This window comes from Lynx canadensis, chromosome B3 (assembly GCF_007474595.2).
Source record: "Lynx canadensis isolate LIC74 chromosome B3, mLynCan4.pri.v2, whole genome shotgun sequence".
NCBI lineage: Eukaryota > Metazoa > Chordata > Mammalia > Carnivora > Felidae > Lynx > Lynx canadensis.
The window spans coordinates 8,611,723-9,188,438 of NC_044308.2; the positions used below are offsets into that span (position 1 = coordinate 8,611,723).

Genomic DNA, 576,716 nt, shown 5'->3' on the forward strand with positions numbered 1-576,716 from the left:
ATGAGTCTGGAAGTTTTCCTTCCCTTTCTATTTCTTGGAATAGCTTGAGAAGGATAGGTATTATCTCTGCTTTAAACGTCTGGTAGAACTCCCCTGGGAAGCCATCTGGTCCTGGACTCTTATTTCTTGGGAGATTTTTGATAACCGATTCAATTTCTTCACTGGTTATGGGTCTGTTCAAGCTTTCTATTTCCTCCTGATTGAGTTTTGGAAGAGTGTGGGTGTTCAGGAATGTGTCCATTTCTTCCAGGTTGTCCAATTTGTTGGCATATAATTTTTCATAGTATTCCCTGATAATTGTTTGTATCTCTGAGGGATTGGTTGTAATAATTCCATTTTCATTCATGATTTTATCTATTTGGGTCATCTCCCTTTTCTTTTTGAGAAGCCTGGCTAGAGGTTTGTCAATTTTGTTTATTTTTTCAAAAAACCAACTCTTGGTTTCGTTGATCTGCTCTACAGTTTTTTTAGATTCTATATTGTTTATTTCTGCTCTGATCTTTATTATTTCTCTTCTTCTGCTGGGTTTAGGCTGCCTTTGCTGTTCTGCTTCTATTTCCTTTAGGTGTGCTGTTAGATTTTGTATTTGGGATTTTTCTTGTTTCTTGAGATAGGCCTGGATTGCAATGTATTTTCCTCTCAGGACTGCCTTCGCTGCGTCCCAAAGCGTTTGGATTGTTGTATTTTCATTTTCGTTTGTTTCCATATATTTTTTGATTTCTTCTCTAATTGCCTGGTTGACCCACTCATTCGTTAGTAGGGTGTTCTTTAACCTCCATGCTTTTGGAGGCTTTCCAGACTTTTTCCTGTGGTTGATTTCAAGCTTCACAGCATTGTGGTCTGAAAGTATGCATGGTATAATTTCAATTCTTGTAAACTTATGAAGGGCTGTTTTGTGACCCAGTATATGATCTATCTTGGAGAATGTTCCATGTGCACTCGAGAAGAAAGTATATTCTGTTGCTTTGGGATGCAGAGTTCTAAATATATCTGTCAAGTCCATCTGATCCAATGTCTCATTCAGGGCCCTTGTTTCTTTATTGACCGTGTGTCTAGATGATCTATCCATTTCTGTAAGTGGGGTGTTAAAGTCCCCTGCAATTACCACATTCTTATCAATAAGGTTGCTTCTGTTTATGAGTAATTGTTTTATATACTTGGGGGCTCCGGTATTCGGCGCATAGACATTTATAATTGTTAGCTCTTCCTGATGGATAGACCCTGTAACTATTATATAATGTCCTTCTTCATCTCTTGTTACAGCCTTTAATTTAAAGTCTAGTTTGTCTGATATAAGTATGGCTACTCCAGCTTTCTTTTGGCTTCCAGTAGCATGATAAATAGTTCTCCATCCCCTCACTCTGAATCTAAAGGTGTCCTCAGGTCTAAAATGAGTCTCTTGTAGACAGCAAATAGATGGGTCTTGTTTTTTTATCCATTCTGATACCCTATGTCTTTTGGTTGGCGCATTTAATCCATTTACATTCAGTGTTATTATAGAAAGATACGGGTTTAGAGTCATTGTGATGTCTGTATGTTTTATGCTTGTAGTGATGTCTCTGGTACTTTGTCTCACAGGGTCCCCCTTAGGATCTCTTGTAGGGCTGGTTTAGTGGTGACAAATTCCTTCAGTTTTTGTTTGTTTGGGAAGACCTTTATCTCTCCTTCTATTCTAAATGACAGACTTGCTGGATAAAGGATTCTCGGCTGCATATTTTTTCTGTCTAGCACACTGAAAATCTCGTGCCAATTCTTTCTGGCCTGCCAAGTTTCAAAAGAGAGATCAGTCACGAGTCTTATAGGTCTCCCTTTATATGTGAGGGCACGTTTACCCCTTGCTGCTTTCAGAATTTTCTCTTTATCCTTGTATTTTGCCAGTTTCACTATGATATGTCGTGCAGAAGATCGATTCAAGTTACGTCTGAAGGGAGTTCTCTGTGCCTCTTGGATTTCAATGCCTTTTTCCTTCCCCAGTTCAGGGAAGTTCTCAGCTATTATTTCTTCAAGTACCCCTTCAGCACCTTTCCCTCTCTCTTCCTCCTCTGGGATACCAATTATGCGTATATTATTTCTTTTTAGTGTATCACTTAGTTCTCTAATTTTCCCCTCATACTCCTGGATTTTTTTATCTCTCTTTTTCTCAGCTTCCTCTTTTTCCATAACTTTATCTTCTAGTTCACCTATTCTCTCCTCTGCCTCTTCCATCCGAGCCATGGTGGTTTGCATTTTGTTTTGCATTTCCTTTAAAGCGTTTTTCAGCTCCTCGTGACTGTTCCTTAGTCCCTTGATCTCTGTAGCAAGAGATTCTCTGCTGTCCTGTATACTGTTTTCCAGCCCAGCGATTAATTTTATGACTATTATTCTAAATTCACTTTCTGTTATATTATTTAAATCCTTTTTGATCAGCTCATTAGCTGTTGTTATTTCCTGGAGATTCTTCTGAGGGGAATTCTTCCGCTTGGTCATTTTGGATAGTCCCTGGTGTGGTGAGGACCTGCAGGGCACTTCCCCTGTGCTGTGGTGTATAACTGGAGTTGGTGGGCGGGGCCGCAGTCAGTCCTGATGTCTGCCCCCAGCCCACCGCTGGGGCCACAGTCAGACTGGTGTGTGCCTTCTCTTCCCCTCTCCTAGGGGCGGGATTCACTGTGGGGTGGCGTGGCCCGTCTGGGCTACTTGCACACTGCCAGGCTTGTGGTGCTGGGGATCTGGCGTATTAGCTGGGGTGGGTAGGCAAGGTGCACGGCGGCAGGGGGGGCAGGCTTAGCTCGCTTCTCCTTAGGTGATCCACTTCAGGAGGGGCCCTGTGGCAGCCGGAGGGAGTCAGATCCGCTGCCGGAGGTTTGGCTCCTCTTCCGTGGGCCTCTCGTCTGCACTTGGGTCCAGTGACTCCGTTCTGCTAATCCTCTGGCGGTTTTCTGGGTTATTTAGGCAGGTGTAGGTGGAATCTAAGTGATCAGCAGGACGCGCGGTGAGCCCAGTGTCCTCCTACGCCGCCATCTTCCTCCTCATTCTGGGCTCACTGGGTTTCTGCTAGGCTCCTTACTTTGGATCAGCTCAGACAGACAGACTTACTTACCGGACTCAACGAGATTGGCCTGTCCTTAGTGGTGGCTGTAATTCATATTTTGAAGCCCTCAATTCTAATTCAAGAAATGCAAATTTCAAGAAATACAAATTGCTTGTATTATTAGCAATGCATAATTAGAAAGGTAAATATACTAAAATCAAACAGTGCATTGCCCAGCTATTTTCATAATACCGGGCTTAAAGATTTGATAGCCTTCGGCTGAGTGCTGGCTGTCTCTAGAAGAATTGGTTCATTTTTAACCAAATCTATATAACTTTCTCCTTTAATCAAGTGACTATCAGTGAGTAGATCTGGTTCCCCTATTATCCCCACCATCTCCTTTGACAATGGGCCTTTCTGCCAGGGTGTTTGCTCCATGGGGTCTGCCTGAAGGTTAATGCAAATAAGCAGATGGGAAGACATGGTTTCAGTTACCACCGATTGAGCCATTTTAATATCCAGTAGAGTTTCACAAAAGGAGAAGTCTGCAGAAATTACAAATGAAGTCCAGCAGGCTCTGGACCCTCGGAGAATGTCAGAACTCAGGGAATACCGCTAGAGACTGCCTCCTTTGTACTGATTAAATTAGCATCAGCTTTCCCTGGTCTACTATAAGGGTGTCCAGAATATTTAAGGTGTAAAATTCCTTGGGAGCTTGCCATTGAAAGAACAAGTCAGCTCAATTTGTCTCTCTTTCACATGCTCTCATTATAATACTGCTTAGCAATAAAAGATTCCAGAGTCGCTTTGGGGGTAAAAGTAAAGATAGGAGAAGCAGTGCTCCTGGCTCAGGCTCTTTTCAATTCAACCTCCTGTCCTAAGACCCAGTTCCCAGGCTACAAGCATCCCTCCCAATCTGCCCATCTAAAATGCTTTCAGGGCACCTGGGTGGCTCAGTCGGTTGAGCATTCAACACTTGATTTTGGCTCAGGTCATGATCCCAGTGTTGTGGGATTGAGCCCTGCATCAAGCTCCATGCTGAGCATGGAGCCTGCTTAAGATATTCTCTCTCTCTCTCTCTCTCTCTCTCTCTCTCTCTCTCTCTCTCAAATAAATAATAATAAAATAAAACAAAATGCCTTCAGGAGGAAAACAAAAAGCAGACTGAGTGACGGGTGGAATTCATGCCAGCACAGCCAGGAGGTGACTTTCCCCAGAACACAGTCTAGGAGACATGTACAGAGGGTCTTGACAGATAGACTGTCACATGGCAATAAGCAGGAAACCACATTATACAGACCTTTATAGGATCTTTTAGAATCCTTGGGGTACTTCATGAAGTACATTTTGGTATAATGAACATATGCCACATGTATAGGTGTATTTGTATTTCTGGAAGACTTTCTTCATGTACAAAGTTTAGTGGACAGTGAACAAATTCAAGTCTGATATTTGAAAGAAATAAACATAGCAACTCGGAGTATCTGCTTTTCCAGCTTAAGTATTCAGGGTTCCAGTAAGGATGGGACATGGTTTTAAAACTCCCTGCCAATTTGTTAACTTCTGAATTCATTTCAGTTTTATGGTGTTCTTCCCCAAAGACATGGCCCAGAATGGAACACAGCATTCTGGACATTCTCAGATCAGTAATAATTGGAGAGAAGCAATCACTTTTTAATGTTATGTAAGTAATTTGATGTTAAATCTAACAAAGATGATAGGATCAAGTACACCACCTTTTTGGGACCCAAAGTATAGTCACTATAAATAGCTCATATATATAATTCAGCAGGCATTTTCATAACTTTTACTCTCAACCTGGGACCTCTGTTGTGAGAAGCACCTTTTCATACACATGTAGCATCTGCTGAACCCTAATGATGATATGCAAAACAAAGCATAGGACATGGTTAACCAAGTTGTTATTAACAATTTAAATCCCATTGTTTATCACCTTTATTCAGAATCAACATGCAATTCAGGCTGATGGTTATCACAGTGGGAATCTATCTGGGGAAAAAAATACTTGGACATTGGTTAAAGGACAAAATTGATTGATAACTTACTAGATCATCATGGAGTATGATGACATCACTACTTACTGGCACTTACCAAGAAGAACACCAATTTGCCAAGTCATTACACATGCATCCACTTATTCATTCATTTATCCATTTTCCATCTCATTTCACAAAGGATTTGAGGTACTTAGAATAATGCATAATATAAGTAAATTCCAAACATAAAAATAAAGAGCCAAGACAATGTCATTTAGAATAGGAGATCGAGACCAGAAAGAAAAAGCATAAATATAGAGGCATTATGAACCTACACAGTTAAAATGTTTAACTGAAAGTTTGCCCCTGTGTTTCATAGGAGCTAAAATAAAAATGGAAACATCTTTGGCTACATGATCCACATAGTCTTTAAAGAAAAATTATACCAAATTATTAGGGGAAGAACATATGACTATAGAATACTCTGTATGGCAGATGAAACAACATAAGGCTAGTAAATCTCCCTTTATAACTCTAGCTCAGAAACTAAGCAAAAGTCAGTTCAGTGTGAAACCAACTGTATCTATTTCCTTTATATGATTACCCTAAAATAAGTCATTCCCTTTTTCTTACAGCAGTTAGTTATTAATCAGCATCTCCCAAGAATCATTCTGAGTCATAGACTCTTAGCACTGAAGGAGACATTAAAGTTAATCTATTTCAACCTCCAATTCAAAGCTAGAATATTATACACTATCCCAAAGATGCTCCTACAATGGCTAACCACTGCTTGCAGGCACTGAATAGCAAGATGTCCACTACTTTCTCAAGATAGTCTGCTTCCTTGCCATAGTTCTTGCTACTACCAAATTCATCCTTATATGACATTCAACAATGGGCCATAGTTCTCCTGCCTAAAGAACAACAAAATCTAAGTTGGATTTTTATATTTAAATTCCATTAACATGTCTATAAGTCATCTCCACATAATATCTTAGTATAAATAGTGCCATGTTTAAAATGACCCCATTGTTTATGAGAATAGTCAGAGCAGTATTCCAAACAGTGGGAGGCATACACATGAAAATGAAAACTGTAAAAAACTTACCATTAACTCTGGCAAAAGTCATTAAGGATACTACCTCTGCCCCAGATGGAATATAGATCAGTCTCACTTGTTGACATGAATAGTAATGTACAGTCACACTGCTGTACGTTTTTTGTGGGCCAGGCATGGTGGCATTTGTATCATTGCTAATACTTTTTTTCTACTTGGATCAAATAGGCAAGATAGAACAGCCAAACCTCACATTAAAGGCTACTTAGATTTACAGTGTTGATCCCCATAGCTTCTGGGATTTGTACTCTTAGTAGTTGGGGCTCTTGGGTCCAAAGCATCTTACAGGAACTATTTATTGTTGTTTGTGTCAGAGTGGTAATAACACTGATCCATCGCATTTCATTCAGAGTTTTTAATACTTCTGCCCAGATGTTCCCTCAACAGCTCATCACCATGATGGTATAATAATAAAAAGGTCAAGAAGATCTCACAATACAGTTGATGTTGGTGACAATCCTGGAGAAGTGAAGAGATGGAGTTTGAGCCTTCTCTGAATTGGTCAATCTCCCGCAAGCAAGAGAATGACCAAAACCGGCCAAGAGATTAAATATACAGACAATGGCAAGACCATATATGACAATATATGGTCTGATCCACATAAGACACCTAAAACGCAAAACCATAACTTCTGCAGCAATCATCCAAAATGGTCAAAACTGGGTCAACAATGGCCAACGTCCACTGTCTCTCTCATCCAGCTAGAGAAAGACAAATATTCTCCCCAAACCAATCATATATGTTTCCCTGCTTCTGTTTACCCATTTCCCCTGTGACAACAACCTCCAATCGGCAGGCTTCCTCTTTTCTCACTGTGAAGCTTTCCAACTAGATGACTGCCTCTGAGTCTATGTAAAACATAAGTGACGGTGGCTTATTCCCTTGCCAGAGTAAGCTCCGAATAATTAACCTCTCTGTTCTCATTTGGGTGTTCTGCATTCATTTCCACCAAACATAAATATTTCAAGAGTACAGTTAAAGTATCATGTTGAGCTCTATTATATAGGAACTGTATGCTTAGGAGTTTAATGGCTTGATGACATGAGATGAGTCTTATCCTTCCAATAATACTGGTAACCTGGCTCTGTGGTTGGCATATGATGAGAAAAAACTTTGATTTGCAGAATTTTCCCATTTCTGTGATGCAATTGTTCTTACCATGACCGATTTCAAGTTATCACTGGTTTAACAGCCAGCCTGTAAAATTTCTGAATATTTAACAATCAGTTTTAACAAGCTGACATGAATAGCTTCAGCACGTCACTGACATTTCTTTTTCCCCGGTTTTAACACTGTGCCTAACAAAAAGTAAATTCTCAAAATCATATAAATAGAAAATGTTAGATATATGGATATAGGTATAGATATAAATATAGATATGTGATAGATGGATGGTTGAATGGATGGAGAGATAGACACGTGGTAGATAGATTCATCTTATTTTAGAAAATGAGAACAACCTGTCTAAATCATTCACTCAGTGTGAATTAATAGACTGTCTACCATGTGTCAGTTAGGCGCACGATATAATATATTAGTGAACCAAACGAAGATCTTGGCTTTTGAGAAGATTAAATTTTAACAGGAGTACCAACAATAAATAATACATGTAACAAATAAGTAAATTGTGTAATACCAGAAGGTGATGAGTGATATGGGAAAATGAAAAGGAAAGCTGGGCAAATGCAACTGGGAACTCTGAGGGTAAGAAGCATTTACAGATTTCAACAGGATGGTCAAGCAAGGCTGCAGCAGAAGGGGAGAGATGAGTGAGGGCTTAAAGGTATGAGTCACCCACCTATAGATCTCCGCAAAAAGAGGGAGTGCTAATGCAAAAGAGGGGTGCAATCCCACTCTAAGGTGGGAGTGCACCAGGAATTTCTAAGGAATTTTAAAGAAACCAGTGTGTGGAACAGTGAATGAGGAGACGACACACCAGGAGGCAGATCATGGAGGGAATTATAAATTGTTCTAAGGGTTTGGGATTTTATATTCTGAGTAAACTGGAGAAACCGTGCAGTGTGGTGTTTTTAAAATTTTTTTATGCTTGTTTATCTATTTTGAGAAAGAGAGAGTTTGCACGTGTGTGTGAGTGGGGGAGGGGCAGAGAGAGAGAGGGAGAGAGAGAATCCCAAGCAGCCTCCTCACTGTCAGCACAGAGCCCAACATGGGGCTCGATCCCATGCACCATGAGATCAGGACCTGAGCAGAAACCAAGAGTTGGTCGCTTAAACAACTGATCCCCCCAGGCGCCCCAACTTTGCAGTGTTTTGAGAAGAGGAATGCCATAAGTGGACCTATGCTTTAAAAGGATCTTTCTGGGGCCCCTGGGTGGCTCAGTCAGTTGTGCTTCTGACTCTTGATTTTGGCTCAGGTCATGATCCTAGAATCGTGGGATTGAGCCATGCTGAGTGTGGAGCCTTAAGATTGTTTCTCTCTCTCTCTCTCTCTTTTGTACCCCTCTCCCCCAGCTCATTCTCTCTCTCTCTCTCTCTCAAATAAATTTTAAAAATATATAAATAAATAAATGAAATGATCCTTCTAGGAATATTTTGAGACAAGTTTTGTGTAGGAAATTATCAAGCTTGACATTAGCAAGGTTGTTGCTGTCATTGGGGTAAAGAAGGCCTCAGCAGAGTGGGGGGTTAAAAAACTAAGTGTGAGTACACAAGTAGAGAAATCAGATAAATAAGTTGCCGTATACGCACAAAATGAAATGCCCTAAAGTACTCTTGTGTATTTATTAATATAGAAATATGTTGCAATGTATTGTTGAGTTTGAAAAATTAGATTTTACTTCGTTATGCTTCTGATAATGAAGGAGCAGTGTGTATCATACTAACCTGCCCCAAGATTATAAATTTCAATATTAGAATACACACACACACACGTGTGTGTGTGTATGTGTGTGTGTATATGTATATATATATACACACGTGTATATGTATATATATATATATACACGTGTATATATATATATATATATATATATACACATATACACACACACACATTTGAAGGTACATGAAAGTGACCAAAGCCTCATATCATTATAAAAAAGCATTTCCACAAATAAAATCCAGGTTTAGATGATTACATTGGTGAATTTTATCAAATATTTGAAGAATTAATAACATTTATATTCTCTAACCTATTTAATGAAATAGGAGAAAGAACATTTTCTACCACATTTTATGTGACTACCATTATACTGTGTACAAAACTTAAAGACAATAAAAAAAATAATATTAAAAACAAATATACCTCAAAAACATAAATGCAAAAATCTGTAACAAAGTATCTTCACAATGACTCTGGAAGCATATACAAAGAAAATTAAGCACAAACAAGTAGCGGTTTATTATACCAGGAATGCAAGGTTGGTTTATCACTGAAAAAAGCAATGTCGCATAAGATGAATAATTGCGAAAGCATCACACTAAGCAAAACAAGCAGCAATAAAAGCCCATATTTTATGAAAATAGAAATGAGAAATACAATTGACCTGCAGTGGCAGGTTGCAGGTGCCATAGTGCCTGACCCCAGGCAAATGAATTCTATGTGTTTGCATGCTCAGGCTTTCTAAAAATATTGAAAAGACAAAAACAACACACCCCAACAATCTCTGCCATAACTTCCCCCAAGCAGGACACAAAAGGCAGGCTTGTCCTCTGTAGCTACTGCTGCCAGTTTTCTTCTCCTGGGACATGTCTCTTTGTTTGGGACAGCAGGACTCTTATTGGATGCATCCTCTTCAGACAGCAGTAACTGGAAAAGCCCCACTGCATCAGTCTTTGGTAACACCTTTAAGAGACCAAGGCCCCTAAAGCTCAGATTCTTTCATCACCTTCACTGAAGGCATGGACTATGTTCCAAATCAAGTGAGTAGTCATCTCTAGCTCCCTCTGACTTCAAATATCACAATATTCTTTTAATGCAGACTTTTAAAATTCTCTTCATAAACTTAATTTTCTCCCTAAATGTAAACTTACTAATTGTGGCAATTAAACATAAGAATTACTGAGGTCTTTAAATGAGTTACTATTTAGAATCACTGACTATAGTGCCAAGAACATACATGTTATTTATTAGTAACACTTTTCATATAAATACATGTATATACCAGTTACTTGTTTCAGAAAAAGGATTGTGGCTAAAGACAGTTCTGGCTTTCTAGTGACTCCTGAGGGCCTGTGAAATAGTTAGAAGCTTCCTATGGGCTGTAACTCTCATACTGGGATTTTTTTACCCCAATGGCCCCCACTTTGGGGTTAACCCAGGGCAGGCACAGGTCCCCATATAGCAGCATCTTCTCTGCTCCTGGTGACTTTCTGAGGCTGTCATTGGTAATGGCTTTGATAAGCATGCCCTTTTCTCTTTTGAACCCAAACTTTTTTTCTGAGACCTGAGATTTCCTGAATTGTTGTGCTTTCAAGAAAATCTTTAGGAAAGGCATAGCATGTCTGTTTTCAGAAAGGGTACACACCTCTCACTGCCCTAAACCTCTCCATGACCAACTGAATAACATTTCCAGGAGGGCAGCTTCTACGCCTTTTCATATGCTGTTTTTTCCCCACAACATGCTCTCTCCTCAATCTCTGCCTATAAAATAAGGCCATTTCCCCCAAACCCTAGCTAATACCACCCCCTCCGTGAAGGCTTTTTGCATTTCTCTTCCTAGCAGCCAAGTGTAACATCTTCCTCTGAACAAGGAGAGCATGCTACCATACGAGCTATTTGCGACTCCGATGGCATCGGCCACACTGTGCAGTTGCCTTGGAAAAGCCCTTCTAGCTCTTCCAGAGGAGGCAAAAAGCACAGAGGTCAGAGCAAAGGTTGAGGGTGGCCCAACCAAGTTTGAATCCCTGATTCCTTACTTTGTTCCTACGTGACCTTTGACAGATGATTCAACCTCTTTGCACCGAGGTTTCCCCTTCTGTGGGAAAAAGATACAAATAATACCTACTCATAAGGTGGTGGTTAAGATGATATAAGACCATGCTGGAACATGCTCAGTGAAGTGGTAGGAGAGAGCAGTCGGAAGCAGACTCCAGGAGGGAGTCTGATTGGGCTCAGATCCCAGTTCTTTCAACTTACTCTCTGTGTGACTGTGGGACATGTTACCTAATTATTCTCTGCTCTAATTCCCGTATCCTAAGAGGTAGCAACTACCTTATAGGTTTATATAGACAGTTAATCTAACACATGCGAAGGTAAGAGCTCTAACAAGTATGATGAGTTATTATGAGGTCAAGTACTTAAATAACATTACTTGTTATTATTCACAGTCATGAATACTTAGGGGGTGACTCTTAAGTTTCCCTGCCTAGATAACTTAGAAGTAAAGGGTTAGGAGGAAGAGACAGAGAGAGAGAGAGAGACAGACAGAGAGAGACAGACAGACAGAGAGAGACAGACAGACAGACAGAGAGGGAGAGAGAGAGCACAAAAGACAGAGATTTAATATCCTTTCCCCTTCTTTCTGATTAGATTTTGTCAGGAGCTATCTCTCAGATACAAATGTTCTTTCCCATGAAGTTGAACCCAAATCCATTGGTGTTATTCAGTGCACAGGGTGTGCTGACAAGACTGTGTCCAAATAGACACTGAGCATTACAAAAGCCCTTTCCAGGGTGACGGTAGAGTTATGTGGAACACAGCTAGGTATTCTCAGTCACTTTATTCAGTGCCACCCGCTGTCACAGCTATCGTAGAACTTCAGAGTTTCTACTTCTCACCAGGGTCTTGAATTCATTAACCACTCCTTCCCACCTGCCCTGAAACCAACTGATGGATTTCACACCTAGTCTCCAGTCTTTGTGAAAGTTAAGTAACAAAATGTTGAAAGAATTAGCCTCCCAAAGCAAACAATGTGCTTTTAGGAAATCAGTTCCTGGACTCCTTGATTTTTTTTTTTTTTCTCTTCCCATTTGTTTATGTTATGTTTAAAAAAAAAAAAGTGATGTGCATATTTTCAGACTTGAAACCTATTGGCTTTTCATTCTTTTCTATTCATTCTTGGTTTGAGCCACTTTTCTCCTATCTTCTGATTCCATCATACCCCAGCTTGCTTCCAATCTTGAAACTTTAGGGCATTAGCACAAACAAAATCTCCAGTCTTGGTCTGTAAAGATTATTTTCTTTTCTCCTTAGAGACAACAGTAGCCCATTTTGTTTACATTCCCCAACTAATAGCACCACAGTGTTTCTTTGAAAACATTTTCAAAACATTGTTGTGATTTTTTAACTTGAGGAATCACAAAAGACTAGGGTTTGGAAAATCATGTAGACATGAAGCCTATTTGTCTAGCTCAGGCATGGTCCAGTAATTTTATGATTGGAGAATGACTTGGATATAATCCAAGTCAGTCTTCTGATTTTTTTTAATGTTTACTTATTTATTTTGAGAGAGAGACAGAGAGAGAGCGGGGGCGGGGGGAGGGGTAGAGAGAGAGGGAGAAGGAGAATCCCAAGCAGGCTCCTTGCTGCCAGCACAGAGGCCAATGTATTACTCCATCTCATGAACCATGAGACCATGACCTGAGCCGAAATCAATAGTCAGATGTTTAACTGACTGAGCCACCTGGGTGCCTCACAGTTGAGGAAACCAAGATGCAAAGAGGGGCCTTGGGAAAGAAAACATCTGTAGTAAGGCATGATTCTCAAGAACGGTGGTTCTGATCTATATGGGGACAACTGACCATGTCTGGATATATTTTTGTTATCATGACTAGCGAGGTGTTACTGGCATCTGATGGTGGCCAGGGCCTGAAAACACTCTACAACACAAGGGACAGCCCCCATAATCAAGAATTACTCAGCCCCAAAATGATAGTAGTACCAAGTTTGAGAAAGTCTGAGCTAGAGAAATCATCCTTGCTTTAGTAATCATTTTAATGCCTCATGCCAGTGTATATTTATCATCATTGCATATGAACCTGGTAATCCAAATTAAACTCGTATCCTGAATCCTTAAAGAAGTCTTTGGAGTTCCATTTTCCAGAAGAAAACTTGCCTTGGTAATCTCTTTAATGTTTTGCAACTGAAATTACCAAGGTCTTATCTCTGCACCAATGCTGATCCAGTGAGGAAGTATCTCTATCACGGAGATTTGGGAGAGAGGAAGGTTTTAGTTCTAGGTTATATTACAGGGTTGATTGTGAACAGCTGTACTCAACCCATTCATGGGTAACTGAGGAGTACCTTAAGGAATGTGAGGACACAAAAATTGATTTGTTATGATAATTGGCAGTGATTTTCAGTGGTAAATGAGATTTCAAATGAATGACACAATGATGATCCAATTTGGAAGTCAACCTGATGGTTGTTTCAATGGATACCATTTCACAAAAGCTAAAAACTAAATTGACAAAAAAACCCATGAATTCCTTTCTATGACAATATGTGAAATAAGAAAACTTATATGAAACATTGGCACTAGATCTTCCCATTAACTGATCTGGGGGAAAAATTAGTAAGAAGGAATAATCAAAATCAAGAGATGCCAGAGTTTGAGAAATACATTTAAAATAAAAGTAGCCATTCTATTTGTATCTTGTCTTCCTTCGTATGCTGAGTGGTTCTCTCATTTAGTAAGTGTGCTATGTATATGGTTAAACTAATAAGCCCAAGTGGAAATGCAACTTCTCAACATTATGAGAAAGGGGTCAAGACCAAGTCCAAACTCAGTTGGGGTGAATGATATCTTGCAAGATCAAGTTCCATGTTTTCAGAAGCACTTTAACCTAAAATTCCCCTTTGGAACTCTAACCTATTAGTTGAAAATATTGGTGGTGAGTGGGGAAAAATTATACATAAACAACTTACACCCATAGTTTGCATAAAACAGACAAAAGTTTGGAAGCAACCTAAACGTCTAACAATTTTAAGTCAATTGCAGTGTGATAAATGCAATATTGGGGGAAAACTGTTCAAAGTGTAGAGTCTTCAGAGAAAGATGGAAAACCCTTAAGCTGTAAAGTTAACTAAAAATGAATAATATAAAAAAAGGAATAATCTACAAATATAGGTACTGATTGATGACAATTCTAGAAAAGATGTACATATGGCCAAAGTCTAGAAAGCAACATCAAAATGACAAAAACAATGGTAGACATAGGTATACTTCTGGGCCTTACTGTTTTTATTTTTTTCTCTTGATTTTACTGTATTATGGTTAGAAAAATATATATGTTTATAACATATTATGTATATTATATGTGTATACAAATGGCCAAGTTTGTATAGTAAAGTTTGACCCAGAACCCCTTTCTTCAGTCAAGACAGCATTAGGAAGTTGACAGCAATAAGGACATCTATAATAAGCATTTTGGAGTGCACAAATGAAATAAGCTTGAGAATTTAAATTAGTCTGCAAGGTAGATAAGGTCAGTTGTGTTGAAGTAATGAGTGTGTGTTAGAAAGTCCCTCATAAGGGTAACGTAGCAACTTCACATTCTCCTCCATTAATGTTCTGATTACAGAATCAAGAATTTCACAGAAAGAACTGGCCATAGAGTGTATCTACTAAGCCAAACTGAGTGTTTTGTGTCTTCAGTAACACCCAAAGAAGTAGTCAGTTTCCCTGCCTGTGTTTCACTTCCTGATGCATATAATCACCCTTTCTCTCTCACACATGCCCACAAGACGATTTCCCTTACATTTCTTATCTTGAATCCAGGCCTAAAATCTGGAAGTCACCTGAGTTTTTCCGCACTTCTCCATCCCCCACCACACCATCCAGCCCTTTACCAGACCCAGTGAGTTCCAACCTTCTGAATCCCTCTTGAAGGTGTTTGTCTCTCTCATTTGCTTCCAAATGCCTCTGCCCTCCTTCCAAACATGGCCTCCCTGTCTCTAGTCCCTTTCAGCACACAACTGTTAAAAAACAGATAAGACCCCATCACATCTCTCCTTTAATCATATGGATGGACACCTAGTATCTTTGAAAATAAACTCCATCCTCCTTAGGATGGCTCAAAAGGCACTTTTTACCCGACCATTGCATACTTTTAGCACAGTTCTCGAAAATCGAGTCCTGTTGCTGATGGAACACATTTTTTTTTTCAGTGCAATTACACAGAGTTGGAGAAGACAGAATATCAGCTTTCTCATTCTAAGCAATTATGATAATTTTAATGTAGTCCAATATCACATTCACATTTGTAACGTACTTCACATTTTAATCATATTACATTACCAGTAAGTAAAACCTCTAAATATTTTTTTATAAACCATCTTCTACTTGAGCGATGTTTTGTTTTAACCAAAAGTAGGAATCCCCAATTACCCATATGAAGTCTTTCTTTTGATACTTTCCAGGATTCCATTTTGCTAAGATCGTTTTAGACACAAATTTTGCCATGTAACACAATAGCTGCTTGCCCGAGCTCTGTGACGCCCGAAATTTTCATCAACGTGAGGCAACCTGCCGTAACATAGGATTTTGTGTGTTCCGATTCTAATTAGAATGGTTTAAATTCAAATCCCACTACTGACAAGTTGTCAAGCATTAAGGAATAGCATTTAAGGGGTGGCACCTGGCTGGTTCAGTCAGTGAAACACTGGACTCTTGATCTCAGGGTTGGGAGTTTGAGCCCCGTGTTGGGTGTACAGATTATTTAAAAATAAAAAAAAACTCAAAAAAAAAAAGAAAGGAAGGTCCCTTAAATTTTCTCCATCTCAGCTTTCACATCAGTAGACTGAGTGTAACAATATATAAGCGATGATGACAATGAAGATGAGGATTAGCTGGTATTTGGTGTGAGATGCTCTCCCAAGTGCTTTGCATACAAGCATATGCTGAGGGGGGTAAACTCATTATCCCCATTTTTCTGATGACTACACTGTTAAAAAGACTAAATAATTTTCCCTAAATATTGGCCATAAACGATGGAGCTAGTGGACAGAAGTGCTAAAGACCAGGTGAGTGCAATTATCTTGTGCCTTCTGTCTGAGGCATCCATTGTTCAAACAGACAACTGTGTATTTCACTGACCCTTGGGTGATGGGAGTTAAGGTCATGTCTCCTTGTTCACCATGAACAGGCAATGGCATCTTTGTACATGTATCTTCATGCACTTCTGGACTTACATTTCTAGAAGTGGGAATTTTAGGATGAAGGGTTATGAATATTTTAGTTGCATACTGTCACTTTGTTGCTCTAACTTTATATTTTAAAAAAATAAAAAAGACTTTTCTTGGTAATTGTATAGGACAGATCTTAAGCACCTCCTCAGATTCCCTTGGTGATGCCAACTCCTGGACCCCCAGGGGTGAGCCTTGCCTTGGGTGCCACCAATTCTGCTGGGCTCCTCACATTTCCACATACTGGGGCTGACCAGTTGGCATCCTTGGGAGGACTTCCTTCATTGCTGCTATTCTAGAACCAGGTCCACCAGCCTTCCATCCTGAGTTTCTGGCCCCATCTACCATTTCTGGACTTAGATGAATGGCTACAAAAAGGTCCCAATGGTGCCACCTGGACATATGGATTCACTTTTCTGGAGACACATTTTGACTAATGGGAACCAGGAAGGGGGGCATGCATAGCTGGCAGATAAGTCTTTCTTCCATCTCAACACCTCATCCCAGAAATGGCTCTGCACATAGCCTTATCCAGACACATGTCACATAGCTGAGCAAGCCCACCCAACTGCTTTGACCAGCCCAATAATCAGCCACACTTCTCACTGTTTTCTGTGCCATCCCAGGCTCACTTTTTTTTTTTAATCTTTCACTTCCATTTCCCCTCACACTTGATCTGTGGTGGTTTTCTGGCTCACCTGAGATAATAGTTTATGAAAGTGTTTTATGAGTTATAAACCACTAGGCAAAGGGTATTTTCCTACTATGATTTTTGTTGTCTTCAGGAATACTTGGGGGGTAGAGCCAGACATTCAATTCATAAAATAATCAAGATTACCATTATTTAACTTTCATTACTCAGTACCAGTTGAAGGAGGATTTGGAAACATTTCTGATCTTTCAATTCTGTGTCTGCCTTCAGGGAGGTGTGGTTCACTATAAGCTCCATAGAAACACCTGCGGTAGGTTCCTGTGTGTTCCTAGGGAGGGAATGCAGGAAGAGGGGACAGGAGAACACACTTGCATGCTCCAGTGTACTCAAATTCAGCATAATATGCATCCCCAATGTGGAATTACAGGGTGCAATTTAAAAATATGAAATGAAGGGCACCTGGGTGGCACAGTCAGCTAAGCATTTGACTCTTGATTTCAGCTCAGGTCATGATCTCATAGTTCATGAGTCCAAGGCTCATCATCAGGCTCTGTGCTGACAGTGTGGAGCCTGCTTGGGATTCTCTGTCTCCCTCCCTCTTTACCCATGCCCTGCCCCCAACCTGCGTTTCTATCTGTCTCTCAAAATAAATAAATTAACTTTAAAAAAAAAAACTTTAAGGAAAAAAATAAGAACTATGAAATGAGCCAGAAGTAGCATGAAAGCAAATGAGGATGAAAGAAAAATCAAGAACTCCCTGACCTTAGCCGACTTTCAAACAAGTGTCTTTTCCTTTGTCAGGTGAATTACCTTTTCCAATTTCACACAAAAAAAGTAATTTGTGGATAATTCATATTCAACTCAACCAACAGTTAGCAAAGCCCTAAATTATCTCCTTCTGTGTTCTATTATAACACCCAGTTGTTTTCATACTACTCTCTGCTGTTATTGCTGACTTAATTAACTGCCTTTCTGGCTGGACTATAAACCCTGAGAGAGTAGGAAGCTGTCAATTCCACTCTGTCATATTCTTGGCACCTAACATATTGTCTGGATTTTTTTTTAATGTTTACTGAATGATGAATGAAAGAATGAATGAATGAAGATGAATTGACCATGTGCCTGGTCTTTGCTAAGTGTTTTTAGATTTCTGTAAACATCCCCAGTCACAAACTTCAGCGTGAAACAGAGTAGATGCCTAACAAATACATGTTAACTAATCAATGAAGAAAGGATGTATAAATGTATATAAAAATATCTAATGCCTACCTCCTAATACCATGGTTCAAAATATTCTAAAATGTTCTTTTCTCATTTACATTCAGGGAATACAGGCTTATAAAGATAATTACTGCTTAGTTTTTAAAAAGAGAAATCTTGGAGGCCACTCCTTTGGAGGGAACACCTGGTAGAGAATTTAAAAATTGGCTGGAGGAAAGGATCACCTTTCATAGTCATGGTCTGGGGTGCACTCTAGTTCACAGAGAATATATCCTGCGGATTACTCTCAAGAGTGGGACACTGCTTTCTCAGCTCCTGTGTTAGAAGAAGCTACTCCAAGGAACTCGGTCACGTAGAAAAAACCAAAGAAATGTATCTCAGGTTTGGCCTGTCCTTTTCCCCTATGATACAAGCTACATAAAACCCCGGATTAAATTAATCCTTCCTTTGGTTTTATATCCTTTCCTTTAGGGTATTTGGTTGATTGCACTTACATTGATCACATGGGGAGAGTGAGATTTACAGAGATAAACCATCTTTTCTTCTTCTTGGTCCTTTGAAGCCACATTATTTTTAAAGGATCAGAGGTCATTTGAGGCTCACTGGATGATCCCAAGGGCCAGATTCTATCCTTACTTTTGAAACAATGAACCATTTTCTACAATGGGCATTTAAAATTCACAGCTCCCAAGGCATTAGTAATCCCAGGAAAGACCCCTGCTGGCAACCTTATTAGCATCTCTGCCTCTTGATTTTTATTTAATTCCTTTTAATATTCTATCATAATGCTGACATACATTATGGAATTGAGGGCTAGAGGATGAGGACAATATTTCACTACATCATTAAGCCTACAGTGAGTTAATAAATGGCTCAGACTGTGTTTTGAGATCATACACAATGAGGCTTAAAAAAAAAAAAAAGAACACCAAGGCAACACTTGTTGAATCACAGTTAATAAGAACAAAAAGGGCATAGACGTGAATGGTTCAAATAGTGGCTAATACTAAAATGATAGATTAGAGCTGTGTTTCACATTTGTATTTACAAAGGAATGAAGTGGCATTCTGATGGCCAAATGGACTTTTGGAAAGTTGTCCTTCTCTTTTCAAAGCCCTAGAGTGGAGAAGGTGAGAGCATATGGGGGGGGGGTGGCTAAGGGGACAAGAAGAGACTCATCTAGCATTAAAATGTTGGCACAGATCACAGTATGTCTCATATTGAGGGCCACCTTCAATATTTAAATCCCATTCATAAACAGCAGCTCATTCCAGTTCACAAAAATTTGGGGAACAATGTCCTTGCCCCAGTAGAAAAGGAAGAACTCCCCAATTTCCCTTTGGTGAGCCCTAATCCTTTGTCACCTCCCCGCTGACCAAGGCTGCTCTGAATCAGTGCTTCTCAGACTTTCCTAGGGACACGGGTCACCTGAGGATCTTGTTAAAACGTAGATCCTGCTGCAGTCAGTGGGGCCTGAGACTCTCTTTGTTTCTAACAAACCCTCAGTCGGAAAGACCACCTGTGAGAAGCATCATCCTGAAAAGATTAGTGTCCTAATCTTTTAGTCATCACACAAGATTTGGATGGAAGTAACTCCAATCTACACTTAATGAGATACATCATGGTTCTTGTGCTAAGTGATAAGCAGGCAGAAGGAGTCAGCGAGTGACAGACTCCTGGATGATTTTCACAAAGTCAAGTCAAACGCTTCTAGAGCTGACCTAAGAGCAGAGACCAAGGGGCGCCTGGGTGGCTGAGACAGTTAAGTGTCTGACTTCAGCTCAGGGCATGATATCACGGTTCATGAGTTCAAGCTCTGCATGCCCTGCTTTGGGCTCTCTGCTGTCAGCACAGAGCCTGCTTTGGATCCTCTACCCCACCCTCTTTCCCTGCTTGCCCTCTCTCTATCAAAAATAAATAAACATTAAAATTTTTTTTTTTTTAAGAGAGCAGAAACCAAGAAGCTGTAAAGGGCTTCTAGACATCTTTGATTCAGTAAACTAAGTCATGAGCTCTTAATTATTTGGGGGTCATCCACTCTTCTAACAATGTCTTAAAAACTATAGATTTTCTCCCCAGAAAAATGTATACATAGACCAAAAAACACTTTTGTATGTAATTACATTTGTTCCTATACTCTTTTGTTCTATAGCCAATTTAAGAAATCTTGACCTGGGGATGCCCCAGGAGCTAGAAAAACAAACAGAAACATTTTAAACTCTCATTGGGATATCGATAGTTTTTCCATACAACTCTTGTGAGAGAACTAGGCCAATCATCTAAAAGCACAAATGAAACACACACACACATACACACACACTACACAAGGGTAGGGAAGGCAGAGAATTTGAGACTTTATGACAAAAGCCATGGAAGATCACCTATAGCCCAAAGGAGACCAGAAGCGAGCAAACAAAAACAGAAACTGCAAAAACTAGTAACCTGCCCCATTTCTCAGTCACTGGCCTCTGGGTCACCAGAATTTGAATCTTCAGGGGCACTTAATAAAATGCAGATTTCTGGGCCATACCCCAGGTCACATGGATACGTTGTGCAAACATCTGCATCATATAAGATCCCTAGGTAATTCCTATGCTCATTAAAGTTTGAGAAATCCTATTCCTCAGGTTACATTAGTGAAATTAACAGGATCCCCCCCACCCTCCCAATTCAGAGCTTAAAAAGAGTCATATTCTAATTTGAGGCTGCCCATACGATAAGGAAATGGGTTCCAAGAGAATAGTGATCCAAAATATATTCTTGAGTTGTGCTCATAATTGGAATAGACTTTTAAATTCAAGTATGTTTCCTGTCCCGACCTCTACTCCTTGCTCTTTCTTTCCCTTCCCCTAGACTCAGGCTCACAAATTCCCCTTCTCTTTTCTAGGACCTCACATGCAAATTGGCTATAATATGGGCTAGATTGTGTAGGAAGTTTGATAGAATAAAAGGCAGAGGAAATGTCAAGGTAATATACACAGAAGTTTCTTTGATGTAACTAAATCTATAAATATTGCTATATGGATATCGGTCTTTATAAAAGCCAAAATCTATGGCTATTTTGAGGTTTCTTTCTAGGCTTTGACCATGTGTACATCTTTTCTAGAATTGTAATCAATCAGTACCTATATTTGTGGCAACCCTGGCTGCCTATTAAAGTTAATAAAAATCACAGAGACCTGATGTCTAACCTCAATGGTTGTACTTAAGAAAGTATGAATAAGACAATTATGGCTGAGGGTTGGAGTCTAAGTATCAGTACTTAAGATGAAAAAGAAAACCATCATTAAAATTTTTTACATACAATCAATAAGAATACAAACAATAAAAGGTATTGAGTGTTTAGTATGAAAATATTGATACACATTTTATAGGCAGTAGCTCATTCAGTCTTTACAACATTTCTATAACTAGGAACTGTGAGGAACATCACCGTTACAACCAAAAGTCATAGAAAACAGGTCACTGTCTTGAGGTCATGGCTGCTAAATGCAGAGCTCTCCTTGGAACTCTGGTACAAGTGCCCACACTACACGATAAACTACACCTCCCACATGAAGCTGTCATTCAAAACTGCTGGTATGGACATCCGTACAACTGTGTACATATGTGTGATACACACACATGCGTGGCAGAGAGAGAATATATGTGTAGACCCTGGTAGAGAGGTGATTCTGTGGCTTAGGACACTTGGGGGGAAAAGAGATGTCCTCAAATAAAGACTCAATGAGTTGTTGAGAGCAATCATTCCTTAATGGGAAAAATGTGAAAAGGAGAGGAGCCTTCAGGAAGTGAAGTGAGTATGGAAAGCAACATAGGAGGTTGACTAATACAAACTTAAGCTGATGTTTTACTAAAGACGAGCTGTGCTCTTCCCATTTTCCCTGCCTGATAGACAGCTACCAATACCTAGGTATTGTATTCCTCCAATTCCTCTTTGTTTACTCTGGAAAGATAAAAAAACAAAACAGCTCAGGATAAGATGGGGGGATGTGAAGGGTAGAACAGATCTCCTGACATTAGCTAATTGGTGCTAAAAGCAAAATACTTTCTCCCTAGAAAATTGGATCTACTCAGAAGGTGCCATAGAAGGTTTTTGGGGGTTTCAGAATCAAGCGAGAGAGCCCTGATCTAGATGATCCAGAAGCTCCTTAGATACCCAGCGAAGGCAACCCTTTTCAAGCATGATTTTGGCAGAGACCATGTCCAATTTTCAGTTCTAATTACATTTTCCTATTATACATGAGAAACTTGTTGCTGCAGATCTATTTGGTGACAGCCAAAAGCAGAAGCTAGTTCTCCTGTTTCCAAAGCCCAGGGATACTTTGACCGATGACATCCTATGAAGCAAAAGGCATGAGGGTAAAAGCGAAGATTCCAGTGCCAGACCTGTCTGCGTTCAAACCTTGATTCTAAAACATACTAGCTATGTGTGTGATATTGACCAAGTTACTTAGCCTCTCTAAATGTCTCCATTTGGAAAATAAGGACGATGATGGTAATGATAATAAAACCAACTTTGCAGTATTTTGTCACATGGTAGCAATGATGGAATAATTTAATATATGAAAAAGGCTTGACAAAGAGTAAGTACCATAAATGTGTTTATTACCATTATCACTGCTTTACGGTACTATATATTATAATCCTCAAGCAGCGCTAATCAGCATTCATCATACACGGAATGCCCTTCAAATTTGGATTCCAAGATGTTCCAAGAAAATCTGAAACTTCTTATTCTCTTGTTCAGGAGGTATAGTGAAAACAAGACTGACTAGAATTTGTTTGAAGCTTCACAGCATAGAAATAAGAAGAAAGAAATAAAAACTTCTTTCTGGTTCTTGGATCTGTATATTCTGTACCTCCTTGCCTGACCCCGTGTACCAGGTTGAATGGCATCCCCCCCCAAATTCATTTCCTTCTCAGAACCTCAGAATGTGACCAGATTTGGAACTAGGGTTGTTGCAGGTGTAATTAGTTAAGATGAGGTCATACTAGAGTATGCTGGACCCTACATCCAATATGACTGGTGTCCTTAAAAGAAGAAACCAATAATGTATAAGTTGTTGAATCACTATATTGTACACCTGATACTAATATAACATTGTGTGTCAACTAAACTTCAATAAGAAATAAAAATAATAATAAGTAATTTAAGTGAGGGAAAGATAACACAGAGACAGAGGCATACAAGCAGAGAAGGCCATACAAAGATAAAGGTAGAGATTGGAGTGATATGTCTACGAGCCAGCAAAAAACGGAAGCTACGAGAAAGGCATGGGACAGAGTCTCCTCTGGAGCTTTAGAGAGAACATAGTATTGTCGGCACCTTGATTTCAGGCTTCTAGTCTCCAACGCTGTGCAAGAATAAATTTATGGAGATATGGAGATAAATTTATGGATAAATTTATGGAGATTTGGGATGGCAGCCACAGGAAACTAATACACCCAGCATCCCTTCTGGACCACAATGGAGGTAGAGCAGCAGTGCAAGAGTCCCTGCACTGAGCTGTGGTCTCCCAATCTGTGTGGGGTTATGTCCTAAAACAGCTAATGATGCAGAGTGTGAACTGGAGGACACAGGGAGCCCTGCAAGCCAAGTGAGATGACTTAATTTTTCATATGAAGTTCATCCCTCTCAAGCCATCTTCAATAGCCAAGCACTTAGTTGCAATGTTTTTGTTTCCTGATCTCAGGGTTTTTGTTTGTTTGGGGTTTTTTTTTGAAATACAGTAGTAAGTTGTTTTGCAGAAGGACTTTTGGGGAGCACTCACCAGCACAACACCTGTGAGTGGTGAAAAAAGCAGAAGTGGTCAGAGTGGGAAGCTGAATCACAGTGCAATTGTGACAGAGGCCCCAGCCAATCCTACAGAGAGTTCTGGAGCTGAAATGGCCCTTTGGAGTGTTCCCAACTGGGGCTGCGAGGCCAGGCCTTTGTACCCACACTCAGAACAGCTATTGGATGCAAGCTGCTCACACTAAGAAGCCAAAGCTTTGATCAAGGCTACTTCTATCAGCTGCAGACAATTTCTGGTGATGAACACAGCTGTGAGCAGCCAGGAAAATGAGTACCTTGGTCCAAAAGGGGATCTGGCAGGTGCATTGCAGCATCCCCCCTGTATACTGGTGGAAGTCCTTCCATTGAATCATCATTTTTTATTAGAATGTGGCCATGTGAGAGTGCACCTGGATTAGAATCTCCTTACTCTGAGAAAGAATCCATTAGGTGCTCTCAAATCATGTGTATAGTGACACATTCAAGAGGACTCAACATTGCATTCTTACACATTTCCCTCTCTCACCCACACATTTTCCATTACTATCCATTTCAATTACTCTAAAAATCTCCATTTCTGGGGCGCCTGGGTGGCTCCATTGGTTAAGCATCCAACTCTTGATTTTGGCTCAGGTCATGGTCTCACAGTTCTTGGGATCAAGGCCTGCATTGGGCTTTGTGTTGACAGCATGGGGCCTGCCTGGAATTCTCTCTGTTCATCTCACTCTGTCTCTCTCTCTCAATTAATGAATAAACTTTAAAAAATTAAAAAATTTAAATCTTCATTTGAAAGTGGCTTCTAGTCACACGTGACCATGGCAATTCCTTCCCTTTTTCTAGTGATCTATGGACAGAGAGGATAATCATCTGACTCTACATGGAAATCGCCATCCATTTGTTCACTTATTTTTCCATTCATTTGCCAATCATCACACATATTCAACATGTACTCTATGATAAACAAGGGATTGAGCATTACACAAATGAATTAGGTTGTACAAGTCCTTACCTGGCATGATAAGGAGCTGGACTTGCTCTGGACACAATGAAGGATTATGGGCAACACTGTGACTTGAATAGGTTTGGGTTACTGGAAAATCTTTCTGTTGGTGGCATAGCAAATGGATTGCTGGAGGGTCCATAGGACGCAGTGCGAAGTGAGGGGATTTAAATATCAGTTGAGTTACTCTTCAGACCTCAGGTGCTCACTCTGTCCTTCCTCTGATGAAGACCCGTTTTGCCCACAAGTCAGCAGCATTGCCGAAGGGCATGTGGACAGCCTGCTTGGGTGGCAGTGCTCACACTGTCCTAAGTTACAAGCAGCCGATGGGGCCCAGGCACATGTCTTTGAATGTGCAAACACACCATGTATGTGACCCCAGGCTGCAAATGCTAGGTGTGAAATACACAGCTATCCACACAGACTGGACACCTCTAAAACATGAGCCCTGAGAGTATGCCTGATTCCATTTTGACTTTTCCCCTCCATAGCCTCGATAGTTTTGGACCAGTCCCTAATAGTTAAAGTAAATCACTCAGTGGGTGAGACTCAGAGATTATAGATCTAAATGTATAACCTAGCAGTAGAGACTATATTCCAAAGACACAAATGCAAGAGAATTCTTTTTTTTTTAAATTAACCAACTATAGATTGGAAAATAGAAGAGAAAATACCATATTAGTAATAATTATTTGAAGGTAATAGCTTATGTTCTTTAATGCCGTTCCAACATAAATGTCATTGTAAGAAATGATATTTCATTTCCATACTAACAAATCAGGTACTTAGTGTGCTGGGGGAGAAATGATTGGAACTACTTTAAAGCTGCATTAACCAGAGAAACTGCAAAAATATTGATATTCTTATGAAGGAAGGAAGGAATGCCCCTCATGGGTGTATTTAAGTACCCTCCATCTTTTGGATAAATGGTAATGCTAAACAAAAAATGGAAAGATGACCTTAAAATAATAACCTCAGGACTCAACTGGGACTGAGCTTCTCAATGTACAAAAATCATTTGCAATATGTTCAGGATGGAAATTTCTATACTGCTTTATAGCTCATAGACTGCATTATATACCTCAAACAAAAATCACCAAAACTCCCAATTCTGGGCTGGCTTCCTTCCCTTGGGGTGTTCCCCCTACCCCTTTGTAAAATTATTCATCATCCTCTTACTCACTGTCTGCAATTTTGCTCAGTTATTCAACAGCATTTGTAAGGACAGAAAAACAAAGGGAAGGAGAAAACCAATCCATTCGGAGAGGTGTTTCATATAGAGGATAGGATTGTTAAAGCAAAACCAGGTCTGGCACCATTAGGGCTTCCTCTAGCCAATTCCTTCTCCATCCTTTCTTACAAAGACCTCATGCAAAGGCCACGTGGACAATTTCACAGAGGAAATGCTGAGCTGGTATGTGAAAGCCACCCCATTGGGCAACTCTGTCATTCCGTGTCATTTGTAACAGCCCATGTGTTTGTTACACGGAAGATGGAGTGTTGGTAGGGGCCTGAATGTCTGAGTCATCTAGTTCTCAAACAGCAACTCCAGAGGTTTGAGTTTCTAGTTGATTTATCATGAATGGCACTGATACTTATCTGACTGGAAGCTGTTAGCCTGAATTGCTACTTGGAGAAACAAAGTCAATGAAAGTCACCACTCCAATAGATCTGTGAAGGATGCATGGAGTCCTCCTTTAAATAAGTGTCTGGCCCCTATCCATCAAAGGGCACACAACTAGAGGGATACAAGTCTATATCCTTAAGTCCTTAGAGTCAATAATACTCCAGGCTTATTTTTCCCAATCATACAGGTTTTGAATGCCAAGGGACTGAACATATTCCTGATGATACAACCTTCAAATGCACTCATGTCTACATTCTCTTTTGGCCTTTACAAAAACTCTTGTGCAGTAGGGAGGAAAGGAATCCTTATGAATATTAACATTTGATATATGAAACATACACAGGTTCGTAGAGGTATGTAGCTTGCAACACTGCTGATAAGTGGGAAAGTGAGGTCTTGTGATGCCTAATCCCATGCCCCTCCAATGATCTCACTCTTCTTATTCTACATCGACATTAATTTGGGTAAACTGGATTAATTCAATCTAATAATTTATTAACTCAATAACTGAACAATTTATTTTGAGCAACTGTTTGGACTGATTGGCTATTTAACAGAATTAATAGGTTAGAACAGGTGGTTCAGTAGCCCTGTGTCAAAAAAAAAAAAAAGAAAAAAGTCTTTGGCCAGGTGGGAAGTTAGGTAATATTCATCACCTGTCACTCCCTGTCTTCTCTGAGAGCTACCAGATTTCCACAAGCATAGGACCATGTAGGCGCCAAGTGCTTCCTGGCTGTTCCAGGATAATATCAAAGCCAATGTAATGAGCTTTAATGTTGGTAAGGTCCAGGTATCCTTGGGATTGAATAGAAGACTGTCAGCTTGCCTAACAATTTTAAAAGAATCTACTACCATGGCATTGTCGCAATGTCCCTTATTTATGCTCCTCTAGTGGGGACAGGGAAGAGTAGCTAAAGCAGGCTGCCTTAGTAGCTATCCAGCTGCTCATGCAGTTAACAGAGCTGTAGGAAAAAAAATGTGATTTATACAAGCCTTTCCCTTGACACTGGAGCATGAGTCCCAGATCCACTCATGTTGGGGAGATACATGTCATGAACACACTTCTGTGTGCTCTGGTGATAGCAGGGCAACAGAGAGCTGCTGATTTAGATAATCACATAAGATAGAGGCACACAATACACGGATGTAAAGGGCAATATCTATGCACCAACCTACACCCTTTATGATGCAAGGGGAACCAGTCGAGTTGTGCAAAAGGTAACAAGAGATCCCCATGCATATAACAGCGCTAGGCCGAGGTTCCATAAAAGCTGGGGGTGCATGTCTGAGGAAGGCTCCCTGCCACTTGCTGGCCAGGGCACATGATTGAGAAACCAAACCAACGGGCACGTACAAATTGCTTCCAGGATAAACACAGATTGTGCTGCCAGTGAATGCAATCATTGATTAGTTCTGCAAGATCAGGTAGCGAGGCCAGACTACCTGGAGACTTCTTCCACGTTCAGGAGAGAAAGAAGAACTGAGAGGTCTTTAATAGTGCCCCCATTACAGTACATAGCTGCTGGACAGAAAGTATGCATATGCCGGAGCCTCACATACCTGATAGGGCCCCTGGTTGCAGCCACAGTAGCTGCTCTCCATTGTGTAGCTTCTGGACACCCCCATCTCTCTCCACACCACCACCCGGGCTGTGGAGGCTCGGGATTTCTCCACGAGGAAACTGCAGCTGTTCATCGTGAATGCTGGAGCTAGCTTATCAAGGATTTTGGGAAGAGTCTACAACAACAAAAAAAAAATAAAATCATGATGAATTAGGGATATGCATCATAAAAAATAATGTCCCAACATTTATTAAGCATATCAATATATCAAACACTTAATATATGCTCCTGCAATCTTCTATCAACCCTAAGGAATGGATACCAAGGGTTTGTTGTTTTGTGCTCTCAAATGAGGAATCTGAGACTTAGAAAAGTAAGAAAGAAATAGCATAAGTCCAACTACAAAGTGGTTGGAATGGGATCCAAATGTCAATCCGGCCTACTCGAAAGACCATGATCTCCCAGTTCCATGTCTCTCCATCACTGTGCACCGATGTTGTACATGTATACATTCAGCCTCACACATCACTGTGTTGAGCTCCATGGAAAGACACAGATTTCATACGGACTGAAATTTAGAGAGTGACTCCACCCAGTCTCATGGTTTTCTAGCTCCAAGAGTCAAACTAAGGACTTCTGACTTATCCCAAATATTCAAATCATTGATGATCGCTGAGGGTCACATATAAAGTTTCCTAAAATAGTACGACTGCCAAAATGAACTTGCTAGTCCCATCTTGTAAATCTCATAAATCTGAGGCTGGACCAGTTATAAAACTAAATCCATCCTCTCTGAGTTCTTATATACCACTGTTTCCTAGGGTGGAAAAGCTTTAGGTGAGACAACTTAATCTATGGTTAGAAAGCATCTGTATGTAGATCCTTGCCACTCTCTGATTGACAGAAAGGGAACTTCTAGTCACCAGACCTCCCCACTTCGAGGACGATGACTCAAGAATTCATAGCACACCAGGTCCTTGGGTTAGCAGAAATCCTGAGCCTAGATAGTCTCAAACTTTTGTGCCATTAACAAGAAGGGTTCTTTACTTCACTGCTGACAGAATACTAGCACTTAGTACAAAATTATGCATATTAGATAACAAACAGTGAAACTTCAGGCTTGGACAAATTGCAAGGAGAAGGAAGTGTTCTTTCCTCAGAATGAGAATACAAATTAAGAGTACTTTTAAAGAAATGCAATTTTGTTAATTTCTAGAACACTGAGCAAATCTCTTAATAACCTGGGTTCTTACTGTCCCCATGCTTAACATAACTTAATCACATTAATATAAAGATTAATACAAGTATTAATTATATTATAAATTACCTATGATATATGTATATGTTAACATAATTATTCATATAATTTAGTATGATCGTTAAGTTCCCAACATAGCCTGCAGACCTACAGCATCATTTGGACAAGGGAAATGAGCTGTTATGTCCTCACTTGAGTTTCTATAATTGTCCCCTAATTGATTTCATCTACCCACTTTTGTCCCTCTCTCCCAGTGATTCCTTCACCCCATTTTTCTCCTTCAAAGTGTCATCGCAATCACAGTAAAATTAATTTTCATGTAATTAGCTGTTTATTTTCTATCTCCTCTGCAGCTCAGAAGTTCCATAAGGGCAGGTCTGCTTCTTGTTCACAGGAAAATCTCTGCACACCAAGCTGGGTGGCTCATAGGGGGCACTCCATAATTATTTGCTGAAATAAATAGAATCTGCTAGTCCAGACCCTTAGGGGACTGCTTAAATATATCTCACACACACATGCGCGTGCGCGCGCGCGCACACACACACACACACACACACACACACTATATATATATATATACACACACACACACTATATTTATACATACACTATATATATTATTTATATGCTATGTAAAAATTTATTTTGTTTTATGTATTACATAAAATATTTATGACATATACATAGCAACTAAAATGATTGAAAATACTTGAAAATGGTCTCAATTTATCAATATTTTACCTTGCTATAAAAAGGTTAATTGGACATTATTTAAATGATCTCTTTTTTCTTACTTAAGTGAGCCTGGTTTTCTTAGCTCATATAGCCCATACCCAAATGACCACATGTTCCATTTAATGGCGTGTATCTCAGAAAGCTTTACAAGCTATGATCCCCTTGTTGGAGCCTGGAGAATAAGGGGTTTACAAGGTGCAGTTGGAGCATGTCTGTTACATATCCACAGCAAGAGTTTAGCCATTAAATAATGGACTCCAAAACTACTACAGCATTGGTAATAAAGTCCTGAACCCATTTCCCTTTTGATCTCACACAAATAGATCTATGTCAGAGAAACGAAGATAATTATAGCGTTAGTATTTGGAGATTGTCTTGTTTTGTTTTGTAAATGAATTAAGATATAGATAAACACTGCATGTGAATGGAGCCAGTGGACCCTTATTGTGATGCTCTCAGGGATCTCCCAGCTCCAATGGAAAAAGACTTGGGACCTTCAACTCTTTCTCTCCCACTTGCTCTGTGCCCTTAAACTTAATCTCGGTTTCCAATAGTTGAAAATTATAATAGTTTGTTTTGGTTTGGCTCCCTCCCTCTCTAACTTTTTTTCTTTATTTTTTTCCTTTTTTTCCCCTTTTTTTTCCCTTTTTTTCCCCTTCCCCTTCCCCATGGTCTTCTGTTAAGTTTCTCAGGATCCACCTAAGAGTGAAAACATATGGTATCTGTCTTTCTCTGTATGACTTATTTCACTTAGCATACATAACACTAGAGACTCTTAAAAACTGAGAACAATCTGAGGGTTGATGGGGGGTGGGAGGGAGAGGAGGGGGGTGATGGGTATTGAGGAAGGCACCTGTTGGGATGAGCACTGGGTGTTGTATGGAAACCAATTTGACAAAAAATTTCATATTTAAAAAAGAAAATTATAATAGCTGCCTTTTCACTCAACACTTGCTATGTATTTTACATGCATTAGTTCAATTAATCATGAGTCTTTGACACAAATTCTGTTATTATCTCATAACATAGAGGCTGGATGAGTAACTTTTCAATGGTCACACAGCTAGTAAGGACAAATCCAGAATGTCAACTCAGATATCCTAATTCAGATCACATGAGCTTAGTGTAACCACTGTAGGACAGAACTTCTTCAGTAAGTGTTATAATTCCATAGGCACGTAAAGAAATACAAGGAACGAATGACATAATATACATACACAGCATGGTCCAGGAGCTGGCATTTAGCATGGTCTCAACACAAACCTAGCAGGGACTTAAAGACTAGACAAGAAACAGCCCCGAGAATGAGTATTCTGCATCCCCGTAGACACTGAATCCCATTTGTCTTGGAGCAGCTGGGTCTGGAGCACCTCAGCTGATGGGGGAAGAGGTGGTCCTGAATCATTAATTCTGGTTTTGGGGAACATTGTAAAAGCTTGAGCTGCATTTCAATTCATCTGCTTTCTGCTGACTCTTCCAAGTCCTGCCTGGTTTCCCAAATTCACAGAAGATAGAACTTTCAAAGATATGCTGACTATGAACCCACTAGACAGCTCCTAGCTCCCAGCTCATTTCCAGGGAGAAGCCCTCTGTGGGGTGCCGGTTCCCCATGATCACCTCTACAGAACTCAGACGTCTTCTCTTTTCTCTGACTTAAGCATGTGGCAAGGGCATAGCTGGGACAAGGAGTCAAAAGTATGAATTCTGGATTCACACTACACGATTTGACATGGAGAAAGTCATTTAAGTCCGCTAACCCTCATTTTTGTCATCACAGAAGGGGGAGGGGTAAGAATAGCTTCTACCTTGAGTGAAGCCTCAGTAACCATGCAGTGTTGTTACTATGCTCTTCAGAGGTTTAGAGGAAAAGAAGGGTCACTCTGCTCCAATATTCAAACTTCCATGATTGGAAAAAAAAAACAAAACCAGCTTTTAAAACCTCTCTTTACCTTGTATATTTCCCTTCTCTTAACTTAGATAATCCCCGCCTACCAAGTGTCCAACAAGGACTTATTCCCTCTTCATTCTGCAGAGTAGTTTGACTCAGGTTTTTGTTTCTGTCTCATAGAACACATGCTTTAGAAGATCACTAAGGTCAGAATCTGAGGTGTGGTCTGGTGCTGAGTCACCTGGGTCCTAATCCCAGCTCTTGCTAACTATATGACCTTTAGACATTTTACTGCATTTCTGCAACCTCCCTTCCTCATATATGAAATGGGATGCTATTAAAAGTACCTATTAATTTCACAAACATTGGTTAAGCATATCCTATTGCCGTGCACCATTCTAGAAGATGCAGTAGTTGGGAAGATTAAATGAATGAACGTATACAGGGTGCTTTGAACAGTGCCTGGCACATGCTCATTACTGTAGAAGTAGTATCCACAGTTGTTATCTTTGCCACTCCTCAAAACTGGAAATTTATGAGGAAGACCAAGGCCAGGAAATGTCACTAACAAGAGACACTTCCCAGGCAGGACTGCCAAAGAACTGATTCCATCCACCTCTCTTCAGTTCACTGTGATCCACAATAGGCAGTTAAAATTCTTTAAGGCTCAAGTTTTAATTGTCACAGAATTCATGTCATTCTATTTCTTCATACTTCTTTTTTATTTTAAGTTTATTTATTTTGAGAGAGGGAAAGAGAAAGAGAGAGAGAACATAAGGAGGGGAGGGGCAGAGACAGAAGGACAGAGAGAATCCCAAGCAGGCTCCACACTGACAGCACAGAGCCCGATGCTGGGCTCAAACTCATGGACCATGAAATCGTGACCTGAGCTGAAGTCAGACACTCAAGCAACTGAGCCACCCAGGCGCCCCAATAAATTTTTACTTATAAAAACACACATTATTGATATCAGCTTTATTGAAGTAAGTGAACAGTTTGATGATTTTTAGGAAATGTATATAGTTTTAATTGCTTATTTATTTTTGAGAGAGAGAGAGAGAGAGACAGAGCATGAACTGGGGAAGGGCAGAGAGAGAGACACACACACAGAATTGGAGGCAGGCTCCAGGCTCCAAGGTGTCAGCACAGAACCCCATGCGGGGCTCAAACTCACCAACTGCGAGATCATGACCTGAGCCAAAGTCAGATGCTTAATCAACTGAGCCACCCAGGCACCCCTAGGAAATGCATATATTTTGCAGTCCTCACCACAGTCCAGCTTGGGAACACATTCATCACTGTACAAACATGTCTTCCATGCTCACTTCCAGTCAGTCCTGCCCTAGGCAACCCCTGATCTGCTTTTTAACACTATAATTTTTGCCTTTTTCAGACATTTCATACAAATTAAACCATACATCTTGTGTTAGTTTCTGACTTCTTTTTTAAGTGTATGTTGTTGTATGCATCAGTAGTTTGTCCCTTTTCGTTGGTGGATAAGTTTCCATTGTATGAACATACTGTGTCTGAAGATTCCATGTTCTGTGTATCCATTCACAAGTTGGCGGACATGTTTGCATTGTTACCAGTTTGGGGATATTGTGTAATCGTACTTCTATGAGAAGTCCATAGTCCACATACTATGAGAAGTATGTCCATTTTTGTGGACAAGTGTTTTCACTTCTCTTGGGTGGATACAGAGGAATGGCGTTGCTAGGCTGTGCATTAAAGTGTGCTTCACTTTGAAGAAAGTGTCAAAGTGTTTTCCAAATTGGCCACACCATTTTACACTTCCACCAATAATAAATGAGGGTTCCAGTTTCTGAACACCTTTTCCCAACACTTGATATTTTGTCTTTTTTATTATAACCATTCTAGTGATTGTGTGACGTTATCCCATTATCGTTTTAATTTACAATTACCTGATGAACGATAATATTGTTAATATTAACCATGCATACATTGTTTTTGTTGACATATTCAAGAACAATTTTTGGGTTTTTTTATGTGTGTGTTTATTTTCTTATTATTGACTTGTAAAAAATTGCACATTCTGGATATATGTCTGTTATCAGTTACATGATTGGCAAATATTTTTCCCAGTGTATGGTTGGTCTTCCACTTACTTATAAGGGGACTTTTAAAGAGTAAAATTCTTTAAGTTTGACAAAGCTCAATTTATCAACTTTTTGTTTTATAGTTTGTTTTGTGTGGGGTTCTATGGAAGATAGCTTTGACTAATCAAAGCAGACAAAATACAAAGGTTTTCTAGTAGGTTGCGTTCTGTAAGTTTTATTGTTTTGTCCTTACATTTAGGTGTATGATCTATTTTAAGTTACATTTTGTGTATGGTGTTAAGTAAATATCTAAATTCATATTTTGCCTTGTGGCTACCCAATTGCTTCAGCACTGTTTGATAGACAGTCTGTCCTTCCTCCCTGCTGTACTGAAGTGCTTTGGCATCTTTGCAGGAAATCAATTACTACAAATGTGTGAGTATTTCTGTGTGTATTTATTTTCCCTCTATTCTGTTCTACTGATCTATAGGTCTATCCTGATGCCAACACCAGACGTTCATGATGACCGTAGCTTTTTAGTTTTGAAATTTAAAGTCTTCAAATCATGTAGAGTAAATCCTGTAACTTTTTTCTTCTCTTTTAAAGTTTCTTTGGCTATTCAGACTCTTCTGTATTTCCACATAAGTCATAAGATTATCTTCTCAATATCAACAAAAAAGCCTCCTAAGATTTTGATAGGAAATGTACTGACTCTATAGAAAAATTTGGGGAGAGTGGCCATCTGATGATCATTGAGTTTTCCAATCCATGAGCGTGGTACACTTCTCCATTTGTTCAGGTAACCTCTAATCCCTCTAAACAATGTTTTGTGGTTTTTAGTGTACACATAATGCACTTTTTATTTAATTTCTTTCTGTTTTTAAACTTTTAAAGTTTATTTATTTATTTTTGAGAGACGGCGGAGAAAGTAGGGTAGGGGTAGTGAGAGAGGGAGAGAGAGAATTCCAAGCAGGCTCCACACTGTCAGCACAGAGTCCGACACAGGGCTCGAACTCATGAACAGTGAGATCATGATGTGAACCAAAATCAAGAGTCAGACGCCTAACTGACTGAGCTACCCAGGCGCCCCTGTTCAATTTACTTCTAATTGACTTAACCTTTTAGAAACTATTGCAAATGGATTTTTTCCTTAATTTCATCTCTGGATTACTCATTGCTAGTATATAGAAATAGCATGAATTTTATCATTGATCATGCATTTTGCTACCTTGCTAAACTTGCATATTAACTCCAGTACTTTATTTTGTAAAATTCTTAGAATATTCTACCTATGATACTATACTTTTGAGTAAAAGCAGTTCCTCTTTTTTCCCAATATACTTCTCTTTACGGCAGAACTAAAAGGCAACCAACAGAATGGGAGAAGATATTTGTAAATGACATATCAGATAAAGGGTTAGTATTCCAAATCTATAAAGAACTTATCAAACTCAACACCCAAAAATCAAATAATCCAGTGAAGAAATGGGCAAAGGACATGAATAGATACTTCTCCAAAGAAGACATCCAGATGGTCAACTGACACGTGAAAAAATGCTCAACATCACTCCTCATCAGGGAAATACAAATCAAAACCACAATGAGATACCCCCTGACACCTGTCAGAATGGCTAACATTAACAACTCAGGCAACAACAGTTGTTGATAAAGATGTGGAGAAAGAGGATCTCTTTTGCATTGTTGGTAGGAACGCAAGCTGGTGCAGCCACTCTAGAAAATAGTATAGAGGTTCCTCAAAAAACTAAAAATAGAACTACCCTATGACCCACCAATTGCACTACTAGGTATTTATCCAAGGGATACAGGAGTGCTGTTTGGAAGGGATACATGCACCCCAATGTTTATAGTAGCACTATCAACAATAGCCAAAGTGTGGAAAGAGCCCAAATGTCCATTGATGGATGAATGGATAAAGAAGATGTGGTATATATACACAATGGAGTATGACTCAGCAATCAAAAAGAATGAAATCTTGCCATTTGCAACTACGTGGATGGAACTGGAGGGTATTATGCTAAGTGACATTAGTCAGAGAAAGACAAAAATCATATGACTTCACTCATATGAGGACTTAAAGAGACAAAACAGATGAATGTAAGGGAAAGGAAGCAAAAATAATATAAAAACAGGGAGTGGGACAAAGCATAAGAGACTCATAAATATGGAGAACAAACTGAGGGCTATGGGAGGGGTTATGGGAGGGGGGATGGGCTAAATGGGCAAGGGGTATTAAGGAATATACTCCTGAAATCATTGTTGCACTATACACTAATTTGGCTGTAAATTTAAAAACTAAAATTAAAATATATATATTAAAAAATATATATGTGTGTGTGTATATATACATATATATACACACACACACTTCTCTTTACTATTCTTGTCTTATTGTACTAGTTAGAATACATAGTAAAATGTTGAACAGAAATGGTGAAAGCAAATATTCTTGCCTTATTCCTGATCTTCCAGAAAAAGCATTTAATCTTTCACCATTAGGCATGATGGTAACTACAGGACTTTTTTTTTTTTTATGCTCAATTTCAGGTTGAAGAATTCCCTTTCTATTCCTTGTCCATTGTGAGATTCTGTTTTGAATGGATGTTTAATTTTTTCAAATGTTTTTTTTTTGTTTTTTTTTTCAACGTTTATTTATTTTTGGGACAGAGAGAGACAGAGCATAAACGGGGGAGGGGCAGAGAGAGAGGGAAACACAGAATCGGAAACAGGCTCCAGGCTCTGAGCCATCAGCCCAGAGCCCGACGCGGGGCTCGAACCCACGGACCGCGAGATCGTGACCTGGCTGAAGTCGGACGCCCAACCGACTGCGCCACCCAGGCGCCCCTCAAATGTTTTTCTCCACATCACTGAGATAATGATGTAGTTTTGCATTGTTTATTTACAGGGAATAGAACAGTATTTGATTTTTTAAGGTGAACTAACCTTGCATTCATGAGCTAAGCCCCACATTATCACAGTGAATGATGATTTTTATATGCTTCTGGATTTGTTAGTATTTTGTGAAGGATTTTGGATAGGTGTTTGCTGACAGATGTTGACTTTCCTTGTGACATCTTTTCTGGCTTTGGAGTCAAAATAGTAGAGCTCTCATAAAACGAGTTGAGAAGTCTTTTTCCACTATTTTTGAAAACTAATTTGTTGATAATTATTACTATTTATATCTTAGGAGTTTAACAGAAGTCACCAACAAACCTATTGAGGCCATATTTTATTTGTGCGGAGATTTTTAATCAGTAATATAATTTATTTACTTAAAATAGGCCCTATCAGATTTTACATGTCTTCTTTAGTTAGTTTTGGTAATTTTTGTCCTAAAAATTTATCCATTTATTGGCATGTGATTGTTAATAATACTCTTTTACATTTTGGAACGTATGTTGCGATGCCCCCTTTCATTCCTGATTTTGGTAACTTGTGTCTTCTTTCATGAGTCTAACTAAAGGATTATCATTTTGTTGACTATTCAAGAAACCAAACATGTATTCATGGATCCTCTACCCATTGTATGTTTTCTATTTCATTCATTTCCATTTCGGTTTTTTCTTTCTTTTTTTTTTCTTATTCTTGCCTTGAGTTTGATTTGCTCTTATTTTTCTTCGTTCCAGAGGTGAAAGATTAAATTACCAATTTTAGATCGCTCCACATTTCTAATATAAGCATTTAAAGCTACAACTTTTTGGGGCACCTGAGTGGCTCAGTCAAGTATCCTACTTTGGCTCAGGTCATGATTTCATGGTTTGTGAGTTCAAGCCCCTCTCTGTGCTGATAGCTCAGAGCCTGAAGCCTGCTTCAGATTCTGTCTCCCTCTCTCTCTCTGCCCCTCCCCTGCTCACACTCTGTCTCTCTCAAAAATAAATAAACATAAAAAAAAAAAACCTGCAACTTTTAATTTTTTTTTATTTTTTTAAATGTTTTTATTATTTATTTCTGAGACAGAGAGAGACAGAGCGTGAGCAGGGGAGAGGCAGAGACAGGGAGACACAGAATCTGAAGCAGGCTCCAGGCTCTGAGCTGTCAGCACAGAGCCGGACGCGGGGCTCAAACTCACAGACCGTGAGATCATGACCTGAGCCGAAGTCAGATGCTTATCCGACTGAGCCACCCAGGTGCCTCCAACTTTTTCTCTAAGCACTAGTTTAGTTGCATACCAGAAATTTTGATATGCTGTGTTTCTGTTTTTATTCAGTTTAGGACATATCCTAATTTCCCTTCTGATTTCTTCTTTGGCCCATGAGTTATTTTGGAGTATATTGTTTAATTTCCTCATATCCCGAGAGACCCTAGAATCTTACAAAAGTTGATTTATAATTTAATTCTGCCATGGTAAGTGAACATACCTGGATGGTTTCAGTGCTTTAAAAATATATTGAGACTTGTTTCATAGGCTAGCATATGGTCTACCTAGGATAATTTTGATGTGTACTCAAAAACAATGTATATTTTTCTGTTTTGAGAATTGTTACATATGTATCAATCAGATCAGAAAATTACTAATTTTCTGTTTGATTGTTCTATTTCTTACTGAGAAAAGAGTACTAAAATATCCAACTATTATCTTTGGATTTTTAAATTTCTTCTCTCAATTCTGTTAATTTTTGCTTATATATTGGGGTATATACATTCACTTTCATTCATTATATTTTCCTGGTTAATTATTCTATTCAGTATTATGCTGTTTATACTATCCTGCAGATCTCTAAGGCTACTGAATTTTCTTCAATTTTTTTTTCTCCATAATTTAAATTTAGTAATTTTGGATTGACCTTCAAGTTTAGTGATTGATTCTCCTGCCATCACATATCTGCTGAATGATCCCATCCAGTGAAATTTTCACTTTGGTTGTGGAACTTCTCAGTACCAGAATTAATTTCTTTCCTTCCTTCCTCCCTCCCTTTCTCCCTGTCTCCCGCCCTTTCTCCTTTCTCCTTTCTCCTTTCCTTCCCTTTCCTTCCTTCCTTCCTTCCTTCCTTCCTTCCTTCCTTCCTTCCTTCCTTCCTTCCTTCCCTCCTTCCAGATTCTAATTCTGTATCAAAATCCCCATTATTGTGGTTGGGACTTAGAGTAAAAGGAAACTAAAGATAACTCATTGGTTCTGCTCTAATCATTTTGGGGAACTATCTACTGATCAGTAGTACTCATGTTTCTAGAGGACATGGAGGGAGAGAGTGAAGAGAAACTAAGGGAGAAGGGGAGTTATTTTGAGGTGAAATAGTAGTTTGGTGGATTTTGATCTCTTTTAGTACTCATTAACCCAGGGAATAAAGCTATTTTTTATAGTAAATTCATATATCCAGAATAATAAAGAATTTGGAAGAGGTAGGTACCATGATAATTGTGATGTTGTGATTTATTGTAGGAAATTTGTTTTTGTTCTTCATCCCCAGTCCTTGACATGGACCTCCTAAAACCCCTGTAAATTCTTAAGTGATAAGAGCATTAGAAGCAATTTTTGTTCTAATGAGGTGATTCTGGGTGAGGTCCTGGATCAGGCTATCCCCACTCCTTTAGAGTGGGGAGAGGGGCTGGAAATGAGTTAATAATTGATCACAACTACATTAAGAAGTATCCATAAAATCCCAACAGTATGGGGTTCAGAAAGCTTCCAGTTGGTGAACACATCCACATACCAAGAGGATGATACCCTCCCCCTAACTCCACAGGAACAGAAGACCTTGTACGTGGGACCCTCCCAGTCCTCACCCTATGTATCTCTTATCTATCTGGCTAACATCCATGTCCTTTATCAGACCCTTTACCAAACTGGTAAATATAAGTTTAAGTGCTTCTCTGAGTTCTGTGAGCCACTCTAGAAAATAACTGAATCCAATGCAGAGGGGAAGATCATGGATCCCTCCAACTCATAGCTAAGTCAGACAGAAGTTGTGGGTAACCCGGGAATGACTCCTTGTGATCGACATGTGAAGTAGGAAGCAGTCTTGTGGGATGAGTCCTTAACCTGAGGGATGTGACGCTGTCTCTGGGCAGGGTTAAATTGTAAAACACCCAGTTGGTGTCTCAGAAGTGTCTGGTGGGGTGAAATCGCCACATATCTGGTGACCAGAAGTGTCAGAAATGAAGTGTCCCATGTGAAAGTAAAGGAGAAAGACACAGGAGAACTGTAGGTTCTTCCAATTCAATAATTTTTCTTCTTTTTCCATTTACATTTGAAACAAAGGCCAGTTTTTATTTTGTGTTTGGACAATGTTGCCTCATCTCCTTCTATCCTGATTCCCTTTATGCTGACAGGAAGAAGTCTTTTGTTCTTCACCCCTCCTTAACTTCCTCTTTAGTTCAGTGGAGGAAGAGTTGAGCTCTATCCACTGGAACCCAGAAAGAAGAAGAATTAGCTACTTATAGATAAAATATATCCACTATACAGGAGTAGTGGATCACTGCTCTGCTTTTCAGAGCGTGTTCACACAGGGCATGTGGATGGTCTAATGTCTTGCATTTTTGCATTCCTTCATACTAATTTAAGATCCTTTTGTATTCAGCATCATTTTGCTGCTCTCATAAACATGAAACAGAGGCAGTATTTTCACTGTCCCCACTTCCCAGGTGACAAATGGTGGTTCAGAGAGGTGATGTTAATGACTCCTCGGCACACAGTTAATAATTGTAAAGCCAGGCATTAAAATGAGGTTTCCTGTCTCCGATTCTCATGCCCTTTGCACTGTATCATATCATATAGAAAACAAAGCAGAGCCACCAGGTAGTATAACCATTATGCATCAAAAGTGTAGAGGGGTTACACATGCCTCCAACCTGCTTGTATTACAACCCTAGAGTTAAAATAATCAAAATGCTTATTTAGGGGGGAAAATGGGTGGAGCTGTGTCTCAAAGGCAAGAATGTGGACACAAAATGTCTTGTGTCATTCTCCCCAGTGACTTACCCTGTAGCCGACATCTTCCAAGACAGTAGATGTGCCCGTAGCGGACTCTGCTTGCCACAAGGTCTCCTTGATGCTACAACCATAAAGGAATACATTCTTCTTTTGAGAGTGGCCATGAAAATCACAGAAGACCTACAATGGCCAAAGCAGGGGAAAATCTAGGTCAGTTATACTGGCCTTTTAAATCTTTTAAGTGTTAACTTTCTCAGGTAGAATACTGTTTACATGGCAGAACCAGTCACATGAGGATCATTGGGTGATTTTGGCAAGAGCCGTATTGGTAAAGCCCACCACTAGATCTGTAAATAAATCCATTTGAGAACTTCCAGCCCTGGCCATGCTGTCTCAGACCCAAAGAACCACCCAGTTTACCTGGATGATTGTCACGCAGTATCATTAGAAATAATACATAGTTTTTGTTTAAGACACTAAGTTTTGGAGCACTTGTTATCCCACAAAAGCTGACTGCTACAATAAGTTGTATTCTTAATTTGAATATTTATTCCCACATATAAAATATACTCATCTTCTCCCCAAGGAAGACTTCTTTAACACCCATCCTATCACAGTATCAGACCTCAGTACGAACTCCCATGATGGTTTCCAGACCCCCTATGTGCCTCCTCCTGATCCAGGAACTAAAAAGGTCAATCATCGGCCGTCCACCCACCTACACACAATGGTGGAATGAGGAAACATTACTCCCAACAAACACTCATGTTTGAAAGAGGATGAGTAGGATGGGCACAGCAGTCACTTGTTTGTAACAATTCTGAAATAATAATGAACAGACACTATGAGGTTCCTGTATGCTGTAGTATAATTTAATGAAATTAATGAAATGTTTCCTCCCTGAAATCAGAAATGGACCTGGCGTTGACCATCAGTTGTACTTGATACAATGGAGAAGAGAGAAAAATAAATCTAAGAGAAAAAAATAAAAGGTGTAATATTTAAAAGGAGTAAATAGCGGTGTCTTTATTTTCCTACATAAAGATTGTAAAATGTAGACCATCAAAAATCCATATGTGCATACAAAATCACAGGTTAGAATGTCAATATCTAAGAGTCAAGTCCACTTACATACACTATCAGTATAAAAATCTAAATTTAAAAATAGTATTGGGGTGCCTGAATGGCTTATTCATTTAAGCCTCTGACTCTTGATCTCAGCTCAGGTCTTGATCTCAGGGTCACGAGTTCAAGCCCCACATTGGGTTCTGCACTGGGCATGAAGCCTGCTTGAAAAACTATCACTAAGGGGCACCTGGCTGGCTCAGTCGGTGGAACATGCGACTCTTGATCCCGGGGTTGTAACTTAGAGCTCCACATTGGGTGTAGAGATTATTTAAAAAGAAAGTCTTTAAAAATAGTACTTAAAATAGCATCAAAGCACCAAATTCATAAAAATAGCTTTAAAGATGTGTAAGACACATTGTTGAGAAAAATGAAAATTTTCCATCTCAGCGAATGTATGTATACAGGTCCAATTCAATCTCAGTCAAAACCCACAGAAGGTGTTTTGTTTTGTTTTGGTTTGGTTTACTTTGTTTTGGTTTGTGTTGGTTTTTTTTATTTTGTGGAAACCTACAAGCTAATCCCAAACCAAAATAGAAGTGCAAAGAGCCAAGAATGATTGAGGCAGTCTCAACAAATGAAAAAACTGGACAAATTATGTAAAGATATCAAAACTTATTTTGAAGTTATAGTATTTCGTACACAGTATTATTGATAAAAGAATACACAAGTCAATCAGTGGAGAAAAACAGATATTCCAGAAAGGGACTCCCATATATGGTCGCTTGACTTATGATGAAGTTGATACTCTAGCACAGTGGGGGAATGATGGCCTTGGAAGACTTATGGTCCAGTGTAAACAATGTAGAAAATAAAAATAAACGTGTATCCCTACCTCATAATATGTTAAAAAATAAATTCTACACATGTGGCAAATCTTAATATGAGAGATGAAATAATACAGCTACCTGGGGTAACCACATAGGCTACCATGTATAACCTTGGAGTTGAAATACAGTTTTTTTGAGGACTCGAACAAGGAATACACCTAAATTGAAATATTTAAAATTAGATATAGTCCATTAAGAACTTCTGTTCATATGAAAGGGGTGCCTGGGTGGCTCAGTCAGCTGAGCATCTGGGCTCAGGTCATGATCTCGCAGTTTGGGAGTTCAAGCTCTGCACTGGGCTCTGTGCTGAGAGCTCAGAGCCTGCAGCCTGCTTGGATTCTGTGTCTCCCCATCTCTGCCCCTCCCCCCACCCCTCTCTCTCAAAAAAATGAATAAACATTAAAAAAAATTTTAAATAAAATAAATATGCTATGAAAAATGTGAAAAGGCAAACCAAAAAGTGAAATAACCTATTTGCAAAAAATATATCTGGCACACACATGCATTTCTGTACATCAACAAGAAAAAGAGGCAACTCAATTTTTTTAAATGGGAAAAACTCAGGCGCTTGGATGGTTCAGTTGGTTAAAAGCGTTGGACTGAGGCTCTGGTCATTATCTCACAGGTCGCAGGTTTGAGCCCTGATTGGGCTCTGCCGACAAAGCCTAGAGCCTGCTTTAGATTCTGTGTCTCCCTCTCACTCTGCCCTTCCCCTGCTCATGCTCTGTCTCTCTCTCAAAAATGAATAAATGTAAAAAAATTAAAAACTGGGCGAAAATCTTCAATTGACATTTCACAAGACAAAATGTCCAAATGGCTATTAAGCAAATGAAAGTGCCCTCAGCTGCATTAATATCAAGAAAATATAATTTACATATCACAATGAGATGCCACTGCTTCTAAGGGGTTTTCAGGACTGCTAATATCATGAAGACAGACAACGTTAAGTGGTGACCACGATATGGAAGAAGTAGAACGCTCAAACTCAGTTTGCGGACTCTAAAAAGATACCATTCCTTCAGAAAACAACTTGGGAGAGTCTTCTGAAGTTGAACATGCGCATATTCTAACCTCTCCCTCAACAGAAATGGATACACTGAGCATCAGAAGATAATCAAGAATGTAAATAGCAGTACTATTTTTACTAGCTTAAAACTGTAAACTGTACAATGGATTAATTAATTATGGTACAACCATTCAGTAGAATACTATCCAACACTGAGAATAAAAAAGCAGGCTAGACACAAAACAGTGCATGTAAGGATTTCCTTTCTATGACGTTCAGAAACAGGCAAAACTAATATTGCGGTGTAAATGAGGGTAGTGTTTGTTTTGGGGGGCTAGATATTATTATCTGACGTCTCTGGGTTGCTGGACATGTTCTTTTTCTTGATTTAGCTGGTGGTTACATGGTGGGTGCATTTTGTGATGATTTATCAAGCTGCACAACTGTGATCTGTGTGCTTAAAAATTAACAGGTGATATCTACACATTTTCTGTTTCAAGTCCTTATATTTTAAGGAGGCATTTCCTCACATTCGTTCCTTAGTTTCTAGAAATGTAGCCTTTGCATACTAAGGAAACTGAGTAGGTAATTTAAGGTGTTTTTCAAATTTAATATTGATGCAGAATCGAGGAGAATTGATAGGAGAATAAACAAGAGTGGAAATTGTAAGTGACAAAAGAGCAGAATTAGCAAAAATAGAAATACTTAAATTGGAATGAATGTAATGTCCTACAATTGGATTCAAACAGTGGCCAAAGTGAAAGGTAGACACATTTAGCTAAGAAGTAGATTTTGAATGAGAGAACCAGAAGTTTGGGCTGGCAGTTTGCTCAAAATAAATCAGAGGCTGCAGATGCCAAAAATTAATCTAATCATAAATTGCTTCTGGAGAAGTAAAGTGCTCATAAATTAAGACAACAATCCATCCAATGTACCTCAAACTGGTCAATTTTTATCTAATATCGTGTTTTTTATTTCTGAGTGTGGCATTTTAGAACAAGCCAGGACACCTTAATAAAGAGGAACCAGAAAGCCCGGAAAAAGGGGAATGTTTGTAAGCAAATAACAGCTGAAGACATTCGAGATGCTTATCCCAGAAAAAAAGAAGGCTTAACGGTATCTGGATAGGAGTCCCACAAATTTCCAAATTCTCCCAGTTGGGACATGAATAAATGTACTTGCTATCATTTCAAAGAGCACACAAAGGCAAAAGGAAGGATAATGTGGACATAGACTCCAGCTCTATGTTAAACTCAACACTGTTGAGTATCTATTACTGGCAAGAAATAACTATGGTTATCGCTGTCTTAATATGCTGTGTCACAGCTTTAAAAATTTCCATTCTCTGAAAATGTTTCAGCAGAAGCCAAATGAATGAATACCAGCGATGTTGTTGGTTGAGAAGTTAGACTAGATGATGCTTTTCTGGTATGCGATAAAGCCTTCAAGTTCACTGAACAGGAAGCTGTTGACAGCAGGAATGCAGCCCAGGACACTCGCGGTACAGGGATGGGGCCATAAACAAACACACATGTCAAAGAAAATAAAGGGACAAGTGAGTTAATGGTCTGCTTACTCATGATAGGAGAAGATGAAGACTAACATTCCAATGGCAGGTTAGAGCTCATAAGCCATGCTGCTTTGTTGGTGGGTCACAGAAGCGGGGAAGAATCAGCAGCATCAGGATTGATTTTCTGGAAACAAGGTTATTGCCGGACAAGGAGTACGGACTTGATCGGGAGCCAGAAGGCAGGTTTGGGGACAGACCAAGGATCTATGAGCTGAGGGTTTTAAGGACTAAAGGACTTAAAACCGTTCTGTATGTTCACCTTCCTGTCCTCCCCCTCTTTCTCTTAATTGTCAATAATACATTCACACTGTAAATTCCCTGTTAGCAGAAAAAGTATTTCTTGGGGTGCCTTGGTGGCTCAGTCGGTTAACCATCCAACTTTGGCTCAGGTCATGATCTCACAGTTGGTGAGTTTGAGCCCCACGTCGGGTTCTGTGTTGACAGCTCCAAGCCTGGAGCCTGCTTTGGATTCTGTGTCTTTCTCTCTCTCTGCCCCTCCCCCACTCGTGCTCTATCTCTCTCCATCTCAAAAATAAATAAACTTTAAAAAACATTAAAAAAAAAAGAAAAGTATTTCCTAAGTATTTTTTCTCTCCAATAAAACAAGAAAAGAATTTTATTTTTCTTTATGTGGAATCCTTTATTCTTGTTTCGGGTTGATGTCTTCTGAGAAAATAAATCTCCCCAGCTTCCACATATCACTGAGCTGTGGGTGCCAAAGCCAGAGAGGGTGATAAGCAGATCTGGGAAGAGGGAGTCGGTCCAATGACAAGTCAAACCACACACAAGACACAGAATGAAAGCATGGAAACAGTGATGGAGCAGAATAAGTTGTTCCCTACAGAGGGGTGGAGTTAGGCAAATGCACAGAGAAAAGAAGAAAACAGAAAATGTGGCAGTAGAAAGAGAAACATGAGAGATGGGAAGAAGAACTGTCCAGACTTTTGGTGCTTTCCAGTTCCTGTAAGATTAAGGGACTTCTTTCCTCCAAAACTATCTTACTACTTGGGTTACTTTGAGCAAGATTCTGTCATTTCCAACAAATACATCTCCATCAATGGGTCAGTGTTTCTCCATCCTGTCCCTGCATTAAAATCTCCTGAGATTATAAAAATATCAATGCCTGGAGCCCACCTCCAGAAATTTTTATTTAATTGGTCTGCAGTGACAACCAGGGCTATGGGATATTTTTCAGTTTTCCAGGTGATTCTAATGTGCAGGCAGGGTTGAAAACCACTGTTCCTGTCAAGGGCTTAGAGCAGTGATCTCACATGTTGTTGAGTGTCAGAATGACCTAGAAGGCTTGCCAAAGTTCAGACTGTAAACCACTCAGCAGCAATTGTGAGATTCCAGTTAAGATTGGAGCAGGCCTGGGAATTTGCATTTTTAGCAGTTCCTGTGGTGCTGATACCTGGGTCCCAAGCCCATGCTTTGAAAGCCTCTAGCCTATGGGGCGCCTGGGTGGCGCAGTCGGTTAAGTGTCCGACTTCAGCCAGGTCACGATCTCGCGGTCCGTGAGTTCGAGCCCCGCGTCAGGCTCTGGGCTGATGGCTCAGAGCCTGGAGCCTGTTTCCGATTCTGTGTCTCCCTCTCTCTCGGCCCCTCCCCCGTTCATTCTCTGTCTCTCTCTGTCCCAAAAATAAATAAACGTTGAAAAAAAAAATAAAAAAAAAATAAAAAAAAAAAAGAAAGCCTCTAGCCTAAAGGAACCAATAGACTTGTTGGAGGTTTAATCCTCTGCCAGAATGAACTTGCCACCAACCTTTATCTCTTACACCTCAATGTCTCTCTGTGAATTAAATGCCCACCATTCTTATGAAAAGTGTGCAAACAAATGAAGACTGTGTTTTAGCAACAGATTTCTCCATAAAGCCAGAAGCTTTGCCTATGTGGTGACAGGCGCTCCTTAAATGCTGAATTCAACCAGAGTAAGGAGTTTTTTTGTTTTTGTTTTTGTTTTCTGATCCTTACGGATTCTGGAAGCTGATGTCAGTGAGAAAGTATAGACTTAGTCACCTGTGGGAATAAGCACTGCTTAGCCCTGGGACTTCTAGTGGCCACTGGAGACTCAGAATAGAGGAGAGGCAGACATTGCCCAGCTTTTTGCTCAAATGATATCCCTAAAAATAAATGCTTATTAATTATAAGAAACGTGTGTTCTTCTAAATTATAGGGGGCAATTACAAGTTAAATTATCAAGTTATTTCTGGTGAGGGAGTTTTTCTCTCCTATGGGAAGAAGTAACACTTACGCTTCCTCTCTGTAAAATTCTGTGCCAGGTAAGTAGGAAGTCTGCCCAGGTTAACCTATGGTCCTATCTTGCTTATTCTTCAATGGATTCAACAAATATTTACTGAATGCCTGCTTTGGGGGCAGGAGAAATTAAAATTTTAATATAATACAGCAACGTCCTTAATAACAATGCCAACAATGGCAACAATGGTTATTTTATCGGAGGCTTATGACGTTTCAGATCCTGAGCTAATAACTTAATATAGATTATCTCATGATGAAACAGGTGCTACCATTATCCCATTGCAGCCGAGAAAACTGAATTTCAGATAAAATGAATAACCTGTCCAGGTGCGCCCAAGTTTGCACTGCTTTTAAGTATGTGAGTAAATATTTGAACCCCAGCATGTTCTAATCCAGAATCCATGTTTCAAAAATGCTTTTTAGATTTCAATATTGCCTCTTCCAGGAGCTGTTTTGTTGGGATGATCCCGTGGGTATACGGGAAACCCTCTCGCGGTGAGAGGAGGGTGCAAGCAGAGGTAAGTACGGGGTCTCTGGGAACCCAAATAAGGGCACGTTGCGGAGTCCAAATGAACAGCAGTCTTGAAGATGCACGATGTAGGGGTCCTAGGATTTCCTGGTGGGCAGGGTATCCTACCTTGAGTCCTACTGAGTGAGAGCTATCCAAGCAAACGGAACGAGAGAGAAACCGCCCTGGATCTGAGGAAGTGCAAGCATTCAGAGTAAGTCTGCAGAGGACAGTACCTTGGGGTCTGCAAGCGGGCAGCAGGCAGTGAGTGATGCCCCTGCGCACCGCTCTGGGATGTTTGGACATTCCCCTGAAGGCAGGGAAGGAGCCGTTAAAGTGCTTGCGCAAGGAGGAGCAGCATGGTCAGACCACCACAACAGGAGCTCCAAGAGTTCACCAGAGAGACTGACACCAGGCACCAGAGGTGACAGGGGCCTCACTAATGCAGAAGTATGGAGCTTATGGTAGCTCAAGTATGGAGAGAAAGGACATTGGGTGACAGAGGGAGGAAGGAAACTCTACAGGAGTTGGAGACTGAATGTATCTAGGGGCCAAGTGAGGAAGAGGTTACGGACACTCCCTAGATTTCTGGATTAAGTGAATATAGGCAAGAGGATCGTGCTTTCCCCCAAGGCAAGGAACATAGGAACACAGGCAGAGATGAAGATGTGGAGGTTTCTTTTCATTAAGTTGTGTTTTGTTTGAGCTGGAGTGGTGAGTTTTGAGCTTCTCACCCCGGGCTAAACCCACTCCCCGGTGTCTCGCTTTCTCCATCAGCAAAGTGGATGGTGTTGATTGGATTACGATTCTGAAATCAGGCTCTTATGCATCTCCCCAGTACCTTTTCCAATGAATTCTTGTCTGAGCCAAATTGCAAGGTTAATTTAATTCATGCACAACATGAGTTCTATCATTTCTCGGGCAACAAAGAGGCTGTTCGGGGCCACATTACTATGCTCCTCACATGCCTCCCCCACCTTTCCCCTCCCTCCCTAGTCCCATTCCTGGTCCTCAGCAAGCTAATTGGGCCCTTATGCAAGAGGTTAACCCCCATCTCAAACACAGCTCCCCTGGCTGACTCTTACCCCCACAGCTCACCTATCCCTGACTGTGTTTACTGCTCTGCTCCACCAGCTTTTAGGCTGCCGTGTTTTCCATTCCTGACATCTGGGTCTCGTTCCTGCTTCCCAGCAGTGAGACCTCTGCATTATTTATGCCACCGCCACAGGAAAATGAAGGTGAGGCTGGAGCCGTGAGAAGGCAAATTCTGGGGTATGTGATGAAAACCCAAAACAGCAATGCTTCCAATTAAACCGAGCAAGGCTCACTGAAGCCCTGGAGATTCCAACTTGTGCACATTATGTTGCGGACAGCATTCAGCCCAAGCTCCTGAGTGCAGCAAACATCTCTATGAGGGAAATCATCTTGGTGGCATATTCAATTGTCCTCCAAGACCCCTGTTTGCAAGACCAAATTTTCCAGTCCTTTTACTGACAGTCATGCTCTCTCCTTTGTGTTTCACCTGAGAGAGAGCAATGTCCAGTCATGGCTGAGTTTAACCACAGGGGGCCTGGGCAGAATTTATTCCTACAACTATCTGAAAAGGGGATTTTATGCTCTATTCCCTTTCTTAAAGGGAGAGACTTCTACTTAAATTGGGCCATTATGGGCTAAAGTTCCAACATGGCCTTAGCAAAAGCAACCTTTACTTACAAGTCAGTTTGACCCCCTCCCATGGCTAGTGTGGGGTGAATAATTTCACATTAAACTCAGGAGATGCTTCAATAACTAACCAGTTAGGAGACCACCCAGAGTGGGACCCTTTACTACATATTATGAAATGCCAGAGGAGGTTTCCTGACATCCCAGTGTTATGCATTATATTGTCCTTTGTTCCAAGATAGTTTAATTACATTGAAAGTGCCCACATAAATTAAGTCAAAACATATAGTCTAATATGTGGCTCTGTTTTGTATGTAGCACCCTTCTGGTAAGTAATAATAAGCTTAATGTCTGCCATTAATTAGACTGCTTGATATGTGCCAGTCACACCGTAAGACTTTATGCACATCTACAGTCAGTATAAAAGTCCCGCAAGGAAGATATCACCCAAACTTACAGATGAGGTTCAACTTCTGCTAAGTAGAAGGAGGTTAAATGCTTGCCCATGGCCACCCATTAAAAAGAGATGCTCTGGGGGGCGCCTGGGTGGCGCAGTCGGTTAAGCGTCCGACTTCAGCCAGGTCACGATCTCGCGGTCCGTGAGTTCGAGCCCCGCGTCGGGCTCTGGGCTGATGGCTCAGAGCCTGGAGCCTGTTTCCCATTCCGTGTCTCCCTCTCTCTCTGCCCCTCCCCCGTTCATGCTCTGTCTCTCTCTGTCCCAAAAATAAATAAACGTTGAAAAAAGAAAAATTTTTTTTAAAAAAAGAGATGCTCTATCTCATACTCTGATATGTCTGGGCTCCAAAGATTTTACACAAATCATTGGATGTACCAGTGATGAAGAGCAGTATGGGGAGCCTGGGTGGCTCAGTCGTTTAAGCCTCTCACTTTTGACTCCAATTCAGGTCACAATCTCATGGTTCGTGAGTTCGAGCCTCGTGTTGGGCTCTGTGCTGATAGTGCAGAGCCTGCATGGGATTCTGTCTCCCTCTCTCTCTGCTTCTCCCCCACCTGCTATGTGTCTCTCAAAATAAATAAAAAGAAACTTTTTTTTTTTTTTAAAGAGCAGTATAACAAGATTGTCAATTAATGAAATTAAGATTGAGCTACCGGGCTTACCCTGGGGCCTCACCTTAGCTGAGTTTTACTCCCTGTCTCTGATTGGCTGGCCCTCTGTGAGTAGCAATAAGCTTAACACCGTGGCAGGGCACTTGAACAGTGAGGCCTTGGGAGGCTCCTCAGGAGTTAAAATTGCTTCCTTCCCCAGTTTTAGAGGTTGAAGGGAGAGAAGCAGCAGCCTGACTGTCACCTTTGGACACAGTCCCAGTGACCTGTCAGCATGGGTGAGGCCCCTACCGTTTGCCTCACTCAATTGCAGGTACTGAGGCTCTCAAGGCAGGAGAGTTAATATACCCATTTTGTGTGCCAATCCCAATCAGTGCAGAAGTGTTACTGGGACTCATGTCTTCCCCAAAGGTGGGGCCAAGACTAATGTTTTTGACCCATGGCAGATGTCCAAGTTGTCTGGATAAACCCAGGGGCAGAGTATAAATGCTGACCCACCACCATGCTTACCCACTCCATGTAAGGAGGTTGCCTCAGTTTCCTGATGTACATTCCTGTCTTCAAGAACTGTTGGCTGTCTTGGCCTCCTAGACTGAACTGTGCTTTATGGCTGGCAACCCCTACTTTCTGGGACTAGTGCTTTGAGCTCTGTGTCCAATGCCATTGGCCATGATCATTGCTGCCCTGCTCAAGTTCTCCTTGAGCATATGTATTGAACGGATGAAGCACAGGTCTCCAACGCCTTCATTTGAAGCCTGTTTTTACCTGTGGCCCGCCCTCACGGAGAACAATCTTGCAGTGTGGCTCATCCATCTGGTCCTGTCTTCACGCATTTCTTGCCTTCTCCCCATCCCACCAGCTCTGGGCAGAGGCACCTTCACATTGGTTTATGCAACTACCCTCCTGTGTTCCCCTCTACTCCACCTCCCAGCTTTGCTCACAAAAAAATGAAAAATAGGGAATTGGCTCAAACTTCTTTGAAAAATCTGACTGGCCTTCCCTGTGGCATATGGAGAATCCAGATTTCCAGCTTGGTAATACTCAAAAGGTATATCAGAGATACTAGCAAGGGAGAAAGAGGAAAAAATTCTCTGCTTTTCAACATGAATTTATGCAAGAAATGTTAGCAATTCACTTAAATGTGGAGTACTTGTGCCTATAAAAATACCTCTAAGACATGACTTCTGGTATGTTAGAGAAGCACTGTTTAATCTTTATTCTGATAGAATGAGAACAATTTTAAATAAAAGAATATGGAATCAAATTTAAATTTCTTTCACCCAGAACCTCCCCATTTCCCAACTATGGCAGCAAGATTTTTTTTTTTCCCTACCACATCCTTACACAGGAAAAGAGGGGAATTCTAGATGTGTACCTTAGCATGAATCAATGAAAATAAGCAAAAATAACACTTGTCCTTCTGCCACTTCTGAGGAATAAAGTGGAGATAAAATCAATAGTGTGTATAGAGTATCTTGAGGCTCTGGGGACAAGGTTTTAGGAAGGCACATGCCATCCCTTTTTGCTCTCTCCTTTTGTCTCTGAAAAGAAGCTGATTAACTCAAAACATATGCCAGAGGGACAGTATAAGACCAAGAAAATCATTTAAGTAGCTAAAAATTCTGTTCCACTGGGCCCCAGAGAAAGATAAAACCAAAATATGCCCACCCTGTCCCTTGGCAGAAGGCGGCCTAGTTTGTCTAAGTTGTAAGTGGGAATCAATGAGCTCTTCAAAGAGCACTGAAATCCCTTTACCAGCACGCACGCCTACAGAGAGAGCCAAGAGGATGAGAATCGATAGCACTCCTAATTCCGAAGCCCAGATTCTCTGCAGTGGCACAGGGGCCAGGCCAGCTGCAACACAGCAGCCTGGAAGAGGCTGTGGCCTGGGTTTCTGGAAACCTCATGGAGCCTGAGAGCTTTCCTCCACTCCCCTTAGCTATGCCTGTCTCCCCCTAGGCCTCAGGCCTCCTACCTCTGGTAGGGAGTTCTACAAAGTGGAATGGGCTCAATGCCTCCTACCAGCTGACAGTGGAGGCTGTCTGTTCTTCGGGCTTCTCTGCTTGCATGCCTTTTCTCTGGCTGGACCTTTCTGACTAATAAATAGATCTTCTTCTACAGCTTTCTACTCTGCTGTGTGCTCTTCCTTGGCTTGAATTGCATGCCTGTGTGCTGGTCGGTCTCATTATAAGCAGGACCCTTTGCTTCCTGGTCGTATTTCAAAGTCCCTGTGACTATGCTTTGATTTATTTATCTTTAACTTTTTGTATTTAGGTAAATATGTACCTAGAGTGACATGCATAGACCTCGAATGAGTCTTTAATCAATGGGTTTTGGTGTAAGTGACTCTAATTGAGATACAGAACATTTCTACTAACCTCAATAGTTCCCTCCTGGCCCCTATTATTGAATCCCTTTACAGAGGCAATCAATGTTCTGATTCTTCGATCTTGAACTTTACCTAAGTAGAGACATAGAGCATGTACTTTTTAGTGTCTAGCCTATGTCACTCAACATACTTCTGAAATTCATCCATGTTGTTGCAAATTTCAGTTTATTACTGTATTTTTTTCTCTGAATAGTATTACAATGTGTGAGTATATCTATATTTACTGTGTCTGGGCTTTGAATCCAACATCTGGAAGAGAATTCGTGACACTCTCATAAATTAGAGACAAAAAATAAAGGCTCAAGAAAATAGGAAAGAGACTATAATATCTGTGGGCTATCAGATGAATCTATGCCACCAGTTAATGAGAAGCTTCCTTTCCTTTTCCCCATGCAGTGATCCCAAGTATTGAAAACTTGACAGAACACCAATTTCACAAGGCACAAGATCTAAGAGATCACAGGCAGGCCTTAGACCCTCTGAGGAAAGAATACTTTTCTACCTTACTGTAATAAAAACCAAGCAAAACCCTTACTAATATTTTAAGCCCAGTTTAAGTGGCATCTCTAGTCTCCAGTTTTTCCATAACCTTGAGGGAAAATGATGCAATCCCTCATTTGTGTTTCTACAACTCATATGAACTTTTGCTGCAGGTTTTACCATTTTGTACTACCTTGGTGTCTTTGCAGACCTGACTGCACTTTCTAATAAAGTAAACTACAGACTCTTCAAAAAAACGGGGGGTGGGGTCATCCCTTTCCTTTCCAGTGATTACACACATGATGTAAAGGAATGGGCACATGGATGAATGCCCAGATGGATGAGTGGGTGGATGGATGGATGGATGGATGGATTGATGGATGATGGATGGATGAGTGGATAGATGGGTGGATGGGTAGGTGGATGGATGGATAGATAGATAGATGGATAGGTGGATGGATGGGTGGGTGAATGGATGGATGGATGCATGGGTGGTTGGATGGATGGATAGGTGGATGGATGGGTGGGTGGATGGATGGATGGATGGATGGAAGGATGAAACTGTATGTAAATACTGTCATATTGCCTATAAACTGGATGACCTGTCTGGTTTTTAGCAACCCTCAGCAGTATCAGGATACTGCTTTCTCTCACGATCTCACATTCTCATTGGTTCTGGGAGTTCATATTATTCTATTCACCAATAGGCAAATGCCTAAGTACCATCTAGAACTGGTTAAATCTCCTAGCCACCAGAAAGTGGCTTCCTGATGCTTCAGTAAATATTTTTATAGGAGCTAGAGGTTGGACAGGGTCACAGTTAATCTATAACCATGTAGCCCAAGAGTCAATCTGGACACCATGAAAATCTTCTCCGTATAGGACAGACCCGAGTACAGACGAGTGGCGGTGCTTGTGCTATCAGCAGGAAGCTGGTTAAATACAGCCTCACGGGTAACTAAAAGGTGATGCTGAGCCCATTAGAGAGTTTTGTAATACTGTGAATAGCATTTAGTACTCAGCTGTTTCTCACCCACCTCTCAGATGGTCCCAGCAGGAAACAAGTCTGTGGCTGTCGTGTTTACAGTTAATTAATGTTTATTTATATTTTAAAACAAGGCATTCACCTGTCATGCTGTAAAATAAATGTTCTGCTCTTCAATTAGAGGTTGTCAGAGTAGAGAGGAATCCTGTTTGCTATGGGTTGAATGCGTGTATATTTAACTGTGTATCAGGTAAGGACCTCTTTCCCTGTAAGTCTCTGTCTCTTCTCACAGAGGCTAAGGCTTCTTTCTCAAAGAATACACTGTTTCCAGGCCTTGTTCATAAGACTGGTGTTCTGCTGTACAGGCCATGAACTTGCTTCTAGAGGGAGGACAACAGAGGTACAAGTGTTTCCTTAGATGGGGAGCGTGGGGGGTTAGCATGAAAATATCACACATTTTGACCAGTGTAGAACAAGGATTCTTAAGGGAAAAGGACATGCTTTATTCTCTTTGCAGTAAAGTAGTGACTTGCTAAATATGAAGTGTTTAAACGCTACACATTCCAAAGAAAGGTCTGGCTCTTGGTTGGCTCCTGGTAGATCACCTTGGCATTCTTGGAATAGTCTGCTAGTTAAGACTGTCTTTCTTTACCTGGGCCTTGGGTCATGCCAGATGATTGATGCTGACAATGTGACCTCTGGTGGTAGTCTTGGACCATTAAGTGTCAGTTTGACTTCTAAAGGGACTGGAGAATGAGTAAGATCAGACATCTGGGGCACCATGGCTATAATTGAGCTTCAATAAAACCCTGGTCATCAAAGTTCAGATGAGCTTCCCTGGTTGGCATACTATCCCTGTTATCACACACCACTGCTGGACAATGTAGCACTGTCCATACAACTCTACTGGGAGCAGACACACCTGAAAATCCACACCTGTCTCCTGGATTCTGCCCTATGTACCTTTTACCTTTGCTGATTTTAATCTGTATCCTCTCACTGTAATAAACTACAGTTATGAGCACAACAGCAATTCTGAGTTCTGTTTGTCCTTCTAGGGAATCAGTGAACCTGAGGATAGTCTTGGGGACATCCTCTCTCTCAAAGAGTAAGTGATAAAGAGAGATTGAGTTGCAGGGTGGAAAACAGGTCAGAACTGAATGCCAACTCTGCTATATACCTCCTGGTGACCTCAGGGAAATCACTTGACCCCTTAATTTTTTTGAGATATCAGTAAGATTCTATACTAGATATTCATCTATTATTTCAATAGATATTTACTGAATGAACCACTGTTTTCATTTTTGTATTTTGGGGAGAGGGGCAGAGGGAAAGAGAGAGAGAATATGGAGACTGATACAAGCCTCGATCCCATGACCCTGGTATCATGACCTGAGCCAAAATCAAGAGTCAGATGCTCAACCAACTGAGCCACCCAGGTGCCCCAATGTGCCACTGTTTTTATCACATAGTATATGTTCAAAAAGTGGTTAATGGTAGAGGTGATTGCTTGACCCATCTGTAAGCTTATCCACACTATTTTAAAAGTTCCTTACGTTAGGCAAGCAGTCTAAATTTGGACATATGCCCCTCCATGCTTTTGCAGAGAGTATGTTCACAGTTTGTAGTCAATAAATGATTATTTTCCTACAGTTACTTGTGTACCATTGCCTCCTTCATTAATCTTGGGCCTAGGCCTCTTGTCTCTAATAAAGATCTTCATCAATTTATGATGAGATTGCAACCTGTTAAACCTATCATAAACTGAAAATATCACACACTGAAAATGCATTTAATACATCTAACCTAGGAACATTGTAGCTTCGCCTCACCTATCTTGCACGTATGTGCTCAGAACCCTTACCTTAGCCTACCGTTGGGTGAAATCATCTAACACGAGGCCTTTTTTATAATAAAGCGTTGACTACCTGATGTAATTATATTGAACACCGTGCTGAAAGTGAAAACCAGAATGGTTGTATGGGTCCAGAATTCTGGTATGTGTATGGGTTGTTTATCCTCCAAATCATTTGAAAGGCTGGAAGCTGCACCTTGCTGCCACAGCCCAGCAACACAAAGAGGTGCCTGGGAGAGGATCAAAATTCAAACTTTGAAGTATGCTTCCTACTGAATGTGAATCACTTTCACAGCATCGTAAAGTAAAAAAAATGGTAAGTGGAACCATCAGTAAGTCGGGGGCCAGACTGTCTATCATCTGTTTTCCTTCAATTTTGCAGTTGCTATAAGCTTGGGAGTAAAGCCTGTGTATAAAAGTACCTGGAATAGCACCAGAATCATCTTTGGAATTGAATATATACTAGGTGAACATGAATATTAACAACTAGAGGATTTCTTTCAATCACTACTTAATAGATAAATAATATTCTCTCTTGACCAATAACTGAAAAAACAGAAAAATGGGTTAAAGTGCGATTTTTGCACAGCTTTCACCAACGAGTATGGTTTGAGCCAATGGTTTGCCCCTATGATGGGTTAAATTGTGTCTTCTCCCTCGAATTCTCGGTACCTATGAATGTGACCCTATTTGGAGACAGTTCTTTGCAGATGTAGTCAGGTCATACTTATTATGGTGGTCTCTAATTAGGTCACCTTAACCCTGTGACTGCTGTCCTTAGGAGAAGAGGGAACTCTGTACACAGACACACACAGAAAGAACATGGCCATATGAAGACAGAGACAGAAATTCGAGATAGATCAGCCGCCACCAGCCACATTCGGGGCTCCTGGCAATCAGTGCAAGCTAGGAATGGGCAATGGAGGGTTTTTTCTAGAGGCTTCAGGATATCATGATCTGCTGACACCTTGATCTTAGATGTCTAGCTTCCAGAAAACTGAGAGAATGTGTTTCTGTTGTTCTAAGCCGCCCAGTCTGTGGTACTTTGTTATGGCAGCCCTAGGAAATGAACACATCCCTCTTTAAAGCTTATCACACCCAGGTCTTTGGCTGGTATCTGGGTTTCCTTCCTTGACAGAAAGGAAGTTGCCTCCTGAAAAATGGAAGGAACCAGCCAAGAGTGTAGAGGCACAAGGAAGTGACTCACCCTGGGACTTCGGCCAATACTGCTCAGGTAGTACAGGAGTCCTTTGGCATGGTAGATTGTTGGCTGGAGATGGGCACTGGGAGAGAGCCATTGTCTGTTCAAATCCTCCCCTTTCAGTGAGCATCTGTGACTGCAGGAATAAACAAGCAAATAAATACTCATTGAGAAGAAAATAACTTGAGAAAATAAAGCTCGACAAGACAAACAAACTAATGAATCCAATGTCCTTCTGACTTCTGTCCAATTGGCATCAATTGCAGATGTCCAGAAATCTGCAGATCTGTCATTTAAGCTCCCAAAGTGTTGTGATTATTCACAGTCCCGGAAAGAACTGGAAGCCATATTTGACTTTTTGACTTAATATTGGGTTATCACAGTTTTAGGGTGAAATTTGGGAAATGTAGTTCCCCACAGAGAATGAATTCGATAAATTTCTCGAGGCTCTGGGACCTTCAATTCTACAAATAATTAAGTTGAGCTCAATCTGTCATGCAGGGTGTGTTATATACGATATTTCCAGCTGGCCCAATAACTCTGCCAGGTGGATATTATTCCATCCCAATGAAGAGACTGAAGCTTAGAAATGATTACATAAATGACCCGAGATCACAAAACTAACAGCTAGGCTTTACATCCAGGTCTATTTGCCTCTAAAAAAAGCATAAGGCTCTTTCTCCTATCACTGTGCTTCCTCCCTATCCATACAAATGACACAGAATGCTTGACATTTACCCAGAGAGCCAGAGTATCTTTTTCAAAGACATCATCATGGGATGCTGGCGCTAGAAATGAGCTCAGAATCATCCATCGTCTCATTTAGAAAATGGAGACGTCCACATTTGAAAGTATCACGTTACTTTACAAAGTTGACACAGCTGGTTAAGATAGTGCTGCCTGCAATTCAGAGGAAAGAAAACTAAGAATCTGAGCTGTCAGGTAAGATCATCCTAAAAGAGACTCCCAGAGATGAACAAGAGACCCCCAGGCTCTGGGGAAGCCCCCGGCAGTCCTGCTAAGATGCTCCTTACTCAAGAGAGCTAACAAGAGAGATGCCAGGAATTGAGGGGAAGCAATACAGCATCCTCATCAGCCTTTCCCCACCCCCAGCCCAGATCCCCTGCTGCCCTGGTCTTTCCATACTCCACACCCATCAAACTGGTCACAGATCCCGCTGAGCAACTGTGCCTACTGTCACTTTGCCGGGACTCCCCACAGCTCCATCCCTTTCCACTCCTGCAATTTTCAGGGGATCAGCACTGCAGGGAAATTTCTGATCCCCAGGACATCCCATTCTGCTCCTATTTGGTGCAATAGCATCCAGGGATCCCCTTCACCCGAGTCCTCATAAAACCATTTTGGGTGAGGTTTTACTGTTCTTTAGTTATCTTTACATCTCTTTGCTTGGACTGTGAGCTTCCTGGGGGCAGGAACAGTCAGTTTTTTCCCATCAAAACCTTAATATAGTAACTGTGTCAGAGTTGGTATCCAGTAAATAATTTGGAATGAATAAATGCACTAGCATTTCAAATGTAGAACCGGATACATTTTCTGTGTGTGTGCTTTTTTTTTTTTAATCACTATTTTCAATAAATCTTGGAGGTGGAAGGAAAAAGGTTCAGCCTCCTTCTTTTACCACTTTCTCATCTTCGTGTTTCTGAAATTATCTTAAATATTAGTTTCCTGCTGCTTGTCAGCCTCCTCTTACAGCTCACTAGAAACCAAAAACCTTTAGATTAATCATTTATCCCGATCGCGCCATTAAAATATTTTGACTTGAGAAATGGTAGGTTTTTTCATCTTCCTTTCTGACTTTTTTGTTCCTTTCTTGCTATTTTTTCTCCCCTCCTCTTTTTAACAGCCATGACATACAGAAATAGGGCTTATCTGTTCCGCCTGGCGACCAGGGATAGAGGTAAAATGTGAAGGAGATCTTTCATGCTGATAGTGACAGAAAGAAGCAGGTGTCCCCAGACTTGCTCCTGAGCATATTTGCTGTGTTTAAATGAATTTCTTTTCTCAAATCAAGGTACTTGCAGTAAAATATCCCAGATCCTCAAGACCCTAACTGCTCTGTGACTCTCCTTGACTTGACCTGGATTCGCATCAACACTAGGGATTTGTTTTTGCTTTTGTTTTTGTTTTTCCTGTTGGTAACATCTAAAGTGATGAAATCAGTCAAGACCCCTTAAAAGCATTTCTGTTTGTATAAATGAAAATGCAGACGTTATTTGTGTCCAGTAGCCATCAATTCCATGTCAACTCTCTTTTTCCATATGCTCCATGGAGACCAAGTACAGAGGCAATGTCTATGTGGGAAAAGCTCATAGGGCACCACATAGCAAAAAAAGTCATTCCAGATTACAAGTTCCAAAAACAGAAAAAAGTAAAGTTTGTGCTGCAATCAGAATAAGCCCTGGGTTTGGGTTAAGAAGTCCCAGTCTCGAATTTCAGCTCTGTCAGCAGATAGGGGATTTGGTGTCTCTTTGAGAGTCAATATTCTCATAGGAAAAAAAAATATATATATATATATATATATATATACATAGAGAGAGAAATAAAGATAGATAGATAGATATGCCTAAACTGCTTCCGAAAATTATTTTGAGGATCAAATGAAATGATATCTCCATGGAGATCTATATAACCCAATCTCTACCCGTGTCTACATCTGTCATGTCCATATCTATATCCATTTGCACCTCTCCATATTTATCTGTACATCTATCTTCATCCATATCTGTAATGTTCAGGGATATACAGCAGTGTTGCACTATATTTATTGGTTCCTCATCTCATCCTACTTTTCTTTCCTTATGAACAATAATGAAGCTGTATTCAGGTTGATTAGAAGAGATAATCTTGGCTAGGAACCCCAAATAGGAGGCTGTGGTCAGTTTCAATTACCAGTTGATTCGAGCAAATGTAAACGGGGAAGCAATGAGACTAAGAAGAAAGGAATTCATCTAAGAAAAAATGCAAGGCAATAACACTATGAATTGCTAATTGGACTTTGGGCTGTGAAACAGCGCACAGGGGGCTGGTGGAGAGCACCTGAGATTATTTAATTGTATTAGATAATCTTGTAAACTTGCAGAAGAACTTGGGCCAATGTAAGACTGTCAGAAGCTGTTAGTTTGGGGTAAATTTTGTTTTCCAGGGCTGGAGACAACGATGCATTCCCTTTGTACCCATAGGCTGTGTGGATTTGGAAGCCCACATGGTTGTATTTGTACTCAGAGCTCTATGTATGGCTAGGATTTTGAGAGTATCTCTGTGTATGCCTAGTGTTTCAGACGCTCCTCTATCTATGTGATTGCAGATTATCACAATATGTACTACACATAATTTGAATGTTTTTCCTTTTAAAGCAAATCCATTTGCTCCCAATCTCCAAATCCGTTTGGCATTTTGTGTTAATAATATCAAAGATTCATGCAGTCAGAGAAACTGTTGCTATTCTTCCCAGAGATTTGTTTTAAGCGTTTGAAGATGAAACGCACCCCATCTTATTATCTACTGTAGCATTTCTGAAGTGACAGCTGCTCCCTCTATGTGGAGAGAATTAGCAGATGGACAGCTATGACTGGCTGGCAATAAATTCAGTGCCTCTAATTTCTGAAAAGGGGTCAGCCCCCAAATAGAGTTTAAAGTCCTGCTTTGTTATTAAGAATAAAATGGTGAGCATTGCTACATTTTCCCCCATTGAAAACTGCAAACTTGAAAAAAGTATATTAAATTTTAAATGAAAAAAAAGGAAACTGCAAACTTAAAAAACTATATTTTAAATTGTAAATGAAAAAAAAAAAAAAAGAAAACAGCAAACCTACAGAGGGAAAACAACAACAACAACAAAAACCAAACAAACTTCTTCTTGGTTTTAATAGGTTGAAGCTATGTGACCCAACTAGTCTTCGCTTTTTTTTTTTTTTTTTAAGTTTTAGTTTAACTACAGTCTAGTTTAAGGCCATGCTTTTATGCACTAAGAATGCTAGAAATGGGGTGACCAACCATCTGGTTTGTTCAGGAATGTTACAGTTTTATTTTATTCCTTTTTAAATACTTTTTTTATTGTTCATTTATTTTTCAGAGGGAGAGAAAGAAAGAGAGAGAGCAGAGGAGGGGCAGAGAGAGAGAGAGGGAGACACAGAATCCAAAGCAGGCTCCAGGCTCTGAGCTGTCAACACAGAGCCCGATGCAGGGCTTGAACTCACAAACCGCGAGATCGTGACCTGAGCTGAAGTCAAACACTAAACCGATTGAGCCACCCAGGAGCCCCTAGACCTCATTTTTAAAACAGTTTTAGGTTCACAGCAAAATTGGGTGGAAAGTTCACAGAGTTCCCATATATCCTCCACCTGTGCAATAGCGCCCCCTATCTCCAACATCCTCACCCCTCAGAATGGTGTGCTTGTTAAGGTCAATGAATCTACACTGACTCATTATTATCACCCAGAGTCCACAGATGACATCAGGATTCACTCTTGGTGTTGGACATTCTACGGGTTGGATGAGTGTATAATGGCATGCATTAACTATATACTATTACACAAATTAGTCTCACTAAAAATCCTCTGTGTTTTTCCTATTCTTCCTTTTATTTTTTTAAAAAAATTTTTTAACGTTTATTATTTTTTGAGAGAGAGATTGACAGAGTGTGAGCAGGGGAGGGGCAGAGAGAGAGGGAGACACAGAATCTGAAGCAGGCTCCGAGCTGTCAGCAGAGAGCCTGACGAGGGCTCAAACTCACAAGCCGTGAGTGAGATCATGAGCCGAGCCGAACTCCCAAGGCGTGTTGCAGTTTTAGACTTGAAAATCCAACATCCCAGGAAACCCCTGAGTCCCTGGTAAACCAGAGCAATTGGTGCCCCTCCAGCTAGATCTCAAATTCTAAAAGGTGTTTCAAAGGTTCCAGGCCAGAATTTGGCTTGTTTCGCATTGACTTTGAACTTTTTAGGTGAGGCCAGTACCCTCTCGCCAGCCTGCCTGTTTTTACCTCTGACTGCTTTACATATACATATTATGTGTCTGCTCTTTCTAGGCATTAGCAGTCTGTGTCCAGGCAGTCTTAAACCTGTGGGTTTTGGTAGGACATATTTCTTCCCTTGGAAAAAATAAAATACAAAAAAGGCCTCTGATCTCCTGAAAATATGGCCAAGCAAAAGCATCTTGGCTGAAATTATTAAACAGTGAATCAGTAGCGCCAGTCCTGAGAGGTCACTGAACAAGAGCAATGGCACAGAACCCTAAGTAAAGTGTAGCCTCAAAATCTAGACAACCTAAAGGGAAATGATGTCACCAGATTGCATTCTTTTAACATTAATTGCGTATTTATGTATCTGCTAATAACAGGGATTATGACCCTGGCCAGAGACTGGGACACGAGTGACATAACCGAAGCCTTGACAAGCAGACTCTGAACTACCAGGACCCCTACAACAAAGAAACCATCACAAGTCAGAGAAAGAAAGAAGAAAAGTGAGTCACTTCCTTAAAGAGGATCTATCAAGCTTCAGTCAGACAATAAAATGATACAAAAATTCCCCCATCCATCCATGGCTGATAAATGGAGAGATGGGGCCCATCAGACTGAATGAATGATGCCGGGCTTGATAATATTCGTCCCCTCTGGCACAGCAAGCTTTGAAATCTAAAGAGAAGCAGTGTATTTGAAATGTAGCAAGCAACTTCACTATTCAGTGCACATCCTAGGAACAGGAGGCAGCATGGGTGCAGGAGGAGAATATTTATAAAGGTAAAGAGATACATGGAAGCTTCAGGAATAAGACAGAACAGCATGGGGTACTATCAGCTGGACACTGCACCCAGAGCTTTCTAAATAAACACCGCTTGGATAGAGAAAAGGAGGGAAGAAGGGGAAACAGATGGCAGTGTCGTCTGAAGACCACAGTTGCTGTACAGCTACAGACAATCAGGGTGGCCAAGGCCATGCTAACATGGTCAACACAGTTTTTTGGTCACACAAAATGCTCAGAGAGTCAATGACCTAGAGAGCAGGGGAACAGAAAAGACCAAACCAAGTATGCCTCAACACCTCCAACATCCAATGTTATGTCACTAAAGGACTGACCATCCCAGAGCCCAGGTATAGGAGCACTTGAAAACTGGTCATCCAGTAAGTTACCCAGAATTGACGCTTGGACCTAGGTCAGTCCAAACCTAAACCAACTTGTCTTTATACTCTTGTTCCTCAAAGTGTGGCCACCAACCTGGGAGTTTGTTAGATATGCAGAACCTTGGGTCCCACCCAAGATCTGCATCTTAACAAGATCCCCAGGGAATCCGTATGCACATTTAGGGTGAGAAACAGTGTTTTCTACTACACCTTGAGGAAAGAAAGAAGATTAACACTTACAAAGAAACTATGTACTTTACAAAGGACTGTGTTGCCACCACACTTTCAGAAGCCTAGAACACATGCTATTTAGAACCTCTAGCATCTTGGGATGCCTGGGTGGCTCAGTTGGTGGAGGGTCCAACTTCAGCTCAGGCCATGATCTCATGGTTCACGAGTTCAAGCCCCACACCAGGCTCACTGCCGTCAGCACAGAGCTTGCTTCAGATCCTCCTCTGTCCCAGTCTCTCTGTCCCTCTCCTGCTCACACTCTCTCAAAACTAAATAAACATAAAAAAATATATATATATATATTGGGGCGCCTGGGTGGCTCAGTTGAGCGTCTGACTTCAGCTCAGGTCATGATCTCATGGCTCGTGGGTTCAAGCCCTGCGTCGAGCTCTGTGCTGACAGCTCAGAGCCTGGAGTCTGTTTCCGATTCTGTGTCTCCCTCTCTCTCTGCCCCTCCCCTGCTCTTGCTCTGTCTCTCTCTCTCCCCCACTCTAAAAAGTAAATAAACATTTTCAAAAAATTTTCAAAGAACGAATGAATGAAAGAAAGGAAGGAAGGAAGGAAGGAAGGAAGGAAGGAAGGAAGGAAGGAAGGAAGGAAGGAAAGAAGGATCTTTAGAACCTCTAGCATCTTACCTGGAGCAGCACTGGCTCCAAAAGTCTGGATACACCCCCATCCTCCCTGCCCATCCCATTTGCCCAATTGATGTATTAGTCTCTTACATGTTTTCATTTGAAAACCAATATAGAGTTAAGATTAAAATGCATTTTCTCTAGGTTTTTTTTTTTGCCAAGTCTGATTTCATAGTACCTGATTCAAACATCCAATGGAACAATTCAAAAGACAACAAGGTAAGGACATGTTCAGCTGAAATCAGACCAGATTAAGGGGTGGGCCAGCTTGGCAAACAGAACGAGCCCCACAATATCACTTGTCAAAATCAGGAACATATAACCAGTTAATTCACATTTCTACACAGCATTCAATCCCATATACAACTGATTCAATAAAAATAGGTATCACTCTCACTGTTAATACTAAGTTAATACTAGGTTAATACTAAGGTTGAGGTTTTAAAGCTATGTCTTGAGACCAACAACTCTCTGTGACGAACCAGCCAAACACAGAAAAGTCAACAGTAAAACCTTGGGCTGTGCCAGCAGCTCTCAGACCACCCAGCCGACAATCACTTGAAGTCACCCATTCAGACTGGCTACCATTTTGGACCCCATCACCTTTTGGACCACATTACTTAACAGATACGAGTAAGAATAATTTAATTTCTGAGATTATAAATCCATTAATAATCTTGGCAAAAAGTTGTCAGAATGGGAAATTGTAAAAGAAAAAATTTTAAAGCCAAGAACTAATGATTATCTCCTTTAACGTTAAAAAAAGAACAAAGAAATCCTTTGAAAGACACTTCAACACTCATTCCTGACAAAGACAATCAAGAAAATAAGGATTGATGGATGCTGCCTACTTTACAAGTCACTGTAAGGTGTAAAGGTATATTCCAAAGACAAAAGTATTGCAGAAAAACATGTTCATTAATTCATAAAATATTTATGGTCACAACATTACTCTTCTCCTGAGGAACTCAGCAGTTAACAGGTCCTACGAGGACCACACAGTCCAGGGATCATCATCAAGTGGCAGCAGAAGGCAGACGCTATGTATACCTTGTTCTGTTCATTTCTGAGCGCCAACCCAGCACAGTGACCAGCATGTGGTAGGCAGCTATCCATCATTAGCTAAGAAATAAATGAAACCCAACCCCTATTTTACTGCTGTCAGAATATTTCTTCTCTGGGCAGCCAATATCTAAATTAAAACTGTGTCTTTTTTTTTGTCTTTTTTTTTTTTTTTTTTTTTACTGTCAATTCAACAGATTTAATTATGGGATATTGATTTTTCCTATCATCTCTGTCTTGGCAAGGGCTTCTGTACTGCTGCTGTCTGCTTTGGATTAAAAGTCACTATACTTTCCTTGTTAGGGAGAAACCTTTAATGAAAAAATTCCATGTAAAGCTCAAAGCCATTAACACTGAGAAGAATAAAATATTGTGTTTTTTTTAAATTTTAATGTTTATTTGTTTTTGAGAGAGAGGGAGAGCGATAGAGTGCGAACAGGAGGTGGGGGGAGCAGAGAGAGAGGAAGACACAGAATCCAAAGCAGGCTTCAGGCACCCACTGGTCAGCACAGAGCCTGACCCAGGGCTCAAACGCACTAGCCATGAGATCATGACCTGAGCCAAAGTCAGCCACTTCACTGACTGAGCCACCCAGGCACCCCCCAAAAATTTTTTAAATAAAACTGCAGTGGGAGTTGCATTCTTATCTCAAATGTAGGAGCTGATGAAGAAATTTATAGCTGAGGCCTCCCAAAGAAACTCAAAAATTAGGTTCTTTAGTGGACCATAGGATTAAATAACACCCCAAGCTTCTCTTCCTGAATGGAAAGAATTCATAGCTCTTTCCTTGTTCTCTTTTTCTGTCCCTCAGACACTTATTTTATATTAAGGTCATTTATCCTTATGGACCAGAAAGCAGACCGTGCATTTACATCTCCCCAGTGAGTTCATTGAGCCAAAAGGTATCTCTAGCGAGTAACAACTCCTCCCTTCCCTGCTAAGTAGGAAAGGTAACAAGAAAGGTGATTCTCTGCTTTCTCTAGAGAATGTCAGTGTGTTTAACTCTGGTACATAATAAAATCTAGATGAGTCTCTTGGGGCAAAGAACACAGATGTAAAAAAATAATTTCTGCTCATTGGTCTTTATAGGTTCCTGGACCCAATTCTAACACGGGTGAGTTCTCCCAGACAAAACACAAAACCAGCAAGGTATCTGAGAATTCACCTCAATTCTGACACTACCCAGACATAGCCTCACATCCACAAGGTGAGGCTTGAGTCCTACAAGACTGCCCCCACCCCACTTCAGATGCCAGCCACAAGCCCTGGGCTAATCTGTGCTACCGACCCACTGGCTCCAGCCTGGAGATTCTAATGATCTCCTCCTCAAGGTTCATTAATTTGCTAGTGGTGCTCACAGAATTCAGGAAGCACTTGTGTTTACCAGTTTATTCAAGGATATGATAAGGGATGCGCATTAACACCCAGATGAAGAGATGCATAGGGTAAGGTATGGAGAAAGAGTGTAGAGCTTCATGTCCTAACCAGTCTCCACCTGTTCACCAACCTGGGTGCTCTGCTAACCCTTCTGGGTCTCTATGGAGGCTTCACCATGCAGTCATGATTGACTAAGTCACTGGCTGTTGGCTGATTCAACTTCCAGCCCCTCTCCCCTCTGCTGAGGTCTGGAGAGAAGACTGAAAGTTTCAGCCCTCATGGTGTATTCTGCTGGCAAGCAGCCCCAGCCCCAGCCCCTGAGTGGGGTGCAAAACGAAATACACTCGTATAGCCCTTATCACAAGAAATTCTCACAGTTGTAGGAGCCAGGAACCCTGGGCAAAAACCAAGCACATCTGACAGACACATTTTGGTCAAATGAATGACCATACATATATTTCTTCTAAATCAAGATACTGCAGGGTGTTTCAGTAGCTAGGAACATTAACCTTATCCCCTAAAAGCAATAGGGTCACCAATACCATCCTGGGTAAAAGAACTGGAGAAAATTATCTGGGAGCTCTGGAGTTCCTTTTCCTTGAAGTCCTGGCAGGAGAAAGTGGAGACAGGAATGATAACACTTACAGTGCTGAAGAGAAAGTCAGAAAACAAATTTAATTTTAGTCTTGGCTTTGACACTTGTTACCATGCGATCTCAGGCAAGTTTCTTAATTTTGCTTGGCTCAGAGTCATGTTAAAGGGAAAGAAAAAAAGATTAGGACACATGATCTCTATCCAAGGTGATTTTCTTCTTTAAAAATGCATAATTCTAGAAAAGAATTTCAAAAGAAAAGAGAAAGAAATGCAGAGATACACAGGGGAGAGGAGGACCAGGAGGTGGGCTAAACAGCTTTATTTTTCAAAACACAGATTCATAGGAAGAAAAATTGTCCATGATTTATCACCTCCTACCTGAATTGCAGCCATGGCCTCCCCACTGTTTTTCTCATCTCCTACCTCTCATAACGTTTCTCTCCCAATTTGATATAATTCCAAAATGATATCCAAATTCTTTCAATGGTCTTCCATTACCTAAAAAGAGGATGTGTGAACCACTTTGGCTAGCACTCAGCTCACTAATCCAACTTAACCTCCTTTTACCACCCAACAAAAACCCCAGTGCAACAGGCAAGCCAGATTTCCTCCTTGTTCCCAGAACAGTTTGGGCTCGCCAACCCATTAAATCCTCTCAACTGCTCATGGAACCATGTCTGAAATCTGATTATTTTCTTCTCTTTCTTTTTCTTAATCGACCATCTTTCAGAGAAGTTCCCAAGCCTGCCCCTTCTAGGAGACTTTCTTTGACTACTTCAATCCATAGCAATTTCTCCAGCCTCTGAAATCTCTTAGGAAAACAAAATGGTGAAAATGTGTGCATCTAGTCACCAAAGTCAGACTGTGCGTTCAAATCCAGTTCTACCACTAACTCTACTAAATGTAAGACTCCTCAATATCAGATGAGAAATAATCCTGCCTCTCAGTGTCTACGTAAGGGTAATATCAGTATCTAATTTACAGGATTGTGTTCCTTTTGCTTCTTAGAATTAAGTAACATAACACATGGAAGGCACTTAGCAAAACGGTTAGTACATAATTCGTGATCAATAAATGTTTGGGTTTTTTTAAAGCAATTCTTCACCGAAATCATGTTTGCATCATCATCAAATACTGTCCTGAGCTTTCAGTTACGTAAACTACACATTTAGATTATAAATCATTGGAGGAAAAATGAATTTTGTATGTTTATTGAATCCGCTGCAATTCTTGCCATCATGCCCTACACTTAATGACTCTCAATAACCACTTGTTATATAAAAGTTTAGAGATAAATTAGACCATCAATATAGGATAATTTTCCTTTTTTGATACTTAAAGCAAAGCATAAGAGAAAAATTAAAATAAGAAAGGAAAAACAAAACTGCATTTCTCACTTCATCCTCAAAACAGCATCCATTTCCTTCCCCAAAGAGACTGTAGCACAGCAGGTGTCTGTAACTATCCTTACTCACATATTTCCAGCAAGAATTTGAACCCAAGTCTTTCATCAAATTGAAAATAGGTGGCCTGGAGGAAGTATAGAAATTTTGTTACCCAAAACACAATCTTCTAGTATCTTCTTTTTCCTCCTTGGTTACCCTCATTCTCCCTTGACATACTCCATACCGTTTTCTTGCGGAAAAGGTTTTGTTTTGGCTTAAATCTTATCCACTTCCTCTGCAGCCCATTTACATTCTTCATCTGGATCTCTCTCTCCCTCTCTCTCTCTCTCAGTTCCAGGATGTTAAAAAAAAAAGGCAAAGGAACTATTTATCGGTCTTCATAGACCAAGAAGGAGTACGGACAACCTTCTCTCTATTCTAGTAACTGGCTCCCCGATTTCTTTGGTTTTTCTAACCAAAACCAAATACCTTGTAGTCACCTTCAATCTTCAATGCCTCCTTATTTCACACCCCTAATCCCATTCACTATCCCATGCTGTGCCTTCAAAATATATACAGAAACCAACTACAACTCACCACTCTCACTACCATCCTGCCCAAACCACAATCATCTCTTACCTACACCGCTGCAAAACCTTCTGATTTTTTACCACACCAACCCCTTTCCTCATCATTTATTCTGCATAAAACAGCCTGAGACCCTTGTGATTTCTCTGCTTGAAACCTTCCAGTGACTTCCTAGAAGGCCTACTCCATACAACACCCTCCAGTGACTTCCAATCTCATTCTGAATGATATCCACCCTAGAAGGCCTACTCTTACCTTTCACTGTGTTCTCCCTTCCCAGGGCTCACTTCACTCAATCCACACTAATTTCTTTGTTCTCCAGGCACACTTCACCCTCAGGGCATATGTGTTTACTGTTCCATCTATCTGACAGTCTCTTTTCCCAGATATCCACGGCTTTTTCTCTCAGATTTGTGCATAAATGTCATCTTATTAGAGATAATCTTCCCCTTACCCCACCCCACCCTCTTACTCTCTATTCTCTTATTTATATTATTTTTCTTCATTGCACTTAGCATTATCTGCCATTCTAGTATGTAGCCACCTGTAGTTTAGTTTGTGTTCTATCTTTCCACTAGAGTACAGGTTCAGTGACGACACGGACCCTCTCTGTTCTTGCTCAACCACTGTATCCTCAGCACCAAGAACAATTGCTGCTACGTGGTAGGCACTTTATCAATAGATATTCAATGAACAAAAGAATGAATAAATGAATGAATGAATGGCCAAATGAATGAATTCTCCTTTATCTAGTTCTTGAGAAACATATTTGTTTGGTCTGAGTATATTTAACTTTCAGAATGGGTATGACTGAGTATGGATGTCATATTAATGTTTCCTCTCTGAAATGCTCAGATCCCTATCTTTTTACTGATGAAGAAGTAAGTTCAATCCTTTTCAATGGCTTAGTTCCCTCAACACTACTGGATACTTTAGCTTATTTCCACTAAGACCCATAATAAAATCAAACATATTTACCATTAGTCACCTGGTTCCATTATTTTATTCAGAAAGTCATCTCAGCAATATATAAAATCAAACCATCCTTCTAGCTAGCTCTTATGGACTGGGGGAAAAAAGTGATCTTTGATCTATTGTGTATTTTAAACTAAAATACACACTTCAATCTAAACATATTTAATATAACTTTCACATCTCTTTATCAGAGAGAATAATTGTCAACGTTATATTTCACAGGAAAATTTTCTATAAGAAAATACCTGCTCTTCTCCTCCCTCATTCCTCCTCCAAAGTGAGAAAAACCTCAAAAAAAAGGGGGGGGGAATAAAATGTACACATTTATTCATTCAATGCCAGTCCTTTTAGCCTAAGACAAGAAGATATCCTCTGATACTACTGTCCCACCTCCCTCCCCCGGGATACAGATTGGGTAACCACAATTATCAGGAAGGTGTTGTTTTCTCCTTTCACTTTGTCATCTGCTCTAAATTTACATTTCACTGGTCTCTGACAAGGATAGTGCAGCAGATGGCTAGTGAAATCTAATTAGTGATGTCTTACAAGTTGTGTCAAGACTCCTCAATAAGGTTGTTTTGTTGAAAAGCCACTGCCTGCGTGTTAGCTCTGTTCCCTGATTATTGGCAAAAAGAATCAGAAGTACCGGTCTTTATTTTACCTAGTTCAGAGCTTGCCAAGGGGAAACAACCTTTTTCCCCAAGGGCATTTGTCAAAAAAAACAAAAAAAACAAAAAAAACAAAAAAAAACAAGCAGAGGCAATTGTTGAAGGTCATAGCTATCTGAGGTAGTGGAGAGCAGTTAGGCAAATGATGGACTAACCACAAAATTTAAAACTAAAAGCTGGGGAAAGAAATGTTTATAGGGGGATTTTAAAAGCTCTCACCCTTTGCTTGGAATGTAAATGGTTAGGATTGTGTGCATGCCTAGATCTTTGTGCATGCTTATGTGCATGCTCCAGAAAAGACCTGAGAAGGCCCTGGGTCTCACCTATCACCAAGTATGAAGCTCTGCACAAGCAGGAAGTGAAGACTAAGGCAGAGCTGCAAATACCCAGACCGAGTGGTGTTGAAGGCATGCCCCCTCAGGACCACATGCTCTGAGGAGAGGCTATGGGACTTATTAGTTCAAGGCACCTAACAAAATCACTACCTAATAATTAAATTTATCATGAAGCTAGCCAAGTAGAAGCTTCAGTGGTCACACATGACAAACATTATAGACTTTATAGAATTAGTTTAACAAAGTTACTAAACAAACAACAAACCCCAGTAGAGAGGAAGGACCTAGTTTACAGAATTGCAACATTATGCTATTGAAAACTTCTAGCTTTCAGCCAAAAAATTATGAGACATGCCATTTATATACACATATATATATATATATATATATATATATACACATATATGTGTGTGTGTGTGTGTGTGTGTGTATATATGCAGTAAATAGAAACTATCCATGTAGAAGCCCAGATATTGGACTTACTGACAAAGATTTAAATCAGGATTGTAAATATATTCAAAGAACTAAAGAAGACCAGGTCTGAAAAACTAAATAAAAATTATGAAAATCACGCCTCCATAAAGATATTATCAATAAAGAGATAGAAATTATACAAAAGAACCAAGTAGAAGTTTTAGACTCAAAAAGCATTATAAATGACAAATTCACTAAAGGTGCTCAACAGAAGATCTGAGCAGACAAAAGAAATATCCAATGAACTTGAAAATTCATGCAATTGAGATTATTCAGTCTCAGGAACAGAAAGGAAAAAAAAAAATTAATGAACAGTCTCAGACACCATTAGGGCACTCCCGAGTACACCAACATGCACTTAATGGGAGTCCCCGAAAGAGAAGAAAGAGAAAGACAAAGAAACAGAAAGAATAGTTGAATAAATAATGACCCAAAACTTCCTAAATTTAGTGGAAAGCATTAGTCTACACATCCAAGAAAGTCATCAAACCCCAGGATAGATAACTCAAAGTGTGCAACTAGATACCTCATAACCAAAACGCTACAAGATGAAAGAAAGAAAGAAAGAAAGAAAGAAAGAAAGAAAGAAAGAAAGAAAGAAAGAAACAATAGAGAAGTAACCAATCCTATATGAGAGATCCACAATGAGATTAAAAACTGATTTCTCATCAGAAACACTGGAGACAAGAAGGCCATAACATAACACACTCAAAATACTGAAAGAATAAGACTGCCACCCAAGAATCATGTCTAGCAAAACAATCCTTTAGAAAATGAAGGAGAGGGGGTGACAGGTGGCTCAGTCAGTTAAGTGTGCAGACTCTTGATTTGGGCTCAGGTCATGATCTCAAGGTTCCTGAGTTTGGGCCTGTGTCGTGCTGACAGTGCTGAGCCTGCTTGGAATTCTCTCTCTCTCCCTCTTTCTCTGCCCTTCCCCTGCTTGCTCTCTGTCCCTCTTTGTCAAAATAAATAAATAAACTGAAAAACTGAAGGAGAAATTAAGAAAATCCCAGATAAACAAAAACAGAGAATTAATTGCTAACTGATCTGTCCTACAAAAACTTGTAAAGGAAGACTTTCAGGCTAAAATGAAAGCAGAGTAGATAGTAATGAGAATATGTGTGAAAAAAATAAAAGCACTGATAAAGGTTACGATGAAGGTAAATATAAAAGACAGTATGAATGTATTTTTATTGTAACTTTTTTTCTCCTATCTTATTTAAAAATCAACTGCATAAGTAATAGTTGTGAACTGTGTTGATGAGCATATAATGTATAAAGATGTGATCTGTATGATAGCACAAAGGAAGAGGAAATGAAGCTATATAAGAACACATTTTTGTATGATATTGTAATTAAGTTTGTATTAATCTGAACTAAATTGTTATAAATGAGCATATTAATTGTAATATCCAGGGAAAATTCTTAGAAAAGAATTTTTAAAAATTATAAAAACAATGACAGATTAATTTAAGTATCATACTAGATAATATTTGTGGAACACAAAATGTGGCAGGAATGAGAGGATAACAAAAAAGACACAGAAATATAGGAAACAAATATCAAAATGGCAGAAATATATCCTCCCTGATCATTAATTACATTAAACATGGATTGATTAAATCATTCAATCTAAAGATAGAGATGAACAGAATGGATGTTTTAAAACATAAGTGTTAGAGCTAAATAAGCTGTCAGTAAGATATATACTTTATATTCAAAGGCACAATGGATTAAAAGTAAAAGGATGTTAAAAAATATACCATACAAACAGCAATTATAAGAGATCCTGAGTGGTTATACTACTGTCAGACAAAATAGATTTTAAGTCAAAACCAGTTCAAAGAGGAAAAAAAAAAAAGGTTATTATGAAATTGTAAAGACTCTGGGGCGCCTGGGTGACCCAGTCGGTTAAGCGTCCGACTTCAGCTCAGGTCATGATCTCACAGTCCGTGAGTTCGAGCCCCGTGTCGGGCTCTGGGCTGATGGCTCAGAGCCTGGAGCCTGCTTCCGATTCTGTGTCTCCCTCTCTCTCTGCCCCTCCCCCGTTCATGCTCTGTCTCTCTCTGTCTCAAAAATAAATAAACGTTAAAAAAAAATTGAAATTGTAAAGACTCGATTCATCAAGAAGATATAACAACTGCTAACATATATGTACCACTAGCAGAGTATCACAATATATGAAGTAGAAACTGCCAGAAACAACGTGAGAAATAGGACACCTCAGCCATAACAGTTGGAGATTTCAATTCCTCCCTTTCAGTAATTAATAGCACAACTCTACAGAAGATAAACAAGAAAAGATAAGACTTGCCTAATACTATAAACCAATTAGACTAACACAACTATTGAACACTTGGTCCCACAACAGCAAAATGTACATTCTTCCCCAGTGCACATGGAGTGCACTTCAAGATGGATCACATGATAGGCCATAAAGCAACCTTATCTTAACAACAACAGCTAGCTCCTCATGATCCTTGAAACTTTGCTTTCAAATTCCTTAGAGACTTATGTTACCCCTAACTCCCACTAACTAAAAGTATTATAAATGTAAAAGATTTAAATAACACAAGGTATGTTCTGTGACCCAAAGCAAATGAAATTAGAAATCAATAAGGAAGAGAAGCTAGAGAAATTCACAAATGTGTGGAAATTAAACAACGCACTACTAAATAATCAATGGGTCAAAGCAGAAATCACAAGGGAAATTAGAAAAAATCTGAGAACAATGCATAGAAAGCACAATGTATCAAAAGCATGAGACAAAGCAAAAGCGTGCTTAGAGGTAAATATACAGTTACAAGTGCCTATATTAAAAAAGGAGAAAGACCTCAAATCAATAATCTAACTTCCATTTGAAGAAACTAGAAAAAAAGTGGAATTAAACCCAAACCAAGCAGAAGGAAGGAAAAAATAAAAATTAAAACAGTAGTCAATGAGACAAAGACTAGGAAACAATAGAGAACTCAATGAAGTAAAAATTGGTTCTTGGAAAATGTATAAACTTTAAGCTAAACTGACAAAAAGGAGAAAAGATGTAGATTATTAAAATAAGGAATGAGAGAACATTATTATTAACCTTATAGATGTTAAAAGGTTTAAAAGAAAATACCATTAACAACTCTACACCAACAAATTAGAAAATCTAAAGGAAATGGATATATGAGAAAGACACAACCTACCTAATCAGATTCAAAGAGAAATAGAGAATCTGAACATAACAGTAATAAATGAAGAAATTTAATTAATAGTAAAAAAATGTTTCCGGAAAATAAAGCCCAGGATCATATGGCTTCACTGCTAAATGCTACTCAACTTTTTAAAGATTAAAATCAATTTTTCACAAACTCTTTCAAAACATAAGAGAAGAAAAAACACTTCCCAACTCCTTCTAGAAATCTGGTATTACCCTGATACCAAAACCAAAGATATCACAGAAAAGAGAACTGAAGATCAATATCCTCTATAAATGTAGATCGAAATATCCTCCACAAAATAACTGTCAAACCAAATTCAACAATATATAAAATGATTATACATGTTGTTCACAAGCAAGTGGGATTTATTCTAGATTTGGAAAGTTTGTTCAACATGAAAATCAATGCATGTTGAAAATCAATCAATGTTAATACATCATATTAATAGAATAAAGGACAAAAACACACATTATCATCTCAGAACATGCAGGAAGCCATTTTACAAAATCCAATACCTTTTCATGATAGAAAAGACTAAGAAATAAACTAAGAATAGAAAGGAAATTCTTCAACCTAACAAGGGTTATCTGTGACAAACCCACAGCTGTCATTATACTTCATGGGGAAAGGTTGAAAGCTTTTCCCTAAGAAATGGAATAAATCAAGAATGTTTGCTCTCACCACATGCCCTCAACATCATACTGGCAATTCTAGTCAGAAAGAATTAAGCAAGAAAATGAAATAAAAAGCATCATAGTGGAAAGCAAGAATTAAAACTATCCTGATTGGCAGGTGTCATAATGTCGTATAAGAAAATTCTCAAGAATCTACAAAAAAAATTAGAGCTAATAAATATATTTAGCAAGAATGCAGAATGCAAAATCAAAATGCAAACATCAACTATGTTTCTGTATATTAGCAATGAACAGCCTGAAAATAAAATTAAAAAATAATTCCATTTATAATAGCATCAAAAAGCAGAAATACTTAGGAATCAGTGTAACCTAGGAAATGCAAGACTTGTACACTTAAAAAAGTATTGAAATTAAAGGACACTAAATAAATGGAAAGATATCCCTGTTCATAAATTTGAAGACTTAATTTGTTAAAATGGTGGTACTTCCCAGATTGATCCAAAAATTCAACACCATCTCTATCAAAATTTCAGTGTTTTTTTTTTTTTCAAAATTTGACAACCTGATCTTAATATTTATATGGCAATACATGGGACAAAGAATAGAACAAACAATCTTGAAAAAGAAGACCAAAGTTGAAGAACTCATATTTCCCAATTTTAAAATCTTCTACAAAGATGCAGTTATTAAGATAGTATGGAACTGGCATAAAGACAGGCATATAGCAGAATGGAAACAGAACTGCGGGTCCAGAGATAAACCTGCATTTTTGGTCAGTTGATTTATAACAAGGGTGTCAAGACAATTGAATGAGGAAAGAATAGTGCAAGGAAAACTGAACACCCACATGTAAAAGAATAAATTTGGACCTTTACCTCAAATCATACACAAAAATTAACTGAATAAATCATAGCCGTAAATATTAGGACTGAAATTATAAAATCCCTACAAAGAAACACAGGATTACATCTTTGTGACCTTAGACTAAACAATGGTTTCATAGATATGGCACCAAAAGCAAAAGTGACAAAAGAAAATAGTAGATAATTAGATTTCATCAAAGTTAAAAACTCTTGCAAATCAAAGGACACCATCAAGGAAGTAAAAGACAACCCACAGAATGGGAGAAAACAATTATAAATCACATATATCATAAGACAAATAACCCAATTAAAATCTGGACAAATTATTTGAATAGGCGTTTCTCCAAAAAGACATATAAATGACCAATAAGCACAGGGAAAAATAGACAAAATCATTAGTCATTATGTAAATACACAACAAAACCACCATATCATTTCACACCAACTAGAATGGCTAAAAATAAAACAGAAAATGTTACAGAATGTGGATACATTGAAACTCTTATACATTCTAGTGGAATACAAAATGGTGCAGCTATTTTGGAGTACTTTCGCAATGTCTTAAAATAACAAAGACAGAGTACCCATGTGACCCAGTCATTCCACTCCTAGGTATATATCCAAGGGAACTGAAAAAGTGTGTCCACATAAAATCTAATGCGTGGATGTTCATAGCAGCATTATTCACAGCAACCAAAAAAGTGAAAATAAGCCAAATGCCTATCAACTGACAAATGGATAAACAATGTGGTATATCCATTCAACGGAATATTAAGCCATAAAGAAGTAAAGTTCTAAAACACACAACATGGATGAACTTTGAAAACACTATGCTAAGTGAAAGAAGCCAGATATGAAGAACCACATATTATTATGATACTGTTTTTATAAAATGTCCAGAAGAGGCAAATTCATAGAGACAAAATACATTAGTGATTTTCAGGGACTGTGGGGAGAAGAGAATGGGAGTGACTACTAATAGGTACAGTGTTTCTACTGGGGCGATGAAAATGTACTGGAATAAGATAGTGGTAATGGTTTTGCTTCTTAGTGAACATATTAAAAACCCAAAAGCCCACTTTGGGGCACCTGGGTGGTTCAGTCGTTTCAGTGTCCAGCTCTTGATTTTGGCTCAGGTCACAATCTCACAGTTCGTGAGTTCGAGGCCCTTGTCAGGTTCTGCACATCACAGAGCCTGTTTGGGATTCTCCCTCTCTCCCCCTCTCCCACTCTCACTCTCTCTGTCTCTCTCAAAATAAATAAGTAAACTTAAAAAAAAAACCCACTTGGGGCGCCTGGGTGGCTCAGTCGGTTGAACGTCCGACTTCGGCTCAGGTCATGATCTCACAGTTCGTGGGTTCGAGCCCCGCGTCCGGCTCTGTGCTGACAGCTCAGAGCCTGGAGCCTGCTTCACATTCTGTGTCTCCCTCTCTCTCTGCCCCTTCCCTGCTCATGCTGTGTCTCTCTGTCTCAAAAATAAATAAACATTAAAAAAAATTTAAAAAAAACCCCACTTAATTACATACTTGAAATGACTGAATTGCATAGTATGTGAATTATAGCCAAATTCTTTGAAGGCAATTACCAAAATTAAAAAAAAAATACATTACATACTACAGATACTCCATCAATTAGCCCCTAATTACTGAGGATTTGCTTGATCAATATATATACACCTATTTACATACTGAAACTTGGAATAACCTGTCCTCAAATTTCTTTTTTTTTTTTATAGCTCAAGCTCTTATTTATTAATAATCTATTTGGAAATGAAATGTAGAAGAGCCTTAGGAATAATGTTAGCAATTCTGAAGCTATTCAGCTGGCTTTCCAAAATTTCTCACATATATGAAATCATAGCAATGATACATTAAAATACATCTAACATACTGAATATACTTATGTTAGTAACTATATTCATTTTGTATATCTTGATTCCACTCATTTATTAAGGGTCTTGTTTAAATTATATCAGCTTTTTTGACTCATCCTCAACTTTCTTGCCCAACGTGTGAATCTCCAGCTTTCATTTTGAGGTCAGTCACAAGATGCTGGTAAATTCTCTGAAAAGTAATGATCATCAGTAAGCCATGAGACAAAGACAAAGCTTCCCTCCACAAACCTATGCAGCATGAAAGGAATTTCCATCAGCTGGCACCATAAAGCTCTTAAGTCCCACCTATATGATGGATGTTTATCTGTCTGTTCTTTAGAAGAAGAAAATAGTGCACCAACGGTCCATTTTGTCTGACAAGTCAGCATGGCACAGACCGTACAATTATTCTGCTTTTTCACAGCTAACATAAAAATAGCTCAGAGTGGAGACTGATAACCAAGGGAGCCGCACCTGAAAAGCTGCTACGTATTAATAGATGACACCCTTGATGGTATGTTATGATGTTAATTAATTTGAGCTTTCTCAAATTGAGTATTCCTTTATTCCCCTCCATTTACATAACAATGGAATGTTGCTGCTGCAGGTTTGAAACTTGGGTTTCCCAGCTGCTAACCAGGTCACTACTTTTACTGAACACCTTGTGGACAGTTTAAGATGGCAGAATGATTTATTTACCACTTTCGCTTCCTTTAATGCATTTTAAAATGCACACTTCCTGCTAGCTAAATAGAAACTCAAAAACTCATTCTATGGGGCACTTGGCTGACTCAGTAGAACATGTAACTCTTGATCTTGGTTGGGGACATGAGTTTGAGCCCCACATAAGGAACAGAGTTTACTTTAAAACAAAAAACAAAAACAAACAAACAAAAAAAACCAATTCATTCTACGAAACTAGTTGAGAACTGTAAATACCAGTTAGTGGAGGTAGCAGTCTATATTTATTCCACAATGAATAAATGTATTCAATGCACATTCCCTCTTTTCGCTCTGAATCAGCACTCTTTAATGTTCTTACAGTCACTCTTGCTCTGGGACCTTTTCTTCAATTTTGAAAACATTCCCTTGTGTAATCTGAGCTTCCCTGCTCCCATTTCACTTTGTTCAAAGTGCCTAGTCACAGACGCTAACCTTTCTCAAACCTATACCATTCCTCCCTCCTGGAAACACAGCCCAGCCAAAATCCCCAGCCCACCATTTTCTTCTGAGGTAGAATAGATAATATTCAAAATTAACAATGGCAACTCTTTCTATTCTAGACAGAAATGATCATTAATCCTTTTGCTGACTTTTGTTGGTTGTCAGCTCTTGAGTGGGCAAGATATCTAGGATACTTATAATTGTGTCTAGCCATTTTTACTAAACAGTCACTTTGTTTTGTATGTATGAAGAGAATAAACAGAAGTTCCTTGACCCTTTGCTTCTCTTAGTTTTACAGAAAATAACATTAAAGAAGGGGATATTCTTTTCTTTTCCCAAATTGGTGATAATTATCCCCACCAGTATCTTCTATTTTTTGAAAGAATACACAAAAACAAAAAAAATATACTTTGCAATTCTCTAATTTTGCAGGGATGTATGAGGATTAAAAATATATATATATATTTGGGGGGATCATATGGGTGGCTCAGTCAGTTGAGCGTCTCTCAATTTTGGCTCAGGTCACGATCTTGTAGTTCATGGGATCGAGCCCCACATCATCTCCACAGTGTGGAACCTGCTTGGGATTCTCTTTCTCCCTCTCTCTTCGCCTCTTTCTCAATAAATAAATATTTAATAAAATATATGAGAACACAAACACCTTACACAATAAGAGAATGATACAAAATAATATTGTTATTTTATCATTACTTGAAGTTTTAATCTCCTCACAATGCCAGTTACCAAACTCAATGATCGATCAGATCACGTGGCAAATCTGGGAGAAAAATTTGGGAACCCAGTGAACATCTGGCTGAAATTTCTCGCCAAAGGGTGAAAAATACTCTGGTTATAGCTAAAGGTTTCTGTGCTAATTATGACTCTAAATTATTCAGTTTTGTTGAAGAGGCATTTATGAAGCACCCTTTGCACCAAGCACTGTGATTGCAACTAAAGATACATGAGCGCAAAAGTGCCTTGAACATAATCCCAACTAGTTCACAGTCTGGTTACTGAGACCTGCCAACCACAAACTGTAAATATGTGAAGGAGATATAACAGGGAGAGAGAAGCAATTAATTCTGAATCAGGGGTCAATTATAAAGAGGGAAGCATACCAGCCATTTATAATTATAAGTTAATGTGCTATGTCTCCCTGGGATATTTCTAATTATGAAATGAAGGACTCTATCTTCCGTTAATAGAATTTCCAATGTCTGTAAAATCTTAATGGAAAGGATTTTTATTTTAAACACTGAAGATTGAATACATGCACTCAACCATTATATCTCTAGGAACCCCCCCTCCAAAATTACTGTAAAATATTTTAATAATATTCATAAATCTTCAAACACACAGAAAATAGAGGAGATCACAACAGACAAGAAATATCTAAATATTGAGAGACTGAAAGCAGATGGTCTAGTGCTATGTGATTTAGCGGATCAGAGATCCCTCAAATTTATACACCAAAAGGATGCAAGCCAATTTCCAAGAGTAAGAGATCAGAAAATGGGTGCAACTGGTGTCTCTGGCTATGAGACATACAGAAAATTTCCAAACACAGTTTGGATTGAAATTGAAATTGAATTGAAATTGACAGAAAGTCTGTATGAAAAGCAATCAGACCCTCAGGTCCCATCCTCCAAATTATAAGACTAAGCAACCTTTCCTACCCCTTCATGTCTGAGAGCTGAAGATTTATTCTCAAGTGATGGAACCATACAGATGCAGGGATATCAGGGACAGATGGGAAAAGGGTGAGATGCCATATTGAAAACAGGAGGACACCCTACAGCAAAAATAGAAAGAAATGTTCTTGAAAACTATCAGAGAGAAAAGACAAATTCCTTTCAAATAAATGTCAGTTACATTGTGTGTCAATTTAACATTATTAGTAATAAATAACTGAAAACAACAGAGAAAAAAATTCAAAGTGCTGACTGTCCAGCTTGACAATTCTTAACTGTCAACTGGGAATTTTATGTCAGGATGAAATATCACTCAAGTGAAGATGGACTAAGGATATTTTCAGATAGATAATAAAGTTCAGAGTTTACTTCTTATAAATCAGCACTGAAAAAACTACTAAAGGATGTACTTTAGAAAGAAGCAAAAACAACACACAGAGAGTGAGATGCAATTGGGTAAACTTGTGTAACTGCAGAATAGAAGATAATTGACTTTGCTTCCAGTAAGTGAAATTAAAGTTAAAAACATCAAAGAAGGTGAGAAACAGTGTTTAATGACTGGTTGAGTTTGTTAAAGTCCTCATCTCATTTGGGAAAGTATAGCGATATTGTATAACTTTAGCTAATTTATGGAACTTAATTAACTTTATTTTTTTTTTCCAATTCTCATTTATTTTTGGCTCTTGGGGCAATGTCATCCTTTCAATAACAAAAAAAAAAAAAAAAAAAAAAAGGCAAGTTCAACACAAAGTAGAAATTTGAAGTGTAAGACAGAACAAAACCAAGGGTGGGCAGGGCGAAGGAACTAGCAAAAGGAAGATATGAGATGTTGCCAAAAGATGAAGGGTCTCCTTGTACCCTCTCTGGAGGAATGACTCAAATATTTAGGTGACAATACACACCTTTCCATAAATACACAAGAGGGCTGGGTTTTTGTTAAGAAAAGGTGAGCATGGGAGAGCCTTTCTGGGAGCCTTAGGGCAAGGCTAGTCTCTCCTCCCTCTCTTGGCCTCCTTTTCCAACCAGGGGAAAAGGACAGAATCCAGCACGTGCAGGAGGTGAAGTAGGAGAGAGAGGAATCCCCTAGACAGAGTGGGGCAGACCCCTGAAAAGGAAACAGCCCGAGACAGAGCTTGGAAGGAGACTAAAAATGGAGATTATACTGTTATCACCTCCCCTGAAGCTGAGAAAGGAAAAGAGAAATACCTGAAAATTAGGACTTCAATAGCCTGGATCCCCCTCTCCAAAACTGCTCTAGAATGGAAAAGCCTATATCCTTTTCTTACAGGTACCTCCACTTGCTATGAAGTAGCTTGCTTTCCTTTCCCCTGGACGACCACATGGATTAGGATGGTGCCCATGTACCCAGTTTTCAGTACATGGTTCCAAATGGGATCTGATGAGACCCAGCTTCTTGGAGAATTATCTTAAAAACAAAGGGAAATATGACCCAGACAGATGGAAGAAATGGGCACCAAAAAGAAATACAGGGTTACCCAGAAGGGTAGAAATCTAGGCTTCCCAGAGTGGAAGAGAGGAGACATTTAATAAACAATAAATACTTAACGAGTGCTTACTATGTGCCAGGCACTGTTCTAGGAACCTCCCGTCCACCTTCCAAAACAGAAAAAGAAAATAAGACAGAGGCAGAAAGGGGCGCCTGGGTGGCGCAGTCGGTTAAGCGTCCGACTTCAGCCAGGTCACGATCTCGCGGTCCGTGAGTTCGAGCCCCGCGTCGGGCTCTGGGCTGATGGCTCAGAGCCTGGAGCATGTTTCCGATTCTGTGTCTCCCTCTCTCTCTCTGCCCCTCCCCCGTTCATGCTCTGTCTCTCTCTGTCCCAAAAAATAAATAAACGTTGAAAAAAAAAATGAAAAAAAAAAAAAAGACAGAGGCAGAAAATGCAAACTCTGAGGGACAGGAAAAGGGCAGTTGAGGAAGAAGGCTGAGGGACCTGAGAAGCCTGAGGTGATGGTGCTCTGCTTTAGGCCTCCTCTTCTTCTGTGATGGCATCCTGGTACTGGTGGCACTAGGAGACAAAGTCATTCCTGCTGGTCCCAGCTGCAGTGAACTCCATCTGGTCCACACCCTCACCTGAGTACCAGTAGAGGAAGGTCTTGTGCCAAAACATGGCCATGAGCTGGCAGCCATCATGTTCTTGGCATCAAAGACCTGCTGGGTGAGTTTGGACACAGTGAAGGCCCCACACCACTGGCTTCCATGGCTGGTCAAAGGAGCAAAGCCAAGCCTGAAGAGGTAGAGACACAGGAAGGGCACCAACTTGACAGCTGGTTTGTGGAGGCCAACATTGAGTTGACCAGGAAAGTGGAGGCTATTGGTGACACTGTTCACAGTGGCTGAGACCAGGTGGTTCTGGTCCCACAGTGGGTGTGGTCAGCTTGATGGTGTGAAAGCAGATTTCCTAAAGGGCTCAGCTGTCAATTCAGTGGGTCTCACCCACATTCTCTACCATCTGACAGTCAGAGAGGGTGGTGTTTTAGGGCTCAGCCAAAGCACCCAACACTTTGGTGAGGGTACCACCCTGAAGGTGTTGGTGATGCAGTCTTGCTGATGAGCAAGGTGCCCACCCCGTAGCTTGTGCCCCCACCTAGTGAGTGGGTCCACTTGGACCTTCTGTAGAATGGCCCTTTGTCCAGTTGTTGCCTGCCCCAAACCAACCAGAAACAAAGTTGTCTGGTCTCCACATCTGGTCAAAAGGACCTGAGTGACCAGAGTCCATAGTCCTGGGTTCTAGATCCACCAAGGTAGCATGAGGGACATATCTGTCACCTGTGGCTTCATTGTGGTACACACAGACATTTTTCAGCTGCAGGTCACTGTAGGTAGGTTCCAGGGGGATCAATGCCATACTCCTCACTAATTACCTCTCAGAACTTGGCACTAACCTTGTTGCCAACTGACCAGTCTGGATGAGCACGATCTCCCTCAGAGTTAAAATTTACTTTATTTTATTTTTGCTCACCTCAAGGTGTGTACGGGACAAGAAAATGATATGGAATTTTTTTCTATGTTGCTAATGGCAGGCTAGCAGTATGAGACATGTCCCAGAGGCTACAGCACTGAGGTCTGAATGCAGGGACAGGAAGGTTCTGAGAGTAGAACTTAATTAACTTTAAAGATTTATTTTTAAAATGTATTAATGTCCCATGCTTCTGAAATACTGTCAATGTTTTACTTCTTGTATGCCAGTTACATGAATGTTCATTTTGTGATAAATTCATTTTTGTTGTGTACAATTCTATGTATGCATATTATACTTCAATATATTTTAATTAAGGGAAAGCAAAAAACAAAAAAATTAAAATATTAGTAGCTTCCAACCTGGGAGAGGAGAAAAATAAAGGAATTTTTTTAAACTCTATAAGCCCACAGAGGTAGAAATGGGGTTAAAAAAAAAGTAAGCAAAAAAAAATTACATATATGTGTGTGTGCGTGTTAAATAAATAGCAAGAAACATGATGAAATAAATTAATCCAAATTAGTCAGGGCTACTTAAATAAAATTAAGTAATCTTTTAAAAGATACTACTATTTATTGGATTTTCTATAAACAGCCAAACATCTCAGCTATATAATATTGTTTCATGCTTATTTATTTATTTTGAGAGAGACAGAACACAAGATCATGAGTGGAGAAGGGTAGAGAACAAGTTAGAATTCCCAGCAGGCTCCATGCTGTCAGGGCAGAACCCAACATGGGGCTCGATCTCATGAAGCCATCAGATTGTGACCTGAGCCAAAATCTAGAGTTGGACACTTAACTGACTGAGCCACCCAGGCACACCATCAGATATATAATATTTAGAAAAGGAATATTTAAATTACCCCAATTTTCTTTGGGTTAAAAAAAAAGATTCACTTGATATATTTTTATCTGACTTAGTCATTCTAGTATTGATGGGAAATTGAGTTTAAAGCAAAAACATGGGACAATACAAAATAGTTCCAAGGACAAATAATAATATTGGGACATTTTTAACAAACTTCCTTTAGAAATTGATAAATCAAATAGAAAAAAAGAAAAGAAAAAGATAAAAATTCAAACAGTGCAATTGAAAAGCTTGGTCTTGGGGCGCCTGGGTGGCGCAGTCGGTTAAGCGTCCGACTTCAGCCAGGTCACGATCTCGCGGTGCGTGAGTTCGAGCCCCGCGTCGGGCTCTGGGCTGATGGCTCAGAGCCTGGAGCCTGTTTCCGATTCTGTGTCTCCCTCTCTCTCTGCCCCTCGCCCGTTCATGCTCTGTCTCTCTCTCTGTCCCAAAAATAAATAAACGTTGAAAAAAAAAAAATAAAAATAAAAAAAAAAAAAAAGAAAAGCTTGGTCTTAAATAATTCTGCCTCCATCAGAGAATATATTAAGCATGCATAAAAATTTGTCAGGTAGTGGGGCACCTGGGTGGCTCAGTCAGTTAAGCATCCAACTCTTGGGGCAACTGGGTGGCTCAGTTGATTAAGTGTCCGACTTCAGCTCAGGTCACGATCTCGCGGTCTGTGAGTTCGAGCCCCAAGTCGGGCTCTGAGCTGATGGCTCAGAGCCTGGAGCCTGCTTCCGATTCTGTGTCTCCCTCTCTCTCTGCCCCTACCCCATTCATGCTCTGTCTCTATCTCAAAAATAAATAAAACGTTAAAAAAATTAAAAAAAAAGCATCCAACTCTTGATTTCAACTCATGTCATGATCTCACATTTTCATGAGTTTGAGCCACACATCACTCTGTGAGCACTGACTGCACAGAGCCTGCTTGGGATTCTTCCTCTCTCCTTCTCTCTCTGCCCCTCCACTGCTCGTGCTCTCTGTGTCTCTCTCAAAAATTAAAAAAATAAAAAAATAATTAAAAATTTTGTTAGGTACCATATATATCATAAAGAAGATTCAATAAACATTGAAGAACTATTCCCATATTGTCCATGTTCCCTGATCACATTCCAATTGAATTTGAAATCAAGCATTACTACAAAGTTTATAAGAGTAATTATTTTAATCTTTTCTTAATGTTTATTTTTGAGACAGAGAGAGACAGAGTGTGAGTGGGGGAGAGGCAGAGAAAGAGGGCGACACAGAATCTGAAACAGGTTCCAGGCTGTGAGCTGTCAGCACAGAACCTGATGGGGGATCGAACCCAAGAACCACTAGATCGTGACCTGAGCTGAAGTTGGATGCTTATCCGGCTGAGCCACCCAGGCACCCCAAGAGAAATTATTTTAATAATAATAACCACCTCTACCACCACTGTCAGACACCTGAAAATATAATCCAATCGATCCATGGGTTTAAAGAAATAATGTTGGAAATTATAAAATAGGTAGAAATATAAGAAAATAATCCTCAAATTTATATTATAAAATTATTTTTTTTTAAACAAGGTAGAGTTAAAATAAAATGAATTTGTTCAAATCAAGAATCAAAGAGGGGGGCGCCTGGGTGGCGCAGTCGGTTAAGCGTCCGACTTCAGCCAGGTCACGATCTCGCGGTCCGTGAGTTCGAGCCCCGCGTCAGGCTCTGGGCTGATGGCTCAGAGCCTGGAGCCTGTTTCCGATTCTGTGTGTGTGTCTCTCTCTCTGCCCCTCCCCCGTTCATGCTCTGTCTCTCTCTGTCCCAAAAAATAAATAAACGTTGAAAAAAAAAAATTAAAAAAAAAAAAAAAAAGAATCAAAGAGGAAAAAATAGAGTAAATCCAAAGAAAGAAGATGAATCAAATACACACGCACACAAAGAAAAAAAGGTAATAAAAAGGAAAAGAGAAATGATCAGCAAACACAAAATAAGATAGAGTAATATGACTAATAAACAAACCTCTAATAATTACTACTACATGAAAAAATTATTCACAGAAAAATCATTAATCAGAATAAAGGGAGATAAAGGATAACCCTCAAGGGAACAATGCATTAAGAACTCTCAAAAACATGAATATGTATACCTCTAGCAACATCACTTTAAAACACAAAAGCAAAAATAATTACAAGCAGAAATCGGCAAGATAACAATCATAGTGGGAGTTTTTTGTCTCCTTCCTTCCTTCCTTCCTCCTTTCCTTCCTCCTTTCCTTCCTTCCTTCCTCCCTTCCTTCCTTCCTTCCTCCCTTCCTTCCTTCCTTCCTTCCATTTTTAGAGAGGGAGAGAGTAGGAGTGATAGTCAGAGAGAGAAGAGGGAGAATCTTAAGCAGGCTCCACACTGGTGGAGCACAACACAGGGCTTGATCTCACGACCCTGAGATCAAAATCAAGAGTCAAATGCTTAACGAACTGAGCCACCCAGGTACCACTTTTATTTTCTTTTTTAAACAAACATCTCACAAAGTTGATAGATCAACCTCGGAAAAGTTACATTTGAGAGGTTTTTTTTTTCAATTTTAGGATGTTTTCTGGGTGGTGATGGTGGTAGTGGCGTGTATGTGTGTTTGCTTTTAATTAATGGAGGACTTCAATTAACACTTTCTGTAAAAATATTGTAAACTAGTCATATACAGGCATAGAAAAATTGACCAAAAAAAGCAAAGAGAAAATTCAAAAGCAGAAACAGGTAGACAGATAGATGAACAACTGATACCAGCTTCAGTATAGTTGTAATTTCGGAAAAGAAAGGATGGAAATTGGATTTTGGATGGATACAAGGAGGCTTCAACTCTTATCTTCTATATTTCCTTTGTTTAAAAATAAAACCCTGAAGCAAGTACGTAAAAGTGTCACAATTTGTCAAGTATCAGCATTAGCTTTAAGTGTCTTCCTCACATCATTCTCTGTGCATTACAGTATGTTTGAATTATTTTATAAAAAAACAAACACATGAATAATAATGGCTCCTGGAATATCTGTATGAAATGAGAATTACTGAGATTTATTTTTCAAAGATCAGTTCTCCCAAGTAAAAGACTATAGATAGATAGATCAATCGATTGATCGATTGATCTAAATAAAAGTATGAACTGAGGAAAACTGTGTCATGCCGTGTTGATGTCCACCCTCAGGCAGTTACAGCACTGGATCCCAGTCAATAACTTGGGTGTGGGATCAGGGACCAGTGCCTGAGAGAAAAGTTTACAGAGGCTAAGCAGGGTAAGGACTGGACCCCCACCTGTACTAGGGCTATATCCTGTTCATCAGGATACCAAACATAAATCCAGCATGCATTGGGTGAATCACTATTCTTCATGTTCAGTCCCAATGCTTCAGGAGAGACTCCCTTAATTTTTGCTCCAGAGCTGAACACCTGACCCAGATCTGGCCAATCAGAGTGCCATATTACTTCACACACACTCCATGGTTCTTGGAGATTCCCATGATTCAAGCTGTACCAATCAGAGCTGTTCCCAGGACTGCTGCTGAAATTGTCAAGGAAGAGAAACCCTATACAGGAACCATGAGTATTGAAAGTTCATGAATAGTTGAAGCTTCTGGTGATCATCCGTGCTACCATCTGGGAAGCCAGACAAGAGAACCAGGTTCTGGAAACCAGGAAAGAGAGAGAGGTCAAGGGAGGAATGGGGAGAGGAGAGGAAGTCCCTTATCCTCTTGTATTTTTCTGATAAATGAGCATCAATTCTCTTTTTGACTTAAGCTAGTTTTCATGAGTTTTTGTTTTAAGTAAAAGGGTCCAGAGCCTATTATCCCAGCCATAAAAATTAGGCAAAAACCCTAGTGCTAGCTGAAGAAAGATTTTCATGGCCAATGATTGTGCTGATGCAAGAGGAGGCTGACATTCCCCTGGTGGTGATAGATTTTGCAGGGTCATTTATACCTGTTTAACTTTGTGATCGATGGTGTAGACCTCTGAGGCCGCTAGCAGAAGGAAGGTACAGCCTGTGGCAATGAAACTGATTTTTTAACTGTGTGAACTCTGTGTTGGACTTACAGTCTCACCCTCACCCTCACGAGGACAGCCCACCAGGGGAAACTGAGCTCCTCAGCCCAAAACTGAGACATTATTCTGAAGAACCTGTAACATCCACATGAGAACAGCCAGTGAAGAGGGAGAATAACACTCAACAGTCAACTTTCTTTAAATATGAACATAAGGGAAAGGATAGGATGATCTACAAAACTACCCTTTCTAAGAAGCATCTCCTAGGAGTAATAAGACCATAGAGTAAACTTGATGTCTCACAGATATGTCAAATGGAACTTGTCTAAATAAAACCAGTAATCCTGTGTCACAAACAGGACCCTTCACCCACCCCTGCCCTATATTTATCACATAATGAAGTAGGTAGGCTGCAGTCCCTTTACAGCAGTGCCTGAACTATATTTGGAAGGAAATACTTGATAGAGTAAAAGGTGATGCTTCCTGCATTCATCTCCTGTCCCAAGGTCACAAGGGCCAGTAAGCACCAACAGTTCAGAAAATAAGGAGCAACCACCCTGCCTAAGAGAGGGGGAGGTTTGGGGAATGGTTTGTGGCTCCAGAAAAAGAGTGAAGAGAAGGGGAAACAACCAAGAGTGAATGAAGGAGTAAAGAGGAGGAGTCAAGAGTTGATATGAAACCAAAGGCAGGAGGGGAGAAAGGGCAAGGGGGTTTTTAAGCACAGGACTATAAAAGAAGTAATCTGGAAAGCTTGCTTTCCTGGCACCCATGGTGACCACCATCTGACCACAAGACCTTGGGTCAAGTCTACAATGTTCAGGAAAGTTTCTCTGCATGTTTCGCAGGAACAAGTGAAGAGAACAGTTTCACCGGTAGATAAATATTATGTAGAAAACCAAAGTATTACAGAAAAAGTATATAGACTCAGGAGATCATGAGAAATTAGGCTTCATGAAATCTTGGAAATACCAAGAGACTTTAAAACTTCCACAAGAAAGGAAGGTGGGCTCAAGGCACCCTTTGCTGGTTCTCAAGGGGCCGTGAGACTCACCCTGACAAAAGATCATCCTAATGACATCCTAAATGACAAAAGATCATCCTGTTCTCTAAATGATGCCATTGTCCTTCAGCATGCTCAAGCATTCCCAGTTTCTTTCTCTCCATCACCACTCACATTCTGCCAGTCTGTTTCCCTCCATGAGTTCTCTAAACACATTTCAGTGTCCTTCCCTCAAGCTCTTTCCTTCCCAAGTACTCTTCTTCTTTTTAAAAAAAAAATAATAATGTTTACTCATTTTTATTAATTTTTTTTAAATTTACATCCAAGTTAGTTAGCATACAGGGCAACAATGATTTCATGGGTAGATTCCTTGATGCCCCTTACCCGTTTAGCCCTTCCCCCCTCCCACAACCCCTCCAGTAACCCTCTGTTTGTTCTCCATATTTAAGAGTCTCTTATGTTTTGTCCCCTCTCCCTGTTTTTGTATTATTTTTGCTTCCCTTCCCTTGTGTTCATCTATTCTGTGTCTTAAAGTCCTCATATGAGTGAAGTAATCTCTGACTAATTTAGCTTAGCATAATACCCTCTAGTTCCACTCACATAGTTGAAAATGGCAAGATTTCATTATTTTTGATTGCCAAATAATACTCCATTGTATATATGCACCACATATTCTTTATCCATTCATCCATTGATGAACATTTGGGTTCTTTCCATCCTTTGGCTATTGTTGATATTGCTGCTACAAACATTAGAATACATGTGCCCCTTTGAAACAGCATACCTGTATCCTTTGGATAAATACCTAGTAGCGCAATTGCTGGGTCATGGGGAAGTTCTATTTTTAATTTTTTCAGGAACCTCCATACTGTTTTCCAGAGTGGCTGCACCAGTTTGCATTTCCACCAGCAGGGCAAAAGAGATCCTCTTTCTCCACATCCTCACCAACATCTGTTGTTGCTCAAGTTGCTAATGTTAGTCATTCTGACAGGTGTGAGGTGGTATCTAATTGTGGTTTTGATTTGTATTTCCCTAATGATGAGCAATGTTGAACATTTTTTTCATGTGTTGGTTGGCCATCTGGATGTCTTCTTTGGAGAAGTGTCTCTTCATGTCTTTTGCCCATTTCTCTACTGGATTTGTTTTTTGGGTGTTGAGTTAATTATTTTTGAGAAAGACAGAGACAGAGTACAAGAAGGGAAGGGACAAAGAGACATAGACACAGAATCTCAAGCAGGCTCCGGGCTCCAAGCTGTCAGCACAGACCCCAATGTGAGGCTCAAACTCACAAACCATGAGATCATGACCTGAGCTGAAGTCGGATGATTAACTGACTGAGCCACCCAGGCACCTCCCAAATACTCCTCTTCTTAGAGTCTCCATCTGTGTTTGGTTCAACTGCCTACCCAGCCCCCTAACAGAAAACCAAGTGACTCCTTATATCCCTCTCTCTCTCCCTTGGTCCCTTGAACACTAACTTGTCTCTGTTCTGTCCCCTAAATATTATTCCTGCTTCATCTCCACTCCTACCATACCAGTCCAGGAGTCTACTCCCTTGTCTAGAAATGGCCATCTTTCAATTTTCTTCATCTTCTTTATAGTGCCACCAAAATGATCTTTCTAAAACGTATTTTATCATAGCACACGCTTGCTTAAAACTTATCTGTGACTTCCCATGCTTGTACCATGAAGCCTGGTTTTACCTGTCATGTCATCTAATCCCAGGACCCTCAACTCTACTCCACTAGCCATACACAGCCATTTGGAGTTCCAGTGTCTGCTCCACCATTTTTCTTCTTGTGGTTCCCTTGGCTGTACCCTCCTATCTCATGGACAACTTCTACTCACCTTATAGACACTACCTCTTCTACAAAGACTTCGCCAAGCACAGCTCAGCTATTTTCTTCTGTGTACCTACATCACTCCATACAGAACTCCTAATGGCTTCTTTCATGCTGAGATACGATCCCACTTACACAACCTCCCCTCATCTATGAGCATACTGAGGGCAATGTATATGTCATCTCTAAGTCCCCATCCCTCAAGCATAAATGGAAGTAAAGTTCACTTTAGAGGGATACTATGAGAACAAAGAGAATTCATGAATGTGTGGTATTTGGCCAGTGCCTAGAACACAATTAGTTTTTGAAAATTGTATTCTGTTATCTGTACCCCCACTTCCCACATACACCCAGAACCTAGCCTGAGGCTCAGAACTGAGTATATCCTGTTGTGTCACACCCCCTCACTGGACCCCTAGAGTGTTCCAGATAAACTGGGCACTCGTTAGGAAGGCTCACAAGGACTTCATGGCCTGGTCCCTAGACTCACCACCTAAGTACCCTTCTCTTCTATCTTAGCTTGATGACGCTAATCCAATAACTGCTTAGGTATCATGTCTCAGAGGAAGTTTCCCTGGAAACTCAGACTGAGAAAACTATCCCTCTCCTACATCCCTATACAACCCAGATCATATTCCATAAGATCTGTACCAAGTCATATTGAAACCAACTTTCTATGTATCTGAATCCCCATTACACTGTAAACTGAAGGAGAAAAAATTATATTTTTGTATAATCATTGTGCTAGACAAAGAGCCTAGAAAGAGTATATGTTCAAGAGAATTCTGTCAAAATGAATGGAATGAAGTTGAATTCAGCGAGGGCAATGATATTATGATCATCCAGATCTCACAGAAGAGGAAACTGAGGCTCAGGGAAGTTATAGAGCAAATCAACTTCAGTCTTGGAGGGATGGAGATGTGGCTAGAATCCCGATCTTCTTCTTCTGAAGTCTATGCTATTTTAACACAGCAGATGCCTCCATGAAACAGAATATTTCAATGTTTCTCTTACTTGCAGGATTTTAATCGAATCTTGAAGTGGCTTAACCAGTTTGCAATCAGTGCCCTTATCTATAATTCACTGATAAAACCAGTAAAGCTAAATGATAATCACCAAGATAAAGAGGCAAATTGCAAATCCTGGAACTGAACTTGTTCTAGAAAACTGGTGTTGTCATGCAGATAAATAAAAAGGATCTGCCTTTAGAAATATCCAACCCGGGGCGCCTGGGTGGCGCAGTCGGTTAAGCGTCCGACTTCAGCCAGGTCACGATCTCGAGGTCCGTGAGTTCGAGCCCCGCGTCAGGCTCTGGGCTGATGGCTCAGAGCCTGGAGCCTGTTTCCGATTCTGTGTCTCCCTCTCTCTCTGCCCCTCCTCCGTTCATGCTCTGTCTCTCTCTGTCCCAAAAATAAATAAACGTTGAAAAAAAAAAAAAAAAGAAATATCCAACCCAACTTATCAAAAGTAAAAAGTCAACCAAATGCAAAAATCTCCCCACAGCTAACCATATATCTCATGATATCTCATGACTTCCTGGCCCCTGTGAAAGGCAAAATCTCTCAGAGGTAACAACAACAACAAAAATATATTAAAAAAGTAAGAGAAGAGAAACCCGTTGGTATAACAGAGCAGAGGGCTACAAATGGATTCATCAGAGGAAATTGCTAAAATGCCTACAGGTGTGAGAGGTCCCATATGTTCACACTATTCAGGAATCCTTTGGGGAAAAAAGATGAAGTTCTCAGAGAGAAGACAGTCTGTACCCACTCCATGGATGATGAAAGGCGTCCAGACCTAATTATGTTACTTTCAGCAGAACCGCATCTGGAGTGACTTCTCAAGTGTAAAGACAACAGAAAGTGTGAGATCAGGAGGGGGGCTGGCATATCTCAGTGCAACATCACAGATGCCTTGTGGAACAATGGGACCTCAGAAGTGCCTCACGCTGAGCTTTTTGAGACACCACAACAAACTGGAGTAAAAAAAACCCAGGGTTACTCCAGCGTGCCTTCACCCATATGTTGACTGAAGAGGTTGTTTCCTTGTTGTCTCTTATTTACTTTCCCCACGCTTACTCCCAAAGCTTTCTTTTAAAGTGTGTTACATAGATCATCAATCAGAAAATACCACCCCAAAATCAAGAGGAGCTCCAAAGGCAGACAGGATTTTCTTACTTTCCTTGACATCCTTAAACATGACACATGCACCTGCTGTTAGTAAAATCTAGACCAGAGGTCAAAACCTCTTTTCCATCAAGGACCAAATAGTAAATATCTTGGGTTGTGCGGGCCTGACCATCACTCACAACTATTCGGCTCTGCCACTGAAATGAGAAGACAGCCACATACATTACGGGATGAATGAGCATGGCTGTGTTCTAATAAAACTTTATTTACAAAAATGACCTGCAGGCCAGATCTGGCTCACAGGCTACGACTTGCTGACTCTGATCTAAACTGCAACAGGCCAGGTAGGTGATACATCTGATCATCTGTGCCATGGCTCCTTCTAGTTAAATTCTCTGTCTCAAAGTGGTTGCTTATTTTTATGCTTTCTGGCTCATTCATGAAAGTGTAGGAAAAAGTGACAACTCACTAATAGTCACATCAAGTAAAATGATATATGTGGAAACATTTTAGAAAATCTCACAAATGTAGGGCATTACCATTAGCACAAACAGATCCAACCAGATTTGATGGGAGTTCATTCATTCACTGTTCATTGATAAGCATTATTTTTAAGTGTATGTGACATGTCAGGTTCTGGGCTCGATCCTGAAGAATAAATAAAAGGCCCCTTCTATTAAGGAATTTTTGTTCTAGCACAAAAGAGCAAAAAGCCAGGGCAGTGTAGTGCCATGGGCCCAATGACATTGCCAGATAATGCTTTAGACTATCCCAGAGGTACTGCTCTTTCTTGGTCTCGTTTGTGACACATCATCCTCCCCCTGCCCTACCAGTCCTTTTGTTATTAAGACTAGTTAGTCCAACAGAGGGAAGATCAGTACTCCAGGGAAAGAGAGAACAAAGAAAGTGTTCAGCTTTTTAAATCCACTGTGAAATGACAGTTTGAAAGCCAAATTTCAAGCAGAAGAAAACGAACTACAAAAGTTTGGTCATTTCTTCCCCCTCCCCCAAATCAAGAACAAATGCTTGGAAGATGAACTATATAGAGTCAGAAGGGTGAATATTTGATGTCAGGGAAATTTCTGCTACAAAGGAAGAAGAAAGCCTTCTCAGTGCTTGGAAGAGACGTTCAAGTAAGATGAACGCCCCCCCATTGTTGGAACAGACCCAGCAGAGAAGGGTGATGAGTTGCACAGTTGTTTGCAGGAAGGAGGGCATGCATGTAGAGATAAGAGGAATGGGGGAAAGAAAGGGAAGGAGGGGAGGGAGGAGGAGTATCAGAAGGTTGAAGAGAGAAAACAAGAGGCTCCACTCTGAATCTCACATGTGATGTTGCATGTGGTACTGGATTGGGGGGCTGCCTTTGTGACCCCCATATATCTCATCTGGGGCTTGCATCATCTGAGTCTTATTTCTGGCATTATCTTATCATCATTTCCCCCTCAAACTTCAACTGATCTATCTCCCTGGCTCAATCTTTGGCTGGATTTATAAGTCTGGAGCTGGGTCAGCTCCTTAATAAGAAGTGAACATCATTTGCAGGCTGGAAATGGACTTCACATTTTGGCAGCAATCTTGGGGGTGGGGGAAAGGGAAGTGCTTTTCAGTCGGGGTGGAGCACATGATTGCTGGATTACAACACAGAATATATATCTTCTGGTGACTTCCCAGCTGCAGAATCCTGGCTGCAATTAGAAACCTATATGTCTAGTCATTTTATCATTTTTATACATTTAGGAGCTCAAGTGTTTGCTCTAGCAGGCTGCAGCTGGCTGGCTGTCAACTCCCAGCTGTTGTTTAGCTGAAACACCACAACTAAAATTGTGGGCCAATATGACCGGAAACCAAATTGGGGAGTGAACAAAAAAGTTCAAGATTAGTTAAAGATGTTTAGTGCTCTCGTTCTTTGCTTCAACCAGGTGAAACCCACTCATGTAGAAGAAGGCAAAGGAGGGGATCTGAAACCCATCCAGACATTTCTGAGAACTCTTTACATGAAACAGACACACCCTGCAAACCAGTGTTCTCTCCATGATTATTCAGGTCCAACACGGGCCATTCCATCAGGCTGGTTTCTGGTTTTCTCCACTTCCCAGGAGTCACCAGCTCAGAGACTCAATTCCAAATAAATGAATTTGGCTGCTTAGAGAAAGAATAAAGACAACATTCAACATTGGGGATAGGGTTGTTGGATGAGTCCTTGAACCACTGTAGGAAAAACAATATTAATCCTGCAGTTGGGTCCTTTATAGGTGAGACTGATGGGCCACCTAAATGTATTAGACTTGCTATCTGACACTATGCCTTCTTGCAAACAGAGCCTCCCTTTGGATCGAAGCCACTTGAAAAAAACAGGGGGGCTTTTCTCTTCAAATTTTGAGCTCATTTCATCAATAAAGACACCTGGGTTTCTAAGATGGGTCTTTAAGAGATGCATATTCTGCCCTTGACCCAGCACAGGATGAAATGTGCGTGATGAGTCTATAATGCTGCATCACTTATTATTTACTATTTTCACCATCATGCTGTTCACTGGCTCTAGAGTCAATGGCACCAGCAGCACCCCAGGACTGGGGCTTCACTTCAGCTGTCACAGGGCTTCGGAGAAGCTGCCCTTGGAGGGAAGAAACTCCTTTCTCAAGCAAAGAGGTGTAATAGGAGGGGAGAAGATTTCAGGTGGACTGACCTCGCTTCTGGAAAAATGTTGCACCATGTAGCCACCCCCCAGCAACCTGACCCCTGCACTCTTTGAATTCTGATTACAGAACGCCTTCTGGTGCCAGTTGTAGAGGGTCAGGGAAGTCTGCAGATCAGAGTAAGACAGAACTGGCAGGCTCAAGGGCCAGCAGAGTGATTAAAACCACAGAGTACTGGATGACTACTGATCTGGGCCAATACCATACAAAGGGGGTATGGTATGATTTAAGTCCTATAGGCCACCATAATATAAAGATAAACATCTAACAGGCTATGCAAAGAGAAGAATATGGAAAACTATGCAGGTAGGATTGGCACTTAAGACTCAAGCTGGGAACTAACTTGATATTGTCAAAGGTCACCAGGAACCAGTGTGTGGAGCTCCAAGGTGAGTCAGACCTTTGGCAGGAGTTGGGTAAACAAGTAGAGACAGGCATAGCTGAGACCCAGGTCTCTACAAACAGGGAGATATAAGGAGGGAGAAAGAGCATTTGAATTCCAAAGATACATGGATCCTAATTGTATTGACCAATGTCCTACTGATAAGAATAACATTGAGAAAATGAGGTTATAATAAAGATTCTGAATAATGTTCAACAGTCCTCTCACAGCTATCCTCAGGTTCTTTATTCATAACAAGTATATTTACTACATTTATCTCTTTCATTCACGCAGCAAACAGCTGTCTTGTGCATTCTGAAGGAAATGAAATGTGCTGGGTGCATGGGTCACAAAGCTGAAGGGACAGAGTCCATATCCGCGATACCTCGTCAACTGGCCACTGAGGCAAACGTACACGTGAGCATAATAAAATGTGACAACCATTACAATGATGCAATTAACAAAGTGCAAGTAGGGAAGAATGACTTTTACCTCAGAGGGAGACTGAAGAAGCAGGATGAGTTAGGAAAGATTCTCCAAAAGGAGTGACTTAAGAACATGGTGGGGTGGGAGGGTCGGATTTAGCCCATGGGCCATTGTTGGCCAGTTCTTGATAATATTAAACTGCATTTAGTTGTCATTCCAGGTGCAGATTTATCCATTCAAAATTAATTCTGACTCTGCATTTATAGTAGAGGATTCAATAACCACCCAAGGTAGTTTCACATGAGCACCAAAGACATACACTGAGGATTACAGAGAGATGCATTTAGCCAGAATGCACAGAGAACTAACACTCCCCACCCACCCACTCCCCCCCCCCCCCGCCCAAAAAAAGCCTATATAACTCAACTCTAAGCTGGGTTGTTCTCTGAGAATTACTTCTTTCAGCCGCCAAATCTGTCCTAGTCTTGGTCACATCCCTTCCCTGGGGGTAACCTGCAAGATCTCTGTGGGAGTGGAGAGGTTTGGCCCCCTGGCCTCAGGGCTCTGAAGAGCAGTCTAAGGAACCAGACAAGGCCTGTGTTGCTACTACCTTATGGCCCATTCTGCCCTCTGCCCATTCTTTCCATGTTGATCCTGAACACCCTCACCAGTAAACTTCCTGCCCACAGATCTCTCTCTCAGAGGCTGCTACCCCAGGGAACCCAACCTAAGGCACCTGCTACTTGGGGGTCCACTCGTGTCTTTAGTTCTTCAAACAAACCACATTGTCTTCCCCCTGTAGGGCCTTTGAACACGTGACTGTGCTGCACCTGTGCCATCACTGTCTCCTTGTCATCCTCCCCAGGTCAGTTCGTGTCTCTTCTCCCAGGAGAGAAGTTATTTTCCATCAGAAATCATTGCCACTGCCTCAGAACACGGACTTTAGTTTGCATGAAAGCTCTATCTGTCTTGTTCACCAGTCTATCCCTGACCCAAGTCCCTGGCACTCAGTAAACCCTTGTTGGATAACTGGACCTAATGCCCCCTGCGACCTCTGTATTCAAAACAACGTGGTGATCAAATGCTAAACTGAAGTCTCAATTTTCTAGAATAATATTGTTTCTTGGTCTTGTCCTGAGAATGCTGTCATCAGATCCTGTGAAAAGTGTGACAGGATCATCAGTATGTCAGCCAACACCTTGCTCAGGGCACTTTGACCTTAACACTTGGTATGGTCCGCTTTGCCCACTGCTTTGTACTTGGCCTCATGTGTGCCCTGCCTTTCTGTATGTGAGAGGTTCTCAGAGTTCACTGAGGCTCAAAGTTAGTTGCTCTACTACTTTATAAGCCAATCATAGGTGGAAATTCACAAAGACAGAGGTACAAAGTGAGGTGGGGGGTGTGGAGAAGGTAAGGCAAACTGGAAAAATCTAGGAGACTTTTCAAACTTTCTCAGTCACCTTCAGTGTTTCTTACCTTGCTTCACCCATAGCTTTGAAAACGTTCTGAGAGCAACTTTACAGCAACCATCTTGGTTGAGAAGCATAGTCACAGGGTTGAGAGGAAACAGACACCAAGAGAAGGGAGACAACCTTGGGAATCTCTTGAGAAGATATGGAATACATCACCAATAGGCTGTCCTTTTTAAACCCATCTTCTACTCAGGCAATAGCATTTCGGTGTGCTCAGGAGAGTGAGCTTGCATGGAAAGGTGGAGGCATCAAACCAGTTTCTTTTCTTTTTTGTTTTTTATTGTAGAGAGAGAGGGAGAGAGCATGCAAGAGGGGGAGAGAGGCAGAGGGAGGAAGAGAGAGAATCCCTACCCGGCTCCACCCTCAGCTTGGAGCCCAATGCAGGGCTCGATCCCATAACCCGGGAATTATAACCTGAGCCAATATCAAGAGTTGGATGCTCAACTGACTGAGCCACCCAGGTGCCCCTAAACCAGTTTTTATCTTAGCCTGCCACATGCCTCCATAAGAATAAATCTGGGCTCAGGGCAGACTTAGTCATTAGAATCAAAGCAATGCCTCCCAGATTCACCCATGATTCCTTACATGTTCTGTATGAGAAAATATTAAGTTCTCCTCTTTGTTCTTTTCACTTCCATCTAATTAAAAAGTGACATGTGTATTGTCAGACACGTCACAATAACGTCTCTAGCCACGTATGGATGACACTGAATCGCGGCCCTACCCTGTGTGGTTCTTACCACCTCAGACTCCCTTAAAGGTCCCACAAAGCCTGCCTATGCTTCCTTGTCTCCTGTCTCAGCAACTCCTTACGGTTTCTGCCTAGGTCTGTGCCTTCTTGCAATTACAGGTTCTCAATTACACACACTTGCTACTGGCTTGAGGGGACAGAAAGTGTGCTTCCTCTCTTGGCAGCTGCTCAAGCCAGATGTTCCTCTTGCAGGCTGTGATTGGCCGGTGGATAAAAGAGAACGGCGTTTCATGGATAGACCAGAGGGGAGATGCAAACAAGCCATTTCAGCTCTGAATCAGCAGGTCCTCATTAACCTGATTGGAAATGCCCTTCAAACTTGACTGGAAAACAAGGAGGACGTCGTCACAAGATCATTGTGCTGAATGCCAGCGGCTCCCTCTCTGGCTAAAATAGCAAAAAGCTTCATTTGGAGACATCATCGCCGCATTCAAGATGAGCTGGGATTCATTTGAACTGCATCTGCCTTGGCAAGCGATAATTATAGGGATGCAGAAGTTTGTTTATTTTAATGGCTAAATGTTTGTATCTCAAAAACCAATGAAACTTTTCTGTAATCACTTTTGCGATGTACTTGAACCAGTCCATCCGCCCAAATCTTCCCATTGTGTTTCTCAGCCAATGACAAGAGACAGTGATTGGGGCAGAGTTAAACAGCCACCAACTTTACCCCTTGCCTCCTCAGGCCAAGCATGAAACCCAGGAAACATATTTTGGCTTAGCTTCTGAAGCTTCTGTTGGAGCAGTTAAGACCATTTAAAATACGGTAATTGATAAAAATCCTGGTAGAGGTTGACAATGTATAGACCTAGTATAGAGGTGCTAGGTCGCAAGAGCCAGCCAGTATGACACAAAGTAGGCAAAATACACCACAGAGAAAGCAAAACTACTCCTCCACAGTTCTTCTGATTTTACAGAAATGATACAAATCTGTGAAGTTTCTCTGCAGTGCTACCCAGTGTAAAACACAAAGGGTCCAGACAGAATTTTAGTGCACTTGGTTTTCATTATAGATACCAAGAGTCACTAGATGAAACAGGAGGGGGACCAAGCAGTATATTCAGAATAGATTATGGGAAATCGTTATTTTTTAAACCAATGTAGAGTTAATCCTTCTAAGGGATTAGACATTTATTGCACACTGCACTGGCACCTGCAGCTACACGCCTGGGGATGAAAAAAATGGTGGAGGCCATCAATCTCCATGACTCTGGGCAGGAGTCAATAATAATAATAATTAATAACCATTTGCGTTCTCTAGCTCCCTTCAACTGGGATATCAGAATATTTTACTAACACAAAGTCATTAAACCTCAAACCATACCTGGGCGTTCAGAAAATTCTTGAAGGTTAGCTCTGTTATTATTTTATATCCCTATTGCATCTTTCCTCCAAGGAGCTCGAAAGGATTATAAATATATTACCAAAGTAGGTTAACTCATCACAGTTATGGGTCAGGAATACATTTCTTCTTTCTCCTTAGCACAAGAATTCCTAAGCTGTGAAAGATGGATAAGGCTGAAAACAACACAGCTGACTCTTGGACTTATCTCTAACACTATCTATACATCACTTTTTCTACTTAGTGCTTACCTCTCTAGAAGCAAACATGACTTTTCCTCTTTCATTCCACTCCTCAAGTATATTAAATGGGTCTTTCAAGTGTAATTCAGTGAAATTTTAAAGCAGAAAATATCTATCTTAAATGTGAATGAGGACTTCAGTACAGCGGACAATGAACCAGATGATCACTGAAGTTCCTTCTAGTTCTAAGATGTTGGCTTGGCAGAATCTGCAGAAAATTATGTGCAAGGCAGGTAACTCTGCAGGGCATTTACTACATATGTCAACCCAAGCCCACTATGCCCTTGGTCTCAGAGACATGAGTTAATAACAGAACCAAAAAAGTCCTGCTCATGAAGCACAATTATGTCCATGTAAGGCAGTAGTAAGAGCATGGGATCTGGAAGCAACTGATGTAAGTTTTATTCCAGGCCCTATAATTTACAAATTGTATGATCTTGTACAAAGTACATGACCTGACTAGTCTCTGGCTTCCTTATCCATAAAATGTGGTTTAATATACCTACTTGAATTATTATAGATATTCAATAAAAGTTTAAGAAAGCACCTCTAGCATATAATAGTCACTCAATAAATGGTGGCTATCATTACTGTCACAAACCACCATGAAGTCCCATATGGCAAAAGACCAAGATAGGTCTTTCTCTGTCCTTCACCTGTTAGGTTCAGTTTCCATTTCCTAGAAAATATTTCACTCTTTTTTTTTTCTTCCTCTTCTTTGATAAAACTTCATCCCCTTGGACTGACAAACCCTACCCATTGAAAATAGTTACCAGCATTCAATGGCAGAAACAAAACAAAACAAACACACAACCAAAAATGAAAACAAAAACATCCAATAGTACTTTTGCCATAAGAATACGTTTCAAAGTTCTTAGCATGTTGCTCAAAGCCCTTCACGTTATTTCTAGGCTTTAACCCAATTAGACTGCTCTCCATTACATAAATATTCCTTGCCTTAATATTCTTCCTTATGGCCTTCAGAACAGATATTCTGAACATGGGTACTTTCACACACTTCAAGTAAAGGTGCAAGTCAGGACACTTGTCCAAGGGCAATTTGGTACAACTTACTAAAAGCAAGAAAAATGTTCAGAAACGCAACCCAGAAATCCACTATGGGAATCAATTCTGAGGTAATAATCTACAGTTTGGACAAATACTGACAACAATGGTGTTCACAGAAGTAACTAAAACTCTAACAACAGCATAGTGGCAAATAAATTATTTTCTATCCCTGTGACAACATACTTATGATGTAGTCATTAAAGATGCATCTCAGAAGAATAGTTTTGATATGGAAAAAAAAACAGATTAACACAAATCTGGGTTACATGACCTTTTTTAAAATAAAAAAGGGGGAAAATGGCAGGAAAACTATATATATTTGTACACATGCAAAATGATGAAAGTTTATACATCAAAATATTAACCATGTGTATCTCATAGAAGTGAAACTTAGGCAGTTTTGGGCTTTGTGATTTTTTTTTAATTTTAATTTAATTTTTTGAAAATCAAAGCAGATGAGAGAGAGAGAGAGAGAGAGAGAGAGAGAGAGAGAGAAGTCCTAAGCATTAAGCAAGAAGTTTTTTTCTGGATTACCTCACTGGATACTTGGAATAGCCTTGTGACATGGACCTCACTATTGCTATCACATTTAATTTTTCCTTGATGCCTCCCAAGCTGGGTCAGGCACCCCTTCTCCAGGCTGCTTAAGCAAACTCCCAGAACACAAATGTATATTTGTGTACATAAGAAATTTGGGTAAAATCTAAATGCTACTCTGACAGGCAACGGTATTCTCTAGAAAGGAATTTGTAAAGATCACAATGATATCTAAAAGTAATGTTTCATGGAGCGCCCGGGTGGCTCAGTTGGTAAACATCCAACTTCTGTCCATGCCAGGATGTCAAGGTTCGTGAGTTTGAGCCCCACCTCAGGCTCTGTGCTGACAGCTCAGAGCCTGGAGCCTGCTTCAGATTCTGGGTCTCCCTTTCTCTCTGCCCCTCCTCCGTTTGTTTTCATTCTCTCTCTCTCTCTCTCTGTCTCTCTCTCTCTCTGTCTCTCTCAAAAATAAACATTAAAAAAAAGTAATATTCGCATTATGAGGAGACTGTCAATATGATATTAAAGTAGGATAGACTATTCAAATGTGCATAAAAGTACAACTGTATATACAAATGGGTGGAAGGAAATCTATTAAAATGTTTACCGTGATTAATCCCTTGGTATTAGAATGATAGGCTATTTTTACTTTATTTTTGCCTATCTATATTTTCTAAATGTTCCCCAATTAGCATTTTCTCAATTAGAATATTTATAATCAGATACAAGAAAATGTAGCAAACACTGTAGTAGCTGGTCTCTTTTCACTAGATGTAAAATTGCTTCATGTTAAGAAATGCATCTCCTTACTACAATGCCTACCACGGTGGCTACAGCACAAAAGGAAGTCAGTATGTATTTACTGAATAAATTACTGAGTACACGATGAATTAATGAATGAACCTATCAATGAACCAACCAATCAGATATCAGAGAGAATATTTTTGCCTAAGGCTGTGTAAGCTAATAAGTAGTAGGAGAACTTATACTCAACCAAGGTTTTTATTCACCAAAACCCATGAACTTTACCACTGCCCCCCTGATGTATGTTCTGGTTACCTGTACTCATTTCCTGTGACTTCCAGAACAAATCATCACAACCCTGATGACTTAAAATAATGGAAATTTATTCTCTCACAATTCTGGAAGTCACAAGTCTGAAATCAAGGTGTAGGCAGAGAGGTGTGCCTTCCAGAGGCTCTAGGGGAGACTCCTTGCCTCTTCTTGCTTCTGGTGACTCCAGACATTGGCTTGTGGCTACACCCTACATCTTCCCATGGCCTTCATTTCTGTGTATCTTTTCTTCTGTCTCTTATAAGGACACTTGCCATTGGATTTAGGGTCCACTCAGATAATAAAGGATGATATCTCATCCTGAGATCATTAACTCAGTTATATCTTCAAAGACCCTCTTTCCAAACGAGGTCACAATCACAGGCTCTTGGGATTAACATATGCATATACCTTTTGGGGAGGTCACTCTTTGACACATTGTATCCCCCTTGACATTGTCCCCAGTTTCCTCCATATTCTACTCTGAGGTGCATCACCCTTTGGAAATGGAAGCAATGGGAGGCCCTGAAAAAGAAACCATTTACATGGAGAAGTCACCACAACTGTAACCTCTGTCCTCACCAACTATTGAAAATATGCTTTTAAAATGTCAATCACAGTCCCCTCTGCCTTTCCCCCTTCATTTCGCCCAATTAGATTCAAGGAGAGGACATAAAAGAAGTCTGTTCCCATTCAGTTTCAAGACTGGTCGTGTGTCTCCTAAATCCTCCATGTCCCTCTTACACCTACTGTGCACAACACTCTCTTAATGCCATGGTCACGAATTACTGGCTAAAGAGTTCACAAACCTTTCTCATTTTTCCTTGGTGATGAAGGGGACATCCATAACCGTGAGCACTGTGTTTTGGAAGCGACAAGCAGAGGAACCTTATTAGTGACAGTTTCAGCCCGATTCAGTTCCCATCAGAATCGAAGCTCTGTGGGGCGCTGGTGTGGGTCAGCCGGTTGAGCATCTGACTCTTGATTTTGGCTCAGGTCATGATCTCATAGTTCGTGAGATCGAGCCCCATGTCAGGCTCTGCACTGAAAGCGCAGAACCTGCTTGGGATTCTCTTTCTCCCTCTCTCTATCTATGCCCTCCCCATCTCGTGTGTGCACTCTCTCTCTCTTTCTCTCTCTCAAAATAAATAAATAAACCTTAAAAAAAAAAATGGAAGCCCTGCTCCTAAAGGACCAGCGAGGGCTGATGATAAAATCATTTAAGACTCTTTACCAACCACATGAAATGACTTTATCCCCAGAAGAGTAAGGATGAGCAAACCCATAGCGGTGCCCGTAACAGAGGATTTCAGGCCGCTCTGTGGGGAACACAACCTGCCGCTGGAATTCACCAGAACCAAAACAAGGGAGCCAAGTGCATGGAGTAAAGACTCTGGCAGTGGAGTCTGAGAAACTATACCACACGCCCGGCTGCTTACACCCTGTAAGAGCTTGGTAATTTGCGCTTCAGCATGCCGACATTTTGCAGTAAACAGAATTTCTACATTTCCATTCTGAAAACCAGACCTTGAAAAGTTTAAGTAAAGTTCCAATTTAAGACCAGTTAGAAAAAAGTCTTGAAGGCCATGAGGGCCTCATCTAGTGCTTTCTTCCTAGATTGCAAATGAAGAAATTCACACACATTTTCTAGTCAAGGGCTCAGTGTGAATCATCCAAGTAAATGTAGGTAGCAAGTTCTCTGCCTGGCTCAATGCTTTCATGATATGCTTGCGTATCTGGCAGTAGGGATACAATGATTTAAATCACATCCCATCCCTCAAGAGTTTACAGTCTAGGGCACAGAGAAATGCTAACAAAAAGAAATAAAGGACTGTCCGTATAAAGGGGGGTGAAAATGAGGCAACAGGGAAACAAGTTATGAAGTCTCCCTGCTGGAGTCAGAATAGATCTTAGCAAAGAGTAAAAGCTGGGCCTGAAACTTGGAGGTTTGGTAGCATATCAATAAGAACATCACTTTATTGATCACTTATCATGCACCATATGCACTCCACTCCACTCAATGCATGACTACCTCAATTAATCCTTGCAACAACCCAAGAGAAGAGGCATAGAATAGTCATATATTCTAAAAAGCTAGAATCTGAATCTGGGTCCGTCTGATCCCTAAGTGTGTGCTCCCAATTCCCACATGACTTGGCCTTTTGAAAGAGATGCTGGCAATTATGATTACCATTATTTATTGTTCAACTAATGGAGCAACTCAGTTTTTAGGCAATTGACTAAAGAAAACCGAGACTGGCATGGACTAAACAGGGCTGAAGGGACCGTATGGGAAGATTGCAAGCAATGGACACTCCCACTGTCTGACTGAAGAGACAACCCTGACATCAGCATAGGATAAATCAGCAAACACAGTGAGAGAACTAACTAAAAGTGTAGCCACGGGAATTCCAGCAATAAAGAGAGATGAACATTTTTGCAAAGGGAAAGAGAAAGAAAAAATGGGGCACTAAAGAGTAAAAGAAGGCTTCGAAAAGAACTACTGACAAACGCGAGCACAGTTGGGGCGTTTGTGTTTTATATAGGTTATATATTTTTATGTGTTTATATATACATATACACATACACATACATCCGTGAACAGTTATGGGATGTAAATATTAAGTTAGAAAATCATGGCACTTACATGTATTTTGAAAATAGTGTTTTCAACATTTATATATTGGTGTGACACTCCTGTGAAATCTTAAATAAAAAAAATCTGTGAGGATTAATGAGATCTTAAGAAAAATCTGCATATACGGTATGTGTGCTCCAGGAAGACACGTGCTATGTAAATAGCAGATATTTTAACATGTTCTTCTCATATGGGGGTTGGGGGAAAATAGTGGCGAGGCATAAAAGGGGTCCATTGCAATGTCTTCTCTCCTAGAAAAGAGAGTTTAGATAGCAATATGCTCCCTTGGTTGACCCCTTCAAAGATGGCACTGAGGTTTCTATAGTTGAAGCAAAGTTTGTTATCAATCCAGTTCCACTCCCCTATGGACAAGGTGAGTCATTACAGGACATCTTAGAGCAGTGGGTCTCAACCAGGGGGGACATTAGAGGCACCTGCAACCTTTAATGCCTGTGATACCCAGGGCCATGCCCCACATCAGAATCATGGCAGGAATGAAGGGTATGATTTGTAAGGCTCCTCAGGAGAGCCCATTCAAGGCTCAGGTCCACTGACTTAGAATACAGTTGCTCAGCACACTTATCCAAAAACAAACAAGTTAAAAAAAAAAAAAGATTATATCATTCTTTAACCTTGGGCTGAAAATGGTTTGGGCACTAAACTGTCAAATCTCTCATGTTGGTCAAACAATAGTCTACTATTAACTCAGGGCTAATAGTAGAAATAGCAAGTGGCTGTGACCCCAGAGGCAGGGTGGTGGACAGGCAAAAGCTGGGAATCCAGGGAAGACAGTGCTGAGCCGAAAGGCCAATGTTGCAGAACTAGTGGGGAGAACTCAGCAGATCCAGAGGAAGTGGCGAGGAAAAGTTGTGGGAAAGTCCAATTAATTCTGCCAGGCTACATCTTCCTTGTCTCAGCAGAGTATTTCAAATTCTCTGATGCTAAGGATCTCCTAGGGCATTTGTTAAGCAGGCTAATAATGACATCCCAGACCCTCTGAATCCCAATCTCCGTGGGGAGGTCCCTGAGAGCTGTATGTTCAACAAACACCCATTTATACTTTTAATGCATGAAGTGTCTTTTTAAGTCTACACAGCTGCAAGGGACACTCAAGACCAGGAGACCAAATCGAACTGGGTGTCCAGTACATACTCATTTATTTATTTTTGAGTCTATCCAGCATTGACTCAAAACTGGTCCAACTCTTGACTTCTTTCCTCTACCTTCTGTAGGAGCAGGAAGCTTTGATCATCAATCTATGCTCAAACCTTGACTCAAAATTGTTTCCTCATTTTGAAGTGCTCTAGGGTTTTAAACAGCTAGCAAGTCACTAAGCACTCTAGCTATATAAGTTGATTCTAATATAAAGACTGCTTCCTAAGGAAGCAAGTAAAATTATATAAAAGAATCAAGGCTTCAATTGGGCAAAACTTTGATAGAAGCTCACATTTATATCCCCACATCTTTCTTCTTACCCTAACTAGGTATGACAGTGAGAATTGGAAAACGTACTTTCAGTGTTTGATATAAAAATAATGAATGAAGATTTTGTTGCTGCATATTTTTAGGCAAGCTAGACTATGGGGACTAGATCTTGGGGACAAATAAATACTTGCATTGACCCTGTCTTCTGTTTCCCTCATGTATTTGAGTGTGTGCTTTCTGGTCAAAGTGAAATAAGACCAGAGAAAACTCAGAAGAACAGAAGTGCAATTCTTATTCATCTTACCAAATTGGCAGCAAGCTCCAAAAATGTGAACCTTCCATGAAAATAATGATAATATGCCTATTTTCCTTGAGAATACCTCCTTAAGGTGGATGTACTTAGAGGGTACCTATTATATAGACAGGCTCCCATGATTATTGTATATCTATAACTAAGAAGGCAAAGGCTGCATGCCAAAATGAACGAACACAGTAGTTCCTGCCCTTAAACACAGGGAATACATTCCAAGACCCCCAATGAATACCTGAAACTGTAGCAGTATTGAACCCTATTTATATTATGCTTTTCCCTAGATATACATACTTATGTCACTAATGGACGGGTAGCGCACAGAGTGCTGGACAAAATGATGATTCACAACCTTCACAGGACAGAGTGGGACAGCCCAAGATTTCATCATGTTACTCAGAATGGGGCCTAACTTAAAATTTATGAATTGTTTATTTCTAGAATCTCCTATTTAATATTTTCAGAATGCAATTGGCCATGGGAAGCTGAAGCCATGGACAGTGAAACTGCAGATAAGGGGCAGGGGGAGCAGACTAGCCAGAGAGAAGTAGAAAATTCCAATTTTCTAAGGTCAAATGACAATCTGTGAACAAGCATACTGAGGAGCAGTAGTTCACTTGAAGATATGTATGAAATTTACCAAGCCTTTAAGGCAAAAAAAAAAAAAAAAAAAGATGAGAATAGTTATAAGTTCATGATTAACTAATTCTGTAAAATATAATTAATTCATAAAGGCTCTGTCTGAGTGGTGCTCAATGGGACCTTGATATGTCTATTTGACTCTACTGCAAATCATCTGCAATTTCCCATCTATTTTCTTACCAACCTCATCTTCCTCATAAGACTAAACTACAAAGGAGAGCCTATGATAAACTTAAAAATTCCCCAAACAACCTGCAATCTGAGATAATCAATCTGCAATGGGCACTTAGAGGTGGTGTGCCCTTGAACGTCACACTTCTCTTCACCTCCATGTTCTCATCTCACAATTAGGACAATAGGATTACTGCTCACATACAAATGTTGGGAGAAATATGAATTAGAAAACTGGTACAAATGGAGAGCTCAGTGTCTAGCACATACATGCAAATCATCATAATACAGCATAATATAAATTATGTCACATGTTAACTACAATATTATGTTTCAACTAATAATTAGTGTTCTTATTTAATAGTCTACTTCTCAAAGTCGTCACTTTTTTAGAGAAATCCATCCTCTGAATGTTGGGGAAAACTGGCTTGATTTTACGTTTTTTCCGATTACTAAGTAATCATGCTCATTGGCTTCATCTTGTCCAGTCTTCTAAGTCTTCTTATTGTATTTAATTCATATTTAAATAAATTTTTGTATGTTTATTTATTTTTGAGAGAGAGACAGAGATTGAGCAAGGGAACAGCAGAGAGAGGAAGGCACAGAATTCGAAGCAGACTCCAGGCTCTGAGCAACAGCACAGAGCCCAATGCAGGGATCGAACTCATGGACTGCGAGATGACCTGAACTGAAGTTGGACACTCAACCGACTGGGTCACCCAGATGCCCAGGTTTAACTCATATTCAAAAGTGAAAATACAAGAGGGCCTTCCAACAAGGAAAGCAGGGCAATCTTTTATCCTATTCACATCTTCTTGCCACTTTTACTCACCAGCGATCCATTTATACTGGACAGTGCCCCTTATCCACGGGGATACATTCCAAGATCCCCAGCGGATGCCTGAAACCACAGATAGTACAAACCCTATATATACTATACATACATGCCTAAGAAGAAATTTAATTTATAAACTAGGCACAGTAAGAGATTAACAACAGTAACTGATAATGAAATAGAACAATTTTAACAACACACCGAAATAAAAATCATGTGAATGTAGTCTCTCTCTCAAAATATCTGACTGTTGTATCCTCACCCTTCTTCTTGGGAGGATATGAAATGATAAAATACCTATGCGAGGAGATGAAGTGAGGTGAAAAACGTGGGTGAGGGACATAAGCACTGGGCCACTTCTGACCTTCTGATGATAGGTCAGGAGGATCCTTTGTTTCTGGACCACAGTTGACTGTGGGTCACTGACACTGGAAGTAAAACCACAGATAAGGTCGCACTACTGTACTCATATGATGGAAGGCACTCACTGATAGAGCAAAGAGGCAGAGGACCCTATATGGAAGAATCTAGGGCCGTCCATCACCCCAGGCCCAGAAAAAGAGGAATTATGAGAACTGATGGCTGTAATATGTGTTCCTAACATTATCCTTTTTTCTACTGGCAGAAAATAAACTTTTATTTTGAATTTTTCAAAAGTGGGTAATTTATATAATCCCTTGACACCCTTTAAGCCAACAAGCCTGCATAATCCTGCATAATATAACTATTAGGCAGACACATCCTGCAACTGTTCCCCGGAATGCTGCTAATCTTGTTTGGCTTCAAGATGCATCTTAAATCTTTCTACAAGATGTGAAGTTTGAAGCCTATTAGGGACACCTGCCCCCAAACACAAAATACTCTAATCACACTTTCCTAATTCCAGAATCCTCCTGAATGAGTTAAGACAAAATTATAATGATGCCCTTTGTGTTGAGTTTTCCTTGGGTCTTTTGTCCTCTTCAGAAAGCAGAGATTTCAGCTGTTTGAATTGTTCCCAGTGGGATCTTAAAGAGGTTGCCACAAACCTTTTAAGTAACCCTCCCCTTTACCTGGTAGGGTGAAAAAATTTAATGTGCCACCAATAGCCCAAAACACATAAAAAGCCCTCCGTGCATGCTCACAAAAGATAAAAGTTTGTTGCATATCTAGCAGACCAAGTGATTATTCTGGTGCTTAGCATTTAAGAAACAAGTTACTTTAGTAATGTAAAAAAAAAAAAAAAAATTAATTATTTAGGTAAAAAAAAATTTAAAAATCATCATAAGAATAGAGAAATAGAGATATTTTATTTTGCAGTTTTCCAGGTGGGGGTGGGGGAAATGTAACTTTGGCTAAGCTCCATAATGAAAGGGATTTTTTTTTCCATTTAGTTTACTAACCAGACAAAACATAGTGTGTGCTCTCCCCCTCTCTGTATATATTTATTAAAATGAATAGCTAATAAATATATCCATCTGCAGAGCTCAGGCACTCCTTCTTTGAGATGTTCAAATGTTGGCCATTTCCCCTCAGTTAACACAATAGCACAGGTTATGAAGACTGAATGTGAGGGCATTAATAGATATGTTGTCTTATGAAACCAATCAGGTAAAGCTGACTTGCATAAAAAATGCAACTATTCCTTTCTTAGACTGAAGCATCAAAACTTTCATGAAATATATTAAATTTTATTTGCTCTAGAGGCATGCTTAATCACAGCTTCCTCACTGAAACATCCTATTCAAGCTGTGTCTTTGACCAGACCTCCTTTGAACTTATTCTCATCTGGGATTCTTATCCAAAATGTGAGATCCAGCCTTCAGACATGGATATCTATCCAAAGAATAAACTACTTGGGCCCCTCGAGGTCTTCTCTGAGGTTGAAGGTTCTTCTCAGCTTCCCTGGAAGGCACCGTCACCTTCTATGCCCAGCACGGTATGGTCCTCAGGAAGAATGTTAATAAACTGCTGTACATAACCCATTTAGCTGAAGAGTCAAATGTGGGCATCCCATGATTGATTTGGCCAACAGACAGATTTTCAATAGAAGGAGAAAAAAATCATTACAGATAGAATATTCAGGATGACTTTCTGTAGGAGTTAGCTCTTTGTGTTTTTTCCATTTAAGATGGCATTATCCAGGTAAATGTGACATGAATTACAATGTTAAATTTACCCAACCCAGGTTGGCAATAATAAAAGTCAAGCCAGATTTCAACTGACACACACAGAAATCTACATAACTTGCAGCCTGTTAATCTACACAGTCAACTGACATGAGTGACAATAATGTGACAGTATCATTGAATGAACATTGTTTGTCAGATATGTAGCAAGGAGAAACACGGAGAACTACTGTTCTGGAGATGGATGGATGGATGGACAGACAGATGGACGAATGGATGCACAAATGGATGGATGAGTGGATGGACAGATTGATGGATGGATGGAATGGTGGATGGACAGACAGATGGCCAGATGCATGGATGGATGACAGAGCATACAGTAATGATCATGAGATAACTAATAAATTCTGGCTCTGCCACTTACTGCTTCTCTGGCTGGGAAAACCTGCATGAACCTCGGTTTTCTCACCTATAAATAATAAAGATGATGATGACATCTGCCTGAGAGGAAATGAATGCATATATATGCCGTACAGTACTTGAAACAGCGTGTGCTATCTTGTAAGCACTCAACAAATGTTAGCTCTTATGATAGATGAAAAGAAAGCCAAATTCTATACTTAACCATATTGCTTATTTCTTATAGTTTAACAAAGCTTTGGAGTTTACAAAGATTGTTCACATATTTTGAACTGTCTGCTGGTCAACACAGGATTATGATTTCAATATAAGGACAATTTTACATAAGATCAACCAGCTTGGAAGTCACATATTTGTATTAAATCAAATTTATTTTAATGGAAAACCAAAAAATAGAGGCTTAGACTTGACACTCTGCTTTGCCAAATATTGGCTCAGATATTCTAGAAAAGTCACTTACCCTCCCTGACTGCAGTTTCCTTATATATAAAATGATGATAAAATGATGAGACATTTATGACACTGGGAGTGGATTTGTCCGGTTTTTCACTAAATACGGTGGGTCGGTTATGCACCAGGCACTATGCTAATGCAATGAAATAAAACACTCCAAATGCCAGGCATTTCAAGCAATCGATAAACACCCATTGTTTTCATTGTCTTTATCATTCGTTATTATTCCTGAGATCCCACAGGAAGACGCCAGCAGAACCAGATCTCCAATTCCGAGCTTGCTTCTTTGTAATAATTTAATGAAGTGTTCTTGTCTGCCTCCTGATGGGTAAATGGTCACTAGAGTTTTGAAGAGGCAGGAGTTATGTTTTTGGACAAAGGGCTTGGCAGATGAAGAACTTGGATGGGTCCTTAAACCTTAAAGGTAAGTTCACTTGGTTTGGATTTTGTGTGTTTTTATTCTAAATCAATGCCATTGAGGTTTGATTTACATACACTAAAATGGACCCATTTGAAGGGTACAGTTGGTGTGTTTTCCCAAGTGTATACATTCATGCAGTCAACACCACAATCAAGATATAGAACACTTTCAACACCTCAGAAATTTTCTTCATACTCTTTTGCAGTCAACAGCCCCCCACCCCTGCCCCTAGGCAACCATATTTTCTTTCACTTTCAATTAGCTTTGCCTGTTCAATAATTTAATAAAACAGAATCCCACAGTATGTAGTCCTTTGCACCTGGCTTCCTTCACAAAGTGTGTCTTTGAGGTTCATCCATGCTACACCACGTATCAGCATGCTGTTCCTGTAGAGTATTCCATTGTATGACTATGCCTCACTTCGTTATCCATGAACCTGCTGATAAACATTTGAGTTGTTCCCAATTTGGGGTGATTATGAGTAGAGCTGCTATAAACAGTCATGCGGACATATGTTTTCATTTCTCTTGGATAAATACCTAAAAGTGAGGATTACTGAATTGTCTGGTAAGGGTATTTTTTTTTTAATTTAAAGAAACATCAAAAAATGTTTTCCAAGCTGGCTGTGCCTTATTACGCTCCCACCATCAGTTCAGAAGGGTTCCAATTCCTCTGCATTCTTGCCAATACTTGGGTTGAGTTTGAATGGGTAGAATTGTCCGTGACAAGGCTGAAGCATTTCCCATGTGGACAGACATGGAACTCTCAGCAGCCTTCACAATCCTTTCTCTGTGTGCACCTGCAAGGGAACTTTCTAAGGTTTTCCCCATGGACTCCGAAATCACAAAAAGCCTTTAGCACTGAGCAAAGAAAGCCAGCAAAAGACACATAGATGGGAGAGAGAAATTGAGGAAAATAACGGAGTAAAAAAATAGACTATCCTAAAAAAGACAAGTTGCATCCATCAACTACCAACATGAAACAGAGGGTAGAAAGAGAAATCCCATCAAATGTATGGAATTATTTTAATGAATTGTTTTGCCATTAATTTAACAATTTATTTTTCTGCCAAAAGCCAATAAAGTGTTTAAAAATGTACTATACTAAACAAAAATTCTTTTTCCAATAGGTGGGGCTGGAAAGATTTGTTGCTGGTCCTAGGTTTTGCTCAGATATCTAGAGCTTCGGTGTGGCTGACGAGGCCTCTTCGTTACCTTGCCACGAAGAATGTAAACACCAAAATCAGTTATTTGAGGGTCAGGCCCTGGGAAAGATTCTAATAAAATAAATTGACCAGCTTCCTACGGATGAGAAAACTCGAAAACCTGACAGCTTTTTGCTGGTAACTGCAGCAGTAAATTCAGGCAATCCTGGATAAATGTCAGGACGCTTTCTGGGATAAAATGCCTCTATCAAGCTACCAAAATATTATCAAGAAGCGTATGGGATTGCTGCAGGGAGGAGTACTCGGGTCTCCTCCTCTCCTCTCCCAATCTCCTTCACAAAGTGATGCCAGACATATTGTATTTTGTATTATTAATACCAATGTGCCTATATTGGATTTGAGGATTCAGGAACATGCATCTATATTTAATTTAGGTGTCTGTCTGTTTATGTGGAAAGGGAAATATGGGTGGCTGGTGGAAACAGCTCCCTATGTTCAATAATACTGAACAGTCACTCGATATGCTTTGTGCTCTCTTACATCTTTCCATGCCTTTAGCACATATTCATTCACTTAACAAATATAACTGAATACTTAGGCACTGTGCTGGGCATCATTCTAGAAGCTGGAGGTACAGAAGTGGAAAAGACAAGGTCCTGACCCTAAATGGAACTACCTACCGTAGAGAGAGGAGAGACATAATAAATACACCAAGGTGGGTGGGGGGTTGCCTGGGTGGTTCAGTCAGTTAAACATCCAACTCTTGATTTCAGCTCAGGTTATGATCTCACAGTTTGTGAGATCAAGCCCCACATTGGGCTTTGCGCTGACAGTGCAGAGCTTGTTTGGGATTCTTTCTCTGCCTTTCCTCCTGCCCCTCCCTCACTTTCTGTCTCAAAATAAGTACATAAACTAAAGGAAAAAAATACACCAAGGAACACATACCATGTCCGATGGTGCTGGGTGCTGTAGAGGCAATGAAGCAGAGTAAAGCAGACAGAGTATTAGATGGGGCAGTGCTTTGTGATATCACTTGGTCCAGGAAGGCCTCATTAATAAGAGGAAGTCTGAGCAGAGCAAGCCATGTATCAGAGGGAAGAGCATTCTGGACAAAGGAAACAACCAGTACAGAGGGGGATGGGTCTGGGACATACCTGATATGTCCCCAAAACAACTAGGAGGCCAGAATAGCAGAGGCAGGATGGAAGGGTCAGGGCAAGTATGAAGACATGAGGCCAGAAAAGTATCAGGGGTCACATCTTACAGAATGTTTTTCTTTGGTCATAGTAGTTACCCAAGAACAGTCCAAGAAAGTAGACAGAAACACTTTTTAGTAAATAATGATGGCTGGATGACTCTTGGGATCCGGTCAGGAGAAACAAGTTCAAAAGTAGCTTTGATCTCACTGACTCACAGAGAGATCCTCCTCCTCTGACATCCTTTTATTTTAGTGATTGTGTATCTCTTTCAACACCTTTGTGTTCTATCATTAGCTCTTTTTCAAGGCATATGTCCGTCTCCTCCCTCAGTCAGCTCCTTGAAGATAAGAACTGGCTTCCCAACTCTTGATATTCCACACGGACCTTAAACAGTGCTTAGCCCTGGCAGGCACCCAATGGGTGTTATTAGAGTCAAGTAGGTGGCTGATGCTCATTTTGGATTCTCTACCTTTTAAAAGGAGAGTTATAGCAGAGTTTCCTAAATTTGGCAATCTGTGTCAGGTAGAACTCTTTTGGTTCTGAATGATTTAAAACCCAACTGTTACTGGCTTCACCATTTTGGCTGATATTGCCAAAACATCTAGACATAAATTTCAAGTCAGACAAGACTTATCAAGCAGCTCAATTGCTTCATCAAGTCTGTCTGTCTGTCTGTCTCCCTCTCTCTCTCTCTCTCTCTCTCTCTCTCATCCTGTCCTCTCCTCTCCACAGTGTCAGCTTCATCCTCAGGCTGTACACAGTCACCCCCCAGTAGCGCAAATCTTTCACTTGCTACAGTAAATAAAATGTCCATTACAATTCCAGGGTTCCCATCTTCATCTTCCAGGGCATCTTATCTACTACCTTCAGAAGAGAAGAGTCTTTTATAGCAGCTCCAGAACTTATGATTCATTCTTTCATATTGGCCTGAGTGGGGTAAGCCTGGGTCTGGCTCACAGAATGAAACTGCACGGTAGAGAAGTGGTAGGGATGATACACAGAGGGAAGTCTCTGTCCTAGAGGCAGGACAAGGGAAAAATTGATGTTCAGGATACAACCAATATGTTCACTATATTGATCATCAGAATCAACTAGATAAACTTCTAAAAAGTCAGATTTATGGGCCTTATCTCAAAACCTCCAAATCACAATCTTGTTCTGGAGTTTGGGATCTGCCTTTTATAGAAAGTCCCCCAGGTGATCCCATGTGGGGGCATCAAAGCATCTTGCTACTGCCTGTGCCTTTCTTGATGTCTATAACACAAGACAGTAATTCATATATATATTAAAAAGATATAAAGTAATACTTAGAAAGAAATATGAGCACCAAGGAGAGTGACTCTGTAAATATGAAAGTGTAATTATTTTCAATAAGCATTTATGCCTCCAATCTCATCTAAAATAAAAGCATCGGAGCTCCAGGGATGTCTGGTTCTCATCTACTGGATTCACTAATACAGATTTATGCTCTCAGATAGTATGATGAGCAGTTGCATCTTTGAAGGGAGTAAGGTATCCATTTATCTTACTGGGTGCCCCAGCCCCATCCTGGAGAAGTTGCATACATAATTTTACAAAGGAAAATCCAAAGCAAATGGATGTTTCCTCTGATGACACAATATTATCAGAAACCCTGCATCCACAAAAACAGACACTCAGATCAATGGAACAGAATAGAGAACCCAGAAATGGACCCATAAACATATGGCCAACTAACCTTTAACAAAACAGGAAAGAATATCCAATGGAATAAAGACAGTCTCTTCAGCAAGTGGTGCTGGGAAAACTGGATAGCGACATGCAGAAGAATGAACCTGGACCACTTTCTTACACCGTACACAAAAATAAACTCAAAATGGATGAAAGACCTCAATGTAAGATGGGAAGCCATCAAAATCCTCAAGGAGAAAGCAGGCAAAAACCTGTTTTGTCTTGGCCACAGCAACTTCTTACTCAACACGTCTCCGGAGGCAAGGGAAACAAAAGCAAAAATGAATTACTGGGACCTCATCAAAATAAAAAGCTTCTGCACAGCAAAGGAAACAATCAACAAAACTAAAAGGCAACCGAGGAATGGGAGAAGATACTTGCAAATGACATATCAGATAAAGGGTTAGTATCCAAAATCTATGAAGAACTTATCAAACTCAACACCCAAAAAACAAATAATCCAGTGAAGAAATGGGCAAAAGACATGAATAGACATTTCTCCAAAGATGGCCAACCGACACATGAAAACATGCTCCACATTACTCATCATCAGGGAAATACAAGTCAAAACCACAATGAGATACCACCTGACACCTGTCAGAATGGCTAACATTAACAACTCAGGCAACAACAGATGTTGGCGAGGATGCAGAGAAAGAGGATCTCTTTTGCATTGTTGGTGGGAATGCAAGCTGGTGCAGCCACTCTGGAAAACAGTATGGAGGTTCCTCAAAAAAACAAAAAGAGAACTACCCTACGATCCAGCAATTGCACTACTAGGTATTTATCCAAGGGATACAGGTGTGCTGTTTTGAAGAGATACATGCACCCCAATGTTTCTAGCACCACTATCAACAATAGCTAAAGTGTGGAAAGAGCCCAAATGTCCACTGATGAACAAATGGATAAAGAAGATGTGGTGTGTGTATGTGTGCATATATATATATATTATTTATTATATATTATATATGTTATATATTATATATGTTATATATAATTTATATATTATAAATATATATTTTTATATATTTATATTTATGTATTTATATATTTTATATATAGTATATATTTATATACTTATATATTTATATTTATATATACATATTATAATATATATAATGGAGTATTACTCAGTAATCAAAAAGAATTAAATCTTGCCATTTGCAACAACATGGATGGAACTAGAGGGTATTATGCTAAGCGAAATTAGTCAGAGAAAGACAAATATCATATAACTTCACTCATATGAGGACTTTAAGATACAAAACAGATGAACAGAAGAGAAGGGAAGCAAAAATAATATAAAAACAAGAAGGGGGACAAAACATAAGAGACTTAAATATATAGAACAAACTGAGGGTGGCTGGAGGGGTTGAGGATTGGGGGATAGGCTAAATGGGGAAGGGTCATTAAGGAAGACACTTGTTGGGATGAGCACTGGGTGTTATACATAGGGATGAATCACTGGAATCTACTCCTGAAATCATTATAGCACTGTATGCTAACTAACTTGGATGTAAATAAATAAATAAATGAATAAATAAATAAATAAGTAAATAAATAAATAAATAAAAATGTTGATGTTCTGCAAATAAAAACAAAAAAACAAAAACAAACAAACAACAACAAAAAAAACCCTGCATCCAGATAGGGAAGACGGACCATTTACATTACCATGATAGGAACGTTAGAAAAATGAAATGCTGAGAAATCCAAAATGTAAGTTCCCTCATGGTGCAAAACCTGCTCTCAAACGCAGGCTTCAGAGCATTCTCTCAGACATTTCTAACATAGCCTGTCATGCCAAAGAAGTTGCAGGATGCTTGATTGAGTCTGTCTGGCCTGGAGAGATCCAACGCAGCTCCAGAGTGGTGTGTCTGGAGAAGGAAAGGACCAGCACAGCTGGGCAGCCAGGCCCAATCCCTCACCTGACGGCGTGATGGTTTCATACACTCAACCCTCAACTAGCTAAATTTTTAAAAAATAAAACAAAAGGAGGGAGAGGAAAGGGACAATGGCAGGACTTGCCACTGGAGGGAATTGCTCTGGCTAACCTGTCTTCCTGAATCACTTTGGCTCTCTGAGGGTCAGCGGTTCTTTTCCCATCTTCTTCCAACTGTCTAGTCTTGCTTTCTCTTAATATGTACCCCCCTCAACCCCCTCCCCAACACTCTGTCTCTCTCTCCCTTCATTCCAAGTGTTCCAAGGAAGGAAGCATGATGGATAACAGATGTTCCTTGACATATTGTGTCATTTATCACACGACAGCCCCAATGCTGCTAACAGGGCCTTTCCCATATGTCTCTGTCGGCTTTTCCGCAGCCCCAAATGCATCAAGAAGAAATGGTTTAATACAATGTGCTATAATTCCCGAGTCACAGCTCAATGGAGGGGTTTGGGATGCTGAGTTGTCTTTCCTTTCCACTTTATTTATTTGTTTCAACTTGCTCCTCTTCCTGAGAAATGGATGAGCGAACTCATCTGAGCCCAGGTGGAGGGGAAAATCAACCACAGAACTGTGCTCCAGGTTGGAAGAAAAAGGGAAGGTAGGTCTAGACAGGGCATGGCAATCACAGGCTGCAGTATATTACCACACTGCCTGGCAGGCTCTTGCTCATGTTTCATGGAGTACAGCGTCTGTCATGCCTGACAATGAGAAGAGTTCAGTGGTGAAGATCTATAAATCCAGGCTGATGTTGGAGTGCCCTGCTGTGTCCCCAAAGGAGGGAGTTTACCGCATCAGCCAGAAAGGAAGTTCCCCAGAACTACCCGAGCCTTCACTCACTTTGCTTCACTTTCCTATTATAACCCATTTGTCCCAGAAGTATCGCTATAGCAACAAGTCACATCTTTGTAAGCAACAAAGGCTAGGACAAGTTTACACACCTTGTAGATTTCTCTCCAGATGCCCATGGTGAACTTGCTACTCCCATCAGCTGGCCAGGAGGTTGTGTATCCCCAGAGGGATGGGCTTCAGGCTTTTGATTCATGCACACTCACCCCCACAGGGAGCAAATAGGGTGATGCCCACAGTAATTATAACACCCAGGGAACTCAGCCACAAATGTGCTCCCACTCCAGCTCAGACACGCAAAGACAGTGTGGCCTCTTTCGTGTCTCCCAAGACCCCATCCCACCAAATAAGGAAAGTATTAAATTTCAAATCAAGGTATCTCAGTTTCTTCTGACTTAAATTGTCTTTTTAGTGGCACCTGGGTGGCTCAGTCCGTTAAGTATCTTGACTCTTGATTTCCATTCAGGTCATGACCTCATGGTTCATGGGATGAAGACTGCATGAGGTTCTGCACTGACAGCATGGAACCTGCTTGGGATTCTCTCTCCCTCTTTCTCTCTGCCCCTCTTTCCCCTTCTCTCTCTCTCTCTCTCGTTTCTTGTCACAGTCAACACAGTATCTGGGGAGAGGGGCACAGGCTGGTCAAGGGGGTATCTGGAGAGGGTAGCAATATACCCATTACACCGGCCCATCACTTTTACTTTTCTGCAGCCACCTCACCTTGCTGGTGGACCCTCCTACATGGCCATCTCACCTCTCTGCTCTGTCTTCCAGGTTTCTAAATAGAGGAATCAATCTCTCCCGAACCTTCTTCACCTACATTTTCCCCCAAAACACTTTAGCCCTGAGAATGGAAACCAGGATGGGTATGACTAACCAGTTGCCTCTGTCTGCCTCTCTTCTCCTTCCCAGAACCTGACAGAGCTACAAGAGGTGGGCCTTACTTTCTTTCTTTTCTATCACTGGTTTTCTCGCTGTTACATCTTATTTCCCAGAGTGACATTCAGCCTGGCCCATTTTCTATAGCCATAATAGTGGACTGAATGAAAGAAAAAGTGGTTTACTAATAAGGAAAGATCTAAAATGATCCTCTGTCATTATCATGATTACTAATAGCAATATTGAAAATATACTTTGGGTCAGGGTCTATACTTTAAATTCTCAATTATTTTTTAGAAACCACTATGAGGTAGATATGATTACATTCCTTTTACAAATGAGGAAGTTGGGTCTAGTTGGGATACATAAGTTGACACAGGTGCAAGGAATGAAACCAGCATTTGATAGCAGCTCTGTCTGGTTCTGAAACTCATGCTCATTCCATTACACTACACCTTGATAGTGCAGTGCATGACAATGTGGCCCTGGGTATATTTAGGGGTGGGGAAGAATATCATCTTTTCCACTCTTAATCTGCTCTACACATTCAAAGAGAAGAGTGTGTGTTTTATGACCTTATCATGTGCTTTTAAGTTCAGCTGAGCCCTACACACCACATGGCTGGTACCCAGTTGAAACCAGGCACAGCCTCCTGGATACATGCACACAGTTGTTTTAAATCAGGTTCGGTTCCTACCTTTGCAGTTTGTTCCCTTCTCAGTTCCTGAGGCTACTGGGCTCCTAATGTCCCAAACTTCATCTGCTGTGTTAAAATCTGCCCCTATTCCTAAGGGGACTGTTCTCCTTCTGACTTTGAAGATCAGAGCTCTTCAGAGCATGACTTGAACCTATCCTAACCTCTTCTGATCCTGCCTTCTCCAAGGACTGATCCCACCCCAGCCCCTGAGCACTCAACTGGACACTAGGCTGTTGGTTGGTGTCCTACTGGGCTTGTCTCCCCGGTGGCTCACTGCTGTCACCACAGGTAGAAGAGGCTGGCTTAGCACCCCCTGCCAGCTCCACCAAGATTATATTCAACCCAGTGAATGGACCTTTTGGTTGGACAATTGCCATGGTTACATTCTGAGGAAGGGAAACCACCTAACTCTTCCAATGACACGGACACAATGTACCTATAATACAAAAGTGTGAACACTGTCATTTTGTTCCTTTATGGGTTATGGCGGCATCTTGACATGGGCTTGTTGGCATAGGTAACTGGATAGTGTCCTAGAAATATAGCTATGATACTGGCACGCCAACTGCCATATCATCTTACACGCTTCTCAAAGTCATTAATTTAAACAGAATTGGCCATAAAAGCAGTCTACTCTATGTGTTCATCTTTCCTCAAAAGGCCATAAACTTTGAGCAGGAAATGGAGAGAGCTGCTGGAATTTTTTCTTTCCTTTCCATGGCATGAAGCTCCAAAGAGAGAGCTTGCAGCTCCAAAGAGAAATACTAGGTCAATATGAAAGATAAAAAGTCAGATTTGGACTTCACCAGTTTAAAGGATTCTTCAGTGATCAATGGCAATCTTCTCCAGCATTCCCAATTTGCTATATGAGCAGCCATCACTCTTAGAATTACTTAATACAGATACATGGCCCAATAACCACACAGATAGCCCTTCCAAAACAAGTCTGTACTGGTAAGCCTTTACATCTGCCCAATTTGAACAGGTCACCTTCCTTGAGTCCTTGTGGTCAGATGGTTTTTGGCCTTGCTCATCAACTACATCTCTAATTGTATAGGTTAGGGCTTTAGTCCATCTATTTCTGACTCCTGGGCAAATGTAAAACCCTGACTCTACCGTCCATTCTCATCACTGTGTTTGATTACAGTGTTTCTCAACATTGTTTCCATACCTGACTCTGATTCTGATGTGTGTTCCACTTAACTCTTGTCCTCAGAAAAGGTACTTTATTCTGACTGTGCCCCTTGGTTCCATACACTTATGAGAGGGTTTTGGAATGTGATTGCTGCTCCCTGGCTCCATTCCCATTGTGTCCACATTGTAGCCTCCAGCAGGTGGTCACGTTAAATGCATGGTGAGTAAGCACTTCCTCTTGGGGTAGAGTATCAATGATGTCATTCACAAGCTATATGTGCTGGGGCAAAATACTGGACCTGTGTCCTCATCTAATAAGAAAACTGAACGTACAGGTTGGTTGTCAGGAAGAAATGAGATAGTATCTATAAAATACTACACACAGTGACTGAAATAAAGTAAGTGGTTAACTTTCATTCACTATTATGGGTCCTGTTGTCATTATGATTATTATTTTCTCCATCTCATGGCAGAGGAAAAACAATCACACTTACCAGTATAGCCCTTGATGACAGACTCTTAATCATATCCTCAACTTCTCCTTTCTTGATGAACTAGAAGACTTTTACAAAGTTGTCTACATTTGAGTAGAACCAAATAATATATGAACCAATCATGACTGTATTATGTACTTTTTAGCATTTCCCTGGTTGGGCAGATTCCCTTATTATTTTTTTGTAAATTACTCTATACATCCCCCATGAAAATGGTATTAAATTTTCTCACCCAAAATGCCTTAGATCCCAGTGAATGATTTTCAAAGTATCTTTTGCTCTTTTACTGCCATTATTATGCAGCCTATGAACACAGTGTTTCCATTTCATAAAAATATAATATGGCTGCACAGAAATCACAGACATATTATGGTAGAAAATTAGTCAATAAACTTTTATTATACCAGTCCTTAATGCTTCTATTAATATTGAGGGACTTAAAATTAATTTCTTTCCAGAACAAGATTTACTGCTAAAACTCCAAAGATAAAGCCAACTAGGATACCAGCTAGAGGCCCCTTCAGTGTCTCAGAGGCTATCCTCACCTGGACTCTGTGCACTGACATAAAGATCCTCCCTAAGTAAACTGGGCATGCTTCTGCTTATACAACCTCTCTGCCATGGGCTGGTGAAGTACATGGGGCCTATGGAGTGCAGCTGTTGTAGAGAGGAGGCACTCACTCATTTCACAATGCCTGGAAACAATGTAGATGACACAGAGCCATACCATAATGGAATAAAGTTTTCCCTGCCTGGTTATAGTTTCAAAATATGTAGGTTTCTGTACTTTGCTCAGTGTTACCCTTTTCTTACTTTTATTCTTGGCCCTGTTGATAACCTTGGTTGAATCCAGATAAATTATAATTTATTCATTTATGTATTCTCTCATTCAGTCATCCTTTCAACCAGTAATACATTAAGCATGGAGCTCACGGGACTCAAAGATGAACATTGTCCCTACTATCTTGGAGTTTATCGTTTTCTTGGAAAATATCAAGATCTACCATACAGAGCCATAAATACTGGGCCATCAGAATGGAGCCACTCACAGAGGTCAGCTGAAAGAGACACCATCTCTAGTGTGAGCTATTGCAGAAAGTCTACAGGGGAAAAAAGAAATCCACCTAGCCAAAGTTTTTGCATCAAAGACCCATGAATAACTTTTTAAATATTTAACCAGTTCTAAAATTTACATAGTGGCAAATAGCACATAATTTGTTTTTTTAATTTCCAAATGCACTTGAAAATTAGCAACATGAGTCCCACCTTCATTTACACATAGAAACAACAAGCTGGAGGTGAGATGCTGCTGCCCTACATGCACTTCCGGGTTACATGCACTTCCGGGTTACAACAGGCTCTCCAGCCTGTCACCCTGTGAGTACCCAACCCTAGCCCCTACTGACTTTTGAGTTTGCCACTTCCAAGCAAGGCTTTCAATAACACATATTGTTTGGTAGGCAAATGAGAGTGAGGGAGGGAGTTGCTGGATAAAATAGACTGTCCATTAAATCTGAAATTTATTTTTTAATTTTTAATTTTTTTAATGTTTACTTATATATTCTGAGAGAGAGAGCTGGGAGAGGCAGAAAGAGACAGACGTAGAGAGAGAAGCCCAAGCAGGCTCTGCATTGTCAGTGCAGAGCCTAAGGCAGAACTTGAACTCACAAGCTGTGAGATGGTGACCTGAGCCCAAAACAAGGGTTGGATGCTTAACCGACTGACCCATAAATCTGAATTTTAAATTTGATAACTAGATAAAATTTTAGAAGTATACCCCATAAATATTGCATTGGACATACTTATCCTAAAAAAAAACAAAAACAAAAACAAAAAAACTACCTGGTATTTTATTTAAAATTCAAATTTAACTGGTTGACAAATCTGTTCATCCTGGATAATTTGAGGACTGTATTTTCACTTGCCAAATCTGTTCATCCCGGATAATTTGAGGACAAGGGAAGTAATGAGGAGGTCGCTCCTAACAAAGTGCATGGTATTTAAAGAGTAGACAGACAAGGGGCGCCTCAGTGGCTCAGTCGGTTAAGCAAGCGTCTGACTCTTGATTTCAGCTCAGGTCACGATCTCATGGTTTCATAGGTTTGAGCCCCGCCATCAGGCTCTGTGCTGACAAGCAAGGCACCCGTTGGGGATTCTCTCTCTCCCTCTCTCTCTGCCCCTAACCTGCTCACGCTGTCTCTGTCTCTCTCAAAAAATAAATAAAACTTAAGGAAAAAAAAAAAAGAATAGACAGAGGAACAAAGCAACTTCCTGATTAGGGAGTATTGGGAGATAATGAGATAAGAAAAAAAGAACTTAGCTAAATTTTGTTGAGACCCGGCTGGATCATGTCCAAGGATACCTGGTTGGCAATTGGGAGGCCAGGTTTGAGCTCAGATGGCTCAAGCTCATGTTCTTATCCTCCACTCTGCAAAGGCACCCATAACAAAAATGGAAAGGTAGGAAGGAAGGAGATGAAGAAGTTGGGAGTCCTTAAGAGTAAAATTTGCCCTTTTTTCAACTTTTTATCACCTGACCCCTCACCTCCACCCAAAAGTGTTCAATCAGTATTATATGGAGTTGTCGATGTTCTTGTAAAATGGGCTGTCACATTAGTCACCAGCCATGGTTAGGGTCATGTGAGACTGTGACAGATAGCAGGACCCAGCGAAGTTGGGACAATTGCATGAACAGTGGGAGAAAAAGAATTTCAAGGGACAAGACAAGGCGGTTCTATGAAGTCACTGGACTGTAGAGAAGGGACTGCATCTCACTCTGTTTCTTGAAATTATCGTACTCAATAAATGTCTCATAATGATAACACAATGGAGCCCTGGAGCAGGAGCTGCGCTGGCTCTATCTGATTTACAGCCCTCTCTCCTGTCTCTGCCGGGGAAAGGCAGTAGCAGATCGCTGGCCTAGTGCTCCACAAAAAGCCAATATTAATTCTATAAATACCAGGCCTTGGGGAGGAGAGTTGAGGTCAAGATCCTTAGAATTCTTCACTCAACGTTTCCATTTCACCTTTCTGAACATACCTTAATGCACACACTGAATGTCCTCAAGTGGAGCTAATTTACAAAATCATTAAAACAATAACATTTTCAGAGTTCACCCTCTCTGGTGGTAGTAACTAGAGGGAAGGCTGTCCTAATGATGGTTTCAAAGGAAAATCTCTAAGAAGTTCAGAATCATGGAATAGACACAAACACACATGAACACCTTGTTCAGACCACGGTGCAAGTTGATGCTATGTCCAAATTTGTTAAGGCAGGCTTGTTTTACTTTGATGGAGTTGCAGAGTGTTGAAAGATTAGAAGTGCTAAGCTCGGTGCTTATTTATTCTCTACTCCCCTCCAGTTATGTTCCAGAACCATAAGCAGGTCCTCAGGCACTCTCTCTGAAAACTGTTCATACATTCCTTCCTCAGTCTTTCCTTAACCGAGTCATTAAAAGTAATTAACTTTGGGTACCTACTCCTTATTAACAGCTGCTGCTCTGCTGTGTTTGTCAAATAATAATTCTGAGATTGTTGTTGTCAATCACTATTATCACTACTATAATTCTTCCCATTAACTTAGTGTATCTGCCACTGCAGCAAAGGCCATGCTTCTGGTATCTGCGACTCTTCTACAGCGTTTAAGCACAGAGCTGGTCACGAAGTGAGAAGACATTGACTGTCCACTGAATGGATGGAAACTAGCTAGGATTTCCTAGCCTCCAAACTCTCCTTGCACATGAAGCCGATCCTAGACAAGGCCATTTTCTCCACAACAGAAACCAATGGACACTCATACTACATTTAATGTCTATTTTGTTCCTTAATTGTACTATTCTACATATTTACCCACTTTTAGATACTTATCTTGAATCTCTTCTTTGGTTTACTACCTACTGAATCCTTCCCTTTCTCTTCCATCCCATCTGCCTCTAGAGATGCATAGCTCATAGGCGAGATGGAACTTCCACTATCTTAGTCTTGACAGGATGTCAGTAGGCACACATGCATGCGCACGCACACACACACACACACACACACACACACACACACACATTCTTCCTTCAACTACCGAGAGAGAGGTAAGTCAGCAATTATGTATCTGCATGCAAGGCTCAGAACTAGGGTGTTCAGTAAGAGATGGACCAGCAAAAGGGAGAGAGGGAAGGCTCAAAAGAAAAAGCTAAGAAGTCTACATTATGGTCACCTCCAGGAGACACTCAAACTACCATCTCAGAGGAAGAGACTGAATTGAAATGTCTCCTTAGACTCTGAGGACTCATGGTGATAATAAATTTTAGCTAAAATAAGAAGCCAATACAGTTGGTAATAATTAGCATTGTGTTGTTAGGATATTGATATTTACTACAATAACAATAATGTACAATTTATTGACCATTTAGTATATGCCAGGCAGAGGATTAAGCACTTTATTTGATTATCTCATTTAATTGATAGGTTCTACTACCTATTCCACTGGTGAGGAATCTGACCCTCAGAGAGGCTAACTACCACGTCCAAGGTTACCAGCTAGTCTGGAAATTTCAGAATTCTGGGTCCAGAGCCCATTTGCTTCACCTCTAGTGTACTCTAGATTAGTGACTAACTTGAAAATTAGCCATAGGTGTTCCAAATTCTAAAGAAGTCCCCTGCATCTCAATATTTGACACAGTGCCATAAATCTGCCATTTGGTTTGAGCTGATTTACATGAAAATGATTCTTGAAAATGTTGCCTTAATGGAGCACTTTTTATGGCTTAAAACTTAGGATTCTTTAGAAATGTGAATTTATCAGAGCACCTGGGTGGCTCAGTCAGTTAAGCATCCGACTTTTGATTTTGGCTCAGGTCATGGTCTCCTGGTTCATGAGTTCAAGCCCCACATCGGGCTCTGCACTGGCGCCTGCTTGGGATTCTCTCCCTCCCTCCCTTCCTCCCTCCTTCCCTCTCTCTCTCTCTCTCTCTCTCCCTCCCTCCCTCCCTCCCTCTCTCTCTCTCAAAATAAATAAACTTAAAAAAGTTTTTTTAAATAAATAAAAAAAGAAATGTGAATTTATCCAACATCTGATTAAAGTGAAAATACTGAGTCAGGTTGTTTGAGTTGGTTTGACCTTCAATCTTCAGAGCATCCTCATCAAACATCTGCATCCTCACGTGAGCCCAACAGTTTCCTGCAACCGCCATCCTGAGCCACATCTGCAGGATGTTCATGGGCAAGTTCACTAAGAAAGAAAAGTTCACTGGGGGGCAGTGGGATGAGCTCTCAGAATCGGCTGAGCCCAATCTCCTTTCGTACAGCTGGGAAACGGAGGTCCAGATCCAGCCTGGACCTCTCCTGACAGGAAGGAGCCTCCCCACCATACTTAGTGGAACACCTTCATAACTCACAGTGTGTATTTTCTCCCTGCCTGGTCTCATACTTCCCCAATTTATTTCAGACAATATGTTCAGCATAACCTCAACTAAGAGCTGAAAGAGGTGGGGGGCAGGGGGAGAAATCAAGAACATAAATGGAAGAAGGGATAAAAAATTAAATACGGACATAATTTTAACATGGGACCCCTATGTGTTTATGTTGACATTTACTTGGGTAGGTAAATGACTGCAAAGTGAATTTCCTGCCCTGTCTCTTCCCCTCCTCCTAGAAATGATGGAAAGAACCATCAGAGGTGGCCAGTTTTTCTCCCTGTCTTGCCTACGTTTCAACTGAACAGATTTACAGTAGCTCAAGGATATTTCAGCATATATATTCCATCAAAAAAACTTACTATTGGATGCACATCCTAATTTATAAGCTTCAGTAATTGCTGTGGCTGTGTGAGCGAAATGAATCCAAAACAATAGGACATATAAACCCTGGATGTTATGTGCTCGTTTCTTCTGTATCAGTTATAGCTGGATGATAAGCCACTCTGGGGAGGCAGCCGTGTCCATTCAATCAAGCTGTGCCTACTACCTTGTATGAGCCCAGAAACACAACAGGTATCAAATGTCACAACAGTAACAACCCAGCTCCCCTGGTCAATTCCTATGCTCTCTGGTGTCAGATCTTTTGTCAGCAGGTAGAAAAGCAGGGGGGGGGAGGGGGAGGGACAACTAATGGATTCTATTTAAGGACATTTGATGAAAATGTTGACTGGCCCATGACCGATTTTATTCTTAGCGCTTAAATGTTAGTTAGTTAGTCAATTTGAATGTTAATTAGCCTTAATGACAAGGAGTGTCTCTTTTTATGATCCTTTTAAGATGTACCCAGGGGCTAATAAGCAATGGGCGCATCCCATAAATATAATAAGTAAATAAATTAGCATCAGTTAATTTAAATGTAAGCAAAATGCACTGTGAGGGCTTTCCTCTCTGCTCCTGTTCATTCTGGTTATTTCCCTCTCAGCATCCCTTCTCCTTCGCCTCATCAATTTCATGATCTAAACAATATACGCTATAGCTGAGGAGCAAGGTCAGATATTATCGAATTCAGTATAAAGCAAGTGGACCTTTTTTTCACTTTGTAGACACATGTTGTCGGTTAACTGGGCAGTTAGAATAAAGGTCAAAGGAAGTAAGACTCATAAAACCCTGGCTTATGTGAACAATGGGTTACATGGCAGTGATTAACCCAGATGGTCGGCAGTCATCAGAAAGGTGAATTTAGTCATGTAACTACCTAGATTCCATTTTGTGCAAAAGCTGAAATGACTAGGGATAGGGAGTTATCAAATATTTCGGCTAGATTAGCTGGGTTTGTAGACAGGTCTCAAGATACCTGTAGATTCCTCCATGATCTGGATCAACCAGAACTCTTTGTACTTGTCCCACTTTGGATGGTGGGATACAGTTGGGAAAACCTTACAAACTTGGTCCCATAGTTAATGTTTTGGTAAATCATTGCTCCCAAGGGAAAAGGGCTACAGGGATAAATTCTAGATGGCAAAAGAAGAAGAAGGGGGAGAGTGGTCCAAGAAAAATACTGTGTATATCCCAACCACCCCCCCCCCTTTACTCAATATCAGTTTTTTGGATTGTCCTGGTGGAGGCATTAATGAGTTCATCATACCTAACAGAAAAAAGCTAAAGCTTGGAGACTGGGTGTGTGTTGTCACTGGCAGCTAAGGTTGAGGGGTGCCCCCCTGTGGGTGACAAAGACCACAGCCAATGCCACAGTTCTCCGGGACACACCCCTACCCAGCCATAGATGTAGATGCTCCAACAGTGAAACTTCTCTCTCCAAGAATGTGAAGGACACTCAAAGTTGTTGATCCATGCATCAGGGGGAAAATTTTGGAGTGACTGGTTTCCTCAGTTGGCCGCATTCCACTTAATGTTTCCCTGAACCTCCCTCTCCCTATATACACTGACTTCATTTCTGTGGCACAGCCCTAAACAGGAGCTGCCACCTTCCCCTTCTACAGGATGGTAAACAAGTCTGCTTAGAATGATGCCATCCATCCTGACTCTGCTTCAAGGTCCTCTACCCCTCCATTAAATAAGTGGCCACTGGCGAAAAGGAAAGCAAAAGGAAATTCATTCATCTCCTTTCAAGGAATTCACTCAGAATCCTCATCTCTCCAAGACCAACTGGGTCACTTCTCCACATTCCTACCAGGCTGCTGACCACCGGCTTTAGCTGGTGCCTGTCAGACTTTCCCTGGCTCAAGCCACAGCAGGGCCACCCCCGGCCACTTTGCTCGTAGCACCTAGTCAGGTGAAAGGTGATCCCAATGTGATTCAGCAGGACGGTCCTCCAGCATGGGTGGTCCTCCAGTATGCAGCCTGGCCTCCACCAGAGTGCAGAGACAGGGGTCACTCCGGTCAGTGTGGCCCGTCCCTGTGCTAACATACCTGTCTGCAGCCTGCTCATTATTCTCAAAGAAAATTCTGTCCACTGGACCCAGAAAAAAATTAAACCCAAAACAGAATAGCCTCAGGCTTTTGATCTCCCAACCTCCTTCAGGCTTTTATCTAAAGCTCTTTTTATCTGTGCTACCCTTTTGTGGTGACCTGATGGTATTTGTTGGTCAAAAAGAGTACAGTAGAGAAACAGTAGGGATGGGAAGGGGCCAGGGGCGTGGTCAGTAACTCTAAAGTGGAGAAACCTGATAAACACCAGCTCAGCCAAATCAACATCACTACCCATAGGTCCTGTCGACAGCAGGTACCTTTAATATGATGTTATGCAAATGGCTCTGTACACCTGTGGTCTTCTTCCCTAAAACCCACAACCCTAGTCTAATCATGAGAAAAATATCAGGCAAATCCCAATTAAAAGACATTCCATGAAATACCTGACCAGTACTCCTCAAAAGTATCCAGGTCATCAAACACAAAAATCCAAGAAACTAACAGCCAAATGGAGCCTAGGGAGTCATGACAACTAAATGCAATGTGAGGTCAGGGATAGGATCCTAGGACCAAAAAAAAAAAAAACAAAAAAACAAAAAAACAACAACAAAAAAAAAAACACAAAAAAAAAACACAAAAAACTCTTAGGTAAAAGTTAAGGACATCTGAATAAAGTGTGAACTTTAGTTAATAATGTGTTAATATTGGCGTGCTTGGGTGACTCAGTCAACTAAGTGTCTGACTGACTCAGGTCATGATCTCATGGTTCATGGGTTCAAGCTCTGCATTGGGCTCCATGCTGTGTGTTTGGAGCCTGCTTGGGATTCTCTCTTCCTTTGTCTCTGCTCCTTCTGTGCTCTCTCTCTCTCAAAATACATAAATAAACTTTAAAAAGTATTAATATTGATTTCTATTAATTCCAATTTGGCATGTACATAGTCATTTGTTGGGCAATTGAATGCCTGGGCAAGTCTAAGTTGGGTCCTAGACGAACAAAATCCCGAGTCGCAAAGCTGAAGCCCAGTTCTGGAAGCTAGGGGCCAAGAAGCATGGAGTATCCCAATTCAGGGGAAGGAGGGGAGGATAAGAGGTGAGTCCCCGAGTTCCATGCTGGTTGGTGGACAGGCGATTCAGAACTCTCGTGGATTCCAGTGCCCTGGCATGTTCAGAGCTGCTGGAGGGATGGGAAGGATTTGAGGTTATTTAAAACTACCTGCCCCAAATCAGGCCAACCAAGAGTCTCAGCTGAGGGTGTCATGGAATGTAGGTTCCAGGAAGTCAAAGGGTAGATCACATTCGCCAGCACCATAGCAGGCCTCTAATATAATTACCACGAATCACCCCTAAGCTGACACGGTCTATTAGGTAAGCATTAACATTTTAAAATGCATGTGGAATCTTAAGGCTTGTCAGACACTGCATAAACACCCAGAATCAGTAATAAAGTAAAAGAGAATCGTATTAACTAAGACTAACTGGGATGAAGGTCATTCTGAGTTACAGAAATGTGTTACATGAAGTTATGTTACTTTCTAGTCCTGACACCAAAGCAAACTTTGAGGACGGTTTTCCTACAAAGGTTGGGGTCATTTGAGCTGGTAGATTGAAAATTACTTAGAAATGTATATAGTGACCAATTCCTTCATGAATCCCTCATTATGTGCCAGGCACTGTGCTAAGCCATCCACACGTGTTCTTTCCTTTAACCTTACTAAATACTTGGTCCTTACATTCATCTTAGAGATGAGGAGATGGGGCTGTCTGACTGTATGTAACTTTTCCAAGACCCCTTGAGTAGTGAAACTGACATGGAAATGGATAGTCCCAGATCCCAAGGCAGGCACCACACTCCCCTGACCTCGTAGAAGTCTCAGTTCTGGAAAGCGGGTTCCTAGTGGGGTCTCAAATATGGTGAGCTAATTAATAAGATCACCATTTATAAGGAAAAAGTTCCCATTAAAATACTGATAATGCAAGGATGATGAGTGAAATACCTGTCTTCACAGCAAAAGTGTCATTATGCATTAGGACTCTGCAGTCAGACAGACGAGATTCAATTCCCAACTCTACCAGTTCATAGCTGTGTGACCTTGAATAAGTTACTTAACCTCTCTGAGTGTCAATTTCCTTACCAGCACAAGGGATTTTGATATTACCTCTCCCATAGAGTTGTCATGAGAATTAAATAGGCTTTTGTAATTTTAAGTGCCTGACACTGTTCCTGTCACATAGTAAACACCCACTTTAAGAATCCTGTTTTAAGGAATGCAAACTGACACAGCCACTCTGGAAAACAGTATGGAGATTCCTAAAAAAATTAAAAATAGGACTACCTTATGATCCAGCAATTGCACTAGTAGGTATTTATCCAAAGGATATAAAAATGCTGATTCGAAGGGGCACATGTACACCAACGTTTGTAGCAGCACTATCAACAATAGCCAAAGTATGGAAAGAGCCCCAATGTCCATCGATGGATGAATGGATAAAGATGTGGTATATATATATATATATATATATATATATATATATATATATGATAGAGTATTACTTGGCAATCAAAAAGAATGAAATCTTGCCATTTGCAACAATGTGCATGGTGCTAGAGTGTATTCTGCTAAGCGAAATAAGTCAGTCAGAGAAAGGTACATATATGATTTCACTCATATGTGGAATTTAAGAAACAAAACATAAACATAGGGGAAAGGAAGGAAAAATAAGATAAAAAGAGAGAGGGAGGCAAACCATAATAGATTCTTAAATACAGAGAACGAACTGAGGGTTGCTGGAAAGGTGTTGGGTAGGGGGATGGGCTAAATGGGCTATGGGCATTAGGGAGGGCACCTGTTGGGATGAGCACTGGGTGTTATATGTAAGTGATGAATCACTAAATTGTATTCCTGAAATCATTACACTATATGTTAACTTGTATTTAAATAAAATTAATTTTTTTTAAATAATCTTTTTTTACAAAATATATAACATGGAGTTAAACTATAATCCAATCTTACTTCCTCACAAATCCTATAATGTCCTTACTCTTTCAAAGTCCAGCTTAAAATTACTGGACTATAATTATTGCCTATAAACGGTGATACTTCCGGTGTTTCTCTACAGCAAATTAATTCTCCACATGCCTCATCTTTGCTTCCACAACTTTACTGATGCACTCATTAAAACATGTATTATGACATGTGGTGATTCGCCCTTCTCGTCTGTCTCTCCAGCTTGACTGTGTGCTTTTTAGGACAAGATTGTGTCTCTGCTTCTTTAGACCTAGAACAATATCTAGGACTTAGCAAAAAACAAAAAAAAAACCAAATGTGTGTGTGTATGTATATATATATATATATATATATACATACACACACACACATACACACACACACACACACACACATCTTCATCACTGAATTCTGCCTTTGGGTGCTGAGCAAATCCTGTGTTAAGAAAACTCTACAAAAAATAAAAATAAAAAAAAAAAAAGAAAGAAAACTCTACATATCGGGCTCAGTTGGTTAAGTGGCCAACTTCGGCTCAGGTCATGATCTCACAGCTAGTGAGTTTGAGCCCCATATTAAGCTCTGGCTGACAGCTCAGAGCCTGGAGCCTGCTCGGGACTCTGTGTCTCTGTCTGTCTCTGCCCCTCCCCCACTCACTTGCTGTCTCTGTGTCTCTCTCTCAAAAAAAAAAAAAAAAAAAACATTTTTTTTAATAAAAAAAAAGAAAATCCTATATACTACAGCTAAAACCTATGCACTGAAATAATGGCTTGTATTTTGTAAGTAGTCTCCCGATATACAATAACATTAGTATTATGCTTTACTTTGCAATGTCTTGGAAACTCAAAGATAAGATAAGTCAAAGCAGACACTCTGTTTCCAAATACAAAATCCTGGAAATGAAATAGACTAGATTTCGTTGTGCAATCTCCCAGAAGAGCTGCCCCAACCTCAGTTATTGAAGGCTAAAGTGGTAACTGAACTCCAGGCCAGTGTGGGCAAGAGTAAAGAATATTCATCAAAGTCAATACATTATTGCTGTTTGTTGCAACATGGGTTTTTCTTCCATTCCTTTTTATTTATGTCTCTGGCTATCTTGGCATTATAAGCGGCAAAGCTCAAAGGCAATGATAAGAAGGATGCCTGATTGCACAAACACATATCCTGGGAGGAATTCATTTGCCTGAAATAAAATGAAAAATGTTGACATGGTTCAAGGTTGTATTCACCCACATGGCGAGAACAGAGCCTAAAATTATAGGGCCATGAGTATCCGGGAGAGGAGACCCTTCATGTTGAATCTTCGGAGATGAATTGAAGTTATGATCCCAGGCAGCATTTGCACAACACTTGGCTGTTGCCCTATCTGTCAAATTTACATTGTGAGTCTGCTGTGCCCCGCAATAATTTTAAGTTTGATAGTGTGGTTGACAGTCTATTATGCTCAACGCGTTTTTTTTTTTAAACTTTAACTTTCAAAGAAAAACCTTTTCTATTCTTTTCTATCCATCATACGTATGTTGCAAAGGTGGAGTTTTAGAGTTGCTGTTGTCTGTTTTTTCCATTTTAACGGCATTGAATAGACCCACTGTCTATCACTTTGCCTGCCACAAGGCTGGCGCTGGATGAAGGCACAGGCAAAGCTCCTACATTTGACATGTCTTAAACTGCTACTTAGAGATAGATGCAAGTGCCCATCTGGTTTCCCAGGGTCTCATAGTGAGACAGAAATCCCAACAGAGAGACTGCCCTGTTTTCCACTCCAGACCTAAAGCTCCCATGACCTAGTCACTCAGGGAATGGGTACGCTTTGGATGCCTTTGTGAAGTAGAAGAACACTGTTTCCCTAACCCTCTCTGAAGTCAGCAGCCATATCTTCTCTCCTGTTTCTTGGCCCATCACATTGTCCTCAAAGACACTACTTCCTCTGGAACACACTGAACAATCAGGAACTCCTGGAAGATGAGTCTTCCAATGTTTTGTTTTGTTTTTTTCTTTCAGTGGTAGCTGAGAATGTGAGCCCCCAAAAGGGCAGAGTTATTTAATCAAAAGGCAAGAAAGGGCTTCATGTAGCCACCTGCCTCTATTTTGTGTTACTTCTCTCTATAAGGTCAAGAATAAGAAAAGGAAGTGGAGAAGGTCTTCGTCTTTATGCTTTGCCAAGTATTTCTATTATGTTCACTATATTTGGATATAGCAAAGTTTGGGAACAGGAGTTTCAATTCTTGCAGAAGACACAGCTGGAAAAAATAAGTCCCACCGAGCAAAGAAACTGCTAATGTTGCAGTTAAACTTGAATACGCTGTGTCTCTGTTAACTCCTTTTAATATGGCCACATCATATATCATCCACACTTTTGAGAATAAAAGGATATGTATTGAATAATTACACTGGGAAACCAGATATAAACTGGGGTTGCCCTGTGAAATTATCAAAACCATATGAATGGTCACTCTTTCTAAATGCCAAGGGGGTGTTTTCCTTAAACCATCTATAAAATTTCACTGTTTTATGATAAATTATAGGTCTAAATGCTTACAATAGACTGAAAAAAATATAAAACAACATAAAAGGCACTGAATGGCAGCATAAAGTTGGAAATGTCATTCAGGACTCTGGAGATGTCCTAGTTTCAAACTCATAGAAATATTGCCTAATTAATGGCACCCAGTATGTACTAAAATACCTTATGAAAGACACTAATATTCATCCCTATGTAATTTCTGTTTCTTGGTTATGGATGTTACAAAAAGGTCTAGCACATTTGTCATCACCCGTACAAAATGAAGCTTTTATAATATTGCTCCATGAAATGCTCCTCTTCTTTCCTTCTTCCCATGAAAAATATTTCTCTGCAGTGTCTATCCCCATAATGACTTACCCATTCAGTCAAAAACAAAGTTGTTCAGTGACAAAGAAAACATGAGTTAATTTATTTTGTTAAGTGATCACCAGTGGACCCAAACTAAGTAAAATAAATACACAATATACAGCAAAAGACATGAAATAACTAAGAAGCCCCACTTGGGCAGCTTTAAGTACAGGCTCCACAGAGGATTTCGACCGACATGGGCATTTATGCTGCATTACGTTCTCAAAAGCAGAACAACCTTCCTTCAGCTGCCTTTAGTGGAGGCATAGCTCATCTCCACTGATCACTCTGGCCACCATATTGGAGGCTTCAGTTAGCTCATTCTAGCTGGCTGAAGTGGATGTTACCTGGAGTAGCCCGTTTAATGAGGACCAAAGGAATGTAGCCAATGTTGTTCATATGTGAATGAACCCATACCATGGAACCACATGCAATTTACTTAAACAAATGGCTGATATATACGATATATTTTACGTACCAACCATTTGTTGACGTGTATGCTATAGACAATAATATAATCTTCCAGTTAGGATGACCTTCTGTACTGCTTTACAAAGGAAGAGGGGAAATATGGCCAAGGAGATTTTCTTTGTTCTGGATCTGTCAGAATCACAGAATTACCTCCTTTGGTAAAGGTGAAGTTGTTGGTTCTAGGTTGTCCACTAACGTTTTTTTTGTACTCCATGCTGATTTGCCCCGCACTTGCCTGTGGTAAACTGATATTCCTGTATATAAGTGCTCTGACATCAATCTCTGAGAATTCTTGATCTTTCTGTTTATAAAACTTCCATGTTCAAGCTCTAAGTACGGAGTCTTAGCCAGCTTTATTTGTATATTGGTTCCTATTTTCTACCACATGTGTTCTGCTATATATGTTCTACTGCAGAACAGAGATGTGGCAAAACTCATCTCCAGGGGATGCTTGAAAAATATGTTTACTGCCTCTCACATGGAGATGGCTTCTTCCTATTTCTCTTAGGGAGTTCATTTTTGTTCTCTCTCTCTTTCTTTCCCTCTCTCTCTCTCTCACATGCACGTAGACACATGCACGCATGCCTGTGCTCACAGCCTTTCTCCATAATCCTCTGACATTGTGACAGTCGGAAAGATTCCACAGACAAGCAGCATACAATTGGCCTATTTTCAGAATTACCTACTACCTTAAAAATACAGGGGTGCCTGGGTGGCTCAGTTGCCTGAGCATCCAACTGTGGCTCAGGTCAGGATCTCGCAGTTTATGAGTTCAAGCCCTGTATCAAGCTCTGCATTGACAACTCAGAGCCTGGAGCCTGCTTCCGATTCTGTGTTTCCCTCTCTCTCTGCCCCTCCCTTGCTCACACTCTGTCTCTCTCTCAAAAACAAATTAATGTTAAAAAAAAATTTAAAAATACAGGCTCCTAGGTCCTATCTCTCCCTCCTGAAACAGAAATCAGAAACTCTAGGGAAGTGACCCTGGACTCTATGTTTTTAGAAAGTTCCTCAGGGCATTCTGATGATCAGCTGTATTAGAAAATCAGATACAGAGGCACTTGGGTGGCTCAGTCGGTTAAGCATCCAACTTTGGCTCAGGTCATGATCTCACAGTTCATGGGTTTGAGCCTGCGTTGGTCTCTATGCTGACAGCTCAAAGCCTGGAGCCTGCTTCAGATTCTGTGTGTGTGTGTGTGTGTGTGTGTGTGTGTGTGTGTCTTTGCCCCTCCCCTGCTCGCAGTCTATGTCTCTCTCTCTCAAAACAAAATTAATATACTTTAAAAAATCTAAAAAAAAGAAAGATATAAATTATCAGAATTTTACTTGAAGAAGGAAACACTTTTGTAGAAAATCTCTCACACTATGCAGGAATCACTGACTTTAAGTCGCTTCCCAAGTTATATTAATAGGAATTTTTCTATTTACTCCTTCAATCTTACCACATGTGGAAAACATTTTCACATTAAAAAGTGCCTAAAATACACAGGACATATTTCTTGTAATGTGTCATAGTATCAAAAAAGACTCAGACAACCTTATAATCTATGATCTAATCATATCCAGGAGGGAACTCTGTTGGTACAAAAGAGCATTAAGTCAACAGAAGTAAAATAAAGAATTTTCTAGATGAAACTACCTGAAGCCACAATGATTTTGACCCATGTGTATCATGTCAGTTCAGTGAGCTAAGGTCAAGAGAATTGCAGTGCTCATGCCTCCAGACTAAATCATCCTGACAAGCATGGTGAACAGTCTGTTCTGGGAACAGGGAAGACGAAGAGCTATAAGTTCCAAGCATGAGAGGTGCCCCTAGGAAGTCTGAGTCACCCAAAATCAGGAGCTCAGTTCTCTTCTTCACTTTTCAAAGATTCTGGCTGAGCCTACCTTCAGCCTGAGGCAAGGTCAGTGAACTACAGATAATTCTGAATAACAAAGCTGGAGCAAGGCAAATGCACCTCCGTTTTTGAGAAAGAGAAAGAAATGACAACGAAATCATGAGGTTGACACTGATCCTTAACAAAATTCTGGAACTTATTTGGGGGGTGGGGGGAGGACGTTTGGGGCACCCTGGAAAAAGAAGCGGAAATCGTAGAAACCAGTACTCATCACCAAGAAGAACTTAGTGAATCCTTCCAGCAATGCCAGCCCAACTCATTTCACACTTTGACAGGTTATTAGATAAGGACACAGAGTTTCACAGGCCTTCAGTGAGGAATTTGCAAGAATCTCTCCAGATATCCTTGCATGTTATATAAAGAAATATAGGTTCAATGGCAGCACTAAAATAGATTAGAGAGTGGCTGAATGATCATAACTAAATGGATCTATGTCTTTGGTGATATGTATTCCAGTATATTGTCCTTGGTCCAGTCAAGTTCAAGAAATGTTTCAGTGACATGGTAAAAAGATGGCAGAAATGCTGGTCAGCACTGAAGGCTGCATGTAAATTAGGAGGCAGCCCAATGAAATGGATGGCAGAGTCAAGATCCAAAGCGGTCTCCTAAGAATGGAATCTAATCAGATGAAATTGAGATAAGTGTACTTTAAGTACTTGGTCCTACCGGATCATCTACCCAGCGAAGCCACAGGAAACATTCATTCTAATGGCAATTAGTGTAAAAAAGGACTTGGGGACTTCACTGGACACCAAATTGGAAAGAAGTTAGCAATATGATTAGGCCATCAAAAGAGCTTCATGCATCATGCTACATGCTTCACGAATAGCCATTGGGTTTTTAGAATGATAACGGTGTTCATCTGGGAACCCCACCTTCACAGAGCCCTGGGGGCTAGCTTCTTCTCTAGAGAGTTCTCACACCCCCTTACCTCTACTGTCTCACACATGCTTTGCTCCTGACTAACTCTTCCTCCAGGTCTCAATGCAGATGGCACAGGAAGTTGTTCTTGACCCTAGGTTTAAGTTAGGCACCCTTCCTCTGGGCATCTGCATCGTTGGCAGCTGTCAGATCATGTCTAACACTGTACGGTACTGTTTTTAAATTGTCTGTTTCCACCTCTATATACTGTGAACAGCTTGCTGTGCTCATCATTATGTCTACAGGTTTACAAATGTCTCTTACCAGATGTTTAATAAACTTGTATTGAATTAATGAGTAAGATAGTTCAGAGAGTAATCAAGGCAGTGGAAGAACTCAAAAACACAGCACAAAAGGAGTGGAAGAGACTGGAGGCTTACCCAGGAGAAAGAAAGACTAACGTGAGTAAGGTGAAGATAGTCTTCAATTATGCAAAGGTCCACAGAGTGGGGAATTCAGCTTATTCAACATGTTATCAAGGGTAGAAGTTCCAAGGAGGCTATTTTAGCATAGTTCAAGAAATGACTTCCCAATAACACTATCAACAATGGAATAAGTTCGCATGAGAGAAATTAAGTTCACATGCTATACACACATTACAGCACAGACTGTCTGGATACATGGCAGAAACATCCTAAAGGAATTCAAGCACAGGATGGAAAGTTGGACTAAATGCTAAGATTCCCTAAGATCCCATGGTTTTATGATCAAATCACAGAAATACAGGCATCAACAACTCACACTATCTTCCTCTGTGGAAGAATCCATTAGGAATAAAAAGTTCCTCCAAAATAAATTATATTCATGGAAATATTAGTAGATTGGAAATTCAATTGTCTTTTGCTTTGATGTCATCTATGCTAGGAAACTGGGTAAACTTGTATAAGTAGCATCAAACTCCAAGCCTATTTCTTTATCTGTGCAATGAAATATTGGGTCGAATCAAAAGATTCTGAATACTCTTCTAGATATATAATCTATTTTATACAATGCAATGACTTTAAGGACCTACCCTAGGAGAGTAAGTTGTTTGTCAGAGGGTATATCCATTGGGTTACATGCATTACAGAGACTTACATGCTAAGTCTCTCAGTGGCTAAATCCACTGAGTTAGAACATCCAGTAACTCAGTGTCAAGATGACTAGATTAATAGCTAGATGTTGAATTAGATTTAAAAAAAAAAATCTTCCCTACATTAGATCAGATGGATTTCAATGGCCTTGATTACTGTTGAAGGGAGTCTTGCTGTCTGAATTTCCAGAATTACTACTACAAATGATGGGCATTAATGTGCTGCAGTCTCCTTCTGGAGAGAGGCCCAACCCAATCAGGACTCACAAACACTCAAATACTTTGCCCTGACATTGAAAAGTACAGCCCAAGCTTTGGACATTTCCACTTAACACTGCACTTAGAAAAAGATCTCAGCTCATCTAGCATCAAATCTCCTGACATCGTTTTAGGATAGACCATCTCTTCCATGGATACAGGTCCTTTAAGATTGGGGCAACATCACAATCAACTTCATAGACACTAATCAATATCTAGCAATCTTGATTCAATTCACATCTTGGCCTGAATTGAATTTTTTTTTTTTTTTTTTTTTTTTACTAAATATATGGACTGAGGGAGTGGCTTCTGAAGGAGTGGTCTGCTCTCATCAGATAATTACATTAGAGAAAGAACACACCAGAGAATGCAGTAAAAGCTTCTTTGTCCCAGACTAAGGAAGCTATGGCTCTATAGTGACATACAGGAACTGAAATTGTTTTTAATTCACTAAACGTAAAAATTTTATTCTCTTTGCTCTTTCAGTTTTCAGTTTAACGATAATTGTGAATTCCATGGCAAACAACTAGTATTTATCTTAAGTGTTATTTTTTATCTTTTTGTAAAACTGATATGGCATTAGTAAATATCAGAAACACTGTATAATAACTCATTTAATTCACAAAGACCTTATGAAGATACTGCTGCTATTCCCATTTTACAGATGAGCAAAGTAAAGCACGACGGATGCTGTAGTGTGTCCCTCAAAGTACTCCTTTAGACCCAGATAACTCATTCCTCAGCTGCCATTGGTTGCTGAGGCTCACAGTTGTGTACCTGCATTAAGAACAGTTCTCATACAGGGGCACATGGGTGGCTCAGTCAGTTAAGTGTCTAGTTTTGGCTCCGATCATGATCTCACAGCTAATGGGTTCAAGGCCCTCATCAGGCTCTGTGCCTGCTCTTCAGATTCTGTGTCCCCCTCTCTCTCTGTCTCTCCCCCACTCACACTCTCTCTCAAAAATAAATAAACATTAAAAAAGAAGAAGAACAACAACAACAACAACAGTTCTCAAAGGGACCTTTCTTGCCCAAGTTTGCACCCCCTCTCAGGAGGTGCCGCACATTCAATGATTGGTCATTGGTGGGATATAACACGGACAGTCTCCAACTACTTGCCTTAGTCCATAATACTGAAAAGCCATCCCAGCTACAGAGTTCCTCACTGGTTATCAGAACTCAGTAGTAACTGTGCCATAATTCAACTCTACCCGATGCCTGATCCAGCTTCCCCCATTCCCAAGAAGACACTACAATAAACCTCCTACAGCAAATCTCCATTTCAGAGTCTGTTTCCCCAAATAACCCAACCCATGCCAGGTTCTTGTCCCAGGTCACATGGGCTAATCAGCAGTAAACCCAAGTAATCCAGGTCCAGAATTCATGTTCTCAGCCACTATGCTAATGTGCTTCTTTATAAGTTCACTTTGTTTTCTGTCTGCATCTCAGTTAATAGCCTGGAGAAATATTTCCCAAGTTGAAGGATCACTAATAATCCTTTAGATATCTTACATATACATCAACAAATGGAACCCTGTTCAAATAAGTTCAGTCAATGCCACACAGTCCATCTCTTATTAGACAGTCTCCATGCACATTAATATGTCAACAGAGCTAGTAAGTTATACAATAAAAAAATCTATGTAAATGAAATCTGAAATATAGTTTCCAACAGACCACCCTTTTTTTAATGAAACATCTATTAGTACCAATCTACTAGTATCCCTCAGAACCAGTTTGGGAAATGCTAGCCTGGAGAAATATTCACTGTCCTTCCAAGGACCTTCTGACTCCTCTCTTTAAGCTCTCTGATGTCTGACCACTTCTGAGAAGCCATCTCAGACAGAATGAAGTGTTTCTAACATTTTATCCTTTTCTGTGCAGAACCCCATGTTCTCTGTCTGAAGAAAGCACTTATCTTTGCTTTACATGCATGACATTATGCATAACATCTGCAGAGTTTGCAAATACATTATCCTTCCATTCAATGGCCATTCATGGGGGTGGGGGGTGGATTTTTAGGTCTGACTTCTCAATGTATCTCTAACACCGTGAGAATTTAAAGACCTACTGAACCTTATTGGGAATCTTTTCTCTGTCTTCCATAGAGAGGGGATGCATCCAGATTTGTTGAAATTCAAGAGCCCATCCAATATTAATATTGTAAGATTCTACCAGCTTCTTAATTTCTTGTATAATGCAGTGGTTGAGTTGGCGGGTTCTAAAATCACACACACACACACACACACACACACACACAGTAATTCAATATCCTCTTTACTCAATTAGTGTCTGTGTTCTGTATGCCCTTAGACATTTATTTTGCCCTTAAAATAGTAGCTTCCTCATGAGTAAAATCATATTAGTATGTATCATAGAGAGCTGCTGTGAGGATTAAGAGGTAATGTGTATAAAATGTTTAGCCTTTTCAAGCACATGTTAAATGCTCAAGCAATATTGGCCATTTTCATTTCATTGATATTGGTTGTGATTGTGGAGACGGTGGTGACAGTGACGGCTGGGAGAGGAGGCTGAGGGACATCTGTTGAAACTGTGCATTTGTCCCAGATTTCAAGTGTGAAGATGACTAAGACCGAACAGCCAGAATAAGTTTGTGAAGCACATGCCCACGTGATGAATTGGAAAGTGCGTTTGGTTGGGGGCGGAGGGGGGTGGGGTGCAGCCCGGTAGCTCAACTGGTTAAGTGTCTGACTCTTGATCTCGGCTCAGGCCATGATCTCACAGTTTGTGGGGTTGAGCTCTGTATCAGTCTCTGTGCTGATAATGCAGAGCCTGCTTGGGATTCTCTCTCTCTGCCCGCTCTCTCTCTTTCTCTTTCTCTCTCAAAATAAATAAATAAACTTAAAAAAAATGTGTTGGAAGGGACACCTGGGTAGCTCAGTCAGTTAAGCATCCAACTCTTGGTTTCAGTCAGCTCAGGTCATGATCTTACAATTCATGAGATCGAGCCCCACGTCAGACTCTCTGCTGACAAATGGATCTTGCTTGGGATTCTCTCTCTCCCTCTCTCTCTGTCCCTCCCCCCTCCTTGAAATAAATAAACTTAAAAAAAAAAGTGTGTCTGGGGCTGCAATTGGGTTGACATGGTGCTGAGAAGCGTGGTTAAGGTGTCATACCCTTGCCCAATCTGCCCTCCTCACGCAAGAGTAACTTGGAAACCACACAGTGGCAATTATATCATAGTTAAAAAATATGATGTGTTGAGACTAAATGCACACCATACAGGATTCAGGTTTGAGAGGAGAAGTGAACTCAGGAGTTTCTCAAAAGGACTTGGAAAGATGGCTCTCATCAACAGGATGATAGTCCTACTTAATGAAGAAAAATGACAGTCCCCGTTTCCACTGCAGACCATGCAAGAACAAATGGGCACAAACTGCTCTCAGATAAAACTAGATTGGCCTCCGAGAGAAAGATTTTAGCTCAGAGAATTGGTCAGCGCCAGCAGGTCTCACTGAGGGGTGTCCCACCACCTCTACTCAGAGTCACAGGTGTCAGGAGGAATACCCATCTGTTTGGGTGGTTACGGGGAAGATTGTCTACAGTCAGAGGGAAGCATGCCAAGGAATTCTTTGCAATTCCCAAGCTTTGATGATAATACAACTTAACGTAATAAATGCTGCTGTTCCCAACATAGGGCTGCTGCCAAGGAAAGTTCTCAAGGGATTCTTCAGGCCAGAATTCCCCTTTAAAGACCCAAGGTGTAAGTCAGCTAGGGGTGGGTGTATTCAAAAAGCAGTAACAACCCTCTCTAATTAGACACAGCCTCCTAAGGGAAGCATCAACAGAGCGGTGAGACTGGCACTAGTAAATTAAATTTTTAAAATCCTGTTGCAATCACTCCCCTGACATCCCCCCTTCCTTAGGCTCCACTCAGTTATTCTGTATTTATTGTAATTACTTTAGTAATAAGATTTGTTTTCTTGTTATTATATATATTACTGTGCAGAGTACAAAAAAAATAATAGCCAAAAAGAGTTATGTTTCTTATTTATCTCCTTGGCCGTTATTGGGCCAGGGGGAGGGGTAGGGAGCAGGGAGAACCTGTAAATAGAAAAGAAAGTGTTTCCTGCGGAGTGAAGATGTATAGGAGCATATTTGCAAGAAGGAAGCAGGGCAATGAAGGAATAAGGCTAATAATTCAAAAGGGCTAGGTGGCTCAGAGAGATAAATAACCAAGGAAAAGACAACCTGGAAGTCAGGCCAGGGAGGGTGGCTTCACATTAGCAAGGCTCATATGCTACCTTTGACTTTCCTGTTTGTAAATTCTGGCCTGCAGCCCAAGGGCCCAAAACGGGAGAACATGAGGCCCCAGGCAAATCCTCAGTGCCAGCCTGACAGGTGCAATTCCTTCTGGTTCCTGATGGGGTGCACTTTCCTGGGAATAGGGAGGGGGTGGTGCTCCCAGGGAGGGGTGGACCACAGGGCTGTGATACTCAGGCTGGGTACACAGGGGAGGCAGTCCCCAGGCTGAGAAGACCGGTGCCCCCAACCACAGACACTGCTCGTGACAAACACCCTGAAACACTATGGGAGATGGTCCTGACTTCTAAAAGGCAAGAAGCCAGGCTTTTGTCCATTCTAATGGGAAAACTAAATCTATTTTAAGAGTAGGAATGAGGAGGGAAAAAGGCATTGGCTGAATTCTTCCAGTTCTAAGCTTTCTCTACTGCTATATATTTTATACAATTTACTCAATCCTACATCCTCTCCATAATTTTAAAAATTACAAGGACAAGCAAAGTTTTAGTTTTGTGTGTGTGTACACATATATAATCTAATATATATTACATGGTAAAATATATGTGTATATTATATATGGAAATATTCGATATACTATATATTATGATATATAAAATTACATAATTACATTATTTATAAAATGAAGGAGTCTCTTTCACTTTTTTCACATTGGACCTTGTCCCTCCCTCTACAGTGTTTCTATCTCACTGCAACCTTACCTTGGATCTCTTTGAAGAACTGAGAGATGAAAGCTATGAGATCATTAAGCTTGCTTGTCTCCGCTATTGAGAAGAGCTTTGCATGGCCCACCATTGAAATTCAGGCATTAGGACACAATCAGAGGAATCTTTACTTTTATACTTTCAGACAGTGCTTAACAGTTTGAAAGTACTACAGTATTTGATCATGACACTAATCAAGTGAGGTGCCATGGCTGGGCTTAGTAGCCTCTTAATAAGTTGAAGAAACAGGAGTGGAGAGGTTAAGTGATTTGTCCAAAGCCACATGGCTGAAAAGAAATGAATTTTGACCAGAGCCTGTGCCTTCTGATTGCCCAGTGGGGATTCCTTATATGGAATCACAATCACAATCATCCCAGATGAAAAAAAAAAAAAAAAAGTCATCAAAATAAGGAAAAGCACAAACTATTTCCTTTGCGAAAGGCAGTGAGATCTATCATGACCCTGATAACAAGGGGACAGGCTCTCCCTCTTCCCCGGTGAAAGCAGAGCGCCCCGAGAGTAAATGGCAAAAGAAAAAGCACCCTCAGTATTGGCATGGCTTCTTAGGGCTGTGCTTCCCATTCTTCAGATATAGACTCTCATATATTTCAGGGAGCCATGCAACATACATCACTAAACACATGGTAGATGCAATGGGAATTGAGAAATAACACATCCATATTATACCCAAGGGTTTGCTTTATAAAGACTTCTAAGTGTAGGTTGAAAGAAAGTGTTAGGCAAGGGGATGGTGAGAAAAGAGATGTCTGAAAGGGAAATTGAGAAGGAAGAATAGGGTTTCATCTACCTCCCTCCCTGCCTACATCCCTTCTGCCACTTGTTCCTCCTCCAGGGCAGGAAAGGAGAAGCAGCAGGATACAGAGATGAGAAGCTGCCCAGCCAATGAGGGAGCAAAGCATTTAACAAACAAGCACATTTCCCCAAGAGCCTCAGCCCGAACTTGATCAATGATTCTGCAACATTGAATCATTTTTAATTTAATGCTTCTGGGAAGTGGGGGGGGGGGTGTGGAAACCCATCAACTACAGGCACAGTTGGCAAGAGCTGGGTATTAGCATTTGGCAGCATTTATTATTGCTGTTTATGATGGCATAAATTAGGTTTATGCTGATATAATTAATAACCCTAAATTTAGGAATAATAAATAGTAATATTTGTTCAGAACTGCGATGTCTGAGCAAGGCAAATGGAGTACTCAAGCTCCTGACTCCTTCTCTGTGCTTACGAATGGGTGTGAGCAAGGAGGCCCCTGGGAAACTCTCCCACAACTCCCTGCCCCTAGGACTATGCATCATTTAAAACTATGCAAATGACTTAGCAGCAGGACCTTAAGAGTTCCCAGAGCAAATAATTTTTATTTTGATCTCTATGAATACGTTCATCTGCAAGATTGAGTATGCCACATTTCTCCCTAGAACCAGGACCCTCGATGTTGTCTTAGCCCACACTGTTGCTACAAGGCACATACAGAGGTTTGGACAGCCATGCTAAATACCATTTTCTTCATGGATCCCTCTACTTCCTTCCACATCGTAGGAAAATCTTGGATGTTCCACAAAATCCCTGTAGACCATGATTTCAGAATTACTGACAGACATTTGGAAGGCAAGAATTCAAGGGGAAAAAAAAAGTTACTTCTGCATCTTTCAAAAAAATTTAAGTGTGTATCTGCCTTTCACTTTATAAAGTTGTAGAAAACAATTTGTGAGATTAAAATATTCCTATAAATGTTCCCTTTCTGTATGTACGAGAATATCTTAGCATCTGAGATGGACTGAGACCTTTTCTTCCAGTGAAGGCAAGAGGTAAACGGAGAAAATTATAGTTCCTCAGACCAAATAATCCCTTCTGGATCGCAGTAACATTTCCCCCCATTTTCAAATATAAGGAAGGCAAGTAAAGCAAAGAGAAAGAGATTAAATACCCTTTGCCCATGTCTCCCCAAAGATCCTTAACACGGAGACACACAAACAGAGTAGAATCAGATCCAGACTGACCTTGCCATCCAAATAGCCAACCTCTGTTCCATGTCCCAAATATTTTATTTGTCCTAAAAACAAATAGAACAAAAATATCCATCCACTGATGACTCTGATCTGTTCCAAACAGTAAAAACTGGCAAAAGTAGTCTAAATTTTAAAAGTACATGACTTCAACTTTATGTTCCTTGTAGCTCCCAGGAAAGGCCATTGAGCCCCAAGGTAAGAGAATGGCTGACTGCTCTAGGCTAAGCTTTACTTGCTAAGAAATATGATCTCTGGCTCACAAACATTCCACAGGGAGATTCCACAGCAGGAACTTTGGATTCCCCTGGCCTCGCTGGAGGAAGAACTTGGAGCTGAAACTCTGGAATAAGTGTTTTAAAGGGGAGTATTGCTCTCACATCATTTCATGGCATTTCGTCATGACCATCAGTATCATTGGTGCATCCCACATGGATTCCATCACTCAGCATCCCAGAAGCCACACAGCATGGAGAATTTTCTCCTGATAGGCTCTCCAGCTTGTGGTCATCTAAGCCTTCAGAGAGGGGGACACAGTGCCTTGCTGAGGAAAATGGAGACCTACTGAGAGGGTGCCCATGTCACAGTTAGTCTCCCTCTGCCTTTACTGGTCCCTCTTGCTTTTCCCTGTCCCTCTTTCTACCCTCTACAGAGGATCCCTGGTCTACTGCCTTTGCCTTGCAGGAACTACTACAGAGCTCACACCCATAGACACACTGAAAATCGGTGCTTCAGAAGCCAAACATGGACAGTGGGTCCATAGAAGACCCACAGGACCCAACAGGGGTTCTGAGGGCATAAATCCTGCCAGCTTGGAAGGATCCAGAGGACCCATACTTATTAAACCCTAACCTGTCGGAGACCTGCCAAGACAATACACCAGGGCCCTGATGTGTCCTCAGCTGTTTGTCCAAGACGGTAGATGATGACTAAGACAGAGAGGAAAAGGAGAAGACCAAGTAATTACAATGCCCACAGGTTCAACAAGAACCACCCCTCACATGGGTAGAATACAAATTATCCCTTGCCATCTAACATAATAAAACATTATTGGTGGGATACCAATATTTAAGTGCTATTATTTAACTAAATATGGATCCAACAGTTAATTTCTAACAGAATTGGCTTAAAGCCTTTTATAATCCTTGCTCTGGTCTAGAATTATCTATGTGGAGGTCTACACCTTAAAATACTTTAGAAAGGTCAGGTGCACCCGGGATTAGACTTAACACATATCTATTAGGCACTAACCACTTCCCAGACTCTGTGCTAAAAACGTTCAAGAAGAGAGTCACCAAAATAACTGCCTGGAAGCCTTGACATAAGTGCAGCTCACAGCCAAGTGAAAAGAAGATGAACTTTGCAACCAGGCCCATCAGAGTTTAACCCCTGACTCTGAAACATCAGTTATGTGGTTGACCTCGTGCATGCCATCCAATCTTTAGCTTCTGTGGGTTTTTTCATCTGCAAAATGGGAGTAAGATTTGTTTCATAAGTATAAAAAACCAAAATTAAAATCATACTTTTCTCCTATAAGATTGGCAAAAAATTAAAAAGATTGATAAAATGCAGTGTTGACAATGGTATGGGGACAGGTACTTTCACCCACCAGTGGTGGGGATATGTATTTGCACATTTTCTAAATAATCTGGTGGTAATATGTATCAAATATGAAATATGCATAACATTCAACTCAACAGACTGCTTTGAGAACTTATCATAAGGAAACAGCCAGAGAAATTCACCAAGAGAATAATAAAAATATTTCCCTATTATTTATAATGGAGAATTGTTTAAATTCATTAAAAGCTCATCAATACTATGACATTGCTAGTTTAAAAACTAATAACACCCAGAGCTCCTGGGTGGCTCAGTTGGTTAAGTGCCTGACTTTCGCTTAGGTCATGAACTCGCTACTGGTCTGTGAGTTCGAGCCCCATGTTGGGCTTTGTGCTGACAGCTTGGAACCTGAAGCCTTCTTCAGATTCTCTGTCTCCCTCTCTCTTTGCCCCTCCCTTACTCACACTCTGTCTCTGTCTCTCAAAAATAAATAAACATTTAAAAATTTTTAAAAAAAACTAATAACGCTGCTTGTATTTTTTTCCATAGCAAGATGTTTTTAGCTTATAAACTATATTATAAAATATATGATTTTACTTAAGTTTATATATGTGTGTGTGTGTGTGATTAGGCATATATAATATATAATATATAATTATATATAATTAAAAAGAGATAGTTGATATACTTGAAGCTGTCAAGTTACAAACGGCTAATGAATCTTCTCCAAGTTGACAATAGCATTGATGTCTGGGAAGCCTGATTTGGGAAGCGCCCCATGTTGGAAAATTCCAGAAATGCTATGTAATTACCAGAGATGATCATGTGAACAATGTTCCTTGAAGTAATGCAATGCAATAGCCTTGAATTTGGGTGCTTTTTAATTTCTTCTTTCAGCTTCTTCTCAACACTGGAATTTTCTACAATAATGATGCATCATTTCTTTTTCTAGCATCGGAAACCATAAAAGAAACCATTCTACTTTTTGAAAACAAAGAAGTCACATGTATACAGGAATAAGCCTGATGCTGGTCCATGTCTAGAACTCAGCTAATGGATGCTTTGTGCTTGCTTTCTTTCTTTCTTTTTTTTTTAAAGGCGAGGTGGCACTCTCAACTTTTTTTTTTTTAATGTTTATTTCTGAGAGGGAGGGAGAGGGGGAGGGGGAGAACACAGGTGAGGGGCAGAGAGGGAGACAGAGGATCTGAAGTGGGTTCTGCAATGACAGCACAGTGCCCAACACAGGGCTAAAACCCACAAACTGTGAGATCATGACCTGAGCCGAAGCGGGACGCTCAACCAACTGAGCCACCCAGGTGTCCCCGTTCTTGCTTTTCACCAACCATCTCTGAGCTCTCTGCCCTGTCACACTGCAGCTAAAGTGCAAATTACAATGCTCAGACTCCCTTGCCAGTTGGCCTCCTGGTAGGTTCTGCCAACAGGAGGTACTCCAGGGAGAGAGGAAGGCAGGGAGAAGAAGAAAAGGACACCCCCTGCCCCTGCTTTCCAGTTCCAGTTAATAAGACTACAGCAGCAGCGGGCAGCTGGTTCAAGCTCTGCATCCCAGGCTGGAAGGTAGCAGCATCACTGTCCTCTTGCAGGTGACAGCGGTGGGCAGATACGTCCCCTTGGCATTCAGACACAGGTCACTCTACCCTCTTCCACCCTCTCAGCTGTCCCTTCTGGGCCACTGAAGCCCTTGCCAGGTCAGACCCCTTCTCAGAGTTCCAAACACCAGCCTCGTAGAGCCCTCCAGCCGCTGGGTTCCAGTCACTCCACCTCTTCCCCCTGCTCCCACCCCCTTGCAGGTGGTCCCTTACCCTGCAGTTATTAATCTCTTGGCTTCTTTTGTATCCCTTTTTGAAATTTTAGACTTCTGCCATCTGTTTTGAACCAAATCTCATCTTTTGAAACATCTAATATCTTGGCTATACCATGGACCATTTTCATAATGAGAGAACAATAAAGCTATTTTATTTTTTGATGTCCCAGTTTTTCTGAGCATAACCCTGAAAACATATCTATTGTATTTATTATCTACTGTTCCCTTAGGAAGTTCTCTAAGTATGACTGCCTTTCATCCCGTTCACCAGTCTTGGGCATAGATACTTTCTCTCAATCTCAATAGCATGGCTAAAACAAGAAGAAAGCCATATTAACACTTTACTAAAGAATAAATGATATAACAGAAGATAACTACTTGCAGGGGTGCCTGGGTGGCTCAGTTGGTTAAGCGTCCAACTTTGGCTCAGGTCATGATCTCATGGTTTGTGGGTTCGAGACCCACCTCGGGCTCTGTGCTAACAGCTCAGAGCCTGGAGCCTGCTTCAGATTCTGTGTCTCCCTCTCTCTCTGCTCCTCCCCCATTCATGCTCTGTCTCTCTCTCTCTCTCAAAAATAAATAAACATTAATTTTTTTAAAAGAAGAAGATAACTACTTATAGAATATTTAAAATTGATTATTGGTAGAAGTGTTCTCATTCTCAAGTAGCCACTTAAGGGATTCCTTCTTCTGGCTTCCTCCAAATGGCAGATGCCATTTTTCCTCTGTGACCTCTGGTTAGACCACAGTTTCTCCAATTTAAAGCTCAGAGGAATTGTCTCTTCTCCTTAAAAGCCCATTTTCCAGACATCTTTTATTGTTCCATGACCTGCTTCTTTTCAGGATGCTTGACGATAGGAATAACCAATCCAGTCAATGATTACATTGCTGATACTCACAGGGAACTTTTATGGACAGTAGCACAATGGATCACAGTACAAATACTAAGTATGCATTAATCTGCCATGATCTCAAGACCCAGCAGACAAACCCCCAGGTTACTTGTATGATCGCGTGCAGGTGGGTTGTCAGCCCAAGCAGTATCTGATGTGGAACTTCTCACCAGTCTGTTGTCTGGGATTCAGTGAGTATTTCCCATTCTTACTTGTGCAAATGGAAGCAAATAATAAAATTACATACTTACTATGGCCCATTTTTTTCAAATATAACTGATCTGCGAGATCCCAAAGCCTGAGAACTAACCACTACTAAATGTTACTATATTGAAGAGATTTGAAATACATTAAAAGGTTAGAGTTGAGGCCATCTTAGACGGAGCCCTGAGCATATCAAAACAGGAGGGAAGAGGCATGGATCTGCCCACGCAGAAGTGAGCCCAGTGGAGATAATTATCAGTCCATTGTGATCATGAATAGTCAGCTGCATCAAAATATACCACAGAATGGGCATGGAAACTCCACGACGAAAAGTATTCAAAATTAGCTGGGTGTTGCCTACCGCCAAAAGCTGGCAGCAACAAGAAAGGATATATTCTCCAATGGAGAAGGCTGGCAGGACAAGGCAATGTCGAGGTCAAAGACAGGCTGGAAGGGGCGCCTGGGTGGCGCAGTCGGTTAAGCGTCCGACTTCAGCCAGGTCACGATCTCGCGGTCCGTGAGTTCGAGCCCCGCGTCAGGCTCTGGGCTGATGGCTCAGAGCCTGGAGCCTGTTTCCGATTCTGTGTCTCCCTCTCTCTCTGCCCCTCCCCCGTTCATGCTGTCTCTCTCTGTCCCAAAAATAAACGTTGAAAAAAAAAAAAAAAAAAAAGACAGGCTGGAAATTCAGATCCCATGAAAGAAGACTGAGGATGAGCCAGTTCATTCATTCTGGGCCCAAATCACAGAAAGCTGCAAGGCTGCGTCTTGGTTTTTCCCCAGCACACCGGATATGAAGGTCCAAGTCAACAAGACTAATTTCGGAGACCACATGATTACAGTCAGCAGGGCTGAGGCTATACTTGCTTCTCCATCCAAGGTTGGGAAGAGCTGGTCGACCAAAATGAACATGGGCTACGGAGCTAGACAGAGTGGGTTCAAAGCCCAGCTGTGCCACAAGCTAGCCATATAACCTTGGGCACAGGTGTCTGTATACATACATGTACACAAACACCTCAGTGTTTCAGCTATCTAGACAATTTCTCATGCCATTTCTGCCTTGGATTAGCTTTTTAATATGGGATAACTCATTTTTTTTTTTTACTTCTACTTTCAGTTTCCTTAACATTTGAAGGACTGGGACCAAATAATATACATGAACCCTCCTAGCTAGAATATTTTAAGTTTTTCTTTGTTTTTTTTTTCATTCTAATGCCTTAAATCCCTACAGAAAAGTGGTATGGGACAGACAGAAGTTCTTGTCCTGTCTCTGTAACACCAGCTCCTCAAACTGCACCCAAGACTTCACTCCTGTGTACTCAAGTTTTCACATCTAGAAATTAGATAAGAAGACCTGCTTTTTGGGGTCATATTTACAATTACATAAGAAATCTATGTAAAAGAACAGGTTCTTTCTTGGCCCATAAAAGGTCTGAATGATTTTTTTCTTTAGGTAAAATCTGTGAGTTCTCTTATTGTAGTAAAATAAAGCCTTTACAACCCACAGTGGAGTAAAAGAATATTGGCACTAACTTTAAATGGTCCCAGATAGTTTAAATTGTCAAGATTTTTTATCTGATTTTTATAGTTTCATTTGTTTCCCCCAGAGCATTCAGCTATTACTTCTTAATACCTTGGTGTGTTTACTCATAGTATGCCCTCTGCTCTTTATTGTTGTTTGTTTCTGTTCCACAATGGCCTTGAAGAAGAAAATCAAGTTGGCAGAGTTGTATATATACTAAGAATCAATATACTCCGATTCTCCTGTGAATAAAATGCCGGGCTGTGTGTTGACTTTATAAAAATTATTTTGTCACTACATTCAACCCAACAACAAAAGTCCAAAAATTGGGAACCATGCTAGATTTCTTCAACCCCTCACTTATATGCCATGCCAACCTATTAAGCAATCACCTTCCTTTCCCCGTATCACACTCTGATCAAGCCACCATTATCACTTCTGCCCTGACCCAATTTGTTGACCCCCTGGTCTTTTATCCCGTGTAGAAAAGAATGATGAGTCAATGATCTTCCTGGATTACTTAGAACTCAGCCCAATTCTATATAATCAACCAGGCCAGCAAGATGGTAGGTTGTTTCTTTTGGAAACCATCTTTATATTTTGTTTTTCTGTTACAGACATGCGTTGCTAAGAGATCTTTGCCTTGGCAAGACCCACAGTATTTTTGCTGGAAAACCCAGGCTTTGTCTCTCTGACCACTGTTATCAAAACCTCTCAGCCATCCTCAGAGGCTCCATTACCATTGCCACAAAAGGAAACTACTCTATTTCTACACATTCTTGCATTTTCCATGGGGGCCCATGATTATTTGTGAAAGAAGAGTACAATGCAGTAAGTTAAGTACCAAACTCGGATTTAGGCTCTCTAATCTTTATGCAAAGATGGTTTCTTTGCTGTTCAGACCACACACAGTTCAGTTCAGTTACCTTTAAGAAATCTTTTAGTTAAAACGCATCCCGAGAAAACTGTTGAAGATTGGTACATCAGAAACAATATCACCTAAGCAACCTTTAGGTGAACTGCATTAAACTCAGAGAGGACTTCATATGGGGGTGTTAAGGTATGTAAAAGGGGGATTCAATATTACCCATGGGGTATCCCAAGGTAATACTGTATAAAGTGTTTGAGGTTCACATGGGAAAGATCAAAGCACAGGAAAACACAAAACCACCTAGTGATGCACAGCAGAACGGACACGCCCTGAAATGGAATGTCAATCACAGAAGAAGTTCAAGTAGAAGTTCAATGAACCATGTCTGGTAGGTTTTAAGAAGGCTTCATGAGCTGAGACCTTTCAGTGCTTTTACGGTGAGATGTTATGCCTCCATTGCAGTCTCAGGTCTTTGCTAGTGATGTGCTATGACCTGTGGATTTCCTGTCAGTAGAATAACGCTATGATTTCCAAGTCCCTTTCAGCCAAAATTGTTGGAGTGATCCAAGTGATCTATGACATGCCTTGAGCTCCATGATGAAAAGATGCTACGTTAAAAGAAAGGGTAATTTTAGTCATAATAAATAATGGTAATGGTGATGAATGGCAGTGTCACTGAGAAGTAGTTGGCCTGCCATGAGGGAGTCCAAAACAACCAGCTGCAAGACAAAAATGTGTCCAGGCCAGGAGGATGCTCTGTGACTGAGACCACATTAACCTTTCAACCAAAGACCTGGATCAAGCCCCTGATTTGGAGGTGTGAGCAGTTGAAATGGAAGAAACTACATTACTTATCCCTGAGTTTGAATACTGTCTCAGGCTTATGAGACATTTTCCCAGACAAATCGACAGGGAGCATGTTACCTTCTTCTTCCAACAGAAGACAAAAGTGAGTAGGTCAGGAGAAGAGCCAGATTCCAACTAGGGTTATAACTCTAAACCCAGTACTCTTTCCATTCTCTACTAGTCCCCAGACAATTCAATGGAAAGAGAAACTTCAGAAAAGAGCCAACTTGGATGAGAACGTGCTGAAATGGGATCACGTCCCTCAAGATGGCTTGCATAGCTGTTTTCCATCCGTTTAGACTGAGTGAGCTTGCTAGTGAAATCCTGGGCCCCTCACACAGGGAGGAGTCACTCATTAATGTGCTAGACCTGTTCTCTGGGGCTAATGTAGCACGTGGCAGGAACCCACTGACTTCTGTTGGACCAGAAGAGAACAGTGCTCTAGAGTTTTGTCCAGCTTGAGATCTAAGAAGGCTAATTGCTACCAGAGGCCTAATTAATGCTCTTGACTGGAAAGGCTTGGTGTCTTGCTCCTCACATGTACCTGAAGGCCAACTGGTCACCATAGGAAAAGAGGAAGGACCCTGCTCTCAGCCCATCAAAAACCTCCACCAAAAGCTAGGGAGTCTGGGAACTAAAAAACCAGGAAACTTGCTACGAACAAATGAATCACTTCTTTGCCTTTTTTTTTTTTTTTGTATCTATTAAAATTTTATTTTTAAAGTCTGTAGCTTTGACTTGCTTGCATTTTGGCATAGTTTAACATATTTTATCATTTGGAATGTATTCTGATCCTCTTTTTATATTTTATCATCTTTTTATTTCTATTTTTTTAAATTACCAGTATTCTTTTTTGTGCTTATCCTTTGAAGTGAGTCTATTCTCAGCTGTTTAACATGTATTTCACTTTTTCCCTTAAAGAAATTAATTACTATTTTATCTTTCTTAAAACAGTCTCTTTACTTAGTTGAAGCCATTTTAACTTTATCTCTTTGAAATTTTTGTTTTCTTTTTTATATATTTTTAATAATTCTCATTTTGTCTCATTTCGCCTTTTAATATTGCTCTATTTTCTCAGTTTTCTAAACTTTTGCTTTGTTTCTTCAATACTGACATTTTTTTTTAAGTAGGCTTCACGTCCAACGCAGAGACCAACATGGGGTTCAAATTCACAACACTGAGATCAAGACCTGAGCAGATATCAAAAGTCAGATGCCCAGCCGACTGAGCCACCCAGGCACCCCCAATACTGACACTTAAATTATAAGTTATTTTTTCATTTATAGCTTCTGCAATTATTTTCCTTTTAACTAAAAGGAAAATAATTTCTATCTATCTTATGTTCTGTTTTTCTCGAAGAATACCAATGTCCATTCCTATAGTAAAATGAATCCTCTGTGACCACAGGAAGAGTCTGTAGTCTCTTTCCCCAAGGGTTGAGAATTTGCGAATGTTAATCCTGCCGCCCCTATCCACCGGCAGTGGGACCTTGGGGACGTGCTCTGGTATCTGGGCTTCAGTTCATAAACTCTGAAAATGCTGCTCCTTCCAAAAGACCTCATCAGACACTGGACTTCATCTTTCCTGTTAATGTGATCTGAAGGCATGCAGGAATGCCATGAGGAGCACCACTCCTTCCATCTGCTTATACAGCTACTTTCAACCACACAATCATCCCATTCAGATAAGGTGACACCCTTACTGGACCTGTATGTAGAATCCAGTACAATACAACTCAATAAAGATTCCTCTGTAGTAAATATTAGTAAATAAATGAAAGCACTGGTCTTAACTGTGAAGAAATCAGAATCTGAGTTTTTACTTTGCCACTGTTCTACCATGTGACTTGGGCAAATCACTTGATCACCATGCACACTAATTTTCTCCTTTAAAAAAAAAAAAAAAGATTGTTAGACGAGATTATTTCTTAGGACCCCCTCTGGCATTAAGTGCCTATTAGTCTATGCCCTTCTATTCAAAGGAAACCGATAGGACATCAATGTGTGTGGGGAGTACGTTGTTATTTGTACCAGCTAACAGAAGCCCAAGAGAATATATTCCTGCCAGAGTATGTCCTCTCCAATCACACCCACTGAGAGACGCAATGTGTTACAATGGTGACATACATGAGGACCCAGTTGAGCTGGGTGCGACATACTTGCCATTGATGACACCATCGGGATTGAGCATGGGGATGACCTTGAAAATGAAGTTTTCCCTCAGGAGTGTAGCCACAGGGTCACTGCTGACCAGGAACTCCAAGGCCCCCTTCATCACCCAGCTGGCATTGCTTTCTCCTGGGTGCACTCGGGCCGTGATCACCTGGCATGGACGCTGCCCTGCCGAAAAAGGAACACAAAAAAGTTAAACCTAAGTATGCTTTCTATTTCCAACAAGATAATCTCCCAGGGGCCGGAATTACACCTGACTGGCATGAAGTCCAGAATAGGCTGATTGTGTCCCATACATATCTGATCTACACTTATCCATTTTCCATCTGTCTCTCTAGTCTGCAAGACTCAAGAAAATACAAAGTTAAAGCTCAAGGCTGTTATCAAAAGCACAAGTACTTAGTGGCATGAAAAGAACACAAGAAGCAGATTTTATCAAGATCACCAAAGGAACAGTTAACTCCCTAGAATCCAACAGCATGATGCTGGATGTCGCAGATCTGAAATTAAATCTTATCTTCATACTTATCAGTTATAAGACCTTGGGTGAATAATTTAACTTCTCATCTGTAAAATGGGGACAATGATACTGATCTTGTGTGGTTGCTATAAAAACAGAAAGATGTAAATATGGCACTTGGAATACCGTGCGCCATTCACTACACGTTAGTTTCTTCCACCTCAATTACGACGTCTGTGGGTACGAGGGTCCCTCTCATTCCCCAGTAGAAATGGGATTCAAAGATAGATCGTGTGCTGGGAACTTTACGTCTGTAAGACACTCAACTCAAACTTTGAGAAAGGTTTAACAAGAAGAAGCACCTGGAATTTCAATCATGGAATTGCAATACTTTCCTTTCAGAAGGGAACAGGAAAAGACTCTCTGCCCAATCACAAGGAGCATATTGATCTGAAGAGACTGTATGGAGAATGCATTGATGAGAGAAAGAAGGGCTTGTCTTCCTTCCTTTGTTGATAGAATACATCTGGACCATTGTTATGTTGAGGTGTATTCTGGGACCACATCTTGGTTCAGATGAAATGCATATTTTGATTGATTAATGGTGTCTGTCCACCACTGGGGAAGGAGGGCAGGAAGTGTGGCATCATACCAGAAATTCGCCATATCTGCTCTAACCCCTTGTCCGATTTTATGTATGTGCATGTTTCTGACTCTCCTTTCCTTTTGTACCCTCACCCAATTCCTGATTGCTTCTCAACCCACTTGGATGACAAGAACTAAGCATTGTCCAAGTATAAATACCCAGCTATTAAGCAGTCTAAAAGTTAAACTAGTCATTTCCTTCCATGTCATTCAAATCACTGAGTTAAATATGGCTTTTCTACCCTTAAACAGTAGCCTTTTTGAGGGAACAAACTGTGTCTCCAATTCTGTACATTGAAAGCCAAAAATGAATAACACTCAATAACAGAGCTCAAGAACAGGAAATCATGAATTATATTACTATTATCATCAGTTAAGACAAAAACCACTATCTGTTGACAACCAGTGAGATCTAGGCTTGAGGAGCAGGGATCAGTACACTTTTATCGACTATAGTGGGAGCAGGTCACATCAGCCCATTAAAGATCATTTATATATTGAGGATAATATTTGGTTGTTTTTCCCTAAGCAGGTGTCTTGGGCATATTCCAGGAAGTACAGGAGCCACAGAATATAAAAAGTTGAATAAAATAAATTTAATAAATAAAAATAATAAAAAGTTTTAATAGTCCTTGCTACATAAGAGGCCATAGCCTTTGCCAGTAGTGACAAACACGGGCAAATAATGAATGGTAAAGTGTGCTAATGAAAATGTACATAAGGTACCAAAAACAGATCTGACAGAGAGGGAAGGATGTTTCCAGAGCGGTGATGCTATTTGAGCTGAGTCTTGCAGAATGAGTATCACCCTACAGGAGAGAAGGTAAGAAAGCATTTTCTAAGCAAAGAAAAAGATACATGCAAAGAACACAGAAAAGCAAAAATTAGGACATTTAAGAATAAAGGAAAGAAGTGGCTGAAACAAAGGATTGAGGATGGTAACACACGGATTTAGAAAAGTAGGCTGGGGTCAAACTAGTAAGGTCTTCCTAATATATTTAGGGATTTAGACTTTATTCTGTAGATCAGAAGTTCTCAACCATGGAGTCAGTGTCTCATTGGTATGCTATGGTCAGTGATGGGGTCTACTGAAGAATCAATACTTAGTGATAAATGTGTAAATGTTTGCTTGTGATTTTTTTATATATAATATATATGCATACATATACTATACACCTGGCACAAACTGCTGGTTGTGTGTCCCATAGCCTTTCTCCCCTTCTTTCTGACTACCAGACCCAATTCTGGGGGTGAAAGGATGTGCCTAGATTCAATGAAAGGATGTGCCTAGATTCAATGAAAGGATGTGTCTTTCAAACACCAAACCTTTTGGATCCTCTTGTAGGGAAGGGTGGCCATGTGACAGAATCATGGCCCATGAGATGTAAATGGTAATAGGGGGTAAATCTTTCTGGAAATCTGACTGAAAGGGACAGTTTCACTTGGCAAATCTGTCTTAGTCTTTGTCTCATTTCCCTGATCTTCTTCTTCCTCTTGCATTAAACATAGATGTGATACGTTCTGGTGGGAAAGTCCACTTGAGAACCAAAGTCACATGCTTTGTGACCATAAACACAGAAAGATCCTGGGTTCTTGAAAAATTCCTTAAGTAGCTACCCTACACCACCATGAGCTTCTTCACTGCTTCTGGATATTTTGATATGTATGTTCCAGGAAGGAACATGTGAGAACCACTACTTTAAGAAGCAGAGAGTCCATGATGATTTTCAGCAGGAAAAAGACATACAGAAGGCTGTGCTTTATGAAATCATTCTGACGTTATTGTAGACCATACATTTGTTGAGTCAATAACAGAATGGTCTGTTGAAGTAAAGAACAACTTTTAGAGCTGTAATTTCCAGAGTTCAAATTCCAGCCCCACCATTGTCTACAAAATGAGTTATGGAAGTTTCTGATGAAATTGAGTATTGGATGGGGTGTCCTGCAGCTAAGACTAATGATTTGCTAACTGGAGCTTCCTAAATAAGCATATTGAGAGGGGGAAAGAGATATACAGTTGGCTAGCTGAGCAGAGCTGAACCTAACTGAAGGCCAACTGGCCCCCTATATCATTTGCTCACGATCACATCTCACTCTTTCTAAAGCAAGTCGTATTGGCACTCCAATAAAAAGCTTATTGAGAAAGAGCCTTGATGAATTCGTACCCAATCAGCAGCCTATTTTCAGTTCTATAATTCCATATCACTCTTTTTGTGCTTTTTGAACTAAGTTCATTTACAGCATATTGAACAACAATAGTAAATGCTCCCAGCCCTGCAAGAAGAAATAAAAAATAGCTTAAGCTCTTGTAAATTTCCAATACCAACCGAACACCCTCACTGTCTGTCCCAGTTGTCTTCCATTGCCTGATACCCAGTACAATTCAGTGCATTAGTCAATAAACCAAATGCAGCCCTTGCAAAGAGATGTCCACAACGTCCCTTTCCTCTGGAGAGTCAGGTTGATAATCTGCTATATTGTAATACACCACAAGACCCAACAGGCTGTTCTGAGCATCCTGGGGAAAGAAGAAGAAAATGGGGAAAACAGTGGGTTCCTATGAAGACATAAGCAGCATTTTAGCCATTCCTAGTTGATTTTTCTCTCTTCCCCTCTGTGATTTAAGGCAATTTTATAGCTGTATTGGTGAGTTAAACTTATGAGACCATTGAGTTGCAGCAGCAAATGGTGCTCCAGAGAACTCATAACAGACAACAGCTGTAAATAGTATGTGACACGCATACCATGTGTTTTTTCTTGTTATTGACAATTTCAGTTTTAAAAATTCATTTCTGCTTCGAGTAGGGCAATGAGTATCAGGTATCTGCATTTTTTTTCTCTGCAATTTATAAAATCTATTCTGGAGGTCACCAAAATCTATGGGGGAGTCATGGTTTGGCAATATGCTAATTCTTAAAGCTTGGTATTGAATTTATGTCAGTGGTAATAACATCTGTGAAAAGAGGTTAGAAACAAGTAAAGGATTATATAATGTCTAAGAGATATCAGGCTCACGGCCAGTGAAAACCTGAGTAAGAAGTGAAAACACGTGATGACAAACATGTGCACCCAACTCTATAACATCCACCCAGTTGTTCCTTTTTTTACTTTCAACAATATATATTAAACTCCTACTGGAACTCTGCAAGGTTCTGGAGATTCCAAGAGAAATAGTGGTTTTTGCCCTCAGGGAACTGATAATAGTCTGGTGGGAAAGACAGGCACACAAATAATTATGATCCAGTGTGATCAGGGACATTTGTCAAAACATTTTCAAAGCACAGCAGATGCTCATTACACTATTTATAATAATATGATCAGCTGGAAATGACTTAAACGTGCACCCACAGAAAATAAGTTAAGGAAAGAAAACATAAAACAGAATACTATGCAACCTTTAAAATGGCACACAGATCTCTTTCTGTGGACATTAGAAGGTATCTGTGACATAATGATACGTGACAAATATAAAACCCAAGTAAGAGTTTCATCATAGTCGATCCCATTTATGTGTAGTTATAACATTTACTTAAGGTTATCTATCTATACATAGGACACATCTGTGGCTGGAGGTCATCTTGGTAATTTTTATGTCTGGTATGTCCCTACATAGAATGTTCTCCTCTTCAGAGAATGTAAATCATATCTCAATTTTCACAAAGGCAAAATATTTGCAAATAGTAAAGAGAGGAGAAATAGGAAAGAAATGGATTTTCACAGAAGAGGTAATATTGGAAACTCTTACTCAAGTAAGAGTTTGCCAGATGAGTAAGAGTAAGTAAGAGTTTGAGTAAGAGTTTGCCAGATGAAGAAAAGAAAGGAAGGAAGTCATACAAAAAGGCTAAGTAGATGCATTTGCAAAATAACAAGGTCACAGAACACGTAATGCCTGAAGAAGAGCAAAGTGATGGGATGTGGCTGAAGTGTGAGCTACAAAGAAGGTAAAATGGGAGTGAAGCCACAAAGCTGTTTGCACCTGTGTCTGCAGACCCATGGAACCAATGCTAATGAGATTGGAAACAATCTTGCAAGTTGTGGAAGCCCGTGTACACAATCCTCAGGCAAGAGCATGATGGGACAGGAGTTCTCAATGGAGCTGAAGACACAGATCCTGGAGTTAAGTGGTGGGAGAAATGGCCAAAATAGTAGATTGTGATTTCCAAAGTCAACTACCTTGACCTTCACTCTGGAAGGGGGTGAGGAAGGAGGCAAGGAAACAGACATGGGAAAAAATGTCAATGACAGAAGATTCCTACAAAAGAGAAAATCTGAAAATAGGCATGGTGGAAAATTATTATACATTATAGAAAAGACTAACGTTTCCCACCAATGGTGGCATACCATGTACATTTTCTGCACTGTGTGTTCCATCTCTTTTTTAATTAGCTTTATTTATAGTATAATACAGCTTCAATAAATTTCACCAATTTCAATTTTACAATTCAGTGAATTTTGACAAATACATTCAGTGTTGTAAAACCACTATCATCATAATATGGAGCATTATTACTGTCACAAAAATCCCCCTCATTCTCTTTTGCAGGCAGTTCCCTCACCCATCCCTAGCCTCTGGCAACCAGTGATCTACTTTCTGTCTCAATAGTGTTTGTCTGCTCCGTAGTTCCATCAGAATTGATTCATATGACTTATAGCCTTTCTGTCTGGCTTCTTTCGCTTAGCATTAATGCTTTTTTAAGAGCCATCCATGTTGTTGCATGCACATGCATCAATAATCTGTTCCTTTTAGCCAGGGATTTACATTCCAGTGTGCCACAAAGCAATGGATATGCCACCATTGGTTTATCATATTATGAATAAAGCCGTTATAACCACATGTTTTTCTTTGGAGTGAATACCTAGCTATAGAATTGTGCATATTATGGTAAGGTTAACATTATAGTAAGTTACTAGAAGGTGCTGTCAAATTGTTTCCCGAAGAGTCTCTACCATTCTGCATGTTCACTGGCAATGTTTGAGAGTTCCAATGAATCCACATACTGACCAACTCTTAATATTGTCAGGCTTTTTAATTTTAGCCATTCTAATGGGGAGGTACTAGTGTCTAATTGTTGTTTCAATTTGCATTTCCCTGATGACTAGTGATGTTGGAAACTTCTAGTGGTTTTTTTTTTTTTTTTTTTTTTTAGCTATTTCCATACCTTCTTAAGTAAAGTGCCTGTTCAAACATTTTGCCCATTTTACAATCAGGTTGTTTGTCTTATTACAGTTTGAAGGGTTCTTCATATATTCTAAATGCAATCCTTTGGCAGACATGTTCAGTAAATTCTCCTCCAAGTCTTGGCTTAGCCTTTCATTTTCTGGACTATGTATTTTGAAGCACAAAAGTTTCTCATTTGATAAAGTCAAACCTATGCACTTTTTTCTTTTGTAATTTGGATATTTTGTGTTTCATCTAAGAAATCTTTGCCTAACTCAATGTGATAATAGATTTCTTCCATAAGATTGAGTCTAAGTTTTACATTAAGATCTATTTACATTAGTTGTTTGAAGTTAATTTTGGGTTATGATATGATGTGAAGGTTTAGAATCACATTTTCCCTCCCACAATATCCTTTAGCATTTTCTATACATTAAATTTTATCTTCTGCAAATGACAACAGTTTTTTTTTCCTCTTCAAACCTTAAGGCATTTTTGTCAACTGGGTACTGTTATCAACCTTATTCCTGAAATATAACTAATTGGATTATATTATCATTAATGTAATTCTAAATAAAGTTATTTCTTCAGAATTTCTGAATCTATGTCCCCTGAGAGAGACTGACCTGTAAAGTTTTATTTTTTTTCTTATAGTGTCCTTGTGAGGCTTACTTATCAAGGTTCTGATGAGTTGGAAAGCTTTGTCTCTTTTTCTTTTGTGTAAGATTTTTGAAGATTAGAAATATTTCTTCCTTAAATAGTAAAATTTCCTAGTGAAGCCATCTAAGCCTAGAAGATCTTAATAACAACCCAACTTATACAATAACAAATCCAAATTATTTTAAAACACATTCAAATTGTGTAATAAAAATCCAATGAGATTTTCTATTCCTTCTTATGTCTACTTGGTAATTATACTTTTCAGTAACTTTGCATTGAAAATGGTTATTTTCAAATTTGTTAGCATAACGTTTTTAAATCCCTCTTATTATATGTATGAATCCCTAGTGATGGTCTCTTTTTTTATTTCTCATATGGGGGAGGTTCTTAATCATTCTCAAAAAGGGCATATCATTTTAGTTTTGTTTTTTTCCAAAAGACTATTTTACAATCCTTTTGCTTTCATTTCTGCTCATAATTTGTATTTATCCTTCCTTCTATTTTCTTTGGCTTTCATATTTTTGTTCTTTTATAAATAACTTGAAATCATATTTAGATCATTAGCTCAGCATATGATAAAATTTTATAAATATTATCCACGTGCTTAAAAGAATGCTGTTGAGTATAATGTTCCATAAACACCAATTATATCAGGTTTGTTAGTCATATTTTTCTTTTTCTTTTTTGTTTGTTTTGTTTTGTTTTGTTTTGTTCTTGAGAGCGAGGGAGAGAGAGAGAGAGCAAGTGGGGGAGAGGGCTAGAGGGAGAGATATTCTCAAGCAGGCTCCACGCTCAGTGTGGAACCCAACACAGAGCTGGATCCCACGACCATGAGATCATGACCTGAGCTGAAATCAAGAGTTGGACACTCAACCAAGCCACCTGGGTGCCCCATATATTTTTCATATTTTCTATATTCTTCTCTGATACTATGTCTCCTTATTCTATGACTCCATATTTAGAGTTGTTATGTTGTCTTAACTGCATTTTTTTTTTTTTTTTTTTTTTTTTTTTGGTTATAAGGTATCTCTCTATTTCTGTTAAAGCATTTTGCCTTAGCTTCTCATTTGTCCACATTCAAACAGACTGGATTTCTTCTGGTTAGTATTTATAACATGTATCTTTTCTCATCCCTTTACCTTCAAACTTTCTACCATTTTTCATCAGGGATTTATTTCTTGGAAGTACTGTATAGTTGGATGTTTTATTTTATTCACTCTAATATTATTTTATTTAATTTTAATTGGAGCATTTACTCTATTTACATTCGATGCAATTAATTATATATGTGGGTTTAGCCTTATCATTTTATTATTGGTTCTCCATTCAACTAAACTATTGTATAATTTATTTACTGTTCTCTCTTGTCTTCCTTTGGATTGATTGCCTTTTTTTTCTCATTGTTCCTTTTTTGTTCACTAATAACATGGTAGTTATATGTCTTGTATTCTGTAGTTACTTTAGAGATTATAACATGCATCTTTGATTTATCATGATATGATATAATCTACTATATTTTATTTTTCTAATAATTTTTTAAATTTTTATTTATTTCAAGAGACAGAGACAGAATGCAAGCAGGGGAGGGACAGAAAGAGAGGGAGATGAAGAATCCAAAGTAGGCTCCAGGCTTTGAGCTGTCAACACACAGCCCAAAATGGGGCTTGAACACACAAACCATGAGATCATGACCTGAGCTGAAGTCAGATGCTTACGTGACTGAGCCACCCAGGCACCCCTAATCTACTATATTCTAATTCCCATTGTAAATCTTAAAATTCACAAAACATTTACATGGTATTAATTTCAATTAAATTTTATATTTGTTCTTTTTAATTACTCTTCACCCTTTACAACATCTAGGTTTTGTTTTCTTTCTGGCTGAAAAATCATCCATTAGTATTGCTTCTAGAGTGGGTCTGCTAGAATTGAGTACTCCCCACTTTTGTGGTTCCTTCATTTGTCTGGAAACAAATTCATCTCATCTTCAGATCTGAAAAGTATTTTTCCTGAGTATAGGAACAGAGCACTCTTGATGCAGCCTCTGTTTTCTGTTTCTTTCCATATTCCTTCCACCAAGATCCTACAGGAACTTGGCTGCTTTCAACGGCCCTTGAAAATACTGAGAAGTTTGTCTCCTCATTTTGCAGAAATAGGACTGTGTGTTTTTGTTTTCTGCTATGCATGTTCTTTTTACATGGTTTCCAAAAGAAGGCAGAATGTTTTCAATGGAGTTTTCAAGTTCTGAACTTTCTTATAATTTTTTTTTAATTTTGCAGTAGATCATGTTGAAATTTCCAGGTAGACAATCCTAACATCTGCAAATAATGAGGCATTCCCTTCTCTCCAAAGGTTATATCACTTATTCCTCATACATTTATAATTTCTTAGAATTTCCTCCACCATATGGACTTAAAGAACCCTTTAATCCCATTCAATGTTATTATAACTGCTGGATCTCTGATAGGTTCACAAATAACTGGGGCTTTTTAAATGTGTGGGATTATATGGAAACACACTGATGACATTGCTATAGAACCCTGAAGCTGAGAAAGAACTTTCGCCTCCATCATTTCTCTGGCCCCCAGAGTAAATCTGTGAAGCAGGAAGATGGGTATTACTCTCTTGTTTATGAGGATAGAAGAAGCAAAAGCAAGAAAAAAAACTGGGTTCTCTGAATCAAAATCTAATGTTCTTTTCATTTGACCATGTATTATTCTCTGTGTGTACTTACGAGGAAGGCTGAAATGATTCCTATGGAGACAATATATGATATATTGTGGGGAAGTCAAGAACCATGCAAATTATGAACCAGGCAACCTGGTTCTGCCTCGTGCTGATTGAATGGATTTGGGAAAATTAAATCCTTTTGAAATCTCAGCTCCTGACCTGTAAAGTGACGCTTTCTTAAGTCTTTGCAGCACTAAATTCAATGATTAGCAATGGCAACTGAAATACGGGGAAAAAAAATAAAACGTTTTAGCCAATGGCTTCAATCCCCTTTGGTTCCATTATATTCTCCTGTATTATTTTAATAGAGCTCCTAACAAGAAGCAAAATGACACAAAGCATCAGCCCATCTTTTGCTTTTTTCCAATATTCAGATGCAAGTGCTTGTAAGTGGTGAAGTGGTCAGAAGTCAGATGGCCACGCAAGGAAACAGCGCAGGTAATCACTGCTAATAATTAGCTTCAGAACAGCCAAGGGTGGGCTGGATCTCTCTTGTTGCCTGTGACCATGATCCTTCCCAGAGGAGTGGGCTCTGTCTGCTCACATGCCCTCCTTTACAAACCCTTGAGCTATGATCTTCCTGACCCATATGCCATCAGAATAAGAAACTGACCCAACTGGAGGTGCCTGGGTGGCTCAGTCAGTTAAGTGTCTGATTTTGGCTCAGGCAATGATCTCCTGGTTCATGGGTTTGAGCCCTGCATCAGGCTCCGTGCTGACAGCTCGGAGCCTGGAGCTGGTTTCAAATTCTGTCTCCCTATCTCTCTCTGTCCCTCCCCCACTCATTCTCATTCTCTCTCTCTCTCTCTCTCTCTCAAAAATAAATAAATAAATAAATAAATAAATAAATAAATAAATAAAAACATTTAAAAAAGAAAAAAGAAGCTGACCCGACTCCAGTGGCAGCAAATGGCCTCAGATCTTGTCCCTCTCAGCAGGGTACCCTGCCTTCCTCTCAAAGCCTGAGGACTGACCCCATACCCTCAAATGAACGACGCAGCCCGAGAAGCTCTGACCTGTTTCTGTGAAGAGATTTCTTAGTTTCCACGAGGGAGACGTGGGTGCACACGCACTGACAGGGCGGGGACAGGAGATGCTCATGGCCCTGTATACCTCACTGAGTCTCGGGGCAGCAGGGAGGAAGCTGTGGTGCAAGGGCTGACCACAGGCCCTTAGCACAGATAAGCTACAGAAATTGATTGGAGGGTCACCATCTCGTCATTGGCAGCCCGTGAATCTTTTCCTGAACTTTCTGAAACTTGTTCACAAGTGGTTAAGTCCGACACACATAAGGGAGGGTAATTTTAAAGCACAATGGTTTCCCCTCTAATGCCCAGACCTTCAAGGCCCCACCCTCTGTCACTCCTGCTCTCTCCACCATCCATCCCTCCTGCTTCTTCTCCGCAGGCACACAACGTGCTCTTCACCATCTGCTTCACCAGCAGCCCCAGTGATCGAAAACCAAACAGAAAACCCCAGATCTGACGGCATCACCTTCCACATGTGCTGGGAAGAGTGCTGGAGGCCACACTTCTCACAGAGTCCTCACTGAAAGCCCCCACCAGCCGGCCTCAGACAGACCGTCTGGTCTTGTTTCCCGTCACTCCTAAGCCAAATTCTCTTCCCTCTGCTTCGTACTGTCGCCCAAAACACAGCCTGTCTGGGCTATTGCCTCTAGTTCCTGTGCCTTATTCTCTCTTCCTAAAGTTGTACACGGGCAGTGTGGAGAAGTTGTTTGCTGAGTAGATGGCTGTAATGAACTGTAATTAGCTCCTGTAATTAACCCCTGCATACCCAATTGTGTCACAACATATTAATCCACTGTTTTGTTTTTTTCAAAATGCATTCATTCATTCAACAAGTATTTATTGAGTTCTTAAAATACACCAGGCACTATAACGGGGACTGGAGCTACACCAGAAAGCGTCAAAGTCCTAGGCATCAGCAGCTTGCCTTCTAGTAGGGAAGGCAGACAATAACACCAAGTAAGTACGATTAAAATAATAAGCAAAGCATGGGGCGCCTGGGTGGCGCAGTCGGTTGAGCGTCCGACCTCAGCCAGGTCACGATCTCGAGGTCCGTGAGTTCGAGCCCCGCGTCGGGCTCTGGGCTGATGGCTCAGGGCCTGGAGCCTGTTTCCGATTCTGTGTCTCCCTCTCTCTCTGCCCCTCCCCCATTCGTGCTCTGTCTCTCTCTGTCCCAAAAATAAATAAACATTGAAAAAAAAATTAAAAAAAAATAAAATAATAAGCAAAGCAGAGGGAGGCAACACAGAATCAGAGGAGGGGTGGGGTCATCTTTTAGAGATGATGATCAAGGGGCACCTGGGTGACTCAGTTGATTAAGCCTCTGACTCTCAATTTCAGCTCAAGTCATGATCTCACATGGGTTCGAACCCTGCATTGGGCTCCACGCTGGCATCACAGAGCCTGCTTATGATTTTCTGCCTCCCTCTCTCTGCTCCTCCCCTGCTCACTCGCTCGCTCTCTCTCTCTCTCTCTCTCTCACACACACACACACACACACACACACACACACAAAATAATTTTGGCTCAAGTCAAGATCTCACAGTTGTGGGATCAAGCCCCACATTGGGCTCCACGCTGAGCCTGGAGCCTGCTTAAGATTCTCCCTCTCTCTCCACTTCTCTCTCCCCCTAGTAGTCTCTCTTTCAAAATAAATAAATAAACATAAAAAAAAAATAAACCTACAGAAAGAATGACCAAGACAGGGCTCTCTGGGGCACCTGGGTGGCTCAATCAGTTAAGCATCTGACTCTTTATTTCGACTCAGATCATGATCTCATGGTTCATGGGTTCGAGCACTGCACTGGACTCCATGCGAGCAATGCAGAGCCTGCTTGGGATGCTCTGTCTTCTTCTCTCTGCCCTTCCCCTGCCCACTCTCGAGCTCTCTCGCTCTCAATCTCTCTCTCTCACACACACACAAAATAAATAAATAAAATATAAAATAAAATATGAAATATAATATATAAAAATATATATATTTAAAAATATATAAAAAATATAAAATATAAAAATAAAAAAATATAGGGTTCTCTGAGGACTTGACACCTAAGCACAGACCTCCTTGGATGGAGGAAACTTAACCAGTTCAAGACATTCGGTGAAGTGGGGCTGGCACAGTGTGTGAAGTGGACAAGAGCCAGATTATGCGAATCTTATGAAGAAACCCCGAGCTTGTGATGAAAACCCAGAGAGGCTTTGAGTAAGGCAGTACCAGGATCTAATTTGTACTTCTGCCCCATTGAAGCCATTTTTCCAAACCACAGTCAGAATGATGCTTTCAAAGTCCAGACAGGGATGCCAGTTGGGGTCCTCACATATACAAAGGACACATCACGCTGTGCTTCAGATATCAAAATGATGCCACAAGAACACAGATCCCTTTACGTTATTAGCCTTCAAGAGGGGTCACCCAGCTGATTCCTTCATTCTATGTGACCATTGTGAAAGCTTCCATCTGTGAAGTAACAGGCAGGATGATGTGCCCATTCTTTCATTTGACATTTAGTGAGCATCTTTTGTGTACCAAGCACTGTATCACACACTGGGGACACCAGGGAGTTTTAGGCAGAGTACGTACCCTCAAAGAACCTCCAGCTATCCCAAGGGAAATATTTATTGGAAAGAAAGAATTTTGGCCTTTTGGAAACTCCCTCAACTGGAGCAGTGTTTCTCAAACTGGATTGTGGACATAAATCCTCTAGAGAGCTTGTTAAAAAGCAGATTCTGTTTCAGTGGCTCTGGAGTGAGACCTGAGATCCTGCATTTCCACCAAGTCCCTGGGGGGGTGCCAAGATGGCCAATCCAGAGATCATACTCTGAGCAGCAAAGCTCTCCCCACCCAGCAAAAATATGATGCAAGCCACAGAAATATGGTGCAAAATTCTAGTTTTTCTAGTAGCTACATTTTTCTTCAAGAAAAATTAAAATTTTTTTTTAACGTTTATTTATTTTTGAGACAGAGAAAGACAGAGCGTGAACGGGGGAGGGTCAGAGAGAGAGGGAGACACAGAATCTGAAACAGGCTCCAGGTTCCGAGCTGTCAGCACAGAGCCCGATGCGGGGCTTGAACTCAGGGACCGCGAGATCGTGACCTGAGTTGAAGTCGGACACTTAACCGACTGAGCCACCCAGGCGCCCCCCAAAAAATTAATTTTAATAAACTGTATTTAACCCAATAGATCAAAAATATTACCATTTCAATGTATAATCAATATGAAAATGATTAATGGGACACTTTACATTTTTTGGTACTAAGTCATCAGAGTCTGGTGTGTATTTTATGCTTTCTGCACATCTCAATTCAGACTAATCACATGTAGGTGTTCAACAGCCTCATGTGACTCGTGACTACTACCTGATCACTACAGCCCTAGTTCTCCCATCGACTCGCTTAGCTGAAACCCTTCACCACGCTTAATGGTGAAAGCTTATTATACTCCAATGGAATATAGTGGAGACACTGAGGAAATGAATAAAATAAGGCTTTTCCTCCCCAAACAAAACATTCTGTTTCACTGCCTTCTTTCTCAGGAAACAATTCAATTTTGAAATATTACAAGCTCGTATTTCTTTGCAAAGGGCAATGTCGCCTTCTTACTTTGTACCCTTCTGTCTCTGAACTATATAAAAAAAAAAAAAAAGTGGGTTTGGATAATGGGTATAAATGAAGAGAAAATCAGGAAATCTATTCCTGGGCAATTTTCAGATAACCAAGAGGAAGCGGTGTAATTGAGGCCGAGGTAATAATTTTAGACTCCGCATAAATATGAGAAAATTCATCTGCATTTTCTCATCTGCGTCAAACTGTACAGAGTTTTGAGGAGATTTTGTTATATTATAATATGCTGGAAATAAAAAATAATACATCTGTGCTATAATGATACATAATATATACAGTATGATAATAGAGTATTTGGATTGGGTTTGAGGAATTTACTACACACAGAAACGACAGTCACTTGGGAGAAGTGTGTAATCGCATCAGGAAAATTGCACACAGATGCTACAGCACTCGCCGCCCCCCTCCCCCCCCATCCATCAGCTGATCTCAGATACGGATGTTTGCAATTTTGCCTGGGATCTGCTCACTCACTGGTAGCCCAGGGCCCTGGCTCCTCTGCCCCCTGACCTCCCCAGTAGAATGAATGCTGCCCAGAAGATGGCATTAACTAACTCCCTCAAGCTCCAAGAGGTCCCAGGAGGACACTGTCACCTACAGACCACTCAGGGTGGGGCCCAATCAGTACTGGATGTTGCCGAACGGTTGTTTTGTAAAGGCAGAGCCGAGGCTCATACAATCTCTGGCCAGAACTCCTGGTCTGACCACTAACTCAACAGAGCCGTGGATCACAGAATCCTTGAGAAATAGAAATAACCAAAATGAGATGGGAAGGAGATCTTTTTACACTCCATGAGGACTCATCCGACACATCCCACATTGTTATGCTAGTTTACGTTTCACTAGGTTTAGGCGTAATATAAGGCGCCGAAAGATATGAATCTTGAAGAAAGAAATCAAAGAGCTATAAGCTTTGCTCTGAAAACTTTGAAATATTCTAATGAATCATTCTGCTCCCAGTTCACATACAACAAATCTCTTGCTTTGTTCTTTCCCACGTTATTTGCCTGAACATATCTGAACAGGAAAAGAATCCAAAGAGCCTCCGGGAGCAGGCTCTAGATTCCAAAGACAGTTTCCTCCAGAAGCAAAGTCTGCCCCTGTGGTGTTACAGTGGGCTGCTAGAGCCATCTTTCTGCAGGATCCGATTACACACCCGTGAACAAGGGAACGAGGGGGGGTGAGCGGGGTGAGGGGAAAACACGATCTCATGTGTGATGGACATTTTTAAAGAGCCAAGTGGCACGATTCTCTTTAAATTATAAATTACAAACCGGGAGCCTGCCCTCATCAGTGCAAGGTCTTTCAGGGATCTTAGCTTCCCCCAAACTCTTTCCAGATCCGGCTATTGAAGAAAGAAGAAACACCACCAAGCAAAAACCACACGCCGAATAAATTACGGGCCCGAGGCATAAGGACCAATAAGGAAGGAGGAGAAAATTTAAGAGTCTTAAGCCCAAAACATATGTCACCACCTGACACTGGAGCAGAGCGGTTTCAAACTGAAACTGTGCCAGGAAATTTCAATAGCTGCACGAGTCACCATGCGCCGTGGAAATTTTTACTCTTGCAAGGGCTGGCATGGTACAGGTTGTTGGGAAAGCTGGGGGTGCTTAAGGGAGGTGGGACGCCAGCCTAGGAAGGTAACCTTGCTGCCTAGTTCCTCCCCAGACAGGGCTGCTGCAGGCACATGCAATGGAACGGAGTTATTCTATTTTGAAGTTAATTTTAAAATGAGGGTGGAGCTGCTGGTTTACAGAAAGAGAAAGGAGGAGGGAACGAGGGAAGAAGGAAGGAAGAGGAAGAGAAATTTTACTGCTGCTGTTCCAATCCAGATGCCTGTCGTGGTGACCAGCCATTACCTAACCTGACAAGGGTATTTCAGCTTCCCAGTTGCTTGGCAACCTGCCTTTTATGTTTAAGCCATTTAAATGCATTCACCTTCTGAATTAGGTATATTCACAGATGACTGGGTGACAAGAAAGGGCCCTGGCCGGCCAAGAGCTCTTAGGATGTGTGGGATCAACAGAGTGTGTGCAGAATTAGTCTGGTGAGAGCACCTGACAGAGTATTAGTGACATACTGAGGCCCGAAAATGAGAAATTGAGATCAGCACACAAAGTCTTTGGCTGCTTCCTAACCGGGCTCCCATCAGGGTCAAAGGCTTATTTCTGCTTGCCGCCCCGCCATTCGGTGTTTCCTTCTGTCTTTCTGAAACCCTCCTGCAGCCCCTTGGGGCACGGGCAGCAGCTAGCACCTGCTGCTGCCCTGTGTGGCCCCAAGGGCTGCCAGTGAATCACCACCATCCTGGCCGACTCACCTGGAGATGGGAAGGTCTCACCAGACACCCACGTCATAGAATGACCACGCCTCCCATTTCTGCCTCCAAAATACCTTTTCAGATCTTCTCCATCTCTTCCATCCCTGTTTATTCAAAGTATTCAGTGACTCCCCCCAAACCTCCCCCGCCTCCACTGCCCTTAGGATAAAATTAAGACTTCTTATTGGGGCACAAGGCCCTTCATGATCAGTGTTCCCAGTGCAGGGATGCTCACCCCTGCCACGCCTGCGTGGGCACCCCCCGTGCACGCACAGAGCACACTCTGCACACTTTTGCTTCCACATACCTAACTGAGCCCCATTGCTTTGCACGGGCTCTTTCTTCTGCTGGGAAGCCTGCCTGCGTGTGCCTATCCACCTGCCCGAACAGCTCCACTGGACCTCAAGTTCATTTCCAGTTTCATTCATTGCAGGGTAATCTCCCTCTTACCTCCTTCAGAGTCTGAATTAAATATGCCTGAGCCTGTGGCGCATGCCATCTGGCACATATCTCTACCATGAGTCCTTTGAGCCCACCATGCCCTGTGCTTCTCGCTTTCCTCATCTGTCTCTAGGGGGAACACACGTCAAGGTGGGCCCCCTGCCAGGCCCCTAAGCCACAGTGCCTGGGGCAGGCATGCTTTACAAAATTCAGAGAACTATTTGAGATAAAAAAAAAATGTATATTTTGGCCCCCAAATGAAAAAAGAAACTATCAAATTGAAGTAATGGTTTAATTGTCCAAACAATAGAATATTATGTCAACTTCATGAATTGTTAAATTTAGTACTCATAAAACTTGTATGACCTTTGAAAGTAATTTGTAGGTACAATTTTTGTACTTTGTAGGAATTCTGGATTACAGACATTGATGGCTAAGGAATCACAGTCAACCGTAAATTATCACTCATAGCCAAATAATTGCTAAAGCAATCATGAAATTATTTTTAATTCAGCAAAAAAAATACTTGGTGTGAGATGTGAGCACATTATTATTATTATTACTATTATTATTATTATTTTAGAGAGTGTGCAAGTGAGGGAGAGGGGCAGAGGGAGAATCATTCTTTTTATTAAAATTTTTTAATGTTTATTTATTTTTGAGAGAGAGAGAGAGACAGAGCTTGACTGGGGGAGGGGCAGAGAAAGAAGGAGACACAGAATTCGAAGCAGGCTCCAGGCTCTGAGCTGTCTGCACAGAGAGCAACGTAGGGCTCAAACTCATGGACTGTGAGATCATGATCTGAGCTAAAGTCAGACACTTAACTGACTGAGCTACCCAAGTGCCCTCAGAGAGAGAGACAGAGATACAGAGAGACAGAGAGGGGGAGGGAGGGAGGGAGAGAATCTTAAGCAGGCTCCATGCTCAGCATAGTGCCCAGTGCTGGGGCTCAATCCCACGACCCTGGGATTATGATCTGAACCAAAATTAAGAGTCAGACACTCAACCAATTGAGCCATCCAGGCATCCCCACAAATTATGTTAAAGGAGACATATGATGGGTTCTCCAAATTTTAAAGTTCCTCAGGCCAAAAGATGCCTTGAAATGGCCCTGAGTATGTATCTCTAATTCAATTATGTCTTCCCAGTAACTAAGAATTAGCACTGTGACTGGTTGCACGTGTTGCACACACACACACACACACACACACACACACGCACGCACGCACACACGCACACACAAGCATACACATGAATACTCACATACACATACTTCATAAAAAATATGGATTAGAAAAATAAAGACAAGTGAGAGGAATATTACCCTGTCTGAGAGTCAGGCAGGCATTAAAATAAAATTTTTTAAAGTTCTACTGTGCAGTCCCTGAGCCATGGCTCTGAAGCAGATCCACATGGGATGAGTAGCCTTAAATGAATACAGGTTGAAAGTTGGAGCTTAATAAAAAGGATTGCTAAACCATGCCTGTGTGTGGATGGCCTTGTAAATTAGGAGAAAGTTAAAAAAATGTTTCTTTTCTTATTTTGGGGGTTTGGAGACAGAGAAGGACAAATACTCAAAGAAACAGAGAGAAAGACCTAGACAGATGGATGGGAGGGAGGGGACCATGGGCCCAAAGTGTAACGATTCTATGAGATGAGAACACACCTTGAAGTGTTTTCCCCCTAGAGACAGATGAGGAAAGATCAGATTCTATCAGATCCATTTTTCCTGGGCAGTATAGAGATTTAAAGGTCCCCAGAAAGCCATTTAATACAAGCCAAATGACATCCCACCAGTGCCTTGGTTTAAAATAAGCCCCTAGGCCACACCAAGGGACTGCTTCAGAGTTGGGTGCAGATCGCATATAAATGGATATTTTGTTTTAAATATCAAGTCACCATTTAAACTTGCTTTGAGAGCTCTCAATTTTGAAGACCCTTGCTATGAATCTTTTCAAAAAGTTAAGAATTCTTGCAGTTACATCTTGAAGTGAGACACAGCGACACAAGTAAGATTTCACGACTCCAAAGCACTTGAAGACAGCTCTGAAGTTCTGTGCGCCAACCAGGTAAGCTGTGCTCCAGCTCCAGCCCAGCCCTGAGTTGGCCAGCAATCTGGCCTTGGACTTGGGTGAAGGTTCCAGCCAGGTCTTCATGCTGTTCGTGGTCAGTCATTTAAATTCTTGGAGTTTACTTGCAACACTGGAGGGAAAAATGGTACTGCAATGTTTTCACTGACCTTACTGTGGTGATCATTTCACAACGTATAAATGTATCAGATCACCACATTTTGTGCACCTTAAATTTCACACAATGTTGTATCCCAGTAAACCTGGAAAAAAAATAGCAGCCATCTCACTGGATTTTTGTCCAAATTAAATATGATGGTGCATGTAAAGCATTTTGCAAAGTATAAGTATACATTAATTGTTCTATAAATGAAATTAATTAATTTGTATAGCTATCAATTAAGGTGAGTTATATTATTATTCAGGCTATAGTAAACAAATGAATGGATGAATGAATGGATGAATGAATGAATGGATGAATGAATGATTAGAGTGACCACATCTAGTCTGAATGAGAACCATTCAAATTTGACTTTAAATTTTTTTGCCTAAGGGGTGCCTGGGTTGCTCAGTTGGTTAAGCATCCTACTTCAGCTCAGGTCATCTCACAGTTTGTGAGTTCAAGCCCTGTGTTGGGCTCTGTGCTGACTGCTCAGAGCCTGGAGCCTGCTTCAGGTTCTGTCTGTCTGTCTGTCTCTCTCTCTCTCTACCTCTACCCAGCTTTTGCACTCTCTCTCTCTCTCAAAAATAAATAAACATAAAAAAAATCACTTTTGTCTAAAACCCAATATAGATAGATGGGAAAAGAGAGTACTGCTGTATGAATTCATGATATTATTATGTAACATTCTGCTCTATGCAGGTGAGGCACTGTCCATAATGGTTAAGATCAAGGGCTTTCAGCCAGTTGAAGTGGTTGTGATCTAAACTCGAATGACCAGCCATCCTGATTGCCCAGCACTGTTTCAATTTCATCACTGAAAAATTCTGCGTCCATAGAATCCCCCTCAGTCCTGGGCACACCAAGACAACTGGTCACCCTATACCCTACTCCTTCCACTTCACAGCAATTTGAACTTGGATAAGCTATTTATAGCTAGCCTTGATTTCTCCAGTTGTCAAAGAGGGATAATAATAATAATCTCACTTCATTACATTGTTGTGACAATTAAAGCTGGAAGCTTGGGCTGCTCAGAACCCAGCACTAGGTCAACAGGGTGGGCAGGGTAGCCGCATTTCCCTCTGTCCTGGAGAAGCAAAGAGAGCCCTGGGAGGCTGCTCCCTGGAGACAGACCCCCAAAAGCACAAAGCAAGAGGAGGAGGCTGATGGGAAGGGAAAGAATTTCTCCTGACATAGAAATATCTTCCATGGTAATCAGCATTGACGGGAAAAGGAAATAAGGGGAATTTATGTGACAGTTTAATAGGGTTTTGTGAAATATGATATTATTTTAAAGTTTGCCTGAGTGAGGCAGACAGCACGTTAAGGTGACTCTGGCTCTAAAAAGATGATGATGCTGTATTTTAAACTCTGGAATTTGCCCCACTGTTTCTTTGCTATATTATGTATTTATATTGTACATACATAGATACACACTATGGTGTGAGCCCCATTCAGATGCAAAGTCTGCCCACAGGCAAAGCGGAACAAAAAGCCTAGGTATGTAATTCCTGGATATTACATTAGAACTTAAATTTCCCACCCAGAAATAACCATCTAATTTTTTCCTACCATTATTTTTTTTCTCACGGTCTCTACTCTACTGTGGGAAAGAGAAGAGGGTGTAGCAGAACGTATATCACCTGAGCCTGACCATTCCCCCCAGGCAATTATACAAAGAACTTGCCAGGTATCTTTGGAGGATCAGAACAGAGGGCTCAAAGATCACCACCCTGTCCTGGAATCTGGGGGCAGGGCAAGTCTGGCTCCCTGGAACTCGGGAGCATGGCAGACCCCTGCTGGACGAAAGCAGTGTTAACCCATGCCACACGGTGATTTAGAGCTGGCTCATCAGTGAGATTAACATGCCGGGAACCAGTTACTCTGAAATGTCACTTATATAAAATAAGCTTGTAAATTGTAGTGTAAAATAATGTAATGAGAGAAGCCTTTGGGACCTGATAAGAAATAATGAAAATGGACAGTTGGAAAATCAAGACTTGTCAGCACTGACCAGGAGAAATTGTGCTCTCATTTTAGAAGCCTGGTACAGCTATTTAGACCCAAAATGCTGCTAGACAGGAGAAGGCCAGTCCGTCAGGTTGTGGAAACCACTATCTTTAATACCCAGCTCCCTTTGCTCTGATTATGTGCTGACCAAGCAGCCTTCCAGGGTATTTCGATGTCCTGAGTGGATGAATCACTAGCACTGGGGCCACCGATGGGGATGACCTCCTTTGAGGGTTCTTAGTAAAGGTATGCACACATATGTGAGCGTATGTACTTAATTACAAATAAATGCAACTGTGATTTTTAAAGCCTGTTTTCTTGTGACTTTGGTCCATGAAATCCAATCTACCTGAATGCATAAAAACAAGTTTCTCAGACAGCAAAGGCAAGGCTATAGCTGGATTCCTGGTGGTCCTGCCCCATGATGCTCAACCAATAGAACCCTTACCCATAAGGACCAAGTCACCCTGCCTAAGCATCTTTCCCATAGAGAGAAGGTCACAAATTAATATGGTCTAGGTTTGCATAGTTCTTACAATCTGCTTCTCCTCTTGTGTCACCATCCAAAGGATAATTTGAGAAAATTAAGAATATTAAGTGTTGGCAACCCAATACTTAATAACTGTGAAGTGAAGAATTAACCGTACCCAAAGCAAAGTCTGGCCTTTTCCCTTGGCCATGTGGAGGTGATCCCTAGGCTCCTGGAATGTCCTTCCTGATGGCTGTGTCTTTGTTTGCCTGGCAACTTTGCCCACATGATAGTTTAACAATGTGATTTATGATGGGGCTTTGGGCCAAGCTGTCTCACTTCTGACCTTCAGATGAACTGGAGACTACAGGTCAACCACATGTGCAGTATGTGATCAATCCCCATTAAAAATTCTGGACACCGAAGGCTCTCATGAGCTTCCTTGGTTGGCAATACTTTGTGCGTACTGTCATACATCATGATGGAGAGGAATTACTGGCCACGACTCCAGAGGGCGAAGACAAGCCAGAGTCTCTACATTTGGATCTCTCTTGGTCTCTGCCTTCTGTGTCTCTTCCTTTGGCTGGTTCCAACGTGTACCCTTGCCCTGTAATAAACTATAATTAAAAGTATAATAACTTTCAGTGAGTTATTTGAGTCCTGCAACAAATTATCCTAATAGACAGTGGTTTTGGAAAACCCCCAAACTTGCAGTTGGTGTCAAAAATAAGGACAGACTTGTGGGGACTGTTCCCTCAGACTTTAAAGTTTCACTAACCCTGGCTGATAACTTTCTCTCAGTACTGACCCATTTCTCATCCTGCTTATAATCCTCCCTGATTCTGACATCAGCCCTCCTTCTCCTTTGTTCCATTGAGTCCCTAGCTTAGCACTCATGCTTAAGGACACGTACCATATCTCCACCTAAGATGCTGGTACCTATCTGGCATGATTCTGTTCTCCATCCACACACAGCCACAGGCCACCTTAGATAAACATATGCTCAGATTCAACCAGGTGCAGGACCCATCATCTTGTCCCAAACAGTGTGACCACCTGGCTTCATGAGACTCTGAGGATATGAATGAATCAGATAAGACTCCACCTTTTTGTTTCCAACATATGCCTCACCTTGCCATTGACATGGGCCCAAATTAGCACATTTCCTTGTTGATTATGGTGTTCTTCCACTTTATCCTTCATCTATAGCCTTCCTACTTAAGTCTTCTACACTTTCCTGTCACAGAGTAAACTATAAAGTAGGAAAGTTACACACAGAAGAAACCAGGATGGTAAGTACCCTAAGGGCCAGATAATGCTATACAAGAGACTGTAGCTCTTCCCTCAATAATGACACATATGTACTCATTCATGTAGTCAGCACATACTTACTAAGCACTCTTTTTGCATCAGACACTATGCAGGGCACTACAGATGTATTTGTGAGAATGTATACATGGCCTAAGAAACGGTAGAGTCCAGGAAGTTCACAATGATCCTATAAATCATCATTTCATAAGTCCTGAAGCTTTCAAGGAAAATCCATTCCCAGCCCTGATCTCACCAGGCATTAGACAAGCTGCCTTGGATTTGGTCAAAAGGCAAAGTCAAGGGCTAAATCACAAGCAGTTGAGTAGGGCGGAAGGGTGGCAGATTCCATGAAGGGAAGCCAAGAATCAATAGCTTTAGGACCACATATTAACAAAAAGTTAATAAGGATTTACTATATGTCCACAGTTGACAAAGCACTTTGTTTGAACACAAAGTATCATCAAAACAGTTCATGATGAGGGTGCTATTGTAATCACCGTTTAACAGATTGAAAAGCTGAGGCTCAGAATAGTTAAGTGACTGGCCCAAGGTCATACAGAAAGAAAGTAATAGAGGCTGGATTCCAACTCAGGCAGTCTTGTGCCTGAGCCTACATTCTTAACTAAGCTCTGCTACGTAATAGGTAAAAATCAGTTCCAAATGGATAGTCCCATGGGAGGTATACCCATGTGTTGAAGGAGGTAATCAATGACCAGCAGTTGATCCTTGAGCTGGGCCCAGACAGTGAGAAGCTCCTCACCCTCTCCCCTGTCTTTGGAATGTATGTTCTGCCCACTGTTCCCACAATGGTAGCTGTTTCAAGGACATAACCTTGAGAGAAAGGTGTCGTTGAGACCATCTAGATGGTATACATGACTGAACCCCATGATGCCTCTATAGTACCAACTTTTAAGATTCTGGCAGGTGGGTGTGGAGATCTACTCATCTGGCAGCTGCCCAAGACAAATCTCACAAGTAAGTTCCCTTGCTTATTAAAACTGCCATCTACTAATATGGAGTGGTCTGTTTCTTTGGTCTCTCCCTGCCCTCTGGGAAAAGGAGGTGTGTTGCAAACCAAAACCATAATTGGGGGTATACTGATAGAAAAACTAGGCAGGAACTGGAAGGAAAGTCAAAGACTCTGAGGGTCTCCTCTCTTACCAGGCAGATGAGTGAAACAAGGCTGTGAACGGTAATCCCAACTTATAGGTTTAAGACAAAAGCCCGACTCATTCCATTCCATAGTCAATCACTGTTGTCATTACCATAGGGACCAGGATGGAAAAATGGAGAAATCAGAACAATCTCACCACCACTGTATAAGCAAGATGAGTTGCATGCTCTCAAGAAGTTACCTCCTGGATCACATCTCTTCATATGTTACTATTACTTTCATATTTAGATAAATGTAAGCATTGAAGTCAAACATGCAGACCCCTAGGGCATGCATACAAAATGTACCAATGAAACATAAAATTACGCTTATCTTCATAGGATCTGTAATAAAACACCACAAGTCTCCTCACCAAGATACAAATCTGACCTCACCCCAAATTCCAATTGATATCAGTATTTACATGCTTAATTGGAGATGCCTGTGGGTTAGAATTTAGAAAATCTCAGTAATATTTCTGGCTTTGCTTCTAACAACTGCTCAGACCTTCAGCAAGTCACACAACTGCCCTGGACTTAGGTTTCTGCCCAAACATGAAACCAAGTCAGGAGTGATAGGAGACCTGTAGGAAACTCCCATGTGGATTCTGATGGCGAATCAATGCCATTCCTGCAGCTCAGGCCAAAGCTCCTTTCCCAGGGCAGGAGGGAGGTAACCATCAGTTATTCAGAGTTTCTATGCAGCAAGCCCTTTACTAAGCACTTTGCACACACAACTCCACTTAATTCTCACCATAACAAAGCAAAGGGATTTTATTGGCTCCAGGTGAAGGAAAATAAATGGCTGACAGATGTTAATTGTGCTCATGGACAGACTTCTTGTAAACAGCATGAGAACCTAAACCCAGACCTGACTATGAGACCCAGGAGCTTCTGGTCTTTCTAAGTCATGCTGTGACTTGCCTCCATTACCAAAATCAATGACTCAAGGCTCCTGACATTGTGATACCCAGTATTTCTACCTGGGTCTTGAGTTTTTGTTCTTGGTCTTCTGGCCTGAACTCCAGTTCTGCTGATTCCAATCCCTGGCCTGTGGTCCACCTGGCTATCTTCGGCCCCTCTCCTTCTGCTAAGTGTTTTGTATTTCATCTCTGACATAGAGGACTTTCTGACACCCCCATCTGTACAGCCAAACCACTGGTCCCAGCCTTTTGGAACAAGCTCACTACCATCCTCACCCCCACCCCATTCTGGGCCATTTCTGATCTGTCACTGCTCTTGCTCCAGCACGTCAAGGTTATTTTTTCTGCCCATGGGAGCAGAACTCCCAAATGTTGGAAGGGTGCCAAGGCCTATTTGGGGGAAGTAATTAATCACATTTTAAGAAGCACACACTGTTAAAGCACATTGCATACGAAAATTCAACCCAGAGAATTTCAAGCAGAGGATTAACCAAAGTTTTCCTTGAGATCCAAGGATTAAACCATGACTTACTTAACCAGACGAGAGTTAAGGAGGTGTATTTATAAAGGTAATGATACTCAGGGTGCCTGGGTGGCTCAGTCGGTTAGGTGTCTGACTCAGGCTCAGGTCATGATCTCCTGGTCCATGAGTTCCAGCCCCACGCAGGACTCTGTGTGATAGGTCACAGCCTGGAGCCTGCTTCAGATTCTATGTCTCCCTTTCTCTCTGCCCCTCCCCCATTCACACTCTGTCTCTCTTTCTCTCAAAAATGAATAAACATTAAAATAAAAAATAAATAAAGGTGGGGCGCCTGGTGGCTCAGTTGGTTGAGCATCCGACTTTGGCTCAGGTCATGATCTCACAGTTTGTGGGTTCAAGCCCGCATCAGGCTCTGTGTTGACTGCTTGCTCAGAGCCTGGAGCTTGCTTCAGATTCTGTGTCTCCTTCTCTCTCTTCCCCTGCCCCGCTCATGCTTTGTCTCACTCTGTTTCTCAAAAATAAATGTAAAAAAAAAATTTTTTTTAATAAATAAAGGTAATGATCCTCTAGGCTGCATGCCATTTGAAAGGGATGTGGGGCTAGTTCAAAAACCTCATGTTGCTTGGACTATTTAATTACATATATGAAACTTCAACAAACAAATTAATAGTATTAATTTAGTAATAAAATAAATAATAGTATTAACAATATTAATACAAATAATAAAGAAAGAAGGAAAGAGGGGTTAGAATGGTTAGATCAGTTGCTTCAGTGCTTTGACCAAAATCTACTCTTGTGGGATCTAAATCCCTCCCTCATCACCCAGTAGCAGGTGGATGCCTGGGTCTGTGGGGGCAACAGGTGTAGAGAGACCTCTCTCTCACCATGACTACCTTGCTACGCTCTGCTCAGAACCCTGTGGGCCCTCATCCTTGGCTTTTTAAGTTTTCCAGAGAAGCCTTCCCAGCATCTCGAATCCAGCCAGCCAGGCTGGGGTGATGTGCAGAGAGCAGCCTCCCCTATGGAGACAGGTTTTCAGCTATGGTCCCAATCGACAGTGCAGAGGTAGCCAGGGAAATCACAATTAGGAGAGAAAGAGCCAAAAGTCTGCGTTTCCAAACTGGCATGAAGAATATATGCACATATCTGCATTTGTGCAAATGTGTGAGTCTGTGTTCATGGAGAGAGATGAATAGAAGGTGAATGAGGGAGAGGAAGAGTTGGGCAAAAAGATGGAAAGAGAGAGAGACAGGCATTCAAAGAAAGAAAAGACAGAGGGGAAGAAATACACGGAGAGAATGAAGGAGGTGAGGAGAGAAGGAGGGGAAGAAGAAAGAGGAAAATCTACATTCGACCTCAGCTTATGTTACACTTGAGGCCAAGAATCGGGCAAAGTGAGTGGGAGCCACTCTCAGCTGGATTGATTGAGACACTGTCATTTCAAAGCCTGGAAAACACGATCTGGAGTGTGCATAGAACCCACATTGACTAGTGCCCAGGCAGAGGCTGAAGACAAGGACCTGTCCCGCTGGTGTTCCTATGCTGACCCCAAGCACGTTACACCAAGGATGAGAAGCCCACTCATCTATGACCCTTGAGCACTGCTCCTTCCTGGGAAATGTTGGGGTGGGGGGGCTGGTGGCAGAAGAGCAGGAGTAATGTCTGAAGGATGCTTGGAACATCCTTCCTTTCCCTGGATGGAAGGAGTCACAGCCACATGTGCAGGCAGGTGCACTCAAAGAGACTCTGCACCCCTAACCTCTTACCAAGCCCCCATGCACACAGCCCCTTTCGGCTTCTTCAACACACACAACCAACACTATGCTAAAACACACTGATGTGCCAGAGCCAGGGACCGGTGTGAAGGGCATCCATTGCCTCAACCTCTCCTTCCTTCTGTGCCCTCTGCCTGGAACGGCACTGCCTGCACAGTAAGCTTGTCTATAGGGGAAAGATAACCCACTTCAGGTGACTACATGGTGTGGAAACCTGGGACACAAAGACCGAGTTGACTTCATGCATGAAGTCATGCAGACAACTCACTCCAACTTCGTGTCCTGTTCCACCGCTTCCTTGAAACTGACCTTGCTAAGGTCCACAGTGACACCATTGTTCTTCTTCTAGTGGACCTCTCTTAGGCCTCATTGTCCTTTACTACCAGCTGCATCTGGCACAATTCACCAGTCCTCAAAACAGGTTCTTCTGAAGGTTTGTAGACACCCATGCTCCTCAATTTCCTCCTACCTTCCCAGCTGCTTCCCCGCTCCCTGCCCTCCTTGCCATCCCCTCCTTCCTAACCACTGATGCACACTGCCATTCCTCAGGCTGTCTCCTCTGCTCTCAGAGTCAGTGCTAAAATGATGTGATCCAATCCCTAGGCTCTAAATCCTACCTGAATGCTGATGACTCTCAAGGCCATGTCTCCAGCCTTGACCTCTGCTCTAAATTTTGGACCAACAGACCCAAAAGCCTTTACATACGGAGGGACGATGCATGTCTTCCTTCCATGATCAATCTGGTACTCAGCTCAAGTCTGTGAACACTACTGTGTGTACACCCCCTAAGTGCAAGCTGCTGACACGGGCATGGTGGGGAATGGAGAGACCTCTTCCTGCAAGAACCTTACAGCTGGTGGGAAGAGGAGAGTTCCATCAGGCAAGGTCACTAATCATTTACACTAAGGCAGACAGAGATGTGTTGTGAGGGCAGAGAGGTAGAGACAAAGGAGCATAAATCAATTCAGGTTGAAGATCACAGGGCATGTTCTGCCAGTTGGCACCTACCCTGAAAGAATAGAAGTAGTAGGGTGCCTGGGTGGCTCAGTCAGTTAAACGTCTGACTTCAGCTCAGGTCATGATTGCATGGTTCGGGAGTTCGAGCCCCACATTGGGCTCTGTGCTGACAGCTCAGAGCCTGGAGCCCGCTTCAGTTTCTTGTCTCCCTCTCTCTCCACCCCTCACTCACTCACACACTGCCCCCCTCTCTCTCTCTCTCTTTCTCTCTCTCAAAAATAAATGAGCATTAAAAAAAAAAAAAAAGAATAGAAATAGTGGAAAATTGAGGAGCCATCTGAGAAATGGAATGTACCAGATTCAAGAGGTCTACTGGGGAGCTACGGAGGGAATCTCCACCCAAGGCCACAGGGAACATCACTCAGAGTATCCAATACCAGCTTAATGGGAAAAAAAAAATTATTCTAATTATCACTTTAGCTGTATCCCATACATTTTGATATCTAGCACTTTGTTCTTTAATTCAAGACATCTTCAAATTCCAAGGTGATCTTCTTAAAGATTTAAGTTTCTTAATATTTTTATGATTGATAAGGAATTAAATTGCCTTCTCATAAAACCTGGCCTCTTCATTATGGGTTCTTTGAAACTTCCTGAGAATTCTATTTTTGTGACCTAGAATGTGATTAGATTTGTAAACCTACTTGTTGGGGGTGGAATTAAATGCATAACAATGAGACATGTTTGTTGAAATTACCCACTGCATAGACTGGTCCATGTCTCTTTGTAATGCTGTCTGGTTTTGCTCAGTTGATAGGATTACAATACATAATGGTTATATTTTTATGAAGTAGCCCCCTTTAACCCTATTAATAATTTTTTCCCTAAATTCTCTTTCATCTGATACTGATATTACTCTGCAAGCTTGTTTTTGGCTTATATTTTCAAACTCCCTCTGAAGGCCATCTTAAGTAGGCTTCTTATTAGCAAGATGGAAATAAATTTAATTTTTATCAATCTGATAATTGCACTCAAAAAGAGCTAACCTTAATCCAATTATATTTATTCAGGCTATTGTACTCTTACATATATACACTCATTTCAACCAACTTATTTTGGGTTTGCATCCATATTTTCTTTTCTCTGCTGCTTTTTTTCCTCTACTTTCCAGGCTAGGCTTAGATTGATGTAGTTTAATTATTCTCATCTCTCTTCTTTCTCTAGTAGTTTCAAAATTATGGATTTTTATTCTTGTGTTTTTGGTGATTATCTTTATACTATATTATACTATAAATCTTCTGGGCAAAATTTAAAGTTATTCACAATGTATTCCCTCCCCCCAAACATGACAGGAACTTTAACATATTTTAAGTACCCATTAAATACTGTCTTCCATGTCATTATTGCTGTCTAGAGTTTACTTTATCATACTGCACAATAAATTACTTTTTGTAGCCAATCGTTCCTATAGATTTCTTGTAAAATGTATCAATGTCTATGATCACCATCGTTTCTCATGTACCACACCTATCTCTTGTTTACTATTCTCATGAAAGTACATTTATTAATTGCCCTCTTATTGAGGTTCCTGTGCTAAATTCTCATCTTTTTTGATTTAAGATATTTGCATTTACTTCATTGTTTTTTAAACCATTGCATCTTGTTGTCAATCAGTTTCTTCCATTCTACTTGCTATCCTTTTTAAAGTCATCTGTTCCTCTCCTCCCTTGCATAGTTTTTAAAAATGCCTTCCTATCTTACTGTTCTCCTGTTTAAACACAATGTGTCTAGGTGTGGGTTTATCTTTATTTCTCCCGTTTGGTATGGAGGATGTACTTTTGAGAGACTCAAGTCCTTCCATTCTGCATTATTCTCAGCTATTATTTGCTCAAATATCATTTCCCCACCATTCTCTCATTTTCTTCTTGAGGTCCTATTAGATGTATATTGGGGCCCCTCAATGTATCCTCCCTGTCTCTGTTCTTTCTGAGACATACTTTATCTCCTCTCCTTGTGCTGCTGAGTAAATTTCTTCCAATTCATTAATTCTGTCTTCATCTAAGCTATTATTTCCTCAAATATTATTTCCCCACCATTCTCTCATTTTCTTTTTGAAGACCTATTAGATGTATACTGGGACCCTTCAATGTATCCTCCCTGTCTCTGTTCTTTCTGAGACATACTTTATCTCTTCTCTTTGTGCTGCTAAGTTTCTTCCAATTCATTAATTCTCTCTTCATCTGTATCTAGAATTGAATTGATACCACTTGATTTTTTCTATGAACTATATATATCTTTCATTTACAAGATTTCTAACTAGTTATTTCTCATCCCTGCCTGTTCTTGTTTCATTTCTGCCTATTTTTATTTCATTTATTCTTGTCCTCCTTACTTGGCCTTATTCCTCTGTTTATCACTTTCAGCAATGTAAATGTAATATCTTCAAAATCAATATGAAACTTCCATATATTTGAGATCACCTGGAGTGAGTATGTAGTTTTATTATTGACTTTATCGGCTATCTTTCTTATCACATATTTGGGGATTTTGACTCGTAGGTTCATTTTGAGAGTGTTCTGCTGCTGTTTATACTTTTTTTTCTCTTTCTCCCTCCCTCCGTGCTCACAAGATACCTATATAGTGGTTCTGTGTCCCCCTCCACTCCACTCCAAATCCTCACCCCAGACGCTTTGGGGATTCTCACCCAATATGATATTAGGACTGTCATATCTTGGTACTATTTTTGCTTGCACATTGATCCTGGCTCCCTAGACCAATAGAATCTGAAAAGCCAAATCCCCAAACACTGGGTCAGAAACTCTCTTCTTTTCAGTGTACTTTCCTTTGTGGGAAATGGGCATAGCCCAGCTTCAGCCTCTGACATCAAGCATGAGCCTGGCTCTAGGTACTCAATTCAATTTCAGCAGAAATAGTCTGGGTGTAAAATGTTGACTGTTACTGTCCTCTTCCCTTCTCAAAGCCCAGAAGGCAGCAGACTTGAGGCCTGCTCAGTGTTTTTAATTTCTGATCTATTTGTGGTCCACACTTATTTTTGAGCCTCTGTCGTTTTGTTTTTCCATTTTTTATATTTTAATCAATCAATGGCACATATTTACAGCATGAGAACAGTGTCCTAAATGCCTTTTTCTTAGGTTCTGCTTGTGAGTATGGAAGGAAGGAGCTTGACATCACATCCTCCGGATGGCATGTCTTGGTTTTGCCTGCCCCTCCCCATCCATCTTCTTTTTTCTCTTAATAGAAACTTGATTTTCTTTGGTAAACTGTTGCTTCTCCACTTTCACTCCACATAGTTCAGGTCGGTATTACTTCCCCCCTGGGTTGTAGGAATGGAAACTTGCATATTCTTTTTTTTAAGTTTCTTATTTTTTTTTTATTTTGAGAGAGAGAGAGGAAACAGAGAGAGGGAGATGGAGAGGGAGAGGGAGGGAGAGAGAGAGAGAGAGAGAGAGAGAGAGAGAGAGAGAGAGAGAATCTCAAGCAGGCTCCCTACTGCTTGTGCTTGACCTACTGAGAAAGATATATTCTTTTGACACTGGAATTGCTAATTATTAGCATGTAAGTCTGGAACTGAAGGAAGCTATGTAGAGACACCCTGCCTAAAATGAATCCCATAAAGAGAGGCACATGGCTGAGGGACTAAGACAAAAGACCAAGTCATGATGACATTGTTCAGTCCTTGGATAAAAGCATGCCTAAAGATTCCTGCTCCCTGAACTTATGAATTACATGAACCCATACATTTTCTATTTTGCCACAGTCAGTTTGAATTGAGTTTTGTCAGTTGGTTCCAATAACATTCTTAACTAATGCTCAGATTTTCATAGAATGAGGTGAAATTTAGAAGGCACATATTCATGCATATACACATACACATTATATAAATATAATTTCAAGGCACTCATAGATAAATGAACCCATCCATGGGCCACATTGGTCTGTAATTTCTAACACAAGGGCTCTTAGATCTATGAGAATATGACATAGTAATCAGAAATGAGAAGCCCTTAGACTTAAGAACACATTTTCTCTTAATAGATCCTACTCAAGATGATAAAGCCTAAACACATGATTTATCTGGGTCAGAAAACTTAGAAAATGCTACCAGGGGCATAGCATCAGCTATAGGCTATAAACCTCAGACCTGTAAGGTTATCACACAAAAATCACTATGCCAGGTACCCACTCAAGGTGCTGTTTCAGGACCAGGTTTCATACCATTCATTTTGTCCAAATTAGGAAATAAAAAAACAACTTATTAATAGTTTCCCTCCCAAAGACTTCTGAGCTTCCTACTAATTTAGTCTCTGATGACTGCATAAGGCCTTCATCTCTTTGTCCTCATGGAATATTTAATCATATGTATGTTTTACATCATAAAAGAGGCTCTCAAAAGGACATAAGGAATACTCTAATATGCCACAGAACTAGGGAAGTCAGAATACTAGCACGTTCTACAGAGCAGAGCTGGGAAATGGTGTTTAATCTGACTCCAGCCCCCTCCACCCTCAGAAGATAAAGACAAGTTTCTAAGCATAGTCCACATAGCCTGGGAGTCCCAAAGAATATGCAGTTAAGTCTGGGATCCCAACACCTTACTGTAAGCTAGAAAAGAAGCAGACTCTTAGCCCAGCCTCACCTCATTTCACAGATGAACAAGACAGTCAAGTCGCTGTTTTCTCCAAGACCACATATCTTCTTTCTGACAGGGTTGAGATTGCACCTCTCAGGAAAAGTTATTCTAGCATTTGGGGATCTGAACATTTTCTGAATGCTTCTAGCATAACTAGTTTGGACAATGTGAAGAAATATGGTTTGCAACATTCTTTGTGGTAGTCCAGAGACTCAACAAAGAAGAGCTAGAAAGGTGTCTGTGAGCATGGGGTACCTGGGTGGCTCAGTCAGTTGAGCATCTGACTTTGGCTCAGGTCATGATGTCACTCTTTGTGGGTTCGAGCCCCGTGTCGGGCTCTGGGCTGACAGCTCAGACCCTGGAGCCTGCTTCAGATTCTGTCTCCCTCTCTCACTGCCCCTCCCCCGCTCACATTCTGTCTCTCTCTCTCAAAAAAAAAAAAAAATGAATAAGTATTAAAATATTATAAAAAAAAAAAAAAAGAGCATGGATCCTGGCAGCCTGCTGCATTTGAACCCTGGCTCCATTGTCTGCTGGTAACTTCAGTCCTGTTAATTAACCATTCTGTGCCTGTTTCCTTATCTGTAAAATGGCCATAAAAATGGGATGGACACCACAGGGTTGTTATAATCATTAAATGAGTTAATATTTAAAGAGCTCTTAGAATGCTGTCTGACTCAGGCACATGAGTGCTTGCTAAATATGCACCGATGCGTCCCACTCTATCCTTAGCCAAGTTCTAATGTGTTAACTGAAAAGGCCAGTTCAGAGACATAATCTTGGACTTCTCAAGTCCTCCTTAATTTATGAAACAGGACCGGCTGGAGGAAGTGGGAGAAGCTGTGTCTCTGCCACGGCTAGATAAATTTCTGGAGGAGAACCAGAGATAAAACCTGAAAGCAACACATTAAATCAAGAACCTGAGCAACTTTATGGAAATATTTGCCGCCAGGCAGGGGGACACAAAGGGCTGAAGGAATATAAGGTGACTTTCTTCACAATGTGCATGGAATCTGCTCTGCTTTGATTTGAACTTCTCTGGGGAAAGAAAAAGGTGTTTTTTCTTTTTCTTTTTTTTTTTCTTTACATTATGAAAAGGCACTGCAATCAGAGGCTTCCATTATCACAGGGATAAAATATCAGTTTTTGTCAGGATAAAACGAAGCACAGATTGGCCCTGATAGGGAAAATTAAATTTCTGGCCTCCACTTGATTTGATATTTATCACTCCTTTACTCCAGAATATTCTGTCACAAAACATTTAAAAAAAAAAAAACTTATTCATCGCACACCAAACAAACGTAAAGTCTCTTAGAAAGCAGAACTGACAAATAACAGGTATGACTGAGAGAAAATCAAAGGGATGAGTGAGAAACAGGAATAAAGAAAAAAAATCAGAAGTATGAATCGTCTCAGGCAGCTCAGCAAAGAGGAAAATGGGTGCAGGGAGAAATCGCAAGCACAGGTTTCACATGTGAGAAGCAAAATTCCATTAGCCGCTCTCAGAAACAGAGCTGCCAGGTGGTCAGTCACGATTCATTCTCGCAGACGTTTGCTGAGACAACCACATCCCTCCATCCTGGGTGACCGAGACATGGGGCTGCTGCAGGCAGCCAAGCACTGCTCACATCCACATTGCCACCTTTCCCCACTGCAACTTGGGGAATCAGAAGGACTGAGAGGACTCCAAATTCATTCTTTAAAATGAGCTCTTCTGGGGGCACCTGGGTGGCGCAGTCAGTTAAGTGTCCGACTTCAGCCAGGTCACGATCTCGCGGTCCGTGAGTTCGAGCCCCGCGTCGGGCTCTGGGCTGATGGCTCAGAGCCTGGAGCCTGTTTCCGATTCTGTGTCTCCCTCTCTCTCTGCCCCTCCCCCGTTCATGCTCTGTCTCTCTCTGTCCCAAAAATAAATAAAAAACGTTGAAAAAAAAATTTTTTTTAAAAATAAAATAAAATGAGCTCTTCTGTTAAAATGCTCAAACCTTCACATGTCAACTTGAACAGTTTTCATGACTCTCTAGCTTAGATGCCTGATATAGGAGATCAAAATTAGGTTAATTATAATTAATGCGTTTTTTAAAAAAGGTTTCCATTCATTTTGGACACGGGTGTGACCCTTGTTTCGGGTGTTACCATTTGCCTGTCGCAGAAATGGGACTTTTGTTTCCCATATTTGGAAGGGCAGTTCTGGAAGTATTGAAAAATACAGAGGCACCTGGGTGGCTCAGCTGGTTAAGTGTCCAACTTCAGCTCAGGTCATGATCTCACGATTTGTGAGTTCCAGCCCTGCGTGGGGCTCTGTGCTGACAGCTCGGAGCCTGGAGCCTGCTTTGGATTCTGTGTCTCCCTCTCTCTGCCCCTCCCCCACTCGCACTCTGTCTCTCCCCTCTCTCTGTCTCAAAAATAAATATTTAAAAAATTATATATATATTAATATATACTATATACATTAATATATTAGTATGTAATATACACATAAATATCATATATAACATGATATGTTATATATAACATGTGAGTTATAACATGTGTGTTATACATGTTGTATATATGTGTTATGTAACAGGATTGAGGGAAGATGGCGGCGTAGGAGGACGTTGGGCTCACCGCGCGTCCTGATGATCACTTAGATTCCACCCACACCTGCCTAAATAACCCAGAAAACCGCCAGAAGACTAGCAGAACGTTGTCTCCGGAGCCAAGTGCAGACGAGAGGCCCACAGAAGAGGGTAGGAAGGGCGGCGAGGCGGTGCACGCTCCACAGACTGGCGGGAGGGAGCCGGGGTGGAGGGGTGGCCCACCGGCCAAGCAGAGCCCCCGAGTCTGGCTGGCAAAAGTGGAGGGGCCGGATGGAGTGTGTTCTGACAGTAAGCGGGACTTAACATCTGGAAGGTTATAAGTTAACAGCTCTGCTCGGAGAGCGGGAGGGCTGGAGGACAACGGGAGGGAGAGTTGTTGAGCCACTGACGACAGAGCACAGCTTGGTGGGGAACAAAGGCGCTCGCCAGCGCCATCTCCCTCGCCCATCCCCCAGCCAAAATCCCAAAGGGAACCGGTTCCTGCCAGGGAACTCGCTTGCACCGTGCAAACACCCAAAGCTGTGCTTCTGTGGATCCATCCCTCCGGCGGGTCTGACTCCTTCCTGGTGCCACAGGGCCCCTCCCAAAGCAGATCTCTGAAGGAAAAGCGAGCTGAGCCTGCCTCTCCCGCCCTCATGCACCTTGCCAATCCATCCCAGCTAATATGCCAGATCCCCAGCATCACAAGCCTGGCAGTGTGCAAGTAGCCCAGACAGGCCACACCACCCCACAGTGAATCCTGCCCCTAGGAGAGGGGAAGAGAAGGCACACACCAGTCTGACTGTGGCCCCAACGGTGGGCTGGGGGCAGACATCAGGTCTGACTGCGGCCCTGCCCACCAACGCGAGTTATTCAAGACAGCACAGGGGAAGTACCCTGCAGTTCTTTCCAAAATGACGAAACGGGAGAATTCCCCTCAAAAGAATCTCCAGGAAATAACAACAGCTAATGAACTGATCAAAAAGGATTTAAACAATATAACAGAAAGTGAATTTAGAATAATAGTCATAAAATTAATCGCTGGGCTTGAAAACAGTATAGAGGACAGCAGAGAATCTATTGCTACAGAGATCAAGGGACTAAGGAACAGTGAGGAGGAGCTAAAAAATGCTATAAACGAGCTGCAAAATAAAATGGAAACAACCACGGCTCGGATTGAAGAGGCAGAGGAGAGAATAGGTGAACTAGAAGATAAAATTATGGAAAAAGAGGAAGCTGAGAAAGAGAGAGATAAAAAAAATCCAGGAGTATGAGGGGAAAATTAGAGAACTAAGTGATGCACTAAAGAGAAATAATATACGCATAATTGGTATTCCAGAGGAGGAAGAGAGAGGGAAAGGTGCTGAAGGTGTACTTGAAGAAATCATAGCTGAGAACTTCGCTGAACTGGGGAAGGAAAAAGGCATTGAAATCCAAGAGGCACAGAGAATTCCCTTCAGACGTAACTTGAATCGATCTTCTGCACGACATATCATAGTGAAACTGGCAAAATACAAGGATAAAGAGAAAATTCTGAAAGCAGCTAGGGATAAACACGCTCTAACATATAAAGGGAGACCTATAAGACTCGTGACCCATCTCTCTACTGAAACTTGGCAGGCCAGAAAGGAATGGCAGGAAATCTTCAATGTGATGAACAGAAAAAATATTCAGCCGAGAATCCTTTATCCAGCAAGTCTGTCATTTAGAATAGAAGGAGAGAAAAAGGTCTTCCCAAACAAACAAAAACTGAAGGAATTCGTCACCACTAAACCAGCCCTACAAGAGATCCTAAGGGGGATCTTGTGAGACAAAGTACCAGAGACATCGCTACAAGCATAAAACATACAGACATCACAATGACTCTAAACCCATATCTTTCTATAACACTGACTGTAAATGGACTAAATGCGCCAACCAAAAGACATAGGGTATCAGAATGGATAAAAAAATAAGACCCATCTATTTGCTGTCTACAAGAGACTCATTTTAGACCTGAGGACACCTTCAGATTGAAAGTGAGGGGATGGAGAACTATTTATGCTACTGGAAGTTAAAAGAAAGCTGGAGTAGCCATACATATATCAGACAAACTAGACTTTAAAGGTTGTAACAAGAGATGAAGAAGGGCATTATATAACAATTACAAGGTCTACATGTGTTATGTAACATATATGTTGCAAGTTATATGTTACATATATATTATATATATGATTATGATGATATATGTAAACATTTGATATGTATATTTATATTGTTATACATTTAAGTAAATCATATATACACATATATGTGTGTACATAAATGACATAAAAATGAGCCTACTTCAGGATGTCTAAACACTAGTGCTAGAGGTAATAATCATAAAAGCATAAAAGGGACATTGTACTGAATTAGGACAAGATTTGATCTTATATCTTGTTAATGCACCAAGTCAATTCAAATTAAATGAAGATCCTAATGTGTTGTAGGGAAGGTGCTCTGCCAAGTAACAAAATCAGAAAACTGGTGATTGACAAACAGTCCCTGCCTTTACAGAGATGATAAATACGATAGTTGAGAAGCTAAGGGATACACATAACTTAAAAAAAAAATTGTAAAGAAGTTGTATAGAAAAGTACAAAGTAAATAATGTGGGATTTCCAATAGGGGGCAGGAATCAGTGAAGAGTCCTGGGAGAAAACATATTTTCTAAGACAGAATCCATAGAAAAATACTCCAGCCAGAGAGAAGAGTCAATGGCAGATGCATTAAAATTTCATATTAAAGCTGCCAGTGGTACAAGCTGGCAATAAGCCAAGGAACATCAGAATGGTTGAAGGTTCTAGGCGCTGGGGTGGCTCAGTGGTAGGAGTGTCCAACTTCAGCTCAGGTCATGATCTTGCAGTTCGTGAGTTTGAGCCCCGCGTTGGGCTCATGGCTGTCAGCATGCCAGTGCAGAGCTTGCTTCGGATCCTCTGTCCCCTTCTCTCTCTGCCCCACCCTTGCTTATGCTCTCTCTCAAAAAATAAATAAAACATTAAAAAAAAAAAAAAAGAATGGCTGAAGGCTCTGGAATCACCTCACCTAGGCTCAAATGCTTGGTAACTCTGTGACCAATAGCAAGTTCCTTAAATTATAGTACTAGTACCTACTCCATAGAGTTATTAAAATCACTTGACACAATGCTTGGCCCAGAGTAAGCATCATTTATATTAGCTATTATAAATATAGCTAACATATATAGCTTATATATGCTATATAAGCTATGTTACATATAACATATATAGTTCATATATATTTTATATATATTAGTTGCAGTGGTTAATATATGTGAAGTTGGGTCCCATATTGTGAAGGACTTGGAATTACAGACTGTAGTGAATTTTTCCAGTGACAGGAAGCCAATGCTGGTGTTTGAAGAGGAGCATAATCATTCTGGAGGATGTAGGTTATGACTGAGGAGGACACAGACTGAAGATCTGGAGATTACGCATGGAGGTAGGTTTGGGTGACAGATAACCAGCTCCACACTAAAGCGGAGGTTGTGGGAATACAGAGGGATACTCACCTGAAAGGAATCATAGGTGGGATAGGTAGGTCAACACATGGATTATGGAAAAAGAAGGAGCAAGAATCAACTCTGCAAAATTTAGGAACTGAAGAGCTTGAAAAATGGTGGTTTCACAGGAGCAATTAAAAGTGGGCAGGAGGAACTAATTATGGGGCGGGGGAAGTGGTATAAATTTGGTTTCGCCACGGTGGCTCTGAGATACTTACGGGAATCAGGGAGAACACTCAGCAGGCATTTAGAAATATGAATCAGTAATTTGGAAGAGAGGTCAGGGCTTAAGTTAATGAATTTGAGAGCCATTTGCATATAGGTCTATGGCTGAACCTGAGTTAACATGTAACAAAGCTGAGGGGTAAAATACAGAGAGAGACACAGAACAGGTGAAGACTATTCTCTGGGGAGTCTGCAATTAGGAAATGGGAAGGGAGAATAGAAAAGGTATCAGCATAATTCTGCCTTAGATGTCAAGGGCAGAGAGAGCTTCCAGAAGGTGAAAGAATATTCCACCTGTACCAAAGGGACATGACAAATATTAAGAGGACAAAGATTGAGAAGACGGTGCTGAATTTGGCAATTAGGACACCCCAAAGGAATTTATCATCTTGATAATTTAAAAAAAAAACAAAGTTGAGAAAGAATATTGGTATAAACACTTACATACCTACCACTGAGCAGAATGACTAGATACGAGGCACATAGCAAGAGTCTGAGGGGTGAACCTGAGTTGGGAGGTAGATGCACCAAATGTAAACAAATTATTGTTTTATGAAAAGGTTCAGAATGGAAATGTGACAGGTGGCAAACTTATGGGAATATCATTTTATGTTAAAGAAGCCATGGGAAGCTAATGCAAAGAAAGTGTCACTGGAGAAGAAGACAGAAAACAGATGGAGAAAATTATATAAATCAATGAGCACATCGAAAAATAAATGGAAAAAGAGAGAATTGAGCCCAAAAAGGTAAGTTGGGCTCAGCTAACTAAAAGCTCCTTTTTCACCCTATGTAGGAACAAAATCTTAGATGGAGATGAGAAATCAAGAGAAAATTTGAAAAAAAAAAAAAAAAAAAAACAGGAAAGGGAAGGGAAGGAAGTTCAGGTGGAATAGTTTTAATTTTGAGGGAAATGATGAATTTCAAGATCTGAATTCTCAAGCAAAAATTCATTCCACTCTAATGCCATCCATGTGTATAGCATCCCTGGGAAACAATCATTCAACTTTGACTTAATTACCTAAGGAGACAAAAACTCATTATTGCATAAATTAGCAAATTTAATTTCTGGACTGTTCAAATCAAAAGGAAGTTCTTTATCCTGAGTTGAAATCTGCTTTCCTGTAACTACTATACCTCAATCATGCATCTGTATGCTGAGACCACAGGGATTTAGGTAAATCCCTCTTTTACTGACTCCCTAACAAATAATTCAAGATAACAATCATGTCCCAGCTGAGTTGGCTGGTTCTAGCTAAAATATTCCCTGAGTGCTTGCACATGCACCCTGATGTATAGCATTATCAACAAAAGCCAAACTATGGAATGAGTCTAAATGTCCATTGACTGACAAATGGATAAAGAAGATGTGGTATATATATGCAATGGAATATTACTCAGCAACCAAAAAAGAATGAAATCTTGCTATGTGCAACAATGTGGATGAAGCTACGGTGTATTATGCAGAACAAAATAAGTCAGTCAGATTAAGATAAATACCATATGATTTCATTCACATGTGGAATTTAAAAAACAAAACAGATGAACATAAGGGAAGGAAGAAAAAAAGAGGAAGGGAGGCAAACCATAAGAGACAATTAACTACAGAGAACAAACTGAGGGTTGCTGGAGGGAGGTGGGTTGGGGGATGGGTTAGAAGGGTGATGGGCATCACAGAGTGTAGTTGTTGGGGTGCCTGGGTGACTCAGTCAGTGAGGTGTCCGACTCTTGATTTCGGCTCAGGTCATGATCTACAGTTAGTGGGAGTGATTCCCGCATCTGGCTCTGCTCTGACAGCACAGAGCCTGCTTGAGATTCTCCTCTCTCCGCCCCTCCCTCGCTTGTGTGCATGCGTGCTCTCCCTCTTTCTCTCTCAACGTAAATAAATGTAAACTTAAAAAAAAGAAGGGCACTTGTGGTGATGAGCACTGGTTATTATATGTAAGTGGTGAATCACTAAATTCTAACCCTGAAACCAATACTACACTATATGTTAACTAATTGGAATTTAAATAAAAACTTGAAACAAAGAAAAAAATTAAATAAAGATTAATATTGAGAAATAGAATATTCCCTGAGTCCTCAAATATTCTCTTACCTGTGCAAAATCCCTACACTGATGGTCTCAATGTTTATTTGCAGAAAATAGGAAACAAGGTTATCTTTAGGGAATATGAACGTAGAAGTAGGTTTTAGGACTCAAACAAATGGAGAGTATTTGGATCAGTTGCTGGGGGATATTAGACATTCATACCACCTGTCTGGGACTCAGATGCCTCAAATGTAAAGTGAGAATCTATATCACCTTTTTTCTCCATCATGCTCCGCAGAAAAGGTTGCAACACAAAATGCCAGAGATGTTGCCGAAAAGGAACATCCCCTCTTCTGCCTTTGGGTAAACCCCTAACTCTTGCTCCAAACAAAAGCCTTGGTCATGGGAACTGTGTCCCTGTTTCTTAAATGCTACCCTTGTAGGTCTCAGGATGAAAAGCCTCTGCACAACATCGAAAATATGAGACACAGCATAGGACCTGTGCAGAGCCCATCTGGTTTACCCTAAGTGATAACTTCGGTTCAGCTTCTAGGTCTCCCTAGATTCTAAACCAGAGCCAGCAAGCTGACTTACTATTGTCCTTCATCTTCAGAAAAACAAGGGCTACACCAATATTTGGACATTAACCGATCTTCCAGAAAGGTATTTGACTCCCTGAACTACTTTTTTCTTCCCCATTTCTCTATTATCTGACTAAGAGGAATACGCCTTTTCTATTTTCCTAGATATAAATCTACATGTTTTTTTACCCAAGCTTTTTTCCACCCAAGCCTCTCTCTGGGTTAACTCCAAAAAAATTCTATTTTAACCTCTTTGGTTTTATTCCCAATTAGTCTCTGTATTTCTCACTTCCATTCTCTTTTTCCCCTTCCCAGCCTCACCAAACAATCTCTCCCTCTGCTGTTGCTTCCTGTCAATCTAGCTCTCGCTTATCATACATTAGCATTTTTCAGTATCCATCCTTAGATTTAGAACACAGGAGACAGCTCCGTTGATGGCATTAGAAGCCACCTAGGGGGGCTGTCCATTCATGCTGGTGCTGAAGAGATGGGTAAACAGAGAGGTGGCTCCCACAAGCATTTCATTAAGTTCTTATGATCAGCATGTTTGAGAAGAAAGAAGCAGGAGCTGTTTCTCTGCACAAAGTCACGGGTGAGCTTTCAAAACGCAAGAAATTACAAATAAGGGAAACCTGCAAGAGATGTCCCTGTGGGAAAAGAACAGGCTCAGTGGTGATAGAAACTAAATCCTCATAACCTCCTTCACCTGCTACACCCCAATCCACAGGAACTGAAGATCTGTGTTTCCAAAGGGCTAATTTCCCGTTCTATTTTTAACACATTAGGAAACTATTTTGGGAGGGAGAGTTCTATACCTGCATACACATATATCACACACACACACATAAGTACACACATATATGCACATTGGCTGGTAGGTTTATCAAATTTTGCAAAGGCATAGATGGGTGAAAGCTGAAACTGTGTTTGATTTTCTGAAAATTGTTGAGTCATCAGCTCTCAAAAGCAGACAGTATGAAAATCTGACACACGGAGAGTCTCTCCTTAATGAATCACTGAAGACCTTTAAAAGGGTCAAAGTGTATCATGCTACCAGTCCAACCTTGGTAGTGAGTGCCAGAAGTACCAGACTGTAAGGCTGTATAACATCTATGTTCTCTCTTTATTCTAGCTTGCTACATAGTGTATGGCACTTTGCCTGAGCTACTGTGTGTGCACACACATTTTTAAAAATAATGCATTTGTCTATATAAACATAGGTATGAGAATGTATTATTTCTCTATTGCTGCCATAAAAAGTTACCACAAACCTAGAGGCCTAAAGCCAAAGCAGTATCTCTCACACAGTTCTGTGGGCTAGAAACCCAGCAATGTATGACCAGATACCAGGCAGAAATCAAGGTGTCCCCTGTCCAGAGCTCTTATTTGGAGGCTCGTGGGAGGCTCTACTTCCAAGCTGATCTCAGGTTGCTGGTGGAATTCTGTCCCTTGCTGTTTGAGGACTAAGGGCCACATCTCCATGCTGGTGGTCACCCTGGAGACCCTCTCGGCTTCTTTCCTTTATCTGTAGAGTCAGCAACAATACGCCAAGTTTCTTTTCATGCTTCCAGCCTTGTTGGCCTCCCATTCTACCACATCACTCTGCCTCTTTTCCACCGCATCTGATTGCAACCACAGAAAGTTCTCTGTTTTTAAGGGCTTGTGTGAATAGACTGGGCCCACTTTACCAATCCAGCATGACCTCCCTACGTTAAGGTCCATAACTTTAATTATATCTGCAGGGATCCTTTGACATGTAAAGTAACCTATTCACAGGATCAAGGGATGAAGGCAAGGACATCTTTGAGGGCCTGTTATCTGGCCTACGACAGTGACTATATCATCTAAATTCCTTTTCATATTAAACTTCAGCTGGCATTTCAGGAATATTAGCTGATTATCCAGAACTATGCCCATCACTTTTAAGAGGTCTCTCATCTTTGTTATCTTTCACGTCTATACATCCACTTAACCTTTTTAGCCTGGGTTATCCCACGGATGACTGCCCCTCAGCTCCATTCAATTCCTGAATCATTTCAGACATGGCAAAGACTAAAAAGGCCTGGGCTGTAATCTTGTCAACATGAGTGCACTGTGACCACTGGTCCATCTCATGCAGAGGTTAAAAACCTGTCTTTGTATTTCACCTACTATCAAGGATCCAATCATGAACTATATAATGTCTCAGCATCACCGTCTTGTCACTTGGATGACTGTATTCGATGCCATGTAGTATCTGCCTCTAGAGGGAAGTTAAGTGCAGATCACCTGTTTCATTAATATCCTCCACAGAGCCACACTCTCTGGAACTAAACTATGACTCTGTGATATAGTCAGCACATTCTGTCTTGGCCCATGTATGGAAGAAAACTAGGGTTTCACTCAACCCTAGGGTACATCAATTATCTAGGGTACATCAATTTTGTTATAACAACTACCACTACCGTAAGTGTCTCCTTGCCCAACACAACTCCATGGCCTGGTTCTCATATGACCGTCATCTGTCAGGTGTTTGGTAGGGCATCTGTTCCTTTTTTCCTAATTTTATTTCCACAGTGCCCTAAAAATCTGGACTCGGTTATTGGATATTTCCGCTATCAAAGCTTTCCTCTGTGGCTATGTATGCATTTCTCCCTCCCACTCAAAATTGAATTCCAGTGGCTTCCATCCAAAGGATATGCCCTGTGGTTTCCAAAATAAACCTCTCTTATACCTGCGTTTCTCTGCCACGTTGGTTATTTCCCTTATCATTTAAATTATTTTATCCTAAAATCACATGCACTGCAAAATTTCTGGCAAAGCTTTCTAAATGTGAAGAAATAAGAATGACATTTATTTTGTTCTCTGAACAAGACAGTGTCCTCTGCTTTGTAATCACAATGGGTTTCATTAATGCTCTCCCCAGTCCACTATTCTTTCATTAGTAAATGAAGCTTGACCTGGAGCTGGCCTCAGTGGCAGTCCATTAGATACTTCCTCACAGTTAAGAACATCACTTTGTACTGATGGCCTTTGTTTAGAGGCATGCAACCAGATTGAAGCCGCAAGACTGTCCTGATCCTGGCCAATTTAATTTCACAAATAGAGTTTTTTGAAACTCTGTCTCAACTCCTTTCCTGGCAACAGCCTGAATATTTTCAAATAGCCCACTGCCAAATCATCTGACTCCCCCCGCTCAGCTCTTCTACAAGGCCTGGTGGCAGAGCTACAATGCATAACATACTGTTACTTCAGCATAATTGAAAATCTCATCTGACCCTTTGTGGGCAACTCTTTGTTCATGTCCCTGAATTGCTTTCAAGTGACATACCCTGTAACAGATGCTACATAAAAAGAATGACATATTCCCTAAGAGAAGATTGTTAACCTCTTTTTTTTTACAATTAAAACAAAGACTTTGCATATTTTCTGCCATTTTTATAGAACACAACCCAATGCATGATCTCCTAGGACTGCTAAGCCATTTTCTTTCTAACTTAAGAGACTTGTCTTATCCTGAGGTCTTTTGCATAAGAAAACATATGAAACAATGAGAATATTACTCTGTGAAAATGTCCGCATCCTGTTGGGTCATGTCTTGATGGAAAAAAACAAAAAATATGGATCCATGGACAAGTTTTCAGCAGAAGATTTCAAAGGAAAACTAAACAAGTGCATTTAAATGATGTTCAAGTCAACAATTTTCATATATGAGAACAGAATTAAAGCAAGAGATAATCATTCTTAGATTTGTTTAGCTGACTTAAGTATATTCTGTATACTTACGCCAGATCTGCTTCCCAGGAAATTTACACTGGAAGCCCATGTGTAGAGGAAGCATGATCTTCCTCGACCACTGATTGAGTACCAGTGGTACCACTGGTAGCGTTGAAGGTTGAAACATCATTCCTGACATACAGGATGCTCTGAACCTTGCCTTTGGAACGCCCCAACTTTTATCACTCAGTTCATGTGACATCTGTAAATCTGATCATGTGTGAATATTGAGGTTTACACTGGCATACTATCTTTTTAAGGTTTGATTTCTTTATTTTGAGAGGGGGCAGGGTCAGAGAGAGAGGGATAGAGAGAATCTGAAGCAGGCTCCATGCTGTCAGTGCAGAGCCTGATGAGGGGGGTTTGATCCCACAAACTGTAAGATCATGATGTGAGCCAAAATCAAGAGCCAGACACTTAACCGACTGAGCCATTCAGGCACCCTACACTCGCATACTTTTTGAAGAGCTGGTGAGGGATGGGCTCATCTTACAGTAATCATCACTGAAGACTTTTAAAAGTGATTTCCTTTTGCAAAGTTTCTACAAAAGCAAGTATTTTATCACTGGAAGAAAAGTCGTCAACTTGCTGTTACTTTGTTAACAAATGTGTGTAGCCATCGATGTCTTACTCTAAAAGTTTTACATTAGTGGATTTTTATAAGTTTATATCCAAACGAGTCAATATAAAACATATTTCTACATGTATTTCCACTAGGGACAAATAGCTTTGGGATTCTTCTCCATCCTTTGTTCTATCTCCTGCTTTCTCACCAAGCTGAGACCACTTATTTGTGTACGAGTGGTGACATTGGAAATATTTTTCTACTTTCTTTCTTTCTGGTTCATCTAGTTTTGATGAAATACACATGAAGGGTGTTCTTGGAGTCTTTAATTCATATTAGAAGTAAATTCCATGGTATCAAACACATGGCTTATAGCTCTTCGCAGTCATTCTGGCTTCTTCCTATGGGAGGCACTGCCCACCTCCTGGACAACAAGGTAGCTGTGGAAAGCTGACCAGTCACTTGCTCTGACAAGCACTCCCTCTCACACCATCCCTGAGCAGCAATGCTGACCAGCAACAGTCTAGGGTTTCTGATTCTTCCAGTCATTTCTGGACAGGGATGAAGCCCCACAATGGAGGTGTGGGTTTTAGCATCTCAAGCCACTAGAGCAACCAAGATATGGAGGAAGATTTAGTACCCTGTGAAGTAAACTCTCACTGACTGGAAACATGAGATAGAAGGAAGCTGGTGGGACAAAGTATCTCCCATTCCTACTTTTCAGGGGCTATTTGGACATAAAATTTCTTTTTGTAGTTTGTGGACAACCCACATGATCAGACTTGTTCTATCTATTCATGGAAGTTTGTGAGTCAACATGGTTGTTATAAACTAAATTGCCCCCCCCCCCCACCATCCATATGTTGAAGCTCTAAGCATCAATGTGACTGTATTTGGAGATAGGGCCTTTGTGGGGCAGGTAATGAAGGCTAAATGAGGTTGCTAGGGTAGGGTTCTAACCTAATAGGACTGGTGTCCTTGCAAGAAGAGGAAGAGATAGCGTGAGCATAGAGGAAAGGCCATGTGTGGACACAGAGATAGGATGGCCATCTTAAAAGCCAGGAAGATAGCCCACCAGAAAGTGAATTTGTGGGCATCTTGATCAGGGGCTTCTAGCCTCCCGAATATTGAGAAAATAAGTATCTGTTTTTAAACCACTCAATCATTGGTATTTTATGACAGCAGTGCAAGTTGACTAGTACAATACACAAAAATTATTCACTTGGATATCACTTAAATGTGCTTATTTTTTTCTATGAAATGCTCTGCTGAAAACTTGCCCACAGAGCCACATATTTTTTCCATCAAGACATGGACATTTTTGCAGAAAAATTGTTAGGGTATAAATTCTTAATATGAGCATAACTAGAAGGTTTAGAATCTTCTTCTGGATTGCCACTTAATACTCCATATCTTTTCTCCAGACCTTACCCTTGTCATACTTTTACTCTGTCATGCTTTTACTCATTTTTCCATGACCAACCAACACAGCAGAGTTCCCTATGGAACTCCTGAGATCACACCCCATCATCTTCTCTCTATTCCACGGCCATAGAAAATACTCTTCACCTTCGCCTAACATACTGCTGGTGCGTGCTGGAGGCCAAGCGGTGGTCAGCACAAACTTACTTCTACTATTAGAAAAAAAAGAGCCCTAAGACCCAGGAATTCCACTACTAGGTATTTATCCAAAGAATACAAAAATGCTGACTCAAAGACATGTACCCGGATGTTAGTAGCAGCACTATCAATAACAACCAAACTATGAAAAGAGTCCATATGTCCGTCGACTGGTGAATGGATAAAGAAGATGTGGCATGTACACACACACACACACACACACACACACACACACATATACATAAACACACACAATGGAATACTACTTGGTGATCAAAAAGAATGAAATCTTGCCATATGCAACAATGTGAATGGAACTAGAGTGTACTATGCCAAGCAAAATCAGTCAGCCAGAAAGACAAACAAATATCATGATATCACTCATATGTGGAATTTAAGAAACAAAACAGATGGACTTAGGGGAAGGGAAGAAAAAAATAAGATAAAAACATAGACATAGGCAAATCATAAGAGACTCTTAAATACAGAGAACAAGCTGAGGGTTGCTGGAGGGATGTTGACTGGGGGGAAGGGTTAAATGGGCAATAGGCACTAGGGAAGGCACTTGTTGGGATGAGTACTGGGTGTTACATGTAAATGAATGAATCACTAAATTCTACTCCTAAAACCGTTATTACACTATATGTTAGTTAACTAACTTGGATTTAAATAAAAATAAAAAATAAGAAGATAAATAAAATACTTACTCTGGGGGAAAAAAAGAGACACTTAACTGACTGAGCCACCAGGCGCCCCTACAAGGAGATTTTTAAACATGTCTTTCCATCTATTACATTTCAAGTGATGGTTATTTTAAAACGTCTCATTTGGTATTTATGAAAATAAAGGTATGTTTCCCATGCGAAAGAGAAAAAAAGAAAAAAACAGCCCAGATGCATGGCCTAGCAAGAAAAGACCAGGAATGTTGTCTTTGCACAGAGACAATACCTTATAAGCACAGGCTCAGGTTATTACTTCCATATGGTATCTTCTCTTTCAGCACTATGTGGGCCCATTGCCTTCCTTTGATTCATCAAACAACCATTCAGGACCTTTCAGATAAGCTTAGCAGGCAGCATGCATGGTTGAAATATCATGGGTTTAAAATTCATACCTGAGCCTGTCACTGCTTTGTGATCTTTAGTTCCCCCAACCCAAAATGACAATAGCAATCGCTACCTCATTGGGACATCCTGACAATAAAATGAGCAAATGGAAAAAAGCCTGGCACAAAGCAGGTACCCAACATCATGTATTACTTCCTCTTCCATGTTTTCTTCTTCCCAGATAAAATTTGCAGGCTCAACATGCATGTATTTAGCTGTGCCTCTTTCCTGAAACAGGAAAAGATGTTTGTCCCAGCTTCCACGGATAAAAAATAAAATATTTACTTAGTACCTTTGTCACTCTCTTTATGTTGTAGCCTGCTTGACTCTTGACAACTCTATCTACTAGAGAATATCACTATTCTCATTTTATAGATGAGAAATTAAAGCTAAGGAAAAACACTGAGATGCCCAAAGAGTTGGAAATTCAGTCCTGCTCCTACATTCCACTCCAGAGCTCTTTCCACTGGACCACACTTTCTCTACATCTCATCCACATCACCCTTCCTTGCTGGGCTGACAGATTCCACCTGGATTGTCAGAATTAAGGAACATCGGTTACAACCTGGGAAAGTATAACCTCAATCCTCAGAATATGTTCTATTGACATAAGTGGGGACAGGTGCCACTGTACGTGGATCATGTGTGATACTCTTTGTTCACTTGTCCAAGAAGCATTTATTAAGCTCCTACTAAATGCATATTAATTAACTGTAAAGGAACCATACAAGCAAATACATAGTCCCCACCCTCTAAGACTTAACAACTTAGTTGCTATGTGGACAAAGGCACAAAAAGTTCAATTAACACATAGGAATCAGGTAAAAAAAAAAAAAACAACAAAACATTGCAAACATAGAGACTGCCTCAAAACATACAGAATAAAGTGTTAAATGGGAGCTAGAAGCCTAAGCCCTCTAGCAGAGTTTCTCAATCTTGACACCATCAGCAATTTGGACCATAGAATTCATTGCTGTGGTGGGCTAGCCTGTGCATCTAGGGTATTTAGTAGCATCCCTAGAGCTGCTATAACAAAGTACCATGAACTTGATGGCTTCAAGCAATAGGAGTTTATTCTCTCACAGATCTGTAGGCTGGAAGTCTGAAATAAAGGTATCCGCAGACCATGCTCCCTCCCGAGTTTCTAGGGAAGAATTCTTCCTGGCCTCTTCCAGCTCCTAGTGGCTCCCAGCAACCTGGTGTCACTTGGCTGTTGGCAGCCTATCTTCGGTCTGTGTCTCTGTCTTCACACGGCTCTCTTTCCTCTGTGGCTGTCTCTGTGTCCCAATTTCTCTCTTCTTTTAAGGATAGCAGTTATTGAATCAGGGCCCACTCTAATCCAGTATGACTTCATCTTAAGTCAATTACATCTGCAAAGGCCTCATTTCCAATAAGGTCATATTCACAGGTTCCAGGTAGACATGGATTTTGGCAAACACTTAACCCAGGACACCCATTCTTTACCACGGCATTTCCCCCACTCTCTCCCCTCCCCCCCACACAATTATGGCAATTGACAATGTTTCCAGACATTGCTAAATGTCCTCTGGGTGGAAGAAATCATTACCTGTTGTTGAGGACCACTGTCTACAGATATCAGAAAAGGGGAAAAATTAATACAAGCTGAGTATTGAAGAAAGGCTTTAACAGAGCAGGTAGAGGTAGAAGCCAGGGCTCCTCTGGTTTTTCATGGTTGGATCGCCCTCTTGATTTCTCTTGCACCTTCATTGTTATCTTTTTCCTCCAGTTTTTTGTCCTTTGATTTTATTTTCCCTGCCTCTTTTTTACTCCATTTTCCTCCCTTTCTCCCATTTCCTGCCATTAACTTTCTTTCTCCTTTCTTAAGGGTACTCTGCAGGCTAGCATCAGGAGGAAAGGTGCCATGGAAAGTGTCTGGTCTAAGCTAGCAGGTGAAAGGCAGGCAGGGGTGAATTGGAAAGGAAGGGGTTCACAATGGGCTCACCTCCTATGTCACCTTGTAAAGAATGGCTTTCGCCCAGTCTTTTCTCTTTCAAGAGTTTATGAAATTCATTCAGTGAGAAAAAGAAAAAGAAATGTAAAAGGAATTATGAAGTCTTGGGGAAAATTACTTTTTTAAAGTTAAGTAGCATGACAATGGCAGCTGATAGAGTGAATTAAATCCTAACTGCACCAGCAATTTGATAGATATCATTTTGCTAAGTGTTACTGAGAAAATGCCTTCTTGGGAATCCAAAGTTCAAATTCAGAATGAACACATGTCTGTGGTGACATCTGATTCAATGAGGTGAAATTCATTAATACAAAAAGGGAAAAGGGTCAGGTGGAAATTTAAAATTTGTAAAGTGGATTCAGAGCATTTTTAGAGAAATCCTACATGCAGCATCCTTAGTAAAGCACCTATTTATTTAATTTAGGGTCTAAAAAGAAGGAAAATATTTCACTTCCATATCAGTGGCAATCACAGTTATAGCTTGAAATAGTTCTTTTTCTTGTGACATTTGAAAAATATGCACAAACTATGCTTTGTCTCTGTGAACCCAATACAAAGCTTGTCAGTAACTCACTTGTCCCAGGAAAACACTCTCAGTCATTGGACATGGCTCTGTTGCTATGGAGAGCAAGATAAAGCTAGTAATGACTGTAATTACTCTGTGGCAATCCTGCACATCAAGAATTTTGAACACCAAAGGCAGCTGCCAACAGAGACTTTCCAGTAACCATCTAGTTATCTTAAAAAAAAAAAAAATTAGTCAAATGGGTGCTGTAAAATGTTCTCCATGAAATATTTACCACCCATTTAGTAGATCACTTCTCCTAAGGCATTCGTGTAGGGCTGACTAAAAGAGTTTCAAAATCTTATTTTGCCTAGACGCAAGCAAGTCCGCCTCATTAGTGATCAATTACCAGCCAGGTCTGCCCTAATAAGTCATTAATATATACCTTATACTGTCAAATCCTATAATTGGGCACCACATGTCCAATAAACCATCAGATGCTATTATTAATAAAGCCCTCAAAGCTCCTCCAGGATCCATATTGTGTAAACGAGGTACCAAATGGGCTAATTTTTCACTGCCTTCCAACTTGGCCTATAATAGATCAACACAAAGCAGCCAGTGCTCGGACCCAAAGGCAGAGTCTTGCTCTGTGGCACATCACTAACACTGATTCTCAAAGCGTCCAATAACGATGTCATTTACACAAGCTTCTTCCTGGAGGCTGGTGATCCACGACCAACTTAAAGGAGTCCACTGTTCAGAAGTTCCTGCTTCCTCCTCTTCAACGGGCAGGAATGTCAGGTCAGAGATGTCGCTATTCACGGGACCATGAAGAATGAGATCACATTCTGCATCAGTTAAGCACTTTTTAAAAGAAGGAGATGTTCATGTCCAGTGACAAGAGGAGGAAGGACTGAAGAGAGATATTTTAGCAGCCAAAAAGCAGCAAGAAGAGGACGAAGGAGTAAGGATAGTGAATAACTTCCTCCTCTCATGCTATTGAGATCCCAATTACCCTAATCCAGAGAATCTTCCAGGGTTTTCTCTACTATAGAATTTTATTCATGCATGCAGGCATTCAATCAATGATTTATCCATCCATTCATTCTGTCACTTGACAAATATTTATTGAGCCAACCCATCATCAGGATACATGCCAGACCCTTGGATGTGAAAAGACTTCTTTGAAAAACAGCTCTACATCGTTATTCTTTTCAGAATGGTTAGAGACTTCAGAAGATTCTCTCTCTCTGTACCTGCCCTTCACCTGCTACTCCAAGGCACCCTTCAAGTCTCAGATTACATATCATTTCCTCAGAAAAGCCTCCCTTGACTGCTCCTCCCTATTTTTTTAAATGTTATTTATTTTTGAGATAGAAAGCACCAGTGATGGAGGGCCAGAGGTCGGGGAGGGACAGAAGACCTGAAGTGGGCTCCACAGTGACAGCAGTGAGGCTGATGCAGGGCTTGAACCCATGAAGTGTAAGATCATGACCTGAACCGAAGGCAGATGCTCAACTGACTGAGCCACTCAGGTGCTCTGCTCCTCGCTATTTTAAGTGTCATGGCATTCTGTACTTTTATGCACATTTGCTATTACTGAAGAAGTTACTTTCAAACCCTCCTTCATGTCTGTGTTCATTGCTAAACTTCATTTCTGATGTGTTCACCACAGTCTGCCCTGGGCCTAGTGCATTACCTGGCACATACTAGGTATGCAATGAATTGTTGCTTATTCATTGACTGTTGGTGCCACAGATAGAGGAGCTCACTGCTATGGGCTGGCTTGTAGGCAACAGTCTCTGCAGGTCAAGATCTTGACTAACAGTTCTAGCTCTCCTACCTATAACAAGTCTTTGCTGAGTGTTCCCCGCTGCCTCCCTCCCTTTCTTCCTTCCTCTCCCCCTCCATCCTCTCCCTCCCATCCTCCCTTCTTTCTCTCTCTCTCCCCTAATCAACTGTCTCTCTGCAGGCAAAATGAGAGCAGGGGCATGGAAGACAGTTAATACAAGTACTCAAGCACACAAGTAGGGGCTGTGTAAAGAGCCTTGGATGTGACATGCTTATGGTCTTCTCTGTTCACTGCTGCTCTCCAGACCCTAAGAGGGTGCTGAGAAGGAGGATATGCTCAATTAATACACTTTGAAGAAATGAATGAATTGGCTGATTGAATTATTAGATGTGGAAAGATATGCTCCTCCGTGCTCACCAATGCGTTTTATGAATGAGGAAGGACAAGGAGTCAAGCACTGACTAAGGACACAGAACAGGGTTCCCTTCCATGTTCTCCGTTTAATCTTTATCATTTCTGGCCATGTTGGGGCCAGGGGTCCCAGGAATTGCCTACATTTTAAATCACAAGAACAGTAAGAGCTAGCGTTATGGAGTTGTTTGTCCTGACGAGCAAAGTGCCTAACTTACATCATCCGATTTCATCAAGACCACACCTGCAGGTGTTATCACGACTCTTAAAGTGAAGACCCTGAGGCTCAGAAAATGTGCTCTCTAGATCAGACAGCTGGAAAGTAAAAGATCGGGCTTCCCTCCAGGTCTGTCTGACCTCAGAGCTCTCCCTCTAGCCACCTCCCTGTGCTGCCTCTTCTAGACCCACAGTGGAGGCACAGCCTGTACACTGCACAACACCAGGGGGCTCCATTCACATGGATGATGATGTGAATGGTGCCCTCTGGATTTGCGCAACACAGCAGTAATGCTCACACTTGAGGTGATCCAGCCACATGACACCAAGCTATCAGCTCAATCCCTGGCAGAAGTCCAATCCACACCTCCCAAAGGAAGCTTTGGAGAAAGTCATGCTACCATTGCCTCATCATGCCACTCCAGTGATTACTCAGCATGACAATAACAGCGATTCTAAAGCCCGTGGTACAATTCTGCTTTTTTGTCCAAATCACCCTGGCACCCAAGCCAGGCCCCCCGCCTGCGGCTCTGCCCATCAATACACATTTACAATAGATTTCATTCGACTCCAGTGGTCCTCTGGTTAATTTACACAGTGCCAAACTGACCTTTCCAAATGCATCCCACAGCACGGTAAGAGTGAGGGAAATTTACTGCCAGGAACCAAAAATATGCTACCTTGTGAAATATGGGTTTTTTCATGGCTTGATTTGAACTTCATATCAGAAACTGTGGAGCAGTTCAATGATTATTCACCATTTGAGGAAGGGAAAAGGCAGTTCGAAGGCCTTCAGGGGCCATATTTCATAGCCCTATCAGACGTTCACACAGGTGATTAAAAGCTCTGCAAGCAGCAGTAACCGCAGGGCCTGCTGGTCACATTCTAGAGAAAGAGATGTATTTCTCTGAAAGAGAAGAAGCTAAAGAACCCACTGCCACTGAAAAAGCTGGTACAAATTTCCCCGGTGAATGCATTTCAGAAAAGAAAGTTCTCCAACTTTCCCTTACCCTTCTCATCTTTCATTCTTCCATGAAAATCCATGAAGGCCCCTTTAATCCATGCTTTTCTGAGCTCAAATATGACTTCAGTGATGTTTGGATTAGTCCACCATGCCTATCCTGTGAGGAGAGGCAGAAGCAAGGATAATTCCTAAGACCAGGGCATCACTTAAGGCATTGGCAAGAAACAGCACAAGAAACGGAGGGAATCAGCGAGGAATGGTACAGGATCCTGGAGCTAGCTGTGACCAGAGGCAGGCCTGGACATGCAAGAGAAGGAATCATTACTGGTACCTAGAAAAGACAGTGGTATGGACAGAGAAGTCAGGTAGGAGTTGCTGCCTTCAGAGGAGGCATACAGCCAACCCACAGCCAATGAGGAAGCGGGGAGAACAAATATTTTGATCTCACTCTCCTCCCTTCTGCAACCTTTTGGATTGTCTTCCATTGGCCAAGTCAAAGGAAAGCTATTCCAGGTAAGGGACAAATTGGTATAAACCATAAAGGTCAGCCTGCCAGTTCATAAAGTCATCCTCCAGGGCTGGAGATAGATCTGAGGAGCTTGAGTGGGTAACTTGAAAATGTCCAGCACACCAAGAAAATTCTTAAAACCCACCTTTATCTTTGACCCCCAATTCCTCTTTTGATTTAAGGAAGACCATTTTTCTGTGCACCCCAGTCCAACTGGGGTGCAGCTGTACACTAGATTTAAGTTATACAGCCCATCACCAGTTTAAAGTGAGTGTTCTTTGAATTCACAAAATGTTGCTCATGGGGTATATTCTAAAAATGTTCTAATTACTTTGAACAGAAGGATATTTTCTTCTCTACCATACTAAAAACTCCTTTGAGGCAGAAAGCATGATTTGTGAATAACCAACATAAATCGAGTACCTCCTTATGCCAGGTATCCTATACACTTGTTATTTCATTGACTCATCATAACAAACATATAGATGAAGAAATAAAAGCTCATATAAACTAAATTTTGCAAAGTGACACAGCTAGTAGGGGACATATCAGAGGTCAAAACTCAATTCTTTCTGACTTAGAAGTTCAAGCTTCTAACCACCCCATCACTCTGTCTCTTGTTCATTTTTGAAATTTCTACAACATGCTTACTAAGTTGCCTAATACACAGCAAGCTTCTATATATTCATTGGGCACATAAATGAACACTGCCTAAAGGACTAAAACCATAATTCTTCAGTCTCTATTACTATCCCCTAGGCTAGATTCTCTTGATGTCATCCATTAATTCATTTCACAACCAATTATTGGGACTGTACTTTTTTAATCATCCCAAAAGTTAGAAAAGAAACAGGAAACATAGCCCTAGGTCTCACATAGTATATAATACTTCTGAAAAAAGCAACATACACAAGTCAAGGAACATAACTGAATTCCTAATCAAACAACTATATATAGAAAATGACCAGAATTCAGCCATTCCCAAATGCTCATTCTAGCTTAAATAACTCTCAAGAACACAGTGGGTGCTCAGCAGAGAGAAGTGGCAGTAAAGTGAGGATATCAGACCACAAGGTAAGAACAAGATTTGGAAAGGAGCTGTTTTAAGGTAGTAGCATTTATTAGTATGAGAAAAGCATGAAGGAGGAGGGCACAAGCCCAGTGCCTTTCACAAGCCAGGATTTCAATAAGTAATTGTTAGTTTTAAAATCTGTGTTCATGAAAACATTCATGTAGCTGAATAGTATTTTATTCACACTGAAAGGACTAGCTTTTTAAAGAAATTCTATGGTTAAGAGAATTCTAAAATGAAGTCTCTTTAAAAAAAAAAAAAGCATTATTATACGTTTTCCTTCCTCCTTAAAGTAATGACTCAAGTGGCTAATTCATAGGTAAAGGCAAAGGACAAAGGAAATTTCTGACCAAAATTCCATTGAGGTTCATGGTTCTCCTAAATCTGGGTGACTTGATTGGCCCATGGGCTTATAATTAATGTGCTGATCTAACAGGATTCCCTAGATCTCTGTTGGGTCTGATACTCACCAAGAAAGGGCATGGAATATAAATTCTACAATCTAGCAAGAGTAAAGGTATGAAGACTTAATAAGGCATCTAAGCACTTCTACTTCGGGAAATATACACTAGATACATCTTTTCCAAAAGGAGCACCTCACACTAAGTGCAATTAAAATCTCTGGTCATGATGGATGAAACAAATATAAGGTGACTATGACAAAGGCAGACAAGGAATTGTACTTTCTAGAGACCCCAGGACCCAAGGAATGACATAGAGGGAAGGTCCCAGGGTTTTCTTTTGCCTCATACTTCCCAAATGTGGAGCCAAATAAGTCAGCAACCCAGAGACCCAACAGGCATGGGGAAAAAAAAAAAAAGCTCAACAAAAGCCTGCTTTGTCTAGTCATAAAATCAGGAAAAGGGGGGTGCCTGGATGGCTCACTCGGTTAAGCTTCAGATTCTTGCTCAGGTCATGGTCTCATGATTCACGAGCTCCAGCCCCACATCAGGCTCACTGCTTTTGGTGCAGAGCCAGCTTAGATTCTCTGTCCCCCCCCTCCCCACTCTCTCTCTGCCCTTCCCCTGCTTGCATTCTTTCTTAAAATTAAATAGACATTTAAAAAAAAGATCAGGAAAAGGGCAGCCTAGCAAATCAGAAAACTACTAGATAATAACCATTCTACTCCAGCCAAACACCACAGAAAAAACTGAGGCTCCATCCATACCAGCAAATGCCCTGGATAGGGCCTAATGAGACACCCCAACTCCCTGCCCCTTCTGCCTGCAGTGGTGTGTCAGAGAAGGCCAGGTTGGGAAACTGAAGTGTTGGGGAGACCACATGGGAGCCAAGACTTCCACTCCTACCCCAGCAGTAATGAGGCATGTGTTCCCGACCTGCTGGGGTAGTGTCAGGAGATGTGATAAAGACTCGGGACTCTTACCACTCTTAACCACTGCCCAGTGGTATTCCTAAAAAATATTAGAAGTAATAATGGCTGAAAACTTCCTAAATTTGACAATAAACAGCAACTTACAGATTCTAGCTAACTCCAAACAGGATAAACCCAAAGAAATCCATAGCAAAACACTTTATCAGCAAACTTCTGAAAACTGAAGGGAAAAAAAAACTCTTTTTTTTTTTAGTTTATTTATTTTTGACAGAGACAGAGTGTGAGCATGAGCTGGGGAGGGGCAGAGAGAGAGGGAGACACAGAATCCGAAGCAGGCTTCAGGCTCCAAGCTGTCAGCACAGAGCCTGACGCAAGGCTCAAACTCACGAACTGTGAGATCATGACCTGGGCTGAAGTCGGACGCTCAACCGACTGAGCCACCCAGGTGCCCCGGGAAAAAAAAAAAAAATCTTAAAAGCAACAAGAAACAACACCTTGCCTACACAGGAGGAAGAAAGACTTTTTCTTTCCATCCTTAAGTAAACACACAAATGTCTCCTAGGAGTGAAAGGCAGCACACTGTATTCTTGCAAAACATGGGTGAAAAGTCTGTCTGTTTTCTGCAAACATTCAGGCATGTAAACAAAATATCACACGAGAAGCGGGCAGCAACCCAGCTTATAAAAGTTTCACTAGTGTAAATCTATGCAAATTACTACAGAAATGAGCAGAGAAAAGGAACAGAGAGGCATCGGGAACACAAGAGCTCCTAGGATTTCTAAATTATTTTGTACATCCATCTAATGCTTCACTATTGAGAGTAATGATCATTCTTGTCCTGATTCCTGGACACCCAGGCTTTGGGAATGCCTCCCAACATCCTAGAGACAGAGTATACATCCTCTGTACCCAGACAATTTATCTGCACTCCAAGACTATTCATCCTGGAGAGGTGGGGGGCAGGGTAATTCTTGCTTAAGTCAATGGTTTTCAAACACTATGCATCCAAAATAGGAGCCAGCCTTGCACCTCTTTCGTCTGTCTCTCTCTTAAGGTAATGGCCTGTCTCATGTTCACTTTCAGAATCATGAAAAGCCCCCATTAAGTCTCTGTCCCAAGGGGCTTAGAGGGTAAGTCTTCATCTACCTGCAAGATCCCGGGTAATGGGGAGAGTCTTGCCTGCTCTTGTCATCTTGGGATAAATCAGAGCTTGAGAGTGTCCAGCCAATCCAGCAACCTTGCCCTAAACACACAACTCTGCCCTAAACACACACCCCTCACTTCTCTCCGTGCTGAAGCCAGCATGATCGCACGCTGACTTGCATGCAACAGCTGTCATTCCAGTTGTTATTCCAGACAAGTGCTTTTTCCAGCCAGCCCAAGAAGTGGGGAAGATTATTCATTTAGCTCTAAATGCAATTTATTTTCTGAACTTGTTTCCGTTTGATTCTCTCATGTTTTATGCTCCATAATAAGTTTATATTCTGTTCTACTTGAGTTGGCGAAACCTCAGGGGCATCTCTTGCAAGTTACAGAGACTGATGATTAGCAACTCAAAACGGAAGCATGCTTAAGACTTCCAGAAACAGAGCTCAGCCTCCATGGGGCAAAATGCAGCTCTGAGGAAAAAGCCTGGGGCAGAGGGAGCAAGAGTCTTAAGTTTGGGAGATCAACTGGGCAGCTCTGCTCTGTGCAAGTCCTTCCTCCACTCATCTCAAAGCTCAGTAGGACCCTACCCACTGCGACGCTCTGAAGCAACAGGTGGAGGCTGGTTCTCAGCCTCTTTCTAGACTCCTGGATTCCTCCACCCTTTCTCCCTGCCATATGGCAGGCTGATCGCATGCCTTCCCACCTCTCTGTGTCTGTGATGTCACAACTCAAGCACACTGGCTCTGTGTGAGGGAAGAATAAGCGCTGTGTATAATGAGTTGATGGCTTATGGTTGAAGCTTATCAAAACAATGACAAAAACAGAAAATATCCTGTGCATGTTCTTAATCAGAGAAGTGACAGACCCAGAAAGAAGGGGCTCCCAGATCTAAGTTTTGTGGCTCTCCCTCTATTTAGTGCCCTTAAAGCTGCTCCTTTCTTTAATTTCTTACATGTGCCTCTCTCTCCTGTCCTATTCTTCTGCAGTTTTCTCTCTCATAATAACGCTTCATCTTACTTTTGGATTTTGAAAAACAATTATCAAGCACTCTAGCATTGTGGGTATTTTTCCCTTGGGTTGCTCCTAGGAATCTCTCTTGATATTTAGCGCCCTGTCATTTCACCTCAGGGTGTCCAAGTGAAAAATTATTCTTACCCTTAACTTGAGGATTTCTTTCTTTCATTGTTCTGGAAAATTATCTGCCAATATCTATAGAACTTTGCCTCTTCGTACCCTCCATTCCCTTTCTGCACCTGCTTAGACCTGCACCACTCACTCTTTCTCTACCTCTTGCAGCCTTGGCTGAGGTTTGAGGTCATGTATCCTAGGTTATGACCTCTAATTATGTTATTTATTTTCTTAAATTCTTTCACTGTGCCTAAACTTTTTAAGTTTTTTAAATTATTTTTATTTTTTTATCACTGTTCTAAACTTCTGGCTTCATTTATCCATTGTGGTTTTAATTTCAATGGATTTTTTTTTAATTTCTAAAAGGTGTATTTCCTTGATTTTCTTAGATATGCCTATTGATTTTCATAACTTCCTATTTTACGTTTGTGATCGCTGTCCCTTCTTTCATTTTGTTGATTGTGTTAATGTGAATAATTTGAAGCCTCTTTCAGATTATTCTATCCTCTCAAGTTCTTTAGGGGCTAATATTCCTAAGTAGTGTTATTTTTGGTTTTCCTTCATGGTGCAGCATTTCCTGGTGTGGGATATGTTTAATCATAGGTGCACCTTCAGCAATAGAAGTCAGGTGTGCCTGGCTATGAAAGTATTGTTGAAGAGTGGTTCTGCAGTGCCTTCTTCTGGGTACAAAATGAGTTCCAATCGGATCCGTCTTTAATTTATCCATTTCCTTCACGCCAAGTTGGTGTCAGGCATTTCGGCAGAAGTCTGGGCTTCATTGCTTCTCAGGAGATATTTTTCTTCCGGATCTGAGCTCTGAAAAGAGACAATCTTCCTTTTTGCATCTCTAAGCTGGGGGGATGGGTCCTTTTACTTGAACCACTAACAAGGAGACATTCCTACCAGCCTCACATCCTGTGTATACACAGTTGTCTTACTGCACACAAATGCAGGGCACATCACCTGTCTTCCCAAGCCTCCATTTGTAATGTGGTTCGGGTCTTACATCAAACCATCTTCCCCAACCTCACCAGAAGGGCTGTTTCTTTACCTCCAGCACCCAGATATTTTCTCTTATTTGAAGACTGGATGTGTTTTCTTTTCAAATTGTGGTTCTTTTTAACTTTCGCTTTGAAATAATATCAGATTTGCAGAAGAGTTGCAAAAATAGTTCAAAGTGTTCCCGTGTACTTCACCTAGATTCCTCCAAACCTTAACATGTTACCACACCTTTATACACACAATGGAGTACTACGTGGCAATGAGAAAGAATGAAATATGGCCCTTTGTAGCAACGTGGATGGAACTGGAGAGTGTGATGCTAAGTGAAATAAGCCATATGGAAAAAGACAGATACCATGTGTTTTCACTCTTATGTGGATCCTGAGAAACTTAACAGAAACCCATGGGGGAGGGGAAGGAAAAAAAAAAAGAGGTTAGAGTAGGAGAGAGCCAAAGCATAAGAGACTCTTAAAAACTGAGAACAAACTGAGGGTTGATGGGGGGTAGGAGGGAGGGGAGGGTGGGTGATGGGTATTGAGGAGGGCACCTTTTGGGATAAGCACTGGGTGTTGTATGGAAACCAATTTGACAATAAATTTCATATATTGAAAAAAAAAACATGTTACCACACTTGCTTTATCATTCTTTCTCTTTCTGTTTAACAATTGTTAAATTGTGATATTTTGATCCCATAGTTTTTGTTCTTGTGCTAGAAGAACCACAATAAGCCCCAACTTCATCTCCCGTGTCTAGCTGCTACAAGTGCTAAAGGTGGGAGTCAAAAGAAGGAAATGAGGATATATACAGGCCAGGAACTAAGCTTGGTGCTTCAAATACTTGATGCATTCAGTACTCAGAATAAGAGCAATGACAAAAAAAAATGTATTATTGGGCTCATTTTTAAGAAAGAAAAACCAAGGCTTAAAAACAAAGACTAGCTCAGGGAGCCTGGGTAGCTCAGTCAGTTAAGTGTCCAACTTTGGCTCAGGTCATGATCTCACAGTTCGTGAGTTTGAGTCCCGTGGCAGGCTCTGTGCTAACAGCTTGGAGCCCAGAACCTGCTTTAGATTCTGTCTCCATCTCTCTCTGCCCCTCCCCTGCTCTCACTTTGTCTCTCTGTCAAAAATAAACACTAAGAAAAAATTTTTTTAATAAATAACAAAAACAATGACTAGCTCAAGTTCACGTAAATATGAAGTCCATGTAACTTTAAAGCCAAGCTTCTAAGCCATATCTTGCTTTTTTTTAAAACACGCTGCCTGTGGGCGCCTGTGGCTCGATCAGTTGAGGGTCTGATTCTTGATCTCAGCTCAGGTCATGATCTCACGGTTCGTGAGTTTGAGCCCCACGTTGGGCTCTGTACTGACAGCATGGAGCACACTTGGGATTCTGTCTCTCCCACTCTCTGCCCCTTCCCTGCTTTCTCTCTCTCTCTCTCTAGCTTTCTCTCTCTCTCTCTCTCTCTCTCTCTCTCTCAAAAATAAATAAACTTTAAAAATAAATAAATAAAATAAAATAAAACACACTGCCTGAAGCTACTCAGGGAGACTGATATCATGACTAGAGTATAAATAAATTAGAATAGGTGTGCTTTTTCCATCAGCAAGTAATTAGGCAAGTCACACCTGCCTCGGGTTCATTTGTAGATACATTCTGGCTGCTTTCTGGGTATTATACCTGTCTCTTTTGGCAATTAACAGACTCAGCTGAATTTTCTATGACTCACCTCAAAATGCCATATGCTCACAAAGGTACGTGTACAGAAAAAGCAGCTGATGCATAAAGGAAAACAGAAGCAAACACTAAGTATACAAATACTTCTGCTGGGCATATATGCCTAAGATTTATCTTCTCCTATGTGGCTTCCATCACGCCTCAAAATAAATAAGCAAAACTAAACTAATTTCCGGTGGCATCTGAATTAGGACCAGAACATCTGCATCCAAAGAATAAAATTGATTATCAGAGTGTGAGTCAGAGGTGTTGTAACCTTCAGCTTCCCAAGTGAAGCACAGCATGTCTAGCTTTCATACATTCAGAGAAAAACTGTTATCTGGTGTTGGGAATATCACAAATTTATTGGAGAAGAACTTAGTTGACTCTAACTCCATAAAACAAAAGTTTATGACCTAAGTCATCTTTTCATCCCCAGTCTTTCCCCTTCCTTGTCCCACACACCTTCAACATTGGATCAGTCCATTCGTTGACTTTATCACCTCTAACCAGCCCTGTTGGGCACTGCTGGGGAAAATCGCCCATCCACATAGATTGGAACCACACAAATGCATGGTCTCCCTTATCACTGGTCCTTAGGTCCCTCTCTGTCACCCATCTCTCTGTCACTGGTCAGTTTTTTCTCCCATCCCCTTCAATGACACTTTCTACTTTGACCATTCTCCAATTATTCTCCCAGCCTACCCACCATCAGTAGATGACCTCATGTTACTCCATGAAGAAAGTCAAGGCTGTCAGGAGTGACCTTGTACTACCTGCTGATTCCCATACACATAAACTTTTCTTTGCATCTAAACCCACCTTCTTCCCTTCAGTCTTAAGGCAGAGAGGTTCCTATTCAATTGTTTATAACCTATTCTAATTTCCTTCCAGCTTCTTTGGGACATTTCATCACCAGTCATTCCCAGTCTAGGCTGTGTGTTCAATCTTTTTTATCTCAAAACTGGCTTCTGTTCTGGCCAAAAGTTTTTTAGAGGATTTCCCAAATGTTTTCATCTTTAAATAAAACAAGTTAAAAAAAAATCAGCAGCGAAAAGCCAATGTATAGTTCTCTCAATCCTAAATCCTCCCCCCCCAATTATTGCCCTGATAGTCTTTTCCCTTTTAACAATCAAGTTTCTCAACAGAAGATCATATCTACTGTCTTCCTTCCCACCAGCCAACCTTCCCAAGGCATGAAAATGAACCTTTTTTTGCATCCTCAAGTTACTTGGCCTCACTCTAGTATTTGACAACTTCATTCACATTGAAAAATAAACCAAAAATCATTCACTATACCCCTCTCCTCTCTAGCTGGAAGAAAACATATAAATAAAAAAGAATTCAATGGAACTATTTTTTACTCACCCGAGGTAGCTAAGAAAGAGACCCTAATAGCTAGGATAGCCTGACAATTCTGCATTTCTTCCTTCACAAGGAGGTAGGAAAATATCTTCTTAAGGGAAAGACTATCCATTTTTCATATGGGATTGATCTATGTTGTCCTGACAAAAGAAAAGAAAAGTGCTCACCCTGACAAAGTTTGCTAGCTTCTCACAGAACAGTGAGGAAATCAATGATAGCACTTGTTGAAAGAGAGAACAAGTAAGAATTGGAGCATCTATCCATCTTCACTCATATGACCAGAGCTGAGCTCTTCTCACTGGGACCTAAGAAAAGCTCTTTAGCACCTATATGAAGCCTTATGTGGTCAAGTTTAGAAGGTTCAGGGGGTTGTAAGGGAATAGAATTTCCTGCTCATGTGGGAAGAGTGGGAATTTTCTCAGGGAGCAAGTGGGGTACTGCCTTTGCAGACCTGACTGTAGGAAATTCAGGAGAAAATTGGAAATAATTAAGAAGTAATATTTGAAGTAAAGGATCATTCCTGTGAGACACCATGTTTTCAAAGTCTATTAGGTGTTTCCACCTGGATGCAAGATAACAACTCTATCAGATAAAACATTAACGTCCCCCCAACCCAGCTCTCATATTATCCCACTCTGTGAGATTTGTAAGATCAACGAGAAAAATATCAGCCTACATTTCCATTTAGTCCAGTGTTTTGCCTGAAAAAACAAACCAGGAGGTCCTAAGAAAAGAGACATTTACTGATCTGTGCTCACCTTGCCCAGGGGGCTGAGAGAAGGCAATGCAAGCAGAGATGAGACCTGGGGGACTGGCCCATCCCGTGGCACAACAATGCCAGGCTGTTGTGCAAGGCCAGCAGTAGAGGCAACAACCCCTCAGGTGTGGGACCTGATTCCCCACCAGGTAGTTTAGCAAGTCATAGAAAAGGAGGGGCCCTGCCAAACCTGTTTATCCCTAATTCAGCCCCAACTGCTCTGATAAGCTCCAAATAGATCTGCATGTCCATTGAATACTATTCTCTTTCCTCTGGCTCTCGGGAATTCAGATGTTACCCATCTGATAGTAATTCATTTTCCCTTCTCTAAAAACTACTCATCCTGCTGAATTTAGAGATTTGAAAAAAGGTACCACCATCTATCCATGGATCTCACCTGCAATCCCTCCTCTTTCTGTACCCAAACATTTCTCACGTGTTTCCTCCTCTCTACTCCCATTTATACTCCTTATTTACTACTCGCATACTTACAAAAATCACTCCCTGCCTCTCTCTGGTCTAGCTTTTCAATTTATCCTGCCTGCTAATGGCAGAGTAACATTTCTAAGATCTTAGTTGTTAAAAACTTTTTTTTAATTTTTTTTTTTTTACATTTAGTTACCTTTAAGAGTCAGAAAGAGACAGAGCACAAGTGGGGGAGGGGCAGAGAGAGAAGGAGACACAGAATCAGAAGCAGGTTCTAGACTCTGAGCTGTCAGCACAGAGCCCGACGTGCAGCTCAAACCCACAAACCGTGAGATCATGACCTGAGCCGAAGTCGGATGTTTAACCAACTGAGCCATGCAGGCACCCCTAAAAACTTGTTTTTTAAATCCAAAACTGTTTAAAGGTTCCAGACAGCCTGCAGAATAAAATCAAATCTCCAGCTTCGCCTGGTCTACTGTGCCTCCAGGGTCTGTCACCTACCAGCCTGCTGACGTCATGGGCTGCCACCTTCCCCTTTGCCCACGTGGCTCCATTCAGCCTTACTTCCTTTTCATTCCTGGAACACACTGCATTCACTCCTGCTGCATGGCTTCTCAGGCTGTTCCCTTCGCCTCTGACCTCTAGCCTCTTCCCCACACTCCATCTTCCCTCACTCCCTTCTCATATAGCACATCCTGGTTGTCAGGGCATTGGTCAAAATGTTGTCTCTTCAAAGAGGCATCCTTGTCTAGGGGAATTACCACTATCACCCTAACTCATTTTTTTTATCACTACTATCTATTTATTTTCTTTAGGGCTATTATCACACCTTGTGACTATTCACTTATTTGCTGACTGGTTTATTGGCTATCTCCCCTTAATCTGAAAACTCCAGAAGGTCAGAGACCGTATCTATATATTTAATACCTGATATAGTCCCTGGCACCTGACAGATACCCAGTATAAATTGGTTTAATGAATGGTGAATAAATGAATGAATAAATGAATGCAGACTGTGTGATGTTCACAGCTGCTTCACACCAGTGGACTTTTGCTCACTATGGTCCCTCAGCCTACAGAAGGCCCTTTTTCCACTCCGCTATTCTGGGGAATGTCTATGCTGATTCCATACCTTAGTGTGTCATTAACCTCTTCCAAATCTCACCTGATTTCCCCCCTTCCTTCCCAGGTGTCATTTCAACTTTCTCCATTATACATCACTTCTAATTTGCATCAGCTTCTACTGTCACACTTGCAACCCTTAAGCATATTATTTGTGTATTTCCTCTTAAGAAAACATCATTGCTTAAGGATAAGGACTATGTCTTAATCACCACTGTATACATAATACCTAGCCCAGTGCCTGAAACTAAATAAACACTCTTATAATTATTTTTTGGATTAGCTCAATAAGACATGCTGTGATTCTACTTTTTTCAATAATACATGAAACATTGGGGTGCCTGGGTGGCTCAATCGGTTAAGCGCCCAACTTCGGCTCAGGTCATGATCTCATGGTTCGTGAGTTTGAGCCCCATGTCGGGCTCTGTGCTGACAGCTCAGGGCCTAAAGCCTGCCTCTGATTCTGCGTCTCCCTCTCTCTAGGCTCCTCCCCTGCTCACACTCTATCTCTCTCTCAAAATAAAGATTAAAAAAATTTTTTAAATAATAATAATAATAATAATAATACATGAAATATCTAACTATACAAATTATCAGACAATCTTCTCAGTTCACACCACCATCCGTTATTTGGGGTACAAAGATGTACAACAGTGCAACATATAAGTTAATACCTAGTAAAGTATATCCTTTCCAAAAAAAGCTTTCCATAAAAGCAAGATATGTCAGACTACAAAGAGAAAAGGAGAAAGACCATGAAGAGAGGTCAGTAGTGAGTCCATTAAATTCGCAAAATACTATGTAAAACTGAGCACCAATGGCCCATGACCTCAGTCAAGCAAAAGGAATCGTTTCAGAGGTCATATGGCAGTGTTAAACACAGAGGCTGCCAAGCAACGTGGAGTCAGAGGCATTAGCCCTTTACACCTGGATGAGGGGTATCACAATTAAAACCAGAAATCCAAACACATTTCACACAAAGGTCCAAGCAGGGCCTTGCACTGGCAGTTATTTGACTTCTGATGCCCTTGCCTCCAGTGAGAGTACTCTCAGGATCATCTGCCAATCAAATGATGCCCTTTCCAAACAGTGGCTGGAGCTTTATCAGATACCTTTCGAACATAATGATAGGCAATACCAAGGTTCATATAGTCAGTTTACAATACACTAAACTGACCTGATAATTTTTTTCCAGGTATGAAGTCTACTTGACATGTTTTATATCAATTACTAATGTTATTCAGGTGTCTATATAAATGGAATATGGAAAAGCCAAATACTTGATTGCTTCTAAAGCTATTTGGCACATATTACTGTCTTGATTCCCACAACCACTCTGAGAAGAAGTCCTGACAAATATGTGTCAGCCTTACATTTCTGGCAACATGGGAAACAGGACAGCTTCATTCAACCTTCCCACAGAAGCAAGTGAAATGGTGAGTAAAATGCAAAGCATTTCTCAGTCACCATACTAGACTGAGAAACGAAATGTACTGTATTCCAAAGTGAAGTGAAACCAGAAAACCTTGGGAATAAGTGAATGTCAAAGCCATCTTTAACCCTGAGAGTTTCCTGACACCCCCTAAAGAACTTGAGTTTCTGCTTTGACAACTATACATGGCCCAGGAGATAGAAGAAGCCAATGTCTGTCCCAGGTGTGGAATTTAATAGAATACTACTGCAAAAGGCTACTGCTTGGAAGGGCTACACATATTGTACAAAACTGAACCAGAAACAAAACTCTTTCCCAAATGGGAGAGCAAGAAAAATTACTTGATTTTGGTGCCACTCTGAAAAATGTGTCCACGTGTAGTTGTTTTTTTCAGCCAAATTCATATGACATATGTGGTTTGAAAGCCATAAGGCCAAGAATTTAACTTAAGGTGTATCCATGTTGAGAGGGCTGCTGGGTGACTTGCTCTCAGAAAAAAACCTCCATGCAAGTTACAAAGTGTCCCTCATATGCAATTCCAAGTAAATGGGCATCTTACAATCAATAGGCATAAAGCATACTAGACATGAGATACTACATATGAAAACCAGCAGAAGTAACTGACAAAAAATTTAGCTCTCCAGATACATACATAATTGGAAACAGAGAAGCCAATCAAATGCAAACTGAGGAAAATTTACAGTAGAGATATTAGTATCAGACAAAACTCGTTTTGAGACAGTAGAAACAAAGAAGATCACTACACAATGACCAATGTTTCAGATACCTAGGAAGATAGAATACAACTATAAATTTATATGCAACCAACAACATAGATTCAAAAATAAGAAAAGCAGGAGTGGAGTTAAGATGGCAGAAGACTAGGGAGACCCTAAGCTTCTCTTGTCCCTTGAACACAGCTAGATAGTTATCAAATCATTCTGAATACCAAAGAAATCAACCAGAGATCTGAATGAACAAAAGCTGTAAGACTGCAGGCAGAAAAGGGACCACGGTTTGGAAGATTCTTTTAACAAGCAGACCAAAAAACACTCAGGGTCTAGTTTTGTCTTGTTTTGTTTTGTTTTTGAGAGTTTGTTTTTGTTTGTTTCTTATTTTCATGGTTTTTTCCTTTGCTTTGCTATTTTCTTTTCTGGACAAAATGACAATGTGGAGAAACTCACTCCAAAAGAAAGAACAGGCAATAGAACTCACAGCCAGGGATTTAATCAACACAGATATAAGTAAGATGTCTGAATTAGAATTGAAAACCACTATGATAAGAATACGAGCTAGGGCTGGAAAAGAAGCATAAAAGACACCAGAGAATCCCTTTATACAGAGATATAAGAACTAAAATCTAGTCAGGCTGAAATAAAAAATGCTATAACCAAGATGTAATCTCAAATGCATGCCATGATGGTGAGGATGGATGAAGCAGAGCAGCGAATAAATGGTAGAGAAGATAAAATTATGGAACATAATGAAGCTGAAAAGAAGAGGGATACAAAGGCCAAAGATCAGGATACAAGACTTAGAGAACTCAGCAACTTCTTAAAAAGGAATAACATTCGTATCATAAGAGTCACAGAAGATGAAGAGATAAAAAAGGGGCAGAGGTTTATGAGAGAAAATTATAGTTAAAAACTTTTCTTATCTGGGGAAGGACACAGATATCAAAATCCAAGAAGCACAGAAAACTCCCATTAGATTCAACAGAAGCTGACCATCACCAAGGCATATCATAGTCAAATTCACAAAATACTCAGGCAAGGAAAGAATCATGAAAGCAGCAAGGGGGAAAAAAAGTCCTTAACCTATAAGGGAAGACAGATCAGATTCACAGCAGACCTATCCATAGAAAAGTTGGCAGGCCAGAAAGGAATGGCAGGATATATTCAACCTGCTGAATGGGAACAATATGCAGCCAAGAATTCTTTATCCAGCAAGGCTGTCATGCAGAATAGGAGAGATAAAGAGTTTCCCAGACAAACAAAAACTAAAGGAGTTCCTGACCAGTAAACTAGCCCTGCAAGAAATTCTAAGGGGGACTCTGAGTGAAGGAAAAAAATTAAAAAGACCAAAACTAACAAAGGACAAGACAACATCACCAGAAACGCCAGCTCTATAGGATAGGGGCACCTGGGAGGCTCAGTCGGTTAAGCATCTAACTCTTGATTTTGGCTCAGATCATGATCTCACAGTTTGTGAGATCCACCCCCGCGTCAGGCTCTGTGCTGACCAATTCTCTCTCTCCCTCTTTCTCTCTACCCCTCCCCAGCACACTCTTGCATGATCTCTCTCCCTCCCTCTCTCTCTCTCTCTCAAAATAAATAAACTTAAAAATTTTTTAAACAATATTATTTAAAATATATAGGGTATCAGAATGGATTTAAAAAAAACAAGATTCATCAAATGCCTACAAAAGATGCATTTTAGACCTAAAGACACAAGCAGATTGAAGTGAACCATCTATTATGCTAATGAATATCAAAAGAAAGCTGGAGTAGCCATAGTTATATCAGACAAGCTACACTTTAAAACAGACTGTAAGAGATTAAGATGGGAATTATACCATAATTAAGGGGTCTATCCATCAAGAAGATCTAACAATAGTAAATATTTATGCCCCCAACGTGGAGAACACAAATATAAAAATAAATTAATCACAAACCTAAAGAAAGTCATTTATAATAATACAATAAAAGTAGAGGACTTTAACAACACTAGAAATGAATCAATCAGAGAAAGACAAATACCACATGATTTCACTCACATGTGGAATTTAAGAAACAAAACCAATGAACACATGGGAAGGCAGGGAAGAGAAGAAAAGGAAACAAACCACCAGAGACTCTTAATGATAGAGAACAACTAACAACTGTTGGAGGACAGAGGTAGGCAGGAGATGAAATAGAGGGGTGATGGGTATTAAGGAGGGCACTTGTGATGAGCACTGGGTGTTATATGTGATACATCTGAATTCTACTTCTGAAACTAATATTGCACTGTGTTAACTAATATTTAAATTTTAAAATAAAAATAATATAAAAAATAGGTAAAGCATAATTTGTTAACTAAACAAGGGGAAATTAACAACTCAGTCACTGCAATGGGAAATCTTAGCACAATTCTCTTAAATATTATGGATCAATAAGTCAAAGAAGTTATTCAAGATACAGGAGATTCAAATACATAAATAAATGTTTGATTTAAAATATATAGAATAGTGCATCCAATAGCTGAAGTATACATGTTAGTTTCATGCAGATATTTACAAAACTCACCCAATACACCAGACCATAAGAGAACCCCAACAATAGTTAAAGGTTGAATGATAGGCAGATGACATTCTGTTTATAATCAAGTTAATCTAATATCAATATCAAATAAATACCTAGACAGATTCCCTATGTATGAAAAGTTAAACTACTAAATCATGAGTCAAAAAATGAATACAAAATATTAGAAAAAGTTTAGTGTGAACAGAAAATGAAAATACCACATATAAATGCCAGTAGTATAGGGCTCATGTGATATTTAGAAGGAAATGGAGGGGTGCCTGGGTGGCTCAGTTGGTTAAGGGTCCAACTTCAGCTCAGGTCACGATCTCATGATCTAATGGTTTGTGTGTTTGAATCCTGCATCAGGCTCTGCACCAACAGTGTGGAGCCTGCCTGGGATATATTCATATCCCTTCTCTCTCTCTCTCTCTCTCTCTCTCTATCTCTCTCTCTCTCAAAATAGATACACTTAAACAAATGAAGGGAAATGGATTGTCTTAAATGCATATAAAAGCATTTGGTATTTGAAAAAGCATAAAAAATATAAACAATGTTAACAATGAAAATAAAGACATAAGCACATAAGTTGAAACTTTTAAACAGATTAATAAAAAGACATAATCACAGTTATGCCAACAATTTTAAAATTTTAGATAAAGTAAAAAAATGACAGGGAAAGAAAAGACAACTTATCCAACTTGTCTCAAAAAGAAATAGGGAAGCCAAAACAAATTATTCAATCAATAAAGACACTGATTCCACAGGTTACAAACTCTCACAAGAAAGCACCATAATCTAGAGTAAATCTAGAAGGAAATTCTCCCCAAATGTGCAGGAAAGATAGCATTCTAGTGTTCCACAAACTCTTGCAGAGAACAGAAAAAACAAACAAAAAGAACATGCCCTCATCTCACTCTTAAGGGACAAGCACAACCTTGATACCAAAGCCCAGGACAGCCTAAGAGGAGAATTATAAGCCTCTTGTGATCATGGACATATATGGATATCCTAAATGAAATAAGAGCAAATTGAATCAAGCAATGTATAAAAAATATATTATGACAAATGGGTTTATCCCAGGATTGCAAGTTTAGTTCAATACTAGAAAATCAATTAATGTGATTTATCTCAATGACAGATTAAAAGGGGAAAACTATCTGAAAATCACAATAAATGTGGAAAGAAGCATCTAATACAATATGACATCTATTAATTTTAAAAAATCTTTTAGCAAATGAGGAACAGAAAGACACTTCCTTAACCTCATAAACACACACATACACACACACGCACACCCCTTCAGTAAATGTCATACTTAATGATGAAATGTTGAAAGAGCTGCTTTTAACATCAAGAACAATATAAAAATGCAATCACCATTTCTACTAAACATTGTTCTGAAAGTCCAAGCAAATGTATTAAAAACATGAGAAAATAAAAGATAAAACACTTAAATAAATGGAAAAATAAACCCTATCATTTGCAAATGATTATCCACATAGAAAATCCCAAATAACATGCAGAAAAATTATTCAAACTGAAAAAGTATTCATGTTTCTGAATATAAAAATTATATACAGAAAAGTCAATCTCATTTCTCTTCACCAGTATTTTAAGGGAATTTTTAAAGAATATATCATTTACAATAGCCCACAACTTTATAAAGTATTAAAAAATAAAATTATGGTGTATAAACAAGCTCTTTGTACAAAAACATGAAACTTTAAAAAACTAGTAAAGAATCTTACCAAAATGGAGAAATAGAACATGTTCTTAGAACCTTATTAGGAAAGAGCATTCATTATGATAGAAATGTCATTTTGTTCCCAGATAGGTATGTAATTTCAATAAAATCCCCATAAAAATTATAGTAAGTGTTTATATTTTTATTTTGAAATAAGACAACTGGTGCTAAAATCTATGTAAACATGGAAAAGGTCAAGAATAATCAAAATACTCTTGAGGAAGCAAAACAAAGTGCAGGACTTCCCTATTAGATATCAAGATTTATTTAAAGTGATAGAAATTTAAGTAATGTGATATGGGTGCAGAGATGGACAAATAGAACAATGAATCTGAAAGAATATACCAGAAACAGACCCACATGCCTATAAAAATATGATTTCTATCACAGCCGGCATTGCACTTGAGTGGAGGAAAAGGATTCCATACAGAATGTAGGAGAAAGACAAACCAATAGCAAAGTGGATTAAAAAATGAACCGACACTTCACAAAAGAGGAAATCCAAAGGGCCCAAGAACATTTGAAAAGATGTTCAACCTTGTTTGTAACCAAATAAATGCCAATGAAAACCACAATGAGCAGCTTTGAAAACTACCTGATGATAATCACACACTCATCAGATGAGCAAAAATCAATAAGTCTGACAACTCCAAGTATTAGCCAGGATGTGTAGCCACAGTAGCTCCCATCTACAACTGGCAGGAAGATCACTTTGTATAACCACTTCATAAACCAGTGCTGTATTTTCTACTGAAGTTAAATATCTATGTAGGGACCTTACCTCTACCTCCAAAGATCCCTTTTCCAGATATATACCCAGCCTAGAGAAACTTTTACATACATCAAGTCTGCTCATAGCAGCACCACTTATAACAGCAAATATCCAGGAGCAATCCAATTGTGTCAACAGTAGAATGTATAAGTAAATATAGATATATTCATACAATGGAATATTATATAGCAATAAAAATTAACCATGGTGATAAATTTTTGTATGTCCCTTCTGTCAGGGAGGATATAAGGGGAAACTGATCATTAAAGATAGAAGCCACAGGAACAACTGTGTGGTTCAGTTGGTTGAGCACCCGACTCTTGGTTTTAGCTTGGGTCACGATCTCATGGTTCTGGAATTCAAGCCCCGCATCAGGCTCTGCGCTGACAGCACAGAGTCTGCTTGGGATTTTCTCTCTCTCTCCCTCTTTCTCCGCCCCTCCCCTGCTCTCCTTCTTTCTTGCAAAAATAAACATTATTTTAAAGAAAAGAAATAGAAACCACAAAAATAAATTGTGACTTCACCAAGAAAGAAAGAAACATTTCCCTCTCTCTCTGCCCCTCCCCACTTGTGTTTTCTCTCTCTCTCTCTCTCTCTCTCAAAAATAAACATTAAAAAATTAAAAAGAAAACAAGGAAAGAAACCACAACTTGCAAAAGGCACCCTGACTCACAAGAAAGATAAGATGTGCCCAACTGAGCCATGATATCCATCACAGATCATATTAGCTCAAACTCTTTTCATACCAGTTTGTCTAGGTCCATATATTCCAAGATGAAACCACATACAAAATGATCTAAAAGAATCTCTACATGAACTCATATGTTCTAAAACTACCATCACTGACTATTCCAGCAACATGGTTTACCAATTCTGACCCATGCCTGCAAGATAATCTATGACCAACTCCAGCCTCCAAACTCTAAGAATACCCTCCTACAACTTCCCTTTTGAAATGATTCTCCATTCTCTCCTACTGCAGGAATTTCCTACTCTTTGACTACAGGTCTGGCCCTACTGGTCTTTGGGCCCCAGATTTTATCAAGATCTGCACATATCTATGTGGATGAATCAGAAAACACTCAAGTAAAAGATGAATGTCAAAGTAGAGCAGTATAGTTCCAATAATTAACAAGTCAAGAGGCAAAATTAAACTGTATTTTTTTATGAAATGTATGTGGTTAAACTATAAATAAAGCAAATAAATAATTAACACAAGATTCTGAGGGAAAGAGAAGGATAAGACTTGAGAAAGACACACGGGGGACTTCACAGGTACTGTAACACTCTCTATATTTTTTAACATGGGTGGTGGGCAAATGGGTGGTTATTTTATTCTTTTATATTCTATGTACACATATTATAGATTTAATTGTACATAAATATGGTTCATGATTTTCAAAAAATTATATTTCCAAATGAGAAAACTGGGGTAATGTTTGTTACATGGTTTGCCCAAGCTAGCACAACTAATTAGAATACAAACCTTTTGATGACAGAGATTTGTTCACTGTTGTATTCCCAATACCCAGAACAGTAGATTTCATGAAGCAGATCCACAGAAAATGTTTGCTCACTAAATGGAGAAGCTGGAACCCATCTATTCAGTATCCATCCATTCTTTGCACTCCTGGTACCATGATGCCTAAACCAATAAGTGCCAGGAGGAAGTCTGGTGACAATACTACCATCAAGGACCTTTCCATTCAAATGTAATGTTTATATTCTATAATCTATTTCAAGAATTTCTTGGACCAAATCCAGCCCATCTTGTATTTTTATAAATAAAGTTTCATTGGAACACAACTGTGGCCATTTGTAATTGTATTGGCAACAGCTGCTTTAGCTTCACAAAGTCGAAGTTAAGTAGTTAGGCATAGACCACCTGGCCCACAAACCCTAAAATATTTACTATCTGAAATAGTAAATATCTTTCCAGAAAAAGTATTTAAATCCCTGGCCTATTTCATTATGAATACTAAACCAAACCTTTCTCTCAAAGCTTGTGTTCCACAGCCTTGGCAAGTTCCTCAGCCACTGGGAGTTTTAATTTCCTCATCTTGCTCATAGTTCATCATCCCAACAGAATTGTGCAGATTAATCACTAATAATGTCTAGAAGAAAACAAACATTTCTCACAAGGATTTCTAATTTCTACTCCTAATTTCTCTGACATATTTTGGAACTGATTCTTCTTTCTCATTGCTTCTTTATTTATCTCTCCCTTGTTCTTTATTACCAAGGAAGTCTGTATGGAAGGGATATGGTTTTCCTTTTCTGTTTTTCCAAAATCCCTGCTCTCTTGCTACCTAACTCCCACCACAGGTTATCACTTCTGTTTGACCAGCTGCTATGGAAACACATGAGCTAGAGACTAGGTTGCTTTAAGGTGTTTGTGGAAACTTCCTTTAATAAAAGTATTGAGAGTCTGAATTCATGTGCATCTCCTTGGAAAGACCTGAGAGGAAGGGGAAGCAAGAGACCGATGGGAGGCAAGAGGTACCAAACTGCATGTGTGTATGTGTTGTGACTGAATATGGCAAGAAGGAAGGATACAGACTGGCGTCTAGGGAGGCTGACATCTTCTATTTGTCCACAGGACAGCTCATGGCCCTGAAAGTCCCACTTCAAGTTTCCACCATCATCCTACCTCTTCTTCTCTCAAGACTGCATCTTTCTGGCAAGGATCTTCATCCCTTGGAAGGCAGAATAGGAAGCCAGAGGTCAGGATTCATACCCAGCTAAGATTTGGGAGGAGGACACGCTTGACCAAATTGAAACGGACAAAGTAGAGTTCGGACTGGCACTACTATATGTGTGGCTCAGTGGGTTAAGCATCCGACTCTTGGTTTCAGCTCAAGTCGTGAACTCATGGTTCAGGAGTTCGAGTCCCATGTCAGGCTTTGTACTGGCAGTGTGGAGCCTCCTTGGGAACTTCTCTCTCTCCCTCTCTTTCTCCCCCTCCCCTGCACATGCTTGCTTGCTTGCTCATTCACTCTCTCTTTCTCTCTCTCTCTCTCCTCAGAAATAAATAAATAAACTTAAAAAAAAGATGAGACAGAAAATGTGATGATGTCATCTCTACATCTTCTGACCCATTACGCCCTTTCCAGGAATGTGCTCTCAACTTACAGATATAATCTGGTCAGATAGGAAGAGCAAATCAGCCTGCAGAAAGTGAAAGGACCCATCAGTCCCCAAATCCTCCAAGGCAAGATCACCTCCTCTAAGACCAAATGCTGACAGACATTCCATTCACAAAATGGTAGACCTGGCCTGAGAATCAGGGCAGTCAGGCTTCAGAGACTACTCTTTTCATCCCTCTATTTACTGCATGTGCCTATGCACCTGTGGCATGGATAGGTGTGCTTATGTAGCAAAACTGTGTGAGAGAGAAAGAGAGAGTACCTAGCAAAAATGAACAAAGCACAACTTGGAAAATGAGGATCCTCTCTGGAGGATCCCTTCACTCCAAAAATGAATGGAGATTTGTTTCAGCTCAGAAACAGCAGTTGACCCTATTGAGAGATTGCTTTCACACAATCTTCATATCATCAGGACATGTCGCCCTGTGATTTTATCTAAACTCTACGCTAATATAATGGGACCCTTTCAGACACTTGCCATGGGTCCACCCATGGTAGATAAGCTAGGTATAGGGAAAGGGGTAAGGGATACAAGGAAACCCATTGTCTATGCTAAAATCAGATACGCTTGGATTCATTTGGACAACATGAATAAGACAGAGTGCTTCAGTCTCTACCAAAAGGTGTCCTTAACTTGGTGTATTGAAAATAGACTTTTTGTTTTCTTCCTTGGGAGCTTCAGTCTGTTTGAGACAGGACGCTTTGTAATTCCTGCTACTTCCTGCCCACTGGCATTGTCTGAGCTTACAAACAGGAAATGTTACATTCTCCTCTTTGACCAATACCAGTTCGGAGATAAATACTAGCTAGAGTATGCCCATGCAAAATGAGTAAGAGGAATATGGAACACCCACTATGTAACTAGCATGGTGCTTTATATGCACCGAATTTGTTAAGCTTCACTGCAGTCACAGGAAAAAATATTCCTGATGTCACTTCATGGATGAAGAAACTGAGGCTGGTTCAGTCCAGAGGTTGCCCAGAAATCAATGTTTTTACAGCAGCTGACCCCAGCCACTGTGAAGGCAAGCCCAAATTTTGAGTGCAGATCAGAATGACTCAAACACCAATGCTTGGGTTCTAGCTCTTGACATTACCTTGAGGCAGCTGGTCTCCCCACTTGAATCTCACAGTGTGCCCCTCAATTCAAAAGGCTGTGGGTTAACTGGGGTATTAAAATGGCACCAAATAAAATGGATGATTATACCAGCTTACAATAGAGAAGATGGAGCGAGAGAATGTGTATGTGAGCATTTAACAAGGACCCTCTCTTCAACACCCTGTTAGGAAAGTAGACCTGACCTCACTAATCCCTAGCACAACCTTGTGAGGGTGATAACACCCCCATTTTACAGATGAGGAAGTTGAAGCTCAGAGAGAGTATAAGTCACTTTCCAAAATCCACACAGAGAATCCAGGATTCCAACCCAAGTCTGATGGTAAACCTATGCTTTATCTCTAATTCTGTCACAATGACTTCTTTCCTGGAAATATGCATTTGAAAACATGCAGTTTTTGGGGCGCCTGGGTGGCGCAGTGGTGAAGCGTCTGACTTCAGCCAGGTCACGATCTTGCGGTCTGTGAGTTCGAGCCCCGCGTCAGGCTCTGGGCTGATGGCTCGGAGCCTGGAGCCTACTTCCGGTTCTGTGTCTCCCTCTCTCTCTGCCCCTCCCCCGTTCATGCTCTGTTTCTCTCTGTCCCAAAAAAAATAAATAAAAAACGTTGAAAAAAAATTAAAAAAAAAAAAAAAAAAGAAAACATGCAGTTTTTTATGCCATTCACACACACACCCAAAAAATGGAGCCTGAAGATTAGACTTTATTTGTTATTCAGCTGGTTTCTGGGCCGGGTGTTGGAGATGAAAGGGGAGTCCCACTGGGAGAGCAATCTCTCAGAGGAGCCAGCTTCAGTTCTAGTGGGAGCCCCTATTTATCCTGGGGCAAGAAGCTCCTCAGAGATGGCAACAGCAATACCCCCCAGGGTGTCTCCAACAAAACCCAAGCCGAGTCCTTCCAGGAAGAAGACTCACAATGTAGGAAGCCGTGGGACTTCTCCAAAATTGGCTCTTGACTCCCAAATGTCACCCTCCCCATCAGCATGAAACCTGAATCCATTGGGCTACTATAACCATGTGGGCCTTGATATCACTATCCCTTCCTTTTGTGCTTGACCTCAAATATGGACTCATTCCCAACCACTCCTGTCTTGACTTCTCTGGTGCAGCTGACACCAGGCAGGGTCTCTTAAGCAAGATTTTACTAACTGGCAACAATAACCACATGGAGCCGGAATGGGAAATAACATGCAAAAGACTAACCTGGTTCGAGCACCTGGGTGGCTCAGTGTTAAGTGTCTGCCTTCAGCTCAGGTCATGATCTCACAGTTCATAAGTTCAAGCCAACAATGGGCTCTAAGCCCACTTCAGATCCTCTGTCCCCCTCTCTCTGTTCCCTCCCCCACTGGTGTTCTCTCTCTCTCTCTCTCTCTCTCTCTCTCTCTCTCTCTCTCTCTCCCCTGCCCTCTTTCCCTCCCCTCCCCTCTCAAAAATAAATAAACATTAAAAAAGACTAACCTGATTTAGGTAGGATAACTCCTTCCTCAGCCCTGGTCCCCTCTTAGGGGCATTTCCCTGAACAGTCCCCTTGCTTCCCATCTCTAACCAAGAGAGGTCGAATCCTTCCACCAGAATCCCCAAATACCTTTGGGCATATCCAAACCTCAACAACAGATACATTATCTCCAGAGTTACAGGAATGATGTCTGTATATCTGCTGTCTGATTGAGCTAGTATACAAAATAGCATTCTTCTCTTAGAATAACTTTTTGGTATGATCTCAGCAGAAAGAGAAGGTCATCCCCAGTGTCAACCCCAGCAGTGATTGACTACTGTATTTCCTTGATGTTAGAAGTTCCAAAGAGTCATTCCTCCTATAAGGCATTAAGGGTCATCTTGCACACTACCAATTTTATTTCCGTCTCTGAGGACCTACCTCTTCCTCTAGACGGCTGACAATGGGAGCATGCAGGTCAGTCAGGGGACACCTCATTCCCCACTGGCTTGGCACTGTCTTGCTCAATAGGCAGAATTCACTGGCTTATGGCTCTGACATCACCTACCTCAACACCCAACTCCGGCATGGTGCCCTCCAGCTCTGCCTTTTAATTCTTACAGCCTCGGCTCTTAAAAAGTCAAATACCTGGGGCGCCTGGGTGGCGCAGTCGGTTAAGCGTCCGACTTCAGCCAGGTCACAATCTCGCGGTCTGTGAGTTCGAGCCCCGCGTCAGGCTCTGGGCTGATGGCTCAGAGCCTGGAGCCTGTTTCCGATTCTGTGTCTCCCTCTCTCTCTGCCCCTCCCCCATTCATGCTCTGTCTCTCTCTGTCCCAAAAATAAACGTTGAAAAAAAAAAAATTTTTTTAAAAAGTCAAATACCTGCTCCCTCTTATTAAACAAGGCAGGGTTGAGAAAGCCTAGCTCATTCTGACCAGCTCTGAACCACAGATAATCTCACTTCATTAAAAACCCCATCAGCTTTATCTCTAAAGTTATTCCAGGAAAAGTGCTAGAGCATTTCATAATTAACATGTGGCAGCAGGTGCTGTGAACAAAGCAGGCACAATTATAATAACTTGAAGTCAATAATTCATAAACGATAATGTATTATTAATCAATTATTGGGGCCTGAACAACATTTAATGAGATTAAGCTGATTGCCGGGCCGAACTCTTGGATACATATTGATTTAATCGGAGTGCTTAATTAAACTATGTAAGTTGCCCACCAAATCATTACATCACAGCTGCCTTCAAAGGCAGACAGTTTCTATTCCACTTTTCTTCCTTGTGAATCAGGAATGGTTTATTGATTGAAAAGAAATTAAGATAAGGATTCTTGGTTTTCATAACAACTTAAGAAACTACCACGTGATCTGGCTATATTTCTTTTCGATTATAAAAATAAATGCTGTCTGCACAAGTGTATTCAGAGTGCAATTTGGTATGTACAAATTCTGTTTTTGTTTTTGTTCTTCCCAAAGAGTTCAGAATCTTAATCAACAGGACCGCATTAGATACCTAAACAAAGATAGTTGCTTACAATTTCCCATTTTAAGGATCAGAACACTGAGCCTCCCAAAAATGAAAAACTGCAAAATATTGAGACGAATTGTGATTTACATTCCAATGGCCCCTGAATCCCTTTCCTATCCTAAAGTGTGTCCAACACCTCAAATTAACCTTCAGTCAATTGAAAACCATAGGGGACTATCCATTCTACTTACGGTAGCATCTTCCAGAAGTTTCCAGAAGCATCTTCCAGAAACTGAAAGCTGCTTCCCCCGCAGCTGAAAGCTTGCAAAATCGCCCCTTACAAACACAATGCATACATCCTTGTCTTTTGACATACAGGTCCTCCTTTTGCTTGTCACATTGCTAATGATGGGAGTTATTTATGTTGAACATGGAACAAAATGTTTTTTGCTCAGTGTTCCAGCACAATGATCCTGCCTGAGGGGAGACAGTGACGGCTCTGTTGAAGCATCCTGGGGTCCAGGGAGCCCTGCTGGTCTTTCTAATTAGGGCTTTACCCTGTCAGTTTCGTGAATAGCCACTTCCAACCCAGATGCACATCACTACGTGTTGAGGATGCCCTCGCCCTGTACAAATCTGGGATGTCAAAATCCACAGCTGCCACCTGGACTCAACGTTCAATGAGCCACAGAAAACCAGCTGCAGGGAAGGTACACAGAACACTGGGGCACCACCGATTCCCTCTGAGTTGCGGCATGCGAACTCTTAATGCCCTCATCTGTTGCTGGGGAGAGGCAACAGTGCACACACCAGCTTGAGGGGAGAACTCTATCACAAGATCATTACCAAGGTAGCTACAAGCATACATTTTAATTATCACATTTTGGGCAGTTAACATGCCCACTGGTTCAGCCATGCTGCTGAACGTCTCCTGTGACTAGAAACAGTAGCGTGATCTCCCAGCTACGGCCTCAAGATTCCACACACACTTGTCTTGCCAAACTCCTTCCTTTTTTACAACTTTGTTTGGGAAAATGTGTATATGGTAAACCACCACAAACAAATTGGAAAAATGTATCAAAGGCATCCGTTTGCCTCCACTAAACCCAGTCCCAGGCTTGTTCGGTGTGACGGTTTTGTTTTGGAGTGAGAGGGAGTTCCTGCTATTGTATTTACTCATCACTCACCTCTACCGCAGAGGAATGAAGGATCCCAGGGGGTTTGTGAACATTAATGATGGAAGAATGGCCAGGATCCATCTCCAGGTTCTCCTGCCTGTCTCTATCCTGGCTTTAAGTCAATTTATTTTTGAGACAGAGAGTGAGAGAGAACCCTAAGCATGCTTTGCACTGCCAGCGTGGACCCCGATGGGGAGCTTGAACCCACAAACCACAAGATCATAACCTGAGGCAAAGTCGGACACTTAACTGATTGATTCACCCAGGTGCCTTTCTCTATTCTGGCTTTTTGAGAGCATGGGGAACACAGACCAGCTATGCTGAGAATCCTTCACTGTCCTGATTACATTAAGCGCCCCTGCCCTGCAAGTTACAATGTAGATATTTCCCCCAGTTCACCATGGGGACCAGAAGAATCTCTACCAGTTGCAAGAGGACAAAAATTTCCTCCCACAGCTGGAGTTACCGCAAGCAAGCCTCACAGGGCAGAACTATAGGGAGTGATTAAATGCAATGTCCTTTTGAGGTTTCTGGTGTTGATGTTGGATGCAGGTGACTGAAACCAGATAGAGGTGCCTCTAGGTAAATCAGTCATCTTAAAGGCAACAAAACCAAATGGTCTTCTGATGACATTCATGATGTCAAAGAAAACAGAAAGCACTGGAGAAAACCTGGTCCCTTTGTTGGATTCTATATTCAGAAATTCCAAAATACTGCTTCACTAAAATTCTGACTTTGTGCTAGGAGGAAAAAAAAAAAAAGTATCCCAAGAGTCAGAAAAGAAAGAATATTCTTTCCGCAGCAGTAACGTCAATGCTAAATATAGCATAGCAGATCCGCTATTTCAGATTCACAAACAGACTTTCAAATTCATATTATCCGTTATAGTAAACAAAAAAAGACTTTCATTTTCCCTTCTAATAGAAAGAAGTGGCACGTAAAGTGAAAGATCAAGGAGTGAGAACCTCCATTTCCAGCAGAATAATAGCCTAAATATTCTGAACAATCCTCTGAATGAAACAACCAAAATGCTAAAATATTTGTTTCAAAAATCATTTTGAATGCATTGCTGAGCCTCTCAGAAAAGAAGTCTGTAGATGCCAAAAACAAAGTGAGACCAAAAATAAAAATAAAATAAAATAAAATAAAATAAAATAAAATAAAACAAAACAAAACAAAACAAAACAAAACAAAACAAAGAAACCTTGTAAGATCAGCAAACATCAAAGCATATTTTCTCCTGGAGGGGTTCTACCAAGCCCTGGAGACCTTGAGCTTCTGCTTTGAAGGCTGCAGGAGACCCAGGGAAGTGAAACACAGGGCTCACTCATGGTGGGGCATCCCCAAAGGTCTTCATTCTCAATTCACAGAAAGGGAGAGCAAGAACAACATTTTATCCCAAGTTCTCCCTATGAATATACACCTACAAGCAAATCTTCACATCCATTTGAATGTATGATCCATATCCGTTTGTGGCCCCCCAAATCTGAGGCAAGGAATACAGTCATCTCACGTGCTAGCATCCTCAAATGGCAAACAGAAGCAAATATGAATGCTTTCTTAAATCAAGCGGCCTCAATTCCGTCCTTGAATATTTTCCACAGATAAAATTCCACGTACAATGAGTGACTTACTGTAAAAAAAAATCACAAAGCAAACCAGGAAACAAAGCCCTGTGAGTGAGAGGCAACAGAAAGGAGAATCAGAAGAGCAAAGACTGGAGATTAATTTATGGAAATCATAGGACATAACTAAGCTGAACATCTCAAAAAATGAAATCAATTTGAGATATGAGCAAGGAATAAGGCCATAAAAGCAGACATACAGATGTGGAAATAAAATTTCTAGAAGTGAAAAATCTAATAATTGAAACTAAAAAGTCAGAGAGGAGGATGTTAAGTGGAGAGCCCAAGGGTGAGGAAACCCACTAACAGAAAAATAATAGACTGTTTTAAACAACCTTCTCAAGAAAACATGTGGAAAGCCACTGGAGAATGATCCTTCCACCCTATCCATACAAACAAAGGTTTTAAAAGTGCTCAACAATCCATTTATTATAACTTTCCTTGAGTCTATCAGAAGTCAAAGTCATAAAGCAGACAAATGAAGTGAATTCCAGAGTGGTAAGTCCCCTGCAAGGATAGACACACAAAGTTTTTACCTTTGTTGGAGCACAAGAGGAAGAAAGCAGCTGCTACATTAGAAGTAAAATGTTAAATTCCTGAAAGCCCTGTGTAGGATAGCTATTGACTAGAATCAATGGTACACAAGAGGAGTTCACCCTTACTTGCAAACTCTTCTCTTTGGATCAGTTGTAGAGTAGGAGAATAAGAAAAGTGCCCCCTGCACGCCCCCCCCCCAACACACACACATGCACAGTGGAATAGGCCAGTTGAAGGTCAGTTGCTGCTGATGGACAGGGTAAAATACCACCTGCTTCTTTGGACCCTCTCCTACAAAGTAAGACCTTAAATTGCTGTGGGAGGACCAGCAGACCCTCTCACCCTCAGGACTCAGGACTCAGTGCTTCTGAGGTGGGGGGGAGATACAAAAGTTGTCTGCCCCTGGGGGCAGAAACAGAGTGTGGAGCCTAGGTTCTCTGTGATGCAGACAAGCTGGTGAGGGCTCAGGGTGGGGCAGGAACACTGAGCATTGCCCTTGCCCCTGCCTCTCCCCCTGCCTTGTAGGCTCTAAGCTAATTACAGGACAACAGCAACCACCACTGGAAGAAATGGAAGCCAGCCGCACACACTAAGAGTAATAAGAACAAAACCCACTCCTGATCAGATCCACGGCACTCCATATTGACAGAAGGAGGCAGATCCATTACTGAATGTAAATAGTATGGATCTCATTCTCTACTATTCTTCCAAACCTATTGAATTCCTAACATTCAATAAACAAACAAACAAACAAACAAAACCACTATCAGGAAATAAGCAGAAATAGGCTCAGAGAAGATTTAAATGCTAAAATTATTAAATAGGGACTTGCAAAGAAATATGATTAATATGTTAAAGGCTATCATGCAAAAGAAGGAAAATGTGAATGACCAGATGGGGAATTTTAGCCAGGAGAAGGAAGGAAACTGTAAAAAAAAAAAAAAAAAAAAAAAAAAAAAAAAAAAAAAAAAAAAAAAAAAAAAAAAAGACTCAAGAGGAAATTCTATAAATTTTTTTAAATTATATCAGACATGAATTCTCTTGGTGGGCATATCAGAAGACTGGACAAATAATGAAATAATCAGGGAGTTTAAAGAACAATGTATAAAATTACACAAATCTAAACAAGCAAGGCGGAAAGAAAGAAAGAAAGAAAGAAAGAAAGAAAGAAAGAACAGAATAAATCATTCAAGAACTGTGGGACAACAATACAAAAGGGTCTCACATATATATAATGGGGTTTCCAGCATGGGAAGAGAGAATGAGGCAGAATACATATTTGAAGAGATAAAGACTGAAATTTTTCAAAACTTAATGAAAAATATATCACAGACATAGGTAGCTCAGAGAAGTTTGAAATGATATGTGAATAATAGATACATACATATATACATCACATCTACATAAGTCATAGTCAAACTGATGGAAACCAAAGATAATGAGAAAATCTTGAGGGCAACCAGAAAAAAAGTAAAACATTGAAGAGGGAGACACAAAGATAAGAATTATACCATAGTTCCTGCCAGCCAACTATGCAGCCAGAAGACATCAGAGCAACATCTTTAATATACTGAAAGGAAAACAAAACAAAACAAAACAAAAAAAACCTGTCAACCTAGAATTCCATACTCAGAAAAAAAAAAATTCAAAATAAAGGGAAATATAAAGACTTTTCTCATAAAAATAAAAGCTCAGAGAGTTATTGCCTGTGATATGCCAATAATACAAGAAGTATTAAAGTTCTTCAGAAAGGAAAAATTGCAGGTGAAAAATTGGATCTAAAATAAATAAAGTAGACCCAAAAGGGGGAAAATAAAAGAGATAATATCTGTTAGTTTCTTATGACTGCTATACCAAATAACCACAAACTTCGTGGCTTCAAATACCACCACAAACTACTTCTCTTATGTAGTTCTGAAGTCCAGAAGTATGGGTTCAGTGAGCCAAAGCCAGCGATGTGCCAGGACGATGCTCCTACAGGAGGCTCTAGGAAGGAATCCATTTCCTTGTCTTTTCTAGCATCTAGAGGTTCAGTCCTTGCATACCTGAGACCATGAACCTTTCCCCCATCTTCAAAGATGTAGCATCTTCTTTTTGTGCCTCTGTTTCTGCCCCATGACCTCTCTATTCACAATCTCCTTCTGCCCCTCACTTATAAATGTGCTTATGATGACATTTAGGCCCCATCCAAATAATCCAGTATAATCTCTTCATCTAGAGACCCTTGACTTAATAATAACTGCAAAATCTTTACCATATAAGGTATCATTCACAGGTTGCTGGGATTAGGATATGAATATATCCTAATATATGGGGGGGGGGGGCATAGTCAGATTACCACAATATAAAAACACTTCCCACCTCATTTTATGAAGCCAGCATTATCCAAATACCAAAACTATACAATGATATTTAAAGAAAAAGAAACTATACAGATCAATATTCCTCATAAGTGTGGGGCAAATATTATCCCAAACAAATGGAGTTTTTATCAAAAAAGAGTATGCTTATCTTGATGAGCACTGAGCAGTATACGGAACTGTTGAATCACTGGATTGTACACCTGAAACTAATATAACACTGTATGTTAACTATATTGGAATTAAAATAAAAAATGAAATAAAATAAAAATGCAAGTTTGGGTCAACAATTGAAAATCAAACAATATTCACCACATAAGCAGGTTAAAAACAAAAAATAATATGACCATTTTTGACAATTCTCGGCTTACTAAAATTGTAATTCAACTTTCTCAAGGATATCTATTTAAAAAACCTACAAATAATACCATACTTAATGGTAAAAGACTAGTTTCCCTCTACATCACAAGAACAAGTTATACTATCTCTTATCACCACTTCTATTAAATATTATATTGGAGTTCCTAGGCAATATTTTAAGGCAAGAAAAAATTTTAAAATACAAAATAAACAAAAAGTAATAAAATTCTTTATTCACAGTCAACAGGCATGTCCTGTATGCTAAAAATTTAAAAAGAAAAAAAAACTATGCAAAAAGCTATTGGAAGTAAAAACGGTAGCAAAGTCACATGAATCAAAGTTGATACACAAAAAATCAACTGTATTTTCATATACTACCAATAAAAAATGAATTTTTTTGCCATAACCTCAAAGGTGAAATTGGAGGTACATCTAAAAAATATATAGGGGCTCCCGGGTGGCTCAGTTGGTTAAAAGCATCTGACTTCGGCTCAGGTCATGATCTTGTGGTTGTTGAGTTTGAGCCTGGGGCTGGGCTCTGTGCTGACAACTCAGAGCCTGGAGCCTGCTTCGGATTCTATGTCTCCCTCTCTCTCTGCCCCTCTCCCACTTATTCTCTCTCTCTCTCTCTCTCTCTCTCTCTCTCTCTCTCAAAAATAAACATTTAAAAAATTTAAAAATAAATTAAAAAATAATAAAAAAATATGTAAGAAGTTTATACTAAACACTGTATAACACTTAAAGAAATTAAAGAAGGCCTAAATAAACGGAGAGGCATATCATGTTCACGTGTAGAAAAAACACAATATTGTTAAGATTTCAATTCTTTTCAAATTTCAAAATCTCCGTAGCCTTTCTTAAAAAGGAAAAGAAAAAGAAGAATCTTAGTACTTGATCTACACTTCATGATATAGACTAAAATCAACTTGATATATACTTAAATGTAAAACTTAAAACTATTTTAAAACCTTAGAATAAAAATTTTGTGATCTTGTTTTAGGCAAAGGTTTCTTAAGCTCAGTACTATTAACATTTTGAGGTGGGTTGGGGGGGGCTGTCTGTGCATTGTGGGGTGTTTAGTAGCATACTGGCCTCTACACTCTAGATGACAGTAGAAATCCTTCCAGTTGTGACCATTGTGACAATCAAAAATGTCTCTAGACCAATTTTCTCCTGAGGAGCAAAAATATATCCCCAGTCAATAACCACTGAGTCAAGTAAATATGTCTTATCTAGAATACATAAATCACTAACCCTAAGCATAAACAAAACCAAAAACAAAGCAAAACAAAAAAACAGTATTTTAAAAATCTCTACTCTTTAGGAGACACTTTTAAGAAAATGAAAATCAAGTCACAGATTGGATAAAAATATTTGCAAAGCACATATCTGATGAAGAATTTGTATCCAAAATAAATAATCGAACTCAATAGTAAGAAAAAATATTTGAAGAGACATTTCAATATCATTGATCACCAAGGAAACACAAAGTCAACTATCATGAAATACTATTTCATACCTATTACACTGGAAAAAATTTAAAAATAAAAATACGAAGTACTAGCAAGGATACTAAGCAATTGAAATTCTCATACAATGTTGGTAGGAATGCAATACTTTGGAAGAACAACCACTTTGTAAAATTATGGGGCAGCTTGTTAGAAATTTAAACATACACTTAATTTCTTTACCCAATATAAATGAAAATATATATCCACAGAAATACCTGTATATGTGAATAGTAACTCTATTCATAATAACAAGTCTGGAAACAGCCCACATGTCTACCAACTGAATAGATAAATGAACCATGGCCCATCCACTCAACAAAATAATACTCAGCAATAAAAAGGAATAAGCTACTGATACATGCAAACAATATGAATGAATCTCACGAGCATTATGTTAAGTGAAAGAAGACAGGACAAAAGACCACATATTCCATCTATATGGCATTCTGAAAAAAAGGCAAAATCATAGGAAGAGAAATCAGTTCAGTAGTTAAGGCTACCTTTGCGTACCCCAAGAAACAGTTAGGAAAGAAGTAACTTCTCAAGGGAGGTTAAAGGCCCTACATTATGGGTGATAACAAGAACAGATGCAGGGATTCCACTTATTTCTTCAATAAATATTTAGTGTGCACCTGTTTTGTGCAGGGACTCTTGGTTCGTAGAGATACCACGGTGACAAAATACAGCAAACAGTCTGTGTTCTCATGGAGCCAACAGGGAGGGCCATGAAGAAAACAGACAGGGTCATATGATAAAGAGGCTCTGGACGGAGGAATAACTCTCAATATGGTGATCCAAGAAGGCAGATGATATATAATAAGAAGAAATCGACCATGTCAAGCTATGGAGAAAAGGGAACAGCAAATGCAGAGGCCCAGGGGAGTGTAGTTAGCTCACTGTTTTCAAGGAATAGAAAGATTATTCTGGTTGGAGGATACTGAGTGACAAAGGAGTAAGATGTAGGTGAGAAAGGTATGCAGTCTGGCAGAGGCAATAAAATTTCAATTTTACTAAAACTACAAAGGTTATTAAGGTTCACATGACCACATATGGATTCATACATTTGGAGAAATCTAGAACATATGGATTGTAGCATAAACAATTACTTTTACATATAGGGAATTGCATCTTGAAGGTAAAGGATCTTCTCTCATTATTGCACAGTCGAAAGAGGTGGCAGATTATGAAGCTTAAGATTCATGGGCCACCTGGGTGGCTCAGTCAGTTGAGCGTCCGACTTCGGCTCAGGTCATGATCTCATGGTCTGTGAGTTCAAGCCCCGCATTGGGCTCTGTGCTGACAGCTCAGAGCCTGGAGCCTGCTTCGGATTCTGTGTCTCCCTCTCCCTCTGCCCCTCCCCAACTCATGCTTGTGCTCTCTCTCTCTCTCTCTCTCTCTCTCTTTCTCAAAAATAAATAAACATTTTAAAAAAAGATTCAGACAGGGGATAAATTGGAGCTCTAGCTCTTACTAATCACATGTCTTTCCAGGGCCTCAATTTTATCATCTAATAATGGAGATAATAAATACAATTCTGTTTTTTTCTTTACCTTGCAGAGCTGTTATATGGAACAATTAATCATATGGAAATACTCTGTAAAGAGTTAATTCCCTTAGCAGATATAAATTATTATACCTCATGAACATACTTCTAGAATAGAATGTTCTGTGATAGATTATGATTGATTCTGATACAATATATTACATGTTTCTGCTACAGTAACCACATATAGTCAACTTTTAGTATCCTTGCTAATTGAGAACATTTTTCAGGTAATACAAAATTTGTTTTATTTCCCTCTGAAATAGATTATATTTTATAGCATATTGGCTTTATAATTATATTTATCCTGAGTTCTTACATAAGTTGCAGGCTTCTGAAAATGAACATTTCCAAAACTGAACTCATTATCCCTCCACAGCAGACTCGTTCTCTCATATATGCCTTTGTTGGCATTATACTGTTCACCTATCACCCAAAGTAGAAATACTTCAACTCTGGGACCTTTATCCCTACTTCCAACCAACCACCAAGGCCTCTCAATTCTTAGACATCTCTTGTAAATTTAGACCCTTGCACATTTCCATAGACCTCTTCCTTGGAAACCACATCACCTGTTGGAAGATTAACAATTGCTATTATTTCTGGAGTACCCATGTGCCAGGCACTGTTCTAAGCCCTTTAAAATCTTTGGATTGCCCCAGGAAGAAGGTACTGGTTATGACTCACAATTTATAAATGGAGAAACCAAGGCACAGAATATTTAAGCACCCTTCCCAAGGTCAAGCTGATACATGGCAGAACCAAAGTTACCCCCCACCACACACACACACACACACACACAGTGAGTCTGATTCTAGTCTAACTGCATAAAACCTCTTCTGTGTCAAGTTCTAGGTCACCTAACTTCCCCTCACCCTGGACTTCAGCTCCACATGACTGCCACAAAACTTTCTTCCAAAACAAGTCTGATCTTGTCATTTCCTCACATTTAATAACATCCTATGAGCCCATTATTGCCTTCAGGAGACACTTCCTAACATGAAAAATAAGGGCCTTAACCACTTAGCCCAAATCACCTTTCTCATCTATCATCAGATCCCATAATCAACCTACAGTCCTGTAGTCCTGGTGCCCTGAGATTTCCACAGCGTTAGGTCCAGGCCCCCCAGCCTCTGCAAATGCTGTTTTTCTACTGGAGAAGATACTCCCCTATTTGTCTGCATGTGCCAGTCTGACTTCAAGATATAGATCAAATAGCACTCAAAATCAGTTTTATCACTATACAGTAGGCATAAGTATTCTCTTCCTCAACTCCCAAGGGAACTATAAGGACCAAGTGATATTAAGTAAAAACTTTGTAAGACCAAAGTACTTATGTGGTAGGGAATAGCAAAGCTATTCAACTATAAGGTTTTACAGTCTTCCCCACTCCCTCCAACTGGTCTTGCAAGGAGTAAGATTCATTCATAGTCTTCCTTTTCGTGGACTGATGAGGCAAACATGGGAAGCCTAAAAGAGATATTCAACCAGTCAAAATGCCATAGAGTTTTGAGGGTTTGTACTGAAAAAGGAGGGGTTACCTACTATTTATGTATGTGCAGACTGATAACAGTCAGAAAGATGAGGACAACTTGTGGATGGTTTGGATGTGTTTTATATATTCCCTGTCATGCCTTCTTAAGAGAGATACAAATAGTTCTTCAAATGATTTGGGGTTTCCTTTTTTTTTTTTTTTTTTTTTTAAAGAAAAGCACTGTGTGTGAGCCCTGGGAAGCTGTGGTGGTGGAGTGAGATCACCTCACATCCAGAGCCATACAAAGGTTACACTCTGCCCTTTTAGGGTATGATAAATGCAGGGTGGAGGGGTCTCCAATTGCAAGTTTTTATTTTATTTTATTTTGCAATTCCAATTATTTAATTTTGAGAAAGAGAGCAGAGGCACTCGAGTAGGGGAGGGGCAGAGAGAGAGGGAGAGAGAATCCATGCTGTCAGCCCAGAGCCCGACGCGGCACTGGATCCCACAAACCATTGAGATCATGACCTGAGCTGAAATCAAGAGTCAGATGCTTAACCAACTGAGCCACCCAGGCAACACTTTAGGTTTCTGGCTGAGGTTTCTGTGAAAGCCATGTCACTATAAGACCACCACGCAGATGGGATTTAAATAGCTCCCCCCTGTGGGTGTAAGTCCCCCTTTGATCCCACCACACAGGCAAATGGTCTCTTGTCTCTGCTTGCAATGCACTTTGTTTATCCCCCTGTTATGGTATACCTTGCTGTATCACAATGTCCTGTTAACATGACTTCCACATACACACACATACCTTCCCTGGAGAATGCGAGTGCCTCAACAAGGATTAAATAATATTTACCTTCATATTCCTAATATCTTCCATGCTTCCTAGCCCTGGTTGCCTGGAGAGATGCAAATCCCAGGACAAGGAAAAGGCACAGCTCACTTTCTCCAATTCTAATTCCTCTTATTAAAAGTGTCCACAGAGAGAAGTCTTTATGTTCTTGTAGCCCCTTTGTTAGTTCTAATATTCATCAGAAGTCCATGCTTTACAGAAAAGGAAAATAAGAGGTTTTCACCAGGCAACAAGGGGTCTGAGGTCTAGGGCCACCTCAGCCAGCGAGGGTCTCTAGACAGGTCCGGCCATGCCCCGAGCTTCAGTTCCTCAACTGAGGAATTGGGGCTCGATGATCTTTATGGATTTTTAAGCTCTAAAAATTCAGGGCTCCCTTAGTAATACTGGGCCCTACATGCCTCTGGCAGGGGGCCGCGATGGGGGTGGAGGCCAAAAGTAAACAAATAAACAGAAAATTCTAGAAGTGAGAGGTGCTCACTTCACTAGAGTTTCTGTTTTCTTTGGACCACTTCTGTGGCTTCTCAATCTCCTCAGCAGAAAGCTCTGCTCTTCATTCCTGATCAGGTGTCTCCAGGACAGACAAAGGTAAAATGATTTGCAAAGAAGCCAAAAGGGGAATTCTGTAACTGTGTATTTTTCCACTCTGTTCTAATTTAAAACCACTTACAAGTGACAACTCCCAACCTGAGGCAGGTGCCTCCTGGTAGCTCATTATACCCTGGGGACCCCATGTAAATCTTTTTTTCTGAGAACAGCTATTGTCTTCCAAGGAAAAGCTTTTAGCATAATGGCAGGCTGAATAGAACATTGCTTTTGTGAGAATATTTTTAAGAAAAAGAAAAAGAGAAAGGTATTCTTTAGTAACTACAAATGTAGCTTCCTGCCTCCCCCACCTCAGGCCTCCTGGAAAGAACTGTGTGTGAGCCCCTGTGGTAGAGTGATGTCACCTCACCTCCCGAGACATACAAAGGTTACGCTCTGCTCTTTTAGGGTATGATAAATGCAGGGTGGAGGTGTCTCCAATTGCAAAAATAGCAGGTCCACCCCCTCCCATCCACCTTTGTTGTCTCCTGACTTCTCACAAGTCAGTGAGTCAGGCGGTGACGAGTCACCTCAAGAATGAGAGTTTCTAATAAGAGAACGGCATTTTCCCTCAGAAGATGCCCACAAATTAATTCCTCCTCTCAGGTAACTCTTGAGAACAGTCAAGACAATATTGTTACAGGGGGAAATATGTCCAAAGGGAGAAAAATAATTGGCAATAAAGCCCCCGAAAAAAAAATGAACCATCCATCACAGAGATGTAGCCCCCCAAACTAAAAAGGGACCCAACTTCCTCAGGACTGAAATGGGGATTTAGAATATGAGGTTATGGGGGACGTGTGGAGAAAATGGAAGTCAACAAAATGGCGGTGGGCTTTAATAAGCAGCATATCCTGTCTGTGTGCCTTTCTGGAGAATATCCCAGGGAAGGGCAGATCCCTAAGGAGGGGGCCACCCTGGAACTCTGGGCTAGAGGCCTGGGGTCTCTTCGCTGAGCCACCACTTACCACCCTGGTGGGTGCAAGCTGGTTATTTATCTTTAGTGAGCCTTAACTTTGCTGTCTGCAATATGGGGAGAATGACAAGAGTCTGTGAGAGCACACTTAGCCCTTCCGCAAGAAGCAGAAAGGAGGCCTGGTTTAGGGGGATGGCTGAGCCTCAGAGACCCCGGAACCATTCTCCTCTCTGGGCTTCTCGCCCTCACACACTGGGGTTTGAGTAAACAATGACCTTCAGTTCATGGGGTGCCTGGGTGGCTCAGTCGGTTACACATCTGACTCTTAGTCATGATCTCACAGTTCGTGAGTTCCAGCCCCACATCGGGCTCTGCGCCTCTCTCTCTGCCCCTCCCCCATTTGTGCACACATTCATTCTCTTTCTCGCTCTCTCTCAAAATAAACATTAAAAAAACAAATGACCTTCAGTTCAAATCCAAAAAGCAAACCACACACACACACACACACACACACACACACACACACACCCCATCCCTGATAAGCACATAAACTTAAGAAAATATGAGTTCTCAACTCTCTACTTAGAAGTTGCATATTCCGAGCATCTACTAAAGTACCTATTAACACATAATGTATTAAGGATTTAACCATGCAAAGTATAATCATGCCAGAACACCATTAGCCAATGGAGCCTAGTCCCAGAAAGCACTAGAAACGACTTCCTGGATCAACCTTGCCTTCCAAACCTATCCCCAGACCTGCTCAGGTGATGCCTTCTGCTCCAAACTGATGGAGCCCCCACTCCATTCTCCTGGACACTGTTCACTCCTCACTCACACTCTGCTCTCCAAATCCCAAAGGTGTGGGGTTCCTTTGACATCTGGAATCCTTCCAGTCAGGAAGGGCCTGGACCTGCTAATTCCCAGATACCTCATCCACCAGGAGCCTAAAGCTAGAATGAGCTGTATGTCCTTTTGTAATGGCTCCTTTGATCGTCAGTTTCTCATCAAGCCTGTCTCCTCCGTAATGATTTCAGGGACAATCTCTCAGAGAACGACCCTGCTCATTGTCCCACTGAAAAGGGCAGACAGTGACTTTGCTCTTGGAGCTCTGCCAGCATTTTGGCTCTGAGGGCTCAGATCTCAAAGTGTAAAGTGAGTCTCTCTGGGGACCACTGTCAGCACCCATCCTCAATTCTCCAGACACCCGTAAAAGATCCACCAGGGAAACGGCTACCACTAAGCTGAAAATATAGTTATCAAGAAAATAAGGCTAATTATATCCAGGAAAATACCTTTTTATTTATTTCTAAAAAATTTTTTTAATGGTTTTATATATTTTTGAGAGAGAGAGAGACAGACAGAACATGAGTGGGGGGAAAGGGCAGAGAGAGAGAGACAGACAGAATCTGAAGTAGGCTCCAGGCTCTGGGCTGTCAGCACAGAGCCCAACGTGGGACTCGAACTGATGAACGTGAGATCATGACCTGAGCTGAAGTTGGACGCTTAACTGACTGAGCCACCCAGGTGCCCCTATTTTTTTAAAATTTTTAATGTTTATTTATTTTTGAGAGACAGAGAGAGCACAGCAGGGGAGGGGCAGGGAGAGAGGAAGACAGAATCCAAAGCAGGCTCCAGGCTCCGAGCTGTCAGCACAGAGCCCAACATGGGGCTCAAACCCATAAACCATGAGCTCATCACCTGGGCTGAAGTCGGACACTTAACTGACTGAGCCACCCAGGAGCCCTGGAAAATATCTTTTTTAAAAAAATGCTTTCGAAATATACATCAAATCACATTATCCTTCTAGGAGACTCTCCGGAGCCCAGACCCCTGGAAGGAGTAAAAGTAATCAATAAATTGTCCTTGATAATCTCTAGTCCGGGACTTTTGGACCAGGGAACCAGTCTCAAGCAAGGGACCTACCTTCTCCCTGGGCCCCAGAGCCACGCTGTTACGTCTTAGGTTTCTGAAAGAAGACCAAAGTGATAACCCTACACGGAGGAAAGAACATGTTCCGGTGCACAAAATACCTCCTTATGAGGAGTGAGGGTCAGCCACTGCACTAGAAACTGGCCAAATCCCAGCTAGATACTCTGAAACTGGCCTGGCCCCGGGGAGGGAGGAAGAGGGTGAGACCACTCAAATTCACCTGGATGGAGGCCTGCAGGCAGGAGAGCCTTGAGCTCCTTTGCTATTTTCTCATTCTAAAACAATGCATCACATTTTGTGGTTGAAAGGAAGTTAAGTGGTTTTATTACTGATTTACAGACATGGTTAATTGCAATTTAGAGGGTAGGTGGTATTTATATTGTGCTGGATATTTCCTTTCTCAGAAACACAACATGGCACGTATCTGTATATACCTATCGCAACCTGCTGAGAAAATTGCTTCTTCTGCAGCCCAGAATCCGTAGCCCATAGTCTGAGACTACTCCCAGCACTGCAGCCCAGCCACGCAATCTCCACTCTGTACGGGGATCTGAGGAGTCTGAATCTTCTCCCCCCACCCCCACCCCCGCCTTCCTGCCACAGCATCTGAAACATCCACCATGGAAAGGCTTACACTGAGTTGGGAAAGGAAAATGAAATTCACCGTGAGCCGGAAGAGGGTAATACATCTAGTTGTGGTCCACTCAGTGTGACTTGCTTTAACAACTAAGCTGGCTTCTAATAATGTGAGGACACAAGACAGCGAGGAGGGAAAGTTCTGGTTTTGAGTGGAACCTGAATGTAATGCTGAACACCTGCTTGAATGACAGTGTTCGGACATCTGTTGGGTGTATGGACTCTGCAATCAGAGTAACAGAATCGGAAACTTGGCACCACCATGGACCAGGGTAGTTAACTCCCCTTAGCCCCATTTACCTCATCTGTAAAATGGATGACTTCAACCACCATCACAAAAGATACCAACCAGCTGCATCGTCCATACAAATAAGACTCCGTACGGGCACCTGGGTGGCTCAGCTGGTTAAACATTCGACTTTGGCTCTGGTCATGATCTCGCGGTTCGTGAGTTCAAGCCCCACATCAGGCTCTGTGCTGACAGCTCAGAGCCTGGAGCCTACTTCGGATTCTGTCTCCCTCTCTCTCTGACCCTCCCGCCCACCTCTCAAAAATGAATAAACTTCAAAAAAATTTTTTTAAGAAAAATAAAAAGATAAAGACTCTGTACCACCAAAGTAGGTTACAACTCATCTTGCATGACTTGGCAATAGAAGATGCTAGCATGGTCAGGACACCAGCTTCTGTCACATTTTTGCTGATGACCTCAGATTAGTCCCAGGCCTGGCTCCAGAATTTGCAGGGCCCGCAAAATGAAAATGCAGACCCCCATGTTCAAAACCTTTTTAAGACTTGAAACGAAGTCCATGGCCCTTCTAAGCATGGGCTCTGAGCGACTGTGCAGCCGGCACACCTATGAAGAATAGCTCTCATTAGTCTTTTCTCATCGAGCACAGCCCTGGCTTCCTCAGGGTCCAGCTCGAGGACTGTCACTTGCAAGCCTATCGTGTCAAAAGGAAAGTGAACAGCATGCTTTCCACCATCACATGGGTCTTCCCCATGCCTGCCTGCGCTACCTCTTGAGATGAACAACAGCTGACATATCAGCACATGTTGAAGAGAGAAAACTGTAATGACACACGAGAGAATGCACTTAGGATCTCTAATCTTACGCCGCAGACAGAAACCAGCCTCCTTTGATTCATATAAAGGTGCTTAAAGGTGCTTTAAGATTTCTTTTTTTTTTTTAACTGAACTATTTCAGCATGTCAAATTATTCAGGGACCTTTGCCGTGTCTCCAGTCCTCTCCTTAAAGCAGGAATGATCTTTCTAGTTATGACACCAACCAAAGCACCTGTGTCAGCATATGAAAAACTGAGAGAGCAGAGGCAATCCATCCCATAATCGGACATTGGGTCCTGCCCAGCTCCTATTTAGAAACTGACACTTCAGAACACAGGCTCACATAAATCCACTTTCTTACATAAATTATTGTTTGGCCAAGGTTGCACTAGAAAAACTGCTGTCTCTAACTTCCAAGAACGGCTCACATGCGAGCGGAGGACTCCGTGACTGTTACAGAAACTGCTCTTAAATTCATAAAACATGTAAGAGAAGTTTTTGGAAAATCCCTTATTATTCATGAAAGCCTTTTAGGGCTTCATTAATTCAGATGGGATAATCAGTTGTTGATTAGCCAGGTTGTTAAGCATCCATTGTCAGATGTTGATGGGGTGTGAGAAATTACATTTTGCATCCACCAAAGAGTCACCTGAACACAGTTAGCACTTCATCAGGTAAGGTTGCATCTTCTGGGGATAAACTGGCCAGATTTTTACTCCCCAGTCTTTTCTTTCATCTCAAAAAGATTTTCTGTATTGCAAAGCCCTCCTCATTCTGTTTGGTGGTTTATCTTGCCTATCTAAGGTCTAAAATATGTCAGAAGCCAACTTTGAAAGCTAATTGGTTACAGGTAAGTCAGATTTGTGGTCAGGGCTCTAATGTTACAGGGGCACTTGTGTGTGTGTGTGTGTGCGCGCGTATCTGTGTGTGTGTGCGCGCGTGCACATCTGCATGTGTTGGTTTGGTCTGACGGTTCTTGGCTAGAGCCTCTCCCATATTGTCAGCCCTTCAGATCCAAATGGTGTTCAAGTCCTCAAGAGGATTCTTCAGCAAGGGCTCCATCCACTTCCTTCCTTCCCAGCCCTTGTCTGGCCGTGGGAGCAGTATAAAGGCAGTGAGCATGGGGAGGACAGGCCCTGGATTCAAGGTTGGAAAATGTGACTCCAGTCCTGGTTCTGTTTTAGGAGAGGAAGTGACTGTCACCAGTAAACTGTTCTCAATTCCAGCAAGCCTTCATCTCCCTGACAATTTTCAGTTTATTTTTTTCTCCCTTTAACAACAGAGCAACATTAACATTTATTCTTTGTGCTGTGCCAAGAGTTGGAAATGCATTTCTATAAACATAAACTGGTCCTCAGACCTTATGGAGCTTCTGATCTGAGGGACAGGAAGCTTCCAAGGCTGTGAGGACACCCCATAATCACCAAATCTTCAAAGGAGGTTGTTTGTTACTCACGGAACTGTTCCAGGTGGTCAGCACTATCGGACTCGGGCATGGCTGTGATGGTCACCAATGGACATGAATTCCCTCCCAGAGTCTGGCAGAGAACATCCTGGCGGAAGTATACTTGCTTGGGGTTCACGCTTTTTTCCAGGATGTCAAGGTGAGTCTGGAGCAGAGACGAGGCAGAAGTGATCGTTATTCATGAAATATTTTTGACAACCACAATAGAAAACAGCAGCAAAGCTTATATTCATGTAACTCCCTATAGGCTGGAAGTACTTTTGTTCACTTAATGTGCCCGATATTGGGCATTAAGTGATTAAAAAGGGGGCTATTCCTACTAGCTAGGAGTTCAGGGAAGCTGAACAGGAAACAGTTTCTGCACATGTCTGCACCAAGGATATCTGTTTCCGAGTGGTACTGAAAGCAAGAGGGCAGGGCAGACAGCAAGCCTCTCATCACTAAGGCATATAAAGAATGTAGCCGCCACGAAAATAGAGCACACCCAGGGCACTATGAGACAGAGAGCTGCAGCGGCACAAGGAACATAAAGAGCATTGTGACCCATCGGAGGACAGTACAAAGCACAATCCAGGGTGGAATTTGAGGTGAAGAGAACAATGACCCAGTAGTGATTAATTTTCCCTATACTACCTTCCCATTCAAACACTCATTTAAAACACAGAAAGACACAGAAATGGAATAGTCATTGAAACTAAGACTCTTGGTCAACAATCTTTAAGACCTCTGACCATATTTTCGCCAGCTCGAACTGTGGGACTAATCAGAAAGAGGTGAAGAGACTTCCTCCCATCCACACAATGTATCCTGACAACGGCGACATAGTAACCTCAGTAACCAGAGGGAGAAGCTGTCCCCTTCAGCACAAGACCATCAGTGTACAAAAATTATCCTTCCAGCTGAAAAGCTCAAGTTTTCACCACAATCAAGTTGGCATCAGGGCCAAGGAGAAACTTCCCACCTTGTTCTTTTGAGAAATAACAAAAGAACATGATAATAACATGAAACAAATATGAATCCTATGAAAATATGTATAAAATATTCATAAAATATATTATTAAAAGGGAGTAGTACCTTCAAAAGTAAAGGGTGTGTTTGTGTGAAAAGCATTCACTGTGGAAGTGGTAGGCAGACAAGTGGCTCCCCCAAAGATCCATGCTCTAATCTCTGGAATCTATAAATATGTTACCTTCCGCAGCAAAAGGGACTTTGCAGATATATTAAGGATTAAGTTCTACTTGAGATACAGATTTTCTACTGCATTATTCAGCTAGGGCCAATCTAATCACAAATACTTAAAAGCAGGGAACTTCTCCCATCTGCAGAAAGCGAGAGACAGCAGCACGAGGACTCAGGCTGTCATTGCTGGCTTTGAAGATGGAGGAAGCGGGTCAAAAGCCAAGGAACATGATGTCCTCAAAGAGCTGGAAAAGGATTCTTCTCCAAGAGCCTCCAGAAGGAACATAACCCCAACACCTTGATTTTGTCCTAGTGAGACCCATGTTGAACTTCTAACCTAAGAGCTATAAAGCAAAATAAAACAAAAGCTTATTATTTGAGCCACCAAGTTTGGGACAATTTGTTAGAGTAGCAACAGAAAATTAACACACAAATAAAGAAGAAAAAGACTTGTCTAAATTAAGTAAAAATTTTAGCATCTGCGTAAAAGTAGACTAAAACCTATTGTACCCCATTGAAATATCTGAGTTGCAAGGAGAAAGAAAAAGTCCAAAGGAAAGAAAAGATTACCAGATGACTCAGTATGACCTTTCCTCTAGCCTCAGGAATAGCTGAAAATGTGACCCTGAGTCATACTTTCTTTACAACTGAAACCCCAAATCATCTACCTCCACATAGCCTACTGACTTTATTATCCCCTGTCTGCCTCAACATAACTTTACTAGTCTAGGAAGGTCTTGCCCAGGAAAATATAAATCACAAATAAATTTATTGTTCATTCCAGGAACATCTCATCAACTCTTCAACAGAAAGAAACAACTGATTCTTTGATTCAAGATGCATGGAGACCCAGTCCTCATGATTCTTGCCTTACAGTGTCCCCCAATCTTAAACCACTGTGTCATGATCTTTACCCAATGCTAATCAAGCCCCCACATTTAAAAAAAAATTATTTATTTGAGAAAGAGTACATGTGCACACACCAAGTGGGGAAAGGGCAGAGAGAGAGAGGGAGAGAGAGAATCCCAAGCAGGCTCCATGCTGTCAGTGAAGAGCCCTAAGCAGGGCTCTAATCTACAGATGTGAGATTATGATCTGAGCCAAAATCAAGAGCCGGCGCTCAACCAATTGAGCCACTCAGGTGCCCCTGAATAACCTTCTTTTAACAAGATTTAAAGACTTAATATACATCTCACCTTTTCCCTACCCCTTTTGAGATATTATCAAGACCCTGTCACATTCTTCCTTGTGAAGTATATTAGTTTTCTCTTGCTGCTATAACAAATTGCCACAAATTTAGTGGGCTAAGGCCACACAAATTTATTGCCTTATAGTTCTGGAGGTCAGAAGTCCAAAATGGACCTTACTGGGCAAAAGTCAAGGTGTTGGGAGAATTACACTCCTTCTGGAGGCTCTAGAGGATAATTCATTTCCTTGCCTTTACCAGAATCTAGAGGTCACCTGTGTTCCTTGCCTCATGGTGCCTTCCTCCATCTCCAAAGCCAGGGATCCATAATTCCCACCTCTGCTTTCATGGTCACATCCCCTCCTCTGACCCTGACTCTTCTGTCTCATTCCGTCATGTTTAAGGACCCTTGTGATTACACTGGACCCAACCTGATAATCTAGGACAATCTCCCCATCTCAAGACCCTTAACTCAATTACACCTGCAAAATCTCTTGTACTCCATGAAGTAACATCATCACAAGTTTCAGGGATTAAGATGAGAACACCTTTGGCAGTTGGGGTGGGGGGAGCCATTATTCTGCCCAACACACAAAGGGAAGCAATAAACTCAGATTTCTCTTAGAAACATGTTGCTCTGGTGATATTTCTGGGACCAGAATTTGACACAGTATTAAGTAAAATAATTAGAAGGAGCATGTCTATCCCAGATTCAAGAGAAGAATTCAACTGAGGCCCATGTACCCAACCAAACCTTTGTACTTCATTCTTGTGATTGTTCATTGAGTAAAGAGTACCAGGTATTTTTGAGATGCCCTGAGCTGTTGACAGGGAGACAGTCACACCCCCAGAGGAGACAAGGTAAGTAACAAAGTGTACATACACAAACACATGTAAACCAAAAGGTCTATGCAGATAGCTAGGTATGAACATGGAAGAAACCCTAGGGTTGATGGTTTTCCTAGGCTATGATCAGCTTCATCTCTCAAGACCACACATGTCCCTAGTTAAGAGTGACTAGGGCAAAAGAAGCCATGCCTGGAGTCTAGAGACCTTCACTGAGCCCTTTCTGTGTATGTTGTGTGGTTGTTTGTGTCCTTCTCAAGGATGAGTCAGCTTGGCTCTGGTAAAGCCTAGTCTTGTGTGTTTGCCGATCTAACTAAAATCAACACCACTGCACCTTATTGAGAAGAATGGGGGGTTGCACCCTACAGTGAAGATTATTTTTAAGTAGTAGGCATGTGCATTTGTGTGTGTGTGTGTGTGTGTGTGTGTGTGTGTAAACCTATAAATGTACATAAATGTACATGCAAAAAATTATCCTTGGGTCTTACTTCCTTCTGCAACACTAGATGCCAGAGGAAAAGGATTACCGCTTAGTGTTTGACAGTAGAAAGGATTGTTACCCAGTGAACCTACAACCAGCCAAGTGTTTGCTCACGTGCATATATGGTACATTCACATGTGCAAAAGCTCGAAAGCACATCACCTTATCTTTCCTGAAAATAATAACTGGAAGACATACCGCCCCAAAATCAAACTAAGAAACGATATAATAGGACAGTCCAGTTACACAAGGCTTGAGTCTACACAACAATTGAAATATGGTTACTATGTAATACGAACATAAAAGACAAATATAATAATACAAATATAAAACAATAATACAATTACATGAAGCAAATATAAATATAATACAAATGTAAATATATACAAATATAGTAATGCCACCATAAAAATAATTATATAGGGAGAAAATACAGATTATCAAATCTTAATAATATCTGATTCTAAAATGAAATTAAAAAGAGATGTGCAAGGGAAGAATTAAGTAAAACAAAATATGAACTTTTTAAACTTTCAGACATAGTGATATTATATAATCTTTAAAAATGGAAAGGTAATATATCGAGATGACTAACAGGGTAGGCTCTTGCGTCAAACTGCCTAGGATCAAATTTGGGCTGTGGGTTCTGGAAAAGTTATGTAAATTCTGTATTAGCCTCTTTGTGACTCAGTTTTCTCATCTTTCAAATGTGTATAAAAATACCCACCTCAACCAGTGGTTGCTACTTAACCATATGCTGTATGTGAAAAGTGCCTGTCATATAGGAAACACTCAATTGTACTTGTTATTTTTGATAGAGAAGTAAAAGTTCAAATATGTTTTTATTATTAATTTATTGATCTATTTTTTTTAATTTGACGAAGAGCATGTGAGCAGGGGAGGGAGAAAGAGGGAGGGAGGGAGGGAGGGGGAGAGAGGGGGAGAGAGAGAGAGAGAGAGAGAGAGAGAGAGAATCCCCAATAGGCTCCATGCTCAACACAGAGCCCAAAGTAAGGCTTGATACCATGACCCTGGAATCATGACCTGAGCCAAATTCAAGAGTCAGATGCTCAACCAACTGAGTCACCCAGACAGCCCCAAATATGTTTTTTTAAGAACAAAAAGGGAAACACTAGTTGAATTATAAACACTAAAGAGAAAAAAAATATGAGAGAAAATATGGTCGGTCCATGTTGTATAAGAAAGAGACAGTGGGGAGGGAAAGAGAGAGAGAAAAAGAGGAAGGAAGGACAGAAGGAAGAAAGAAATGAATGAAAGAAAGAAGGGGAAGGGAAGGAAGGAAGGAAGGGAGCATGGGAGAGGAAGGGAAGGAGGGAGGGAGGGAGGAAAGAAGTAAAAAAGGAAGGGAACAAGGGAGACAGAAAGAAAAGCAAAGAAGCATGGAAAATAGCATAAAATAAAAGTGACAGAAGGAACACCAAAAATTGTTATAAGTAAAGATTAAACATCCTTATTAAGTGACAAAACCTTTCAGATTAATTTTTTTCTAAATCCCATTGCATACTGTATATAAGAAGTACTTTCAGAGAAAGAAAAAAATACATAATGTGTATGAAAACACTCCTAAATTATCTATTTTGTTTGCCTCCACTAAAATATTTTAGGACAGAAATACTGAAACGTAAAGAATAAGCAAACATAAATTAAAGCAGGCACGGTGATAGTAATATATGACAAAGTCATATTTAAGACCAAGTACATTAAAAGGGATTTAAAAACCTTATTTTGATAAAGGGCAAAATTCACAATGAACATACAAAACTCATAAATCTTAAGAATCAAGTAACATAGACTGAAATATATAATGCAAAAACAGAAGAAGGAGAAAAATAGTACAATGAGTGGGAGAGTCTTTAAGAAAGTGTTGAATAAATCACTTCCACAAAAATAATGATATACAGCATTTGAACAATACTGTTTTTATAGGTAAATGTCAAATTTTGTCTTTACAGAGAGCATTATTTTGTTCTTCTTCTCAAACATCCTCGGAACTGTAACTAAAATTAATCATATACAGGGCCTTTTAAAAATTCCCTAAATTGGGGTGCCTGAGTGGTTCAGCCATTTAAGCATCCAACTCTGGATTTTGGCTCAGGTTATGATATCATGGTTTGTGAGTTCGAGTCCCATGTCAGGCTCTGTGCTGACAGAGCAGAGCCTGCTTGGGATTCTCTCTCTCCCTCCCTCTCTGCTCCTTCCATGTCTCTCTCTCTCTCTCTCTCTCTCTCTCTCTCTCTCAAAATAAATAAATGAACTCTAAAAAAATAATGTAAAAAATAAATACATAAAAATAATTTTTTTAATTAAAAATAAAAATGCCCTACAGTTTCCCCCCAAAAGTAGAAATTGTACCAACTACATTATCTGACAATTCAATGAAATTAGGCATATGTAAAAATGGTTTGAAATACAGCAAAAGTCAAACTGTTAGGGAATAGAACAATATCCTCCTGAAAGAAGGCTCATGGAAGAAATTCATGTATGAAAAGGAAAATCAATATTAAATCAGTGTAATTAAAGTCCTGGTAAGAGAAATGGACATCTGGTCTCCTGGGAACGATGGCACAGGACAGGAATGGAAATGTCCCTTTCAGAATGTCAGCCATGTCTTGCCATCCCAGTAAAGGGAAATTGTAGAAATTTAGTTAAAAGAATGAATACAGTTGTGAGTTCAGATGATACTCTCTGATCATAAACAAATTCTTCTAATCATTTTCATAAGTTGCTGGGTGAAAGCTACTCCCAGTATTGGTTATTATTGAAATCTGGACAGAGCAAAACCCATCTCATGATTACTCTCAAGATTCCAGGCCCCCAAACTGGGAAAGCAATATTCTCTTCTGCAGCATCTCCCCAAAATGTGTTCTGCAGGATGTTACTAAGTGCTGAGGGGTGGGCAGGGAGGTGGAGGGACGGGAAATTCACAGCCAAAGCATCCGGAACATGGTGAGTTAAAGAAAATGATAACATTTTCATGGCTGCAGAACTTTTCAGATTCTTTTTTTTTTTAATTTTTTTTTTTAACGTTTATTTATTTTTGAGACAGAGAGAGACAGAGCATGAACGGGGGAGGGGCAGAGAGAGGGAAACACAGAATCTGAAACAGGCTCCAGGCTCTGAGCTGTCAGCACAGAGCCCGACGCGGGGCTCGAACTCACGGACCGTGAGATCATGACCTGAGCCGAAGTCGGACGCTTAACCGACCAAGCCACCCAGGCGCCCCTCAGATTCTTTAAAACAACAATATCCTGGGGCACCTGGATGGCTCAGTCGGTTAAGCGTCAAACTCTTGGTTTTGGCTCTGTCATAACCTCATGGTTTCGTGAGTTCAAGTCCTACACCAGGCTCTGCACTGGCAGCCTCCCTCTCTGCTCTCAAAATAAATAAGTAAACTTAAAAAAAAATAAAACACCAATATGCACTGTAAACTTAGAAGAAAAAGTAGCGAACAGTGTTTCATGAATTTATGTGACTAATAAATTCTTTTTCTCTAAAGATCACACGATCCTGGAATGCTATAGAATATGCTTTGGAAAACATGGTCTTTGCTGAACTGCTTCTATGAGGATTTTTTTTTTTTTTCGTTTGACATTTCATTATGGCTAAGGGTCCTCATAGGCATGGGGGAGCCTTCTCAACACAAGAACTGACCATTGTTCTGTGATGTCACAAAGTTACAAATAGGCCACAGCTCTTTGGTGTCTGATGCCAAATCTAAAAAAAATAATAATAATAAAATCTAGATTTTATAAATCATGTGACCTGCTTCCCAAAGCAGTTTTGGAGGCAGGTTGGTCTACTACAGAAGTCATCAAACACAATTGAGTGTGAAAGAAAAAAGTGAAAAATAAGGGTACCTGGGTGGCTTAGTTGGTTAAGTGTCCAACTGTTGGTTTAGGCTCAGGTCATAATACCACAGTTCATGAGTTCAAGCCCCATGTCGGTCTCTGCGCTGAGAGTGCAGAGCCTGCTTCAGATCCTCCCTCTCCCTCTGCTTGCTTGCTCTCTCTCTCTCAAGATAAATAAATAAACTTTTTTAAAAAAGTAAAAACTAGGGGCGCCTGGGTGGCGCAGTCGGTTAAGCGTCCGACTTCAGCCAGGTCACGATCTCGCGGTCCGTGAGTTCGAGCCCCGCGTCAGGCTCTGGGCTGATGGCTCAGAGCCTGGAGCCTGTTTCCGATTCTGTGTCTCCCTCTCTCTCTGCCCCTCCCCCGTTCATGCGCTGTCTCTCTCTGTCCCAAAAATAAATAAACGTTAAAAAAAAAAAGTAAAAACTAAAAGCACCATTGTGCCCATGAATACCGCCCTTCAAAACAGCATCACCTTACAGACAGCAGCTACACTAATGGTGAGCACTGCATAATGTACAGAGATGTCCAATCACAATGTTGTATGATGAAATTAATGTTTTGCGTCAACCATACTCAAATAACAAAAACAACACTGTGGCCTTAGCATGTCCCCCAGCAACAAATGCAGGAGGAAGCAAAATTTCAAAGTTTTCTTCTCCTATGAATTCTCTGTTAAATGTTTGATTATTCTATTTTTATGATTAATAATATCACCACTCAACAATGCCTATCATCTTTTAGCTTAAGCTCATTTTCTTGTAACTGTAGTTTTTCATGCAACCATCTCCCCGAATCCCCTCATTGAAATCTCTGTCCTGTTCCACCTGTCCCCAAATATGTAACACCTCTACCCTTAGGGCATTATTCTGGCTCTAGTCATACAGAAGACTTCCAGAAGTAAACCACCTATAAACTTCTGTGGGATTTCCTTTTGTAGAAATGGCTCTGTATTGTTCTCCAGAAAATGGTTTTGAGGTGAATGTTCCCATCTCAGATCCAGCAGGGCCACGTGTAATTGGACATGGCTGGGATAAATGATGAGAGAAACAGGGCTTCTGAATGCATGTGCCAACAACCAAGTATAATCACAGCCCACAGAAGCCACAGGGGTGGGTTTCTTTACAAAAATGGGAATGAGTTCAAGGCAATTACGGGACCCCCTGAGAGGTTGTCTTCTTAGAAGAAAATTCTACCTCTCCATGAAAGACGCCAGGCTGATAAGGTAGGCTGCAGCCTTATGGGCGCCTCTCCACAGGAGTTACCTGCTCCCCTTCTCCTTTAAACTTCCAGAAAAGACTTCACTTGACCTCAGCAGGTTACCCCGCAATGGCTATTGATAAGGTGAGAAGTACCCACACTGAAAATCGTTCATTTGTCATTGTTATCCCCTAAACAGCTGTACTCTCTGTGCCCCTAATTCAGAAGAAAGCTCACCCCTAAGGAGATGGCCTATTTTATTTGTATACAGACTAGTTCTCAGTTGTCACTTAAATACACTCATCGGAGACTGGAAGGTCTCTCAGCACAAGAGAAGGAGAGATGACATGTATAAGCTAAATAAGATCCAGACAGCCTGCTGCAGGAGGGCTCTAATGGGCTCTGTCCAACTGCCCCAGCCCGCTAGTGCCTCTCTCTCTACATTAAATGGACTTGCTTTAAGAAGGAAGAGAAATGCTTTGTCTCTAGGTGTCTGCTCATAGATTTGCTGATTAGAAAGAAAACATGAATTTCAGATCCTTTTCCCTTTAAAAATAAACGAAGTTATATTACTTATGATTTGGAAAAGAGAGTAAAAAATAATCACTTTAATCAACTACCCTAAGACAACCATAAGTAGCCTTGGCATTTATTTCTTTGGGGTCTTTTATTTGGATTTTTTACATAATTTTAATTTTATTATGTTATGGAATGGGTATCTTCCCATCAGCCCAATGGAGAAAATGATCATGCATCATTATCAAAAAGGGACTAAATGCCCTGATGCTTACCATCTAGTATTGCTTGCTACGCGCCCATACTTGGCTAACACCTTCCATGTATCAAGTAACTCAGCCTTCACAATAACCCACGTAGTAACTGCTTTTATATTCTGCACCCTTTTAAAAGACTGTGCAAATATATTCTAATTGTCTCTTTTCTTTCCTTCTCCCACTCTCTTTTTCTTACCCTACACTATACTCTATTTAACCTCCGAGAACAATGGTGGGAGCACCGGCCACCACACATGTGTATGTCTGGTTAAAAACCACGCTCAAACTTTTGGAAATTTAACCTCTCCCAACATATGGACCCTACTTATGATCACCTTTTTATCTCTTGCCAACTCATACAGTTATAAATTCCCAGTGAGATCCTGCTTCCTTACCCTCTAAAATGTCCATCAGAAACTCTCTTGGGGCCCCATTGTCAGCCAATACTACTGGCTACCTAGGGGCAATACACAACATAATCCAGATACTTTAAAAAGTATTGTGAACACTTGAACCATCATTGCAATTATTGACAGCTTGATATGGATGATTAAAATAGAATTCCATTTGCTTGCTTCATAATTATATCATTATATTTCTTTCTTTTTGCTTTATTTTAATATTATAATTTGGACAATTATCCAACAGAGTTCCTGGCAAGCATCTGGAAGATATCAATTTGAAAGAACTAAATGCTAATTCTCTTATTATAAGAGAATAATAAAGTTTTTTAAATTGCAAAATTGTATTCATGTTGAAAAACATCCAATACACATGTCCTCCACTATAAAAATGTCTGTAATTATTAAACATACTCCATATTATAAGAGATTTACAAATTGTGAATTCCACATAGAAATGTATTTTCCACCCCTCAGCATAACCCCCAAGTAACATGCAGTTAATTCTGCCCTTGGGGTATCATTCACATTTAATTTATCACTGATCTGTTGGAAGAAAAACTATTTCTCCCTAGGATGTGTCCAAAAATAAAAATGACTAGTTTGTACTATGGAATGTACTCATTGTGTCCAGGATGGGAGGAAGTAGATTTTAAGAGAAGGCATAGAGTCAATTATTGTGTTAAACCTAGAGAGAACAAAGACCATGCATTATTGGAAATGTAAAACCCAAAAGTGACTATATGCACTTTTCACTTTCAGGTAACAGATGTCTTTCTTACTCTGTTCTACTCATTTAGGAGAAACGATAAAGTGTCCCTTTTCCTTTGTCTCTTTTTCATTAACTCTCCTCAAACTTCCCCAGCGGGAAAAGATTCCCAGTCAATAGGCTAAGCAACAAGCCAATAAGCATCAATTCACAAGATCTCTCTTTCCCTCTCATCAAGATCAAGTAACTGGGAGGGGAGGGGGTTCCTCTTTTCTTGTGTTTCTGTCCCCCACTCAAGACAAAATTATCTCCCCACCATTGACTACTGATTCCTAAGCTATTGGTTGATTGTAAACTTCAGACCCTGTGGTCTGACAAGAGCACAAAAGGTCAGTGGACCCTAAAGGCATAAGCTGTGACGTACAATAGTTGTAGTAGCTATGCTTTTATAGGTACACGCAACCACCACGTTGTGTGGTTGTACAATCTCTGATAGTTGGGTTCCTGTCATCAACCCACGGTTTTTAGTTGAAACACCTAGTGCCATGGATATGGTTTAGCTGGATAGTGTTGTTCCCCAAACACAGTCCCATTCTCATCTCAAGATGCTCTGACAGGTCCTGGTGAGGTGCCAGCTAGTTGATTCAAGACCTGACACTTTTTCAGGCAGGGCTTGACTGCATTTGGCATCTTACTTTAAGTTACACACTTCAAAGCAACGTACAGGCACCTCACAAGAACCCATCAGAGCATCCTGGGATAAGAATAAGACTATGTTTGGGGCAAATGCATGGTTCAGTTGGTTAAGTGTCCAACTCTCAATTTCAGCATATGTCATGATCGCACGGTTTGTGAGTTCAAGCTCTGCACTGGGCTCTGCATTAATAGTGAGAAGCCTACTTGGATTTTCTCTCTCTTTGCCCCTCTCCTGCTCGCATTTTAAATACATACATACATACATACATACATACATACTTCAGGGAGAAAAAAAAAAGAATGGGACTGTGTTTGGGGAACAACACTATCCTGCCGTACCACATCCATGGTACTTGGCATTGCAGATAAAAACCATGGGTTCGTGACTTGAACTCAACCATCGTACATTATACAATCATACAACTTGATAGTATGTGTGCCTGTAAAAGTGGACTGTGGTTGTACATCATAGCAGGGAAGGACACTGATCTGATCCCAGAATAGTTCTTCTGAGTTTCTCCTACACCTCTTCTATAGTCAAGTAGAAGGGCACAGGAATAGCCTTCAAAGGCTGGTGCTCTGTTCCCTGCTTGGCCACTAGCTAGATGTGGGGTGTCTAGGCCTCCATGTTTGCATCTGCAAATGATAAGGGTGAATTAGACAATTTCCCAAACCCCTTCAAGCTCTCAAGTCTCATACTGACTGCCACCGAGAATCACATCAGAGTCTAAGATATTCCAACTAGTTTAAAGAATAGTGTCCGGGACCCATGGATTGTTCCCCCAATAGGAAAGGCAAACACACATGCAAAGAGGAATCCCCTTCCTCAGTTGACTGTTCACATGCAGAGCTTCTCAAGCAAGACAATAAATGCAACTGTTGAAGGGGCTCATGAATCTTGCCTGCTCTAGGTCCCCAGAGGCAAAAAGCATGTTTTATAATAAACATAGCTTGTTACAGCATAGCTCGTGACGCACATTTCTTGGATTAACTTCTTGAGATCTCTAAGTGCGATACACAAATAATACTAGTTGTGTATCTTTTGCAATCTGGAAAACAGTAAAAATCTCTCTTTAGGCAAGACAACATATGGGGAGAAGGGCAGATACACTTTCCCGAAGCAGTTAGCCAAGTGGTTTAAGATATGCCTTCTCGATGGAGGAAAACTTTCATTTATACCTGAACATTTCTTTTGAAGGCAAGGATGTTCTTGGTTATTACCATTTCCAACTCCTTATCACAGCCTTATGATGAAAATGCTCATCCTTCAGGCTAAGTAGTAGATACACTTACACATAAAACACATATTATTATAAATCTGCTAATAACATTTTGCGTTAACACAGAGGATGAGAGTGCTTTATAGAAGATACTTTTAGCTCGTTAATCCTCAGGGGAGCCATGAAATTGCTGGGGGGAAAGGGACAGTTTGCCAACTTTTCCAAATGACATAAAAACGCATGGTTTCAGTAGTTTGCTCAAATTTGTCTATGGAAACTTCGTCAGAGCCTGACAGAATGCAGGGATGCTAACCTCAGGTTTGGACTGACGGACACCACAGTCCTCTCATAAACAGATTAAGGCCCTTGTCTACAGGGATTCGGCATTCATTTCGTCCACCCCTCTCGTGCACCCTGGATCCTTCCAGCGCCTCCCGCCATGGGAGCCACTGACGAGAAAAGCCTAAGTTGCTGTTTGCTTGTGGGCGCGAGGAATGTCCCCTAGCTTCATCTTTACCCTTTCAGCTTCTGCTTCCTTCCTCTCCATCGGGGGATGTCCTTCAAATCTGCCTCTTGGCTGACCTGATGGTTTTTACTCCCATTTCAACCTGATAATCTCACTCCAGTCTCATGACTGCATCCTTCTTAAAGACAGAGTCCCCTGTGAAATGGCCATGCCTCCTGCCCATGCCATGCCCACGAGGAGCACTGTGTGCTACTTGGGGCTTCAGAACATCACTGGTCATGCCCCCAGCCTCCTGCTCTGCCCAGGGAAGAAGATGGCACAGATATCAAGCCACCAAGTTAGGGACAGCAAAGCCTGGCTCCCCTAGGAAGGTAACAGCTTCCCAGGATGTCAGGGTCTCCTGAATGTTTCCAGGGAAACCTCAAAGAGCCTCTTCAGCCCGGCTGGGATGCTACTGTCAAGAGGAAGTTACCATGAGGGCAGTATAGGTGTAGGGATAGTGGTAGGCCAGGTAGCAGGCGTCCTCATTGTGGGGGAAGTTGACCACAAAGGTGAGGGTATAAAAATGCTTCTGAGATGCTCCCCCTGTGACAGCAGTGCTCTGGCGATAATGATTTCTAAAAGAGAAAGGAGAAGAGAGAAGATGAGGGAGAGGTTCCAGATGCTATAAACCTCTCATGTTATATACTGGCAAAATGTTCTTCACTTGAACCACTACGTGGGTGAAATTTAAAAAGCAGAGAAACTGCCGGGTCATGAGCCAAATCAGAGCGTCTAGGCAGGTCCATCTGTCTCCTGATTGTGACATACATGCCATGAGCCTTTCCTTGCTGTGTCTGAAAATGAAACCTATAGAGTCACTGAGCTAGAAAATAGATATGTGAATAATTCTGAGTATCCTAAGGTGCTATGGCAGACATACACTTTATTCCTCCAGTGTGGGTTCCCCAGGCCCCTGCCTCTCCCCAGATCCCATAGAGCACAGCCTGTCTTTCCCTTCTGCCCACCAAGTGAGTTTATTAGTAACCACTGCTACATATTGAGTTCCAACTCGACACTTAACACATATCACCTCATGTTATCCTTGCAACAACCCATTCTGTGGGTGAAGAAACAAAAGCTTAGAAAAATTAATTTGTCAAAGGTTGCAAGGATAGCAAGTGGCCAATATGGGACTTGAACCCAGATCGGTCTGTCTGCAAAGCTTTGGTTCTTTCCACTATACAATACTTGCCTCCCAAAGGAATACATTTGTCACCCCAAATGTGGTTTGGCTTCTTATAGCTTCAGAGTACACATTTTCCTTTGTCAAAGATGAAGAACCAATTTTGATACTTCAGAGAACAGTATCAAAGTAAATTGCACCCAGCAGTACATTCCGAGCAATATTTTCCCCACACGCCGCCAGTTATGCCCGCACCTTGCCTGTTGATGCTGAGACAGCTGTGCAGGCTTTCCTGAGAAATGTTATCATCAAGACCGCATTAAGATGCAAAATACACCCGGACACCAAAAGATGTAATCCCACCTTTGAACATTTACAATGTTGGCTTACTTGTCCGTTGGGCTTTTGGGTTTTATTGGGGGAAAAGATGGGGAGAGGGAAGAAATAGCAGGTAATGAATCTCTGTTCTTGCAAAACGTAAAAATCACAGATTATTCTTTCTGGCTTTTTGCTACCTACATGCCACCCTCCACCAAAAAAAAAAAAAAAAAAATCAAGCAAACACTAAAGAAAGAAACAAAAAACCTACTGTCTTATTTCTTGTGGTTTTGTGGTTTTTCAATATTTCTAAAACTAGGAATGGCAGTCCCACAAACTATGCCCTGCACATTCCTCTTTCCTCAGCCTCTGCCTGCACAGCTCCCTGGAGCCCTCGTCATTCTAGGGACAGAAGATACCCCCTACAGTATAAGCCCCAAGTCATTCTCCCTGTAGCTCTTTAGCATGACATTAATAGAACCCCCCTCCTTTGTGACTACAGCCTTAGAAACTTCCACAAGGCATCTTCACCCATGATGCCATCTGGGTCTTGATACCTAATTGGGTCTACTTTCTCCATAGTTCCCCAAAGTTCTGTACTTTCTCCAGGGTCAAGGCTCTGGCTATTAGAAAGTATGTGAAGAAGCAGATGAAGGCTCAGAAAGCCACATATGCTCTACCTTTGATGCTCTTTCTGATTTTACTCGTAAAAGGCTCCATTGCAAATGCTTGTTGGGTCTACACCTAGCTGAACAACGGGTACTGATCAGTTACACTTCTCCACAACAGAAGAACCAAGTGAAATGAAATGAACCAGTCAAAATGATCAAAATGTTGACAACCAATCAAAATGTGGAGGAGTGTTTCACCTGATAGAATACACATGTGAGCACACGCCTGTGCTCACATATGCATATTCGTGAAGGCAAAGTCAGGTGGAAGCAAACACCTAGTGCCTTCCCAATACCAAGATTTTTACCTGCTAACACTAGAAACAGAACCTGCATCTTTCCTCGGGTATAATTGATTTCCCTGAGGGCCAACAGGGGTGGTCTCCTTGGACATGAACCTTGCTTCTTTGTACACTTCCCACTATGCTATTAAATACACTGAAGTCACATGACATGTGCACACATGCATGCACACACACACACACACACACACACCTGCTGTAGCTTGGTGGGCAAGATTCTCATGGGCAAGACTAAATGCTCCCCATCGATAAGCCGGCCCTCCCCATAATGGTTGCAGACTGCTGGGATTTAAGAAAAAATGGGCATTACCCCACTTACAATGAGTTTCTGTTAAAGGAGATTCCATTACAACCCTGGTTTGGGGGTCTAAACCCTAGCTGAACCTAAAGCAAATGTCGTCTCCCCACTGGAGTCTCCTGGTGGCCATGCTGCACCAGGAGATGACTCTACTAATAGCAAAAACTTTCCTCTTCAGGGACCTCCACACTTTCCCAAGATCACCATCTTCATAGTGACTTGTTCAATAAATGCCTAAAGTGAAACACTTGGCTTGCAACAATTCAATCTGTCCATGATAAAGTTAGATTCTAAGAACAAGTCATTTTTTGTTTCCCCAGTTATGATGAGAATATGCTGGGGGATATTTGTAAGGTAGTAGCATTCATCCTTTATATTTTAAGTGTTTCCCAAGCTCTTCCTTTGTACAGAAGACCCTTTCCCTCTTCCTCAGACTACGTCTTCCTTCAAGACTCAACCCAAGGGTTTCCTCTTCCAAGAAGTCTTTCCTGATTATCTGCCCTTTTACACACTTCTTGCCACACTCTGTCTCTCCCTCACTGCTAACACTTTATGACAGGGATTATTCTTATCCATTTGTGTATCTTCATGTTTGGCATACCACCTGGACATAGCAGCTGTTCAGTTGAGTCTGTAAAATAAATGGACCTATAAGACTCCAGGAGTAGTAATTAGAATGCCTAATATATTTCACCTCTAATCCTACTGGTATCTTTTTAAGGTAAGTGTTGCTATCCACACTCTACAGATGGGCAAATTGAGGATCACAGAAGGTAAGCGTCTTGAGCAACTCCACACAGAAAGCTTAGTAAGCAAGACTCAACCCCATAAGTGGGCTTACTCCAAAACCAAGATTTCTTTTATTGTATCACCTGTCTCTTGGGAATGGATAAGAAGACAAGAAGTCTTTTGGCCCAATTTAGCAAGGAAGAATGTGAAGTTTGGTCTTTATAAATTAGTGCTGCTTATAAACTTAAAGTCTAATGTAAGAGAAGGAATGTAAAATAAAGCAGATGACAGCTCATGAAAATGAAACCGATCACTGACTCTTTAAGTCACTGGTGCTGCTAAGAAGTTTCTACTAGTTATGAGCAACTGCTGACATTCACTGAACATCTACTATGTACCAAACACTGTCCTCAGCTTTCTACACACTTTTTTCCTCATTTCATGTACTCCTCGGAGCAGCTCCGTGGGGGAGATGCCATTATTGTCTCCATTTTATAGATGGGGAATCTGAGATTGAGGTTGGAAAAACCTGCCCCAGGTCATACCACTCACGAGTGGTAGAAGTTTGATTCCAAGAACTTTCTCTTCTTGATCTGCTCTTCGAGATGGAGAAGAAGCCTGGTGAAAATCAAGTGCATTCTCAGATTTGCTGGATCCTCAATAGGTCCTGTTGGGTCAAAGATGACCCAGGATTGGATCGAGCCAGTTATCCCACAGTTAAAACGCTTTGCTTTTCCAGCCCCTGAACCATTTGTCTTAGGAAGAATCTGCACTTTTATAATCATAAAACCTTCAATGAAGCAAGAAGCAAGGTACACAAATGCATACTTGCGAACTCAATCTATTTCCATTTGTACTTAAAAATATGCCGGGAAGTCATTTTTTTTTTTCCTGTGGATGCATGAAATGAGCAAATGCCAAGATACAGAGGGAAGTAGATAATCTTATAATGGTGCTGGCTCTGTTTAACATGGGTGCATCATTTCAGTTAACAGGGTCTAATAAGGCAGAGCGGCCATGCCACCAGCTTCCCCGTGTCCGCAGCTTTACTAATATTCCCTTCAATGCCAAGTCTCCTTCCTGAGATCCCTCGGAAGGATGCACAATGGCAGAGTCCCTGTATGACATTCATCTTCATGAGTGAGCTGTTCCATCTCCTCTCAAGAGCGGAGATAAATGTCAGAAGAGATCAGCTGTTGTGTATTACACGGCCACTCAGAGCACGCCGCTTCCCTCCCTCTGCCCTTCGGCACCAAAATTACTTTAGACCTGAGCTGGGAAAGAATTCGAAAAGGTGTGAGGCTGTGTACGTTAGAGGGAGAAGCAGGCCGCAGGGAAGTAAATAAAGCAGAAACGGAAACCGTCCTTGCTTACTTTTATGGAAGGCATGGAAAAAGGAGGCTGCCCTTTTATGCCCTGCCCCCGCCCCTCACCAAGAATCCCTTTTATTTTCTGGCCTACTGGTCTGCAAGGTGGGTGGGAGAAGGGGATGAGATAGAGGAGGAGAGGGTATTCTGCGGTGGGGAGCAAATTAGTCAACTGTGCATAGGAGAAAATATTAGAATTTTTCCTTCAGTGTATTATGATCCAGATACTAAGAAAGAAACTCAGTCGTCTGAGGTTGAATACAGTGACAGACACTACTGTCCTTATGGCGTCCAAGTCAACCTCATGGGATGAACAGTTATAAAACCAATTTCAGTAGAGCAATCTTATCCATTCTTGTTTTCCAGGGCTGGAATATGCACACCACATTATATCTTACACCTACAGTTTCATGTGTCAGGATGGCTGTATGGGAAGAGTTCCACACTTCCCTCATTCTTTGACTTTTAACTTCTGGCAACGTAGTGAAGTTTGCAAAAGCCTACCTTAGATTTATAGATTATATTACCTAAATTAAACTAAACCTCACAATACAGACTATCAGGGTTTTTTTAATTCTGCTTAGAAGCCACAGATTGATAGCAATATTAAATTTTAAGCACCAAGGGCCCAAAATACGAGAGAATGGACATGGCCAGTACCTCGTACTTTTCACACTAGCTCTTTCTCAAAGATTCTTATTTGTGTAAAAACAAGATAAGACATCTGGGGAATTATTCAAAATCTTTTTAAAATTACACCAAGGGCTACTGATAACAGTATTTTTCATGGTAAACCCTAAGGGTATAATATACCTTGAGTTATCAATAGCATAAACATACAACAACTAGGGAGGAGCCAAGACGGCGGAACAGCATGGAAGTTGTGTGTCTCGCGTCCATGAAATACGGCCAGACCAATACTGAACCATCCTACACACCTAGAAAATGGATTGGAGGATTAACACAACAATCTGCACAACAGGAAGCACAGAATACAGCAGGTATGTGGCACGGAGAGGTGAGTTTGGGGAGCAAGAAGCCGTGAAGGGTAGGGAACCGCTTTTTCAGGGGAGGATGGAGACTGGGGAGCGGGGGGAGAATATGGGAAAAGCATCCCTCCCCAAAAGCAGCTGGAGAGAAGGTGGAAAATTGGAAACAGCCGCAGGGACTAAACTAAAAAGGGAGAAAGAAAGAAGAAATGAGAGGGTTTTAATTCCATTAAGACTGTAAACAAGGGGAACGCAAAGGCTGCAACTCCGCAGCTCGATACCTGGTGTTGCTCTGGTGGGAAGAGCGAATCCCCAGGAGCAGAGTGGGGTCCGGGAGGTTCTCGGGCCACACGGGGAAAAGCAGTTCCACTGCTGGAAGGACACTCGGTAGAGACTGTTGAAGCCACCCGGTCCCAGCAGACCCCAGAAAACGGCCACATTCGCTGGTGCTGGAACAAGGTCATTAAGGGTAGAGCCTGGTGCCAGGCGTGTGTTGTGATTTTCCATAATCCCTGAGACGGTGCTGCTACACTATCTCGTGAAATTTTTCTGGGGCGGGCTGGCACCTGGCCGCAGTCTCGGGGCATCGGCAGCAGCAGGGTCCAGCAGGCGTTCCTGGGTGCAGCCGACGTTCGGCCATTGCTCGGTGAGACCCTCCCGCAGAGGGGCGGAACGGCTCAAAGCCACAGTCCTTCGGAAGTAAGGGGCCGGGGAAAACATGCCCCGTCTGAGACAAAACTCAGGAGAGAGGTACGACCTGGGGCCTGGTCACGGAGAGGGAAAAAGCAGGGAGTGGACAAAAGCTGAAGACAGAGAAGTGCGCTATTGCTGACCCAGGAGAACAGACCAGGTGGCTGGGTGGAGGCATTTTCACCTCTCCAGCGCATGTGCATACGCATACGCACACGCACCTAAGAGCGCGGCAACACTCCGCCCCAGTAGGCTAGCAGCGCCATCTAGTGGAGAGCGGAGCTGTTACACTGAGCCCCGCCCAACCAGGCCGACTTCACTCTTGAAGAACACAAGTCTCACCGCCGGCTTAGTTTATGGACCATAAAGAGCTACATACACTGACTTCTAGGGGAAAATGAAGCAATTTCAGTCCTACTTCAATCTGTTAGCAAGTTCACCTACTCAATTTTCTTTCTTTTTTTTACTATTTTCTTTTTCTCTTTTACAATTCTTTTCTTGAATACAGAAAGAGAAAAAATTCATTTTTATTTTCAATTTTTATTAAAAATATTTTTCTTTAATTTTTGTTACTATATTTTTTACTTTTGTGTAAATTTTTTCACATTCTATTTTACTTCTATCACTTTGTTTTAGTCTACTTCAGTGTATTCAACTTTTCAAATTTTTAAATAATTTCTGTTTTTTTCCTTTCTTTTCTCTTTTTCGTTTTTCTTTTTCTTGAATGAAGAGAAAAACTTCATTTTTACATTCAATTCCTATTAAAAATATTTTTATTAATTTTTATTACTATATTTTTTCCTTTTATGTAATTTTTTTCAAATTCTATTTTACTTGCATCATTTTTAGTCTACTACAGTGTATTCACTTTTTTCAAATTTTCAAACGATTGCTTTTTTCTTTTTTTCTTTTTTATCTTTTTTCTCTTTTTCATTTCTTTTTTCTTAAATACAGAAAAATAAAAAATTCATATTTTTTAATTTTTATTAAAAATATTTTTAATTTTTTATACTATAGTCTTTACTTTTGTGTATATTTCTTCAAATTCTATTTTACCCTCATCATCTCATTTTAGTCTACTTCAGTGAATACATTTTTTTCAAATTCTCAAATGGTTTCCTTTTTTTTCTTTCTTTTTTTATCTTTTTCTTTTTCATTTCTTTTCTTTTTTCTTGAATGCAAAAAAAGACAAACTCATATTTATTTTTAATTTTTACTACAAATATTTTTCTTTAATTTTTTTCTACTATATTCTTCACTCTTGTGTATATTTTTTCAAATTCTATTTTACCCCCATCATCTAATTTTAGGCTACTTCAGTGTATGCATTTTTTCAAATTCTCAAACGATTTCCTTTTTTTTTCTCCCCCCCCCATTTTTTTTTCTCTAATCTTTCAAACCACTTTCAACACCCAGACCAAAACACACCTAGGATCTAGCATCATCTATTCAATTTGTGTGTGTGTGTAATTTTTAATTTTAATATTTTTTTAATTTTAATTTTTTAATTTCAATTTGTCTACCTTATTAATTCCTTTTCTCCCTTCAAAATGACAAAACGAAGGAATTCACCCCAAAAGAAAAAGCACAAATGAACGACAGCCAAAGATTTAACCAACACAGATACAAGCGAGATGTCTGAACCAGAATTTAGAATCACAATAATAAGAATACTAGCTGGAGTCGAAAACAGATTAGAATCCCTTTCTGCAGAGATAAAAGAAGCAAAAAATAGCAAGAATGGAATTAAAAATGCTATAACTGAGCTGCAATCACAGATGGATGCAGCGGCAGCAAGGATGGATGAGGCAAAACAGAGAATCAGTGATGTAGAAGACAAACTTATAGAGAATAACGAAGCAGAAAAAAAGAGGGAGATTAAGGCAAAAGAGCACGATTTAAGAATTAGAGAAATAGGTGACACATTAAAAAGGAACAACAACAGAATCATAGGGGTCCCAGAAGAGGAAGAGAGAGAAATAGGGGTAGAAGGGTTATGTGAGCAAATCATAGTGGAAAACATTCCTAACCTGGGGAAAGACACAGACATCAAAATCTGGGAAGCACAGAGGACCCCCATTAGACTCAAAAAAAAAAAAAAAAAAACACATCCATCAACAAGTCACATCATAGTCAAATTCACAAAATACTCAGGCAAGGAGAGAATCATGAAAGCAGCAAGGGGAAAAAAGTCCCTAACCTACAAGGGAAGACAGATAAGGTTTGCAGCAGACCTACCACAGAAACGTGGAAGGCCAGAAAGGAGTGGCAGGATATATTAAATGTGCTGAATCAGAAAAATATGTAGCCAAGAATTCTTTATCCAGCAAGGCTGTCACTCAAAATAGAAAGAGAGATAAAAAGTTTCCCAGACAAACAAAAAATACAGGAGTTTGTGACTACTTAACCAGCCCTGCAAGAAATTTTAAGGGGGACTCTCTGAGGGGAGAAAAGATGAAAAAAAAAAAAAAAAAGAAACCCAAACCAACAAATAAAGACCAAAAGCAACAAAGACTAGAAAGGACCAGAGAATACCACCAGAAACTCCAACTCTACAAGCAACATAATGGCAATAAATTCCTATCTTTCAGTACTCACTCTGAACGTCAATGGACTCAATGCTCCAATTAAAAGACATAGGGTAACAGAATGGATAAGAAAACAAGATCCATCTATATGCTGTTTGCAAAAGACCCACTTTAGACCTAAACACACCTTCAGATTGAAAGTAAGGGGATGGAGAACCATCTATCATGCTAATGGTCAACAAAAGAAAGCCAGAGTAGCCATAGTTATATCAGACAATCTAAACTTTAAAATAAAGACTGTAACAAGAGATACAGAAGGGCATTATATCATAATTAAGGGGTCTATCCACCAAGAAAACCTAACAATTGTAAACATTTATGCACCAAATGTGCAGGAACCCAAATATATAAATCAATCAATCACAAACATAAAGAAACTCCTTGATAATAATAGTAGGAGATTTCAACACCCCACTCACAGCAATGGACAGATCATCTAATAGAAAAATCAACAAGGAAACAATGGCTGTGACTGACACACTGGACCAGATAGAATTAACAGATATATTCAGAACATTTCATCCTAAAGCAGCAGAATATACATTCTTCTCCAGTGCACATGGAACGATCTCCAGAATAAACCACATACTGTGACACAAATCAGCCCTCAGCAAGTACAAAAAGACTGAGATCATAACATGCATATTTTCAGTCCACAACACTATGAAACTCGAAATCAACCACAAGAAAAAATTTGGAAAGTTAACAAATACTTGGAGACTGAAGAACATCCTACTAAAGAATGAATAGGCTAACTAAGCAGTTAAAGAGGAAATTAAAACGTATGTGGAAGCCAATGAATATAATAACACCACAACCCAAAACCTCTGGGATGCAGCAAAGGTGGTCATAAAAGGAAAGTATATAGCAATCCAGGCCTTGCTAAAGAAGGAAAAAACGTCTCAGATACACAACCTAACCTTATTCCTTAAAGAGCTGGAAAAAGAACAGCAAATAAAACCCCAAACCAGCAGAAGACAGGAAATAATAAAGATTAGACTGGAAATTAATGCTATCAAAACAAACAAACAAAAAAAGTAGAACAGATCAATGAAACCAGAGGCTGGTTCTTTGAAAGAATTAACAAAATTGATAAATCACTAGGCAGTTTGATAAAAAAGAAAAAGGAAAGGACCCAAATAAATAAAATCACAACCAACACAGCAGAAATACAAACAATAATATGGCAATAAAATGGGAAATCTGGAAGAAATGGACAAATTCCTAGAAACATATACACTACCAAAACTGAAACAGGAAGCAATAGAAAATTTGAACAGACCCATAACCAGTAAGGAAATCGAATTAGTAATCAAAACTCTCCCAAAAAACAAGAGTCCAGGCCCAGATAGCTTTCTAGGGGAATTCTACCAAACATTTAAGGAAGAGTTAACACCTATTCTCCTGAAGGTGTTCCAAAAAATAGAAATGGAAGGAAAACTTCCAAACTCTTTCTACGAAGCCAGCATTACCTTGATTCCAAAACCAGACAGAGACTCCACTAAAAAGGAGAACTCTAGACCAATTTCCCTGATGAACATGGATTCAACGTTTATTTATTTTTGGGACAGAGAGAGACAGAGCATGAACGGGGGAGGGGCAGAGAGAGAGGGAGACACAGAACCGGAAACAGGCTCCAGGCTCTGAGCCATCAGCCCAGAGCCTGATGCGGGGCTCGAACTCATGGACCACGAGATCGTGACCTGGCTAAAGTCGGACGCTTAACCGACTGTGCCACCCAGGTGCCCCGAACATGGATTCAAAAATCCTCAACAAGACATTAGCCAACCAGATCCAACTATACATTAAAAAAATTATTCACCACGACCAAGTGGGATTTATACCTGGGATGCAGGGCTGGTTCAATATCCACAAAACAATGAACGTGATGCATCACATCAATAAAAGAAAGGACAAGAACCATATGATCTTCTCAATAGATGCAGAGAAAGCACTTGACAAAATACAGCATCCTTCCTTGATAAAAACACTCAAGAAAGTAGGGATAGAAGGAGCATACCTCGAGGTCATAAAAGCCATATGTGAACGACCCAACGCTAATATCATCCTCAATGGGGAAAAACTGACAGCATTCCCCCTAAGGTCAGGAATAAGACAGAGATATCCACTCTTGCCACTGTTATTCAACATAGTATTGGAAGTCTTAGCCTCTGCAATCAGACAACACAAAGAAATAAAAGGCATCCAAATCAGCCAGGAGGAGGTCAAACTTTCACTCTTTGCAGATGACATGATACTTTATAGGGAAAACCCAAAGGATTCCACCAAAAAACTGCTAGAATTGATTCACGAATTCAGCAAAGTTGCAGGATATAAAATTAACGCACAGAAATCAGTTGCATTCCCATTGTTGCACCAACAATCAAGCGACAGAAAGAGAAATTAAGGAATCAATCCCATTTACAGTTGCACAAAAAACCATAAAATACCTAGGAATAAATCTAACCAAAGAGGTGAAAAATCTATACACTGAAAACTATAGAAAAGTTATGAAAGAAATTGAAGAAGACACAAAAAAATGGAAAAATATTCCATGCTCTTGGATAGGAAGAACAAACATTGTTAAAATGTCAATACTACCCAAAGCTATCTACATATTCAATGCGATTCCTATCAAAGTAACACCAGCATTCTTCACAGAGCTAGAACAAATAATCCTAAAATTTGTATGGAACCAGAAAAGGCCCCAAATAGCCAAAGAGATCTTGAAAAAGAAAACCAAAGCTGGAGGCATCACAATCCCAGACTTCAAGCTATACTACAAAGCTGTAATCATCAAGACAGTATGGTACAGGCACAAGAACAGACACTGAGATCAATGGAACAGAATACAGAACCCAGAAATGGACCCACAAACATATGGCCAACTAATCTTTGACAAAGCAGGAAAGAATGTCTAATGGAATAAAGACAGTCTGTTCAACAAGTGGTGCTGGGAAAACTGGGCAGTGACATGCAGTAGAATGAACCTGGACCACTTTCTTACACCATACACAAAAATAAACTCAAAATGGATGAAAGACCTCAATGTAAGACAGGAAGCCATCAAAATCCTCGAGGAGAAAGCAGGCAAAACCTCTCTGATCTTGCCCACAGCAACTTCTTACTCAACATGTCTTCAGAGGCAAGGGAAACAAAAGCAAAAATGAACTACTGGGACCTCATCAAAATAAAAAGCTTCTGCACAGCGAAGGAAACAATCAGCAAAACTAAAAGGCAACCGAAAGAATGGGAGAAGATATTTGCAGATGACATATCAGATAAAGGATTAGTATCCAAAATCTATAAAGAACTTATCAAACTCAACACCCAAAAAACAATCCAGTGAAGAAATGGGCAAAAGACATGAATAGACACTTCTCCAAGGAAGACATCCAGATGGCCAACCGACACATGAAAAAATGCTCAACATCACTCATCACCAGGGAAATACAAATCAAAACCACAATGAGATATCACCTTACACCTGTCAGAATGGCTAACATTAACAACTCAGGCAACAGCAGATGTTGGCAAGGATGCGGAGAAAGAGGATCTCTTTTGCATTGTTGGTGGCAATGCTGGTGTAGCCACTCTGGAAAACAGTATAGAGGTTCCTCAAAAAACTGAAAATAGAACTACCCTACGACCCACAAATTGCACTACTAGGCATTTATCCATGGGATACAGGTGTGCTGTTTCAAAGGGTCATGCACCCCAGTGTTTATAGCAGCACTATCAACAATAGCCAAAGTATGGAAAGAGCCCAAATGTCCATCGATGGATGAATGGATCAAAAAAATGTGGTATACACACACACACACACACACACACACACACACAAAATGGAGTATTACTCGGCAACCAAAAAGAATGAAATCTTGCCATTTGCAAGCACGTGGATGGAACTGGAGGGCATTATGCTAAGTGAAATTAGTCAGAGAAAGACAAAAATCATGACTTCACTCATATGAGGACTTAAAGAGACAAAACAGATGAAAATAAGGGAAGGGAACAAATATAAGAACAAAGGAAGGGAAGAAAAATAAGGGAACAAAAAAAATATAAAAAAAGGGAGGGGGACAAAACAGAAGAGATTCATAAACATGGAGAACAAACTGAGGGTTACTGGAAGGGTTGTGGGAGGGTGGATGGGCTAAATGGGTAAAGGGCACTAAGGAATCTACTCCTGAAATCATTGTTGCACTATATACTAACTAATTTGGATGTAAATTCTAAAAAATGACAGATAAATTTTTTTTAAAAAAGATACAACAACTAGAGGGGCATCTGGGTGGCTCAGTTAAGCACCTGACTCTTGGTTTCAGCTCAGGTCGTGATCTCACAGTTTGTGGGTTCTGAACCCCACATCGGGCTCTGCACTGACAGCTCAGAGCCTGCTTGGGACTCTTTCTCTCTTCCTCTCTCTCTGCCTCCCCCCACCACCCACTTGCACGTGCGCCTCCGCTCTCTATCTCCAAAATAAATAAACTAAAAAACTTTTAAAAAAAGAATAAAGATATAACAACTAGGTAAACCTTTGCAGTTATTATTTGTTCCATCTTTTTTTTCGTCATTTACGATTTTAACTCTTTGCGTGTCTTCCAACATATATATTAGTATAGTAATGCATGCATAAGTGATTAAAATAATTTAGGAACAGATTTATATTACAAGTACATGCATGACTATATCTTATCAAAACAAGCAGGAGATCACTTTCAAACTGATGACAACCAGACCCACAAGGCTGTCAGCCCATATTCTTCACTGATCACTGTTTTTGTCACTTTGTGAAGGAAATGAGTATCTCATTCCTTTCAAGTGTCTGTTTCTCCTCTACCCTTCCACATATGTACTCAGGTATAATAAGCACCCTAGGACCCCCTTTAGGACATCGTACTAAATCTAGGAACTTAATAGCATAATAGAAACAGAACTTCTGGGGTGCCTGGATGGCTCAGGCAGTTAAGTAGCTGACTCTTGATCTCAGCTCAGGTCATGATCTCACGGTTCATGAGTTAGAATCCTGCTTCAAGCTTTGTGCTGACAGTGTAGAGCCTGCTTGGGTTTCTGTCTCTCCTTCTCTCTGCCCCTCCCCTGCTCACTCTCTCTGTCTTTCTCTCTCAAAATAAATAAATAAACTTAAAAAAAAAAAAGAAATAGAACTTCTGAGTTTCTGATGACATTTTGGAAACATGGAGAAATAAGGAGGTAACGTTCTCTCAAAGTAATACACCATAGAGAATAAAGGCAGGGGTGATGCAAACACATCATTGAAAGCAGATCAACTCAAAGACATTGATGGGTAAAAAGGGAGAAACATGTTACATAATCCAAGGCATTCTACAATAGGGAGAGGTGTCCTGAGTTGTGGCTGAATAGAGACACACACATCTATCCTGTCATTAAATCCCATTATTGGAAATATGTTAACATAATGTGGTGAATAATTGTAAAACAAACTATGTTACAATGTAGCAATCTTATCCATTCATCTCTGTTGTATTCATGACTGCAATATGAAAAATGAATTACATTACACATTCATGGTTTTCATGGTACCCCTCTGTTGCTCTTTAATCACATAACAATTGTCTTGTTAATGAATCTAACTAACAGCTATTAACATTAATGTTGGCTTTCCTTTAGGCCAAGGCTGAGCTTTTGCATGTGTGGCTTCTTCCTCCCTCTCTCTCTGGCAGATGCTCAGTGCTCAGTCCCCACAAGCCTGCTCTTTATTCCCCGCCTCCCAGAGAAGCAGCCTCTGGGGAGAGTTCTTCTCCACTGGGAGAGAATACTGAATGTTGTGTTTGTCCAATCTCTTAACTAAGCTCCAGATCCAAGCAGGTGGCAAGCCGGATCTTTCATGTGTATTTAGCGTTACTATTTTCACAGGACACACCAAGGTTCAAATTTAGGTTTCCACTGTTTCTCCCTGCAGCTGTTGGCTTCTACCAACTGGAGATGAATTTTAGTCTAAACCTCTTTGGAACATATACAGATCCGGACAGTTGCTAGATATGTAGGCCAGGGAGTAATTGCCATATAGGTGAATGGAATACCAACGAAACTATAACATTTTGCTGTTATTCTAAAGAATATAATGAAAATATCACCCAGGTCCATATCCTAATACATCAAGGGTTGAAGATGGCCAACTCTTTTATTACAAATGTAAGTCAGCCCAGTTCTGTATTTTGTAGACTGGACTTATCTCTATGGTGATTTTTGCCTTTATGTCTGATGGAGCAACACAATTCCTGACCTTTCCTATCTATCAGTGCTCCTGTCCTCAGTCTCAAAAGCCAAAAGGCATGAGAGGATACACTCTCTTTCTTTTTGATTATTAATAACAATACTAAACTCCAGAATGTCTGATAATACTCATAATATCAGAAAGAGCTACAACTTGCTTTATCTAAGAAAACAAGTGCTAGCCTATCAGTTTTTACAAGAAGCTAGCAGTGAGCTAATAATTAATTACCTATTTCCTGCCTGTCCTAACAATTCCTCTCCTTCTTTTATCTTATGAATTTGTATTTTACTTTCCATCAAAAGAAAATGCACAAATGAGCAATTCATGGCTTGGGAATCCATTTCTTTTATCAACAGATATGGATAATTTAGATTTCATTACAACCTTGCAGAATAAATTGATGAACCTGGCTACTGATCAAGGGTTGAAGATGAATTCTGGAAATGCTCCCTCTTTTGTTTTTTCCAAAACATCATCTTGCTGTGGAGGAGTAGTCCCTTAGGTATATCTGTCACAGACCCACTCCCATCTACTTCAGAAAACTGAAGCACTGGCTGAGTAAGAACAGGCCAGAACATCTCAGAATTTTTGTTCGCCAGGATACGTGGAAAGAGGTCAAGGTACTGAAGCTTGATGTACTAACCACAGGTTGAGTATGTACAAGTTCTAATGTACAACAACAAGGTCTAAGAGTTTCAATTTGTCTAAGTGAGGACAGGTGAGTTTTCTGAAAATCAAAAGATTTCTTGGGGGTGCCTGGGTGGCTCAGTCAGTTAAGTATCTGATTCTTGGTTTCAGCTCAGGTCATGATCTCACCCTTCATCAGTTCAAGCCCCACATTGAGCTTTGTGCTGACAGCGCAGAGCCTGCTTGGGATTCTCTGTCTCCCTTTCTCTCTGCTCCTTCCCTGCTCGCACACTCTCTCTCTCTCAAAAAGAAATAAATAAACATTAAAAAAATGATTTCTTGGGTTCCACTGCCGGTGCCATTTAACATGCCTGCGCTTCTGAAGGGCATTTGCCATCGGAACAGAGACAAGTGCAGCAGACAAGCAGAGACGGCTGAGGTTTATAAGATCAACGTGAAGAGCAGGAAATTGAGGAAGAATGAAAGAGCAGAGGAAAGGAAGCTAGCAACACTGTGACTTACTTGTAATAGCAGATTTCATAGCCCATCCGTATCCAGGTGGGTCTGCCAAGAAGAGCCTCCTTCACAGAATACAGAGTTGGCTGCATTCCTGCATGGAACAAAGGCAGGATTAATCGCTGGGGAAAGAGGGAACGGAAAGAGGGTTGTGGTCCTCCGAATCATGGCCCTCCAAGATAGCCAGATCCTAACCCCTGGAACCCATGAATGGTACCTTGGATGGCAAAAGGGATTTCATAGATGTGATTAAATTAAAGATCTTGAGATGGGGAGATTATCCTGGTGGGCCCTAAATGCAATCATTTATGTCCTCATAAGAGGGAGGGAGAGGGAAGTTCGACTGCCCAGGAAAAGCCATGTGATTGAAGCAGGCAGAAAGAGACTGGGAGAGGCTATGCTATCAGCTTTAAAGGTGGAACAAGGAGCCATAAGCCAAGGGATATGAGGAACTTAGCTCCAAAAGCTGGGGGGAGGGGTGCCTGGGTGGCTCAGTCAGTTGAGCGTCTGACTTCAGCTCAGGTTATGATCTCACGGTTTGTGGGTTCGAGCCCCGCATCAGGCTCTGTGCTGACAGCTCAGAGCCTGGAGCCTGCTTTGGATTCTGTGTCTCCTTCTCTCTCTCTACCCCTCCCCCACTTGTGCTCTATCTCTCTCTCTCAAAAATAAATAAATCAAAAAAAAAAAAAAAGCTGGGGGGAAAAAAAAGAAAAAAGAAAATCCCCAAGATGCTCCAGAGGGAGAATGGCCTTTCTGGCACCTTGACTGTAGCCCAGTGAAACTGACTTTGGACTTCCGGACTCTGGAATTGTAAGAGAGTAAATCCATCTTGTTTTAAGCCACCAAGTTTGTGACAATTTGTTACAGCAACCATACAGAGCAAATGCAAGAGCTGAGGTTCATATTTTCTCTTTCTATTTAAAAGAGTCTATTTAGTCAGTACAAAATAGAGGCGGTAACCTGTGTGCAGACATAGAGGTATGGGAACATTTATTCCTTACTCAAAGCCACTCAATAAATTAGGATATGACCTAGCACTAACACGCATCATTTTCCATTCCTGGAAATGTTCAAAATAAATGTGGGCTGCTAGTCAATTTGTCCCTTAAATCTCTCCTCCAAAATGGCCACAGGTATTCAGTAGAATTTGAACTTTCCCCATGTTTTCTTGGAGTTTAAATCAGCGTTGTCCAATTGGATTGCGCTGTTTTCCTGTCTGGGGCAAATAGGTCAGTATATTTGCTACTGTAGGATTTAGGCGATGGAGAGAAGGAATAAATGAGAGTGCTCAAGGACCTCAAAAAGTTCAAGGTGGGGCAAGGTAGTCAGGAAGGGGTGGAATGTTGTGTATGGCGTTAACATGCCACAGCAGAGTGGAACTTCCAGACTGCCTTCCATGGTGGCTGTTTGCCATAAGATGGCCACCACCTTGCCACGTCTGGGACCAAAACATTCAGCCCAACTTCAAACCCTTTGGGAACCCAAACAGAGCTTCCAGTAATAATCCAAACAACCAGAGGGGCATCATTCCTGGTGTTAGCCAGAAGACCTCTGTTCCCCAAGAGCTCATACCGTAATTAAACTGGCTGTTGGGCTTCTCACAGTTGATGACGTTGAAGCGGTACGGAACAGCAGCTCTCATGCCGCTCACCTTGAAGTAGAACCACTGTTGATGTTGGCTGCTATTCACATCAGCATTGACCAGCAAGTCATATTCCAGCCTGCAAAGTCAGAAGCAAGATTGGAGGGCTAAGAGTCTTTGAGGTAACTTCCAACACTGAAGAGCCTACAAACGTCAGATTCTAGATGACAGATCTAAGACCCAGGATCTCAGCTGGCCAGTAAGTTACAACGATCATACTTACCTCACAATATCAGACACACTGGCTATAGAAATTTGGGGAGAGGAGAGCAGGCTCGTGGTATTAAGAGAATCAATTATGCAACTGTAGCATATCTTTTTATTAAACTGTAATGGATTTTCTCTCCAGTAGGAAAAAATGGAAGTGCATGATACCCCAGAGAAAATTCAATCACATCTGGTTGGATATGTCATTATTATTTGATGCTACACATTACTTTTGAGCCTCAGTCTCCTCATATGGAAAATGGAAATAGTGTCTAAATTCGCAGTGCTGTTCTTAAAGATCAAGCGGAGAGTTGATGTAAACCCCCAGCAAAGCAACAAACGTGAATTAGACTAAGAAGGCAGGAGTTGTATGTTCATTTTGTCCCTTTTTAACTGATTTAACTTACATGCAGTGAAGAGCACAAGTTTTAAGTGTAAGAATCAGTGAATTTAAACAAATTCATCTGGATACTCCTGCTTGACAATTACCCAGATCAAGATACAGGCCATTTCCAGTACCCCCAGGAGACTCTTGTGTGGCCCCTCTCAGTCACTATCTGCAAGGGGAATCATTTTTTTTGCGTTTTAGCAACAAAATTAACAATGCAGCTTGGACTTCAGCATTCTTACCGGTATAGTTCATTTTCCAAAATAGTATCACTCCATCCCCTTGGCATGTTCTTTGAGTTTCTCTTCTAGAAGGGGTGATGTTTTTGCCCTGATCTGTTCATACTCTGCTGCTCTGGAGCCCTGACCCCTGGCATTTGCAGTGAGATTTGTGGAGGGGTGGGGCTTTGCAGAATGCATAAAAGTAGGGCTATCTGATACAGGTCCACTGCCCATGCTGTCCTTCTAAGCATCTCAATCGAACCAAACCATCCAGCCCGCCATACAATGAATGAAGCATAATCCACTGAGTGACATTCATGAGGACAAATTTGGAAAGATGGTGACCCTCAAATTGTCTGCTATGCCCACAATCCTTTCCAAAAACTGGTCATAAAAAGTCCTTGCCTAGAAGTAGGTTTGTTTTCTGTCATTTGACTCTGTTACCCTGACCAAAACTAATCAGTGTAGGATTCCACACTCCAGCCAAAGGCAGATATATGGTATATGGAGAGAAAGATCAGCAACACAGGCACATCATGGACTGACCACTGTACCACTATGAGACCCCGGATTAGGTTTTCTCTCCTGGATCCCTTAAATATGACATATAGAGAAAAGGAGTAATAAAAGCTGGCACTATAGCAAGAAGTTAGAAGCTGAGCTGGTAATGAAAAGAGAAGGTGGAGAAGGAATCTCAACATAATTGCCTTTCTCTTCTTCAGCCAAAGTAGCTCAACTTATATTTGTCTTATATGTTGGGCTTCCTTAAAACAGTTCATGCACAAAACAAACAAAAAAGGATCACCGCTTGCCTCCCCCCAAAAAACAGAAAAACTTCAAAAATGACTCCTCAGGTAGGGGTGCCTGGGTGACTCAGCTTGTTAAGTGTCTGACTTCAGCTCAGGTCATGATCTCATGGTTCATGGGTTCGAGCCCCCCATTGGGCTCTGCACTGACAGTGTGGAGCCTGCTTGGGATTCTCTCTCCCCCTCTCTCTCTGCCTCTTCCCTGCTCTCTTTCCCTTTCTAAAAATAAAATAAATTATATATATAAAATACATATATATATATATACATACCCTCAGATAGATACAAAACAGGCCAGACTATACTAAGTTCTATGCTCTAGCTATGGTGAATACCCATCTCTGAAGATAAGCTAATGCTGACTGAGGGCTTACCATGTGCCAGGTACTATTCTAAGAGCTTGATGTGTTTTTAGTTAAGTCTCAAACACATCGCTATAATGTGGGTGCTATTACTGTCCCCATTTTCTGGGTCAGGAAAGAAAGGCATGGAGTTGGTTAGGTAATTGCTCAAAGTCTCCTGGTTGGAAAGGGGTGAGGCTGCCCCTGGCAGTCTGATCCCAGAGTCTGTGACGACCACCCCCTTAACTGTTCTAACTGTTGTTTTCAGGAGTTTACACATAGAAGATGGATTGTATATCCTGATTCTGGCAATGACATATATAGTTCACACTGGTGTAGAGGAAAGAATTATAACATAGCAGTCTCTTCTGCACTGGAAATCTATGTTTTGTTTCCCCCCTCTTTTAGTTTGTGCAGCCCTAGGCTTTCCTTGCCTGTGAAATACTTTTCCTTTTTTTTTTTTTTTAATGTTTATTTTTGCAAGAGAGCATGAGCAGAGGAGGAGCAAAGAGAAGAGGATACGGGATCTGATGCGGGCTCCGCACTGACAGGAGCAAGCGCAATACAGGGCACAAACTCACAAACCATGAGATCCTACCTGAGCCGAAATCGGACACTCAACCCACTGAACCACCCAGGTGCCCCTGAAATACTTGTCTATTAACAAGAGCTCATTGAGAGTTTCTGGCAAAGAGGCATGGCACTAAATATGCCCTTGAACTAAGGATAGTGAACCTCTCCATGGGGAGCCCAATGTTCTTGCCACCTATGTACACAGCTGTAGGAACAACAGACATGAAAAGGTACAGGACTAGGGGAGCCCATGTACACTTCCGAGTCAACAGAACCAGCCCTGGCATCAGCCTAAGTACAAACATCCCATTCAAAGGACTCCCACGCCCAAGTATGGAGCCATGATCTTGAACATAGGTGTATTGGCAATTTTCACCTCTAGTCTCCACCTTGCTATGACATTGGCTAGTGAGCCCCCTAGTGGTGCGCTGGTAAATGTTTAACAACAGACTCCCAGGAAAACTTTCACTTGTAGTGTTTGCCAGTCCTCAGGGTATAAACACTCCCACCATGGCTGATTTCACACTACCAGTGTGAGGCCGCTGTACTGAGAGTAAGGACGAGAGACACAACCCGCTCTCTTAAGCTGCCAGCAGCTACCTTTGTGGGTTTCCTTACTTACTCACGCACTTGGATGGCTTTGCGGAGATTTCCTGACTCAAACTTGGAGTAGAACCGCAAGCAATCGGAAGCAGTGTCTTGCAGAGGCCTGTAATGAAATAGGAAACATGTGAACACATGCGTTACTGCTATTCTTGGGCATAGCCTGACATTTCTTAGAGATAAGGTTTTTCTTACAGATCTTCAACATAAATTTTCATCATGTTTTTAGTAGAAGGGATGGATTACTAACATAAAACACTCTTATTCTCATGTCATCAAGAGGATATTCCACACTCCACCCCCACCCTCCACATTCCACTGACGCTCAAGACCACCTACCAAGGCTCATCTAAACTGAAGACGACTTTATTTATAATATCAGTTGGCTGGATGAGCCTCCGGACATCCTCAAATATCTTGATCCTGAAAAGGAAAATTGGAAACATTTTAAGTGTTGGTTGGCCCTCACTCCTTACCTCATTTATCCTACAGTCATCTGGGAAGGGTTTTGGGAGTCATCAGAGAATTATGAAAGAAAAATTTAATAATGCCCCAACATGGGGCTGAAAGAGTGGAAAAAGCACTGCCTGTCCTTCCTTTTCTTGTGTATCAAAAAAAAAAAAAAAATGAAACTACATTGAGCAGTAGGAATGTAGGAAGCAGATTTTAGTTGGAGGATTCAGGACTTGAAGAATTTTTTCAAGGGCATTTGAACTAATGAGCTCTGAAGGTTTCTGATGGTATCAGAGGGTCCTTTGTAGTGAGACAACTTTGAGGGAGACTTTAGGATTGTTGACTGTTAGTACCCTCAAGGCCTGGGAGGATTCAGTAAGCCTTTGAACTCTTGAGTCATTTCCACTCCTTGGGTTCTGTCAGCTCTAGAAAACTAAGGTCAGTTTTATGAGAAACACCCATATTCAGGAGGTTTAAGTAAGAGGACAGAAGGAAGCCCAAAGGAACTTTCAGATTCCCTCCTTGAATTTCCAATCCAGGTATTCTGGGTGCAGTGGGAAGGTCAGGGGAGATAGGCATGAGGCCTGGACTCAAGGGGAAGATGTTCTGTCAAAGGGGGAGGTGTTATTGGGCCAACCTCTGTGGTGCGTCTCTCAGGAACATGAGCTTGACAGATAACGTGCAGGGGGTAAAGTCAGAGACATCAGCAGGAACCCAAGTGCGAGCAGCTCTTGGGATCCACCATCAATTTGCTGATGAAATGGAAAATAAGTTAATGAAACTTTCTGGTATGCACACTCAGCTCCATTGACTTAGTGCATGCATAATCAATGTCGTTGGATTTTTTTCCCCAGGGAAAATAATTTTCCTTGGTTTATCAATTTTTGTTCTAATCTCACTCTGCTTATCCAAAGGCAAAGCTTCCTTTCCAACATTCTGGGAATAAGCCATCACCCAAAATTTCTTCCCTGGAGAATGTGGTTTTTCCTTACAATCCTCAGTGATGCAGAACTATTCTAACCCAAGTCAGGTTTTTAAGGTTGGGACTGTGAGATAGGGGCATACCACCTCCTTTCATCAATGAGATCAGACACCAATTTGCAGTGAATTAAAAAAAATATACCCCAATTAATCCACATTTGTTTTTTCCGAGAACCTTCCTGGGGACTGATCCCAGTATTTGAAGAAACTGGGTTATCTTTCCCCATCATGGTCTGCAATGGTTATGGGGTAAGGGGTTACAATGGAATCATCAAAGGAATTCTTTTCTGGCAACACATGCCTGCCACTACCCCATGCTTACTTCTGAAATGTCCAGTAGGGAGGCAAGCTTCTGTGTTTGGCAAGAGCTTCCCAAAGGATTTTAACATGCTCCTGACTGATTCTCACTTTCCTACAGACAGTTGAACTATCTGTACCAAACACTCTGCCTATAAAAATATTAAAGAAGAGAAAAAATATAGCTTCCAAATCAGCAGCGCCATCACCTTTGGACTCCACATTTGCGTTCCAACATCGACTGGGCAGAGGGTGGTGGACGATGTCCCCAGAGGTCAGGAAATGCCATCGTCTTGAAGTCAGCCACAGATCTGGTTCTTCTTGCTTTGGCCATATAAAGACAGGGGTCATGGAAGGGGACAGGCTTGGGATGTGTCTGCAGAAGCTTATCTATTACTTCATCAGTTTCTCTAGGCCTAGCGGAATTGGAAAAGGAGGCACTAATCATTGGGCAGGAAATAACATCTATGTCCCAAACATCCTGTTTGAGGGAATCTTGAATGTCAGGGATTTCTTTTCCAGAAGAATCTATCCCAAATCCATTGGATTGCATGTTTTGGCATGGGTTCATCCCAGGTCCTTTTTTGGAGGCTGGATGCATGGTGGACCTCCCCATCTTCACCTTGCTCAGAAGGGAAGTCTGGACCATGTCTTCTCTTCCTTGCTTCCAAGAACTTTGGTCCTTATTCAAACCATGCCACTTTGGGGAGGCGACAGTTGGAATGTGGTGATGATTGGCATACTGAGTCTCTTCGAACTTCAAATCATCTCCAGATTGAGACTTGAGTTCCTTCGGGTTTAAAATGGAAAAGAGTATGTCAGCGTTACCTTCCTGGTAGAAAATACAATTTGACCCCAATCCTCACTCTCTGAGCACAGAGTTAAGTGTAAATCTTGTTGTTTTGTTGTTGTTGTTGTTGTTGTTGTTGTTGTTGTTTTAGCATAAATCCGATGAATTGGGAAGCTTTTTTCAAGGTCAAACAAGAAAAGGCTAAGCTTCAACAGTCAAATAAATGGTAGAATCATAGAAACTCATGTTTGGAAGGAGCATTGGGTGGGTCTAGCACAATTCTATACATCACACAAATGCCCTTTGCAACACCCCCAAAAAGTCACAGCCTGGTTAAACAAACTCATTAACAGGGTTTTCACTACAGCCCAAGGCAGTGCCTCTCATTTGGGGATCATTCTGATTGTTTTTTTAAAAAAAAAGTCTTCCTTATACCAAAATGAAATTTCCCTTCCCTGAAATTTCTACCTACTGATGTCCTTCAGCTTTCTGAAGTAAAACAGAATATACAGACTCCCTTCTACATGTGACTTAGCTGGTACCCTTGGGTGGGGCAAATTCATGATATATCATGGGTCATAAGAAAATAACAGAGATCCAAAGGCAGGTCTAAAATCTTGACAACAGCAATAGCAGTAGGAGCAGCAAGTAGCCACTGTATCATCAGGTGTGAGGTTCTCAATTTCTTTCTACTAACAAAAAACACTGGAATCAGACTAACCACCTTCAGAAAGCCATCTAGTACAACTTACCCTCTTTGTAGGGCAACAACTAAATCACCAAGAATTTTCACTTGTGTTTTTAGAACGTGAGGGCAAGTCAGTTTGCCCTGCCCCAACCCCACGGCGGATCATAGGCAGCGATGTGTACCCCCACACTTCTTTCATCCTAGGTTCCAGGGGTCAGATTGCAGGAGACTTGCATGCATCCAGCCCAGCTAACTTTTTCACATTTTGCTTGGATTTCTGCTTCTTTCTCAGAAAGACCTCAGAAGCAGATTGCTAATGATGAACAATGCTTTCCATCTGGAGATCTCCTGCTAGGCCTCCCAGGTTCTGCAAAAAACCCATCATGCATCACTGTGGAGCAGACCCACGGCATATGTCCTACCTCGAAGCTGCAGGAGAGCTCAAGACACATTGCCTCGTACTGCATCAGTTCCTCCTCGGGTCGGTCAAGACCAGGTTTGGAACTCAGCTTGTTCACATCTGTTTCCAAATCATCATCCTACAAAGGAATATCCAAAAATATATATGTGAAAGTCAAGACAGCCACCCTGAGAAGCATCGAGACAAGCTACACATGTGATCTTTCAAAATCTTGGGACATGGTTTCCTTGCCTCCAAATTATAGTGCTAGCCTATGAGAAGGAGAATCTAAGATGGTGGGTGGTATTTTTTCAATGAAAAGAAAGAAGGTACATAACTTTTCTAAGCATCCATCTCAGGATTTGTCAGCCCTTACCATGAATAACTAATTTATATAAAATGAGATGAACCCTGTAAACAGTAAAGCACAATATAAAAGAATTTTGTATCTCGCCACCACCATCAACATAATTGTAATCACTGTACCTGTTCTTCCATCATCTGTGTCATTCAAAACTGTTTAATGAGCACCTACTATGAGCAGGTACCACTGTAGGTACTGAAGAGTTAGTGATAATGGAACAGACAAAAGTCAATGTTCCCATGGAATCTGCCTTCGAGTGAGAGAACAAAGACAGCAAACAAATGAAGAACGTAACTTCCAACGGTGGTAAATGCCATGCAAAGGGGATCGGTGGGAAGCAGTTTAGACTGGGTGATCTGAGACCACCTCACTGAGGAGGTGACATTTTAGCTAGAAGAGCCAACTGTACAAAGCCTTGGGGAAGAAATTACCAGCAGAAGGAACAGCTGACATTGCCTTTCAGAAAGAAGGTGGTTGGAGCACAGAGAATAGGAGGAAGATTGCAGGTGTCAACACTGGAGAAAGAGGCACTAGGCAGGGCCTTCCAGACCCAGAGAGGGGTTTGTCACCTCCTGCTGCACCTTACCCTGTTGTACATTTACATCTACCCGACCACCACCAGTCTTTCCTTCACTGGGCTGAATAATCCTAGATCCTTCATTTTTATTTCTAGATCATCATTTCATAATAGTTTAATGGTGATGGTGACTCTCCTCCCAAATCGTCTGTATTTTCCAAAGGCTATAAAGTCTTACAGAGAAAGGACACCAGGAATCAACCAGTCCAGTCTCCTCATCTTTCCATGTCTCTCCTGAACCAAGTTTCCCTAATAAGATAGGGAAGAGAAACCTACCCTATGTATTAGGAGAATATTTGGTTAATTAAGGAAAAACCTGGCAGCTCTGATAGCCTGGATTATTCTTCTTTAAATCAAATAAATAAACACAATAAATGTTTATATTACTGATCCAGGGTTGGGGGGAGGGAGAGAAAATGCAATATTCTGTCCATCTTCTGGAATTTTCCCCTAAACTTCATTTTTTAATGTTTATTTATTTATTTTGAGAGAGACAGAGTGTGTGTGTGAGCAGGGGAGGGGAGGGAGAGAGAGAGAACCCCAAGCAGGCTCTACACTCACCGTAGAACCCAACATGGGGCTCACTCTCACAACCATGAGATCATGACCTGAGCCAAAATCAAGAATTGGACTCTTAACAGACTGAGCCACCCAGGTGCCCCTCCTCCAAACTTTAAATTAAAAAAAAAAAAATAGACCTCATGATGTTGATTTCATGGTATTTTCAGATACAGTGCACACCAGGCCCAAATTCCTCAGCCCGGTAATGAAGACCCCACTATTCTTGTCCTTTCCAGCTTTATCTATCAGTTCCTGCTTGCCTGCATCCTCTTCTGTGCAGCCTCAGCCATGCCCCAGGGTGGTATCAGTAGAAACTCAATCTAGTATGTGCTGTTTTGAAGGGGCACACGCACCCCCATGTTTATAGCAGCGCTATCGACAATAGCCAAAGTATGGAAAGAGCCCCCATGTCCATCGACAGATGAATGGGTAAAGAAGATGTGGTATATGTGTATATATATATATATATATATATATATATATATATATATATATATGCATGCGATGGAGTATTACCCAGCAATTAAAAAGAAGGAAATCTTGACATTACAACTACATGGATGGAACTGGAGGGTATTACGCTAAGTGAAATTAGTCAGTCAGAGAAAGACAAGTATCATATGACTTTATTCATATGAGGAATTTAAGATACAAAACAGATGAACATAAGGGAAGGGAAGCAAAAATAATATAAAAACAGGGAGTGGGACAAAGCATAAGAGACTCATAAATATGGAGAACAAACTGAGGGTTGCTGAAGGGGTTGTGTGTATGGGGGGATGGTCTAAATGGGTAAGGGGCATTAAGGAATTTACTCCTGAAATCATTGTTACACCATATGCTAACTAATTTGGATGTAAATTAAACAAAAAATAAATTTTGAAAAAATAAATGCAATCTGGTAGACTACTGAGAAGGGTTTCCCCACCAGTGAGTAAGGTTGGTGTGTCTAGAGTGAGGAGTATTGTGTATCCCATGAGCTGCAACCTAATGCATTCTACATGTGGCTATGTGACCTACTTAGCTTTAGAGCAAGAGTTGGCTAACTATAACCCACTGTCTGTTTTTGTAAATAAAGTTTTATTGTAACACAGTCACACCCATTTTTTAATATATTGTCTATGGTCGGTTTCTCAGTATAACAGCAAAGTTGTAACAGAGACCATATCTGGTCCCCAAAGGTTTGTATCTCAGTCTCTGAATCTCCAGCCACTCAGGTGGGTTCTCCTCTCTTCTGTATTTCTTATAAATACAATTTATACTTATTCAGGGATGGGCCTGCTTCTGTGTCTTTACAGCAACCCAGAAAGGCTTTGTCACTTAGAATTCTGGTACCCATCTAATCCAGATAATGCTTTCTGGCCCTTCTTCCTCAGACTGAAACTTTCAGATATTAGTGACTTTCCCCAGCCTTACACTTGAGTTTACCACCCCTTCCAAGATGGTGATTTGAACTCTGGTAGGGAAAATCTCCAAGTTCACTAGACTATGTACTCTTTGAAGATAAAAATCAATGTCTTGTTTGCTTTTGTATCATATTACCATCCCTAGGAACCAGCCTGCTGCCTCACACATGGATCATATCCAAGGAAAAAAAAAAAAAAACTAAAAAGGAAGGAAAGATAGAGCAAAGGAGAGGAGAGCTTGAATGCAGTCTGTTTATCCTCTTCTTCAGTGTTTGTCCAAATCTAACAGTTGTATTTGTGAAGGAAAACAACAACAACGACAAAACATGACCAACATCTGGTCTCTACTTGTTTCTCTTTTCTTATGCTGACTTTGAAAGTTTTCAAAGAACAGCACCCAACTTTCCATTCTCAAGACACTTTAAGATAAAATTTCCTTTTAATCATCCTTTATAAATATCTGATCCCAATTTTATTTTCAAATGAAAAGGCCATCAGTTAAAGGACTGGGTTGGATCTATGACCAGAAACAAATACTCCTGGCTTCTTGCCCACATTCCTTGCAGCAAATGCTCCTGAGTTCACCAGGGAAAATCAGTTTGCTGGAGCACTAGTTCCTTTACTCTGGCAACATCCCAGAATCAAGCCCTGATTCTGAGGTGCCCCATTTCTCTACAATTCATGCTCACACACTGACTTCTCATCTTCCCTTTGGCTCGAAGGCTTTTGATAAATAGTTTCCAGGCCCTCACCCATTTGTCTTGAGCTTTTCTCCCAGATGGATGTGTTTATTTGTTTTGGTTTCATTCCACCCAACCCACTATCACCTGCAGTGTGGGGGGAAAAGAGACTATCTGAATGCTCTCTGTCCCATGCTGTATGAAGTTAGGCACTGGCATACAGCTGGTCTTTCCACATCAGATACAAGAGGCGATTGACACTCGGCATCAGACATTCAGTCATCAAAGGGCAAGTAAGAGGGTAGGAGAAAGTGGCATTGATGAATGATCACTGCAGCACAGTATTATTCAAATAATACAGTGAGCACTCAATAGGCCACTACTGCCAAGCCACAGCAAAGATTCAATTTACTACTGATGACTTCAGAAATGATTCCATTTATCAACAAAACCCTGAGAACACTGGAAGGTCAATAGCAGTCTTAACCTAGAGACTGAGAGGGCAGACAGATAGTCCCTCTGAGTCGGCTGCTACCATCTTATGATAGAGAACTCAAAAGTCTCTTTTTCTCTAGATAGGTAGGTAAGAGGGTAAGGAAGAAAAAAGAAAGGGAGGGAAGGAAAAGGGAGATGGATGGATGGATGGATGGATGGTTGGATGCATGGTGGATAGGTAAATAAATTGGTGGTAGATTTTTTAAATTCAGGTTTCACCTCCACAAACATTATAAAAAGTAACATTTACTTCTCATTCTTATTTTACAGATGACAAAATTAAGGAACTATAATTTGAAGGGGTTTGTCAAGTCCATGTCTGCCAAAAGAAATGGAAACAGAATCATAACTCATAGATAAGTTATCATTATTCTAGAGTGATATTGTCCCCTAAAGGACACTTGGCAATTCCTAGTGACATTCTTGGCTCATGACTTGGGGAGGAGGGGGAAGCCGAGGGGTAAGTGCTACTGGCATCTAGTGGGTAGAAGCCAGGACACTACGAAACATGCTACTATGTAAGATAATCCCCCACAACAAAGAATTATCCTGTCAAAAGGACAAGAGTGCTAAAGCGTAGACACCCTTTTCTAGAAATGCAGTCAGGAAACTATGTCCCATTGCCTGTTTCTTGTCAATAGATGTTTCACTGGAACACAGCCATGCCCTGCCATTTACATATTTTCTATAGTTGCTTTTGTGCTATAACAGCAAAGTTGAGTAGTTGTGATAGAGGCTGCATATCCACAAAGCCTAAACCAATTACAGCCTGATCTTTTACAGAAAGTTTGCTAACCTCTGCTGTATATCATGGGTCTTTTGGGGATAAAGACCAAAGGGCACCACTCCCCTGCTAGCCAAGGTGTACATTATGCAACTCAAGTGAGCACTTCACATAGACTCCAAGGTAAATGGAAGTGTACAACACAGTGGTCCTCAGCAGAGTGGGTACCTACGAAGAGTGACTTGTGGCAATAGGGGAGATCTACCAGAAGAAGTTTCCTAGGAAAATCTTCCATGGTCTCGTTCCCTGAATGTCACTCACACGAATTACATATACGAACCTGAAGCACTAAGGGTCTATCTAAAGCTCATCCGGACGGAATATTACCGCCTTGTTAATGGACAGCCTCTGACTTTACAATGAGATTTTGTATGGGACCCACCAGGATGAAAATCAACAAGCACAGCCGTCATTTACTGAGCAATCACTGTAGGCCAGGCACTGGAGTGGAAGTACAGAAGTGAGTCCTTAAAATGTATACTGGTCTCGGGGCATCTGGGTGGCTCAGTCAGTTAAGCGTCTGACTCTCGGTTTGGCTCAGGTCATGATCTCACAGTTTCTTGGGCTCAGGTCCCACATTGGGCTCTGTGCTCTGTGCATGTTTCTCTCTCTCCCTCCGTCCCTCCCTCCCCCACTCACACCGTCTCTCTCAAAATAAATAAATACACTTAAAAAATTTTACACTGGTCTCAGCTGGACATAGTGATATCTCCCTCGGAAGATGTGAACATGGAGGTCACTAAAAGTGAGGGCTGGTGCACCTACTTGGTCTTTCACCTCTTCAGAATCTGAATCTTTATCCACTTCTTCATCAGCGTCATCTTCAAAATCCTCTGGGTGGAGAAAAAGAGATCAAACAGATGAGGCTTCCCTTATGCCTTGGATTTGGATTCCCACCACACAGTGGCTAGTACTCCCTTTGTTATAAACAAGGGGCTCATTATGAAGAGCACAATATCCCAACACACTCTAATACTTATTAGTACATGCAACTCGTATACACACAGACACATGGAGCACTATAGCATGAAGTCTAAATTGCCCCACATTGAATGCAAAATGACTGCAGAATAAAATGGCATCCAAATACTATTCTGGTGTCCCCCCACCCCCCACAGTTTACACGAAGTTATGCAAAGAGCATTGCCAACGTTTACAGATCACATATAGGCAAAATTTGCTATAACTGAGCACCTTCACTGACTCCCTAATTTTGATAAGAAGGTACTTATTTACAACAAAAGGCCACAGAAAGCATCCAGTGCTGTTGTAGCAAGATGATGCCAATGGAAAATCTGTTCCATGAAAGGAGGGCAGTGGCAGTGGAATCTTCACGGAGATTGAATAATCACACATTCAGACATTTAATGGAGTAGCTATTTTGTAAATAGCACAAGTTTTATTCCAAGTTCATCCTTAAGGCAAATGCATTCCAGAACCAGTCAGTACAGTCAAGAGACTCAATTGTGAAATTGTGAATATGTATGTTTTTTTTTTAAATTAGCTGAAATGACTGTACAGGCACTCAATAGCCACCAGGCAAAGTGGCAACAGTTAATAATTAGGAACAAAATAAGTGACTTTAGTATTTGTTCATTCTGTATATGAAAAGCTTGCTTTTTTATACATTTCTTTACTTAGATTATGGACATTTACAGTTGGGCTCTAAAAGAACTGATTCTACTTTCATCCACATCCCTCTGAAATATTTCCAACATGCCAAACACGTCAGAAAGCTCATCATTACCCACTGACATTACCTTCAGTTAGAACACACGGAGGTTCGGAAGGGATGCTCCCAGGGACTGGGAAGGCGTAGGCACTGGTGGCTGTGACCAAGGGAAGTGGGCTCTTTGGGTAGCACTGTCTCAGGATCTGAACTACGACGGAGACGATGGGTTCCAAACTTCCGTCATCCAGGCAGTTCTGAACGAAGAGGAGACTGTATCAGACGCCGACACCTTATACAGGGTTCCCTTATCCTGTCAGTATTTTGGACAGTGAACGACACATGGCCCCGATGGACAGTAAACATCCTTACTGTAGAATGCCTGACTTGAACATTCAAATGTAGCATTTTGTCTAAGTAGAATCGGCTTTGGTCTAGGGTATAATCTGCATTTTTATTTCTTTTTCACAGCTCATATGTTACTGGAAGGAATTTAGTCTGAAAATAGACTTAAAAAGTCTTTCAAGGGATGCTGTGTCTAAGGGAAGCATTGTCCAGGGTAGCCAGGGGGAGAGGAGATGAGCATCTTCTCAACCATCTGAGTGTCATTGTGAATTATTGGCTAAATTAGAGAATGAGTAGCCAAATTGATGGAAGTCTTACTTTTCTCCTTCAGTCTTTATCTGAATAGAAAACTATAAAGGAAAAGCTAAAATATGAAATCAGAAAAAAAAAAAAAAGGCTAAGTGAATCCCAAGTACCTAAATTAAATAACATGCCTGTTCTCAGAGCCCACAGTGTTGATCTCTTGGTACCTACCCAAAGCAAAGGAAAATTGGGTTTGCAGATGGAACATTTTGATGCTGATGGAACATGACAAGACCCTTCTTTTCAGACACTTTGAAAAATGCAAAAACAAGTTTACTAAATTGAGAGAGAGTGTTGGGAGTAGTTCGGGAACTCTTTGGCAAAAACATGCCATTTTCTTCAGGCTCTTGGTAAATGCTTTGTCTACTGACTTAGTACGGAAAGTTGACAAGTGTGAGCCTCCAATTTGATATTCCTAAGGGGTTCCAAGTAAAGTCTAGAGCCAATAAGTCATAGCAGTAGCCATGGAGGATGCTGAGCACCTGCCACAGGGCAGGGTGACTGTCTGTGATGATGTCATGCGGTGGTATCCCCAGGCCCACATTACAGGTAGCTCCATATATATATGTTTTTATGCCATGAGTTCAAACTGTCCCAATAATTCCCTAATATAAAAATGTAAGCCAACTTTCAAAACAGGAATGTTGTAACATGATCAAGAATGCTATTTCCCCTTCCACATGCTCAAATGATACCCATCAGTTGTCCTGAAAACACTCTCCATGGGAAATAAAATACTTGAGGCCATTTCATCCCTGGCACTGGCCAAAGGGCTTGATGAAAAGTGTTAGTATCAGAAAAAGAGAGAACTGAGCATGGAAGAGGAAGACAGGGGAGGTAGATGACCCATCATGGATGATGTTCTGAGCTTAGTTTTCAGTAGGTACAGAGCAAAGGACAAGCCAAGGAACTCAGTCAAAACCACCAGCATTTTGGAAAGTGGTCGTGTCTGTGATTGTCGTTGGTGTTGTTATTGATGAATGTGAAAACATGTTTTACTTTGCATAGGATGGTGCAGGTGAAAAGTGAGAAAAAGGATGGAGGCAGGTTTACCTGTCCTAACAGGTCGGGCCATGAATTTGGGGGATAGAGGAGATTAAAATCAACAGAAACCAAGGCATTGGGGTTATAGTGAATCACTACCTAAATTAGGTGGATGGTAAGTGCTTTAGTAGACACAGTGTTCAGGAAAATGTTTATGAATTTTAAAATAATCCGTGGTTCCAAAGTAACAGAAATGCCTAGATCCATCTGCCAACGTTTCCCTAGTGTTAAGGGAAGGGTACTGTGGCAGGGCCAGGACTAAGGTAAAGTGAGGGAGGCACCCAGGATGCAAAATGTAAGAAGGCACTTCCTCAGGCTCCTGCAGCTGCAGGGCACTTATGCTGTGTATCAGAGATGACAAGAGCCCAAGAAATAGGATCCCTGGAAACAAATGGCTCAGAATTGGGGCAAAGGTGAACATTTTTGGCTCACTTTTCCCATCACTTCCAATAATACACCTGCTACCTGGAAAAGATGATGAAATATGACAGTGCCTTACATATTCAATTCACAGTTAACATCTCTGAATTAGCATTGGAATAATAAATACACTGCTTCTGGCTAAAATTAACAACTCAGGAAACAACAGATGCTGGCGAGGATGTGGAGAAATGGGAACTTTCTTGCACTGTTGGTGGGAATGCAAACTGGTGTAGCCACTCTGGAAAACAGTGTGGAGGTTCCACAAAAAAATTAAAAATAGAACTACCCTACGACCTCAGCAATAGCACTACTAGGAATTTATCCAAAGGATACAGGAGTGCTGATTCATAGGGGCACATGTACCCCAATGTTTATAGCAGCCCTTTCAACAATAGCCAAATTATGGAAAGAGCCTAAATGGCCATCAGCTGATGAATGGATAAAGAAGATGTGGTTAATATGCACAATGGAATACTACTTGGCAATGAGAAAGAATGAAATCCTGCCATTTGAAACAACATGGATGGAACTGGAGGGTATTAGGCTAAGTGAAATAAGTCACTCAGAGAAAGACAGATACCATATGTTTTCACTCATACGTGGAACTTGAGGAACTTTACAGAAGACCATGGGGGAAGGGAAGGGGAAAAAATAGTTACAAACAGAGAGGGAGGGGGGCAAACCATAAGAGACTCTTAAATACAGAGAACAAACTGAGGGTTGGTCGATGCAGGGGGTAGAGGAGAGGAGAAAATGGGTGGTGGGCACTGAGGAGGGCACTTGTTGAGACGAGCACTGGGTGTTGTATGTAAGCAAGGAACAACAGGAATCTACCCCTAATACCAAGAGCACACTGTAAATACTGCATGTTAGCCAATTTGACAATAAATTATATTAAATACATACATACATACATACATACATACATACATACATACATACACTGCTTCTGTGACACACAGGCAAGAGACAGAGCTCCTCCTCATCCACGGTTTTGCTTTTCCCAGATCTCATTTACCCACAGTCAACCATAGCCTGGAAGCAGATGACGCTCCTCCGAGGTATCACCAGAAGGCCGATAGCCTAACGCTACATCCCAATGCCTCCCTTCATCTCCTCTTGTGGGCATTGTATCACCTCACGTCATCACAAGAAGAAGAAGATATTTTGAGAGAGAGATCACATTCACATAATTTTTATAACAGTATATTGCTATAAGTGATCTATTCAATCGTTGTTAATCTCTTGATGTGCCTAATTTATAAATTAAACTTCATCATAGGCACGAACGTTCAGGAAAAAACAGTGAATGCATGGTCAGTGCTACCTGTGGTTTTGGGCATCTGCTGGGGGTCTTGGAATGTACCCCCCAGGATAAGGGGGGGGATACTGTACAGCATACAGCTCAGACCCTGGAGCAAAAGCACCCCAAAAATTCAGATCTTGAGCTGATGATCACTAACTGCATCACCGGGGCAAGTTACTACACCTCTGTGAGCTGCAGCTTCGTCTATACAGCAGAGATCATAACAGAACCTCTCTCATAAGGACGTGTGTGAATTTGAGTTAAAATAGGCAAAGTGCCTGCCCAATACTAAGCGCTCAGTAAGTGCTGGCTAGCAGGATGTTAGCAGGCATCATTACACTCTTAAAATCTCATAAGAATCTGAAAGAAGATCCCAGTGCAGAGCCCTAGTGATAACCTTCACCATAAGAAAATGAGACACTTTAGTGGAAAAGTCCAGGAGTCCCAGGTCTAATTTCCAGCTCTCCTTTTACCAGCCAAAGCCATCAGCATCTCTGCCCGAGCTCCCATGGTCTAACCCCCGCCTTGCCCTCCCACCACTCCCTCCTTCCTCCTGTGCCCTCAGATACTCTCCTGTCCAAACAGCAGCCAGAATGGTCCTTTAAGATCATAAATCAGTTTAATGGGTATAGAGTTTCAGTTTTGCAAGATGAAAAGAGTTCTAGAGATGGGTTATACAACAGTGTGGATGCACTTAACAGTACTGAACTATACACTTGAAAATGCCCAGCATGGTCAACTTGATGTTGTACAAATTTTATAATTAAAATTAAAAAAAAAAGCATAAATTATATCAGGTCACGCCCCTGCTTCAAACCTGATGGAAATAAAATCTGAATTTTTTTTCATGGTCTAGAAAGTTCTTCCCTCCTCTTATCCTCCCCTTCCTCCTCCCCCTCTCCCTCCCTCCCTTCCTCCTCCTTCATATCTCTCTTGTCTTTCACAATTATTGGCATACCAGCATCATCATCATCATCATCATCATCATCATTATAATTTGCAAATAACCACTGAAATGATACACTAGATCCATGGTTCCCTCGTTGGCAATCCGGTGACTCCAATACCTTCTCTGGCAGATGGGGGAGAAGACTGACAGGCAGCTCAAACCAGCACAGCTATGATGGCGTCTATGCTCACAACACCCAGCCCAGGTGCTGGAGGCTCCACAGGCTAGGGCAGCCTCGAATACAGTGCAAGTTCAGCCTCTGCTCACATCCTGCATCCATTGCCAGCAAAAAATGGAGGCTGGAGGGTTGGTGTGAATTTGTTTCCTCAACAGTTGAGGTTTTCACTGACCTGCTGAGAGACTACTTTAAAACCCTCCTTGCAGAAACAGACTTTTTACAGAGAACACACGGCTGGTACCTGAGGGGAGGTGGGTAGAGGTATGGGGGAAACAGGTGATGGGGATTAAGGAGTGCACTTGTGATGAGCACCGGGTGATGTACGGAGGTGTTGAATCACTATATTGTACACCTGAAACTAATATTACACTCTGTTAACCAACTGGAACTCAAATAAATACTTGCAAAAAAGATGAAAGGAAAAAAACTAAAATGAGGTTATTATGGTGGGCCTAGTCCTATATGACTGGTGTCCTTATAAAAAGGGACATTTGGACACAGACAAGCACATAGGGAGAAAGTCTTGTGAAGACAGAGGCAGAGATGAGGTGACGCTTCTACAAGCCAAGGGTCACCAGGAATGCTGTGACCAGCAGAATCTAGGAGAGCACCTGGGGCAGGTTCCCCCTCATGGCCCCAGAAGGAACCACCCTGGCGCCATCTTGATTTGGGACTTCTGGCCTCCAGGGCTGGGAGAAAGTCAATCTCTGCTATTTGAGCTGCTCAGTTTGTGGTGCTTTGTTATGGCAGCCCCCAGGAGACTCCTACAGGGAGGTCCCCGCGCCACTCTTGGGTGTGACAATTCCCCAGAAAGACTCTAAAAGCTCATTAAAAGCTGTTGTAGTTGCACTCACGATTTACAGGGACTCACATTACAGATGAAGATCAGCCAAGGAGAGAGGCCCACAGGGCAGAGGGCAGCTGTCTCAGTGTGCTCAGGCGGATCCAGCAGGACACCACAGACCGAGTGGCTGATGAACAAACACATTTCTTTCTCACAGTTCTGGGGGCTGGAAGTCCAGGTTGAAGGCACCATCAGGTTCCCTCTCTGGTGAGAACCTGCTTCCTGGTTCACAGATGGCCATATTCTCACTGTGTCCTTACATGGAGCAGGGACCAGGGAGCTCTCTGAGGCTCCTCTTATAAGGGTGCTCATTCTGCTCATAGGGACTGCACCCTCATCACCTCATCCCCTCCCAAAGGCCCTGCCTTCCCAAACCATTACTCTGGGGAGTAGGGTTTCAGCATATGGATTTGAGGGAACACAGGCATTAGTCTATCACACCAGAGAAACACCAAACATGACATAGATAGATAGATAGATAGATAGATAGATAGATAGATAGGAAATAGATACATAGATACATAGATGATAGATAGATAGATAGATAGAAGATAGATAGATGGATAGATGTATATATTTTATATACATCCTGCTTCTAGACTCACAGACCCTTTAATGCTTGTGCTTCCCTTTCTACTATCTCCACCCTCTTCCTCTAACAGACATGTAATTCAGGGATCACTGTTTTCTTCCTTTTTTGCCCTTTTAATTCTTCTTAACACAGAGCAGAGAAGCAGCCAATAAGGCAGAGGGCAGAGGAACCGGCTGGAGCACACGAATTGCTGGTGTGAGAGAGCTTCTGGGCATCAGCAGTGGAGGGGGGGTGTTTCACTAGAGATTTGGGGGACACAAGCTCACAAAGTATGGCGAAGCTTAGAAAAATTCAAAGCACTGCTTCATCCAGAGAAACGGAATGTTCGATGCAGCTATTTCATGACTGAGAGGCTCTGAAATCTGGAATGATGGCAAGAACCCACAGGTGATAGCTGACAGAAAATTACATATTGGTTTGCAGCCCAACATTATGTGATTGTTCAGAGTCGGATGTGGGGGGAGACGCTATTATTTGTTTTTAATGGGAAAAGTCTACAGATGCCGTTTTTGGAAAACAGTACTGTCGTCGACTGCCTCATTGCCTCATGTACACAGGTAGAGAAAAAGTGAAGGGTGTCCAGAGGGGAGCAATGAGACCGAGGAAAGGGCTGTAGAGACAAGTTAACGTGAAGACAGCAGGGAGCATGGTGCCTGTGGAGCACGGCTGCCGTGGCCCCAGGTGAAGGGGAGTGAGCAGACGATGACTATTTGGAAGGCGTCCACATCCTCGATAGAGAGGGTGTACATAGCTCATACTATGGTGTTTAAATTAGTCCTAATCAAGTGCAATTAAGGAATCTGTTGTTAGGGTTGAAATCCCAGAAACCTTAAACCACATATTCCACTGGGGTGCGGACAAGTAACGGCCCTTGCAGGTGCTCACTCTGGCCCAGGATGCTTTTCCTCTTGAACTTGGCCTGATAGCCTTTTTCAGTAATTCAGATCTCAGCTTAGGTGTCACCTGCTCAGAGAAGAACTTGACCTCTCTCACAGAACACTTTCTCCCTCCACCTATGGGCGTCACTGCGGACAGCCTGACTTTAATGATGTCACAGAGCAATATGAAATTCTCTTCCTCGTTGAATTCTTTGCTTCCTTAGTATCTGACTCTCCCGCTAGAATGTTTACTCCACAAGATCAGAGGTCTTGCCTGTCATATTCATGTCCAGATTCCACTACTCTAATTATTCCAATCACTGCTCACACTCATAGAGCAGCCAAGTCATGGCAAGCACTCCATTAAACGGAAGACATTTCCACATTAATATACTTAGGCTGTGCAATAACCTAGATTTTGTTATTTCCATCTTTTTGGAAAAGAAGAAACTTGAGACCCAGAAAGGTTGGGTGACTCCTCCAAGGTTTCACAGCTGTAAGTACCTGGGCTGGGACCTGAACCCAGGTACTAGCTTTATAGTGAATACTGTGAACCACTGCACCACACAGTGTGTAGCCAATAAACATGTATTTTTTTAATTTATTTTTATTTATTTTTAATTTTTTAATGTTTATTTATTTTTGAGAGAGAGAGACAGAGCATGAGCTGGGGAGGGGCAGAGAGAGGGAGACACAGAATCTGAAGCAGGCTCCAGGCTCTGAGCCATCAGCACAGAGCCCAAAGCAGGGCTTGAACCCATGAACCATGAGATCGTGACCTAAGCTGAAGTCAGTCACTTAACCAACTGGGCCACCCAAGCGCCCTGCCAATAAACATGTATTGAATGAATGAATCGATCAGCACAAGAGTGAACAAATGCATGAGGTTTTGAATCCAGAACCTCTGCCCATAGCAGCCAGTAAGAAACGTACTGAGGTTCTCACAGCTCTGTTCAGCAGGAACCATCCAGATATCATCCAACTGCAGAGGTGTTCCCAGGGTTAATTACCTGTGTGGTGCTGAAGAGGATCTCCATGCCCTGAGCTGCCAGGAAGGCCTCCCTGCCAGACCGGAGGTTGGCAATGTGCTTGAGGCAGAGCAGAAGCATCTGGCGGATCAGCACATAGGTATTGGCTGTGTCATGGCCGTGCCAGTCCTGATGCAGCCTGAGCAAGCTGGTGACGTAGCCTCTGTTCACAGCCCTGCGGCTGTTAGACTCTGAAACCAATGGGAAAGGTGATGTCAATCACAGGTTCTCCTGGCTGCACCTGCCTGAGGATGCCCCGATGTACCTCCTGCAAGATTCTTATTATAAAGGGACTAATAATAACTTTCCACCGGAGAAAACTGGCAGATGTCACCTTCATCGAGTGATCAACATGGACATCACCATGTGTGTTGTGCTGAGAAAAACACAGCATTATTTCTATGGTGTTTCTGCGCAAAATGTATAGCCTGAATTTAACCATGAGGAAAACCAGCAAACCCAAAATGAGGGGCATGCTACTAGTTATCTAATCTATACTCTTCAAAAATGTCAAGGTCATGAAAGGAAAAAAAAAAAAAAAAAGAAGGGAAAGGACAAAGAAAAGAGAAATAAAGAGAGAAAGAGAGAAACAGGAAGGGAAGAAGGAAGGAAGGAAGGAAGGAAGGAAGGAAGGAAGGAAGGAAGGAAGGAAGGAAGGAAGGAAGGAAGGAATTTGGCTAAAGTATTTATATAATATGTAAGTACAATGTAGAATTATAATTTAGATCCTAGGCTAGAAATCATTTTTTTTTTCTTTTGCTACAAAAGGCATTAGAGACGCATTTGGTAAAATTTGAATAAGGTCTATAAATTAGAAGTATTGTATCGATGTACATTAGATTTTGGTAAACTGTGGCTATGTAAAAGAAAACCCTGTGCTTAGGAAATTCACAATAGGAATATGTGAATGTCTGTAACTTATTCTTAAAAAGTTCAGAAAAAAACTGTAATAGTTAGGGGAGTGGGATGAATGAGGGAGAGACAGAGACATTTCCACCAGATTTCCATTCTTCTTTTCCTAAATCTCAGTGGACTTAGGGTATTGTCATTGGGTTGAGCAAATTATAAGATTTAGTCTTGGAAGAAGACCCTGAATGAGACATGATATCTGAAAGGCTATCATGTGTAACAGCTATATTGTGTTTTTCATAAAGAGCACAGAAGCCAGCTTATGGATAATCAAGGTCTGGCTCAGTCCAAGAAAGGAATTCCTCATAGTCAAGACTATTCAACAAGAGAATATACTCTATGTGGAAATGGACATCCGGGCACTAACAATGTTAAGACAGGGGTGGGAAGCCCACTCAGCAGGATGTGGTATGGGGTTTTCTTACATCTGATGGGGAACATAATAGAGTGCTTTTCTGGTTCCCTTCACGTCTACACAATTTCTCTTTGTTGACTGAATGATCCTGGTGGAGGCCTCCCATGAGACACACCCTAGAGGGTAAGTGCACAAAGTCCTAATTTTCCCAAGAGATACTTTAAATTCTCCTTGAAGAAACACAGAGGAAAAGGAGTCCAAGAATCCTGTCTCAACACTTAACATATGCCCCTTTCCAGCTGAACCTCCTCGGGCTACTGGCTTGGTGGACCAATGTGTCCCAGCCCACATACACCCCACAGATGTCTGGTCATCTCTGCGTGTGTGGACAAGGTGCATTGGGAGGCTACCACCGGCCGACTCTCAGCACAAATGCCCAAATCTTGCAGCCCTACTCTCATTACCACATTTCTCCATTACCCCCACCGTTCACGCTGGCTTATGAGACAATATAGGCTTCTGGCCGAGGGTGTGTGAGACAGATCCCCTGAGCCGTAATTGGAGAAGCAAATTTCAGCTCAAAGTCAAATTTTTTCCCTAAGACCATGTAAGTACACATAAGTGAAAAAATAACACAAAAACTCAGGGCTTTATTCCAGAGGGGTTTTCTCATAATATTAAAGAAATTCTTTTGTTGTTGTTGTTGTTTTCTGTGAGTTTGTCAAATTCTAAGTTGTCAGGCTTCACTGAGCCCCACTGAGATTTTTGACCCATTTGTACAGTTGGGATCATTGTTGTTTGTTTGTTTGTTTGTTTGTTTAATTTTTTTGTTTTTTCACTTTTACAACATTTCATTCAGCCATGACCCTGAACTGAGGGTGATGAGCTTTGTTTGCCAGGTGATGTGTTTGCAGAAGGTTTAAATCGCTGTCATTACCTCCTTTAATGAATTATTCTTTTGCATCAACCTTATTTCTCTCCTTGGCTGGTTGCAGCCACAAAGCACCAGAGTTCTTTACTGCCCGAATGAGGTTCCAGCCTATCCAATATCTGACGTTTAAAAGAAAATCGAGGATTAAGTAGGAGGTATTAAAGTATCACCCGCTGGAAAGATGCCAGGATAGCAAACACAGTGGACAGAGGCCCCGTGGGCACAGAGAGGTTAGGTCTTCTGTCTTTTATCTATTTTAAGGGTATGAGACTAATAATGTGTTATCTTAATGACCTTCATCCCCTACTCTTTGGAGGGGTAGGGGGCAGGGATAATGGGGAAAAAATCTTTAATTGTCTCAGAGAAAAATCCCTTATCAAATCCTAATGATTTTATTCATGATTTCCCGTTAATCCTCAACAAGCTGCCATGTTTACTAACATCGAAAATGGCTACACCTCCTTCCCCGCTGACCCCACCTCAGTCAATCTTTCTCTAAGAATGGCTTGCAGAGTTTTGCAAAAAGTCAATATGCCTCAAAAACCCTCAGCAAACGGAGGAAGAGCAAATGTGGAGAAGAGCTAAGACTGAAATGAGGGTCACCGAGATCAGTGATATGCAGGAGTTCTAGAAGATCTGAGAGGGAAACAGTGCTTCTCTAGGGGCCAAATAGCCATGAGAAAATGTTTTGGGTGAATGCAGGGCTCAGGGCAGGAGAGGGCTCCAGGTCCCCTGACCCTCTTCAAAACAGATCAGCTGCACTTAAGTCTGTTTATATAAAGGACTTTCTACTAAGATTTCCTTGGGGAAAAAAATTCCTGCTCCTTAATTTTTTTAAGATTTCTCAAGTAGATTGGTTTATCTTAAACTTCTAGGAGGATGGGGGTAGGTTGGACAGAGAGGAGATTTGAGTTTAATATCTCACTCCTCACTCCCACCCCTTCTCAAAGGCACTCTCAGTGCCCTGTCTCCATCCTGTTGAATGTCTTCTCTGGCCAGTTTTCTTTTGGCAAATCCATGAACTCAACCTTGACCTTCCCTCTAATTCACCCTCTTATATTCTACTACTTCTGCCTCTCCAGATTATATTATCCTCCAGAATGAAGTCTGTGTAGCTAATTATCTCTGAAATGTTACCTAGCAATATTCTTATTTTTACCCCATGTATTTCTTCATTGAGGTTCAGATGTTTTTTTTCTTCTTTTGGCTCAGACCCCATCGATGCAGATTTTTACACTCAGGTAAAAAGAAAAAAACTAAATAACTGGAAGGGAATGTGCCAAGATATCACTAGTACTTACAGAGGAGGAAAAGACTGAGGATTCTATTTGCTTTAGACTTTTTAGATTCAATTTAGGCTTTTCTGTAGTTCTTATTCCCCACATACTCTACAATGCATTTTACTAATCAGGAGCAGTAAAAAATATTACCTTTTTGACAGGAGGTCCTTAGACTATTGGTCATGCCATGTTGTAAATGCCTGTGGGCAGGGTGAACGGCCCCTAGGTTACTATAGCAACCAACTCTCTTTTTTACTCTTACCCCATCCCCTTCAAAAGTGAATTACCTGCCTACTCCCTGAAGTCGTTTGAAACCCTGATCATCTCTATAGAGATGTTTATCCTTATAAAGAGGAAAGTCTAGATGCCTTCAAGACTCAAAGATTGACTGTCTCATGGGGAACAGTCAGCCCCATGCCAGGCTGGTGGAGAAATGCTCTGTGACCCAGATTATTATACCTGCAAGCAGTCCACGCCTCTGCCACTGTTCCTTGGCAAAAGCAAAGAAAATTTTCATCTCTGCTCTTCACTTCCCATATCTGGGAATTTCATCAGCCCTTTTAGGGTCAAGTGATGACTTAAAGCAGAGGCCGTGTGGGAACCTGCGGCAGAGCAACAAACCAAACAACACAATAGCCGCACTCTCAGATGAGATGGACACATTATTGCAGACCTCTAAACTCCGCCATCCCTTAGTCACCCACCCTTCATGGCCTCGATGGGCCTGCTTTGCAGGCAGAGCTTCCAGGTGCCTGCTTTCTTTTGGGACTCCTTGTACCTGGCCAGGAACTCCACCACTCTCCAGCTATGTGGACTTGAACCTGTCAGTTCACTGTTGTATCACTAAGCCTTTAGCTGAATGACAAAACTAATAATATCCCTTCCTGGGGAGTTGTTGAGAAAATTACATGAGATAATACACACAAAGTTGATAGCTCCATGCCTGACGCATACTAAGCACCCAATACCTGTTACCCATTATGACTGTCATTATCAACATGATAAGCAAAATCTACTTATGGCTCCAACTTCCCCTCTATTACTATGGACAACAAAGTGCCAAATGCTCGGGATATGAACATATTCTTTTCGACAGCTTCATTCAAGAACAGGAGCTCCAGGGTCACATAGCTGTTGATCTGAATGTTGGCTCTACCAGTTACCAGCTCTGAAACCTCAGTTCAGTTGCTTAGTCACTCTCAACTATATTTCCATCATCCGCAAAGAGTAACGCGAGATAAAAAAAGATTAATTACAACATCAGCCCTACAAGCTCATTAGAGGGAATAAATGCTTAGCATAGCACCCGGCACAAAGCTTGTGCTCGATAAATGAGAATTCCCTTCCCCATAAGGATGACATCAAACTTCACATACCTTTTACCGGTGATAATTCCCCAAGGAAAAGTTTCTAAATAAGTAAAATGTATAGTCAAGTGTCTTCAGTCTCCGTGTAACATAGTTGAGTTCTCACCCCAAAATATTCACCAGTTTTACGTTGCTGCCCATCTATCCTTAGACATCCTGATAGAGACACACTGAGGGTCACACCCCAATTTATCCCAGGTGTCCTTACAGAAAAGTCCATAATGCAGACCTTTATTGTTGCCCTCTCTGGCAAAATTTACCTCAGATGGGTCCCATTACACCAAAGCTTTTTATAGAGGACTGGCTAATGTTCTAAGATCCTCTTGACTGATAATGCTTAACTGGCTAACAGCCCATCCCTGCCTTTGATAAGGCACATAGGAGTAAGAATAAATACAAGGATTCCAGGCTCCCATCATTCTTGAGAACAGAAATTATCTTCAGCCACACAGCGTACTATGACATTACCATCCCAAGAACTTCTTGCCCAGGGTGATTAAATAGCTTTATCCTCTGTTTTAGGAATTTCATGAAAATCCATTCGTATGAACTATTGACAATTCAGCTAGTCCTTTTCAGGATAGTGGCCCCTTCTCAGAGCTGAAGACCACTGAACTGTACATACCAAATGTCCATTTACTCTTCAAAGTTTGCTTCCAAACCCTCTCTGTGCTATGTCCCCCAACTCTGAGCTATTACATCACAAACATTGCCTGATCCCAACCAGGACCCCACACTGAAAGACCCATTTTGGGTGTGCCTGGGTGGCTCAGTTGGTTAAGCGTCTGACTTCAGCTCAGGTCATGGTCTCACGGTTTGTGACTTCAAGCCCCGCATTGGGCTCTGTGCTGACAGCTTGGAGCCTGGAGCTTGCTTCAGATTCTGTGTCTCCCTCTTTCTCTGCCCCTCCCCCCGTCTCAAAAAATAAAACATTAAAAAAAATTTTTTTTAAAGAAAGACCCACTTTGCACACAGTACTCTCATTCTATAATAACTACCCGAGAACTCCCCCTTGAGGGACATTATTAAAACTCAAGGTAATGGTGACCTTAACTATGGGAAACAATATGCTTGCCTTTGTAACACATTACTTTTGTGGTCTTTACAGGGAGTCAATTTAGAAGATATTTCTGGACAAAGCAGGCTTTTACCAAGACTTATAAATCATATTATATGAACAACGAGCTGCCTACTCTGCCATTATAACACCATTTACAATTACGGAGTATTTATTTACTGAATGTTTCCTATGTTCTCAGTACTGGGTTAATCATTTTACATGATTATCTCATTTATCTCATGGAAATGCTTTGAGATAAGCATTATCTTCCTACTTTTACAAATGAAAGCACAGGGGCTGGGAGAAGTCAGACAACTCACTGAAGCCCTTAGAGCTCACAAAAGCCCTATCCATGATTCCAGTGGGACTCCCCATCTGCCACCAAAGATGAAATCCCACACTGTTACTCCCGAAGCAATGATAGTTTACACTTTTCTGCGCCCAGAAAAAGCCCTTTAGCTGTTGCCAGAGTAACCAACTTCTTGAGGAAGGTTCCTGAAAAGCTACTGGAGATAAAGCCAGTGAACACCTGAAGCCTGGGGTGCTTGAGGGGAGTGGCTTGCAGCCAGTTTTACCTTGGCTCAGCCCTTCCATGCATCCAACTTCTCTGTTCCCTCCCAGGCCCCTAAGTTGTGAGGGGAGTTTATTTTTAATAGGAAACTTGACAAGATTTAAAGGTCCCAGGACACCTGTGGCTCTTCAGGTCACTGGAGGAGGTGTTTGGGAGTCTCCCTGACTCTCAGCCAGTGATTCCATGAGGCCAGTCCAGAAGCCAGGCTCTGATGGGAGTGCTGTGCTGTGGAGCAGGAGGGAACAGGCCAGCTCTCATGGGCTCCTCCCCCTGGTGGCTGCAGCAGGTCTCGCTCACAAAGAAGGAGCAGAAGTACATGTACTGAGACAGGGCTAATCTTAATGTCATTGATGGTGGAAATTCTACATGACTATCATTAGCCCAAATAAGAATGATGCTATTGAATTAGCTTGCAGGGATCCTTTTTTTTCCCTTTTTTAGAATAGATGCATTTCAGGAAACTTGACTATAAAGTAAATTTTGATTTCAACTGAAGGTGTTTTCCCACTGACCGCCTTTAAAAAATTAAAGATGCTTTTCCTAAGCCCCAGAAATCACAGCTGAGAGGCATTAGAGAACATCCTTCACAGCAGTTTTCAATCTAGACTTTTGCATTGCTTTTATTTTTTAATCGCCAATTCTTTCTAATACCTCTCCATAGATATGTTCCCAAACCCTAGGAATTTCTCCACTCTCAGGAAAGCCTCGGAATCCACATCTTCCTTTTCTGCTAGCCCTTGGTGAGAACCATGTCTAAGGAAGGGCGTTAGGTTGGGATGCTAAAAGAGAAGGTGGTACCATCACGGACATACTCCAGACACCACACCACACACCTCCAGTTCAGGGCTCGCCATTCCCCGTGATGGATCAATCTCATCTTGTACTTTATCAGTTCTAAGGAATGTATTTTTTCACATTGGCATTTCCAAAATTAAGGTGCTTCTAACCGATGATAGTGTTTCCATTATAACTGGCAGTGTTTTTTCACTCAGTGGTACGTAAAAAGTTGTACATCTTATAGTCAATGACATCTTAGGTTTGAGGAAATATGATTAACTTTTCAATATTGTTAGTTTGAAAATTCTCGGGTCGCCCGGGTGGCTTGGCCGGTTAAGCGTCCGACTTCGGCTCAGGTCATGATCTCATGGTCCATGAGTTCAAGCCCCGCGTCGGGCTCTGTGCTGACCACTCAGAGCCTGGAGCCTGTTTCAGATTCTGTGTCTCCCTCTCTCTCTGCCCCTCCCCTGTTCATGCTCTGTCTCTCTCTGTCTCAAAAATAAATAAACGTTAAAAAAAATTAAAAAAAAAAGAAAATTCTCTAAAAGGACTTCATTCCCAGCAAGAGGTTATCACTTGAGAGGTTTTCTCTGCATATGCAAATATGCAGAGGCATTTGGTCCTGAAAGCCAGATCCTGCTGTGGTGAGGTACTCAGTAAACTGTCAACTGAAATTATGCTCATATTCCCCACATCCAAGGCACCACCATTACTTCATTCAACAAACACTTACTTAGCAAGTACTACGCACCAGCATATGCCAGGCACTGTTCTAAGCACTGGGGTACTACAGTAGGAGATGGGCTAGACCATGGCTTGTTTCCCATGGGGGAGCTGGAGAGACACACATCTAAATAGGCACACACACAAAGGGGAAAAAAATAATTTCAGATAGTGACAAGTACTACAGGGCAAAATAAAGAACAATGGTAGAGGGGTCCCTGGGTGGCTCAGTTGGTTAAACATCCAACTCTTGATTTCGGCTCAGGTCACAACCTCATAGTTTGTGAGTTCAAGCCCCATGTTGGTCTCCACACTGACAAGTCGGAGCCTACTTGGGATTCTCTCTCCCTCTTCCTCTGTCCCTACCCCATGCATGCACTCTCTCTCTCTCTCAAAATAAATAAACATTTTTTTAAATTTTGAAATGTTTTGTATTTATTTTTGAGAGAGAGAGAGAGAGAGAGAGAGAGAGAGAGAGAGATGGAGCAAGAACAGCAGAGAGGCAGAGAGAGAGAGAGAGAGAGACAGAATCTGAAGCAGACTCAGCACAGAGCCTGATGTGGGGCTCGAACTCATAAACCATGATCATGACCTGAGCCAAAGTCAGATGCTTAACCGACTGAGCCACCCAGGCGCCCCAATAAATAAACTTTAAAAAAAATAGTAATGGTAGAGTGACTAAAGGCGCAACTATTCTAGATTGGGTGGTCAAGGAAAAGACCCTTCAAGGAGACGGTATTAGTGCTGAGATCTGAATGATAAGAAGGAATCAGGAAGGAGAGATCTGGTGGCAGAAAATTCCAGAAATCTTGAGAGGAAAGCAAATGGAGAAGCCCAAACTTGGTGTACAGATAACAAAAAGTCTGCAGCCAAAGCGGGTAGAAAAAGTGAGACAAGAGTAGGAGATTATTGAAAAGGAGCGTAGGGATCAGAATAAGTGACCTCTGCCATTTTGACATCCATCATGGCAGGTTGTGTAAAAGTGGAGGGAATGTCATGCTGAGATTTTCTCACTCTCCTTTTTGTTATTTGTTTTCGTAATCTCTGCAAGAAAGCACTTAAGAATGATCATCTTTGCCTGGACCTCAATTTTTCCAGGTGCTTTCCCACCCATCCCAACTTTTATTTTGAGTCTAGACTTTGGTAGGGAAAGAAACACTTGCCAAGACCCAAGACAAGCCACTGTCCCATCTGAGTCCCTGCAGAAAACCTTCCTGGTTTCACTGTCTTTCCAGCATCAATTCATCAGAAGATGATACTTGAAGAGGAGAGCCAGGATTTACGCCAGAAATAAGAAAGCTGAGACCTTCCCCATTGCTTTTCTCTGTCAATTGCTAAGTGAGATGCCAGTCTGTCGGTGGCGTTGCCTGCTTCTGGCCAGGGACAGAGGAACAGTGATATCAGCGGGAAACACACCGGCAAAGTGAGGCAACATCCCATGCCAATCTGTACATGCTGCAGTATGCCTCCGGGCCTGGAGGGGGCGCTGCAGGAAGGCGGGAGCGTGTGCCTCCGCGAGGCTGGCTAAGACTGCCCTCTGGCCTTAGGGCGTTGAACAGCACAGCGGTAAGGAAGCACAGGATCCTAGCCTTGTGCTCCCTGGTTCCAGCTTGAGTCCTGTCACTCCTGATGCGTCTGGTCCTCTCTCATATCACCCAGACTGTACTCACAGTAGACTCTTATGGGGGCCCTCTGCCTCCAGCTCTCCTCCATGGCCCAACACATCTTACTAAAGCACAACTCTCAGTCTGTCATCCCCTAATCAATAATAGATAGATAGATAGATAGATAGATAGATAGATAGATAGATAGATTAGATTAGATAGATAATGTGATGGCTGCAATGAAAGCTGGGAGTCTGGGGATGCCAGGTGGGGTCTGGTGTCCCCTGGGTCATACTGTATGGGTGGCAGTGCTTGCTTTGCTGTGCGCCCCTGGGATTGGGGCAGGGGCTCAGGGAGAGGCTGAGCGGGGTCTCCAACCGCCCCTGCCACCACAGCAGCCTCACCATCATCCGTGTGCATGCAGTGGTCCTGGGAAGCATTTCATTTAGGCAAACTCTTATTTCTTAGGAAAAAAAGATATGAAATTCTCTGGAAGTGAAATGAAAGTATGGATTTTAATGCCAATATGTCAGGTTCCTATTACACAATCTTGGGCAAGTCAGTCAACCCCTTTGGGCCCCGATGTTTTCTCTACAGAACAGTTTCTCAGCCTTGCACGATTGCCTTTTGGGGCTGGATATTCTCATTTCCTGGGGAGCAGGAGTGGGGACTGCAGGATGTTGTGTGGCATCCTGGTCTTACTCACTAGATATGGCAACCAAAACGTGCCAAATGTCCCCTTCGGGGCAAAATGGCTCATGTCGAGAATCACTATACAATAGTTAAATATTTGCCTGTCTTGCAAGACTATGTAAAGATTAAATGGGATAATACATGAAAAAGTGCTTTGTAAACTGCTAATATTAGAGTCTGGAGGAAACACCTGACTTACACCTCGACATAAACAAATAATTGTACAGTCAATCCTGAATGTGATGAAGAAGTTACTGTGCACCTTCAGAGCCGGGAGATGTTTATCTTTTTTGTCTATCTCTTTAAATCTCTGTGATACTTTATCTTTGTCAATCCATACCCAGTCATTTATTATGCCAGGATTATACAAGTTCTAAAGTCTAAAACATTTAGAGCTCAGCAACCTTGGATGTTAACCCCTGATTCCCTAGAATGGAAACTAAATAAGGGTATTCACTTGGGTCAACTGAACGGGCCAGATATGCTGAATTCAATGATTTATCTATTCCTTTTGCAGAAAAAGCTTCTAGAGGGAAGACAGAGGCTGAAAGCAATTGTGTCTCATTCAATACTCAGGGGATATGTTAGGAGATGAATTTACATTGCAATAGGCTTTATGCCTTTGTAGGATCAATTCCTGAAATTCCCAGGATTTTCCAAATGGCGGTGATAATAAAGTGAGACGTGATCTTTACGGAGATGTACTAAGATCCAGCATTATGCTCCTACCACATGTACATCACCCTGTTTAAATCTTACTAATTATCCTTGGAGGGTATCGTTTTCCCCACTTTACAGGTGAAGTGGTTCCAGCACAGTCACTAAGGAACACACCCAGAGGGGCTCTGATTGGAATCCACAGAAGATCAGAGCCAGCTTCGAGACCACTATCCAAACACTATTCTCCACAAGGTCTTATCCTTTCAGAGAATAAGTGGTTTGAGCTTTTAGCAAACACACACCCTTCACACATGACCCTGAGCCTCCTTAAGGAGGCATTCACACTGTTGTCAAAGGAACACCTTGGCTCAAACTTACAGGCAGATAATCAAGCCAGAGGGAAAGCCCTGGATACAGAACTTACATTACTAGGGCTTACATTACTGCGAGAGTACAGGACCACCTGGGTAAAAGACAGCATCCTGTGTGGGTGTAAGAACCAGGATTGGTTCCAATCTCATTACAACAGTATGTGATGTAGCCAACACTTTTGTGCCTAAGAGGAAAAACTCAACGCCACCATCCACAGCTCTGTTAGATGCGGTGTGGATGCCTCCAACCCCCCAGCCATCTTGGGAGGGTGGTTCACCATCCTGCCCATACCTCCCACCGTTATAATCTCCACTGGATGCTGAGCCTCGCCATTTAATTAGATTTAGTTGAATTGTTTAATTGAGTCTCTTGGCTCCAAGAGACTTAAAAGTTCCTCAACCAGGTCTCAGTGATGAATACAACACTTCGGATCTTTCTCTGAGTCAAACAAACTTCACTATGGCCACCTTCCTTATGACCACCACATAGTAAAAACCGAGCACACTTTTCCAACCTCCTGGAGGACGTGTCCACGCATCTTTAAGCCATAATCTCAGACCACAGACTGAATGCTGAGAGCGTCCCGAGAGAAAATGTATTTCAGAGGTTCTCAAACTTGATTCCTTTAAGCCCCAAGGAACATAATGGAAGTTTCTCAGAATCAATCAGGAGCCACCGAAGGGAGTTATACAATAAGTGAGTCACAGGAATAAAAAGTAGAGCATAGGGGAACATAGTCGATAAGACTGTAAAAATGTTGTATGGGGACTACATTTATCGTGGTGAGTACCACATAATATACAGAGTGATGGAATCAGTACATTGTGCACCTGAAACTAATAAAACAGTGGATGTCAACTCTACTTCAATAATAAGCATATAAATAAATAAATAAATAAATAAATAAATAAATCAAGTAAGCAAGCAAGCCAGGAAAAGAGGGGGTAGCCAGGGACAGATCAGGCTATCATTCTATCATTTGTTGGGGCCTCCCACTTCTGCTTCCATTTTATCTACTTGAGATGTGTCATATCCTCATTATTTGGAAAAGGGTTCTCCTACTAAGGAATCCTCCAAGTACTCATCTTGTGGAGCCCGCCCATTTTTGTAAAGCCAGGCTGAAGTCAAGTGCAACGATGAGGAAGCAATTTAAGAGCACACAGGCGATCAGCAGAGTCCAGATTTCTCCAACTCCATGTGGAAAGTGTGGATCGCCTTTGAAATATGACGATATTCTGCCTCACAGACGGTCATAACCAAGTTCAGACCCTAGCTCTCTACTTACCTTTTTGGGGATCGTTGGGAAATTCACACACCTCCCTCACTATTCCTTCCTCGTTTGTAAAATGGGCGTGTAAAATGCATGGTAAGTGTCAGAGTTCTGTAATCACCAGTCATGATGGTTATTCCTTGAAGGTACTCTAATAAACAGTAATTCTCTTCCCACATTCGACCCTGCTTCGTACTTCCTGGAGTGGCGGCAGGAAACAGTTCAAGAAACCCATTATGAAATGGGATGAGGGGTACGTGTGGAGCGTGGGAAGGCCGACAGGCATTTCCCTTAAGTGGTGCCTTTGGCCTTGGCAGCAAAGGCGAGGAAGATACAGGTTGTCAGAAGGGCATGAGGGAGATGGGGAAAGGTAACTGCAAGATTTGCTGCTGTTCACCAGAGGCAGCCCTCAGAAAAGCTGCTGGGGATGCTCCCCGCCCTCCGTAAGTCCTGCTCAATCATGCTCAACATCACTGGGGATGCAACAAATTCCAGAGGCTTTTCCAACCAAGGGCTCCACTCACCCCGCCTCCTCCCAACTCCCTTAAATAATGGCTGAGCAAATGCCTCTGAGACCATCTTCAGCTAATTTCCTTCAAGACATGCAAGCTGCTAATGCTGGGAAGTACAGATAGTGTGGAATAGCAAATATGGCCAAAATTAGATTAAAATAACCTCCTGATAAACAAATTACTCACTGAAAATAAATATTCCACTGCTGGGGCCAAGATAACTAAAAGAACAGCACCACCACATGGCAAGAAGAGGAACTACACCTGCTGCAGTCCGGCCAGTCCCTGTCCGTCCACACTCAGCTAAGGAGTCTGACCAGGGGAGGGGGACAGGGAAGGGGATTAAAGAGAATGGGTGGTATCCTATCAGCTTAAACCTTTAAAATATTTTATGTACTTGTGCAAAAGACAAAAATATTTGGCAAGGAGGTCTGAACTTTGAGCCAAGGTGAGGGGGAAAAAACCAACAACCAATGTGCCAAGTTGAATGCAGCATGACATAATGGGAGTCTGTGATTCTTCCTGTCCCAGTTCCCTTCCTCTCCCTCACCCCATCATTCATCAGATTCTCCACGATGCTCAGCCTCACAGCAAAGACTCTGGCCCCTTGCACAGCCATGCTGGTATGTTGGGCATCTCTTACCAGGTCCCATTCCAATGCTTATATGGGATAGACCATGTACTGCTCTTTTCTCAATTAAATGACAAATGCTCCCAATCACCCCCCCCCAAAAAAAAAATCCTTCTGATACTTAGAAAGTATTTATGTAGCCTCCTTTCAGCTTTTGATCTTATGTTATTTGGGCTAAATAAGCCTATCCTCACTATTCTCTTCTTGGAATGCACAGGGCTCAGGTCCCAGCATCTAGACACAGGCAGTATGCTCTGCAGCCCACAAGTTGTGTGCGTTATGTAAGCTTCCCAAACCTCAGCTCTTACACCTGTAAAGTGGGGATAACAATGTCTCCTTGACAGGCTAAATGTATATGAAGTGGTTGACATACTAAGAACTCAATAAACTGTAGATATCTGTGGTGTCATTTCAATACAGCAGTGTGATAGATAATAGCTTGTTACTCTGCATTCACACAAAGCTGACTGCAGCAGTCCATCCCAGTGTGAAAAATGCCAAAATCTATCAATATTATTTGAAGCAGGTTTTTGGTTCATCACAGAAATATATTGCACGCTTCTCCAAAAGATATGTTAGAAGAAGAGACATTGAGTCTAGAATCACATCACAATTTGATTCTTTCTGGGGATGGGAATTGGGCTGGCCTCTTCACTAAAGGCATGCTGAAAATAAATGTATGAGATTTAAATCAAGAAACTGGAATCCTTCCTTAGTCACCATGAATGTATTAGCCTTGGGCACAGCCCAATGTGAAGTATGAGGGACACAGAAGGGACCCCAGCCTTCAAGGAGCTACACCCACAAAGAAAAATGCTTACACACATATGCAAAAATACAGGAATCATTGATTACAGTATGGTTAGTTCTTATAGGTATAAATATAAGATTCTATAAAAGATTTAATAGGTTTAATCTAATGCTGGGCATTAATGGGGTTGAGTAGTATTCAGAAAAACTCTGCACAGAGGTATTTGTGCTGAGATATGAAGAAGGAGCCAGGGTCATCCGGACAGGAAACTTCAAAGTCACAGATATCTGGGTGGGTCACTCCCTCTCTCTGGTCCTCAGTTTCCCTGTGTAAAAATAAGGAGATAGGGGAGGGGACAAAGCCAATAGTTTTCTGGGATATAGATGGCAACACTGTATTATAATTCTCAAACTTGCTAGGAGATTAGATCTTAATTATTCCAACCACTAAAAAGAACTGATAATTATGTGACATGATAGAGGTGCAAATTAGTGCTATAATGACAATTATATTACAATATATAAATGTATCAAATCAACATGCATTATATTTACACAATGTTATATGTCAAATATATTTCAGTTTTTTAAAAAGTGTTTATTTTTTTTTTCCATTGGGGAGAGAGACAGCACAAGACGGGGAGAGGGGCAGAGGACAGAGAGAATCTTAAGCAGACTCCATCCTCAGTGTGGAGCCCAATACAGGGCTTGATCCCACGGCCCTGGGATCACAACTTGAGCCAAAATCAAGGTCAGACACTCAACTGACTGAACTACACAGGGACCCCTACTTTCAATTTTTTTAAAAGATCAATCATTTTCTAGGTTCTCAGAAGCCCTATATTTTTGTGAGTGTGTCTGTGAAGCCATCTTGGAGGGAAATTAGTGGAAGATAGACAGGGCTCTGAGCTCTCAATCAATCAATTAATCAATCAGTCGACTACCACTGCACTAAACAACCTTAAAGGTCTCTTCCAGCTCTGACAGTCTATGGCCTTCACCTGGAAACAGAAGGGGAAAACACACTATGTGGGCAAATCCCTGTTGAGGCAGGTCAGAGCCCTGAAGTCAAGAGGACAGGCCCCATGGGAACACAGGTTGTACCTGTGAGTCCCGTGAAGGCCGCGCTGACCCACTGCTACCTGTGCATCATCACAAGGTCACAGGAATCGCAATGCCAATCATCCTAAAACATAGAGTGTCATTCTCAGAACTCTTCAGAGCTCCTACAATTCCTACAAAAGCCTCAGATGGGTGCACCTCAATAATGGCTCCTACTATGACATTTTGCAGCAAAGCAGGTGTCTGGCCATCGTGCCCTCCCATCACTGCATTGCTGAAGGCCAGGCCACAGTAGACATCACTGAGAGCATGAGGGTGTCTCCACAGAGTCAGGGCTGTAGGTACTAGAAGGTCCTCCCTGCCTACACACCCACAGCAACAGGCTGACGGGCCTTCCCAGGAGCCGGCCAGCCAGAGCATTAACTAGGAAGACCTAGGACGAGTCTGATCTTCCTGCCAAACCTCCCGTTTGCTCCCTGTATCCCTCCCTCCCTCTTCCTTGTCTTCCTTCCTGTATTAACTTACTTCCCTATTTCCAACACCCTCCCCACGCCCTCACTTCTGAAAACTTCCAGACTCTTCTTAAGTTGCAGAGTAGTCTGAAGTAAAACCATCATCTTATTAAGATTTAAGGTCTCAACCAGAAAGTATTTTGGGTGTTGCCTTGTTGCAGGAATGTGACCTTTAAATCTGGGCAACAAGGTTAATACCGAGGCATTATTAGAAGATTCATCACTGGAGCCAGTACAAATCAGGCAGGTTGCCATCACCACACATTCATTCAAGTGATGCTTCCAGAGGCACAATTTTTCAAACCTGCATTTATACCTGATGCTCATGGAAGGGGTGTTAAGGAGTGAAAAGAAAGAGAGAGAAGCAGGGGTTGGGGTTGGGGCAGACAGTGATAAAAGGAGAAGAGGATGAGGAAAAAAGAAAAAAAAGACAGGGGTGCCTGGGCAGCTCAGTCAGTTAAGTGTCCGACTTCAGCTCAGGTCATGATCTCACTGTTCATGAGTTCGAGCCCCGTGTCAGGCTCTGTGCTGACATCTCAGAGCCTGGAGCCTGATTCATATTCTGTGTCTCCCTCTCTCTCTGCCCCTCCCCGGCTCATGCTTTGTCTCTCTTAAAAATAAATAAACATTAAAGAAACAAAGACAGAGATATAGGTACAGGTACAGATGGAGGGAAAGGTGGACTGGAGGCAATCCACAAGATGGAGAGAGACAAAGGACAATATGTTACTTGGGTTTATTAGAGGGAAAAAAAATTGCAATAGAAGCACTATTTCTTAATCAAAGCTTTGTTAAGTTTTGGTAGTGAAAAGCTAAGTGGTTTTGCATAAGTGAAAGCATAAAAGGGCAAAACTTTCAGTACAGTGAAATTTAAGAAGGGTTTGCACACATGGGAGTCAAACAGGGGAACAGATGTCATGAAAGGTATGACATTTGGATTAGACCATTCTAGCTCCTGCACACAAAAAAAGGACACTTGATGGGCAATGGTTTTTCATTTTTAGCGTCCTATATTGCTGAGGCAGTTGGAATACAGGCCTAGGACTTCCAAGCTTGGTTTGCCTGCTATCCCTCAGGAAGGGAAAGAGACAAGAGATGTCTTCTGGTTCATTTCCCTCTTCCTGCCATCCACCTATCCTACATTGGCTTCTCATGTAGCAGCTACTAGATGGAAGAGAGAGCCAAGGCAGCATAACAAAATTGTCCTATGCGACCCAGGTCCTCTTTCTCTCTTTTGTTGCTAAGGTAGACAGGCTCCAGGTCTCCCAGATCCTCAGTCCTGCTTTCTCGATGCTGGTGGGGATGGTCTCCAGCCCCCCTCTAGACCCATTAGGTACAGATAGGACCTTACTGACCTCAGATTCCCAGGCCCACCCAAGTTTATTTCCACAGAAGCATTGGCTGCCCCAAGGTAGTAGATATGTCCTTCTGGCTTTATTTTAACTGGGGAAGGCACTTCCTTTGTGAAGCAATTACAGAGATACACGACAGTGTCAACTTTTATAGGACCAACAAGCGTAAAGACCAGACTAATCACTAGCTGAAAGGATTATGCCTCTAGGAAACAAAGGTTCACATAAACACTCCCAGATATCAGTGCCATATGGTAAGTTTTAGGCAGAAACTGACTTCCTGAATTTAGGTTCAGCAGACATAGACTCACCTGGGATCCAAATGGACAGGCATTCCATGTCAGGTTTTAACTATGCGTGAAGACAGTACAAAGAAACTAGAGGATTCCATGGCACTAACCTCTCCCACAGAAACCCCAGCCTACTGGAGCAGTACCACCCTTACCCAGACCCTCCATGCCACTCAATACTTTGGTTAGGCTGATAGAACAAAGATGGTGACTGTCTGGTGTTGTGTTACTGCACCTCCCCAAATCCATGACAAACTTTGCTACTTAAATACTTTTCCTGCTGAGCCCTTTCCTGCTGAGCTCAAATAGGATCTCAGAATCCTTCCACCTACACATGGAAGTTGGCACTTGTAATGAAACCTATTTGCCCTCCTTGTTCTAAGATCCTCTAAATGCTTAGAACCTGTTCCCTCTCAAGTAATGTCTGCATGCCCATAGCAACTTTCTGCCATTTGTGTTTTTTACCTCTTTTGAGATCATAGCAATGATGTCAGTGCTGGGGAATTTATAAGATCAGTTATTCAAGAAGAAAATTTCTATGAAATACCAATAAAGGTATTTGGGAAGAGGTAGTTTGAAACCTTGAATGGGCTTCAACTCATGGGTTTGGTCAAATATACATCAGTGATGTATATTTGACCCTCAGGGCACATTTGGTGGGGTCTAGAGACAATTTTGTTCATTATAACTGGCAATGCTACTGACATCTGGTGAGTCAAGGCGAGGGAGGTGGCTAAACCTCCTGAAATTCACAGAACAGTCCTCAACAACTGAGACTTATCCAGTCCAACACGCGGGAATGCCAAGGTTTGGAAACCCCAATACATGTTAAGGTAGAGTTGTATATGGTGGAAAGAATGATAGAGAACCTCCCATCCAACTCCCTCATGTTAGAAAGAAGCTAAGACCCAGATGAAAGTCAGTGTGGACAGCTAAAACCCAAACAAAAGTCTGTATGGACAGGTAAGCTGAATTAGGAATAACCCCACACACCCTTCTAATGGGGCAATAAAACCTGTTTTCTATATGGAGAGCATCAGGCTATCAGTTCCCTAACAGTCCATTAGTATAGTTAAATAGAGATTAGAACTACAAGTGTTAAGATCATTGGTTCTGTATGTGGGCTGTTGGGTTCAGGTAGTAGAGGGCAGTACTGTCATTTTTATATATGTAAATATCATTCATTCATTTCATTCATTCATAGGTATTCATTATTCATTCATTTTAATGTTGAGTCCATAAATTTACTTTGAGCTTTTCGTTGTGCTAATGCAAATAATTCAACAACCTACAAAGATACCCCTTGCCTGCAAAAGTTTGCCATCAGCTGGCAGAGGTGGACACCGGTGATTCCAATACGGAGGAATCATGCGGAGAGGGAGAGCCTCTGGGAACATAGGGGAGGTCTTCCAACCCAGTCTTGGTGGGAAAAGGGAAAGTTTTTTCGGAGGAAAGGTCCGAGCTGAGTTCTGAAGGCAGGGTAGAGGTTAGAAACTTTTTAAGTTGATCCCCTAGCACAGCATGCTCAGTTAGCTAAGGACAGCCAGTGTGCTGAAAACCCGGCTAAAGGTTCCAAGCCTGAATTAGTCAGTATTTTCACTGGCTACTGTTTCCCATGGGTCCGTGCATCATGCCTCATATGGAAATAGTTAATAACGGGCATATGACTGCTTTCAAATTTCTACACATAGCAGTATGTTGTGTATTACCTCTAAGCCAGCAATCTGAGAAATAGGGCTATGTGTGTGTGTGTGTGTGTGTGTGTGTGTGTGTGTGTGTGTGTGTTGAAAGGGAGGCCAGCCTTTCTCCACTCTCAGGGCTCTCTCCCCATGAGACATGAAGATCTCTACCACCCAAACTCCGGGGGATATAGGAGAAAGCTACATTCCCAAGGCACAGCATTCACAGGATGGCTTACCCAGCCCCTCTCGGGTCCTTTACTTCCTGCAACCCAGCACTCTTGCTGCACCAAACACCGGGCACTGTCATCAAGAGCGGCAGGGTGGGCAGGTAAATAATGAGAACCAAGATGCCAAACCTGAAGCAAGTTCTGCCTTAACCTGCCCATAACCCACAGGTTATACTCTCCCTTGCCTCCTATCTCAAGGGCTTTCTAACCTGTCACTCTTCACTCCTCCAACCTGCACTAAGCACTTTCACTCTCCCTGAAGGACAGAGAGTTGTGAACAGCCCTCTGTATTGTGGCCAGTTACAATCAACCAAATAAATTCAAGCTTTAATTTTTTTTTCCTTCAGTCTACAAATGGAAGTGCTCCATGATGTGGCTCTTTCTCTGTGCGTATAGTTGACAGAGATACATTGTTGGGGGGGGGGGGGAGTGTTTATTTTTATTTATTTATTTATTTATTTATTTATTTATTTATAAGTTTTATTAAAGTTCACCTATTACCCACAGGCCTCGGGCTCCCTATAGAGAAACAAATATCACAATTGAAGCAGCTGGTTTCCAAGGTGCCAAATTAAAATAGATGAAGAGGTAAGCGAGGGGCGGGGGGGATAAAAACATTAGCTAAGACTTCTTTGCTCCCAAGTGCATGGAGTCTTCTATTATATTGCACACATGAAATTGACTCCCAATGTAATTAGACCAGGGCTACTAGGCAAACAAACAAAAAAAAAATCTTCAAATTATTCAGACCCCCAGAGCTATTCTTTTGCAATCACTCAAGTAACTGAAAAGAGAGCCAACTTTTTAATATAAATTTGTTATTAGAATCTACACTGTCCAAGAAATTCCCAACACCCCACCTGCTCAAAAATACAGAGTCATGAACTGGTATCAGAACCAAATGCAAGAATCCTGCTTCCCACCCAGTGCCATAATCTTTTCTTCTACAGGACAACCCTACTGGAAACTGGACCTCATTTCAACAGTCCTTAAGGGCCACTGGCCCTGTTAGAAGGAGCTGGAGAGTTCCTCAGGTCTGCAGAAGACAACACGCTCCCTTTAGAATAAATTATCTTGACAGCATTATGCACAGGCATGCCCACATGGACAGATATTAACTCTCTCTTTGCAGCCTTGTGTTTGGAATAGCCATAGTATTCTCCATCTCACCCCCCAAAGATCCAGGAATGGCTCTATTGCCTTCCAGGTTGAAATGAGCCATGGAAGCACCAAGAGCACCTTTCACTGAACTCAGAGGAGAAAGAAATAACGACTTTTCAAAAGAGGTGCTTACTGGATTTCAGCAATGCTGCCAGAACTTCGGTGGCGGCCCTGGGGAAAGAGAAAAAAGTGGAAAAGTCAATGTTCAATGGTCTTTTTGTCAGCCCACGGATCCCAAAGCCAGCAGGCTCATTGCTGCCACCTAACAGCCCCACTATTAACCGGGGAGCAGGCATTCTATTGATTGCAGCACTGACCATCAAAGAGGCATAAATGCAGAAATTGCTTCAAGCAAAGTGTCTGTCTTGAAAATGGGTCTCAGGAGTCCCCATTGCTGCTGGAAATATCTCCCCCCTCCCCTGTCTTGCCTCCCACCTTCCACCACCTTCCTTACACTATGCTCCCCATATATCTGTTGCTCATCCCCGCCAGAGCTCCAGCCAGTCTCTTGGTTTATACTTGGGAACCCCAGCAACTCTGGAGGATGGGTTGGGAAAGGGCGGGATGTGGAGGTTGAGTGAGTACACCAATGCAGCCAAAACTTCTTGAGCCTGGGTTGGGCTGGTGCGAAAGGAAATCAGTGCTGGAGGGAGTGGGGGAAGTAGAGTAGCCCCATTAAGTTCATCAAAGGGGATTAGCAGAGAAGGAAGCATGAAAAGAAAGAATGAGGGTGTTCCAAGCAAAGGACCGAGCCCCATTCTAGATCACAGGCCAGGTCTATAAGGTGACCCTGCATTTCTGATTTGCATGGCACTTTTGTTTTGGGGAGTTCACTGAGGAGGTAATGATCCATCAGATGATAGTTTTGTGAGGGACATACTAGAGGTGGGGAGGAGGATTTGAGGTGACAAGGGCTCCAGCCAGAAGTGTAGCATGGACAGAGAATGAAGAAAGATGGGTTGAACGGAAGCTTGGAGCCTTGCTCCTCAAAGCATGGGGCTCCCATTAGCAGCTTTGCATTCCCTGGGAGCCAAACAGAAATGTAGACTTTCAAACCCCATCCCTGGCCTGCTGCATCAGAACTTTCATTCCAACAGAGAATTCATAGGCATATGAGTGTTGGAAAATAACTGGTTTAGAGGATAGGTCAGTATGGTTTGGTTACTCTTTGATGTTGAGAAGAAAGTTCAAGGTGACTCCCAGATCCAAACCCTCTAGAAAATATTGAATAGTGTGATAACATAGCAAATAATTATGAATCCGAATAGTGACATTTCATGGCAGGAAATACATGCTAAAGTGTCGTATTAGTCAAAGAGGTGAGGCTGATTCCTGAGTAACAAGAAAAGATTTCTTTTCAGCTCCTAACTGGGGGATGAACATGTAATGCAGCGTAAGACACCTTTAGGGCAATGATGAACATAAGGTTTCAGACCACTATAGCCCACTATTCTAAAGAGACCTGATTCGAGTGCACAGGTCATAAGCCATTTGATTGATTTTGATTGATTTTGGATCAAAGGGGTATGGTGTCAAGGTCAGAAACATGAGGTGAAGCTTGTAAACAAAGAATTCACAGGATTTGATGACAGGCTTGTTGTGAAGGGCAAAGTAAAGGCAAAAGTTGGTCATGGCCTGAAGTGTTCAGTTGGGGTAAATGGGAGAACAAAAAAACCATTACAACAAAAGAGGGAAACTGAGGTGTTTACAGAAGGTAATCATTTCTATTTGGGAAATGCTGAGCTCAGGATGAGGGGCACACAGCTACATGGGACTTTTGAGAATGATGCTAGAAGCATAGATACAGAATTCTAGAGAGATCTGGAGTTGGGGATACATATTCAGGAGTCACTATGGTAACAATGATCATTGGAGCCACAGGAACAGGTAATATCTGTGAGGAAATGCAATCAAGAACAGAGTACAGGGTTGGCCCCCAAAGCATCTACACTAAAGGACTCAGAGAATGTGCAATCCAGGAAGCAGGAAGAGAGGGGATGAGGGGCTCTGTTTTGAAACAAAAAGTTCTCTAGATTCTCTAGGAACAGTTTTTTTCAAACTGCAAGTTGTGACCCAATAGTTGATTGTAAAATCAATTTCATAGGTTTTGACTAACTTTGTGGATGAAATTGAATCAACTGTAATAGAATAGATTATATCAATATCGTTTCATGTAGCAAAGGTCCACTGTGATCTGAGAAACTTTTATTTCAATGCACATATACGCATGTGTGCATACGGGGAATCTGATGTAAATGTTTTCCTTTAAAAATAAAAAGCTTATAAAGATGTTGTTTAATGGATAGGGCCCATAAAAGATCTGAACAAGAACAAATGTCTGGAATCAACTAATGAACTAGTGAGCAAACACAAAGTATTTGATCTCCCAGATGGTGCTGAGATCCAGGCACCAAGCCACTCATGTGAATGTCACCCAGAGGCTCTGTATTTCGGGGTCTATTTTGACAGTAAATATCTGGAATTCGGTCCACTCTCTGAGCATATCTCTCTGCTTCTCTCCTGCTCTCCCAGTGTAACTAAGAATGTAAAACCCATCAGAAATGAGGTAACCACTTTGTCAACCAATGGCTATAAATACAAATAAAGCAAAACTTTAAGCAGCTAAAGTCTAAATAAGTAAGAAAATACTCACTTCCACTCCAAGAAACCAAATCCACTGCATTGAGACAGTGAACAGGGGCCCCAAAATCAGTGCCTTTGGGGTGCTGAGCTGTTCCCCGCTCCACATGGACATCCAGCACCCATGTTGCTGGTAGTTTCACTGATTCCACAGAAGAGGACTTTTTGAGAGGGCTTATTTTCTCAGAGTTTAAACCCATACCACCATCCCACATTATGTGCACCCCCCAGTTGGATGTCCAAGTGGGATTGAAAGTAGAAATGCCAAAATGTCCTCCTCCATCAACTTTCCCTGACTGTACATCACTGAATGGGTCATTTAATAGATTCTTACAAAATACCCTGCTCCAAGAAAACTACAATACCCAAAGGCAAAGTAGAACAGCCTCTATCCTATCCATTGTCCCAATGGGGTGGGCTAACTCAGTCAAGATGCTAGAGGTCAGAGGTCACTTCCACGCTCCTCCTCAGATAAAGCCAAACTTAAACCACTGGCAAATTTATAAATATTCTTTTGTCATGAATTTAGCAAAAAGCCACAGACTTAGAAGAATTCAATTTACTTCTTCAAGTAGAAATAAACTTTAAGAGGCTTTATAATAGTCTTAAGTCATTTGTCTCCACTCTTTGGGGGGCCCGTATAAATGCCAAGCCCTGTGCTAAGTGTCCTATGGACATGATTACCCATCAGTTAATCTTTACAGGAATACCAGAGGGTGAAATCATCAGTTCTGTCTTACAATGGCAACAGTGAATCTCACAATGAGCAAAGTTCCAAGTTCCAAGTTCCCGCAGCTAGCAAGAGGCAGTGTTGACACAAAAGTCTACATCTGCCTGACTCTAGAGCTAGTGCTCTAGAGATCTAGTGATCTCTCCACCTTCAACATAGTTCTAGAAAGATTATAAGATAGCTCTCAGTTCAATTTCTTCATCATTTCAATAAGGGCTATGCAGTTCAAGAGGTCAAGTAGGTGACTGGTACAAGGTCATATCATAGGATTAATGTGTCACTGGGCCAATGAAACAAACAACTTGTTCCACTTGACTCTAGCGCTTGCCTACAGGAAACAGTTAAGCTGAAGCATGAGTGGATGATGATATTTAGAGGTAGTCATGGTGACAAGGAAGGAGAACTCTATTGGTAGCAAAGCCACAGAGGTCCATGAATGCCAGAGCTGAGCTGATGAATTAGGAGTTACAGAGCTTGGGTTAGAAGCCTGGAGGTGCCACTTTTGTGGTCGTGGGTTCTGGGCTTACTTGACTGCTCCAAATCTTGGTTTCCTCATCTGTAAAGTGGGTATAATAAGATGTAACTGATGGGAAGGTATGAAGAGTGAGGTGAAGCAAAGATTAAATTAAGGGAAATTAAATTAAACTAAAATCTACCACACTTCCTGAAACACGACATGAACCTGAATGGCATCACTGGCAGAACTAAGTGAGGAAGTGAAGGTTCATGTCTGCACATGTGTTTGCAGATGGTGAGCCCGCAGGCTGTCATTTGCCAGTCAGGAGAGGCCCCTGGAGAAAAATGAGTCCCTATTCCCCAGTACATGGAGAAACAGAATGACCAAATTATCTCTTGGAAGTAAAACAGTCTATAACTCAGGGGCGACTGGGTGGCTCGGTCGGTTAAGCATCCGACTTTTGGTTTTGGCTCAGGTCATGATCTCGGCAGTTCCTGAGTTCAAGCCCCGCATCCGCTCCACGCTGGCAGTGCAGACCCTGCTTGGGATTCTCTCTATCTGCCCCTCCCCTGGCTCGTGATCTGTCTCAAAACAAATAAAAATTTTAAAAAAATATTCTGTAACTCAGATGGCCTAGATATAGAAATTGCCACCTAGATTTTTTATCTATATTGTTGTGTAATAAGTTACCACAAATTGAGCAGCTTCAAACAGCACTCATTATCTTACCATTTCCATGGGGCAGGAACCCACGGCTTAGCTAAATTCTCTGTTATGGTTTTACAAGACTGTCAGGTGTCAGCTAGGCATCAGCCAGGGCTGAGTCTCCATCTAAAGGCTCCACTGGGGAAGGGTCTGCTTCCCCTCTCAAACAGGCTGTTGACAACATCATTTTGCTGAGGACCCTGGCATCTTGCTGTCTGTTGGCTAAGAGACCAGTCTCAGCTTCCTAGCAGCCACCCACTATTCCTTGCAAAGTGGGTTTCCCCAACATGACTACTTTCTTCACGAAAAGGGAGAGTTTCCACGTGAATATGTAAATAAGATAGAGTCTGATAAAACACAACATAATCACAGGACAAACATGCTATATTTTTGTCGTATTCTATTAGTTAGAAGCAAGTCCCAACTCTTCCCCACACTCAAGGGGAGTGGAATACACAAAAGTATAAATACCAGGAGATGGGGATCATGGGGTGGAGGATATCTTCAGTTCTACATACCACACAGAGCTTCTTGTAATCTTTAGCATTCAGATACCACGATCCTAATAATCTCCTCACCAGGATGAGACCCTCTCTCGTCCTCTCCTTTCCAGAGAACGGAACACTACCTTCTCAGAAACCAAGCATGCAGCCTCCTCCCCAGCTTGCCTTTACCGGGCACACACTCAAACACCCCCATTTCAAGGTCTAGAGTGCTCTTAAGTTGTCCATTCTTTTCGATCTCTGATGTTTCCACCCTAGTCCAAGCATATGGGGGTCTGGGACATCACTGAGAAATGTAATTGCTGGAGTTTCTAGAGTTATTAGCTCTTGGTTGAAATTTACAGTTTAATTTCTTGCATAATAAATGCAAATGAGCTGCATGATCATTTTAGATATATTAGAAAATACAGGTAAGCATAAAGAAGTAGAAATCATGAAAATCACCCAAATATCTCTCCCTTAACTACTGCCATAACTCCAGAACAAATCTCTCCATAACCTCTCAAGCTACAACTAGAGTGATCTTCTCAAGAACACCTGGTTAGGGCACCCTCACATTGCTACCCCACACCCAGTCTTGCTCTTGGATAACAACCTAAATCTGAGACATGGTCCAGGAAGCTCTACCAAATCTGCCTGCCACCACCCCTCCACCCAGTCTTGTCTCACATCACCCTCTCCTATGGTCCATAAGGCCAATATTCCCTCTGCCAATCCTTGGAACATGTTCCCATCACTTTGTCCTTTGTCCTTGCTAACGCCACAGCCTGAAATGCTCTGGGCCTTCCCTCCTCCTTCACATGTAGTTACTACCTCATCCTTCCAATCCTAGTTTAGTTTTCACCTCCTCAGGGAAGACTTCCTTGATGGCTAATCTAGGTCCATGTCCTTTATGGGTGTGTTTATCCTTTCCCCCCATTTTCTCATTGCACAATTTGATTTTTAATTATTCACTCAGTGATGTGATTATTTTATTAATCTCTGTCTCCTCCCTGCAGTCTGCAAACTCCAGAAAACAAGAAACCTTCATTTTGCATTATTCTTCCCCCCACCATTTAATAGTATTTGAATACAGAGCACCATCAAATATTTGTTGAGCCTTTTCCAAAAATTGGGCTCTGCTCTAGGAGCTTCATATACACTATTCATTCATCCAGAGATATTTATTGAGCACCAACTATGTGCTGGGATAAACTGATAAACCAAAGATTTTTGTGTTCAAAAGGGTTGAGGTAGCATGACAAAAAAATAGCTAGTATACAATATTTTTGAGTAATACATTAAATTCGTATTCTAAAATGCGATAAATGCTAAGGGAAAAACAGAAAAAAGTAAAAACAGGGTAAAGAGATCAGAAGTGCTGGGATGGGTTAAGATTTAAGAGACTGTCTGGAGTAGGCCTCATGGAGGAGGCAATAGCTGAGACGTGAAAAGAAAGGAAGTTGCCGTATAAATATCAGAAGGCAGCACGTGCAGACACCCTGAATGACAACAGGCTGATTTGTTCAAGGACAAGCAAGTTGGACAGGGCTGCTGGAGCCAAAGAGGGTGAGAGAGGAGAGCTGGAGCTGATGGGAGGAACAGGGACCGTTCACACAGGGCCTGGAAAGCACTGTAAATGCTTTCACTTCCCTCCAAGCGAAGCATTCCCTACAGGATTTTGAGCAAATGATCTAACATATTTTAAAGTTTCTCTGGCTACTCTACTTTTTTAAATGAAAATGAAAAAGGACTCTAGGGAAGCAAGAGTAGAAACCGGAGACAGACCAGAATAGAAACCAGTAGAAAGCTACAAGGAGCTTGCTCTACAAGGAGCAAACCAAACGCAGAAACAAACAAAAAGGATTATATACCACGGCCAGAGTGGGATTTATCCCAAGAACGCAGGATTGGTTTAACATCTGAAAGTCAACCAATGTAATAATCCACCATAGGAACAGAATAAAGGATAAAATCCACATTACTGTCTCAACAGACACGGAAAAAGCATTTGATAAAATCCATAACACTTTCATGATAAAAACATTCACCACATTAGGGATACGAGAGAACTTTCTCTACCTGATAAAGGGATCTACTTGAAACTCACAGCTAACATGATACACAGACAAAAAAAAGAATGAATACTTTTCCCCTGTGATCAGAAACAAGATAATGAGGGGCGCCTGGGTGGCACAGTCGGTTAAGCGTCCGACTTCAGCCAGGTCACGATCTCGCGGTCTGTGAGTTCGAGCCCCGCATCAGGCTCTGGGCTGATGGCTCAGAGCCTGGAGCCTGTTTCCGATTCTGTGTCTCCCTCTCTCTCTGCCCCTCCCCTGTTCATGCTCTGTCTCTCTCTGTCCCAAAAATAAATAAACGTTGAAAAAAAAAATTTAAAAAAAGAAACAAGATAATGATGGCCATCATCACCCACTACCTCTGTCCAACACTGTACAGGAGGTCCTAGACGCAGCATTTAGGAATGAATGAATGAATGAATGAATGAATGGCATACAGACTAGAAAAGAAGAACTAAAACTTCTCCATTTACAGATGGCTCGGTTTTGTATAGATAAAGTCTGAAAGAATCCACCAAAAGACTATCAGAGCAAGTTCTGCAATGTGACCACAAGAAAAGATCACTATACAAAAGTCAATTGTATTTTGTATAATACACTAACAATGAGTAGTTCAGAAATGAAAATTTTGAAAAAGCAACCTCACGTATCATGGCAGCCAAAAGAATACAATTCACAGCAATAAAATTACAGAAGAGACCCAGGCTTTTACACTGAAAAAAAAAATAGGAAACATGGTTGAAAATAAAGTTTTTAACATTTGAATAAATAGAAATTCTCTAAATTTCACCTGCCACCTAACTACTATTATGGACCTAAAACCAGTGCAAGCATGTACACTCCAGGCCTCCTTCTTCAGGGCACAGCCAGAGTGATCTCAAGAGGAACACGGATATGTTTTGAATTTAGAGCTAACAGGATTTCTTGACAGCTTCCTATGAGATGTAACAGTAGCTCAGTTATTTCTCACAACAATCCCCATCTTAAAGATGAAGGAACTAATCAAGGTACATTAACCTGTCTGAAGTAGCATTAGAAGGCAACAGGGCTGGGATTTGGCCTTGAGTTGGTCTGACCCAACATTTGAGCACTTAATGCCCCTGGGCCCTTAACCCCAACACTGGGCCCATAGAGCTTTCAGAAAGAAGGAAGAAAATGGTCAGAAAGAAAGAAGGAAGTGGTCCTAAGAATTTGCCCCTAAAGCCTCTCTAGAGCTGGCTGGGAGATGTGGGGGTGTAACAGCAGAAACAGAAAGTGGTGGTGGTTGTGGGGGGGTGGGTAGGAATTAGCTAAATAACAGGCGGATAAAGCAAGAGGACTTTTACAAGGGATAGAACATGTTGCCTGCAGAGCACAGGCACCCAGAACGCCATCTGGTACAGTCCCGGCCTCCTGCCTGGCTTGAAAACAAGTAGCAGGATGGATAAAAGTACACACACACACACACACACACACACACACACACACACACACACACGTGCACACGTGAGAAGCTGAGTTACCAAGGAAAATGGATGGAAAATGGATCTTGCTAATCAGCATTTTCTTTTTTTTTTTAATGTTTATTTATTTTGAGAGAGAGAGAGAGCAGGAGAGGGGCAGAGAGAGAGGGAAAGAGAGAATCCCAAGCAGGCTCCACACTGTGAGTGTGGAGCCAGATGTGACGCTCGAACCCAGAACCCATGAACTGTGCAAGATCATGAACTGAGCCGAAGTCAGATGTTTAACTGATTGAGGTGCCCCTGATCACCATTTTCAAGGGAGAGAGGAGAAAATAAAAATGGAAACCAAGATGGCTCTAGCATCATGAAAGAAAAGAAAAACCCTGAACACATAGTGTAAAGGCTGAACTGATCCTGTGCCCAGCATGGAAACTGTCCCTCTTTCTCTGGAGGGTGGGGGTGGGGGAGAGGAAGAAAAAACAACCCCCACCTCCCAGCTCTGTCCAGATGCTGCCAAAGACAGTTTGTGGGAGCCATCATTCATCATGGGAAATTTTTATAGGAGAAATTGAAACACAGACCTCAGACTGGTGTGGTTAGTAATACTCAGCAGGAAGTGTGATGGAGGGGTGGCTACTGCCTGAGCCAGGGAACCAGGAGCTCAGCTCTGCAGCCAAGGCTGGGACAACCCCACCCCACCTGGTCTGTCAGAGGAGCAACTGCACAAAGCAGAAATGGTTTGGAAGGACTTCTAAATTCAGGGGTAGGGGCAGCAGGATCAAGGACTTGGACACAAGCCTTTGAGACTCCCCAAGGCCAGGACGAGGAAGAGTAATGTCTGAGGAGGGGAAGAAGAAGGGTGGGGATTCCAATAAACTCTCACATACAGGGGACTCTTTCTCTACAGAGGGGTGTAACTCTCAAGTTGGTACTTAAAGCAAATATTACCTTTGGGCTTTCTTAAATTATTCATAAAGTAAAATATACACGAATATGTGACTCTAAGCCTATTCTGTAATGTGTGTCTGTGTGTATATATATATATATATATATATATATATATATATATATATATGTAAATGTATAATGAGTACAGTATATAATCATACACATATATGCAAAATAAAACGTTACAGAATGTTTTGTTATATTGCTGTAGTAGATCAGTTGCTATATCACACATTTAGTCAAATTCCTGTGATTCAACCCATCTAGAAATATCTGGACGCAAAAAGGAAAAACCAGATCCCTATCTCATTGCATAGCACAAAGCAGGTACCCAATAGATATTTCCTGACCTCATGAATAAATAAAAACGTATCTGATTTTGGAGATCTGGTTTTGGATAGCTCAGTTGGTTAAGTGTCAGACTTCAGCTCAGGTCATGATCTCACAGAGAGAGCCTTTTCTCTCTGTCTCCCCCTACCCCACTTGCATTCTCTCTCTCTCAAAATAAACAAATAGGCTTTAAAAAATGTGCTCCGGCTAAAGGCCAGAGCAAAGACAAGCCTGACCATTCTGGCCTGTTTGGTTGAGGGATAACAGAGGGACCCCTGAGCTTGGTGCCACGACTTAGCACCCCCAGCACCAATACAACCAGCACTTTGAAAGGTGGTCATTCACAAAAAAGGCAAATATTGTATGATTCTTTCCACTTATATGAGCTAACTATTATGGGCAAATTCATAACCAGACTCAAGGCAATCTGGGGCCGGTGGGGAGGAGAATGAGAGCTATTCCTTAATGGTTACAGAGTTTTATTTGAGGTACCAAAAAGTTTTAAAAATTGATAGTGGTAATGGTTGCACAACATCAGGAATATAATTAAGGCCACTCAATCATACACTGTAAAATGGTTAAAATGGTAAATTATATGTGGTGTGCATTTTACTACAAAAAAAGTTGTCATTGGATCTGATGAGTCCTCTCTTCAAAAAACCAACTTAGGTCTTTTAGGAAAGAAAGGGTAAGAGGGCAATGGCCTGCAAAGTGCTCCCTCTCTTGACAGGACATGGGAATAGCACCAGAAAAGTTCATCAGTCACCCAGCCAGTGATTCTCCAGCTGGAGTGAGCATCAGAACCCTCTTGAAGGGCTTGTGAAAACAGGGTGGTGGGCCTGCCCCCAGAATTTCTGCCTTAGGAGGTCCCGGTTGGCAGCCTCAGAAATTGCACTTGTAACAATTTCTCAGGTGCCACTGATGCTGGTGGTCTCCAGATCACACTTGTAAACCACAGACCCAAGTAGCGGGTGCTCAGTAGACTTGGTGGAGAGGAGTGCTCCTGGGACATGATTCTTTCCTGCAAAATTCTCAAGACCCTCAGTGATGTCTCCTAGTGGTGCCATGATTGCTGGACCTCAAGGCAAAGACTCCATAAACATCCCTCTCTCTGAACTAAAATTACAGACTATCACCTGAAAAGAGATCCATGAGTTTTCAGAGACTCTTTCCAAACTAGAGTCTGAGGTTCCAGACAACAGAAGCCATTATTCATTTTTTTCTGTCTCAAAGCCTTACCATGACTTGGCACTCATTTCTCAACTGACAGGATTAATGCCTGGGATTCCCAACATCCTTGGAGTAGTGAATCTCTTCTAGAAATCAGGGGCTTCACTAAAATTCAGATGATAGGGGCAATCCCACTTCTTTAAATGTTTATTTATTTCTTTTGAGAGAGAAAGAGAAATAAAGAGAGAGAGAGGGAGAGGGGGAGAGTCGGTTAAAGGGGGAAAGAGAGAATCCCAAGCAGGCTTCGTGCTGTTAGCGCAAGCCCGATATGGGGCTTGATCCCACAAACCATGAGATCATGACCTGAGAGTCAGACATGTAACCAACTAAGCCACCTAAGTGCCCCAACCCCACTTCTTTAAAGGACTGGCTTTATTGTCAACAAATCCAACATTACTTATAATCTTCCAGAGAACTCAAGACACATAGTGCTACTTGAAATTCCCCTCCACACATCATGGTCTGGCATTTTGCCACAGGTTTAGACAAGCAATGGGAGGATTCTCATTCTCTAAAAAGCTTTCCCTCCCTTTGCCTTTTCCCATCTAGCAAACTCCTCCCTACCTCCCAACAATCCAGCTCAAGTTCCAGCCCCTGTTACCTCAGTTCCAACTTCTGGAAAGTTCTTCCTCTGAGTTTCCATCACAGTTTCTACTTTCTCTTACCACAGCATTTTTACAGTAACACAGACATGATCTACTTGTATATTTAACTCCATATTTGGCTAGAAGTTCTCTGAAGACAGAAACTGTATTATGATCTTTGAAGTCTGAGCACCTGCTCCATAGTAGTTTTTTAAGTATGTTTTTTAATGTTTATTTATTTATTTTTGAGAGAGTGGGGGAGGAGGAGAGAGGGAGAGAATCCCAAGCAGGCTCCATGCTTTCAGTGCAGAGCCCAAAATAGGGTTTAAACTCACGAACTGTAAGATCATGACCTGAGCCAAAATCAAGAGTCAGACACTTAAGTGACTGAGACACCCAGGCGCCCCCATAGTAATTTTTAAATACAGGCTTGGTGTCTGAATAAATTAATAAGTGAATAGGTGGCAAAAGTCTTCTGCTAAACTTAAATGTACCTTAATCTTAACCCCACATTACCTCTAGAAACCACATAAAATAAGGGTCACAAAGAAGAACTTTTTTTTTTTTAAGACTATCAGGAGTGAGTTGGAATATGGGAGGAGGGCAAGGGGGCAAGGAAGGCACTGACTGGGTAAGGGGGAATGACAATGGGCAGGCTGCTCAGCTCTGTTGAGAAGGGGGTGTGGCATCATGATTCTTCAAGGTAAGTCAACAAGCTTGTAGTAAAGCCAGAGCTGGTAGCAGCCAGAGCTACTGGTGGAGTCCACCTGCTTTGTTTCAGACTCTCTCTAGAAAGCTTGGATATTTTCCCAGACCCCTCACCCACTGTAAGCCTCATCCTTCAATCTTCATCCAGAAGTACAATGAAGAATTTGATGACTTTGCCGAGATTGCAAGGTGAAGGAATTTTTTCCCTCTGTTTACAGTTCTGTTTCTATTCCATTTGGAATTCCTGAATTATTCATAACCACTGTACCATAAACAAGTCTTTGCCTATGGGATGTATGGGTGGATGGACAGACAGATGGATGGATGGATGGAAAGGTGGCACAAGAGATACGAGCTTCTCGTTCAAAGTAAAACTCTTAATGAGTTCACTTCCCTTCCTCCCAAAACCCCATTAATTTCATTGTGGAAATGCAAAACAAATAATTTCATAACAGTGGAGGTAATGGGAGGGGGAAGTCATAAGCCAACCAAAGATTCTAACAAATTTTGGGAGACAAATAGAAAGTCTACTGACAAATGAAGCAAAGGGAAGGAAGCCACAGCCCAGAAATAGCTGTAATGGGACAGCAGATGGGGCTGAAGGGGTCTTTCACTGTAGGGGGCAATCTCTCAATCAGAAACCCAGAAAGGCTGTGGGTCAAAATTCTACCCAACCCCCCACTCTCATCTGAAACAACAGTTTCTTATTCTTGAATAATATACAAAAACCTCACAAAGGAAAACAATATTCAGATTGCTAGTTCTGGAATCAATATCTTAAGAAACTCTTCTGAAAATATTTTCAACCCTAAATTATCACTTAAAAGACAAGTTTTGTATATATCTCAGGTAAGATGGTACACTGTGACTTTCAAGTACAAGAAAAACATTTTTTTCATTGTGTGCAGCTCTCAGACTCTTGAGAATGTGTTGTGCCTAGATTGGCAAACACAGATCTACATCATGAAATATTTTGATTCTCATAGCCATGGATGAACTTCCCACTTTTTGTATTTCCCTCAGCCTCTCAGAGCCTTTTGAGGTGATTATTAAATAGTAATTTATGCCCTTGCCCTCAGACCCCTTATGTAATCTTTATCCTCTCCAGGGAAAGGATGAACCCTGGTAACTCTCACAACACCTAGCACCCAGGCTTTGCATGTGGTAGGTCTCCATGGATGCTATCCAAATGAAAGCTTCCCACAGCTTCCAGATGGTAGGGAATAAGGACATTGAACTTTTGCTATTTTAAGGATGATAAAATGTTACCCCCAACATAAAAGGTTCTTCTGAAAGTGGATTGTCAGTCACTGGAATCCACTGAGTGTTCACAATGTGGCAGGCTCCATGCCAAGTCCTTACTTACTTGTTTCAAATTTTTTACAACAGATCTGAGGTTGTCCCATCTTATTATGAAGAAACTACAATTGGGGAGATTAACAAAACCTTCTCAGAGCAGATACTTAAACCCAGGTCTTCTGATTCCAAGTATAGTGCTGGTTCTACAGCACAATGTCTTTCTTCTAAGAAACTGATTGAGAAAGAAAAGCAGAGAAAAGGAAGAGGTGAGGAAACAGGGTCACATGAAAGTGCCCCTACCCCCATGTCCAACACAGAGTTTAGTCTGTCGAACTTTTGTAATGGAGTTAAATTGATGGTCTCAAATTGGCCTTCTTTGTCTTCAGGCACCTCCCCCTACATGTGTCCAGGACTATCTGTTCTTGCATTACAAATACCCTTAGACGAGAAGGAGCTTCCAACTCTCTTGGACCCATGCAACATACTAAAGTAGCTGATAAGACAGATTCAAAGTTCTAAAGCTCCACATAAATGCATTTCAGCAAAAAAAGGATGCCGCAAATTCCTAAGGTGGCCTGAGAGTTGGACACATTCCACATTTGCATATAAGAATTTTGATATTCTCTAACAATCTGTAACACTGCTCCTCTCCATTGCTTTTCTACCCCTCCCTCCAGCCATGATGTTTCTTTGGTGGTACCTGATGTACATCATGCGTTTGGAGATGAAGACTAGCTGCCATCACCTGATCCCTGGACAAAGCTTTCCCAGTGAAGATGAACACAATACATTTTCTGCATACTGTGAAAAAAAAGGGTCTGCCAACCCACTGAGTCACAGTGTTATGTGACAGCATCATCTTTGTGGACTGAAAGATTTCTAAAAGTCATTTTCTATTTAAGGCAGCTCCTACTCTGTGGTCAAGCAACTCAAATGTGGGCAGTAGGAAACTATGTGTGCTTGTTAGTTATATCCAGATTAGAAGACCAGAATGATGATAGGCACATGATGTCTTTAATGAACACCCTGCCCAAGATAGCCTTCCTGACTATGAGAGCACCCTCTACTTAAGGGTGACGTTTTGTGGTGACCCTTCTCTATGGAGAAGAGAGGAAAAGATTTGGAAAATATAATATCCTACACAGAATTATCCATATCTTTGCTAGGTCTTGGTTGACCCATTGACAAATCTACAGTAGTTCTAGAACACCTGTAGACTGGACTATTCCTATGTATTATCAAAATTGTGTTAGCCAAGTAGAGTGTGATGTTAATAATAGATATGCATTTTACCACATATAAGTATTCACACAGGCTAAATAATGCAAAACATACCTAATATGCTTTTGATTATCAGTATATTAGCAGCTATGTAATTATATTTTTTACACCATTATTATATGCCGTGCACTTAAAATACATGAAAGTGAATTATAAGTGGATGGGAGTTTGAATAAGAAGGCTACACTTTTTTCCAATTTAATGAATTCCTGATTCTTTGCAGCAAAACCATGATGAAAATTAATGAAAATCCCAGTGGCTATTATTCTAGCAGAAGAATATGATGGAAGTAAGAAATGCTATAAAATTACCACCTTTAAACAATGAACCATAGGGGGTATCTCCCCCTCCAGGGTCTGCAGTTTGAGTAATTGGTAAGTCACCCTTGTCTAGAAAGACACCATAGATGACTTATATGAGGCACAAAGGATTGAGTGGACTTGGTAAAAATATTTTTTCTTATAATTTTTTGAAATTAAGAGAGGTTTCATTTTAAAAAAATTTAAGTCTCTGATCCATCAAGTTAAGAACTCCAGCTCTTTTGCTTTTCCTCTACTTCTCTGTGCTGTGACCTAAAATAAATCCAAGCCAAATGAGGCCTTAAAAATGAAGAAATGAAAAATTAAATTGTGAGACAGACCTTCCAAAGTACTGCATCTGTCCTTCAAACAACTGGGCCAACAAATGGAAATAGTGTAAAACAATGAACAGCATTCATCTGGGACCTAGATTTACAGAATAATCTAATCTTTCCGTTGGAAATCAATCCAGACCCCAAGGGAAGGTCATCCTTGTCTACAATAAACACAACCATTATCTTGGCTTTTGCAAACCAGGCAGTTGTGTCAACCCCCAGGCATATAAGAATCATCCATGTTTATTTTAACAACCCCAACTGATAGGACTAAATGGGTTTAAAGATTAAATGCCTTTCTAGGGTGGGTTTCCTACATTTGCAGAGAGTTTTTTGCTAAATAAAATTAGGTTCAAAAAAACATAAATCATGAGAACTAATTTTCCTCGTAAACAACAGGAAAATGTTTAAGCCTTTTCTAGGGAGGCCAGAATCTTTTATGTTGCCAGAAGCCTGCCTATAAATTCATTAGTCAGATTTACTCTATTGGAGCCATGTAGCTTGGAGAAAAGTTCATCTAAGATGGAATAAGTCAGCTGCTGAGGAATGTCACAATTTCCATAACAGTACAATGTCATGCATGAAAGAACAAAGTGCTTGGGTCCCTAAAGAATGGGAAGTTAGCACTTTTGATAAAGCAGGAATCAGGTGATGACCGTCCAGCACATGGTCATTCATTAGTGCCCTCTGCCATCATGTCCTTTGGGTACCATCAGCCAACTACATTCTGCTGTGGTCAAATGTCATGAGAGTCTCAAGAAGTGCAATCTTCTTTTGGGACAACAGACAGAATGAGAGGGAACCTATAATGTTACAATCAGCAGGTCCAAAAGGCTATTGTGCTGAATACAAATCCCAGCAAATATCCTGTGTTCAAATAAGCGTGCAAGCCACTTCGCACAACATCCTTCCATACTGAGATAGTTGAACAAATTATGATACATCTGCATGATATACCTATGCAACTCTTACAAAGAATGGATAGGCCTATGTATTTTTGCTGAATGATAATAAACAACCTGAATAACAGTAAGTAACATGTCAATGTTAAAAAGTAAAAAGTGCGGGTGTCTGGGTGGCTCAGTCGGTTAAGCATCCAACTTCGGCTCAGGTCATGATTTCACGGTTCATGGGTTTGAGCCCCGCATCAGGCTCTGTGCTGACAGCTTGGAGCCTGGAGGCTGCTTCAGATTCTGTGTCTCCCTTTCTCTCTGTCCCTCTCCCATTCACACTCTGCCTCTCTCTCCCTCTCTCTCTCTCTCTCTCTCTCTCTCTCTCTCTCTCTCTCTCAAAAATAAACATTTTTTTAATTTAAATAAAAAGTAAACTAGAAAGCATGCATGTGCAATGAATGATATATGCACATATGAACATATAGGGACATTTGGCAAGCATTAAAAAGAATAGGAACTTATGCCACAAATTGTATTTAGCAGCAATCTCCAGGGAATGGAATTGGTATAGAAAAAGGAGCATTGTAATTTTTCTAAAAACTGCATTATAGGGGCGCCTGGGTGGCTCAGTCGGTTGAGTGTCCAACTTAGGCTCAGATCATGATTTCACAGTTCTTTTTTTTTTTTTTAATTTTTTTTAACGTTTATTTATTTTTGAGACAGAGAGAGACAGAGCATGAACGGGGGAGGGTCACAGAGAGAGGGAGACACAGAATCTGAAACAGGCTCCAGGCTCTGAGCTGTCAGCACAGAGACCGACGCGGGGCTCGAACCCACGGACCGTGAGATCATGACCTGAGCCGAAGTCGGACGCTTAACCGACCGAGCCACCCAGGCACTCCATGATTTCACAGTTCTTGAGTTCGAGCCCCACATCGGGCTCTGTGCTGACAGCTCAGAGCCTGGAGCCTGCTTCAGATTCTGTGTCTCCCTCTCTCTCTGCCCCTTCCTCGCTCATGCTCTGTCTCTCTCTGTCTCTCAAAAATGAATAAACATTTAAAAAATTATAAAAAAAGACTGCATTATATTAATTTCCTATTAATTTCAGCTTGAGCTGCCATGACAAAATACTACAGACCGGATCGCTTAAACAGCATAAATTAATTTTCTAACAGGTCAGGAGACTAGAAGTCTGAGATCAAGGTCCAGCAGGGTTGGTTTCTGGTGAGATCTCTCTTCCTGGCTTGCAGATGGCTGCCTTTGCACACTGCCTTCATCTGGCTTTTCTTGGGTGTACACTCTCTTTCTCTCATTCTTCTTATAAGGCTACCAGTCTTATCAGATTGGAGCCCTATCCTTATGACCTCACTTAACCTTAATTACTTCCTGAAGACTCTATCCCCAAAAACAGTCAGTTGCATTAGAGTTAGGGCTTCAACATATCAATTTTGGGAGGGAAACAATTCTGTAAATGTTTCTTTAATGGACATTATTAGCGGCCTGCCCAGCATTTATCTCCTTCCAAATGGAAACTCTATTTTGTGCAGGTATCTACTTATCCCATGTGTAGCCAGGTGCTTAAGGACGGGCTCATCCATCCTTGCTATGGATTAGTTTAGCAATAAGACTAAGACCCAATTCTAGCCAAAGACATGTGAGAAATAGTCTACTGAGGGATTCTAGAACAAGTCTCTTATCTCCTAAGAAAGAGCCCTGGGAAGCAATGGTCACTCCTCTTCTTAAGGATATAGCCATTCTCAATTTGAGGCCTGTACCTGCTTCAGCCATTCTGTTACCAATCTGAGTATAAAGTCAATACTGAATATGGCAGAGGCAAAGAAGGGAAAACCTAACCTCTTAATGCTGTCACTGACTCACAGGATCAACTATCCCACAGCTGACCTTCCCAGTCACACGAAACAATAAAATTTCTCATTGCTCAGATCATTATAAGTCAAGGTTTGTTCTGTGGCCTGGTCAAAATCATCATAAATGATACAATTTGTAAGAAATGCTTAAAATGAATCTTTTTAAAGATTTTTTTATAAATCACTTTCCTAGAAATTTACAACATGTATTAGCATACTAAAGACTGACAAATCTGTTTTAAAAATCCTATTGTGGCTGAACCAGAGCTCCCCAAATTTATTCGATAATGGGATCCTTTTATGTTCCCTTCAGCAAGTCCTAATATCATCAACAAAAGGAAATAGTTGTTGAAAGACACCCCCAGGGCACAGCTGGGATAGACTGGGCAACATGGGGAAATGAAGGAGCCTGAACTGAAGGAACTAGCAGCAAAGGTTCCCTAAGGAAGGAAACTCTTGAGGGACTTTTAAAATCTGGGATGTCCAATATCTTTTTTTTTTTTTTTTTTTTTTTTTTTACTATGCTGCCCTTTGGTTTCAATACCATCACAAACATCTTTGGTCCCAAGTCTTCGTTAAGTCTGCCATGCAGACATTTACTGGTGAATACTGAGAGCAAAAAGATACTCCATTTCCCATATTTCACTTTAATCCCAAGGACATGGAATCCCAGCAAGCCAGATGATTTTCAGACTTTCAACAATCTGTCTATGTAATGCTATACACACACACACACACACACACACACACACACACACACACAGATATATGTTTCCTAGGTATCATTTGGGTGGGGGCATTACATTTGGGACTCATTATCCCATGAATCTGATCAACTAAACAATGTTAAATATGTAGTAAATACAAATAAAAACTAGGTAAACCGTATGAAAAATAGGCAATGCAACATAACCTCACCTTCGGAGCTGTCACAGAGAAGGGCATATTTGTACACGGGCGGGGCGTCTCGTTTGGTCCAGGATGACCACAGGCAAATTCAACCAATCAGAAATCTGAAATATCCCAGCCAAAAGCCCTTCACCAAGGTGCCTTTCAACTACCAGTTATCATTACGAGGATTTTATAAATATTTGTGGGATGTTATGATTAACATGTCTTTCCCTCTTAATTTATAAAACCTATGAGGACAGGGACCATATCTATTTTACTTACCATCCTGTCCCCAGTGCCTACACAGTACCCCACCTATAGTAAACTCTTAATAAATATGTGATAAAAGAATGAACCCATCAGTGAATAAGGCATTTAATAACACTCACAGATCAACTGAAGAAGTGAATCACTCATACTTAGTGACTGTAATAAAGAATAAATATATTCCCATCATAAAATAATGTCTACAAGTAGAAGAGAACATGTCAAAGACAGTATATTTGTATCAGGTTCTCCAGAAAGACTTATTTGACAAATTATGGAAATGCGTATCTTTCCTTATATATGTCTGTTGCCTAAAACTTGGTAACTTAATCCTTTTGTGCATATTTTGATGGGGTTGGGAGCATGATTAAATCATATAGCAGAACTGGGGGGGGGGGGGCCTCTGGCACTCCCTTTGGAATGAAGGGCTGCCTGTTCTGTGCCCAAGTAATGGCACATCCTCCCCTCCTACTAACTATCCAGCATGGGATCAGAAATTTGTTCCATAATTCATCGTGTCTCTTGAGTTATCACAAAGGTTATCATAGGTTAATTAGTTGTAAAACTGGTTAATGTTTCAGGAGGTTGGATCTTCCAGTATACAGGGACATAGACACAGAGAGCTTTGTTTTCCAGAATGCTTTACTTCTAAAACCACTATCACAGAAATCCACAAATACATTATATTGAACAATATTTTTTTTCAGACACTGAAAGCAATGCTATAATCTGGCAGGAGCACGTAGGGAGCAGAAGGAGGATGTAGGAGAAATGTAGGAGAAAGACCCCAAGACTATGGCCAAGTAGACATTGCACGCCATTAGTATGTATCACTCTTTTTTTGAAAATGCCGCAGCGCAGACCCAGACAGTTTGACAAATGAGTAGGATCATGGAGAACACTGAGGAAGATGATTAAGGGAGTGTAATAATTGATATATGAGGAAAGAGGCTTTTGAAAAATCTAATTATGAAGAGACCCAAATGATGAGTTTGCTGAGAAAGTGCAGATGTACTTCTGCTTTGCACTTGGAAGTAAACCCCAGAGCAGGTTAGGAACCAAAGGACTTGTTCCAACAGGATGTGGGTAGGAGTGAAAGGAAGAAATAAAAAATGGGAAAGTCAAGACCCAGTGTCAGGACAAAAGTCTTCACAGGAGAATGTGTTACTCTGTACAGATCTTCCCCCATGGCTGTCTGTTCTCCAGATAGAGGATTACTGCAGACCCCAGTTTCTGTCTGTAATGCCCCTCACTTGGCCTGACTGGGCAGCCAGAAGGGTCCTGTCATTTCCAATTAGGATGATTGTTTAATGTGAACAGCTTTGTGTTTAGAAGGGGGGATGTTTAGAAAATGTAGAAAATATTCCTAAATGAATAGGTCTTGAACAACCTTCAGATTCTGGCTAAAAGGGTGACTTAACTGAGAGGGGTACTCCCAGCCCCATTCTTTACAGTCTGGACTTTACCACTGTCTGAAATAGCCCAGACCCTGATTCTGATGTCCAACTATGTCTCTGTGTTGTCAAGGTTTTCCAGCACCTCGAATAGACTTGTGGAGCCAGCCACCTGCTCTGTGCCTACATGCAAGTCTTGAGCACCTCATGTGTACCATTAAGCAAAACCTACTCAGAATGAAGAAGTGGTTCCATCTCAAGTGAACTATGGAGTCAAGATCAGAAAGAGCCAAGAGGGGCCAGAGTGACACTTTCCATTTGCCACCTTCTAATTTGGAAAAAATGGTTATATGGCTCTGTCGCAGCATTCTGAACTCCAGTGGAATGAAGCAATCTTCACCTAATAGATCCTCTCCCATTCCTATGATGGTATTCCTTGACCCCGTTTCTGTGCTTACACTCTGCCAAATCCATGAGTCCTTCCTCTGGTCACCTCCTCTGTTGGAAAAGGAATGATTTGGGGAAGTTGGACAATAATAACGGACCAATTCACCTGCCTCTCAGTGACATTTCTAAATAGAGTCAGGGAAAGTATTCCCATCTGGGATGAAAGGGTTCCCAAAGGTTGCTTAATCAACCATCACAGTAGCTGGTATAATCAAATTTACAAATAAATCAAGGTGATATTATTTCTGTCTTCATAATTATTTATCTTTCCAAAAAAATGAATTAGGTTTTTTATAAGAATTTTTAAAGTATTTTTTAGCAATGAAAATGTGAAAAAAAAATTTATCATGCCTGTTCTCAATTAGACAGGTAGGCTTTTTACAAAGATGGTACTAAAAACAAAGAAGGAAGCCCCTTCACTTCCAAAAGCCAAGGCCAAAGAAAAGGCATTGAAAGCCAAGAAAGTGAAGCTGAAAGGCCTCAGCCAGAGAAAAAAAACCAGCAGGTCACCTGCCTTCCAATAGCCTAAGACACTACAGCCCTGATGGCAGCCCAAATATCCTTAGAAAAGCACATTAGAGGAAACAAGTCTGACCACTATGCCGTCATCAAACCCCCCAACCACCAAGTCAGCAGTGAAGAAGATAGAAGTCAACAGCACACATGTGTCCATTGTGGATATCAAGGCCAACAAGATCAAATAGGCTGTGAAAAAGCTGTATGACACTGACGTGGCCAAGGTCAACACCCTGATAAGACTCCTAATGATGATGCTTTAGATGTTGCCAACAAAATTGAGATCATCTAAACTGAGTGCAGCTAATTCTAAAGATAAATTTTTCAACATTAAAAAAAAAAGACATAGGATGGAATGGATGGGTGAACCAACAGATTGCTGAACAAGATGATGTATGTGTACTATTGATCATACTATATGCACTATTTTATAACTCGCATCTGCATTTTCACCTAATATTATACTTTCAAACATTTTCCTAAAATACGTTTTAATGGCCACATAATATTTGGTGTTATGCATATACTGTTACCCGCTCATCAATACTTTATAGTTCAGTTTGTAAGTTATTTCTAATCTTTTACTATTAGAAACAATGCTGTCTTGGTATCAATGGATGTGAATCTATGATCATTCTTTTAAGAATTCTGGAAGTGGAGGGGCGCCTGGGTGGCTCAGTCGGTTGAGCGGCCGACTTCGGCTCAGGTCACGATCTTGCCGTCGGTGAGTTCGAGCCCCGCGTCGGGCTCTGTGCTGACAGCTCGGAGCCTGGAGCCTGTTTCAGATTCTGTGTCTCCCTCTCTCTGACCCTCCCCCGTTCATGCTCTGTCTCTCTCTGTCTCAAAAATAAATAAACGTTAAAAAAAAAAAATTAAAAAAAAAAGAATTCTGGAAGTGGAATACCTACGTAAGAGGAATTAAGCTCTTTTATGGCTTTTCATTCACACAGACAATTGCTGTATATGAAGACACCTGTTTGACCCTGCCCTCACCAGAACTCATGCTATCACATTTTATACTGGTCCATATGATAGACAAAAGATGTATGTGTATACACACAGGAGTAAATGCACATACCATTGTTCCTCCAATTTTTAAATTAAATTCATACAATTTATTATATATTTATATGATTTATTTAGAATACATTAATGTATGCAGTGTATTTTATAAGTATATAATAAAATTATTATATATTTATAAATTATATAGTAAAATATTCTATTGTATATTTAAAAATTATAAACTTACAATATTTATATTCTATTATAAATTTAATATATTACCTCCCAATACTAGGTACAGGGAAGATTTCCCAACATACGTAAACTTTAAAAGTAACACAGAAAAGTTCAGAGCAGAGACAAGCCAAGTGATTTTTATTATTTTTAATTTATCTATTTTTAGAGAGCAAGAGAGCATGAGATGGAGAGGGGCAGAGAGAGAGGGAGAGAGAGAGAGAATCCCAAGCAGGCTCTGTGCTGTCAGCATGGAGCCTGATGTGGGGCTTGAACTCAGAAACACAAGATCATGACCTGACCTGAAACAAAGAGTCAGATGCTTAACCGACTGAGCCACCAGGGCACCCCATGCCAAGTGGTCTGTAAAAGACAGAATGGTTTCTAGCCCAACAAGATCTGAGTGTGAATGGATTAAATGTATTAACAAATTTAGAGGAAAAAAAAAAAAAGCCTGGGCCATTGTAATCAAAGAAAAAGAAGCATTGCAGGCACAAATGTTGACAAAAACCCCAAGAAATGCTTTACAACAGAATCCCAAACCCAGGATAAGGCTCATTCAGTCCCACAGTAGATACATCTCCATTGCAAGGATGCCTGCAGCAGATCTAAGTTTTTACTATTTTATTACACTTAAATCTCTTTCTCCAATATTATCTTCTGACTGGTTATTTTTGGTAAATGGGAAAACAATATTCATGTGTTCACCTTATGGCTAAGAACGTCACCAAACTTCTTATTAATCTTCCTAGCTTATCCAGTAAACATGGATACTCTGGATTTTCCAAGTAGATAATAGTGTCATTAGCAAATGATTATTTGTCTCCTCATTTTCAATACTTTTAACTGTCTCACTAATGGTAGCATGTGGGCTAGAATTTCATACACAGTGTTCAATACCAGTGGTAAGAGTAGGAGCTTGCATACAGGTTAAGTTTCTATGAGTGATCTAAGTACATTTGAAAAAATGCAGGGACACCTGGGTGGCTTAGTCAGTTAGGCATCCAACTTCAGCTCAGGTCATGATCTCACAATTCTTGAGTTCAAGCCCTGCGTCAAGAGTCTGTGCTGACAGCTCGGAGCCTGGAGCCTGCTTCAGACTGTGTGTCTCCCTCTCTCTCTGCCCCACCCCTGCTTGTGCTCTGTCTCTGTCTCTCAAAAATGAATAAATGTGAAAAAAATTTGTTTAAGAAAAAATGCATAACTTCTGCTCTGTCAGCAGAATATATATATATATATATATATATATATATATATACACACACACACACATATATGTATACACACACATATATATTTATGTGACCCTTGTTAATTGTATTCTTTAAGTACTTTAAGTACTCTTATATTCTCTTATTGTGTGTCTATTTCATTACTGTATTTAAGAGATATCTGTTGGAGTCACCATATTCTTCTGGTAGGTATATTAGTTTTAGCCTTACATATTTTTTAGCTATGTTGCAGGGTGCAGAAAAAGTAATAACTATTATATTACTCTTATTTTTAGTATATATTATTCCTATGTCCTGCTTAATGCTTTTTGCCTTGATTTCTGCTTTCTTTGATATTATAACCACATTATCTATTTTTGTTTTTAACAACTTTATGGAAATATCTTTGATGCACGAGAATTGTATATATTTAAGGTATACAAGTTGATGTTTGGATAAATGAATATACTATGAAAAGATCACCACAATGAAGCTAAATCACCCCATGCAGTTATTAGTGTGCATGTGTATGTATGTGTATGTGTATGTGTAGAAGATTTAAGATCTATCCTCTTAGCAAATTTCAAGTGCACAATACAGTATCACTGTGCTGGACATTAGACTTCCCAATCTCATTCATCTTGCATAACTGAAATTTTGTACCCCTTGACCAACATCTACTCATTTCCCCTCCTCTTGTTCCTGGCAACCACCATTCTACCCTCTGCTTCTTTGAGGTGTACTTTTTATAGATTCCACATATAAGTAAGATCATGCAGTATTTGTCTCTATATCTGGTTTATTTCACTTAGCATAATATCCTCTTATTTTCATCTATGTTGTTGTAAATGACAGGATTTCCTTATTTTTAAGACTGAATAATGTTCCATTGTGTATTCCACATTTTCTTTATCCATTTGTCCATCAATGGATGGACCATATCTTGACTATTATAAGTAATGCATCAATGAATATGGGAGTGCATATATCTCTTTTGAATATTGATTTTGTTTCCTTCGGATATATACCCAAAAGTTTGATTATTAGGACATATGGTAGTTCTAGATTTTCATTTTTTTAGTAACTTCTATAACTGTTTTCCATAACAGTTATACAAGTTTACATTTCCACCAACAATGTACAAGGGCTCCCTTTTTTCCATATCCTCGCCAACCACTGCTTATCTTCCATCTTTTTGGTAACATCCATTCTAAAAGATGTGAGGGGATATTTCATTGTGGTTTTGCTTTGCATTTCCCTGATGATGAGTGATGCTGAGTACATTTTTACAAACCTGTTGGCCACTTATAGTCAACCAATCTTCTACCGGGGTGTGAAGAACATATAATAGGGAAAGGGAAGTCTCTTCAGTAAGTGGTGTTGGAAAAACTGATATCCATATGCAGAAGAATGAAATTAGACCCTTAACTCACACTATATACAAAGTCAACTCACAGTGGATTAAAGACTTAAAGGTAAGACCTAAAAACGTGAAACTACTAGAAGAAAGCCTAGAGAAAAGCTTCTTGCCATTGGTCTTGGCAATGAGTTTTTGGTCATGACACCAAAAGCACAGATGGCAAAAGCAAAAATAGACAAATAAACTACATCAAACTAAAAAGCTTCCTGTATAGCAAAGGGAACCATGAACAGAGTGAAAAGGCAACCTATAGGATGGGAGAAAATATTTGCAAACCTTATGTCTGATAAAGGGTTAATAACAATAATATATAAAGAACTCCTACAACTCAATAGCAAAAACAAAAGAATAACAAATATCTGATTAAAAAGTGGTTGAAGGACCTGAAGAGGCAATTCTCAAAGAAGACAGACAAATGGCCAACAAATCCTTCATCTGTTTTTCTTTTTCATTTTTTATTTGTTAGCTGTAGTGGCTGTTGCCACTGTTGCTGTACTCATCAGCAGAATTTTCTTGATCTACTTGCTTTCATGTCTTTATTTTCAGGTTTCTGGTGTCATTTTGCTTTCAGAATATATCCGGTCAATATGAAACAGCAACCTTTTAATCTCTGTTGGCAATTGTTGAGTTTATTCACATTTGTTGGGACAGGTTTGGACTTCTGCCATCTTATGTTGTGTTTTTCACTTGCAGTGCATTCTTTATTCTTTTTACTTTCCTTTCATTTGATCAGCTAAACTTTCTTTGCTTCATTTTTTTCCTCTACTGCTTTAAAAGTTAATCTTTTTTATGTTTTTCTAGAAGTTATCCTGTCCTTTATGTATAATTAAATCTTAACAATGTGTTCAGTTTGAATTTTACTGATGGAAAGTTTTTTTTATAATTTTTGTTTGTATGTGTACTTCTGATTTTGTTGGGGAGAGGGACAGGGAATTAAACAGAGAAATCACCTAATGATTTTTTTCTATTTCCCTTTTTCCTATACTCTTCCCAAAGATATTTGCATTTATAAGTGCATGGTTATAAACTCAGATAAAATTAAAAGACTCATGTGGAAAACAGCAATACAGTGCCACACTTCTCCTTATATTTAAGTCTTGCTCCACAGTAGCAAACTCTTCAAATATTTCTGCTGTGTATTCTAGTATTTACCACCAACCTTGTAAATATGCTGATAATGCTACTTATTGACCTTGTATTTAGACAATGCCTACAGACAGCTGTTTCGGTAGATGGCTCTGATTGGCCTCCCGAAAGCCATAAATAACCTCTTTGTCTTGCCTTCCTCAACTATAGAGGATGAAAAACTAGAATACCTTTCTAGACTCCCTTGAAAATAGATGTGGTTTCTTGATACATTTTTGGCCAATGAGGTATAGGCAAATAGCCCTGGGAGAGCTTATTTCTTCTTAAGTAAAAAGACAAATTTTCACTAGTGGAAGGAAATGTGTCCCATGTCCTCATCCATCTTCCTTGCTGAAACATGAAGGCTCAGTAATCACATATTAAAGATGGTGGAGCAAAAAAAGCTGAAAAGAGCCTGATTCATGACGACATGTGGTTGTCATTCTACCAGTCCCAGGATGCCTGATCCAGGATTTCTGAGGCTACCATGGTAGGGTTTTCTGTCATTCACAACTGTTGTGTTCTTTTCACCCTACACTTTAGGAACACTGATTATTCTTAAAGACATCACCTCTTAAGTTTTTATCTATTACTGTTGTTCTAATTGCATTAATCTCTTTAGTCTTTTTTCTGCATTCAGGGTTATCATTTCAAGCCTTTGCTCTAAGTCATGAATACACTTTTCTGCTATTTCTTTTCTATTCCTATTCTGCTTATTTCGTTAAAAAAAGAATTTGTACTCATTGTTTTCTTCCTCAGCAATATTTCTTTTCAGCTCATTCTGTTGTTCCAGCAACTTATCTTTGAGTTCTTGAGTCACTGAATTCATGTTCTCTTTAAATTGTTCTACACTGCAAAGCAGCTGTTAGAAATTTTCATTTGCTTCATAGGTTAGATTCTTCAGGTTAGATTCTTTGCTTCAGGTTATATTCTTCTGGATTTTTTTATACCTGACTTCTGGCCTCTTTTAGACATTTTTTCCTCCATGCTGTTACTTTCCATATTGACAAGAACATTCCTTTTTGCATATTTTATTTTCTCTATATAGATGTGGTTGAATTATCCATTAATCCATTCCCACATTAGTTGGTATCTGATTAGCTTCTCTTCATAGTTTCAGCTGGAAGATTGAGTGTTGTAGGTTATTTTGGTTTTTATAGGCCTGAGTAGTTATATCTACTTTCATGAACCTTACGAGAAGAGGGAGGGAGGATGTCCAGGTAGGGTTAGTGCTGGTTGTAATGCATTTACCTCTGTAGACTCACCAAGTTTTTGGAAAACCAAACACATTTCAAATAAAATCATAATAATGTAATATCCAGTAATTATACACATATGTGTTATTACTTTAATATAAAAATATGGAGAGTAGATGTTCATTTGAAATCATAATTAGTCTACATAAATGCAAATAGTTAAAAATAAGACTTAAAGGGGAAATCAGGAGTAATTTATAGTAGGTCTAAACAATACATGTAATAAAAGTATAATACTATTTTTATAATATGTCTTTCTGCCTTCTTATAGGGTAATTATTTAAATCTTTTAAAACTATTGTATGTTACTATTATGCTATATTAGTACGTATTATTAACATACAACAATATAATATTTTTAAAGAGAGAACATAAATATAATAGGACTAATTAGATATTACCCATTTTAAATTAAAAAAAAATAATAATGTTTATTTTAGCCCCATGATACAATAGAATAGTTGTAATCTTTCTAAATCCTTCCCTAATGATTCTTCTCTGAACTGCCTGAAGCTTTTAGGACATCCTTCTTTAATGTAGTGGTGAAACTGAAAGCAATCCAATGTACAATTCATTTTGTCTTGCAGCTCTGCTCTCATAAACCCCATTACATTAGTTTCCGGTTTTCAGTATATTAAGCTAAATACCATCTCCACAAAAGTGTTTGAGCATGGAGTACTTAAGATTTTATTTATTAGCAACACCAGGTTTTTAGACTTGTAGGAATTCATTTCCAGTTCTATAAAAATATCCATCCATACCATATCTACTGGCTTGTTGTGGTAGACCAGTTGTCTGTCCACCAGGTCTTTTCATCTTTAAATTCATCAAATACATTTCTGCATCTAAAGTGTCCATAATTTTGAAATACTCCAAAGTTAAGCCTCTCTCGGGGAAAATGGTTTTAAATCACAGAGGTATTTTGAAGTTGTGAAATCAAAGTTGGACTCCAAATAAGTTACAGTTTTAGTAAAGAAATGGAGAAAGCCCTGTTTAATTTGGCTGCCCTTTCTGTCAACTTTTTTTCTTTTTTAATTCTGAAGCAGTCTTACTTATAAAAGAAATGGGTCTTTTTTTTCACAAGTGTTTGTCGCAACCCAGAACAATTCAAGTGCAGTCAATTCATCCTTTTCTAAGCTCCTTAATATCTCTTCAAAGATCACCAAACAGCTTCAGAGAAACAGCATATAAATCTATTCTAAAGTAATCCTTTTCTTGGGGTGCCTGGGTGGCTTAGTCGGTTAAGAGTCCGACTTCGGCCTAGGTTATGATCTCTCTGTTCCCGAGTTCGAGCTCCGTAATGGGCTCTGTGCTGACAGCTCAGAGCCTGGAGCCTGTTTCAGATTCTGTGTCTCCCTCTCTCCCTGCCCCTCTGCTCCTCATGCTCTGTCTCTCTCTCTCTCTCTCTCTCTCTCTCTCTCTCTCTCTCTGTCTCTCTCTCTCTCTCAAAAATAAACATTAAAAACATTCATAGAGTAATCCTTTTCTCCATTTTTATCCCCAAGGTATTTCTAAATTAGAGAAAGATATTCTTCTTATCTCACATTTGAAAATATTTTTATAGCTGGCCAACATTTTAAAACCTTTTTCATAGCCAGCAACAGTGGGTCAAGACGTGCCACCCTATAGGATGCTAACTCATCTCTATAAAGCCAAAAATTTATTAATTGCTTCTGTGTATTGAGTGTGAAGGGCCAACAGATCAGTTACTAAATTTCCCCTTTTGTTCAACCACAGAATATTTTAATTGCAACACTGGAATCAGAAAATGTAACGTTACTCAGTTTCACAGAACATTCAAGAAGATTGTACAATCATGTGTATTCATTCATGCAGTGTGCTCAAGCCAATTCAGAGGCCACTATTTTCAACTAAACATTAGTGTCTTTTAGAAGTACCTAACTGTCTTATTACAGATTTATGAAATTCAGTGTCCATATGTGATCTCTCATCCCCTTCTCCAACATGCACAGTTCCCAAATTCTTTTCTGCATATTGTGCAGTATGTTTGGTTTGGCTTTTTGACCACCTAATCCACTTGTATGTGCCCTTCCATCTTTCATTCAAATCACATAGTCAATTAGCTTTCTTTTTCAATGATATCTGGGTCATGCTGGTATTAGCATCAACAGTCAGAAGCAACAATAGTCACCACACAAGGTGTCCATTTATCCATTTATCTATCTGTACCATATCCACTTGACATTAAAGACATTATTGCTTTCGGCCTCTATTTTGGGGTTGCCATATGAGTTTTTCACTTTCCCCTCAACTTTCCACACCCATCACCAGAAACTAAGACCTTTCATGTCTCATGGAGGGGGTTTCCAGGGCTCAAGGTTTTTAGGGCAAAAACTGAGGCTGTCACAATCAAAGTAGGATGATCACACTTCCTTTTGTATTTTGTTAAAAATCTCATGATAGAGTTCATTTCACATGGGTAAGAGCATATGGTAATCACATGGTAAGAATTTGTGAGCTTCTAATCATTCCTCTGATACAGGATGGAACCGAACAGAAATAATGAACTCTAGGAGTCTATTATCCCCACCCCATCTACTTCTCCCTAGCAGCCATTTATAATGACTTCTCAGCCAGGAAAAGAAAAATATTAGGTAAAACTGGTGAGTTTGGGGTACAGAGTTATTGCTCTGCAAGGTTATGGGAAACTTCCCCTAGGGGTCCTCAGAGCATCTTGCCTTTTGTATTTCCCTAATATGGTGGGCAATTGTTACTTTTTTCTGCCCACTGTCCACTTCTCCTTTTCATGGAAATGGTGCCTTGATTTTACACTGGAATAAAGGTAGGGTGGAGTCCATCACTGAATACTTTGCACACATTTAAAAAGGTTGGCAAGATCAACAACAAAAGGACAAACAACCCAATTACAGAATAGGTAAAGGGCTTGAATAGACCTTTCTCCAAAGAAACAGTCAATAAGCACATGAGAAGATGTTCATGTCATTTATCATTAGGGAAATGCAAATAAAAAAATCACAAAGACATGCTACTCCATACAGAAGAAGATGGCTATAATAATAATTTTTAAAAGTGACAATAACAAGTGTTGGCAAAGATGTAAAGAAATTTGGGAGCCTTCATACATTGCTGGTGAATCCACTGTGGAAGAGAGTTGAGTGGCTCCTTAAAAAGTTAAACAATCTAGCAACTCCACTGCTAGGTAGATACTCAAAAGAACCGAAGACAGATACTCAAACACATACACACATGTGTTCAGAACAGCACTATTCACAATAGCCAAAAGGTAAAAACAACCCAAATGTCCATCAACAGATGAAAGGATACACAAAATGAAGTATATTCATACACTGGAATGTTATTTGTCCATAAAAAGGAATGGAGTGTTGATACATTCTATAATATCGGTGAACTTTAAGAATATTTTGCAAGTAAAAAAAAGGCACAAAAGGTCACATATTATATGATTCTATTTATATGAAACCCCCAGTATAGGTAAATTCCTAGAGACAGAAAATAGATTAGTGGTGGCCAGGGGCTGGGGCAAGGGGAGGAAGGATAAAATGGACAGTTACTGCTTAATGGGTATAGAGTTTCCTTTTGGGGTGATGAAAATGTTTTAGAACTACATAAAGATTGTGGTTACCAAACACTGCAAATGACTAAATGCCAGTGAGTCATAAACTTTTGAATGGTTGATGTTATGTTACATGAATTTTACCTCAGTTTAAAAAAAAGGAGGGGCGCCTGGGTGGCGCAGTCGGTTAAGCGTCCGACTTCAGCCAGGTCACGATCTCGCGGTCCCTGAGTTCGAGCCCCGCGTCAGGCTCTGGGCTGATGGCTCAGAGCCTGGAGCTTGTTTCCGATTCTGTGTCTCCCTCTCTCTCTGCCCCTCCCCCGTTCATGCTCTGTCTCTCTCTGTCCCAAAAATAAATAAAAAACGTTGAAAAAAAAATTTTTTTTAAATAAAATAAAATAAAAGGAAAGAAAAAAGGATGCCAAGAGATGTTTGTAACCTAACTCACAGAGCATTCATGATGTGTCACTAAATAAAAAGTACAATAGATGAGCAATTGATTCAGAACAAGCATGTTTTTGTGAAATAATAATAGTCATAATATATATTACCAACATATGCATGTTAATACATGTATAAAATGATTCAAAGGGATGTACATGGAATTGTTTGAAGAAGTTATCTCTAGAGAGTAAAATTATAGGAGATATTTATTAAATATTACCTTTTTGAAAGAAAAAATTGGAACCTTGTAACAGGCTTTTAAAAAGTAATTACTGGGGCGCCTGGGTGGCTTAGTCAGTTAAGCATCTGACTCTTAATATCAGCTCAGGTCTTAATCTCAGGGTCATGAGTTCAAGCCCCATGTACCACTCCACACTGAGCATGGAGCCTACTTACAATAAATAAAATAAAATAAAAAGTAATTACTGACCCCCTCTCATATAAAATGAGTACATTAACATAAATGTACATATTACCCATCCATCCTAGTTCTCTATTTCCGCAGCATATGATTTTAAAATTTCAGCATTAATTTTTTTAAATATTTCTTCTTCACTCATCCTTTATCTGCCTTCGTTCTGGCAGCTATCCTCCTACATTAGTGGATGAAGGTAGTTTTGCTGAGAATGGGGGTGGTAAGGTGGCCCCTGTCTCCTTTCCTCAGGCTGGACCCTTTTGTACTAGATCAACGAGAAATGCCTTAAATCTGTCAGCATGTGGATGACACCCTTCCTTAATTTCCAACCCTGATGCAACATTTTCCCCATAATTGTCTATTTCTTTATCGTGGCAATAATGATTCTGGAGCAGCAGTGTTAGATGCCCTGGCTCAAATTGTTGTCTTACCCAAAAAACCCAGCATCGTGAACAATTGTCCATTACCGGAAGAAATGCTTGAGGTTACAGGGTGATGACGCAATCTGAAATGAAGTATGATTGTTCATTCTTTGAACAATGTTTACAGGAGATAGTGAATCCAAATGACAATACGGATAGCTGCACTGTAAACCAAAAGGTAGGACTGGATACACCTTGGGGGTGGTGCACTTGTTGAACAGAACAAGGTTTAGTCACATGGGTCCTGCACCTAATCTTGGTAGTTTGAGAGAAGGACCCCTGAGGGACTGAGAATGAGCAGTGACAGGTACTATTCTTTATTGAGGCTTGTTAAATGTTCTTGCCAATATCCCTTAGATACATTATCCCATTTAAATCTTGTAAGAGCTGCATGGAATAAAGCACTATTATACCCATTCTTAAAGTTCACAAATTGAGACTCAACAAAGTTAAGCAACTTCTTACAGTCACTGAAAGAAGGGGAGCCAACTCTCGAATCTAAATCCACAACTGTTGACCCAATGTTATTCTCAATAGCTTAGAGGGCTTTTATAACATACGTTCTTTCAAGTCCTAGAGTTCTGAAGAATGTGATGGGGTGTAAAGTGAAGTCAGAACTCTAGTTTGCAATCACTTCCAACAGGACTGCTTCTTATCTGTGCTGTATTTTTTTCTAAGTGCAGCTTGTTTAATGTTTTATTTGTTTTTGAGAGAGAGAGAGAGAGAGAGAGAGAGAACAAGCGAGGGAGAGACAGACAGAGAGGGAGACAGAGGATCCAAAGCAGGCTCCGCACTGACAGCAGCAAGCTCAGTTCAGGGCCTGAACTCACAAACCTGAGATCATGACCTGAGCTGAAGTCAGATGCTCAATGGACTGAGCCACCCACGTGCTCCTCTGTGCTTTTTTGAATCCCCATGTAAGAATTTATTTGGAGAAGTGGACAGAGACCTTTCACTTAAAAAAAGAGAAATCTTGGGGTGCCTGGATGGCTCCGTCACTGGAGCATCCAACTCTTGATCGCAGTTTAGGTCATGATCAGAGGGTCATGGGATTGAGCCCACAATGGGCTCCCTGCTGAGCCCAGAGCCTGCTGGGGATTCTCTCTCTCCCCCTCTGCCGCTCTCCCCTGCTTGTGCACTCACTCTCTTTCTCTCTCTCTCTGTCTCTCTCTCTGTCTCTCTCTCTAAAATTTAAAAAATAAAATCTTGTAAAGAAATCAGACTTCTAAAATGTAAAGCAATATATTTCCTTCCCCCATATCCCTTCTTATTACCGATCTTATATTAGACTTTGTTAACTGATCTTTGGATGTCAATGTGTTGGTTCTCATTGGGATGTGTGAGTTTATAGCAGTTTGGATGTTTTTGTTTACAGGCAAAAAGGTAAATGCAGGTATAAGTTCTTTAGCTTTATCTGATATAGCATTAGTATCAATAATAGATCAGGGATCCTTAAATTTATAGATGGAAAAAAACATAGCCTAGGGTCCAAGGAACTGAAAAGCCAGTATGCACCACCTGATGAGAAAAAAAATGGAATTCAGGGTCAGAAACTCTGTCGTGAATCTCCATTCTGGTATAAACATGTTGCCAAACAGCTCTGAGACTGTTTCCTCTTTTGTAAAATGGAGGCGCATATGCCAACTTCAGAGTGATTCTGTGGAAGATGAGTAAGACAATGTACGTTGAAATGCCGAGCACATCTTAGATTCCCAATTAATATTCCATTTTTATTAGATGATTCAAATTCTTGAAAGCCTGTGGTAAAGATACCCTCTGTGAGATTTACTTGGGAGAGACCTCTGTGGAGGACACAGGGTTCCTCAGACTGGCTTTCACAGGGTTCCACATCAGACTGGCTCTTAAGATTAAAATGCCACTCTCACAGCAAACATTTGGACAAGTCCAGAGCAGGGTTGCTGTCAATGTAGCCCCACACTTCACATGGTGGGCTGGAAGGCCTGGGGTTCCACAGCAAAATAGAGCAATCTTTACACTGTCATGAATTTCTCCATTTTTTCCCTTTGACTGATCATGAGGTGAGGCTGAGATTTACGTTAAAGCGCGTGATATTTTCAAACCTGTCTTGAGGCATGTCAAACATACCATCTTTTGAGTAAATTTAACTGTCCAAAGCCTAGACTCCCATAAACCAGTTCTAGTCATGAAGCCCACTCTATAGGAACTCTTTAAAGTGTAATTTTCAGGGACAGAGGTTAAACCTTACAGAAAAATCTTTTTATATTAGAAACCCCCTTTTTAAGAAACCAGAAATTATTTTAGAATTACTTTTTAAGCTGTTTTCCCTTATGAAACCAAACAAAAACAAAAATAGAATATGTAAAAAATTCCATGGAAAATCAAACGTCATTCAACGATTGGCTTCCAAAATACAGTTATACTTCTGCTTTGAAAAACAGAATCATATTGACCCAAGGACTAACGGTTCAATGAACTCATTTCAGTCTTCACCAGAAACTCTGATCAGAAAAGAATACTAATAGGATAGATTCTACTTGAGATGAATATTTATCCCCATTACAAATAAAATTCAGAAAGTCAATATTTGGGTTCTCCAAAGAACAGAAACAATAAAAGAATGAATTCCTTTAAAAGCTATCTTCTTGGAGTGTCTTGGAAATAATATCTCTATAAATATTAAGTCGTCTTATTATATAGAACACTTTATATAGTCCTAATATTTTACAAAATGTATGCCAGCTTGTGGATGAGGCAGTTTGGAGCTGCAATACCCATGGCCACCGAGAGATGGCAGTCAGCTATCCATGTACTCTGGATTAGTGGGTCCCTGCCACCTAGAACTGCCTTTTCTGTTTGTCTGCCTCATTGATTCTTGCTGTTGTTTCAGAAACATTTCTTTCCTCCATTGCTATTGCCTGATCATTCCCACTTTCCCTCAAACCCATTATTATTATAACTCTGCCACTGTATTATTTAACTCCATAACAGCATCATATAATTGGGGGACCATGATATTAACTCCGAAAAGCATTTGGGGGGATTTATTTGGCCTGAAGCGTGCCACATAAAATGGGATTTTTTTTATATGTGATGATGATTACTATGATTAGGGTAGGCCATTTTCAAAGACAAATTATTTCAACCTGAAGGAAACCAAGGCCTGAGGCTACCTCTTTCCTTTTTAGAGCCCTCAGGCCCCTGTAAAACTATACCCTGAACATGTTTTATTTATTTATTCCTGTTATTTAATCATTTCTGCTTTTAAATATTGAGGAAAGCGTAGTCAACATGTTCCAGCATGGTGTGGTGGAAATAGACCTGGATATTCATTCCAGTAGAACTGAAATCTTATCTCTTCCACCCACTTCCTATGTAAATTACAGAGTAATACTCAGAGTATTTATCAAGTGAGGGTATGGGAATGAGTACTCTCTACTTTCCCTTCTGCATAAAATATTTAAATATTCTATGGAAATTAAAAACATTGCCATGTCATGGATTCTAAAATTGTCTTATCCTTTAAAAAGTATTGTAGAAATATTTAAATTGCAAAAAAAAAAAAAGGGTTAGCAGTGCTGAGAAACAGGTCGGAGACTGTCCCAAAGTGCCCCAGAAGACAATGGACAGAGACACTAGCAAACTCTGGGGGAACACTACCATCCCAGAGAAACAAGAATTCACTGTGAAAGAGAGATGCAAATCTTTCAGGCAAGCACAAGTGTGGTCACCTTCCTCCCAGCACACCTTCATGTGAGAAGCCCCCAAGGCCAGCTCCTGACCACACACACTGGAGAGTGAGCCTTGATGGTGGGCACTATCTCAGCAATACTGAAATAAAATATCAAAACCTGTTGCTATCTATGAGCCTGTTCCACTGCATTGTTCCTTTAGGTTAACAGATTTTTAAACTGGCAAAATAGTAACATCTAGGATTTCTTTCTTTTTTTTTTTTTCTTTTTTCTTTTTTTCCTTTAATCTGACCCCAAAGATCCTGCTATGGAATATTTCACTAGAAACCTAGACTAAACTCCAACATAATGCGGCTCAAGTGCTATTGATTACAAACGAATATGGGAGAGAATGCAAGTGTCTCTGTAAGGCTGAAATAGCAAAGAAAACCATTCTTCACTTCAAAAGAAGGTAATCAGTTTTCTTACCACTCAAGTGTTACCCCCCCGTGATGCACAATAAATGTAGTCAGGAAAGGGAAATGAATTCTAAAATACCTAATGTCTGTTCTTAAGAATATTCTAGGGGCGCCTGGGTGGCGCAGTCGGTTAAGCGTCCGACTTCAGCCAGGTCACGATCTCGCGGTCTGTGGGTTCGAGCCCCGCGTCGGGCTCTGGGCTGATGGCTCAGAGCCTGGAGCCTGTTTCCGATTCTGTGTCTCCCTCTCTCTCTGCCCCTCCCGCGTTCATGCTCTGTCTCTCTCTGTCCCAAAAATAAATAAACGTTGAAAAAAAAAAATTAAAAAAAAAAAAAAAGAATATTCTAGATGGCATCTGCACCTATAACCCTAGAGCAAAGTGTCATGAAGCCATAAGTCTAAGAATATAAAGAATTGAAATATACATGTGAAATACAGCATTATAAATTGAAACTTTGTTGGAAGCAGTGAATAGCAGACGGCAGACAGAAAAAAATTGAATTATTCAAGTTGAAAGTAGAGAAGTTCCCTATAATGCAAAAGAAAAACACAAAAGAACAAAAATAAACAAACAACCTAAGAGGAGATAAGGAATGGGCAGAGAAAGGGAGGGAGGAAGCCAGGATGAGAGAGAAGAAAAGATATAGAGAAAAAGATCTTAGATGGTTCATCTTTTTCTCCTATTACCACGCATCTCAACTTTACCTATATTAATACTGAACTCATTGTTCACCCACCCAAGCCAGTCTGTTTTGTGCTTCCATGCATTTTGTGATGCTTTCTTCCTTCCCAGAAAACCAACCTCTGCTTTCTTCCCTCCATTCCCCCTCCTTCTCCTAGGTCAAAACTTCTATTCGATTCCTTTGTGAATGAACAAATAAGTGACTGACCAAATGATCAGTGGTTGGTGTTGTTAGTTTCAATGCATGTACCAATAAGATGATCAAATACAATATTTGGTGGATTAGACATTACTGCGACTATTTTCATTTGGCTTTAATTTTCATAAAAATAAAAGCAATGCCTAATAATTATAGAAAGTATTTTAAAGTTAATTTATAGTTCCAAGATAAAAGCGAGTTATTGGTGTTCTTCTGTATATGTTTTACCCTGTAGGACATCTGGGTGGCTCAGTTAATCACCTGACTCTTGATTTCAGCTCAGGTCATGATCTTACAGTTTGTGGGATCAAGCCCTGTGTCGGGCTCTGTGTTGACAGTGTGGAGCCTGCTTGGTATTCTCTCCCTCCCTCTCTCTTTCTGCCCCTTTCCCATTCTTTCTCTCTCTCTCTCAAAATAAATAAATAAATAAAAATATTTTACCGTATATATTTTTCATGTAAATAGAACATTTTTGGGTTTCTTTGACTGATATATTGAGATATAATTGGCATACTGTAAATTATGCACAGTTAAAGTACACAATTTGAGAAGATTTTACATATGCATGCACCTTTAAAACATCACCACCATCAAGGTAACAAAAAAGCCACAGCCCTCCCCAAAGTTTCCTCATGCTTCTCGGGAATCCCTCCCTCCCCCTCTCCTTTACTCCCAACCCAGTCTCCAGATGTCCACTCATCTGCTTTCTGTCACTATAATTTATTTTGCGTTTTCTAAAATTTTATATAAATGGAATCATACAGCATGCACTTTTTCATCTGGCTTCTTTCAGTATAATTATTTTGAGACTTATTCATGCTATAGCATGTACCAATAGTTCATCCTCTTATTGCTAAGTAATATTCCATTGTATGAAAATATCAGTTTGTTTACTTTTCACCAGTTGGGGTACATTATGATTGTTTCCAGTTTTCAGTTATTACAAATTAAGCTATTATACACATTTGTACAAATCTTCATAAAGATATATACTATCATTTCTATTGGGTAAATACCCAGAAAAGGAATAGACATATTTTTAGATGTTTGTGTTTGATTTTTAAGAAACTGCCAGACTGTTTTCCAAAGTGATTATACCATTTTTACATTTCTGCCAGTAGAATGTGTGAGTTCTAGTTCTTCCACATCTTTCTCAACCCCTGTGATGGTCCATCTTTTTTTTTATTTTGCCCATTTTTAATAGGTGCATAGTGGTATCATGTTGTGGTTTTAATCTGCACTTCCCTAATGAATTTTAATGTTGATCATGTTTTCTATGGGCATATTTGCCAATATATCTTTTTTGGTGACATAGCTGTTCAAACTTTTTTTTAACATTTTATTTTAATTCTAGTTACTTAACAGTGTTATATTACTTTCAGGTGTATGCAATAAAGTGATTCAACAATTCCATACATCATCACGACAAGTGCACTCCTTAATCCCCATCACCTATTTCACCCATTGCTCCAACTACCTCCCTTCTGGTAAACATCAGTGTGTTCTCTATAATTAAGAGTCTTTATTGGCTTCTCTCTCTCTCCCCCCACCCCTTTTATCATGTTGTTTTTCTTAAATTCTTCATATAATTGAAATCATATGGTATTTGCCTTTCTCTGACTTATTTCACTTAGCATTATATTCTCTAGTTCAATCCATGTCATTGCAAATGGCAAGATTTCATTTTTTTATGGATGAATAATACTCCATTGACTATGTGTATACCTCTTCTTTATCCATTCATCTATCAACAGACACTTGAGCTGTTTCCATACTTTGGATATTGTAAATAATGCTGCAATAAACATAGGGGTATTCATGTGAATAAGTGTTTTTGTATTCTTTGGGTAAATACCCAGTAGTGCAATTGTTGGATCATAAAGTAGGTCTGTTTTTAACTTTTTGAGGAACCCTCGTACTGTTTTCTACAGTGGCTGCACCAGTCTGCATTCCCACTGACAGTGTAAGAGAGTTACTTTTTCTCCACATCTTTGTCAACACTTGTTGTTTCCTGTGTTATTGATTTTAGCCATTCTGACCAGTGTGAGGTGATATCTCATTGTAGGTTTGATTTGCATTTCCCTGATAGTAAGTGATAATGAGCATCTTTTCATGTGTCTGTTGGCCATCTGGATGTCTTCTTTGGAGAAATGTCTGCTCACCTCTTCTGCCCATTTTTAACTGGATTATTCATTTTTGTGTTGTTGAGCAGTACCAGTTCTTTATTTTTTTGGCGGGGGGGGGGATATTAACCTTTCATCAGATATGTCATGTGCAAATATCTTCTCCCTTTCCATAGGTTACCTTTTAGTTTTGTTGATTCTTTCATTCACTGTGCAGAAGCTTTTTATTTTGATGTAGTCCCAGTGGTTTATTTTTGCTTTTGTTTCCCTTGCCTCAGGAGACATAAGTAGAAAGAATTCTCACTATGGCCGAAGTCAAAGTTACTGCCTGTGTTCTTTTCTAGGATTTTGATGGTTTCAGGTCTCACATTTAGGACTTTAATCCATTTTGAAATTATTTTTGTATATGGTGTAAGAAAGTGGTCCCGTTTCATTCTCTTGCATGTGCTGTCCAGTTTTCCCAACACCATTTGTTGAAGAGACTGGCTTTTTCCCAATGGATATTCTTTCCTGCTTTCTTGAAGATTAACTGAGCTTGCAGTTGTGAATTTACTTCTGGGCTTTCTATTCTGTTCCATTGATCTATGTGTCCATTTTTGTGCCAATACTGTTTTGATTACTACAGCTTTGTAACATAACCTGAAGTTTGGGATTGTGATGCCCCTAAATTTGCTTTTCTTTCTCAAAATTGCATTGACTATTCAGTGTCTAAAATCCAGTTTTAGGATTATTTGTTCCAGCTCTGTGAAAAAGGCTGTTTGACAGGGATGTGTTACATGCAATTGCTTTGGGTAGTATAGACATTTTAATACTTATTCTTCCAATCCATGAGCATGGAATGTCTTCTCATTTCTTTGTGTCATCTTCAATTTCTTTCATCAGTGTTTTATAGTTTTCAGGGTACAAGTCTTTCACCTCTTTGGTTAGGCTTATTCCTACATATCTTATTATTTTTGATGCAATTGTAAATATGACTGTTTTCTTAATTTCCCTTTCTGCTGCTTCATTGTTGGTGTATAGAAATGCAACAGATTTCTGTACACTGATTTTGTATCCTGTGACTTCTAGCAGTTTTATGGTGGAATCTTTCAGGTTTTCTACATATAATATCATGTCATCTGCAATTAGTGAGAGTTTCACTTCTTCTAATTGATTTGGATGTCTTTTATTTCTTCATGTTGTCTGATTGCTGTGGCTAGGACTACCAGTACTATGGCTAATAAAAGTAGTGAGAGTGATCTTTGCCTTTTTCCTAAACTTAAGGGAAAAGCTCTCAGTTTTCCCCATTGAGTATGATGTTAGCTGTTGGTTTTTCATAAATGACCTTTATAATATTGAGGTATGTTCCCTCTAAACCTATTTTGTTGAGGGTTTTTGTCATGAATGGATGTTGTGCTTTGTCAAATGCTTTCTCTGCATCTATTAAAATGATCATATGGTTCTTACCCTTTTTCTTATTGATGTGACATATCATGTTGATTGACTTGCAAATATTGAACCACACTTGCATCCCAAGAATAAATCACACTTGATCATGGTGGATGATTTTCTAATATATATTTGTTCAATCTTATGCCCATTTTGAAATTAGATTGTTCATTTTCTTATTATTGAATTTTGAGTTTTCTTTATATATACAGGATAAAACTCCTTTATGATATACATGACTGACAAATATTGTCTCCCATTCTGGGACCTGTATCTTCATTCTCTCTCTTTTTTTTTTAAGTTTATTACTTATTGTTAAGAGAGAGAGACAGAGCGTGAGCAGAGGAAGGCAGAGAGAGAGTGAGACACAGAATCTGAAGCAGGCTTCAGGCTCTGAGCTGTCAGCTCAGAGCTCGATGCGGGGCTTGAACACACAAACAATGAGATCATGACCTGAGCTGAAGTCAGATGCTTAACTGACTGAGCCACCCAGGCGCACCTTCATTCTCTTAATAATAGAAGAGTGTAAAAGTTTTTAATATTTATGATGTCCAATTTATCCATTTGTTACTTTATAGAGTATGCTTCTAATTTTGCATCTAAAGAATTTTTCCCTAGCCAAAGGTCACAAAAGTTTTCCCAAATGGTTTCTTCTAGAAATTTTATAGCTGTAGTTTGCAAGTTTAAACCTATTACCCATTTTATCTTTAATTTTTTTTACATTTATTTATTTTTGAGAGACAGAGAGAGACAGAGCACAAGTGGGGGAGGGGCAGAGAGGAGACACAAAATCCGAAGCAGGTTCCAGGCTCTGAGCCATCAGCACAGAACCTGATGCGGGGCTCAAACCCACAAACCATGAGATCATGACCTGAGCCAAAGTCAGACGCTCAACTGACTAAGCCACTTAGTGCTCCTACCCATTTTATCTTTATAGTGTGAAGTATAAACTGAAATTCATCTTTTGTAAATAGACATCAAGTTTTTCGAGAACCATACATTAAACAGAGTATTGTTTCTCCATGGAATTTGCCCATGCCAAAAATCAATTGTCCCTCCTTTATGTGCAGGTTTATTTCTCAACTTTCTATTTCATTAATCTGTCAGTCTTGATATCAATACCATACTATCTTGATTATAATAAATCTTGAAATATAATATTATGAGTCCTCCAACTTTGTTCTTTTTCTAAACTGTGTTGGCTATTCTAGGTCCTTTGCATTTCCATATGAATTCTGGAATCAATCCATCAATTTGTATAAATAAAAAATTCCTCAAAATTTTGACTGGGAAGGCATTCAATCTATAAATCAATTTAAGAAAAGCTGACATCTTAACAAGATTGATGCTTCAAAGCCATTAACTCTATCTATTTATTTAGGTCTTCATAAATTTGTTTCAGGAATGTTTTATAGTTTGCATATTATAGATCTTTAACATCTTTTGTCAGATTTATTCCTAACTATTTCACATTTTTGATGCGATTGTAAACTGTATTTCAAAAGTTTTAGTTTCCAATACTTTGTTGCATTATACAAAAATGTAATTTATTTTTGTGTATTGATTTTGCATCCTGGAAACTTGATTAATAGTTCTAGTAGCCCATGTGCGTACAGAGATTTCATCAGAATTTCTACATAATCACATCATCTTCAAATAAAGAATTGTACTTTCCCCTTACCCATCTGGATGTCCCTATTTATTTTTTCTTGTCTCATTGTCCTAACTAGAATCTCCAATACAATGTAGAATAGAAGCAGTGAAAGTGGACATTCTAGTCTTGCTTCTGATCTTAAGAGGAAAGTATTGTCTTTCACCATTTAAGTATGTCACTAAATGGTTTTCACAGGTGTGATTTATTGAGAAAGTTCCTTTCTGCTTCTAATTTATTGAATTTTAATGAGGAAATGGTGTTGAATTTTGTCATGCTTTTTCTGTGTCTATCGAGATAATCATATGTTGTTGATTTTTTTTTAGTTTTTCATATGCTAAATGATATGCAATGATTTATTCATGTGAAATCAATCTTGCATTCTTCAGATAAATTTCAATTGGCCTTCATCTTTTTATACACTGTTGATATCAATTTTGTAAACTTGAGTTAAAGGTATTTGCATTTCTATTCAAATGCAATATTGAATAGATATTGGCTGGTAGCGTTCTTTTCTTGTTACGTCTTTGCCTACTTTTGGCATCAGGGTAAGCTGGCTTCATAGAATAAGTTGTAAAGTATTCCCTCTTCTTTAATTTTCTGAAACAGTTTATGTGGAATCGATAATATTTATTCTTTAAATGTTTTGTAGAATTCACCAATAAAGCCATCTGAACCAGGAATTTTCTTTGTCGGGATGATTTTAACTATGCATTCAATTCTTTTAGTAAATATAGGGCTATTTGGGTTATCTGTTTCTTCTTGAATGAGCTTTAGCAGTTTGTCAAGGAATTTTTCCATTTCATTTCAGTTGTCAAATGTATTGGCATAAAGTTGTTTGTAATAGTCCCTTATTATTCTCTTTATATCTGTACAACTTGTGGATATTTCATCTCTTATGTCTGATAATGTAATTTGTGTCTTCTCTCACTTTCTTTTTGATCAGCCTGGATAGAGATTTTATCAATTTTACTGATCTCAATGAATCTGCTTTTGACTAAATTAATTTCTCTCTCTCTCTCTCTCTCTCTCTCTCTCTCTCTCTCTCTCTTTTACCCATTTTGCTGATCTCTATTCTTACTTTTCTTGTTTCCTTTTTTTACTTACTTCAGATATTGATCTTTTTCTAGTTTCTAAAGGTGGAATCTGAGGCCATTTATTAGATGGCCTTTCTTCTTTTCTAATATGTACTTACAATTCTATAAATTTCCTCAAGTATGTGGCATCCCAGAGATTTTAATAGGATGTATTTCATTTTCATTCAATTCGAAGTATTTTCTATTTTCTATTTGATTTCTTCCTTAACTCACTGTGTTCTTTAGAAGTGTGTTATTTAATTTCCAATGTTTGGGGGCTCTTTAAGAGACCCTTATTGATTTCTTTTTTTTTTACATTTATTTTTGAAAGAGAGCATGAGCATGAGCATGGGAGGGATAGAGAGAGAGGGTATTGATTTCTAATTTAGTTTCATCATGGTCAGGAACATACTTTATTATCACTTGAATTTTTAGAAACTTATTGTGACTGGTATCATGGCCCACAATGTTGTCTATCTTTATAAAAGGTCAATGGGCACTTCAAAAGAATCTACATTCTTCTGTTGGTAGGTATTCTATGAATATCAATTATATCACATTGGTTGATAGTGTTATCCAAATTTTCCATATACTCACTGATTTACCCTCTTCTTATTCTCTCAATTAGTGAGATACAGTTATTAAACTTTCCAACTATAATTATGGAAGTGTCTATTTCTCTCCTCAGTCATATCAGTGTTTACTTCCTTTATTCTGAAGTGCTGTTATTAAGTGCAAAAAACATTTAAGGTTTTCAAGCCTTCTTAATAAACTCACCCTTTATCATTATGAAATTACCTTCTTTATCCCTGATAATATCCTTTCATCTGAAATCCACTTTATCTGGTTATTAGTAAAGGTACTCTAGCTTTATTTTGACTAATATTAGCTTGATGTATCTAACATGCCATTGCTTTTAACCTAGTTGTGTCTTTACATTAAAGTGTGTTTCTTATATGCAGCATAGACTTGAGTCTTGCTTTCTTATCTGTATGATTGCCTTTATTCTTCTGAATTCTAAATTGAGATATTTAGACATAAAGGCTATATATTAAAGACCCACAGCTAATATCATCCTCAATAGGGAAAAATTGAGAGGCTTCCCCCTAAGGTCAGAAACACGCCAAGGATGTCCATCTTACCACTGTCATTCAACATAGTGTTGGAAGTCCTAACCTCAGTAATCAGAGAACACAAAGAAGTAAAAGGCATCCAAACTGGCAAAGAGGAAGTCAAACTTTCACTCTTTGCAGATGACATAATATCCTATATGGAAAAGCCAAGTCTCCACCAAAAAACTGCTAGAACTCAGCAAAGTCATAGGACATAAAACGGTTACATTTCTATACACCAATAATGAAGCAGCAGAAAGAGAAATCAAGGAATCGATCCCATTTACAATTTCACTAAAAAACATAAAATACCTAGGGATAAGCCTAACCAAAGAGGTGAAAAGTCTATACACTGAAAACTATATAAATCTTATGAAAGAAATTAAAGAAGACACAAAGAAATGGAAAAATATCCCATACTCATGGAATGGGAGAACAAATATTGTTTAAAATGTTGATACCCAAAACAATGTATTCAATGCAATCCCTATCAAAATACCACCAGCATTCTTCACAGAGCTGGAACAAAAAAAATCCTAAAATTTGGGTGGAACCAGAAAAGACCTCAAATAGCTAAAGCAATCATGAAAAAGAAAACCAAACCTGGAGGCATCACAATTCTAGACTTCAAGCTGTATTACAAAGCTATAATCATCAAGATAGTATGGTATTGTCACAAAAACAGATGCATAAATCAATGGAACAGATAGAGAACCCAGAAATGGACCCACAAATGTATGGCCAACTAATCTTTGACAAAGCAGGAAAGAATATCCAATAGAAAAAAGTCTCTTCAGCAAATGATGTTGGGAAAACTGGACAGCAACATGCAGAAGAATAAACCTGGACCACTTACTTACACCATACACAAAAATAAACTCAAAATGTATTAAAGACCTAAATGTAAGACACGAAGCCATCAAAATCCTCAAGGAGAAAACCGGCAACAACCTCTTTAACTTCAGCCGCAGCTACTTCTTACTTGACATGTCTCCAGAGCAAGGGAAACGAAAGCATAAATGAACTATTGGGATCTCATCAAAATAAAAAGCTTCTGCACAGCAAAGGAAACAATCAACAAAACTAAAGGCAACCGACAAAATGGGAGAAGATATTTGCAAATGACATACTGATAAAGGGTTAGTATCCAAAATCTATAAAGAACTAATCAAACTCAACACCCAAAAAACAATCCAGTGAAGAAATGGGCAAAAGACATGAATAGACACTTTTTCAAAGACACCCATTCGGCTAAGAGACACATGAAAACATTCTCAACATCACGCATCATCAGGGAAATACAAATCAAAACCACAATGAGATACCATCTCACACCAGTCAGAATGGCTAACATTAACAACTCAGGCAGCAACAGATGTTGGTGAGGATGTGGAGAAAGAGGATCTCTTTTGCACTGCTGATGGGAGTGCAAACTGGTGCAGCCACTCTGGAAAACAGTATGCAGGTTCCTCAAAAAATTAAAAATAGAACCACCCTACAATCCAGCAATTGCACTACTAGGTATTTATCCAAAGGACACAGGAGTGCTGATTCAAAGGGGCACATGCACCCCAATGTTCATAGCAGCACCACAGACAATAGCCAAATATGGAAAGAGCCCAAATGTCCATTGATGGATGAATGGATAAAGAAGATGTGGTATACACACACACACACACACACACACACACACACACACACACACACTGGAATATTATTCAATGGTCAAAAAGAACGAAACCTTGCCATTTGCAACAACATGGAAGGAACTAGAGTGTATTATGCTATGTGAAATAAGTCAGAGAAAGACAAATATGATTTCACTCATATGTGGAAGTGAAGAAACAAAACATGAACATAAAGGAAGGGAAGAAAAAATAATATAAAAACAGGGAGGGAGGGAAACCATAAGAGACTCCTAAATACAGGGAACAAACTGAGGGTTGCTGGAGGGGGAGTGGGTGGGGGGATGGGCTAGATGGGTAATAGGCATTAAGGAGGAAACTTGTTGGGATGAGCACTGGGTGTTATATGTAAATGATGAATCACTATATTCTATTCCTGAAATCATTATTACACTAACAATTGAGATATTTAGACCATTTACACCTTATTGATGTGGTTAAGTATAAGTCTACCATCTTACTATTTATTGTCTGTATGTAACCCTTGTTCCTTGATCATCTTTTCTTCTTTCATCTTCTTTTGGATTAAATTGAATATTTTTATTCCATTTTATCATCTTTGTTGTCTTAGCTATAACCCTTTGTTTTTTGTTTTATTATTTTAGTGTTTGGATTAGCATACATTTTTAACTTATCACAGTCTACCTTTAAGTGTTGTTATACCAGTTCATATATTATAAGACCATTGCAAAAAAAAAAAAAAAAAAACACTTTCACTTCACCTGTCCTAACTTTTGTGCTCTTATTGTTACACATTTTAACTTTACATGAAATATAAACTCCTGACTACATTGTGATTATTTGTACTGAAATACTTATCTTTTAAAGAGATTGAAATCATAAAGTAAAAATCAAATATATTTATTCATGTAGTTAATATTTCCATGTTCTCAGTCTTTTGAGTAAATAGATCTTTCACCTGGTACCATGTTCTTTCTGCATGAGGTTTTCTTTTAACATTTCCTGTCATGAGAGTCACTACCAATGAATCCTTTTAGCTTCTGTATGTTTGAAAAGTTTTATTCTGTTTGCATTTTTGAAAGATATTTTAATGGCATATAGAATTCCATACTTTAAAAACGTAGCTCAACTATTTTTTCACTTGCATTGTTTCCAAAGAGAAATCTGTTGATTCTTATCTTCATTCCCATGTGCGTGTGTCTTTTTTCAGTCATTGGTTTGGAGCAATTTGATTATGATTTGTCTTACGGTAGTTTTCTTCATGCTTCTTGTGCTTGTGGTATATTGAGCTTCTTGGATCTCTGATTTATTTTTTTTTTTTAAAGTTTTTTTTTTCAACGTTTATTTATTTTTGGGACAGAGAGAGAGCATGAACGGGGGAGGGGCAGAGAGAGAGGGAGACACAGAATCGGAAGCAGGCTCCAGGCTCTGAGCCATCAGCCCAGAGCCTGACGCGGGGCTCGAACTCACGGACCGCGAGATCGTGACCTGGCTGAAGTCGGACGCTTAACCGACTGCGCCACCCAGGCGCCCCTTGGATCTCTGATTTAATAGCTTTTATCATATTTAGGAAATTTAAGCCATTATTTCTTCAAATATATTTTTCTGTCTCCACATTACTCTCCTGTCCCAGGGGCTCCAATTATACATATATTAGACTGCTTGAAATTGTCACATAATTCACTGATGCTCTTTTCTTCTTTTACTTTTCCCTTTGTTTAAAAAAATTTTTTTAATGTATTCATTTTGAGAGAGACAGAGAGCGTGATCAGGGGAGGGGCAGAGAAAGAGGGAGAATCTTAAGCAGGCTCCACACTGTCAGCACAGAGTCCATGCAGGGCTCAAACTCACAAAACTGTAAGATCATGACCTGAGCTGAAATCAAGAGTTGGTCGCTTAACTGACTGAGCCACCCAGACGCCCCTATTTTTTTTCTTAATTTTCTTTTTTCTCTATGCTTAATTTTAGAAACTTTCTATTGCTATGTCTTCAAGTTCACTCATCTTTTCTTCTGCCAGATCTAATTGACTTAATTCAATCCAGTGTATTTACCTCTTTCACACTGTAGCTTTCATGTCTACAAGTTCATTTAGGTATTTTTTTAATTTTTATTTTATTTTATTATTTTTGAGAGAGAGAGAGCAGGGGAGGGGCAGAGAGAGAATCCCAAGCATACTCCATTGGGCACAGAGCCCAATGCGGGGTTCAGTCTCATGAACTGTGAGATCATGACCTCAGCCAAAATCAAGAGTTGGATGCTTAATCAGCTGAGTCATCCAGGTACCCCTGGTTTAGGTCTTTTTAAATATCTTCTGCATCTTTACTTAAACTTTAAATATATGAAAATCTGAATAGTTAGAATAACTTCTTAATGTTCTTGCCTGATAATCCTAACATCTATCTCAGTTCTAGGTGGCTTTTAATAATTTATCTCCTCACTGTGGACAGTATTCTCCTATTTATTGGCATGTCTGGTAATTTTTACTGGATTCCAAACATTGTGACTTTTACTTTGCTAGGTGCTGAATATGTTTGTGTTCCTATCATTATTCTGAAGCTTTATACTGAGACGGAGTTAAGTTTTTTAGAAACAGTTTTATCTATTCAGGTCTTGCTTTTTAAATTTGATAGACAGGACAAGAGCAGTGTTCAGTTTAGAGGTAAATACTACCCACTACTGAGGTAAGATTCTTCTGTGTATTCTACCTAATACCCCACAAATCGCTAGGTTTTGCAGTCTGCTTTGTAGAACCAAACATTATATACACCCTTGTGTGAGCACAGGCATTGTTCCTTCCATTCCTTTCAGGTGGATTTCCCCTAGCTTTGGGTAGTTTCCCTACAAGTATGCACTGATCAATATCCAGATGAATTCTTAAAGGAGAACCTCTGAAGTCATCCAGAGTTCTCTGTGTCTGTACAGCTCTCTTCCTTTCAGCACTCTGTCCTATAAATTCTGGGCACATTAGTGTCTCCAGACTCTCAGTCCTCCCCTTAACTCTGTCCCATCAGTGCTAAGCCATCTACCAAGTTGTATCTGGGGTCCATAGCTCTGCACTCAACCTGGAAATTCTCTAAGTCATTAACCAAGGTAATTTAAAGGTCCATTTCTCAGGTATCACTGCCCTTGGTCACCTGATGTCTCGTATCTTTAAAAACATTGTTTTATATATTTTATCTGTGGTTTGTTTTTTTCATGTAGGAAAATAAGGCTGTACCCAGTTCTTTCATATTTGCCTAAAGTAGAAGTTGTGTGCTTAGTTGGGATCATACTGAATTTTGAACCTTACTTTTTCTAGTCAGTATTTTATCATAAGCGATTGCCATTGGTATACATCATTCCTAATCTGTTTTTTGTGTGTTGCCTTAATACATAATATTATGATATATAACTATATCAGTTTTACTATAATCATCCCCTGTTATCATAGTTTTTCTGGTTATAATATTCCCAATTATAAATAATACAATGATTGATATTTTTGTGCACATCTTCATCACCGTCTTCAATGTTTCTTTTGGACAGATTTCAAGAAGTGAAAAAAATTGAGTTAATAGAAGCTTTAAAAAATATTATATACATCATCCAAATGTTCTCATGAAGGCTTTCTCAACCCACATTCCTAGGAGCATACAGGAGTGCCTGTCTTATTGAATCCTCACCAACATCATTTTTCAAAGTGTTTGCTACTCTGATGTGCGAAATTGGTGTCTTGATCTAAATTGTGTTTTCTGATTATTGGCAAGTTGAATATTTTTATGAGTGTATCAGTTTTTCTATTTTCTTTCTGTGAATTATATATTCCCATTCTCTTATTGTCTGGTAAGATATTAGGGTGTTTCAAATCAATTTGGGTGAGCTTCCTGACCTTATTTTCTTGCAATATAGTCCAGCCTTATATAAACCAACATTTTTTCATGATTTTTTTTTCTTTTTTTCCTTTTGTTGTCTTTGCCTTTGTTTCTACCCCTACCTGGAAGTTCTACTTTTATAATCTTAACGTCTTAGAAACTCTTTCCCTATTTCAAACCAAAAGCTTCCTTCTCAGTGAATTCCTCCTTGCCAGTCCTGGGATAGACTAAGATCTTCCTTCTTCAAACATCCTCCCATTATAGTATTTATTATATTGGTTTACATGCTGATATGTGCATGTACTGGTAACCTCCTTGAGGACAAGGACTATTTAATTTAATCTCGAAGCTCACACATCTCTCCTGATAATAAATACCCCCAAAACACTTACTGAATGAATAAATAGCCAATAAAGAGCAACTCATACAAACTAAAATAAGTGTTCACGTATTTCACTGGCATTTATTAAATACCTCTTATGTACCACATGAAAGAAATTCAAACCTAACTTATAATAATTCATTTCTTTTAAATGGCAGTCTATTGTTTTCTAGCCATTTTTCTCATTGGCTCTTTTGAATATAATTAATGATATCAGGAGAGCTAATATTGCAATAGCACTACAATTGAACTTAGAAAGCCTCTGATCTGTTCCCATCCTGCAATCTCTGCCTAAATTATTAAGAGCATCTAGCTTTAGGGGCACCTGGGTGGCTCAGTTGGTTGAGCCTCTGACCAGATTTCAGCTCAGGTTATGATCCTAGGGTCATAGGATCAAGCCCCACATCGGGCTCCATGCTGGGCATGGAAACTCCTTAAGACTCTGTCTGCCTCTGCCCCTCTCTCCTGTTCATTCTTGCTCTCTTCCTCTCTTTCTCTCTCAAAATAAAAATAAAATTAAAAAATAAAAGCAGCTATCTTTAGATGACTATACATCTGCATAATGACTTCCTTTTGACCCTTTCCTTTCCAGCTAATTGAGTTGGCTTGTCACTACTAAGTGAGCACATCTCCAGGCACAGCACCCCCACAGGAAAATTAAAGTGTGTTTCCTTCCCCGATGTGCTCTATCATTTTTGGTGTCTGAGTGTGGAATCAATCCCTGAAGAATTTGGTAATGGCCTATTAGACATATCACTTTCCTCAAAGCAAAAGGTGAAGGTCACAATAGCCTCTATTGAGAGGGTCTTTTCATACCTCCCTCCAGTTTTTCAAATCTCCTCCCCCACATATTTGCAGGCAGTTTCAGTATTGTGTGGAGTGTATGATTTACAGGAACATACAAACCTCTTTACAAAAGCTCCTTGCTGAGTCAGGCTGGGCTAGAAGATTAACTTCTATGGAAAGTGAAAGTTCCTAAGTGCCTGCCTCCAGTCTCCAGGGGAATAATGTGGGTAAATCGATGAAGAGATACAGACAGTGCAGGCTTCAGCAGATAAAGATGGAAATGCAGTTTCGATAGAGAATCTCACCAGGGTGAAGTGGCACGTGTAAAGCCATCCCAGGATACGCAGGGTCCAAGATTTTCTATCTTTTTATTCAGAGCCTCTTTCCATATGATTTGATGCACCCAAAATCAGCATGTCAATAACTTTGTGTTTGCCCCATCTCATGTCATGCTAAGGAAGAAACACCGTGCCAGACAGTGGCAGTAATATGCTTGCCAAGCCACCCAACTTTATTAATTTTTTAAGTTTATTTATTTTGAGAGAGACAGAGAGAGAGCACAAGTCGGGGAGGGCAGAGAGAGAGAGAGAAGGACAAAGGATCCGAAACAGGCTCTGTGTTGAGAGCAGAGAGCTCGATGTGGGGTTCGAACTCATGAATCATGAGATCATGACCCAAACTGAGGTCAGATGCTTAACGGACTGAGCCACCCAGGTGCCCCAGGCCATCCTACTCTAATCAAGGACTGACCATAGACTCTCAAGACAACCTCTTATGCATGTGCTCCAAAGCACTTCCCCCTCCTCAAGTTATCTGGTCCACATTACTCAGGTGGCAGGGGGTCAGAGAGCAGGGGATCTCTCCCCAAATGGAGAGAAACAGACTAGGAGCCCTGCATGGATGGCACCACCAATCCAAGCCCATCTCAGGTACCTGGAAAGTACTTTATACGTTTCAAGGAAGGCTCTCCAACGTGCATGGCCACCAAAAGCACAGGGCTCCAGTCTAAGGGCACTTCTGGATAAACACATGATGAGAATGTGTCCACACAACAGGAAGCTGGCCCATTCACAAGGCCAACACTGGGTCAGAAAGTTCCTACCACACTGCATTGTTATTGTTACCACAGACTCACCAGCAACTAGACAACACGGTCCACCTTCTGCTGTTTTCAAATCCCCATGCCTAGCACCAAGACAGACATAGAATATTGTTGATTAAATGTTAAAAGTCCTGGCTCAGGGCATGTTTAATTTTCACTGTGCATTAGAGCATCTTAGAGAAATGAATAATGTCCTGAAATTAGGATAGAAGGCTCAGTTCAACCTCTCTGGGTTTCAGTGACCTTATCTTAAAATGAAGGCATTGGACCAGCAGATCCTTAAGGGCCTTCCAACTTTAGATCCTATGACTTGAATGTCTATGGCTGGCCCTAAGCAGGGAGAGATCACTGACTTCCCAAGAAGCTGAAAGGGATTTAAACCAACAAACCTAGTTGCCAAAGCTTAATACATGTAGGAAACTATTCATTCCACCATCAGCTAGAGGCTTGGAGTCAGATGGCAAATGTACTAATCACTCTGTCAGTAAGCTGAGCCATGGTGCACACTCCCAGTATCAGCACTTGTGGGGCTGGGGTGGAATTTTTTTGTTCCTACTCCAAGGTATTTGAGTCCAAGTGATCTGGAGCACACAGCTTCTGAACCCCTAATGTGAGTCCATGCCCTGGGGACCACAGAGTCTAATTATATTGAGTGGAGAGCAGCAAAAAGTCACAAAGCCATTAATGTGGAGGTAGGAGGAAATGAACACCCAGGGAGAAATTCAGAAACTATTTTGAGAAACAGGAAAATTTGCTTCTTTGTCTTGGTGACAAAGTAGCTGAGTCACCCAATCGCTCATAATCTCAGGGAACCCATTAGCTTTGGTTGAGTCCCCACTCATCTGTCAGATAAAGTGGAATGGTGTGATGGTTGGAGAAAGCCCAGAAGGCCTGGCTCTGGGAAAACACAGTGATTTTCAGGGGAGGAAAAAGAGGAGCAGGACATTTTTTATAGCTCATAAATTGAAGATGAAATCACCATAAAGGGCTGCCAATGAAGCAATGCCCACTAATCCTGCACTCAGGCAAAGCTCAAATGCCAGAGATGCCTGGAGATTGGGCCTTTGAAGGGAGAAGATCACCCAAAAGTGTTCTGAGCCCAGGGAACAAATGGGATAGACAACAGGAAAGTAAGTGGGAGAATTTGCTTATGGGGCTTGCTGAAGACCCATACATCCATCTCCTGCTGTCGCCAAGGTGTCTGAGCACAGGTAGAATGCACAGCCTCTGAACCCCACGGACCCATGCCAACCCAGGCCCACCAGGAAGCCCTGAGCCTAGAAAGTGTAAATCACAGCAGGCGAGCCCTGCTGAAAATCTGAGAGAACATTGAAGGGATGGGAATATTGGAGACGCTGTCCTCTGTGACAGTGAGACCAGCATGGTCCCAAATGACACACTTCCTGACCTCCTATGATCTTCAGAGAACTCCAGAGCAACTGAAGGTGATGGATGAAGGAACCAGCTCAGCCAGTGGACAGCCGAGTCCTCTTATTCAAGGAGTGGCACAATGATCAGGGAATACAATGAAGTTTAAGAACCAGCTTCTCTGCTGGAAAACTCAACCCATTTCTGATCAATGCTGATGCCTTTATGGAAAAGACAAGTTGGTAGCGTTTAAAGTCTTAGGTGGTATACTGATGACAGCAACTGGTAACTCAGCTTCAAAGCTTGGGTTAAACAGCATGGTGTGAGAATCCAACAGGATCAGAGGGGATGTGGCCGTGCTTTGGAAATGGCCAAGTGGATGAGCAGTGAAAATGGCCATTCTTATTGTTACCAAAACCCTTAAGCTCATTCTGGAAATGAAGGAACAAAGGAAGCACAGCTCCTAGCAGAAAGCGTCTGCTTCTGGAACAAACACAAACTTCTCTAAGGTCACAAGATGATTCAGTCACAGACAAGCAATCCTTCTTTGCCTCAATAAATTTTTCTACTTAGTGAAACTGGACAGCACAGAGACAGCTTTGGTGCAGATAAACAAACTTGTTCACAGTAGGAACAAGTTAGCAAGAGCCAGCTCGCCCTGGCCCAGTATCATTTCTCCCTCCCTACTGCTATAAAAAGCTCCCCCATAAATGCTAAAGCCCCAACTGAATCAATCATCAAACCAAATCCTGGAAGCCTATCTGAAATACTAAGCAAAGTTTTAACATAGATGTTGCCCCTTGCGTCCATTCAAACTCAGATCAGTCCCTTCTGCCAGACTAGGTTGGTTCCCCAGACAACTGTAAGGAAGGGAGAGAAGACTCACAAGTTTTTCTTTCCCTCTAGTGAGTGAGATTGTGTTCTCTTTCAAGCTGAGGGTCACTGCTTCTCACTCTCCTAGAATGAGCTATTGCCCAGAAAGCACCTCAGTCCCTCACACAACAGCATTCTTGGAGGCCTGCCATGCCATGTCCCAGGCATGTTTAGACGTGATGGAACCATGCACGTGGAGCCAGCTGGGGATCAAGGAGGAATGGGTTCATAAATACAAGGTGTCCACTTTAATGCACACTCAGTAAATGTTGGCTTTTATTCATCACTAGATAGATTATTCACAAAAACATTTTTTTAGTTAAAAAAAATGTTTTAATGTTTATTTTTGAGACAGACACACACACACACACGGAGTGTGAGTGGGGGAGGGGCAGAGAGAGGGGAGACACAGAATGTGAAGCCGGCTCCAGGCTCTGAGCTGTCAGCAGAGCCCAAGACGGGGCTCAAACTCATGAACCATGAGATCATGACATGAGCCGAAGTCAGACACTTAACCGACTGAGCCATCCAGGTGCCCCCAAAACATTTTTTAATTCAATTAAGAGCCTTCCATAGTCCAGGCACTTGGGTACACCCTATAGAGAACAGCAAGATAAGAGAATTTGAATTCTACCTTTAGAAAGGTTAGAATTTAGAGAGAAGAGAAGACACACAGGCCAATGTAGTACAGAGTTAAATCCGGTATGTGTTAAAGGAAAGTATGAATGAAATGTTAGAGAAGCACTGAGGGAGAAGATTCCTTCTGTCTGGTGACCTGGAGCAGTGGGCATAAGGTGGGGCCTTCAGAGTGGGGAGAATCTCTCCACTCAGTAAGGCAGCAATGCCATTCCAGCAGAAGGTCAGCCCTGAGGAGAGACTCGGGGCAGGAGGGGGCATACCACATGTGAGGAGAATAGGCTAGAAACAGATGTGAGGAGGGACCAAAGGATGGAATAGATATTGGGACAGGTTCTTCATTGCTTTGAAGTCAGGGAAGACCAGGTAGAGGGCTGTAGAAGCAAACATGTTCAGGCTGGAGTGCTGGTCGTGAGGGAAGAGGTGCAAGCCAACACAAATGCATGGCAGGAAAACTATGCCAACATGGCAGGTATTTGGGAAGTGAGGAATGCCAGGCTGGGAATAACCGCCTCCCTGGGAGTGAGGATGGGCACAAGCCACAGAGGGTTAGCAGTGCCCTGTACGCCCCTTCTCTCTAGAAGGTGTGTGGTGAGTGCCTCTGTCATAAATCTCACCCTGAGTACTCTGTGGAGACAGGACTTCACTGGAGGACAGCTGCACCACTAATTTTAGGTTTGTGCTGGAGAAGTAGGGCTGGTTTAATCTCCAGGGCAGGGAGGAGTCTAAGTGACAACCCTGGGCATCGGCTTCTACAAAGGCACCCAAGGATAACTCTCCAATAGCATGCTGTCACTTGGAGGAGGATACTCTGTAGGGCTATTCATGTCCTCTGACATGGTACTTTCATCCCCGTCCTGGAAGACCCCTTCAAACCCATAGGGGCTGGCATCCAAATAGAGTTGAACAGAACTCATGTGGGTACATCTTAGTTACTATTCGGGGGCATGGAGTCCATGGGAGAAGGTGGGTAGGGGCAGAAACTCGCTATTTGTGTGCTTTCCTCTGGCCCTGCTGCCTGATCTGAGGCAGCCAGCCAAGGATCCAGTAGGATTTGTATTAACAATGGTTAAGAGTGTTACATCACAGCAAAGTTTACAAGATTTTTACACATTGTGTTTTAATGTCCACAACAAACCCAGGAGGTAGGACTTGGAATTCATACTTGGAGAAATGCAAAAGCTCCATTAAGGAAGGTTAAATGAGTTGCCATGGAATCTGCTAGAATGAGGGCGACAATGCTGGTCTTCAGATTTCAGTGCCTTGGTTCTTACCTGGCTATGGGGGGCTGGGAGTAAGGCAGAAAACAAGGCAGCTGTGGGAAAGAATCTGAAAATGGAGGGAGCAGACATTTATTTAGCCTTTGGGAGGAAATAGCCATTCGATTGAAGAGAAAGACTCCCCTATCATTAAGCAAATTGCTCTACGAGTATGAGCCATTTAGACGGCAACAAAAATTTAAACAAACTTTAAGTGTTTATGATCGTCTTACATATGGTGGTTTAGAAATAAAATGCTGGAAATAAACCATGTAAGACACTCCAGTGGTGCTTTAAGAGCTAAGGCTCATGTATCAGACAGGGTTTAAATCCCAGCTCTTCCACTTAAATCCCAGCAAATCACTTAACTTCTTTCAGCTTCCATTTTTTTCCCTGTGAAATTGGGCACAGTAATAGCACCTGCCTCACAGAGAAGAGGAAAGAATCAGATGGGCTAACACCTGCTAAGAGCTCAAGACAGGGCAGGGCACATAATGAATGCCATGGTCATGACCGCCATATGGTAGAGGTTGCTCAAGAAGGCTCTTCTCTATGGAGGTTTGGTATTAATTTGGCATTTGGCTCAAGAAGGGGAAATCATTTTGCCCAGATTTTATAGAACAGACCAGAAATGCAGAAATCGGCCTGAGTTCCCTGAAAGGTTCCTTTTGTCATTGCAAACATCCACCCCTGTGAATCATTTTTTTTTCCCCATAGCACCTTGATCAGATCTATGCCCAAATTCAACTTGCTTTGCAGAAGAAAAAGAGCAATAGACATAGCAACTTGGCATGAGGCTCTGAGAAGGGGCTTCTGTGCATTGTCACTCATCCTGCCCCAGCTTGGCCTGAACAAGGAAAACAATAAAACCTATCAGGACCCCAGAAGGGAGTCTAGTGCTATGGTTGTCTAGGAAGGCTTCTTAGAGAAGCCTTCCAAACAACATGGCACCCATTTGGCAGGAAGAGATGACTGGGTGAGACTCCTCTGTGGAAGGGCCCAGCAGCCATCCCACAGATTTTCACATAGTGTCCGGGAGGCAACCACATACTCCGGAGCTGCCAAACAGATGAATGGAAACACCAGCAGATTAGAAGAGGGCTTGTTGATAGAAGAAAATGATCAAGTTAATGGACTGGTAACCAAAGGGTGTGTTAAGACTATAGATGTCAGCAGCAAAGGCCTACATACGATGATAAACACCACGCACATCCAAATCGCACGTATCTGAGTGGACTTAAATGGAAGTTTAAGATGGAAGTAAAGTACAATTACAGAAAAATCAGGAAAGTTCATCTTTTTCTGTCACTGAATTTGTGACTCTGAAGTTTTGTATCACTTACTGAGGATCCCTTGGTAGAATTTAGTTGAATCTCACTTTGCAATACATTTGCTCTCCAGAGGTTTCTAAAGTGAGGTGCATAGAACACTGACTTCCCCCCAAAACAGTGGTCTTTGAAAAAGCTCAGTTCCCTGGCCAAATCAGGTGTAAGACAAGGTGTCCTAAGGACCCATCATGGATATTTTGGATGTGTGTGGGCTTTACAAAGGCTCAGGGAAGTCTTACCATAAAGGAATCTGTGTAATTTTGTTTAACTCAGTGCCTCTCAAATATATTTGATGAGGAATTTTTTTTACTGAAATAGAATGTATTTCACTCTAGGAAATGCTGGCATAGAGAGCCGCAGGTCAGGATGGATGATAATGGCATTATGGTGGTGACCCAAGAGAAAAATAGTCAGGTGGAACGAGAGCCTAAGATTGATGCTGAGGTGCAGAAAATCTCCTGGCTGGGCATGGAAATGCTGCTTTGCCAAATGACCCCATATATCTCAGAAATTGGCTGAATTCTTTCTAATATTCTTTCAAGGTCCTCGCTGAGTCACTCCCATAAATGATGGATCTTAATGGTTCTGAATATCTTCTATGTGTCTAACCATCTCCCTTTTTAAGTTTGTGATTCACGCCACGCCAGCAAGCAGGGCCAGAGAGAGGGGGCTGAGTTTCATTTTCTAATCATAAAAGTACATCTCAAACCCAGCATGCAACCAAGATGGACTATGCCAATGCCCGGATCTCATATCAGAAATTTAACTGGCTGCCTCTAGAGATGCCCTGAGGAGTGTTACCTCTGCCTGCCATTTCTAGACTGTTTTTTAAGGGCTACGCAAACTATGTAGAATTGCTAGGAGTAAAAGGGACACTAGAAAGCTTCAGGCAAAAAACATGGGCTTTTGAGTCAGAAAGACCTGTTTTCAAATCCCAGCCCTGCCATTCCTTCGCACTGTGATCTTGGATAAAGCTCTCTCCACATGGTAGTTTCCTCGTCTGAGCATGAGGGTGATAACATGCTCCTTCAACGTCATTGTGAGGATAAGAGAAAATGACACATGCAGTTGGGGAGGGATGCCCGTTGAGACAGCACAGTCATTGCACCATATCTGCAAGTGGGTAGTCATCATTCAACTCAACCGGAAGCACCATGAGAAGCCACGAGGCCTTCTTCATCTCTGCATCTATTACAAAGAGGGGAAAAGCACTACAAAAGTGCTCTGTACCTGATTATTCGGGTGCGCTTCTGGGTGTAAGGGGTGATGACCTTGAAAAGAAGTTCCATTGCTCCATTAATTCCCAGCATGGCTCCTGTGGTGACTGAGAAAGACCAAATCACAGTAGTTATTGAACCATCTGAACCAAGAATTCTTTTTAGCATTACAGAGTGGCCCTAAAAGATAGGGGAGATCCATTACCTTCTTTGCAAAAGGTCACTTAAAAGCAGAGAACCTTTATGTTCTTTTCATCCTTGGCTTGGAAACAAAGATCGCCTATAAAGCACACATTATCTTCTCACACTATCTCCTCAAAGGGGGCCCAAGCCATGAAGTTATGTTTTTCATTTCTGATGTCCCACTGTACTTCTCCATTGTATTCTTACTCAGAATAGTCAAGGCAAATGCCAAACAGAAGATTTTTCTGTAAGTAGATCTTTGCGTTTCAATTCAAGTCGTTTCATCCACCATCAACTTCCCACATGTTACATACATGCACACACATACAGTCATGCACACACAGGGGTATACATGCATATACACACACTGCTAGTATATCGCAAAATACTCTCTTAGACATATTCTGCCATTGGGAGACTTCACAATGAAGAAAAGCCACAGGTGGATGGGTTAAGATTCAATCCAGCTTGGACTGACTCCTTTAAAGCTCTAAGAGGCAACCTAATAAAGAAAACAGCTCCCTTTCTTTTGCACCCTGGTTCCAAGTTCCCTGACAATTTTTGTAGTTGGATCTCCCATGACTGAGGCTAAGACTTCATGATGCCCCTATCTATTAGCATGTTAAGGGAAGAATTAATTCTTCTCCCTCTGAGGTAACTAGCCTGGGAAATTCTTGCCTTTTTGCCCAAGTGGATGGTTATGAAAATATAGTCTTAGATCTGAATGACAAGAAATAAGTAAATGGGTATTTGGTCAGATGAGGGGCTTCAGATACATATTTTGGACCCAAAACGTCTGGACGTCACGCTCATTTCCAGTGATGCTCTGGCCCCTCTGCAACATCCCCAGTCCCTCACTTCATGCCGCTCACTTCAGGAAGGGCCCCGGTCATGTCAAAAACTAAGGGGAACCTACAAGATACAAAATGGAATCAGTTTGGCAGGGGGCAGAAGTGTCAGAGAAAGAAGGAAGGATGCTATCTTCCAAGGTGTGACTCTCTTTTCTCTTCCCTCCACTGCACTGGTGTGTTGAAACCAAGACTTACAAATGCTTTGTGCTTTGGGCCAGGCTTATTCCAGGAAATATAAGTGGGAGCAAGGGGGTCATGGGGAAACAAAGAGAGAGGAACAGGGAGGCTTATCCTGGCTTGCTCCAAGCCCCAGGAAAGAAGGATAAATGAAAATCTGAGGGGGGGGGGCTCTAATATAGTTCATCCCAGTACAGTCCACCAGAGAGAGACTGAGGCTGATGTCTTAGTGATTACAGAGACCGAGTGTTCCTGGAACATTCTCTATGCATATGTCCCTCCTGAGGCTGGTACAGGCAGTAACTGCCTGGATCAAAATTCAGGGATTTGGCAATCTAGTCCTGCCCATCAATCTTCCACTCTCATGGCTACTAACTCAGCCCTTTATTTCTAAACTGGGAAAACATGTTGGAGAAATCTCTTGGCAAATCATTCAGCAAAATTCCCGTATTAAGTAGAGTTAGGGAGGAAATAGTTTTAGGAGCACAGATTCTAACATAGAAGACTTTAGGCTTGGACTTGAAAGATGGGAACAATAAGAAACCGCCCCCTGAGTTCTTCCTGGCTGTCTGCCTGCCCAAGGTCAGACCTCTGGCAGCTCTGTCAACATCCCCATTGGCCAGTAGAGAGCTGCTGAGGGTTCACTGGCTGTCACAGACCCATTATGGCTCCAGCCAACTCCTTCCACAGATAGGAGCTGTTTAGAAAGCTGCCTGGAACATTCAACAGTGGCTAACAATTCACCAAAGGGACAGCAATCCATCCACAGGATTCGTGAACTCTGCTCACCTCTCATCAGTGAAGTCAATGTATACAGAGTGATAGTATAATTTTGTTAAATATCATATGAAACATTTCATTGGTACAATAAATACAGTCGTAGAACATGAGACAAATGGCCAGCCCCTCATACCTACAGGCAAATCCCAGCATTTCTTTAGAGCTCCCCACTAAAATGAATTCTTCAAGATCTCTATAACCTATATATATGAGAAGAAAGCTGGGTTATTCAGCCTAATAACTATTGTTCAGGAAACCAAAATGAGATACTTCAAATCTTGTGCTGCTGGCAAGTTCCAGATGGGGGTGGCAGACTTTCTGGCTGCTTATTAATGAGAGTTGCCTTTTACACAGCTCCTCACTTAGGTTTTTCTTAATTAAAGATGGACTGGTTTATATAGATCTTATCGGCCTCTCCCAAATATTCTCTGATTTTCCTGGTCAACATATGAGTGTGGGAGGAGGCCTTATCTGTGAACATGGAGTCAAGGATCTATCTTGTTTCTTCCTAGAAATACTTTCTCTTTATGGGTCCTTCATGGTTATTAATGGAATTAGCCAATGAAATATGACCCTACTAAGGATCTTAGCAGTTCTGAGGACAAAGGGAAAAGCCTCCACCTTTCCCCCTTATGTGTGTTCTTCCTATTATTTCAAAGGACTAAGGGAAAAGAGTAGAGCAGGGAAGGAAAACTAATTGAGCAAGTGCTATGTGACAAACATACCCATGAACGTCACCTCACTTATCCCATCTACCAAGTCTATGAGCTCTTATGACCACCATAATTTTATAAAAGAAGAAACCAAAGTAAACAGGTTAAATGCATGCCTTAGGACTCCCAAAGAATGAAGTCAAACCCAGGTCTTCCTGGATCTAAGCCATGTTCTTCCCTCTAGAGAGCATTACATCACTTTCACTGTGCAGGAAAGGGGCTCAGAAAAGAGAAATAACGTCTGTGCTCATTCTATGTGAGATAGAAGGTACAGAATCTAATCTGTTCACAGGAAGTGTCCCCATATGGAGAGTAAACATGAGTTTTAGAGTTAGAAACTCAGCCCCCAAACTTGTCTGTATAAATTCAAGCAAGTACTTCACTCTTCCAAGCTTTGTTCTCTTTTTCTTAGCTATAAAATGGTAAATGGAGATACAGGATTGTTAGGATAATCTGAAACCATCCAGATCAGGAGACAGCAAATAAATATCAAGCCGTGTGCTGGGACGCATCTAGCTACCTGAAGGACTAAGCTGAGAAGCAGTGAGAGATAAAACAAAGTAAAAGATGTTTTGCTAAAGGATGCTGTGATCAATAAGCAACTTCAGGGACACAGTAGGGAGATTTGTGATGTGAAGGGTCATTCTTGACATTGCTCTGTGCCTTAGATATGATAAGGCCTGAATGAAGTCCTATGATGTCTCCTGCCACAGGTCTTTCTCACCTTGTAGTACTAATAGAGAGGCCTAGAGGACTCTAATGAGTGGTTCCCAATGGAAAACAACACTGACATCTAACTCGGGAATGAGCTCAAGAGTTCTGCCTGGATGAGGAAAAGACAAAGAAATTCTCACCTCTACAGCCTCTAGGACAGGAGGCTCCTCATGGCTTATTGATCTTCCTGGGATGACATGTATCCTCCACCCACACCCTCCTTCCAACCCCCAGCCATAAATGGTTTGTAGGTGTCCCGCCCAAGTCGGGAAGCCACTCCAGAAAGCCACAATTTGAGTAACTTACCACTGGAGGAGAACACACGCAGAGCCCAGAGACAGTGGAGGAGGTTCTGACTATGAGATAGGTTCTTCCTGGCCAGAATTAACGTCACATCAAGTGCTTCCAACTCCAGTGCCTTCTGTCCAAACTTTTTATCTATGAACACAAAGCAATCCATCTTAGCTGTGTTTCCCATGAATTCTGAAAGTTATACAATGCATGAGGAACAGGAAGGCAAAGATAATAGAGGCAAGAGAATGATGATAGCCAATGAGATTTATGGATATAGCAGAAAATGCTACTAGGTATGTTCCCATTGGAACGAGATGGCTCAGAAGAGCTAAGGCAGGGTATATGCGGAGTCCATTTATTTCTCATGTAATATTTACAAGAGGCCTTGTGGATTGTGTGACTCATACCCCCTGTATGGAAGCATGTTTCTGGCTGTCCTCAAACACGAATTCCAGTTTAGTAGGGTATAAATTTCTTCCTTTAAGATAGTTCTAGAATATAGGATACGTAAGTTACACAACATTCAAATGCAATGTGTGGAACTTGATTGGATCCTTCTTTGAACACGTCTGTAATTTGCCTGTTGGGATATTTGGAGAAACTGAAATGAGGCTAAATTATGCATGCATGTTTAATTTTGTTAGATTTGTAATCACGTATTAGGGTTGTATAGGAAAATATCTCTTTTCAAAGAAATGTACTCGAACATATTTAAGAGCAAAATTCTACTGTAACTTTCCTTAGAATATTTTGAATAAAAATAAACAGGTGAAGGGGTGCCTGAGTGGCTGACTTGGTTAAGTGCCTGTCTCTCGATTTCAGTTTATATCGTGATCTCACCGTTCGTGAGTTCAAGCCCCACATCAGGCTCCTTGTTGACAGTGTGGAGCCTGCTTAGGATTCTTTCTCTCTCTGCCCCTCTCCCATGCTCTCTCTCTCAAAATAAATAAATTAACTTTAAAAATAAATAAATAAATAAGGGTGCCTGGGTGGCTCAGTCAGTTAAGTGTCTAACTTTGGCTCAGGTCATGATGTCACAGTTCATGAGTTCAAGCCCCACGTAGGGCCCTGTGCTGACAGTTCAGAATCTGGAACCTGCTTCATATTGTGTCTCCCTCTCAGCCCCTCCCCCTGTTGCACGCTCTCTCTCTCTCCCTCTCAAAAATAAATAAACATTTAAAAAAATTTTTAGTAAAATAAATAAATAAACAGGTGAAGAAAATACGGCAAAATGTTAACAATGGTTAGGCCTAAGCAATAAAAGGTCATCTTTCTATATGATAGGGAGCTTTATATTAAAAAGTGAAAACAAGCTTTGTGCAGTGGCAATATCATAGCCAATGAGGTTTATCTGAGGCATGATTATTGCTAATTAAAAGGTGAAAACATAATGTAAGATAATAAATTTTTCTTCACAAATTTCTCTAAATTACTGATCCAAATAATCTGGTATTTAGTGCTGCAGGTAGGTCATCATTATTTTAATAATTAGTAAAGCATAAATAATTAGCAAGCATAAAAAATAAGGGGAAAGTACCTTTCATTCTCTGGTTCTGGCATTTCCTATAACAGGTGGCTGTGCCACCTGTCATATTTGTTTCTGTCCTTCCCAAAGCACGATGTCCAAATTGCTACGTTTGTTTTTGCACAATACAAGCACTATCAGATTCGTTGCAGTTGGAAATGAGAAAAACAGACACAGTGTCCCAAACCTGGTTTATCAATATTCACCTCCAGACCAAGACACCAGCGAAGAGGTGGTGACCAAACTAATATGCCCAGTTCCTGTCACCAGAAGCGAAGCATCTATCGGGCTCTACTCCCGAGCAGCCAAGCTCATTTCCGTTCTGTATAGGTTGGCCAATGGCAGCCTGCATGGCAATGGTGAGGACTACAATCTGGTGATGGCAGAGGCCGTGGTGATACAATGACAACAGTTCGCAGTTTGGAAATCAGGGCCCTGGTACATCTCTCGTCTTTCTCCTATGAAACCTACATGACTCTTATTTGCCAGGCCTCTGGCCCCACACACTAAGCAGGTCACTTACAACCTCAATCCTTACACCAACCCAAGAATTAAGTACTGATACCTCCATTTTATAGAGGAGAACCCAATGGTTCAGAAAGGTTAAGTAATTTCCCCAGGGTCACACAGCTAATAGTGTCAGGGCCAGGCCTGAAACTCAGGCACGGCTTCCCAGTTTATACTGTTTATAACCAGAGTAGAGACTGTGTCTCTTCAATCTTTTTCTTTTTAAAAACATTTTTTAATGTTTATTTATTATTGAGAGACAGAGAGAGACAGAGCATGAGCAGAGAAGGGGCAGAGAGAGAGGAAGACACCGAATCTGAAGCAGGCTCCAGGCTCTGAGCTGCTCAGGCTCACAAACCGGGAGATTATGAGACTTGAGCTGAAGTCGGATGCCCAACCGACTGAGCCACCCAGGTGCCCCTCCTCAATCTTTTTCTGAAGTTCACTTGACCGCACTTTGCTCTGACTTCTTCTCATCCTTCAACTGTTGGCTCAAATGTCACTTCTTCCTGACCACACCATCTTAGAGGAACATCACCCTGTTTTTCCCTCATAGCTACTAGCTAACTATCATAGTCTGCTATTATCTAGTTAATTAATCACCGTCTGCCCTTGCCCACTTGAATGTAAGTTCCATGAGAGCAGGCCCCTTATCTCTCTTGCTCACCAGAGTTCCCAGGGCCTAGTATGGTGCCCAGCCCTAGGAGGTGTGTAATAAATAGCTGGTTGAGTATTCAATGAATGAGTTATACTGGTTTTGTCTAGAACACACTCACGAAGGTGCTGGCTGGTGCCTGAGTCTTAGTCATTGTTTGTGGAATGTTGAATGGACGCAGCAGAGATCCAAACAACGAAAGGTAAGAGTGCCCCGGAGTCCCTGTGTCCTGGGCTGTTGCTGGCTGCACTGGACAACAAAAGCCCACATTTCACAGCCCCTGGGCTTCTCAACTATGACTTACGTAAGACCGCACACAATGGGAGCTTAGCTAGTATGATTAGGCTGCAAGGTTTACATGCATCCTGAGCACCCAGGCTTTTTGAACTGTGCCCCACCAAGTTCTCAGGTTTTAGGGAGGTGTTTCAGGGCTTTCTCTGAGACAAAAGAAGTGGGAATAGAGCATAAGTGGAAAGAGTTCTAGGCCCCCATCTTCTTTTCTACAAAGGAAGCTCCACTTCCATGTGACTGATGGTAATGGGTTCAACACTGGCCTCCCAAAATTCATGTCCACCTGGGACCTCAGAAGATTACCTTATTTGGAGACAGGGTCTTTGCAGATTTAACTAGTTAAGATGAGGTCACACAGATTTGTGTGGGCCCTACATCCAGTGACCAATGTCCTTGTAAGAAGAGGAGAGGACACAAAGGGCACATACAACAGAACACCATGCAGAAATGCAGGCAGAAAATGAAGTGATGTGTGTCCAAGCCAAGAAGCACCAAGGATGGCTGGAAACACAGATGCAAGGAGAGGGGCTCCAAACAGATTCTCCCTCAGATTCCAGAAGGAACCAACCCTCCCAACACCCTGATTTCAGACTTTCTCACCTCTAGAACGGTGAGAGAATAAATTTGTTGTTTTGAGCCACGTGGTTTGTGGTCATTCCTTACGGCAGCTGCGGGAAACTCATGCACTTACATAAAGAACGTCCATGTAAGATGGTTCTGTTTATTGGTAAGTGAGTGACAACTGCCTGGACTCTTACCCCTCGGTCCCCCACCTGCTCCATGCCCCGAAGCCTGGGCCTGCTCTGGGCTCTGCCATGGCACATCCAGGACAACAAAACCACCTCTCCTGTGGGGCCAGTCCCACCACCACCACCACCAGGGTGTCTAGGTCCCCCCGCACTTCCCCCACAGGAGTTTCCCAAATTGCTCTCCTGATAACAATCCCACAAGTGCCTTTTGGTCATCTTCAGGTCCGGGGGTGGGGGTACCTCGTAGGCCAACTTTGGCCAGCAGCCGGAACAGGGGCAGGAGGACATCATAGTCTGGAGAGGCTGCCCTCGCTGTGTCCACCAGGGTCTGCAGAAGGGCCTCACTGCCACCCTTACTGATCATGTAGCGAATCCTTCGGTCAGTGCCTGAGGGAGAAAGGAGAGGAGAGCTAGGCCCCCAAACAATCAACCTCATTTCCTCGGAGCAGGAAGCAGGCCTCACAGACAGAGATGGAGCAAGGATCACTTCATTCGCCCCAGAAACCAAGACTGTATGGTTTCTGAAGCAACTTGTGTCAAGTTGTGCTTTTACTCAGGTAAGGGGTTGGGGTGGAGGTGTGAAATGGAGAAATAATGGAATATGTAAGAACCTAGGTGTGCTCACCTACCACAGCTCTAATAAATGGAGTCTGCTTTCCTGAGAGCCTGCTGAGTCTCAGTGTATGTATGTGTATTTGCGTGTGCATGTATATAAACATGCATATAGGCTTACCTAGAATCATACCCTTAAGAGAAGAGGGAATATCAGTATTCTTCTGATATAGGTGTGACTCTTCAGTAACAGGGATTGGGGTGATAGTTTATCTGGAATAATTTAATTTATGGTATATGACTTTTTTGATGCTGGTCTTCAGCAACTGATGAGAGGAATATATGGAAATAGCTAGAGCGATTCTTTTAAGAAACAGGCATCCAATCATCCATCTCAGGAGTTTTGAAAAGGGTGTGGAGGGCGCTTGGGTGGCTCAGTCAGTTAAGCATCTGACTTTGGCTCAGGTCATGATCTCACAGTTCATGGGTTTGAGCCCCACATCAGGCTCCATGCTGACAGCTCAAAGCCTAGAGCCTGCTTTGGATTCTATGTCTCCCTCTCTCTCTCTGCCCTTCCCCAACTCGTTCTCTCTCTCTCTCTCTCTCTCTCAAAAATGAATAAATGTTTAAAAAAAATTTTTAAGGGTGTGGAGTTATGATTAAAATATATTGGTCTTTCTACTTAAGAATAGTTGTGAGCAGGGCCACCCCCCCCCCAACCTTGCTCCAGGACAAGCTCAAAAGCAGTGATTACATTTCAACCTGGAAGGAGACCTCGGTGATTCTCTATGCACTGGGCATGGTTGTCCTCACAAGGTGGCCAACAGGGTGGGACATTATCGGCAAAGGGGACCCTCTAATTTTTAATCCCAATGAAAAGTAGCATCCTCTACTAAAGGAACAATAATCAGCACCTATCTCAGAAGGAGAACTCCAAGGTCCCATTCAAGTCTTCCAGACACCTCTGGACAAATTGAAGGAGGCACCATCCCAGAAGACAATTGGCTTCACCTACAAAGGGTACCTCACTCAGCAGACTGCTGGGAAGTCACCCTGCCATCAGAGGGCAGCACAGCCTATAGGAAAACCTCACTATGACTGGACCCTTCCTCCTGAACCTGTAATTGGAGGCTCTGTGGCTTGAAAGGGACATTCACTTTGGTATTGTCTGTTTGGTGTTAACGTTTCTTTCTAATGCAATGTGGCTGGTATACCCAGAAATGGAAACAGAGTGAATGTTGCAATGTCCTAGAAGGTATATTTTCCAGGACCCTCATGCTGAAGTGAGCTAGCCGAGGCCTGCCCCAGTTAACTCAGTTGATTCCAGCACAGTGAACTCTGTCATCTTTTCTCTGAGAACTTAACAGCTTACCACACTGTTAAGTCCACCTCCTACCCCATATTCCCATCTGCACTTGACATACGTTAAGAAGTTGCTAATACCTGGCTGTCTAAAGGGCCAACAGAGGGGAGCAGAGAAAGGGGAGGGGTAGAGTCATGAAGGGCTAGCTCTCTCTTTAGGCCTGGGATAACCATAGATGAGATATCGTAGAAGAACCACCGAGAGCAGAATTTCCTCCTAAGTTTGGGTCACCATAGGGTGTGTGACAAGACTGAAGAACGCTAAGAGCCCAAAGTACAATCAGCCCACTTTACCCTGGGTCTTATTAACCTCAGCGAAAAAGATGGGCTGGTGACAGAGTTCCTGACAGAGAACTTGAGCTGAAGCAATACCCTCCAGGCCACACAGATTCCGGGAGACACACAGCCACGTGCCCCCACTACCTCCTACTCACCAACAGAAAGCAGATCTCCGAGAACCTGGAGGATGTTCAGGATGGACTCCCTGTCAGAGGAGTTCTGCAATGAAAACACAGGCAGCCATCTTTATGAAGGAACGCAAAAGGAGGGAGGTGGTGAGGTCAGGGAGGCACACATGGATGTGGCAGGGCTGTGCTCCCTCCCATTGGGAGAGATTTTGGCGGTAAGAACTGGTTGAAGGGGTGCTTCTTAAGTGGCAGCAATGAGGGGACTCACTGAGATAAGGGTCCCAGGGGCTCTGCCTCTATATTTAGCCTTCAGGATACCTCTTTGGGGATCCATTTTGTAGTAACATCAGCATGATGGGCAAAAGAATAAGCAATGAACTTCACTCACATGTGGAATTTAAGAAACAAAGGGGGAAAAAAGAGACCAACCAAAAAAGAGACTCTCAACTACAGAGAACAAACAGTTCCCAGAGGGGAAGTGGGGGGTGGAGGGGGATGGGGGAAATAGGTGAAGGGAATTAAGAGCACACTTAGCTCTCTTTTTTTTAAGTTCATTTATTTTTTGAGAGAGCAAGAGCATGTGTGAACAGGGGAGGGGCAGAGAGAGAGGGAGACACAGAATCCGAATCAGGCTCCAGGCTCTGAGCTGACAGCAGTGAGCCCGATGTGGGGCTCAAACCCACGAACCGTGAGATCATGACCAGAGCTGAAGCTGGACACTTAAACGACTGAGCCACCCAGGCACCCCCAGAGTACCCTTATCTTGATGAGCACTGATTATTGTATAGAATTCTTGAATCCCTATATTTTACACGTGAAACTAATATAACCCCATATGTTAGCTACACTGGAATTAAAATTTTATAAAGAAGAATGTGTTTCTTAAACATAAAAAAAAAACTAATTTAAAAAAAAAAGCATCAATACTTGATGCAGAGACAGTGAGAAGGGACTTTGTGGACCAAAGCTAGCCCAGTTCTCAACTATGTCAGTGGGCTGAGATTCGTTGTAAATACAGGGCAGAGCGCAGAAACATTAATCCATGATGTTCTGAAGGAAAAGATTCTCTGCGTAGTAAAGATAAATTCTTAGTTTCTCAAGAGGAACCTCGGGTGGTGCCAAATCTCATCATGTAGATGTCCTAGGGGATCCTTGCAACGCTTGACACCCTCCCCTCAGTTATGCAGAAGACAACACTGAGGTTCCAAAAGGGAAAACTGGTTCGAGTCCCCTGAAGTGGCCAATAAGAACAAAGCCTGAAGTACAGCCCAGGCCAGGTTCCCAAACACTAGGCCAGTGGTCTTTGCACTGTAATATGCTTTTCTCTTTCTTTTTCTTTTACTTTACTTTTCTTTTTTTTTTTTCTTAGATCTCAAGAACTTATTTACTGACTTGTTGCAAGTTTATACATTTAAATATCATCTCCCCAATTCCCCCACTCCCCAGCCCCTGATAACCACCATCGTTTTCTGCTTTACAGGTCCAGCTTTTTTACATTCTACAGATCAGTGATGTCATGCAGTATTTGTCTTTCTCTGTTTGACTTATCGCATGTAGCATAATGCCCTCAAGGTCCATCCAGGTTGTTGCAAATGGCAGGATTTCCTTCTTTCTCAAGGCTGAGTAATACTCCTGTGTGTGTGTGTGCGTATGCGTGTGTGTGTGTGTGTGTGTGTGTGTGTGTGTGTGTGTGTCTTCTTTATCCATTCATCTATTGATGGACAATTTGTTGCTTCCATGTGCTGGCTATTGTTAAGCATGCCAGAGTAAACATGGGTGTACAGATATCTCTTTAAGGTTCTGATTTCAATTCTTTTGTATCTATACCTAAGAGTCCTATATTATACCACTCAAGAAAATTAACTTTAAATAGATCAAAGATTTAAACATAAGGTCTGAACCCACAAACTTCCTAGGGGGAAAAAAAACACGGGGGAAAAAATCCCTGACATTGGTTTTGGCAATGATTTCTTGGGTAGGACATCAGAAATATCAGCAACCAAAATTAAAATAAACAACTGGGACTACATTAAACTAAAGAGCTTCTGGGCAGCAAAGGAACAATCAATAAATTGAAAAGGCAATATGGGAGAAAAGAGTCACAAAGCATGTATCTGATAAAGGGCTGATATCCAAAATACATATTAAAAACAATACAACTCAATAGCAGAAAATCAAATAATCCAATTTTAAAATCAGCAAAGGACCTGGATAGACATTTTTCCAAAGACATACAGATGGCCAACACATACATGAAAAGATAGTCAACATTACTCATCATCAAGGAAATGCAAATCAAAACACAATGAGAGATCATCTCACACCTATTGCAATGGCTTTAATCAAAAAGACCAGAGATAACAAATGTTGGCAAGAATGTGGAGAAAAAGAAACCCTATATGCTACTTTTTAGGTAGGTTATTTAAGGCACAGCTTTAATCTTCACATTAGTGAGTCTCATGTTCCCCATCTGCTTCAAAGACTTCAATAACTCCCTATTACACACAGGATAAAGTCAGAGCTCCTTAATAGGGTTTCCAAAGCTCCTCATGGTCTTATTGCACTTGCCTCTTCCAGCTTTATTATTCATTACAACCTCCCTGCCCAAAATATATGCTTCGGTGGCGTGGAACTACTTATAGTTTCCTGCTCAACCACCTAGTCTCTTGCCTCTGTACCTATGATCCTACTGTTCCCTCTTCCTGAGCCTGGTCAGTGTCAACTCATCCTTCAAGTGAACCAAAGGCTTCCCATAGGATTCAGACCCCTACCTCCTACAGGCTGGGTCTGGGGTCTCCCTGTTCTCCACATCACTATAAGCTACCCCTGACAGCACACTCACTATGTGGTAGTGGCATGCTTCCCATCCTATCCCTGCTAGATAGGAATCTTTAGAGAAGGGACCAAGTTTTGTGTATATCTGTATTCCCAGCACCTGTTCCAGGGAGAGCGTACCATACATGTTTTTCAGAATGCAGCCACACTGAACCATAAAGGAGCCATGAAGTCCAATGTCGCACCCCAGGGCAAAGCGGTGCTTACACTTCAATCCTGGGCTTAATACCCTCGAGAAACTCACACTTCAACATCCCAGCCAGGGCCATGACTAGGGTTAGACAAGTGAGGCCCTAGTTTGGGTGCAAAATTTTAATTTTACAATGCGGTAATCAAGATAAATGATATTTTAATGCTATACTTTAACAAATCAAAATTACAGCAAGACCTTGGATTGCAAGTAACTTGTTCTGCAAGCGTTCCATAAGATGAGCAAACATTTCTAATAAATTTTAACTTGATAGACAAGCGAAGTCTTGCAATACAAGTAGTACATGACGCTGAACGTCACAGGATCACAACTGAGCCAACGGTTCTTGAAATTCGCTTTGGTTTATGAGTGCTTTGGATTACAAGCATGTTTCCAGAATGAATTATGCTTACAAACCGAGGTTTTACTATAATGCAAAAAGAATCCATAATGAGAAAAATAGCAAAATATAAATGTTTAACTCTTATTCTAGGTGTGATGAGACATCTGGGGATCCTGAGGCACTTGATATCTATACTTCCCCAGGAAAAAGACTTGGGTTTGCTCTGACACCTCCACTGGGTGCTTTAGCCTAAGGAGGCCAGTCTCGGCAGGCACTCATCTGACTGTCTCTGCCTCCCACCAGGGGAGTCCCGCTGCAAATGTCATCCATACATGTGTACAGCATCAATGTTCCCTGCCCCTCCTTAGTCTCCCCCAATCTGTGAACACGAACCAAGAGTCAGTGCTGCAACCGGGCCATCATTCTGGAGAGGCTGCTGGTCTTTGATTCTGGTACAAATTCCAACGTGTGCTTGGTGGGGGGAGAGGGGTCCCCTACACCAAAAGACAATGCTCTGAATGCCAGCTGGGTGTCCCACAATTAAACTCGATTCAGACACTATCTACTCAGAGACAGCATCAGATTCCACTGGCTAAAGTTTTACTTCAGCCCTACAAGACTGCCCCCCCACTTCAGGCTTCAACCTCAAAGTCCAGGATGTTGCCTATACAGCTGGGCCTTGAACAACAGGAGTGGGAGCTGCATAGATCCTCTTACATGTAGATATTTTCCCATACAGTACAGTGCTGTAAATGTATTTTCCTTATGATTTTCATAGCATTCTCTTTTCTCTAGCTCACTTTAAGTGTAGAGCACCTAATACATGTCACACACAAAATATTTGTTAATCAACTGTTTATGTTATCAGTAAAGCTTCCAGTCAACTGTAGGCTATTTATTAGTTACGTGTTGGGGGAGACAAAAGTTATACGAGGACTTTTGACTGTGTACGGGAGTCAGCACCCGCGTTGTCCAGGGTCAACTGTGCTTCTCATCAACTGGCTATAAATTAAAGTTTCCTTCCTCGGGAAGGAAGCAGCCCACACAGCTCAGAGAAACATTTTACTTACTAGGTTACCGGTTTGCTATAAAAGGGTATAACTCGGGACACCTGGGTGGCTCAGTCAGTTAAGCGTCCGACTTTGGCTCAGGTCATGATTTCACTTCGAGCCCCACGTCGGGCTCTGTGCTGACAGCTCAGAGCCTGGAGCCTGCTTCGGGTTCCATGTCTCTCTCCACTCTGCCCCTCCCCAGCTTGTGCTCTGTCTCTCTCAAAAATAAACATTTAAAAACTTTTTAAAAAAGAAATAAAACTGCCAGTTATTTTACCAACAAAATTGGGTTCATTTGGGGTAGCAGAGGATTACAAACCGGGACAAAAAGGCCACTGCAAAACTACACACAAGTCCCAAGAGAACAAAGGAAAGACTGGCTCTTTTATAGAGGGGGTTTGGGCAGAGCTGCTATAAACAAAAAGTCCATTGGTGTAAAACTGGGAGCTGGAAGTATAGTGGCTTTTCATTAGCTGAGTTGTGACAGTTTCTCATTGGCTGGGCTGTTGCCAGGGGAAGGAGGAAAATTGTCCTCCTCCTGCTGGGATAGTTAAAAGGGTAGCCCAAACCTACCTGGAAGGCAAGTCTCTTCCTGTTGGGTCTGCAATTGACAAGTGGTAGGATGTGAGAGCTCCCTCTGCTGGCCCCTAGGGTTTACTTTTATTAATTTTTATATTGCCAACCAGAAGTTCTCTGAACACTGTCCTTTTTGGGTTTTCTGAAAGCTTCATTAGGTAGATAGAATCAATCTCCAGGCCCTCTCCCCTCCCCAGAGGTCAGAGGCAAAGGGTGGTCAGGGGGACAGAAAATTCCAACCACACGGTTGGTTCTCCCGGCAACCAGCCCCCACCCTAGGGTGGGACCCAAAAGTTATCTCATTAATATAACAAGACACCTTAATTGCTCTCATCACTTTGGATATTCTTAAGGTTTTAGGAGCTCTGTGCCTGAAATGGGACAAATTCAAAACAATGTATTTCTTGGGGCACCTAGATGGCTCAGTTGGTAGACAATGCAACTCTTGATCTCAAAGTTGTGAGCTGGAACCCCATACTGGGTGTAGAAAATTACTTAAAAAGGAAATCTTTAACACCTGGGTGGCTCAGTTGGTTAAATATCTGACTTTGGCTTAGGTCATGATCTCTCAGTTCATGAGTTCAGGTGTCAGGCTCCTTGCTGATGGTGAGGAACCTGCTTGGGATTCTCACTCTCTCTGCCCCTCTCCCACTTATGCTTTCTCTCTCTCAAAATAAATAAAAACTTAAAAATATATTAAAAATTGTATCTTTGAAATATACATGACACATATATTTCTTGTTATAAATCACAATATCATGGCAAGACTCCAGCCCTTTGAAAGTGGGCCCAAAGGTGGCTCACAAATGAAGTCCCTGGAATGGTGTTCCTGATCAACACTAATGGTTCTGGATCTACCTCCAACACCCCCAAATTGGTCTTATCTCTGAGAAGAGGGAGGGGGATAAAAGTTAAAAGCCAGGCTGTACAATATTGTGTACCTTGTAAAATGCTAGATTCATTAGTTAATTATGAATAAAGGGCTAGGAAAAGGACAATAAGAGAGGAAATGGAGAGATAAGAAAAAGAAGAAAGAGAGAGAGGAAAAGAGAAAAACTAATAAAGTAGAAACTTACTGAAGAGGAATAAAAGATCCAGATTTAATTTCCTTTCATTCAATTATTCATGCACTCTTCCCACAAACGTTCATTGAAAACCATCTATGTTCCAGGCACCAGACTAAGGATGCAAATTGATCAAAATGCAATCTGCCTTCATGGGGCTCCAGGCCTGGCACACAATCAGGACCTGGGATGGTAAGGACCGTGACAAAGTAAGATGCTGGAAGAATCCAGGGAAGGAGCATTAACCTAGCCAGATCCATGAGTGACGACTCTGAGAAACCAGACAGAAAGGGGTGGGAGGGGAATGTTCCAGCTCTGTTGCAGCCCTGTGTGCTCAGGGGGAAGCATGACAGAGTGTGGTGACATCAGCGGATAAAACTGCTTCCAGTATGACCAGATTGAATGAAGCAGATGGTGAAAGGAATTGTGAATTCCTGTGGGCAAGAAGTGGGTCTTATTCATCTCTGAATCCCCATCTCCAAAGGTCCAAGGATCATCCATATATTGGGTTGAATTAATATCTCAAGCTTATGAATTGCCTGCTTTGTTACAATGCCCACTAAAGCTCCCTGAGAACAAGCATTGCTCTATATGCTTCTATTGTACCTGCCAGCAGGGCTATAGAGCTGGGCATGCAGAATATACTAAATCACCACCCCTAAATTGGTTTGACCTGTAGCCAACACACTTGGCTGCACATGCATGAGACATCCTTCTGTAATTGCTTCCAAGAAAACCTCAGTGGTTTCATGTATGGGCAGTAGCGTGCTGAGGGAGTATGCACATGATACTCTCCCCTGCCCAGGGAAGGGGCCACAGTTCATCTCCTCTGAGCCTTACTCCATTTTGTGTGATGATTTAGAGGTGAATCTTAGCCCAGATCTGGGTAAGGAAATCTGAGTTGACATCTGCTGAGATTCCAGAAAGATTTCTTTTCCAGGATTAAAAATAAGAGAGAAAAAACATGAAAAACAAAACAATGCAAAAAAAAAATCTCTTTCCTATTTTTGGGCATTGTTGTATGAGGACATGAACCTGGGTCACTGGTGACATCGTGAAGCCACTGAATCAACTCTCTGGAACCACCTACCTGTGGACTTTCAGACAAGTGAAATAACAAATCCCCTCACTTATAAAAGCCACTTTTAGTTAAGTAGTTTGTTCCTGAATTCTGATGTGACGGAGAAAAGAAGAAAATTTCACACCTCCACGTGCCCTCTTCTCAAGCATTATGGTCGTAATAAACAGGAAAGAAATTAATTTCACAAACAACTGTTAGGCCAGCCATCCCACAGAAACTAAGAGACAGTATCGTCATACAGATGTTGTGTTCATGAGGCTCTCACGCAGCCCTGAGCCAGAATGAATCAGCACAATATTGTTTTTCTTTAAATAAAAATTATGGCTATCAGTGGAGAAAAAATGCTACACAAAATCTCAACTGGCATTAATTTATGCACTGCTATATTTACCAATAAATATTTTACACTATTTAGAAGGATAACACAAAGCCATTATCTCACCCACAGTAATAATAAATGAGCAATTAGAGAAGGCAGGATGTGATGTGCCTCGATTTTCCTTTAATGATCCTTTTAAATGAATCATTGAGTAATCCCCTGTTGTTTAAGACTTTCCTATAAAACCTGGTTCTGCCAAGCTTTTGGGGAGAGGCAGGCAGTTGGAAGAACAAACAGTGTCTCTCATAGTCTGTGGGGTTTTGAACTGCAATTTTCTCAAATGCTGTTTCACATTTGTTTTCCCTTGCTTTGAAATCATCTGTGTCACCCAGTTGCTTTCCTCCTCCTGACTCCTCGTGATAGCATGTAATTAAGACCCTTCACATTGCACATGTTGGAGGCTTATTAGCAGCCACTCCAGGCACCCCAGCCCCCAGCCTGCTGCCCACACAGGACCAGTGACCATGCCCCAAGACCATCATGAGTCCCTGTGACTTCAAAACTTTGCTCATGTTGCTACCACTGCTGAAGGACTATTTCTACCTTTCTACCCCTCTCTTCCTTAGCCCATGAAACCTACTTATATTTCAATTCCAAGCTCGAGTATGCATTCTATATAGTTCTCCCAGTTAAGCTGCCTTCCCAACACCCATTACCCAAAACCACCACATGTCTGCTCACATTGCACACTGCACAGCTCCAGGGGGTGCCATTCACAAAGACTACAACATGGTTGGTGCACTCTGAAGTGGTGCCATGTGATGACCTGGCCTCTCTGAGAACAGAATTGTTTGCTCTAATACCACCTCACACCTGTCAGAATGGCTAACATTAACAACTCAGGAAACAACAGATGTTGGTGAGAATGTGGAGAAAGGGGAAACTTTGTGCACTGCTGGTGGGAATGCAAACTGGTGCGGCCACTCTGGAAAACAGTGTGGAGGTTTCTCAAAAAATTAAAAATAGAACTACCCTATGACCCAGCAATTGTACTACTAGGTATTTGTCCAAAGGATACAAAAATTCTTATTCAAAGGGGCACATGCACCCCAATGTATATACCAGTGCTATCAACAATAGTCAAAGTATAAAAAGAGCTCAAATGTCCATCAACTGATGAATGGAAAAAGATGTGGTGTGTGTGTGTGTGTGTGTGTGTGTGTGTGTGTATCTCACATATAATGGAATATTATTCAGCAATCAAAAAGAATGAAATCCTGCCATCTGCAACAACATGGATGGAACTAGAGTGTATTATGCTAAGTGAAATAAGTCAGTCAGAGAAAGACACATATCATATGATTTTTAAGAATTTGAGAAACTCATATATGGAATTTAAGAAACAAATCAGATGAACATACAGGAAGAAAAGCAAAAATAATATAAAAACAGGAGGGAGGCAAATCATCAGAGACTTTTAAATACAGAAAACAAACTGAGGATTTCTGGAGGGGAGGTAGGTGAGGGATGAGCTAGCTGGGTGATGGGCATTAAGGAGGGCACTTGTTGGGATGAGCACTGGGTGTCACATGTAAACGATGAATCACTAAATTCTATTCCTGAAATCATTATCACACTATATGCTAACTACCTTGGATTTAAATTAAAAAAAAAAAAAAAGGAATTGTTTGCTCTATATTTGTTTTCCCACAACCCACTTTGTATATACCTTTATGAGAATTCTTACTAGATCCTGGTTACTGTCTTACCTCCCTGCTCTGATTGTCTATTGTAGGGTAACAAACTTTGCCAAAATTTAATGCCTTAAAACCACAGCCTTTTTATTATAGCTCTTGATTTTGTGGTTAGGGAACCTGGGCAAAACTTGGCCAGGAGATTCTTCTACTGTCCATCGTGTCAAGTAAGGTCACGGTGGCACTCAGCTAGTAGACGGACTGGCTGGTCTGAAAGTTCTAAGATGGTGCCATTTGCATATCTGACACCATGGCAGGGATAGTGTCACCTTGGCAGACTGAAGGACTGGGCTCACCATGGACTGTTGACCAGAGTACCTACATGTGTCCTTTCCAGCATGACAGTCAGAAGGTACTTGGACTTTTTACATGGAAACTGGCTTCCCCCAGACCAAGGATTCCAAGAGGACTGGGGGAAAGCCTCAGAAGTCCAACTATCACCTCTGCTGCATTCTGTTGGTCTGTCAAGTCCCTGTTCATAGCCCAGACTCAAGAGGATGGAGTTAGGCTCCACCTCTGAATTGGAGCACTAGAAAAGAATTTACAACCATTTTTAATCTTCCACACTCCCTTTAGACTGTGAGCTCCTCTAGAGCAAGTATTTTGTCTTGTTCCCCTCAGTATCCTCATATCCTAGTATGAGATCTTGCACAGAGTAGACACTCAGTAAACTATGGAATTGAAACTTAGTATGCAATCTGCCAGAGTCTTGCTGTCCTTTTTGATGACAGGATTCACCTCAAAGTATATTCCAGTGAGAACATTGTTACAGAAATTAACAAGGTACACAGCTCAATTTTTTTAGTTTATTTATTTATTTTGAGAGAGAGAGAGAGAGAGAGTAGGGGAGGAGCCAAGAGAGAATATCCCAAGCAGGCTCCACACTGCCAGCACAGAGCCCCATGCATGGTTTGAACCCACGAACCATCAGATCATGACCTGCACCAAAATCAAGAGTCAGATGCTTGACCAAATGAGCCACCCAGGCTCCCCTCACAGCTCAATTTTTCTATCAGCAACTGAACAAGCAAACACAATAGTCTCCCCTTATCTGTAACAGATACCTTCCAAGACCCCCAGTGGATGCCTGAAACCACATATAGCATGAATCCTATATATGCCATGTGTTTTCCTATAATACATACTTCCGATAAAATTTAATTTATAAATTAGGCCCAGGAAGAGATTAACAACCATAACTGATAATAAAGTAGAACAACTATAACAGTATACTGCAATAGAAGTTATGTGAATGTGGTCTCTCTCTCACACACACACAAAATATCTTATGATTCTGTACTCACACACTTCCTCTTGTGATGATGTGAGATGATGAAATGCCTACATGATAAAATAAAGTGAGGTGAATCACCTAAGCATCATGACAGTCAGAAGTGCCATCTGTTTCCAGACCACAGTTGGCCTCAGATCATTGAAACCATAGGAAGCAAAACCATGGATGAGAAGGGACTACTGTAGAACCCTTATTATGTGCCAATAAATAGGGAACATTAATACCATCACAGACTAAAGTGAAGAAAAAAGAAGCATCCTATGCCCCTCTCCCTAATTTTCTCAAGTCCAGGCCCAACTGTACTGACCAGGAAAAAGCAGTCGTTCCCCATCCCATTTTGAACAGTACCCCTGATATCACAGAAGCAGAGTGCTAGCACTCTGCTACTCTGTTCCCACAGATTGAAAGAACAAGCCATGAAATTCTAATTCTTGATCTCTAAAGAATAAGACAAAACCTCTTCCAAACTCATGAGCCAGGAGCCCAGGACACAGCTCATAGCCCAAGAAAACCATATTGCCAAAAATAAATTTGTTCTTCCAGTCATGCAGTTTGAACACTCACTAGAGATGGTCCATTGGTTAACTAAAAGACATTATTAAATTTGGAGTTGGTAATGAAATGATGGAAGGGAGCACTAATCACAAACTTCAATTACCAAAAATGGTTGTAACACCAAAAGTCTTCACCCAAGAGGAAACAGGCAGAAGCTGCATCATTAGAAATACAGTTTAGGTGGAAGGTGAAACTTTCTGTCAAGGTTGAAATGGGTCCAAAAGAGAGAAGTGTTTTAGGAGTTTGAGCCAAAAGACTTACGAATGAAATGAAATGAGATTTGTTTCAATATGATGGGGGCTGAGGTGGAAATAGTGGGGCATATAACAAAGAGGTTTGCCGTAATTACAGAAGCTGGATGATGGGTGACATGGTTTTATAACACAATGTTATAAAATCAAAAAAATAAAATAAAATAAATAAAATAAAATTAAAATAAAATAAAATAAAATAAAATAAAATAAAATAAAATAAATGACAGGTAATGTTTTCTGGCTAGAGTGTCTTAAATGTAACCTTGAGAATTAACAGTCCCACTGGGATCTTTTCTCATAGTTTTCAGGCCCCAGAATTTGACAAATGCTTCAGTCACATATTGAGTTTTATACAATCAGTTGTTAAGAAAATCAATGATCTTCCTCTTAGGTGAAAGGATATTCACAGTCCAGTGTGGGGTAGGGTAGACTGTGGTCCATTTTTCATTCATTTGGCAGACATTGTTGACTATTTACTGTGTATCAGGCACTGTGTTAGGCACCAGAAACACCATGCATAGCATAAATACACACAATCCTGTCCTCATGGAGCTCCCAGGTTAGTTGGAGGAGCAGGTATTATCTAAATAGTCACCCAAAGGGACACTAGGAATAAGTGTCCAGGTTTATATAGCCACATAACCATGAAATAGGCTTATTTGACATGAGTCAGAAAAAGATTCCCTTAAGAAGTCACACTGAGACTGAGATCTGAAAAATAGCAAGAATTAACTAGGCAAAAATGGGAGGGAAGGATACTCTGGATGAAGCAGAGCAAAAGGAGAGTAGCATACAGAGTCCAGTGGCTGGCAGACGAATGGCAAAGGAAAGGGACATAAGGAAGGCCAATGAGGCCAAGGTAGGGAAAGGGGAGGAGAGTGTAAAAAGATGTGTTTGGTTTTTCTTCTCAGCACCTTAAAATAAGCACATTGACCAAAGAGGCCTGTTTCAGTCTTCTTTCTTACCCCTAGTTACTTTATATACATATCACATATGCACACATACATACTGTGTTCCCACAAGCACCCAGAAGCCTATAAGATTTTTCCCTTCCTCTATCAGCACCAGGTGGGCAGACTTCATACCTGTTATAAAAGCACGTCCTTTTAATTCAGACAAACTTATGCTACCATAACCCCTGTAAGACTTAATTTTCTCACCTGCATTATTGGATGAATCACTGTACCCAGCTCATGGATACAACTGAGTTAGAAATACTGTAATGGATGTAAAATTCTTAGCTCTTTGCATGGGTCACAACAAATGCTCAATAAACCACTGGGAAATTAATATGTGCCGTGGCCCAACAAAAGGTGAATAATCTAAAAACAGATCTGAAGGACCTTTGAGATGCATCTTCCTGGACCCATTTTCCACCCTCTTCAAGATGGTTCCAAGTTAACAGAATACTCTTAACGGGGGAGGGGGGAAAAGGAGGGAATAATGAACAAAACATACAATGAGGGTGAGGATGTGTCCTCTGGGCAGAAACAATTTGGAATGCTGTGCTTTGCCAACGCCAGGCACACTTGTTCCCACCCAGTAAATGGTAAAGACTTCAAGTCATAATAATAATGACAGCAATCAAAAGCATCACATCCCTGAAAGGTTCTCTGATTCCTTTTAAATGACACTCATTGGAAAGCAGGCTTCATGTCTATTTCTAGGAAGGCTGTGAAGTCTCTCTAAAGCACAGTTGACAAATTACAGCACAAACCTTGCAGGTTAGAATTCAGGATTACTGAAAAGAAGTGCCAAACAGTTTTCAGCTCTTCCGAATGGATCTAAACACAACAAGCAAATAATGCTCGCAGGTGCCTGCCACCCAAGGCTCAGTACCAATGTGGAGGAAGTAAGTTGCTGCCTTCTCAGTTGCTCACGGCCTTAATATCTGAACCCATCAACCTCTGAAATACACACATGAAAGATTCAGAGCACCCAAGACAGGGAGGCTCAGCCCTCCCTCTCCAAGGACACAGGACCAACCAGTTCCCAAAAACCTCAAGAGGATGCCCTTTTTCAAGCAAGCTAGTGTAAAACACAATTATAAAGCAAGAAAATTTTGACTCTCATATCTTCTTGTCTCCCATTTCAGGAACGCCTGTTATCTTACGGCCTTGCTCCGCCACCTCGGTATTCTCTAACCTAGTAGTAATGGCCTTCCCAGCCCATTGAGAAGAGCAGATTTTCAGACATATTCTGTACAGTTTGAGAGTCAAGACATAGGCATCTGGTTATGAATTGGCAACCCAGATAGCCAACAATAGTATGATTATTACCATGGAGTGTCCACTTCGTTTCAGATACCATTTACTGCTTAATCCTCAAACCCATCTTGCAATTTAGGTAACATTCTCCCTACTGCACTGAGGAAGAGACTGAGGACAAAAGAAGTTGAATAATTTGTGCAGGAGTAACTTTCCCTCATATTTTCTGAATTGAGTTTTGAAAGCTAGGAAGCTTGCCAAAAAAAATTTTAGGACATTCAAAAGGACAAACTAAATTAATGTTTCTTTAGTGAAAACTCTTGATTCTAGAAACCAAACTGTGACAATTTTAAAACATGTCTGCAAATGCTTTGTCACACCCACCATCAAGAGATGGAATCATATCCTTGAATCTTGGCCAAGGGACTCTCTTATTACCAAACAGAATGTAGAATGTAAGCCTAACTTCCAAGGCCGGGCCATAAAAAGCAATGTAATTCATGCCCAGGCCACTGGTATAGTGGCATCTGGAGCCTTGAGTCACCATGTGAGAGGGCTGACTACCATAATGCGGCAATGCTGTAAGGAAGCCGAGGCAATATGGAAAGACCCATATGGTGTGGTGGTAGACAGCCCCAATTAAGCTCTCAACAAAACTGGGATCACTTGGCATCAGCTGTGAACCATGAGAGTGAGCAATCTTGGATGTCCAGACTGGTTGAACCTCCAGATAATTGCAGCCCCAGTCAACTTCCAATGCAATCATACAAGACACATCAAATAAGAGCTGCCCTGCTGAGTCCTTTCCAAATTGTGAGAAAAAGAAAATGGTCCTTTTAAGCCACTGAGGTTGGGATAATTTTTCACATAGCAATAGTAACTGAAATGCAAACCAATTTCAAAAGCCTATCGATAAAAATCATTGAAAATTTGATTTTTAAAAACTGATTTTGAAAATGCATGACAGTAAAAAACAAAAACAAGGATCTAGACCCACCATTTAAACTGCAAAATATCACAAAGGTTTTACTGAGCTTCTCTCTTAACGTTTTTTTGTAAAAGATAATATGGTAAAGAAAACATCAGGCAGTAAATCTGGTTCTAACCCAATTTTTCCCTTAGGACTTTAGACAAGTAACTTCCTCTCTCTGCCCCCTACTGGCTTCCCTCATGATTCAGTTAAGAGAGTAAAAAGCACTGACTTCTCAAGCCCCTTCTAGTTCCACGACCTTGAGGCATTCAGTGTCAGACTGGGGTCAGTAAAAGATCCTCATGCTAAGAAACCAACCTTCTACTTTCGGCTTTGTGGGTTCAGTGGTGGCTGTTTAGGGGGCAGACTCAGAAAATGAGGAATGAGAGACAGAATTGGTGGTATGTGTTCATCTGCTTGAAACTTGCCCAAGAGTCTCAAGAGAACAGGTGTGCCCTCAGAGATCTAAGGCAAGGCATGAAGCTCCTCTAAAGGTATCCCCTGGGATCCATAATAGATAGACATGTCAAAAAGGTCAGTGTTCACTGCAGGTCAGTGAACCCTCTTCTTACCCCCATCAAGTGATATCCCCTGACCTTTCTTAAGATAGCACTATGCTATTCTAAAATAACAGCCTACATTTGGCATAATTCCCAAGAAGGAGTATTTCTTTTCCTTTCAGTTCACAGATACTGGCCAGTAGCTTCTGGGGCATGAAGTTATTCCTGCATTCAGCTCCCAACTCCACAATTTTCTATTAATGCCTTTCTGTCCACCTGGCCCACTCTCTCTCTTAAAACCTCCACTCTGCTGTCTGTTGGAGACTCAGACTCAAAAGGATCTGTTGATGACTTAGTTTACACTCAGGCTATTAACCAACTTCTGGACCTCAGCACTATTGATATTTGGGGCCAGATAATTATTTAAGTTGGGGTGGGGGTAACCATCCCATGCAGTGTAGAATGTTTAGTAGTATGGCTGGTTTCTACCCAAAGGATCCTAGTGTAGAACCCACCCTACCCCTGCTTGTGACAACCAAAAATGTCTACAGACATTACCAAATGCAAAATTGGCACTGGACAAGAACCACCATACTAATACATTAATGACTAATTCCTGTGTTACATGGTAACCCTTCCAGTGTATCTAATGAGGACAATGATATAAATCAAAACAATAAAGTTCTGCTTGTTTCAGGGATCAATGAAAGCCAAGTCAGAGAGATTTTCTTGGGCATGGATCCTTGTAGTCATCTCACAAACTAGCGATTCCCAGACAATCACTACTTTTTACTTTCACTCAAAAACAGCAGATTTTTAGATAAGACATATGAACCATCAGATACACACACACATACACATACACACAGGGTTAAATAACAACTAGTTGAATTTAGCATATTTCACTCCATAGTTATGTCTCTCATCTACTCAATGGCTTGAAAAAAAATCAACAACCAAGAATTAAAATAAGGGTGTGGTTTTGGTCTAGCATGAGACATTACATCTATTTTTGGATGATTATTAGTACTTCCTCCCTCTATGGTGATTGGTTCTGTTATATTAAAGGAGAACATTCAGCACAATCTAGAAGGTACAGACTAAGACTCTTCTTTGTTTTATTTCTAACATTTTCCATAATTTGTCCATGATAAGACTCAGTTATTGAAAAACACTGAGCTAATCTAATTGGATGATGTGTATGGAGTGGATAATCTATGTTAGAGACTAGGGATGCAGTTATAAACAAGTCACTAAGACCTTAGTTCTCACATAGCTCTCAGTCTAAGAAGTGTTGTCTCAACTAATGTTTGGTTATGGTAAGATTAGTAGACATAATTGTTATATGCTCCAGTTCCCTTTATTCTGCTAAATAAGTATAAATTGCTTCCTTAGCTGTAGTAAATTAGCTCTTTTGGCTTAAAGAGAGAGAAATAAATTAAGAAAAGTCATACAGATGAGTTAGCCTAACTGATATGGAAACTTCTTGCCTCCATTAATAAAATAAGGCCCAAACACTTTAAGGTTGGGTTCAGGGGAGAAGTTGGGAGATCAATTTATGGAGAACAGCAGCTCCAGCTCAGAGATTGATTGCCTGCTCTTGGGGATGCACCTTCCTTCCAAGCTAGTCATGTAGTAAGTTACAGAACCAGAACACAAACTTTACCCATGACTCCAACTATTGTGTTACAAGAAGAGAAAATGGATTTGGTAGATGGCTAGTTTGGGTCTAACATTGTATAGTTTCCCTTTCTTCCACTAAGGGTTTCCCAAGAGGTATGATTTCTTGCCTGACTTTGGTAGGTCTCTTTCTAGTGGGTGCCATCTTTCCCTTGCCACCTGGTTACCCTAAATTATGTTTAGAGTCACCAAACTGTAGGCTAAAGTAAGTAAGATCAAGAGACACTGGATTTACTATCCTGCCAACTAAGGCAATTTTCCAAATTCTTGTTTTCTGTATGAGAACCCACCCCATTCATGAAAGATTTACTCTGGCATCAATTACACTTTTCAGGAGGAACCAACCCTTTAATCTCAATGATACGCACAATATTATATATGAAAAAAACTCAAACAGTGACAAGAGGGAGTTAGCATATCATACAACCTGTGGCCAAGGTTGAAAACACAAAGCCCTTATATTTGTGAATGAGTTATCTCCTAAAACATAGTCATCAACAGCTAAGGTCTGTATCTAAGGTGTAAGAATTCTTATAGTCATTCCCTTGCTTGAAGGCCAAATTGCTGTTAAGCATCTCAGAACACCTGTAAATACTCAGATTTAAGTTGCTCTGAAAAGATATTATTCATCCCCTCTGGATAGCATACCTTCTTCATCTCACAAGGCACAACTCAGAAGTATTTCAAGCCATGTCATGACACTATTGGACCAGCTGGCCCATACCAAGCACCTCTGAGGAAACTCAACCATGATTTCCATTCCAGTAATTCTCATCTGCAAAGCAAAACGTTTCCAACCAAATATATCCAAGAACCTCAGTGTTATGTGGTCAGCCACAATGAGAATTTGTGGTAATATTTCTTATATTAATTATGGCCACAGTGTGACAGCTAAACAGAAAGCAGTTTGGAAACAAATTAGTCATCTTATTCATCTTCCCAAATATCTATGACTTCATTACCAGATCATCCAAGTCCAAAGAGTTGGTTAATAACATATTTTTCATCTATATCACTATTATAGTTCCTGTTGATCTCTTCTTTAATAAACGAAGGTGTTAAAAAATTAATCGTCATTAGGTAACATGTAACATGTGACAGCATTTTGTAAACCATGCTCCCAGAGAGGGCACATCTACCATCTATTTATGAATATCCTGGATGCCTCTTTGGAATGTGAGCATCCCATACTGGAGCCATAAAGACTAACAGATGTCACCCTAGAACTCCACCAGGGAAACTTTGCCTTCTTGAAGTAAATTCCTCTTCTTGATGACTTCCCACCAGGTTCTTCAAGCACCCAGACTGTATTTTATGAAGCATAGGGAGAGTAAGAAAGAGTAAACAGTTTTTAGATGAAGATCACACTGAATACTAATGGACTGTATCTTGTCTTTTTCATAGTCCATACCCAAGAAACCAGAAGACTCCAGAAAATCAATGTCAGCAGGCTGTTATAAAATCAATGAGGGTTGAGAGGTTAAATAAATGGGAAAGGTAATAGAAAAAAAAAAAAAAAGAGCTTCACAGAATGGAGGTGGTATTCCACTATGGATCAAGTCTTCAAGGGTCAGAGATTATGATGGGACAGTGGGAGGAAAAATAGTCTATTAAAAGATTCAGCAACCAAGCCCTGAATGTTTGGCAATTAGCCAGTTAAGTCACAATTTTAATAGCCCAGAAAAGTGCCTGCAGCTGTGTAGGATCACATAACCCACAAAGAGGACATTGGGCGACTCTCCTCTAATTGCCAGGGCTGAATTCCAAAAACTAAAGAGATACTCTACAGGCTCTTCATTTAATGCTCCCACTTAGGGAGTACAAATTTGTTTCGATTTTCCTTTCTGGAATTCAGGTTTATGTTGAATTATCAAATAAATGTCATAGTGATGGAAGTTGCTTGGGATTGTGACCCTTTCAATGAATCTGAGAGACACGCCTGGGACACCAACACCAAAGATCCAGTGGTACCTCCCTGCCTTAGTTGAAGGAAAGGAAATGAAAATTACTGGTTGAAAATCACCTAGAAGTAAAGTCACGGAGAGTCGTGACTTCCTTCATAAGTAATAACTTGACAGAATGTTCATTTATCTTTCCTATCCATCCATTCAATCAATGGTTTATTAAAGTGATGTGATACTCATTAATACATTAAGCAATTGATGGGGTGGGGGAGCACTCAAAGGGTGCCACCAGAATGGAAGTCTTCAATCCAACTTCAAAACAAGCCAGAAAAGACACAAAAATATTGATGAATTATTACAATCAAGTACAAATTGAATTTAATACAAGAGAGCAGTTAATGGGAAATCAGGGAAAGGCCTGAGAGGAAATGGAAAATCTAACTGTGAAAAGCTTCATTTTGGAAATAAAGTTAATGGAGATGAACAATGTTGAAGTGGGAAGTTCTTTCCAAAAAGAGGCAACAGTTCTTTTGGTTAGCCATGGCTCTCCCAATTTCAGGGTGGAAACTTCTTCTAAAACCCTTGTGAATTATTTCTGACTGGCCCTGTCTTAAGTTTGGCTCCCATCTTCTTGAAGTTTTGGCTCCCATCTCCCACCAATCTTGAAGATTGGCTGCCATCAACCAATCATGTAAATAAAGCACTAGATTCACCATAATTGAAAATCAAAGTTCTCTTTCTTCAGGCAGATGTGAGTTGGCCAAATAAGCAAAAGCAGAAAGACTTCAGTCAGAGATGCTACAAAGGCCTTATCGCACTTGGGCTGGATGTTTGACCACATTAGTTCAAAAGCCCCCTTTACTCATTTCTGAACAAAATGAAGTCTACCATTTTAACATCATCCACTTTTATGCCCATTTACCAAGGGTAATTATAATTGTGTCATGCCACTACACAGGCTGTTGTGACTAACTTTATACATAGTTAAGCATTATGACCCTCTACTGGTTTTCAGAGTCTCTATGGTCATCGTCAAGCACCTAATGATGAATGCTTCCTCTAACCTTTTATTTTTCAGGAACACAACTCAAAGTCTGGTGTTTGAGCCACAGAATTGGGAGTATAGACACTCTTTGTGAGGAACACCGGATAGGTCAGAATCAGAGGCATAAAGCAAGTCCATTGGCAGAGAAATGGCAGAGAATGGAAGAGAAATTTTCACAGAGATAAAAACAAATCCTTGAGAGTTTTAAGTAAACTTTTAAATTTAGATTGACAGAAAAGTTGCAAAGATGCTCCTTATCCTGTTTCCCCATTGTTAATGTCTCACAATAGCATGGCACATTTGTCAAAACTAAGACACTGACATTGGTACATTATTATTAAGTCAATTCTACACTTTCTTTCTCCACTGATGTCCTCATGCTGTTCCAATTTCCCACCCTGGGTACTACATTGCATTTACTTGTCCTGTCTCCCCAGGCTCCTCTGGTCTGTGATAGTTTCTTGGTCTTTCTTTTTTTGTCCACAACCTTAGCAGTCTTGAGGAGTACAAAAGTGTATCCTCTAGAATGACCTCCAACTTGAGTTAGTCCAACTTTTTTCTCATTACTAGACTACGGTTATGGGTCTTCAGAGAAGTGCCCTTCCTATCCCATATTGGAGTGCATGATACCCAGATGACATCATGGATGATGACATCACTAATGATGTCATCACTTGGTTCACTTGGGTAAAGTGTTATTTGCTAGTTTTCTCCAATGTGAAGTGACTATTGCTTTCTTTCCACACTTTTGTTTTTTGGAAGCAGGTCACTAAGAGTAGCCTATACTGGAGCAGATGGGATGGAATTAAGCTCCATCTCTTGGATGAGAGAGTATCTACACATATTCTTTATATCCTTGACATTTGAATGAGAAACACTTTCAGTTCATTTAGTTTTCATGGGAGTATCTACATTCCCTTCCATCCTATTTTTCATAATCACATGCCCATTACTTTGCTTGGAACAGGACTTTCTACAACACTCAATCTGTCAGTACCTCCTGCGACCCTGTCAGAAAATGGACAATATCATGTTGCTCCGATGACTGTTTTGCCATCAGCAGTGGATTCTGGCTGCTGAGAGGTGAAGTGGAAGGATTGTGGAGACAGTTCCTTGGAGGGAGAGCTCGCATTCAAACGCAAATGTGTACCGTAATTAGGCATGATGGGCTATAATTTTCCAGCTTCCTTTTGCAAAGTAAATTGCTTTTTGAGTTGAAATGTTCTTTGGCTTTCTTTCCCACAAGTTTGGCCTTGTGTAAAAGTCCCCCTTTTCAAAAAGCCAAATTTGTTTAATTTTATCCTATAACTAATTTAATGCTAATTACACCATGACTACATTAGGCATCACTGGACACATTGTGGAACAAAAATTCTGTCAACCTGGTAACTGTTAAGTAAGACTAAGAGTGTTCAAAGATTAACCTATGAGAGGCTACCTTTGGGCTTTACACTGGTTAAGACGGGGCTGGAGAATACTATGCATCCCGGCTCTCAACACAGCAGACACTTTTAGAAATGTGTTTTCCCCTTGGAACCCAAGAGAATTCTCCTAATGGATCAGAATCTCATACTCTAGAAATCCTCTAATCCAACTATCATCAGATGCATGAATCAATCACCCCTACAATACATAAACGAGGAATTTTCTCATTTTTTAAAAAAATATGTCCAGGGACTCCAGCATCTCCCAAAGCAGCTTACCCCACTGTTTGAAACTGTAATTATAAAGAAGGTTATCGTTAGGCTGGGCTATTTCTTCATGATTTGCAAATTTACATATTTGCCTAATCTCTGTTTAAAGGGAATGATTAAATTTGTTTAAAAAAAATTGCTGAATGCCAGTGTATACATTTTGCATAGGAAAATATCTGGGGAAGCAGATGTGAACAGTTGTTATTACTGAGTAGTGGGATTACAAATAATTTTTGCTTATCCAATTTTCTAATTTTTCTGAAATAACCATAGGTTTCTTCTATAATTAAAAAATGCCAAAAGTAAAGTAGGATATAAGCCAGGGGAATGTGTAGTTAGAAACACATGAGTCCAAAACTTCTAACATCTTTGGAGCAGGAACTGCACCTATATTGAAGAGATATCTCTACAGCACTTAATATTGTTGCCTGATAGTCATTCATGTTTATATTTTACTCACTTTTGCATCAATTCAACAGACATTTATTGAGAACCCACAATGTGCCAACAGTTCTGCTAGGTACGAGAGATGCACAATTAGCAAGATATAAATTGTGCCCATGACACAATGGTGGAGACAGTCATGCAAACAGATTGCTATAGCCTGTTGCATAGGGAAGGGGGTGTATGGCCACTGCATTCTGTACTCTGTTCCATGGCTCCAGGTCTAGGGGGCATGTCTACCACCACAGTCAGCTCAGATTTGCATACTTATTCCTACAATCTTCCAGCATTTGATGATAGAGTATCTCCAGGAGAGGACACATTTTTCTCATTGGCATGCAGATACCCCATAAGTTAGTGGAGTACTGATGACAGGCCCAACTAATATCATGGGTGTAACATCACTTAGTTTTGGGGGTGGGAGGGGGGGGTAGTGTTGCAGAGAAGTTAGGAAGAGAACGTTGGAACTCTGCCTTAAAACCAGCTGATGCTCATTTAACAAATAAACAAGGCAAAAGGCCATTGTGACCTGAACTAGGGCTGCAAGTACATGTAAGGAAAAGTAAAAGATGATCTTCAGAAGTAGGCTCTGATGAAGTGTTTAGATCTTATCCTACAGGCAACGGAGAGCCTTTGTACTTAAGACTGTTTCTTACGCTCAGTATGTTGAATGGAAAATGAGTCACTGAATGATTGAATCGATTTATGGGTGAATGAATGAATGAATGAATGAGTAAGCAAATGAATGGCAATCTTGTTGGCTCATCTGGCTCACAGATATCTAGAAGCAATGCTAAGAACATAATGGGCAAATTCTTCTTTTCCCTGACTTTCCTTCAGCCATCACCCAGATCCCTCTATCTTATCCCTTGTGGTAAGTCATCATCACAGACGGAATTAAGAGTGACAGTGCAGTCCACTACACAGCCACCAGGACACCCACAAACAGGAGACACCTGCCATCTGCACAGATGTACCGGACATCTTTTGTCTGCCCAGTCTCCACATGCAGACACACATGCAAACGTGCATACAAATACACACACACACACACACACACACACACACACACACACTCCAAACCTATCTGAGAACTGTTCTTCCTTTTTCATTCCTGGTGACTGTGGGGACAAGTCATATTCATACAACTTTAGCATGCCCACTTGTCCCAAAGAATTGGTCCAGGGGTAGGCGGCTCCCTCAAACTTGGCCACTTAATCTATTTTGCAGGACTGTGGAAAGTGGTATAGTCTCACTGTAGGGCCTTGACTCTATCATGTTACTGCTGGCACCATGTTGCAGCATGTGGAGAGAATTCACAGAAAGAGCCAGGAGAACCCCATCAACAACAAGAAAGAAGAGTGAGCGGAGGTCTAAACAAAGGAAAAACAGGGAACTTCGTGAGTCCTGCCTGGAGCTAAGTGCTGGTTCCAGCTCCTTCTGGAGATGTACATCCACTTGCGGGTCTGGTGAGAAACCTCTTTATCTCTACAATCAATTCCCACATATGTATAAACTCGAGTTGTGTTTAAATGGATTTTATTAAACTCAAAGTGTGTTTGAAGTGGGGTTTGATGGGATCCAAAAGTGGACTTAAATTACTTGCAACCAAATGAGCTCTAACCAAGCCAATGGTGAGGAACCACCTAGAGAGAACAGCAAAGGTTTCCGACCCTCTGAGTTTGGGTCTTGGTTCCCCCACTTAATAGCTACATGCTCCTTTGTGCACCCTCTCAGAGACACTCAGACTTTTACAATACTTTCCCCCACAGTCTTGTTGTGGAAACTAGAAATCATGACTGTAAAGTACCCGGTAGTCTGCCTGGCAAATAGCGGATGCTAAAATGGGAGTCACCAGTATCGTGTGCACACTAGAAAAACCTTTCTGATACAAATGCTTAACGCTCCCGAGTATTTGAGAAATTGATGGGCTCATGATTTGTTATTAGTACAAATTTGCTTCCAGCTCCACCCCCCACCCCAGAAAGCTTTAGATAGTCCTCCTTATCTTTGCTTTACTAAGCTGTGAGTAGAATCCAAGAGAAGAGGAACTCTAGGTCCTGCCCCCTCAACTCTCTTAACACCCAAGCCTCCAGGAGAGTGTTCACAATCATGACAGATAGGACAGAAAGCAAGGTCCCAGCTTCTAGATTTTGTTGAGTGTATTTTTAACCTTTGCACCTCTCACCAGCACTGAACTTACAAAGGCACCCCTAGAGCAACCAGATAAAGGGTATTTAGCATGCGGCTTCCTGCTCCCTTTGTTTGGAAGCTTAATTACAATGTTGTCATTGGTGCTGATTTGCATAGGCCAACAGTGTACACGGGGCCACAGAGTTCTTGCAGAGACAGCCTTTTGTCAGCATAAACAGAGGGAAGAGATGCCTTGAATATTATTTTTGTTCTCTGAAATCCAACATGCCTATTTGGAATCTTGATATTATTTTTTTTAATTTTTTTTTAACGTTTATTTATTTTTGGGACAGAGAGAGACAGAGCATGAACGGGGGAGGGGCAGAGAGAGAGGGAGACACAGAATCGGAAGCAGGCTCCAGGCTCTGAGCCATCAGCCCAGAGCCCGACGCGGGGCTCGAACTCACGGACCGCGAGATCGTGACCTGGCTGAAGTCGGACGCTTAACCGACTGCGCCACCCAGGCGCCCCTGGAATCTTGATATTTTTGATATTTTTCTTATTCTCCCCTGCCAGCCTTAGCCCTGGAGAAAAGCAAGGGGGGAAGGGAAAAGTGAAGCAGGAGTCCCCAGCATCTTGAATGAGAGCCACTCTTATAGAACCTAGGCGGTACCTATAAAAATCAAACCTTGTCCATCCAGGAAAAGGTGAGAGCCGTCTCCTGCAAGTGAGAATTCCTGAGGGTGAATCTGAGAAGACTATATTGACACTCCCCAGGAGGGTGGTAACAATGTCAGGGAGACAAGAACTTCAGAGATGGCTGTTCACTATGACAGTACAAACAGTGGGAGCTGCAAAGACTTTTCTATCCAAGAAGATACAAAATTAAGACTAGCAGAGCATTTGTAGAAAGCTGTTCTTCTTGTGCCAGAGTCTCACTGGTAGAGATAGACATCAATATTTTATTCTACAGGTTTTCAAGCACATCCAGACCTACAAAATCAGAAGTCCCTAGGGTTACATTTCAGACATATGAATTTTTCAAAGCCCTATGACACTCTCCTATTATCTCTGATAACATTAAGCTTTTTTTTTTTTTCTGCAAAAACCTCAATAAAGGAGAAAATGAAGGACAAGAAGCCCTATTTGATAGTCAGGAGGAAAACCTAGGATTAAAATTAAGTAAATAAGAGTTTTGACCATCCTGTGTGCCACATGAAATGTTCATCATTGCACATTGTACACTCCCTGACCTTCACTGACACATTCTGAGCTTCGGTTTTCTCATCTGTAAAATAGACAGAATGTCTACTTTGAGGGCTTCAGTAAGAGTTAAATGAGATGCCTGTGTAAAGTGTCTCACTTATAGTAGTAACATAACTTGCCCAACATGACACAGTTGCTGAAAAAGCTGAAAATTATAGCCAGATCAATTGGATGGAAAATCAACCTCATTCCATGCACTATTTTTTATACACCCATATACTCTCACTGGGGAAAAAAAAAATCTCAAATAATGAGAAATAAAGGAAAACAAAGTCAGTCACTAAACTGCTGATTTCTTTCCATCTTCTTTAGTACCAGAACCGATTTTAGTAGAACTTCCCAGCAACCATCTTGGAATATTGAGTGATCTTAAAGAGGGCAACCATGTATTGCAATGTTAAAGCAGAAGGAAAGCCAGAACCGTGAATACATGACATAACAACTCAGGACTACTTACCTCCAGATTTCTTGATGTGAGAAAGTATAAACATAAAATAGTGATTTTTTAGGTTTCCATTATCCATAGTCAAATCTAATCTTAATCAATATAGTCCCCCAGGGAAAGTCCTCAACAAGATTGTGGTGATGACAATTGATAATTATTAGGCAAAAGGCCCAAGTAACACAAAAACGTCAATGAAAGTATTCCTGAGGCCAGATGAAGAAAGATGACTGGTTGCCAACAGAGTGATTGGAAAAAAACAAACAGATGACCCTTGAGCTTTAGCCCTTGAGAGAACCTAGATTCAAATCTAGTTTTAACACATACTAGTTGTGTGACATTTTCAAACTTTCTGAGACTCATTTTTCATTTGTTGGTTTGCTTGTTTTGTTTTGCTTTGTTTTAGCTGGAGTAAACTGGAATAATACCCACACAACAGAGATGAGATGACGCTTAAATCAAACAAGAGAATGAATGCAAAGAACTCAGAACCATGATACTCAATGATTCTAAGATCCCTGCTTGTGCCAGTGGCATACTAAGTTCTCTATTGTTCTATTATTATTTACCTTCCTTCTTGTGAGACAATTTCAGGCAAGAAAGTGACATGATCTGATTTAACTGCCATCCTGATTACCATATGGAGAATGGATTTTAAGATCTATCCAAGTAGGAGATGATTGTGTCTTCAACTAGAATTGGAGCAGAGAAGATAGAATTGAGTGGATCCAGAATTTATTTTGAATGCAGAGCCTGGAGAGTTTATTGACTGATTGGATCAGAGAAATCAAATAATCAAGAAAAAGTACCAGATAACTGGCTTAAACATCCAGTGGATGTGGATATCATTAACTGGAAATAAACAAGACAATTGGATTAAAGAATTAAGGACTTAGTTTTGGACACAGTAATTGGGATGTCTATAAGCTATTCAGGTGAAGATGCCACACTGGCAGAGACACATTTGTGTGATGACAGAACCAGAACCTGTTGAGAAGGAAATAGGGTGCCACTAATAATTACAATGGGATAACAAGTACATTGGGAATGTCCCAGAAGCTAGAATGTTTGGGCATCCTAAATTGAGTCTGGAGTTTTCTGGAAAAGGTCAAGACTAGGGATATTGCCAGGAGCATCATTGACATAAAGATGGTATGTGATTTTTTTAATTAAAAAAAAAAATTTTTAAGTTTATTTATTTCCGAGGAGAGAGACACAGTATGAGTAGGGAAGGGGCAGAGAGAGAGGGAGACACAGAATCTGAAGCAGGCTCCAGGCTTTGAGTTGTCATCATAGAGCCAGACATGGGGCTTGAACTCACAAACTGTGAGATCATGACCTGAGCTGAAGTCAGACACTTAACCGAGTCACCCAGGCACTGCTTTTTTTAAAAAAAAATTTTTAATGTTTAAGATGGTATTGTGATTAAGATGATCTGGGGAGAGAGGGCACCTGGGTGGCCCAGTTGGTTAAGCAGCAGACTCCTGATTTTGGATCAGATTGTGATCTTGCAGTTTGTGAGATCACCTGTGTCAAGCTCTTCACTGACAGCATGGAACATACTTGAGATTCTCTCTCTCCTTCTCTCTCTGTGCCTCCCCCCACTTATGCTCTCTCCCTCTCTCAAAACAAATAAACATTTTTTAAAAATGATGTAGGGAGACTATACAGAGAAAAAAAAAAGATAGAGGAACCCAAGAGAACCTTGAGCTTTCCAGTGTTATAAGACAGGGAGAAAATGAGGGGCCAGTAAGAAATTTGAGGAGAAGCAGTCCTCACCCCAGGGCACTAGATGTTGAGAAATGACTGAGTGGTATCCTGGCATGAGGGCAAATAATTTTGAGCATATCACTATTTCAGGTCTTTACAAAATCACAACAGAGTCGCTCAAAGGTCCTTCATTTCAAAGAACAGTGATCACAATGTTTCTAATATGGACTTCCAAGCCACAGAGAACAGAAGAATCTGTGTATGTGAAAGAATGAAGGAAATAGCCAATAGAGTGAAGATTTACCAGCAAATGCACAACATTGCTATGTTTATACTCTAGCACAACCTAGTGGCAGTGTGTGTAACAGGCACGTGTAGACGAGGATGGAGTGGATGCCACTGCTAAAATTCCACCTTCAGGTCTCAGTTCACCACTGTGGCCTCACCGTACTCATCTGGAGCACTGGATGAGCAGTAAGATGGATGCCCCAAAACAACCTAGAGAATGCCTTAAGCACCCTTCAAGAAAGATATTTTCAGGAAAGCAAAAGTAGCCTCATCTGTCATTTTGAGGCAGCAGTAGGGATTTTTTAGTAGCCAGAACATTAACTCAAGTCTTCCTCATTCACCTCATTCTATGTTCTGGGGAGGCACTTACCCATAACCCAATGGCAAACAGTGAGTGAAAGAGCTGCGGCAAGTTTTCCTCTCCTTACACGTTACAGAGTATCATGGCGCCCAATAAATGAACCAAATTCATTGAAAACTCAGGCCACTCTTACTGAATTCCAAGTGAATTCAACTGAGAATTGTTGGAGGCCCCAGCCTTGGTATGCAGGAATGGCAGAATAAAGTGGCATGCATTTAAACAATTCTGAAGTGGGCAAGTAAGAGTTGAGTTGTCATTTGCACCAAACTCAGCTAATGCACGGTGATCTTACTGGCTATACTCCAGTATGTGGAATCCCTAAGCCACAAGGTCTGTAGGTTAGACAAGATTCAGATGCAAGAAGCTGACCACAACATCAGTGAAAAGAAAAGACCCTTCCTAGAACCCCCCAAACCTTTGCTTTGGGTTAGAGGTCAAGCTGATGGAAAGGAACTCTCATCCTGGAAGTAAGGTACCTTGCCACATCAGGGGTCCAATCAACATTCAGGCCTTAAGGAGCTAAGTTCCTACTGCTTTTCACAAAAGAAGGTTTCCAGGAGTCCCATTGGATCATCAACAGAAAGAGTCTCCTAAAAACTGAGCCCACACAAGTAGACTGGGGTGGAGGACTGAGGCCACTTCTCACAAGTTTCATTGGAAATGGCACCTCCAAGCAGAGTGTGAACTCACTGCCCACCCCCACCCCACCAAGTCCAAGGTCACTGTCAAATAACCAGTTTCAGATTTCAAATATAACACCATCATAATATTTCAAATAGAAAAAGTAGCATACATGTTGCATATAAAGAGTTCCTTAATTGAATTGTTCAACAAGACTAGAAACAGTATTGGATTCCCATTTCCTCCAGGTTTATAAATAATTTCAATTTGTCAAGGCTCAGTTATTAGCAAATATAGTCCTTGAAATGTCAGTGGTAACTCACATATTTTATTTCAAATGTAGTTAATGACTGCTATATAGAATTCTACTAATTGTTTTTTAGCACTACACTAATTCTTAGCATTTCATAAATTTTTTTTTCAACGTTTATTTATTTTTGGGACAGAGAGAGACAGAGCATGAACGGGGGAGGGGCAGAGAGAGAGGGAGACACAGCATCGGAAACAGGCTCCAGGCTCCGAGCCATCAGCCCAGAGCCTGACGCGGGGCTCGAACTCACGGACCGCGAGATCGTGACCTGGCTGAAGTCGGACGCTTAACCGACTGCGCCACCCAGGCGCCCCTTAGCATTTCAAAGAACCTGGGTAACACACAGCATTTTATAAACAAATATTACTATTTTTCCCTTTGGGCATGGAGAATGAGAAACACCGTGAAGCTGGGTCATTTTCCTGAGACCACCCAGCAAGTTGAAGAAGGACTAGAAAACTCAAGATCTGCTAGAATTGAAATGGTACTATTGGGCTATGTCTGGGTTTCACTCTCTAAAAATCTTATTATTATAGATATATGTTAGGATTCAGATTTGGTGAATCAATTTTTCTTCATGGATGAACATATTCAAAAGAACAGCCTGAAAAAAATAAAATTAAAAATAAAATAAAATCTAATAAAAAATGATACTACTGGGAAGTGTCATCATTATCCATTCATTCGCCCCCTATTAGAAAGCAACTACTATGGAGAAGCCACTGTGTTAGGTGTAGCAGGACGTTAAAAGGTGAAGAAGAAATGCCTTTCAGGAGCTTAAAACCTAGGAGATGGCAGGGTAATGCCCCATATATGATCAGTTTGATAATATAACATCATAATAGAATAGAACAGAAACTGCATAAGATAAACTATATAATATAAAGTATATTATATCTACTTTATAACTCAAATATCTCAAATACTAGATACTCAAATATCTAGACTATAAGGCAGCTTTAGGTTACTCCTGTAAAAGAGATATAAGGTTCCTATATGGCCATGAATGATGGTCATCAGAGGTGACTCTGAGACAAGAGCTAGCAGATGAGGCACAAAGCCTGAATTCTGCCCCTGACCCCATTGCTGACGAACTCACCAGTTGCTAAAGGAACACCATTTCCTCCTTTTAGACTGTATCTTCATGTTTCCAATGGGAGGCATGTAAGTGTGAGAACAGAAGACAGTGTTCTATAAATCTGATCCTAATATCAAGGGGAGTTTCCTAAAGGAAAAGATTCTCTTGCTTGAAAGAAATAAACTGGCAATTTACAAAAGCAGAAATGCAAATGGCTAATAGGCTTATAAAAAATGCTCAATCACATTAGTAATCAAAAAATGCAAATGAAAACAAATTACCATCTTTTCCCTCTCGAATGGGCAGATTTAAAAGCATGATAAAATCTAGCCTGGGTGAGGGGGAGAGAAAATAGGCATTCTTCTACACTGCTGAAGAGACAGACCTTAAATACAACTTTTTTGGATGGGCAATTTAGAAATACTTAATCAAAAGCCTTTAAAATTTACAGACCCTTTGACCTAACAATTCTACTGCAATTATTCCCAAGAGATGGAGACAAACGTCTATTTGCAAGGATATTTATTACTGTTGCTAATTGTTAAAAACTGAAAACACTCTAAATGTCTAACATTAAATAAATTGCCATAATACAATGGAATGATATTCAGTCATCAATAATGATATTGTTGTAGGACATTTTTATGAATGCAAAAATATATTTGTGTTATATTATTAAATGTACAAAATACATTCACAGCATGTCTGGCTTTTTTTTTTTTTTTGCTTAAACATGCATTTATATGGATAAATGCATAGAACAAAATATGAAATGATAAAACATACACACATTGTCTTCAGCCTTTCTATCCATGGGCAGTCTCTGTTTGTCTATGACAATTCAGTGCATGCCTTTCTCTCTCCTACAAGTACCCTCTACTTGATTTTCTAACCTTCCTGAGCCTTCAAAATGTAACTTGTTTGAAGCAAAACAGCAGCACCCCTATGTTTATAGCAGCGTTATTTACAATGGCCAAACTATGGAAGTAGCCCGAATCCATCAGTAAAAAAATGGATAAAGATGTGGCAAATACGTACAATGGAATGTTACCCAGCCATAAAAAAAGAATGAAATCTTGCCATTTGCAACAACATGGATGGACCTGGAGGGTATTATGCTGACTGAAATAAATCAGAGCGAGAAAGACAAATGCCTTATGATTCTGCTTATATGTGGAACCTAAAACAAAACAAAACTAACTAAAAAACAAACAGGTGGTTGTCTTAAATACAGAGAACAAACTGGTGGTTGCCAGAGGGGAGGTGGGGTGGGGGCAAAGTAGATGAAGGGGATGGAGAGGTACCAACTTCCAGTTATAAAAGAAACAAGTCACAGAATGAAAACACAGCACAGACAATGCAGTCAGTAATATTGTAGCAGCGTTGTATGGTGTCAGGTGGGGACTACATTTATCATGGGGAGCCTTGTTTAAAGCACAGAATTGCCAAATCAATGTTGACACCAGAAAATAATACAACATTGTATGTCAACTGTACCTCAACAATATAAAGAAAAACAACAGTCCCAAAACAGAGTCACTTATGCTAAGCCCCTCATCACCAAACAAGACTTAATTTAGTTAGAGCTTCAGCTCCCCCAGAAATGGAACCTTAAACCAGTGAGTTGGGAGTAGTCAGATTAGCACTCATGAGGTAATCTGCCTGATACACCTTGCTGTCCCCTGAAGGAAAGTAACCTTGCAATCATCAACCCCCTTTTTGCCTCATATGACTTCTTTGTCTCTTCCCCTTTCCATCTACAAAGGTCTTCCATTTTGTTCTGCTCCGCAAGCCTCCTTTCTGTCTGCTAGATTGGATACTTCAGATTCAAATCAATTTTTCCTCACATGAACTCTTAAAATGTTTGTTTCCATTTACTTTTCAACAGTTCTGTCATCAGAAAAGGGAATTGAAGGAGGCTCCCAATAGTCCCCAGGAGCAATGAGCAACCAGAGGTAGGTTCTTTTTTAGCCCTTGAGCTCACTGCTTTCTCGCTGTCTCTGGAGGTGGTGGGTAACCCCTCTCAGACCTCACCTCTGCAGCTTTTGCGTTATGCATTTTCAGACTTTATTGGAGCATTTCTTTTCCTGGACTGGATCCAGAAACTGGCCACAATCAGGCTTAAAAGCCAGACTAAGTTTGAGAAACCACACTGGGTCCAGCCAGGGAAAGACTGGGTCTGACTTAAGCTGGACTAGGGTACGTGTGAGGCCTTAGGTGAATAAAATTTTCTTTTATGGCTGAACAAGCAGGTTACCCTTACCAAAGATAATATGGAATTACATTGGCCATGGTGTAACTTTTACCTAGATAACTTTTAACCTAGATAAGCGTATTCATTGATGAAGTGTCCTGGAGAAAAAGGGATCTCAGCCAAGTACTCACCATAAAGAACAGAGGGAAAACTATTTTTCCTCCTCTACTGTTTCTGCTAACCAAGATGAGACATGCTGGGACACCAAGCTTACTCCAGAGCCTGCATATGGGATTCTAGGAAAACCAGCAGAAGCTCGAAACGGGTGAGAATTCTTACCCAGGACAGCCGTCCCAGGTCTCTGTCTGTAATGTCTGGTTGAAAGTGGAAGATAAAATTTCATGTTGTCCCTGTCTCACCCAAAGTCAAATTGGCAGGCAAAAAACATTTGTTAAGAGTTAGATCTTTAATTGTGGCTTATGGATTTGCTTTCGGGTACCCATTGGTTGTTGACCCTTTCAATCCCAGGAATAGAACTATTGCCTTCTTTTCGTCTTCTTTTGTGTCCTCAGAACTTGACGTGGGAACTGTCAGGGTGGGAGCCCCAAAAATATGGCTGCACAGAAATGTGGGTTGCATTTATGGCTAGGGTCCTACCAACTGTTGTCAGCTCTCAGGGAAATTGTTTAACTCTGTCTTTCTTTTGGTGATTTTTGGGAGTGGCCTTAAGTCTTGGGAGGGTAGTATCTTTTGCATCCTCTTTAGGGATGCCTCTTGCATCCAAGGAGTTGTTCAATACCACCAGGAATATTTACTGTTTGTCCAGCTGAAACCTGACAAGACATTCAAAACAATTTTTGGGGGGCGCCTGGGTGGCTTAGTTGGTTGAGCATCCGACTTCAACTCAGGTCATGATCTCACAGCTCATGGGTTCAAGCCCCGCATCAGGCTCTGTGTTGACAGCTCAGAGCCTGGAACCTGCTTCAGATTCTCTGCCCCTAACCCACTCACATTCTGTCTCTCTCTGTCTCTCTCTGTCTCTCTCTCTCTCTCTCTCTCTCTCTCAAAAATAAATAAACATTTAAAAAAAATTTTTTAAGATTTTTTTTAAGGTACCTCTATGGTCAGAAGTTGGCCAAATTGGAAGCTGATACTCAGAGCCAGGCAGGAACTTACTTTTTGGCCTTCTCCCCCAACCTCAAATGAAGCTATATACCCAAAGGGAAAGAAAAATATTCTGAAGGCTTGTAGAAGGTTTACTGAATCATTCTAAAAATACACAGTCCTAGACCCAGGACATAGGAATCTTTGGATCTCCATATTAGTTGAAGATCTTCCCCCTGATATAAAAAAGCAAATTGAAGAAAATATAGTTGGATGGGTGGGTCAGTTTCTTGATATCATTCAAGTTGCAAACCAATTCTTTGAAAAACTGAGAACAACTGTATTTGTGTTACAAGTTGAGTTTTTACAAGAATAGAAATGAGGAGGGGCGCCTGGGTGGCGCAGTCGGTTAAGCGTCCGACTTCAGCCAGGTCACGATCTCGCGGTCCGTGAGTTCGAGCCCCGCGTCAGGCTCTGGGCTGATGGCTCAGAGCCTGGAGCCTGTTTCCGATTCTGTGTCTCCCTCTCTCTCTGCCCCTCCCCCGTTCGTGCTCTGTCTCTCTCTGTCCCAAAAATAAATAAACGTTGAAAAAAAAATTAAAAAAAAAAGAATAGAAATGAGGCTCTAGGGGCACCTCAGTGGCTCAGTCAGTTAAGTATCCGACTCTTGATTTCGGCTCAGTCTTGATCTCACAGTTTGTGAGTTCAAGCACCACGTTAGGTTCTGTGCTGACAATGCAGGGTTTGCTTGAGATTCTCTCTCTCTCTCTCTCTCTCTCTCTCTCTCTCTCTCTCCCTCCCTCCCTCTCTTTGCGTCCTCCCCACTTGTGTGCATGCTTCTCTCTCTCTCAAAAGGTTTGCAGATATTATAAAAGATCTGGATGTAGGGAATAAAAGTCCTTCCTGGTAGAGCTCACCTTCTGTCACTGTGTCTTTTGCGATCCAAGTACTCTACCTGGTCTTCGCTGGGAACCAAGGTAATTTTGATCAGAAGGAATTTTTTACAAAAGGAAAGGTTATCTTGAAAATGAGGTCTATGAAAAAACTTAGAAGTCTCTTTCATAAATATTAGTAAAAAGCTGCACCCATCTAAGCAGATAACCTTAACAGATTCCATCTGCCAAAAGTACAATCTAGATCCAACTGTCCTTTTATAAACTAGTGAGTTTTGCATTATTATACCTGTCTCATGGCTAAAATTTTTAAAATGAAAGCTCTAAGGTCTCTGTGTCTGTGTATGTATATTATAGATGTGTGATTTTTTTTTTCTACCTCCGGATGGTATTGTCAAAGTTAATTTGTACAGAGCTCAGTTTACTTGGCTTAAAGACAAAAAAGTGTTATATAATCAAGTATACTCTCAGAAATATAGAAACTAACCCCAGTGTTTCTCAAATTCATGTGATCTAGAATACTCTTTGGGAAATAAAAGCTAGCTTGAGGGTGTTGGTTTAATTAAAACAGGCATGTCTTTAGGGTTATCAGTATGAGATACATTACTTCTATGCTACCTAGGTTTACTAAAAGTCAAAAACAGTGTTTTCTCTGTTACAGAATGTTTCAGCAAGAAAGATGACTTAAAATGATGGTTAGCTGTTTAATAACTCATGGAATTTTTATAAAGAATCTAAACATAACTGTTAGGGACAAGTAAATCAAATAGATGTTAAGATAAAAAGTTTCTAAATGAGCTTTTCAATAATAATTATGCTGTATGGTATGGTATGGTAATCATTTTGATAACTTGAAACTTTCAAGTTTTGGTGGGATGAGTTAAATAATGGATATTCATTGAATATCTAGATCATTTCCAAATAAGATCTGAAACATTAGTTACTGAATACAGGTTTGTACACCAAGGGTTCCTTTTACAGAGGAATTAAACATAGTCGGGTCTATTAGTAACCACGTTTTGTGTCACATTGAAAAATTTACTATCAGGAAGAATATACTTCTAGAAATTATGAAACGTAGTTCTACGTTTGCCAATCCACATGATGCTAATGTAACAGACAGTCCACAATTGCTTACTTCTTAGTTTTCACTAGGAATAAAAGAGCCTAAGGATTAAGAATTCTAATCAATATATGTAATTAAAACTCTTTAGAAATCATAAGGGTGAAAGGAAACAGCTGTGTAAGAGAAGTAGGTTAGGAAAGTTAAATGGTTGTTCCAGAATGAACAAAGGAAAAAAAAAAAAAGGACAAAAAAATGAATGGATATAAAAAAGTTGTCGAAGGTTTGTTGAAAAGGAATCTTGGAAAAGGAATTTTATGTATGGTCAAGCTGGCTGAGATAGGAATGATTTTACTTTTTTAGAAAATGAGTTTTCCGGCGCCTGGGTGGCACAGTCGGTTAAGCGTCCGACTTCAGCCAGGTCACGATCTCGCGGTCCGGGAGTTCGAGCCCCGCGTCAGGCTCTGGGCTGATGGCTCGGAGCCTGGAGCCTGTTTCCGATTCTGTGTCTCCCTCTCTCTCTGCCCCTCCCCCGTTCATGCTCTGTCTCTCTCTGTCCCAAAAATAATAAAAAAACGTTGAAAAAAAAAATTGAAAATGAGTTTTCATGTCAAAAGTACACTCAAAGTACTTATCGCCAGACAAGACTAGTCACCACCCACCTTCTCCTGCTCCCACTTCCCTAATCAAATGAGAGGAATTAAAAGTCAAGAGGTGAAGAGAGAAGGCACTGGAACCCTCCCCCAAATTAGTCTGACCTGACTTCTAGTCACCCTCGAAAACAAGAGCTGCTCAGGACTAGCTGGGGAAATTGGCCTGAGACCTGCAGCCTCCGAGACAATTCTCCTCCAGTCCTGATGGTTTCCAGAGAGGAATGCCTGGGTCAGTCACTCAGACAGCTCACTCCTTACATCTTGCTCCCAGGAAAATAAAAGATAGGCCTGTCACAGCCAGTAATTGTACCAATGCTCGGTGGTGCCAAGTTTTCATAGCTCTGCTCTGCTGGGAAAATATTGGGCTTGTTTGCTAAGCAAATCTCTGCTGGCCATGATGGGGAGGGAGAGATGGTCCTTAAGGCAGTAACTACTTCTTCTTGCTTGGCCCCATCCTCCCTGACCCTGCTGGGCTTGCTCAGAAACTGTCCTCGGGGCCACTCAGTGTGGGGGCAAAGTGATGGCCCACGTCCTCCAATTCTCTTCTCTTTTCAGTACTAGTTACTATTATCAGAGTAGATTGGCCATGAATTGTATGGAGTTTGAGGTTCATAGCCCCCACCAGCATGGGACCCTTTCAAGACCTGAGAGGGGTCCCAGCTATGTGTTTACGTGGTCATATGTTTGTGCATAATTTTCAGAAGGAAGGTATTTTAACCACAATTAAGACCCTGTTTCTTTCCTCTCTGACTTCCTGCAGGTACTTTTCCCACATATTGAGTGACACTAGAGTTGAGTTAAGGACTCAGTCATCCGGTTTCAGCAGGATTTGTTTCCATGATTTACAGTAACCTTTGTGTATAGTTAACTTACTGCTAGCCACCCTGTGCAACAATGGCTTCCAATGGCTTCCAGAAGTGTTCCTACCTCCACAGACTCACCATCATCATGACATGAAGGTCCCATCATGATGGGAACATAGCCTGCAGGATCCAGCCCTGGGGAATGTGGGGAATGCTACAGCCATAAGGCATACAATGTTCAGAGCCAGTATATGGTCTATGAAATATTCTTTCAAAACTTAACAGCTCTTATAAAAGAATCTTAACAGAGGTTTTCTCAAATTTGACAATAATCTTAAAAGTTTACCAGACATGACCAAACACAAGTTGTCAAGCTGAAAAAAAATTTCCCATAATTATCCATAGTAAAAAGTAAATTTTGATCAGCCATGCTAGAAAACAGGTTGAATTACTCTTATTCTCTTTAGAAAACGGAATTTTAAGATGCCATGTGAATAGGGCAATCAAAGAATATTCAGTCAAAAACCTTATGAAAAAAGAATTATAAATGTCAGGAAGTCAGTTTAAAAAATAACATTATTTTTCTGGATTTTGGGATGCTCGCGGTATTTGTCAGCATTTTAAAGATCACTACTTTGCAAAGGTTTACTTTCCTAAATAAATATTCCCATTTTCTTTAATTTTGTATTTGTAATTTTGTATCCTTTTTCTCAAAGAGGGAGCTAAAAGATGTAGAAACTGCAGGCCTTAAAAAACCTGGGTCCACCCCTGATTATCAAATTACAGTATTTTATATTAATAACAATATTTAACAAGAATCTTCTAAGTACAGCAAAGAATTATAGTGGAAATATTATCCCTTTTCACTTTACATCATCCTCATTTTATCTCACCATATATATGAGATATAGAGAAAGAAATATAAATATAGGTGGGTACATTGATAGATAGATAGATATGAAAAAGTTTGAAATTTCCCATTCCCTTTTAAGCAGGAAACACTCCAAATCATTTCCGCTTTGTTGGAGAGGATGCATGCTCATAATAATGAAAATTAATTATTACTCTCGTCAGTGTGTGAAGGTGAGCAAGCTTCTGCTTGGACATAGAATTGCCATTTTTTGCTTTTGTCAAAGGAGTTACCTTTAGTGTCTTCCCTTTTAACCTTTAATCCCTTGGTCCCAGTGAAATGATTGGCTTGAAAACTAGATCAAAAGGCTATTTAACTGCATGTAAAATAAAAGTAAGGCCACTCTGATTAGAGTAGCATGGGGCTCTCCTAACACCTCGTCCGAAGTTACAACACGACACCAGTGTGGGCTCTTCCCATGCATTCATTGGTTGTTTTGGTTCTCAGTTATGTTTCTAGAGTACTGATCTTTCTAGACAACTGAGTTACCAAAAGTGAGGTATTACTACAGAAGCCAGTGGAATTGGAACCAACCCTTACTGATGCCTGAGACTCTGAGGACTGCTGGAGGGGACAAAACAGCCACCCAGCCCGTTCTAGAGAGTCCTGTCTTCTCACCCATGGAGGAGGCTGGAAGCAAGTGTTTGCCATCCTCCTTCCTCCCATTTCTCTCCTCCCTGCCCCCCTACCAACAATGGAGGAGAGAATGCTGGTTAAATGTAAGTAGTAACGCAATGGTAGTAAACCATCTTCCTGTCCCCATTAAGAATTCTAGAGCGTGGCTTGCACTTTGATGCACATCCAAAAGGCTTCCGAGAAAGTGCTTCTGAGAAGCTCAACATTTTGGTAGGATGGGAAGAGTTGGCAGGTGAACATTCACCAAGCATCTGCCGTGTGCCAAGACTGCACTGGCACCTTTACAACGCTGCCTCCTTTTCATCTTTACCACAGGTAGATCTCACTTTCCCCACTTGGTAGATGAGGAAACTGACATTTAAAGACGTTAGGTAACATGCCTAAGAGCCCATACTTCGTATGTGTAGAACTAAGATCGAAATTCAGCTCTTTCTGGAGTTAATCCTGCTGTCTGGTCACTACAGATCAAAATTAAGCAGTACAGTCTTTAATCATGCTGCAGAAGACTTAAGTACAGGAGTTCACAGTGTTCGTAAAATTCTCCTACTTCACCTTGTCCTGTGGTCTCCTGTGTACTTGTACACCATAGGACACCGTGTCCGTCTTTGGTTTTTGGCAGACCTGGATCTTCCAGAATGATCTTGGGCTCCGGAATACTTCCCACAGTGTGTTCTGTTTCTAATCAGCTCTAATTGGTCTCTTTCTCTCCTTTGCGAATTATGTTACTCTTCGCCTCCAGGCATGTGTCATTCAGAGAGTTCAACAATTCCTCCAGCCTCAGGAATGCATCAAAGCAAATCACATTGATTACTGCCAATTGGTTCTCTGGGCTCAACAGCACACTGCCAGAGGGGAGTGTGGAGGAGACGACTCTGGGGAGAAAACGTTTGTCCTGAGAGTCACTGGCCTGATTCTTCCAAGAGCAACTCCAAGAATTAGCAAGCACAGCATCACCGTCTTTCTCAGAGAAAGTATTATTTGAACAAAATTACACTGTGCTCTCTGGTATTGTGCCATGTTAAATTTCACCTAGATTAGTAAAAAGCACAAAGGGGTGATTGAATAGGGCAGGACTTTAATCTTGACGCTATTGACATTTTAAGCTGAGTAATTCTTTATTAGGGCAGCAGGGGGCAGGATTCTTTGTAGGACATTTAGCACTTAGCAGCTTAGGATGCTAAGTAACATAGGATGTTTAGCCTGCAGTATCCCCCGCAATTGTGACAACCATAATTGTCTCCATACATTGCCCAATGTCCCCTAGGGGGCAAAATTATCCTGGTTGACAACCACTGGAATTGAGTGAAAAGGTATGTGTTATCCCAAAATAGAGGTTTCCTGGCTCTGATGAGGGCTCTAGTAGGTCCACAGATCTGCAACCTATCAGCCCTCCATCTTCATGACCCCCAGCACACCATGCATGAAAATTGCTTTGACCATGGGTACTTCGAGTGTTTCCAAATGCATTTTTCCTGAGTAATGGGGAATATAGCTTTCCTAAAAACAATTCAATGAACCAAATCATACAAAGATCAAGTACGTGTAATGTAAACGCCACATTCACTGAATATCGAACCATCCTGTTCTCTGTATATCCAGGCACTTGACAAATAAAACTGAATACGAGGTTACAATACACCAGAGAAGTTACCCACACATCAGACCAAACACACATTTATTTGCACATTATTATTCATGTAAGTTTTGTCCCTGTGCCATTTCGGAATTGAATAACAGCATGGGGAGTAAGACATTTGGAGGTAAAGAGAAAAGTAATTCTCAGATGAGATTTGAAGAAACGGAGGGCTGAATTGGCAGGTCACTAGGTAAAGACCGGCATAATTTCGCATATTCCATGTGACTTGTAAGTCACACCAAATAAAACCGTACGTATAAAACTAACGTGCTTTCACAAACTTGTTGAATTCAGCCTGAGGACTGACTATATTCCGAGAGACAGAGAGAGCCATAAAAATTACTGCAATTGGGTTGGCCCAGAAGGGAATAAGAGACACTCATTTGTTCAATCACATCTGAGCTCTAAAACCTGAGGGATCACTTCATCAGGCAGAGGTGTCTGTTTTCAAAGACTGTTAGCCCCCCCCCCCCGCCCTGTTGAGCCCCCAGAACATAGTACCTGGAACTAGTGCATGCTCAGTAAAGCTCTCTCCTTTCTCCTCTCTCTTCTTGTACCTCCTCCTACTCAGTCTCACCTTCTTACTATTAGGATGATGACTGCCGTTATCATTATTTATACATTGACATAAATTGGTTTTATGATAGAAGCAAAGAGTCCTTATGGTCTCAATTCCTTAGGAATTTTCAGAATGTAGATTTAACTGAATGAGGGGTGTGCCTTTACTAGCCTGAAGGATGGCATTTTTCCTAATTTACTTATGGGAGTAAATTGGCACTGACAGCAAACTCTACTCATCCCCTGCTCGGTGAGTTTGGGTGAATTTGGTAGGAGATGCCAAATCCTAACATTTGGGAATTAAAGGGTGCCAAGACTGGGATACAGCATCTGTTACCAATAGCTAAACAAAGAATCAGGAACAGTGACGCTAATAAAATTTAGGATACAGCTGAAATTCTAGAGGAGACTCAAAGCTCCACTTCTGAGGGTGACTGGCTTATGCAGAGGGGAGAGAAGTCTGAAAGCAAGACAGCAGCATGGGGCAGCTCAGTGTAGGGTCTGGTACCTTCCAGAAAGATCATGGGAAGGAGAATTTTCTAGGCTCCCCCTAATAATGCCTAAATGTCCCATGATAAATCGGCTAACCCTTGGTCAGCAGGGAAAAGGCATCTGAAGAAACTACTGTTCTCAGGGTGACAGCATCATGTAGCGGCTCCCTTGGATCAGAAATGCCTGAAGAGGGAAAGCTAAGGCACAAGGTAGGTCTGTGCTGGGCTATCAAGGAAGGGGTGTCTACCTTCTACAAAAGGCTCCTTCTTCCCAGTAGACTAGAAGAATTCAAACACCAGGTTCTCATTGCTTATCACCATGGCTACATTTCAGCTATGGTGTGTTCATAAAATTAGGAGCCCTAACCAATGAATTTAATTCCTCAAGCTTCCGGCCAGTACTCAGTCTAATAAATGTATGACCTTAAAAAAATTATAAGTTGTACGTATCTTCTCCCCAACACTCCTCTCAGGCAAGGAGAGAATCATGGACTAATATACTTTTAGCCTAAAGACTACCTAATCCAGGATTTGCATGAAAGGTCAGAAACTTCCCATTGAGAATATATGACCTGGATTTAGGTGCTACAGGAAACATAGCATTAAATATCACTGAATTACACAGAGAAAAATGTTTCGTCTCAGGAAAGTGTGTATTCTTCTCTTGGGAAATGTCTGTTAAAGTCTTAGTTATTAATGTATTTCCAATTCCTCTCCAATAGCTGCTATCTTTTCAGAAAAGTGAGAGCAGGCCTCAGGCTCAGAGACTCCACAGGCAATTGTGCTTAGCTGACTTTAACAGCACTGTGTTATTTATGTTAAATTTATTTTTGTGGCTACTTCCTATTTGTGCTAAGTGCTATTGCTATATTTATGGTTGCATGTAAATTGCTACCTTACATGAAGTTAAGTTAAAAGGAACAAATTTACTAGAAAGAAATTATGTTAAGGAAACAATGGTATTGAGTAATAGTATTGCTGATCCAAAAGTATGAAAATACAGTCATGGAACTGGCAAACAAATGACTAAATTTTGAGGAAAAACTGACCTTATTCCGACTCCTCATTTTAGAGATGAAGGGGCTCAGTCGGTTGAGCATCCAACTTTGGCTTGGGTCATGATCTCCTGGTGAGTTTGAGCCCCACATGGGGCTGTCTGCTGACAGCAAGAAGATCCTCTGTCTCCCTCTCCCTCAGCCCCTCCCCCCTCTCAAGAACAAATAAACATTTAAAAAAAGAAAACATTAAAGATGATGAAACCATGACCCAGAGGGTTATATGGCTGGTCCAGATCACATAGCCAATTAGCAGCAAAGCCAAGATTCGGACTTAGGCCTCCTGTTGCCCAGTGTCATGGGTGATCACGTAGAGTGGATGCTGTCAGTGTGCCTCCTTGGTTCCCCCTTCAGGACTGAGGTACAAATACCACCCCACCACCCCCACCACTGGAGGGAAACTTAGTGACTAGCACCTCTCACCTGTGCCCTGCCCCTGGGAACTGCTGTCAGGTAGAGTCTTTAAGGCCATGTCCCATATGTGGAAGCAGCCTGTGTCCAACTACTGGTCCCTGGTGCAGGGGCAGAGGTACAAGGGCTCACTCACCCTGCTGAAGAACAGGACAATTGCCAAAGGACCTTCCAAATTCCAGAACTCCCTGTGGGATCAGACGGAGCCTTTGCTGTGGCTATACTGCATTTCAACTCCTCCCTCTGTCCAATCTTGCTTCCCTAATTCCCCCGTGTATGGACCCCAGGCACTCCTCCAGGAAACTCCTGCACACAAGTCTCTGTCTCCAAATCTGTTTCCCGGGAAACTGATAAAACATCATATTTCCTAGTTTATATTTTATTTATTTATTTTTAAATATTTATTTTTGAAAGAGAGAGAGCATGAGCGGGGGAGGGACAGAGAGAGAGAGGGGGACAGAGGCTCTGTGCTGACAACAGTGAGACAGATATGGGGCTCAAACTCACAAACCGAGAGAGAGATCATGACAAAACCAAAGTCAGATGCTCAACTGACTGAGCCACCCAGGCATCTTTTGCATTTCCTATTTTAAAGGAAAATATGAAGTTACTTATCAGAATACCATATCATTAAGGAGAACAGAGCAAAAGCAAGTAAATAGAACATTTTAAAATATATGTTTTTTAAGTTTATTTATTTATTTTGAGTGAGAGCAGGGGAGGGGCAGAGAGAGAGAAAATCCCAAGCAGGCTTCATGTTGTCAGCACAGAGCTCGACACAGGACTCAGTCTCACAAACCGTGAGATCATGGCCTGAGCAGAAATCAAGAATCAGATGCTTAACCCACTGAGCCACCCAGACGTCCCTAGAACATTTTAATTAGCTGTGGCCAGATTAGAATTTTATAACACATTGCCAAAGTCAGTTATAAAGCAAGAAAACAAATGAAGTATGATAATAGGTAACATATATGAGTTTGAGGGGGATTTTTTGGGTCAGAAATGAATCATCAGATCTCAAACAAGAACGTAAACTTCATCCATGGTGTCAGCTGTAGATTAAGCTCTAAGTTTTGGAGTGGCAAGTGCAAATACAGAGATTTGGATATTTGAATGTATATCTATATTCAGACAGTAATTTCCCAATATTGCTTTAAAGATATACCATTTTAAAGGAACTTCCAACATGATTCCAAAAATGTAAAATGAAATAGAAAATAATAAGGTTTCCTCACCTGACAAATTCAACAAACAATAAAGTACTGCTAGGTGTTTCATGGAACACAGACTTGAGTAAGGTAGGTACTGTCTCCATTTTCAAGGAATGGACAGCATATTGAAGACTGGGGACTCTATCATTATCTCTTTAAATATCACTACTCCATTCTGTCCTGTCCTACGAGCACTTCAACTAAAGGTAAGTTGGATCTTCTCACTCTATCCTCTATGGCTCTTACCTGCCCTTCTGCATGCTCAATCCTTTTGACCTTTTGTGCTTTGTTCTGGATGATTTCTGATGACCTGATCTTCACTTCTTTCTTCAGCTACGTCTAAACCGCAGTTAAACCTATCCATTGAGTTCTTTTTTTTTTTTTTTTAACATTTATTTTGAAAGACAGAGTACCAGTGAGGGAGGGGCAGAGAGAGAGTGAGACACAGACTCTGAAGCAGGCTCTAGGTTCTGAGCTGTCAGCACAGAGCCCAATGCAGGGCTCAAACTCACAGACCGTGAGATCATGACCTGAGCCAAAGTTGGACACTTACCTGATTGAGCCACCCAGGCGCCCCAAACCTATCCATTGAGTTCTTAATTTAGGTTATATTATTTTTCAGTTCAAGAATTTCCATGTGGCTCCTTTTCAAATCTTCCATATCACTTTTGATGGATTATAGTTCACTGCCAAATTTTTCACACTTGATCTTAATCTCTTTGAATGTAGTAACCGAAGCTCTCTTACATTCTGGGTCTGATAATTCCAGTTTTTGGAGTGCTGGTGGGTCTAATACTGTCATATTGTTTCTGTGATATTTACTCATATGGACTTATTTCCCCTTGGGCCTAGTTTTCAAATTATTGGTAGAATTTATGTAAGACCTAGTATGACACTTTCTTCCACCAATGAGATTTTACTTTGTACTACCAGGCACCTAGAAGCTCTAGGGATCTGAGGTCACCTGTCTAATTCTTAAGATATTTCTAGGCCACCCAGACAAGGTGAAAAATGGGTCAATGTGAAGATTAGCTGGTGTTTAGTTTACCTTTACTTTTAGGAAGCAGCCCTTCAGGAATCAGCTCAGAGGTAGGGAGTATTTTTCCAGGGTCCCTACTCTTGACAAGTCCTGTCTCAACTCTTGTACCTCTAGATGTGCAAGGCCACAGAGTGTACATACAACTCAGTCTTTCCAACCACACCTTCCAAAACAGTAAATGCCTCCAAGGCAGAAGACCCAGAATTCTGCTCACCTCTCTGGGTTTCCCACCTCTCCTGACCTTAGTCCATTAAATGTTCATTATCTTATTAGAATATTAATGCTCTTCAGAAAAAGTATTCCTGTTTTATCCACACTTTTTTAATTGCGTCCAGTGCAAGGGTTGTTCTGAATTGTCTAATCTATTACTCAGGAGCAGAAGTTCATGGAAGGTTATAGATTGTTTGAGATTCCTCTTCTTCCAAAAGTACACTGGGCATGTTGTTATCTCTTTATTTATAATAATGCTCTATAATCATTTATTCATATGTCGACCCAAGCAGTCACATGGCATAAATTCTTATTCAAACTGTAGGCAAATCCTCTAAGATTTAATTGCTTGGTTTAAGTGCATGTGTATGCTTTCCCAGGCACAGGGTCTGCAACTTTTGGGAGATTCTTGAATATATATCTGGTTCCTCTTCATACCATGAGCTCTGGGAGGACAAGGACCATGTCATATTTATTTTGGGATTCCCAATGCCTAATAAAAGTTTGTTGACTAGATAAAGAACATCTATATTTATAACAAAGCAAAGAACAGATGATTTAAGAGAGAAGTACAGATGCTTCTGGGTTACCTCAGAGGGAGGAGAAATATCATCTACTCAGATTATCAGGAAAGGGGGTTTTTTGGAGGGAAAGTCACATTTCAGTTGATCTATCAAAGGTACTTATGATTTTTACAAGTATAGATCAGGGATAAAAGACCAGGTTGTGTTATGGAGGCAAGAATATTGCACCCAGTTTGGAAACATGAGGGGAATATCTCAACTGGATAGAATTGTGGGGGTTCCCTTATGCAATTAGAACTTTCCTCTATTGGGGCCCCTGGGTAGCTCAGTCAGTTAAGCATCAGACTCTTGATTTCAGCTGGGTCATGGTCTCATGGTTTGTGAGTTCAAGTTCTACATCAGGGGCTAATAGTGCTGAGCCTGCTTGGGGTTCTCTCTCTCTCCCTCGCTCTCTTCCCCTCCCCCACTCACACACACTCTCTCTCTCTCAAAATAAATAAATGAAAACATTAGAAAAAAAAAAAAAGAACTTACTTCTACTATTCTGACCTTGAAGAGCTCCATGGTATGAAACAAACCCAAATAAAGACCTCGAGAAAGTGAAATCTTATGGTGTGGTTTGTTACCCTGAAATTATTCACAAAAGTTTGCTTGTGCATTTATCTGGGGGAAAGTGTCTTTAGATTTCAATGCCACCAGAATGTGATCTATGATTCCCTGCTTCCTGGAAGAAAAACAAAAGAATTAAGAGATTGAGAATCATTGCCCTTTAATTAAAAAAAAAAAAAAAGACTACATACGAATTAACAAAGGTGTGTAGACACAGCTGAACATGTTACAGGTGCTGAGACTTCAGATCTTCCTCCAGAGACTTGGAGTAATGACAATAATGTGTTCTCAGCCAGTCACCCCAGAACAGAATGATCCACGGAGCATTGGGGGACAGGTGTGACCACAGCATTCTGGATCTCATCCTTCCTGACATTAGTCATTAGCATTCAGGAGTCTTTCAATAGGATAGTGCATGGTTGATAATATTCTGAGAACCTTGCCACCCACTACCTAGTGCAGCCTCTGGAACAACAGAGTCATTCGATAAATGAACGAACCATAACAAGAGAGTCATAATATACCAACGAAGTAGAGGATATTGCTGGGAAAATCTCCTAGCACTGAAATCTGAAAACTATCAAAATACAGAGGATGCTGGCCCAGGGGATTCAAGTCAAACAGAAAGTCAGTGGCAGCATCCAAAATCAGCTCCGGCCTCCTGAAACCCAGCCAAGAAACCTTTTTATGTTCATTTTAAATAAACATTTATGTCAAATGTAAAGCTTCCAAATATTATCAAGCAGAGCTCTATTGGATGCTATAGAGCTGGGATCTTCCAGGAAAGAAATTTGAAGGATATAAATTTAACTGTTTTGCCGCATGCTGGTAAAGTGTGGTATGGCAGAGAAGCTCTAGGAAAGCAGCAGGACTTAAGAAAAAGAGAATGGTGCCAGGTTAAATTTAAACATCATTAAGTATGAGAGTGAGATCATGGGGAAAAGTATGTCTTATGGTCAAAAATAATCAATGAAAATTAAGGAATGCAGTTGTCGTGATGAGCACCAAGTGATGTATGGAATTATTGAATCACTCACTATATTATACACCTGAAACTAATATAACACTGTATGTAAAAAAATAATAATCCATGAAAGAAAAGTTTGAAGAGCTAACTGTTGAAATGTAACACATCTAACATCAAAGAATAAAAAACATAAAGTCAAATTCAAGTGAAACCCTAGAAGAAAATGTACTTATATTTATTTAGTATATGGTACATCCATATACTAAACTACTATATAATTACCACAAAATACTGAGCTGAATCTGTATGTGCTGCTTTGGAAGATGTTCAATTAAACTGATATGTTGGAAAAGCAAATTGAACAACAGTGTGTTAAAATGATAGAGACATAGGTACATAGTTATAGAAATATACATATTGCCGCATGTGTATAACCATCTAAAAGAAAAGACAGCAGACCCTTGTGTGTTGGTCTTCAGGAATAGGACTTCATGGGGGGATTTTTATTCCCTATAATTTATATTTATATATTAATAAATTTTTATCATAATGATCTTGTATTACTTTTTTCATTTCTATTATTGAAGTATAGTTGACATACAATGCTATATTAGTTTCAGGCATAAAACATAGTGATTCAGCAATTCGATACATTAAACAATGCTCTCAACATTGAGTGTAGTGACCATCTGTCGCCATACAACATTATCATATTATCATTGACTTTATTCCCTATGCTGTACTTTTTATCTCCATGACTTATTTATTTTATAATTGGAAGTTTATACGTCTTAATCCCCTTCACCTACATCGCTCATTCACCTAGCTCCTTCCTTGTATTACTTCCTTAATAAGGAAAAAAACTATTTGGTGGTAACAAGGACAGATAAAAGGAAAAGGAATGCTGTAGCCTTATGAGTAATAGCAATGAGTAATAGCAATCTAGAACCAAGCTGTGCCTGGGTTCAAGCCCTGATTCTCTTACTTATAGGGAGCAAGTGCCTTATGGTCCTCACCTGTACAATGAGGATAATAATTGTACCTACCTTATAGGAGTGTTGTGAGATAACATGAAAAATGCTTAGAATATTTTCTGGCACAGAGTAAGTGCTCAACAAATGTAGGTGGCTCACAGCAAAAACACTCTTTCAATTTTAATACCCGTTTTTCTTCAAATATTATCATCTTAGCCTCTTCCTCATTGCAAAATTTTAGCTGTCACTTGGGGAATCTTTTTCCTTTAGAATATATATATATATACTATATATAGCTATATATAGAATATATATATAGTATATATATATTCTAAAGGAAAAATATATATAGTATATATATATATTCTAAAGGAAAAAGATATATAGTATATATATATAATATATATACTATATAATATATATAGTATATATGCCAGTACATGATATATACCAATATATATGAGGATGTATAATACATGTCTTATGATTTAATAATGAAAGTCAAGAACAAAATGAGATTTGCTTATAGCCTTTCTTTTATGAGAAATGAAAGATATCTGCATTGTCATAGGAACTACTTAGATTAATTCACGTCTTCAAAGGGATGGAATAAAGATGATTAGGATTCAAAAAAAAAGATGATTAGGATTCAGAAATACAGGGCATTGAACTGTACTGATTGGTGCGATCCAGAGATTAGAGATGTTAACACCACTTGGAGTCTTTTTTCTTTTCTTTTGTTTTTGGAAAGGTGGGGAGAGAGCTCATGACTGGACATTTATTGGAGATGCTGCCTTCTCCCCAAGTCCCCTAGGGAAAGTTTCATCAGATACCCCAACTATGAAATCTGACCTTGCCTTTCATCTGAAACCTGAGGCTAATGCCATCTTTATCACCACCTGGCGTCCTGATCAGAAGCAGAATGGATCTCGTGACCTCTAGGAAGAAACTCTTTCTAAACCTCCACATCTGTTGCTTACGTTCTTCCTTCCAATCAAGGACCAGAATTCATGTCTACTCAAGACCTGCAGACAGTTGGCAGAGTCATTGGCTAGTGGAATCCACTAAACAGAGAAATGACCCTAGGTTTCCAATAGAACTAACTTTGTAAGCACTCAGGTCAGAATAGTTTCAACATGCCAGAAGTCAGTTTCCAGACCAGGAGAAATTCAACACTCATAGACCAGCAGTGATTTAATGTAGCATTGGCCTATAGTCATCATTTCCTAAATACGCCCCATGGCTCTCTAATATCCTATGAGACACTAGTGGGGTTTTACCATAAAAACTATCCCATCCCCAAGATGGTTTGGAAATGCTATATATTATATCCCCAACTCAATATACCATGTGCATTTTATTATTCAATTAACAAACATTTATTGAGCACCTACTATGATTTAGATAGTGCTTTAGGCAGTAGAGATAAGGAGTGAACAAGACAAATGAGATTGCTACCCTGATGGAAGAAGGACGGGAGGAAACAAAGAATTATCAGAGAATATAAGTTCTATGCAGAGTCAAACTAGGGAAAGGAGACTTCGGGATCTGGTGGCTACTTGGGCCATCAAGACAAGTTCTCTCTGGGGTTGCCTGGGTGGCTCGGTTGAGCGTCCAACTTCGGCTCAGGTCATAACCTTGCAGTTCGTGAGTTTGAGCCCCGCGTCGGGCTCTGTGCTTACAACTCAGAATGGAGCCTGCTTCCGATTCTGTGTCTCCCTCTCTCACTACCCCTCCCCCACTCTCTCTCTCTCTTTCAAAAATAAACATTAAAAAATTTTAAGAAAAAAAAAGAGAAGTTCTCTCTGAGTAAAGGACATTTAAACTGAGAGCTGAAAGACATAAATGCTTAAAAAGATTTTAGAAGATTAATATTCTTTCAGTAAAAAAATCTAGTAAATTTATGACATTTCAAATCCATCTGTCACTAAGACCCTTTGTGAGGGCATTGGCATCCCAGAGAAACTGGTGTTCTATAGAACCTAGTTTGAGAAGTGCTTGTTTGACCATATCTTGTGCTGGTACTGCTGTTGGATACAACCAAGTGGAGAACAGTTGCCTCTGAAACTGATTTAATGCTGATAAAATGGCCTTGAAAGTCCACCCCTGGAGGGCTGATGGACACTAGCACTATGTCCACTAATACATAGAGAAGTGAAGGCAACAGCAGCAGAAATGACTTGGGATGTGGCTTCTAAACTGTGCATTTCAGGTTCTATAAGACTTGCCCCCAGAGGAACTCTGACATCCAGAGCATCATTTGATATGATGCCTTGGCAAGAAGGATATCCTGGTTATTGAGTAGGACACCCATGGAAGATGAGGGGAGCTCCCCCACTCATGGCATTTTGCATCTCAGCAGGCCCCCGCTGCACCATTCTCTATTTCCACCCCACTTCCCACCTTTCTTACCAGGCTGATGCCCAAAGGCCTCCAGACTGGCTCAGCAAACCACTGCCCACTGGCTAAATCTGGCCCTTTATTTTTGTAAATAAAGTTTTACTGGAATGTAGCTATGCCCATTCACTTGCATGTCATCTACAACTACAGCGACAGGATTGAACAGTTGGCGACAGAGGTCCTATGGCCTGCAAAACCTAAAAATTAGCTATCTGGCCTTGACTGAGTTTGCTGACCCCTGCCTTAGGCACTTGTTCTCCACCCTCTTGGCCAATCCTCCCAGCCTCACAGGGACAGTTGCTCTCCTTCCCAGGTATGCCAAGTCGGGGGGCAGGGGGACTGCATTTTCCCAGTAGACACTTACCACCTGGAAAAACTGGTTCAGATTCTTCTCGATGCCCTTGCTTTCCCTCAGAGAGTCAATACACCTGGAGATTGACACCTGTCAATACCACTGATGTCTGAGTCCCTCTGCTCAAATTGCATCAATGCCACTCACTCAGTTTGTGACAGTGAGAAATTTGTCAACCTCTCCAGTTTTCTGTTTTAGAGCTTTAAAATGAGGATGAGAATACTACTTGCCTCTTAGGGCGCCCTCAAGGACTAAATGATACAATGCGTGTGAAGGACTTTGCACAGCTCCTGACTGTTCAATAAATGTAAATTATTATTTTAGCTATTACTATGAGGAGGACCACATAGGGGGAACCGAACACACAGAATGTGAATCTGACAAAGTCTCTCCATGCAAAGAATCTCAAGCCAGGTCCAACTACAAATATGGATTGAGCACATTTGGGCAAGGATGTGGAGGTCCAGAACTCTCACAAAGTAATGGTATTTACACGGCTAATAGGTGCTTATTTTGGAGCACCCATTCTTGAAAAGTGTTCTTTCCTACTAAACTTATTATCAGCTCCACTCCTGGATGTATACCCAACAGACATGCATACCTGTGCTCCCAAAAACATGTACTAGAATGTTCACGACAACACTGTTTGTTAGAACCCAAAAAAGGAAACTACCCCAAGTATCATCAACTCTAGAAAGGACAAATAAATGGTGGCATATTCACATGATGTATGCTCTTTGGCAATGAGAATATGAACAATCTGCCACTACAGGCAGCCACATGGAGGAAGTACAGAACGCTGAGTCAAAAGAGGATTGGCTGCAGTGCTCTGTTTATATGAAGTACAGAGCATGCACGACTAATCTGTGGTGTTAGAAATGAGGCTAGTGGCCACAATGGGGGAGAAGTGACTGAAGGGGGTTAAGAGTAATGGAGTTTACCATTACTTCATCTGGGCACTAGCTATGTGGATGGATTCAGTTTGCAAAAAATTATTTTAAAAAAGGAAAGAAAGAGGGAAAGGAAGAAAAATGGGAGGGAAAGAAAGAAGGAGGGAGAGAGGAGGGAGGAAAGAAGGAAGGAAGGAGGGAAGGAGAAAGAAGGGAGAGAGGGAGGGAGGGAAGAGGGAGGAAGGACAGAAAGGAAAAATAAGTACTGAGCACATACTTTGTACCATTCTGTTTGCTTCCATGTCCTTTGTTCCACTTATTCTTTTTTTTTTAAGATTTATTTATTTATTTTGAGAGAGAGAGAGAGAGAGAAAGCAGGAGAGAAGCAGAGAGAAAGGCGAGAGAGAATCCCAAGCAGGCTCCACTTTGTCAATGTAGAGCCTGACACAGGGCTCGATCCCACAAACAATGAGATCATGACCTGAGCCTAAATCAAGAATCAGACACTTAACCAACCAAGCCACCCAGGTGCCCCTGTTCCACTTGTTCATTTATTCCCAGCATCTCTGCTATTAACCTCTCCCTCACCCTACATACACACCCTTTTCTCTAACAAGAGTGTGGCTTGGAGATCTATCAATTTGAAGTGATATTTTATCACTCATGGAAAAAGTATGGATCCCACCAACCCTCAACTTCCTTAACTTCAGGTTTGACAAAAGGATCTGGAGGTCACACCCGAGAGGGTGCATTTCTCCCCAGCCTGCTTGACTTGTAGATACCTGTTCCACCCTTACAGATACAGTAACTGGCAACCCAGACCAACTTCCCCTCCTTGATTACAAATGTCCCCAACTCCCAGGGCCCCAACTAAGACTATTTAGCTTTTGTAAGAGTGGTTCCATTAGAAAACATCATGCTAGGTGAAATAAGCCAGACACAAAAGGACAAACACCATAAAAGTCCATTCATATGAAGTACCTGGAATAGTCAAATTCACAGAGACAGAAAGTACAAGGGTGGTTGCCAGGAGCTGGGGGAGCGGGAAATTAGTGTCTAATGTGTACCAAGTTTCCAGTTTGGGGAATTGAAAAAGTTCTAGAGACAGATGGCAATGATGGTTGTACAACAACACGAATATACTTAATGCCACTGATCGCTACGCTTAGAAATGATTAAGACGGTAAATTTCATGTTTTGTATATTTTACCACCATAACAAAAAAAGAGTGGTTCCAGTTTTAGTAACAGTAAATTGTAGAGTAAATGTTGCCGGGTTACAGATTCCTACTGTGGGTGTGGGTCTCTCTGTTGGCCATTTGCTTCAACACGTCATCAGTAATGCCAAATTTCCAATTACATCTCAAAGCAATGCTGGCCCCATGTCCCTCAGCCCCTGCCCTGTGGAGGTGGGTGTTCAAGGAAGCAATCAGATCCAGAATCTGGGCTCAGGGAATGGAAATGCCAACTGCTCTCAATTCCTAAGTGAGGACAGGACTTTTCAACTCAATGCTGGTCTTTGGAATATAGCCATGTGATCAGAGCTGCTTTGACACAAGAACATTTGAATGCTCCCTCTAACATAATTTGTTCCTTCCAAATTACAAAATGAGAGAGAGAGAGAGAGAGAGAGAGAGAGAGAGAGAGAGAGAGAGAGAGAGAGAGAGAGAGAGAGAGAAATGTTTAAAACAGTTCTCCTTTTTCCAATCCCTGAGCTTCAATTCATCCCAGGCTTTCTCCCAGGGTGGGATTAGGAACAGAAATAGGCTTAGTTTGGGGTGAGATGCAGAATTGAGTTAGGTGACAGGAAAGGTCTGCAGGTTGGGGCTGGAGGCTGGGGACAGGATAGGAAGAGGACCAGGGACAGAAGGCAGGTCAGGGATGGGGAGGTTGGGGGGAATACATCACATTACTTGACAAGAGAAAGCAGTGACACCTTCATGTCAAAAGACCCGCTGTCCAATTAGCTTAATTTTTTTTGATGTTTATTTTGAGAGAGAGACAGAGACAGAGAGACAGAGCACTAGCAGGGAAGGGGCAGAGAGAGACACACACACAGAATCCGAAGCAGACTTCAGGCTCTGAGCTGTCAGCACAAAGCCTGACGCAGGGCTCAAACCCACCAATTAGCTTTAGAACTGTTGCCTTGGCTGAATGTCCTGTGGCCACCACCACCCACATTTAGGGATAGGCAGCCATCCCCAAGGGTATGGTTAGATCTGAAGTTTGCACTCAAGACTCTCTAGCATTTCGGCAAACTTACATTTCTATCTCCTTTCTTCTTCTTCATGTACTTTCAGTTTTAATCAAACTCAGTGCCAAGGCAAGTCCTGAATCCTCTCCACACTTTTTGGGCATGGGGAAGATCACTGAGCACCCTCCCCACTCTGGGAATCATACCTTCCCCTGCTGAAATCTGACCCATTTTACAAGGCTTTCCCTGAACCTCCAGCCAAGAGGAGTTTCTTTTCCCAACTTCTATAGAATTTTCTTTTGATGTTTACCTTCACCATGGCATTCATTGCATACAGACCTGCTCTACAAATATTTTTATCATCCTACCTTTTCATTTTAACATTGTATTTTCATGGGAGCAGGGACTGTGTTTAATTATAGTGATTGTTATTTATTGGACACATACCACCATGCTTAGCTCTTTACATGCATTTTTCTCTAAACATATAATAAGTCTATGAGTAGGAAGAGTAATTCTCATTTTTCAGATGAAAAAAAAATTCAGGAAAGAGAAGTTCAATAGTTTCTGAGTCACAAAAGTTTCACCTGGCTGAGCCAAGATCCAATGACCTTGCTCTTCTTAACACGTCATCCTACCAAATAGTCTCCTCTGGATCTCTTCTAGCACACAGAAAGCTATAGAGGCATGGATGGATGGATGGATGGATGGATGGATGGATGGATGGATAAATGGAAGGATGGAAAGATGGATGGAGTGATAGATGGAGGGAAAGATGGATGGACGGATGGATGGATGGATGGATGGATGAAAAGACAGATGGAGGGATGGATGGATGGAAAGATGGAAAGATGAATGGAGGGATGGATGAAGAAATGGATAGAGGGATGGATATTAAAAATATCTAATTGACCCAAATCAAAAGTGTTACCTTCCTTTATCAAGAGTTATTTACCCACATAACAAAACAATATATGGAAGATTTTAGTTCTAAATAAAAGTCTCCCTTTTATAGAGAATCCATACACCTCAACCTTCAGTTTCCATCAGGCTAAAGTAGTGCCCTCAAACAAAGAATGACTGGGCATTCCCTAGGTCATGTAAGCAACGTAGTCCAGTGGAAGGACTTTGGAGTGACAAGATATGCTTCACATCCTTCTTCTAGGGATTTGCTAAGTTTCTGTCATGGACTCTTAAGCATCCTAATCTTCCCTTGAGGGTCAGTGTCCTCCTTTATAAGACAGAACAACCACACCTCCCTCACAGGTGGCAGAGAGAGTGATGTTAGGTAATGAATGTGAAAACTTGGCAGAGAGTAGACCCTTAATAAATGTTCGTTTTTTTCCAATCTCTAATTCCAAAGAACTTAAGTAGCTGTGAAAGCAACAGTTTCTTGAAAAACAAAACACCGAATAAAAGTCTCTCTCCAGTTCCATCTCAGCATACGCCCACACATCACCATCCTCTTCATGCCCTAGTTTGACCGGCACCAAGTACTCCTTAGACACAGATGCTAATTCTTGCCCACTTTGTTCCTTTTTCATTTGATGCATGTTCTTATGGGATTTTTCTTTTTCTTAGCTTCTACTGGTGCTTGAAATTAAAACAGACTTCAGTTTGTTTTCATGTTTGTGTTGCGGTTGAGGTAGAGCTCTCCAAAACCCTCAGACAGTCTCAGACTCCCCAAAAGAGATAAATTCTGTGATCTCTAGAAAGCGTACAACAGTGCTTGCTACCTAAAAGGAAAAATCTCCCCTTGATTTGTCCAAACCTTTCTGTTTATGTCCAGAAGGAAAGCTCCATTTCTGTGCCACCTGGCCCTTTTGATGTACAATAGATGGAGATCCCCACATCTTCCGCACAGAATTCTAGAAAGGAAATTTCCAAGCACATGTTTTGAAACACAACTCCCAAGAGTTGTGAATGAAACATATCAATCACCGTTTTTTTCACTCATCCCCTCTTTGCAGCCCAGGGGCTGAAATCACCTGTTGTCTTGGAAATAATCCTTGGAAGAAGAAGTCCAAGGGGAAAAGTAAAGTTGTGGTCCCATCCGGGTTTTCTATTATCTTAGCTTAATACTAAGATTATATTAGCTTAATGTTAACTCAAGACAGGAAGCTTCACATCCTGCAGCCTGGTTCACAATCCATAATAGATAATGTTCCTGGAGCCCAAGTTGAGAAAAGGAGTTCACTGTGCACATTTGGCAACGATGCCAACCTAGAATTCGGTTTGAGCTATAACATAAAATAATAAAGTACAAATGCAAATAGCAAAACCATGCCCACATTGCGGCTCAGTGTGTGCCAAAGCTGACCGAATAACGATACATTTTTCATGTGTTGATAAGGGATTTAATTGGCATGTTGTAGGATGCCTCCGGTGAGGGCTCACGGCATCAGAGCTGACGTGGAGCCCACATCCTGCCACCCTGGCAGCTCCCCATCCTTCCCATTAGCTCAACCCACATGGAGACATGCGAGCAGGACAGAATGAGACACCTCCCTTTTACCCAAGTATACTGGAGCCCACCCGGGGAAAAAAGCAGGGCAGGTTGATGAAAAGGGTAGGCTAGTGTTCCCAGCTTCTCCACTGTGACTCGACTGAGGAAGTCATAAAAACTACAGGCATTTGAGCAGTCATTTATAGTTTACAAACACTTTTCAAATGGATTCTCTTAATCCTCGCACAAAGCACTGAGGAACATATTTTTATTGTCTTCTTTTTATAGATATAGAAATGAAGGCTCAGAGAGGTTGAGGGACTTGCCTAAGGACATACAGCTGGTAAGTGCCAGAAATGGGGACGGGGTCCAATTCTTTCTGTCTCTCACACCTGCACTGTGGGCTGCCTCTTCCCTCACCCAGGCCCTCGAGACTCAATCTGATTTTCTGCCTCAAACCCCAGCTGTGAATCAGGGACTTGGCAAATGTCTGGGTAAAAATCTGATTCTCATACCTTCAGGACAGAGGTAAGCTGTACATAAACTGAGGTAGGAAAAGTCACCTCTTCCTTTCGCATTTGCACAGCAAAAGGTAACAGGTGGAAACTGACTATTCCTTCATGACCTGGTTTTATTATTGTGCCCCCCAAAGGCAGAAGTGGTGATGTTCTGGGATGGGGATTTCTACTAACATGTCATGGGGACATTTGTCATTTCTGCGCTTGCTTTTTCTGTTTATCTGTTCTCCTTCTCTTTCTCCCTTCCCTTGGCAATGTTCTGGGGTGCTCCTGAAAGACACAAGGAACTCATACTGAGCTCACATCCTGCTCAGACATAACCACTGTCTTCCTCAGAGGTTTGAGAAGCAATACAAAGCCTTCTATCAGCTTCATGCATGAGGAAGGAGGTACTGGCTTGAATTAATAAGAACTTCGGGATTTCCCAATCAAAAGCATTTTGGCAATCCAGAAGGCTGGCAGTCCTCAAGGGTAGAGCATCAAACCCATTGTGAAACATCATTCCATAGAACGTCTGCTCTGGGTTCTCTTTTTTAAAAGTATGTCAGAGTTCTAACTAATTGTCTAGACAGGAACAGGCCTCATGGAGACACTTTGAGAGGGCTGGGCCAGGAACCCAAATCAATTCTACAACTAGATTCTGATCAGCCAAGCACACAGGGGAAGCATGTTCCGGTTATTTTAATGTTCTGGTTAATTGGGAACTAAGTAGGGTATATTGAACATAATTAAATCTTTCTTTGATGATTGAGAATCTTGCATTGCCCTGGAGCGATCATTCTAAATATCAATTATAAATCCCCACTGGTGGGAATACAGGAGATTGAGTTGAACCTGCAGTGACTTCCGGCACCAACTGCAAATTTACCTTGAGGTCCACTCCCACCCCCACCCCATACTTCTAGCCCAGATGCATTCTTGCCTTTAATGCATCAGAATGAGTCAAAAGACTATAAGTCAACCCGATATAGAAGTTCTTTGGTGCTAGTCTCAGTTTCTCTATCAAGGAGTTATATGACCTTGGGGAAGCTATTTCACTTCTGAGACTCAGTTTTTTTGTCCACTGGAAGGTTGGATTTATTGGTTCTTAGATTTTTTAGGGATACAGATTTCCTTAAGAATCAGAGGAAAACTAAGACAGTTTTTCAGAGCAGGGGAAAATGAACGTAAGGACAAAACATTTCCACTCTAAATCAGGAGATGGGGTCATGGGGTCCCTGAAGCCCATCTTCTGGAGAGGCCTGTCTATGGACTTCAGGTCTAGGATCCTGAATCAAAAGACCTCTCAGTACCCTTTGAGCCCTGGCATTCCCAGAATCAGGTTAAGTGCAAGCATCTACCCAAGTCTTAGGGCAGTGGTTCTGGCCCTTAACTGCACAATGAGTCCACCTAGGGAGTTTGCTCCAATCAGGTTCAGGTTGCTCCCCAGACCAATTAAATCCAAATTCTGGTGAATGGGTCCCAGGCATCACCAATCTCTAACACCCTGCAGGTGATTCTAGTGCATAGACAAGTTTGCAAACTACTACTCTAGGACAAGAATTCTCACAACCAGGAGTGAACAGAATCACACAAGGGGAGGCAGCTTCCCAGGCCCCTGCCCCTGGTGATTCCAATTCATTCTGGCCACATCCCACCTGGGAAGACGCACTCGTAGCAGGCGTCCTAGGCAGTTCTGATGCAGACCCCTCTTTGGGAAGCCCTGTGGTAGGCATGGAGCAGAGGAAGCCCAGAGGAGTCCTCTCCCCTGCTCCCCCTTTTCCTTCCATGTTGTTCTAGGTGATCCCCACGGCTCTCCTGCCAGGCCTTCATTTGCCAGACACACGTTTTCTCCATCTTGCCCATCTCTAGCAAACCCGGATCTTTCAGCCCGAGCCTCTAATCCCATCAGGTTCAATAATTGTAGCGGAGCACACTCATCGACATGGTTGTAGTTAATATTTAAAGACCATAGCATCACTTAGGTCAGCCTCAAGGTGAGAGCTGCTGCTGGCTCCTGTGTGCTCTTGCTGGTTGGCAAACTGGCCACTGGTGCCAGAGAGGACTCTGCGGGAGCACAGCTCCAAGGCAGGCTGGCCGGCAGAGACCCAGCCTGCTGGGCCCCACACCCCTCCACCCCTTCCTACCTGAAGCGTGCGCAGCAGGACCTGCAGCCCACTGGCTTCTTGTTCGGCCATCCCTTCCTTGGGTCTCGGGGAACCGGCTGCCTGCAGCCAGATCGGGGCTGGAGAGGCAGCGGCTGCCAAGCTGACCTCGCTGCCCACCTCGCGGGAGCCTGCTGCACGGAGGCCTCAGCTGCACATGCTGCTGAGTGTGAAGTCACTGCGCTGCAACCCTAGCCCTCGGCTCAGGCGCAAATGCCCCCCGACTCCCACTGTGGGGATTAGGTGAGCCCCGGCCCGGGGAGGGCTGAGCATTTGGGCATGGGGGTGGAGAGGGCACCAGCGTGAGTCACTCACCCACCTCCAGGCCCACGCAGGAGCCACCCTGGATGGCTGACAGGCATTCCCAGCTGACCTGGTCAGACTCCCTGCAGAGGCTCGCTCGGCCCTCCCCGCTTGTCCCCTCCCGTTATTTTGGTCTGTTGCCGGCTCCCGGGTAACAGGAGACCCAAGGCTGCTTGCACAACCATGCAGGCAGGGCACAGAAGCCCAGGGCCCCCTGAGGTCCCAGGCTCAGGGACTGGAGCTCTGGCCGAGAAGAAAATAACTGCTGCGGGCATCTACAAGCGGGGTCCCTTATGTAACCTGTTATGTCCCACCGCACCCCGATGGAGGACAGTCTGTTAGTACCCCATCTTTGTTTTCAAATGAGAAAACCGAGGCGCGGAGGTGTTAAGCCCTAAGAAAACAGCTCTCAAAGAGACAAGCTGGCCCTGAGGCACAGGCACTAACCATAAAGCCATCCTGCCTCCTCCTGTTGCAAACACATTGATACAGGTAACGGAGCTCCACGCACCTGCCCTGCCTGAGTGTCCTCAGGACCAATGTGGGATCCGTGATCTCTTTCTGTGTCCTCCGCTTGAGTGTGTGAGAAGGGTTTTAGTGGCTAATTGGTCACCCAATCCTTTTCCCCATGTCAACACCTAACAGTCCGTTAGGTGCCAGCTTTTCAGAATGTGGTTGGGTGCCTCACCGGGAAGCCTGTCAGACCCCACCACAGAGCTCTGGAATCAGAGTCTACGTTTTCCCAAGATCCCCAGAAGAATCAAAGCTGGTTAACAAACTTACCATAGTGGCACCGGGGTGGCTCTGTCAAACACCCGACTCAATTTCAGCTCAGGTCATAATCTCACATTTTGTGGGTTCAAGCCCTGCATCAGGCTCTGCGCTGACAGTGCAGGGCCTGCTTGGGATTCTCTCTCTCTCCCTCTCTCTCTGCCCCTCCCCCACTCATTCATGTTCTCTCTCTCAAAATAAATAAACTTAAAAAAAATTACTAGCAGATTAAAGTTTGGGAAGCCCCTGGGTTTTGTTTTTTGTTTTTAATATATATATTTTTAGGGTGCCTGGGTGGCTCAGTCAGTTAAGCGTCCAACTTTGGCTGAGGTCATGATCTCACAGTTCATGGGTTCGAGCCCCACATCGGGCTCTGTGCTGACAGCTCAGAGCCTGGAGCCTGTTTTGGACTCTGTGTCTTCCTCTCCCTCTGCTCCTCCCCCATCCACGCTCTGTCTCTCTCTCTCTCTCTCAAAAATAAGCATTAATATATATACATATAATATATTTTTATTGTTGAGAGAGTGTGAGTGGGGGAGGGGCAGAGAGAGAGGGAAACAGACAATCCCAAGTAGGCTCTGAGCTGACAGAAGAGTGCCCGACGCAGGGTGTGAACTCATGAGCTATGAGGTCGTGACCTGAGCTAAAGTTGGACACTTGGGGCACTTGGGTGGCTCAGTCGGTTGGGTGACCCACTTTGACTCAGGTCATGATCTCACAGCTCATGAGATGGAGCCCCACGTTGGGCTCTGTTCTGACAGCTCAGAGCCTGGAGCCTGCTTTGGCTTCTGTGTCTCCCTCTCTGTCTGTCCCTCCCCTACTCACACACTGTCGCTGTCTCTCTCAAAAATAAAAAATATTAAAAAAAATTTTTTTTAATTTAAACTCAGATACTCAACCGAATGAGCCACCCAGGCGCCCCCAGGAAGCCCCTGTTTTGACCATACTGATTACATTGCCAGGACAGCCTGTGTGTTTGATGTCTGACAGTTTTCACCCCAATAACTGGGGGCCAGCAGACACACAGCACAACTTCAGGGTGTGAAATTGGAGAGTGAGCTCACTGAGGTTCATGACCGACTGAGAGCACAGCTAGACAGAAAGATCTCGGCTCACAGCCAACTCCCCCATGCAGAGATTGGGGAGCTTTCGTGAGCGTCAAAGCATCCAGCCAGCAGCTGTGCAAGCACAGTTGTGACAGAGGGAAGAGAGTGCATTTCATGATCTTCGTTGGCCTAAATGTCCTAAAGTCCTGAGTCAGGAGTCAGCACCTCAGACATTCTCTCCTCAAAGCCAGGCCTGGCCAAGCCCTCAAATTCAAGGACAAATGCATGTGGTTCCTGCCTTCCGGAAACTTCTACTTATAATGGCTTTAAATGTGAGAACTTCCACTGAACTGATTGTGACATCTCATGTTTACTCAGTGGGGGTGGGGGTTGAGCCTCTCTTGTCTCCTCACACTTTCTACCTCCTTCAATGGCAGGGGGAACAAATGAAGACCCCTAAGGATTTCCACCTTCTGTGAATGTTGGAGCTTTTCAGGGACCATGATCTATGATCTTCTAGGGTCTAGGGGCACAGGGAGAAGTGAACAGTCCCTGTGTGATTATCTTAACGGCAGATTCTTCCATTCCTCAAATGCAGTATAAAGAAAAGGGAAGGGTGGGGGGAATAAAACCTCCCCATATATACCTAAAGATCAGTTTAAAGAAAAACCACCTTCATAGTGGAGAATTCATAAATAGTACCTCTGATGACATAACTAAAGGAATTATGGTCATACTCCCTTATGTTAGCATTCAGGTAAAATTGTCCCCATTTGAGAGGCACCTGGGTGGCTCAGTCGCTCAGTCCAACTTCAGCTCAGGTCATGATCTTGTGGTTTGTGACTCTGATCCCCACATCAGGCTCTGTGCTGACAACTTGGAGCCTGGATCCAGCTTCAGATTCTGTGTCTCTCCCCCCACCCACCTCTGCCCCTCCCCCACTAGCATGCTCTCTCACGTGCGGGCACTCTCCCTCTCTCTCTCTAAAACATAAAGAAACATTACAAAAAAAAAAAAAAGTCCCCATTTGACAAGGTGTCTTAGTTCAACTCACTGGAACTGTGTAGCACCAAGTGAGGTAAAAACCCTCTACAGAAAGGGATCACCCTCTTCTACTCAATGACACCTTTCCCAAGGTACACCATGTCCAAGGTACACCATGAACCTTGTTTCCAGTAAGATCCTTAGGAAGTAAGGCAAGTAGTGTACCCCCTTTTGCTCTGGAGACATACCTGTGTCACATGGCCAGCTTTGTTCCACTACTGCACCACCCCCCACAAAGCTTCACCCTCTAGAGAACCATCACCCACTTGCTCATGTGGAGACACATGGATGCCAGACTAGGAATAAAGTTCTGGTTTGTGTCCTCTGATTTTCTAACAAAGTTAGGGCTCGCTTCTAGCTTGATTTCAGCTCTCTGTTACTCCTTCAACATACTCCTCCTGTTGATCCCCCAATACTCACACCTCAACATTGCCCTGTGGGGACCCAGCAACCCTGATCCCACTATCCTCATCTCAGCAGAAACTTTTCGACTCTCAAATTGGATGGGAAAGCCCCAGCAGTGCCTGCATCCATACCTCCCTTTTCTGGATTCCATCTTAATGAGAGTCCAGTTCTGTTTGTGGACTGATTAATTTACTCTGAATATGAATGGGTGATAGTAGCTTACTGTGTGCTTTCCCATTAGTATTTGAATTTTAGCAGGGACTTTTCTAAAAGGCAGGAGCTGAGGCCCAAGCTTGGATAATACAGTAGCTCGCCCACAGTTGATTGAAATGAGTGCCCGTTAAACCACATGGGGCAGCCAACAGGGGAAGGCCAGGCCCTGGGGCAGGCCAGGGAGGAGGCTGCTTCATGTAGAAGACAAAGGCCTTCCTACTTGTTTCTCTCTGTACCTTCAAAGGAGACGTATAGGGAAACCACAGGCAGATCCAAGCAGAAGCCTGGCTAGAACTCAGTCCTTTGGCTTTAAAGAAAAACACTCTTAATATGGCCAAGAGATTCCTGTTGCAATTCAGGGGTCCCCAAGACCACCCTCGTGTTTGATGATTCCCTAGAAGGACTTACAGAACTCAGAAAAGCCATTATACTTGATTACTGTTTCTTATCACAAAAGGGTACAGATGAAAATCAGCAAAGGGAAGAGGCACATAGGGCAGGGTTCAGGAGAGCTGAACCCAGGCATGAGCTTCCAATTTCCTTCCCCAGAGGCATCATGCAGATGCTGCTTACTTGTCCTAGCAACCACGTGACAACATGCCCAGAGTACTGTCAACCAGGGAAGTTCACCCGAGCCTTGCTGTCTAGGGTTTTTACTGGGAGTTGGTCATATAGACATGGCTGATCTTAGCTCCTCCAGAGGTCAAGCTAATAGTACATGGCCTGACGTCTCACCTCAATCATATTCTTTGTATAGACTATTTAGCATGGCCCAACTCATCCAGGTAAACAAAATACTCTTATCAAGCCAGAACATTCCAAGGATTTAGAGATACTTTTCAGGAGCTGGGCAAGAGCCAGACCTTTCTTAGGGCAAGGCTAACTCTTTACTGCATACCTTCCCTCTCGTCCCATAATCCCAGGCCCAAGACTCTCATAGTATCTTATGTGCAGGCCTATACAATTAGGATGACTCCATAGCTACTACAATGCCAGTACTCAAAGAGTGGCAATAAATAAATTGACACTAATGTCTAACATCATCCAGAGAATTCAGTCCCCTGGCTCTTCCCTGTTCAACATGTTTATCAATGACTAGAATGAAAATAAAGGCTGCATGCTTATCAAATTTCCTGATGACACTAAGTTGAGAAAGATAGAAATATGTCATACGACACATCTGGGATCCAAAAAGATTTCAGCAGGCTTGCGTGATGGGAGCAAATCCTACAGAACAAAATATAGTAGAGCCAAGGAGCCAGAAGCTCCTTACCCTGGCTCCCCAACACAAACTGTGCAAAAATAAGGTGGGGAGACTTGGCTAAACAGTGTTGAATAGGGAAAAGGCTTGGGGGTTTAGACAGAGGTGATACCAATATGAGTTTTCAGCATGGCCCATATCCTAAAGTATCTCTTCAATCTAATGTCATTGCCCTAAAGTGGGGATTGTATCTGTAGCCAGGGTGGCAGGGAGGCTGAACTGAGGCCCACCTGTGCAGGGCTCAGCATGATGCCTTGTACAAAGAAGTATCCATCAGTGAGAGCTGGGTATTATTTTTACAGACATCACTAATAGTAGTGTCAGAGTCACAACAGAAGAGATCCCATCCATGCTCCATGCCTCTAGAGGAGTGTGACAGCTGTCCCCAAGGCTGGAAAGGAAGTGGAGGAGGAATGGGTTTTCAAGGTGAGAACCAGGAGCTTCAAGGAACCTGATTTGGGGCAGGCACAGTACTGTCCTGAGCTTTCATAGCTGCCACACAGTGCTATTTTTCAACATTGGGGATGCCCAGCAGAAACTGAAAGAACGTTTAGTCTAAAGGTTCCAGAGGGGAATTCCAGAACCAGGGTGTCTTGGACAGACTGTATATTCAGTAACTTGCTGACATGAAGAAAGATAGCTCCAGGTCATAGGCTCTTTGGAATGTGTCCCACTCTCCTTGGTGGCACATGGGATGATTTTGGTGGGACCCAGACAAATAGTTTAAATTTCAATAGATACATACCTATTAGCTTTGTGACTTTGAGAAAGTTACCTAAACTCTCTGTGCCTCAGGTTTCTCATGTTAAATGGCGGGTGAGAATGCCCCCTTATTGGGCTGCTGGGAGAATTGACTGGAGAATCACCGTGTTCTCAGCCCTGTGTGTCACCCAGTAAGCACTCAATATATGCAGTTGTTATTGGTGTTATCATGATTGGTATTACCATTGTTACAGATTAAGTAATACCTACTTCAAATCATCGGCGGGGGGATTAAATGAGCAATTATATGTGGGAGTGACTGGTGTAAGGTGAGGAAAGGGTGGGAATGACTGAGCAGTGATGCCCTAGACTGCTGCTAAATTGAAGGGTGCAGGGTAGAGGAAGTGATGTGCCATCCATATTTGTGTCCAGTGAGGAAACCCTCATCAAGTTGTGAGTTCTCATCAATCCCAAGTGTCTCTGAGATGAACTCCCCTAACCATAGGCACCTGCTCTACTGCAGCCATGGCCGCCTGAGCTGAGATACCAGACAAACAAAGGGCAGTGGAGCAGGGGCCCCATGGACAGGGGCCCAAGGTGAGCCCAACCGGCATGCTCAACACAGGGTGTTTTCCCCCTTTCAACAAGGGCTGACTTGATACTTCAAGGCGAAGAGTCTGAGGCGGCAGAGCCGTCTCGGCCACCACCAGACCTGGTGATAACAGCAACACAGGACACAACAGAGTGAGGCAGAGAGAGCATCTTTAGGCAACACCAAAATCGAGACTGTCCTTGGGTCCAAGATGGTGGCATAGGAAGATCCAGAACTCACCTCCTCCCACAGACACACCTAATCTATGCTACACATAGAACAATTCCCTCTGAAAAAACTAGAAACTAGCCCAACTATTCCTCCACAACAAAGGATAAAAGGACCAAATCGAGATGGGTTGGAGTAGAGACATGGTCTTACCCAACACCGACCCCTCGTGTGCTGACCCACGTAGGGAGGCATCTCACAAGTCTGGACTTTCTCCTGGGAGAGCAGAGGGGTTGTGCTCCACATCAGGCGCCCCAACCTCTGAGACCTGCACTGGAGAGACAAGCCCCCACAACGTCTGGCTTACAAAATGGACAGGACCGATGTCCAAAGGACCCAAAGAGCTGTAGGGAACTCACATGTGGTCTCACCCACCCCGGGAACCCAGTGCAAAAGCAGCAGTTTGAAAAGCACCTAGAACAGATGTGAAGGAGATTCGTTTGCTAATATTAAAGCATCTGCCAGAGGGGGCAGGGGACGGTCTCCAGAGACAGAAATACTGGCAAGAACCCTTTTTGCATTCTATCTTTCCCCTGCTGGCACAGGCAGGCATGTGCCGTTCAACCACATGCACCTGCTGCCTTACTGGAGCCACAGGGTATGCTCAGTCCTGGCATCCTCCCCACTGCCTTGCTGGAACTGGTGGGCACGTGCAGACATCACACTTTCTCGCGGCATCACTGAGGCCAGTGGGTTTGCACAGCCAAGGCATTCTGGGGTTGGTGGGCATGCCCCGCCCCCATGCTCCCCATTTGCATCGCTAAAGCTGAAAGGGGCTCCTGGTCCACACAGGAAATGTCTCTTGATTTCCTGGCCCTGCCCTGGTGGCCAGGGAGGCTGGCATTCCTGGTCTCCGTGGACCATAACAATAGGAAAGACAATTCTTGGCAGGCTATCGCCCCCAGAGCACTCTGCAGATAGTAGACCAAAACACATCCTCAGTCTTCCTGTGATGAGGCCTATTTACTTGTCCTGGAGCTCCAGTCTGAGGGACCCGAGTCAGGTGTGCCACATAGCTAGAAGCTACAGACAAGCTCTCAGGAAACATAGGCAGGAAGACACCCCCCTTTCACTCTCCTTGGCCTTACAACAACTTGCTGTACCCCCCAGAAAAAAAGCTTAGACACCAATCTGGAGCCCTGATTTTTGCCATGGTTACTCAGGGGATGCCTTCAGATGTTCTGGTCTGGAAGCCAGCAGGGCTTACAACTGCAGCCCCATAAGATTGTATATATTTATATACTTTTTAAAAAAATGTTTATTTATTTTTGAAAGAGAGAGACAGACTGCGAGCAGAGGAGGGGCAGACAGAGAGGGAGACAAAGAATCTGAAGCAGGCTCCAGGCTCCGAGCTGTAGGCACAGAGCCCAACATGGGGCTCGAACCCATGAACCGTGAGCTCATGACCTGAATTGAAGTCGGACACTTAACCAACTGAGCCACCAAACACCCCTATATTTATATACTTTTAAAGCTGCTGCCTGAGAGTCTGGGTTCTAATCTGCCTAAAGCTAGATGCTAATTGAGATTCCTTCCTCTGGAGCCAATAGGTCTCGGCACAAGAAACTACTGAGAATAAATCGAGCTGCTTAGACAGTCACAAAGGTTCAAGAGACAACCAAGCACTAAGGCAGGGTTGAACAATGAGGCTGGCCACCTATACAAGGCTACTCCTCCAAGACTGAGACAGGTAGCTGTTTTGCCTGATGCGTGGAAACAAACACAGAGAGCCGAGCAAAGTGAGGAAGCAGAGAAATATGTTTCAAACAAAAGAATAAGATAAAACCTCAGAAAAAGACTTCAGTAAAATGGAGATAAGTAATCTACCCGATAAAGCATCATGATGAAATAGAGAATCCAAATAGACTCATTATTAGTAAACAGATTGAATCAGTAAAAACAAAAAACAAAAAACAAAAAAAACTGTGGCTAGTTTTTAGCTGGCCTCTACAGAAAAAGAGAGGGGAAGAAGAGAGCTCAAATAAATAAAATCAGAAGTGAAAGAAGTGGGGTACCTGGGTGGTTCAGTCGGTTAAGCATCCGACTTCAGCTCAGGTCATGATCTCACAGTCTGTGGGTTCAAGCCCCGCGTTGGGCTCTGTGCTGACAGCTCAGAGCCTGGAGCCTGCTTCTGATTTTGCGTCTCCCTCTCTCTCTGCCCCTCCCCCACTCGTACTCCATTTCTTTCAAGAATAAACAAACATTAAAAAATTGAAAAAAAAGAAATGAAAGGAGAGAAGTTACAACCTATACACAGAAATACAAAGGATCATAAAAGACTACAATGAACAATTATATGCTAACAAATTAAACAAGTTACAGTAAATGGATAAATTCCTAGAAACATGTAATATTCTAAGACTGAATCATAATGAAATAGAAAATCTGAATAGACTGATTACTAGTAAGGAGGTTGAATCAGTAATAAAAAAATTAAAAACCTCCCAACAAATAGAAGTCCAGAACCAGATAATCTCACTGGTGAATTCTACCAAACACACAAAGATTTAATACCTATCCTTCTCAAACTCTTCCAAAACAACTATCCTTGCTGAATGTTACAGTGGACTCATTTCTGGTATAAATTTGGAATTTGGGCCTCAGTAATAATTATATGCCTTCCCTTTACATTAGGAGAACATTCTTGACCACTGTTTCCCCAACTTAATTATCCTTCTTCAGTCATATCTGTCCACGATTGACATAGCTCATGCCTCTGCCTTTTCTTATCTATAAATTCTTTTTTTTTTAATGTTTATTCTTGAGAAACAGACAGCGAACAAGCGGGGGAGGGGCAGAGAGAGAGGGAGACACAGAGTCTGAAGCAGGCTCCAGGCCCTGAGCCATCAGCACAGAGCCTGACACGGGGCTGGAACTCACAGACCATGAGATCATGACCTGAGCCGAAGTCCGACGCTTAACCGACTGAGCCACTCAGGCACCCCTTTATCTATAAATTCTGATCTGTTAAGGCATCCAGGTGATAACTAGTCCTTTTGCACTTAGAATGTTCTTCCATTCCTCCTGGTTGATGTGAAGCAAAGTGAAGAGTGAGGAGATGCAAAAGCCATACAACAGAGATAAGTCTTCCTAAAAACAGTGAAAAAGGTTTTCGGGAGCAGCTGATTTATCCTCCTCTTAATATTGTTTGCCCTGCCCTCGCCCCGACCACACACGACCACAACAACCCAAGTCCCCCACCCCTCTGCCATCTAGTGTGGAGTAATAAGGGTAATTAGGTTGGGTGCACACAGGAGGGACACTGTGTCATGCTGTGCTTTAACAAGTACTTTCTTGTGAACCACACAAGCCTTGCTCTACAATATAATCTTGGCAGACAGGATTAAGGACAACTTTGCTTATTTCCATATGTGTCTGCTTTCTGTGAGGGGCGCTTGGGTGGCTCAGTCGGTTGAGCGTCCGGCTTCAGCTCAGATCATGATCTCACAGCTTGTGAGTTCAAGCCCCGAGTCAGGCTCTGTGCTGACAGCTCAGAGCCTGGAGCCTGCTTCATATTCTGTGTCTATCTCTCTCTGCCTCTCCCCCACTCATGCTCTCTCTCTCTCAAAAATAAATAAACATCAAAAAATTTTTTTAAAAAGAAAAGAATAATAAGCATTTTTAAAACCTTTCATGGTTTTTTCAGACTTTTCTTAAGTTAATCCAGAGCCCCAAAGGGTTGTACCTCACCACAAAAGGGACCAAACACATACTAGTATTGGATCAGTAGCAAATATGCATTAGTTCAATTGAATTATTTAAAAAAAATTTTGTTAACGTTTATTTATTTTTGAGAGAGAGAGAGACACAGAGTGAGAGTGGGGAAGGGGCAGAGAGAGAGAGGGAGACACAGAATCCAAAGCAGGCTCCAGGCCCTGAGCTCTCTGCACAGAGCCTTACATGGGGCTTGAACTCTGAGATCATGACCTGAGCCAAATTCTGATACTTAAATGACTAGGCCACCCAGGCACCCCTACTGAATTACTTTTATCAGAAAATGTTGGAAGGGCAATTGACTCTGTAATAGTGTTTCTCTCTCTCTCTCTCTCTCTCTCTATATATATATATATATAGAGAGAGAGAGAGAGAGAGAGATAGATATAGATAGATATTTACAATATATACCTATATATATATATATATACAATATATATACAATATCTATCTATCTATCTATCTATCTATCTATCTATCTATCTATTTACAATGTCCTTCATTCCACTTACTTTGGATTAAATTGTTTGTATTTGGAGCACCAGGTAGCTCAGTTGCTTAAGCATCTGACTCTTGATTTTGGTTCAGGTCATGACCCCACAGTTCATGAGATTGAACCTAAGCTGGACTCTGCCCTGACAGCACAGAGCCTGCTTGGGACTCTCTCTCTTCCAATCTCTCTCTCTCTCTCTCTCTCTTTCTCTCTCTCTCTCTGCCTCTCCCCTGCTCACACTCACTCTCTCTTTTTCTCAAAATAAATAAACATTTTTTAAAAATAAAAAATAAATTTATTCTTTTTAACTTTTTTACTGTTTATTAAAAATATTTAAAAATATTGGAAGTATTTTGGAACTATTTCCATGCACGAGTGGGAAAGGGGCAGAGAGAGAGGGAGAGAGAGGATTCTAAGCAGACTCTGCACTGTCAGTGGGGAGCCAACACAGGGCTCAATCCCACAAACCCCAAGATCATGACCTGAGCCAAAATCAAGAGTGGAACGCTTAACCAACTGAGCCACCCAGGCACCCCGTATTTTTTTAACTTCTTAAGGTAGAAATTCAGATCACTGATTTTAAATCTTTCTTCTTTTCTAGTGTAAGCATATAAAATTATAAATCTCCTTCTATGTACTTTTATAGGTGCATTCCACAAATATTCACTTCAAAATATTTTCTAATTTTTGACATATGGGTTATTTAGACATGTGTTTTGAATATACAAATATTGGGACATTGCTGAGTTCCTATTATTATAAATTTAATTTCTAATGTAATTCCATCATAGATGGAAAATGTATTCTAAAAGATTGTGAGATTTCAGTCTTTTCAAATTTACTGACACTTCATTTTTGACCCAACATATAGTCCATCTTGAAGAAAATTCTATGAGTATATAAAAAGAATGTACTCTGCCATAGTTGGATGTAGCATACAATAAATGTCAGGGGAAGCTGGTTGACAGTTTTGTTTGGATCTTCTACATCCTATGATTATAGACTTGTCTATCTCTCCTAGTTTTGTCAGGTTTGGCTTCATATATTTAAATTTTTTTAATGTTTATTTTTTGAGAGACAGATAAAGCATGCGTGGGGGAGGGGCAGAGAGAGAGGGAGTTACAGATTCTGAAGCAGGCTCCAGGTTCTGAGCTGTCAGCACAGAGCCCAACACAGGGCTCGAACTCACAAACTGTAAGATCATGACCTGAGCCATAGTCGGACACAACATACTGAGCTACCCAGGCGCCCTGATGGCTTCATATATTTTAAAGTTCTATTATTAAGCAAATACACATTCATGCTTGTTATGCTCTCTGGGTGAGTTGACCCTTTTATCTTAATGAAATATCCCTCTTTAATTTTGGAAATACTCTGTCTCAAAGTCTGTCTTGTGTGATACTGATATCGTCACTCCAGATTTATTGTGTTATGGTTTATCTTTTTCATCCTTTACTTTCAAACTATCTGTATTTTACATTGAAGTCATTTCTTGTGCAGAGAATATGGGGGGGGGGGGGTCTTACATTTTTATCCAGTCTCACAATCTCTGCCTTTTAATTGGAGTGTTCAGTGTATTTACATTTAATGTTAATTATTATCATTGGTTTCAGGCCTATCATTTTGCCATTAATTTTCTATTTGTCTCATTTGTTTTCATTTTTTAAAAATGCTTATTTATTTACTTTTGAGAGAGAGAGAGAGAAAACTGTGGGAGAGGGACAGAGAGATTGGGAGACACAGAATCTGAAGCAGGCTCCAGGTTCCAAGCTGTCAGCTCAGAGCCTGATGTGGGACTCAAACCCATGAACCATGATATCATGACCTGAGCCATGTCAGACACTTAACAAACTGAGCCACCCAGGTGCCCCCAGTCTCACTGATTTTTAGTTCCTCTCTTCCTCCCTTTCTGCCTTCTTTTGTGTTAATCACACTTTTTTTATTCTTCCATTTTAAATCTGCTATTGTCTTTCCAGCTCTACCTCTATGCATTATATTTTATTTCTATTTAATTTTTTTTAATTTATTTTTTGAGACAGAGACAATGTGAGCAGGGGAGGGACAGAGAGAGAGGGAGAGAGAGAATCCCAAGCAAACTCCACACTGTCAGCATGGAGCCCAATGCCACACTCAAACTCACAAACTGTGAGATCATGACCTGAGCTAAAATCAAGAGTCAGACGCTTAACTGACTGAGTTACCCAGCTGTCCTCTCCATACATTATACTTCAGTACTTGCTCCAAGGATTACATTATGTATCCTTGACTTATCACAGTGTAGTTGGAATTTACATAGCACCACTTCGTGTAAAATACAGTAACCATTCAAACAGAATAGCTCCATTTGCCCTCCTCTGCCTATTTTTTGATATTATTATACTATATAGTACATCAGTGTTTGTTGTAAATCCCACACAATGTTAAGTTTGCTTAGTATAGTCCTATATCTTTTAAAGGAATTATGAGAAGAAAAAATATATAGTCTTTTGTATTTAGCCACTTACCATTCCCAGTGCTTGTCCTTTCTTCCTATAGATAGGATATTCTATCACGAATCACTTTCCTTCAGCTTGAAAAAAAATATATTCAACATTTTTAAAGTTGTGACCTAGTGGCAGCAAATTTTCTCAATTTGTATTTATTGGAAAATTATTCATTTTGCCTTTGTTTTCGAAGGATATAGAATTCTAGGATTCTGGGTTGACAATTTTTTTTAAATGTTTTTATTTATTTTTGAGAGAGAGTGCCAGTGGGGGAGGGGCAGAGAGAGAGGGAGACAGAATCTGAAGCAGGCTCCAGGCTCTGAGCTGTCAGCACAGAGCCTGACTTGGACTCACGGACTGTGAGATCATGACCTGAGCTGAAGTCGGATGCTTAACTGACTGAGTCACCCAGGCACCCTGACGATTTTTTTTTTTAATTTTTTTTTTAACATTTATTTTATTTTTGAGACAGAGAGAGACAGAGCATGAATGGGGGAGGGTCAGAGAGAGGGAGACACAGAATCTGAAACAGGCTCCAGGTTCTGGGCTGTCAGCACAGAGCCCGACGCGGGGCTTGAACTCACGGACCGCGAGATCATGACCTGAGCCGAAGTCGGCCGCTTAACCGACTGAGCCACCCAGGCGCCCCCTGACGATTTTTTTTTAAAGATGTTTTTCTACTGTCTTCTTGCCTCCACTCTTTTTACAGAGAAGTGAGTAATCATCTGTATAAACGTTCCCAGTATAGATTGTGTCACTTTTCTTTTGCTACTTTCAACATTGTTTTCTGTTTCTTTGACTTTCAGCAGATTTACTATGTAATATCTAAATATGGCTTATTCTGTATGTTCTTGCTTGAGTTGAGTGAGTTCCTTGGATTTGTAAGTTTGTGTTTTCCACCAAATTTTGGACATTTTTAGCATTTCCAACATTTTCAAATATTGTTTCTTCCCCATTCTTTCTACTCTCCTTCTTGGACTATAACTAACTTGATGTCAGTTCACTTCATATGGCAACACTGGTTCCTGAGGCTCTGTTGTGTTTTTTTCAAGGCTTTTTTTTTTCCATTCTTCAGAATGGACCGTTCTTATTAATATTCCAAGTTCACTTACCTCTCATTATTTTTTTAACTTTGAGTAATTTCATGTTCAATATTTAATTATTGGATTCTTTTTTGTACTTTATACGTCTCTGCTAATATTACCCATCTGTTTATTCATTATGACCATATTTTTCTTTAAGTTCTCAAGCACATTTAAGATAGATGTTTTAAAGTTCTACTCCATTCATTCCAATATCTCAGAGTTATATTCCATTGCTTTTTCTCTTGACTATGAAATATGTTTTTTTCTTTTTCTAAACATGTCTAGTAATTTTTTACTGATTGCAAGGCATTGTGATGGAGATATTACGGAGATTACAGTTTCTGGTATTAGAAGGACACTTGAGTAACATGTACTCCATTTTTTTACATTTGCTAATTATGAAAACAGGGAGAAAGGATTTGCCCAATGCACACAGATAGCTGTATCCAACTGAAACTATAACTAATTCTCTTGAACTAAGGCTCAGTGTCTTCCTAATTTTCCAACGTGAAAACTTAATTGTTTTTTTTAAATACTTTTTCTAAACTGATTCCGTGGGAATAACATCTCTTCTTAAGCCCTTTCTTGACTTCTGTGTCTTAAGATCCTTCACCCTTTCTTCTAGATCTAGGGATTCCACTGCTGTTGCTGCTAATAATAAGATCTGATATCAGTGACACTGTCTGTGCTTACATTATCATGTGCCCACCACTCTGCACGAGTTATACTCACGTTATTTTACATTAAACTATGTCTTCTTTTGGCAGCTTACCCTAACGCCACACTGTCGGCTGGCAGAATTTAAAACCTCCTTTTCTATCTCTCCAAAGCACATGTGTATATAACATCGTACTGATAATAATATATGTTACCATAATTAGTTTATGTGGACACCCTTGCCATTAGTTTCAAACTCTTTCAAGAGTCAGGGGAACCCTCTGTGTTTACAACACCCAAAACAATGCCAGGCATACAGTAGTTGGCAGAAAATATTGAGTTCCAGTAGCCTCTCATGAGAAAGGAAAGCTCATCTTTGGGCTAGCCACATGCCAGTATTCCCAGCCTTGTCAGTAAGTGGCAGCTCAAAGGTCACTGTATCCTTGGCCCCATGAGGCAGAGGGCCAGCTCTCTGCTCAGCATCTACTTGGGGCTTTGTTGCCATGGACACCTGATAAAGTTCTGCAGGAAGAGCCAAGATAATCTGCACCCTCCCGCCTAGGCTGGTCCCATCAGTGGCCAGACCTGGAGTGCTGACAGGTGTGGAATGTACATCAGGCCCTTGCAGCTGGGCCAGCCCGAGGCTCATGGCTCCTGGGCCCCAAAGCTGAAGTATCAGGTCACAAACAAGCTGGAACCAAGGGCTCCTAAGGTCAGGCTGCCCAGAGTGGGGCGGGGGAGAAATAGAGATATCAGCCATCAAGGCCACCAGTCCAGATGCTTCCTTCTGCTTCAATGAAGGCTAGGGAGACTGCAAGCCAGGACTACAGGAATCAAATGCCAAACTGGATAGGGGCATGGCTTTGCTGGGGAGGGGCTATGAGGACAGGCCATGCTCCAGCTTGTGACATATTCATTCAGTCATTTGTATCACAAACATGTATTAATCATAGCTCTACACTGGGTAGAATGCATAATACCAAAGAGAGCTAAGAACAAAATCTCTGGAATCAGACAACTTAGATTCGTATCTAGGTCCTGCCAGTTCCAGTTGCATTACTTTTAACAAGTTATAAATTCTCTGTACCTCAGTTTCCCCTTCACTAAAACAAGGATAATAACACAAAGGGTTATGGGCGCCTGGGTAGCTCAGTCGGTTGCGCATCCAGCTTCGGCTCAGGTCATGATCTCACAGTCTGTGGGTTTGAGCCCCGCATCGGGCTCTGTGCTGATGGCTCAGAGCCTGGAGCCTGCTTAGAATTGTGTCTCCCTCTCTCTCTGCTCCTCCCCCACTCATGCTCTCTCTCTCCTTCAAAAATAAATAAAAACATTAAAAATTTTTTTTAAATAACACAAAAGGTTATTTTCACTTGAATGAGTAATACATTTAAAATGTGTAGCCCAGTGTCTGATATATAATAAATGTTCAATAGCTGTTAGTAGCTATACTGTCAGCCCCTGGGATGGTATCACAGAGATCAAGGTGAAAAAAATACAGTTACTGCTTCAAAGAGCTCTTAGGGTAGAGGGAGAGATCAACCTGTGTATAACCTTTCCTGATGTGATCTGACCATGGCGGTTTCAGCATAGGAGACCTAAGAAGAAAGCTTCTCCTACCTGGAGAAGTTGGGGAAAGTTTCTCAAAGAATATGATCCTAGCACTGGACCTTGGTGGATGTCCAGGCAGAAGACAACAGAGGGACATTCTAGGCAGAAGTAAGAGTGAAAAGTAAACCTATATAAGAGAGTTTGGGGTATCTTATATGAAAGGGGGTAGATGTACAAGTGATAGAGCATTCGCAGTGAAACTGTTGAGTTGACTTGGGCCAAATCAAATAGTTTTATTTTCCATAATGTGGAATGGGAGCCCACTGAAAGTTTATAAGCAGAGAAGGGACATAGGTAAAGTTCATTTTCATGTTTAAATTTCTTCTCCATGGAAATGTGAGCTTTCTCTCACTCCACATGCAGTGAAGGTATGGCAAATTCATTTCCCTCTTCTCTTATTCACACTAGACTGTGAATGACTAACAAAGCATGATATAGTACTTCACCAAGAGAATTTACAGTTTACTAAGGTACAATTGTTATCTGAGATATCCTCCAAAGGATGAAGGAAGTCTTTTGAGATTCAAGGGACCTCTCCCTATCCCTTCTCTCATCTTCCCAGGTCAGGGTTTAATAAGTTCATCACAGCAGGAGGCTCTCTTTATGAGTTAAACAATTGATGTTAATGGATGTTAATGTTATGATGGAACTATTTTGGAATACCTAGTACTTCGTGAACATATCAGACTTTGGATTTCCTTTCTGGGACTTAATGACCATTGCTTTAGGTATGCTATCTGTATATGCAATAGTTTAGACTGAAACACCATTACTCACAGCCTAACTGTCTGTAAGTAGGGAGCAAGATCCATGGAAATGACAAAGCCCCTTGTCCCCCTTCTTAATTTTTACCCCATCCCTCATCCAGTAGGACCTTTTCTTTTTTCTAACTGATCTTCTTTCCCATGCAAATAATTAATGATCTGAAGTTTGCCATGAACTGGGGATAACTAAATTCAATCATAAGTAACCTCAGAGAAACACTTGAAATTTAAGACTTCTATCTTCTATCAACTTATAGGAACAAAAGACATCAGCTCATTTTGGAGAAGTATTAAATACCTAAAACAGGTGGGAAGGTTTGAAAGGTAAAGGGGACCAACTCCTGTAAACCTTGGAATTACTCTGGATATCCTTCCAAGGTGACTTGAAAGATGACATTATTTAAGGCTTTTAGGACCGTTGATAGAGATCATAAGGAATGGCATGATGCACAATCTCTAAGGTGTCCCCCACAACACAACCAGTAATCCCCATCTTTGTGCAATCTCCTCCCCTTGAGTGTAGGTGGGACCTAGGACCTGCTTCTAACCAATAATAAATGGCAAAAGTGATGTCACTCTCTTGATTACATTACACTATAGGACTCCACTTTGCTAGCAGACTAGGTTCTCTTTGCCGGTGTGATATAGTGGCCAGGTTGGAAAAGCCCATGTGGCAAGGAACTGTAGACAGGCTCCATCAGACAGCCAGCAAGAAGCTGGAGCCCTCTGTCACTGCAGACTGACCGACTCCAGCCCCAGCACCCTTCACCATTATGTTGACCGCCTGAAGAAAATTAAACTGAAGCCTTGTGGAGGAAGCCAAGGCCACAAACAGACCACCTAGCCCAGCTGGACTTGCGTCTGTCCTTGTTGCTTCCCTTCCCTCTCTGGGGGAATCAGTGCCCCCGTCCCCCAGCAATCTGCTCCCTCTGCACAGAAATCCCAGGGAAATTGCTCTGCATGCTTGTACATCATTCACACAGAAAAATAAAGAAACAAGGAGAGAAAAACTGCAAAATCTGATCTGGCTGGTTGAAACCAATTCTCATTACAGTGATTTACATGAATAGGAACTCAAATTTGCATACCATTAAGTGTTTAAGATTAACTTGTGCAAGTTTTTATTCGATTTCAGCCTTAAATTCTTCATGGAAGCTGAGCCTCCGTGGTTTTCTCTCCCAAGTAACAGAGCTTTAAAAGAAAAATTAAAAGATCTGCCACGTCCAATGGATTTCTTTAAATTCACTAACTTTGGGGAAGGCGGGGATCAGTTACACTTGGGATGCTCCCTCAACACTAAAATGGAAGCCAGTACAAAGATCAATACTGGCATAGACTCTTCTCTGAATAAGCAATAGAAGGTTAGCTTCTGCCAAGCCCAGAACAAGACTTTGCATAATACCCCTAGCCCTCTGCCAGGGCCAGCAGAACGGCCCCGTGGGAGTTTGTCACTTTCCGCAAGCAGAAAGAATGTGCACCTTAAGATGGAAAGAAAACCCGCCTCTGGGATTAGGGCCACACCTGTCCACTGGACATTGAATGTCAAAACCTCGGTGGGGTACGTCCCATCAGCAGGCCCTTATAAAACCTAATAACAGGACTTACATGAGGACCAAGAGTGGCACCGAATATCTCCTCACCCTGGAAAATGATTCGGAAAAACAGGTTTTATGAGCTGTGCTAGCACACTGTGTCTTGATGTGATTAATCCATCTCAGGAAAATGACTTTAAGAGCCAATTAAAGGCAACTTAGAGGAGCTATTTTGCATTGTCTCTTTATTCTCTTTCTGGCGACAATTGTACCTGTCAGGAAAGCTGTGAGAGATTATCAATTCGAAAATAAGAACGCTGCCCTGGGAGAGATCGGCTGTCTCCTCTCGGAGTACAAATCCCGACCACCGCCAAGATGGGGACCTTTAAGTCCGTGTGGCTTCTAGCTCCAGGTGATGCGTCCTCCTCACCCCTCCCAGTGACCTTCTACTCTGGAACATGGGAACATGAAAACTGCCACCCCGAAGTCAGATGAAGCAAACACATACCATCCTGGAGGAAAATCTGCTCTTATCACAAGGGGGAAAAAAAGGAGGAGGAGGAGGAGAATGAGAAATGCTTCTCATTTATAAATAAATTTATTTTCCTGGTTTAAAATGGCAAGCACTTCGAGGCAAAAGAGCAGAACGGGGTTTACTTTAAGGCAATGACTTCACCACCCTTTCATCTACGTTGTATATCCAAGTAGGTGACAAAGCGTAGTTGTAAGAGGAAAACCCCCAACCCGTGAGCCCTCCCACTTAACCTGAAAATGGGGACTGCCCGAGGGTAAGTCACTGAGGAAGGAGTTAAACTGGAGAAAAGAAGAGCTCCCAGAACCCAGTCTGGAGGCAGGGCAGACCAGACCGCAGCGAAAGCCCAGGCTGCCAGGGAGGAAAATAAACAGTCTGGAGCTTGGACCAGATGGCCCCCTCTGGTTTCTTAGGTTACTACTACTTAGCAGTGAGCCAGTGGCTCAGATGTCACACGAAAGGGAAAGGGCTGGCTCAGCCTGAGGCTCAGGTTCTGTCACTTTGGCCTGGGTAGGGTTACAAGTTTGTGACAATGCCCACTGACCTATGATCAGGACACACACCCATTAGTTCACCTCTCCAAGAGCTCAAGGCGATGCAGGGTGGCCAGCACAGGACAGAGGAGAGGCAAAGCCAGGAAGTCTAGAAACTCGTTCTGCAAGCCCCTGAAAGTCTGGCGGAGAATGACAGGCATTTTCCAAACCGGATATGGCTCCACTGACACGGCCCTTATCAGCATTCCAGGGACCCATGTAACCCCCCTGTGGGCTAGCTAGCCAGGCTGAGAAATTAATCTATGCCCATACAGCCCCATCATCTTCCCTGGGAAATATGCACAATCACATGAGCCTTAAGAAAGTAACAGACCTAATCGCAGCCTGCCCTTGCCAGGCCCTCCCCTTTCACAAAGACCCTGGCCTCAGTAAAGCATGTCTGTGCTCATTCTCTAGTCCCTTGCCCCAAACCACATCCCAAGTGCCCCCACGCCCACTTGACAAACCTCATCTCTTCTGCTTCTACAAAGTTCCACCCAGGAACCAGCCACAAGTCTGAGTCCTGCATAAAGCATTCCCAGAGGTCTCCCCGGAGGAAGGATCTCTTTGTTTCATTTTGCAGCTTCAGAAGTGTGTTTTGTCTCCATTATACACAGGCAGACCTTGTTTTACTGTGCTTTGCTTTATTGCACTTCACAGATAGTATGTTGTTGGGTTTTGTCTGTTTTTTTGTTTGTTTGTTTGTTTGTTTGTTTGTTTACAAGTTGAAGGTTTGTGGCAACCCCGCTTGAGCAAGTCTGTCGGCACCGTTTCTCCGACAGCATCTGTTCCCTTTGTGTCTCTGTGTCACATTTTGGTTATTCTTGCAATATTTCAAACTTTTTCTTTATTATTATATTTGTTCTCATGATCTGTGACCAGTGATTACAACCCACTGAAAGCTCAGATGATGGTTAACATTTTTTTAGCAATGAAGTATTTTTTAATTAAGGTACATACATCGCTTTTTTAGACATCATGCTGTTGCACATTGAGTGCAGTACAATTATGGTTACACTATAACTTTTATATGCATTGAGACACCAAAAAAATTCCCTTGTCTTGCTTTATCGTGGTATAGAACCGAGCCCACAATGTCTTCGAGGTATGCCTGCAATGTGGCACACTCTCCCATACCAGACTATCGGTTAGCACCCAGACCAGATCACACTCACCTGAACATCTCCAGTGCCTAACCCAGAAACTGGAAGAGAGATGCTCAGGAAATGTGTGAAGAAGAAAGGAAGAAATGGAGGGAGGCAGGGAGACTTCCTTTTCCGTGAAGTTTAGCTGGCTTCCGTAAGTTGCTACAGATAGAAGAAACCATCACTTACTAAATGCATATATGTATTTGGCATGATTCTAAACACTTTATTTCCCTCATTGTATTTTACACATGAAAAAAACTGACGCTCAGAGCAGTTAAGTAACATTCCCCAGGGCACACAGTGAATGAGGCTCAGAGCCATAATTCTGAGTCCAGCCCATCTGACTGCGGAGTGTGCACTCTTTTTCTCTTGTAATATTGTCTTCTTAGGTTCATAAAATATTAGGATCAAAATGGACCTTTGAGATTATCTAGGCTGAACTGTCGGAGGTCCGGAGAGGTTAAGTCATCAACCACAGGTCACCCAGCTGGCCCATGGTAGAGGCAAAACTCGTTTCTCCTAACTCCCATTCCGACGCTTTTGGCATCAACCCAGCCTCTCGGAAGAGCCTTAACTATGTGTGATATTATCCTATCAAATCAAGTCGGTAAGACACAGAGCAAAATGTTCAGGAAACAAGGTCAGCACATTTTGTCTTCCCAGAGCAGCTGCAGGGGCATAAATGTACTCAGGAACCACATGAAGGAGGCGGCCAGCTCCACGGACTCCCAGATGCTTCCAGAGCCCTGGAGGAGCAGGAGACCTTGGGAGAGCTTCTATTCAGCCTGTCAAAACCTGATGTCCAGATGGAGGGGTTAAATGATGCCCATAACGGGACTTTCACTGCCTTCCTTGTGAAATTACTCATCCAATGGCTCTCACGTGCATGTCTTTGCACCTCAGTAGCTTTACTGCCCATAAGGACACTCTGAAACGTTAAGATGCTTGCTTAGTTAGTGACAACACTTCAGTGGCCAGGCAGGACCCACCATCACAGCCTCTAAGCCACTGGGCTTGACCAAGAGGGGCTTGCTCGGCTCACACCTTTCTCCTGGATGGATTTTCCTTTTGTCTCCTCCTCATCTTTATCTTCACTACTCCTTCCTCTCCTGGGTACTCTCCCCTGCAGACAGGCCCTGCCTATCAACTCCTTCTACCCAGCAGCCCTCTCCAGCTCCCTTGCTTGCCTATGGTTCTCCTGAGAGACGGGTCTCCATCATGTGAGAAGAGCATGTGACCCAGGCTTAGGACCGGTATCCCAGGTGAGCTCTGCCAGCCCTTTGCTGTTTTGTCTCCAGCCTCCAGCATGTGGCTTGGGTTCTCTGCACTTCTGTTTTCCCCTTGGGACAATGAGGATGATAGTCAAGGTCTCCCTCAACTGTGACATTCTTTGATTTACTCCAGGCCACTCCAATGTGTCCACTTTCTGACCTCCAGCACTTTATAGCATTGCTGTGAAATTTAATCATTCGTTACACACAGTCACCTTATCCAATAATTGCTTTCCATACAGTCTCATCTTCCTAATAAATGCGTGACTGCTTAAAGGGGAGGCATGAGGCTAATATTTCTGACTTCTTCTCTGTAGACTTCACATTGGGTGGAACACTGGGTGCTCAGAAGACAGCTGTAGATTAAGTACTTGCATTCAGGAAGGTCTTGCCTCAATGGTACCCCACCACCACCTTGCAGGACAGAAGAATGAAGCATGCAGAAGAGGAAAAACAAAGTTAGCCCTCCCAGAAGCTGACCAGAAAAGAAGCCAGGCTAGTCCCCACAGGGAAAGCACATACCCAGGTGTCTGGGGCTTGAGAGCTATGCCTGGCATGCAGACACATGGGACCCAGGGGCAGGCTAGCTGACACCCAGGAAGTGATGCAGGAGGGCAGAGAAGGTTAATGGAGCAGCAGGAAAGGGGAGTCAGAAGCAGAGCAGCTGAAGGCTGCTCCAGGTCTGTGGAACAGAGCTCAAAACTGGTTCAATCATTAACTCTGGAAACATGGCCCACCTGCCAGGCCATCCCCATGCCAGGTGGCAAGTTCTGCCTGGAGGGGTCAGTGCCTGCTTCTACATGAGGGAAAGCCACACCATGAGGGGATCAAGGCTGTTGTGTTCCTCTCTCCCAGCTACGCACTTCTCCATTCTACCAACTACACTAATTCTAGCCTTCACAGAATATTAGTTTCCCAGTATACTGTCCGCTCTATATTCATTGGCCCCTTAGAGGGGGGGCCCCGGAGCCAGACTGTCTCAGTTCAATCCTGGTTCCCCACTTATGAGACAGCTGCTCCCATTCTCTGTGATTTGGTTTCCTCATCTGTGGAAATGTCATGTCACTAATTCCCACCTCCATAGGGGTGTGAGGATTAAGGGAGTTAATATAATTTGAAGTCCTTAGAATGGTTCCTTACAGGTAAATTGTTGCTTTTCTTTTGTTCCATTTTGGCAAAATATTCCCCCCAAGTAGTTGAGCACCCCTTCTGCGAGGCATCCGCGTTAAGAACAAATTCAGTTTCCTGTCTGTCAAGCAATCATGTTCTACGATACACCTGAGTGATTTATCTTTAGTAGATGATTTAGGTAGGTATTTTCCTTTTACAACTTACTCGCCTTTTAGCATGAAACAGAGATATATTTTGGTTAAAATTATTTCAGTCCATAAACGATTGCTGCTCATCGTTTGACATAGGCACTGTGCTGGGTTTATATGGAGTCCTTGAGCTTGGTGCATTTGCAGTCTTGTGGGGAGACAGGCAAACGTACCACAGAATGTTGCCAGGTGCTCTAGGGAGCTACAAAGTGCTTTGGATGAACCCAAGGAGGAAGGAGGCCTTTTTTAAAAAAAATTTTTCAATGTTTATTTATTTTTGAGAGACAGAGAGAGACAGAGCACAAGTAAGGGAGGGGCAGAAAGAGAAGGAGACACAGAATCCAAAGCAGGCTCTAGGCTCTGAGCTGTCAGCGCAGAGCCCGATGCGGGGCTCAAACTCACGAACCCTAAGATCATGACCTCAGCTGAAGTCGGACGTTTAACTGACTGAGCCACCCAGCCCAAAGCCCAAGAGGACTTTTTTATAAGATGAACATCATTCTGTTGCAAGAAACAAAAACCCACTTACTCTAAGGGGAATTTGCTACAAAAATACTGAAGTATCTTTTAAGCACCAAAGATGAGAAGAGCATTAAACTTCTTTATTCATTTGACAAATGTTTTCTCAGGGTCTACAGTGTGCCAGGCACTGGGGATACAGCAGTGAGCTGTAGAGGCAAAATGACTGCCCTCTTGGAGCTGATATTCTGCTGGGAACAGCCCAGGGTTGGCATGGCCCAAAGCAGTGAGTGAGAGGAGAGTCACAGGGGATGAGATCAGAGGCACAGAGGTCAGAGCACGTAGGGGCCTCCAAGGACTTGGGCTTTGACTCTGAGGGAAGTGAAACCCCACTGGAAAGGTTCAGGCAGGTTTCCTGTGAATTAGATGTTCATGGGAGAGAAAGGGAAGCGCCTAGGATGTTTCAGACTCACACATCCCAGTGGCCCAACTCCCCTCGCATTTCCTCCACTTAGATGTCACATAGGTAGCACCCACTTACATGGACGAGGCAAGACTCCTGATTCTCACCCCAAAGCCTGATCTCTCCATAGTCTTTTCCATCTCAGGAAAGACTTTGTCCTTTCTTACACACACATTTCCTTCAAATCCACCAGCAAATCTGTCTTCTCCATCTCAAAAGATGCAGAATCTTTCTCTCTCTCCCTGTCTACTGCTTCCACTTTGTCCAAAACCACAGCCAGCTCCTGCCTGCAGGATGGCCGTGGCCTTGCTGCTTCTGTCCTCCCCACCTACAGTTTATCCTCCACACAAAAGCCCAAGTGGTCCTTTTAAGCGAAAATTGGATGATGCTCTCTTTCAGTGGCTCCCCCATCTTACTCTGAGTAAAAGCTGAAGCCCTTGCAGTAGCCCCCAAGGCTCCTGGGGCTCACCTGTCCTCAGTTACGTCATCTTCCCATCTGCCCATACTGCACTACCCCCAAATGCCCCCTTGGCATTCTGTGAAAATACCACCAGTAGTCCCACCTTTGGGCTTTGACACTTGCTCTTCCAGCTGCCTCGAACATTGTCCCCTCCACCCCCAGATAGCCTCATCATTTGCTTCCTTATTTTATTCAGGTCTCTGCTCAAATATCATGCTGGATATTCCTTCACTGGTCACCCTCTAAAAAGTTGCACCTGTTCCAAGACTCGTTATCACCCTTACTTAGCTCAAATCTTTTCCACAGCACTTATCAACACCTGACAAGTTCATTTACTGACTGCCTACCCCATTAGAATGTAAGGTCATCCATGAAGACAAAAATATATCACTTGCATTTGTTATATTACCAATGCCTTCAACAGGGCCTGACCCAGAGTAAACTCTCAGTATATGTTTGTTCGATGGATAGATGGATGAATGGGTGGACGGGTAGATGACTAGAACTGAAAATTTAAAAATTGTCAGGAACCAAATCAGTCACTCTCTTTGTCTGTACACCTACTCCTCCTCTCCAATTTTGTCTCCCTCAAAGGAGTAAATCTTAACCTCAATGTTCATTTTTGGTGCAGGTAGCCATGCCTCTGTTGGGAACAAAATCATACTATGAGCACATCCTATGGGTAAAGGGTGTGCTAGGGAGAAAATGAGAGGGCTCCCTGGCATAGAATCAACACATAAAGGACTTAGAAAATAATTGAATAGAAGCTTTAACAGGGAGAATGCTGAAGAAACAAGAGAATTCTAGAAAATGCAGAGGGATAGGTCTGGAGAAAGAGAGCATTATGTAATTGTAACACTAACCTAGCGGGGGAGGGTGCTACTTTGGATAAGGAAGGCTGGAACAGGTAGGTAGGTTGAGGCCAGATCACAAAGACCAGATGAAAAAGTCTGAACCTCATTCTGTAGACTTCAAGTTGCCATTGTGGTCAAAGGAGTGGATAATGGACAAAGTGTTAGGTCACTCTCCTCTAAATGAGTTGTCTACTCACAGACTTCTACAACTATACTACAAAGCTGTAAATTCATATAATTTGGAGCCAGAGGGCTGAGCTCCACTTCCCAGATTCACTCATGCCATCTCCTGGCTGTGCCAATGCGTCTGTCAATACAACAGGTCTCATCCTGGGGACAGAGCTTCTCCCCAAATCCAATTAAACACCATCTAACAAATGGGAATTAAGAATCCCTCATGTGCAGGAAAAGTAAACTCTGGCTCCAGTCTCCAAGTTGTCTTGTTGGCATGATAAAGTATACACAGATGAAATAATTAATTACCTATTCACAAGAGGACACAATCAGGAGGTGGATTGTGCAAGTCAGACCCTTCTAATTCAAACTTGGTCTTCAAACTTGGTTGCACATTTGAATCACCTGGATGAAGGCTGGGTCCCATGCACAGAAATTCTGATTGAGTTGTTGTGCATGGGATCCTGGCATGGGAATTTTTAAAACTTCAGTGCAAGAGTACAGAGTTGAGAATCATTGCAGCAATAGGACACCTGAAAAGATAGGGGGTTCAATGGGCAGGAGGGATTGAGCAGGTGTTTGAAGAACAAGTACAGAGCAGGTCCTATTTGGTGAGAAACCCATGTGGGCAGACTCCTGTGGGCAGCCATGCATATTGCTTGACCAGGTATATTAAATGCTGGGATAAGACTGGAAAGGCTCTTGTCTTATGATCAAAACAAGATGTCTTATCCAGATCCCTGGACCAGATGGTTCAGTCCATTCTGGATTAGTCCATTCTGGACTTGCAACTAAGTCCCAGTTGCCCTAATTGACAATTTGGCAATTTGGGGATTGTCAGTTTATTTGTTGTCAACCCAGCACAATATCTAAATTTTACTGAAACAATAGACTGGACCACCTACCACATAAGGATCTTCTGATTGTCTTCTACATAAGGATTCTTAACTGACGAAGGGTGTGAGGGCTGAAATCCTGCCTGGGATTCACTTATCAAGCCTTATGCATGGCAGGGTACTGTACTGCCCAGAAAAAATGTGTCTTATGGGTTAGCCACTGCTAAGGGTGGAAGGTCTAATAATCACTTACTGAACTAACTGATGTTCTGTTTCTCCCGCTAAACACTCAAACTGAGCCCACAGTCCCACTGAATCACAAAGATGTATGTGCTCTGTTGTTTCCACCAAATGTCTCATGTTCACAGGACTTTGTTCACAAACCTGGTTTGCCAGTTACTACAACTGTGTCATTTTATTAAATAGTATCTGAACCAATGAAATATGGATGCAAAAGGCTTTTATTTCTATGGAAACTAAGTTGAATACTTAGGAAAATCACAACAAAGACAATAAATCTTAAAAATGACTGTCCAGGGACCCCTGGATGGCTCAGTCAATTGAGCGTCCAACTCTTGGTTTCAGCTCAGGTCATGATCTCACAATTTGTGAGATCGAGCCCCGTGTCAGGCTCTACGTGATAGTGTGGAACCTGACTGGGATTCTCTCTCTCTCCCTCTCTCTCTCTCTGCCCCTCCCCCACTAGCAAGCACGCATGCAAGCTCGCTCGCTTTCGCTCTCTCAAAATAAATAAATAAACATTGGGAAAAAAAAAAAAGAAAACCCTGCCATTTGCAACAACGTGGATGAATCTCAAAAACATTATGTTAAGTGAAATAAGCCAGAGACATAAAGAAATATACTTTATAATCTTACTTGTATGTGCAATCTAAAATAGTGAAACTCATGGAAGCAGAGAACAAAATGATGGTTGCCAAGGTTAGGGGAGAGGGAGATTTTGGTTAAAGGGTATAAAATTTCAGTTATGCAAGATAAATAAGATATGGAGATCTAATGGGGCGCCTGGGTGGCTCAGTCGGTTGAGCGGCTGACTTCGGCTCAGGTCACGATCTTGCGGTCTGTGAGTTGGAGCCCCGCGTCGGGCTCTGTGCTGATAGCTCGGAGCCTGGAGCCTGTTTCGGATTCTGTGTCTCCCTCTCTCTCTGACCCTCCCCCGTTCATGCTCTGTCTCTCTCTGTCTCAAAAATAAATAAACGTTAAAAAAAATTAAAAAAAAAAAGATATGGAGATCTACTATACAGCATAGTACCTATAGATACTAATACTGTATTGTATACCTAGTTTGCTAAAAAGGTGTCTTATATAAAGTGCTCTTACCACACACATACACACACAAACAAATAATAATAATAATAACAATAATAATAATAATAATGGTGAGGGAAACTTAGGGAGGCGATGGTGTGTTTATGGCCTTGATCATGGTGATGGTTCACAGGTGTAGTCTTATTCCTAAACTCACTGAGTTGTATACATTAAATACACATAGCTTTTTACATGTCAATCAGACCTCAATAAAGTGCGTTATTTTATTGTCATCTAATTAGGTATGATAGAAACAATCATAAGTGTTTGGAGCAAATTACAACATCTAGAAGAATTCCAAGCTCCTAATGTCTTGAAAGTGTTTTAGTTTTGATTTCACTTTAAAGAAATTAACCCTAGAGACTGTAGCTGATGCATTAAGCATGAGGCTTGTGTATGGAAAACAATGTATATCTCCAATCAGAAGATCCACACTCACATAAAAGACCACATCAAAATGTTGGTAAAAGGATGTATATTTATGTGCTTCGAGTTCAAATAAAAGGGCCATATTATGGGTTATTTTATTATCAGCCCTTTCAATTGGTCTTCCAAATGCTGCATCATTAAAGATGAGTCTTCTTAACTCTGGCAGCCTCCTGAGATTTTTCTCAAGGTCAGATGAGAATGATGAATAAGAAAGCATTTTGTAAACAAGAGAAGGCTACCTAAGTAGCCATATAAGAACTTGCTTGTTATCTTGTTATATTTTGTTTGGCTTTGTAATACTTAGTACTATGCTCCAGACATAGTAGGTGATCAATGAATTGTAATGAGGATGTGTTTTCAGCACCACTGGTTTCTCCCAAGTACCCTTCTACACCAGCACCCGCCTTTTTGGTTGTCAAGATTCACCCCATCCTCTGCTGAAGGCATTATTCATTAAAGGATTGCTAGCAGCTGCTACAAATGAGACGGGCTTAACACAGTACAAGTTTATTTCTTGCTCAGTGTAATAATCCGGTGCAGTAGTTTCCAATTGACAGGTGTCTTTCCTTGATGTATGATTCAGAAACCCAAGTGCTACCAACCCCTAGGGCTTCAGAGTCATCTGCAGCCAGTGTGCAGGTTGGAAAAGACAAGAGAGCTTCCAAAAGGGAGGCATGCACACATCTTACCTGCCCCTTGCCGTTGGTTCTGACGTGAATAGACCTGGCTGCAGTTCATTCTGCAAAATGCAGTCCCAAGTGAAATCTAAATAAAGTCCGGATTTGGGGCGTGGGGGCTGGAATTTTGTTAACAGTAATTGTGTGTGCTTTGTCTAAATGACAACCAATTCCCCAACACCAACCAGGTCCTGCAATTCAATTCAATTCTGACACTAACTACTCAGAGTTAGGACAGACCTCCCAGGTTAAAGACTTGGTCCTACAAGACCATCCCCACTTCAGATGTCAGCTGCAAATGAGGTGTCCAGCCCACCTACACTTCTATTGGCTAGCTACAAATTTGTGGTATCCACAACCCCCTCCTCGGGTTTGAAAATTCACTCAAATGACTCACAGAACTTAGGAAACACTTTACTTACAATTGCCAGGTGATTATGTAGGATACGACTCAGGAATAGCCAAGTGGAAGAGATACACAGGACAAAATGTCAATGCCGTCTTCAGGTGAGCCACTATCTCAGCACATTGATGTTTTGTTTTGTTTTTTTTTAACCAAACCAGAAGCTCCCCTAATCTTGTTGTTCAAGAGCTTTTATCAAAATTGTATAACATATGCATGACTAATTCATTTGCTATTGGCAATTGAACTCAATCTCTAGCCAGAGGTTGAGGGGGTGCTGAAAACGCCAACCCTCTAATCTGTGGTTGGTTCATCTGGCAAGTAGCCCCCATCCTGAAGCTGTCAAGCCCCGATCATCACCACCAAGAACCACCTCATTAGCATTAACTCAGGTGTGGTCATAAGGGGGCTTGTGATGAACTACAAAAGGCATTCCTACCACACAAGAAATTCTAAGGGCTTTAGGGGCTCTGTGCCAAAAACAGGGAACAAAAGCCAAACATATATTCTTGTATTATGTCATAGTAATGCACAAATACAGGTTTCTTAGATTTGATGAATGTATCACAGTAATGTAAAACACTAAGACAAAACTGAACACATACAGAACAATGAAATTGGACCCCTATCTCACACCAACAATTAACTCAACCTTCATCAAAGACTTAAACATAAGACCAGAGGCCATAAAACTCCTAGAAGAAAACATAGGGAAGAAGTTCATCAATATTTGTCTTGGCAACGATTTTTTAACATAATGCCAAAAGGACAGACAACAAAAACAAAAATCAGCAAGTGGGAGGACTACATCAAACTCCAAAGTTTCCGCACAACAAAAGAAACAGGTACCAAAATGAAACAGCAGCCTACAGAATGGGAGAAAAAGTTTGCAAACCATGTATCAGATATGGGGTTAATATCTAAAATATATAAAGAACTAACACAACTTAATAGCAACAACAAATTCTGATTTAAAAATAGAAAGAACTAATTAGCCATTTCCCAAAGAGGACATCAAAATGTCCAACAGACACATGAAAAGATGCTCTACGTCACTCTTCAGCAGGGAAATGCAAATCAAATCCACAATGAGATCCATGTACCTGTTAGAATGACTATCATCAACAAGACAAGAGACAACAAGTGCTGGCAAGGATTGTGGTAAAAAGGGAACACTTTTACACTGCCGGTGGGAATGGAAATTAGCCCAACCACTATGGAAAACAGCGTGGAGGTTTCTAAAATTAAAAAATGGAATTACCATATGGCGAAGTCATTCCACTGCTTAGGTGTATACCCAAAGGAAATAAAAACAGGGTGTTGATCTGCGCTCCCATGTTTATTGCCTCATTATTCACAATAGCCAAGGTATGGAAACAACCCAAATTCCCATCAATGGATGAATGGATACAAAAGATATGGTAAGCAAAAGAAAATGAAAACATTAATTCAAAAGATAAATGCACCCTTATGTTTATTGCAATATTATTTACAGTAGCCAAGATATGAAAGTAATCTAATGTCCACTGAGAGATGAGTAAATGAAGAAGATGAGGTATGTTTGAGTATATATGTATATATTATACACACACACACACACACACACACACACACACACGAATATTACACAGCCCTAAAAAGTAAGATTTTGCCGTTTGTGACAACATGGATGGACCTAGGGGGTGTCATCCTAGGAGAAATAAGTCACACTGAGAACACAAATACCATATGATTTCATATGTGGAATCTAAAAAAAGAAAAAAGAAAAAGAAAAAAGAACAAACAAAAAGCAGAATTACACCTACAAATACAGAGAACAAACTGATGGTTGCCAGAGGGAAGAGGAGTAAGGGTTGGGCAAAATCAGTGAAGGGAAGTGAGAGATAACAGACTTCCAGGTATGGAATGAATTAAGTCATGGGAATGAAATGCACAGCATAGGAAATAGAGTCAATGGTATTGTAATAGTGTTGTATGGTGACAGATGGTAGCTACACTTGTCCCAAGCATAGCATAATGTATACAGATATTGAATCGCTGTGTTGTACGCCTGAAACTAATGTAATATTGTGTGTCCGCTCTACTCAAATAAAAAAATTGTAAGATGTGATACATATACACAATGGAACATTATTCACTTTTAAGGAAGGCAGATATCTTGCAATTTGTAATAACATGAATGAACCCTGAGCACATGATGTTAAGTAAGTCAATCAGAAAAAGACAAGCACTATAATAGATCATTTATATGTGGAATCAAAAAATTCAAATTTGTAAAAACAAAACAAAACAAAACAAAACAAAACAACAGTAAAATTAGCAGTTACTAGGGGATGTGAGGATGGGTAGGACTGATGGTGTTTAAGGGGACAAACAAGCAGTAAATCAGCCAGAGAGATCTAATGCACAGCATAATGAATGTAGACAATAATATTGTACTATAATGATGTGATGTGATTCATATTGCTTCAATGAAATCATATTACAGTATATAAATATATCAAAGTAATACACTGTATACCTTAAATTTATAACACATAACCTGTCAAATTCATCAAATAAAAATAGAAAATAGAAAAAAAGATACTAACGTTAAAGGAAAGTGAGTGAGAGGTATATGGGAACTCTATTATCTTTGCAATGTTTCTGTAAATCTGAAATCATTCCTAAATAAAAAGTTATATATCCATACCTGCCCTCTGTCCAAAGCCCATGTACCAAAGCAAGTGATACCTTCATTTTCCTGAATCTGGTGAATTCCAGGCATTCAAGAAGTCTACCTTGACCTTTACACTGTCTCTCTCTATGAGTCACCACCATATAAAGTTTTGGATATTCTCCCCCTTCCCCTAGTCCTGATGGGCCTGGAGCTGAAGGATCTAAAGTAGGGATCAGCTAACCATGGCTTAAGGGCAAAATCTGGCCCACAGCCTGTGTTTGTTAATAAAGTTTTATTGGAACACAGCCATGCTCTTTCATTCACATATTTTCTGTGGCTGCTTTCATACTCTGATGGCAGAGCTGAGTAGTTGTAGCAGAGACTATAAGGCCTACCAAACCTAAAATATTTGCTATCTGGTCTTTTAAAGAAAAAAATTGCAAACCTCTGCTCTAGCAAGCTGAACTCTCCCTCCCCAAACAGGCACTACTCTAGGGAGCTAAGCTCTATGGTTTCCTCTGGCTGCCCACGAGAGGGTGCTGTCTGAGGGAAATCTGTCTCTGTCTCAATCTCTCTCGTATAAATACACACGCATTGCTATAGACTGAATGTTTGCGTCCTCCACAGAATTCATAGGAGACCTAACCTCCAATGTGATAATATTAGGAGGTGGGGTCTCTGGGAGGTGAATAGGTCAGGAGGGTAGAGCCCACATGACTGGAATCAATGCCCTTATAAAGGAGACCGTCCAGAGAGCTCCCCTCACCCCTTGCACCCATGCGGAGACACAGCAAGAAGACATGCATCTATGAACCTGGAAGGGCCTTCTGCAGACACCCAATCAGCTGGTGCCTCAGTCTTGAGCTTCCCAGCCTCCAGAGCTGGGAGAAATAAATTTCTGTTGTTTATAAGCCATCTGGTCTCTGATATTCTGTGATAGGGGCCCCAAGGGACCGTGACACACATATGCGCTGCACTCCATAAAGGTAGCAAATCAATCTGATTTTCCTGAGCACCCACTTAGCATCAAGGGAGGCTTCTGAGCCACAGGAGAGCTCTCACCAGTGGTCACAGTTTGAAAACACCTTAATGAAAAGGAGCTTTTAAGCTTGTCTCTATGGTGTGCTTCCTGTCAGGGGCCTTGGTGCCACCCTGTCAGGTGCTCCCTTTTGTGCGGGCGCCCGTGAGCAGCGGGGCTGCGATCGGTCTTCCTACACACAGTGGGGGCTGCTTTGTGTGTGTGTGTGGTTTTCCTTTAAACAGTGCCATTTCCACACCAAGTCTAGGTTGCTGTCCGAACAGAGACGGAGTACAGAATGGCTTTTGGCCAAAAGCTCCTGGAGGAGGGGGGCAGTTTGTTCTTTGAATCCCTAGAGTTAGTGCAACAACCAAAAAAGAGCTGTTGCTCAGTACATGTTTGTTTGTCAAATAGCATTGAATTGAGATGAATTATTAAATTGCATTTCACACCTAATATAGCCCATATGACCCTTTTCATCAGCTTCAGGGACAGACGTGGTGGCTTTTATGTTCCCAGTTAATGCTTTAATGTCTGACTGCAGTCTGGGTAGATTTGAAGGTTGGTGCAAGAACTTATCAGCTATATGACCTTGGGCAAGTTACTTAACCTCTCGGTACCTCCAATTCCTCATCTGCTAAACAGCAGTGAAAGACTGTAATAAGGATTCCATCTAAAGTATCTGGAATCATGTCTGGCAAATAATATTGACAAGAAAATCAATCTCTTAAGACACACTCATGGCACTGTCTATGAAACATCTAAGAAGCTAGGGAGCTTGGTCAGTACAGAGTTTGGTCAGTCCTCATTCCAAATACCAGGTGGAGGGAAATAGGTAGTCAGTGGTCAATCCACCGGAAGGTATTGACTTTGGGTGGCCATTTTTTCTATGGTTTCTGAACAATGCTTTCCAGGAAGATGTGCTTTTATCTACTGTTGCAATGATGTCCTTGGGCCCTCCCAGAGCCTCCATAATAGTCCCAGACTTGTATATCCAAGATTACACCTTTTTCAATTCACAGCTTTTTCAATTCCATGCTCAGCCATTGAGCTCAGAAGAATATCACCCCATCACAGTGGCTAGATCCAGATATCACCAGTGGTCACCCTTAAGTGACTGATCCTTCTGGAATAAACGTCTAGGCCTTGGCATTGAGAACCACAGCCCAGAACCCTGTCCCCTCATGATAAGTTGCAGTAAGGGAACCCTGGGTCTTTTTCTTCCAATACTCTCTGTAGAAACTTTCTCAAGGCAATGCAGATATTTTAGGATTATAGAACCTCCAAAGAGAAGAATCATACATACCATTCCCTTTTCTTCCATGGGGACCCATGGTTCCTACACACATCTGCCCATCTCCCTCCAGGACCAGCTCTGCTTACTGAAGGTATTGGAAGGGTTAGCCTTTATCAGACCATGCATGATCCCACCTGCCTGCCTAAGAGAGATAATCGTTTAGGTTGGAAGCCAAGGAAAGCCACCTAATTTGAGAAGTGGCTTAAACTATTCCTATGGGGTATCTGCCTCTTAAATTTAAATTATTTTTCTTTCTGCCTCACTAGTTGCTAGCTACCCTTCTTTTTCTCCTGAAAAGCAATGCATTATTTATGGAGTTAAGCTAATTCCCACCTGTGAGATCTATTCATCACAATTCCTTATGGGAACTTCTGAAGGGCCATAAGGTCATGTTATCTTCATCTGTGTATATCAAATTCCTGGTATCCTTCAGCACCCCTTTGAATTAAACTTGGTCTACCCTCCCAAAGTGTGTCTGAGGTTGACATAAAGGTGTTTTTTTTTTTAATTTTTTAACATTTATTTATTTTTGAAAGACAGAGGATAAGAGGGGGAGGAGCAGAGGAGACACAGAATCAGAAGCAGGCTCCAGGCTCTGAGCTATCAGCACAGAGCCCGACGCAGGGCTCGAACCCCACAACCATGAGATCGTGACCTGAGCCAAAGTCAGACGCTTAACCAACTGAGCCACCCAGGCAGCCCTGAAGTTGACATAAAGTTTTATTCTTGGAATGCCTATGAACATCTCCAATTTCTTTTGAGGATTTTGTACTATCTATTATATTCGGAAACTATGCAATTATGATTAGACCCCTGAGAGACACACTGGTCCATTTCTCTTTCTTGGGAAGACTTTCATTCATTCACTTAACATTTGTTGAGTGACAGCAGTAACCAAGACCAGCAGAGATCCTGCCATCAAGGAGTTCATAGTTCCAGTGCAGAAAGACAGACAAATAAACCAGTAATTCCAATCATGGGTCATAAGGATTACAGAAGAGCAAAATCTGATCAGCATGTTCTGAAGTATGTGGAAGAGGGACCCAATCCTGTCAGAGAGGAGGGAGGTATAAGGGCAAGGAAGTTGATTCAAAGAGGGTAGATCTCAAGTCACATATTTAGGGCAAGGATTTAGCTGAAGAGGAGGAGGCTGCTGTAGACAGAGTTACAATATGTGCAGGCTTATGCAAAGCATCCCTTGTGTGTAGTTCCTTACAAGGAGTGTGATCTGACCGGTGCAGGGCTGGGGTCAAGACGGGTAAGTCTGCACGACTAGAAAAGGGCCCCACATGTCGTGAAAAAGAAGTTAGACTCTGTTCTGTAGAACACAGGTTTAAAAGTGAGAACCCATAGATTTAGGGTTTTCATCGTGTTTCCAAAATAATATATTAAATTTTTTAATTTTTATTTATTTTTGAGACAGATAGAGTACAAGCAGGGGAGGGGCAGAGAGAGAGAGAAAAAAACACAGAATCTAAAGCAGACTCCAGGCTCTGAGCTGTCAGCACAGAGCCTGATGCACTGGGGCTCAAACTCATGAACCCCGAGATCATGACCTGAGTTGAAGTCCGACACGTAACCAACTGAGCCACCCAGGTGCCCCTCAAAAATATTTTAATTAGTAAATGCATCAGTCAGCTCATATACAGCAACAAATAACCCATAATCTTTAGTGGATTTCAACAAATTGCACTTTCTTTCTTGGTCACTGTCAAGTCAGTTGTGGGGTGACCCTAGCTCTGCCCCGCAATCTGTTTGCACTGACACAGAGGCTGAGGGGGCAGACCCTGTCTGGGATGTGCATTCTTTTTTTTTTTTTTTTTAACGTTTATTTATTTTTGAGACAGAACATGAACGGGGGAGGGTCAGAGAGAGGGAGACACAGAATCTGAAACAGGCTCCAGGCTCTGAGCTGTCAGCACAGTGCCCGACGCGGGGCTGGAACTCATGGACCTCGAGATCATGACCTGAGCCAAAGTCGGCCGCTTAACCGACTGAACCACCCAGGTGCCCCTGGGATGTGCATTCTTGTAGCAGAAAAAAAAGTCATGATGGCACAACCATTCAGTGGCTCTTAAAGCTTCTGCTCGGCAGTGGTACACATCAATGCTACCTGTATTTCATTGGCCAAAACACAGCATGTCACAAAAGCCCTGTGTCCCAATAGGTTGGTTAACATAATTTCTCCTGCAAGCCGGGCCTAGTAAAAGGTATAACGAGTATTTTGAACAAATTATTTTGTTTACCATGGTAGCCAATATTTAAAAATTGACAGATTGCACAGAAAAGTCAGGATTGCCAGGTTTTATGGGGAAAAAAAAAATCAAAATTCCTGGCAACAGGGGGCTCTGTTGCTATGTGCCAACAATTGGCTGGGCCTGAGCTTTAGTCATGGCCTTTGGACCCAGCAATGCTTCTTACCAGTTTGTCACAGTTCCCTCCACCTCCTGCTCACTCGCACCTGTTACTACCTGGCCCGGGTTATGCAAATGAGCAAGAGGCAGCCACTGAAAGAGGACAGGGACTGGACCAGTTTTTTCTTTTTATTTGTTTTGGGTTTTTTTTAATGTTTATTTATTTTTGAGAGAGAGAGAGACAGACAGACAGAATGTGAGCAGGGGAGGGCCAGAGAGAGAGAGACGCAGAATGCGAAGCAGGCTCTAGGCTCTGAGCTGTCAGCACAGAGCTCGACACAGGGCTTGAACCCACGAACCGCAAGATCATGACCTGAGCCAAAGTCGGATACTTAACTGACTGAGCCACCCAGGTGCCCCTGGACCAGAGAGTTTCAGTTGAGACTTTGAAGTTGATGGAACACCAGTTAGGAAGTCACTACAATCATCCTTAATCTCACCTAAGCATGTGTCTCTCTCAGTGCTGAGGGTGGGGAGGGAGACATTCTAACAGGTGCCACGAAATAGCCAATTCCCTCTGCTGTTCTCTCCCCCTACCCCTGCCATTGCCTCACCAGCCTCCCCTCCCTTCCCCAACCCACTGTTGGCCTGAATTAAGTTTTCAAAAGGCAGAGAGGCTCTGTGCTGGTTTTTGCTGAAGAGCATTGAATTCAATAAAACATAATTATTGATTTAATTAAAATAGTTGCTCTGTGAGAAGTGAAGCTTTTTTAATAGGCAGCAGAGATGAAAGAGCCCTCATTCATTCCCAGTGTAGCTTCTGAAACAAATCAGGCTGCCTTTTTAATAGGCCAATTCTAAGTGCAGCTTTGAAATGGATCCTCCAGCCATTCATATGCGGTAATTCAACCAGTGAATCAGGTGTCTTTCTCATTGGCTGCCTTTCAGGACGGAAAGAGGAGGCGCTGTGAGCCCGGGAGCCCTGACTAGGAGATGAATAATTCATTGTCCTTCTTCTGGGGCCCCTCTGTGTTCCTTTCTGCTTCCTTGTACTTACATTTGAAAGGAAACGTAGGGCTGGGGACTGTCGCGCTGTGGGGTTCCACCTCCTCCCTGGATCTCTTGGAGAGAGGAGTTGTCCCAGAGGCCCAGCAGGCTCCGTAGGTGGCTAGACCCTGGCCCCCCTACCACCAGGCAGGGCCAGCCCCCCAGAGGGAAAGAAACACAAGAGGGGGAGAGTGGAGGGAAAGACTGTCCTTCTTGCCACCTGGAAGCAGAAACCAGAAGGCCACCACGAAGGCAGGCCCCCCTCTCCCAAACCTCTCCTTTGGCACCTGCCACTTCAGGCAGGCAGGCCGGCAGCGTGGGCACACAGGCACTCAAATCTATTAACAAAAGAGAATAATGATGCATCCTTGGAGAAGACATTAATGAGGTGATGACACATTTTTAATTAAATGCCTTATGTAAATTATTAATCCATTCCTCCTGGAAAGATAGTGCCATATTATAAACGTGAGACAAGGCAGTCTCTCTCTCTCTCTCTCTCTCTCTCTCTCTCTCTCTCTCTCCCTAGACCCTGGTAAGGCTCTTTAGTGCCAACTGCAGCCCTGGGATGGGAGCTAACCTGCCTCTCTTGACATCCAGTTTGTCTCCAAATCTGTGCTGACTCGGACCTCAAGCCTGTACCAGGGGCCAGTGGGACTTGTGACCTCTCCCCCGGGATCCGCAGGCCACTTGCAACGTGGAACCATGTGGTGGAGGTCAAGGGTGGCTCGGGTGTTCAGAAGCCTACATGGGCACACAGGTGGCCTACATGCAGGCAGGCAGGCTGCCCTTCAGCAGAAATGGCTCTTCTCCTTAGCAATTGCAAGCCCCTTTCCTGCTCCTGGTGGTGGTGCTGTTTTCCAGTGGCCAGCAGCAGCTCCTGTATTTGACTGGGGTCAGTGGTGCTTCCCCCGATTTCCCAGACTCTTGTAATGATTCCCTGGTGTCAAATTGCACACTACCAACATGCTCTTAGATTTAAAATAATAATAATAATAATAGACTAAAACAATTATATTGATTGTTCAGTAAAGCTGGTATTTATTGAGTACTTATATGCCAGGTACTATCTTTAGTATAGAGTATATATTAATCACCTATATCAGTTCTTGCCCCAAATCCTGTGGAACAGATGGTTATTATTATTGTTAATATACCCATTTTATAGGTCAAATACATTCAAGGTCAGAAAATTGGTAACTGGCAAAGATAAAATTCAAATCCTGGTTTGGCTTCACTCTACTGCGTGTTTAGGACTTTCTAAAATTAAGCCTATCTTCATCATGATTATTATTTTGTAAATGAGCAAATTAAGGCACAGAGAGGTTAACTTGCCTAAAATGCCACCACAAGGAAGTAGAAGGTGGTGTCTGAATCCAAATCATCATGATCCAAGTCCATGCACAAACCCACTGCATGAGGTTGAGGACAGGAAATCAAGTACATACATCCCATCCACATGGCTGGAGAGGGGACCAGAGGGTCTTATGGCCCCAGTTGTTGGCATCATAGAAATAAAAGATGGAGAGGGAGAAATCAGGCTCTTGGAGGAGACAGGGTGCTGTGATTTTCCTGCAGTCATAACGAGACTCCTCAGTATTTTAGGAACAAGTTTCCATTTCTCTCCATCACCTGAACTTTATTCTGGGCCCTCTGACTTCTCCTGTCATCTCAAATCTCCCTGGGAAACAGGGACATATCCTGCTTTCTTACAAGGAGTCACCAATTATCACAGGGAACAAGGAACATCAATAACCCAAAGGGATAACATGCTCTTCTGCCTATAAAAGGCAAACTCTCTGGGGGCGCCTGGGTGGCTCAGTCAGTTGAGCCTCCGGTTCTCGTGTTCAGCACAGATCATGATCTCACCATTCCTGGGATCAAGTGAAGGATTGGGCTCTGTGCGGAGCCTGCTTGGGATTCTCTCCCTCTCTCTCTCTGCCCTTCCCCCATGATCTCTTTCTCTCTCTCTCTCTCACTCTCTCAAAATAAATAAACATGAAAAAAAAGGCAAACTCTCACCCACCTACTCACGCTTCACAGAAAAGCGACCAATGAGAAGGAAGACAGCTATCTGAACATTCTGAAAACATAATTGGGGCTGAAGGAAGTATGCCAAGGCCAAGAGAAGGAGGTACTGTAGAGACATTCACCCTAGATCACATCAAATGTACAGGTACTAAATGTATAATTATTGCTTATAGGAAACTATATGCAATGACATTTCAAGAGCAAGCGTTATTGCTTCCATAAAAAGAACTACATCAACAACTTAAATGGTTTCTGGCCTTTCCTCCTTAAGCCAAGTTGTCAATGTGTAGGAAAGACACCCTCCAAATGGTTCTCCATTAGTGCCACAGGATAGTAAAAAGGCATCACCCACGAGGATGACATTGGAAACACTTACAATTGACAAGCCCATTGAAGCCACGACAGGCGTTTATAAAAGATGTTTGGAAATGTTCTTCACAAAGAATCATTTCATGTCTCACTCACAGTCGGCCCGGCCCCATCCCCAAAGGCAGCTGACAAAATTGGTCATTACCTTATTTAGGTAACATATAGGATATTAAAAATCAATGGCCCTGCCATTTTCCTTTATGAAAGATTGAATCTCCAACTAGATTTCTTGAACTTGTGCCTTGAAAGGAAATCTTTAAATGAAGTGACAAAATAATTCTTGTAAAATTAGATTGCATTTTCCTCAGTTTTCCTCCTTCTTCTTTTCCTATAATTTTTAAAACCTCTAATAATGTTTATTCCAGGACTTTCATGGAGGGGGGTTCATAATTGTTTGGAGTTTAGAATGAAGCTCAGAGAGGAAGTCAAAAGGTAAGGGGGTGCTGGGAGAGAACAGAATTAGATCTCTGAGCCAGTGTTCTCCAGACTTTTCTGCTGAGAATGTGAGTTTTCAGGGAACTAAAAAGGGTATCTTTGATATCTTTGTTCTTTGCTCACGTTCACAACCAACTGGGTCCTGGGTTGTAGGCTCAGCCGATAGGCAGAGGAAGAGCAAGCATCCATCTTATTATGGAGGAAGTCTACTATCCCGGCTCACATCCTTGCTGTTTTATTGAGGAAGTCTACTGTCCTGGCTTACATCCTTGCCAACCGTCCTAAGAGCTGTATGACCTGGGGCAAGCTACTCAGTAATTGCACCTTCCTCCTCCAGGTTATTGTGAGGATAAAATGAGAAAATATCTGTGACATGCTTTGCACAATTGTTGGCACAGAGTAGGTCCTGAACACTTGTTAGCTCTTGTTACTTTCTTCTTGCAAATGGAACCAACTGGAACACAATACAGCTGGATCCAAATAATGGTAGAATTTGGCATGTACCCCCCCCCCCAAAAAAAAGGTAACATGGATTTTGAAAGCATTGCAATTTTAATTTAAGAGCACAGAGATCATCACACACCTTGCCAAGGCAAAAAAACAAAACTTGAATCCATAATTGTTTTATGATGCTAATTTCACTTTTATAGACATGTTGTGAGTTCTCCTTTTCAGAGTCTGGTATCGATTGTTCTTGTGTTGTTAACTCATAACCAGACCATATTTGAACACATAAACTTTAAGAGAGATAATAAAGAAGAGACACACTCTTGCATGAGCCTTGTTTCTCTGGTTTAAGTGGAATGCTTAACCACTTAAGAGACTATGAAGTTATGTGACCAGCCCTTAAATCTGGATTGTGGTGATTTGGAGGTCACTGAGTTTCAGTTAAACTTCTCCGTGCTGGTCAGATCACATTTGGACTATCTTAAGTTCTAGGGCCATTTTTAAAGCATTATTACCAAAGTGGAGTCCATCCAGTTAAGTGGACCCTAGTATAATATGTATACACATAACCATATTATGATTCTGATTCCAATTCCAGTGTTTTGGGAGGGGGTTCCCACACAACCAGGGAAATCTCTGACACCAGCTCTGTGTCCCACAATTCAACTCAATTCTCACACTATCTACCTGCATAGAGTATCAGACCCCATAGATTAGAGAGTCAATCCCACAAGACTGACCCCACATCAGATGCCAATGTAAGTCCTGGTTGTTACTGGTGCATCTGACTAACTGACCAAAACACCTCCTTGGTTTGATTTATTCGCTAGAGCGGCTCATGGAACTCAGAGGAACATTTTACTTATTAGATCACCAGTTTATTACAAAGGGTTATAACTCAGGAACAGCCAGATGAAATTGCTGCCCAGGGCAAGTATGGGGAAAGAGAACACTGCTTCCATGATCTTGAACATGTCCCTCTTCCTGAATCTCCACATGTTCAGCAACCTGAAAGCTTTCCAAACCCTGTCCTTTTGGGTGTTTATAGAGGCTTCATTACATAGACATGATTGATTAAATCATTGCCTATTAGCTATTGATTCAATCTCCAGCCTCCCTCCCTTCCTTGGAGGTTAGGGGGTGGAACATAAATTTCCAACCCTCGATCACATGGTCAGTTCTCCTGTAACCAGCCCCCAACCTCATTACCACCTCACCTGCTTGCCATAACAGAAGACAACTTTAAGACTCCAACTGCTTACAAAATTCTAAGGATTTTAGGAGCTCTGTGCCAGAAACATAGATGAAGACCAAATACATATATTTTTGTTATCACACATGGCTCATGAAAAACAATGGAGGAGCTAGGGAACTCAAGGTGTAGGGAAAGAAAGGCCCACGGTGTAAGTGTCTTGGAATAACTAAAAGAGAATCTGTGCAAGGTGGATTATCTGCTTGTGATGTGACCCCCAAATTAGGACACAGGACACGTGTGGAAATGAAAAAACAGATGGCATGGTGTATGTGCCTGACAGCTCCAAAGTGAAGATGCCAGATGTTGAATTCTGTGTCCACCATTTCTGAGTGAGATTCTCTGAATTCACATTATCTCTGAGGCCAGATAGGTGACTCAAATGTGGGAAGTGATTGCATGAGGATAAGGAATTGTGGCACCAATGGCAAGATGAGGACTACAGTCCTTCCAACTCAGTTTTTTAAAACATGCATTGAAAAAAAAATTGTCAGTGGACCAATTTGATTGTATACATCTCTAATTGTAATCCCTTAAGTAATCTTGAGCAAGTTATTTAATTTCTTTGATTTTCCTGGAGTTGTTCTTCTGTAAAATGGGGATATTAATAAGATTTGCCTTAGCAAGATTTTGTGGGACTCAGGAGAAATAAGATAGATAGGAATACTTTGTAAGAATAAGGAGCTACATAATTGTTGGATATTATTTTTAGGAACTTTCTAATTATTAGAATGGTCTGCAAAGTAGTTTGGGTCTTACAGAAGATGGAGAGAGCTCCCTATCTCAGGAGGGCTTGAGGGGTGGGGGTGGGGAGGTTGGTTTACACTGCCGTAAAGAAGATTCAAATATTGAATGGAATAAGTCCTGGAAAAGCAGAGACTTTGAGATGCTGAGATTTTTCATACGGGGGGCCTGTTGCAAGTGCACAGTACTGTTAAAGAAAAAATTGTTCATGACACTTGTTAGCTAATGTCAAGACAGACTTCATGTAAGAGGTGAGGGGCTGCTCCCATTGGGGGTTTATAGCGGGGGGGGCTCAGCTCCTCATTCAACAAGGAAAAGTGAGAATTTATAGTCAAGGAGCAGATTAGGGGTCAATGGATTGGAATTACTCAGAGGAAACATGGGGAGTCTGGGGCATTCTGGCTAAAGCAACCTAACAGGCTCCTTGCTGAAGGCAGACAAGGGTGACCAGACATCACCAGGGGAAGGTGGAGGGTGAGGTGCCTGCTCAGACATCCAGGGTGATCAGATATCAAGGACGGGGACTTCTGGATAAACTCACTTAGCAGGATCCTTGCTCAAACTAGGCAATGTAGAAACAAACATGGAAGCCCAGAAGTCAAGGCCTGGTTGGGAAAAGGATTCAGAAGAGCCTGACCAGAGTTTCTGTCAGTGCCTGTGACGGGTAAGGGAAGCAGGATTGGTCACACTGCCGTTATAGCAGAGGCTTTAGCCACAGGGAGTCTGGAGCTGGAAGGGTCTTGCATGCAGAGTTGTCCCAATGGAGCCAGGGGGCCAGTCACTGGTTACAAACCACCTCAGGGATGGGGTGTGACCTTGGGGGAGGCAGCTCCCCTCAGCTGAGGGCAGCAGGACTCAGCTATGAGCCATCAGGAGCCATAGCCCTGCGGGCAGGGGAATGGAGAGCCTTGATCTTGAATGAAGAGTCTGGGCAGCACAGCATCACTACTGTGGTACCTAACAACACTTGCAATAGTAATATAGTAATAATACCAATACTTAACAACATACAAATTAGCATTTATTAACTGTCTTCTTTGTACCCAGTTCTTTGCTAACCCCTCTCATACGTTATTTCACTGAATCTTCACACAGACCCTAGAAGGTAGTTATTACTGGATGGATCACTAGTTATTACTAAATTATAGAATCAGAGAGGTTGAAACACTCATTCAAGCTTGCAAACTGGTCAGTAACAGCTTCAGAATTTGACACAGCTCCATCAGACCTCAGAGCCTAGGCTTTTCATCTTTCACAAAGAATCATATTGCCCAGGGACACCTGGCTGGTTCAGTTGGTTAAGCATCTGACTCTTGATTTTGGCTCAGGTCATGATCTCAGTTCAAGCCCCACATCGGGATCCAAGCTGACAGTGCAGAGACTGCCTGGGATTCTTCCTCTCTCCCTCTCTCTCTCTCTCTCTCTCTGCCCCTCCTGTGTGCTCTCTCTCTCTCTCTCAAAAATAAATAATCTAAAAAGAATTGTATTGCCCGAAGGCCTAGCATAAAGCTGTAAGTTTTACACTATGATATCTGATGTCGCTACTCCACTGGATGGGACTCATGCTCCCTGTTTCCCAGATGAGGAAGCTCAGAAATCTCAGGTCATCATAAAACAGATTGGATTCAAACCCAGGACTGTCTGACTCCAGTCCCCCATGAGACACACTGGCTCTTCTAAAAGACTTGTTCTAAAAACATCACATTTCAGACCCAGAAAGCTCCATATGGTGCAGGCCTGATGTTGCCCTGATGGCCCCAAGAGGGTTGAGGGAATAGCAAAAAAAGATCACCGCAGGTGGCATGAGGTGCTGTGGCCAAGGACTGTCAGATGTATGGTGGAAAGATTTGGAGGAAATCATGAGGACAGAAGGGGGCGCTATCTTTTCCAGCTGCCCCGGGGAACTGAAACCTGAGGCCACAAGGAACCACCACAATTTGTCTTCCATGCATCACAGTCACCACCTCTGAGCAACTGTCTGAGAGAAAGAAGTCTCAACTTCTCACCTCCTTCGTCACAAGGAAATGACACCCTGCCTACAATTAAGAAAAGCTCGGGGAGCCTGGGTGGTTCAGTCGGTTAAGCTCTGACTTCCGCTCAGGTAATGATCTCGCGGTCTGTGAGTTCAAGCCCCTTGTCGAGCTCTGTGCTGACAGCTAAGAGCCTGGAGCCTGTTTCGGATTCTGTGTCTCCCTCTCTCTCTGACCCTCCCCTGTTCATGCTCTGTCTCTCTGTCTCAAAAATAAATAAACGTTAAAAAAAAATTAAAAAAAAAAAAAAAAAAGAAAGAAAAGCTCCCGCCTCCCAACACCTGGGTCTCTAAGTATAAGGGAAACAGTCACAAGGTCCATCCCTTACTATGGGGTCACAGCTCTCCTTGGGGATTTCAGAGCTGAAGTCACCTGCATCTTCCATCACATAACCTACAATGTGCGTCACTGAGGCTGCCGGAGGAAGGCAGGGAATAGGGAGATAACAGGTCTTATAGGGCAGCCCCGAAAGGGTTTCCCGTAATTTGTTGGGCCAGTTGACACACAATATCTGTGTAGTTGGTGCTGATATCTATCCCTCATTTCCTGCTGACCTCAACTTGACCTATCATGGACTTAGTTGGGGGGTAGGGGGGAAGCATCTGTTTTAGAGAGGGTAACCATGGTTTCAATGCTGGCACAGTTATATGAACTTGACATGTTTCTCAACCTCCCTGGACCTAGTTTTTTGCATCTGTTAATGAAAATGACAAAAGCAATGTTTGTAACGTGAGATCCCTTATAGTACACACTCAAAAACAAAACAAAACAAAAAGAAAACGTGAGTCTCTCCACCTTCTCCCCTTCTCCTTCTCTGTCTCACTCAGATGACAAAGTCTAGGAACAATCAACACAGAAGAGGAAAGGAGAAATTTCAACACAAACCAAGCCATCAGATGGAGAAAAGAGCATATATTTAATATGTTATCCAACTGTGTTCTTGTATCGAGCAGCCCTTTCCTATCTTAGTTAAAAGTCCTGGGAATTTTTCATTTTATTTCAATAAATGTCTGTGAGACCTCTATTATGACATAGGCCCTGAGACACAAAGGAAAACAAAGACGTCACCTCAAGGTGCTCACACGAGAACCCATTCTCACTCTCTGTCCCTTTCAGTCATTTGATGGAACCCAGAGAGTTCAAAACCTTCACGTCATTCCCCAAAGTGCTGTATAAGATCACCTTTTTTACTCTTCATTGAAAGCAAGCTAATTAGTTTTCGTAGAGTATTTTTTGCTTGTCCTGTCCATATAGTATTTGCATTTCCAAAGGAGCCACACTGTCATGGCTGCCTAACTGATGGAGGAGCCAAGGCAGTTGTTAATAACTCAGGTGAAAGAGTCTGTCTAGGGACTGGATTCCGCACCTGAGCAGGCACATGGGTGGCTTCACTGGTGTCCTCATTTGTGGGAAAGCACAGAGGTCTGTGTTTTGTCCTAAAAGGACCTTTTCACATTCAGTCTGACTGAGGCAGAATTCAGTGGTTACTCCAACCTTAGGCCCTATTGAGAATTTGAGGAAATTATCTTCCCATGGCCCCCAAATGAGGGAAAACCAATTAAAGCACGTCATTATTACATTCTGAATATGGGCCAAGTTGGGTCCCCTGAAACCTATTAACCTATTAACTACATGTACTAGAAATTTGCTGTCACACGGTCTTTCAGGAAAGTCGGTCTGTACCGAAGTTCAGTGGACCAAGGAGTTCAACAAGGCCATAGCAAGAGTCCTAGGGGCAGGAAAGGAGCTGTGAGCTCTGACAGACGGGGAGAGAGAGGGAAATGAAGACGGCTTGCTAGATATTCATGCAAGACCCTAACTATTAAAAAAGAAAAACATGAAAGAGGAAGAAAAAGGACAGAGAAAGGATAAAGTGAAAGAGATATGGCAGGGGGTACATACTGAGTTCCTACCATGCATTAGGCACTGTTCCTCTGCTTCCCATATGTTCTCTCCTCTGTATTGTCAGACCCATTTTAACATAAAACTGCCCCCATGGAAGTTAGGTAATTTCCCAAGGCCACATAAACCAGAAGTAGCTGGGCTCCAGAGCTGTCACATCAGTGTTCAATTTGACCATTCAGGGTCAGAGCTTACTAAACTTCATTTTTTTTTAAGTTTGTTTGTTTGTTTAGAGAGAGAAAGACTGTGTGTGCATGAGTGGGGGAAGAGCAGAGAGACAGGGAGACACAGAATCCTTAGTAGGCTCCACGTTGTCAGTGCAGAGCCTGACTTGGGGCTCTAACTCACAAACCATGAGATCATGACTTGAGCCAAAATCAAGAGTTGGACATTTCACCAACTGAGCCACCCAGGTGCCCTGTAAAGTTCATTTTTATAGAACGTATGGTGTCTTGAGTTTGTATATAGGATGGAGCTGATTCTAAGACATCTCAACTGCCTTATCCACACCCTCTGCCAATTTTTTTTTTTTAAAAAACCAGTACAAGATATTGAAGAATCTTCTTTGGGATTCACTAACATGAAGGAGAATGGGATTGTCAAGTTGGCCCTCAGAGGGACCTGAACTTCTGGCCCCAGGGGTTGACCCTCAGAATGCAATCAGTAGCAGCCATTGGTCTATTGTGAGAAGGGGTCATGCGCTCATGAAACTTGCAATCTAGTGGAGGTAAATGCAATATAACTGGAGTGAGTTCTGAGTGCCATAAAACATCCACGAGGGGAACAGGTGGGAGAGTAGTGTAAACTGCTTGAGATTGATTGAGGATACCAGGAAAAAAAAAGATCCTGGGCAGAGGGAACAGCATATGTAAAGAGGGACTTTTCTTGGCACGAAGAAAATCAAGGAAGCTGATGTGTCTGGGCATCATGAATAAGGGGGAGATGTTTCAGACCCTGTCTGCCTCTTCAAACTGGCTTTGTGAGCACCAAACTCTTTCCTTTGGGCACCTCACTGAACTGTTTCCCAGACTCTCTTGCAATTAGGTGTGGCCATGTGACTGAGTTGTAGACAATGTGGTGTGCACGTCCCTCTTGGCCTTTTGGCTAAGATCAAGTGTAATCACAATAATTGGGAAATAGAAAAAAGAGTATGAAGAGAGCACAAAAGATGTAGTTGTGGACTCTGCCTGGGAGCCCAAGGAAGTCTTCAGAGAGGAGGTGACATTTGATTTGGGTTTTGAAGGATGAGTAAGAGTTTTCTAGGTGGAGAAGGAGAGACAGGGCAAATCAGTTACAGGAAATAGCCTATCTATATCTTGACACATCAGGAAATCAATAAAGAACAGTGTCATGTATATAGTTCATGTTTAATTTCCATAATCATATGTTAAGCCCCTAGATAGCAGAAGATGCCTTAAATCTCTTTTGTATTCCTCAAGTTCTGAACTTATGGTAAGAAGGAAGAAGAGAGAATCAGGGAGGAAAAGAGGAAGAGAGATGGAGGGAGGAAGGGTGTATGACATAGTGCAAATGGCTACAGACCATATACCCACCCTTAGTTACCCAGAGCTGTTCTCACTGCTGAGAAAGAACATTCAGGGCTCATTTGAGTTTTATTTACCCTGTGTCTGTGTTCATTTCACACCATCTGACAGCTGTTTGAGGCCATTTCACTCACCACTGGAAGCACGATCAGGCCTGAAATGAAAGCTGTAAATAGTGCACGTTGCATAGTAAAGTTGGATTTAATGCATAGTATGTTTTATTAATGTTGCAACATTTACTGTGTATTTAGAGTTGTCATTGATTTTTATTAAAAAGGGCACTTTTATTACAAGCACATGATGCCACCAAAATAAAATCCTCCCCCAGCCAAAGCAAATTTGGGTTAATTTGCTGTAAGTGCTCATGAAAAGCTCAGCTAGATTTGGCTGGATTGGATTGTCCCCTCCAGTGATTCTTCATCCACACACCTCTGGCAAGGGGAAACAGAGAGCATCGTCACCTGGACCAGGATGGATGCCAAAGAAACAGAGGGATACTTTATTTCATTTATGACCATAAAACTAATGGATAAATGACTCCAGTTGCAAGTCAGCTAATACCTCACGGATATGAGAGAGACAACCTTTGGGATATTGTAATTTTATTTGTTTTCCACCAAGTTTGCACCTATAATGAATAGCTCAAACCTGAAATTTCACTGTAGAATTTCCTGCTACTACGCTTGTCTTCAACTCCCCCCCCCCCAACTTTTTCCTGGACCCACAAAACCATTTCTGTTATTTGGAGATAATAGAGTACACTGTCCAATATAGTAGCTACCAGCCTCATGTGGCCATTTAAATTTAATTACAAATTTCCTAAATTAAAAATTCAGTTTCTCAGTAATGTTAAGCACATTTTCCAAGTGCCGAATAACCACATATGGCTAATGGCTACCATATTGGACAATGTAAATATGGAGCATTTCCATCATTATAGAAAGTTCTTTTGGACAGCACTGTGCTACACCATTGGCCCCCTCAAGAGCATAGAAGTAAGTGCCCATCTTGTTTGCATGATATGTCCTGCGTCCACCCATTTTTCTCCCTTTCCCCAGCCCATTTCTATAACTAACATTCTCCTGGCCTTGTGTTTAAGTTCCTTTGGTCTCTTTCCCTGACTCCAGCCTCTTCCAGCTTCCAATTCACAACCTCCAACTACAACCTCATTCTTGCCTGCACTTACACTTTCCTGCACATTCTTTCATTCACTCAAGATTTATTGAGTAGCAAGTAAGTATGGGGCACTTGTGTGCTAGGGATGCAAAAAGAAGGTTTCATTCCTTTTCCTCAAGAGCATCACAGCCAAGCAGAGAGTATTAATTATAACTTTCAGTGGTTGAACAAGAATTCACAAATCTGATCATATTATTTCCCTGCTTAAACACTTTCAATAGATCACCATTTACCAAAGGAAATGTTTAAAATGTTGGTTGTAAATTATTCAACCTGCATCCTCACTTTCAGAAACTAATCTTTTGCACAGTCCCTGTAGGAGGAGTAGAAAATATCTGATATATTTCACTTTCCATTAAGAATCATAGTTCTGGGGCGCCTGGGTGGCGCAGTCGGTTAAGCGTCCGACTTCAGCCAGGTCACGATCTCGCGGTCCGGGAGTTCGAGCCCCGCGTCAGGCTCTGGGCTGATGGCTCGGAGCCTGGAGCCTGTTTCCGATTCTGTGTCTCCCTCTCTCTCTGCCCCTCCCCCGTTCATGCTCTGTCTCTCTCTGTCCCAAAAATAAATAAACGTTGAAAAAAAAAATTTTAAAAAAGAATCATAGTTCTTTTCAATTCTTATAAGTCAATAGTTTTGAGAAATGTATTTACCTCCTGATAAGAAAAAAAAAAACTGGATGCCAAAAGAAGTAACTTGGAAGGAAGAGGCATAAGATTCTTCCCAGGGAGGATTCAGGGGCAGCAGGAGAGGCTAATGTTTGGGCCAGTCCCAAAGGTGGTTTGAGTAAGTAGAGCCTCAGAGAACACATTGGACTATGAAGTTTCTTCTATTGGTTTATACCTCATTGGTCCCCCTGTACTCAATGCCACAACTCTGCTTCCAGACCACATCTGGAGGAAGGAGGAGCTCACCTAAGCCCACTCAGGCCAATAAATGAAACTTCTGTAAGTTCCTTGATATGGTAATTGTTGCTATTACTGTTATATGTGTCTGGAGAGCCATAGAGTAGCAATTGCCTCTACCTGGCATTCTGAAAAGATGAACAAAGAAAGGAAGTAACTGCCCTCTTCACGAGAACAACCTCAACAAAGCCAGGTTCTGTTTGTCCCAGCCTCACTCAGAAATCTACAGTTTCTGCCCACCTGCTGGGCAGCCTCTATGCCTCATGCCACTTGGACAGGACCCTGGCCTCCCACCTGGTTGCTGTCCAGACCATCCCTCCATGAGCTGTGACATGCTTCCAGTATACTTGCATCAGCTTGGATCTCTCAGATGCATCTATTCTGTATCCACTTTATTTCTAGATTAGAAGCCACCCAGAAGCCTTTTCCTCCACCCCAACCTATGTACAGGATGCCTAGGGGACTAAAGCCAGCTAGCCATAGACTGTGGCAGCATTAGCACATCATGGCTAAGAGTGTGCCTCTGAAGCCAGGCAGCTTGGGTTTGGATCATGAGTCCCCTATTAACTGGTTGGGAACCTTGAGCGAGTTAACTCTCCTCCTTTCCAATCTTCAATTTTCTCATCAGTAAAATGGGGGTACCTAGAGTGCCTAGTCCACAAGACAGTTGGGAAGATTCAATGAGATAATTCCACTAATAAGACACTGAGCATAGTGACTCCTAGTATGTATTAAATAGTGGTTAGCTACTTCTTTTTATTAGACCAGAATTTGTCACTCTGTCACTCTGCCAGACTTGGTAATATCAACAGCCAGGCCTTGGAAGGCAGAGACCTTCTGTCTGTTGGAAGACTCCTCAGTTTCTACCTTCCACAGGGGACACAGTGGTGACAACTTGGCCCACTGCCAGGAAAGAACTGAAAGCCCTGCCTACAACTTTAAGAGAGCCAGACCAGCAGAATGTGTCAGAAGGCGTACTCAGCAGAGGTGGTAGGGAGCTCCCCATTGTCTATGTGCTACTATCCTGTGGGCTTGAAGGCTCTCACTCATCCTGAGACTGAATCTGAGTGGAGTTTCTTCAAGGCAGGACCTGAGGCATAACCTGAGGAGCAGCAGTTCTAAAACTAAGACCCTGCCTTCAATGGGTATTCTCATCATTATCCTATTACCATATGGAGGGGTCCAGGAGCTATGGTCTTTTGATCTCCTCTTCTCAGGGGTGCTGTGGAAGCCAGGAGTTGAGTGAAAGCTTACATCTCTCTTCAGTAATTTAAAGTCTGGGTGTCCCCAATGCATTGCAAAAATAGAATAGCTAAAAAAATGCTGTGACAGAAGCATAATGACATATTCATATGCACGATCTGTCCCTGTCATTTGCTCCACATATTTCCCCTAAGACAAGTGAAAAGCTCCCAGTTGACCATGGCCAAAACCTGAAACTCTTCCCCAGGAAACAATCATTCCACCATAACTTGTTAGAGTAGAATGACTTTCCATGGAAGCTGGTCCAGAAAAGCTGGGAGGCAGGGTGACAGAAAGTCCTGAGGAAGACCTCAGAAGTCTGAGAATAGCTGGCCAACCGTATATTTGAAGTAGTGTATCCTCTTTATCATGCTCAGTCTTCTGGATGCCAAGTTGGTTTGCCCACCTGACAACTGGACTCAACTGATGTTCCACTTTCCCTCTCTGAGCTGGCCTTGACCTTGTTCCAAACAGAATGCTGATGCAGTGGACACAAGGGAGTTAGTGTCTGGGGACTTAAGAGTCAAGCCTAAACTCCATCCCCCTGTGATGGGGCCCAAGCATGCTTTTTTTAGGTGCATTCTCCTTGGTGCCCTCTGTTCCAACCTCCTTTCTCTCTGGCCTGTAGTTAAGTTGTGATTTTCCAGAACTCCGCACATAAATTACCTCTGCTGCGGGGCTCCTGGGCGGCTCAGTCGGTTAAGCGTCCGACTTCGGCTCAGGTCATGATCTCACACTCCGTGAGTTCGAGCCCCACATCGGGCTCTGTGCTGACAGCTCAGAGCCTGGAGCCTGCTTCAGATTCTGTGTCTCCCTCTCTCTCTGCTTCTCCCCTGCTCATGCTCTGTCTCTCTCTGTCTCAAAAATAAATAAAACACAGGGCACCTGGGTGGCTCAGTCGGTTAAGTGTCTGACTTCAGCTCAGGTCACGATCTCACAGTCTGTGAGTTCGAGCCCCGTGTCGGGCTCTGTGCTGACAGCTCAGAGCCTGGAGCCTGCTTCAGATTGTGTCTCCCTCTCTCTCTGCCCCTTCCCCACTCATGTTCTGTCTCTCTCTGTCTCAAAAATAAATAAAAACATTAAAAAAAAGAAATTATTTAAAAAATAAAAACATTTTAAAAAATTAAAAAAGAAATTACCTCTGCTGCAATCCCCTTCTTTGCCACCTAGACAATTCATTCTCTTCCAAGGCCAAGTCCAAATGTTATTTCCTCAGTGAAGCCCTCCCTAACCCTCTGAGTCAGAATTATTTCTCCTGTTAACTTTCTGATAGTTTTAATACAACTTTAGGATTTTTCTTTTAATCATCTTTGAACTGTGAATCCCTTAAAACTTTGATGAAGGAAGTGGACCCTCCTCAGAAAAATGCTCAAAACCACACATCATATTCTAAGTAGTTTTAGAGCACTCGCAGATCTCCTGAGTTCATCGGTGGACCAATTACAGGTGGCTGCCAAAGCTGCCACCACTAAGGGTGGTAAATAAAGGTAGTCAGACAGCTAGCTGTGGTAGGACAAGAAGTGTCTCCTGGACCGGATGCCCCTTGGATAGTTCTTTCTTCACACTCCGAAACCCTTCTCAGTTGTTTATACTCACACTTCTGACACCAAATATGTGGAGGTCTTTTCTCACACCAACCAGAATTGGTTGGTGTCCTATAATCCAGTTCAATTCTGACACTAACCACCTAGAGTTGGCACAGAGTCCACAGGTCTGAGGGCTCAGTCCCACAAGCCTACACCTATGTCACAGGCCAGCTGCAAGTATCAGACACTGCTTTCTGACTTGGATACAAAATCTGAGGGTTCCCACAATCCTCCTTTTCAGGTTGGAGAGTTTCCTTGAATAGTTGACAAAACTCTGGAAAACACTTTATTTATTAATATCTGTTTATTGCAAAGTATAGGCATGAACAGTCAGATGGAGAGGTGCATAGGACGAGGTCTGGAAGGGTCTCAAGCACAGGAGCTTCCATCTCCCTGGAGTTAGGGTGTGTTACTCTCCCAGCACGTGGATTTGTTTTCCAACTTGGAAGCTCTCTGAACCTATTGTTTAGAGGGTTTTATTAAGGTTTCATTATGTAAGCATGATTGAATAAATTATTGGCTATTATTGATTAGCTTAACTCCAGCCCCTTTCCCCTTCTAGGATGGTGAAACTGATCATTTCCAGCTTCTAATCAAAGCTTAATATTTATGACTGCGAGCCCCCATCCTGAAGCCATCTAGGGGCCTGCTACCTCCTCAGAACAAAAAGGATTCCTGGCATTCTTATCACTCAAAACCTTCCAAGGATTTAGGAGCCTAATGCCAGGAACTGGGGACAAAGACCAAATATCTTTCTTATTATACCATACCTTCCCTAGGGGCCTGTTTCCTGCTTCCCACTATGGAACATTTCCCTGTCCTCCAAGACTGATTGGAAACTGCCTGTGTCTGTGGAGGACAGAGACAGCTGTCAGAAGAGAGGCACCAAGAGCTGTTTAATGCCATTCTTGTGGGCTTCAAAAGTTTGGGAAACTGTGTAAGACTGTATAAGAGCACAATAACTCTGTTGATGGAGACTGAGAATAAATTTGGTCATTCCTTCATCATATAATTTCTTCAGGACCCAGATGGCCAGCCATCTAATCCAGGCTCACTAGACCCCACACCAGACATTCCCTGTGCCCTGTCGCCCTGTCTGGGACCACGTTCTCCTCCACTGGGAAGCAAGTTCATCCCCTTTTGGCTGGAAGCCAGTGAACCTGACTCATCATCTATCCATCTTTTAGGGTATCCAGACTATTGTGCTAGAAAGAGGGGAGGGGCAAGTGAAGGCTGAGAAACTCCTTCCATCTCCCATCTGGACCACCCTTCCATGGGGGCTTGGCTTCCATTCGCACACCCAGATGAACACTGGAACTCGCACTCAGAGGGAAGAAGGGGTTTGGTCTCTTGTTTCAAATGCATTGCTGGTTGTGTTTATTGGCCCATTAATTATCTGTCTGTGTCTTTTAACAGTCTCAGTCCTGGAAAAAAGCTGCAGACAATGATTCCAATGTGACTTTTCAGGGTGATGGAAATTACAAAGTTGTCCAGCCTGGGAGAGCGTCAGGCAATGTAACAAGGTTCTAATGTAAAGCACAGGGCAATTAGCAGGGAGATTTACCTCCCTGTCTTAAAAGCATTTTTATTACTTAATCAATCACAAGCAATTTCTAAACAAGGCTGGGGTTTTACAAGGAGCCATAAATCTTTTCCATTTGCTTCTAGGAGAATGAGCAGGAAAAACAGACGTGACATTCCAGAAGGGACATTTTATCAATTAAAACAAAAGTGGAACCCAAGTCACTTGGGAAACAGAAAGTGGGCAGGAGGGAGTCACAGGGTCACAGAGCATCCAGGGAAGGAAGGGGTAGGTTGGAAGCTAGTGTTTGGTCTTGACCATAGGCCCCTGTTCAACTTCTTCTCCCTCCCTGCACATGTGGAGGAAGGAGGAGCAAAGAAAACAAAATGAAAGAAACTCTCAGAAGTAGCCCAGCAGGTTTTCTGCATTTTGTTTCATGGCAGGTGGCTTCCCAGGTGGAGCCTTTCTTGGGGCCTCAGTTTCCCTACCTATAAAGTGAAGAACTCAGGTTGGATTACATCCTGGTGATTCTCAGTGCTGACAGCTTGTCAGAATCACCAGAGGAGCATTTTCAGAACACCATTGCCAGGTTCCTTCCAAGACCAATGGAATCACACTATCTGAAGCTGAACTGAACGGTCTTTGATCTCACTGAGTTCCAGCTTGAACATCCAAGCAGAGGGTTGTATTTTGAAAATGCATCAAGTCTGCACAGCAGTGGGCTCAGCAATTAATGATGGAGACATTCAGCTTATGTTCACACAGCCATACTTTCCTTCCCTCCACAGGCTCTTCCTAAGCTCTTCTACATACCACATCCTGGGCTGGTATGTCTTATTGCCCCATCACAACGCTTCTATGGGAAATGTCTCATTGGCTCTCACTTAGGCTGGAGATCATGTTCCTGGAGGCCTCGGCTGGCCAGTGTGGAGGCTGGGAACTGCTGTCCACAGATACATGGTTAACACCTATCAGCACTGTTGACTTCTTGTTCCCTGCTTCTCAAGACCTCTGTGAAGAGTGTGCAGAGTGACAATTATTCCCTTACAGGATTGGACTGGTCAGAGTGGTGCCCAGAACCTAATCCTGGCACCTCAACTGGCTGCACCATCAGCAAATGCAGTGGAGACCAGGTAGGTGACTTTGGGAGACAAGAGACAGAGCCCAACAGAAGTGATGATGCTTCTGCCTTAAACATTTTCTGGGGCGCATGAATGACCTCTCCCTAGAGTCACCACTTGCAATAGAAACATGTGGGGCCCATGTGGGCAGGGCCTTCCCATTACATCAACCAGTCAACTCCTTTTCTTCAGTGAAGACTGTCATTTACCTCCCAAATGTTGACCCAACATATCTGGTTCCATCTTTCTTGCCCCCCTAATTTTACCTAAAACCTCAGATTTTGAAAAACATCTTTTCTTATGTTAGCCATATGGAATCACTATCAAGATCAAATGTCTATCTTATAAGATTTCCCTTTATTCTTCTAGACTCTTTTAGTGTTTATCTCCCATTTATATGGAATATATCTCATCCAGACTTCAATTACAATGTTTGTACTACGGCATCTTTCTGTTGGGCTATTGTTTCTCCAGTTCAGCAGAAAGAACAACTTTTTGGAGTCAGGTAGATCGAACCCCAGCTCCAGTCTTTACATGGCTGTGTGGGTTTGAGAAAGTTTTGTGACCTTTCTGAACCTCAGTTTCTGAGTCTATGAAGTCAAGATAACAAGACCTACTTCAGAGCACTGTTGTAAGGATAAAAGCAGAGCTTCTAAGGTTACCAATGTCCAGCTTACAGTATAGCACTCAAGACCTAACAGGTACCCTTGTCATGGTCCATGGGCTGAAGGGCACATGATGGCGTTCTGGCCAACAGAATGCAGGACAGAAACCCAATTTCACAGAGGCAGTAAGAGGAGCCAGAAGGTTCCAGCATCAAGAGTGGGAGGGGCTGGGGGCTGTCAGCGGGGAGAGGTCAGGACATGCAGGCAGGGCCAGTGCAACTGGTTGTTGGGTGAGTAGGCACACTGGATAGGCTCCTGCCTATAGTGACCTTCCTCACATATTTCCCATGACCAGGCTTCCACACAGCTTCCTCTGGCACCTCTCACCATTGCTCAGCAACAGTCATGTCAATAGTACTATTAAAAGAACATAAAACTTTCTAAACTGCTGGAGTAGAATGGCCACACCCCCATCCTCTGGCTACTACATACACATGCACACACACACGCACACATGCACACACGCACACATACACACCTGCCACCATACAGAGGGTGCCTGGTAGAGTGCAGGCTTGTGCCCAGTCCTTTCCTACTCCAAGCCAGAGGTGGGAAAACTTTCTGTAAAAGGGTCTGATGGTAAATATTTTCAGTGTTGTGGGCCAACAGGTCTCTGTAACAACTACTCAACTCTGCCTTTGTAGGGCAAAAGCACAGATAGTCAGGGCATTAACAAAAGGGTGTGGTTGTGTTCCAGTGAAATCTTATTTAAAAAAAAAAGCCATAAAATTAACAACTCAGGCAACAACAGATGTTGGCGAGAATGTGGAGAAAGGGGAACCCTTTTGCAGTGCTGGTGGGAATACAAACTGGTGCAGTCACTGTGGAAAACAGTGGGAAGGTTCCTTGAAAAATTAAAAATAGAACTACCCTAGACCCAGCAATTGCACTACTAGGAATTTATCCAAAGGATACAAAAATGCTGATTCAAAGGGGCACATGCACCCCAATGTTTATAGCAGCACTATCGATAATAGCTAAAGTATGGAAAGAGCCCAAATGTCCATTGAATGATAAATGGATAACGATGTGGTACATATATATAATGGAATATTGCTCAGCGATCAAAAAGAATGAAATTTTGCCATTTGCAACAATGTGGATGGAACTAGAGTATATTATGCTAAAGTGAAGTAAGTCAGACAGAGAAAGACAAATATCATATGATTTCACTCACATGTGGAATTTAAGAAACAACACAGATGAACATATGGGAAGGGAAGCAAAAAAAAAAAAAAAAAACAGAGAGGGAGACAAACCATAAGAGACTCTTAAATACAGAGAACAAACTGAGGGTTGATGGAGGGGGGGTGGGAGAGGATGGGCTAAATGGGTGATGGGCATGAAGGATGCCCATGGGATGAGCACGGGGTGTTATATGTAAGTGATGAATGAGTAAATTCTACTCCTTAAAGCATTATTACACTATATGTTAACTAACTTGATTAAAATAAAACAAAATAAAATAAAATAAAATAAAATAAAATAAAATAAAATAAAATAAATAAACAAACAAGCTATAGATAGTATTTTGCTGACTCCTGATCTAAAGTCTTAGTTTATAACCATACGGCTATAGAGTTTGGACCTGTTTTCCTTAATCAAAAACATGATTCTTTTCACTTTCTTATATATAGCAAATGTCTTAAATACCCTTACACCTCTCAACCTAAATATTCCACTTCCAGGAATTCATCTTAATAATGACCAACAGTTACTGGTCATTTACGCTCAATATCTATTTAATCATCCAGTAAGAATGAGGTGAGTCATACTTGTGTCTCCATTTTGCAGATGAGAAAACTGAGGCTCAAAGATGCCAAGGGATTGTCCCCCTGGACACACAGCCAGTAAGTGCTAACGTTGGGCTCTGAACTGAGGCAGTAATTTCTCACTCTTAAATTAAAAAAAAATAAAAAGAAAAGTATGCAAGAAAATCGGACAAATACACAAAAATTCCTGTTCTTGGCAACAAATCTAAATACAGAATACAGACTTGGGAAGAAATTGTGGCACCGTAGAACAAAAGGCAGGGTTTTCCATGTGAGAGAAGGATAGACTCTCTGCTTGCAGAGGGCTGCAGGAATCCCTTCACCCCCAAATCCAGGGCCCTTTGCAATGTCACCTTGCTGTTCTTCCCATCAGAAGTTAGAGTCCTAGGGGCTCCTGGGTGGCTCAGTCAGTTAAGCGTCTCACTTCGCCTCAGGTCATGATCTCACAGTTTGTGGGTTCGAGCCCCGCGTCGGGCTCTGTGCTAACCCCTCAGAGCCTGGAGCCTGCTTCCAATTCTGTGTCTCCCTCTCTCTCTCTCTGCCCCTTCCCACTTGTGCTCTGTCTCTCTCTCAAAAATAAACAAACATAAAAAGAAAAAAACTTTAAGGAGTTAGAGTCCTAGTTGACATCTGTTGAACAAGGGCTGGCCTGTGACTCCTTTGACCACTAGAAAGTAGAGAAAGCGAAATTCTGCAACATCTAACATTTCCATCTTTGCCCTTTTGAAATGGTGCCCTTCCCTATGTGAAGAAGCCCCATCCAGCTTAGAGGAAGGTGAGCGGCCACCTGGAGGGGAGCACAGAAGGGGTGATCCCAGGTGAGTGGGGGTCCCAGCTGAAACACACAACACCAGTGAGAGTAGTAAGTTTTAGCATTATTATCTTCCAAATGTCACATGGACATGCTTACACTAAAAATGAGTTACCGTCCATCTGGAATTCACCTTTAACTGGTATCCCATATTCTCACTTGCTGAATCCGAGAAGCCTACAGGTGAGTTCAGCAGAAGGATTGTCTGGCTGATCCCAGCCCTGATTGCCGATCCCAAGAACCATGAGAAATGAGAAATGGTCATGTTAAGCCACCAGCTTTGAGAGGTTTGTTATGATTATTAACAAACTGCCAAATTATCAAAAAGAACTGAGCAGAAAAGTAATGCCATGAAAATAGTAAAGTACATATGATCTCTGTGTTTGGATTAAATATTTAATTTGTAATGGTATGCTTTGAGGATGTGTGTTGATTATGTACATATGTGTCAGATATATAGGGGGGGGACCCAAAATTTCGAATTTTGGAATCTCATATCCCATCCTTGAGATATTTGTTTTTATTAAAATATTTGTCTTCGGGGGGTTGCTCCTGGGTGGTTCAGTCAGTTAAGCGTCCAACTTCAGCTCAAGTCATCATCTCGTGGTTCATGGGTTCAAGCCCTGCATCGGGCTCTGTGCTGACAGCTCTGAGCCTGGAGCCTGCTTCAGATTCTGTGTCTCCCTCTTCTCTCTGTCCCTCCCCCGCTCACATTCTCTCTCTCTCTCTCTCAAAAATAAATAATAAACATTTAAAATTCTTTTTTCATTTATTTATTTTTGAGAGAAAGAGACAGATCATGAGTGGGGGAGAGGCTGAGAGAGAGGAAGACACAAAATTCGAAGCAGGCTCCAGGCTTTGAGCTGTCAGCACACAGCCCGACGTGAGGCTCAAACCCACCAACCACAAGATCATGACCTGAGCCAAAGTCGGATGCTCAACCGACTGAGCCACCCAGGTGCCCTGAGATATTTTTGATAATGATTTCCTAGTGAAATCCATGCTTAGGACCTAATGCTATGTTGGTATTCTTAAGAGAACATAATTTGCTTATGACCTATTGTTAAATTTCAAAGCACAGTTATTATAAAAGACCATACATAGCATGATCCCATGTTGATATAAAGCCTAGACATGCACACACATGCACATACACATGAACACATGTGTACACACACACACACACACACACACACACACACACACCTGGAACTGGCAGTCTCTGAGGGTGCAGAGTGAATGTAGGTACTTTCCATTTTCTCTTGTGTTCTCTTTGGCACTTTCTCATTTTCCTCCAGCATACACTTCTCTCCTGTGTAACAAATCACATGTGAACGTCTGTGTGCTCATGTGTGTGCTTACGGCTGCCTTGAATTCTCTGGCCTTGCACGCATGACTCACTATTCCCAGAGTTCTTACCCTTTCCCTGGCACTTTTCATGAAGGGCTACAAGAACCGTGAAACTTAAGGAAGAGGCTGAGGCTGCATGCCTGCCTCAGGTGGGTGAGAAACAACAGAAGACATTAGCAGTTATTCAAATTATGTAATGCTTCCAGTTGTGCTACAAACCCGTGATCCCAGGAAAGGTGAGACTGCTTCTGTGGACTTTTGAGAAAGCTATCAAAGTACTATGACATACAGCAGTTAAGCCCCTTTGGAGAGTTAGATGAGCATTTCTTAGAAAGCTTTTCTAAAAAATACATATCCCTGGACCCCTCCCCTGGAGAGCGTAATTCAAGAGATGTGGATGGGGCCCCAGGCGTCTGTGTTTTATAAGGCACTTCGATTGAGAATCAGCGATCCAGGGTTTCTCGTGGTTATTTCTCTTGCATTGTGATTGTGCCAGGGAGAGACGGAGAGTTTCTGGGTGATGTGGCCTGGCTGGGGTGAAAGGGATGAGGCCTGGAAGGGCCACCTCTAGTCTTCAGGGTGGATTGGTACCGTCACTTCCCAGGACAATGTCCAGATTGCTTCCCAGCGGGCTCTCCTCCATGTCATCCGCCCTCCCACCTCCTAGAACTGGTCCCGCCACCATCCAGCTTGGGGCACATCCACGCTTCAGTCTGCCCTCTGCCCACATCCACGTCCCTGCTCCTGCCTCTGGGCCTTGCTTTGCATCTGCTCTCCCCTTCTCCCTGCTGCATTCTCAAATTTTCTTTCCCAGACTCCCATGGGACATAGAGACAACCTGCCAGCAGCTAGAGGTCCTGCCCCAGGTTTCTCCAAGCATCAGAAGTCCTGCTCTACCTCCCCCAAATCAGACTTTCAGAAAGAAAATGCAAAGGATTAGAGGGGTTTCTCTGTCTCTAGTGTAGCTGTGCTATCGATATATCAACATGGCCTTAAACCAGCCACGAAGCTAGTTGTTCCAACTCCCCACGTCCTCCCTAACCCCCATCCTCTCCTTCCCTGCCCCCACCCCTGTCCTCCTTTCCCTGTCCCCAGCATAAGGTCAACAGCCACTCAGGGTGGGAGCCACATGAAAAGCAGAGGCACAGGAAGGTGGGCTGGAAGGCAGACCCATCACTGCTGCACCCCCACAGTGTGTCTGTAGATTACAGCAAGGGGGAGGCACAGGGACAGAAGCAGGCAGGGCAGGGATCCACCCTGACAGCCATGGGGGGTGGTCATAGTCTGAATCCCCAGAGAACGCTCTCTAGCATTTCATGGTAACTTGGAGAAGGAGAAGTGCAGGGAGGGGACTCCAATCTTCTACAGAATCCCATGGTTGCTGCAGGACTGTGTGGAGGATGGAATCTGGGATGAGCAAAGAGTTTCCTAAATGAGGTGATGGTTTGGAGGAAGGTAGGTTTAGAGGCCAACATCAGCCTATTTGACCAGTCCTGTCTCACTTCCCCTCAACAGACACCTCGTCCTTAAATTTCAGCACACACAGACCATGAGGTGGATCCCAGCTCCAGAGCAAAGTCAACAAGAGGCAGGGTTTGCCTATTGCTCTGGGCACATGGGCCCCACCCCCACTGATCTCTAGCTAGGGGCTCTGACTGTACTGCGATGACTCCAGGGTTCTTGTATGGGAAAGTCCTCTGCCCAGGGGCCTGTGGCCTTCAACAGCTACCAGAAAGAGCCTGCTTGCTGCAACTGGGCCAGAATGCAAGTATCAGCAGTCAGAGCTGCCCCAGAGAGCAAAGTACATGATGGCCCGTCTGTCTCAAACCTAAATATAAGAAAGATCGGCGTCTATGTACACAGACCAACCTGACCCAGTCTTCATCACCCACCTTCCAGCCAAGAGGTGAGGGCCCTATCCTCCTGACAGCACTCACACGGACACTGTCCCAAGTTAGATTTTACCACAGGAACCTTGACAGATCAGGGATGGGGTTGGGACCCACCATACCAATGTCTGGTGGATTCTGCCCTAGATTTGAGCCCAAACTATCAGGGACAATAACCACAGCACAACACCAGTGCTTTATAAAGTTACCTTTCTGACGGGGTCACATTCAGTGCCAGCTTTTAATTATCCATAGAAGGGAGGAGAGAGGAAACTAATCAGAGCTGAAGAAGAGAGCCAATTCAATAAAATAAATAAAAATCGGTCTGCAAATAATAGGCTAGGAGGATCATCTGTATTGGGATAATTGAGCTATGACCATAAGCAAGCCATTTGTTCAACAAATTTTGTATGTGTAAACCAAAGCTCCAATTTATTAATTCACTGCTAAAAATGAATGCACTGTCATGTGGCGCAGGCATTCACATCTGTCGGAACATGCATTTGCTCCATCAGTGGCAGCTACCAGGGAAGTCAAATTATCAAAAGGTTGCTTGGTGAGCGTGGAATCAGTACAAGAGAAGCTTGCTTTGCAATTTAAATTCAGCAAAATTTTATTGAACTTTATATGTCAGGCATCATGCCGGGTAATGAGGACACAAAGATGTGATGCTCAACTTCAAAGTTTGTAGCCAAATGGAGAAGAGCAGTTCGATGTGATCAACATGGAGGTGTTAGATGTATAGGCAAAGCATCGCCTCTCTGCAGGCCCTTAAAGAATTAATAGGAGTTTGCCGAGTGGGGGAGTGGTGTTTGGTGGGGTGGATTTCAGTTGGAGGAAAGTGTGCACAAAAACACGAGGAGAGGAAGGTGTGAAGATTCCACGTGTCGAGACTGGGGTGTGATACGGTGAAAGGTCCCAGATTGTAACAGTGTTGGGACAGGAAGGAGGTCCAATGTTATTACCAAGCCGATGGTGTCCAACTTCCCTCACATCGAACTTACCTGGGACACATTTTAAAGACTAAATGCCCAATGCCCACCCTGATTCTGCTGATCCAGAGGCTTAGAAGGGGCCCAGGCATCAGCATTATGGAAAGGTGGCAGCCTGGAGAGAGATCCTAACACAGAAGATGATGGGGGCATATTTTCAAAAACTCTTACTAGACTTGGTAGGAATGTCCTCTTAAAAGCAGGTGAGGAAACTGACATAAGAGAAAACACTGGGGCGCCCAGGTAACTCAGTTGGTTGAGTGCCTGACTGTTGGTTTCCGCTCAGGCCATGATCTCACAGTTTGTGAGTTCAAGCCCTGAATCAGGCTCTACTGACAGTGTGGGGCTTGCTTGGGATTCTCTCTCTACCCCTTCCCATCTCTCTCTCTCTCTCTCTTTCTCTCTCTCTCTCTCTCTCTCTCTCTCAAAATAAACTTAAAAAAATTTTTTTAATGAAAAAAAGAAAACACCATCAGTGGGAATTAAAAACAGGACTGTTTTATTAATCAGGAGGGTTCTCTGGGAAAAAAAAAAACAACAGGACCAATAGGAGCTAGATAAATATAGGGTAGATATAGATAGCTATAGATATAGATGATATAGATACAGATATAGGTAATATATAGATATAGATGATATAGATACAGATATAGTTAGACATACATACAGAGAGAGAGTGAGAGAGAAATTTTAAGAAATGAGCCCACAAGACTGTGGGAAGTTGGCAAGTCTGAAATTTGGGGGGCAGGCCAGCAGGCTGGAAATTGAGGTAAGAGTTGATGTTGCAGTCTTGAGTCTGGATTCCACAGAGCAATGGGCTGGAAATTCAGGCCAGGTTTCTAGCTGCAGTTTTGAGAGTTCCTTTCTTTTCAGGAAACTCCAGTCTTTGCTTTTCCAGCCTTCAAGTGACTGGTTGAGGTCCCTCTACATGATGGAGGGTAATCTGCCTTATTCAAAGTCTACTGATTTAAATGTCACTCACATCCTAAAAATACCCTCAGAGCAACATCAGACTAGTGTTCGGCCAAACAACTGGGAAGCATGAGCCACGCTGACACAGGAAACCAACCATGACAGCTGGAATCCCAGCTGTAGCCTACGCCCTGCTTTCCTTTCTGTTTGGGAGAAGAATTTGGAAACGTGGAAAAGTTTCTCACGACAGCAAGGCTGCCAGCCCCTCTGGCCTCCTCGGTCCCTGAGACAGGGTGATGAATCCACAGCCTGGAAGACAGGCTGAGAGTAAAGAATCTAAGAGAGAAAGAGAAAAGAATCCAGAGAGAAAGAATCTAAGCTGAGAGCCCACCATCTTGACACGCACCCTGTACCACCCAGTGGGCCAGACCGCATGGTTTTCTTTAGGGAGACTTCATGAAGTTGTCTTCCCCACCTTAACAGAGCTGGGCCCAGAGGGCCAAATCAGCAACAATCCCTGGTTTCTGCCATTTTAATGCTTAATAAGAATAAATGTCCTGGTGCACAGTTCACTGATTTAATCGTGCTGAGGATTTTGATAAATATCTCTCCTTTATATTTTCATTTCATGGACTTTCATAATACACAGTGAAAGACAGAAACATGCTGCTTCAAGGTGCAAAGCTTACCAGCTGAGGAGAAGCCTTCTCCAGGCATGGGGGAGCTTGGGCAAAGCTGCGTGGGGTGGCCCTGCCTGCTTTCCTGAGCCTCAGCTCTGTGGTGAGGGAAGGTGGAAGACTGTTGCTTCCAGCTTCCTGGAGCAAGAAGAAAGCATATTGGTTTGGTTTTTTTTATTATCATTAGATTGATCCAAATCAGTGACTGTGATCCCATCTAAATCTTACCTCATTCTAGTCATTTAATGGCAAAAAATAAAAACTCAAAAGTAAATATCATATAAAACAGGGAACCAGCACATTGTTTTTTTTTTTTTTTTTTTTTTAATTTTTTTTTTTCAACGTTTATTTATTTTTCGGACAGAGAGAGACAGAGACAGAGCATGAACGGGGGAGGGGCAGAGAGAGAGGGAGACACAGAATCGGAAACAGGCTCCAGGCTCCGAGCCATCAGCCCAGAGCCTGACGCGGGGCTCGAACTCCCGGACCGCGAGATCGTGACCTGGCTGAAGTCGGACGCTTAACCGACTGCGCCACCCAGGCGCCCCCCAGCACATTGTTTCAAAGGCTGTTTAAACCAGAAGGGACATTTGAAACCTACTCGTAAAAAAAATAATCATTTTTAAAAGGCTTACTCATAATACTATAAATTCTCTAGAGATCAGAAATGAGAAATGACTCACCCAGAGTCACTGCTCAGTTCTAAAACCAGAGCCTCCACGGGGCACCTGGGTGGCCCGGTCGGTTATGCATCCGACTGTTGGTTTTGGCTCAGGTCATGTTCTCGCGGTTCATGAGTTGGAGCCCCAAGTCCAGCTCTGTGCTGACAGTGCAGAGACTGCATGGGATTCTCTTCTTCCCTCTCTCTCTGCCCCTCCCAAGTGCTAGCTCTTTCTCTCAAAATAAATAAATAAACCTAAAAAAAATAAATAATAAAACCAGAACCTCCAGATTCTCAATCCATTGGTCAGCCTTTCTTTTCCTCTTTTCCTTCCTCCCTTACTTCCATCTTTAATTCCTTCCTTCCTTATTTCCTTCCTTTTCTCTTTCTTCTCTCCCTCCCTGCCTTCCATCCTCCCTTTTGAACATATTATTAGCACAAAGTATCTTAAACACCCAGTGGGCCACTCATGGTTTGTCTACAGAGCCCACTTTGGCTAGTTTGAGCAGAAAAGGGAATTTTTAAGGAATATCGGTTTAATAACAAAGAGATAAACAGAGCAGAAGCTAAGTGTTCAGAAGGAAAACTCAGAATAAAAGCCACAGTTCCAACCTGATGTGAAAAAAGCCTCCACCACTGCTACTGAGTGCTCAGCCCAGTGAGATGGCAAGAACCTGATGGTGTTGCCCACACCCATGTCCTAAGCATCCAGGCCACCTCTGAGTCAGGAACCTGACTCTGCAGCCTCTGAAATCCAGACACCACAGCCACCACCAATAACCAGTCCTATTTTCCTGACCATGCTCACTTTGGCACTGAAATCCCATGAGCCAACGTTAGAGAATCAAGAGGGTTTGAACATGAGCTCTGAAATCTACACTCAGATCCAGTCTCGGAGTCAGGGCTAGCTCAGCCCCAAGCAAGAGGCTATACCAGGCCTCCATGCCCTGTCTCCTGTGTGATTCTTTGTCCTCCTGGTTGTGAGTTTGTTATGGGGGTCCTGAATGAGATTTACACAGCTGAGGCATTTGGAGACTTGAATTGCTTTGGGGTTCACTTTTTAACTTCTCCCCATTTCTTCCTGGAAGTAACCTAAGCTAAGACACACACATACACTGTCTCAAGTCTGGGTTGCCTCCAATGTTCTATTTTGCCAGCTTATCTAACTCAAACCCTCACCTTTCTTCTTTCCCAGCATGTCAGAAGGTCTATCTCCACAAGATGGGGCTGAGAACACAATAGAAAGTAAGTGATTCAGTGTTTTCTAGTTAAGTATTCTACTTTTGGGGAGCTCTGGAGTCACCGAAGAAACACCCTTTTATCTTTTTCTACAAGAGATCTGGAAAAGGGGTGCCTGAGTGGCTCAGGTGGTTAAGCATCTAACTCTTGATTTCGGTTCAGGTCATAATCTCATGGTTCATGAGTTCGAGCTCCGCATCAGGCTCTGTGCTGACAATACAGAGCCTGCTTGGGATTCTCTCTCCCTCTCTCTCTCTCTCTCTCTCTCTCTGCCCCTTCCCAACTCATACTTTCCCTCTCTCCCAAAATAAATAAATAAATTTTAAAAGAGAGAGAGAGAGAGAGAGAGAGAGAGAGAGATCTGGAAAAAACATTAAGTCATTAGTTACTCCCAGGTGACACCTTACCAGTAGACGTAGAAGCAATTTAATGAACTCTCAAAGCAACACGGAGCTATGGACCTGGTTGGACAAGAGGCTTAAAAAGAGCTGAAAACTTGGGATAGAACATCTTTGAAAACTCCCCATATGGCCAGCTCGACACTCACATGCCACATTCAACCTTATTCTCTCTGCCTTCCTTGTCCTCTTCCCATGAGACCTTTATGCTGAGAAGATGTTATGGGTTGAATTATGTCCCCCAAAAGTTCCTATGTTGCAGTCATAACCCCTGGTACCTCAGATTTAGGGTCACTGCAGATGTAACTAATTAAGATGAAGTCATTAGGGTCATTAGGGTGAGTCTTGATTCAATGTCACTGCTGTCCTTCTAAAAAGGGGATGTCTGAAAACAGATGCACACAGAAAGAACACCCCTTGAAGATGAAGGCAGAAATCGAGGTGATGCTTCCACAAGCCAAGGAAACCCAAAGATTGCCAGAAAATCACCAGAAGTTAGAAGAGAAGCCAAGAACGATTCCCCTTCACAGGCTCAGAAGGAGCCATCCTGCCAACTCTTTGATCCCAGGCTTCTAGTTTCCAGAACCATGAGACAACAAGAAAGCCGCTGAGTCTGTGGTGTGGCCTCAGAAAACTGCTACAGAAGGCTCCAACTTAGGGTATCACACCCCCCAGTTACTTGACAGCAAAGTAGGAAGGAGGTGGACAGCCAAAGAGATGGTTCAGTCTCACTAGGGTGATTGTGGGATAAATCCAGATGCCCCATTATGGCCTCCAAAGTTCTCCCTGCCTCCTCCAGCCTCACACCCCACTGCTCTTCATAGATCCTCCAGTCCAGCACCCCAAACATCTCACGGGTATCCTGCATGGTAGCCCAGAGGCCATGCTCTGTCCTGCCATGTGCTATTGCTTCCCCCTGAGTGACATTTCCTCTTCAGTAACCCTTTTCTGTTGTGCGGGAGAAACTCCTACTCTCCCACAAAAACTCAGCTCAGATGTCACCTCCTTCATGCAGACACCCCAATACCCTCAGCCAAAGCAAACTCTTCCTGCAGAACCCTCCCATCATGGGGTGGTGTCTGTCACTGCTACCACACCTCCCCACTCACCGTAGAAGTGATCCATATGCCCATATGTCTCCCCACCAAGACAAGGAACATCCGGAGGACAGAGACCACACTTAAGTCACCTTCGACACCCCTACAGTGCGGGAGCATATGGCCAGGAAATCAGCCCCTCTGTAACTTCAGAGCTTCATGTCACCTATTCTGGACGTTAAATGTATCTTGTCCAGCAAACGGAAGCTCACGGTCATAATATTTCATTCCCCTGGACAGACACTGTGACTCCTCCCCTGCATAAACACCGTGATGTGCTGTGACCCTAAATATTTTGTGGGATAAATGTGGTGGCCTCTTTCAACTACATGTTGTTGGGAACCCTTCCAAAACTCCTGCGTGAAGTTTGACTCCTGACCCTGGAGTTCTCCTCTTTCTCCTCTGACTTGTGTTTTCAAGGTCCGTCTTCCCTGCCTGAGAGCCAGGGGATTCCTCTTCTCCAGGAATTACAAGGAAAACCTTGGGAGGGTCTTGGGTTTTACCCAGGTGTAAAGGAAATCCTTGCCTTTTAATGTGTGAGGGAGCTGCTAGCAAGTAGCAATGCAGACCTCACAAATGGTGAAGTCTTGTTTCTGAATTCTAAGGCTGTGGTCCTTCTTCCTATGACACGTGGGCTATGCTCTGTGGAAGTCTAGTGAGGAAAATGATGCAGGAACGAATGAATGAATGAAGATGGCGAAAAAGAAGAATGCATTTGAGAACACAAAATTTTATAATATATTTAATCACATAATTGATGGCTCTCTAGTTTTTTCCGTTCTGCAAAATAGTTGCTTTTCTCCAAGTAACCAAGTAACCATTTCTCCAAGCCTACCTCTTTCCACCACCCCCATTTTTCTCTGTTCTGCCCACTTCATATAATGGAAAGTAAACTCTGTCATAGCCCTCCTGTCTGCCTATAAGGGCAAATCCAACTGTAGAAGCCATCAAACCCAATGACATTTTGAAAGAATCTGAATGAGGTAATTATTTTGTGAAGGTAAATTTGCCCAGGGGAGGAAACATAACAGGAGAAAAACGATTGAACATTTCAACTGGAAAAGCCTGCTCACCATGAGCTGCTGTGGAAGCAAAGATCCCCACAACCTGACCTGCCAGTGTGCCAAGGGATTTTGTCCCGAGGAAGAGCCAGATTCATCAGGGTTACTGTCTTTACTCTGATTTCCCACACGCCATCTGTACTCAGGGGGCCAAGGGCACAAGGAAGCTGTTCTAGTTCCTGTTACAGAGGCGGAAATAGAACTTGTATCTTCTGTGGCCCCTTCTGTCTCTGTTCCTTCACTGATCTTCCTTGACTTCCCAGTCCTTCTTGTGTGTGATAGATATTCTGCCAGACACGGGGAGACTGAGATGAAATACAACTGTGCACACAGACACTCACACAGGCAATCACACGTATGCTCACACACACACACTCACACTCAGACACACACATATACACTCACACAAATACACATATCCATTCACATACACATACAGACACATACATAAAAATGCAGCCACACAACCACACACAAGTATGCACACAAGCCCTCACACACAGGCATGTGTGTATACACAAACACATGCACACACACAATCATGCACACGTCTGACTCTTGAGAAACTCACAGTCTAGTGGGACTGTCAGCATTCACCGAAATAATCGTTAGCGTGGAGTCATATCCAAAGTACAGTGGGAATGCAGGAGAGGAGCAGGGCTGGGGGCTGGTTTGCTGCGAAGTGTCAGGGAGGGCCCCTCAGAGGAGTTAGATGCTGAGTGGAAATCTGAAGTGTGCAGAGGAGGCAGGACTTTGGTAAAAGGAAGCACACAGGCAGGACGGCTGGAGAGCCAAGCAGCCTGGCTTGTTCGGGAGACTGGTGAGTTCAGGACGTCCAGAGAATAAAGCCATCTGGCCTCTGTCAGCTTGGGCCGTGCCTAACAATACTAATGCAGCCCAAGGCACTTTCCCTGCATCACTGGGACTGGAGGAAGAGGAAATAAAACACACTTCCCTATACATTTGGTGATCCAGAATCGTAGGGGGAAGGATCCGGGAAAATAAACATGCATGTTTTTACCCGAAGCCCTCCTCAGTGAAGATGTACCCTTTCTCTCTGTGGCCTAAACTCATTCCCATGATTGCATGGATGAATAAGCCAAGAAAACTGCCAAATTAGTCCCCCAGAATAAATAATAAACATGCCTTTGTCTGGACCATTGGACGGTAACTTTGTGAAAGCAGAGACTGAAATGCCTTCTCTTTTTTCTTTTTTAAGTATTTATTTTTGACAGAGAGAGACAGCATGCGTGCACAAGTTGGGATGGGGAGACACACACACACACACACACACACACACACACACACACACACACACAGAATCTGAAGCAGGCTCTAGGCTCTGAGCTGTCAGTACAGAGCCCAACACAGGGCCCGAACTCACAAACTATGAGCTCATGACTTGAGCTGAAGTCAGACGCTGAAATGACTACGCCCCTGAACTGCCTTCTCTTAAATCTGAGTCATGCTTTGTTTCTCTGTCAGGAGACACATCCGGTCCATCTGAAGTCATGACACCAAAAGCACACCCCATCTCTCCACTTCTCTCTCTGGGGCCACTGCCCTCAACAAAGCCAGGTATCACCTGCATCCGTATAGCAACCTCCTAACTCTTGTCCCTGCTTCAGTCTTGCTCGTCTATAATCCATCCCAGCCAGAGAGACCTTTGTTTTTTTTTTTTTAATTTTTTTTTTCAACGTTTATTTATTTTTGGGACAGAGAGAGACAGAGCATGGACGGGGGAGGGGCAGAGAGAGAGGGAGACACAGAATCGGAAACAGGCTCCAGGCTCTGAGCCATCAGCCCAGAGCCCGACGCGGGGCTCGAACTCCCGGACCGCGAGATCGTGACCTGGCTGAAATCGGACGCTTAACCGACTGCGCCACCCAGGCGCCCCCAGAGAGACCTTTGTAAAATGTAAGGTGGGTATGTCATCCCAGCTTTAAACCACACGGAGGCTTTCATTCCACGGATATGGCTCAGAGCCCAGCTCTGGACCCAAGTGCTGAGTGCCCAGCTCTGGACCCAAGTGCTGAGTTAAGATCTCAGTTCAAATCTTACCTGCCCTGTGCTTCAGCCCTGTAAACAACATTAATAACTCCCTATCTCATGTAATTTTCAAGAGGGTTAAATGAGTTACTATATGTTAAGTGGCATAGCATTAGCATTCACTGACATTAGGTTTTAAGAAAATAAATCCCAATGTCTGTACCAGGGACCCTCACTATATGACCTCATTCTGATCTTTTCTGTCCCTCACTCCCTAGGTAATAACCACACGGGTCTTCTTAATTTTTAAACAGACCAAGTTCACTTGGAGCTCAGGATTTTTCTATTTATTGTTCTCGGTTCTCTCTTCTAGGCACCCTTCTCTTCAGGTCACCACATGGCTGGCTCCCTCTCATCATTCAGACATGAGCAGAAATGTCACCACCTAGTTCCCATGAGCTTTCCCATGCTCATCTCCTGCACACACACACACACACACACACACACACACACACTCATGATTACCCTATTGGTCATCCTCATAATGTGTATCATTAGTGCATTCATACTATTTATTTATTGGTCTACTTATTTGTTAATCACCTTCTCCTAACTGGGAAGAAAACTTTGCAAAGTAAAACCATGTAGAACAGTGTCTGGCATATAGAAGGAACTGAGAACATACATGCTGGATGGATGGATGGATGGATGGATGGATGAATGAATGAATGAACGAATGAATGAATTGATGCAGTTAGCATGCTGCAAGTATTTACTGAACACACTGAAGTAAGCTATAACCACTCCTGGAAATAGAAACAAACCAAAGTTTAAGGAAACTTAGTCTCTGCCATGTGTGATCGCTCATGTGACAGATGTGAAACTCTCATGCCATGTGATCCAATTAGCATCGCTCTTGAAAGGTCATTATTCTCGGATATGATTACACCATCTGTCCAAAAAGCTTTCATGATTCATGATCAGATAAGCACCGAACCCCATTTGGCAGGCCTTATAAAGTGACTCTATCTTCTTGGCTGGGTGCTGGCCATGTGTGGGCAGTATTTTGACATTTTCAGATGAAATATGGGCTCGAATAAAAAACACATAAAGTAGTGAGATGATATGGGCCAGGGAAGAATATTGCATTCTGTAAATTCTCAGGGTATAACTGAAATGGGGAATGGATAAATTTAAGTCTAGAAAAAATGTGGAGAAACTTTGTCCAATGGGAAACTTTATTAAACTCTGGTTTCATCTCTCTGAAGGAATTGCTGGAGGCTCTATCACACACAGCTGGACAAAGACTCAGAGAACACACCCCCTGCATGTTGGAGAGGGCCTTGGGGATGTAGATCATGGTACAAGAGGCAATAGAGAAAACTACTGACCCCAAGGGAAGAGATGACTGCCCCCATTTTACAGATGAAGAAAGGGGTTGAATAGCTAACTCCTGCCCAGCCACCATTTCCCTTCCATCTGGTGACAGAAACTCTACTGTCTTTTGAGGAGCCACTCATTCCCCACTCTTGGGTCTTGTACTTTGGGTGGAGCCCATCTAGCTACATGGTTAGCTTAGGGATGAACATGTGGCCTGTGACAGACAAAAGAGAGAAATTCTGAGATTCTTTTTCTGAAATTATCAGGAAAGAGATGTTTTCTGTCTGTGGCATTTGCTAAGCCCTAAGAAGACAGTCTCAGGCTACCAGCCACCAATTGCCTTTCTCTAGTAGACAGCCTGCCCAAGAATGTAGCCAACACAAAGGGAGGTTGAGGCTGAGAAATGGAGGAAAATGAATTCCCCAGCCAGCCACGTGGGTAGCTATAACAAGCACTGCATATTTCAATTACACAAGACAAAAATTCCTGCAACCTCTTGTCATCATTAAATCCTGTGGAAGAATAAAATACATGTATTTGGTCTTTGTCGCTGGCTTCTGTCACAGAGTCCCCCAAACCCTTGTAATTTCCTGAGTGGTAGGAGTGTCTTTTGTTATTTATACCAGCCTCTTTGGGCCTGGGTTTCTGCTAATGAATGACTGCAGGTGGAGCAAGCAGCTGGATGGCCTCAGGATGGGGCTGGTCACCAGAAACACCTCCCAGGAGGGGAGAAGTGGCTGGAGATGATGTTCTACAAAACAAAACTCTTGAACATGGAGATTTCAGGAGCTTCGAGTTAGTGAATATATTGAGGTGTTGAGAGGGTGACCCGCCTGGAGAAGGCATGGAAAGCACACACGCGTGTGCGCGCACACACACACACACACGCACATTTCAGCACTTCCACTTGGTGCTCCTGAGCTGTATCCTTTGTAATAAACTGGCTGTTGTAAGTAAGGCATTTTCCTGAAGTCTGTGAATCATTCTAGCAAATTATTGAACTTGAGAAGGGTCAATGTGGGAAACTTTGGGTTTATAGCTGGTTGGTCAAAAGCACAGAATGCCTCTGGGACTTAAGACTGGCAAATGAAGTAGCATGGTCTTGTGAAACAGAGACCTTAACCTGTGGGGTCTGCACCAACTCCTGAGTGTCAGAGTTGACCTGAATTGTTAGACACCCAGTTGGTGTCAGAGAATTGGTTGTTGGTACGAAAAAAAGCCACACATTTGATGTCAGAAGAAAACACCATGCAAACCCATTCCAATGGGATTTTCTGTTACTCACTGCCAACACTTCTGATCAACTCAAGAACCCCAAGCTTAGAAAATTTGAGCAACTCATTCATGGTCACACAGCTAGTAAGTGACAGAACTAGGAACTGGACCAGATCCATGTGACTCCAAAAAAAACCCATGTTTTATCTTTCTGAGCTGTTCTGTTTTCCTGAGAGGGTTACCATGGAAGGGATTCCATCCTTAAGTGGGAGGGTATACCAGATGGTTGCATAGACTCTTGAAGTTCCATGTTTCCATTGCTGTAAGTATCTCCCCACAGATGATGGTAAGAATCTACCCACTCAACTCCAAAGAAGCCAGATCCTACAGTCACAGCAAACCCAGTGCCCCTCTTTTTCTAGACATTCTGAACACCATACATGATGTCATCTGTTGACTACACACTCTCAATACAGCCCATGACATACTCACTGACTCCTGAATAAAGCTTAACAGCAAGGTTGAAGAAAATAATCTCTCTTTTGGTCGGAGTCAAGCATGTGAAAGGGAAGTTAATAAACTGTCTAAAATGTTGGTTGTTTGCTCTTTCTACTTTCTTTCTAATTTCCTCTTATCTCTCTAAAATAAATTAGAACATCCTTCTGGCAAGGACCATATCCTAGACATTTCAGTGTCTCCCTCTACCTCCAACACTATGCCTGATGAGTAAGAAAACACATTGAATGGCTGACTCATTTAGGACTCTTCTGTTGTGTTGGTTTGATTTCATTATCCATCTCCTTACAGATTCAATGCTTCCAAGCCTGACATTAGGAAGTCCTTTACTGAGACTGAATTAACTTTCCTAAGATGCTTGTTTTCACAAATACATGTTACATGTGTTGTGCTGATTGGCTTTGAAATTAACCTTGTTTAATATCAGCTTCACCCTTCATTTAAAATAAACTGGTAGCTGAGGTGTGCCTGTGTGGTACAGTTGGTTTAATCAACCCTTGATTTAGGCTCAGGCTGTGATCTAAGAGTCCTGAGATCAAGCACCACAATGGGCTTCCCACTGAGCATGGAGACTGCTTAAATATTCTCTCTCCCTCTCCATCTACCCCTGTCCTGCTTTCTCTCTTCCTCTCTCTCTCTCAAGAGAGTGAGAGAGAGAGAGAGAGAGAGAGAGAGAGAGAGAAGAAGAAAGAAAGAAAGAAGAAAGAAAGAAAGAAAGAAAGAAAGAGGGAGGGAAGGGGAAGAGAAGAGGAAGAGAAGAGGAAGAGGAAGAGGAAGAGGAAGAGGAAGAGGAAGAGAAGAGAAGAGAAGAGAAGAGAAGAGAAGAGAAGAGAAGAGAAGAAGGAATGAAAACTGGTAGCTGTGGGAAAGATCAATGAATGCAGAAGAGGATCCTTAAAAGAGCTAGGCATAGGAGGTTTGGGGGCACTTGGAGAGAGGAGACAGTGTTGAAAGGAAGAAGACATAGCCCTGGGGCTGGGGATATCTGAATTTAATGGAAGAAGATGACAGAGCAAGGATTTATGTGAGGTCACAGGAAGTTTAGTACCAAAAAATCTGAGTGGGGAGGGGTGCAGGGTATGGAACAGACAGTGGAGTGAGGCACTGTCATTGATCAACAGCTTACACTGACAAAACCTAGAAAGTTCAATGGCACACACTTCCAAGAGGTCTGTGAACGGAACATGATCCAGCACCATCAGTCTTCTTTCCAAAGTGCCCTGAGCTTTCTTTTCTAGACCTTTGGGCATGCTCTTCTCTTTGCCAGCAATGTTTTTCTTCCCTTCCCCATTTTCTTGGCTACTTCTAGTCTTCCTTCTAATCTTACTGTATGTTACCTCCTCCAGGGATCCATCCCTACAAACCACAGCACCCTCACCTTCAATCTGATACTATCACATACTGTATGCTACCACATTTCTATAAGCATTTTCCTCTAAGTCAGGGATTAGCCTCCCTTATATTATACTGCCCTTCAACTTTTATAAAGTGTTCTCACTCAGTTATTTAAGGATCCCAGCAGCCTGGAAAGAGGTCAAGGGGCCATGTCTTATCCATCCCATTCAATGATATAAGGCTGAAGCTCAGAGAAATTGAGAGATTCACACATGACTAGGCTAGTGATTCTTGGGACATAACTTGAACCCAAGTCTTCTGGTACAAGTCCATGGTCTTCCCACCTCTCACGAGACTGCCCACAGGATTAGTTGGACAGTGGGGAGCTCTGTGTGCATATTGGTGTGAAGTTCTGCAGTGTTCTTTGTCATAGCCTTTTGGGGGAAAAATCAGGTTTTCTGGTACCAATGGTCATTTTGAATAGAAGGTTATTTTTACTCTGTTTCTTTCATCCTTGTGCCAGCTTATGAAATGGGCATATTCTAAAAAATGGGCAGGAATCTTAAAGTGCTCAATAAATATATTAATTACGTTGTAAAAAAAAAAAAGAAATGGGCATTTTCTAGATTCTGTGGTTAATACTCTGACACCATTGAAGAAAAGAAATACCAATTCTCCAGATAGGCGACCCTGGAACTATTCCCTGAAGACGATTTGCCAGTCCTACCTTGGCACACATAAAATAAAAAGAGACAGGCTCATATCACATATCAGCTGTGCTCAGCCTTTCTCCTCCAAAGGCAGAGATGAGGAGAGAGACATTTGTTCAGCTAACATCCATTGAATCTTGCTGGGTCCTGGGATCTGAGGGCACAGAGTGAATGAAAGATGATCCCTTGTCTCAAAGTGTTCAAAATTCTGTGAAGAAAATAATCTTGTTATTTTACTATGGTTCTCTTCTCCCTGTTACTCCTTAATTTGTCTTGCTTATTATTTCAACCATACTTATTTTTACAGGGTTAAGAGTTTTTTAAGGGATTTTTTTCAGCTTATTCTATCATTTTTATGATAGGGTACTAATTTCTGTTTGTTGGTTCAGCAGACTGTTCCTCTTGGTGGTTAGTTTTCTTGTATGGTTTCTTTTCTTTTTTTTTTTTTTTTTATGGTTACATTAGCTCATTTTCAACAAGTATTGTAAACCCTTTGGGATTTTGATGTCCTCTGGGTTGTAAAACATCATTACAGAGTAGTTTGGTGTATGCTTTTGTTAGGCTGCTGGACCTTCAACAATCTGGACCACTTTTATATGAATCCCTTGCCTTTCAGTAGATTTGGACCCCATTTGGAAGCAGATCTGAAGTTTTAATTTTCCTTCAATAACCTTTACTCAGGTGGCAGAGCTTTTCTGGTCGCCAAGATTCATGAGCTCTTTGAGACTCTGGGCTTTATGAAGGGTAGATGGCTTCTGTCTATTCCCTTCCTGCTTTCACAGGCCCTCCACCAGGTCTGTTGTCACCGAATAGATAACAGAATCTCAGTCTTGAGGACACACAGCTTCTATCTAGTCAAAAGCCCCAGCCAGCCACCAGCAGTAAAATCTCTACCTTTCTGACTCCAAGCATGTTTGGCCTCATGACTCCTGGGCGTTTCCCTTCTCTTTCTTTCAAACTCAGTCACTTTTTATTGTTTTATTTTGTACAGAATATCTGTGTTTTTTAGCAAACAAACTGGCCCTGTGTGGCTGGAAGCCCCAAATTGAGACTTAGAAACCATGATAAATCACTTTGATTTCTTCCTGTTGAAAGCAGGAGACCTAGAAGTTTCCACAGTGACCTCTTTCTCTGACGGTGCTACTCGCTGGAAAATGTCTGCTGCAAAACCAGCACCCACCAGGTGCCCTGGAGGAGCAGCTAGTCTTGAGTGTGCTCTGGTCACACTCTGGGATGGTGGGGCTGGGGGGATCACTAGATTTCTCTAGAGCTCCAGGTCCTTCTCTCTAATGAGCTAAGCCCCTCTTCTGTGTGACTTGAGCAAAGATGAGACTTCACAGAAATCTCCAGAAATAAGAAGAAAGACCAAATATTAGGAGCGATGTACCGACAAGGGGTTGGGTACCAGAGGGTGGACCCTGAGGGAACCAACTGGTGCACAGGAGCACCGTCCTGTCCCTGGTGCACCTTTCACAGACTCCTGGAAGAGGACAATGTCCACAATGTGTAATGGGGAGAAAAGGCAGGGTGATTGCCAAAGAAAGTGAAGAAAGAGTAGCAAGCATTTATGTGGGAACTAGCCAGTGACGTGCACCATGAAGTTCTCACTCTTGTATGTGCTCATTCTCTCTCTCTGTCTCTCTGTCTCTCTCTCTCTCTCTCTCTCTCTCTCTCTCTCTCTCTAATTGGTGGACTTTATTTTTATAGCAGTTTTAAGCTCATAGAAAATTTGAACCCAAAGTACAAAGAATTCCCATATACCCCTTCTCCCACCCACCCCCTCCATAGCCTCTCCTATTGTCGACCTTTTTTGCTTCATTTGTCACGATTAATGAGCCAGTATTAAGAACACTGTTGATTTGCAAGCTACTAAGGAGTTTGCAGGTGAAATCTGAAACAGGTCCCCATACTTGGAAATCAGGAAGAGACTGAAGAAAGAGGCAGCCACTCCAGATTGAAAGGTAACAGGTTTATTAAGCAAGGGGACTTGCATACAAGGCTTGTCTTGGGCAGCCTCAAGATGAGATCTCTGCACCCACCCACCAAATCTTAAAAATTTATAGAAAGGCCTGAACTATGTTCAGTCACATGTATCATCCAGATGATCTCAACACCCATAACTCTCTCAAGGCTACATTCTTGGGGCAGCTTCTGGGAGCAGGGAAGCCAAGCAAAGTGCACATTCCAAGGACAGGGGAGGAGGTGAGGAGCCTCTGATTGCCAGGGTCCAATGCATGGGTCAACAAGCAGTCACATCTTCTCAACCTCCCCAACAAACATTATCATTAACTAAAGTCCATAGTCGACATTAGGATTCACTCTTTATATTGTACATTCTGTGGTTCCGGACAATGGTTTAATGTCATATATCCACCATTATGATATCATACAGAATTATTTCACTTTTTGCCACAGATTGAATGTTTATGTCCCACCTCCATCAATTCATACATTTAAACCTAATCCCCAATGTAATAGTATTTGGAGATGAGGCCTTTGGGAGGTGATTAGGTCATGAGAGGGGAGCCCTCGTGGGATTAGTGTCTTTACAAAAGAGACGCCAGAAAGTCTCCTTGCCCCTGCCACCATGTGAACATGCACCAAGAAGACAGCCATCTATGAACCCAAAGCCCAAAGTGGGCACTTGCCAGACTCTGAGTCTGCTGGTGCCTTCATCTTGGGTCTCCTAGTTTCCTAGTTTGAGAAATGGATTTCTGTTGTTTGTAAGCCACCCAGTCTATGGTATTTTTGTTATAGCAGCTTGAACAGACTGACTTCCTTACAATCTCATTTTTAAAACATAGGTATTTATAAACATGTAATTGCATATGATTCAGCAATTCTACTTCTAGAATGTATACCCAACAGAGTTGAAAGCAGATATGTATCTATCAAACAGATATTTGTACGTGCATGTTCATGGCAGGCAGCATTATTCACAATAGTAAACGATGGAAACAATCCAAATGCTCACTGATGGATGACTAGATCAACAGAATGTGGTATATACATACAGTGGAATATTATTCAACCCCAAGAAAGGAAAGAAATTCTGACACACGCTACAACATGGATGACCTTGAACACATTCCACTGAGTGAAATAACCAGGCATGAAAGGACAAACATTATATGATTCCATTTATATGAACGATCTCAAGCAGTCAAATTCATAGAGATCGGAGGTAAAATAGAGTTTACCAAGGGCTAGGGGAGGCAGTGGGGAATGGGGTGTTAGTGTTTAATGGATACAGAGTTTCAGTTTGGGATGATGAAAAAGTTCTGGAGATGGATGGGGGTGATGGTTGCCCAACAATGTGAATATGTTTAATGCCACTGAACTGCATGCTTAAAAATGATTCAGATGGTAAATTTTATGTTATCTCTATTTTACCACAATAAAACACACACATACACACACACACAAAGCATATGTATTTATATCTTATTTCCAAGAGGCTTTAAAGAAGCATGATATGTTAATCCTCACAGAAGCCATATAAGATGACTGTCATGCTCAGTTTATGGAGACATTAGAAGATATTAGGTAGGGTAACTGCCTCTAGTGTCACCCGGTGTGACTGACTCTGCCAGCTGGGGCACATTTAACCATAGCAAGGTGTAGCCAGATGCTCCCCACCCAGATTATGACATGGAGCAGTAAGCACCCGCCATTCTCTCCCGGAGACCAGAGAACAGAAGACACAAGCTACAGTGGCCATTGCAAAACAAGACAAATTCCTCTCCTGGGTCCATCCATGGACCACTCAGCAGTTGGGAGATCTGGTTGGGATGACCCCTTTCTTCCCTAACAGCTCACAGTCCTACCCTTTTTTGGCTTAAATGCACAACCAGCTAGCTGTTGGTATTCTTCATTGATGGTGAAAAGAAGACAACACCATGCTCCCATGTATTCACTTTGACTTTTCAGTCTGATGAGTGGCACCGAACCAGAGGAATTATTATCTCATTGTGCATTCCTCCCTCCACGCCCAACCATATTCTCACTCTCCTCCTGCCAACCCATAATGACATTCCTTCCCATCCCTCCTGTTCTGCCTGCCTTTCCTCCCGCCCCTCCTCACCCCCCACACCAGCACACGGGTGCAAGTTAAAAGCCAGGTTTGGCAATGCTGGAAGTCATATATCAAAGTTGGAAATAAATGAAAACATGCAAGCGGCAGCAACATGACAGGGCCCTGTGCCCAAGGCCTGACAAGCCACCCACACCAGTTCTTTCTGCTCCTGACAATGTGTTATGATTGCATAGCTGAGTCACCTACACCAAATGATAGTAATTCAGCTCAATCATGACAAAAATAAAAAATGAGCAGCCATCTGGCCGCAGGCTTACTCACCTATTAGAGCCACCCATTGACATACTGTTGGCAGAAAAGGTCATGGAAGGTGGGTGAGTAAAGAGAGGTTCATGGGTAGAGGGATGACGCTAAATGGCTTTAGGCCACGGGTCTGTGACATGGCCTCTGTCCCATATTTTTGAAATAAGCGTGGAAGTTGAAGGCAGATGGTCAGAACAGAGGTTCAGATGAAAATCTCTCTGTATTTCTTCTCTCTACTCATTGCTGCAAACCTTTAAATTATGAAATAAACTTACTCTACCTACTACTTCTCTCCAATGCACTTGGAAAAGAGAAAAATAAAACAGAAAGCAATATTCATTGGTGACAACTCTGCAGGAGAACCTGCACTTTCATATATGGCCACTTCGATGATGAATGAGTACATTTGGGGGAAAGTATTTTGACATTAATGTATCAAGATTTTTGTAATTGCTCAAGCCCTTTGACCCTCTTCTAAATAATTCCTCTTCTGAGTTTGTATCCTAAGGATATAATTAGAGATAAGCACAAAAGTTAATGTTACAAGAATGTTTATATCAGCATTATTTATAATAGCAAAAAAAGGGGGGAAGGGAAGGAAAAGAAAAGAGAGAGAGGAGGAAAAAATCTTAAATTATGGTCACACATCAAATTTACTAGAAGACAACCATTAAAAACCATGCCTTCAAAGAAAATGTAATGACATGGGGAAATGTTTATGATATAACAGTATATGCAGAGTAGGCCATAAAACTTTATATACAATGTGAAATGCATTATGTTGAATCATATATAAAATTTTCCTTTTTTATAGGTCAAAACGGTTGAATGTCATCAATTTTATATGATGCAAGTCAAAGGAAAAAAAATTCTATAAATGAAAACATTTACATTGTAAGTTGTGGTTTACTCCATTGAGTTTTAAAAAAATCTCTCTTTATTCTAACGTCTTACAAAAGAACTTTTGTAATGGGGGGGAGTGTAATTTAAAAAGAAGAAAAAGTGCAATTTCAGGAAGCCACTCTCAGCAGAGTCTACCCCAGCTCAGTCGAGGGGAGCCATGTGCTAGAACCAGCTTCTGCTGGCTCACGAGAGCATAGTGGGTTCAACGTATCACTTCAAGTTGATAGCTTGAAAGTAGCTGTGATGGTAGGATTTACACCATGGAAATTGGCAAATGTCACAAATCAGGGCCTTCCTTTCTGAACGAGTTACCAGCACACCATTGGTCCAGGGTTTTTTTCTTTGGTCAGGTACAGGACCAATCCAGGCTCAGGATACCCCTGAATCCCTACTGTCAGACTGGAAAGGCCATGCCTAAATTCCAGGCTCTGAGTTCATGCTCACCACACAAACTTCTGATTCAGATGGCTTCACGTGGACCTTTCCCGAAGGGATAAGTCCATGTGATGAACTGGTCCATGAGAGGAGAGACAATAAATTAAAATTACTAAATGGGGGATTAGTGGGGTGCTCCCGAGTCAGCGTTCAAAGCCTACAATACAAAGGTCAGGTCATGGGCTGTGCTGGATTCATAGCTCCTTGGTTGACTGCTCTGCTTCTGCTCTTAAAGCCACACTGACTACAGTGTTTCTTCTCCTCGCCACTTCCACACTTGCTATTAATAATCGGTAATACTGGTATGGTCACCCGGGTGGCTCCAGCAGTTAAGCATCCAACTTCGGCTCAAGTCATGATCTCATAGCTGTTGAGTCCAAGCCCCACGTCAGGCTCTGTGCTGACAGCTCAGAGCCTGGAGCCTGCTTCTGATTCTGTGTCTCCCTCTCTCTCTGCCCCTCCCCTGCTCATGCTCTGCCTCTCTGTCTCTCTCTCTCTCCCTCTCAAAAATAAATAAACATTTAAAAAATCAGTAACACTGGTAGTTAGCATTTACTGCTTGCTTACTGTGCACACACCTTGCTAAGTGCTTGACGTACACTGAATCATTTCATCTCCACGGGATCCTGGTGAGCTCCCTTGCTGGGTACAAGGTCCTGCTTCTGACTCCCAACACCTTTGAACACATTTCCTTTCTTTGTTCGGGGACTTCCTCACCTTTTGAGAACTCTCCTCCCCAAGCTGGAGCACAGGAACTCACCTTCCCAGCCTCCAGTGCAACCAGATCACAGGCATATGACACGGTTTCTACCAGTTGGAGGCACCCAGAAGGTTTCCTTTGGGAAGTCAGTGGCCCAAAGCAGCAGGTACAACATGGAAGTCACTGTGGCCAGGATGGCAGAGGGGAACATGCACATCCAGGGGCAGGGATGCAGGTGACCGGTGTCCAGCACCAGCCCAGCATGGCACGCTGCAGTGCCCAGCCCAGCAGCAATGGTGGGGGTGTCTGCCTTGGAGCAGGCCCGCAGGGTACGGCGGGCCTCATTGTAGGCTGTGTGTCCTTCCAGACCTGGCTCTCTGGTCCTCCTGAGAACGCTGTAACAAACTCCTTTTAGACTTAACCCCCAGAATATGTCTCTGTGATTTTCAAAGACTTTCAGAACCCTGACGGATGTGCAGGTGAAATTACTGCAGTGTAGAAGCATGCTATTAACATATCCCCATTTTATAGATGAGGACACAAAGCCTCAGAGAAATTGGGTTATCTGTCCAAAGAAGGCCACAAAATTATCAGGATTAAACCTTGATCTCTTTGACCCCAGAACACCAACACTTATTTTAAAACACTGCTGCAATTGACCATGCCACACTACCCTCTAGGTCAGTCTTACTGCTTCCATTCTATGGATACTTCTGAGCTTCTGAGAAGGTCAGCTATTCTGTCAAGGACACACAAGTGGTTGGTGGAGCCAGGATTCAGTGCCAGGGCCATCCCTTCACCAGGCTCCTCTTTCCTTCAAGAGCTGACTCGATGCTCCACCCCCACATCATTTCATCCATCCTTCCCCAACACTGGGCTGGACCAGTCCCTCTCACTCTCCGATGTGGGGGATGGCCCTGCCCTGCATCACCTCCTTCCTCAGCCTCTTCCCTGCCGCAGAAGGCTCCCCTTTGCCCTACTTTTCATCTACATTCTACCATCTTTTCAAGATCCACAAATTAAACGTCACCTCCTCCAGGAGGTTTTTCTTACTGTGCCAACTGATATGGTGACCGTATTTTCTGAACTCCCTTACTGTACATCCTGTCAGAACCACCCATTTGGGAACATCATCCTGTGCTGTGCAGAGTGCTCACTAATTCTGTCTTGTCTTCCCTTTCAGAATGATAGCCCTTGGCAGGCAGAGACCTGCCTCAATGGTACCTCTTTAGCACCAAGCCCTGTGCCAAGCATCTAGTAGGCATTTGGGAAGCATTGCTAAACAAATAATGAATGAACCAGCAGTCAGCTTGCCCTTATTAATAACATGATGTGTATGAGTAATTCTCTTAATACTGTTTGTTCAGCTCTGCCCCATTTCTCTAGTAATGTAGATATGTAAGATGGAAGTTGATGGGAGCTTTATCTCTACTCAGTGTGGCAGTCCTGTGGGAACCCAGCTAGCATGCACACAGGAGAGGTGATCCCCATCCATCTTGTAAAACAAAGGGATTTTAGATCTCCAGCCCTGCCTGTGGTGGGGTCATGTCAGGCTGTGTCAGAGCACTCTGACCCAGCACCACAACCCATCTGCACACATCTCCTCTCCAACACACATTGCTTCCTTTTCTTCCCCAAAGACACTGCAGAGTCACCTGGCTCCTGCTCTGCTGTCTGTTCCACACCCGGCTCTCCCAGTTTCTTTATTAATTATCCATCATGTTGTCCTATCTTCCCGCATGCTAATCCCTCCCCCCACACACATATGCATCTGTCAAAGTCTCTACCTGTACCAGAGCATCACTGTCTTCTCCATCATACTTGTGGTAGACACCACTGTTCGTCCCAGCCCTCATCCACAATCCTCTCCTCCTTGGGTGCCTTCCAACTGGGGCTGGCCTGTGACCGTTCTGGCCAATAAGATATAGTTATAAGTGTGCTGAGAAAGGCTTCTCTTCCAGGACTTCTAGAAGGAGGAGGAAGAGGAGGAGGAGGAGGAAGAGGAGAAGGAGGAGGGAGAGAAGGAGAAGCATTAGAAGGAGAGGAGGAAGGGGGCGGGGGGGAGGAGGGGAAGGACAAATGCTTCTTGAAGGTAAGGTCTTTTTCCCTTTACCTCTCCCACTTCCTTCTTTACTGCCTAGGATGCAGACCTAAGGCCTAGGAGATGAAGCAGCCATCTTGTAACCAAGAAGCAACAAGCATAATACCTCCACACTAAGCATAAAGGCCTCCACACTAAGAGTGGTGAAGCAGAAAAGCTAGAAAGAGCCTGAGTTCCTGAGGCCCTGCTGAGTCACTATGTCTGCCTTGGATTGCCTACTCAAGATTTCACATGGCATGAGTTCACTCCAGCTTGTCTATTTAGTTCACAGCCATAGTGCTCACTGGGTTTTGGAGATAATCACACGCCTAATTAACACAATACCTTTTCAGATGTCCCCTACCCCAACTCCAAATGAGAGGATGGCAACAAAGTGTTGCTTGTGTTTCTACCTTATGATTTATCATATCATGTTGTGAAAAGTACAGACTTGTGCACCTTTTGTATTCCACCTTGTAACAGCTTCAAGTATTCTGGGGGCAGAACATATTTTCCCCTCCTGGTCTCCCTTAGCACTTTGCCAAGTATGTCAACAGAGTGGGAACTCTCTACATAGCTGCTGATTTGAGGTAAAGTGTGTTTCTTTCCGACTCAATCCTTTGGCCAATGTCTCACAATTGTAGGCAGGAACCTATGAGTCCTTCAGTCTCTGTGTACGGAAGGAAGCTGCATCTTTCAAGCAATCATCAGAATATCACGTATATTTTTCCTTGCTGCAAATCACTTATTTACATATTAAAGTGGTTATTTGAGGAGAGAATTCACTGATGCAAATTTGACATTCAGATGTCAGCCACTCCATAAATAAGGTCAACTGTGATGAGGACACATGTTAGTCTCCAATTAGAATCTCTTAATGTCTAAATAATGCTAATGTGAGGCATCTGCCAGCCCAACTAGGCTCATAAACAAAGACGCTGACGAGAGTCAACCTAGTCCACAGTTTCTCCCGTTACCATTTCACGCTTCTCAACTCCCAGGAAATGAGCTATCTCCATCTGGGAAGAGTTCCGGTCAGTTAGTGGACACAATGGCCAAGTCCTGGCAACATAAAATCCCCCAGCTCTGTGGACCTCCGGAGTCAACAGCTGTTCAGAGTCATTCTTGCTGCTCACCTCACCTCTTCCCATGGAACATGGACTCATACAAAGCCTCCATGCACACAGAGCACATTTTCTGGAGACATCCATTTTATTCAGTGATTTGGTTAGAAAAAAAAAGATAATTATAACATTTTTTGCATGATGATAATTTAAAGCATTCTTCAATATTGGACATGAATATAAAATGCAAAATTCACATAAATAGTTTTCAAATAAAACATAGGGGCGCCTGGTGACATAGCTGGTTGAGTGTCTGACTCTTGATATGGGCTCAGGTCATGATCTCAAGGTCATGGGATCAAGCCCTGCATCGGGCTCCATGCTGAGTGTGGAGCCTGCTTGGGATTCTCTCTCTCCCTCTGCCCCTCCCGTGCATGCAAGTGCACTCTCTCTCTCTCTCTCGCTCTCTCTCAAAAAAAAAAAAAAAAATCAAATACAACATTAAAATATTCACAGAAATTTCATGCTTGGGGAGAACTGCATTGGGTTCTTCCCAGGGGGTGGCAACTTTGATGGAAATGTCTGAGAAACACTGATTTAGGGAAAATAATTCCAAGCCCAGGACCACCATCTTTCTGCAGCAGCCTGGAGAAATTGTATGCACATCAGGGCAGGAGAAAAGACTCTTTCTGGAAGTGGTGTCAGCTGCACTCCCACCAAAGTCCTCTCCCCTCCCTGGGATCTGAGGCACCTTCTCTCGCACAACTGGCATGTGTCCCAGAGTCCATAAAATCTCCCTGTTGTGCCATGACCCATGGGAGTCATCCTAGTCTCTTCCTCATGGCAGGTCTTGGCTTCGATTCCCATCAATTAGACTCTAGAGTCCCATCCCTGGTTTGGACCACCAGGTCAAAGTTGGGTGCCTTCTCTGAAGGATGGCATTCCATACGTGAATTCTGGCCAATGCACCATGGCCAGTTGGGACCAGCAGCATATTGTCCCATCACACATGGTCTGTCCTGTGGGATCACACAATCCTGGCTTTCCCTTCACCCTGCCTCTTCCATCAAGAGAAGGGGGTTGCTCACGATCCATGAAAATGTCTAAAAAAGTAAAATGGCCTTTCCATTCAAGATTCATAAGATATTTTTAAAACGCTAGGAGCAATTACCCCCATGCCAAAATGATATAAACCTCATACTCACAGGCTAATTCCCTTGCCAAAACAGCACTTTAGCAAATCAAGTTTAAACTTTTTAACCTGACGTTTGAGGCACAGGCTCACAGAGAAGTAGAGGTGGCCCCCTATTCCAAATGTACCTTCCAAGTTCTGTCACTAGCATATCCATCTTGCACCCCAGTCAGAGTTGATCTTCCCTATGAATTCTTTTTCTCTCTGTCTGTGTCTCCCGGTTTCTGCCTCTCTGCCTCTGTCCATTCTATACGTGGGGCAGTCATCCTACCAGAGGTAGTAAGAGAAAAGTATCCAGAGATGATGTGGGCTGGGAAGAAAATAGAATATGGTCTAGACAAAAGAGTGCAACAAGGAAGTTCAGGTGGTCCACAAAGACCTCTCTGAGAGGGGGCTTTAAGCTGAGACCTACAAGAAGGAAATGCATTTCAAGGAAAGGAAACACAGGGATCAAAGGCTTAGGGCACAGACATGCTCGAGGGTCTCAGAAACTGTAGGAATATGAGGGTGCCTGGAGTACATGAGGTTTGAGACAGTCCTGGCCAGGTAGGCCCTTGCAGATCAGGGAGAAGAATTTGACTTCTATTTCGAGTGTGAAGGGACACCATTAGAGGATTTTTAGGAGAGAAGTGACATGACCATGAGTGAGAATCCCCCCCCCCCCCCCCGCCGAGCCCCTTGCAAGTGACATGTCCTTGGGCAAGTCCTTAATCTCACAAAGCCTTACATTCAGGTCCAAGGTACGTCCTTGGACTCTGTGATAAATAAAGAGATAATATACAGGAAACAAAGGCAAGAACCCAATCTCCAGGCCAACAAGCATATGGCAGGTATTACTATAGTCATAGCTCCTGAATTCTACTTAGGTGGAAGGATTGTTCCTGCCTCTGGCATATCTTAGCAACATATTTGTATATCTCATAGCCTTTCTATCTATCTATCCATCAATCTGTCATCATCATCTATCATCACTTTCTCTCTTTCTGTATATTTTTTATCTTCCCCTAGTAATCAGTGACTACCTTGACAGTGAAGATCACATCTTACTCATTTCAGGGTCTCACACAAAACTAATTTCAGTGTGTTTCATTGGGCAGAAAATCAGCATTTATTAAATGAATACATGGAATTAAGAGAAGGAAGGAAGGAAGGAAGGAAGGAAGGAAGGAAGGGGGAAAGGAGGAAGGAAGGATAGGAGAAAGGAAGGCAGGAAGTCAGGAAGACAGCACAGAAGGAGGAAGGAAGGTAACAGTGGTAGCTGACATCCTTCATGTGTGCATGGGGAAAAGACAAGCGCATTGACACGTCCTTTGTGAGCTTGGATTTATTTTCTTTAAAAGGAGAGATGACAAAACAGTGGTTTGGAAAACCCTACAGGGAGCAAACTTAAGAGATGATGATGACCAGTGTTGTGATTTCAAAATAAGAGACAAAAAAAAAAAAAAAAAAAAGAAAGAAAGAAAAGAGTGGGGATTTTAGCTTTTCTGTCTGCTCGAAGGCGCAGCACAATGCATCTTCAGAGCAATGTGCCACTGTCAGACTCTGCCAACACCCCACTCCATCCCACACCACAGACATCACTAAACCTCAGACCAGCCTGATTCAGCCCAACCTGGACAGAGGAAGGGGCCTTCCCAGCCCACCAGCCAAGATCTAGAAATAGCCAAGTCACTATATACTAATAATAAGGCAATACCACTTACTGAGTTCTTGCTCTGCACCTGTAACTGCACCAACACTGTGATTTGTTTTTATATTTTATTTATTCAAGAGTCTTTTTACCCTCACAACAATTCTTGGAGAGTGTCAGCACTTGCCCAGTATCGTCATATCACGCAGGCTTGCCTGACCCCCAAGGCCCTGACCCAGACTGGCATAAACTTTGGTAATTACTTTGCCAACGGAACTGTGGTCTTTTCCACCCCTTCTTTTTTACCCTTTTTACCCCATCCTTGTGCCTGGGTTGTGCCTGTTTCCTGACTAGCTCATACATACAGCAGGAGCTGTGTTATACCTTGGAGGCTAGAAACCTAACCATTCCTGTTTTGCTTTTTCCTAAGAGGCTGGACCCCATCTCTCAGCCCTTGACTTTGAGAGTGAAGCCTGAGGGTGACGTTGTATCTCATAGCAATGTTCACCCCTGAGTCAGTCTTGAGTAGACCAGGGAATGGTACATTGGTTTCCCTAGCTCCGCTCTGCTCTATAGGAGTTTCTTCCCTTCCATCACCATCCTGACCCTAAGATTCTAACCAAGCCTCAGTACTTCCCAAACCAAAGCTGAGACTCCCCTTAGGCCACTGCAAAAGCAGGAGACCACTGGCCACATCTATAGTGCACATGGTTCTGTATACAGCCCAACATGCCTCCTGGAATATTGTAAATTGAATTTTAGGGTGTCTTAGTTCTCCAGTATTATGCATCAATTGTTTGGATGGCCAGATGTTAAGACAGATAGAAATATGAATAAAACATCATCCCAACTATCAAGAACTTGCAAACATGTCAGGGAAACAAGGAAAGTTAAATAACAACAAATGGCTTAGCAAACCAATCAATAGAGAAATTGAAAATGTATGAGAAAAGAGTCCTCTGGCTGAATGCTTATGTCTGTTAGCTTGTGGGATTTTCTTTATCCCTGAAGTTTACCAGGAATTTTCCCAGATTATGCAGGGGTCTGTCTCAATTCCACATAATCTTGTCTGGAGCTCAATGTAATCTCTCAATTTGAAGATTCAAAGAATTTGTTTCCACTTAAGAAATGTTTTATTTTTCTGTTATTTGTTTCATTTCTCACTCATCTTCTTTTCTGTTCCTTTCTCACTGTGTGGAACTAACATTGGGCTCCTTCAAGCTGCTTATCTTGTCTCATGAGAATTTCTTCTCTGCTTTTTTGCTCTGCTCGAGTTATTTCTTCCTCTTGGTCTCCCTGGCCACTAATTCAGGTCCACATCTTCCTGTTCCATTTATCTATTGAATTTCTTAGCTGGAAAACTATACTTTTTAGGTACCAAAAAGTATTTTTCTGTTATACCTAAATCTCTTTGTATAGGATAGTGGGTCGAGTAGCATCTCTCTAAAACTTACGCCCACCCAGAACCTCAGAATGTGACCTGGTTTGAAAATAGAGTCTTTGCAGATATAATTAGGTGAGTTCATGCTGGATTAGGATGTGCCCTAATTCAAGGGCTGATGTCCTTTAAAAAATAAAGAGAGAGAACATAAGAGAGGAAGGCCATGTGACAACGGAGAAGGGGATTGGAACTACACATCCAGAAGCCAAGCAACACCAGAGACTGGCAGGAGCCACCAGAAGCAGAAATGGATTCCCCCCCCGAGATCCTTCAAAGAGAGCATGGCCCAGCCAATATCTTGCTTTTGAACTTCTGGCCTCCAGAACTATGAGAGAATACATTTCTGTTACTTTAAGCCACCGAATTTGTGATTTGTTAGTTCAGCCATGGAAAACTTATATACGTGGTCATAATTTTTGCTGAAGTCTTTTCCAGCCTATCTATTTCAGGCACCTCTTTTGGATGTTTTATAAATGCCTTCTTGGCACGTGCTTTTATCTTCCCCTCCTCTGCTCACAGGGGCTAAGTCGGGGCTGCCATGGTGCCCTGAGAGTGACAGAAGGCATAGCCTACCCTCTGGTGTGCATGGCTGGTGTGTGGACCGGCAGGTGTCAGAAAAGGCAGACAGAGGCTAGCACTCACTTCCTGTGTGAGGGCAGAGAGGCCTCGATTCCTGTAACCTGACCAGGAGTGAGAAGACAAGCCAGGCCTCCATGCAAGCAGGCGTCATTCTAGTCTCCAAGGTTAGACTCTTCAGACCAGCTTCCCTCCAGAATCCACCACACTCACGTGGTTCTCACAGCATGGTCCTCACTTATCATTCCTAGTCAATCCACCAACCTGGAAAGTAAAATCCTATAAAGAAAAATCTCCTCAAAATAGCTGGGGTTCCTCCTCCCTGGACTTTCTGGGGGTCTCAAAGAGGTCAGAAGAGCCATTAGCCTTCTACCTCTCCATACACATGCCCTGGGGTTCTTCATCAGGGTCTTGCTTCCTGGAGGTGGGGAAAACCCAGCCTTCAAGAGGAAAGAAGAAGCTTTTCTAATGCACTTATTCTGATACTATAGGATTAAGTGTTAGAAATTTCTAGGGAATATCCTTATTTCTCTGGGATAACATGGAGCCAACATGAGCCTTCAAACTAGCCCCAGAAGGGTGACTATGATAAAAGCATAAGCCTGTGCCCTATAAACCCTTCTGGTTCTCATGATGTGTGTTTCCCTTTTATTGTCCTCTAAACACTGTATTTAAGGTCCAAGCTCCATGGGGCACCTGGGTGGCTCAGTTGGTTGAGTGTCCAACTCTTGATTTTGACTTAGGTCATGAACCCTTAGGTCATGGGTTCGAAACCCATGTCAGGCTCTATGCTGAGCATGGAACGTACTTGAGATTCTCTCTCTTTCTCCTTCTGCCCATCCCCTGCTCATATTCTCTCTCTAAAAAAAAAAAAAAGAAAGAAAGAAAGAAAATTCCAAGCTCCTATGCTGGGCTATAGGAAGCCAGAGGGGAACTTTGTCCATGCTGGGGCCCACGTAAAAGGAGGCTCAAGGCCCCTCAGGATCCAGGATGCAGATTACAGCAGCTGTCAGGGAGGGAACCCCAAAGGAGAAGGGCATGACCACATGGCCTTTGACCCCTATTAGCAGATTCCACTTTAAAATCTTTGAAAAGTCTTGGGTTTGACTTCATTATGGAAGAAGCATTCTCATCTTCTCTTAACCTCTTCTGTAAGAGATAGGCATAGAACCATCCCAGTTTGGTTTTGTACTTTTTGTTTGTTTTCTGAGATGAAATTCACATAACATAGGATTAAACATTTTACAGTGAATACATCAGTGGCCTGGAGTATATTCACAATGCTGTGCAACCACCTCCATCCAGTTCTGGAATATTCTCACCACCTCAAAAGGAAACCCAATACCCATTAAGTCACTGCTCTCCATTTTCCTCCCTCCAGACCCCCACAATTACCAATGACGTGTGTTCTGTCTCTGTATATTTGCCAGTTCTGGACATTCCATGTAAATGGAATCATATAAACGGTGACATTTTATATATGGCCTCTTTGACTTAGCATAACATTTTTGAGGTTCATCCACACTGCAGCAAGTATCAGTACTTTGTTCCTTTTCATGGCTGAATAATAGTCCATTGAATGGCTATTCCACATTTTATTCAGCCATTCATCAGTTGATGGGCATTTGGCTGTTTCCAACTTTTGGCTGTTATGAACAATGCCACTACAAACACAGGTGTACATGTATTTTTGAGTACCATTTTCTTATTTTTTTAGGTATATACCCAGGAGTGCAATGGTGAGATTTTCCATTTTATTTGTTTATTTGTTTTTAATGTTTATTTATTCTTAGAGAGAGAGAAAGAGAGAGAGAGAGAGAGAAAGCATGAACAGGGGAGGGGCAAAGAGAGGGAGACACAGAATCTGAAGCAGGTTCCAGACTCTGAGCTGTCAGCACAGAGCCTAACGCAGGGCTTGAACTCACAAACCATGAGATCATGACCTGAGCTGATGTCGGATGCTTAACCAACTGAGTCACCCAAGCGCCCCTATTTATTTACTTACTTACTTACTTATTTATTAAGTTTACTTATTTTTGAAAGAGAGACAGACAGAGCATGAGCGGGGGAGGGCAGAGAGACAGGGAAACACAGAATCTGAAGCAGGCTCCAGGCTCTGAGTTGTCAGCACAGAGCCCGACACAGGGCTTGAACCCATGAACCACGATATCATGACCTGAGCCAAAGTCAGACGCTCAACCGACTGAGCCACCCAGGCGCAGGTGTCCTTATTTATTTATTTATTTTAATATTTGTTAATTTGGGGGACAGTGCAAGTCAGAGAGGGGCAGAGAGAGGAGGACAGAGGATCCAAAGTGAGCTCTGCACTGACAGGCCGACAGCAGTGAGCCTGATGTGGGGCTCGAACTCACAAACCACAAGATCATGACCTGAGTTAAAGTTGGACGGTCAACCAACTGAGCCACCCAGTTGCCCCGGATCTTGCATTTTAGAACCCAGAAAGTCTCAGGCCAATCACCCACCTTCATTGTGTCAAGCATTAGGACACAAGGTGATCAGATACAAAGAGGAGCATGAAAGCTGCCTCTAGATGAAGACACTTAAAAAGATGATTCTGATCAGGGTCAGTAGAATTGAGGGAAGACAGAAAGGAGCCATCTGACCTAGGCAGGGGTAGGTGGGGAAGGGTGGGTGGATCTGGAGGAAACTCCTTCATGAAATGACAAGACAAAGTCCTGCCCTCAGGGGCTGACAGGTGGGTTGGGGAGGTACTTAGACAATTATAGATTAATAAATGCAAAAATAGAGAAAAGCAGTTGGTTCCAGAGGAACATGGGAGTGGAAAAGGGGAGCACTGGAGGGTCAGGAAGATTTGTAGACCAGGGGGCACCAAGGCTGACTTTTGAAGGACAAAAAGAAGCCATCCTGATGCAGAACAGAGGAGGAAACTGTAAACAGAATGAATAACATTGCTTGCTTGGAGACACAGAAGCTGGATGGTAAAAGTCCTCCCTTACACATTTCAGCGTCATAAATGCCCCACTCCCGTGGATTTAAGCAAAAGACCTTGCAGCTATAATATGATGCCAGAAACCACCACTTCACCCACAAATTACAAAATGCCATCGAAACACACAGGTTCGTGAAAAATATACTAATAAAGGGATGGGATGTGAAGCTGGATTGTAGCCTGACTCAGGTGCCAAAGGACCATTGGCCCGAGCCTAGATATACTTTTCTACTGGCAAAATCCTATTTGAAGAGAGTTTGTCTAATCTCTAAAATAAGATAGGCCATTGCTTATTCTATTTTTATGGTTATTTTGGACACTAGCTTCTAAGGTAGAGCCCTGTAAGTATCATGAAGGAGTCTCCAGCTGTAATAATAAATATGGTTCTTGATGTGCATGGGCTGCTGTGACTCACTTGTCATGGGACAGTCCTGCATGAAAGAAAACCCAGTGCTTACCTCCACCTGTGGCATCTCCAAAGACTATGCCTTGGGTTTCTGAGTGTACAATCACCTTTGGGAGCCTGACGCAGCACACTGAAACATAGAGCACAACTTTCATGAACACTGCAGCCAGGAATATTGCTTATTCCAGTGCACAGGAGAGTAAACCTCCAGATCAACCGCTCATGGCTCCAAGGAGGCCAATCAGAAAAAGGAGCTCCTCTCTTTCAACTTGCTGACAGAGAGGAGCACAAGGCATGGGGGAGGGGCATGGCAGAAGGGTCATTCTCTGGGCCGTTTGCAACATTCAAGAGAAGAATCGTGTTTCCCTTGAAACTGGTAAATCCACATCATCTCCTCCTAACCAGACACCCCATCTCTAGCTCTGAATGAATGTCTCCAGTTCAAATCTGCCCTCGGGGTCAGACTTCTCATTCACCACCCCATCCGCAAAATCCCCCTCCTTGATCTAAAGCAGAGTAAGTTTCAAGTTTTCCTCACTTCACCCCCCACCCCCGTCCTGCCTCAACTACCCCACATCCTCACCAACATTCCATGCTCCCTGTTAGAGACTGAATGCTCATGCTGTCCCAAAATTCCTATACCTTATCCCCAGCATGATGGTAGCAGGAGGTGGGCCTTTGGGATAAAGTGATGAATGTGGAGCACTCATGAACAAGATTAGTGCCCTTGGAAGAGTCATGAGAGAGCTCACTTTCCGGTTTTGCTCTCTGTCATATAGGAGTATAACAAGAAGTCACAGCCTACAGCTCAGAAGCAGACTTTCACCAGAACCCAGCTGTGCTGGCATACTGATCTTAAACTTCCAGCCTCCAGAACCATGAGAAATAAATTCCCGCTGTCTCTAAGCCACCCAGTCTATGTTATTTTTGGTATAGTAGCCCGAGCTGACAAAGAGAGCCTAGCTTCCCATATCCAACCTTATTTGGGGGATGAGGGGCTCGTTAACTTCCAAACAAGTTCCTAATTCCTATCCTTAAAATACTGCTTCAAACAAAAGTTAGAAATACAAATACCCATAAGGGTCAGGCCACTGCCATAAACAAATGACACAGACCAGATGTAAGAGGACAGCGGGCTTGGCAGGGACTGAGAGAAAGCAGAGGCCACAGGTCCCACCCAACAGAATTGCCTCCATTCATCTTCAGACAGAGGGTTAGATTCATTCACTGACACAGACCCCAACGGCCAGCCCTTGTGATTTTTCAAAAGGAGGTGGAAATCCGGATTTTAATGTGAAATTCCCAATGTATACAACACTATTCAAGCCACACAAAATAAATCTAAGGGTCAGACTCGACCCCTGGCTTACTTGTTTAGCATCAAAACTTTTCTTTTTATTTAACCATCATCAAAATGTTATACTGGAAAAAGTGATTTTAGAGAGGGTTGAGGTCCTAAATTCATCAGTAAAGGCCCCAGTCACTGCTGCAGAGATAGGAACACTCCCCAAAGGAAAGACTAGTTTAAACTAACAGGAGGGAGAAACAGAACAATATCAGGCATGACCCCTGCTTCTCACATCTCACACACATCCATTTCAAATGATTATCAATACGATAACTTTTGATCCCAAAACACACATTGTGACATTTGGAAACATGCATTTCTGTGCAGCTCAGGATGTACACCATAATAAAATGATCGGTGCGAATGGAAACATACACTCTAGGTGTAGTGAGAAGAACATTGAATGTCAGATGACCTTTTGGCACTCAGCCCTGTTGGCTGCCATCACATCATATATCAGTGAGAATCACCCTGAATATTTCATCAAAGCCATCCTGTACTCATTTAATAGGTTCCCAAAGTCTGCCCAGACCAGCACAGATGCTATAAAAGACTGAAAAACGGGAGACGAAACAGCAATGAAATGCCACTGTATTCCCATCATACTGGCCAAATTTAGAAAGGCGGATCACATCGAGTGTTGGTGAAGATATGGTGCTGATGAGATCACCCATTCTAGAAAAACAGAGTAGGAGGGTTTTATACACCTCTGAATATGCATGACCCACAGAGCGAGTGCCACTTTCAATTGCATGCCCTTGGGTACCTCACCTTAGTCCCAGCCCTGCTTGGTATGTTCCTACCCTACAACCTGGCAATCCCATTCCTAAATCTATATCTCAGAGAAAGAATCACACAGACACTGAGGGACATACCTCAGCCTTAAGATCCTCACAGATCCTTGTCTATCGGGACAAGGAAACTCACCATGGCATTGTAGAAGCAAGGAGCTAGAAGCAAGATCTGTGTCCATCACCAAGGGATTCAATACACAAAATGTGGCTAATGCATATTTAGGAACTGCATGTGGCATTTAGAAATACCTAGATAGATGTATATATAGCAACATGGATAGAGCTTAAAAACAGTGCTTTGTGAGAGGAAAATATAAGAAAGGAAATAAGACATTTTAGCATAATACTATTTCATGTGAATCAACAATATTAATAAATTAGGTAAATTAACAAAGCACCACTACATATTTGACAAGGAGAAAAGCATGTTTAGGCATATTGCAAACACATAGAAGTGAACCGTGTAGGAGATGATAGGAGTGGGGAACAGGGATAAAGGGGAAAGTGAAAGAATACAAACCAAGGACCTCATAAGGGCCAGAGGAGGTAAAGGGCTGCTCACTGGGGAAGAGGATTAACCCAACCCTCTGCACCTGAGAACCATCAACAATCCCACAGGCCAGACATAAGATGGGGCCCAGTCCCTGAAATAGTGGGTAATGATGCCAACAAATTGCAAATCTGATTAATAACAAAGCAACATCCAAGTAAAGTGCCGAGTTTGTTCTACAGACAAGTGCTCTCCAAGTTGGGAGAAGGGGGTCTAGAACAGAGAGAACACAAGTCAGGAGAATATCTCACAGTATCCTTGAAGATCCTTCAGGTGTCTTTGAAGATCAGGTAGAATCCTCAACCATTAAATAATCAGATAATCATGGTGATAGTAGTAATAATACTTCTTGAGCCCCTACTTGAAAACATCAAACACTTTATACACATTGTGTCCTTTAAGCATCCTACCAACATTACAAAGGTAAAAATTATTATTATCATTTTTCAAAGGAGAAACTGAGGCTCATAGACATGAACAGGAAACTTGCCATAGGTCCCACAGCTTGTACGCAGCAGAGGCAAGAGTTGCACTTTTAAATCTCTGCAACCAAAGCCAGGCTTTGTGTTATGCACATATATGTACAGCATTGAAGGCAAATGGATGATCCATGATTCAAAACCCAAAGGCTAAGTCTCACAGTCATGCACAGAGAACTTGAACTTGTGGCAAAGGTAGGGGGAGGAGGGAGGAGGTGCCCTGACCATTAGCCATTATCTTCTAAAACCATGTCTTCACACGTAAAAACTGAGAATAAACTGAGAGTTGATGGGGGGTGAGAGGGAGGGGAAAGTGGGTGATGGGCATTGAGGAGGGCATCTGTTGGGATGAGCACTGGGTGTTGTACGGAAACCAGTTTGACAATAAATTTCATATATTAAAATAAATAAATAAATAAATAAATAAATAAATAAATAAATAAGATCTCTAACTTAGTGAAATTAAAAAAAAAAAAACATGTCTCCAAATTTCTCTGGTCATACACTCAGCTGTCAAAACTTGACTATGACCTCCCATATAGCACTTATCGGGTTATTTTCTACACTGTCTGAATTTATTAATATATTATGAATTTTATAAATCAAATACAAAAAGTAAAAAATTTAAAGAGATGAGACACAAATCGAAGTCCAAGTTTTATTACTGTCTTCTTGCGCTCCAATAGTCTTACAGATGCTGTTCCAGATGACTCTGGCCCAGATCCTGCCCTCTTAGACTCGCCGTGTTCTCTTCTTCCAAAGCTGGGGGCCAATCTCTCATATGTCAGGAAGCTCCATGCCAGCTGAAATCAGGGGCTAGGACTTCGGAAGTCAGTGTCTCTGGTCCTGCCCTTCTATCCTCGGGGACCCCCTCTGGGGCTGAGTCCCACCTCTGCCCAGCAAAGGTCCTATATGGTTCCCACAGCCCAGGGACAGCAGCATGCCATGGCAAAAGTCAGGCCACTTCCTCCCGTTGCCACGGAAACGTGGAAGTCAGGGTGTTGTTTTCTTCCACTGGCAACACTGTAAACAGTAACAAAACAGCCTTGCCAGTCCCGAGGCCCATCTGTAAAGGGCATAGCCTAACCTTGATGGACAGGCAGTAGGAATTGGGGCCTGTTCGTTCCTCTCGTATCACATTAGCAATGCCTGGATTAAGTTTGATAATCCTGACGCCATCCCACAGCAGGTGGATTTGTTTATTGGGAGCCCTGTCCTGACCATAAGGGAATTTGAAACAGAGTTGCTTCCCACTGTTCTGGAGCCCGCATGAAATATGCCTGCCATGAGACTGAGGAGCCACCAAATGGCCAGAATGGGACCTGGTCTTCCAATCACTTCTCCCACTTGTGAGTCATGGAGGATGAAGAGCACAGCTGTAAGGAAGAACTGGACCTCCAAGCCCATTGATGTTTCCTGGGCAAGAATCATGCTGTGACAGAGTTGAGCGAGCTTGGGATTTACATTTTGATGGTCTTGGGTTGGATTTCTGGTTTTTCCAGTTACTATTGTATTCATTTGCTAGGGCTGTCCTAACAAAGTCCCACGGACTGGGTGGCTTAAACAACAGAAATTCATTCTCTCACAGTTCTGGAGGCTGGGGTGCTGAAATCAAGGTATTGCCAGAGCCGTGATCCCTCCAAAGGCTGCAGGGGAGGATCCTTCCATGCCTCCTCAAAGCTGCTCCACTATGACCTCAGCTTAACTAATTATATCTGCAGCAACCCTATTTTTAAATAGGGTCACATTCTGAGATACTGGAGAGATGGAGGTTAGGGCTTCGATGTAAGTTTTCAAGGGGACACAATTCAACCCATAACACTAGTTGAGTTACTTTAGTAAACTTCATCGACCGCTCTGAGCCTCAGTTTCCCCAGCTGAAGGAAACAGAGCTATGACCTACTTGATGTGGCTGCTGTGGACTCAGATGGGTTCTGTGCAAGAAAGCTCCTGGTGGATGTTCGGTGCACATTAGCTCCCTCTTCCTTCTCCCCGCCATGACTTCCCACCTTCCCTCTTGACCTCTTTTCCACTCTGGGAAAACCTTTGCCCCTTATTCAGATACCAGTTGTCTGCCTGCTGAACCACAGATTTAGCCATAAGCATAATGCAATCAGAGCCCAAATGGAAAAGAGGCAGGGAATGGGTTGGGGAAATGACCTGGAGGTGAATCTCGCCTGGGAACGGACGGGCTTGGTGTGCGCAGCATTTAAAACCATAGGGTACAGATGATAATTTGGCAGTATTTCAATTAAAATTTAAAAATGTCTATGCTCTTTGGAAAGTAACTCTCCTTCCAGATATTTATCCTAAACATCTGGTCTATGTACCCAATGATTCATGAAAAGGATATTCATTCCAGCATCGTTTATCAAAGCAACAGATTGAAAACAGCCTACACTTTATGGTACATCCATGTCATGAAATACTATGCAGTCATTAAAAATAATGAGGCAGCTTGGGGCACCTGGGTGACACAGTTGGTTAAGTATCTGACTCTTGATCTCGGCTCAGGTCATGATCTCACAGTTTGTGAGTTCAAGCCCCACATTGGGCTCTGCACTGACGTTGCAGAGCTTGCTTGGGATTCTGTCTCTCCTTTTCTGTGACCCTCCCTCATTTGTGCTCTCTCTCTCTCTCTCTCTCTCTCTAAGTAAATAAATAAACTTAAAAAAAATAATGAGGCAGTTCTTTGTATGCTGATATGGAATGATCTCCAAGATACAATTTTAAGTTAAAAAGCAAAGGTCAGGAAAGGAAGAATGACCAGGTGGGACACAGGATTTTTAGGGCAAGGAAAATACTTTGTGTGATCCTATAATGATGGATACCTGTCATCACACATTTGTTCAAACCCACAGAATGTACAATACCAAGAGTGAACTATGTGAACTTTGGACTTGGGTGACCATAACATGTCACTGTAGACTCAATTGTAACAAGCATACCCCTCAGGTGGGAGGTGCTGGTCATGGGGGAGGCTGTGTATGTGTGGGTGGTTGGTATAGGGTATATATGGAAAATCTCTGTACCTTCCTCTCAAATTTTTTGTGAACCTAAAACTGCTCTAAATCATAAAGTCTATTTAAAAATTAAGAAATAAATGAGTCTTAAAAAGGTAAGGTCAGAATAATGTTCTTTTATCACTCTCATGGTGGAAAGGAGAGAAACTACATATTTGTACACACACACATATACATATACATATATACATATACATATATATACATATACATATATATATATGCATGTAATATTTCCAGAAAGATATATTGAAATGTAATAATAGTTGCCTCAAAAACAGAAATTGGGCAACTGGGGCAGAAGACAAAAGGAGACATACTTTCCACTGTGTATCTCTCTGTGCCTTTTGGATCAAGTTATGCTATAAACAATTTACCTACTCAAAAACAAATCAAAAAAAATTTTTTTTTTAAATCAAAATTTTAAATAACAATAATAGGTTTCAAAGGCCTGTGACCAGTTTGGCTCCACGTAAACCAATGAGGAGCTCAAGGGAAGGTTGCTATCTGGTGCAGGGCAGGAAGCATGTCAGGAGCTGATGGTGTGCAGCCAGGCAGAGATCTCTTCATTTGGGGTTCAGATGCTAACCGTAGCTGGGAATACAAGGAACAGGGGCTGGCCATCAAAAAAAAAAAGAAAATGGTATAAGCTACTGAGGTAGTCATTGGGGCTGCCATATGCACTGAGAGGAGAAGTGAAGCTCTAGGAAGGAATCAGGAAGACAAATAAGACCACAAGCCTAGCTTGCATGGGGGTCACATGAGACTGGGGGGGTGGGGGTGGGCAGATGCTAAGGAAGATGGTTAAGGCTCCCAGGAATGAAGGCCCAGCCAGGCTCCATATGCACACACACCTTAGCACCTGCTGGAGGTAGCAAGCTGTAGACAGAGCGCATCCCCCAGCAAGGCCAGGAAGATAGGAAGGCCAGGGAGTGAGCAATGGAGAAACCATGCAGTCCATACTCACGGAATGTCTCATTCCCTCAGCTTCTTGCTAGACGACTGGCTAATTTGATAAACTAATCAAGACACATTATCAGGCATTATTTCATGAACACCTCATGGCGGCACAGAGGATATTTCCTCCTGAATCGACTTGACATTGCAGTATTAATAGCTGTCAATTGTTTGATTTGTTCATCCTTCCCAGGGGCAATTGCATTGAAATTGACACTTCAGACACTCAGAAGAATGTGTCTATGGGAAGTTATTTTGAGACTATGACAGGATGATAGAAGAGAGCTATTTGGGACAAGAGACCTTCTCTGTACCCTTCAAGCCGCACGACAAAAGGGGATTATCTGATTCACCCACCTTTCATCCCAGGGCATCCCTGAAATAAGACTGACGACCACTTTTAGAGAACAAAGGCAACTTGGAACGGAGCCTGCCAGTGCCTGCTCCAGGGCTAAACAAAGGGCCAGCATCACCTGAACGGCTCAACAGAGCACAACTGACTTGGGGCCTGTCAATCAGACATATTCCACTGGCATAATTTAGCTGCCACAATATGTCCAGTCTGTAAAGAAATAATTGCTGGATGCCGAAACAATCAACACTCAACACAAGGCATCACAAAGGCTCTGGGAATGTCCCTCTCTTCCCCCAACTATGAACTGCAAGAACTTGTCCAACCCTACTCACAAAAAGAACTATTAATTACTTTTCAAGGACAAAGCCCCTTCCTTTGTGTTGCCACTGACAGTGAAAAACTCAGCCTGTCTAGTCCACTCTCAAAGAAAAAGCCAATCAGTGCAATTTACCATGATCACCCACCATTCACTAGGACTTACCAACTCCCCTAGTGACTGGCTTCTTTTAGTATGCAAGGTGTGCACACTCCATGAGCCTCTCAATTGCCCTGGTGCAATTATTGTATTGATTTGATGCAGCATTAGCTCCATGTTTAAGGTGGTTTATGTTTTTTAATTTGCAATTAAATCAAATGATGCCTCTTTGCTAAGATGGCTGACACTTGTTTATATACTGCAGCAAGCAATGAAGGCAACTTTTATTTAGCATCATAAAACATGCAGGATGGAGAGCTTGAAATCTCAAGCAACTCAATTTCTTGCCTGGCTCTTCAGCCTAGTAAAAAATCAAAGGACATACCCATCCATTGTAAAAAATGGTCTGAATAATTATGGGTGCTTTACAGTGATAATCTAATGATGTCACCAAGAAAACAACATTGGAAGGATAATGTTATGGAATGAATGGTTGAGCCCCCCCAAAATTCTTATGTTGAAGTCCTACCCCCCAATGTGATGGTATTTGGAGATGGGGCCTTTGGGAGGTAATTAGGATTCAATGAGATCATAAGGATGGGACAATCATGATGGAATTAGTGACCTTTTAAAAATAGGAAGAGAGATTTTTCTCTGTCCAAATATACACACCAAGGAAAGGCCATGGGAGCACGCAGTAAGAAGGTGGCTATCTACAAGCCCGGAAGAGATTCCTCTCCAGAACTGAATCTGCCAACACCTTGAACTTGGACGTCCCAGCCTCCAGGATGGCAAGAAAATAAATATTGAAGCCACCCAGTCTTTAGTATGTTGTTATATCAGCCCAAACAGACTAACACAGATAATAACTGGAAGAGTAATAAAAATAATTGGTGATTTTGTTGCATCTTCCTTTCTGGATGATCTCCAAGCACTTGGCCCACTCAATGTCTTTCCAGTCTCTGATATGAATGCACTATTTCTCCTTTCTCTGTTGCATTTCTGGCTCAACATCACTCTCAGGACTCTTCTTCCTCCAGGAACAGGCAAGATGGTAGTTGACAAGAGTTTCAGTCTCAGGAGGGCATCCCATAATCAGAGCCGTATCCGCAGTCACTGAGCACTTCCTCTGAAAACTCAGAAATATCTCAGGCTGCCCCATCCCCAGCTCTTTAAATACAGCGTACCCAGCAACTCACCACATGACAACTGGCACATAAATAGCAGCTGCAGAAAATAGTGCCTGTTTTTTTGAATTATCCCAACATTTAACAACCCAGGAAAGGAGCATGAGCCCGCAACAGACGTGGACGGGTGAGGGGTAGAAGAAGGTAAAGGAAGAGGAGCTTTCAAGGGCATCCGTTGCTGCTAGGAGGTAATGAAAGAGGAGGACTACAAGGAGGGTAGAAAGAATGATTTCCAACAGCAGGTGGCACCCAGGTGACCTCAGAGATAACTGTCTTGGTGGAGTGATGGAGGTGGAAGCCAGCATGAGGTGTCCAGAGGCATGAAGAGTTATCAGGGTGCAAGGTGGATGTTCCCCTGCTCTGCACACCCCAGAGACCAAGGTCGTGCCTAAAAAGGGAGATCCCTCACTGTAAGCACTTCCTCTTAGCAGTATTCAAAAGGACACTCTCGTGATATAATGTTCATCTCTTTACAATTAATAGTATACAATTTACTAAACTAACAACTTATACATTGGTTTACATAAAAATGAACATTACTTCATGGGTGTGGGTTTGGTGTTAACTGCCCCTCCCCGTCTCTCAGATACTGATGAAATTCCACCAGCAGTGGCTTGAGGAGCATTTCTATGCTGGCCCTCTGGTCTGGCTTTACTACTGCTTTGTAGCTCTTGGCTTCATCATCCCTACTCCATTTCTATGCCCTATGCCAGTCCAAGATCATTGCTGACCCATGACCATCTATGATGGACCAGACACTTACTCATACCAGAGCCAGACCAACATTTACTGAGGGTTCTGTTTCTACACTGCTCCTAACTTCTCAGTGACAGTAAGGCTTTGCTCTGTCTCGTCCCATGCAAATGCTGACACAACCAAAGGTGAAAGCTCTTGCCAACACCCTCCAGAAAAGCCTATGAAAGAATCCTACAGGTACCCTATCTAGCTGTGGCGGGCAGGTAGCTCAGACTTCCCTGGCGTTAGTGAGGAAAAGAAGTCTTGAGTACTACTGTTACTGGGAAGCTCTTCCCCCCATTACTCCAAGACCCTTGAGACACTGGGTGGTGGAAATTTGCTTGTTAAAAAAAGTTTTCTTGCTATAGTCTCCATTGGTCTAGGGCACTGCAGAAGGGGTTTGGGTTTGTGGGGGAAATATGGAAGAGATTACACAGTAATAGAGTCCTACTATAGTGATTCAATCCCTTCCTCCAGAAATAAAAATTACCCCTGCAGATAACAGGGAGACAGGAAAGGGATGGCTCTTGTCATTGGGGGGCAGGGGGGGCACTAAGGTTCATGAATTGATCTAATATTAATGGCAGAGTTAAAGAGTATTATGGACAATTATTAACTAATTATTCAGGTTATTGGTACCAGGAAAAGTGAGGACAATTAAACTCATTTAGGGGAAAAAAAATGATATTGACACTCAATAGTCTCTCCTTATCAAGTGACCGTTAGGAAAATACTCAACAAAAGATTAAGGAAAAAGCTATGAAGAAGAGAGGCAATACTGTTATGGGTTAAATTGTGTCCCTTCAAAAAAGACATGCTGAAGTCCTATTCCTCAGTATCTCAGAATGTGACCTGATTGGGAAAAAGAATCTTTACAGCAGTAATCAAATTGAGGCCATCAGGGTAGCCTCTAACCCAATATGACTGGTGTACTTCTCAAAAAGGCAGGGTGGGGGGGGGGGATTTAACACAAAGATAGATACACACTAAGAAAGACAATGTGAAGACACAGGGAGAAGACAGCCATGGGACTGGAGGGATGCATCTATCTATAAGCCAGGAAATGCTGAGAATTTTCAGCAAATGGCCATACACTAGCGACAAGGAAGGATTTTCCCCAGAGCCATCAGAGAGAGCTTGGCCCCACAAACACCATGATTTCAGACTTCTAGGCTCCAAAACTGTGAGGCAATAAATTTCTGTTGTTTTAAGCCTCCCAGTTTCGGGTCCTTTTTAATGGCAGCTGTAGGAAACTAATACACTATCGCATCTGATGCACACATTAACCATAGGTCTCATCCCAATTTCTGAAAAATTAAAGTGAGGAAGAAATCTCCAGTTTATGACTGAATAACCACATGATACCAATTTTTTTAATGGTATGTTTGGTAAGGCAATTGTGGCAATGTTAAGAACAGAAGGAAAGACAGAAAAAGAAAAATTCACAAAACATAATAAGATTCTTCATAGTTTGCTACAGAGATATAAATTTTGTTCTGGGCTTCCTAATGACCAATTTAAAGAAAGAAAACAAAGGTGTGAGGGCCATCTGGCTGCTACATCTGTCACCCCTCTTTATCACTAGGGTTGATTTGGCTGATCTGGTTGGGTAGGCAGACGCCCCCTTCTCCCCCACCACTCCATACGCGTCCCTCCTGAAGCTGAATGATACTCAGTAGAAAAGGATGACCTGCTCCAGTAGACGAGGACCACTGTCTGGTCAAGGGGAGCTGTGCTCCCCTACTGGAACCTCCACACAAGCTCTCAAGGTCCATTAGTAGGAGCATGCATGTTGGTCAGGCTCCCAAGACTTCAGACACATCCAAATGAGGCAATGCATGTGGCAGTCTGCATTTATTTAAAGAGGGAAGGAACAAAGGAAGGAAGGAAGGAAGGAAGGAAGGAAGGAAGGAAGGAAGGAAGAGGGGGAAGAGGGAAGGAAGAAGGGTGGAGGGAGGAAGGAAGATGAGGGAGGAAGGGACAGAGGGTGATGGAAGGAGGGAGAGAGGAAGGAAGGAAGGAAGGAAGGAAGGAAGGAAGGAAGGAAGGAAGGGGGGGAAGAGGGAAGGAAGAAGGGTGGAGGGAGGAAGGAAGATGAGGGAGGAAGGGACAGAGGGTGATGGAAGGAGGGAAAGAGAGGAAGGAAGGAAGGAAGGAAGGAAGGAAGGAAGGAAGGAAGGAAGGAAGGAAGGAAGGAAGAGGGGGAAGAGGGAAGGAAGAAGGGTGGAGGGAGGAAGGAAGATGAGGGAGGAAGGGACAGAGGGTGACAGAAGGAGGGAAAGAGAGGAAGGCAGGAAGGCAGGAAGGAAGGAAGGAAGAGGGGAAGGAGGGAAGGAAGGAAGGGAGAGAGAAAGAAAATCAGTTACATAACACAATTTCCACATGGAGGAAGAAAAAAACGTTATCAGGAGAAGCAAAGCTATTTCTGGTACTGAAGCCTAAGAGAGAGTTAATTAAGAGACTTGTCTGATTACTGAATTATATCCTCAGCAATATCTTTCATCCCATAGACACACTGTTTAGTTCTGACTCACATAGGGCTGTATCTTATAATATCCTTCATTTTTAGCCAATGACCATGCAGCCTGATAAAAGCTGTGATTTTCAAAGCTAAAAGGACATCAACTCGTTTATAACTCTCTAATGGTGAGGCTTAATCCAGAGACAAAATCTACAACATGTTAAGCTGTGTTTCCCATAAACTAGTCCACATATTAGATGCATCTATATGCATTTAAAGGGCTCACCTTTAAAAAGATACAGATGTCTGGGCCCCACCCCTGGGAATCTGACGCATTGGACAATTCTGGTGCCCAGTCAAGTTATCTGGAGAATGATAAAGTGCACATTCGCAGACAAGCCCGCTGATATACAGTTATACTCCTCTCCAACCAGATTTTGATAACTCAAACAAAAGGGGAGTAAAGATGAGACTCCCAGCCAATTATTGGTTTCCTCAGTGTGCTGATGTAGAGAAACACAACACATCACTCCAAAATGGTTGTATTCTGGAGCTGAAGTGACTCATCATCTACCCCTCCATGTGCCCAGCTGGTCTCAGGGCTTGGTCTGAATCCCAACCCCTCCATTTATAATCTACATGGCCCTTTGCTGGGTTTGGGGACCTGTCTAGGCTTCACGTGGCCTAGACAAATGGGGATGACAAGGCCAGTTTCATAAATGTATTGTAATCACTAAATTAAAAAAGTATACGTGAGGGGTGCTTGGGTGGTTCAGTTGGTTAAGCATCCAACTTTGGTGCAAGTAATAATCTCACGGTGTGTGGGTTCGAGTCCTGCGTTGGGCTCTGCGCTGACAGTGTGCTTGAGGTTCTCTCTCTCTCTCTCTCTCTCTCTCTCTCTCTCTCTCCAAGTAAATAAATAAACTTTAAAAAAAAGTAGACGTGAAACTCTTAGTAAAGTGTATGCATGGTAGAAAAACCCAATAAAGGAAGATTTTTGCTGCTTAATCTTCTTTTAGGAAATACCCTTTTTCTGAGACTACACTCCAAGGTACGCTCCCTAATTGCAAGGCAAACATTGAGATGCTGGATCAAAGTGGGCGCCCCCCTGGCTACCACCAGCCCTTGGTAATGGCATCTTTCCCACGGCCCACTCACGAGATGGAGGGGCGAGTGTGCAGGAAGCAACATGGAATGGAGCAGACCATATTCTTACAAGAATGAGGATAGATATGGGAGCAAATGACTCAAAACCTATAAAAATAAACCCAACTCTGCTTGCAGCACTTAAATGCAATGAGGACTCAGGAGGCCTCTTGGAGAATGGTTCGTGTTATTTTTATTTAGTGAGGGTCTTTTAAATCCTTTATTGGTTAATCCTCCTATTGGCTGGATAGCTCCTTCTTGTAGGATCATAAAGCTAGGTGCAATCTCGGACGGGCTATTTTGGGGCAGTAGTCTCCGCCTCCAAGCATTTGCTTGTCTAAACCTGAGCGCCCAAGGTACCCAAAGTATGTATGCAGGGTAGCCAATTTCTTTGCCTCCCCAAACCCATCAGCTCATGGCAGGGGGCAGGGGGAGAAGGTACCAAAGGGAGAGAGGAGGGGCAGCTGGTGAAACTCCGAGGTGGAGGGTGGAGTGTGCAATTAGAGGCAAGCTCATTCGGGGTCTCTGGCAACATGATCACCAACATCAGTTTTGTCTCTGCCACATCTATTTGATGGTCTGTGATGCAGCCATTTACAAATGTCTATGGAGAGAGCACAATAATATGAACGATGCTTATTTCACACTGATCTGTATACTCCGTATAGAAATAATAGCTACACTTGACTGAGCACAAACTCTCCACTCTTTACATATGTTATCTCATTAAACCGACGCCCTACAGCGTAAGTTTTATTATTGTTCCAGCTGGGAAGTGGGAAAACTGAAAAGCAGAGAAGTTAAGTCACTGGTTCGATGACTAAGCATAGCACCAGGGTTTAAAGCCCTTACCTGCCTGACTCCAAAGCCTGCATTTTCATGTTTGCTGCAGTGCTGAGAGACCAGCAACAACCAACACAGACGTTGAAAGGAAATAGATCAGTGTGATTACATACGAGTTCTGGGAGTTGGGGTACTTTTAAACAGTGCTTGGTATTCGTCCAGATGGGTCATAAATTTCTTCTATAATGAAGAACATACATCAAACCTGTTTTTGTAAATTCCCTTCCCACATGACATCCCAGCTAACAGGAGGCCCCTGATGGCCCGCGTGACCAGCCCTGATTCCTGCCTGGGGTCTTGGACTGAGAACCCAATAGTCCCCGCTCATGGTCTGCATGAGGACAGCTGCTTCTTCAACACATGAGATGAGACTCAAGTTGTTCAGATGTCTTTTCTTTCCCCTGTGGCTGTTTGCCAACTCCAACCATCCTAGCTCCAGGGGCAAAGAACTGATGGTGGCCAGGCCTCAAAGCCTCTTGTCAATTCTGTTCATTTCTTGCTATAAGAAATTAATGCAGGGGCACCTGCTGACAGCTCAGAGCCTGGAGCCTACTTAGGATTCTGTGTCTCCATCTCTCTCTGCCCCTCCCCAGCTCATGCTCTGTCTCGCAAAAATAAATAAATGTTAAAAAAAAAATTAACAAAAGAAATTAATGCAAACTGGGTGGCTTAAAACAAAAGAGATATATCCTTTCCGAAATCAAGGTGTCAGCGGGGCCATGCTCCCTCCAGAGGCTCTAGGGGACATTCCAGTCTTTTCCTCTTCCAGACCCTGATGGCACCAGGTATCACATGTGTCCAGTCTCCTCCTCTGTCTTCTCTTATCTGTGTCTCCTCTATATGTCTCTTTGAAGGACATCTGCCATTGGATTTAGGCCCCACCTGGATAATCAAGGATGATCTCATCTTCGGATCTTTAATTTAATTACATCTACAAAGACCCTTTTTCCAAACAAGGTTATATGCACAGGTTCCAAGAATTAAGATGTGCAGATACCTTTGGGGGAGAGTTAACTGTTTAGCCTTCCACAGAGACATCCCTCTTCCTAGTCCAGAGCTCACGACAAGAGGCAATGGAGGCAGACATTAGATTCACATCTTGTGGCACCGTTGGTCCTGAGTTTCAGCAACAAGTGTTGAATCGCCCACATCAAATGAAGAAAAGTCAGCTGCCAGTTGGAGAAGGATGTACCAGGAAGACCCTCTCTCCGTGTCTCCCAAACTAGCAACATCTCTCTCACAGCAGGTAGGGACAGACTATAAATGAAGCAGTGTCCCTTTAAGTTCCTGAGGCCCCATACCTTGAAATCTCTCTTTAATTGTATGGTAATCATTAGGGGCTTTGTCAGGGAAGGATGACAGGAGTAATCACCCGAAAACAGATTTCTACGTAATTTATACTTAGTCAATCCAAACCTAATTCCTGAGTGACCTATACTGTGCCTAAGGAGCCTGAAATAATCATGTATTTACCCTTTACCCTGAAATTAGATGGTACTTACTATGCAATTACCCAGCCACTAAGTGACAATTACCATGTAATTAAATGGTCAGTGGTTACCATATTATTAAATAGCACGGACATGATATTCGTTCCAGAGAAGCCTGCACTGTCGCCACAGAATTAAACTCCCCATCAAGAAATTACAGCCATTCTTGGGAAGTTCTGATTTTTACTTGGATGGCTTTCAAGTTGGCAGAAATTCCCAGTGCCATGTGCCTCCGAGGGAGCCAGGATACTGCCAAAGCTGGGCACAGAACATAGCCTCCTGAGCATGGGTCTTTTGCCATACTGGGACAGCACCTCTCTAGCCCGACTCCAATTCAGCACTAGGATATCCGGGCAGGTTCCTCCATTCTTCTCCAAAACCATGCTGCAGGGGAGTGGTAGACATCATGCTCTCTCTCTCCTGGGTGTGAGTCCCTACTCAGGAGTGCAGCACACTGGGAGAGCTTGAAGCCCTGAGCAAGGCAAGAGCCTGTGAGAAAGAGTCACTAAATCATCATTATCAGCATAAACTGGCTCCTGAGTTACATGAAGAAAGGCTCTCTCTCTAGCTGTCATGTTTATTGCCCTATTGACAACACCATCCTTGGCACATAGTAGATATTCAATAAGTATTGGTTGGATTTATTTACTTTTATTCATTCATTCATTGGTATGTATCTACTAGGTGCCAGCCACTATACACTAAAAACTCTTAAGGACACTGAGATCTGGTGGAATCTCAGAAAGACTGAGTCACTTGCTCAAGGTCATTATACAAGCAGTCAGTAGCAGATGCAAGACCAAACACAGGTCCGCCTGACTCCAAAGCTGTGCTCTTTCTAAGATACCACAACCTCTTGGCCACATATAGCCTCAAACCACCCTGATTACTAAGGAGAGCTTGGGGAAGATAATGGCTTACCCAGGATAAATTGCTTTGGGGACTAAGCCTCATTTATGCAAAGCAGCCATGACAGTTTATGTAAGCTGTTACTTGCATTTAGTGGAGAAAGAAAGTAAGGCTCAGAGAGATTAAGCAACTCATCCAAAGTCACACCGCTGGTAAGTTGCTTGGAGTTGAACTTGGACTCAGAAGCCATCTGTCTACCTGGTGCAACTGGAGAGATACAGACTGCTTCCCTGAGGCGCTCGCGTTCTTACCATTAAAATTCTATGTCTTTGGGTAGGCATCGTTTCCAAGTGTTACTACTAAGATGTAATATCTCACTAGCACTCTCTAACACCCTAGATCAAATTACCTAGCCTCCAAAGACAGATTCAGGAGGAAAAATGAGACCAGACAGGAATGGATAGAATTTAAGGTTGTACAGAGGAAAGGATTCAGGCAATCAGCAACAAGTAAGTCTTATCTTGAAAGTCAACTCTGATCAATTGATCATAGCTTCCCAGAGCACTATGTTGCAAAGCCTTCTAAGGTTGCATTAGGGCTCAGCAGGATAAAGTATCATGATCAATTAATGATGTCTGCCATGGACACTAACTGAGGAGTGGCTGCACAAGGGCCAAGTATTTACCATCTGTGATCTAAACTGTGGGATGCTACAAAATAAGGTCAGGCTTAGCAATTGTCAGGGCTAGAGAGAAGCCAGTGTGTGAGGCTGGAAGACAAACTAACAGAGTAAGCAACCAAAGACATTGTTTTCCTCAAATTCAGATACTCAAAAGAGAAAGTGAAAATTCCCAGTAAAATGAAAACTAGTGAGGAAACCCAGTCTCAGTTCTGCGGTTAATTAACTGTAAGACTTTGACCCATCATTGCGCCTCTGGGTCTCTGAAGGTATTTGAGTAACAAATCTCCAACCACTTCTAATTTCAGGATTCTGTAGTCTGTAGTACATTGCACTGATTTGAATGAAAAGAAAGGAAGGCGATAAACAGGAGAGAAATGGGTAAAAGCTGATCAAACACTCTTCTAACTATTCGCAGGATATCATATACAATGTGGAAATCGATATCTCCGTTTTGGCCAAGTTGAGGGTTAGACATCAACTCAATATCTAAGTAGAAATGTCTAGTAGGCAGTCAATATGTAAGTCCTGCAACAAGGGATGTGCCTGGGTAGAAGAAATACATTTGGGAGTCATCAGTAAACAGATGGGACTTGGTAAGATTCCCCAAGGAAATAATGTAGCCAGAGGGTTGTCTTACATTTAGACTTTAGGTGGAAAGAAAGGGAGGATTCAACAGAGACTGAGAAGGAATCCCCAGTGAGGTAGGGAGAGAACCATGTGACTGTCACAGAAGCACAGGAAGAACAGGTTTCAAGGAGGAAGTTGTCAGCTCGCCCAATGCTGCGAAGAAAGAGAGTCACACAAGGGAGGAGAGTTAGCCTTGGCAAGTTATGTCATTAATGACCTTGATAAAAACTGTTTAAGGGAGTAATAGGAACAAAACCTGATTGGTGTGAACAGACAAGATACTGGAAGGTGGGGAAGTAGAGACAGTAAGCATGGACACAATGCCTGGATTCAAAGGACGCATGGCCCAAAACTCACTGTTAGCTCATAATGTTTATGAGAGAATGTATGTGAAGGGTCTATCATAGCACTTGATCCAGTAGGTGCTCAAAAATACAAATTCCTGTCCCTTTAATCCTCCTGCATTTAATCAGTCTGACATTTTCCACAAAGGTGCCTTTCCAACAACTTGTCAGGGCTCCCGATCAGATTCTAGTATTAAGGTCCTTTTGTCTTGACCTTGGCCCTGGGGGAATCTAATAGACCTGCAAGGCTTGCCTGTAGATCCTTTCACATCCCATAGTCCTGTCGGATGGACGTCTTGTCAGGCAGGTCACTGCTAAGGCCAGATGATGCCTTATCCAAGGATAGGAAATTAGTTATGTACAAATGACTTGGAAAAAGGTCTGCCAGGGCAGTATGTGAGAAACCCATAAATACTGCAGTGATGGCTGTCACCGTCAGCCACAGATTCTACTGACCCTCCTGGAGGAACTTTACAGTCCCTATCCTAGGGCTACCAAACAAATGTGGTCACAGATCATTCATCCTGCTTTCCTGGAGCAAAGACAGTAAACCATCTACGATAGCTGAGGACACTCATACTGGCCAATCCAGTGCATCCATTAATTTGTTCAACATGCATTTCCTGAGCACCCATCCGTAGGTCACTATGCTCCATGCTGAGGGATAGGCAATGAAATGTATGACATTGATGCAAAATTCGTAAACATTCATTGAACATCTACTATGTGCCAGTATTCTAGGCTCTGAGGTTCATCACTGAGCAAGACAAACCAAAATTCCAGCCTTTACAGAGTTTATATTCTAGTAGCTCTGGGCCCGAGGCTCAGCAGTCTCGTAAAACAGGGAAAGAATAACAATTAATAGGGAGGATGAAATCCCCATAGACCTGTGCAAATGGTTAAATGTCTGCCCAAAGATTCAGGTGGTAAATGGGTTAGCACCCATCCAAGGGGCAATCATCCAAATGTGGAAGGCTTCCTACAGAGTCTCAGAGGATAGAAACTTTTTTTTTAGTTGAGAGAGAGAGAGAGAGAGAGAGAGAGAGAGAGAGAGAGAGAGAGCACATGTGCAAGTGAAGGAGGGGCAAGAGGGAGAGAGAAAATCTCAGGTAGGCTCCATGCTCAGGGCAGAGCCCAATGCAGGACTCAGTCCCACAAGCCTGGGATCATGACCTGAGCTAAAATTGAGAGTCAGATGCTCAACAGATTGAGCCACCCAGGTGCCCCAAGGATAGACATTTTTGACCGAGAAGGATGAATGGACAGGGCTTGCCAGGAGGGCAAATTGAGAATGCCGATTTCTAACCACTAGACCACCACAGAGCGTCAAGATGGAAAGGAGCAGTAGTAGTAAGATGGAGCTGACCAAGGATGTCTGTGACACACAGGTAAGAAAAGACGAGCAGAACAGAATGAGGAATGACTATGGAGCACCTTCAAAACCAGCCTGGGGAGTGTGGCCTTGATGCACATGGAGCCATGGGGGGAATTGCAGCAAGGAGGGGACATAATGAACACAGCACATGAGGAAGAGCTCTGAGTACAAGAGATAAAGGAAGAAAACAGCAAAGGGAGCCCTGTGTTCTCAGTCCCAATGCTGTGCCAGATGCCTTACATACAGGATCTAGTGTTTTCTTATAAGTTTTTTAAATACGGTTTTATTTGGAAACAGCCACAAACTTAGAGAAGTTACAAGTACAGTTTGTTTGTTTTTTTTTCCTGAACCACTGGATTGGAAGCCCCATCACCCCCAAATTCTTTCGTGTTGCACTTCCTATACAAAAGGATATTCTCCCACATAGCCACAATATAATTATCAAAATCAGCAAGTTAAGATGATTACCATCATTTGATCTTGAGACCAAGAATGCACTGTGGGCTGTCATCAGGCATGATGAGTAAAACAGAAAAGCCAGACTGGCTTTGGCTCTAAAGTCCCTGATGAAGCACCCTGGGCTCCAGTCTTCGTCTCTAGCATGCAGTGATGGTAGGGGACTAGCAAATAGCTCTATTTTAAGAATTAAATGAGATATGACCTATTAAGTGTTTAGGCCAGGCTGGTCCTAAATAAGTGCTCAATAAATGTTAGGTACTGCCAAATGAAAAACAACTCTAGACTTAGGTAAGGTGAGACTATTGCAATCCAGAGAACATTCCAGCCACGAGATCTACAAATGCCTGAAGGGTTGGTGAGAAAGGAGCTTTTCTTTTATTGGATGGAGTGAACCAGGCTGGGAAAAACCAAGCATGGGGGAAGAGGATGAACAGGAGGAATGGGTAGAGGTGTCTGGTTCTAACAGTAAATTAGAGTGAACAAAGCAGGGGGGATTTCTTGATTCTTCACTATTTTCCGGGATCAACAGGGCACTAGTAAAATTCAACACTGTCCTAACACTGAAAACATGTTTAATCTCTGTGAGCCTCTGCTTCCTCCTCTGTGGAATGGGGATAATAACAGTTACTTCTCAGGACTCCTGGGCCAATCATATGAGACAAGGGATGCCATATGCCAACCTCAGGTGCTGGTGCCTGGTGAGTGCTAAATATTGTTTATTTATTTTTAACATTGCACATCCACTAAGTATTAAACACTGTGCTCAGCACCATAGGATTGGAAAATAGCTTCTAGATTCTGAGGCACTGAGGCAGGAAAGACATCTGAGATTAGGACCCAAAAAGTTGTAAAAGAGCCAAGAATCGATGCCAGGGTCTTGCCTGCAGAACTGATCATCCTCACCAGTCCCACTGGCCATTCAGAGGACCCAGTCCCAGTGTCCCTTCCTCCAGCCTGCCTGAACACCCCTGCAGACTTCAGAAGGACAGGGATAGCCTCTACCCATCATTGTTGCCCACCTGTAAGCAGTGAGAGGAGACAAGTTTGATCACCTCCTTCATCCCCAAGCTGTGCAATTCTAAGCCACAGGCGGTCTGAAATTAACACAGCATGGTGTTCGAGAAAATTCCAGTAGCTTCATCAATCTACCCAGACACAGAATCCTGGCCACCACACTCACTTCCATCCTTGTGCCTGGAGGCTGGGCATATGCTCCAAGCCCACCTTTCCTACAGGTGGTTGGTGGCTGGGCAGGGCGGTGCACAAATGCTCCACCGTGCTCACCCAGCTAAGGACCAGCAACCTCAGACACTCCTCACAGGCCCGGCAGTCACCTTGTCCCATGACACTGCAGAGCTCGCCTCGTGAATGCTGGTGTAAATATAGTTCCCTCCGGGCAGCCAGCTGGAACCGTGCCCACCAGCACGGATGCTCTTCACACACTACTTGGCTTCACTGCTTGGAGCTGCTCTGTCACTCTGGCCTCGGGATTCAAAGGGCTCTGGGAAGCAGGGCCAACTTGCATTTCAATGGTTTTGTTCCTGCCATCCCAGCCCTGCAGACCCCATCCCTAAGGAGTTCCTCCTTGATAAGTGCAACAAAAATGCATTTGGATCTAACAGGGCCTTGTGGTGCATGTTTTGGATGTGTTTCATTGGGGGGGGGGGGCAGCTCAGCTCCCAGTGGGCCTAACCTCAGATACATGAGCCAGAAGCGGAAATGGAAGCCATAGGAAAATATGCCTGTTGGATGCTTCTCTGGTGCCTTTACCATGGAAAACAGGACTTAAAGTCAAAACAAAAAAGGCAGGGGCACCTGGGTGACTCAGTTGGTTAAGTGTCTGACTCTTGGTTTCAATTCAGATCATGATCTCATAGTTCACGAGATCAAGCTCCACATCAGGCTCTGTGCTGTCAACATGGAGTCTGCTTGGGATTCTCTCTCTCCTTCTCTCTCGGCCCCTCCCCTACTCTCTCTCAAAATAAATAAGTAAACGTTAGAAACAAAGCAAACAAACAAAAAAGGCAAATAATACAAAAAGACCCATTTTCTTGTGGGTGGGTCTCTGTATTGGACCCAGGCTCCCAGATCTGACCTTGGTTTCTCTCAACCTCAGTCAGGGCTCCCCACCCCAGCCCAGGCTGGAGGCACACACTGCCCATGTCAGTCTGTCACTGAATCTCACCTCTTTGGGTGGCACTTT

The 576,716-nt window shown here is 41.6% G+C and overlaps 1 protein-coding gene and 2 pseudogenes across 1 annotated transcript; 1 reads left to right on the plus strand and 2 right to left on the minus strand.

Moving 5' to 3' along the window:
- Window positions 1–10,334: 10,334 nt before the first annotated feature.
- Window positions 10,335–204,993, minus strand: LOC115515962 (annotated as a pseudogene).
- Window positions 204,994–211,297: 6,304 nt separating this feature from the next.
- Window positions 211,298–314,391, minus strand: AGBL1 (ATP/GTP binding protein like 1). Its single transcript, XM_032593470.1, has 14 exons — window positions 314,334–314,391; window positions 310,382–310,590; window positions 302,601–302,766; window positions 301,606–301,673; window positions 295,996–296,112; window positions 294,305–294,885; window positions 292,704–292,787; window positions 292,384–292,470; window positions 289,156–289,304; window positions 287,590–287,677; window positions 271,537–271,681; window positions 258,030–258,183; window positions 256,364–256,451; window positions 211,298–211,451 (listed from the first exon to the last, which is right to left on the minus strand). Exons 1-14 carry the CDS (start codon window positions 314,389–314,391, stop codon window positions 211,298–211,300), a joined length of 2,148 nt encoding a protein of 715 aa, XP_032449361.1.
- Window positions 314,392–395,934: 81,543 nt separating this feature from the next.
- Window positions 395,935–396,064, plus strand: LOC115517292 (annotated as a pseudogene).
- Window positions 396,065–576,716: the final 180,652 nt, after the last annotated feature.

Coding starts and splice junctions, on each gene's coding strand:
- AGBL1 (XM_032593470.1), bottom strand. CDS start 314,391: ATGAAAATTTTCTTTGCTTTTGCCAAGGAACAGTGGCAGAGGCGTGGA. Junction 292,788..294,304: donor CGCAAATGTGGAGTCCAAAG/GTGATGGCGCTG, acceptor TTTCCTTTTCAG/GATCAAGATATTTGAGGATG. Junction 289,305..292,383: donor AAAGCCATCCAAGTGCGTGA/GTAAGTAAGGAA, acceptor CTGACTTTGCAG/GCTGGAATATGACTTGCTGG.